This window comes from Rutidosis leptorrhynchoides, chromosome 2 (genome assembly GCF_046630445.1).
Source record: "Rutidosis leptorrhynchoides isolate AG116_Rl617_1_P2 chromosome 2, CSIRO_AGI_Rlap_v1, whole genome shotgun sequence".
NCBI lineage: Eukaryota > Viridiplantae > Streptophyta > Magnoliopsida > Asterales > Asteraceae > Rutidosis > Rutidosis leptorrhynchoides.
In genome coordinates, this window is record NC_092334.1 from 313130920 (window position 1) to 313707635 (window position 576716).

Below are 576716 nucleotides of genomic sequence, written 5' to 3' on the forward strand. Positions count from 1 at the left end.
GGAAATTAAATCCAAGGTATATTGGACCATTCAAGATTATTGATCGTGTCGGACCAGTAGCTTACCGACTTGAGTTACCTCAACAACTCGCGGCTGTACATAACACTTTCCACGTCTCGAATTTGAAGAAATGTTTTGCTAAAGAAGATCTCACTATTCCGTTAGATGAAATCAAAATCAACGAAAAACTCCAATTCATCGAAGAACCCGTCGAAATAATAGATCGTGAGGTTAAAAGACTTAAGCAAAACAAGATACCAATTGTTAAGGTTCGATGGAATGCTCGTAGAGGACCCGAGTTCACCTGGGAGCGTAAAGATCAGATGAAGAAGAAATACCCGCATTTATTTCCAGAAGATTCGTCAACACCTTCAACAGCTTAAAATTTCGGGACGAAATTTATTTAACGGGTAGGTACTGTAGTGACCCGAACTTTTCCATGTTTATATATATTAATTGAGATTGATATTTACATGATTAAATGTTTCCAACATGTTAAGCAATCAAACTTGTTAAGACTTGATTAATTGAAATATGTTTCATATAGACAATTGACCACCCAAGTTGACCGGTGATTCACGAACGTTAAAACTTGTAAAAACTATACGATGACATATATATGGTTATATATATAGTTAATATGTTTTTATTATAAGTATGTATCTCATTAGGTATTTTAACAATGAGTTATATACATAAAAATGAGACTATTAATTTAAGAAACTCGAAAACGATATATATAACGATTATCGTTATAACAACGTCTTACTAGGTACATATGAATCATATTAAGATATTGATACACTTGGTTAATTATGTTAAATGATAAGTAAATATATTATTAAGTGTATTAACAATGAAATACATATGTAAAAATAAGACTACTAACTTAATGATTTCGAAACGAGACATATATGTAACGATTATCGTTGTAACGACATTTAACTGTATATACATCATACTGAGATATATTATATATCATAATATCATGATAATATAACAATTTAACATCTCATTTGTTATAATAAACAAAGGGTTAACAACATTCAACAAGATCATTAACCTAAAGGTTTCAAAACAACATTTACATGTAACGACTAACGATGACTTAACGACTCAGTTAAAATGTATATACATGTAGTGTTTTAATATGTATTCATACATTTTTGAAAGACTTCAAGACACTTATCAAAATACTTCTACTTAACAAAAATGCTTACAATTACATCCTCGTTCAATTTCATCAACAATTCTACTCGTATGCACCCGTATTCGTACTCGTACAATACACAGCTTTTAGATGTATGTACTATTGGTATATACACTCCAATGATCAGCTCTTAGCAGCCCATGTGAGTCACCTAACACATGTGGGAACCATCATTTGGCAACTAGCATGAAATATCTCATAAAATTACAAAAATATGAGTAATCATTCATGACTTATTTACATGAAAACAAAATTACATATCCTTTATATCTAATCCATACACCAACGACCAAAAACACCTACAAACACTTTCATTCTTCAATTTTCTTCATCTAATTGATCTCTCTTAAGTTCTATCTTCAAGTTCTAAGTGTTCTTCATATATTTTACAAGTTCTAGTTACATAAAATCAAGAATACTTTCAAGTTTGCTAGCTCACTTCCAATCTTGTAAGGTGATCATCCAAACTCAAGAAATCTTTGTTTCTTACAGTAGGTTATCATTCTAATACAAGGTAATAATCATATTCAAACTTTGGTTCAATTTCTATAACTATAACAATCTTATTTCAAGTGATGATCTTACTTGAACTTGTTTTCGTGTCATGATTCTGCTTCAAGAACTTCGAGCCATCCAAGGATCCGTTGAAGCTAGATCCATTTTTCTCTTTTCCAGTAGGTTTATCCAAGGAACTTAAGGTAGTAATGATGTTCATAACATCATTCGATTCATACATATAAAGCTATCTTATTCGAAGGTTTAAACTTGTAATCACTAGAACATAGTTTAGTTAATTCTAAACTTGTTCGCAAACAAAAGTTAATCCTTCTAACTTGACTTTTAAAATCAACTAAACACATGTTCTATATCTATATGATATGCTAACTTAATGATTTAAAACCTGGAAACACGAAAAACACCGTAAAACCGGATTTACGCCGTCGTAGTAACACCGCGGGCTGTTTTGGGTTAGTTAATTAAAAACTATGATAAAATTTGATTTAAAAGTTGTTATTCTGAGAAAATGATTTTTATTATGAACATGAAACTATATCCAAAAATTATGGTTAAACTCAAAGTGGAAGTATGTTTTCTAAAATGGTCATCTAGACGTCGTTCTTTCGACTGAAATGACTACCTTTACAAAAACGACTTGTAACTTATTTTTCTGACTATAAACCTATACTTTTTCTGTTTATATTCATAAAATAGATTTCAATATGAAACCATAGCAATTTGATTCACTCAAAACGGATTTAAAATGAAGAAGTTATGGGTAAAACAAGATTGGATAATTTTTCTCATTTTAGCTACGTGAAAATTGTTAACAAATCTATTCCAACCATAACTTAATCAACTTGTATTATATATTATGTAATCTTGAGATACCATAGACACGTATACAATGTTTCGACCTATCATGTCGACACATCTATATATATTTCGGAACAACCATAGACACTCTATATGTGAATGTTGGAGTTAGCTATACAGGGTTGAGGTTGATTCCAAAATATATATAGTTTGAGTTGTGATCAATACTGAGATATGTATACACTGGGTCGTGGATTGATTCAAGATAATATTTATCAATTTATTTCTGTACATCTAACTGTGGACAACTAGTTGTAGGTTACTAACGAGGACAGCTGACTTAATAAACTTAAAACATCAAAATATATTAAAAGTGTTGTAAATATATTTTGAACATACTTTGATATATATGTATATATTGTTATAGGTTCGTGAATCAACCAGTGGCCAAGTCTTACTTCCCGACGAAGTAAAAATCTGTGAAAGTGAGTTATAGTCCCACTTTTAAAATCTAATATTTTTGGGATGAGAATACATGCAGGTTTTATAAATGATTTACAAAATAGACACAAGTACGTGAAACTACATTCTATGGTTGAATTATCGAAATCGAATATGCCCCTTTTTATTAAGTCTGGTAATCTAAGAATTAGGGAACAGACACCCTAATTGACGCGAATCCTAAAGATAGATCTATTGGGCCTAACAAACCCCATCCAAAGTACCGGATGCTTTAGTACTTCGAAATTTATATCATATCCGAAGGGTGTCCCGGAATGATGGGGATATTCTTATATATGCATCTTGTTATTGTCGGTTACCAGGTGTTCACCATATGAATGATTTTTATCTCTATGTATGGGATGTGTATTGAAATATGAAATCTTGTGGTCTATTATTATGATTTGATATATATAGGTTAAACCTATAACTCACCAACATTTTTGTTGACGTTTTAAGCATGTTTATTCTCAGGTGATTATTAAGAGCTTCCGCTATCGCATACTTAAATAAGGACAAGATTTGGAGTCCATGCTTGTATGATATTGTGTAAAAACTGCATTCAAGAAACTTATTTTGTTGTAACATATTTGTATTGTAAACCATTATGTAATGGTCGTGTGTAAACAGGATATTTTAGATTATCATTATTTGATAATCTACGTAAAGCTTTTTAAACCTTTATTGATGAAATAAAGGTTATGTTTTGTTTTAAAATGAATGCAGTCTTTGAAAAACGTCTCATATAGAGGTCAAAACCTCGCAACGAAATCAATTAATATGGAACGTTTTTAATCAATAAGAACGGGACATTTCAATAACAGTATATGGATCCATAGGGCTTGACATCCCCGTCCGATCTAGAGCGCTAGCCTTTTAACAGACGTGTATTATTTGAGTTTAGGACACGTTGGTTTGCGTGTATTAAAATGAATGGGGTATTTATCATTATAACGTTAAAGCTTAGTTACCAGGGTGCTCTGTTACGTAGAATCTATTGATAAATGTTTCTGGATGAAACAACTGAAATCTTGTGATCCACTTTTATATACAGATTACGCGAAACACTAAAACTATGAACTCACCAACCTTTGTGTTGACACTTGTTAGCATGTTTATTCTCAGGTTTCTAGAAGTCTTCCGCTGTTTGCTTATATGTGATACAAGCTATGTGCATGGAGTCATACATGCTTTATTCAAGAAAACTTTGCATTCACAAAATCATCAACGTGTATCTTATTTTGACTTCATTATCAACAGATGTATTATGGTAAACTATTATTTATGGTGATTGTCTATATGTAGAAATCATCAAACGTTGAAAACCTTAGAAATTGATATTCATTTATTGTGTACCTTTTGAAAAGAATGCAATGTTTACAAAACGTATCATATAGAGGTCAAATACCTCGCAATGAAATCAATGAATTACGTGTTCGTCCATATGGATTTGGAGCGATCGTCATAGTTGGTATCAGAGCGTTGGTCCTAGTGAACCAGGTCTTGCATAAGTGTGTCTAACTGATAGTTGTTAGGATGCATTCGTAAGTCTGGACTTCGACTGTGTCTGCATGTCAAAAGTTTTGCTTATCATTTCTTGTCGAAAATTACATGCTTATCATTCTTAAGTCTAGACACGTTTTCCTGCATTTATTGCATAAATAGTGTATAGACAAAAATTCATATCTTAGCGTATCTGTTACTGTAAACTTTTCCTGACATCTTTCGAAAATTCCTCCGTGATTTATGGAATTTTGGTATTATATATACATATATAAATTATGTATTGAAGAGTATCAATCTAAATTCTATAATCTATTTCATATCAAAAATCATCTCTCTAATTATACAAGATGGATCCCGTATCTAGTTCAAATTCCTTAAACTCCGACAGCTATTCCGATATGGATATTCACCTGAATTCCGAAGACAGTGTAACCGGAATGGATCAACCAATCAACCATCATCTATTCTGGATGAATTGGGGATGGGTTTGTAGCCTACTTAATTATTGGAGACAAGAAGAAGGCGATCCATTCTATCCACCACATTGCCCTCTTGGCGAAGAACCTGAAGCACTTACCGGCGAACCTGTTCGTAATACCATTTTCTCTCTCATCTCCAGAACATCTCGTCATGATCATATACTCGCTCAAATTCTGGATCTTATTCATCCGCTCGTCCGAACCGCTAATCATCCCGGTGTAGTAGAAGAAGTCAATGAGCTTCGCGCTCGGGTAGTGGCTTTGGAGAATACGGTGCAAAGGTTACAAGCACCAGCAGCATCACCGGCATCAACAGTACCACCGACAACAACACCAATAGTACCATTACCACCACCAACAACATCCGCATTGCAAACCTCAACTTCACAATCTGTCCCACGAGCATCAACGTCATACGCACCGTAGTTACCAAGAAAATACCAGCAACAATAACCGATGAAGTATTAACTCATTTCCCCTGAAGAAATTTTATGTATATTTAATATATATGAATTTTGAAATCAAAATAAATCTTTTCGTACTAAGCTATTACGTGTGAATCTTAACTGGTAGGTACTACTCGGTTAGTTCATATTACTAATATGCAATGATGTACATCCTTCCTTAACAACTTAACCATTGTTAACTACAATCCCTGTTTCAACTTAATGAATTCCATTTCATAATAAACCAAGTGTATTATTCAATTACATAATTGATTTTACATTTTCATTTTCGATGTACTCGAAACTTTCCAGAAAACATCATCTGTGCCTTGTAAGGTTCACAAAAATTCCACGAGTATCAACATCCTTCACCGAGGAATAAGAATAAATAATGAAGTATCAATTACATTAGCGAAATACTCCGCAAAGATTATGTAATCTTTAATATTTTAGAGATTAATCATTTCTAAGTCAAGCCGAAAATTAAATGAGCTTAATATGATATTAACTCATTAAATATGTGTTACATCTGAAGAAAATATACATACATATATTTTCATAAAGACGGTAATAAAAATTCTTTTGTACAAAGTATTAATTGTGAAATCTTTAACGGGTAGGTAATACCCGGGAAATATATAAGTTCGCAATTAATATGTTACACTATACATTCTTCAACTTTGATTCAAAAATTATTAACAATGCTCACAACAATATACAATCGTTTTCATACAAATTCAATTACATATTCTGATATTGACGGATCAGAATCCAAGTCATAACTCTGAACCGGTGACATCATTCTTAGATCTCTACATCTTTCAAAGCTATACTTTGACTTCAAAACGGTGAAAGATCCTTTAGCATTGTTATTACCGAAAATAATCTTGCAATTTCTTTTCAAAGTATCCAGTTTTATCACACTTCCAACCAGTCAACTTTGACTTTTCAGATTAGCCTTATTATAACCTTGATATATACGTTTTTGTTACTGGGGAACCTTTCATGTTCCACCACATTAGCAGTAAATTTACCAAACAACTTCATTGATCTTTGACCTTCCGAAAAATCCTTGTACTCATTGAAACCGTATCATGTACTCATCCACATCTTGTAACGGCAATTGATATACCAACTATCGGGAATTAGCAATCAGTATTTTGAATCTCGCAGCATTTTCTACGACAACGGTTATATATAGATAACATCTATCTTCTAGACTTACATACTTCGAATGTGAAGTTTCTGAAAAACACCCCAAACTACGAAACTAGTTCTCCAAATTTTGGAAAAATGCTGATGAAGCAGCAAAAACTGTAAACGACTTTAACAGTCAAAAGTTTGATGATAAAGAGTAGTGTGTTAGAAAAGCACAGAAAAAGAGAATGTTTGGAACTGGAAAACGGGTTGAGCAAAGTATGAAGGAAGCTGTAGAAAAATCACAAGGACGAAATCTACCTTCAAAGAATTCAAATGATTCAGTGTCTGCTGAAACCATTAGTAAGAACCTTACTTCTTATTCTAAACTTTCACAGACAGATTTTCGGCATCATCCTCTGATATTAGAAATTCTAAGATATCATCGTATCTTTCATTATAAATATCCTCCATATTTCTGAAGATATTTTCATAACTATTCTTATCTGAAATCATTTATCTCTTCACACTATCTGTGTTACTTCATAAAAGAAACTATTTAAGTTTCTAATTTCTAAAAATTTCAAAAAATGGATGTTTTTGAAGTAGTGTTGGGAATTGAAGCATGAGTTAGTATAATATAATGACACTTGATCAACGTGATTATATTACAGTAAGTCATGCTGAGTTTCTAATGGAACGTGATAAAGGTTCACAGATCACACCCTCTTCATGAACCTTGTTACATAACTCTTTCATTCTATTTAATCTCTAAATATATCAAGAAAATACTTTTCTTGATGATTCGGTCTTTTTCAGATATTCTGGTAATTTGACAAGTCAGATTGTGCCATTACCGTTTCTTTCTTAGAACATTAACTATGTTCATTTCAAAATCCATACCTACGAATTTTGGACTATTATTCGCTTGACTTAAAGTCGGGAAGAGAAAAAGAAATCATGAAGCTCCGAAATATAATGGAAAATATAAAGCCCAAAAACAATCCCGAAATTACAAATCGTGTATATCGATGCGTATAGCAATATAAAGACACGGGAGAATCAAAAACACTATAACCCCAAGGTAATAGTAGAAGAAAATAACCTCCTCTGGTGGTAGATGAAAAAGAAGAATGAAGGATACGATAGCCAAGAAAATATCAAGAATCAGAACTGGATTAAGCATTTTCACAATCTATTAAGAAGTATGAAATAAGAAAGAAGATTATAGGAGTGGTGAAAATAAATGAAACGGAAGAGGTCAATTTATAGAAAAATATCAGACATAGCAATCGAGGCAGATTACGCATTTAATCAAAGGAAATCCTAATTTTCTTAAATTCTGAAGAATCAAATCTTATTTAAATTACGAAGATTTTCTATTCCTTAAATTCCGGAAATCAATCGTTACTACATCAAGAGATAAGACGAATCTCTATTCTCCATTTCACTCTATTACGATAACTTCTCTCACACGCTTCGAGTAATCGGATTGTTTTATCCGTATTATTCAATGATGAAAAAAAAATACTATTTACCAACTCATATTCGTCATGAAAATATTTTTATTGTTAGCCATGACGACCTCACTCAAATTTCGGGACGAAATTTCTTTAACGGGTAGGTACTGTGACAACCCGGAAATTTTTGACCAAATTTAAACTTTATCTTTAAATGATTTAACGTTTCCGACATGATAAGCAAAGTCTGTAAAACCGAACCTCAAAATGTTTGAACTATTCAAGTACCCTTCGATTGTTCTCAACGATTCGCGAACCATTATATGTAAATAGATACATATATATATATATATATATATATATATATATATATATATATATATATATATATATATATATATACTATAACTTGAAAACGTAACAAAGTTTTAATTGTTTAATACCGTACATTAAACTTATTGGTTTAAATATTTATTTGAATATATATGATAAGTTGGAATATTAATTGTATGAATAACTTGCGACGTATATTTAAAACGTGTTTATGAATGTTGAAAATATATATTAACTTGGTCATAAAACGATTTGTTATTATATATATATCAACAAATAGCGAGGCAATGATTTATAGAAGCAAATGACCAAAATACTCAAAAGTTTATGATATACTTTGAGTGGTATAGTTTATGGATAATTTAAGGCTATATTTTGACAAATGTACGAGTCACAAAACATAAAATACAAGTTTTCTCAGCGTACGAAAGGACATTTGAAAAACCGGAACCGGGACATAAGTCGAGTAATGACGTACGACTTATCGGAACAAAAATTACAAGTCAACTATGCATGTGAATTTAATATAATATATAATTAATTATATAAATTAAATATATTATATATAATACAAAATTATGTCGACAAACAAGAAGTTAAAAATTTGTGAGCTGTCCCAGGGTGCCATGCGATCGCATGGCCTTGAAGCACAAATCCCATGCGATCGCATGGGGTACTTTTTCAGAAAAAGTTCTATAAATTGCTCGATTTTTGGCTTAGTTTTCACACATCATATATTACTCCGTATTTTATTATTATTATTATTATTATTATTATTATTATTATTATTATTATTATTATTATTATTATTATTATTATTATTATTATTATTATTAAGATTAATATTATTATTAATCTTATTATTATTAATATTATTAATTAGTATTATACATAAAATACTACGACGAGGTTATGAGCGTGTCACTTTCAAAATGGTTTTCAAGCTAGATAGAGCTAAGAAAATTATGGGTTATTGCCAAGGAGGTTATGGGTAATGTTCGGGGGTATATTTGTGAATCAAACCTAGTGTTTATCATCTCCGTTGCGTCTACGTACTTTCCTACAATATTTAATCTCAATATTGATACGTAAGCACTCATATTTTATCTTTTATATATTAATTGTGTATCCATGTCTAGTGCTCGAGTATATATATTTATACATGCTTGTATGCTAAATTTCGTCGTTAAACAGTTTATGATGAATCACGAATTAAATACATATATTAATGGTAAAAGGTATATGATATGCATGTTTTTGGAAAGCTGGCGAAAAATCAATGACTTTTCATTTAGATATCGAATAGTTTCGATGAACGGATTAAAAGATATGATCAACTGAATTATGATTAACGTTAATTGAAATTGCTTTTGAATCTGCAATTAAGATTTAAACAACTTGTTTACGAGATTGATAAATTGAATTTTGAATATTACCAACTGAGTAAATGAATCCTTATATAAGGTACGTCTCATTTCGTTAAACAACTGTCAAAATTGACTTTTTGAAACGACTTTGGATAACTTTTGTATGTCGATCTCGAGCATTAGGATTGTGATACACTATGACCTGACCTAGCTTGATAGACAATTATTGACCAACATATGTTCTCTAGGTTGAGATCTACGGTTATTTGGTATTCCAAGTTTTGGTCACATTTCGGTGAACGACTTTATGTACTGCTAAGGTGAGTTTCATTGCTCCCTTTTTAATTGCTTTTGCAATATATATTTTTAGGCTGAGAATACATGCAATTTATTTTAAACGCAATGGATACAAGTACATACTTAATTCTACACTGAGTTTGAACCGAAAATCCCTTAGCTTTGGTAACTAGTAGCTGCCAGTACATAGGATATGGACTGGTGGGCGCGAATAACAGTATATGGATCCATAGGGCTTGACATCCCCGTCCGAGCTAGAGCGCTAGCCTTTTAACGGACGTGTGTTATTTGAGTTTAGGACACGTTGGTTTGCGTGTATTAAAACGAATGGGGTATTTATCATTATAACGTTAAAGCTTAGTTACCAGGGTGCTCTGTTACGTAGAATCTATTGATAAATATTTCTGGATGAAACAACTGAAATCTTGTGATCCACTTTTATATACAGATTACGCGAAACACTAAAACTATGAACTCACCAACCTTTGTGTTGACACTTGTTAGCATGTTTATTCTCAGGTTTCTAGAAGTCTTCCGCTGTTTGCTTATATGTGATACAAGCTATGTGCATGGAGTCATACATGCTTTATTCAAGAAAACTTTGCATTCACAAAATCATCACCGTGTATCTTATTTTGACTTCATTATCAACAGATGTATTATGGTAAACTATTATTTATGGTGATTGTCTATATGTAGAAATCATCAAACGTTGAAAACCTTAGAAATTGATATTCATTTATTGTGTACCTTTTGAAAAGAATGCAATGTTTACAAAACGTATCATATAGAGGTCAAATACCTCGCAATGAAATCAATGAATGACGTGTTCGTCCATATGAATTTGGAGCGATCGTCATAGCATTCAAGAAACTTATTTTTGATGTAATATATTCTTAATGTAAACCATTATGTAATGGTCGTGTGTAAACGGTATATTTTAGATTATCATTATTTGATAATCTACGTAATGCTTTTTAAATCTTTATAGATAAAATAAAGGTTATGGTTGTTTTAAAAATGAATGCAGTCTTTGAAAGACGTCTCATATAGAGGTCAAAACCTCGCAACGAAATCAATTAATATGGAACGTTTATAATCAATATGAACGGGACATTTCAACATTTCGATTGTGAATTCCATTATAAGCTTCTTCTTTCCTTCTCGTGTTTGGGGGCATTGTGCTCACAAGGGATTACCTGCCCCTATGATTCACACTTAGCTTGGTGGCAACTTTTCATTTTAACTTTGATTTTCTGTTCTTGGTTTTGTTACTGCTTTCTCTATGTGATTGTCTAGGTTGTTTCTAATCTTTTCGCGTAGAAGAGAGAATCTCAGTGCCGAAACTCTTGATCTTGACCCTTTTGAGGTTTTAAGAAAACATGAACAAGCAAGTTACATTTAAGATTTTATTAGACATTTGTGTGTGCGCGCGCGCATGCTTATTATTCTGTGATTAATTATGTTTTCTGCTAAAATGGGAGAGAATAATGCTAAAACTATACTTAATAAACTTGATTTTGGGATCCTTTGTGTCTCCATCCTTCTATTATTGTTACTAGTACTCCTACTGTTTCTATTAAATTTAAAGGAACTGAAAATTGTATAAATTACAATGTGTAGAGTAGGTCAATGTTGTTGGCTTTAGTTACTAGAAATAAACATGGTTTTATAGATGGTACATGTGTTAAAGAAAATGATAATGATGTTTTGTCTAGACAATGGGATATATGTAATATTGTAGTCCTATTTTGGATTGTTGGTTCCATATTGCTTCTGATGTTTGGAATGAGTTGAAAAAGACTTACGATAAAACTAATGGATCTATTATATTTTCTTTGCTAAGCAAGATTTATTCTCTTAAGCAGAATGGTGCTTTTCTTTTTGACTATTATCATAATTTGAGGTTTTTACCGGTCATGCTCTCAAATTGGTCTGGGTTTCTTCCAAAGCAGTAGTTGAGGGCAGTTTATGCAACTACAAGAGATGAACGGGTGAGTGGTTAAGTCCTTCCTGAGTGATCATAAACGGATGTCCGAAAAAAATTGAGCAGTTTGTGGAAACAATTTGCTTCTATGGTGGTCTGTCCACTCTACACTTGTGGTAGTGTATGCACTTGGGTAGCATCTATTTTTTAGAAAGAAACTAATAAATTTTGAGATTAATGCAGTTTTTAATGCATGAAAGTTATACGTATGTATGAAGTAACATTCTCGCAAAGAGGTTCTATTGTTAAAGAAAATGTTATTGTTAAAACATAAGGTTCTGCTTTTAACTCTCACACTTCTAAAGTGTCTGGAAATATAAGTAATCTCTCAATTTTAAAAGGTCTTAAGCCTAATTTGAAGTGTATGAAATGTAAGAAAATAGGACATACAATTGACAGATGTTTTATCCACTCATGGCCACGGAGGTTCCCTTGCAATGACTCCGGGCTGCTCGTGTAGCGAGTAGTCGCCCTAGGATTAATCAAGTTGACCGTTTGGATACCCAGGTTAAAAAATAAAAAATAAAAAATTTGACAGATGTTTTAAATTTATTGGATATTCTCGTAGTTTTAATTATAATAACAAATCTCAAAAATATCAAAACACTTTTAACATGTCAAATATTTGTTTTGTTTCTAATGAATCTTCCTCTAGTTCCCCATGTCTTTCTCTAATAAGAGCGGATGATGAAGCTTCTAAGACCACCCCCTATGGTTAGTTACCCGCCCATTACCCGCTCATTACCCGTAACTAACCATAGGCACCACTTAGTTACCCGCGTTAGTTACCCGCTTTCACCATAGATTTAACGGAAGAGTTATAGGTATTGCGGGTCCCAGTGCTTTTTATTGTTGGACTTGATGCTTTATTGCTTGTACGTTGTATATTAAGAGGAGTATTGTTTTAGCCATGATAGGGAGTGTTTAATTATGAGTTAGTTATAGGATATTAGTGTTGATGTGGCGCTGATGTGGAAGGTTAAGAGGATGAATAGTTTAGTTACGATAGGGAGTGGCCTAAGTGTTATAAATGAAACTCCTGCACATGTTAGTTATAATGCTAATGTGGAAGGTAATTTAGTATTAAATTCAACCTTAGTTTAACAAGTTTCTAATTCTAATCTATCTGAACTTAAAAATGTTTATAAGTGATGGATTATTGACTCTAGAGCTACTTTTCATATGATAAATTCTGATATTGGTTTAAACAACGTTGTAATATTTCTAATTTGAAACTTATAGAGGGTCACCCAAATGGTACCCAAACTTTAATAAGATGTATAGAAAATTCAAATTTGAATAGTTGCATAACTTTGTTTGATGTGTTAGTTGTTTCAAAGTACTGTGTTAGCTTGATATTTGTTCATCTCTTAACTAAAGATAATAAAAACGTAAGTTAGTTTTGATGAGTCTAAGTGATACATTCAGGATTTGAAGGACATGAAAATAAGAGGAACTGGTAGTGAAGATGGTGGTTTATTCATTGTTTGATAATGATAAATCAAGTTCTTTGGTAACTTGCAATAATGCGAGTGTTTACAATATGTCTTAAATTGTAGTATGCTAGACTTGTTCATCCTTCTGATCAAGTTCTAAATGTTTTGAAGGATAAATTTATGCTAAAAGGTAATATTAGTGATGAACCCATGTCATATTAGTCATAAAATATGAAAACCATGCTTATCTGTTTTATGAAATCGAAGAAAGAACATTATTGTTTTATGATGTTTTTATTTATATAAAGTATCCAAGACAGTTTTGTTTAATCAAGGGTTAAAGCTAAAAATAGGCTACAAACCTACACAAATGTACCGATGTCGCCCACAAACCCATTTCTGTCCTACTGTCGCCTACATACTTATAAAAAACGTGCTGATGTTAACATTTCGTTACCGGTTACCTGCTGAACTGGTAAAGTTAATTATTTAACTTTTTTTACTTTCAGTTGTGTCCCGATGTCGCCTATATACTTTCAGTTGTGTCCCGATGTCGCCCATATACTTTCAATTTTGTTTCGATGTATCACCGACGTGTCATGACTACTTAGAAGCCACGTAATCAACCATTTTGGTTGACGGTTAAAAAAAATATTTTGTTTATGTTAGCACATTTTTTATAAGTTTGTAGGCGACACTAGGACTGAAATGAGTTTGTGGGCGACATCGGTACATTTGTGTAAGTTTGTAGCCTATTTTTGGCTTTAATATTTGTGGAAGTCTAAGTGTTAATACTTGATATCGCGTAAAAAATCATGTTTTTACTAAAGATATCCACTTCAAATCCACATCATATCAAGCAAAATAGTTCTATAAATGTACAAATCTATAGTGTTTTGCCGAATAGAGACTTTAGAACATCAAATTGCAGAAATGTTGAATTAAACCAACGAAATGAAGCAAAATTAGGGGTTTCAAACCCTGATTCAAGAAACGACCTAGAAGATCCCTTCAAGAGCTTAAGATGACAACGGGGATTGCCAATACTTATTTAAGTGACGTACATGAAGAAATATGAAGAATGTAGGAGCTATATACATATAGAAATATAGAGCTAATGTGGAAGGTAATTAGCGTCTACCCAGACATTTACTGTTTCATTCTTCAAATTAAATCTCATTCTACCTTATAATAATTATCATTCGGAAATATCAACAATTGCATATTTGATAAGTATAATATATCCCTTTTGCACCACCGACCTTCCAGTTGAGTGGTATCGAGCCTTAGTAGCGCGGGCCCGCGACTAGTTGCCAAGCAACCCGGTTCAATTCTGAGGAGGGGGAGGTTTGCTTCAGGATTCCGGCGATTAGTTGCCAAGCAACCCGGGTTCGATCCTTGGATTTTTCTACCTAGCGGGCGTGGGTGCAAATGATGTTAAGAAAAGCGACACCGAATTATAGCAAACCGCTAGTAATATTTGATATAAAGACAATAAAGGAACACCAAGATTTAACGTGGAAAACCCCAATAGGATAAAAACCACGGACAAGGAAAGAAATGTTTCACTAATAAGAATAATAGGAATTACACTTCTCTTTAATTACAAGGATAAGCACCAATCTTTATATCTCTTGTGATTAGGAGATTAACACTCACTAACTCCCTGTAGACTCTTTTAGTATACAAGAACACTTGTGATTTGGGATGTATAATTGAGCATGTATGATGCTCTATTTATACTACTTAGAAATGGAAGAAGTAGTATTCAAATTGACAACTATGTGCTAGTTGTAGACAACTTGACAACTATATGCTAGTTGTAAACAACTTGACAACTATATGCTAGTTGTAAACAAGTTGTCAACTATATGGTAGTTGTGTTCAAATTGACTTTGCCAAACCACCTTCTAGATTATTACTTCAACAATCTCCCACTTGAAGATTTGATTGAAGCTCAGTTAATCTTCACACGTTAATCCTTCCTTGCCAATGATGTTGCTTACGTTTCTGCTAGGCCGCATGAGGAATGACACCAAATAAACTTGTCACAGTTGATCGACTTTGTTAGAAAATCAGCCACATTGTTGTCAGTATGAATTTTTTGCACATCCACAATTCCTTCTTCCACTTTCTGAAGAATGAAGTGATATTGAACTCGTATATGCTTTGTCTTTGAATGAAATGCTGGATTCCTTGCAAGATGCAAGGCACTCTGGTTGTCACAAAATAGAGTGATATTCTCTTGTTTGTATCCGAGTTCCTCCAACAACATCTTTAACCATACTGCCTCTTAGCAGCATGAGTAGCTGCTACATATTCTGCCTCTGTTGTTGTCGTGGCCACAACTGACTGCAGTTTTGAAACCCAGCTTACTGTTCCACCACAAAGTGTGAAAACATATGCAGTGGTAGATTTACTGTTATCAATATCTCCTGCATAATCTGAATCAACATACCCTTTGACAATAAATTCTCGTTCCCCGTAACATAATGCAACATCTAAGGTTCCCTAGATGTATCTTAGGATCCTCTTAACCGCATCCCAATGCTCTCTACCAGGATTCGCCATGTACCGACTAACTACTCCCACTGCATGTGCAATGTCTGATCTTGTACATATCATTGCGAACATTAAACTTCCCACTGCTGATGCATACAGTACTCGAGACATCTCTTTCCTCTCGTCTTCACTGCTAGGACTCATAACGGAGGATATCTTGAGATTAGCAGGAAGTGGGGTTGAGATTGGCTTACTATCTTGCATATTGAAGCGCTGCAAGATTTTTCTCAAGTAATTCTTTTGAGAAAGCCAAATCTTCCTATTATCTCTGTCTCGGTGAATTTGCATCCCTAGAATCTTGTTTGCGGCACCCAAGACTTTCATTTCAAACTCCCTAGCCAACTGAGCCTTCAACTTATTAATATGATCTTTGTTAGGGCCTGCAACTAACATGTCGTCTACATATAACAGCAAAATGACAAAATCATTGTCCCCAAACCTCTTGAAATATGCACAAGGGTCTTAATGAATTCTGCTATATTCAAGGCTCATTATGAAAGAATCAAACTCTTGTACCAACATCTCGACGCCTGTTTGAGACCATACAGAGATTTCTTTAACCTGCAAACCAAGTTCTCTTGTAGTTCAAAACCTTCTGGTTGAAGCATATAAATTTCTTCTTCAAGGTTTCCATGAAGAAATGCAGTTTTCACATCTAGCTGTTCTAGATGCAAATAAAATGTAGTACACATTGCTAGAACTACTCGAATTGTTGTAAGTCGAACCACGGGGGCGAATATTTCATTAAAGTCTATTCCTTCTTTCTGAGCATATCCTTTGACCACCAGTCTTGCACGATACCGCTCCACTTGATCATCGCCATTTCGCTTGATCTTATACACCCATTTATTTCCAATAGGTTTTCTACCTTCCGGTAATGGCACAAGTTCCCATGTTTTATTTTTATGAAGAGCTTCAATTTCTTCCTGCATAGCTGTCATCCACTGAGATGCATCTGAATGATTCAGTGCCTCGCGAAGAGTTACTGGCTCTCCTTCCTCTGTTAGAAGACAATATGCAACATTGGTTTCCATAATATAATCTGAGTGCCACCCTGGACGTATCCTTTCCCGATTAGAACTACGAGTCGCTGGAGCTTCATCAACAACTACTTGATTTTCATCGTGCTCTGGTACTGCTTCAGAAGAATTTCTATGAAATTCATTTACCACCTGTATCGGTGTAGGTTCTTTTGAAGTGCTAACATCTTCAAAATCTTTGTCTTCTGTAAAGACAGCATCTCGGCTGACGATTACTTTGTGGGCAGTGGGATCCCACAAGCGATACCCCTTAACTCCGTCAGCATATCCCAAGAACAAACACTTTCTGGACTTCGAATCCAACTTTGTCGTTTCTTGAGAGTTGTACATTGCGTACATGGGACTTCCGAATACATGAAGGTCTGAATAATCAACCGGTTTTCCAGTCCACATCTCCATCGGCGATTTCAACTCAATCGCAGTTGAAGGTGATCGATTTATCACATAACAGGCAGTACTGACTGCTTCTGCCCAGAATGATTTCCCCAAGCCTGCAGTTGCCAACATTGCCCTTTTTCTATCTAACAAGGTTCTGTTCATCCGCTCTGCCACTCCATTTTGTTGAGGAATGTATGCCGTAGTGAATTGTCTTTTGATGCCTTCTTGTTTGCAGAATTTATCAAATTCATCACCAGCGTATTCTCCTCCATTATCTGTCCTCAAACACTTGATCTTTTTACCAGATTCAAGTTCAACCCGCGCTTTGTAAACTTTGAAAACTTCAAACACATCTGCTTTCCTCTTGATTAGGTACACCCAACATCTCCTAGTGTAATCATCAATAAATGATACAAAATACTTTGCTCCTCCTAGGGATTGAACTGGTGCTTGCCACACATCAGAGTGAACCAATTCTAGAACCAATTTACTTCTAGAAGTTGATGTGTTAAACTTCAGGCGATGCTGCTTGCTGATTACACAATGCTCACAGAAAGGTAGCGATACCTTTGTAAGACCAGGAATAAGATTTCTTTCAACAAGAATCTTCATACCTTGTTTAGACATATGTCCAAGCTTTTGATGCCATGTTATAGCAACCTTATCTCTTGAACTATTCGAAGCAATGGATGCTTCCGCTTCCCGTATCGTCTCGCCTTTCAGAATGTATAGATTAGCACCCACCTTTTCTCCTTTCATAAGTACAACTGCGTCTTTTATTGTGACGCCCCGTACAAAATTAACGTGTACGGATCATCAACAACAGAATCATTACAGGGTCAAACACTATATGCTGTTTTAAAAGAAGTTTGCATTCATAAAAAGGGGTAACGTCTTTACCGACGTCAAATGTTTTACAAACGATAGTGTGCTTCTACGAATAGAAAGCAATAACATAAGTACGAGACTCAAAGGTCATTACAATTTCATTGTTCAAAAGTAACATAGATTGTGAATGCAAAGTAAATGTTTCATGCAGAGACATCTCTAAACAAAAGCAGCGGGAGTCTACACAGCAAGTCTAACAGCGAGACTAATACAGCGGAAGCATCAAACGTCTAAGCACCTGAGAAATAACATGCTTAAAAGTCAACACGAATGTTGGTGAGCTATAGTTTAATTGTAACAGTAATGTAATGTAGGCCACGAGATTTCGTATTCAAAACAGTATGAAAAGTATATGCTTAACCGTGGGCACTTGGTAACTAACTTAACGTAAATATCACCCCCTAAAAGTACAGTTGGCGAGTGCGTAAGTTTACGAAGTATTAAACACCCGTTAAATGCTAGCGCGACTAGCCTGAGTGGGGATGTCAAACCCTATGGATCCATATCTAAGATTCGCGTTCACCGGTTCAAAAACCAATGACTAAACGTTACCGAGCTAAGGGGAAAGTTTATGCCGTTATATAACCTACACATATATAAAGTTTAAGTACTCGTGCCTAGTAAGTAAAACATAAAAAGCGCATGCATTCTCAGTCCCAAAAATAGTTGTAGTAAAAAGGGAGTTATAACTCACAGTGAATGCGCGGTAAAAGTCGATACGAGGAAGTAAGCAAGTAAGTCGGTCCGAAAGGTCGTCAACCTAAGTTAAAAGTTACTAAGTCAGTAAATCGTCCCAACGGGTTTAAAAATACGTAATTTAAGTCTTAAGTTTCATCATCATCAACATCATATGTAAAAAGTAAAGTAAGTTTTCAATCAAAAATAGAGACCGAAACAAAGGCTGACTTCGTTCAGCTGCTACGACCTCTATACAAACTGAAATGACGTAAGGCCAGTGGCCATGGCTCCGAATATGAGTCCTCTAATCACTGACCAATCAACTTTCCAGTAGCCCAGAGAGTCTGATCAGACCCTGAAAAACAGAAAGTAAGTGCTCCGGTGGGATTCTTGGTGCTTGATGCTCATCACGGTTCTCATCCTTGATGCTTGTAGCTTCAAGTGTACAACTCGTTGATGTGTTTGCATCACTTTGACCAAGGGTTAACCATCAACACACAATGTTAAGACTAGAAAACAAAATACAACTTATGTAAGAGTTTGAGCAAGATGATGAACCAAAGTTACATCAATTTCCTAGTTTCAACAAAATCACAAGTTCTATTAAGCTATAAACTTTGAATCAAACTAAATAATCAAGACCTCAAGCTAGAGAGCTTAGATCTTAACTAGATATTAAAGATCTTAGACTAAAAAGTCTAGATCTTATGTTCTTGGTGAAACCCTAAGTCAAAACACTTAGACTTTCAACTTTACACAACCATAAGTTATGAAACTTAGATTTTGTAAAGTAAGGTGAGCACAAATTAATGAACTATTTTTTTTAACAAGTTAGATGACCATAAGTTATGGAACTTAAATCAATCTTAGATGAGTGAAAGTTATAAACTAGTAAGCTTAAACTTTCTTGTTCTTGAACTTTCAAAGTTAGACTTTGGTTACAAGATTTATGAGATCAAAGTTAACAAGTAATCTTTGACCAAGTAACTTATAAAAATCGAAATCCACAAACATAAATGATAGATTTAAAGTTAAAAATAAACAAGTTCAAATAAGGATCCTTTATATAAAAAGATATCATGTTACAAACTTGAATCTCCATGAAATGAACTTTAAAGTTCCAATACTTGAACATAAAGAGGATCTTAAAGTATTTGATCCTTAAATTTGTTACAAGTTCATGTAGAACCAAAAGCTACAAAGCTTTGATCCTTGTTCTTGGTTCTTTATCATAAAAGTGATCAAAGGTTGCAAGATAACATGAGGATTGAAGTTATAGAAACTAAAATCCAAAAATAAATAATGATGATGATTTACGGTTTTGAAGGAAGAAAAAGAAGAGAAAAAGAATTAAAACCTTCAAGTTCTTCAAGAAAAGTTGAGGGAAAAGTTAGAGAGAATTTGAGAGAAAAGAAGTGTGTGTTTTTGAAATGAAATGAGAGTGTTTGAAATGAAATGGTGATGGTGGTGTGTGGGGGTGTGGCCGACAGTTTAAGGGAGCAAGGGGAGGGGACCATTTGCTTGCTATTGGATGGTGGTACATGGTGGTGGTTGTACATGTTGGGTGGCATGGCAAAAGATGTTAAAACATGTAAGTAATGGTACACTAGCATGCTTAATACTTGTCTTAATGTCTAATGGACTTTGTCTCATGTAGTAATGGGCTAACTAGTTCATTAAGTGAGTCCATTAAGTTAAGTAGATTGGGCCTTTAATTAACTAGGTCCATTAAGGTGTTAGGTCCATTAAAACTAACAAGTAAGCATTAGTAACCACTAAGCATAATTAAGAAACCATAAAGCTAGGTAATTGTCATAAATAAATAACAATTATGTTTACGTAGTCACATTATTCCAATTATGACCAAAGTTTAACGTGTACCAAGTACGTAGCTCGTTTTAAACGGTAAGTGACACTAACGATCGTAAATGCATTCAAGGATCATGTTAAGCACTTAATATCACGTTGTAAGGCATTAACGAAAGTAATTAACATAATTAATGACCCCAGAATATAATCTATCACAGTACGCACAAACACGCAGTTTCGTAAAAGTAATAAATATAAATAAAAGTCGAAAAAGTCGGGTCGTTACATTACCCACCTGTTAAAGAAAATTTCGTCCCGAAATTTAAGCTGAGGTAGATGGTGGAATCGGGAAAAGGTGAGGATACTTCTGCATCATTTGATCCTCTCGTTCTCAGGTAAACGCAGGTCCTCGTTTTCCATTCCATCGGACTCGGAAGATTGGAATCTTTTTACATTTCAAGGTCTTGACCTCACGGTCCATAATTTCAACAGGTTCTTCCACAAAGTGGAGTTTGTCATCAATCGTAAGTTCTTCTAGTGGTATGACAAGTTCCGGTTCAGCAAGACATTTCTTCATATTTGACACGTGAAAAGTAGGACGAACGGAGCTCAATTGTGTCGGAAGATCCAAACGGTAAGCAACGGGTCCAATACGCTCCAAGATTTCAAAAGGACCAATGTATCGCGGATTTAACTTTCCACGTTTTCCGAAACGGATTACACCTTTCCAAGGTGCGACTTTCAACATAACGCGGTCACCCACGTTGAATTTGAAGTCTTTTCGTTTAAGGTCGGCATAACTCTTTTGGCGATCACGGGCCGTCTTGAGCCTCGCTTGAATTTGGACAATCTTCTCGGTTGTTTCGTGAACGAGTTCGGGTCCGGTGATTTTATTTTCACCCACTTCGGCCCAACAAATAGGAGAACGGCACTTGCGGGCATACAATGCTTCGAAAGGTGCGGCATTAATACTCGAATGATAACTGTTGTAAGAAAATTCGGCTAACGGTAAGTGCCTCTCCCAAGATTTTCCGAAATCAAGAACACATGCACGCAACATGTCCTCCAAAGTTTGAATCGTGCGTTCACTTTGTCCGTCGGTTTGCGGGTGATATGCGGTACTCATGTCGAGACGTTTTCCCAAAGCTTCTTGTAAGGAACGCCAAAATCTAGAAGCAAAATGGGCATCTCGGTCTGAAATAATCGATAAGGGCACACCATTACGATATACAATTTCCTTTATGTATAGCTGAGCGAGTTTTTCCATCGTATCAGTTTCTTTCATGGCTAGGAAGTGTGCGGATTTGGTAAGACGGTCAATGATAACCCAGATGGTATCGTATCCGCCCGCCGTCTCTAGTAGTTTCGTGATGAAGTCCATCGTTATCCTTTTCCACTTCCATTGCGGGATTTCGGGTTGCTAAAGTAACCCGGATGGCCTTTGACGTTCGGCCTTAACCTTTGAACAAGTCAAACACTTCCCAACGTAAGTAGCAAGATCCTTCTTAATATTTGGCCACCAATACTGTTCCTTGAGGTCGTGGTACATCTTACCGGCTCCTGGATGAATCGAATATCTTGACTTGTGGGTTTCGTCTAGAATGAGGCTTCGTAAATCCCCATAACTAGGCACCCAGATTCTTCCGGCAAAGTACCAGAGTCCAGTCTCCTTAACCTCGAATCGAGAGACGAGAATGTTCAAATGTTCTTGAGAAATATGCTCCTCTTTGAGAGCCTCATCTTGGGCTACTCGGATTTGGCTATTGAGATTCGAATGGATGGTGATGTTCAAGGCTCGGACAAGAAGAGGTATCATTCTTTCCTTTCGGCTCAAAGCATCGGCTACAACATTTGCCTTGCCAGGATGGTAACGGAGTTGACAATCATAGTCGTTCAGCGTCTCGATCCATCGTCGCTGTCTCATGTTCAGTTGCTTCTGATCAAAGATGTGTTGGAGGCTTTTGTGGTCGGTGAAGATGGTACTTTTTGTTCCATAAAGATAGTGTCTCCACAGTTCTAATGCAAAGACAACGGCTCCAAGTTCGAGATCGTGAGTCATGTAGTTTCGCTCGTGAATTTTTAGTTGACGAGAGGCATAAGCAATAACTTTCGTTCGTTGCATTAGTACACACCCAAAACCATTTTTCGAGGCATCGCAATAAACGACAAAATCATTACTGCCTTCGGGGAGGGATAGGATAGGTGCGGTGGTCAACTTCTGCTTCAAGGTTTGAAATGTTGTCTCTTGTTCGGTTGCCCAAACGAATTTCTTCCCTTTGAAAGTCAGTGCGGTTAATGGGCGTGCAATTAGAGAGAAACCTTCAATGAACCTTCGGTAATAACCGGCGAGGCCTAGAAATTGGCAGATATGAGTTGGAGTAATTGGGGTTTCCCACTTGCTGATAGCTTCGATCTTTGCGGGATCCACTTTGATACCCTGATCGCTCACAATATGACCCAGAAATTGGACTTCCTTCAACCAAAACTCACACTTGAAGAATTTGGCATAAAGTTGCTCTTGTCTCAAGAGTTCCAGTACGAGTCGGAGATGTTGCTCATGTTTCGCTTCACTTTTGGAGTAGATGAGGATATCATCTATGAAGACGATAACGAACTTGTCCAGGTATGGTTTGCATACACTATTCATGAGATCCATGAACACGGCAGGTGCGTTGGTTAAACCGAATGGCATCACAAGAAACTCATAATGACCATAACGGGTTCGGAACGCAGTCTTAAGTACATCGCTCTCCTTCACCCTCAACCGGTGATAACCGAATCGCAAATCGATCTTAGAGTAAACGCTGGATCCTTGCAGCTGATCAAATAGGTCGTCAAACCTGGGAAGGGGATACCGATTCTTGATCGTCAACTTGTTGAGTTCGCGGTAATCAATACACATGCGGAAAGGTCCGTCCTTCTTCTTTACAAACAAAACAGGAGCGCCCCAAGGCGAAGAGCTTGGTTGGATAAATCCACGGTCTAACAATTCTTGTAGTTGACTCTGCAACTCTTGCATTTCGGAAGGTGCAAGTCGATAAGGTGCGCGAGCTACAGGTGCAGCTCCTGGTACTAGATCAATCTGGAATTCCACTGATCGCGGCGGCGGTAATCCAGATAACTCTTCTGGAAAGACGTCGGGAAATTCGTTCACAATCCGTACATCATCAACGCTCTTCTCCTCTGTTTCTAACTTCTTCACATGTGCTAAAATAGCAAAACGTCCTTTCCTCATTACTTTCTGTGCCTTCATGCAACTAATAAGGTTCAACTTTGGGCTACCTTTCTCTCCGTAAACAATCAATGGCACACCGTCTTCGCGAGGTATACGGATAATCTTCTCTCCACAAACAACTTCCGCTCTTATTTTGGACAACCAATCCATACCAACTATCACATCGAAATTTTCCAACTTGATGGGTATCAAATCAATCTCAAAGTCCACACCGGCTAGGTTTATTATGCCTCCTCGGCCAATTTGGTCAGCTTTCTCAAGTTTCCCATTGGCTACTTCAACAAGAATACTCTCGTCTAAAAGTACTAACGACCAGTCTATCTTAGAACAAAAATGTCTACATACATAACTCCTATCGGCACCGGTATCAAATAAGACAGAAGCAAATAGGTTATTGATAGTGAGTGTACCTGTGACCAAGTCAGGATCCTCACGGGCATCCCTGGCGTTCATGTTGAAAACCCTTCCACGTGTTGGCCTGCCATCCTTCTTCTTGTTCGAACATTCGTTCTTAAAGTGACGTTGCTGACCGTACTCAAAATACTTTCTTGGTCCAGTAGGGTTTGTCTTCACAGCTGGGGTGGTGATCTTGCAATCTTTGCCAATGTGCCCAGTCCTCTTACACTTTTCACATACCACATTGCAGTACCCAGTATGATGCTTATAGCATCTCTTGCACTGCGGAAGACTACCTTTGTAGTTAGGGTTCGAGCTAGGGTTCGGGTTGGGGTTCCTCCAGTCGTTGTTTCCTTTAAAACTCTCATGCCTCTTAGCTGGGTTCTGATCAAAGACCTTTCCTTTGTTGTCTTCCCACTTACGCTTCTCATTACTAGCTCCTAATTCTGATTTCGCTTTCTCTGGTTCCTTGCGGGTGATCTGGTTCATCAGGGTGTGCGCCATGCGCATAGCTTCCGGGACATCTGCTGGTTTCGAAGAGGTGACATTTCCCTGAATGGTCTTGGGAAGTCCCCACAAGTACCGTTCCATTCGCTTAAATTCAGGGGTAACCATCGTGGGGCACATCAAAGCTAACTCCAAGTACCTGCGGTTATAGCCATCAAGATCAGTCCCTACAACCTTCAGTTCCCAAAACTCCGCTTCCATCTTCTGAATTTCGGTTCTGGGGCAGTACTCCTCGATCATAGCACTTTTAAACTCCTCCCATGGTGTAGCATAAGCCTCGTCAATTCCCTTAGCCTGAGCAAGTGTGTTCCACCAGGTTCAAGCGCCGTCCGACAACGTGCAGGAGGCGTACTTAGTTTTGTTCACTTCTGAACAGTTACTCACACGGAATACAGCTTTCAACTTCTCAAACCACCTTGTTAATCCAACCGGCCCCTCAGTACCACTGAAATTGTGGGGCTTGCAGCTCTGGAATTACTTATAGGTGCACCCGTTCTGAATGTTCTGGTTAGCCGGTGGAGCTTGGGGGTTGACATTCGCCATTGCTGCGGCTACTCGAGCAGTTATCATTTCCTCAATCTGTGCCGTTGTGGGCGTTTCCCTTGGAACTCTTCCGTTTGCCATTGATCTTCTAAACAAAATTTCGACTTAAGTGAAAATCCAGCGGTCAATAAGTCATAATATTATAGTATATGGTAACCAATATGGAATCATCACAAAACGCGATAACTAAGCATGGCAAGCAGCAGCAGATTGCACAAAAGCCAACATGCAATAATTTAAATAAACATCGTACAATAATTAAACAACATTAAGTTCTATTCATTAATAAGAAAGTTGCATACATCTTCATAAGGTTCGTACAATACATGAATAAAACAAGAAACTACAAACGGGATTACATAATGAAATCTAATACAATAGCCCTATGGTGATGGTGGGTAAATGATGTCCATCAGGTGGGTCATCTGGTCCTCGAGCTCAGTCACCCGAGCACGGAGGGTATGCACTTCCCTCGTCAGCTCCTCGACGGTGGGAGATGCTGGTGGGGCAGGAGGTGCAGATGGTGCAGATGGTGCCGGTGGTGCAGACGGTGCAGTGCCATAAGTAGAAGGCGCATAGCGAGCGGCCTTACGCATGAATGGATCAGCAGGATACGGCACAACCCGCTTACGGGCGGTAACCCTAACCAACTGTCCACGTGCGTCCACGAACGGTCTACCTCCGTTAACCCCTGGAATAATAGTACCATCAAAACGATCCCGCTTCTTCGGCGGGGTAGAGAGCGGCTGCACGGGCTCCTCCTCAGGGTCCTCCTCGGAATCCTCCTCGGAATCCTCCTCGCAGGTGTCATCGAATGATGAACCGTCTGAATCATCTGAAGGTGAATCTGCCCGGCCGGTGGTCATAAGTCGATATCTGCCAGGCGGGATCAGCACGGCACGTCCATCAACAAGGCGTCTAGCCCAATGTCCATGCTCATTACGGAAAGGACCGTCCCCATTTCCCCCAGGAATCACAGTACCACCGGAATGGTGATGTGGCCCCGGGAGTCTAGGGCTGGGTGGAGCTGGAATCTCCGCGGGATCCTCGTCTCTGTCTGAGACGTCCATAAGGTCGAGCACGAGTCCACTGGAAGGTGAATCGCCAGAGTCGTCGGAGGGTAGCGGTGACGGGATCTGTGAGTCAGCAATAATGGTAGGCGATGCAGCGAACGAATCTGAGTCACTCTCCAAATCAACGATAATGGGCGGTATGTCCGACATCTGAACAAGAAAAAATAACTTTTTCCATGTCAGTAAGACATATAGCAAGCACGTAATTAGGCACTACAGCATCCTAGCAGTACATAGCATGGCAATATTAACAGTATTAAACAAAAGTAACATGCAATCAAAGGCAGATAGTAGCATGCAGTGGTGAAAATGAACAGTAGCATACAGTAAATTCACATAGCGGTAAAAGTAAGCAGTAGCATGCAGCAAGTTCCGCAGAAACAAGTAAACAAGTAAGTTGTAGATTAGTCATATTCGCGAATCCTACTCGGCTCGGTCAAGACTCACTAATTCAACCTAATTCCCTACAACCAATGCTCTGATACCAAATGTGACGCCCCGTACAAAATTAACGTGTACGGATCATCAACAACAGGATCATTACAGGGTCAAACACTATATGCTATTTTAAAAGAAGTTTGCATTCATAAAAAGGGGTAACGTCTTTACCGACGTCAAATGTTTTACAAACGATAGTGTGCTTCTACGAATAAAAAGCAATAACATAAGTATGAGACTCAAAGGTCATTACAATTTCATTGTTCAAAAGTAACATAGATTGTGAATGCAAAGTAAATGTTTCATGCAGAGACATCTCTAAACAAAAGCAGCAGGAGTCTACACAGCAAGTCTAACAGCGAGACTAATACAGCGGAAGCATCAAACGTCTAAGCACCTGAGAAATAACATGCTTAAAAGTCAACACGGATGTTGGTAAGCTATAGTTTAATTGTAATAGTAAAGTAATGTAGGCCACGAGATTTCGTATTCAAAACAGTATGAAAAGTATATGCTTAACCGTGGGCACTTGGTAACTAACTTAACGTAAATATCACCCCCTAAAAGTACAGTTGGCGAGTGCGTAAGTTTACGAAGTATTAAACACCCGTTAAATGCTAGCGCGACTAGCCCGAGTGGGGATGTCAAACCCTATGGATCCATATCTAAGATTCGCGTTCACCGGTTCAAAAACCAATGACTAAACGTTACCGAGCTAAGGGGAAAGTTTATGCCGTTATATAACCCACACATATATAAAGTTTAAGTACTCGTGCCTAGTAAGTAAAACATAAAAAGCGCATGCATTCTCAGTCCCAAAAATAGTTGTAGTAAAAAGGGAGCTATAACTCACAGTGAATGCGCGGTAAAAGTCGATACGAGGAAGTAAGCAAGTAAATCGGTCCGAAAGGTCGTCAACCTAAGTTAAAAGTTACTAAGTCAGTAAATCGTCCCAACGGGTTTAAAAATACGTAATTTAAGTCTTAAGTGTCATCATCATCCACATCATATGTAAAAAGTAAAGTAAGTTTTCAATCAAAAATAGAAACCGAAACAAAGGTTGACTTCGTTCAGCTGCTACGACCTCTATACAAACGGAAATGACGTGAGGCCAGTGGCCATGGCTCCGTATATGAGTCCTCTAATCGCTGACCAATTTTCAGAACCAAACTCGTATTCGTTTGACCGTGGCGACGGTTTAAGTGCGAGTAGGTCAGAAATTTCAGCACAACGTTACAAGGGCGTAGTGACTTTCGGAAGGCTATAAATCCTAAACCGTATATCAGATTTAGGCGAGGCCTAAACGAAAAGTCATCTACTCGAACTGAACTAACTGAAAATCATCTTTCTAGTAGCCCAGAGAGTCTGATCAGACCCTGAAAACAGAAAGTAAGTGCTCCGGTGAGATTCTTGGTGCTTGATGCTCATCACGGTTCTCATCCTTGATGCTTGTAGCTTCAAGTGTACAACTCGTTGATGTGTTTGCATCACTTTGACCAAGGGTTAACCATCAACACACAAAGTTAAGACTAGGAAACAAAATACAACTTATGTAAGAGTTTGAGCAAGATGATGAACCAAAGTTACATTAATTTCCTAGTTTCAACACAATCACAAGTTCTATTAAGCTATAAACTTTGAATCAAACTAAATAATCAAGACCTTAAGCTAGAGAGCTTAGATCTTAACTAGATATTAAAGATCTTAGACTAAAAAGTCTAGATCTCATGTTCTTGGTGAAACCCTAAGTCAAAACACTTAGACTTTCAACTTTACACAACCATAAGTTATGAAACTTAGATTTTGTAAAGGTGAGCACAAATTAATGAACTATTTTTTTAACAAGTTAGATGACCATAAGTTATGGAACTTAGATCAATCTTAGATGAGTGAAAGTTATAAACTATTAAGCTTAAACTTTTTTGTTCTTGAACTTTCAAAGTTAGACTTTGGTTACAAGATTTATGATATCAAAGTTAACAAGTAATCTTTAACCAAGTAACTTATACAAATCGAAATCCACAAACATAAATGATAGATTTAAAGTTAAAAATAAACAAGTTCAAGTAAGGATCCTTTATATAAAAAGATATCAAGTTACAAACTTGAATCTCCATGAAATGAACTTTAAAGTTCCAATACTTGAACATAAAGAGGATCTTAAAGTATTTGATCCTTAAATTTGTTACAAGTTCATGTACAACCAAAAGCTACAAAGCTTTGATCCTTGTTCTTACTTCTTTATCATAAAAGTGATCAAAGGTTGCAAGATAACATGAGGATTGAAGTTATAAAACCAAAATCCAAAAATAAATAATGATGATGATGATTTACGGTTTTGAAGGAAGAAAAAGAAGAGAAAAAGAATTAAAACATTCAAGTTCTTCAAGAAAAGTTGAGAGAAAAGTTAGAGAGAATTTGAGAGAAAAGAAGTGTGTGTTTTTGAAATGAAATGAGAGTGTTTGAAATGAAATAGTGATGGTGGTGTGTGGGGGTGTGGCCGACGGTTTAAGGGAGCAAGGGGAGGGGACGATTTGCTTGCTATTGGATAGTGGTACATGGTGGTGGTTGTACATGTTGGGTGGCATGGCAAAAGATGTTAAAACATGTAAGTAATGGTACACTAGCATGCTTAATACTTGTCTTAATGTCTAATGGACTTTGTCTCATGTAGTAATGGGCTAACTAGTTCATTAAGTGAGTCCATTAAGTTAAGTAGATTGGGCCTTTAATTAACTAGGTCCATTAAGGTGTAAGGTCCATTAAAACCAACTAGTAAGCATTAGTAACCACTAAGAATAATTAAGGAACCATAAAGCTAGGTAATTGTCATAAATAAATAACAATTATGTTTACGTAGTCACATTATTCCAATTATGACCAAAGTTTAACGTGTACCAAGTACGTAGCTCGTTTTAAACGGTAAGTGACACTAACGGTCGTAAATGCATTCAAGGATAATGTTAAGCACTTAATATCACGTTGTAAGGCATTAACGAAAGTAATTAACATAATTAATTACCCCAGAATATAATCTATCACAGTACGCACAAACACACAGTTTCGTAAAAGTAATAAATATAAATAAAAGTCGAAAAAGTTGGGTCGTTACATTTATGATTTTCATGATTTTGTCTTGTATCTCCATCTTACAACCAAGATCATCCAATTGTCCTAAAGACAATAAGTTCTTCTTCAAACCCTCCACGTGTCGTACACCTTGAATAGTACGAACTGTACCATCGTGCATCTTCAGAACAATATCTCCAATCCCAATGATCTTTAGTTTGTGATCACTGCAACTGTATATAGATCCTCCTGAGATACGTTCATATTGTTTGAACCATTCTTTTCTAGGGGTCATGTGAAAAGTAGCTCCTAAGTCAAATAACCAGACATCAAAAAATGTCTTTCTGCCTTCCTTTGCTACCACTGCTTCACTAACTAAAGCAGTCCCATCTTCTGAAATGCTTGCAATATTTCCTTGAGGATTAGAGTTATTTAAACTCCGACAATCCTTCTACAGATGACCTTTCTTGCCACAATGTATAGGTCTTCTTCTTTCTAGACTTCGGTTTACCATTATTGTGACTCCCACTTGGGCCACGTTCCGTTGATCTCCCCCCTGAAACCACCAAGGCCTCCACTTGTTGTGAACCGGCCTGTCTGTCTTCCTTATTATTGCGCCGATTTTCTTCTTCTAGAACAGCAGCTGCAACATCATCATCGACTAAATATTCCGTGAGAATATTATTGGTTAGGTTGATAATGAGTTGATCATACGAGTCAAGTAGACTCTGAAGTAGAATTTCAGCACGTTCTTGTAACTCTATATTGCAACTCAATGAAGCGAGTTGAGAAAATAGAGTATTTAAGCTATTAATGTGCTCATTCACTGAAGTGGATTCCCTCATGCGTAAAGCATGTAGCTTCCTTTTTAGGAATATCTTGTTGTGGAGTGATTTGGTCTCGTACAATTTTACGAGGTGATCCCAAATCTCTTTCGCCGTGTTCTTTTCATCAATGCTAGACAAAACGCCATCTGCTAGTGCCAGATGAAGATTTGCGATAGCCTGGCCGTCCATCTCTTCCCATTTTTCATCAGTCTCGTATGACCGTCCACTGATTGCCGCCAAACACTTATCCTTTCTCATGATAGCTTTCATCTTTAATTTCCATAACGAGAAATTACTCCCGTTAAACTTTTCAATTTCAAATTTCGTAGACATTTCTATAATTACAATCTTCTTTTCGACAAAAATATTTTTCGAGAAATAGTACTTGAAAACTTATATCGAGTGAAAATAATCTTACAAGGATAAGCACCAATCTTTATATCTCTTGTGATTAGTAGATTAACACTCACTAACTCTTTACAGACTCTTTTAGTATACAAGAACACTTGTGATTTGGGATGTATAATTGAGCATGCATGATGCTCTATTTATACTACTTAGAAATGGAAGTAGTATTCAAACCGACAACTATGTGCTAGTTGTAGACAACTTGACAACTATATGCTAGTTGTAAACAGCTTGACAACTACAGTATATGCTAGTTGTAAACAAGCTGTCAACTATATGGTAGTTGTGTTCAAATTGACTTTACCAAGCCACTTTCTAGATTATTACTTCAACAAATGAGAGTATTCGATGTCTCTCAAGCCGTTCAAATAAATAAATAAATATATATATATATATATATATATATATATATATATATATATATATATATATATATATATATATATATATATATATATATATATATATATATATACCTTTTGCTTGGCTTTACTTTAATTGTCATTTAAAACATAAAATCAAACAAAATATATATCCACCTACTTACCCTTCCAACTTAACTGTCTAACTATCGCACTACCTTTGATTAAAACAAATTCTTCTTATAACTCCTACTAAATAGTCACAACATTGTCCATTAAGTGGAAACTACATATTGAAAAAATTGAGAAACGTTTAAAATAGTTGGGTTCAATTTTCTCATTTTGTGTTTGTAAGTTCACATTTTCTAGAATTTGTACATCTTTGTAAATCTTTGCACCATGTCAATTTTTTTTTACTAACTACTTGTGGTGCAAAATAAAAAAAAATTCCTTACGAGGGATTCGATGTATGTCAGATGTTCAATTACAAGAAAACACACTTTTCAGCAAAAAGAATAAACATCTAAACAGAGGATATTATTATTAAGCAAGTTCAAAAAGTATATTGTAAGTAAGGTAAAAACTTAACCCCTAAAGTTTTAAAGCGCCAACGGACCATTGGCCTAGCGTGAACCTTTTCAATCAAAAGGTTGTGGGTTCAAATCACTTCCTATCTTATGAGTTGTGTTCCCTTCTTAATTACAGAAAGTAGGATTTAAGTAGGTCTTTAACGAGTCTCATTATCTTTTCTGTCTTGGGTTGGAACAAATTACTATAATTCGTAACATGAGAAGTCATCCTAAGATTTATGTTAATTCTATGTCGAAACCTTCAAAATGTGTCCTTACTTTTGAAACACACAGTAACAAGTCTATAATCTAGAGGCAAAGTAACTTATTCTTTGCTAAAATTTCGTTACAAGATTTCATAACTTGTAATTAAAAATGTATAACCTTACAGTAAACTATAGCCACAATCTTAACCCAATTTGATAAAATTTTCAACCAATTATCACATACAAATACAAAATCTCCTTGAAATAACTCATTGTATAGCTGAAAGCCTTACACTGTGAGTTTTCAAAGAAAAATAGAAATCTTTTAATAAAGCACAAATAGCACAAAACAGAAAGGAAACAACACTTGAGGTTTAGCATGTATTTATTTAAGTACTTCATGACTAAATAAAAGATAAACCCTTTCCTTAAACAAGTTTAATTTAGAAAACAATCACACAAAAAAAAAACATAGAAGCAAAAACTATCCACAAAGTCAAAGTCCATAACTCGAAAAACCAACATCTAAAAGGAAAGGTTTAGATAATTAACTTTACCAAAACACCTTGCACACCATTTCATCAGTCATCATCAATATTGATCACAGGTATCGACGGTTCACCAGCTACTTGAGTCACATTCCTCGGTTCCATAGCACGCCTAACCGTCATCCTCATTCTTCTTACACCATCACCCTGAGTAGCCGATTGACGAACCCGCTTTCGACCCCTCTGCTTACTACTCGAACTACCATCAGCACCCTGGTCTGAGCCGCTAGTCTTGGTCTTAGTCTTATTGGTCTGAGCCATATCAGAATCAACCTCCGAAAGACCATTCTCTAAAGCCCTAACCAAATTCTCAAAATAAAAGCGAGTCACCCTAGTCAAATCAGTTAACTTCACCCTGAAACTATTAAAATTTTCCTCAGTAGCCTCACCATCTTCATTAACAATGTAAATTTGCAGCTCCTTTTCTGCACAACGATGTAGCCTTTCTAAACCAACCTCTGCTTCACCTTGAACAAACTCAAAAAACTGCACTTTCGCCTCTTCCTTTTTAGGTATATAATACCCATACGCATATGTCCATTTCAAAACTCGCCTGCATTCAATTATCTGTAACCAAGCATCAATAATAAACTGTAAATGTGTCTCCGGACAGTAATTCAAACTAAGTTTCTTGAGATGAACAGTTTCAATCTGCTTCAAATCGGTTATAGCTTGTTTCCTTGACTTTTCATTTGCAGCCCAACGTTCATAATAATGTGTATACCTCTCTATAGCTTTTTTCGCCATCTCTCGTTGCTTTTCAGCATCATTAACTTCAGTTCCTTTTTTCGCACTCCCAAAACCATTACAAGCTTGAACATCATGTCCCCTATATGGACCAAGACATAACCAACAAAATTCATACCTACAAGGCTCTGTACAAGTCATATGCATACAACCATGATTCTTCTCAATTGATCTCTTACATTTCGGACAAGGTTTAGTATACGCAAGTATCCAATTAGTATTCTCTGCTTCAGCTGAATTTTTCAACACCCATTTAGCCACAGTATCACACCCAAGCGGGCGATGAGCATCTTCCATACACTTCCAACAAAAACCATACTTGCAAACACACGAAACATCATAACTACCCGTTTCAAAATCATCATCAAATTCAACCACATACTCACACCCAGGACCAGGACACCATTTCATCTTCTTATTATTACTCTCAATATACGACCTCACCAAAAACCCTTCATACCTTTTCATCTCGGTTTCCGAAGCCAACACGCTGACCATATCAGGACCGACCGCAGCAGCACAACTCGGGTCAGGACAGCGTAAAGTCAAACAACCAGGGCCATCATGAATAGCATTCGATACATAACCTTTCCAACACACCTTACAATAATAATGATCACAACCACAAGTCCCACTATCAGTTACCTTAACTGAATCGAAACAAATTCCACAATCAACAATCCTATCACCATTTTTCGGAAACTTTGAATCGAGATCAACATCTAATAAACCTAGACTAACACGAATTTTATCCTCATCTTCAAACCAAGCTTCATGAAGATTACTAACACTCCAATTATAACGAAGCAACAACATACAAGCATAATCCTTATTAATAGATAAAACAGAAGTAACCTTATTTATATCATCTTGTTGACGCTGTAACAAATCATCTTCCTTCAGTAAAAGATAACTTTTTTCGGAACTAGAATCAGTCTGATTGATCAAAACGTTGAAATCATCAGTAGCGTCATCGTTATTATCATCGTCGTTATTATTATTGTAATCAGAATCAGCTTCATCATTATTATCGTAATACATCATGACATCATCGTCGTCGCCCGTGGATACAGAAAATACGTAATCGTCGTAAGAAGAATCGCGATTGGAGTCCATGTTCGATGAAATGTGAATAATTGACTATAATTAAGGGTGATCAGGCATCAATGATGTTGAATTGATCAGATAAAGATTTTAGGGTTTTTGGATGAATTGACGAATAGGCGAAATTTGGGAATTTTGATAGTGGTGTGGGGGTATTAGTATGGTAATTTTTTTTATTTATTTTTTTTCTGAAAAACAATAACAGATGGTTCTGAGATCAACAGTACTTACAAAAGAATCCAGCAAGTAGATCAAGTCAAACTAAACTAATCAAAGCAAACAACTCACTAATAGTTTGTAACTTTGTACCCATTTTAACTAACAAAAAAAAAATTATTACGTATTTCTTTTTTCAAATAAAAGATCTCAAAAAACTACCCAAAAATCGCAATAAAGTAAAACCGTAACAAAAATTAAAATAACAGTTACACTAACAAATAAGCAACAAACATAGTATTTTTGCCTTTAACATAGACTTCAAATCTTTTCTTCCATTGATCAAAATTCTTACCATCAAACAATGGTGGATTATCCAAGAGTTTATCAAAGTTTCAAGTAGTTTGAGTTGATCTCATGATCGTTTGACTCAGGTTTTAGCACAAAGAAGTTTTTAATACTTGAAAAATGACTTTGAGCTAAGATTAAAGCAACTGCTCTGATATCAATTATAAGTAATTAGAAGCGTAAATAGTTACTTAATGCGATTTTAAAACTATATTTACAATTTAACAAGTTTATTCTTCGTTTAACAACTCAAACTTGAAATCGAAGTTTCTTGAAACCTTTTGATATGTTTGATAGGTGAACTATAGGTTTTAAGTGCGGAAGCAATTGTGTTTGGTAGTATGATAGTGCAAATGAAGTAAAGACACAAACACAAAGGTTTATAGTGGTTGGGGGTGAATGTTAACTAATACACCTTAATTCACTCCTCGGTACACTTTATTGAGAGTTAGCTCTAATAAGCAATTCTTCAAACCCGGTGGAGATCCGATTACGATTCTTATACCTTAATAGGCCACATCGATGATCTTTCTATCCCTTTGAAAGATTCACCCAAGTTTAGCTCAACTTGTCTTCAACTTGGACAAGTATTAATTCTCAATAGAATTAATCAACTTCCTAAGTTCCGTTAAGGAAATAGATCACTAAACTTAATAATGTTCCCACTACAACGTATAAGAAAAGACTCAATAACAAGATTACTTCCTCAATCATTTGAGAAGTAACCTTGTTATGTAAACTCACTGATATAAATTTAAGTATAGATTTTACAATTAATTTAAGAATCTTGAGGATTATAGAATCTCTCTTTACTAATCACATAAACAAATATGAATGATGATTCTGTGATTGTTACTGATATACTTGAGGTTTGTATACAAGAGCCCAAGTCTTCAAGTCATCTCAAGCGTGATATTTATAGGCAAGAGATTGTAAACGTCCAAATAGTTCACGGTCATATTCACGGTCGACTGTCGTGTGACCGTCATTCTACTGCTCTGAGATTACAACTGTTACCTAGCCGTTGGAGAGCATATTGACTTTATCGTTTTTGGATCCTTACTTGATTTATGATCTGCATAAGGTTAGTAGGATATTAGACTAGCTTCATATGCTTAAAGTGTTTGAATTCATTTGGACTTGCTTCATGAAAGTGACTTGTCACAAACACTTTGGGCAAGTCTTCCTTTGTTAGTTAGATTATGTTTGTCAAATGAGCTAAGTGCAAATTTGAATAATATCCATTCTTGAAATTCAAACTTTAGCTTTAATCATGAAGACTTAGCTGTTAGAAGCTTAACCCAACATTGGCAATATATCAACTTTTGCTTTAATCAACAATAAAGCGTTACTAGGTAAGGATCAAGTTCGGCTATAAACATTATAATTATATCTTAAACATGCAGTTTAAAACTACGAGCTAGCTTATAGTCTTAAGTAGTGCATGTAAGATGGTAATAACAAGTTTAGAGTTTAAACAATAATAAGCATACATGTTAATGACGGTTTGTTGAACATGATTTTAGGATTATCTTCCTAGACCAACATTCATTAAGAACTTAGATATTAGGCACATAGCATGTTAACAGTTATCTAAGCATTAGGGAAGAAGCATATATTGATCATGTAAACATTTAGAACAAAATCAAGCTCTCAGTATGTTAAGAATTATACGCATATGATTTTGCTTAAACGGCAACATGCTTTTTGATAGGAGTTCCAAATCATCTATTCAAGTAAGGAAATATTCTTAATGTGTCAAGCATGTAATTTCATATGGTCTTACCCTTGTTTATCATATCTTTATCCAAGTACATTTACTCGTGATAGTTTGATTTCAATAAAGACATAACTAAAGATTGTTACAAGTCATCAAACCATATTATATGTTTTTAGAACTTAATTTCATATGGTATGATCTCATAGTAAGAATTCATTTACACATGTGTACTTGTAACATCTGGCTAGACATATTGATTAATTCATATTATATTCCTTTGTAAATATATATATATATATATATATATATATATATATATATATATATATATATATATATATATATATATATATATATATATATATATATATATATGATAGCCAAAAGTTCAAACGAGAACCATAAAAAAGCGAGAACTGCGAGAACTTTCGATTTATAAAGATTTTCACATGTAACTAGATTGAATGACACATAAACCTTGATGAAGAGTATGAATGAACATAAAATAGTTGAAAAACGCTTATATTTTACCTATATAATTAAATATATAGTTTCTCGTTCACATGTGCATATTTGTTTCCGAACATGTGAATAGTTTCATATAATTAACAATTTAACATGTAATTTGAGCTAATGAACATATGTTTGTTAATGATATGTGCATTAATTAACATTTGCATGTAATTTATTGCATTTAAACGCATAAAAACTATTAAATTAAATAGTTCTCGCAGTTCTCACCTTTTTAGTGGTTCTCGTTTGAACCTGCCCCTATGTCACATAGCAACTAATAGCTAAACATGTATGTATATAAGTGTATGTTAGGAAGGAAGTTGGTTTATGCTTAACGATAATATTAATCTTAACCAATGTCAATAAGTGTTTTAATGATGACACATGCACATAACTAAAGGTGATGGTAGACATCATGACATAAATATATAAGTTCACTAATCCACACTTACTCTAGCAAAAGACCAAAATCAAATAAAGCTTAAAATGAAAATATAAGTCATACAGTTTGGTCCACGGTCGACCGCAGGTCAGACCGTGGAAGCCCTGTACCTTGGTTTATGAAACCAGGTGTGCATGGTCGACCCCACAGTCAACCGTGGTCGACCGCAGAAGGTTCTGTCTAAACTTTTGATCAAATAAAGTTTGACCTCTTTGGGGCATCTATAATTTTTGAAACTTGTTTAGACATGCTTAGAATAGTTGCCCCCTTCATATCCAAATGATTTTTGGTCACTAGAACGCTAATCTTGGTTAATCACACCTAATGACACCTTAATAATGATTTAGTCTTGATTAAGGATAACACATAAGTGTTACTGAAAAACTTGTGCTCCTAAAATATATCTAGACATACTTATGATGGTCATCAAATCCCAACCAAGAGTTGCTCTTTTCGTGTACATATGTTGGACATTAATGTATACTTGTACATTAATCTTGCAAATGACACATTGCAAGTAAAACTTACATAGCCTTGGTTCAATGCTATATCATCACTATATGTTTAGTCTTAGATTAATTAGTGATATCTTGCTAGTCATTACATAAGTATTACTTGATTACTTGCTAGTGATACATGAGTATTATTTAACTATGTGCTAAATGCTAACTTGTTATTAGTTACTATATATATATATATATATATATATATATATATATATATATATATATATATATATATATATATATATATATATATATATATATATATATATATATATATGTATGTATGTATGTATGTATGTATGAACTTTGTCATGCTATGTGCTACAAGTTGGAAAACTATCAACTTGTATTTGGAATACTTCAATATACTTACGCAACTTGGATAACAATTGAAGAGTCATAATCTAAGTGGTCTTAAAAGGATAAAGAATTATTAACACGCATATGGAATTTGCTTAAGTCTAGAAACAAGTTTAAAAATGGTCTAGTCTTGATTAACTTAATGTCTTACAACATACTTAATTGATATTACTTGTTTCACTTGTGAACACTTTATGAACACACTTAATTAATCTACAAACAAGCTTAAAGAAGAATATTAACGTGCATTGTGATTAAGTGGGTTATTGTCATCAATGACATGTTGACCAACTAATAGGACTTTAGCAAGTGTGTTAATTACAAACAAAAGATTATGACAAAACTGAGATTGCCTTAATGACTATCATGACTTGTACCCAAGAATGTTAGACTTACCACTTTGAACATGACAAGTCACTATCAAGGCAATACATCCAAGATAAATGAACACTTAATGCATATAGTACTTGTATAAGATGTTGGTATCTTTTGCATGTATTAAATAAAGTAAAAAGTCCAAAGATTTGAGTTCAAAACTAATTCAAATGGCTATAAAACGAATATATGTTTTGGACTGGACCGCGTACGGTCGACCCACGGTCGACCGTGTGCTGAGCCGCAACAACGGCTAGTTTATTTCTCTCTCCCTATAAATAGCAAGACTTGGAGAGCTTTGAAGACTTGACCCTCTTGCATGCTTCAACTCAAATTCTTCAAAGAATCATAGGATCATAATTCATACATATATTTTTGATTAGCAAGAGAAGTTCTATAATCTCATAGACTGTAGAAGGGTTGTAAACTTACTATCAAATTACTATCTTTGTGAGTTTACTTAGTGTTGTATTATCCTTTGGATTGTATTAGGATTTTTCTCACTATAAAGGGTGAGTCTTGTACATTGTAACTAGAAGCATAAGCGAGCTTAAATATCTTCTTCCTTAAAAGGAACTAGGAAGTTGATTAATTCTATTGGAGATTAATACTTGTCTAAGGTGAAGACAAGTTGACCTAAGTTAGATGTAATCTTTTGAAGGGATACAAGGATTAGGTTTTTTGTCTACAAAGAAGTACAAGACTTGTAAATCGGATATCCATCAGGTTTGGAGAAAAAGGCTTAATGAAGAAAAACTCCTAATTAGTGAATCGAGGAGTGGATTAAGGTTGATTAGTTAAATTGAAACCTATTCCTACTCAAATTGGAACCTATTCCTTGTTTTCCAGCCATTTAGGCTTTTTTGGTTCTTGAGGTAATCCATAATCCAAATTTTTATAAGTTTAATCTTGCTCTTATGTTAGGGTTTGGGTGTTTATGTGTGTAAGCCCCATTTAACTTAGAAATTTGGGGTTATTGGTGTCCATTGATGTATGTAAATATCTTTGAAAGTGAGTTTGAGTTGTATGTCGAATTTGGTCATGGGTTATGTGTTAATCACTTGATATTTTGTGTTTTGGTGAATTGGAGGTTCTTAAGAACATGTATGGGTGTTAGATGGTCAAAAATGAGTCATGCACATCAAGTGTTTGATGAAATACCTCAACTAGAAACTTGTGTTGTTAATGATGATAATTGTTGTTAAAATGAGTCATTAAGGGTGTATAAACTGGTTTTGATCAAACTAAAGTGTTGTGGTTCACATTGAGTTGAGTTTTGGTCAAAGTGGTCAAAACCCGTCACTATAAAACTGCACGAAACATGATTTTGTAAATGTCATATCTTGCAAACCGTGCTTACTGTTTTGGAGGCTAAATGGGTCAGAATGTCTACGGCAAAAGGGGCTGTTCGGTTTGGGTAAATTGGGTAAAAAGTGAGCAAAGTGTTATTGCTTGGGATTTTGAACATAGTGTAAGTGTCTATAATTTTAGGGTGTTGTTGGGCTCAAATTACCACATGTAATGGTAATGGGTCGGGTCCTTTGGGTCAAGTTCAATTTGGGTTAAGTAGCACTTGTTTGTGTGTGGGTTGAAATTACCACATGTAGTGGTAATTTGGTGATGTCCATTTAGGTATCTAAATGGGCGGGTGTTAGAGAGCAAGGTGGAAACTCTTGGTTAAGGGTGTTGGTATTAAATTCTCTTTTAGAGAATAAGTGTTATGTGTTTAAATGCCTATGTGTTATATAGGTGGATACTTGCTTGGATGGGATGACGAAGGTTGTACATACATGGCTTGTACTTATGCGTGCATCGCTAGGTGAGTGGAATAATTATGCAGGTATGTATATGATTTACTTGCTTGAGGTAGATGAGTTATATGGTGTGTATTGTGTGTTCATGCCACCATTGGTTAAATGGTGTGTATCGCGTGTTCGTGCCACCATGGGATATTTGGTGCGTATCCTGTGTTCATGCCACCAAGGGTTATATGGTGTGTATCGTGTGTTCGTGCCACCATGAGTTATATGGCGATATCGTGTGTTCGTGTCACCATGGGGTTAGTGTGTATCATGCGTTTGTGTGACTAACGATTGTTATGAACAATCGTTGGTCCTTGTAAGAACCACTCCCTTGTGCTAATGGTTAATCATGAGGTTTGTATGTAATATTGTTTTATAGCATACTATTGTTATATTGTTGTTGTTAGCGTGCTATTGCGTTTATGCCATGCTAGTTGTGATGCTTGTTATGGTGCCTCGTATGCTATATTTGTGTTGTGGTTGTGGGTCGGTAAGTTGTATGCATATGTGTATATTCATTGTCCTCACTAAACATTGCTTACCCCTCTCGTCGTTTACCTTTTTATTGGTACCGGTTGATTTGGCTTGAAGCTACCTGTCATGACCCGTCCTAATCCTCCTGGACGAAGTCATCAACATTTGGTCCCATTAAGATGATCGACTGCAAGTAATGTCCTTAAAATGAGCAAATGCACAGCGGAAGACTTAATTCGTACCTGAGAATAAACATGCTTAAAAGTGTCAACCAAAAGGTTGGTGAGTTCATAGGTTTATCATATACAGTCATAAAATTCAGTAATTTTTGATAGACCACAAGATTTCAGTTTCATAAATATATGTACACTCGCAAGTGTATAAAAGTATTCTATAAGTTGTAGGCACCCGGTAACAAGCCTTAACGTTCTTGTTTTACCCTCTGAAGTACACCAGATCAGGTGTGTTTAAAATAACCTCGAAGTACTAAAGCATCCCATAGTCAGGATGGGGTTTGTCAGGCCCAATAGATCTATCTTTAGGATTCGCGCCTACCGTACATAGACAAGTAGTTTAATGTTACCAAGCTAAGGGTATATTTCTGGTTTAAACCCACGTAGAATTAGTTTTAGTACTTGTGCCTATTCCGTAAAACATTTATAAAAACAGCGCATGTATTCTCAGTCCCAAAATATATATAAAAGGGAGCAAATGAAACTCACCATACTGTATTTTGTAGTAAAAATACATATAACATCATTGAACAAGTGTAAGGTTGGCCTCGGATTCACGAACCTAAATTATTTATATATATTTACATGTTGGTCAATATTTGTCTAACAATTTAGGTTAAGTCGTAGTGTACCACAATCCTAATGCTCGAGATTATCATGCAAAGGTTAACAACGAACGTTTTGACCCAAAATGTCTTCAAAATATATATACATGTTTAATATATGACTTAAATATAGTCATACTATATAATTAAATAAGTTTATCAAATGTTTATTAAAGTAATTAATAAAAGTCATTTGTTAATAATAATTTATACCAAAGTCTATATATGATAAAAAATATATTTTTATACATTTAAATAATAAATTTTTATAAGGTTCACTTAATATCATAAAAATATAGTGATATGTATTATTAATTATGTTACGAGTGGTAAAAGTATCTTTGTATTACATATTTATTTGATAAAATAATATTGATAATAATAATAATAATAACGATGATAACAATAACGATAACGATAATTATTTTAACAATAATACTTTAAAAGTATAGATATTTCAATTGAAGATATCTTTTAATCCATTCATCAAAACCATACGATATCTAAATGAAAAGTTTATAGTTTTTCGTCAGCTTTCCAACGACATGCATATCTTATATCTTATCTCAACCGCATACATAATTAATTCAAGATTCAACATAACCTATCTAGGGGCAATATCAAAAGTACAAGCATGCATAATTCTATTTTCTCGAGCACTAGTCAGGGATACACTATTAATATGTAAAAATTAATTTACGAGTACTCACGTATCAATATTGAGATTCAATATTGTAGGAAAGGTAATTGCTAAATTGACTTCCCGAGCATACTCATGAACCAAACCCATCACCTCCATGGCTATAACCCATAATTTCCTTAGCTCTATCCCGCTCGAAAAACAATTTCAAAATCACTCGGACAGCACTCCGTCGTAATATTTTATGTATAAATATTACTAATAATAATACTACTTAATAATAATAATAATAAGATTGATAATAAGTGTAATAATAATAATAATAATAATATAAATACTAATGATAATATGCGTAGTAAAAATTTAATGAGCCAGAATGAGAAATTGATCTTTCATATATATAGATTAATAAAATAATAATATAATAATTTTGAAAAGAAATATAATAATATAATAATATTGAAATAGAATATAATAATATAATATTATAATAAAGTAATAATATAATAATATTAAAATAATATAATAATAAAAGGAATCAAACGTGTTTAATTATAATAATATAATAATATAATAAATTAATAAAATAATAATATAATAATATTGAAATAGAATATAATAATATAATAATAAATTTAGAATCAAATTTGAATCGTAAATTTTTAAAAAGTCATATTTATTAAATACTTCAGGGGTATATTATGTAACTTATAATTAATAATTTCTATCATGTCACTTTCATGTGAATAGTAAATTAATTAATTTCATTTCATTTACTATTCATATAAATAGTAAATGAATTAATTTCGATTCAACTATTTAAGCTATACATTGTTGTACGTTGTGCTTTACAAATTGTACATTTTTAATTTAACTTCGTTTCTTAAAAAAAATTACAAAAATTATATCATAAAAATAAAACGACTTAATACGTAAAATTTTAATTTGAAATAGCATCGTTTAAGAAGGTAAATCATATATAAATCATGACGGGTTCGAGTTTTAAATTATAGGTTGTTCGTGAATCGTCAGGCATGGTTAAAGGGTAATTGGTTACCTGAATATAGATTTCAAACTTTCTAGACTCAATATTAGGGTTTTTGCTTATCGTGTCGGAAACATATAGAGATTTGAGTTTAAATTTGGTCGGAAATTTCCGGGTCGTTACAGTACCCACCCGTTAAAGAAATTTCGTCCCCGAAATTTGTAGAGGTTGTCATAAATAACAATAGGAATGTTTTGATGACGAATAATAGAGTTTTATCATTATCGGAAGATATGGATAAAACGATTCGATCATGTGAAGCGCACGAGTGAAACTATTATAAAAGAGTGAAATGAGTGAATATGGAATTGTTTTAACCGATGACGTGATTCGGATTGATTTCCAGAATTTAAGGGATTTAAAGAAAATCTTATGTAATAAGATTTGGTTCTTCGACGATTTAGGAAACATGATCTCCTTTGATTTAATGCGGTAATCTGTTTCGATTTCTTTGTCGGATATTTCACTATAAATCCACCTCCTTCCCTTCCTTACTTCCATACCTCACATCTCCTTCTCTTCCTCCTCTAATTCATACCTTAAGGTATTCTTTAAAATGCTTCATCCTGTTCTGATTTTTGTTATACTTCTAACTTTCATATCTTTCATTCTTCTCTTTCATCTACCGCCAGAAGAATCTATTCACTTTTATGATTTTCTTGGAATTATAATGTTTCTAATTCTCCCGTGTCTTTACGTCGCCATACGTATTGATATACACAGTTTGTAGTTTCTGGGTGGTTATTGGGTTTGATATCTTTCCTTATACTTCGATGTTCCTGCTCCTGTTTTCCATAATCATTGTCATCCATAGTTAATACTCTCTTCTATTTGCTGCGATTTATACTCCAATTTCTATTTCGGGACATTGTCCTTTCGTTTCTTCTTCCCGTCCTCAAGTCAAGTGAATAATGATCCGGAATTCGTAGGTATGAACATAGCTATTGCTCTTAGAAAGAAATGGTAATGGAATGATTTTGATTTGTCAAATTACCAGAATGTTCTGGAAAAGACCGGATCATCAAGAGAATATTTTCTTGATATGTTTAGAGATTAGATAAAATGTAAGAGCCGTGTAACATGGCACATGATGATGGTACTGTAAATCATCACATTCCATTAGAAACTCAACATGACTTACTGTAATATAATGAAGTTGATCAAGTTTCATTATATTATACTAATTCATGCATCAATTCCTAACACTACTTCAAAACATTCATATTTTAAACTCGAAGGTTTTAGAACTTAGAAACTAACACAGTTTCTTTTATGTTGTAACGCAGATGTTACGGAGAGATAGATGATTTCAGATAAGAATAGTTGTGAAAATATCTCTAGAAATATTGAGGATATTTATAATGGAAGATACGATAATATCTTGGAATTTCTAATATCAAGGATGATGATGAAGATTTACCCGTAAGGGTTTAGATTCAGAAGCAAGGTGTTCGCTAAAGATTTCAGCAGGCACCGAATCATTTGGATCCCTTGAAGTCAAACTTATTCTTTGTAATTTGTTTACGGCTTCCTTCATAATTTCGCATAATCCGCTTGTTGGTACCAATTTTTCTATTGAGCGTTTCTAATACTCCATTCTTTATCATCAACTTTTGGACAGTGAGACCATCTACAACATGCTGCTTCGTCAGCATTCTCAAAGTTAACGGATCTGGGTCATCGGTTATCAAACTGTGGTGGTTTCAGGAGAATTGTGTTTTTAGATGATTAAACGCTGATGGTAATTTGATAGGATATAAAAGGTTCTCCGGTAACGATGGCGGAAGAGCAATGTATATATATCGAGGTTATACTAAGAGTAATCTTACTGAGAAGTCGAAGTGGAGTTATGACAAAATTGGCTAATTTGGAAGGGAAATGAAAATTTATTTTGGGTAATAATAACACTAAAGGAATTAACACTGCTACGTGTTAAACGTTGACTCCGTCTCCGAGAGTTTTCGAGTGCATAATTATATGCAAGAATCTTTTCTTCCATAGATGAGATGTGGTTGGTTCAACATCTTGATTGAGATATTTCCAAGAATCATGAAAAGATTTGAATGCGGATTGTAATCCTCAAAATACAAATGAGGTTTAGGATAAAATCAAGTGGCAAACTTGAAGAATTGTTTAGTTTCATATGTTATAATCAGCATTTTAACTCATTTTAATTGTCCAAAGTTAGCAGCCCAATAGTCCGATTGTCCAAGGGTCCAATAAATTCATATATAAATTAGATATATAATATTCGAATTAATTAATATGTATCGTGACCCGTGTACCGGTCTCAGTGTTGATCACAACTCAAAGTATATATATATTTTGGAATCAACTCCGACCCTGTATAGCCAACTCCCACATTCACATATAGAGTATCTGCGGTTGTTCCGAATTATATATATAGATGGGTCGATATGATAAGTCAAAACCTTGTATACGTGTCCCGTTATTTAAAATGTGTAAAATAAATAAATATATATCATGACCTATTATACAACGTGTTGTCTCAGAATTAATCCGACGTGTTGTTGTACATGTGTCCCGACGGTATGCAGAAATTAAATTACGATAAATAAAATTGCGAGAATGTAAATTGCGATAAATTAAATGTTAACTAGGAACAGTTAGCGTGGATTCCTAACAATATTTCAATTTATTAGTTCGTTTGTTTCTAACACATTTTTATCATGTCCAATGTTTTCTTCATTATGCCACTTGTTGGATTCGGATATGTAAAAATCCAAATACTAGATTTGAATAGAAATGGTTATTCTGGGGTGAACGGATACATATATCAGTGATTGTAAGTAGGATAGCAAAGGACCGTTGAATCAGATTCGAAGAATGTACAGTGTAACTTATCAATGTGAAATCTAAATATTCCTCGGGTACTACCTACCCGTTAAAATATTTTCATCATTAATAGTTTGTACGAAAGAATTTTTAGTTACAATCTTTACGAAAATATACTTGCATATATATTTTATTCGGATGTAATTATGAATTTAATGAGTCAATAAAATATTCAACTCATTTGATTTATCGTTATCACTAGATTACATATCTCTAAAACATTAGAGGTTACATAATCGTCATGTCGAATGAAGATAAATAATTTAGAACGATACGTAAAGAGAAGGTAATCGGTGTAGAATGATATGTAGAACAAGGATCATATTCGATGTTCAAATGATGATGTTGCTGGTGGTGCTGGTTATGCTGCCTGTGCTGCGGCTGGTGTTTGTAACCTTCGCACCGTGTTCTCCAAAGCCGTCACACGAGCGCGAAGTTCATTAACTTCTTCTCTTACACCGGGATGATTGACGGTTGGGGTGAGCGAATGAACAAGATCTGAAATGTGGGATAGTATATAATCGTGACGAGATACTCGAGAAATGAGAGAGAAAATAGTTTCTCGGACGGGTTCGCCGGTAAGGGCTTCAGATTCATCGCCAATAGGGCAATTCAATGGATGGAAGGGATCACCTTCTTCTTGTCTCCAATAATGTACTATATTACGAACCCATCCCCAATTCATCCAGAATAGATGATGAGAGATTGGTTGATCCATTCCGGTGACGCTGCCTTCGGAGCTCGAATGAAAATCCATATCGGCATAACTGTCAGAATCGGAGGAATTCGAACTAGATGCAGAATCCATCTCGTATAGTCGGGGAAATGAATTTTTGGTATAGAATAGGTTGTAGGATTTAGATTTGGTATTCTTCAATACATAGTTTACATATGTATATATATTACCAAAATCCCATAAATTACGGAGGAATCTTTGAAAAATGTCATTCAAAGTTCACAGTAGCAGATATGCCAGGATAAAATTTCGTCTATACACTATTATGTAATAACTGCAAGAAAACGCGTTTAGACTAAAGAATAATAAGCAGGTAGTTTCTTAGGATAGTAGTAAATGATTTCCGACTAAAAATGATAAGCAAAACTTTTGACATGCAAACACGGTCGAAGTCCAGACTCACTAATGTATCCTAACGACTTATCAATTAGACACACTAATGCAGACCTGGTTCGCTAAGACCACCGCTCTGATACCACCTGTCATGACCCGTCCTAATCCTCCTGGACGAAGTCATCAACATTTGGTCCCATTGCGATGATCGACTGCAAGTAATGTCCTTAAAATGAGCAAATGCACAGCGGAAGACTTAATTCGTACCTGAGAATAAACATGCTTAAAAGTGTCAACCAAAAGGTTGGTGAGTTCATAGGTTTATCATATACAGTCATAAAATTCAGTAATTTTTGATAGACCACAAGATTTCAGTTTCATAAATATATGTACACTCGCAAGTGTATAAAAGTATTCTATAAGTTGTAGGCACCCGGTAACAAGCCTTAACGTTCTTGTTTTACCCTCTGAAGTACACCAGATCAGGTGTGTTTAAAATAACCTCGAAGTACTAAAGCATCCCATAGTCAGGATGGGGTTTGTCAGGCCCAATAGATCTATCTTTAGGATTCGCGCCTACCGTACATAGACAAGTAGTTTAATGTTACCAAGCTAAGGGTATATTTCTGGTTTAAACCCACGTAGAATTAGTTTTAGTACTTGTGCCTATTCCGTAAAACATTTATAAAAACAGCGCATGTATTCTCAGTCCCAAAATATATATAAAAGGGAGCAAATGAAACTCACCATACTGTATTTTGTAGTAAAAATACATATAACATCATTGAACAAGTGTAAGGTTGGCCTCGGATTCACGAACCTAAATTATTTATATATATTTACATGTTGGTCAATATTTGTCTAACAATTTAGGTTAAGTCGTAGTGTACCACAATCCTAATGCTCGAGATTATCATGCAAAGGTTAACAACGAACGTTTTGACCCAAAATGTCTTCAAAATATATATACATGTTTAATATATGACTTAAATATAGTCATACTATATAATTAAATAAGTTTATCAAATGTTTATTAAAGTAATTAATAAAAGTCATTTGTTAATAATAATTTATACCAAAGTCTATATATGATAAAAAATATATTTTTATACATTTAAATAATAAATTTTTATAAGGTTCACTTAATATCATAAAAATATAGTGATATGTATTATTAATTATGTTACGAGTGGTAAAAGTATCTTTGTATTACATATTTATTTGATAAAATAATATTGATAATAATAATAATAATAACGATGATAACAATAACGATAACGATAATTATTTTAACAATAATACTTTAAAAGTATAGATATTTCAATTGAAGATATCTTTTAATCCATTCATCAAAACCATACGATATCTAAATGAAAAGTTTATAGTTTTTCGTCAGCTTTCCAACGACATGCATATCTTATATCTTATCTCAACCGCATACATAATTAATTCAAGATTCAACATAACCTATCTAGGGGCAATATCAAAAGTACAAGCATGCATAAATCTATTTTCTCGAGCACTAGTCAGGGATACACTATTAATATGTAAAAATTAATTTACGAGTACTCACGTATCAATATTGAGATTCAATATTGTAGGAAAGGTAATTGCTAAATTGACTTCCCGAGCATACTCATGAACCAAACCCATCACCTCCATAGCTATAACCCATAATTTCCTTAGCTCTATCCCGCTCGAAAAACAATTTCAAAATCACTCGGACAGCACTCCGTCGTAATATTTTATGTATAAATATTACTAATAATAATACTACTTAATAATAATAATAATAAGATTGATAATAAGTGTAATAATAATAATAATAATAATAATAATATAAATACTAATGATAATATGCGTAGTAAAAATTTAATGAGCCAGAATGAGAAATTGATCTTTCATATATATAGATTAATAAAATAATAATATAATAATTTTGAAAAGAAATATAATAATATAATAATATTGAAATAGAATATAATAATATAATATTATAATAAAGTAATAATATAATAATATTAAAATAATATAATAATAAAAGGAATCAAACGTGTTTAATTATAATAATATAATAATATAATAAATTAATAATATAATAATATAATAATATTGAAATAGAATATAATAATATAATAATAAATTTAGAATCAAATTTGAATCGTAAATTTTTAAAAAGTCGTATTTATTAAATACTTCAGGGGTATATTATGTAACTTATAATTAATAATTTCTATCATGTCACTTTCATGTGAATAGTAAATTAATTAATTTCATTTCATTTACTATTCATATAAATAGTAAATGAATTAATTTCGATTCAACTATTTAAGCTATACATTGTTGTACGTTGTGCTTTACAAATTGTACATTTTTAATTTAACTTCGTTTCTTAAAAAAAATTACAAAAATTATATCATAAAAATAAAACGACTTAATACGTAAAATTTTAATTTGAAATAACATCGTTTAAGAAGGTAAATCATATATAAATCATGACGGGTTCGAGTTTTAAATTATAGGTTGTTCGTGAATCGTCAGGCATGGTTAAAGGGTAATTGGTTACCTGAATATAGATTTCAAACTTTCTAGACTCAATATTAGGGTTTTTGCTTATCGTGTCGGAAACATATAGAGATTTGAGTTTAAATTTGGTCGGAAATTTCCGGGTCGTTACACTATCTGGTTGCTAGACTAAACGCTTAAGAGTGCTTGAGCTTGGGGGATAGGCTTGTAGCCTTCTTACTTGGGTGGGGGATTGGTAAAATCCCCGGGATCATGCTCATGGTATTCGGGTTGGGATGTTGAGTCTTAATCCATACGTTGTGTAATTGGGTCGAAATTGAAAGTTCGATTTTGTAACAGGTCGTGGATGTTATAATTCATGTAATAACTAAATCCGCATGTTTAAATATCATGTTATAAGTTAAAATGAGTTTTGGACTTATGTATATTTATTTGGGTATATCAAAAAGGGTCAACTCGGCATTGAAAACATGTTGTAGGAGCGATGCACGACATTTTAGAGCGTAGCTCCAATGTACTGAACTGGGACTATTTAAAAATAATAAAAAATAAAAAATCTTGTCCGTTTTCGATTTCGGGTTCGTGTTGTTTCATGGATATATCTTGGTTATTGATATTTCTTGAAAACAAGTGATGACGGTTTTCCTTTAGGGGATGGTTTCTGGGGTTCCGATTTAAAGGCTCATGCTTGAACCTATACGTGAACGGTTTCAAAAATTCGATTTATGTTTGATTATTAGTTGTTAAGCGATAAAAGTTGTTCTATAAAATGTTTATATATATATATATATATATATATATATATATATATATATATATATATATATATATATATATATATATATATATATATATATATATATAAAATACTAAATTTATATTTATAGTTACTATCATAATTATTTAATAATTAATTAAATTCTAGCATATTAATATTAAATCTTAGTTTATTTATTCTTTCCATATTAAATTAGAATCTTAATTTTCTAAACTCTTAATCCACTTCCTAGAATATTTGAAAATGACAGAATCTATTCTAATACCACAACCTACAATTTCACCACCTATGTTATTCGAGGTGGAAAGGTTGCTAGAAAATACTAGGTTAGTGAAAACTGCTCAATTTTAAGGTTATATGACATTGATTCTTCTCTTCCGAAAGACTTCGCGAATTAATGGATGTAGACACGGGGGATTTCACACCTATAAGTATTAAAGATGAAGATCTAGATGCCGATTTTGACGAGTTTATGAAGGTCAACATCAATGATGAATCTGAGGATGAACTGTTTGAAATATTTACTAAGAAAGAACATATACTGGAAATACCACTTGAAGTATATATAACTCCGATAGACTTCGTGTATCCTCAAAAAATTATCAGATGTGAAATGGTATTAAAAGACCCATTTTGGCAAGAACCCGCAACAAAAGCAAACTTACTGCCAAAAGACCTATACAATGGGAAACTATTTATTAACACTTGGGTTAATTTCAAAATTTTGAACAAACACCAAATTAAATATATCTTTACAACCCGCGGTGTTAATGACTGGTTAACATTACTAATTCGTGGAATGTTTTCCCCTGATTTTATATGCCGCAAAATAAGTGTGGGGGAGGTTAAACCCCACACAGGAAAAATTTTAATGGGCTTGAGTCAAGCTTATGACTTATTAAAAATAAGCATGTTTCGTTTGATGGCCTTCTATGTGTAGTAAGTTGACTAGCGCATGCTGATCTTCGCGCTCATCTTTTCACCTGTTCGCATACAGCTTATAAAAATTGATGATGTTCTCGCTCCCTTTTACATTTTTGTTTTCCTTTATTTTTTTCGTTGTAGTATAAATTCATGCAAGTGAGGACATTGCACGATCTAAAGTGTGGGGGAGGGGTGAATTCTTCACTAAATTAAAAACCCAAGATAATTTTTTTGATAATTTATTAAAAATGAGGTTTTTATGATTTAAAAATCACACTTGATTTTGTTTGTCCTACATTATAAAAAATTGTTATTTTTTGATTAATAATTCATACTCTTAAAAGTAACTAGTTTTTGACTCCCTATATGGTAAAATTTCTTTAATTTTGTTATGGAATAAATTGTAAAGAAATATAAAACACCTAAAATTAAGGTAATGTAAATGATAAAGAAATATCTATGATTATATTTTTGTAAGCTTTTTGTTTTAAAACCAATTTAAGCCAGTACCCAGGTCGTTAGCACTTGAATACATATCTAAATATATAGAATGCTAACAAAATTCCAATTAGTTACCATTAAAAACCTAAACCTTTTTAGGAATAACCCAATCAAACGAAATTCCCATTCCTAACCCTATTTTTTTGGAAGTATAAATTCTTAGTCAAACTTATGTCTTTTAATTAATATAATCTTCAAGTTAATACAACTACTCTCAACTTCGAGATTGGACTACTTGTTTAAGATAGGAAGTAAACGCCAAATATTGTGAAACGATTGCAAACTTATAGCCATTACCATATGGCATAATAAGCATGGACCACTGAGACAGCAAAAGAGTCCCAATGAGGGCCAACTTAGAGAATTGCCAAATGTAAAGCTAATGCTAAGCATGAAAGCAAGAAATGAAAAGCAAAATAGCCAAATGAAGGCCAATAAGAGTGATGAAAGAGAGAGAAAAGAGTTACAATGAGAACCACACACTTATAAAAGCTCTAGTTGGAAAATAAAAGAGTCCAATGATGACCAATTGTTGTATAAATCTGGTTTAATAAACATTAGGACCACTTGTACTCCTTGGTCTGGTTCAGACTAGTTCTTATAATAATAACTAAACTTTAATGATTAGACATCTTTTTAACTTTGCATTTTCCTTCCACTTTTACACCCATTTTATATCTCGTGTCATGACCACCTCGATAAACCAAATTCTAATATAAACTACCCATTTAATATTTCTTTTGATGCATTACTTAGGTGAAATTAATAAATAAGTGTTAATCTTTAAAAAACTTGAAGATAATTTTCAGCTGAAATTACAAGATTAACCAAAGTGTTATCAAAACATCTCATTAAATCTTATGTTTGATAAAAATGCCTAAGAGAGTATATTTTTAAATGTTTAAATATTTATTTGCTTGAGGACAAGCAAAGCTTAAGTGTAGGGTTATGCATATTTTACATCATTTATTTGGACGTTTTTAGTCAATATTATGAACTTTTGATGCTTTATTATGTAAATTTTGACTATAGGGTTATAGGCGCGAAATCGGTGAAAAAGTAGCTAAATATTGAAGAAATGCTGAAAATTTGTGTGCTGTCATTGTTTTGGCCATATCTTGAGCATCCGGACTTCGTTTTCGACAAGCCACCTGTCAAAACGACTGAAAGACAAAAATCTACAACAAAATGAAGGAAGTCGCCGGCTTGGTCAAAGAAGCCGCCGGCTTCAGGTCAAAAAGTCAAATATAGTGTTTGGATTGCATGCAACTCAGGTAACCATCATTGGTAGTTATATAACTAGTTGAACATCTATCACACTTATATTATAGAATTATTATTGTTAGGATTAATCGAAAATCCTTTGATTATGAGTATTTGAATGTCGATTGCATGAAAATTTGATTAGGGTTAATATTCAGCTAGTAACTTGAATTAATCCAATTAGGTTTATTAATTTATCCAATTGTAAGTCTAATTGAATATTGCTTAGATCAACATCAGGTTTATGTAATATTTATCATGTGATTATTTGAATGCCATGAATGAAGACATTAGCTCTGAACATCACTTAGTTAATGTATGCTTTTGGTCTTAATTTATGAATGTTATGCGATACTTAGCTTAACCTTTCAGGAATAATGATTGGTCTATGATTGTTATCTTGCTATTTGTTAATATAAGTTATGAAATAATTAATATATTTCGCTTATGACTCAAACGTCATTGTAATCACTTCTCTTTTATATTGTTTATTTACTTTAATTCTTTATTCCATCTTTCCTAAATAGTTTATTAGAAGTTTTTAATAACGTACCTCATATTGTCTCTTCCCTAAGAGATAATAATTCAAACTTAAACAACAACTCTTATCTGCTTCCACGCTCTCTTGGGACAATAACCTAAAATACTACATATGATCGGGTCTTGTTGCTTGTTAGGATGTTAAAAGTAAAATAAAGGTTTTATATATTTAAAAGTTGAAAGACAATTTAAGCACTTCTGCACACACTTTTGACACATCAGTGTTAGACCATAACTGATCATAAGATTTGAAAAGTGTAGGTTGACCAGTAAGAAGTACGATCAATTTGCAGCATAGCCGTGATGTTGACCGTATGTTACAAAGCAAGCATGGACTGCTAATGTTTCTCTTTGTTAAAACGACAACTAAACATTAAGCACTGAGCGCCTGGGATCCCACGAACATAAACATCAGACTAGCAAAACGAAGTAACCACCCATAAAATAGACTAAACCACCATACGGGTGGTTGTATAGCCCTCAGGAAACCACACCCGTACACCTAGATTATTCGAAGTCTGAAAAACCGATAGCATCGACAACAACGTCGTAACAACTCTAACCATAAATGACAAAAGGATGAGTGGAGCGAACGATGCCACAAAATAGCAACCAGTCAGATCCCACCTACCAACGAGCACCCACTATGGCGACCAAAAATTCCGGCTGGAAATTTCGACCACCCCAGCAGAGCTGTTGACGTCAACAACAAAGTAGGAGTCCAAAGGCCTTAAATTCGTTAGTTTTCAAAAGAAAAGAATAAGACCAAGAAAGAAAAAGCGACCAACACCAAGTTCAGTCAAATAAAAAGCCGTAGAAACAAAAGTCCGACGCTCAGTGGATCTGTCGACCGAAGAAACCAAGAAGACGACTTAATTATCAGAAGACGATTTAACCTATTAATTAAATCCTTCATCCTTTTAATCATTAGCATTAAAATCATTCAGCACGTTTGTTCTTGACCTCTTAATTAAATATGATGTTTAACCGTTAAACACGTTTTTTATCATTCAGATTTGAAATATACTCTAAACTATTAAGCGCGTAAATTTTCTGTAATATCCTTATTAAATTATAACCTTAACACTTATCACACACGTATATTAAACTTTTTATTCATAAAAAGTGTTAACAAGGTAAATTTACTTCCACTTAATATTGTTCATTTAGAATTTTTATTGTAATTCAGAATTAATTTTATTTAGAACCTTTAAACTATTCAGATATGAATCATTGAAATTATGAATCAATCAACGATTAATGTCTTCAAATTATATATTATTTAATTATTTGAATATTCATAATTATTTATGATATTAATTATACATTTTTATTTATTTATTATTTATTATTATTACTAGTTATAACTAGTTATAATTTCAGACTTTACATAACAATTAATAAAAATTGAATAATTATTAATAACTATTATTATTAATAATTATTAAATAGTTAGTTATTAAAAATATAATTTTCATTTAAAATAAAAAATTAGTTGTTGAAATATCAAAATATCACTAAAATTTAAATCAATGATTATAATAAGAAAGACAGCTATGATATGATTATCTAATTAAATGATTGAAATCAAAAGTTATAGAAATTCAATTATTTAAGAAAATATTGACATAATTATTGTCTTCTTTTTAAATATAATACATAAGAAGATTTATTATTTATGACTCACTTTGTCCCAAATTTAATTGTAAATAGACAATAATACACAATTCTAAATATGTCACTTTTACACTATATTTGTACTTTTTTTTTTTGAAAGGCAAACTCATACACCCACCTAATACTAACACGAATATATACAACACGAAATGTCTTAAGCAGGACTTGAACTCTCAACCTCAAAGTTGTAAGTTTGACATCGATACCGTCAAGCCATTGGCTCTTTGGTACTTACTTTGCAGTTTTATTACTTACTTTTAACTTCTCATTTCTTCATACATGTATACATTAAGGTTATAAAGAATTGTACCTCTTTTGTTCTTATATATGGGTGTATTTGGTGAAAGTAGCTCCATCTTATAGTTGTTTTTAATGTTGAATGTTAGAGCTTACTATTTTTAAGTATTTGATAGAGTAGCTGAAATTTATTGACGTAAATTCTAAAAAGGATAATAAATTACGAGTATATATTCTGTATGATATATGATATGATAAATAATTATACGACAAATAATTAAACAACTTCACGTTTCATAAGTTAAGCGTTTATTTTATAAGTTAGTGTAACTAGTTTAAGTGTTTACTACGTTTATTTATTTCATAAATTTTAGATATTTTGCTAGTAACATAAATTTTTTTAAAAATAAGTTTAAACTTCTGTAAGCTAGTATAAGCCCCTATAAACTTTAATGAGTTTGTCATTCAACATACATTTTATGTATACAAGTGAATTATTAATAGTCGCTGATAGAATAGTTATCGCCTTCGGTGGAACAGAGGTAATTAGGGGAAGAAATTCAAGTAAACCCTAAAAAAAAGAAGTAAACTAGAAGTAAGAACAGATACCAATAACCAAAAGATCAAAGCAATAAAAAAGACAAAATTAAAAGACAAATTGAATAGTAATATGGGCAACTCTCTATTGATATATGCAGTGTTGTAAATCTCGTAAGATCTCGGTGATATCTCGGTTTGAAAAGTCAGCCGAGAATATTTTCCCATCTCGTTGAGATTTCTCGGTCGACGGGTAAAATCTTGGTCAATGCCACGATTTCTCGGATTTTCTCGCTCATTTCTCGTAATTTATCGCTCATTTATCAGATTTTCTCGTAATAACTCATAAAAATGTATATAAATACATATATAACAATAACACAACAACAATAACAATATCCAATCCCGCACATGTGAAATATGGGGGAGGTGAGTTATAGACAATCATTCCTCTACGCTAGACTAGAAAAGAAGTCGTCTCTCTAACGACGAGTTGAGAAAAATTCTCCACCTAGCGGAAGAGAAAGTCATCCCCCTCCCTAATGCAGAGTAGAGAGATTGCTTCGGTGAGGACATCCGACAAAAAAAAAAAGGTATAAGAAACAGATAAACAAACCAAAAATAAGGAATATTAAATACATATATTTATATTAAAAAAACTAAAAAGTCAACACAAGTCAACGTCCGATATCTCCCCGAAATTTTTCCGAGATGCCGAGATCTCCTTAAAAATGTCAAAACGAAATCTCCCCAAGCTCCGAGTTCTCCAACATTGGATATATAGAGTAATTATATATTTTTATGATTATTATTATCATTTGATTATTATTTATCATTTTTATTTTATTTAATTATAACAAGAAAAGTAAATACATATATATATATATATATATATATATATGTATATATATATATATATATATATGTATATATATATATATATATATATGTATATATATATATATATATATGTATATATATATATATATATATATATATATATATATGTGGGAGAGATCAAGGGATAAGCATTAATTTTGGGATAAAAGGATAACTGATTTTGCTTTTTTATATCTTTAGTTCTAGATCTTCAATTTAAAAAATAAAAATTTCTGGGAATAGCATTCATTGTGTAGATTCTAAAAAAAAGTTTTTATTTTTTATTTTTTTTTTATTTTGCTTGATTTAGAGTTTAGAGTTTAGGGTTTAATGTTTAGGGTTTAGTGTTTTTGAAACAACCCAATCCGTATTTAACACGAGTAAATCTTTTTTTTAAAAGTAATTAAAACATTTACGCGCCATTCAATGATGTAAACCATTCCATACGATCCATTAGAACAATACCACAAGTTAAATGTTTACAATAGGCACGGAGGCCATTAATTAAATGTAATACAAGTTCGACCCATTTAAAATGATAGTTTTAGTCCAAACTACACCCGAGCATGGTTTGGGGCTAAACTACCCAAAACGCTAGGTCGACTTCAAAAGCTTCATACACGAATCCAACATGGGGAACTAGTATCCAGCAACCCCCTTCCCTTTGTCCGCACCTGCATCTAAAAAGATAAACAACGAGAGGGGTAAGCTAACGCTTAGTGAATGCAATAGTTATACATGTGCATATATAACCTACTTACTTGCAATCACTTACACAATACCGCATACAAGCTAGCAATTCAACAACCATGCAAACAACATGCATAAACTACTATCCGCAATTCACAATAAGCTAGCAACGTCAATAGCATATGGTTCACAATTTAACATGCTAATACGAAATTCACACAACCATGGTTAACCAATCGTACAAGGGAACGGTACTCGCAAAAGACCATCGGAGTTTCGTAACATCCATTAGTTTACATACGCCGCGTAATCACTAGATGTCTTAAACACCACGACTAACTCTCCCCCATGACAATGTGGTGTCTTGAACACCGCGACAATTACACATGTCAATCAAACCAATGAGTGGTGTCTTAAACACCGCGACAATTCCACTCCCATGACAATGTGGTGTCTTGAACACCGCGACTATTCCACATGTTAATCAAACCAATGAGTGGTGTCTTAAACACCGCGACTATCCCACTCGTTACGTAGAATGTGGTGTCTTGAACACCGCGACTACCCCACATTTCACGCTACATAAATAAATACATTATATACGTACACACATAATTATTCCACTCACCTTAACACGTCGTTGGTGATTAAACACTTCCGTATGCTTCAATGAAAAGTACCTAATACATTAAGTACACATTCAATACACAACTTGTGGAACCAACCACAATACTTACCTTTGAGCATTTAATGACCCAAATGCATTAAATGACTCACATTCACCAAAACCGCCCATTAATGGCCACGACTCGTCATAAATCACTAAAAGCTAGTGATTAGAGTCTACTATTACCAACTAACACAATTTATGGGTAATTCATACCCATTTCACCCACTAGGTCAACAATTGCCCATTTGACCCATTTTGACACTTAGACTTACAATTTTAGTCAAACTTGACCTATTTACAAATCTTTCATCATTTACAAGTGTAATAGTGACTAACAACACCATTTAACACTTACAACCTCAATCCATATGACCAAAACCCTAGACTAACACCTTTTGGGTTTTCTTACATCATATTAACCCAAATCCACCCATTAAGTCCCCAAATGAGTTTTACAAGACTCAAATGGCCAAACCCTAGCCATAAATTAACTAAAACTCAAAATACGGAGTTAAGGCTTACCAACACTATCCACTCGAAGCTAAGAACGAGGAGAGCAACTTTACCTCTTGCTCCAAAGATCAAATCTCAAGTCTTCACTCTCAAATCTCACTTTGAATTCAATTGGGTTTTATGTTTTGAGAGGAAATAGATAAAGAAAAGAGAAAAGAAATGAATTAAATGAGATAAGTGGCTGAGACTTAAAGTCTCAATCAGATCTACACGCAAAAGGATGAAATTACCCTTGAACCATACCTTTTAAAATCTGAATTCAGAACCAGTTGCACAGGAATGTCGCGGCGTGACCCACTTCCCCGCGGCGCGACAATGCAAACGAATTTCGGCTTGAAGAACATGCCTCCTGAATTTGGTTCGCGTGTAACGTCGCGGCACGCCGAGCCTTAACGCGGCGCGACAAAGGCTGCAGCTGACCATCTCGACTATTTTAAATCAAATGTAAACTATACGACTCGTACACCTCGTTCACGCTTCCTATATACGTCTAAACTTCGTCTTTGAGCCTCATACGACTTAACACCATCAAAAACTCATGCTTATGCTTATACATGCATACGTTCTCAGATATATATATATATATATATATATATATATATATATATATATATATATATATATATATATATATATTAACACTTTAATTTCATTTCATCACATAACGAACGAGTTATAAACGCACTAACAATTTAATATGTACCTTAAGACACGCATGAAGAAAATGGGGTGTTACAGTTTTGGGTTTACGGAGTAAATCGAAAACCCTAAACCCTAAATACTAAACCCTAAACTCCAAACCATTCGTATTAAAAACTCATTCTAAACCCTAATTTCTAAATCCTATTTTCTAAACCCCAATTACTAAACCCTGAACATTGTTTTTCATTAATCAAAAGTAATTTTTTCTCTTTTTGTTTTTGTTAACATACATCTGGTGCATGAACAGCATCTAACATGCATAAGATGTATGTTAACGAGTTTTTTTTTAAATTATTTTTTTCTGGATTTACACAATGAAAATAGATGCCAACAATTTTTTTTTAATCGGAGCTGCAGAACTAAATATATAAAAATCACAGAATTACTTTTCCCTTATCCCAAAAATGTTGCTTAGCTCTGAATCCTTCCCATATATATATATATATATATATATATATATATATATATATATATATATATATATTCAAATTCCATAAAAAAGTAACATATTATACCAGTTTTTCTATTTTCGGTAACATATTTCATTTCACTATAAAAAAGGAGGGTATTTTCGAAAGTTAATCAAAAAGAGGGGTGTCGCTAACTTCTGTTAACTTTCTCAGTTAAGTGTTAACTTTGCATAACATATCAAGTCCTTTATCGACCAACGTTTTCACATCGCAATTTTGAGGCACGTTTTCGACTCGCGATTCCGACACACGTTTTTAAGGCATGTTTTTCGATGCGTGTTTTTCAATGCACGTTTTCGAGGCGTGTTTTTCGATGCGTGTTTTTCGATGCGTGGTTTTCCCATATAAAGTAATTCCCAAAGACATGATCGAAAATGGCAACATTTCGATACACGTCGAAATCGCGCTTCGAAAACGCGCGTCGAATTACGAGTTGAAAACGTGCCATGGTCGACGCGCATTGAAAACGCCCCTTGAAAAACATGTGTTGAAAAAGCGAGTCGAAAACGCGCCTAAAAAACGCAGGTCGAAAACACGTGTCAGAAACGCGCGTCGAAACGCGTGACATGTTATGCAAAGTTGACACTTAACTGAGAAAGTTAACAAAAGTTAACGACACCCCTCTTTTTGATTAACTTTTGAAAACGGACTCCTTTTTTATATCGAAATGAAATATATTACCGAAAATAGGAAAACTGGTATAATATGTTACCTTTTTATGGATTTTGCATTATATATATTAAACTAGTGAAATGACCCGTGAAATCACAGGTTTATTTAAACGAAACAATTTAATGACATGTTTTAGGTATTAAGTAATTGTAAATGCTAAAGTTATTTATTTTAATGACCCGTTTGACTAAGAAACTTGTCGTTGTTTTTACAAATATATAGAGACATATATTTTCGCATACATATGTAACGTAATTAATTTCGTAAAAAGAATCCATATTTGAATATTAACAATATAATAATAATAATAATAATAATAATAATAATAATAATAATAATAATAATTATAATCATTATATTAAAAGTAAATAATAATGATAAAGTTCGCTTAAAGTTGAGTATTTTATATTTTTAATAATAATAATAATTACTATTAGTAATAACAAAGGCCTTTTAATTTTTTTTTGAAAATTAAATTTATAATTAGGAGAGATTAGTACTTTCTTTTATAAAAGATTTCGCATTATTTTTTTAAATAAATTAAATTATAATTATGAAATCATCATTATCAAAATTAAAGCGTAATTAACTTAATAATGACATCATTATTTTAGAACTTTATATGACTATATAGATAGTCGTACATTTTGGGTCATTTTAAGTGTAAGACATTCATTTTCGACTTTATTAGGAGTATTCTATACTTCATATTTATTCTAAGGTAAATTGATCTCTGTGATTTATGCTGAATTATACCCACATCATCCTTTTCTTAAGAAAATTATACCAACCATCCATGACCATGTAACTATAAATGGCAGTAGTCTCTCTCATTAACCCGTGTTAAAACATGTAATTACTATATTATCTATTAGACAAAAATGATGAATAGCATCAGAGACGTTTTCGCCTTTTCACCTTTTTTTTCCTTTCTTTTAACTAACCCCACAAACGTCCCCACACTTTGTTCAAAAATTAAAATCGGCCCCCAAAACCGGAGGTTAAAGTGTCAAATCAAAATTTCCATAAAATATCTTAAATAATATCCACTCAAATATTCAACGGGTCATATCTTCTCGCTCGCAACGAGTTAAATTTTTCCGACACCATCGTTAAACTCGAAATAATTTTACGAACACAATGTCACTAACTATACGCAAAACGGCTACTTTTTAAAAAACGCTAAATATTTAGGGTACTTTTCATATACGTTGATTTTTCACTCGCAGGCTCCGTAACTAAACACAATAAATACATTAAAAATCGAACCCCCGACGCGAAGCGAGAGTTTGAAAACTAGTTATATCTAAAATGTAGGAGGTTAATATGGTCTTTGTATCTCTTTCTTCTACCATTCATTACGTTTTATGTCTTTATTTAGTTCTTTCACTTGTAAGCAAAATAGAACACATGAGAAATCATAAGCCCTTACATCAAGAATATAACAAAAAGAATGCGTTTCTTTCCCATAATCCCCTTTATAATAAGATATACATATACATATATACATATATAGATACAAATCCAAATTAATAGCTCAACATTAACTCATACAAATTATTATATAAAGATACAAATCCAAATTAATAGCTCAACATTAACTCATACAAATTATTCAGTACCTAAAAATTTTAATAAACCTCAAATTATCCAACACTGCCAACCACCTCCAATCCCCGTCGACATCTTCTCCAGCTCCACCTTCACCCCTAAACGAATTTAACCCTTGTTGGACCCACAATTCAGAGATACCCGTGAAGGGTTTATAGAGAAATTGAAGTTCTGTACAGAGTAAGTTCTTGAAATAAAAATTGAGGATTTGAGTAAATAAATTTGGTTGATGTAATCCATGGATTTATAACGATGGTCAAAGGCGGGGTTGAGGATCAACCAGTTGTCGATTGTTGAGAGTAATTCTCCTCCAAACAATATGTACATATGAAGTTTGCGGGAACCTCACTTTAATTCTTCTTAAGCAACAACAAGTGTGTGACTCTTTTCTGCCTTATCTCTATATACTTTTCTCTCTCTAAATAAAACCCAATCTTCTGTTCATCCTTTACCGCCGCCGCAAGTTCAGCTTCTCTTTCCTCTGCCGTTCTTCTCCGCCTCTCTCCTCAGCCGCTTTGTAGCTACAGGTTTGTCTCCTCTCCGGCCTCCGAAACCTCGCCAGAGGTCCAACGATCTCTTTTTTCCTGCTTTTTTCTCATTTCTCTTAGATCTGTTCGTTGGTGATATTTTTCAGCGAGTTGAGGCGGCGACCTCCTTCCTTTTGGTGTTTTTTGGCGACACAGGTGACGAATGCCTTGTGCATTCTGTGTTTAAGGGCTCCGTTTGGTAAGATCTCCTCTTCGTTGTCTTTTTTGTTGCTTTTCCGGTTAGGTGTGTACTTCATGGCTACGACGACCTCCAGCCAACTTTCGATGATCATAGGCGACGATCTCTTGGTGAGATCGGAGATTTAGGAGGTGTTAATGGCTGATTTTGACCTTGGCCGCCGTTTGTTCCCTTTCCGGTCGTCAGATCTAGGGCATTGGAGCACTTGCTCCTGTGTGTTTTTCGCCGAATTTGTTGCGGGTTTCTGTCTTCTGTTTTTTCGTGTTGTTTAGGTCTTGTATTCGGAAAATGGCATCTTATGCTTCCTGGTTGCTATTGTGGTTGTTCCACCGTCTGGTGGTGATGTGGTGGCCGGAATCTGGTCAGATTTTCGGTGGCCTGACGTGGTTGGTTGAGTTAGGGTGCCATCGGTTATTGGTTAGTTGTATTGGATCTGTTCTGCTCCATTTCCCATGTCCTCGTTTCTGGTTCGGGTTGGAACGCCGTTGTTGCCGCCATAGTCGAATTTGTCGATATCAAAAAATGAGGTTTTCTGGTGTGGTCTCTTAGGGCTTTTCGACTGCCCGTTCGGTAGTTTCGTCTGTATTAGGTGGTTCTTCGGTTTTCTGGTCTCAGGGGAGATGTTCTTGGGTTTTCCGGTGGACGGAGCTAGTTGGTTAGCTGATTATCAGATGTGCTCTTTGGGTCGAGATGGTGCAGTTGTGAAATGCCCCGTCCATATCGATTATAAACGTTACATAATAATTGATTTCATTGTGAGGTATTTGACCTTTATATGATACATTTTACAAACATTGCATTCGTTTTTAAAAGACAAACTTTCATTACATCGAAAGTTGACATGCATGCATACCAGTTCATAATATATCAAACTATCAATGACTTAATAATAATCTTGTTGAACTCAACGACTCGAATGCAACGTCTTTTGAAATATGCCATGAATGACTCCAAGTAATATCTCTAAAATGAGCAAATGCACAGCGGAAGATTTTTTCAAACCTGAGAATAAACATGCTTTCAAGTGTCAACCAAAAGGTTGGTGAGTTCATTAGTTTATCATAAACAATCATTTCCATTAATTTAATAGACTACAAGATTTTCATTTTCATTTCTCATAAACATCATGCATCTGCATAAAAATCATTCATATGGATTGAACCCCTGGTAACCGACATTAACAAAATGCATCTATAATATCTCCAAAACAGAACCACTCGTCTGTAGAGAAAAATTGAAGTACTAAAGCAGTTCAAAATCTATGACTGGGGCGTGTCAAAGCCCGTAGATCTACCTTTAGGATTCGCGTCAATTAGTGGCAATTATAATAAACACTAATTCATGGGCTACCAAGTTCAACAAGGGCGATATCCGGTATAAAAATTCAACCATAGAATGTAGTTTCGATTACTTGTGTCTATTTCATCAAACATTTATAAAAGTGCATGTATTCTCAGTCCCAAAAATATATATTGCAAAAGCATTTAAAATGGGAGCAAATGAAACTCACAATACTGTATTTTGTAGTAAAAATATATATGACGGCATTGAACAAGTGTAGGGTTGGCCTTGGATTCATGAACCTATATTAAGTATATATATTTATATGTTGGTCAATATCTGTCTAACAATTTAGGTTAAGTCGTAGTGTATCACAATCCTAATGATCGAGACCGATATGCAAAAGTCTACAAAAGTCAACTTGACCCAAAATGACTTCCAAAATCTATACATGTTTATTATATAACTTAAGTATAGTCGTTTTATATATATAAATATATTTATCAGATATTATTAGAGTAAATTATAACAACCCTCATTTTTCCATTTTGAAATTTCCAAATTTGCCCTTAAGGTTTCATTGTCTTATTCAGTATATTATTAGGGTTGTTATTCGAGTAATTAATACTAAAACCCTAATATTATTTAAAACCCTAAACCTAACCCTATACATTAATACTAAACCCTAATCCCATTTAATATTTAATAATAAACCATAACCCTAATACTTAAATAAACTATATGTAAAAAATATTAAATGGTGACATTTGTAAATTTAAAAACTAGAACCTAATTAAAAAATTCATAAAAGTTAGGGACTAATAAATAATTAGATAAAATGTAAATATAAATGTAACCCTAATAATAATAATAATAATAATAATAATAATAATAATAATAATAATAATAATAATAATAATAATAATAATAATAATAATAATAATAATAATAATAATAATAATAAATATAATAATAATAATAATAATAATAATAATAATAATAATAATAGTAAAAAAAACTGCCGAATAATAAAAAAAATAATATATATATATAAACCTGTATTGTATATACTTCGGCCAGAAAAAAAAAGTATTAAGCTTGATCACTAAGTAATTCAATCCTAGTTAAATCCTAATTACTTGTTCTTGATCATTAAGCTATCCTAGTAGGATTAGGAAACTAAAACAACTATAAAAGGAGATCATGTTTTCCATAATAAATCATCACAAAATAATCTGCTGCATTAGTCGACTTCTAGCCCACTTTCCCTCCAAAATCAGTCGACTAAACATCCATCACCCTGCTCTCTTATTTTGTCGACCATAAATCCCCAAAACAGCCTGCTTTTTGTCACCCAAACAGCCTTCATTCGATCACCTCCTGTAGCCTTTTCAGTCGACACAAAACAAGCTTCCAATCCTCCTGCAAATCGATCACCCTAACAGCCCATTATCCTTCCATATTACTGCTGCAAATCGCCATCATAACAGCCATTAAAATCAATTTTAGTTGCTGAAAGTGCTGTGTGTTTTCTCCTGTTTCTGCGTGATCAAAACAGCCCTATAAAGTACCCTTTATTGCTGCGTTTCTTGTATGGTTCTCCTGCTGCTTCTGCGTAATTAACAGTCCAATTGGGTCATGTTTGCTGCTGTTTGACGAGCCAGATCAGACCCAAGAACCCATCTGTTGGGTCGTGTTTTCCAACTGGATTTTCTGTCATCTGTTGCACTCCACAAACACTAATTTTTCTTAATCTTCATCTTCTAAAGGTAGTCCTAAAACCCTAGTTAATCTTGCTTTTAACCTATTACTTTTATGTAGTTCATAAGTATTATGTATTATTGTTAGGTAATATGAATTAATAAACATGAATCTTGTATGAATGGTAATTATGATTAAGGTTAAAAGATGATAATGAATAATGATTAATGAGCTTAAGGTTGTTGAATTATGATTTTAAATAAAAGTGAACGAGTTTTCGAATGTGATTAATAAGATTATACATTAGAAGTATTAGAAGTATTAGGTTAAGTTATGTTAAAAATTTTATGATAAGATATGGTTAATATGATTAATGGCTATGAATAAGATAAAGATGATAAAAGATTATGAATATGAACTTGTTATTATGATAATAAGATGAATTGAGGAGGTTAAGAGGAATTGATAAAAGTTGATTAATGAAATTTAGTTGTTAATAATGTAAATAAAGATTTAGATTTGATAAGAGGTTAGTATGATTATGAAGTAATAATAAGTAGATAATGAATAAGAATTGATTATAATTATTATGATTAGGGTTAGAGAAGATAATTGAAATAGATAAAGATTTTGATTGAAAAGTTTAGGTTAATGAACATGGTTAGATGGAATGTTAAAAAAGTTATGATTTTATGTGATTAAAAGATAATGAAGGTTATAAATAATTATTAGGCTCGTGATCTTATGTGTATATTATTAAGTTTATGATAAAAGTTAATGATTATGGATTACTAAAGTATTTATGGTCATGGGGTACGTGCATGCATGCATGCATACGTACGTATGTACATGTATATATTATAGATGTATGTGTGTGTATATATGCAAGTATATACATACGTGTATATGTATGTGTATATATGTATGTATATGTACATGTGTGTGTGTATGAATGTGTAATATGTAAGTTATGTTAAGTTAGTAAACATAGTAATAAAAAGTAATGAGTATACATATATATGTAGGTATCACCTTACACTTATATATATGTAACACCTACATCTAATATATATATGTACCATATAGTTATGAACATACATGTATAACAATAATAAAGAGGATATATATATATATATATATATATATATATATATATATATATATATATATATATATATATATATATATATATATATATATGTATGTATGTATCACATAGGTATAGTTGTACACGTAACGTATAATGATAGGTTTACATAACAGTTGAATAATTAAAGACTAATAATACTATTATTAGTATCATCTATACACCTAATTATAAAGTAATACTTAATAACACTAAGTATATTATCACTCATATATATATATATATATAATTAAATAAGTACATTAACAACTTTTCTCGAGAACGGTCACTGTTAATATAGTTACTATATTAATAAACAAACTATATGTCTATTAGACATTTCCTAATCGAACATTACATCTCTAGGTTGAGATCTCCGCTTACACACTCCATTCTTACTACTTGCGTGGAATACCTATCTGCTAATAAGGTGAACTTCATAGTCCCTCTTTTTTTTACTATTTCTAAACTGTTTTATAACTTTGGGATGATACACATGCTTGCTTTTTAAACTGTTTTACTCTTAGACACAAGTACTCAAACTTTATTTTGATCAGTTCAAACTGTTTGCTAACATGCTTTGATTCATGCTTAATCCCTACCATGATATCGTTAATTGCTACGTATAAAGGCAAGCTTAGTTATTGTGATAGCGCTATTGAGGGTGACGTCTCTATCCGGATGACCGCTGGTCAATGGATACATAATAACGATGAACGACACGAACGTGATGTGTTTAGGGTAACTAATGGTTAGTATCGATATCATATACACCAGCACTACTTCCGAACTGATTAAACCGCTTACTTAAATCTTGGGGTCTAAAATTTGTTATAATTATTAAACCTATGTTGTTCACTCAACCATTTTGGTTGACACTTTAAGCATGTTTTGTCTCAGGTGAAGATTACTAAAGATTATTTGCTACTTGGACTTTGCTGCTTTTGGAGTCCGCATATATACATTCATATTATTGCATTAGAACATTAAAGTATACAATTGTAATGACTTAGTACTTTTCGCTGTTTTAATACATTGGTTTATATTAAAAACGTCTCATATAGAGTCGTTCTCGTTTATACATACTTGTGTTGTGATATTGTGAAGTCATATTACCCCGGCCCATTTTGGGGGTATGACATAAATAATACAAGTACTTTTATTAATAAATAAATATTTATATTAAATTTATATATGATAAAAATATACTTTTATATATCTTAAGTAATAAAATTTATAAAGTTCACTTAATATATATAGTGGTATGTATTATTAATGTAATAACAATAACTTTATATCAAATATTTATTTGATAAAATAATATTGATAATAATAATAATAATGAGTAAAAGTTGTATTATTTTGTAATAATAATAATAATTATTATTATTATTCTACTAATCATAATAATAACAATATTTATTTACTAATGATGATATTAATTATAATAAAATAATAATTTTTAATAATAATAATACTAAAATGATAATAATAATGATATTTTATAATAACAATGATATATCTATTAAAAATGATAATTTTAATAAAAATGATAGTTTTAATATTGATGATACTTTTAATAATAATAATAATGATAAAAATAATGAAAACGATATTTTTATCTAAATCAATATCTTACAATATTTTAATTTCATCATGATAAGTTTCTTAAATCAATTTGTTTAATAGCTTTTAGTCCTCTTTTATATCGCATTCATAATAATGATAATAATAGTAATCATAATAGTTAGATGATACTAATATTAGTTTTAATGATAATGATACTAATGATAATAATATTATAATAATATTAATAATAATAATAATAATAATACTTATAATAATAATAATAATAATAATAATAATAATAATAATAATAATAATAATAATAATAATAATAACCTTAATGATAATAACGATAGTAATAATAATAACAATAACACTTTTTAATGATAATACTTATATTAATAACGATAATGATAATAATAATAATAATAATAATAATAATAATAATAATAATAATAATAATAATAATAATAATAATAATAATAATAATAATAATAATAATAATATTTTTTAGATAATAATAATAACGACGATAATAACAATGATAGTAATAAAAATATTCATTTTAATAATAATACAAAATGATAATTCAGTTTACTATATCTTTTAATCCGTTCATCGAAACCATACGCTTTCTAAATGAAAAGTTATTAATTTTTCGCCAGCTTTCTAACGACATGCATATCATATACCTTATCTCAGTAGCATATGTATTAAATTCACGATTTATCATAAACTATTAATCGATGAACTAAACATACAAGCATGCATAATCATATATACTCGAGCACTAGTCTGGGATACACTATTAATATATAAAAGATAAGATATGAATGCTCACGTATCAATATTGTGATTCAATATTGCAGAAAAGTACGTAGACGCAATGAAAATGATAAACGTTAGGTTGACCTCACGAGCAATACCCTCGAACGATACCCATAACCTTCATAGCTATAACCCATAATTTCCTTAGCTCTATCCCGTTTAAAAACTTATTTTGAAATCGCCTGAACATAACTCCGTCGTAGTATTTTATGTATACTAATAATATCTTGAAATAATACTGAGTAAATATATATATATGTAAATCAATTGAGAGAGTTTAGAGAAATATATTTTTAAGTTTCTATGAAATAATGAAACCTATTGAATTCTATTTATAATAAAATTTTGAATTATTAAAGTGAATTATTAAAATATGAATTATTAAAGTGAATTATTAAAGTATGAATTATTAAAGTGAATTATTAAAGTATGAATTATTAAAGTGAATTATTAAAGTTAAAGTAAAGTAAAAGTAAAGTAAAAGTAAAGTTAAAGTATAATAAAAGTATAAAACTATGTACGTATAATACGCATATAAATATATATATAATATTAATTTAAATCGTTATATATATTTAATAAAATAAAATGTAAATATCGCTATCTTTATCATACTGGTTAAGAAATGAGTTGTCAAAAGTGGTTCTAGATATTTATAAAAGTTATATACATTTTAATAATAAAGTTCTTTTTAAATCGAAAATGTTTTGGTACGTTTGAAACTAAATCAAATAAATATGATAATTTTGTTTTCCAAAACTAAATATATTTAAGAATCATTTTGTTAAAAGGTTAAAATAATGGAAATCGTTATATCATAAAACGTTTTAGAAAAGTAGAATTATATATAATCATAATAGGTTTCAAGTTTTTAAATTACAGTCTGTTGGTGAAGCATGGGATAAAGTCCAAAGGTTAAATAAACATATGAAATCATCTTAATGAAAAATGTCGAGTTACTTAACTTGTCGATATCCAACATCTAAGTTATTTACACTCCACGTTCTTACTTTCACATTAAATAAAATGAAAGTTAACATAGTTATCTTATCAAGGTCACGAGGAAAATATTATAAAACATGAATTGGAAATTAAACAGGAATTTCCACTAACCCTTGTCTAGTTCCCGTTAATTGACACATTTGTTCTTACTTATAAATCACTTTACCATTTTCCTAATATTGTCAAAAAGAATAGATTTCTTTAATCACAGTGGACCTCATAACATAGACCCGTAATCATATCACAATGTGTTTGATAATTCAATCATTTAATATTATCTTTTAATTCTGTCGATAAATATATTAAACTTATATTGAAACAATATGTTCATGTAAAGTATTATATGTTTAATACTTTGTTAACATTCTCAAGTTATAATATATATATATATATATATATATATATATATATATATATATATATATATATATATATATATATATATATATATATATATATATATATATATATATATATATATATCCATTTATATAACGGTTCGTGAATCGTCAGAATTTGGTCAAGGTTAAATGAATGCATGAGCACAGTTTAAAATTCTTGAGATTCAACTTAATAAACTTTGCTTATCGTGTCAGAATAATATAAAGATAAAGTTTAAATTTGGTTGAAAATTTCTGGGTTGTCACAGTACCTACCCGTTAAAGAAATTTCATCCCAAAATTTGATTAGAATGGTCATGGCTGACAATAAGTATGCTTTCATGACTCTTATGACTTGAAAATTAGAGTTTTATCGTCATTAAGTAATATGGATAAAACAATTTGTTTATTTGAAGAGTACGAGTGAAGCTATCGCAAAAGAGTGAAATGAGTAAGTGTAGATTCATCATATTTTTTTACGTAGATAGGATTGATTTTCGGAGTTCAAGGGATTTAGAGAAAATCTTCGTAATAAGATTTGATTTTTCGGTAATTAAGTAAATTAGAATCCTCATTGGTTAAATGCGATGATCTATATTTATTGCTCTGTCGGATATTTCACTATAAATCCACCCCCTTCGTTTTCCTTATTTCCACAACTCACACTTTTTATTCCTTCTTCCTCAATTCATACTTTAAAGCATTCGTCAATATGCTCCATCCCGTTCTGATTCTTGATATACTCCTAACTTTCATATCTATCATTCTTCTTTTTCTTCTGCCGCCGGAGGAATCTATTTACTTCTATTATACTCTTGGGTTTATAGTATTTTTAGTCCTCCCGTGTCTTTATATTGCTATATGCATCGATATGTACGGTTTGTAATTTTTGAGTTGTTTTTGAGTTTTATATCTTCCCTTATATTTCGATGTCTATGCTTCTGTCTTTCTATAATCATTGACATCTATGGTTATTGATCTTTTCCGTTTGCTGCTATTTATACCCCCTTTCCATTTCAGAGCTTCATGCTTTTTTTCTTTTCGCAAGTAATGGTTCAGAATTCGTAGGTATGGAGTTTCGAATTATCATAATATACAAAGTAGAAAGGAAAGGTAGTAGCACAATTTGATTTGTCAAATTACCAGAATATCAGGAAAAGACTGAATCATCAAGAAAATATTTTCTTGATATTTTTAGAGGTTAAATAGAATACCAGAGTCGTGTAACATGGCACATGATAACGGTATGGTCTGTGAATCGTCATGTCCCATTAGAAACTCAGCATGACTTACTGTAATATAATCACGTTGATCAAGTGTCATTATATTATACTAACTCATGCTTCAGTTCCCAACACTACTTCAAAAACATTCATAATTTAAACTCGAAGGTTTCAAAATTTAGAAACTAAAACAGTTTCTTTTATGATGTAACACAGATAGCGCGAAGAGGTAAATGATTTCGGATAACAAAAGTTATGAAGATATCTTCAGAAACATCGAAGATATTTATAATGAAAGATATGATGATATTTTAGAATATCTAAGATCAGAGGATGATGAAGAATATTGTTCGCAAAGGTTTTGAGTAAGGAGTAAGGTATTCGCTAAAGACTTCAGCAGATACTAAATCAATTGGATTCTTTGAAGGCAGATTTAGTCTTTGTGATTTGTCCACAGCCTCCTTCATGGTTTGCTCAATCCGTTTTCCAGTTCCAAACCTTCTCTTTTTCTGAGCTTTGCCAACACACTATTCTTTATCATCAAACTTTTGACTGTTAAGGTCGTTTACAGTTTTTGCTGCTTCATCAGTATTTTTCTAAAATTCAGAGAACTAGTTCGCAATTTAGGGTGTTTTTTAGAAACTTCACATTCGAAGTATGTAAGTCTAGGAGATAGACGTTATATGTATATATAACTATTGGCGTAGAATTGCTGCGAAATTCAAAATACTGATTGCTAATTCCCTGTAGTTGGTATGGCAATTATTGTTACAAGATGTGGAGGAGTACATGATAGAGTATCAATGAGTATAATGATTTTTCGGAAGGTCAAAGATCAATGAAGTTGTTGGTAAGTTTACTGCTAATGTGGCGAGATATAAAAGGTTCCCCGGTAACAATGATGAAGGGGAAATTGTTATAATAAGGCTTATTCGAATGAAAAATTGAAGTTGATTTGCTGGAGCTGTGACAAAACTGTCTATTTTGAAAAGGGATTCAAAGGTTATTTTTGGTAATAAATGCCAAATGATCTAACACGGATACGTGTTAAGCTTCTACTTGGGTTCCGGGAGTTTTCCAGGTGTATGACTGTATGCATAAGTTCTTCTTTTCATAGATAACGCGTGGTTGGATCATCTCCTCGATTGTTCCTTAATTGAGGTGCTTTCAAGACTCATGAAGGGTTTAAAAGCAGATTGTAATCGTCAATATACATATGATGTCCTAGAATTTTGAATGATACAAATATTTTTCTGGGTTTTATGAATAGAACTGATGTTCTAGCACAGTTTTAAAGTCAAAGTATAGCTTTGAAATTTGTAGGGATCTAAGAGTGATGATATCGGTTATATCTCAAATTGAATTCTAATTTGTTAAAATCAGAATATGTAATTGGATTTGATTGAGTATGGTTGTTTTGATTTCTATGATAGAATGTATATTGTTGTGAAGATAGTGAGTATAGTTGATGATTTACGGAATCAGAATAGATGAATGTAACATATTAATTGTGAATTTATATATCTTTTGGGTATTACCTACCCGTTAAAAGTTTCACAAGTAATATTTTGTACAAGAGAATTTTCATTACAGTCTTTATGAAGATATACATATATTTTCTTCAGTTGTAATACATAGTTAATGAGTTAATATTAAATTAAACTCATTTGATTTTCGGCTGAAACTAGAAATGGATCATCTCTAAAACATTAGAGATTACATAATCTTCACGGAGTATCAATACTTCATTATTTATTCTTATTGATATTTCTCGGTGAATGATATTGGTGTTCGTGGAATTCTTGTGAACTTTGTAAGGTACGAATAATGTTTTCGTAGATAGTTTCGGGTACAGCGAAGATGAAAGTGTAAATCAAACATATAATTGAATAATACACTTGGTTTATTATGGAACGGAATTCATTGAATTGAAACAAAGATTGTAGTTAACGATGGTTAAGTTGTTAACGAAGGATGTACATCATAGCATATTAGTAATATGAATTTAACCGAGTAGTATCTACCCTTTTTCAATTCATACATAATAGCTTAGTACAAAAAGATTTATTTTGATCTCAAAATATATATTAAATATACATAAAATTTCTTCAGGGGGAATGAGTTAATACTTCATAACTCGTTGATACAATATATCCGTTGATGATTGTGGTGTCGATATCGTTGATGGTTATGGAGCTGGTGTAGCTTGTGGTGCTACAGGTGTTGCTGGCTTTGGTGATACTGATGGTGATGCTGGTGGTACTACCGGTGGCACTTGTATAACAAGACTAGCTTGTAAATCACGCACCACTCTTGTTAGGGTTTCTATTTGTGATGACCCGAAAATTTCCAACCAAATTTAAACTTGATCTTTATATTATTTCGACACGATAAGCAAAGTCTGTAATGTTGAGTCACAAATATTTTGAACTGTTTCATATATTCGTTTGACTTTCGACCATTCCCGACGATTCATGAACAACTACTTGTAAATAGATAACATATATATTTAAATAGGTATTTATAATTTGAAATATAATTTAGAATATTATATAATATGATTATTAGGATTTATATTGTAAAATAAATAAAATAAAATGCGATTAATGGAAACTATAGAATATATAGATATATATAAATATGTATATAAATATTACTTGTAAATATATAAAGTTATATTGAATCTTTTTGTTTAAAAATATATAATATATTTGTTTTAGTAATTAACTTTGCTATTTTAAAACTGTTTATATATAGAAAGGGAATATAAATGATTTCGAGCTTAATTAGTAAACGTCAGTAATACTCGGTTAACATTTCGTTAGCGTTCATATAGATTTAATATAAGTTTATGATGGACTAAAATAAAAGTTGAACTGTAAATTGATTACAAAGATTTTAGATTTGTTAAAAGTATTTTTACCTTTTTAAGATTAAATATTAGTACTCCATATATATAAATCGGAACAGAAAATAAATAATTTTCTAACTTTTTTGATCAGGTTTTAAACAGTTAATGAGTGAAATAATAAAATATAATTAAGCTAAAAATCTGGGATTTTTAGGAACACTTTTATATGTTAACTGTTTAGCAATGAACCCGATATAGCAATCCGGGTAATTCTGTCGGTAGAGTACGTACAAAATTATGGCTGCCACTTTTAAAATCACTATTCGTTACTATTGAAGCTTACTGTGCATTGTTTTATTTGTTTGCTAATTTTATATATACACTTTTATGATGCATACAATTGAGAGCTCACCATCTTCAAGCTCATCATCCTTCCTTGAGCTTTACTCTCACCCACAGGCAAACCATCCTTTGCCATAGCAATCACAATGACCATCAACCGCCATGAACACCATAACCGAAACTATTTCTTGTTAGATCTAACTTATACAACCACAACTCGCCATATCACCACCAAGAAACCCCATCGAGCCTAACCACCTTTCTCCTGCTTCAGCTACTATTTTCGTTTTCAGTTGAACAAGACCAAGAATCCAACCTTTCTTCTTCGTTTTATCAATCATCACTTCCACAACAGTCTTTAAATACCACCCTATATGTCACCGGATCAACTCCATGATCTCATCATGATCAAATTATCACTACAACCTCTTAACCCCGTCACCCCACCACCACTCTCGACCATTACCAATCGACAACAACCTCCACCCATAAACCTTCTTAACTGCTACAGTGCGACGGTTAAAAGGTTATTTTTTTCTGTTTTGTATCCAGCTGTAACCACCACCTAAACAACCACATAAAATCACCCTAAGTACACCGTGTTGCTGCTGTTACGCTATCTTTTCTGTTTACTTTTGAAACCCTCGGCTATCACATACTCCTATTATTGCTTGTCTCTCTAAACCGATCACCACTTACAACCGCCAAGAACTACTGCTTATTGCTCGATATCCCTTTTATTAGTTACCGTTATCTTTTCTGTTTTGTTCGATGATTTCACAGACCCAAAAATACCACATATACACCTATTGTTTTCGCTGTAATTCTGTTCTATCTCTATTCTGCAAAAGCAACGACGATGATTATGATCCTAATCTTATGTTATTAATGATAATGATGAAACCGTAATAAGTAGGACTGATGATGATGATCTTATATAGTGATGTTATGATCAAGTCGTGATGATGATGATGAGGATGATGATGTTAAGAAGATGATGATGAAACGATGATGATGACGCTACGAAGATGATGATGAAGCGATCATGATGATGTTATGAAAAAGATGTTAATATCGATGATGATAAGATGAATCAGGAAGAGGTCGATAGTTGCAGTTAATTTTTATTTATTTATTTGGACCATGAACTGATGTAGCTATTGGGTTTTAAAAATGTGTTAGTGGACTAAATTGTTGTTGGGCCGTGTTTGTTTACGGGTTGAATCTTTATTCTATTCTATGTTGGGCCAAGTTATAGAGATACTTTTATATAGATATGAGTTGGGTGTTAAGACAGAAAAACACAGACAGAAGAATGGTTAAAGGTGTGGGTGGTTAAGCGAGAGGTTGCGGGTTCAATCCCTGCTCATGACAATCCTTTTTAGAAAAAGCTAGTGAGGTAGTTTCCAATACTAAATTTTTTTATTATTATTATTATTATTATTATTAATTATTATTATTATTATTATTAATATTATTATTATTATTATTATTATTATTATTATTATTATTATTATTATTATTATTATTATTATTATTATTATTATTATTATTATTATTATTATTATTATTATTATTATTATTATTATTATTGTTATGATTGTTAGTGTTATCATTATTATTGTTATCATTAATGTTATAAACATTATTATTATCCCATGTATAAGTGTTATAATAATAATAATTATTATTATTATAAGTATTAATCATATTATTATTAGTAGCAACCTTATCATTTTAGTATTATTACCATTATTATGATTATGATTATTATTATCATTAGTATTATGAAAGTAATAAAAACTTATTATTATTATTATCATGAATATTAGAATTTGTATTATTTATAATTATTAGTATTGTTATTATTAACATAAATATTATTATCATTATTACCATTACCATTTTTGTTATTAGTGTTAACATTATTATTAAAGTTATTAATACTATTAAAAGAGTCAGTATTATCAAAATTATTATTTTCATTACTATTAAATTATTCACTTTATTAAAAACTACTATTATTAGCATTATTATGAGATTTATTATAAAAAAACTATCATTTATATTATCTTTTATAGAATTATTAATACTATTATCATTATTATTAATATTAGTACTACTATTATTATTATTATTATTATTATTATTATTATTATTATTATTATTATTATTATTATTATTATTATTATTATTATTATTATTATTATTATTATTATTATTGTTGTTGTTGTTATCACTTAAAATATTATCTTAAAATACTACTTTAACAAATAAATGATATTTATATATAAATATATTTAATACATATAACATAACAAAATTTAATATCTTAATGTACAAAATGAATATATGAAACATATATATATTATTAATATAAAAAGAATATAACTAATAAATTTATATATACATTTACTCGATTACAACTACGTATATTAATAAATATATAAATGATATAGGTTCGTGAATCCGAGGTCAAACCTGCATTGTTCAATTCCGTCGTATGCATATTTTTACTACAAAATATTGAACGGTGAGTTTATTTGCCTTTTTACCCTTTATATTTTTTGGGCTGAGAATACATGCGCAATTTTTATAAATGTTTTACGAAACAGACACAAGTAATTGAAACTACATTATATGGGTGAATGATCGAAGCTGAATATGCCCCTTTTGCTTGGTAACCTAAGAATTAGTAAACCGATCTACTAATTGACGCGAATCCTAAAGATAGATCTATTGGGCCTAACGAACCCCATCTAAAGTACCGAATGCTTTAGTACTTCGATGTTGTTTTTATCATGTCCGAAGGATTCCCCGGAATGATAGGGGATATTCTTATATGCATCTTGTTAATGTCGGTTACCAGGTGTTCACCATATGAATGATTTTTGTCTCTATGCATGGGACGTATATTTATGAGAAATGGAAATAAAATCTTGTGGCCTATTAAAATGATGAAAATGATTATTTATGTTAAACTAATGAACTCACCAACCTTTTGGTTGACACTTTAAAGCATGTTTATTCTCAGGTATGAAAGAAATCTTTCGCTGTGCATTTGCTCATTTTAGAGACATTACTTGGAGTCATTCATGACATATTTCAAAAGACGTTGCATTCGAGTCGTCGAGTTCATCAAGATTATTATCAAGTCATTTATAGTTTAGATATATTATGAAATGGTATGTATGCCGTCAACTTTCAATGTATTAAAAGTTTGTCTTTTCAAAAACGAATGCAATGTTTGTAAAATGTATCATATAGAGGTCAAGTACCTCGCGATGTAATCAACTGTTGTGAATCATTTATAATCGATATGGACTTCGTCCGGATGGATTAGGATGGGTCGCTTCATTTGGTATAAGAGCGGTGGTCTTAGCGAACCAGGTCTTGCATTAGTGTGTCTAACTGATAGTCGTTAGGACGCATTAGTGAGTCTGGACTTCGACCGTGTCTGCATGTCAAAACTTTTGCTTATCATTTTTGTTGGAAATCATCTGCTTATCTTCCTTAGGAAATTACCTGCTCTTTATTCTTAGTCTAGACATGTTTTACTGCATTGACTGCATGAATAGTGTATAGACAAAATTCATATCTTAGCTTATCTGACAATTCATATCTTAGCGTATCTGTTACTGTAGACCTTGCCTGATATCTCTCATAAATTTCTCCGTACTTTAAGGGATCCTGGTACTATATATATCTATGCATATTATGCATTGAGAATACATCCAACTATCAATTGCTGTTACTAAACTCTTCATACTAAAAATATTTTCTGTGATCGCGTAAGATGGCCTCTACGAATCGACCACGTTCCTCTGACTCTGAAGACAGCGTGACAGGATCACACCAACCAATCAACTACCGTGATTACTGGATAAAATGGGGGTGGGTTTACGACATACTCACCCTATGGAGAAGGGAAGAAGGTACTCCATATCATGAACCGAATCTACCACCTAACCTTGGAGTACTCGACCCGCTCACCAGCGAACCTGTTCGCAACACCGTTTATACCCTTTTTGCAAGAATTTTTCGTCTTGAGGCTACCATTAACGGAACTAGAGAAGATATCCGACCTCTACCTCACACTGATAACCAACCAGGGTTAGTAGAAGAAGTTAAAGAACTCCGAGCTCGAGTGTTAACTTTAGAGAGCACGGTACACAATTTGCAAGCACCAGCAGTATCACCAACACCAGTAACATCACCAGCCTCAGCACCAACAGCACTAGTACCAACAACAACAACATCCGCGTCACCAGCTTCGACATCTCATTCTGTACCTCGAGTATAATCATCGTTCTACATGACGTTCTACATTATTTATCTTCGTTCGACATAGCAATTATGTAACCTCTAATGTTTTAGAGATTATATATTCTTGTTCTAACGGTAAATCAGATGAGTTAATATCATATTAACTCATTAAATCCATGATTGCATCTGAAGAAAATATATATGTATATATGTTTTCATAAAGATTGTAATTAAAAATTCTTTTGTACAAACTGTTAATGGTGAAAATATTTTAACGGGTAGGTAATACACTAGGAAATATTTAACTTTCATATTAACATGTCATACTGTACATTCTTCGAATATGATTCAACAGTCATTTTGAAATGTCCCGTTCTTATTGATTAAAAACGTTCCATATTAATTGATTTCGTTGCGAGGTTTTGACCTCTATATGAGACGTTTTTCAAAGACTGCATTCATTTTTAAACAAACCATAACCTTTATTTCATCAATAAAGGTTTAAAAATCTTTACGTAGATTATCAAATAATGATAATCTAAAATATCCTGTTTACACACGACCATTACATAATGGTTTACAATACAAATATGTTACAACAAAATAAGTTTCTTGAATGCAGTTTTTACACAATATCATACAAGCATAGACTCCAAATCTTGTCCTTATTTAAGTATGCGACAGCGGAAGCTCTTAATAATCACCTGAGAATAAACATGCTTAAAACGTCAACAAAAATGTTGGTGAGTTATAGGTTTAACCTATATATATCAAATCATAATAATAGACCACAAGATTTCATATTTCAATACACATCCCATACATAGAGATAAAAATCATTCATATGGTGAACACCTGGTAACCGACAATAACAAGATGCATATATAAGAATATCCCCATCATTCCGGGACACCCTTCGGATATGATATAAATTTCGAAGTACTAAAGCATCCGGTACTTTGGATGGGGTTTGTTCGGCCCAATAGATCTATCTTTAGGATTCGCGTCAATTAGGGTGTCTGTTCCCTAATTCTTAGATTACCAGACTTAATAAAAAGGGGCATATTCAATTTCGATAATTCAACCATAGAATGTAGTTTCACGTACTTGTGTCTATTTTGTAAATCATTTATAAAACCTGCATGTATTCTCATCCCAAAAATATTAGATTTTAAAAGTGGGACTATAACTCACTTTCACAGATTTTTACTTCGTCGGGAAGTAAGACTTGGCCACTGGTTGATTCACGAACCTATAACAATATATACATATATATCAAAGTATGTTCAAAATATATTTACAACACTTTTAATATATTTTGATGTTTTAAGTTTATTAAGTCAGCTGTCCTCGTTAGTAACCTACAACTAGTTGTCCACAGTTAAATGTACAGAAATAAATTGATAAATATTATCTTGAATCAATCCACGACCCAGTGTATACGTATCTCAGTATTGATCACAACTCAAACTATATATATTTTGGAATCAACCTCAACCCTGTATAGCTAACTCCAACATTCACATATAGAGTGTCTATGGTTGTTTCGAATATATATAGATGTGTCGACATGATAGGTCGAAACATTGTATACGCGTCTATGGTATCTCAAGATTACATAACATAAAATACAAGTTGATTAAGTTATGGTTGGAATAGATTTGTTACCAATTTTCACGTAGCTAAAATGAGAAAAATTATCCAATCTTGTTTTACCCATAACTTCTTCATTTTAAATCCGTTTTGAGTGAATCAAATTGCTATGGTTTCATATTGAACTCTATTTTATGAATATAAACAAAAAAAGTATAGGTTTCTAGTCGGAAAAATAAGTTACAAGTCGTTTTTGTAAAGGTAGTCATTTCAGTCGAAAGAACGACGTCTAGATGACCATTTTAGAAAACATACTTCCACTTTGTGTTTAACCATAATTTTTGGATATAGTTTCATGTTCATAATAAAAATCATTTTCTCAGAATAACAACTTTTAAATCAAAGTTTATCATAGTTTTTAATTAACTAACCCAAAACAGCCCGCGGTGTTACTACGACGGCGTAAATCCAGTTTTACGGTGTTTTTCGTGTTTCCAGGTTTTAAATCATTAAGTTAGCATATCATATAGATATAGAACATGTGTTTAGTTGATTTTAAAAGTCAAGTTAGAAGGATTAACTTTTGTTTGCGAACAAGTTTAGAATTAACTAAACTATGTTCTAGTGATTACAAGTTTAAACCTTCGAATAAGATAGCTTTATATGTATGAATCGAATGATGTTATGAACATCATTACTACCTTAAGTTCCTTGGATGAACCTACTGGAAAAGAGAAAAATGGATCTAGCTTCAATGGATCCTTGGATGGCTCAAAGTTCTTGAAGCAAAATCATGACACGAAAACAAATTCAAGTAAGATCATCACTTGAAATAAGATTGTTATAGTTATAGAAATTGAACCAAAGTTTGAATATGATTATTACCTTGTATTAGAATGATAACCTACTGTAAGAAACAAAGATTTCTTGAGGTTGGATGATCACCTTACAAGATTGGAAGTGAGCTAGCAAACTTGAAAGTATTCTTGATTTTATGAAACTAGAACTTTTGGAATTTATGAAGAACACTTAGAACTTGAAGATAGAACTTGAGAGAGTTCAATTAGATGAAGAAAATTGAAGAATGAAAGTGTTTGTAGGTGTTTTTGGTCGTTGGTGTATGGATTAGATATAAAGGATATGTAATTTTGTTTTCATGTAAATAAGTCATGAATGATTACTCATATTTTTGTAATCTTATGAGATATTTCATGCTAGTTGCCAAATGATGGTTCCCACATGTGTTAGGTGACTCACATGGGCTGCTAAGAGCTGATCATTGGAGTGTATATACCAATAGTACATACATCTAAAAGCTGTGTATTGTACGAGTACGAATACGGGTGCATACGAGTAGAATTGTTGATGAAACTGAACGAGAATGTAATTGTAAGCATTTTTGTTAAGTAGAAGTATTTTGATAAGTGTATTGAAGTCTTTCAAAAGTGTATAAATACATATTAAAACACTACATGTATATACATTTTAACTGAGTCGTTAAGTCATCGTTAGTCGTTACATGTAAGTGTTGTTTTGAAACCTTTAGGTTAACGATCTTGTTAAATGTTGTTAACCCAATGTTTATAATATCAAAAGAGATTTTAAATTATTATATTATCATGATATTATGATGTACGAATATCTCTTAATATGATATATATACATTAAATGTCGTTACAACGATAAACGTTACATATATGTCTCGTTTCAAAATCATTAAGTTAGTAGTCTTGTTTTTACATATGTAGTTCATTGTTAATATAATTAATGATATGTTTACTTATCATAATATCATGTTAACTATATATATAACCATATATATGTCATCATATAGTTTTTTTACAAGTTTTAACGTTCGTGAATCACCGGTCAACTTGGGTGGTCAATTGTCTATATGAAACCTATTTTAATTAATCAAGTCTTAACAAGTTTGATTGCTTAACATGTTGGAAACATTTAATCATGTAAACATCAATCTCATTTAATATATATAAACATGGAAAATTTCGGGTCACTACAGTACCTAGCCGTTAAATAAATTTCGTCCCGAAATTTTAAGCTGTTGAAGGTGTTGACGAATCTTCTGGAAATAGATGCGGGTATTTCTTCTTCATCTGATCTTCACGCTCCCAGGTGAACTCGGGTCCTCTACGAGCATTCCATCGAACCTTAACAATTGGTATCTTGTTTTGCTTAAGTCTTTTAACCTCACGATCCATTATTTCGACGGGTTCTTCGATGAATTGGAGTTTTTCGTTGATTTGGATTTCATCTAACGGAATAGTGAGATCTTCTTTAGCAAAACATTTCTTCAAATTCGAGACGTGGAAAGTGTTATGTACAGCCGCGAGTTGTTGAGGTAACTCAAGTCGGTAAGCTACTGGTCCGACACGATCAATAATCTTGAATGGTCCAATATACCTTGGATTTAATTTCCCTCGTTTACCAAATCGAACAACGCCTTTCCAAGGTGCAACTTTAAGCATGACCATCTCTCCAATTTCAAATTCTATATCTTTTCTTTTAATGTCAGCGTAGCTCTTTTGTCGACTTTGGGCGGTTTTCAACCGTTGTTGAATTTGGATGATCTTCTCGGTAGTTTCTTGTATAATCTCCGGACCTGTAATCTGTCTATCCCCCACTTCACTCCAACAAATCGGAGACCTGCACTTTCTACCATAAAGTGCTTCAAACGGTGCCATCTCAATGCTTGAATGGTAGCTGTTGTTGTAGGAAAATTCTGCTAACGGTAGATGTCGATCCCAACTGTTTCCGAAATCAATAACACATGCTCGTAGCATGTCTTCAAGCGTTTGTATCGTCCTTTCGCTCTGCCCATCAGTTTGTGGATGATAGGCAGTACTCATGTCTAGACGAGTTCCTAATGCTTGCTGTAATGTCTGCCAGAATCTTGAAATAAATCTGCCATCCCTATCAGAGATAATAGAGATTGGTATTCCATGTCTGGAGACGACTTCCTTCAAATACAGTCGTGCTAACTTCTCCATCTTGTTATCTTCTCTTATTGGTAGGAAGTGTGCTGATTTGGTGAGACGATCAACTATTACCCAAATAGTATCAAAACCACTTGCAGTCCTTGGCAATTTAGTGATGAAATCCATGGTAATGTTTTCCCATTTCCATTCCGGGATTTCGGGTTGTTGAAGTAGACCTGATGGTTTCTGATGCTCAGCTTTGACCTTAGAACACGTCAAACATTCTCCTACGTATTTAGCAACATCGGCTTTCATACCCGGCCACCAAAAATGTTTCTTGAGATCCTTGTACATCTTCCCCGTTCCAGGATGTATTGAGTATCTGGTTTTATGAGCTTCTCTAAGTACCATTTCTCTCATATCTCCAAATTTTGGTACCCAAATCCTTTCAGCCCTATACCGGGTTCCGTCTTCCCGAATATTAAGATGCTTCTCCGATCCTTTGGGTATTTCATCCTTTAAATTTCCCTCTTTTAAAACTCCTTGTTGCGCCTCCTTTATTTGAGTAGTAAGGTTATTATGAATCATTATATTCATAGATTTTACTCGAATGGGTTCTCTGTCCTTCCTACTCAAGGCATCGGCTACCACATTTGCCTTCCCCGGGTGGTAACGAATCTCAAAATCGTAATCATTCAATAATTCAATCCACCTACGCTGCCTCATATTCAGTTGTTTCTGATTAAATATGTGTTGAAGACTTTTGTGGTCGGTATATATAATACTTTTGACCCCATATAAGTAGTGCCTCCAAGTCTTTAATGCAAAAACAACCGCGCCTAATTCCAAATCATGCGTCGTATAATTTTGTTCGTGAATCTTCAATTGTCTAGACGCATAAGCAATCACCTTCGTTCGTTGCATTAATACACAACCGAGACCTTGCTTTGATGCGTCACAATAAATCACAAAATCATCATTCCCTTCAGGCAATGACAATATAGGTGCCGTAGTTAGCTTTTTCTTCAATAACTGAAACGCTTTCTCTTGTTCATCATTCCATTCAAATTTCTTCCCTTTATGCGTTAATACAGTCAAGGGTTTTGCTATTCTGGAAAAGTCTTGGATGAACCTTCTGTAGTAACCAGCTAGTCCTAAAAACTGGCGTATGTGTTTCGGAGTTTTCGGGGTTTCCCACTTTTCAACAGTTTCTATCTTTGCCGGATCCACCTTAATACCTTCTTTGTTCACTATGTGACCGAGGAATTGAACTTCTTCCAACCAAAATGCACACTTTGAAAACTTAGCGTACAATTCTTCCTTCCTCAATACTTCTAACACCTTTCTCAAATGTTCACCGTGTTCTCGGTCATTCTTTGAGTAAATAAGTATGTCATCAATGAAAACAATGACAAACTTGTCAAGGTATGGTCCACACACTCGGTTCATAAGGTCCATGAACACAGCTGGTGCATTAGTTAAACCAAACGGCATGACCATAAACTCGTAATGACCGTAACGTGTTCTGAAAGCAGTCTTTGGAATATCATCTTCTTTCACCCGCATTTGATGATACCCGGAACGTAAGTCAATCTTTGAATAAACAGACGAGCCTTGTAGTTGATCAAATAAGTCGTCGATTCTCGGTAGTGGGTAGCGATTCTTGATGGTAAGTTTGTTCAACTCTCGGTAGTCGATACACAACCTGAATGTACCATCTTTCTTCTTGACAAACAAAACAGGAGCTCCCCAAGGTGATGTGCTTGGTCGAATGAAACCACGCTCTAAAAGTTCTTGTAATTGGCTTTGCAGTTCTTTCATCTCGCTGGGTGCGAGTCTGTAAGGAGCACGAGCTATTGGTGCAGCTCCTGGTACAAGATCTATTTGAAATTCAACGGATCGATGTGGGGGTAATCCCGGTAATTCTTTCGGAAATACATCGGGAAATTCTTTTGCAATGGGAACATCATTGATGCTCTTTTCTTCAGTTTGTACTTTCTCGACGTGTGCTAGAACAGCATAGCAACCTTTTCTTATTAGTTTTTGTGCCTTCAAATTACTAATAAGATGTAGCTTCGTGTTGCCCTTTTCTCCGTACACCATTAAGGGTTTTCCTTTTTCTCGTATAATGCGAATTGCATTTTTGTAACAAACGATCTCCGCTTTCACTTCTTTCAACCAGTCCATACCGATTATCACATCAAAACTCCCTAACTCTACTGGTATCAAATCAATCTTAAATGTTTCGCTAACCAGTTTAATTTCTCGATTCCGACATATATTATCTGCTGAAATTAATTTACCATTTGCTAATTCGAGTAAAAATTTACTATCCAAAGGCGTCAATGGACAACTTAATTTAGCACAAAAATCTCTACTCATATAGCTTCTATCCGCACCCGAATCAAATAAAACGTAAGCAGATTTATTGTCAATAAGAAACATACCCGTAACAAGCTCCGGGTCTTCCTGTGCCTCTACCGCATTAATATTGAAAACTCTTCCACGGCCTTGTCCATTCGTGTTCTCCTGGTTCGGGCAATTTCTAATAATGTGGCCTGGTTTTCCACATTTATAACAAACTACATTGGCATAACTTGCTCCGACACTACTTGCTCCGCCATTACTCGTTCCGACACCATTTGTTCCTTTCGTTCTATTAACCCCTGGTCCGTAGACCTCACACTTCGCCGCGCTATGACCATTTCTTTTACACTTGTTGCAAAATTTGGTGCAGAACCCCGAGTGATTCTTTTCACACCTTTGGCATAGCTGCTTCTGATTGTTGTTGTTGTTGCGGTTATTATTGTTATTGGGATGATTGTTGTAGTTGCTATTGTTGTTGTTGTTGTTGTTGTTGTTGTTGGGCCGTTTGTTGTAGTTGCGATTGATGTTGCGATTGTTGGGATAATTGTTGCGATTATTGTTGTAATTGCTGTTGTTGTTGTATTGGTGATTCTTATCACCGTTTTCCTCCCACTTTCTTTTGACTTGCTTCACATTGGCCTCTTCAGCAGTCTGTTCTTTAATTCTTTCTTCGATCTGGTTCACTAGTTTGTGAGCCATTCTACATGCCTGTTGTATGGAGGCGGGCTCGTGTGAACTTATATCTTCTTGGATTCTTTCCGGTAATCCTTTCACAAACGCGTCGATCTTCTCTTCCTCATCTTCGAATGCTCCCGGACACAATAGGCACAATTCTGTGAATCGTCTTTCGTACGTGGTAATATCAAATCCTTGGGTTCGTAACCCTCTAAGTTCTGTCTTGAGCTTATTGACCTCGGTTCTGGGACGGTACTTCTCGTTCATCAAGTGCTTGAATACTGACCACGGTAGTGCGTACGCATCGTCTTGTCCCACTTGCTCTAGATAGGTATTCCACCATGTTAACGCAGAACCTGTGAAGGTATGCGTAGCGTACTTCACTTTGTCCTCTTCAGTACACTTACTTATGGCAAACACCGATTCGACCTTCTCGGTCCACCGTTTCAATCCGATCGGTCCTTCGGTTCCATCAAATTCCAAAGGTTTGCAGGCAGTGAATTCTTTGTAGGTGCATCCTACACGATTTCCTGTACTGCTAGATCCAAGGTTATTGTTGGTATGTAGCGCAGCATGTGCTGCGGCTATGTTTGAAGCTAGAAAAGTACGGAATTCCTCTTCATTCATATTCACGGTGTGTCGAGTAGTCGGTGCCATTTCCTTCAAAATAGTTAAATGGAACAAGTTAATCATACAGAATATTAAGAGTAGTTAATAGTATTTCGTAGCATAATATGAACTCATTTATAAAAGCTTTTTCTTCATATTAGCGTTTTATAAGTTTAAATTCGGGTAGTACCTACCCGTTAAGTTCATACTTAGTAGCTAATATACAATTCAACTACTACAATTCTATATGAAAAACTGATTATAATAATATTTCGCGTTCAAACTTTTATACAATATTTTACAAACTTACAATACCGCTTATTTTACATAAAGCATGAAATATAGCACACAATAACTTTGATACAAGATAGTTGTGAAGACATTTCTAGCTAGTACACAAGTCGTTCAGCAAAGGCAATAAAGACACGTAATTCATACGTCCAGAAACAAGTCATGCATTCTGGTTTTACTAGGACTACTTCCCATCCTTGGTCTTGTGCAACATAACCGTTATGGCCGTTGATAAGACAGCGTGTTGTAACGTCATCAAAGGGACGAGGGTTACGTAATGTCCAACAGTCCCGTAATAATCTAAAAACCTCATTTCTTACCCCAATTACCGACTCCGTCACTTGTGGAAACGTTTTGTTTAATAGTTGTAGCCCGATGTTCTTGTTCTCACTTTGGTGAGAAGCGAACATTACTAATCCGTAAGCATAACATGCTTCTTTATGTTGCATGTTAGCCGCTTTTTCTAAATCACGAAGTCCAATATTCGGATATATTGAGTCAAAATAATTTCTTAACCCGTTGCGTAAAATAGCATTTGGGTTCCCCGCAATATATGCGTCAAAGTAAACACATCGTAACTTATGGGTTTCCCAATGTGATATCCCCCATCTTTCAAACGAAAGTCTCTTATAAACCAAGACATTCTTGGAACGTTCTTCGAATGTCTTACAAACTGATCTCGCCTTAAATAGTTGTGCCGAAGAATTCTGGCCGACTCTAGACAAGATTTCATCAATCATGTCTCCGGGTAGGTCTCTTAAAATATTGGGTTGTCTATCCATTTTGTGTTTTTAAACTGTAAAATAGACAAGAGTTAGATTCATAAAAAAATACTTATTAATACAAGCAATTTTTACATATATCATAAAGCATAAGAACACTATATATATATTTTACACCACACGAATACAACTATCTTATTCCGACTCGCTCGTTTCTTCTTCTTCGGTTTTGGTTCGTTTTGCCAAGTTTCTAGGGATATATGATGTTCCCCTAATACGAGCCGTCGTTGTCCACATTGGTTTAGAAAAACCTGGTGGTTTAGAGGTTCCCGGGTCATTGTTACAACTTAAGGACTTCGGGAGTTGACGATACATATAAAGTTCATCGGGGTTGGAATTAGATTTCTCTATTTTTATGCCCTTTCCCTTATTATTTTCTTTTGCCTTTTTAAATTCAGTTGGGGTAATTTCTATAACATCATCGGAATTCTCGTCGGAATCCGATTCATCGGAGAATTGGTAATCCTCCCAATATTTTGCTTCCTTGGCGGAAACACCATTGACCATAATTAACTTTGGTCGGTTGGTTGAGGATTTTCTTTTACTTAACCGTTTTATTATTTCCCCCACCGGTTCTATTTCTTCATCCGGTTCCGATTCTTCTTCCGGTTCCGATTCTTCTTCCGGTTCCGACTCTTCTTCCGGTTCCTCTTCGGGAACTTGTGAATCAGTCCACAAATCATTCCAATTTACATTTGACTCTTCATTATTATTAGGTGAGTCAATGGGACTTGTTCTAGAGGTAGACATCTATCACATAATATCAAACACGTTAAGAGATTAATATATCACATAATATTCATATGTTAAAAATATATAGTTTCCAACAAAAATGTTAAGCAATCATTTTTAAAGAAAACACGGTCGAAGTCCAGACTCACTAATGCATCCTAACAAACTCGATAAGACACACTAATGCAAATTTTCTGGTTCTCTAAGACCAACGCTCTGATACCAACTGAAATGTCCCGTTCTTATTGATTAAAAACGTTCCATATTAATTGATTTCGTTGCGAGGTTTTGACCTCTATATGAGACGTTTTTCAAAGACTGCATTCATTTTTAAACAAACCATAACCTTTATTTCATCAATAAAGGTTTAAAAAGCTTTACGTAGATTATCAAATAATGATAATCTAAAATATCCTATTTACACACGACCATTACATAATGGTTTACAATACAAATATGTTACAACAAAATAAGTTTCTTGAATGCAGTTTTTACACAATATCATACAAGCATAGACTCCAAATCTTGTCCTTATTTAAGTATGCGACAGCGGAAGCTCTTAATAATCACCTGAGAATAAACATGCTTAAAACGTCAACAAAAATGTTGGTGAGTTATAGGTTTAACCTATATATATCAAATCATAATAATAGACCACAAGATTTCATATTTCAATACACATCCCATACATAGAGATAAAAATCATTCATATGGTGAACACCTGGTAACCGACAATAACAAGATGCATATATAAGAATATCCCCATCGTTCCGGGACACCCTTCGGATATGATATAAATTTCGAAGTACTAAAGCATCCGGTACTTTGGATGGGGTTTGTTCGGCCCAATAGATCTATCTTTAGGATTCGCGTCAATTAGGGTGTCTGTTCCCTAATTCTTAGATTACCAGACTTAATAAAAAGGGGCATATTCGATTTCGATAATTCAACCATAGAATGTAGTTTCACGTACTTGTGTCTATTTTGTAAATCATTTATAAAACCTGCATGTATTCTCATCCCAAAAATATTAGATTTTAAAAGTGGGACTATAACTCACTTTCACAGATTTTTACTTCGTCGGGAAGTAAGACTTGGCCACTGGTTGATTCACGAACCTATAACAATATATACATATATATCAAAGTATGTTCAAAATATATTTACAACACTTTTAATATATTTTGATGTTTTAAGTTTATTAAGTCAGCTGTCCTCGTTAGTAACCTACAACTAGTTGTCCACAGTTAAATGTACAGAAATATATTGATAAATATTATCTTGAATCAATCCACGACCCAGTGTATACGTATCTCAGTATTGATCACAACTCAAACTATATATATTTTGGAATCAACCTCAACCCTGTATAGCTAACTCCAACATTCACATATAGAGTGTCTATGGTTGTTCCGAATATATATAGATGTGTCGACATGATAGGTCGAAACATTGTATACGCGTCTATGGTATCTCAAGATTACATAACATAAAATACAAGTTGATTAAGTTATGGTTGGAATAGATTTGTTACCAATTTTCACGTAGCTAAAATGAGAAAAATTATCCAATCTTGTTTTACCCATAACTTCTTCATTTTAAATCCGTTTTGAGTGAATCAAATTGCTATGGTTTCATATTGAACTCTATTTTATGAATATAAACAAAAAAAGTATAGGTTTCTAGTCGGAAAAATAAGTTACAAGTCGTTTTTGTAAAGGTAGTCATTTCAGTCGAAAGAACGACGTCTAGATGACCATTTTAGAAAACATACTTCCACTTTGTGTTTAACCATAATTTTTGGATATAGTTTCATGTTCATAATAAAAATCATTTTCTCAGAATAACAACTTTTAAATCAAAGTTTATCATAGTTTTTAATTAACTAACCCAAAACAGCCCGCGGTGTTACTACGACGGCGTAAATCCAGTTTTACGGTGTTTTTCGTGTTTCCAGGTTTTAAATCATTAAGTTAGCATATCATATAGATATAGAACATGTGTTTAGTTGATTTTAAAAGTCAAGTTAGAAGGATTAACTTTTGTTTGCGAACAAGTTTAGAATTAACTAAACTATGTTCTAGTGATTACAAGTTTAAACCTTCGAATAAGATAGCTTTATATGTATGAATCGAATGATGTTATGAACATCATTACTACCTTAAGTTCCTTGGATGAACCTACTGGAAAAGAGAAAAATGGATCTAGCTTCAATGGATCCTTGGATGGCTCAAAGTTCTTGAAGCAAAATCATGACACGAAAACAAATTCAAGTAAGATCATCACTTGAAATAAGATTGTTATAGTTATAGAAATTGAACCAAAGTTTGAATATGATTATTACCTTGTATTAGAATGATAACCTACTGTAAGAAACAAAGATTTCTTGAGGTTGGATGATCACCTTACAAGATTGGAAGTGAGCTAGCAAACTTGAAAGTATTCTTGATTTTATGAAACTAGAACTTTTGGAATTTATGAAGAACACTTAGAACTTGAAGATAGAACTTGAGAGAGTTCAATTAGATGAAGAAAATTGAAGAATGAAAGTGTTTGTAGGTGTTTTTGGTCGTTGGTGTATGGATTAGATATAAAGGATATGTAATTTTGTTTTCATGTAAATAAGTCATGAATGATTACTCATATTTTTGTAATCTTATGAGATATTTCATGCTAGTTGCCAAATGATGGTTCCCACATGTGTTAGGTGACTCACATGGGCTGCTAAGAGCTGATCATTGGAGTGTATATACCAATAGTACATACATCTAAAAGCTGTGTATTGTACGAGTACGAATACGGGTGCATACGAGTAGAATTGTTGATGAAACTGAACGAGAATGTAATTGTAAGCATTTTTGTTAAGTAGAAGTATTTTGATAAGTGTATTGAAGTCTTTCAAAAGTGTATAAATACATATTAAAACACTACATGTATATACATTTTAACTGAGTCGTTAAGTCATCGTTAGTCGTTACATGTAAGTGTTGTTTTGAAACCTTTAGGTTAACGATCTTGTTAAATGTTGTTAACCCAATGTTTATAATATCAAAAGAGATTTTAAATTATTATATTATCATGATATTATGATGTACGAATATCTCTTAATATGATATATATACATTAAATGTCGTTACAACGATAAACGTTACATATATGTCTCGTTTCAAAATCATTAAGTTAGTAGTCTTGTTTTTACATATGTAGTTCATTGTTAATATAATTAATGATATGTTTACTTATCATAATATCATGTTAACTATATATATAACCATATATATGTCATCATATAGTTTTTTTACAAGTTTTAACGTTCGTGAATCACCGGTCAACTTGGGTGGTCAATTGTCTATATGAAACCTATTTTAATTAATCAAGTCTTAACAAGTTTGATTGCTTAACATGTTGGAAACATTTAATCATGTAAACATCAATCTCAATTAATATATATAAACATGGAAAATTTCGGGTCACTACACATTTACTATCCTACTTACATCCACAGATATACGTATCCGTTTACAGTAGAATTACCATTTTCCTTCAATTTCATATTTGGATTTTGACCTATCAGAATCCAACAAGTGGCATAATGAAGAAAACATTGGACAAAATAAAATTCGTTAGAAACAAACAAATTAACTATGAGAAAAATTTTGTTAAGAATCCACGCCAACTGTTCCTAGCTAACTGTTCCTAGCTAACTGATTACATATTATTTATCGCAGTTTATTTATCGCAATTTAATTATCGCAATTTTATTTATCGTCATTTAATTTCTGTTATTTACTTTACGCACTTTATTTATCGTCATTTAATTTCTATTATTTAAATATCGAGACACGTATACAAGGTTTTGACATATCATATCGACGCATCTATATATATTATTTGGAATAACCATAGACACTCTATATGCAGTAATGCTGGAGTTAGCTATACAGGGTTGAGGTTGATTCTACAATAATATATATAGTTTGAGTTATGATCGAGTCTGAGACGTATACGGGTCACGACACGTATTAATTAATTCGAATATTATATATTAAACTATATATGAATTATTGAACTGTTACTGTGGACTATCGACTGTGGACTAATAACATTGGACAATTAAAATGAATTAAAATATTGATTATAACATATGAAACTTAACATTCTTCAAGTTTGCCACTTGATTTCATCTTAAACCTCATTGTATCTTGACGATTACAATCTGCGTTCAAACCTTTCACAATGTGATGACCCGGGAATTTCCGAGTAAATTTAAACTTAATCTTTATATGATTTCGACACGATAAGCAAAGTCATAATGTTGAGTCTCAAAAATTTTAGGAACGATGTTCATATATTCAATTAACCTTCGACTGCTCTCGACGATTCACGAACAATTAATTGTAAATAGATATGTGTGTAAGTATAGATAAACAATAATTCGAAATATAATTTGAAGTATTATATGTTGTTGTTATTAAAAATTAATAAGAATAAAAAAATAAGATATTATAATAATTATTATTTAAAATATATCTCTATATAAAACTAAAGTATATTCAAAATAAATATTAAATGATTGTAATACTCGTTTGATATTTCGATTGATATTAATCAAGTAAATTCAAACTTATTTAATTTTAAAATAAACGGTGATACGAAAATGAGCTCTATTAATATTTGGCTTATTAAAAATATAATTAGGAACTATTTGTTAAGTTTTAACACTTTTTATATTTCATCAATAAATGAGAGGGACAGTTGATGTAATTTTTATTTAATAAATTAATGATCAAATTTTATACCATAATGATTAAAATAAATAAATATAGTTAATTTAAAATTTTGGGATTTTTCTGAAGACTTTTATCCGCCACTAACTATCAACGGACCACGATATACAATCCGTTTTAAAATTTTCGATCTAATTAAGGCTGCTATACTATTGATCTACCTGGTGCACTTTTGATTCATTTATTATAAATATATATTAGTATTATTATTATTATAATTATTATTATTAATATTAAATGTATTACTATTATTATTATTATAATTATTAACCATTAATAGTATAAATAAAATATAAACACAGATATTATCGCATGAGTTGTTTACAAATCACTTTCAGCTTTTACATTTTTTTCCTGTCTTTCATGTTACCCGTGATTTCATGTCGACCCACTCCTTATCTACCAAATCAATCATCTAAGATTTATTGATAAAATCATTCAAGAATCCACCATCTTATATTATATACATACTTTACATATATGGAATAGAGATGTTATTCTTCTTCCTTTCCATTTCACTTTTTCTCTTGCACTTCTATCTTTTATTTTCTATTTTCTTCAACCTCCATCGCCATCATTGTTGTGAGCTGCTACAACCCTCTTTTGCTACTATGGTTTCTGTTTAATTCGATTACAAAACTGTCAACCATTACTATTTTTCACCACCTTCACGATTTACACATTCATATCACCATCAACATAAATCAACCCGTAAGCCACCCAAGACCCATTTGTTACGCTACTGTTTTCTGTTTCATTTGAACATGCTACAACCATTAAAACGAAGACTGTGCAGCTCGTTATTTTTGCTTCTATACCTACTGCTCGAAAAGAAACCCAAGAAGACTACAACCCATTTCTGCTGCTACATTACCATTTCTGGTTCCAGTCGAATAGCATAAGTCTCTGTTGCATATCATTTTTTTCTAGTCTTTTCTGTTGGAATATTATGTGAAACACGGAGAAACTTAATCAATGATGATTTAAAGCTAAAGATAGTGGAAGACAAAGAATGATGAAGATACATATTATAAGTGATGATGATGTCAAAAGGAGAGTGGAAGGGTCTTAGTGAGGATATTAAACTCCCGTATATTTCTTTAATTATATCAAAATATATAACTTGGATCGGGCTTCTAATATAACCGGGCTAACTCTAAATTGCATTATCAATTTGGCCCACTTGGATTTGGTTTTATAAGTGGGATAAGATCCAATTTATGTGTTCTGAGAAACGAATTGGGATGAGGTTAGGATAGTAGAACGATGAGGATTTGATTTGTTATGATGTTGATGATACGAACGAATGATGGTAAATATTTGATGACGATTATGAAACGATTATTAATGATGATGATTCATGTAAGAAAGATTAGAGATGATCATGGATTATGATTATGCTTATGATTATAATTATGATGATTATGTTATGATCATGATTATGATAATAATTATCATAATGATAAGAAGATAATTAGTTAATGATAATGATGATGGAAAGATGATTTGGGTTTTTGGTTTAGAAAGAAAAGAAAATAGAAATGAGGTTAGATAAATTAAGTAATGGTTTCAATTAGAAAAGCAGATACAGAGGAGTGGTGTGGGGTGTTGGCATGTTAGCAAGAGGTCATGGGTTCAAACCCGGACTCAAGCATTTTTTGTGAAGAATCAGGGAAAACTGAAAAAAGAAAAAAAAAAAGAAAAGAGGATTATATATTATTTAGATAGGAATTTATTTCAGAAAAACTTAAATAGATCGATGGTTAAGGATATTATTGGATTAGCGGGAGGTTGCGGGTTCAAACCCGGACTAGGCACATTTTTTTAAGGATTACTTCCTTGAGGTAGTTATTTATTTTTATATTTATTATTATTATTACTAACATTATTGATATTATTGTTGTTATCATTATTGTTAAAAAGATCACATTTAGTAAAAGTATTATTAGTATTTTTTTTATTAAAAACTATTTTTTTATTTAAAAGCATCATTTTTATTATTATTAGCATTATTAGAAAAATTATCATTTTTATTTATTTACTATTATTACTATCATTATTATTATTTTGACATTAATATCATTATTTTTACATTATTATTATTATTATTATTATTATTATTATTATTATTATTATTATTATTATTATTATTATTATTAATACTATTATCAATATTATTATCATAATAACTATTATTATTATTGTAAAATAAAATAACCTTTTATTTATTATAATTATCAATATTATTTATCAAATAAGTATTAGAAAAATAAAACCATATCTGCTACATATAACATAACTATATTAATACTTTTATAATAAATATTAATGAGTATAACTAATTAGGTTATTAATGAAACATCCAAATTAAAATAACAATTAAGTCATTAATAATATATAAATTTGTTCGATTACCACTATATGTGTTAATATATATATAAATGATATAGGTTCGTGAATTCGAGGCCAACCCTACAATTGTTTAATGTCGTCATATGTATTTTTACTACAAAATACATTAGGTGAGTTCATTTGATTCCCTTTTACTCTTTACATTTTTGGGAGTGAGAATACATGCGCTGTTTTTACAACTGTTTTATTAAATGCTTTTGAAATATATTTTTTGAACTGCGAATACATGAAATGCTTTTATAAATGTTTGACGAGATAGGCACAAGCAAAACATTCCTCGAATGAATTATTATGCAGACAGAAGTTCTGTGGAATATTATTGAATTATGTGGACTTGATAATTGCCACTAATTGTTGTGAATATTTTCCCCTGATTATTATTGCTTGGTAACCTAAGAATTAGAATCGGGTATGGCCCTAATTCATGCGAATCCTAAAGGTAGCTACCGGGTTTAACACCCCCACCCAAAATGTTCACTAGACAGAAGAGCTAGTGGGCGTGGTGTTTAGTACTTCGAAGTTTATATATTTATACAGACGAGATGTTCTGTTTTGGGGATATTATTGATGCGCATTATATGTTAAGGTCGGTTACCAAGCCAAGCTATGAAAGCAATGAAAAGTGAATATTATGTATCGAGAGAATGATTTTATACACAGGTTATGTGTATGTTATTTTTGTGCACAAGATATGTGTACGGTTACTAAGATTTGTAAAAAAAAAATGGTTTTGTACACGAGAAAGGTGTACTGCATTTAAAAGATATCGCATGTACATTGCAGGTGGGTATAGGATTCGGGTCCATTTGTACCATGCAGTATTTAAATCTTGTGGTCTATCAAAATTACAGAATTTTATTGTTTTATGATAAACTTATGAACTCACCAACCTTTTGGTTGACACTTTAAAACATGTTTATTCTCAGGTTTGAAAGAAATCTTCCGCTGTGCATTTTCTCATATTACATGGAGTCATTCATGGTATATAGAGGTCAGAACCTCGCAATGGGACCAACTGTTGAAGACTTCGTCCAGATGGATTAGGACGGGTCATTTCAGTTAGTATCAGAGCGGTGGTCTTAGCGAACCAGGTCTTGCATTAGTGGGTCTAACTGATAGTTGTTTAGATGCATTAGTAGGTCTGGACTTCGACCGTGTCTGCATGTCAAAAGTTTTGCTTATCATCTTTTGTCAAAAAATTAATTGCTTATCATCCTTAAAGTCTAGACACGTCTTACTGCCTCTATTGCATAGACAGCGTATAGATAAATTCATATCTTAGCGTATCTGTTATTGTTATCTTTGCCTGACAGCTTCCGTAGATTCCTTCGTAACTTATGGGATTTTAGTATTATATATGCATATGTAAATTATGTATTGCAGGGTACTAATCTATATCGTATAATCTATTGCTTATCGAAAATCCTTCATCTGATCGTACGAGACGAATCCCTCAACCAGTTCGAAATCCTCGGATTCCGACAGGTATTCCGATATGGAGTTTCACCTAAGCTCCAAAAGCAGTGTCACCAGAATGAATCAACCAATCATCCATCCCCAATTCATCTGATGGGTTCGTAGTCGACTTAACTGATGGAGACAAGAAAAAGGCGATCCCTTCCACCCACCAACCTGCACTCTTGACGATGAACCTGAAGCACTTACCAACGAACCCATTCGAAACACCATTTTCACACTCATTTTTCGAATATCTCGCCAAGATTATATTCTATCTAAAATTCTAAACCTTATTCATTCGCTCGTTCCTACCGACAATCATTCCGGAGTAATAAGTCAACGAGCTTCGCACCCGAGTTATAACCTTGAAAAATATGGTGCAAAATGTACCAGCTTCAGCAACATCACCGGCACTAACGGTACCATCAGTAACAGCACCAGTACCATCAACAATCCATGCCTCAACATCTCATTCTGTACCTCGAGTATAATTATCGTTCCACGAATCGTTCTACATCATTTATCTTCGTTCGACATGGTGACTATATAATCTCTAATGTTTTAGAGATTATATATTCTTATTCTAACGGTAAATCAAATGAGTCTAATATCATATTGACTCATTAAATCCATGATTACATCTGAAGAAAATATATATGTATATATGTTTTCATAAAGATTGTAATTAAAATTTCTTTTGTACAAACTGTTAATGATGAAAATATTTTAACGGGTAGGTAACACCCGAGGAATATTTAAGATTTCACATTAATAAGTTACACTGTACATTCTTTGAATCTGATTCAACGGTCATTTACTATCCTACTTACATCCACAGATATACGTATCCGTTCACCGCAGAATAACCATTTCCATTCAATTTCATACTTGGATTTTGATCTATCAGAATCCAACAAGTGGCATAATGAAGAAAACGTTGGACAAAATAAAATTTGTCAGAAACAAACAAATTAACTATGAGAAATTTTGTTAATAATCCACGCAAACGAAATCCTAGCTAACTGTTCCTAGCTAACTGTTAATTCCGTATTACATTTTAATTATCGCAATTTATTTATCGCAATTTAATTATCGCAATTTATTTTATCGCAATTTTAATTCTCGCAATTTTATTTATCGTCATTTAATTTCTGTTATTTATTTTATGCACTTTATTTATCGTAATTTAAATACTGTTATTTACGCATTTACATATCGAGACACGTATACAAGGTTTTGACATATCATATCGACGCATCTATATATATTATTTGGAATAACCATAGACACTCTATATGTTGTAATGAACGAGTTCGCTATACAGGGTTGAGGTTGATTCTACAATAATATATATAGCTTGACTTGTGATCGAGTCTGAGACATGTACACGGGTGACGATATGTATTAATTAATTCGAATATTATATATGAATTATTGAATTGTTAACTGTGGACCATCGACTGTAGACTAATAATGTTGGACAATTAAAATGAATTAAAATATTGATTATAACATATGAAACTAAAAACTTCTTCAAGTTTGCCACTTGATTTAATCTTAAACCTCGTTTGTATCTTGACGATTACAATCTGTGTTCAAACCTTTCATGATTCTTGAAAACACCTCAATCGAGAGGATGAACCAACCGCACTTCATCTACGGAAGGAAAGATTTTTGCATATAGTATTGCATCTGAAAAACTCTCGGAAACTGAGTAAACGTTCAACGCGTAGCTGTGCTAATTCCTTTAGCGTTATTATTACTGAAAATAACCTTGCAATATCATTTCAAATTAGCCAATTTTGTCACAGCTCCAACAAGTCAACTTCGACTTTTCGTTCGAAATAACCTTATTATAATCTTGATATATATGCGTGCTCTTTTGTTATTATCGAGGAATTTTTTATATTCTACTATATTACCAGCAGACGTACCAGCAACCTCGTTGCTCATTGGCTTAAATCTCTACGACATATCCATATATTTATCTATTGAAGTATTATCATGAACTCAATATATTTATCTCTTGAAGTCTTATCTTGAACTCATCGATATCTTATAACGATAATTACCATACCAAGTACCGGAAGGCATCAATCGATAATCTCGAAATTCTCAACGATTCTACGACAACAATTTATATATATATATATATATATATATATATATATATATATATATATATATATATATATATATATATATATATATATATATATATATATACTTCTATCTCCTGAATTTACGAATTTCAATTCTGAATTTCTGAAAAGCGCTTTAGCTTATGAATCAGTTTTCTGAGTTTTGAAAAAGCTGATGAAGCAGTGAAAACTGAGGACTGCCGTAACAGTCAAAAGTTTGATAATAAAAAATGAAGTGTTGGAAAAGCTCAAAGATTTTGATACTGAAAAATGAATTGAGCAAATCATGAAAGAGACTCTAAACAAGGACTAAACTTGTACATAAAAGAATCCTGATGATTCTGTTTCTGATGAAATCTTTAACGAGTACCTTGCTCCTTAATCGCTCTAAATCATCGTGAATGAATTTCTTCATCACAATTTGATTCAGAAATTCTAAGATATTATCGTATCTTTAATTATAAATATTGTAACATCCCACGTTTTTCTGTTAAATTTATTTTAACACCGTCTTTTTTTTAGATAATATCTTTCGTTATCTAAATTCGTATCTTTCGTTAACTAACGTTCGTGATATTTCCATTATTCGATTATAACATCTCCCGTATATTCTAGCATTTTTAAAATATTCGTTCGGTTGATTTACGCACTGGCTTTCAAACTCGAGGGACTGAAGTTGCCAAGGGGCCAAACTAGTTGACTAGGTCAACTAGTCAACCCACATTTCTCATCCATTCATTTCATTCATCTCCCACCTCCTCTTTCTCTCTTCTCTACTTCCATTTTTGGAACTTAAACACCCAACTCACAAAATCATCATCTAAATCGGAATCAAGAGTCAAACATCAAAACAAATTATATTTTCGTGATCCTCTCTTCATCCTCTACATTTTGGTACCAATTTCATCACATTTGGGTAACATTTCTAAAACACTAGATTTCTCTAAATTCATTTTATATACTTGAAATGGTGTTAGTTAGTGTCTATGGCTCGTGTATAACATGAATATATGTTTTGTTTGCTCGATTTGTTGTTTTGGAGTAACTAGCATGAACTTGAAAATGGGTGTGCTTAATCTTTGATTTTGGATGAGTTAATGTTGTTAAATTGTTAAAGTTCATGTTTTAATTATGTTACTAGTATCACTAGCTTCGTTTTGATGCGTAGGTTGATTAAGAAAACTTCAAACACATGATTATTGATTTTTGTGAATTTTGGTTAGGGTTTGATAGACTTAAAATAAACTTTCGATGTTTTGAATGCCATGAAATGTTATTAGTAAGTGTTTAGTTATAATGTATGTTTCATAACCTTCAAAACGGCATATCATATGTGTGAATTGGATTCCCGAATCTTAAAATGCAATTTGTGAACATGAAACTTTGAAAATAAACCTTTAATGATCACTTGACGAGATTTCGGTTATCGCAATTGATGTTTTTGCTTGATGAAAAGTGGTTAGTTGTGTTCCTCGTCAAAATACCTTTCCAACGATATAAGATACGTGTTCTAAGTGCTTACGGTTTGTGTTTTGTGCTAAATTTAAGTTTGGTTGAGACTTGAACTTTTGAAACAGACCAGGCACCAGGCCACGCCTATTGGCGCGGTGCGACACCAGGGTCCGTGACGCGGCATTTGCCATGTTTGGCTTCTGACCTACTTTGTCAAATTTTGAAAAATGTTTGCTATGCTACGCACCTCTGATTCACATGTAACTTGTTCTAACATGCTTATATATGATTAAAAACCTCAGAAAAATAGTTCGGGACCCGACCGGAACGTGTTGACTTTTTCGTTGACTTTGACTTGACCGAGTTTGACTTTTAGTCAAACTTAACCAACCACTTATGCAATCGTTCAAATATTATTTTATACTTGACTCTTGCATGAAACTTGACAACGTGATTCACACGCTATATTTAATCGAGTCGTAACGAGCCATAGGACTAATTGAGCACATTTTGCCCGACCTTGTGACGTAACCGGTTAATTGATGCAACTTATTTGTTTAGGTCAAGGCTAAGCAACTTTCATGCACACGTTTACTTTGTGAAGTACATTATACTCGTGCACTAGAGGTGAGATCATAGTCCCACCTTTTCAACAACTTCTATACTTTTAAATAGTGGGCTGAGAAACATATACTTTGTTACATCTTGTACTACTTACTTTTATGTTTTGAATACAATTCCGATGAAACAAACATTCTACAGTGAGTTTAGAACAAAATCCTCAATTCGATTATCATTAGTTACACTTTCCGGGTGTAAGCGAGAACTTATGTTGTATGGATCCATATGGGTTTGACAAACCCTCATTCAAACGGTTCACTACCGTTTACGAATGAAATATATTTTCGAGAAACAGCGTATGTTCTAACACTATTGTGATGGGGTTCTATGGAGGGAATGTCAAGCATTGATAATTGGGTGCTCGCGAACAAACTTTTGTAATGCAACATTTGGATGATCAATTTTATGGAAATACTAAATCTTGTGATTCAAAAATAACGTTTATTACTACATCTATGATTTCACCAACGTTTTTCGTTGACAGTTTTCTATATGTTTCTCAGGTTCATACATGGCTATTTGATACATGCTTCCGCGTACACTTTGATTACTTGCTTGGGGTCAAGCATACATGCATACACTAGTGATAGCATCTTTGGATTCAAACTTAAAGCATACATACTTACGCTATTTATAGCAACCGTGACTTTCAACTTATATTATGTCGCAAGTTTTTTTCATTTATACATTATACTTTTGTAAACTTAAACTTGTTGTCGAACCGTTTGGTAAACTAAACTTTGTAAGTCTTGTACTTTTCAAATGAATGCGACATAAATTTGGTCAAACGAGTCTCATATAGGGACTACGATCACGTTATGGGACCTAAGTTAGCGGTGCCATCAATGACGATTTTGTCGAGTCGCTACAGATGGTATCAGAGTTGGTTTAACCTTAGCCGTATAGATAGTCACGCACGCCGGCTGTCAGGCCGGGCACGCGAACGGACTATGATTTTTGGCGGATTAATCATAGAGGGGGTTCTCACAGTGTTACCTGTGATGAAGCATTGGCTCTTACCCCTTGCGATCCCTTGGAATTTGAGGTTTGGCAGTTTGGCAGAAATGCGGGCCGTAAAATCGGTGTCTGAGGTACACTCAGTGGTCACCAAGCAGTTAGCTGGAAAGGCACTGGGAGGGTTTCTACCCCATCTGTCGCTACAGATGGTATCAGAGCGTTGGTTGTAGGGAACTAAGATATGCATTAGTGTGTCTGACAGAGTCGTTAGGACGCATTAGTGAATCTAGACTACAACCGGATAGTTAGCCATTGCATTCTGACATACATTTGCTATAGATAGCACTTACTTGACTGCTTGTGCATTATACTTGAATCATTCTTAGGAAAACTTTTTAATGGTACCAAGTTTTCATCATATAAAATCTGTAATCTACCACTTTCGAGTAACACTCGTAAACTTAAGATTCATATGCGTAAGGACGACGACGACTTCATTAGTCATACTTGTTCGGGAACTCTGTTTCCCAGATTTTTATTTGCCACCGTTTCAACTTACTATCGGTGTCACGCCAGTGTTCCTTACTATCTACCACTTCTTGTTACTACCATCACTACTCTAGGTGAGTATCGTCATCGCTAATTATCACTACGGTTACGTACTATTCGTTATCATGATTCGTTACCCTTCTCGTACCGGAATACATTATTGTTTGACTTGAACTGCATTGACGTGAACAATCATTTATACACTTCCCTCGGGGAACGCTTCTTTAGAGTTGCACTAATTCTTTTGATTCAATACGAGTCACGTTAGAGACGTCGTTACACTTTGTTCATTTTAAAACTTCACGATTACACGAACTTGAATCTATGGAGTGATGTGGGAATGGAGGTATGAGTTAGCATAATATAACGACACTCGATCAATGTGGTTATATTACGGTAAGTCATACCAAAGTTCTAATGACACATGATGGTGGTTGGACTCGATCAACCTAATCACCACCATGTGCCATGTACACGACTTTATTTTTCTTGTTTGGATATCCGAAGACTCTGAGAATATTGATAACAACCGTACCCGGGACACATCGTCGATTAATGTCGAACCATATTTATGCTTCCGAATGAATGAAAAATTCTTTCAACTTCAAACATATGTTATACGTGTATACTATCTCGTTTTCGCACCGTTTTATAGACGAACTACAAAATGCTTGGTATGCTTACATCGAGGCGGAAACTTCTCTTGCCTTACACTCGTATTTCCGTTTAAGGAAATATTTTATCTAAATTCTCAATGGAGAGAGAGACTCTTCACACTATACTAGTATTGGCCTCGAGGGTGAATAGTCCTAACGAACATTTTCGGAAATCGATAAATCTTCCGCGACGCGAGATTCTTGAGAAACAAAAACTTGTTCAAAATATATCTTGAGGAGATATACTTCGTTTCGGATCGAGATCCTCGTTTCACCTCTAGATTTCGGGGTGACTTACAAAAAGCCTCGGGGCCACGTTTAAACATGAGTACAACACATCAACCACAACCCGACGGACCGAGCAAACATACGATTCAAACCTTGAAAACCGTAATATGAATTTGCGTTATCAACTTCAAATTTACTTGAGAAAAGTAGTTTCCTTTAGCCGAATTCTGTTACTACCATAATTTTCATTCGAGTATTAACGTCACACTTTTCGAGGACCCGTATAGCCGCAATTGTCGTTTTCTTAAATTGTTGAACCGAAGTAGGTGACAAGCGAACCACCGGACCCGAACTCATTCATGAAACAATCGGAAAATTATTCAATTCCAAGAGGGACCCAACACGACTTGTAGTCACCAAAAGAGCTACGCCGATGTTAGACGTAAACCTTTCAAATTTCAAGCGGGAAACCGCGTAACGTGAAAAGTCGCACCTTGAGGAGGTGTAATCCATTTCGGGAAATGTAGAAAGCTAAATCCGCGATATCTGAATCCTTTTGAAATCTTGGGGCGTATTGTACCCGTTGCTTACCGTTTCGAACTCCCAACTCAATCGAATTTCGTTCATCCTACATTCTATGTATCAAACTTAAGGACGTGTCTTGCGAACAAGAACTTGTTATCCTTTTCGATGAGCTTACTATCGATGATAAACTTCACTTCCTAGGAGACCGGTTGAAACTATGAATCGTGAAACCAAATTTTGAAACAAATTAAAACCCCGATTTGCGAAGTTTGTTGAAATGCCCAAGGAAGTACCTTCACTTATCCGTAGAATTGACTACACAAGATCTCGAGGAAGAAACAACGACGACTACTTCCAACTAAATTTCGGGACGAAATTTCTTTTAAGGTGTAGGTAATGTAACATCCCGCGTTTTTCCGTTAAATTTATTTTAACACCGTCTTTTTTTTAGATAATATCTTTCGTTATCTAAATTCGTATCTTTCGTTAACTAACGTTCGTGATATTTCCATTATTCGATTATAACATCTCCCGTATATTCTAGTGTTTTTAAAATATTCGTTCGGTTGATTCACGCACTCGCTTTCAAACTCGAGGGACCGAAGTTGCCAAGGGGCCAAACTAGTTGACCAGGTCAACTAGTTAACCCACCTTTCTCATCCATTCATTTCATTCATCTCCCACCTCCTATTTCTCTCTTCTCTACTTCCATTTTTGGAACTTAAACACCCAACTCACAAAATCATCATCTAAATCCAGATCAAGAGGCAAACATCAAAACAAATTATATTTTCGTGATCCTCTCTTCATCCTCTACATTTTGGTACCAATTTCATCACATTTGGGTAACATTTCTAAAACACTAGATTTCTCTAAATTCGTTTTATATACTTGAAATGGTGTTAGTTAGTGTCTATGGCTCGTGTATAACATGAATATATGTTTTGTTTGCTCGATTTGTTATTTTGGAGTAACTAGCATGAACTTGAAAATGAGTATGCTTAATCTTTGATTTTGGATGAGTTAATGTTGTTAAATTGTTAAAGTTCATGTTTTAATTGTGTTACTAGTATCACTAGCTTCGTTTTGATGCGTAGGTTGATTAAGAAAATTTCAAACACATGATTATTGATTTTTGTGAATTTTTGTTAGGGTTTGATAGACTTAAAACAAACTTTCAATGTTTTGAAAGCCATGAAATATTATTAGTAAGTGTTTAGTTGTAATGTATGTTTCATTACCTTCAAAACGGCATATCATATGTGTGAATTGGATTCCCGAATCTTAAAATGCAATTTGTGAACTTGAAACTTTAAAAATAAACCTTTAATGATCACTTGACGAGATTTTGGTTATTGCAATTGATGTTTTTGCTTGATGAAAAGTGGTTAATTGTGTTCCTCGTCAAAATACCTTTCCAACGATATAAGATACGTGTTCTAAGTGCTTACGGTTTGTGTTTTGTGCTAAATTGAAGTTTGGTTGAGACTTGAACTTTTGAAACAGACCAGGCACCAGGCCACGCCTATTGGCGCGGCGTGACACCAGGGGCCGCTGTGACAACCCGGAAATTTCCAACCAAATTTAAACTTTAATCTTTATATTTTTCCGACACAATAAGCAATATTTGTTAAGTTAAATTTCAAGAATTTTAAACTATGTTCATACATTCATTCAACCTCGACCAAGTTCCAACGATTCACGAACCATTAAACGAATATGATTATATATGTATATGTGTATATATATTATAATTTGAAATGTAAATAAAATATTAGATTAAATACTTTATATGATTGTATCTGTGTCAAAATGTTTATCAATGGAATTAGAAGATAAGATCAAATGATTGAATTATCAGATATATTGAATTATGATTACAAGTCTCTGTTGAAAGGCCCACGTTGATTTGAGAAATCTTTCCATTTTAACAATATTCGAAAAATGGTAAAGTGATTTATAAATAAGAACAAATTGTCAATCATTGAGAACTAGACAAAGGATAGTGGAAAATTGAATTTCATAAAGACTCGATTGATCTATTTAGTTTCAAACGTACAAAAAACGTTTTTAGTTTAAAAAGAACTTTATTATTAAAACGTATATAACTTTTATAAATATCTAGAACCACTTTTGATAACTCATTACTTAACTAGTATGATAAAGATAACGATATTTATATTTTATTTTATTAAATATATATAACGATTTAAATTAATATTATATATATTTATACGCGTATTATACGTACATAGTTTTATACTTTTACTATACTTAAACTTTACCTTTACTTTATTTTTACTTTACTTTAACTTTAATAATTCATACTTTAATAATTCACTTTAATAATTCATACTTTAATAATTCACTTTAATAATTCATACTTTAATAATTCACTTTAATAATTCATACTTTAATAATTCACTTTAATAATTCATACTTTAATAATTCACTTTAATAATTCAAAAATCTATTATAAATAGAATTCAATAGGTTTCATTATTTCATAGAAACTTGAAAATATTTTTCTCTAAACTCTCTCAATCGATATACATATATATATTTACTCCGTATTATTTCAAGATATTATTAGTATACATAAAATATTACTACGGAGTGCTGTCTGAGTGATTTCGAAATTGTTTTTCGAGTGGGATATGATTAAGGAAATTATGGGTTATAGCTATGGAGGTGATTGAGTATGGTTCATGGGTATGCTCATGAGGTCAATATAGTGTTTATCATTTCCGTTGCGTCTACGTACCTTTCCTGCAATATTGAATCTCAATATTGATACGTGAGTACTCATAATTTAACTTTTACATACTAATAGTGTATCCCTGACTAGTGCTCGAGTATTTAGGATTATGCATGCTTGTACTTTTGATATTGCCCTTAGACAGATTAGGTTGAATCTTGAATTAGTTACACTTGCAGTTGAGATAAGGTATAAGATATGCATGTCCTTGGAAAGCTAGCGAAAAATTAAGAACTTTTCCTTTAGATATCGAATGGTTTCGATGAACGGATTAGAAGTTATAATCAATTGAATTTTTGATATTTTTATTAAAAATGATTATTATTATCGTCGTTTTTATCGTCGTTCTAGTTTTATCTTATTATTATCTTTATCAATAAAAGAGATTTATCATTAAAAATTGTTATTTTTTTATTATTACTATCGTTATTATCGTTAAAGTTATAATTAGTATTATTATTATTATCCAATTATTATTATTATTGGTATTATTATTATTATTATCATTATTAATATATATATCATTATTTAAAAATGGTTATTGTTATTGTTATTATTATTATTACTATATTATCATTAAGATAATTAATAGTATTATCGTTAATAATGTTATAGTAACTATCATTATTAATATTAGTGTAATTAAAACAAATATTTGTAACACCTAATTATTTTGATTACTATTATTATCATTATTATGAACACGATATAAAAGACGATTAAAAGCTATTAAATGAAACGATTAGGAAATAATGGGTAAGAGTATCATGATGAAATTAAATATTATAAGATATTGATTTAGATAAAATTATCGTTCTTATTATTTTTATCATTACTATTATTATTAAAAGTATCGTTAGTATTAAAACCATCATTTTAACAAAAATTATCATTTTAATAGACATGTCATTGCTACTATAAAATATCATTATTATTATTATTTTAAATAGAATTATTATTTTAAAGATAATATTAAAAATTATCGTAAATATTAAAGTTATCATAATTAGAATTATCGTTTTATCATAATGTCATCTTAGTAATTATAAATATTGATATTTTTATAATAATTATTATTATTACAAAATAATACAACTTTTACTTACTATCATTATAGATATTATTTTATCAAATAAATATGTGATACAAACATATTTTACTACGTGTAATAACTTACTTTAATAATACCTATCATATTATCTTTATAATATTAAATGAACCCTATAAATTTTATTACTTAATAGATATAAAAGTATATTTTATTATATAAATTTAATATAAAATTTTATTTATTAATAAATAAATTATATTATTTACTCTAATAAATCTTTTAAAAATATTTAAAAATATAAAATGACGATATTTAAACTATATATTAATCATGTATAGATTTTTGGAAATTATTTTGAGTCAAATTTACTTTTGTTGACTTTTGCATATTAGTCTCGAGCATTAGGATTGTGGTACACTATGACTTGACCTAATTTGTTAGACAAATATTGACCAACACATAAATATATATAATTAATTTAGGTTCGTGAATCCGAGGCCAACCTTGCACTTGTTCAATGACGTTATATGTATTTTTACTACGAAATACAGTATGGTGAGTTTCATTTACCTTTTTACCCTTTATATTTTTGGGACTGAGAATACATGCGCTTTTATAAATGTTTGACGAAATAGACACAAGTAATTGAAACTACATTCTATGGTTGAATTATCGAAATCAAATATGCCCCTTTTTATTAAAGTCTGGTAATCTAAGAATTAGGGAACAGACACCCTAATTGACGTGAATCCTAAAGATAGATCTATTGGGCCTAACAAACCCCATCCAAAGTACCGGATGCTTTAGTACTTCGAAATTTATATCAAGTCCGAAGGAGGATCCCGGAATGATAGGGGATATTATTATATGTATCTAGTTAATGTCGGTTACCAGGTGTTCACCATATGAATGATTATTTTTGTCTCTACGCATGGGACGTATATTTATGAGAACTGGAAATGAAATTCTTGTGGTCTATTAAAATGATGGAAATAAATGATTATGATAAACTCATGAACTCACCAACCTTTTGGTTGACACTTTAAAGCATGTTTATTCTCAGGTGTTAAAGATATCTTCCGCTGTGCATTTGCTCATTTTAAAGATATTACTTGGAGTCTTTCATAGCATATTTCGAAGAACGTTGTATTCGAGTCATTGAGTTCATCAAAGATTATTATTAAATCAATTTATAATTGGATAGTGGATATTATGAAATGGTAAGCATGCCTGTCAATTTTCAATGTAAAGAAAGATTGTCTTTTAAAAACGAATGCAATGTTTGTAAAATGTATCATATAGAGGTCAAATACCTCGCAATGTAATCAACTATTGTGAATCGTTTATAATGTATATGAACGGGTCCTTTCAGTTGGTATCAGAACGGTGGTCTTAGCGAACCAGATCTGCATTAGTGTGTCTAACTGATAAGTCGATAGGATGCATTAGTGAGTCTGAACTTCGACCGTGTCTGCATGTCAAAAGTTTTGCTTATCATTTTGTGTCGAAAATTAACTACTTATCATCCTCAGGAAATTACCTGCTTATCATTTTTAGTCTAAGACACGTCTTGCTGCATTGATTGCATGAATAGTGTATAGACAAAAATTCATATCTTAGCATATCTGCTAAATTATATCTTATCGTATCTGTTACTTTAAACTTTGCCTGACATATCCCGCAAAGTCCTCCGTAATCTAGGAAATCTTTTGATCTATATATATATATATATATATATATATATATATATATATATATATATATATATATATATATATATATATATATATATATATATATATATATATATATATATATATATATATATATATTCTATGTAATTAGAATACCATCCGTTAGCCAAAATCATTTCATAAAAAAAAATCCTTTATCCAATAGTACGAAATGGAATTCATCATCAGTTCAAGTCACTCAGATTCCGAAATGGAATCCCATTCAAGCTCCGAAAGCAGTGTGACCGGAATAGATCAACCAATCAGTCATCACCTATTCTGGATGAATTGGGGATGGGTTCGTAGCCTCCTCAATCATTGGAGACAAGAAGAAGGTGATCCTTTCCATCCACCACATTGCCCTCTTGACGAAGAACCTGAAGCACTTACCAGCGAACCTGTCCAAAATACCGTGTTCTCGCTCATTTCTAGAGTATCTCATCACGATTATATATTACATCAAATTTTAGATTTTATTTATCCGCTCGTCCGAACCGACAATCACCCCGGTGTAATAGAAGAAGTCAACGAGCTTCGCGCTCGGGTAGTGGCTTTGGAGAATATGGTGCAGAGATTACAAACACCAGCAGCAGCATCAACAGCATAACCAGTACCACCATCATCAACGCCAACAGTACCATTACCACCTCCAACCACAACCGCGTCGTAAACCTCAACTTCACAATCTGTCCCACGAGCATCAACGTCATACGCACCATAGATACCAAGGAGTACCAACAACAATAACTGACGAAGTATTAATTCAGAACTTCATTGGAGAAACATTCCGCGGCGATTATGTAATCTCTAAAGTCTTAGAGATTATCTAATCTAGCCCTAACCATAAATCAGTTAAGCGTACCAAAATGATAGAAGGAAGAGTAGAAACCCTGACAAAAATGGTGTGTGATTAACAAGCTAAACTTGCTTTACCAACTGCATCAACAGTACCGTCAGCGGTACCAGCATCGTCAGTACAGTCAACATCCGAATCAACAACACCGATACCATCACAAACTCCGTCAGTTCAAGAATCACTGTGGACATCATTACGAATCAATAACGTGTATATTGTATCAACGAGTTATGAAGAATTAAGTCATTCCCTCTGAAGAAATTATATGTATATTATATATATATATGTATATATATATATATATATATATATATATATATATATATATATATATATATATATATATATATATATTTGAAATAAATCTTTCCGTGCTAAGCTATTGTGTGTGAATCTTAACTACTCGGTTAATTCATATTACAAATATGCAATAATGTACGTCCTTCGGCCGCAACTTAATCAGCGTTAACTACAATCTCTGTCGCAATTCAACAAATTCCAATTCATAATAAACCAAGTATATATTTGATTTTACACTTTCATCATCGATGTACCCGAAACTTTTCAGATAACATCATTCGTACTTTGCGAAATTCACAAGAATTCCACGAACCGAACATCATACATCAACCAATAACGAAGTATTGATTCATAATTTCAATGTCATTAAAGAAATACTGCGTAAAAGTTATGTACTTTTTAAAGCCTTTAGGGATTATTCAATTCTAGTTTCAACCGTAAATCAAATGAGTTTAATTTAACATTAACTCATTAAATCTATGTTACATCTGAAGAAAATATACATATATATATTTTCATAAAGACTGTAATAAAATTCTTTTGTACAAAATATTAATTGTGAAATTTTTTTTTTAACGGGTAGGTAATACCCGAGAGATATATAAATTCACAAATAATATGTTACATTCTTCGAATCTGATTCAGCAAATCATCCATTATACTCCCTACTTTCACAACAGTATACATTCTTTTATAGAAATCAAAACAACCATACTCATTCAAAATTTAATTACATATTCTGATCTTGAAATCTCAAAATTCAACTCGAGATATGACCAAAATCATCACTCTTAGATCCTTACATCTTTCACAAGCTATATTTTGACTTCAAAACTGTGTTAGAACATCAAATGTATGTTAACAATTACAATCTGTGTTCAAACCCTTCGAAAATTTCTGAAGACACTTCGAATGATGAGCAATCGAGACGAGGATCCAACCACATGTTACCCACAGTTATGTACCCGAAAAACTCTTGAAACCAAAGTAAAAGTTTAAACAACGTATCCGTGTCAGATTCTTTGGCATTTATTAGCAAAAATAACTTTGCGACTCCTATTCAAAGTAGCCAGTTTTGTCACAGCTCCAGCAAGTCAACTTCGACTTTTCAGTCAGACTAACCTTATTATAACCTTGAGATATACACCATCGTTACCAGGGAACCTTTTACATTCCACCACATTATTAGCAGATGTACCAACAACTTCATTACCCTTTGACTTTAGCCTCTCCAAAAAGTCATTATAATTATTTATTGAAACCACATCATTTACTCATTCGCATCTTGTAATGAGAATTGCCATACGAATCATTGGGAATTAGCAATCAGTATTTTGAAATCTCACAGCATGTCTACACCAACAGTTATATGTGTATATATAACGTCTATCTTCTGGACTTAATTTGAATGTGAAGTTTCTGAAAAACACTCCGAACTACGAATTGATTCTCCGAAAATGGAAAAAAAAATACTGATGAAGCAGCAAAAACTATAAACGACTTTAAACGGTAAAAGCTGGATGATAATAATGAAGTGTGCTGGCAAAGCGCAGAAAAAGAGAAGTTTTGGAACTGGAAAACGGATTGAGCGAAGTAGGAAGGAGGCTGTGGACAAATTACAAAGACTGAACCTGACTTCAAAGGATTCAAATGATTCAGTACCTGCTGAAGTCATTAACGAATACCTTGCTCCTGACTCTAAACCCCTGCGGACAATATTCTTCATCATCCTCTGATATTAGAAATTCTAAAATATCATCATATCTTTCATTATAAATATCCTCCATATTTCTGAAGATATTTTCTTAATTTTTCTTATTTGAAATCATTTACCTCTTCGCGCTATCTGTATTACATCATAAAAGAAACTATTTTAGTTTCTAAATTCTGAAACATTCAAGTTTAAAATAGGAATATTTTGAAGTAGTGTTGGGAACTGAAGCATGAATTAGTATAATATAATGACACTTGATCAACGTGATTATATTACAGTAAGTCATGCTGAGTTTCTAAATAGAACGTGATGATTCACAGATCATAACATCATCATGTGCCATGTTATACGACTCTTGTATTCTATTTAACCTCTAAAATATCAAGAAAATATTTCTTGATGATTCGGCCTTTTCCAAGGTATTCTAGTAATTTGACAAGTCAAGATCGTGTCATCACAATTTCCTTCCTAGAACATTAACAATGTTCATTCCGAAATTCATATCTGTGAATTCTTGACCATTACAAGCGGTTCTTAATCGGAAGAAGAAGAAACGAAAGGACAAAACTCCGAAATAGAAATTGGGGTATAAATTGCAGCAAATAAAAGAGAGCATTAACAGTGAATGATAATGATTATAGAAGACAGAAGCAGAGACTTTGAAATATAAGGGAACATATAAAGCCCAACGATAAACCAGAAATTATAAACCATATATATCGATGCATATAGCAATATAAAGACACGGGAGAACTAGAAACACTATAAACCCAAGAGTATAGTAGAAGTAAATAGATTCTTCTGGCGGTAGATGAAAAAGAAGAATGACCGATATGAAAGTTAGAAGTATATCGAGAATCAGAACTGGATGGAGCATATTTATGAATACTTTAAAATATGAGTTGAGGGGGAAAGAATAGAAGGTGATGAAACATGACTAGGAACTTAGAAATCAATAGATTTAACTTACACAATGGTGGAATAAGTGAATCAAACCCTCTAGTGAATAGGTTAAGTTTTTTTTTTTTTTTTGATTAATTTAGTCAAACCACAACTAAATCAAGTGTGATTAGATCAACACCTAGAGCTATTATTCACCACCTGGGTGATTTGGACTGAGAGAGAATCGGAGGAGCTCACTAGATCTGAGTGTGTGTAACAAATGAGAGGCTTAACCTAAAATGAAGAACATAAGACTTTATATACCCCTGCTGTTGACTCATCCATACGATTCATTCATCACACGTACGAGTTGACTTCATCAGTCGTACGGGTGATCACTCACTCGTGTCTTCTCATTTAGGTTGTAATTGTGACTTAGCTCAGCATCAACCGTGCGTATGAGCCTGTCAGTCGTACTAGTGAGGCTTCACTCGTACGTCTGACTAAGTCTAATGTAGTCAAACATATAAATCTCGTTCCTGCAGTTCTTGTAACCACATACAAACACGGATAGGATAATAACGAGCAATCATGGTGGCCTGTAAACTGTTGTACCTGCAATGGACGTGGGTAAATGTCTAGGGACTTGCATAAAATGCATCAAAGGAAGGTGTGAGTTGTAAGGAAATGAAGGAGGTGAATTTATAAGAAAATCTCCGATAGAACAATTAAAATGGACGATCGCATTTAAAGCGGATCCTAATTCCCTTGATTACCGGAGAGTCAAATCTTATTAAGAAGATTTTCTTCAAATCTCTTGAAATCTGGGAATCAATCATATCTACGTCAAATGATAAGATGAATCTACACTTACTCATTTCACTCTTCTATGTTAGCTTCATTCGTACTCTTCATATAAATGGATTGTTTATCCAAATTATTCGCTGATGATAAAACTCTAATTTTCAGCCCGTATGCATCATGAAAACATATTTATTATCATTCACGACCTTTTCACTCAAATTTCGGGACGAAATTTCTTTAACGGGTAGGTACTGTGACAACCCGGAAATTTCCAACCAAATTTAAACTTTAATCTTTATATGTTTCCGACACAATAAGCAATATTTGTTAAGTTAAATTTCAAGAATTTTAAACTATGTTCATACATTCATTCAACCTCGACCAAGTTCCAACGATTCACGAACCATTAAACGAATATGATTATATATGTATATGTGTATATATATTATAACTTGAAACGTAAATAAAATATTAGATTAAATACTTTATATGGTTGTATCTGTTTCAAAATGTTTATCAATGGAATTAGAAGATAAGATCAAATGATTGAATTATCAGATATATTGAATTATGATTACAAGTCTCTGTTGAAAGGCCCACGTTGATTTGAGAAATCTTTCCATTTTAACAATATTCGAAAAATGGTAAATTGATTTATAAATAAGAACAAATTGTCAATCATTGAGAACTAGACAAAGGATAGTGGATGATTGAATTTCATAAAGACTCGATTGATCTATTTAGTTTCAAACGTACAAAAAACGTTTTTAGTTTAAAAAGAACTTTATTATTAAAACGTATATAACTTTTATAAATATCTAGAACCACTTTTGACAACTCATTACTTAACTAGTATGATAAAGATAACGATATTTATATTTTATTTTATTAAATATATATAACGATTTAAATTAATATTATATATATTTATATGCGTATTATACGTACATAGTTTTATACTTTTTCTATACTTAAACTTTACCTTTACTTTATTTTTACTTTACTTTAACTTTAATAATTCACTTTAATAATTCATACTTTAATAATTCACTTTAATAATTCATATTTTAATAATTCACTTTAATAATTCATACTTTAATAATTCACTTTAATAATTCATACTTTAATAATTCACTTTAATAATTCAAAAATTTATTATAAATAGAATTCAATAGGTTTCATTATTTCATAGAAACTTGAAAATATTTTTCTCTAAACTCTCTCAATCGATATACATATATATATATATTTACTCTGTATTATTTCAAGATATTATTAGTATACATAAAATATTACTACGGAGTGCTGTCCGAGTGATTTCGAAATTGTTTTTCGAGTGGGATATGATTAAGGAAATTATGGGTTATAGCTATGGAGGTGATTGAGTATGGTTCATGGGTATGCTCGTGAGGTCAATATAGTGTTTATCATTTCCGTTGCGTCTACGTACCTTTCCGGCAATATTGAATCTCAATATTGATACGTGAGTACACATAATTTAACTTTTACATACTAATAGTGTATCCCTGACTAGTGCTCGAGTATTTAGGATTATGCATGCTTGTACTTTTGATATTGCCCTTAGACAGATTAGGTTGAATCTTGAATTAGTTACACTTGCGGTTGCGATAAGGTATAAGATATGCATGTCCTTGGAAAGCTAGCGAAAAATTAAGAACTTTTCCTTTAGATATCGAATGGTTTCGATGAACGGATTAGAAGTTATAATCAATTGAATTTTAGATATTTTTATTAAAAATGATTATTATTATCGTCGTTTTTATCGTCGTTCTAGTTTTATCTTATTATTATCATTATTATTATCTTTATCAATAAAAGGGATTTATCATTAAAAATTGTTATTTTTTTATTATTACTATCGTTATTATCGTTAAAGTTATAATTAGTATTATTATTATTATCCAATTATTATTATTATTATTGGTATTATTATTATTATTATTATTATCATTATTAATATATAGATCATTATTTAAAAATGGTTATTGTTATTGTTATTATTATTATTATTATTACTATATTATCATTAAGATAATTAATAGTATTATCGTTAATAATGTTATAGTAACTATCATTATTAATATTAGTGTAATTAAAACAAATATTTGTAACACCTAATTATTTTGATTACTATTATTATCATTATTATGAACACGATATAAAAGACGATTAAAAGCTATTAAATGAAACGATTAGGAAATAATGGGTAAGAGTATCATGATGAAATTAAATATTATAAGATATTGATTTAGATAAAATTATCGTTCTTATTATTTTTATCATTACTATTATTATTAAAAGTATCGTTAGTATTAAAACCATCATTTTAACAAAAATTATCATTTTAATAGACATGTCATTGCTACTATAAAATATCATTATTATTATTATTTTAAATAGAATTATTATTTTAAAGATAATATTAAAAATTATCGTAAATATTAAAGTTATCATAATTAGAATTATCGTTTTATCATAATGTCATCTTAGTAATTATAAATATTGATATTTTTATAATAATTATTATTATTACAAAATAATACAACTTTTACTTACTATCATTATAGATATTATTTTATCAAATAAATATGTGATACAAACATATTTTACTACGTGTAATAACTTACTTTAATAATACCTATCATATTATCTTTATAATATTAAATGAACCCTATAAATTTTATTACTTAATAGATATAAAAGTATATTTTATTATATAAATTTAATATAAAATTTTATTTATTAATAAATAAATTATATTATTTACTCTAATAAATCTTTTAAAAATATTTAAAAATATAAAATGACGATATTTAAACTATATATTAATCATGTATAGATTTTTGGAAATTATTTTGAGTCAAATTTACTTTTGTTGACTTTTGCATATTAGTCTCGAGCATTAGGATTGTGGTACACTATGACTTGACCTAATTTGTTAGACAAATATTGACCAACACATAAATATATATAATTAATTTAGGTTCGTGAATCCGAGGCCAACCTTGCACTTGTTCAATGACGTTATATGTATTTTTACTACGAAATACAGTATGATGAGTTTCATTTACCTTTTTACCCTTTATATTTTTGGGACTGAGAATACATGCGCTTTAATAAATGTTTGACGAAATAGACACAAGTAATTGAAACTACATTCTATGGTTGAATTATCGAAATCGAATATGCCCCTTTTTATTAAAGTCTGGTAATCTAAGAATTAGGGAACAGACACCCTAATTGACGCGAATCCTAAAGATAGATCTATTGGGCCTAACAAACCTCATCCAAAGTACCGGATGCTTTAGTACTTCGAAATTTATATCATGTCCGAAGGAGGATCTCGGAATGATAGGGGATATTCTTATATGTATTTAGTTAATGTCGGTTACCAGGTGTTTACCATATGAATGATTATTTTTGTCTCTACGCATGGGACGTATATTTATGAGAACTGGAAATGAAATTCTTGTGGTCTATTAAAATGATGGAAATAAATGATTATGATAAACTAATGAACTCACCAACCTTTTGGTTGATACTTTAAAGCATGTTTATTCTCAGGTGTTAAAGAAATCTTCCGCTGTGCATTTGCTCATTTTAAAGATATTACTTGGAGTCTTTCATAGAATATTTCGAAGAACGTTGCATTCGAGTCATTGTGTTCATCAAAGATTATTATTAAATCAATTTATAATTGGATAGTGGATATTATGAAATGGTATGCATGCCTGTCAATTTTCGATGTAAAGAAAGATTGTCTTTTAAAAACGAATGCAATGTTTGTAAAATGTATCATATAGAGGTCAAATACCTCGCAATGTAATCAACTATTGTGAATCGTTTATAATGTATATGAACGGGTCCTTTCAGCCGCGGCGCGGCATTTGCCGTGTTTGGCTTCTGACCTACTTTGTCAAAGTTTGAAAAATGTTTGCTATGCTACGCACCTCTGATTCACATGTAACTTGTTCTAACATGCTTATATATTATTAAAAACCTCAGAAAAATAGTTCGGGACCCGACCCGAATGTGTTGACTTTTTCGTTGACTTTGACTTGACCGAGTCTGACTTTTAGTCAAACTTAACCAAACACTTATGCAATCATTCAAATCTTATTTTATACTTGATTCTTGCATGAAACTTGCCAACGTGATTCACATACTATATTTAATCGAGTCGTAATGAGCCATAGGACTAATTGAACACATTTCGCCCGACCTTGTGATGTAACTGGTTAATTGATGCAACTTACTTGTTTAGGTCAAGACTAAGCAACTTTCATGCACACGTTTACTTTGTGAAGTACATTATACTCGTGCACTCGAGGTGAGATCATAGTCCCACCTTTTCAACAACTTTTATACTTTTAAATAGTGGGCTGAGAAACATATACTTTGTTACATCTTGTACTACTTACTTTTATGTTTTGAACACAAGTCCGATGAAACAAACATTCTACAGCGAGTTTAGAACAAAATCCTCAATTCGATTATCATTAGTTACACTTGCCGGGTGTAAGCGAGAACTTATGTTGTATGGATCCATATGGGTTTGACAAACCCTTATTCAAACGGTTCGCTACCGTTTACGAATGAAATATATTTTCGAGAAACAGTGTATGTTCTAACACTATTGTGATGGGGTTCTATGGAAGGAATGTTAAGCATTGATAATTGGGTGCTCGCGAACAAACTTTTGGAATGCAACATTTGGATGATCAATTTTATGGAAATACTAAATCTTGTGTTTCAAAAATAACGTTTATTACTACATCTATGATTTCACCAACATTTTTCGTTGACAGTTTTCTATATGTTTCTCAGGTTCATACATGGCTATTTGATACATGCTTCCGCGTACACTTTGATTACTTGTTTGGGGTCAAGCATACATGCATACACTAGTGATAGCATCTTTGGATTCAAACTTAAAGCATACATACTTACACTATTTATAGCAACCGTGACTTTCAACTTATATTTTGTCGCAAGTTTATTTCATTTATACATTATACTTTTGTAAACTTAAACTTGTTGTCGAACCGTTTGGTAAACTAAACTTTGCAAGTCTTGTAATTTTCAAATGAATGCGACATAATTTTGGTCAAACGAGTCTCATATAGGGACTACGATCATGTTACGGGACCTAAGTTAGCGGCGCCGTCAATGATGATTTTGTCGGGTCACTATAAATATCCTCCATATTTCTGAAGATATTTTCATAACTATTTTTATCTGAAATCATTAATCTCTTAGTGCTATCAGTGTTACATCATATAGAAACTGTTAGTTTCTATATTCTGTAAACTTTCGAGCTTAAAATATGAATGTTATTGAAGTAATGTTGGATACTGATGCATGAGTTAGTATAATATAATGACACTTAATCAACGTGATTATATTACAATAAGTCATGCTGAGTTTCTAAATGAAACGTGATGATGGTTCACAGTAGATAATACCATCATCATGTGTCATGTTACATAACTCTTTCATTCTGCTTAACTTCTAAACATATCAAGAAAATATATTCTTGATAGTTCTATTCTCAGTGATTCTGGTAATTTGACAAATCAAATCGTGCTACTACGTTCTTTCTTGGTTAGAACATTAAGTTCATTCGAAACTCCATACCTATGAAATCTGGATCATTATTCGTTTGACTTGAAGTCGAGAAGAGAAAACAAAAGCATGGAACTTCTAAATATAAGGGAAAATATAAATCCCAACAACAACACAGAAATTACAAACCGTGTATATCAATGCGTATAGCAATATAAAGACACGGGAGAATGAAAAATACTATAACCCCAAGGTAATAATAGAAGTGAATAGATTCCTCCGGTGGTAAATGAAAAAGAAGAATGAAAGATACGATAGCCAGGAAAATATCAAGAATCGGAATTGGATTTAGCATTCTTACAATCTTTTGGAAGTAAAAATTTCGGAAGAAAGTATAGGAATGGAGAGAATAATGAAATGGAAGAGTTTAATTTATAATGGCAATATCAGACAGAGTAATCGAGGCAGATCACCGTATTTAATTATAGAGATCTTATTTTCTTACTCGCCGAAAAATCAAATATTTTAGATTTCGAAGATTTTCATTGAATCCCTTGAATTCCAGAATTCAACCAAGACAATATCAAAAGTTAAGACGCACCTTACTTTCTAAAATCCACCATGACTACGTCAAAAGTTAAATCTCTAACTTGTGTGACACCTTCACTCTTACGCTTCACATAATCGAATTGTTTTATCTATATTTATCAATAATGATAAAACCTTATTTATCAACCCATATTCGTCATAAAAACATTTTTAATGTTAGCCATGACCACTTCACTCAAATTTCGGGACTAAATTTCTTTAACGGGTAGGTACTGTGATGACCCGGGAATTTTCGACTAAATTTAAACTTAATCTTTATATGATTTTGACACGATAAGCAAAGTCGTAATGTTGAGTCTCAAAATTTTTGGGAACGATGTTCATATATTCAATTAACCTTCGACTGCTCTCGACGATTCACGAACAATTAATTGTAAATAGATATGTGTGTAAGTATAGATAAACAATAATTCAAAATATAATTTGAAGTATTATATGTAGTTGTTATTAAAAATTAATAAGAATAAAAAAATAAGATATTATAATTATTATTATTTAAAATATATCTCTATATATAACTAAAGTATATTCAAAATAAATATTAAATGATTGTAATACTCGTTTGATGTTTCAATTGATATTAATCAAGTAAATTCAAACTTATTTAATTTTAAAATAAACGGTGATACGAAAATGAGCTCTATTAATATTTGGCTTATTAAAAATATAATTAGGAACTATTTGTTAAGTTTTAACACTTTTTATATTTCATCAATAAATGAGAGGGACAGTTGATGTAATTTTTATTTAATAAATTAATGATCGAATTTTATACCATAATGATCAAAATAAATAAATATAGTTAATTTAAAAATTTGGGATTTTTCTGAAGACTTTTATCCGCCACTAACTATCAACGGACCACGATATACTATCCGTTTTAAAATTTTCGGTCTAATTAAGGCTGCTATACTATTGATCTACCTGGTGCACGTTTGATTCATTTATTATAAATATATATTAGTATTATTATTATTATAATTATTATTATTAATATTAAATGTATTACTATTATTATTATTATAATTATTAACCATTAATAGTATAAATAAAATATAAACACAGATATTATCGCATGAGTGGTTTACAAATCACTTTCAGCTTTTACATTTTTTTCCTGTCTTTCATGTTACCCGTGATTTCATGTCGACCCACTCCTTATCTACCAAATCAATCATCTAAGATTTATTGATAAAATCATTCAAGAATCCACCATCTTATATTATATACATACTTTACATATATGGAATAGAGATATTATTCTTCTTCCTTTCCATTTCACTTTTTCTCTTGCACTTCTATCTTTTATTTTCTATTTTCTTCAACCTCCATCGCCATCATTGTTGTGAGCTGCTACAACCCTCTTTTGCTACTACGGTTTCTGTTTAATTCGATTACAAAACTGTCGACCATTACTATTTTTCACCACCTTCACGATTTACACATTCATATCACCATCAACATAAATCAACCCGTAAGCCACCCAAGACCAATTTGTTACGCTACTGTTTTCTGTTTCATTTGAACCTGCTACAACCATTAAAACGAAGACTATGCAGCTCGTTATTTCTGCTTCTATACCTACTTCTCGAAAGGAAACCCAAGAAGACTACAACCCATTTCTGCTGCTACGTTACCATTTCTGGTTCCAGTCGAATAGCATAAGTCTCTGTTGCATATCATTTTTTTTCTAGTCTTTTCTGTTGGAATATTACGTGAAACATGGAGAAACTTAATCAATGATGATTTAAAGCTAAAGATAGTGGAAGACAAAGAATGATGAAGATACATATTATAAGTGATGATGATGTCAAAAGGAGAGTGGAGGGGTCTTAGTGAGGATATTAAACTCCCGTATATTTCTTTAATTATATCAAAATATATAACTTGGATCGGGCTTCTAATATAATCGGGCTAACTCTAAATTGCATTATCAATTTGGCCCACTTGGATTTGGTTTTATAAGTGGGATAAGATCCAATTTATGTGTTCTGAGAAACGAATTGGGATGAGGTTAGGATAGTAAAACGATGAGGATTTGATTAGTTATGATGTTGATGATACAAACGAATGATGGTAAATAATTGATGACGATTATGAAACGATTATTAATGATGATGATTCACGTAAGAAAGATTAGAGATGATCATGGATTATGATTATGCTTATGATTATAATTATGATGATTATGTTATGATCATGATTATGATAATAATTATCATAATGATAAGAAGATAATTAGTTAATGATAATGATGATGGAAAGATGATTTGGGTTTTTGGTTTAGAAAGAAAAGAAAACAGAAACGAGGTTAGATAAATTAAGTAATGGTTTCAATCAGAAAAGCAGATACAGAGGAGTGGTGTGGGGTGTTGGAATGTTAGCAAGAGGTCATGGGTTCAAACCTGGACTCAAGCATTTTTTGTGAAGAATCAGGGAAAACTGAAAAAAGAAAAAAAGAAAAAAAAAGAGGATTATATATTATTTAGATAGGAATTTTTTTCAGAAAAACTTAAATAGATCGATGGTTAAGGATATTATTGGGTTAGCGGGAGGTTGCGGGTTCAAACCCGAACTTGGCACATTTTTTTAAGGATTACTTCCTTGAGGTAGTTATTTATTTTTATATTTATTATTATTATTACTAACATTATTGATATTATTGTTGTTATCATTATTGTTAAAAAGATCACATTTAGTAAAAGTATTATTAGTATTTTTTTTATTAAAAACTATTTTTATTTATTTAAAAGCATCATTTTTATTATTATTAGCATTATTAAAAAAATTATCATTTTTATTTATTTATTATTATTACTATCATTATTATTATTTTGACATTAATATCATTATTTTTACATTATTATTATTATTATTATTATTATTATTAATACTATTATCAATATTATTATCATAATAACTATTATTATTATTGTAAAATAAAATAACCTTTTATTTATTATAATTATCAATATTATTTATCAAATAACTATTAGATAAATAAAACCATATCTGCTACATATAACATAACTATATTAATACTTTTATAATAAATATTAATGAATATAACTAATTAGGTTATTAATGAAAAATCCAAATTAAAATAACAATTAAGTCATTAATAATATATAAATTTGTTCTATTACCACTATATGTGTTAATATATATATAAATGATATAGGTTCGTGAATCCGAAGCCAACCCTACAATTGTTTAATGTCGTCATATGTATTTTTACTACAAAATACATTAGGTGAGTTCATTTGATTCCCTTTTACTCTTTACATTTTGGGACTGAGAATACATGCGCTGTTTTTACAACTGTTTTATTAAATGCTTTTGAAATATATTTTTTGAACTGCGAATACATGAAATACTTTAATAAATGTTTGATGAGATAGGCACAAGCAAAACATTTCTCGAATGAATTATTATGCAGACAGAAGTTCTGTGGAATATTATTGAATTATGTGGACTTGATAATTGCCACTAATTGTTGTGAATATTTTCCCCTGATTATTATTACTTGGTAACCTAAGAATTAGAATCAGGTATGGCCCTAATTCACGCGAATCCTAAAGGTAGCTACCGGATTTAACACCCCCACCCAGAATGTTCACTAGACAGAAGAGCTAGTGGGCGTGGTGTTTAGTACTTCGAAGTTTATATATTTATACAGACGAGATGTTCTGTTTTGGGGATATTATTGATGCACATTATATGTTAAGGTCGATTACCAAGCATCGTACCTACGGTCCAACCAATTGGGAGAGAATCAATAGATTCCTTTTCGGGAGCGATTCATCCTTCCCGAATGCAACATACAACTCTCCGTTGTACTGCGCTCTCCAAGTGTGCCTGTTCCCCCCTTCTTCCTTACCATGGCAAGTCTTTATGAAATAACTCCGATGAGAAGAAAAAAGAAGACGTTAAGAGACCCTCCCAAGCTATGAAAGCAATGAAAAGTGAATATTATGTATCGAGAGAATGATTTTATACACAGGTTATGTGTATGTTATTTTTGTGCACAAGATATGTGTATGGTTACTAAGATTTGTAAAAAAAAAAAATGGTTTCGTACACGAGAAAGGTGTGCTGCATTTAAAAGATATCGCATGTACATTACAGGTGGGTATAGGATTCGGGCCCATTTGTACCATGCATCATTTAAATCTTGTGGTCTATCAAAATTACAGAATTTTATTATTTTATGATAAACTTATGAACTCACCAACCTTTTGTTTGACACTTTAAAGCATGTTTATTCTCAGGTTTGAAAGAAATCTTCCTCTGTGCATTTGCTCATATTACATGGAGTCATTCATGGTATATAGAGGTCAGAACCTCGTAATGGGACCAACTGTTGAAGACTTCGTCCAGATGGATTAGGACGGGTCATTTCACACAATTCTTGAAAACACCTCAATCCAGGAGATGAATCAACCGCACTTCATCTATGGAAGAAAAGATTGATGCATATAGTTATGCACCTGAAAACACTCGGAACCTGAGTAAATGTTTAACATGTATCTATGATAATTCCTTTAGTGTTATTATTACCCAAAATAACTTAGTAACTCCTTTCAAAGTAGCAAATTTTGTCACAGCTCCAGCAAGTCAACTTCGACTTTTCGTTCGAAACAACCTTATTATAACCTTGATGAATATACGTGCTCTTTTATTGTTACAGGGGAACCTTTTATATTCCATCATATTATCATCAGCGTTTAATCATCTAAAAACACAATTCTCTTGAAACCACCTCGGATTGATAACCGATGATTCAGATATCGTAGCATTAAATGCAGAGGAAACAGAAAAATTGTAGATGGTCTATACGGCCAAAAGTTTGATGATAAAGAAGGGAGTGTTAGGAACGCTTAATAGAAAAATTTGGTACTGAAAAACAGATTAAGCAAACCAAAAAGGAGACCAAGGTCAAATACCAGGACCATACTATATATTCAAAGAAACTAGGTAATTCTGGATCCGATGAAACCTTCAACGAATATCTTGCTCCGTACACATGTTAAAATCTTGCAAAAAATCTTTCTTCATCAACCATCGAACTTAGAAATTCTAAAATATCATCATAAATATCTTCGATATTTTTGAAGATATTTTCATAAATATTCTCGTCCAAAATTATTTATCCCTTCGTGCTATCTATATTACATCATAAAAGAAACCGTTTTAGTTTCTAAATTCTAAAACCTTCGAGTTTAAAGTATGAATATTTTTGAAGTAGTGTTGGGAACTGAAGCATGAGTTAGTATAATATAATGACACTTGATCAACGTGATTATATTACAGTAAGTCATGCTGAGTTTCTAATGGGACGTGATGATTCACAGATCATAACGTCATCATGTGTCATGTTACATAACTCTTTCATTCTACTTAACTCCTGAACAAATCAAGAAAATGTATTCTTGATGTTTCTATCTTCTGTGATGTTGATAAATTTGAAAATCAAATCGTGCTATCACGTTCCTTCCTGCTTAGAACATTATAATCATTCGAAACTCTATATCTACAAATTCTGAACCATTATTCGCTTAACTTGAAGTCGGGAAGAGAAAACAAAAGCATAGAGCTTCGAAAAATAAGGGAGAATATAAAGCCCGATAACAACACATAAATTACAAACCGTGTATATCAATGTTTATCGCAACATAAAGACACGGAAGAATTAAAAACATTATAACCCCAAGGACGAAGTAGAAGAAAGCAGATTCCTCTGGTGGAAGTTAGAAAAGGAGAATGATTGTTGCGATAGTAAGGATAAGGACAAGGATCAGAACTGGATTAAGCATTTTGAAATTGGGAATTGAGTATAGAAGTGGTGAAAACTAATGAAATGAAAAAGGTAAATTCATAATGGAAAAATCAGACGTAGTAATTGGGACAGATCATCGCATTTAATTAAAGAGATCCCAATTTTCTTAAATCTCGAAGAATCAGATCTTATAAATTTCCAAGATTTTCTTTTGAATCCCTTGAATTCAAGAATTCAACCATGATTAGTAAAAGTTATGATGAAACTTTATTTTCTCATTTCACTCTTTTGTGATAGCTTCACTCGTACTCTTCGAGTAGTTGAATTATCTTATCCATATTACTCAACAGTAATAAAACTCTATTTATCAACTCGTATTCGTCATGAAAACATTTTTATTGTTAGCCATGACCACCTCACTCAAATTTCGAGACGAAATTTCTTTAACGGGTAGGTACTGTGATGACCCGGAAATTTACAACCAAATTTAAACTTAATCTTTATATTATTTTGACATGATAAGCAAAGTCTGTAATGTTGAGTCACAAATATTTTGAACTGTTTCATATATTCGTTTGACTTTCGACCATTCCCGACGATTCACGAACAACTACTTGTAAATAGATAACATATATATTTAAATAGGTATTTATAATTTGAAATATAATTTAGAATATTATATAATATGATTATTAGGATTTATATTGTAAAATAAATAAAATAAAATTCGATTAATGGAAACTATAGAATATATATAGATATATAAATATGTATATAAATATTACTTGTAAATATATAAAGTTATATTGAATCTTTTTGTTTAAAAATATATAATATATTTGTTTTAGTAATTAACTTTGCTATTTTAAAACTGTTTATATATAGAAAGGGAATATAAATGATTTCGAGCTTAATTAGTAAACGTCAGTAATACTCGGTTAACATTTCGTTAGCGTTCATATAGATTTAATATAAGTTTATGATGGACTAAAATAAAAGTTGAACTGTAAATCGGTTACAAAGATTTTAGATTTGTTAAAAGTAGTTTTACCTTTTTAAGTTTAAATATTAGTACTCCGTACATATAAATCGGAACAGAAAATAAATAATTTTCTAACCTTTTTGATCAGGTTTCAAACAGTTAATGAGTGAAATAATAAAACATAATTAAGCTAAAAATCTGGAATTTTTAGGAACACTTTTATATGTGAAATGTTTAGCAATGGACCCGATATAGCAATCCGGGTAATTCTGTCGGTAGAGTACGTACAAAATTATGGCTGCTACTTTTAAAATCACTATTCGTTACTATTGAAGCTTACTGTGCATTGTTTTATTTGTTTGCTAATTTTATATATACACTTTTATGATGCATACAATTGAGAGCTCACCATCTTCAAGCTCATCATCCTTCCTTGAGCTTCACTCTCACCCACCGGCAAACCATCCTTCGCCATAGCAATCACAATGACCATCAACAGCCATGAACACCATAACGGAAACTATTTCTTGTTCGATCTAACTTATACAACCACAACCCGCCATATCACCACCAAGAAACCCCATCGAGCCTAACCACCTTTCTCCTGCTTCAGCTACTATTTTCGTTTTCAGTTGAACAAGACCAAGACTCCAACCTTTCTTCTTCGTTTTATCAATCATCACTTCCACAACAGTCTTTAAATACCACCCTATATGTCACCGGATCACCACCATGATCTCATCATGATCAAATTATCACTACAACCTCTTAACCCCGTCACCCCACCACCACTCTCGACCATTACCAATCAACAACAACCGCCACCCATAAACCTTCTTAACTGCTACAGTGCGACGATTAATAGGTTATTTTTTTCTGTTTTGTATCCAGCTGTAACCGCCACCTAAACAACCACATAAAATTACCCTAAGTACACCGCGTTGCTGCTGTTACGCTATCTTTTCTGTTTACTTTTGAAACCCTCGCCGGCTATTACATACTCCTGTTATTATTTGTCTCTCTAAACCGATAACCACTTACAACCGCCAAGGACTACTGCTTATTGCTCGATATCCCTTTTATTAGTTACCGTTATCTTTTCTGTTTTGTTCGATGATTTCACAGACCCAAAAATACCACATATACACCTATTGTTTTCGCTGTAATTCTGTTCTATCTCTATTCTGCTAAAGCAACGACGATGATTATGATCCTAATCTTATGTTATTAATGATGATGATGAAACCATAATAAGTAGGATTGATGATGATGATCTTATATAGTGATGTTATGATCAAGTTGTGATGATGATTATGATGATTATGATGATGATGTTAAGAAGATGATGATGAAACGATGATGATGACGTTACGAAGATGATGATGAAGCGATGATGATGATGTTATGAAAAAGATGTTAATATCGATGATGATAAGATGAATCAGGAAGAGGTCGATAGTTGCAGTTAATTTTTATTTATTTATTTGTACCATGAACTGATCTAGCTATTGGGTTTTAAAAACGTGTTAGTGGACTAAATTGTTGTTGGGCCGTAATCCACTGTTGGGCCGTGTTTGTTTATGGGTTGAATCTTTATTCTATTCTATGTTGGGCCAAGTTATAGAGATACTTTTATATAGATATGAGTTGGGTGTTAAGATAGAAAAACACAGACAGAAGAATGGTTAAAGGTGTGGGTGGTTAAGCGAGAAGTTGCGGGTTCAATCCCTGCTCATGACAATTCTTTTTAGAAAAAGCTAGTGAGGTAGTTTCCAATACTAAATTTTTTATTATTATTATTATTATTATTAATTATTATTATTATTAATATTATTATTATTATTATTATTATTATTATTATTATTATTATTATTAATATTATTATTATTCTTATTATTCTTATTATTATTATTATTATTATTATTATTATTATTATTATTATTATTATTATTATTATTATTATTATTATTATTATTATTATTATTATTATTATTATTATTATTGTTATGATTGTTAGTGTTATCATTATTATTGTTATCATTAATGTTATTAACATTATTATTATCCCATGTATAAGTATTATAATTATTATCATTATTATTATTATAAGTATTAATCATATTATTATTAGTAGTAACCTTATCATTTTAGTATTATTACCATTATTATGATTATGATTATTATTATCATTAGTATTATGAAAGTAATAAAAACTTATTATTATTATTATCATGAATATTAGAATTTGTATTATTTATAATTATTAGTATTGTTATTATTAACATAAATATTATTATCATTATTACCATTACCACTTTTGTTATTAGTGTTAACATTATTATTAAAGTTATTAATACTATTAAAAGATTCAGTATTATCAAAATTATTATTTTCATTACTATTAAATTATTCACTTTATTAAAAACTACTATTATTAGCATTATTATGAGATTTATTATAAAAAACTATCATTTATATTATCATTTATAGAATTATTAATACTATTATTATTATTATTATTATTATTATTATTATTATTATTATTATTATTATTATTATTATTATTATTATTATTATTATTATTATTATTATTGTTATCACTTAAAATATTATCTTAAAATACTACTTTAACAAATAAATGATATTTATATATAAATATATTTAATACATATAACATAACAAAATTTAATATCTTAATGTACAAAATGAATATATGAAACATGTATATATTATTAATATAAAAAGGATATAACTAATAAATTTATATATACATTTACTCGATTACAACTACGTATATTAATAAATATATAAATGATATAGGTTCGTGAATCCGAGGTCAAACCTGCATTGTTCTGTTCTGTCGTATGCATATTTTTACTACAAAATATTGAACGGTGAGTTTTATTTTCCTTTTTACCCTTTATATTTTTTGGGCTGAGAATACATGCGCAATTTTTATAAATGTTTTACTATTATATGGGTGAATGATCGAAGCCGAATATGCCCCTTTTGCTTGGCAACCTAAGAATTAGTAAACCGATCTACTAATTGACGCGAATCCTAAAGATAGATCTATTGGGCCTAACGAACCCCATCCAAAGTACCGGATGCTTTAGTACTTCGATGTTGTTTTTATCATGTCCGAAGGATTTCCCGGAATGATAGGGGATATTCTTATATGCATCTTGTTAATGTCGGTTACCAGGTGTTCACCATATGAATGATTTTTATCTCTATGCATGGGACGTATATTTATGAGAAATGAAAATGAAAATCTTATGGTCTATTAAAATGATGGAAATAATTATTTATGTTTAACTAATGAACTCACCAACCTTTTGGTTGACACTTTAAAGCATGTTTATTCTCAGGTATGAAAGAAATCTTTCGCTGTGCATTTGCTCATTTTAGAGACATTACTTGGAGTCATTCATGACATATTTCAAAAGATGTTGCATTCGAGTCGTCGAGTTCATCAAGATTATTATCAAGTCATTTATAGTTTAGATATATTATGAAATGGTATGTATGCCGTCAACTTTCAATGTATTAAAAGTTTGTCTTTTCAAAAACGAATGCAATGTTTGTAAAATGTATCATATAGAGGTCAAGTACCTCGCGATGTAATCAACTGTTGTGAATCGTTTATAATCGATATGGACTTCGTCCGGATGGGTCGCTTCACTATTCTTCCTTCTATCATTTCGGTTAACTCATCTGATTTATGGTTAAGATTAGATTAGATAATCTCTAAGACTTTAGAGATTACATAATCGCCGCAAAATGTTTTTCCAATGAAGTTATGAATCAATACTTCATCGGTTATTGTTGTTGGTATTCCTTGGTACCTACAGTGCGTATGATGTTGATGCTCAAGGTATAAATTGTGATGTTGAAGTGTGGGGTGCGGAGGTTGTTGTTGGTAGTGGTAATGGTACCGTTAATGTTGCTGATGGTGGTACTGTTGATGCCGGTGATGCTGCTGGTGTTCGCGGTATTGAGGCTTGCGATGTAGATGTTGTTGGTGGTACTGGTGTTGATGATGGTGCTCGTAATATTCGCACCATATCCTCCAAATCCACTACCCGAGTGCGAAGTTCGTTAACTTCTTCTATTACATCGGGGTGATTGTCAGTTTGGACGAGCGGATGAATAAGATCTAAAATTCGAGATAATATATAGTAATGATGAGATACCCTGGAAATAAGAGAGAAAATGGTATTACAAACAGGTTCGCCGGTAAGTGCTTCAGGTTCTTCGCCAAGAGGGAAATTTGGTGGATGGAAGGGATCACCTTCTTCTTGTCTCCAATGATTAAGTAGGCTACGAACCCATCCCCAATTCATCCAGAATAGATGATGGCTAATTGGTTGATCCATTCCGGTCACACTGCTTTCGGAGCTCGAGTGAAACTCCATATCGGAATCCGAGGGACTTGAACTAGTGGCGAGTTCCATTTCGTACGATTGAATAAAGGATTTTTCGATATGAAATGATTTCCGGCTATCGGATGATATTCTAATTACATAGAATATCTAAATTTATAGAGTAAAATATTTCGTAGATTACGGAGGAATTTACGGAATATGTCAGGCAAAGTTTACAGTAACAGATACGCTAAGATATGAATTTTGTCTATACACTATCTATGAAATGAATGCAGTAAGTCGCGTTTAGACTTAAGATGATAAGTAGGTAATTTCCGACAAAAATGATAAGCAAAACTTTTGACATGCAGACACGGTCGAAGTCCAGACTCATTAATGTATTTTAATATCTATCAGTTAGACACACTAATGCAAGATCTGGTTCGCTAAGACCACCGCTTTGATACCAACTAAAATGCCCCGTTCATATCGATTATAAACATTACATAATAATTGATTTCATTGCGAGGTATTTGACCTCTATATGATACATTTTACAAACATTGCATTCGTTTTTAAAAGACAAACTTTCATTACATCAAAAGTTGACAGGCATGCATACCAATTCATAATATATCAAACTATCAATGACTTAATAATAATCTTGTTAAACTCAACGACTCGAATGCAACGTCTTTTGAAATATGCCATGAATGACTCCAAGTAATATCTCTAAAATGAGCAAATGCACAGCGGAAGATTTCTTTCAAACCTGAGAATAAACATGCTTTCAAGTGTCAACCAAAAGGTTGGTGAGTTCATTAGTTTATCATAAACAATCATTTCCATTAATTTAATAGACCACTAGATTTTCATTCTCATTTCTCATAAACATCATGCATCTGCATAAAAATCATTCATATGGATTAAACCTCTGGTAACCGACATTAACAAAATGCATCTAGAATATCCCCGAAACAGAACCACTCGTCTGTAGAGAAAAATTGACGTACTAAAGCAGTTCAAAATCTCTGACTGGGGCGTGTCAAAGCCCGTAGATCTACCTTTAGGATTCGCATCAATTAGTGGCAATTATAATAAACACTAATTCATGGGCTACCAAGTTCAACAAGGGCGATATCCGGTATAAAAATTCAACCATAGAATGTAGTTTCGATTACTTGTGTCTATTTTGTTAAACATTTATAAAAGTACATGTATTCTCAGTTCCAAAAATATATATTGCAAAAGCATTTAAAAAGGGAGCAAATGAAACTCACAATACTGTATTTTGTAGTAAAAATACATATGACGGCATTGAACAAGTGTAGGGTTGGCCTCGGATTCACGAACCTATATTAAGTATATATATTTATATGTTGGTCAATATCTGTCTAACAATTTAGGTCAAGTCGTAGTGTATCACAATCCTAATGCTCGAGACCGATATGCAAAACTCAACAAAAGTCAACTTGACCCAAAATGACTTCCAAAATCTATACGTATTTATTATATAACTTAAGTATAGTCGTTTTATATATTTAAATATATTTATCAGATATTATTAGAGTAAATAATACAAGTACTTTTATTAATAAATAAATATTTATATTAAATCTAAATATGATAAAAATATACTTTTATATATCTTAAGTAATAAAATTTATAAAGTTCACTTAATATATATAGTGGTATGTATTATTAATGTAATAAAAACATCTTTATATCACATATTTATTTGATAAAATAATATTGATAATAATACTAATAATAATGAGTAAAAGTTGTATTATTTTGTAATAATAATAATAATTATTATTATTCTACTAATCATAATAATAACAATATTTATTTACTAATGATGATATTAATTATAATAAAATAATAATTTTTAATAATAATAATACTAAAATGGTAATAATAATGATATTTTATAATAACAATGATATTTCTATTAAAAAGGATAATTTTAATAAAAATGATAGTTTTAATATTGATGATACTTTTATTATTAATAATAATGATATAAAATAATGAAAACGATATTTTTATCTAAATCAATATCTTACAATATTTTAATTTCATCATGATACTTATACTTATTATTTCCTAAATCGATTTGTTTAATAGCTTTTAGTCCTCTTTTATATCGCATTCATAATAATGATAATAATAGTAATCATAATAGTTAGATGATACTAATATTAGTTTTAATGATAATGATACTAATAATAATAAATATTATAATAATAATAATAATAATAATAATAATAATAATAATAATAATAATAATAATAATAATAATAATAATATTATTATTATTATTATTATTATCAATAACCTTAATGATAATAACGATAGTAATAATAATAACAATAACAATTTTTAATGATAATACTTATATTAATAACGATAATGATAATAATAATAATAATAATAATAATAATAATAATAATAATAATAATAATAATAATAATAATAATAATAATAATATTTTTTAGATAATAATAATAATAAGGATGATAATAACGACGATAGTAATAATAATATTCATTTTAATAATAATACAAAATGATAATTCAGTTGACTATATCTTTTAATCCGTTCATCGAAACCATACGCTTTCTAAATGAAAAGTTATTAATTTTTCGCCAGCTTTTCAACGACATGCATATCATATACCTTATCTCAGTAGCATATGTATTAAATTCATGATTTATCATAAACTATTAATCGTGAACTAAACATACAAGCATGCATAATCATATATACTCGAGCACTAGTCAGGGATACACTATTAATATATAAAAGATAAGATATGAATGCTCACGTATCAATATTGTAACGACCCGGAAATTTTCGACCAAAATTTAAACTTAATCTTTATAGGATAACATTATTCCGACATGATAAGCAATAAATTTTGACAAGTTTTAAAACTTTTGAAATGAGTTTCATACAAACAATTGACCAACCATTTGTTCGACGATTCACGAACTTCATAACTTGTATTAAATATATACTTATGTATATATATGGATATATGGATTATATCTAACTTGAATATATGATAGTTAAGTATCTCATTAAGTATATTAATAATGGGTTATATATATAAATTGAGACTACTAACTTAAGGGTTTCGAAAACAATATATATATATGTAACATTTAACGACGTAATAACCCTTATGTTTAAATGAATATATATGTATTGTATTAAGATGTATTAATACACTTTTGAAAGACTTAAATACATATATTAACATAAGTATATTCAACAAAGATAGCTATACTCATATTTGCATTCTATTTCTTCATGAATTCTTTTCGTATTTTTACGGTATTTTTACCCGTCTAATACGCAGCTTATAGATGTATAACTATTGAAAAATACACTCCTTAGCAGCCCCATTTTTGGATCCTAGCATCTTTTGTCTTGTTAATGAGTCATGAGATAAAAACTCACAAGTTTACTAACCATTTTGACAACATATGACTCCATTATTAACTTAAAATTCGTCCATATGTAACACCCCATTTTTCCATTCCATTTTCTCATTCTTTACTCCAAATTACTCTCTCAAAATACTTCTATCTTCATACTAGATCATCACCAAGCATTTTCCTCATCATCTAGCTTCAAAATTAAGGTAGAACACTTCTTAAAACTCTTGTTAAATTCCCACTCTATTACTATCTTAATAAGTTTATAAAACTTATAAAAACTAGAACTTGTTTTGGTGGAAACCAAGCATGTTTATAAACTAATGTAACCTTACTAACTTGACTTTAAAAACACTTATTTATATGTATTATGAATTTATATTAAGTTATTATAAGAATTTATAACTTGTATATATGTATAACACCTTAGAACTTAATATACAACAATTGGTCTCTTTCGGTTCTTGAAAATTGTTTTGACACACGAATTTAAAAGCTATCTTAAACTTAGTTTTAGAGCATATAACTCTGGATATATGTTAATATATATGAATCAAGATTTCTGTAATTTGTTCATGATTTTAGACGAAGTGAAAGTATTTTTCAAAAATTCATTAGTTGACTGATGACAGATTTTATCCGAATTTGTCCACCGTTACAAGTTAAGGGCATAAGCCTAACTTCGACTATGAAACCAAAACTTTTTGATTATGTTTTGAAAACACAACATATTAAGGAGTCTCCAGCAACTTGATTCATTAAATACTATGTAGTAACAAATAATTTATGAACCAAAAGATTTGGCTAAGATTAATGTTGTATGCTTAATCAATCTAACTAAAAAACTATGCTAACTAATACCTGTGCTATTTTTCTTGATAACACCTATTAGTATATATGTTAATAACTAAAATATAGAAGAAAAATTAAAAATATTGAGTTTAGCTATTTTTCATAGCCTACAGACTGTTCCTATGACGAATTATTGAAATGTGCGGACAGATTTATGCACCTGTGACAAAATGAAATTTTAACTAACCTATACTCCGATTCAGAATATATGCCTATTATGGCTGGTTATAGGACTCAAATACCTTTCCAATGATGACCCTTGAACCTATAGAAGTTGAACACACTATGAGATATACCTATCGGGAGTTGACTATTTAAAATCACGAAATCTATATAAGATTTAAAATAAGACTAACAACTAATTACTAACTTAAACAAGTAAAAATATTATATAATTAATATATAAACTTGTTTTATCAATATTATATGTTAATAATATTATTTAATCTATATAATTGATATAGGTTCGTGAATCCGAGACAAACCCTGCACTTGTTCAGTGCCGTCATATACATAATTGCTGTGAAATACAGTATTGTGAGTTTCATTACTCCCTTTTTATATATATTTTTGGGATGAGAATACATGCACTGTTTTATAACTATTTTACGAAATGGACACAAGTACTAGAAACATATTCTACGTTGAGTTGTACCACTTTGCATATCTTCCCTAATAGCTTGGTAACTAATATTTACATGTTGTAAGAACATGTATACGCGAATCCTATTGATAGATCTATCGGGTTTGACAACCCTAACCGGGCTAGTCACTCTAGTATCGTAAACGGTTGCATAGTACTTCATTTTTACTACACTTGGTATAGTGTAGGGAGATTTCATAATAAAGGGAATATGACACATTAATTGTTAAGTATGGTTACTGAAGCGCTCAACAACTTATAGAATACTTTTATACACTTATATACACTTATAGATATTTATGGAAACTGAAATCTTTTATACACTTAAGTATGTTAAGAATACTTTTATACACTTACAGATATTTATGGAAACTGAAATCTTGTAGTCTATTACTATTACGGAATTGATTGATTATGATACACTAATGAACTCACCAACCTTTTGGTTGACACTTTAAAGCATGTTTATTCTCAGGTATTATAGAAATCTTCCGCTATGCATTAGCTCATTTTAAGGATATTACTTGGAGTCATTCATGACATACTTTGAAAGACGTTGCATTTGAGTCGTAGAGTTCATCAAGATTAATATTAAATCAATTATAGTTGGATGTTATATGAAATGGTATGCATGCCGTCAATTTTTGATGTAAAGAAAGTTTGTCTTTTAAAAACGAATGCAATGTTTGTAAAATGTATCATATAGAGGTCAAATACCTCGCGATGAAATCAACTATTGTGAATCGTTTATAATGTATATGAACGGGTCATTTCAGTTGGTATCAGAGCTGTGGTCTTAACGAACCAGGTCTGCATTAGTGTGTCTAACTGATAGTCGTTAGGATGCATTAGTGAGTCTGGACTTCGACCGTGTCTACATGTCAAAAGTTTTGCTCATCATTTTTGTCGAAAATTACCTGCTTATCATTCTTAGTCTAGACACATCTTATTGCATTGATTGCATGAATAGTGTATAAACAAATTTCATATCTTAGCGTATCTGTTACTATAAACTTTGCCTGACATAATCCGTAAATTCCTCCGTAATCTACGAAACCTTTTGCTCTCTATATATAGATATTCTATGTAATTAGAATACCACCCGATAGCTGGAAAATCATTTCATATCGAAAAATCCTTTATTCAATCGTATGAAATAGAATTCGTCATTAGTTCAAGTCCCTCGGATTCCGAAATGGAATCCCACTCAAGCTCCGAAAGCAGTGTGACTGGAATGGATCAACCAACCAGCCATCAGCTATTCTGGATGAATTGGGGATGGGTCCGTAGCTTCCTTAATCATTGGAGACAAGAAGAATGCAATCCTTTCCATACACCATATTGCCCTCTTGCCGAAGAACCTGAAGCACTTACCGGCGAACATGTCCGAAACACCATTTTCTCTCTCATTTCCAGAGTATCTCGTCACGATTATATACTATACCAAATTCTGGATTTTATTTATCCACTCGTCCAAACCGACAATCACCCCAGTGTAATAGAAAAAGTCAACGCACTTCGCGCTCGGGTAGTGGCTTTGGAGAATATGGTGCAAAGGTTACAAACACCAGCAGCAGCACCAGTAGCATAACCAGTACCACCATCATCATCGCCAACAGTACCTTTACCACCCCCAACCACAACCGCGTCGTAAACCTCAACTTTAGAATATGTCCCACGAGCACCAATGTCATACGCTCTGTAGATACCAAGGAATACCAACAACAACAAATGATGAAGTGTTGATTCATAACTTCATTGGAGAAACACTCCGCGGCGATTATGTAATCTCCAAAGTCTTAGAGATTATCTATTCTAGCCCTAACCATAAATCAGATGAATAAACCAAAATAGAAACCCTGACAAGAATGGTGCGTGATTTACATGCTAGACTTGTTCTATCAGCAGCATCAACAGTACCGTTAGCATCACCAGCACCGTCAGTACCGTCAACATCATCAGCACTAGCAGCACCTATAACATCACAAGCTCCGACAGTTCAAGAATCACCGTGGACATCATTACTAATTAACAACGCGTATAATGAAGTATTAATTACAGTAGTGAAATACTCTGTGAAGATTATGAAATCTCTAATGTTAGAGATTATTCATTTCTAATTCCATCCTAAGATCAAATGAGCTTAATTTAGTATTAACTCATCAAATATGTATTACATCTGAAGAAAATATATATATATATATATATATATATATATATATATATATATATATATATATATATATATATATATATATATATAGACTGTAATAAAATTCTCTGGTACAAAACATTATTTGTGAATTTTTTTTTAACGGGTAGGTAATACCCGAGAAATATATAAATTCACAATTAACATCTTACACTATACAATCTTCGATTCTGGTTCAGCAAATCAGCAACTATACTCACTACTTTCACAACAATATACATTCTTTCATAGAAATCAAAACAACCATACTCATTCAAGTTCAAATACATATCCTGATTTTGAAATTATAGAATTCAATTCGAGACATAACCGGTATCATCACTCTTAGAATTCTTATATCTTTCAAAACTATACTTTGACTTCAAAACTGTGCTAGAACATCATATGTATATTAACGATTACAATCTGTGTTCAAACCCTTCGAAATTCCCGAAGACACTTCAAACAATGAACAATCGAGATGATGATCCAACCACATGTTACCCACAGTTTTATACCTGAAAAAAAAACCTCGAAACCAAAGTCATAGTTTAACACGTATCCGTGTCAGACCCTTTGGCATTTATTAGCTAAAATAATTTTTCAATTCCTTTCCAAAATAGACAGTTTTGTCACAGCTCCAGCAAGTCAACTTCAACTTTCACTACAAGAAAAATGAGTTTATAGGACCCTTTCCCTAGGACCCTCGTAAATTAGGGTCCTAACGAGCCATTTATTAGGACAGTTAAATATTTGAGGTCCCAGTATGAGATACGCTTATAATGAGGTGTCCTAATAAGCTATAAGATGTCCTAAAAACCTATACGCTTATAAAGTGATGTCCTAAAAAGCTTTACGCTTTTTCAATGGTGTCCTAAAGAACTATACGGTTTTACAGCGGTGGCCTAGAAAGCTATTTAATGTGACACATGAGTTGTTATGGTCATATTATCCTAAGTTTTAATAGGACACTTAGAAATTAAGCCCTATTATGAGATACACTTACACAATTGTGTCATAAATTCCTATTTGATATATATATTTTTGCAATGGCACATAATATTAATAATATAAAATTATATACTCCTAAGTCCGTATGTCAACTAGAGCTCAAAATAAAAATTGTATAAAATGACGGTGAAATTACCTCTTTTATTTCTTCTAAAATTTTCAACAATTGCCTCCTTCCCTCTTCCATTCCATCTGTAATTTCTTCAAAAACTTCACTTCCCTCCACAATCAGGTTATTTCTCTCTTCCATAATACCCTTCTTCTACCAAAAACAGACGCATCCCGTTCGCTAAATTAGGGGTTCAATCACACTGTTCTAAACTTCTAATCGCAGCATCCCTTCGATCATATACACTCTTATATCATGATTTCGATTCTTTCATTAAACTTAATCAATTAATATATTCTGCAAACGATTACTCGCTACATTCAATCAGACCAGATTCTATAATATATGAAAATCCAATTACCAAATTTTCGTTTCAATCTTTCGGATTAACATGTTCGCAAAATTATTATGGTATGTAAGAATTCATATTCGATATCAAATTATGGTTTTTTCTGATTAAACTAACGATACGCTCAGTCATGAGAAAATGACCAGTAATTAGGGGTCCAATCCATTCAACTCATTCACAACACAAATCAGGAAAAACAAACTATATGCTCAATCATTAATCAGACGATGATGAAAGCTTCAAGAATATGGTTTACATATTAACCCTAATGTTTATCAAATCAGGTAATGTTCAGTTTATTTCCATTTTTAGATTTCTCACGATGAAGATTGCGGCAGTTAAAAGGTTAGGGTTTTCTTAATCTTTTATCTGTTAATTTAAACTGGTGTTTTACTATTAGTTGTTTTGCAGCCAATTCAAGATGCGTTCTAACTACTTAACAGCTGGTCAAAGAAAAATCACGGTACTTTAGTCAATTGTATGATCATGTGGTTTAATGAAATGCCTAAATGAAGATTTTTGAAGTTTTTATATAAAAAACATATGGTTTTAATCTAAAATTTGGGATAAGATGCACTGTGGGATATAGTAAATAGTTTATGCACGACCACTGTAGAATGGTTATATTTATTATATGAATATGAATATCGATATCAATATTGTTAAGGACAAAAGTGAATTATGATGATTGAGCCATACCTGGATTGTGTAAATGGCTTTTTACATAACCTATTTTCTATTTCTATCAGAGATTCATCATTCAAATTTCTTAATACTTTGGAAGCCGTCTTCGTTGAAGTTATGTATCAGTTTAAACTATGGAACACTTATAATTCAGAATGTAATAAAGCTTCAAATTCGAGCCGATAGGTTTACAAGTTTTTGTAAAAGTCCACTTTGTACTTTTATCGGTTTCGAGTTATTGCATAATACCTTTATACTTTACAGATAAACAGAATGAAAATTGGCTTTATAAATGTATTAGATAGAGAATTTTATCAACATGCACATATGTGGAAGTGAAAAGCAACTACGAATATGGCTGAAGAACTTTTCAACCGGCTTGGTTAGTTCAATCTTTATGCTCTTTTGAATTTATGAATTAATCTTGATGGTTATCTTCCTAATAGAGGGTCAGCAGAGTGTAATTAGTTTTGATCATTATGATCATAGTCTATATCCTTACAATGAGAGTGCTTTTGAGAAGTTTAGAGACAAACTTTAGGTGCATGTTAGGTCAGATTAGTGGTTGCCTTTTTTCCAACAAAACAAATAAGCATATACTGAGTAATTCTGAATTAAAAAAGGTCACATAACATAGGATATATAATGAGTTTATTTTTATTAAATGCTTACTATGGAAACAATTACTTTTATATTTACTCAAATATATAATCTGATAACATGTTCAGTTGAAACATTACATTGTTGTAAAAGACACAAATTTGATAAGGGTTAATGAAACAGAATGCGATTCCTTAAATGTGGTGGTGTTGCAAATAACGTATGAGTATGGGTCTACAGGAACACCAATATTGGAGGTGCCGTGCATAACTACCTGTTGGGCTGGATATTATTAAGCCATTTGTTGAAATGCAATAACAGGTGTCATGGGTCATGTTCAACCATAATGACCCAGCAGAGGCATATACCAATTAGTATGCTCGCAAGAGTAAACCCTGAGGTCATTCGTCGACTTGAAGTAAGTTTAATTGAAATCGTTAGATTACATGGTTTAAATTCTGCATATCATCTTTTTTTTTTCAGTCAGGTGTACTTAACAAGTTGAATAAAGACAAGTTGAAGATTTGGCATAGTATACTGCTTTTTTGTTATGCAGAAGTGAAGAAAGACAAGTTGAAGATTTGGCTCACTTTGATGGGCATATGAAGGCTTCTAAAGCCAAAGGTGGAAATGTAAGCTGGCATATCTACGATAAGGGGTATGTTTTGACTCTCGAGGTTAGTATACTCTCGAGGTATATTATTGGTTTGATTGATTTTGTTTGTTAACGGTTATATAGTATTTTTCATTTATTTAGAATATGCACGCCTATTGCTCGAACTGAAGCCACAAAGAAATGCAACAAACAAATGTAAGCTATTTATTAACATACTCCGTATTAACTTTTTTATTAGGAAAAAGTGTTCCACTGTATCGTTTTGTTGTTGGGGAATCACCCATATGGAAGGTTCCGCCCTTTTTTAGATAACAGAGGTTGTACCTTTTCTTGAATAGTAAGTCATTTTGTATCTTTTCTCCTCGATATGGAACACTTGAGGTGAAGCCAAAAGCAAGAGGAATGGATACAAAGGAAGAGCTATTCATGTTCTACAAAGAATATTATTTAGTAAACCTCTTAAATGTAGTTGTGTACACGAAAGGTATTCAGTTTTAAACCCTTTTTGAGTTGATTGAATAGCTGATGCCAACTAATATTGCATTTGATATTGACATTTCAGGAAGCTTGGATAAAATGCAAAGTTTTGTGGGTTGAGTTTTGATGCTGTCTACTTGCATGTGGGTTGAATTTTATATTAGTTAAGTTACTTATGGTCAAATTAATAAAGCCTTATGAATTTGATATAACTATTAAAACTAAGCAACATTCCATTGAAGTACGAATGTTGATTCCTCCCTTGCTCGTTAGATAACGGAGAATTATCTTTATATATATATATATATATATATATATATATATATATATATATATATATATATATATATATATATATATATATATATGATGCAACTATTTGTGCAGATATTCAAGGCACGGAGAAATGTTAAAATGTTTCAGATATCACCGTGTAAAGCAATGATCAAGTGAGAACTCACACTGCAAACCATCATGACTCAAAACCAGCTGAGCAACAGTTCGTTAGACCAATGGCGCCTAAGAAACTAGATTCAGGCGTTGAAAATGTTAGTTTCAAAAATAAAGGTGTGTTTAACTTTTACTTGAATCTATTTCTCTTAGTTCATAACTTACTTAAAACAATTATTTAGCAAAATTCCTCAACTCTAATCAGTAACAGAAAAGTGTCACAAGTGCATAATTTGTTATCGGTTATCAGTTCAATCAACATTTAGCTGCTGTTTCTTCTTTTAATTTTTCTTATTCAGTCTCTTTTTTTATTTGTATACTTTCTGTAACTTTGGTAAAGGGAGATGGGTTACTGATCAAAGTAGGCCTCTGTATTCGGGATTTGGTTGTAAACAATGCTTGTCGAGGATGTGGGTTACTAATCATCCAAAATTTAATCTAGGATCCTCAATCTAGTTTAAGGCGTACTAGCACGTTCACACACACTTGCATCTTATCCTTTTTTCGTTTAATAAAATATATGTTTGATTTGTAATGTGGTGTCATTTATTAGTTACGGTGCACTTCATGAAGTTGAGTTTTTGGATCATATGGCTTTACATATATTTGACGAAGAGAATGATGCAAAGGAGAGCTCAGTGACGTAAATTTTACTGGTAAATTTTTTTGGTTTTTTTAGCTATAGGTGAATACTTTAACCCAATCATTATTCATGTTAAGTAAAAAAAAGATAAAAAGGTAAAAAAGAAGAAGAAAAGTTGGTTATATTGGCTTTTTGATTGGTAATACTTCTTAGGTAGATGGTGATGTTTATGCGTAGAGTTGTATGTTATTATAGCTTATGTGATATGTTTTGCTGCATCGTTAACAGATGGTCGAGTGAAAGGATCCGAAACTAATCATCCGGACGATGTCCATATTGATTACAAACGAATTACAACAGTTGATAACATCGCGAGGTACTTGACCTCTATATGATACATTTTACAAACGTTGCATTTATTCTTAAAAGGCAATCTATCTTTACATAAAAAAATTAATAAACTCGTCAAACATTTCTCGATATCCAAATGACCTAAACTGTCATTTACTTAATAAATGTCTTTAATGATCTTCAATGACTCGAATGCAACGTTCTTGTATCATGGCTTAAATGGTCCCAACTAGTATCCTTAATATGAGCTAACGCACAGCGGAAGTCTTAATTCATACCTGAGAATAACATGCTTTAAAACGTCAACATAAAGTTGGTGAGATATATAGGTTTGATGCTAGCAGCGATATAACGATGGACCACAAGATTTCATATATAAACATTTTAATAAAAATATTCTAAGTGGTTGAGCACTTGGTAACCATACTTAACATTCAATCACGTCGCATATTCCCTTTATTATGAAATCTTACTACACCGTACCAAGTGTAGTCACAAAACGAAGTACTGTGCAACCGTTGAATACTGGTCGTCCAGTCCGGTTGGGGTTGTCAGGCCCGATAGATCTATCAACAGGATTCACGTTTACAATACCGCTGTAAATATTAGTTACCAAGCTACAGGGAAGTATGCCAGTGGTACAACTCAACGTAGAATATATTTTTCAGTTACTTGTGTCCATATCGTAAAACATAAAATACATGTATTCTCATCCCGAAATATTTAGAGTTTAAAAGTGGGACTATATACTCACTTTCGTCTTGAAGATATATATATAATTTGACTTGGTCTCCGGTTGATATCACGAACCTATCCATATATAATATATCAATACCTTTTCTTTTTTAAACAAACGTCACATATATATACTTGTTATACTTTTAATACTTTGAATAATTCCTTAGTCCGTAGTTAGCAGTTCGTTGTTAGTAATTCAATTTTAATGGTTCATATTTAGATGTTTAATAAACCCCCAATGAAATAAATAAAACCCTCATCGTATATGTATTGGTCGAGATTAATCTTGACCCACGGTACCGGTGTTGTCAAATGACGTGTTGCGTACATAAAGTACCGGTGTTGTCAAATGACGTGTTGCGTACAATCATGGGATCTTATGATTAATCTTCTCGTATTGTTTACGGGTGATCCTGAACCATATAAAATTGAATTATGAGTACATATATATAAAATATCATGTTATTTTAGAAAGATGTGATTTTATTTAATTTTTCCCAATTAATCCCGAAGTTAAACAAGTCTTGGATAACCAATTTTGTTTCGGTCATAGTTTCTTCGTTACAAATCCGTTTTCGTTGATTCAACTTGCCATCTCCTTGGATCGAGTCCCTCTTTAAGACTATGAACTGAAAATATCTTGGTTTGTATTCAAAATCACACGGCATAGGTGAAACTTTAGTGAAACTTATGAAGTTAAACATTTTCCTTTATTTAAACAACCTTAAATGATTATTTTTCTAAAAATACTTATACTTTGAATTAAATCATTAAATTTTTATGTGTTATCATATTCATAGTAAAAATCATTTTTCCAGAACATAAACCTCCAACTCAAAGTTTAAGATAGTTTTTAATTATCCAACCCAAAACAGTCCCCGGTGGCACTCCGACGTCGTAAAAACAGTTTTTAAGATATTCTTTGAAAAACCAAATTATACCTTGTTAAATTAGCATATATTTAAGTTATATTACAGGTCTTGAAGTATTTTAAAAGTTAAGTTAGAAGGATCTATTTAGTTTGCAAACAAGTTTGAAAACATTCAAACTATGTTCTTGTTGTTAAACTTTTATACCACAAAATAAGATAGCTATATATATATATGAATCGAATAAGGTTATGAACATAGATACTACCTCAAGTTCCTTGGACAAGGTTGCTGTAAAAGAGGAGTAAGAAGCTAGAATCAAAAGGGTGATGGAAGTGGATGAAAGATTGGAAGTAAGTTTGTGTTCTTGGAAGGATTTCTTGAAGTGTTTTTGTATGGTTTTCTTATGGTGTTTAAGTAAGGTTTTTGAAGCTAGATCTTCATGGAACTTTGCTGAATGTTTATGGAGTTTAATGTTCTTGAGAGTGTGGGTGTTTTTAGCTAGAGAATGGAAGTAAAAATGAAACAAAATGAGGATACATATATACTCCTAAAAAAATGTTTATGTAGTAGACATGGACAAATTTTTAGTTTGTATTTTTGTAATTAGTCTTACAATCATTCAAAAGTAATTACCTTATACATAAGGCATGAACAAGGGCTGGTTAGGTGGTGATTTGATGTGTATATACCAATAGTAAATACGTATAGAAGCTAGGTATGATACGAGTACAAATACTCTAGATATACGTATAGAAATTTTGTGAAAAATGGAATGAGGATTCAAATATAGCTATCTTTTGTGAATACACTTATATGATTTTATGTATTTAAGTCTTTAAAAGTGATTAAATACATTACTTATACGATATATGTATAAACATTATAAGTCTTAAGTATTTATGTCAAATAACGTTACGTATAGTTATCGTTTTGAAAACTTAAGTTAGTAGTTTCAAAATATACTTATAACTTATTGTTATTAATACAAAATGAGATATTAAAACATTCATTAATCATGTTAAATATGTATATATACATATATATACACAAACGTATAATTATCATATATTGTATAGTTCGTGATATCATCGGTCAAACTAGACGGTCAAACGTTGTGTAAAACTCTTTTCGGAAACATAAATCTCAACAATTTGGATTGCTTATCATGTTGGTAAGGTTTAATTTATGTAAATATTAATCTTATAAGTATAGAATGATCGAAAAAGTGCGGGTCAACTTTAGGGTTTTTGCTTATCGTGTCGGAACCATATAGAGATTAGAGTTTAAATTTGGTCGGAAATTTCCGGGTCGTTACAGTACCCATCCGTTAAAGAAATTTCGTCCTCGAAATTTGGTAGAGGTTGTCATAAACAACAATAGGAATGATTTCATGACGAATATGAGGTAATAATGAAATTTTATCATTATTGAAAGATTTAGATAAAACGATTTGGTTATGTGAGACGCACGAGCGAAGCTATCACAAAAGAGTGAAATGAGTAAATATAGAATTGTTGTAACCGATGACGTGATTATGATCGATTTCCGGGATTTAAGGGTTTTAAAGAAAATCTTATGTAATAAGATTTAGTTTTGCGGCGATCAGGATCTTCTTTGATTTAACGCGGCAATCTGTTTTGATTTCTTTGTAGAATATTTCACTATAAATTTACCTCCTTCCCTTTCTTTCTTCCCACATCTTCTATTCTTTCTCTTTAGTTCCTACTTTAAGACATTCGCTAATATGCTCCATCCCATTCTAACCCTTGTTATATTTCTAACTTTCATATCTTTCATTCTTCTTTTTCATCTATCACCAGAAGAATCTATTCTCTTTTATCCTTTCCTTGGAATTATAATGTTTTTAATTCTCCCGTGCCTTTACGTTGCAATACGTATTGATATGCACGGTTTGTAGTTTCGGGGTTGTTGTTAGGTTTTATACCTTCCCTTATATTTCGATGTTCCTACTCCCGTCCCTTAAAATCATTGTCATCCACAGTTAATGCTCTCTCTTATTTGCTGTGGTTTATGTTCCTATTTCTATTCTGAAGTTTTGTCCCTTCATTTCTTCTTCCCGTCCTCGAGCCAAGCAAACAATGGTCCGAAATTCGTAGGTAGGAAATTTGGAATGAACCTTGCTATTGGTTTTAGAATGAAATTGTAATGGCACGATCTTGATTCGTTAAATTACTCGAATATTCCGAAGAAAAAAAATAGAACTATCAAGGTGATACGTTCTAATATGTTTGAAGACTTGATAGAATGTAAGAGCCGTGTAACATGGCACATGATGACGGTACTGTGAATCATCACATTCCATTAGAAACTTAACATGACTTACTGTAATATAATGAAGTTGATCAAGTTTCATTATATTATACTAATTCATGTATCAGTTCCCAACACTACTTCAAAACATTCATATTTTTAAACTTAGAGATTTCAGAATTTAGAAACTAACACAGTTTCTTTTATATTGTAGCGCAGATGTTACGGAGAGTTAAATGATCGCAGATAGGAATAGTTGTAAAAATATCTCCAGAAATATGAAAAATATGTATAACGAATGAAGATATCTTATAATATCTAAGATAAAATGATGGTGAAGAATATCATCTTGAAAAGTTTAGAATAAGGAGCAGTGTTCTTACTAACGGTTTCAGCAGGCACTGGATCATTTGGATCCTTTGAAGGCAGGTTCTGTTTTCATGATTTGTTCACGGCCTCCTTCATACTTTGCTCAATCCGTTTTCCAGTTCCAAACCTTCTCTTTTTCTCAGCTTTACCACCATACCATTCTTTATCATCAATCTTTTGATTGTTAAAGTCGTTTACAGTTTTTGCTGCTTCATCAGCATTTTAAGAGCTACTTCATAGTTCAGGGTGTTTTCAGAAATCATGAAAGGATTTGAATGCGAATTGTAATCGTCAAGTTACGAATGAGGTTTAAGATAAAATCAAGTGGCAAACTTGAAGAATTGTTTAGTTTCATATGTTACAATCAACATTTTAATTCATTTTAATTGTCCAATGTTTTCTTCTTTATGCCACTTGTTGGATTCTGGTAGGTCAAAATCCGAATATGAAATTTGATTGAAAATGGTTATTCTGGGGTGAGCGGATACGAATATCGGTGGTTGTAAGTAAGATAATAGATAACCGTTGAATCAGATTCAAGAATGTACAATATAACTTATTAATGTGAATTCTAAATATTCCTCGGGTACTACCCACCCGTTAAATTATTTTCATCATTAATAGTTTGTACGAAGGAATTTTTAATTACTATCTTTATGAAAATATACTTGCATATATATTTTCTTCAGAGATAATCATAGATTTAATGAGTCAATAAGATATTAAACTCATTTGATTTATCGTTAATTCTAGATTACATAATCTCTAAGACTTTAGAAATTACATAATCGTCATACGATACGTAAAGCGAAGATAATCGATGTAGAACGATATATAGAACGAAGATCATACTCGAAGTACAGATATTGAGTCGTGTGATGTTGATATTCGAGATACAGATTGTGATGTTGAGATTGTGATTGGGGTGATAAAGGTACTGTCGGCGTTGACGATGGTAGTACGGATTATGCTGCTGGTGCTGCTGTTGGTGTTTGTAACCTTCGCACCATATTCTCCAAAACCACTACCCGAGCACGGAGTTCGTTGACTTCTTCTATTATACCGGGATGATTGACGGTTGGAACGAGCGAATGAACAAGATTTGAAATATGGGATAGTATGTAATCATGACGAGATACTCTAGAAATGAGCGAGAAAATGGTGTTTCGAATGGGTTCGCCGGTAAGTGCTTCAGGTTCATCGTTAAGAGGGCAATTTGGTGGATGAAATGGATCACCTTCTTCTTGCCTCCAAAAATTTAGTATATTACGAACCCATCCCCAGTTCATCCAGAATAGATGATGGGAAATTGGTTGATCCATTCCGGTGACGCTGTTCTCGGAGCTCGAATGGAAATCCATGTCGGCGTAGTTATCGAAGTCGGAGGAATTCGAACTGGATGAAGAATTCATCTTGTATAGTTGGAGAAATGAATTTTTTTGGTTTGGAATAGATTATAGGAGTTGGGTTTGGTACTCTTCAATACATAATTTTCATATGTATATATAATACCGAAATCCCATGAATTACGGAGAATCTTTGAAATTCGTCGGGCAATGTTTATAGTAATAGATACGCTAGGATATGAATTTTGTCTATACACTATCGATGCACTAGATGCAGTAAGACGTGTCTAGACTAAAGAATGATAAGCAGGCAACTCCCTAAGGATGATAAGCAGATGGTTTCCGACTAGAAATGATAAGCAAAACTTTTTAGCAGGTAGATACGGTCAAAGTCCAGACTCACTAATGTATCCTAACAACTACCAGTTAGACACACTAATGCAAGGCCTGGTTCGCTAAGACCAACGCTCTGATACCAACTGAAAGGATCCGAAACTAATCATCCGGACGATGTCCATATTGATTACAAACGAATTACAACAGTTGATAACATCGCGAGGTACTTGACCTCTATATGATACATTTTACAAACGTTGCATTTATTCTTAAAAGGCAATCTATCTTTACATAAAAAAATTAATAAACTCGTCAAACATTTCTCGATATCCAAATGACCTAAACTGTCATTTACTTAATAAATGTCTTTAATGATCTTCAATGACTCGAATGCAACGTTCTTGTATCATGGCTTAAATGGTCCCAACTAGTATCCTTAATATGAGCTAACGCACAGCGGAAGTCTTAATTCATACCTGAGAATAACATGCTTTAAAACGTCAACATAAAGTTGGTGAGATATATAGGTTTGATGCTAGCAGCGATATAACGATGGACCACAAGATTTCATATATAAACATTTTAATAAAAATATTCTAAGTGGTTGAGCACTTGGTAACCATACTTAACATTCAATCACGTCGCATATTCCCTTTATTATGAAATCTTACTACACCGTACCAAGTGTAGTCACAAAACGAAGTACTGTGCAACCGTTGAATACTGGTCGTCCAGTCCGGTTGGGGTTGTCAGGCCCGATAGATCTATCAACAGGATTCGCGTTTACAATACCGCTGTAAATATTAGTTACCAAGCTACAGGGAAGTATGCCAGTGGTACAACTCAACGTAGAATATATTTTTCAGTTACTTGTGTCCATATCGTAAAACATAAAATACATGTATTCTCATCCCGAAATATTTAGAGTTTAAAAGTGGGACTATATACTCACTTTCGTCTTGAAGATATATATATAATTTGACTTGGTCTCCGGTTGATATCACGAACCTATCCATATATAATATATCAATACCTTTTCTTTTTTAAACAAACGTCACATATATATACTTGTTATACTTTTAATACTTTGAATAATTCCTTAGTCCGTAGTTAGCAGTTCGTTGTTAGTAATTCAATTTTAATGGTTCATATTTAGATGTTTAATAAACCCCCAATGAAATAAATAAAACCCTCATCGTATATGTATTGGTCGAGATTAATCTTGACCCACGGTACCGGTGTTGTCAAATGACGTGTTGCGTACATAAAGTACCGGTGTTGTCAAATGACGTGTTGCGTACAATCATGGGATCTTATGATTAATCTTCTCGTATTGTTTACGGGTGATCCTGAACCATATAAAATTGAATTATGAGTACATATATATAAAATATCATGTTATTTTAGAAAGATGTGATTTTATTTAATTTTTCCCAATTAATCCCGAAGTTAAACAAGTCTTGGATAACCAATTTTGTTTCGGTCATAGTTTCTTCGTTACAAATCCGTTTTCGTTGATTCAACTTGCCATCTCCTTGGATCGAGTCCCTCTTTAAGACTATGAACTGAAAATATCTTGGTTTGTATTCAAAATCACACGGCATAGGTGAAACTTTAGTGAAACTTATGAAGTTAAACATTTTCCTTTATTTAAACAACCTTAAATGATTATTTTTCTAAAAATACTTATACTTTGAATTAAATCATGAAATTTTTATGTGTTATCATATTCATAGTAAAAATCATTTTTCCAGAACATAAACCTCCAACTCAAAGTTTAAGATAGTTTTTAATTATCCAACCCAAAACAGTCCCCGGTGGCACTCCGACGTCGTAAAAACAGTTTTTAAGATATTCTTTGAAAAACCAAATTATACCTTGTTAAATTAGCATATATTTAAGTTATATTACAGGTCTTGAAGTATTTTAAAAGTTAAGTTAGAAGGATCTATTTAGTTTGCAAACAAGTTTGAAAACATTCAAACTATGTTCTTGTTGTTAAACTTTTATACCACAAAATAAGATAGCTATATATATATGAATCGAATAAGGTTATGAACATAGATACTACCTCAAGTTCCTTGGACAAGGTTGCTGTAAAAGAGGAGTAAGAAGCTAGAATCAAAAGGGTGATGGAAGTGGATGAAAGATTGGAAGTAAGTTTGTGTTCTTGGAAGGATTTCTTGAAGTGTTTTTGTATGGTTTTCTTATGGTGTTTAAGTAAGGTTTTTGAAGCTAGATCTTCATGGAACTTTGCTGAATGTTTATGGAGTTTAATGTTCTTGAGAGTGTGGGTGTTTTTAGCTAGAGAATGGAAGTAAAAATGAAACAAAATGAGGATACATATATACTCCTAAAAAAATGTTTATGTAGTAGACATGGACAAATTTTTAGTTTGTATTTTTGTAATTAGTCTTACAATCATTCAAAAGTAATTACCTTATACATAAGGCATGAACAAGGGCTGGTTAGGTGGTGATTTGATGTGTATATACCAATAGTAAATACGTATAGAAGCTAGGTATGATACGAGTACAAATACTCTAGATATACGTATAGAAATTTTGTGAAAAATGGAATGAGGATTCAAATATAGCTATCTTTTGTGAATACACTTATATGATTTTATGTATTTAAGTCTTTAAAAGTGATTAAATACATTACTTATACGATATATGTATAAACATTATAAGTCTTAAGTATTTATGTCAAATAACGTTACGTATAGTTATCGTTTTGAAAACTTAAGTTAGTAGTTTCAAAATATACTTATAACTTATTGTTATTAATACAAAATGAGATATTAAAACATTCATTAATCATGTTAAATATGTATATATACATATATATACACAAACGTATAATTATCATATATTGTATAGTTCGTGATATCATCGGTCAAACTAGACGGTCAAACGTTGTGTAAAACTCTTTTCGGAAACATAAATCTCAACAATTTGGATTGCTTATCATGTTGGTAAGGTTTAATTTATGTAAATATTAATCTTATAAGTATAGAATGATCGAAAAAGTGCGGGTCAACTTTAGGGTTTTTGCTTATCGTGTCGGAACCATATAGAGATTAGAGTTTAAATTTGGTCGGAAATTTCCGGGTCGTTACATCGAGGTTGTAGACTTATCACTTTATTCAAGATCAAACAACGACAAATTGTAGTATGTGGATTGAAAACATCTGTTAATGCTTACATCAACAGGTAAGATTCGTTTCAATTCCTTATTATTATACAAGTTAATAATAATAATTTTTTTTCAAAATCAGTTATGCTTTATGTGTTGGTGGAATTGTAAAGATTATAGGTCAAATTGTATCATGTTGTAAATCATACTAAATCAAACTGATGTAAGTATTTATATATTTAAAGGTTCCGCTAGAGAAATTAGTTTGCAAGTTTAAAATCATAGCTCTTCAACTGCACAAATATTTTTCACATATCATCATCGTCATGTACATATTTGTACTGAATTTATTAAATCTATTAATTGGAACAACGAGGCAATTTTGTTATCTAGAGTTCCAAAGCAAAATGCTTATATATTTTTATATGTGTTCTCGGGTTTGCTTTTGATCTACCCAGGATATTATAATTGATCATCTCCAGGTCACCGAGGGTAGCGGTTACAAGAAGTGTATTGTGCTATGGAAGTTAATATGTTATGGTATGAATTTTATGTAGTAGTACAAGTGTGAAAACGTTATTTATGTGGGTCAAATAGATGATGATTAAATGGTGTTGTAATAGGTTTATATAGGATTTCTTAAACCATGACCCAGATTGACTCATGATAAACCATGACCCATATAGGATTTCTTAGTTTTACCCTATATGATTTCTTGCTGTTAATTTATGTTGACTACATATTATATATAATATTTATGTATGTTATTTATGTTTCAAGATTTATCCAACATTATTGATTCTGAAGACTAAGATTCGAATGACTGATAATGATAAATGCTGACCCAAGACGCTATGCGTTGCTTGTCGTCGATTTTACAATCTTGTTAAATGTTATTCGAAGTCTTTATATATTGGATTATTTATGAATTTTTTTATGTTTAATGATGTTATGTTTCTAGATTACTTTATTGAAATATAATTATGTTTTATTTCATATATGACTCAAACATAGGTCTTATAATCATATATGAGTTTTAGGACCATTTTTCGTTAATATGACGACCTTAGATAGGGCTACGCTTCAGAGGGTTCTTTCAAGTGAAAGGTCCCAAGAAAGCACATTTTAGGACCCTTATGGGTGTCCTAAGATAACACTTTTCTTGTAGTGAGTGTCCTATGAAGTACTTTTTAAATACCCTTTTGTGTGTCTCAAAATACTATAAGATAATTAAACCATAAATAAAGTGTCCTAATATGTACATCTATAAGGACCCTATCGATGTTGCTAATGAGACTCTTACATAGGTTTCATAATATGATTTGCGTTTTAGGACCCTTTTCACTTTATACAACCGTCTTATAGGAGACGCCATTTCGGTGCGTCCTTTCAAGTGAAAGGTCCTTAAACGACACATTTTAGGACACTTATGGGGGTCTTATATAATCATATTTCTTGTAGTGTTTTCAGTCGAACAGCCTTATTATAACCTTGATATATACGTTGTCCTTTCGCCATCGTTACCGGGGAACCGTTTATGTCCCACCACATTAGCAATAAACTTACCAACAACTTCACTGATCTTTGACTTTCCGAAAAGTCATTATATTTATCGAAACCCCATCATTTACTCATCAGCATCTTTTAACAAGAATTTTCATACCAATTATTGGGAACCAGCAATCAGTATTTTGAAATCTCGCAGCATGTATACACCAACAGTTATATGTGTACATATAACGTCTATCTCCAAGACTTACATACTTCAAATGTGAAGTTTCTGAAAAACACCCTAAACCGTGAACCAGTTCTCCGAATTTTGGAAAAATGCTGATGAAGCAGCAAAAACTATAAACGACCTTAACAGTCAAAAGTTTGATGATAAAGAATAATGTGTTGGCAAATCTCAGAAAAAGTGAAGGTTTGGAACTAGAAACAGATTGAGCAAACTATGAAGGAGACTGTGGACTAATTACAAAGACGAAATCTACCTTCAAAGAATCCAAATGATTCAGTGTCTGCTAAAATCCTTAGCAATTACCTTGCTCTTTACTCTAAAACCCTTGCGGACGATATTCTTCATCATCCTCTTATCTTAAATATTCTAAGATATCATCGTATCTTTCATTATAAATTACCTCCATATTTCTGAAGATATTTTCATAGCTATTCTTAACTGAAATCTTTTATCTTTCCGGGATATTAGTATTACATTAGAAAGGAAAATGTTTTAGTTTCTAAATTCTGAAACCTTCGAGTGTAAAATATGAATGTTTTTGAAGTAGTGTTGGGAACTGAAGCATGAGTTAGTATAATATAATGACACTTGATCAACGTGATTATATTACAGTACGTCATGCTAAGTTTCTAATGGGACATGACGATTCACAGACCATACCATCATCATGTGCCATGTTACATGACTTATTATATTAAACCTCTAAAAATATCAAGAAAATATTTTCTTGATAATTCAGTCTTTACCAGGATATTCTGGTAATTTGACAAATCAAGATCGTGCCATTTCAATTTCTCTCTTAGAACATTAGTCATTGTTCATTCGAAACTCCATACCTACAAATTCTGAATCATTACTTGCGAAGAGAAAACAAAAGCATGAAGCTCCGAAATAGAAATGGGAGTATAAATCGTAGCAAATATGAGAAATCATTAACTGTGGATGTCAATGATTATAGAAAGACAGAAGCAGGGATTCCGAAATATAAGGGAAGAAATAAAGCCCAACAATAACTAAGAAATTACAAACCGTGTATATCGATGCATATAGCAATATAAAGACACGGGAGACCTAAAAACACTAGAATAACAAGAGTATATTAGAAGTAAATAGATTCTTCTGGCGGTAGATGAAAAAGAAGAATGACAGATATGAAAGTTAAGATTATATCAAAAATCAGAACTGGATGGAGTATATTGACGAATGCTTTAAAGTATGAATTGAGGGAGGAAGAATAGAAGGTATGACCTATGGAAATAAGGAAATGAAGAGGGTGAATTTATACTGAAATATCCGACAGGGCAATCAAAACTGATTATCGCATTTAACCAAAGAGGATCCTAATTTCCTTAATTTTCGAAGAATCAAATCTTATTTAGATTTTGAAGATTTTCTTCTAAAATTCGTTGAATTCCAAAAATCAACCGTGGCTACATCACCGGATAAGACGAACATGTATTTACTCATTTTCACTCTTTTGCGATAGCTTCACTCGTACTCTTCACAAAATCAAACTGATTTATCTATATTACCCAATGATGATAAAACTCTAATTTTCAGCTCTTATGCGTCATGAAAACATACTTATTGTCAGCCATGACGATCCCAATCAAATTTCGGGACGAAATTTCTTTAACGGGTAGGTACTGTGACGACCCGAAAATTTCCGACCAAAATTTAAACTTAATCTTTATATGATAACATTATTCCGACATGATACGCAATAAATTTTTACAAGTTTTAAAACTTTTGAAATGAGTTTCATACAAACAATTGACCAACCATTTGTTCGACGATTCACGAACTTCGTAACTTGTATTAAATATATACTTATTATAACAACCCAACCCGTAAACCAACCAAAAACACAGCATAATTTTTTTTTTAAAACTGAGCTGACCAGATGAGGTGCGCGGCGCGCAACCACACCTGTGCGCGGCGCGCACAGGGCCTGGCAGCCCGCTGTCCACTTTTTCCAATTTTCGTAAAAAGATCTCTTGCTTCCCGACACTTTTAGACCAAATGCTTTTCACAACATTTTATATTAGTTAAAACTAACATGTTCCAATAATAAAATGAGTTTTACAAGACCGGGCCCACATCGGCCGTTTTACGACTTTCGTACACAATACAAGTTTTCAACCACATGATTTTTAAAACAAAATAAAGACCGAGCATGGCGATTGGGGATACGCTACCCCATCCTAATCAATCCAAAAGCAAGATCTTCTAAAGCAACTATGCAAGTCCACTAGTCCCACGCTTACCCGAGCCACCGTCTCCATGCAAATCTATAAAAATGTAAATAACGAGAGGGTAAGCTAACGCTTAGTGAGTGAGAATATACTACATACATATATATATGCATAAAATGGACACGCCACACAATAATAATCAAATAGCACATACCGAAGCATCCAAGCATAAAGGCAAGCTAATCTAAGCATACCGTAAGACCGCTATACAACAAGCTAAAAATATCAACAACGTAAGTTCACCTACGATGATATGAACAACGCCATCAAGCTACACCCGGGGATTAGCTACATCACAACAATAAGACAAACATCGATGTTCACAACATCCACTAGTATTCAAGATCTCAAGGCTAGCCCAACGAATGGTATCGTCAACATCGAACTTAATTTCCATCCGTCCTAATAAATGTGGTATCGTCAACATCGAACTTAAACCCGCATATGAGGTATCGTCAACATCGAACTTAAACCCTCATCGAATGAATTAATGTGGCATCGTCAACATCGAACTTAAACCCACATATGAGGTATCGTCAACATCAAACTTAAACCCTTATCGAATGTCACTACAATAGTGGTATGGCTTCGTTAACATCGAACTTTAAATCCATACATGAGGTATCGTCAACATCGAACTTTAACCCTCATCTAAACCATCAAACAATATACTCTAGGATATGGTATCGTCAACATCGAACTTTAACCCATACCCCACAAATAAATAAATCATATACATACATATATAATTATTCCACTCACAAGCCCATGTGATAAAGTACACACGAAGTGTGCACCTCGCCAAAGATGGTCAACCCAAATGCACAACCGTGCCAATTGGACATGTACACAAGTCCATCAAATCCACCTATATGTGAAGTGAGCTCTATAGCCGAGGTTCACTTCACCTAACCCGCACCCATCCTACACATACATATGCACATATGATATTAACACTCACCTTATTGCCTTGATGAATGCTTCCAAGTAATCCGCAACACGTCAATTGGAAAGTACCTATTCCATTATCACAATTACAACAATACACTTAGAGTGGATTTACAAACCAACTCAATTCGACACTTAGTGCAAATTCGACCGATTGCACTTATAAACCCAAAACACGTCCAAACTAACCAATAATCACCAATCACAAGTGAAAATGGTCCTAATAAGCCAAATGAACCCAATCTTAAGTGTTAAACACTTATCAATCTCAAAATCACCCAAAAACCCTAATTTTGACTCAATTCCAAAATTAGTCTTTCAAACACACCAAAAGGGTTCCAATACATCCATAATCACTAAACCTAGTGATTAAACACAATTACAAGTCATAAACATGGCCAATTTGTTCACCAACCCAAAATCCACCAATAACAACAATAAACCCGATTACTAGCATCAATAAACTCACTTCAAGAGTTTAAATGGGTTTCTCTACAAATCAAGTTCAAACCCTAACTTTGAATATCAAAATCAAACAATGAAATTCGGAGTTAGAACTCACCACAACAACCAAAACGAAGCTAGGAACGAGGTGAACGACTTTAAAACCTGAGACTTTGATCAATTCAAGCTCCTTCCTCTCCAAAACCCCAATTCTCTCACTAGAAATCTCCCTCTCTCTCTCTCTAAGATAGTTGAGAGTGATGAATGGATGTGAAAATGATCCAAAGTTGGATCCAAACCAACTGATAAAGCCCACAGATCCAGCCTCAAGTGAAATGACCAAATTGCCCTTCATTAAACTTAAAATAGAAAAGGCTGAAATCTGTCACTGGCAAGGTGCGCGGCCTGCACCCATAACTGTGCGCGGCATGCACAACAGTCTGGGCAGATTCTGACCTTCGTTTAATTCCACAATACTTCCTGCATTCAACGTAGCATAATTACACTTCCGTACAATAAATATTAGAGTCTTACAACTCTCCCCCACTTAGAATCGATCACGTCCTCGTGATCCTCGTCATTTAACCAAACGGACTACACTCCACGGTCCTTAAACGTAAGTCCCAAACTTACTTTCCTAGGCAATTCTTCCCAATGAATCGCTTTTAACAACCAAAATCGTCACACGCGATTTATCAAGTCACAATCCGTGCACTAAACCTTACTCAATCCCTCACATCGGGAAAACTCAGCAAATCTCGAACCGAGATATCAACCCTCTAGCGTACCATTACCAAGTACAACGGTAAAGTAACCACACATCAAAATAAAGTCAACCATCTAAACCGACGAAGACCGAATAGAAGCGAATCCTTACAGATAACGCTCACCACTTAACATACTTTGTAGTGCGTAATACGACCAATACGCAAGTACCGTAACATCATAATCCAACGGCTAAAACCGATTGTGCCCAACGACTATGGCAACGCAAATCCCAAGGTTTACAAAATCGACTATCGTCACACCCGTAACATCATGTGAGCGAAACACGGCTATCGCATCACTAATCATACAACATGGTCCTCACGACCCCACCATCGGTGTATGAAACAACCGATAGATCAAACATCACAAAGGCTGGCTGAAAACTACACGTGATCCACTTCCTAAATCACAACACAGGAATGGTACTCCCATTCCCCATCGGTACTTGCATTTCCCGATAACGTTATACCATACCGATATAACACTACTCCCATGGTAAGTTAGTGGACTGAGCCCACGGCCATAACCCACCAATCACATACGCTCTTTTGGCCTCATACAACGAGTAGTGCAACATTGCGCACTGCTACACTATAGTGAACCCTAGCGGGATACACTAACCATCCATCTCGAACGAAGTATATACGCATACTTAAAATCATTCCACCCCGCTTGGAATTTCCGCACACGAATCATACGCATACGCAAACATCGCCATCGCAATCGAGCAAGAACCACCTATATCGAACATAGGCACAAAACAATAATTCCCTAGAAGAGAATCCGATACGCACATCCCTTAACCGAGGGACTTCACCTCGATCATCAAACACGTCCATTACCTCTCAACGAGGTTTACCACATTACCACCCCGGTGATAATTCAAATCCAAAATCATAAGTACAATTTAACCAAAATCGTACTCTACCACAATCGACCAAAACTAGGTCCCAACTCGCTTATTCCAACTATCTTATTCCACACTATATTACATATATTACACCACACGAATACAACTATCTTATTCCAACTCGCTTGTTTCTTCTTCTTCGGTTTTGGTTCGTTTTGCCAAGTTTCTAGGGATATATGATGTTCCCCTAATACGAGCCGTCGTTTTCCACATTGGTTTAGAAAAACCTGGTGGTTTAGAGGTTCCCGGGTCATTGTTACAACTTAAGGACTTCGGGGGTTGACGATATATATAAAGTTCATCGGGGTTGGAATTAGATTTCTCTATTTTTATGCCCTTTCCCTTATTATTTTCTTTTGCCTTTTTAAATTCAGTTGGAGTAATTTCTATAACATCATCGGAATTCTCGTCGGAATCCGATTCATCAGAGAATTGGTAATCCTCCCAATATTTTGCTTCCTTGGCGGAAACACCATTGACCATAATTAACCTTGGTCGGTTGGTTGAGGATTTTCTTTTACTTAACCGTTTTATTATTTCCCCCACCGGTTCTATTTCTTCATCCGGTTCCGACTCTTCTTCCGGTTCCGATTCTTCTTCCGGTTCCGATTCTTCTTCCGGTTCTGACTCTTCTTCCGGTTCCTCTTCGGGAACTTGTGAATCAGTCCACGAATCATTCCAATTTACATTTGACTCTTCATTATTATTAGGTGAGTCAACGGGACTTGTTCTAGAGGTAGACATCTATCACATAATATCAAACACGTTAAGAGATTAATATATCACATAATATTCACATGTTAAAAATATATAGTTTCCAACAAAATTTGTTAAGCAATCATTTTTCAAGTAAACACGGTCGAAGTCCAGACTCACTAATGCATCCTAACAAACTCGATAAGTCACACTAATGCAAAATTCTGGTTCTCTAAGACCAATGCTCGGATACCAACTGAAATGTCCCGTTCTTATTGATTAAAAACGTTCCATATTAATTGATTTCGTTGCGAGGTTTTGACCTCTATATGAGACGTTTTTCAAAGACTGCATTCATTTTTAAAACAAACCATAACCTTTATTTCATAGATAAAGGTTTTAAAAAGCTTTACGTAGATTATCAAATAATGATAATCTAAAATATCCTGTTTACACACGACCATTACTTAATGGTTTACAATACAAATATGTTACAACAAAATAAGTTTCTTGAATGCAGTTTTTACACAATATCATACAAGCATGGACTCCAAATCCCGTCCTTATTTAAGTATGCGATAGCGGAAGCTCTTAATAATCAACTGAGAATAAACATGCTTAAAACGTCAACAAAAATGTTGGTGAGTTATAGGTTTAACCTATATATATCAAATCATAATAATAGACCACAAGATTTCATATTTCAATACACATCCCATACATAGAGATAAAAATCATTCATATGGTGAACACCTGGTAACCGACATTAACAAGATGCATATATAAGAATATCCCCATCATTCCGGGACACCCTTCGGATATGATATAAATTTCGAAGTACTAAAGCATCCGGTACTTTGGATGGGGATTGTTAGGCCCAATAGATCTATCTTTAGGATTCGCGTCAATTAGGGTGTCTGTTCCCTAATTCTTAGATTACCAGACTTAATAAAAAGGGGCATATTCGATTTCGATAATTCAACCATAGAATGTAGTTTCACGTACTTGTGTCTATTTTGTAAATCATTTATAAAACCTGCATATATTCTCATCCCAAAAATATTAGATTTTAAAAGTGGGACTATAACTCACTTTCACAGATTTTTACTTCGTCGGGAAGTAAGACTTGGCCACTGGTTGATTCACGAACCTATAACAATATATACATATATATCAAAGTATGTTCAAAATATATTTACAACACTTTTAATATATTTTGATGTTTTAAGTTTATTAAGTCAGCTGTCCTCGTTAGTAACCTACAACTAGTTGTCCACAGTTAGATGTACAGAAATAAATCGATAAATATTATCTTGAATCAATCCACGACCCAGTGTATACGTATCTCAGTATTGATCACAACTCAAACTATATATATTTTGGAATCAACCTCAACCCTGTATAGCTAACTCCAACATTCACATATAGAGTGTCTATGGTTGTTCCGAAATATATATAGATGTGTTGACATGATAGGTCGAAACATTGTATACGTGTCTATGGTATCTCAAGATTACATAATATACAATACAAGTTGATTAAGTTATGGTTGGAATAGATTTGTTACCAATTTTCACGTAGCTAAAATGAGAAAAATTATCCAATCTTGTTTTACCCATAACTTCTTCATTTTAAATCCGTTTTGAGTGAATCAAATTGCTATGGTTTCATATTGAACTCTATTTTATGAATCTAAACAGAAAAAGTATAGGTTTATAGTCGGAAAAATAAGTTACAAGTCGTTTTTGTAAAGGTAGTCATTTCAATCGAAAGAACGACGTCTAGATGACCATTTTAGAAAACATACTTCCACTTTGAGTTTAACCATATTTTTTGGATATAGTTTCATGTTCATAATAAAAATTATTTTCTCAGAATAACAACTTTTAAATCAAAGTTTATCATAGTTTTTAATTAACTAACCCAAAACAGCCCGCGGTGTTACTACGACGGCGTAAATCCGGTTTTACGGTGTTTTTCGTGTTTTCAGGTTTTAAATCATTAAGTTAGCATATCATATAGATATAGAACATGTGTTTAGTTGATTTTAAAAGTCAAGTTAGAAGGATTAACTTTTGTTTGCGAACAAGTTTAGAATTAACTAAACTATGTTCTAGTGATTACAAGTTTAAACCTTCGAATAAGATAGCTTTATATGTATGAATCGAATAATGTTATGAACATCATTACTACCTTAAGTTCCTTGGATAAACCTACTGGAAAAGAGAAAAATGGATCTAGCTTTAACGGATCCTTGGATGGCTCGAAGTTCTTGAAGCAGAATCATGACACGAAAACAAGTTCAAGTAAGATCATCACTTGAAATAAGATTGTTATAGTTATAGAAATTGAACCAAAGTTTGAATATGATTATTACCTTGTATTATAATGATAACCTACTGTAAGAAACAAAGATTTCTTGAGGTTGGATGATCACCTTACAAGATTGGAAGTGAGCTAGCAAACTTGAAAGTATTCTTGATTTTATGTAACTAGAACTTGTAGAATATATGAAGAACACTTAGAACTTGAAGATAGAACTTGAGAGAGATCAATTAGATGAAGAAAATTGAAGAATGAAAGTGTTTGTAGGTGTTTTTGGTCATTGGTGTATGGATTAGATATAAAGGATATGTAATTTTATTTTCATGTAAATAAGTCATGAATGATTACTCATATTTTTGTAATTTTATGAGATATTTCATGCTAGTTGCCAAATGATGTTTCCCACATGTGTTAGGTGACTCACATGGGCTGCTAAGAGCTGATCATTGGAGTGTATATACCAATAGTACATACATCTAAAAGCTGTATATTGTACGAGTACGAATACGGGTGCATACGAGTAGAATTGTTGATGAAACTGAACGAGGATGTAATTGTAAGCATTTTTGTTAAGTAGAAGTATTTTGATAATTGTATTGAAGTCTTTAAAAAGTGTATAAATACATATTAAAACACTACATGTATATACATTTTAACTGAGTCGTTAAGTCATCGTTAGTCGTTACATGTAAGTGTTGTTTTGAAACCTTTAGGTTAACGATCTTGTTAAATGTTGTTAACCCAATGTTTATAATATCAAATGAGATTTTAAATTATTATATTATCATGATATTATCATGTATGAATATCTCTTAATATGATATATATATATACATTAAATGTCTTTACAACGATAATCGTTACATATATGTCTCGTTTAAAAATCATTAAGTTAGTAGTCTTGTTTTTACATATGTAGTTCATTGTTAATATACTTAATGATATGTTTACTTATCATAGTATCATGTTAACTATATATATATCCATATATATGTCATCATATAGTTTTTACAAGTTTTAACGTTCGTGAATCACCGGTCAACTTGGGTGGTAAATTGTCTATATGAAACATATTTCAATTAATCAAGTCTTAACAAGTTTGATTACTTAACATGTTGGAAACATTTAATCATGTAAATATCAATCTCAATTAATATATATAAACATGGAAAAGTTCGGGTCACTACAGTACCTACCCGTTAAATAAATTTCGTCCCAAAATTTTAAGCTGTTGAAGGTGTTGACGAATCTTCTGGAAATAGATGCGGGTATTTCTTCTTCATCTGATCTTCACGCTCCCAGGTGAACTCGGGTCCTCTACGAGCATTCCATCGAACCTTAACAATTGGTATCTTGTTTTGCTTAAGTATTTTATCCTCACGATCCATTATTTCGACGGGTTCTTCGATGAATTGAAGTTTTTCGTTGATTTGGATTTCATCTAACGGAATAGTGAGATCTTCTTTAGCAAAACATTTCTTCAAATTCGAGACGTGGAAAGTGTTATGTACAGCCGCGAGTTGTTGAGGTAACTCAATTCGGTAAGCTACTGGTCCGACACGATCAATAATCTTGAATGGTCCAATTTACCTTGGATTTAATTTCCCTCGTTTACCAAATCGAACAACGCCTTTCCAAGGTGCAACTTTAAGCATGACCATCTCTCCAATTTCAAATTCTATATCTTTTCTTTTAATGTCAGTGTAGCTCTTTTGTCGACTTTGGGCGGTTTTCAACCGTTGTTGAATTTGGATGATCTTCTCGGTAGTTTCTTGTATAATCTCTGGACCCGTAATCTGTCTAACCCCCACTTCACTCCAACAAATCAGAGACCTGCACTTTCTACCATAAAGTGCTTCAAACGGCGCCATCTCAATGCTTGAATGGTAGCTGTTGTTGTAGGAAAATTCTGCTAACGGTAGATGTCGATCCCAACTGTTTCCGAAATCAATAACACATGCTCGTAGCATGTCTTCAAGCGTTTGTATCGTCCTTTCGCTCTGCCCATCAGTTTGTGGATGATAGGCAGTACTCATGTCTAGACGAGTTCCTAATGTTTACTGTAATGTCTTCCAGAATCTTGAAATAAATCTGCCATCCCTATCAGAGATAATAGAGATTGGTATTCCATGTCTGGAGACGACTTCCTTCAAATACAGTCGTGCTAACTTCTCCATCTTGTCATCTTCTCTTATTGGCAGGAAGTGTGCTGATTTGGTGAGACGATCAACTATTACCCAAATAGTATCAAAACCACTTGCAGTCCTTGGCAATTTAGTGATGAAATCCATGGTAATGTTTTCCCATTTCCATTCCGGGATTTCAGGTTGTTGAAGTAGACCTGATGGTTTCTGATGCTCAGCTTTGACCTTAGAACACGTCAAACATTCTCCTACGTATTTAGCAACATCGACTTTCATACCCGGCCACCAAAAATGTTTCTTGAGATCCTTGTACATCTTCCCCGTTCCAGGATGTATTGAGTATCTGGTTTTATGAGCTTCTCTAAGTACCATTTCTCTCATATCTCCAAATTTTGGTACCCAAATCCTTTCAGCCCTATACCGGGTTCCGTCTTCCCGAATATTAAGATGCTTCTCCGATCCTTTGGGTATTTCATCCTTTAAATTTCCCTCTTTTAAAACTCCTTGTTGCGCCTCCTTTATTTGAGTAGTAAGGTTATTATGAATCATTATATTCATAGATTTTACTCGAATGGGTTCTCTGTCCTTCCTGCTCAAGGCATCGGCTACCACATTTGCCTTTCCCGGGTGGTAACGAATCTCAAAGTCGTAATCATTCAACAATTCAATCCACCTACGCTGCCTCATATTCAGTTGTTTCTGATTAAATATGTGTTGAAGACTTTTGTGGTCGGTATATATAATACTTTTGACCCCATATAAGTAGTGCCTCCAAGTCTTTAATGCAAAAATAACCGCGCCTAATTCCAAATCATGCGTCGTATAATTTTGTTCGTGAATCTTCAATTGTCTAGACGCATAAGCAATCACCTTCGTTCGTTGCATTAATACACAACCGAGACCTTGCTTTGATGCGTCACAATAAATCACACAATCATCATTCCCTTCAGGCAATGACAATATAGGTGCCGTAGTTAGCTTTTTCTTCAATAACTGAAATGCTTTCTCTTGTTCATCATTCCATTCAAATTTCTTCCCTTTATGCGTTAATGCAGTCAAGGGTTTTGCTATTCTGGAAAAGTCTTGGATGAACCTTCTGTAGTAACCAGCTAGTCCTAAAAACTGGCGTATGTGTTTCGGAGTTTTCGGGGTTTCCCACTTTTCAACGGTTTCGATCTTTGCCGGGTCCACCTGGATACCTTCTTTGTTCACTATGTGACCGAGGAATTGAACTTCTTCCAACCAAAATGCACACTTTGAAAACTTAGCGTACAATTCTTCCTTCCTCAATGCTTCTAACACCTTTCTCAAATGTTCACCGTGTTCTTGGTCATTCTTTGAGTAAATAAGTATATCATCAATGAAAACAATGACAAACTTGTCAAGGTATGGTCCACACACTCGGTTCATAAGGTCCATGAACACAGCTGGTGCATTAGTTAAACCAAACGGCATGACCATAAATTCGTAATGACCGTAACGTGTTCTGAAAGCAGTCTTTGGAATATCATCTTCTTTCACCCGCATTTGATGATACCCGGAACGTAAGTTAATCTTTGAATAAACAGACGAGCCTTGTAGTTGATCAAATAAGTCATCGATTCTCGGTAGTGGGTAGCGGTTCTTGATGGTAAGTTTGTTCAACTCTCGGTAGTCGATACACAACCTGAATGTACCATCTTTCTTCTTGACAAACAAAACAGGAGCTCCCCACGGTGATGTGCTTGGTTGAATGAAACCACGCTCTAAAAGTTCTTGTAATTGGCTTTGCAGTTCTTTCATCTCGCTGGGTGCGAGTCTGTAAGGAGCACGAGCTATTGGTGTAGCTCCTGGTACAAGATCTATTTGAAATTCAATGGATCGATGTGGGGGTAATCCCGGTAATTCTTTCGGAAATACATCGCGAAATTCTTTTGCAATGGGAACATCATTGATGCTCTTTTCTTCAGTTTGTACTTTCTCGACGTGTGCTAGAACAGCATAGCAACCTTTTCTTATTAGTTTTTGTGCCTTCAAATTACTAATAAGATGTAGCTTCGTGTTGCCCTTTTCTCCGTACACCATTAAGGGTTTTCCTTTTTCTCGTATAATGCGAATTACATTTTTGTAACAAACGATCTCTGCTTTCACTTCTTTCAACCAGTCCATACCGATAATCACATCAAAACTCCTTAACTCTATTGGTATCAAATCAATCTTAAATATTTCGCTAACCAGTTTAATTTCTCGATTCCGACATATATTATCTGCTGAAATTAATTTACCATTTGCTAATTCGAGTAAAAATTTACTATCCAAAGGCGTCAATGGACAACTTAATTTAGCACAAAAATCTCTACTCATATAGCTTCTATCCGCACCCGAATCAAATAAAACGTAAGCAGATTTTGTCAATAAGAAACGTACCCGTAACAAGCTCCGGGTCTTCCTGTGCCTCTGCCGCATTAATATTGAAAACTCTTCCGCGGCCTTGTCCATTCGTGTTCTCCTGGTTCGGGCAATTTCTAATAATGTGGCCCGGTTTTCCACATTTATAACAAACTACATTGGCATAACTTGCTCCGACACTACTTGCTCCGCCATTACTCGTTCCGACACCATTTGTTCCTTTCGTTATATTAACCCCTGGTCCGTAGACCTCACACTTCACCGCGCTATGACCATTTCTTTTACACTTGTTGCAAAATTTGGTGCAGAACCCCGAGTGATACTTTTCACACCTTTGGCATAGCTGCTTCTGATTGTTGTTGTTGTTGCGGTTATTATTGTTGTTGGGATGATTGTTGTAGTTGTTGTTGTTGTTGTTGTTGTTGGGCCGTTTGTTGTAGTTGCGATTGATGTTGCGATTGTTGGGATAATTGTTGCGATTATTGTTGTAATTGCTGTTGTTGTTGTATTGGTGATTCTTATCACCGTTTTCCTCCCACTTTCTTTTGACTTGCTTCACATTGGCCTCTTCAGCAGTCTGTTCTTTAAATCTTTCTTCAATCTGGTTCACTAGTTTGTGAACCATTCTACATGCCTGTTGTATGGAGGCAGGCTCGTGTGAACTTATATCTTCTTGGATTCTTTCCGGTAATCCTTTCACAAACGCGTCGATCTTCTCTTCCTCATCTTCGAACGCTCCCGGACACAATAGGCACAATTCTGTGAATCGTCTTTCGTACGTGGTAATATCAAATCCTTGGGTTCGTAACCCTCTAAGTTCTGTCTTGAGCTTATTGACCTCGGTTCTGGGATGGTACTTCTCGTTCATCAAGTGCTTGAATGCTGACCACGGTAGTGCGTACGCATCGTCTTGTCCCACTTGCTCTAGATAGGCATTCCACCATGTTAACGCAGAACCTGTGAAGGTATGCGTAGCGTACTTCACTTTGTCCTCTTCAGTACACTTACTTATGGCAAACACCGATTCGACCTTCTCGATCCACCGTTTCAATCCGATCGGTCCTTCGGTTCCATCAAATTCCAAAGGTTTGCAGGCAGTGAATTCTTTGTAGGTGAATCCTACACGATTTCCTGTACTGCTAGATCCAAGGTTATTGTTGGTATGTAGCGCAGCCTGTACTGCGGCTATGTTTGAAGCTAGAAAAGTACGGAATTCCTCTCCATTCATATTCACGGTGTGTCGAGTAGTCGGTGCCATTTCCTTCAAAATAGTCAAATGGAACAAGTTAATCATACAGAATATTAAGAGTAGTTAATAGTATTTCGTAGCATAATATGAACTCATTTATAAAAGCTTTTTCTTCATATTAGCGTTTTATAAGTTTAAATTCGGGTAGTACCTACCCGTTAAGTTCATACTTAGTAGCTAATATACAATTCAACTACTACAATTCTATATGAAAAACTGATTATAATAATATTTCGCGTTCAAACTTTTACACAATATTTTACAAACTTACAATACCGCTTATTTACATATATCATGAAATATAGCACACAATAAATTTGATACAAGATGGTTGTGAAGATAATTCTAGCTAGTACACAAGTCGTTCAGCAAAGGCAATAAAGACACGTAATTCATACGTCCAGAAACAAGTCATGCATTCTGGTTTTACTAGGATTACTTCCCATCCTTGGTCTTGTGGAACATAACCGTTATGGCCATTGATAAGACAGCGTGTTGTAACGTCGTCAAAGGGACGAGGGTTACGTAATGTCCAATAGTCCCGTAACAATCTAAAAACCTCATTTCTTACCCCAATTACCGACTCCGTCACTTGTGGAAACGTTTTGTTTAATAGTTGTAGCCCGATGTTCTTGTTCTCACTTTGGTGAGAAGCGAACATTACTAATCCGTAAGCATAACATGCTTCTTTATGTTGCATGTTAGCAGCTTTTTCTAAATCACGAAGTCCAATATTCGGATATATTGAGTCAAAATAATTTCTTAACCCATTGCGTAAAATAGCATTTGGGTTCCCCGCAATATATGCGTCAAAGTAAACACATCGTAACTTATGGATTTCCCAATGTGATATCCCCCATCTTTCGAACGAAAGCCTTTTATAAACCAAGGCATTCTTGGAACGTTCTTCGAATGTCTTACAAACTGATCTCGCCTTAAATAGTTGTGCCGAAGAATTCTGACCGACTCTAGACAAGATTTCATCAATCATGTCTCTGGGTAGGTCTCTTAAAATATGGGTTGTCTATCCATTTTGTGTTTTTATACTGTAAAATAGACAAGAGTTAGATTCATAAAAAAAAATACTTATTAATACAAGCAATTTTTACATATATCATAAAGCATAAGCACACTATATTACATATATTACACCACACGAATACAACTATCTTATTCCAACTCGCTTGTTTCTTCTTCTTCGGTTTTGGTTCGTTTTGCCAAGTTTCTAGGGATATATGATGTTCCCCTAATACGAGCCGTCGTTTTCCACATTGGTTTAGAAAAACCTGGTGGTTTAGAGGTTCTCGGGTCATTGTTACAACTTAAGGACTTCGGGGGTTGACGATATATATAAAGTTCATCGGGATTGGAATTAGATTTCTCTATTTTTATGCCCTTTCCCTTATTATTTTCTGTTGCCTTTTTAAATTCAGTTGGGGTAATTTCTATAACATCATCGGAATTCTCGTCGGAATCCGATTCATCGGAGAATTGGTAATCCTCCCAATATTTTGCTTCCTTGGCGGAAACACCATTGACCATAATTAACCTTGGTCGGTTGGTTGAGGATTTTCTTTTACTTAACCGTTTTATTATTTCCCACACCGGTTCTATTTCTTCATCCGGTTCCGACTCTTCTTCCGGTTCCGATTCTTCTTCCGGTTCCGATTGTTCTTCCGGTTCTGACTCTTCTTCCGGTTCCTCTTCGGGAACTTGTGAATCAGTCCATGAATCATTCCAATTTATATTTGACTCTTCATTATTATTAGGTGAGTCAACGGGACTTGTTCTAGAGGTAGACATCTATCACATAATATCAAACACGTTAAGAGATTAATATATCACATAATATTCACATGTTAAAAATATATAGTTTCCAACAAAATTTGTTAAGCAATCATTTTTCAAGTAAACACGGTCGAAGTCCAGACTCACTAATGCATCCTAACAAACTCGATAAGACACACTAATGCAAAATTTTGGTTCTCTAAGACCAACGCTCGGATACCAACTGAAATGTCCCGTTCTTATTGATTAAAAACGTTCCATATTAATTGATTTCGTTGCGAGGTTTTGACCTCTATATGAGACGTTTTTCAAAGACTGCATTCATTTTTAAAACAAACCATAACCTTTATTTCATAGATAAAGGTTTTAAAAAGCTTTACGTAGATTATCAAATAATGATAATCTAAAATATCCTGTTTACACACGACCATTACATAATGGTTTACAATACAAATATGTTACAACAAAATAAGTTTCTTGAATGCAGTTTTTACACAATATCATACAAGCATGGACTCCAAATCTTGTCCTTATTTAAGTATGCGACAGCGGAAGCTCTTAATAATCACCTGAGAATAAACATGCTTAAAACGTCAACAAAAATGTTGGTGAGTTATAGGTTTAACCTATATATATCAAATCATAATAATAGACCACAAGATTTCATATTTCAATACACATCCCATACATAGAGATAAAAATCATTCATATGGTGAACACCTGGTAACCGACATTAACAAGATGCATATATAAGAATATCCCCATCATTCCGGGACACCCTTCGGATATGATATAAATTTCGAAGTACTAAAGCATCCGGTACTTTGGATGGGGTTTGTTAGGCCCAATAGATCTATCTTTAGGGTTCGCGTCAATTAGGGTGTCTGTTCCCTAATTCTTAGATTACCAGACTTAATAAAAAGGGGCATATTCGATTTCGATAATTCAACCATAGAATGTAGTTTCACGTACTTGTGTCTATTTTGTAAATCATTTATAAAACCTGCATGTATTCTCATCCCAAAAATATTAGATTTTAAAAGTGGGACTATAACTCACTTTCACAGATTTTTACTTCGTCGGGAAGTAAGACTTGGCCACTGGTTGATTCACGAACCTATAACAATATATACATATATATCAAAGTATGTTCAAAATATATTTACAACACTTTTAATATATTTTGATGTTTTAAGTTTATTAAGTCAGCTGTCCTCGTTAGTAACCTACAACTAGTTGTCCACAGTTAGATGTACAGAAATAAATCGATAAATATTATCTTGAATCAATCCACGACCCAGTGTATACGTATCTCAGTATTGATCACAACTCAAACTATATATATTTTGGAATCAACCTCAACCCTGTATAGCTAACTCCAACATTCACATATAGAGTGTCTATGGTTGTTCCGAAATATATATAGATGTGTTGACATGATAGGTCGAAACATTGTATACGTGTCTATGGTATCTCAAGATTACATAATATACAATACAAGTTGATTAAGTTATGGTTGGAATAGATTTGTTACCAATTTTCACGTAGCTAAAATGAGAAAAATTATCCAATCTTGTTTTACCCATAACTTCTTCATTTTAAATCCGTTTTGAGTGAATCAAATTGCTATGGTTTCATATTGAACTCTATTTTATGAATCTAAACAGAAAAAGTATAGGTTTATAGTCGGAAAAATAAGTTACAAGTCATTTTTGTAAAGGTAGTCATTTCAGTCGAAAGAACGACGTCTAGATGACCATTTTAGAAAACATACTTCCACTTTGAGTTTAACCATATTTTTTGGATATAGTTTCATGTTCATAATAAAAATCATTTTCTCAGAATAACAACTTTTAAATCAAAGTTTATCATAGTTTTTAATTAACTAACCCAAAACAGCCCGCGGTGTTACTACGACGGCGTAAATCCGGTTTTACGGTGTTTTTCGTGTTTCCAGTTTTTAAATCATTAAGTTAGCTTATCATATAGATATAGAACATGTGTTTAGTTGATTTTAAAAGTCAAGTTAGAAGGATTAACTTTTGTTTGCGAACAAGTTTAGAATTAACTAAACTATGTTCTAGTGATTACAAGTTTAAACCTTCGAATAAGATAGCTTTATATGTATGAATCAAATAATGTTATGAACATCATTACTACCTTAAGTTCCTTGGATAAACCTACTGGAAAATAGAAAAATGGATCTAGCTTCAACGGATCCTTGGATGGCTCGAAGTTCTTGAAGCAGAATCATGACACGAAAACAAGTTCAAGTAAGATCATCACTTGAAATAAGATTGTTATAGTTATAGAAATTGAACCAAAGTTTGAATATGATTATTACCTTGTATTAGAATGATAACCTACTGTAAGAAACAAAGATTTCTTGAGGTTGGATGATCACCTTACAAGATTGGAAGTGAGCTAGCAAACTTGAAAGTATTCTTGATTTTATGTAACTAGAACTTGTAGAATATATGAAGAACACTTAGAACTTGAAGATAGAACTTGAGAGAGATCAATTAGATGAAGAAAATTGAAGAATGAAAGTGTTTGTAGGTATTTTTGGTCGTTGGTGTATGGATTAGATATAAAGGATATGTAATTTTGTTTTCATGTAAATAAGTCATGAATGATTACTCATATTTTTGTAATTTTATGAGATATTTCGTGCTAGTTGCCAAATGATGGTTCCCACATGTGTTAGGTGACTCACATGGGCTGGTAAGAGCTGATCATTGGAGTGTATATACCAATAGTACATACATCTAAAAGCTGTGTATTGTACGAGTACGAATACGGGTGCATACGAGTAGAATTGTTGATGAAACTGAACGAGGATGTAATTGTAAGCATTTTTGTTAAGTAGAAGTATTTTGATAAGTGTATTGAAGTCTTTAAAAATTGTATAAATACATATTAAAACACTACATGTATATACATTTTAACTGAGTCGTTAAGTCATCGTTAGTCGTTACATGTAAGTGTTGTTTTGAAACCTTTAGGTTAACGATCTTGTTAAATGTTGTTAACCCAATGTTTATAATATCAAATGAGATTTTAAATTATTATATTATCATGATATTATCATGTATGAATATCTCTTAATATGATATATATATATACATTAAATGTCTTTACAACGATAATCGTTACATATATGTCTCGTTTAAAAATCATTAAGTTAGTAGTCTTGTTTTTACATATGTAGTTCATTGTTAATATACTTAATGATATGTTTACTTATCATAGTATCATGTTAACTATATATATATCCATATATATGTCATCATATAGTTTTTACAAGTTTTAACGTTCGTGAATCACCGGTCAACTTGGGTGGTCAATTGTCTATATGAAACATATTTCAATTAATCAAGTCTTAACAAGTTTGATTACTTAACATGTTGGAAACATTTAATCATGTAAATATCAATCTCAATTAATATATATAAACATGGAAAAGTTCGGGTCACTACAACAATGCTACCGGAAAGTAGACTTTACTAACAATTGGGTTTACACGACCCATCACCACATCTTGCTCCATCCATGAGCACACGAAGGATTTTAACCTATCCTTAAAAAATTCGAACGAAGAGTTCACAACAATTTACACAAACTTTACTCTCGCAATTATCCAATTGCTATAGCTTGCCAAATTCCACCTAGTCACTCATGTACCTAAGGGTTTCACTTCGGTACCCTAAGTACAATGTAACTGCAACACCATCGAAGTCGAACACCACGCTAGTAGGTATAAAAGAGGCACCTGAAGTCACGTCATGTAGACTCCATTACCAACATACATCGAGATCCAAAACACTCAATCTCAAGGGTTCCAACCACCCGACGAACCTCACGGTTCATCAACTTTAACACGAGAGCGAACACGCTCTAATGTTCGAACACCAAAGCCCACACACATGGCTTGGTTCCAATACTAAGGAATGCTTGGTTGCACCAAGTCTTACGCCCTTCGCCCATAAATCAAAACGTCGCCATAGGGTACTTCCATTAGGAACTTCACCCATATCAATAACATGCACAACACCATGCATTTAACCAACTCAAACTCAACGGCACATAATAAATAATCAAAGGACATATTTATTAAAACGAAACGTACCTTAACTTCTCCTTGTCGCACCCGTCCCCGCTAACTCGGGACATTCCGACTTACGATGTCCTTCCTCTTGGCTAACGAAGCACACCATGCCATCACCCTTTGACACCAAATATTCCCAAGACTTGTGACCCCTCACGCCACAATTGTAACAATTAGGCACACTAGAGTCCGATATACCCGTCCGTGTACCACCCGTGCTCGCACTCGGACCCTTAGTCCTCTTACTTGGAGCACCATACGAAACAACCATTCTCTTACTTGAAAGCTTCCTAACCTTCGATCGCGAATAAGATTCGAAACCCCTAGCCATGTTAAATAACTCCGCAAACGAGTTCACTTGGCCAACGCTAATTTGCCCTGCAACTCATCATTCAAAGTCTGATAGAAATCTTCCATCAACATCCGATCATTACCAATATACTCCGGGCAAAAACGAGCCTTCGACATAAAGGTTGTCTTTAGAGTATTCAAGTCCATCGATCCTTGTTGCAAATTCCGCAACTCATTTCGCATTTCCGACAAATTAGCTGAAGTCCAGAACTCCTCGAAGAATTCCTTCTTAAACTCGTCCCACGATAACGCCATAAACGGTTCACCACCGACAAGATCAATCTTACCATCCAACCAATCCTTCGCCGTACCCGTAACAAACTAGTAGCGAGTCTTGTCTTTTTCTCAGGAGGGCATTCAATAGTACGAAAACACCCTTCGACATCTGAGATCCAAGTTGTGCTTATCAAAGGATCCAGTTTTCCGTCGTACATCTGGGGTTTACTCCTCATGAAGCTCTTAAGACAATGCTCCATTTCACCACTACTCCGAGATTCGGAATACTTCCTTTCCATTTCTTCTTGAAACGCACTCATTTGCTCCGCAACGGCGACCGCAACTCTAGTGTTAAACTCTAGATCGTTCGTCTCTATCCCGTTTCCCGTCGCCATTCTAAGGAATGCAAAAGCGATTAGATCACGAACGTATAAAACAACACGCATAACACCGCCCCATCTTGCTCAACACTTGTCGTACATCACTTGTTAGACACGATTTGCACCCGTAATAAGGTTTGCAAGTCCTTATTACGCACACACGTCGTCTTAACTCGTTAGTACAACAACTGCCTCGCTCGATGATATAACCAACACAACGACAATTCTACGCGATATAAACACACGCGAGAATTATTATCACAACACAATAATATATTAATAATATCCGCATTACTAATATAAACGTTAGTCCACCTACAAACAAGGCACTAACTATAACCTATTCCGACTCGTACTCCTACAAGTCCCGCAACAAATTAAGCACCCACAAAAGTCTAAGTCTAGGCACCTATCTCCAGTCACCTAAATCCCTTAGACCATGCTCTGATACCACTTGTAACAACCCAACTCGTTAACCAACCAAAAACGCAGCATAAATTTTTTTTTTAAAACTGAGCTGACCAGATGAGGTGCGCGGCGCGCACTCACACCTGTGCGCGGCGCGCACAGGGCCTGGCAGCCCGCTGTCCACTTTTTTCAATTTTCGTAAAAAGATCTCTTGCTTCCCGACACTTTTAGACCAAACGCTTTTCACAACATTTTATATTAGTTAAAACTAACACGTTCCAATAATAAAATGAGTTTTACGAGACCGGGCCCACATCGTGTGATGACCCGGGAATTTCCGACCAAATTTAAACTTAATCTTTATATAATTTCGACATGATAAGCAAAGTCTGTTAAACTGAATTTCAAAAACTTTAAACTGTGTTCATGTATACATTTGACCTTTGACTAACCCCGACGATTCACGAATAATTGTTTGTAAATAAATATGTATATATATATAAAGGTGTGTACATATAATAAATGGATATTATAAAATATAGTTTAAAAATTAAAATTAAATAAGTACAATAACATATACAATAAATAAGTTGTATATATTAAATGTAAATACAAGTTAAGAATATAGTTAATATATAATTTTCATTATTAATTATTAATATAATACTAATCTCAATACCTATAATAGTTTATTGAATATATTATAATTGTAATTTATGTATTATCAATCATTATTATTAATATTAGAATTATTATTAATATGAATGTTAATAACATTATTATCATTAAATACATTGATAATTATTAATATTAATTAGATTTAAAAATATATATATATATATATATTAGTACAGATTTATAAATAAACAGATATAGATATATGTAAATATATATACGAATATATAAATTCAAGTGGTTAATTGGGTACGTAATTATTAGATTCCTTTCACCATCTTTTTGTGATTAATTGGTCCTACTACAGCTAATCTCATGCGAATCAAATTTCAAACATTAGGAATGATCCAAAATTTTGTTGACAATTGTTATCACCTTTTATTTTTATTTTTTTAAAAGTTGTACGAAAGATTTACTTGTCTATCTCTTTATGCTACAAAACAAAGGTAATTGAATTTGTGGTGCTGTAATAATCTTTCCATGTCCCCTTATAATATAAAAACCTTATATATGCATGTACCTATATCTTGTGATATTTACAAAACGTAAACATTTGACTCTCATGAAACCCAAGACTCAATTACCATCCTACACTCTCTACACCATCAAACTCATTGTCCACCTTCCAACACTTCCACCACAACCACCTTGTCAATCACCGTCATTAAAACAACATCACCACCTATGATCAAGAATTACTACTTCCTATTTTTAATCGAAAAACAAGACAACCACATATCACCACTCACTTCAAGAATTATTGTATTTTCTGTTTTGATTTCATCATTCGAACAAACGATAACAACCATCTCCCATCACCTTGTTTATTTCTTCTTCATGAATCAAAACCACCACCCATAAAATTTGTTAACTGCTACTGCAAAGCTGCTACTTCTTTTCGTGAACAACTGGATACCCTAAACCACCAATAACCGAAATCATCAAACCCATACACAAACCGCAATTGTTTCCTTGTTTCTCTTTGGTTTGAAACCAAACCCATCCAACTCCCTTACCTCTATCTCTCTTTCTTTTTGTGACCAATACCACCATCCCACTCCCTCTATTCTTTCGTGTTATTCTGCAGCTGCTACAGTTCCTATTCCATTCTTGTTTTTGCTGTATCTGACCACCAAAACAACACGACCACAATTCCATTACTGCTACTATATAGTTTGTTTCTGCTGCTACACGTGTGTCTCGTGTTTCTGTTCTAATTCTGTCGAAGTGATGAAGGTGAAAAGATGATGTTATTATTGCTAGTGAGTGCTATTTTTTTTTCTTTCTTTTAGCCGACACTTACCAAACAACTAACCCCATTTGGGCACTAATGAAAAAGGAAATTAGCTGTTACATAAATTCTTTTGGGTCACCATGTGCTACATATTTTTTTTTTTTTGCCGTGAACCTTGATGGGTCATAGTGCATTTTTTTTCTTACACTTGGGTCGAGTACATATTCAACTGGACCGAGAATTATCGGGCCGAGTTATCTATCTTCTTGGACTAACTAGTTTGGATCGAGCTTTGTTGGGCCGTGACCTATGTATCTGTTGTCGTTTGGGTTGTAAGAATTCAGTTTCCTTTGAGCCACTTAAATCAAGTCCATCATTTAGTATAATGAAGATATTATACTCGTTAAATATATGAACGAGGGCAGTGGAGTAATGTTTCATTATTCCTGCTCGAGTTTATATATTTTTTTGCTGTATGATTCTGATGACGATATAAGATGATAGATATTATATGAGTATGATGAGTGACGTTGATTCATGATAATGATAATGGCTATGGTATGATATAGATAGTGCTTAAATGATGATGATGAAACTGTGTTAAAGATAATAGATGATGGCTAATGATATATGATTGATAAAATTTTGGGGACGATTTACACATGATGAAAAAGGAACTGTGATAATACGGGACAAATAGAATTAGGTGGTGGTATTATTCAGAAAAACACAAATGGTCCGGTGGTTAAGAAGGATTGTGTGTGAGCGAGAGGTTGCGGGTTCGAGTCCGGGTAGAGGTGTTTAAATTTTTATTAAGCTTGTTTCACTAAGGTAGCACTTCTAGTATTTTTGTTATTATTATTATTATTGTTATTATTATGATTAATATTGTTATTATTAGTATTATAATTATTATTATTATAAGTACCATAATTGTTATTATTATTATTATTATTATCTTAAACATAAGTATTATATCTATTATTATTATTACTATGAATATTACTTATGATATTATTATTAATTTTAAAACTTTAATATTATTATCATTATGAAGAAAAGGTTTATTATTATTAACATTATGAAACAGTACATTATATTATTATTGTTCATAAACATTATTATTAGTATTATTGTTATAAAAATAAGTAGTATTATTGTTATTAATACTAAAAGTATCATTACTTTTAAATCTATCATTTTTATTAAAACTATTACTATCATTATTATTAGTATCAATATTATTTATATTATTATTATTAAAAGAATTATGATTATTAAAATAAAAGTGTTAATGACGTTATTAAGGTCATAAGTGTAAAAATAAAGATTTTATATACAAATATACTTAGTACACGAAACTTAACTATATTAAAAATTTTATATATATATATATATATATATATATATATATATATATATATATATATATATATATATATATATATATATATATGTATATATATATATATGTATATATATATATGTATATATATATATGTATATATATATATGTATATATATATATATATATATATATATATATATATATATATATATATATATATATATATATATATATATATATATATATATATATATATATATATATAGAATGAAAATATATAAATAGACAGTAAAACTTATAATTATTAATGTAACAAATACATTACTAATAATAAATAGATTTATTCGATTACGATTATATATATTAATGAATATACAAATGATATAGGTTCGCGAATCCGAGCCCAACCCTGCATTGTTCAATGTCGTCATATGTATTTTTACTACAAAATACAGTATAGTGAGTTTCATTTGCCCTTTTTACTCTTTACGTTTTTGGGCTGAGAATACATGCAAATGCTTTATTAACTGTTTTACAATATTTATATGCGTGAGTTTCATTAATCCCTTTTTAAATGCTTTTGCAATATATATTTTTGGGACTGAGAATACATGCGCTGTTTTATAAATGCTTTACGAAATAGACACAAGTAATCGAAACTACATTCTATGGTTGGATTATCTAATCGAATATGCTCCTTTTTATTAAGTCTGGTAATCTAAGAATTAGGGAACAGACACCCTAATTGACGCGAACTCTAAAGATAGATCTATCGTGCCCAACAAGCCCCATCCAAAGTACCGGATGCTTTAGTACTTCGAAATTTATATCATGTCTGAAGGAGGATCCCGGAATGATGGGGATATTCTTATATGCATATTGTGAATGTCGGTTACAGGTGTTCAATACATATGAATGATTTTTGTCTTTATGCATGGGACGTATGTTTATGAGAATTGGAAATATGAAATCTTGTGGTCTATTAAAATTATGAAATGGTTATTTATGTCAAACTAATGAACTCACCAACCTTTTGGTTGACCCTTGAAAGCATGTTTATTCTCAGGTATGAAATAAATCTTCCGCTGTGCATTAACTCATATTAGAGACATTACTTGGAGTCATTCATGGCATATTTCAAAAGACGTTGCATTCGAGTCGTTGAGTTCATCAAGATTATTATTAAGTCAATTATATTTAGATGTATTATGAAATGGTATGCATGCTGTCAACTTTCGATGTAATGAAAGATTGTCTTTTCAAAAACGAATGCAATGTTTGTAAAATATATCATATAGAGGTCAAGTACCTCGCGATGTAATCAACTGTTGTGAATCGATTATAATCGATATGGACTTTGTCCGGATGGATTTGGACGGGTCTTTACACATCGGCCGTTTTACGACTTTCGTACATAATACAAGTTTTCAACCACATGATTTTTAACACAAAATAAAGACCGAGCATGGCGATTGGGGATACGCTACCCCATCCTAATCAATCCAAAAGCAAGATCTTCTAAAGCAACTATGCAAGTCCACTAGTCCCACGCTTACCCGAGCCACCGTCTCCATGCAAATCTATAAAAATGTAAACAACGAGAGGATAAGCTAACGCTTAGTGAGTGAGAATATACTTCATACATATATATGCATAAAATGGACACGCCACACAATAATAATCAAATAGCACATATCGGAGCATCCAAGCATAAAGGCAAGCTAATCTAAGCATACCGTATGACCGCTATACAACAAGCTAAAAATATCAACAATGTAAGTTCACCTACGATGATATGAACAACGCCATCAAGCTACACCCGGAGGTTAGCTACATCACCACAATACGAAAAACATCGATGTTCATAACATCCACTAGTATTCAAGATCTCAAGGCTAGCCCAACGAATGGTATCGTCAACATCGAACTTAATTCCCATCCGTCCTAATAAATGTGGTATCGTCAACATCGAACTTAAACCCACATATGAGGTATCGTCAACATTGAACTTAAACCCTCTTCGAATGAATTAATGTGGTATCGCCAACATCGAACTTAAACCCACATATGAGGTATCGTCAACATCAAACTTAAACCCTCATCGAATGTCACTACAATAGTGGTATGGCTTCGTCAACATCGAACTTTAAATCCATTCATGAGGTATCGTCAACATCGAACTTTAACCCTCATCTAAACCATCAAACAATATACTCTAGGAAATGGTATCGTCAACATCGAACTTTAACCCATACCCCACAAATAAATAAATCATATACATACATATATAATTATTCCACTCACAAGCCCATGTGATAAAGTACATACGAAGTGTGCACCTCGCCAAAGATGGTCAACCCAAACGCACAACCGTGCCAATTGGACATGTACACAAGTCCATCAAATCCACCTATATATGAAGTGAGCTCTATAGCCGAGGTTCACTTCACCCAACCCGTACTTATCCTACACATACATATGCACATATGATATTAACACTCACCTTGTCGCCTTGATGAATGCTTCCAAGTAATCCGCAACTCATCAATTGGAAAGTACCTATTCCATTATCACAATTACAACAATACACTTAGAGTGGATTTACATACCAACTCAATTCGACACTTAGTGCAAATTCGACCGATTGCACTTATAAACCCAAAACACGTCCAAACTAACCAATAATCACCAATCACAAGTAAAAATGGTCCTAATAAGCCAAATGAACCCAATCTTAAGTGTTAAACACTTATCAATCTCAAAATCACCCAAAAACCCTAATTTTGACTCAATTCCAAAATTAGTCTTTCAAACACACCAAAAGGGCTCCAATACATCCATAATCACTAAACCTAGTGATTAAACACAATTACAAGTCATAAACATGGCCAATTTGTTCACCAACCCAAAATCCACCAATAACAACAATAAACCCGATTACTAGCATCAATAAACTCACTTCAAGAGTTTAAATGGGTTTCTCTACAAATCAAGTTCAAACTCTAACTTTGAATATCAAAATCAAACAATGAAATTCGGAGTTAGAACTTACCACAACAACCAAAACGAAGCTAGGAACGAGGTGAACGACTTTAAAACCCAAGACTTTGATCAATTCAAGCTCCTTCCTCTCCAAAACCCCAATTCTCTCACTAGAAATCTCCCTCCCTCTCTAAGATAGTTGAGAGTGATGAATGGATGTGAAAATGATCCAAAGTTGGATCCAAACCAACTGATAAAGCCCACGGATCCGGCCTCAAGTGAAATGACCAAATTACCCTTCATTAAACTTAAAATAGAAAAGGCTGAAATCTGTCGCTGGCAAGGTGCGCAGCGCGCACCCATAACTATGCGCGGCGCGCACAACAGTCTGGGCAGATTCTGACTTCGTTTAATTCCACAATACTTCCTGCATTCAACGTAGCATAATTACACTTCCGTACAATAAATATTAGAGTCTTACACTTATGTATATATATGGATATATGGATTATATCTAACTTGAATATATGATAGTTAAGTATCTCATTAAGTATATTAATAATGAGTTTTATATATACAAATTGAGACTACTAACTTAAGGGTTTCGAAAACAATATATATATGTAACATTTAACGACTTAATAACCCTTATGTTAAAATGAATATATATGTATTGTATTAAGGTGTATTAATACACTTTTGAAAGACTTAAATACATATATTAACATAAGTATATTCAACAAAGATAGCTATACTCGTATTCGCATTCTATTTCCTCATGAATTCTATTCGTATTACCCGTCTAATACGCAGCTTATAGATGTATAACTATTGAAAAATACACTCCTTAGCAGCCCCATTTTTGGATCCTAGCATCTTTTGTCTTGTTAATGAGTCATGAGACAAAAACTCACAAGTTTACTAACTATTTTGACAACATATGACTCCATTATTAACTTAAAATTCGTCCATATGTACCACCCCATTTTTCCATTCCATTTTCTCATTCTTTACTCCTAATTACTCTCTCAAAATACTTCTATCTTCATACTAGATCATCACCAAGCATTTTTCTCATCATCTAGCTTCAAAATTAAGGTAGAACACTTCTTAAAACTCTTGTTAAATTCCTACTCTATTGCTATCTTAATAAGTTTATAAAACTTATAAAAACTAGAACTTGTTTTGGTGGAAACCAAGCATGTTTATAAACTAATGTAACCTTACTAACTTGACTTTAAAAACACTTATTTATATGTATTATGACATTATATTAAGTTATTATGAGAATTTATAACTTTTATATATGTATAACACCTTAGAACTTAATATACAACAATTGGTCTCTTTCGGTTCTTGAAAACTGTTTTGACACACGATTTTAAAAGCTATCTTAAACTTTGTTTTAAAGCATATAACTCAGGATATATGTTAATATATATGAATCAAGATTTCTGTAATTTTTTCATGATTTTAGACGAAGTGAAAGTATTTTTCAAAAATTCATTAGTTGACTGATGACAGATTTTATCTGAATCTGTCCACCGTTACAAGTTAAGGGCATAAGCCTAACTTCGACTATGAAACCAAAACTTTTTGATTATGTTTTGAAAACATAACATATTAAGGAGTCTCCAGCAACTTGATTCATTAAAAACCATGTAGTAACAAATAATTTATGAACCAAAAGATTTGGCTAGATTGACGTTGTATGCTTAATCAATCTAACTAGAAAACTATGCTAACTAAGACCTGAGCTATTTTCCTTGATAAAACCTGTTAGTGTATATGTTAATAACTAAAATATAGAAAGAAAATTAAAAATATTGAGTTTAGCTATTTTTCATAGCCTACGGACTGTTCCTATGACGAATTATTGAAATGTGCGGACAGATTTATGCACCTGTGACAATATATATATATATATATATATATATATATATATATATATATATATATATATATATATATATATATATATATATATATATATATATATATATATATATATATATATATATTTAACTAACATATGCTCCGATTCAGAACATATGCCAATTATGGCTGGTTATAGGACTCAAATACCTTTCCAATGATGACCCTTACACCTATAGAAGTCGAACACACTATGAGATATACCTATCGGGAGTTGACTATTTTAAATCAGGAAATCTATATAAGATTTAAAATAAGACTAACAACTAATTACTAACTTAAACAAGTAAAAATATTATATAATTAATATATAAACTTGTTTTATCAATATTATATGTTAATAATATTATTTAATATATATAATTGATATAGGTTCTTGAATCCGAGACAAACCATGCACTTGTTCAGTGCCGTCATATACATAATTGCTACGAAATACAGTATTGTGAGTTTCATTACTCCCTTTTTATATATATTTTTGGGCTGAGAATAGATGCACTGTTTTAAACTGTTTTACAAAATGGACAGAAGTACTAGAAACATATTCTACGTTGAGTTGTACCACTTTGCATATCTTCCCTAATAGCTTGGTAACTAATATTTACATGTTGTAAGAACATGTATACGCGAATCCTATTGATAGATCTATCGGGTTTGACAACCCCAATTGGGCTAGTCGCTCTAGTATCGTAAATGGTTGCATAGTACTTCGTTTTTACTACACTTGGTACAGTGTAGGGAGATTTCATAATAAAGGGAATATGCCACATTAATTGTTAAGTATGGTTACCGAAGCGATCAACAACTTATAGAATACTTTTTTACACTTGCGAGTGTACGGATATTTATGGAAACTGAAATCTTGTGGTCTATTACTATTATAAAAATGATTGATTATGATAAACTAACGAACTCACCAACCTTTTGGTTGACACTTTAAAGCATGTTTATTCTCATGTATTAAAGAAATATTCCGCTGTGCATTAGCTCATTTTAAGGATATTACTTGGAGTCATTCATGATATACTTTGAAAGACGTTGCATTCGAGTCGTAGAGTTCATCAAGATTAATATTAAGTCAATTATAGTTGGATGTAATATGAAATGGTATGCATGCCGTCAATTTTTGAAGTAAAGAAAGTTTGTCTTTTAAAAACGAATGCAATGTTTGGTAAATGTATCATTTAGAGGTCAAATACCTCGCGATGAAATCAACTATTGTGAATCGTTTATAATGTATATGAACGGGTCATTTCAAATATTGTGATTCAATATTGCAGGAAAGTATGTAGACGCAACGAAAATGATAAACGTTAGGTTGACCTCACGAGCAATACCCTCGAACAATACCCATAACCTCCATAGCTATATCCTATAATTTCCTTAGCTCTATCCCGTTTGAAAACTTATTTTGAAATCGCCTGAACATAACTCCGTCGTAGTATTTTATGTATACTAATAATATCTTGAAATAATACTGAGTAAATATATATATGTAAATCGATTGAGAGAGTTTAGAGAAATATATTTTCAAGTTTCTATAAAATAATGAAACCTATTGAATTCTATATATAATAGATTTTTGAATTATTAAAGTGAATTATTAAAGTATGAATTATTAAAGTGAATTATTAAAGTATGAATTATTAAAGTGAATTATTAAAGTTAAAGTAAAGTAAAAGTAAAGTAAAAGTAAAGTTAAAGTATAGTAAAAGTATAAAACTATGTATGTATAATACGCGTATAAATATATATAATATTAATTTAAATCGTTATATATATTTAATAAAATAAAATATAAATATCGCTATCTTTATCATACTGGTTAAGAAATGAGTTGTCAAAAGTGGTTCTAGATATTTATAAAAGTTATATACATTTTAATAATAAAGTTCTTTTTAAACTGAAAACGTTTTTGTACGTTTGAAACTAAATCAAATAAATTTGATAATTTTGTTTTCCAAAACTAAATATATTTAATAATCATTTTGTTAAAAGGTTAAAATAATGGAAATCGTTATATCATAAAATGTTTTAGAAAAGTAGAATTATATATATTCATAATAGGTTTCAAGTTTTTAAATTACAGTCTTTTGGTGAAGCATGAGATAAAGTCCAAAGGTTAAATAAACGTATAAAATCATCTTAATGAAAAATGTCGAGTTACTTAACTTGTCGATATCCAACATCTAAGTTATTTACACTCCACGTTCTTCCTTTCACATTAAATAAAATGAAAGTTAACATAGTTATCTTATCAAGGTCACGAGGAAAATATTATAAAACATGAATTGGAAATTAAACAGGAATTTCCACTAACCCTTGTCTAGTTTCCATTAATTGACACATTTGTTCTTACTTATAAATCACTTTACCATTTTCCGAATGTTGTCAAAAAGAATAGATTTCTTAAATCACAGTGGACCTCATAACATAGACCCATAATCATATCACAATGTATCTGATAATTCAATCATTTAATATTATCTTTTAATTCTGTCGATAAATATATTAAACTTATATTGAAACAATATGTTCATGTAGAGTATTATATGTTTAATACTTTGTTAAAATTCTCAAGTTATAATATATATATATATACATATATATATATATATATATATATATATATATATATATATATATATATATATATATATATATATATATATATATATATATATATATATATATATATATTGAAGGGACCCGTCCTAATCCATCCGGACGAATACATTACATTTGGTTACATCGCGAGGAACTTGACCTCTATATGATACATTTTACAAACATTGCATTCGTTTTTGAAAAGATAATCTTTCATTACATCGAAAGTTGATGGCATGCATACCATTTTATAATATATCTAACTATAATTGACTTAATAATAATCTTGATGAACTCAACGACTCGAATGCAACGTCTTTTGAAATATGTCATGAATGACTCTAAGTAATATCTTTAAAATTAGCAATAGCACAGCGGAAAACTTCTTTCATACCTGAGAATAAACATGCTTTAAAGTGTCAACCAAAAGGTTGGTGAGTTCATTATTTTAACATAAATAATCATTTCTATCATTTTAATAGACCACAAGATTTTCATTTCTCATAAATATACGTCCCATGCATAGAGACAAAAATATCATTCATATGGATTGAACACCTGGTAACCGACATTAACAAGATGCATATAAGAATATCTCCTATCATTCCGGGAAATCCTTCGGACATGATATAAAACAACATCGAAGTACTAAAGCATCCGGTACTTTGGATGGGGTTCGTCGGGCCCATAGATCTATCTTTAGGATTCGCGTCAATTAGTAGACCGGTTTACTAATTCTTAGGTTACCAAGCAAAAAGGGGCATATTCAGCTTCGATCATTCAACCATATAATGTAGTTTCGATTACTTGTGTCTATTTCATAAAACATTTATAAAAGCAGCGCATGTATTCTCAGTCTCAAAATATATATTGCAAAAGCATTTAAAAAGGGAGCAATTGAAACTCACCTAATGTATTTTGTAGTAAAAATACATATGACTATAATGAACAACTGAACAATGCAGGGTTGGCCTCGGATTCACGAACCTATATCATTTGTATATTTATTAATATACATAATTATAATCGAAAAAATATATAGGTATTTATTATTAGTGATATAATTTTTATGTTAATAACCTATATATGTCATTTTATATATATTAAGTAAATAACCATATTTATATAGTTAAGTTTTGTATTAAATATATATGTATATATATTTATATATCTATATTTATTTTATAATTATCTTTTGTTTGTTAACTTAATGATAATACTATTAACAATAATACTAATAATAATAATGATAATATTGATAATAATTTCAATAAAAAAAATGATACCTTTGCTGCTATTACTAGTTAGATTAACAGTTTTAATTATTATATAGTAATAATGTTGCTCATGATAATATTAATAGTAATATACTTATAATAATTCGTTATCATTAATAATAATACATAATGATATTGCTAATAATTTTTAAATGGTAATACTTATACTAATGGTAATACTAATTCTTATATTCATACAAAACATATTAATACAACTAATGTTTAAAGTTATTACTAGTCTTAATAATAATGATAATAATAATTTTACTCATTTTTAATGATACTTATATTCATAATAATAATGTTAACATTAACAATAACATAGTTTTAAATTTAATCATAATAACTAACAATAACAATAATAATCACAATAATAACAATAATAATAATAATAAAAATAATAATAACTAATGACAATGAAAATAATAATAATAATAATAATAATAATAATAATAATAATAATAATAATAATAATAATAATAATAATAATAATAATAATAATAATAATAATAATAATAATAATAATAATAATAATAATAATAATAATAATAATAATAATAATAATAATAATGGAAATAATAACTACCTCATAAAGTTTATCACCAAAAAATGTTGGCAACAGCTAGAATCGAACCAGGATCACATCCATACCAGACAACACACTAAACCATTGAATCAATTCAACTTTTTTGATTAAAACCCATTTTAATTTCAATTAAACTGTTCTTTCTGTTTTCCCTTATTCTTTCTTCTTCTACATCGAATTCAATTACCCAGAAATCGAATCCTAAAGACCAATGTATCATTGTTGTATTTAGTAATTTAGAAATCAACCAGAAACGGTCTATAATTATTATTGAATCAATTAAATCAAAAAATTTTCTGTAACAGACTAGTGAACCCGTCTTTAAACTCTATATCACATTCAAAATTTTAACATGTTTAAGATAACGATCATAACATGAAAGATGTCTCAAATCCATCCTAGAATCTTTCTGTAACCTCAATTGAATCTAAAACATCGAATTGAGGTTGAATTTGATGATGAACAAAAAGTTTGACTTTTTGAAATAAGGTTTGACTCGAAAAATTAAAGCTCGATACTGAAAATTGGAACTAGAGATGTTTCAGATAGTTTAAACAGAAGATTTTAAACAATATTTCATTTATCATTTTTGAAATTCGTTGTAAAATCGAATGGTTTGAAAATTAAAACTGGAACAGGGTAGGCGACGGTTTTCTTAGGTTTTTCTTTAAGAATATCAATCTAAAACTGGATGTAATCGTTGTTAAATGATAGTGTGGGTGAAATAAAAATGGAAGAATTAATTCACACACTGGATTATTTGTTGGTTTAATGTTAATTGATAGCCGATGAGATTTTGACAGAAAAATATAAAAAAATGCATGAGGTCGATGGCTAACAACTTCCTTGGAGTGTTCTATTGATTAACTTTGTGATTGGTATGAATTTTGGATTCTATTATAGTGTGATTGATACAATAAATAAATTTGGACGCTTTCCTTGATTTACGGTTTATAAAATAATTAATATTAATAATTATATAAATATATGAATAATATTAATATTGTTAATATTATTAAAAGTACTAAAAATACTAATAATAATAATAATAATAATAATAATGGAAATATTAATCATAATATTACTAATCAAATTGAAAAAAATATATATAATTATATATAAAGATAATAGCTCTTAAATAATAATTTTTAGTAATGATATTAATAATAATCATAATAATACTAAAATTATAATTTTTCTAACTATTTATAATCATAATGATATAACCAATTAAATATATAAATGTCATATTTATATAATATATTATAATAACAATATTCTGATATTAATAATGATAACAATAGTTTTAGTATTTAAATGTATCCGATTTCATATATACATATATTTATATATAATAATAATGTTAATCATATTGATAACTAAAATCATAATCTTGCTAGTGTTAATATTATTAATGATGATAATAACATCAATAATAATTTATATATCAAATTTTATATCTATACTATATATGGTGATGATATTAATACATATATTAATTATAATAATATTAATATGATAATAATAATATAATAATATGTATGTGTCAAATAATAACATGATAATAATAACACTGTTATTGATATTAAGTACCTTTTTCAAATAATAATGAAAATAATAATAATAATATTAGTAAGGATGACAAATTTAAATGCGTTAAATTTCATATCTATATATTCATATAGGTAATATTATTATATTATTATTTATATATATTCATCCTATCAATAATTTATTTATCTGGTTATTTTATATTTTCAATTCCAGTTGATTAAAGTATACCTTATATATATATATATATATATATATATATATATATATATATATATATATATATATATATATATATATATATATATATATATGTTTACATATTTATTTGCACACAATTGTTCGTGAATCGTCGAAAGTAGTCAAAGGTCAACTGAATCTATGTAAACAGTTCAAAAATTCTTAGGACTCAACTTTACAAACCTTGCTTATCGTGTCGGGAATATATTAAGATTAAAGTTTAAATTTGATCGGAAATTTCCGGGTTGTCACAGTACCTACCCGTTAAAGAAATTTCATCCCGAAATTTGAGTGGAAAGGTCGTGAATGATAATAAGTATGTTTTCATGATGCATACGAGCTGAAAATTATAGTTTTATCATCAGTGAATAATTTGGATAAACAATCCATTTATATGAAGAGTACGAATGAAGCTAACATAGAAGAGTGAAATGAGTAAGTGTAGATTCATCTTATCATTTGACGTAGATATGATTGATTTCCAGATTTCAAGGGATTTGAAGAAAATCTTCGTAATAAGATTTGATTCTCCGGTAACCAAGGGAATTAGGATCCGCTTTAAACACGATCGTCCATTTTAATTGTTCTGTCGAAGATTTTTTTTATAAATTCATCTCCTTCGTTTCCTTACAACTCACACCTTCTGTTGATGCATTTTATGCAAGTTCCTAGACATCTACCCACGTCCATTGCAGGTACAACAGTTTACAGGCCACCATGATTGATCGTTATTATCCTATCCATTTTAGTATGTGGTTATAGGAACTGCAGGGACGAGATTTGGATGTTTGACTATGTTAGACTTAGTCAGACGTACGAGTGAAGCCTCACTAGTACGGCTGACAGGCTCATACGCACGGTTGATGCTGAGCTAAGTCATAATTACAACCTAAATGAGAAAACACGAGTGAGTGATCACCCGTACGGCTGATGAATCCAACTCGTACGTGTGATGGATGAATCATACGGGTGAGTCAACAGCAGGGGTATATAAAGTCTTATGTTCTTCATTTTAGGTTAAGCCCCTCATTTGTTACACACACTCAGATCTGGTGAGCTCCTCCGATTCTCTCTCAGTGCAAATCACCCATGTGGTGAATAATAGCTCTAGGTGTTGATCTAATCACACTTGATTTACTTGTGGTTTGACTAAATTAATCAAAAAAAAAACTTAACCTATTCACTAGAGGGTTTGATTCACTTATTCCGCCATTGTGTGAGTTAAATCTGTTGATTTCTAAGTTCCTAGCCATGTTTCATCACCTTATATTCTTTCCCCCTCAACTCAAATTCTAAAGTATTCATCAATATGCTCCATCCAGTTCTGATTCTCGATATACTTCTAACTTTCATATCGGTCATTCTTCTTTTTCATCTACCGCCGGAAGAATCTATTTACTTATACTATACTCTTGGGTTTATAGTGTTTCTAGTTCTCCCGTGTCTGTATATTGCTATATGCATCGATATATGGTTTATAATTTCTGGTTTGTCGTTGGGCTTTATATCTTCCCTTATATTTTAAAGTTTCTGCTTCTGTCTTCTATAATCATTATCATTCACAGTTAATGCTCTCTTTTATTTGCTGCAATTTATACCCCAAATTCTATTTCGGAGTTTTGTCCTTTCGTTTCTTCCTCTTGCGATTAAGCACCGCTTGTAGTTGTCCAGAATTCATAGATATGAATTTCGAAATGAACATTGTTAATGTTCTAGGAAGGAAATTGTGATGGCATGATCATGACTTGTCAAATTACCAGAATACCTTGAAAAAGGCCGAATCATCAAGAAATATTTTCTTGATATTTTAGAGGTTAAATAGAATACAAGAGTCGTATAAGATGGCACATGATGATGTTATGATCTATGAATCATCACGTTCCATTTAGAAACTCAGCATGACTTACTGTAATATAATCACGTTGATCAAGTGTCATTATATTATACTAACTCATGCTTCAGTTCCCAACATTACTTCAATAACATTCATATTTTAAGCTCGAAAGTTTACAGAATATAGAAACTAACAGTTTCTATATGATGTAACACTGATAGCACGAAGAGATAAATGATTTCAAATAAGAATATCTTCAGATATATTGATGATATTTAAAATAAAGGTACGATGATATCTTAGAATCTTGAATCAAGTTGTGATGAAGAAATTCATTCATAATTTATACTCGAATTTTAAAGAAATTTAGAAACTAAAGTAGTTTCCTTTATGATGTAACATAGATAGCAGGAAAAGATAAATAATTTTAGGTAAGAATATTTATGAAAATATCCTCAGAAATATCGAAGATAATTATGATGATATTTTTGGAATTTCTAAGTTCAAAGGTTGATGAAGAAAATTTGTCCGCAAGAATTTAGAGTCAGGAGTAAGGTATTCGTTAATGACTTCAGTAGATACAGAATCATTTGGATTCTTTGAAAGCATAATTAGTCTTTGTGATTTATCCATAATCTTCTTCAGGGTTTGCTCAATCCGTTTTCCAGTTCCAACATTTTTGAGCTTTGCCAACATACAATTCTTTATCATTAAACTTTTGGTTGTTAAGGTCGTTTACAGCTGTCTACGGCTTCTGCTGCTTCATTCAGCTTTTTCAACATTTAGATTATTGATTTGTAGACTGAGTGCTTTTCAGAATTTCAAAATGAAAGATCATAATTCTAAGAGATAAATGTTATACATATAACTGTTGATGTAGATATGCTGTGAGTTTTCAGAGTACTGATTGCTGATTCCCGGTAATTGGTATGGCAGTTCTCGTTACAAGATGCGGGTGAGTATATGATAAGACTTCAATGGATAAATATAATGATTTGTCAGGGAGATGTAATCCAATGAGTAATGGAGTTGCTGGTAAGTTTACTGCTAATGTGATGGAATATAAACGGTTCTCCGGTAATGATGATGAAAAGTAAACTTATATATCAAGGTTATGATAAGGCTAATCCGAATGAAAAGTTAAAGTTGACTTGTTGGAGCTGTGACAAAATTAACTATTTTGAACAGGAGTTGCAAAGTTATTTTCAGTAATAACAATGCTAAAGGAGCTATTACAGATACGTGTTAAACGTTTACTCAGGTTCCGAGTGTTTTTAGGTGCATAACTATATGCATCAATCTTTTTCTTCCATAAATGAAGTGAGGTTGGTCCATCCTCTCGATTGAAGTGTTTTCAAGAATCATGAAAGGTTTGAACGTAGATTGTAATCGTCAAGATACAAATGAGGTTTAAGATGAAATCAAGTGGCAAACTTGAAGAATTGTTTAGTTTCATATGTTATAAACAATATTTTAATTCATTTTAATTGTCTAATGTTGGCAGTCCACAGTTGATAGTTCACAGTTAGCAATTCAATAATTCATATATAATATTCGAATTAATTAACGTATCGTGACCCGTGTACATGTCTCAGACTCGATCACAACTCAAAGTATATATATTATTATAGAATCAACCTCAACCCTGTATAGCGAACTCGATCATTACAGCATATAGAGTGTCTATGGTTATTCCAAATAATATATATATATATGCGTCGATATGATATGTCAAAACCTTGTATACGTGTCCCGATATTTAAAGTGCGTAAAATAAATAACAGAAATTTTTAAATGACGATAAATAAAGTGCGTAAAGTAAATAACAGAAATTAAATGACGATAAATAAAATTGTGATAATTAAATTGCGATAAATAAACTGCGATAAATAAAATGTAATCAGTTAGCTAGGAACAGTTAGCTAGGATTTTGTTAGCGTGGATTCTTAACAAATTTTCTCATAGTTAATTTGTTTGTTTCTAACAAATTTTATTTGTCAAATGTTTTCTTCATTATACCACTTGTTGGATTCTGAGAAGTCAAAATCCAAATATGAAATTGAATGAAAATGATTATTTTGTGGTGAACGGATTCGCATATCTGTGGATGTAAGTAGGATAGTAAATGACTGTTGAATCAGATTCAAAGAATGTACATTGTAACTTATTAATGTGAAATTTAAATATTCCTTGGGTATTACATACCCGTTAAAATATTTTCACCATTAACAGTTTGTACAAAAGAATTTTTAATTACAATCTTTATGAAAACATATATACATATATATTTTCTTCGGATGTAATCATGGATTTAATGAGTAATTGTGCTATTAAACTCATTTTATTTATCGTTAGAACAGAATATATAATCTCTAAAACATTAGAGATTACATAATCGTTATGACGAACGAAGATAAATGAGGTATAACGATACGTAGAATGCAGATAATCGATGTAGGATGTCATGTAGTACGATGATTATGCTGGAGGTACAGAATGAGATGTTGAGGCATGGATTGTTGATGGTACAGATGCTGTTACTGATGGTACTGTTGGTGTCGGTGATATTGCTGAAGCTGGTACATTTTGCACCATATTTTTCCAAGGCTACAACTCGGGTGCGAAGCTCGTTGACTTCTTCCATTATTCCAGGATGATTGTCAGTCGGAACGAGTGGATGAATAAGGTTTAGAATTGTGGATAGAATATAATCGTGATGAGATATTCGGGAAATGAGACTGAAAATGGTGTTTCAGATTGGTTCGCCGGCGAATGCTTCAGGTTCTTCGCCCAGAGGACAATATGGTGGATGAAAGGGATCGCTTCTTCTTGTCTCCAATGATTAAGTAGACTACGAATCCATCAGATGAATTGGGGATAGATGATTGGTTGATTCATTCTGGTGACACTGTTTTTGGAGCTTAGGTGAAACTCCATATCGGAATAGCTGTCGAAATCCGAGGAATTCGAACTGGTTGAGGGATTCATCTCGTACGATCAGATGAAGGATTTTTGATAAGAAATAGATTATAGGATGTAGATTAGTACCCTGCAATACATAATTTACATATACATATATAATACTAAAATCCCATAAGTTACGGAGGAATCTATGGAATATGTTTGGCAAAGTTTACAATAACATATATGCTAAGATATGAATTAGCAGATACGCTAAGATATGAATTATATCTATACACTACTCATGAAATCCAGGCAGTAAGATATGTCTAGATTAAGAATGATAAACAAGTGATTCCCTAAGAATGATAAGCAGGAAATTTTCGACACGAAATGATAAGCAAAACTTTTGACACGCAGACACGGTCGAAGTCCAGACTCACTAAAGCATCCTAACGACTTATTAATTAGACACACTAATGCAGACCTGGTTCGCTAAGACCACCGCTCTGATACCAATTGAAGGGACCCGTCCTAATCCATCCGAACGAATACATTACATTTGGTTACATCGCGAGGTACTTGACCTCTATATGATACATTTTACAAACATTGCATTCGTTTTTGAAAAGACAATATTTCATTACATCGAAAGTTGACAGCATGCATACCATTTTATAATATATCTAACTATAATTGACTTAATAATAATCTTGATGAACTCAACGACTCGAATGCAATGTCTTTTGAAATATGTCATGAATGACTCTAAGTAATATCTTTAAAATGAGCAATTGCACAGCGGAAGACTTCTTTCATACCTGAGAATAAATATGCTTTAAAGTGTCAACCAAAAGGTTGGTGAGTTCATTAGTTTAACATAAATAATCATTTCCATCATTTTAATAGACCACATGATTTTCATTTCTCATAAATATACGTCCCATGCATAGAGACAAAAATATCATTCATATGGATTGAACACCTGGTAACCGACATTAACAAGATGCATATAAGAATATCCCCTATCATTCCGGGAAATCCTTCGGACATGATATAAAACAACATCGAAGTACTAAAGCATCCGGTACTTTGGATGGGGTTCGTCGGGCCCATAGATCTATCTTCAGGATTCACGTCAATTAGTAGATCGGTTTACTAATTCTTAGGTTACCAAGCAAAAAGGGGCATATTCGGCTTCGATCATTTAACCATATAATGTAGTTTCGATTACTTGTGTCTATTTCGTATAACATTTATAAAAGCAGCGCATGTATTCTCAGTCCCAAAATATATATTGCAAAAGCATTTAAAAAGGGAGCAAATGAAATTCACCTAATGTATTTTGTAGTAAAAATACATATGACTATATTGAACAACTGAACAATGCAGGGTTGGCCTCGGATTCACGAACCTATATCATTTGTATATTTATTAATATACATAATTATAATCGAACAAATATATAGGTATTTATTATTAGTGATATAATTTTTATGTTAATAACCTATATATGTCATTTTATATATATTAAGTAAATAACCATATTTATATAGTTAAGTTTTGTATTAAATATATATGTATATATATTTATATATCTATATTTATTTTATAATTATCTTTTGTTTGTTAACTTAATGATAATACTATTAACAATAATACTAATAATAATAATGATAATATTGATAATAATTTCAATAAAAAAAAATGATACCTTTGCTGCTATTACTAGTTAGATTAACAGTTTTAATTATTATATAGTAATAATGTTGCTCATGATAATATTAATAGTAATATACTTATAATATTTCGTTATCATTAATAATAATACATAATGATATTGCTAATAATTTTTAAATGGTAATACTTATACTAATGGTAATACTAATTCTTATATTCATACAAAACATATTAATACAACTAATTTTTAAAGTTATTACTAGTCTTAATAATAATGATAATAATAATTTTACTCATTTTTAATGATACTTATATTCATAATAATAATGTTAACATTAACAATAATTAACATAGTTTTAAATTTAATCATAATAACTAACAATAACAATAATAATCACAATAATAACAATAATAATAAACATAATAATAACTAATGACAATGAAAATAATAATAATAATAATAATAATAATAATAATAATAATAATAATAATAATAATAATAATAATAATAATAATAATAATAATAATAATAATAATAATAATAATGGAAATAATAATAATAATAATAATAATAATAATAATAATAATAATAATAATAATAATAATAATAATAATAATAATAATAATAATAATAATAATAATAATGGAAATAATAACTACCTCATAAAGTTTATCACCAAAATGTTGGCAACAGCTAGAATCGAACCAGGATCACATCCATACCAGACAACACACCAAACCATTGAATCAATTCAACTTTTCTGATTAAAACCCATTTTAATTTCAATTAAACCGTTCTTTCTGTTTTCCCTTATTCTTTCTTCTTCTACATCGAATTCAATTACCCAAAAATCGAATCCTACAGACCAATGCTCATTGTTGTATTTAGTAATTTAGAAATCAACCAGAAATGGTCTATAATTATTATTGAATCAATTAAATCAAAAAAATTTCTGTAACAGACTAGTGAACCCGTCTTTAAACTCTATATCACATTCAAAATTTTAACATGTTTAAGATAACGATCATAACATGAAAGATGTCTCAAATCCCTCCTAGAATCTTTCTGTAACCTCAATTGAATCTAAAACATCAAATTGAGGTCGAATTTGATGATGAACAAAAAGTTTGACTTTTTGAAATAAGGTTTGACTCGAAAAATTAAAGCTCGATACTGAAAATTGGAACTAGAGATTTTTCAGATAGTTTAACAGAAGATTTTAAACAAAACTGCATTTATCATTTTTGAAATTCATTGTAAAATCGAATGTTTTGAAAATTAAAACTGGAACAGGGCAGGCGACGGTTTTCTTGGGTTTTTCTTTAAGAATATCAATCTAAAACTGGATGTAATTGTTGTTAAATGATAGTGTGGGTGAAATAAAAATGGAAGAATTAATTCACACACTAGATTATTTGTTGGTTTAATGTTAATTGATAGCCGACGAGATTTTGACAGAAAAATATAAAAAAATGCATGAGGTCGATGGCTAACAACTTCATTGGAGTGTTCTATTGATTAACGTTGTGATTGGTACGAATTTTGGATTCTTCTATAGTGTGATTGATACAATAAATAAATTTGGACGCTTTCCTTGATTTACGGTTTATAAAATAATTAATATTAATAATTATATAAATATATGAATAATATTAATATTGTTAATATTATTAAAAGTACTAAAAATACTAATAATAATAATAATGGAAATATTAATCATAATATTACTAATCAAATTGAAAAAATATATATAATTATATATAAAGATAATAACTCTTAAATAATAATTTTTAGTAATGATATTAATAATAATCATAATAATACTAAAATTATAATTTTTCTAACTATTTATAATCATAATGATATAACCAATTAAATATATTAATGTCATATTTATATAATATATTATAATAACAATATTCTTATATTAATAATGGTAACAATAGTATTAGTATTTAAATGTATCCGATTTCATATAAACATATATTTATATATAATAATAATATTAATCATATTAATAACTAAAATCATAATCTTGCTAGTGTTAATATTATTAATGATGATAATAACATCAATAATAATTTATATATCAAATTTTATATCTATACTATATATGGTGATGATATTAATACAGATATTAATTATAATAATATTAATATGATAATAATAATATAATAGTTTGTATGTGTCAAATAATAACATGATAATAATAACACTGTTATTGATATTAAGTACCTTTTTCAAATAATAATGAAAATAATAATAATAATATTAGTAAGGATGACAAATTTAAATGCGTTAAATTTCATATCTATATATTCATATAGGTAATATTATTATATTTTTATTTATATATATTCATCCTATCAATAATTTATTTACCTGGTTATTTTATATTTTCAATTCAAGTTGATTAAAGTATACCTTATAAATGTTATATATTTACACACACACACACACACACACACACACACACACACACATATATATATATATATATATATATATATATATATATATATATATATATATATATATATATATATATATATATATATATATATATATATATGTTTACATATTTATTTTAACACAATTGTTCGTGAATCGTCGGAAGTAGTCAAAGGTCAACTGAATCTATGTAAACAGTTGAAAAATTCTTTGGACTCAACTTTACAAACCTTGCTTATCGTGTTGGGAATATATTAAGATTAAAGTTTAAATTTGATCAGAAATTTTTGGGTTGTCACAGTACCTACCCGTTAAAGAAATTTCGTCCCGAAATTTGAGTGGAAAGGCCGTGAATGATAATAAGTATGTTTTCATGATGCATACGGGCAGAAAATTATAGTTTTATCATCAGCGAATAATTTGGATAAACAATCCATTTATATGAAGTGTACGAATGAAGCTAACATAGAAGAGTGAAATTAGTAAGTGTAGACTCATCTTATCATTTGACGTAGATATGATTGATTTCCAGATTTCAAGGGATTTGAAGAAAATCTTCATAATAAGATTTGATTCTCCGGTAACCAAGGGAATTAGGATCCGCTTTAAATGCGATCGTCCGTTTTACTTGTTCTATCGGAGATTTTTTTTTATAAATTCATCTCCTTCGTTTCCTTACAACTCACACCTTCTGTTGATGCATTTTATGCAAGTCCCTAGACATCTACCCACGTCCATTGTAGGTACAACAGTTTACAGGCCAGCATGATTGATCGTTATTATCCTATCCGTTTTAGTATGTGGTTACAGGAACTGCAGGGACGAGATTTGGATGTTTGACTATGTTAGACTTAGTCAGATGTACGAGTGAAGCCTCACTAGTACGGCTGACAGGCTCATACGCACGGTTGATGCTGAGCTAAGTCACAATTACAACCTAAATGAGAAGACACGAGTGAGTGATCACCCGTACGGCTGATAAAGCCAACTCGTACGTGTGATGGTTGAATCGTACGGGTGAGTCAACAGCAAGGGTATATAAAGTGTTATGTTCTTCATTTTAGGTTAAGCCCCTCATTTGTTACACACACTCAGATCTGGTGAGCTCCTCCGATTCTCTCTCAGTCTAAATCACCCAGGTGGTGAATAATAGCTCTAGGTGGTGATCTAATCACACTTAATTTAGTTGTGGTTTGACTAAATTAATCCAAAAAAAAGCTTAACCTATTCACTAGAGGGTTTGATTCACTTATTCCGCCATTGTGTGAGTTAAATCTGTTGATTTCTAAGTTCCTAGCCATGTTTCATCACCTTCTATTCTTTCCCCCTCAACTCATATTCTAAAGTATTCATCAATATGCTCCATCCAGTTCTGATTCTCGATATACTTCTAACTTTCATATCGGTCATTCTTCTTTTTCATCTACCGCCAGAAGAATCTATTTACTTATACTATACTCTTGGGTTTATAGTGTTTCTAGTTCTCTCGTGTCTGTATATTGCTATATGCATTGATATATGGTTTATAATTTCTGGTTTGTCGTTGGGCTTTATATCTTCCCTTATATTTCAAAGTCTCTGCTTCTGTCTTCTATGATCATTGTCATTCACAGTTAATGCTCTCTTTTATTTGCTGCAATTTATACCCCAATTTCTATTTCGGAGTTTTGTCCTTTCGTTTCTTCCTCTTGCGATTAAGCACCGCTTGTAGTGGTCCAGAATTCACAGATATGAATTTCGGAATGAACATTGTTAATGTTCTAGGAAGGAAATTGTGATGGCACGATCTTGACTTGTCAAATTACCAGAATACCTTGGAAAAGGCCGAATCATCAAGAAATATTTTCTTGATATTTTAGAGGTTAAATAGAATACAAGAGTCATATAACATGGCACATGATGATGTTATGATCTATGAATCATCACGTTCCATTTAGAAACTCAGCATGACTTACTGTAATATAATCACGTTGATCAAGTGTCATTATATTATACTAACTCATGCTTCAGTTCCCAACATTACTTCAATAACATTCATATTTTAAGCTCGAAAGTTTACAGAATATAGAAACTAACAGTTTCTATATGATGTAACACTGATAGCACGAAGAGATAAATGATTTCAAATAAGAATATCTTCAGATATATCGATGATATTTAAAATAAAGGTACGATGATATCTTAGAATTTTGAATCAAGTTGTGATGAAGAAATTCATTCATAATTTATACTCGAATTTTAAAGAAATTTAGAAACTAAAGTAGTTTCCTTTATGATGTAACACAGATAGCAGGAAAAGATAAATAATTTTGGGTAAGAATATTTATAAAATATCCTCAGAAATATCGAAGATAATTATGATGATATTTTTGGAATTTCTAAGTTCAAAGGTTGATGAAGAAAATTTGTCCGCAAGAATTTAGAGTCAGGAGTAAGGTATTCGTTAACGACTTCAGTAGATACAGAATCATTTGGATTCTTTGAAAGCATAATTAGTCTTTGTGATTTGTCCATAGCCTTCTTCAGGGTTTGCTCAATCCATTTTCCAGTTCTAACATTTTTGAGCTTTGCCAACATACAATTCTTTATCATCAAACTTTTGGTTGTTAAAGTCGTTTACAGCTGTCTACGGCTTCTGCTGCTTCATTCAGCTTTTTCAACATTCAGAGTATTGATTTGTAGACTGAGTGCTTTTCAGAATTTCAAAATGAAAGATCATAATTCTAAGAGATAAATGTTATACATATAACTGTTGATGTAGATATGCTGTGAGTTTTCAGAGTACTGATTCCTTATTCCAAATAATTGGTATGGCAGTTCTCGTTACAAGATGCGGGTGAGTATATGATAAGACTTCAATGGATAAATATAATGATTTGTCAGGGAGATGTAATCCAATGAGTAATGGAGTTGCTGGTAAGTTTACTGCTAATGTGATGGAATATAAACGGTTCTCCGGTAACGATGATGAAAAGTAAACTTATATATCAAGGTTATGATAAGGCTAATCCGAATGAAAAGTTGAAGTTGACTTGTTGGAGCTGTGACAAAATTAACTATTTTAAACAGGAGTTGCAAAGTTATTTTCAGTAATAACAATGCTAAAGGAGCTATTACAGATACGTGTTAAACGTTTACTCAGGTTCCGAGTGTTTTTAGGTGCATAACTATATGCATCAATCTTTTTCTTCCATAAATGAAGGGAGGTTGGTCCATCCTCTCGATTGAAGTGTTTTCAAGAATCATGAAAGGTTTGAACGTAGATTGTAATCGTCAAGATACAAATGAGGTTTAAGATGAAATCAAGTGGCAAACTTGAAGAATTGTTTAGTTTCATATGTTATAAACAATATTTTAATTCATTTTAATTGTCTAATGTTGGTAGTCCACAGTTGATAGTTCACAGTTAGCAATTCAATAATTCATATATAATATTCGAATTAATTAACGTATCGTGACCCGTGTACATGTCTCAGACTCGATCACAACTCAAAGTATATATATTATTATAGAATCAACCTCAACCCTGTATAGCGAACTCAATCATTACAGCATATAGAGTGTCTATGGTTATTCCAAATAATATATATATATATATATATGCGTCGATATGATATGTCAAAACCTTGTATACGTGTCCCGATATTTAAAGTGCGTAAAATAAATAACAGAAATTTTTAAATGACGATAAATAAAGTGCGTAAAGTAAATAACAGAAATTAAATGATGATAAATAAAATTGCGATAATTAAATTGCGATAAATAAACTGCGATAAATAAAATGTAATCAGTTAGCTAAGAACAGTTAGCTAGGATTTTGTTAGCGTGGATTCTTAACAAATTTTCTCATAGTTAATTTGTTTGTTTCTAACAAATTTTATTTGTCAAATGTTTTCTTCATTATACCACTTGTTGGATTCTGAGAAGTCAAAATCCAAATATGAAATTGAATGAAAATGATTATTTTGTAGTGAACGGATTCGCATATCTGTGGATGTAAGTAGGATAGTAAATGACTGTTGAATCAGATTCAAAGAATGTACATTGTAACTTATTAATGTGAAATTTAAATATTCCTTGGGTATTACCTACCCGTTAAAATATTTTCACCATTAACAGTTTGTACAAAAGAATTTTTAATTACAATCTTTATGAAAACATATATACATATATATTTTCTTCGGATGTAATCATGGATTTAATGAGTAATTGTGCTATTAAACTCATTTGATTTATCGTTAGAACAGAATATATAATCTCTAAAACATTAGAGATTACATAATCGTTATGACGAACGAAGATAAATGAGGTATAACGATACGTAGAATGAAGATAATCGATGTAGGATCTCATGTAGTACGATGATTATGCTGGAGGTACAGAATGAGATGTTGAGGCATGGATTGTTGATGGTACAGATGCTGTTACTGATGGTACTGTTGGTGTCGGTGATATTGCTGAAGCTGGTACATTTTGCACCATATTTTTCCAAGGCTATAACTCGGGTGCGAAGCTCGTTGACTTCTTCCATTATTCTGGGATGATTGTCAGTCGGAACGAGTAGAATTGTGGATAGAATATAATCGTGGTGAGATATTCGGGAAATGAGGGTGAAAATGGTGTTTCGGATTGGTTCGTCGGCGAATGCTTCAAGTTCTTCGCCCAGAGGACAATATGGTGGATGAAAGGGATCGCTTCTTCTTGTCTCCAATGATTAAGTAGACTACGAATGCATCAGATGAATTGGAGATAGATGATTGGTTGATTCATTCTGGTGACACTGTTTTTGGAGCTTAGGTGAAACTCCATATCAGAATAGCTGTCGGAATCTGAGAAATTCGAACTGATTGAGGGATTCATCTCGTACAATCAGATGAAGGATTTTTGATAAGAAATAGATTATAGAATGTAGATTAGTACCCTGCAATACATAATTTACATAAGCATATATAATACTAAAATCCCATAAGTTACGGAGGAATCTACGGATTATGTTTGGCAAAGTTTACAATAACATATATGCTAAGATATGAATTAGCAGATACGCTAAGATATGAATTTTGTCTATACACTACTCATGTAATCCAGGCAGTAAGATATTTCTAGATTAAGAATGATAAACAAGTGATTCCCTAAGAATGATAAGCAGGAAATTTTCGACACGAAATGATAAGCAAAACTTTTGACACGCAGACACGGTCGAAGTCCAGACTCACTAAAGCATCCTAACGACTTATCAGTTATAAACACTAATGCAGACCTAGTTCGCTAAGACCACCGCTCTGATACCAACTGAAGGGACCCATCCTAATCCATCCGGACAAATACATTACATTTGGTTACATCGCGAGGTACTTGACCTCTATATGATACATTTTACAAACATTGCATTCGTTTTTGAAAAGACAATCTTTCATTACATCGAAAGTTGACGGCATGCATACCATTTTATAATATATCTAACTATAATTGACTTAATAATAATCTTGATTAACTCAACGACTCGAATGCAACGTCTTTTGAAATATGTCATGAATGACTCCAAGTAATATCTTTAAAATGAGCAATTGCACAGCGGAAGACTTCTTTCATACCTGAGAATAAACATGCTTTAAAGTGTCAACCAAAAGGTTGGTGAGTTAATTAGTTTAACATAAATAATCATTTTCATCATTTTAATAGACCACAAGATTTTCATTTCTCATAAATATACGTCCCATGCATAGAGACAAAAATATCATTCATATGGATTGAACACCTGGTAACCGACATTAACAAGATGCATATCAGAATATCCCCTATCATTCCGGGAAATCCTTCGGTCATGATATAAAACAACATCGAAGTACTAAAGCATCCGGTACTTTGGATGGGGTTCGTCGGACCCATAGATCTATCTTTAGGATTCACGTCAATTAGTAGATCGGTTTACTAATTCTTAGGTTACCAAGCAAAAAGGGGCATATTAGGCTTCGATCATTCAACCATATAATGTAGTTTCGATTACTTGTGTCTATTTCGTAAAACATTTATAAAAGCAGCGCATGAATTCTCAGTCCCAAAATATATATTGCAAAAACATTTAAAAAGGGAGCAAATGAAACTCACCTAATGTATTTTGTAGTAAAAATACATATGACTATATTGAACAACTGAATAATGCAGGGTTGGCCTCGGATTCACGAACCTATATCATTTGTATATTTATTAATATACATAATTATAATCGAACAAATATATAGGTATTTATTATTAGTGATATAATTTTTATGTTAATAACCTATATATGTCATTTTATATATATTAAGTAAATAACCATATTTATATAGTTAAGTTTTGTATTAAATATATATGTATATATATTTATATAGGGGGATGATTCTCACACACACTTTTTTGATCCTCACACACCTATTTTAACCTTTTACTCTTCTAATAATACTCAATTGGTGTGTGAGGATAAAAAAAGTGTGTGTGAGAATCATCCCCTATTTATATATCTATATTTATTTTATAATTATCTTTTGTTTGTTAACTTAATGATAATACTATTAACAATAATACTAATAATAATAATAATGATAATATTGATAATAATTTCAATAAAAAAAATGATACCTTTGCTGCTATTACTAGTTAGATTAACAGTTTTAATTATTATATAGTAATAATGTTGCTCATGATAATATTAATAGTAATATACTTATAATAATTCGTTATCATTAATAATAATACATAATGATATTGCTAATAATTTTTAAATGGTAATACTTATACTAATGGTAATACTAATTCTTATATTCATACAAAACATATTAATACAACTAATGTTTAAAGTTATTACTAGTCTTAATAATAATGATAATAATAATTTTACTCATTTTTAATGATACTTATATTCATAATAATAATGTTAACATTAACAATAATTAACATAGTTTTAAATTTAATCATAATAACTAACAATAACAATAATAATCACAATAATAACAATAATAATAATAATAAACATAATAATAACTAATGACAATGAAAATAATAATAATAATAATAATAATAATAATAATAATAATAATAATAATAATAATAATAATAATAATAATAATAATAATAATAATAATAATAATAATAATAACTACCGCATAAAGTTTATCACCAAAAAATGTTGGCAATAGCTAGAATCGAACCAGGATCACATCCATACCAGACAACACACAAAACCATTGAATCAATTCAACTTTTCTAATTAAAACCCATTTTAATTTCAATTAAACCGTTCTTTCTGTTTTCCCTTATTCTTTCTTCTTCTACATCGAATTCAATTACCCAGAAATCGAATCCTACAGACCAATGTCTCATTCAATTAAATCAATTAAATTTAGGTAACAGACTAGTGAACCCGTCTTTAAACTCTATATCACATTCAAAATTTTAACATGTTTAAGATAACGATCATAACATGAAAGATGTCTCAAATCCCTCCTAGAATCTTTCTGTAACCTCAGTTGAATCTAAAACATCGAATTGAGGTCGAATTTGATGACGAACAAAAAGTTTGAATTTTTGAAATAAGGTTTGACTCGAAAAATTAAAGCTCGATACTGAAAATTGGAACTAGAGATTTTTTCAGATAGTTTAAATAGAAGATTTTAAACAATACTGCATTTATCATTTTTGAAATTCGTTGTAAAATCGAATGGTTTGAAAATTAAAACTGGAACAGGGCAGGCGACGGTTTTCTTGGGTTTTTCTTTAAGAATATCAATCTAAAACTGGATGTAATCTTTGTTAAATGTTAGTGTGGGTGAAATAAAAACGGGAGAATTAATTCACACACTGGATTATTTGTTGGTTTAATGTTAATTGATAGCCGACGAGATTTTGACAGAAAAATATAAAAAAATGCATGAGGTCGATGGCTAACAACTTCCTTGGAGTGTTCTATTGATTAACTTTGTGATTGGTACGAATTTTGGATTCTATTATAGTGTGATTGATACAATAAATAAATTTGGACGCTTTCCTTGATTTACGGTTTATAAAATAATTAATATTAATAATTATATAAATATATGAATAATATTAGTATTGTTAATATTATTAAAAGTACTAAAAATACTAATAATAATAATTATGGAAATATTAATCATAATATTACTAATAAAATTGAAAAAAATATATATAATTATAGATAATGATAATAACTCTTAAATAATAATTTTTAGTAATGATATTAATAATAATCATAATAATACTAAAATTATAATTTTTCTAACTATTTATAATCATAATGATATAACCAATTAAATATATAAATGTCATATTTATATAATATATTATAATAACAATATTCTGATATTAATAATGATAACAATAGTATTAGTATTTAAATGTATCCGATTTCATATATACATATATTTATATATAATAATAATGTTAATCATATTAATAACTAAAATCATAATTTTGCTAGTGTTAATATTATTAATGATGATAATAACATCAATAATAATTTATATATCAAATTTTATATCTATACTATATATGGTGATGATATTAATACAGATATTAATTATAATAATATTAATATGATAATAATAATATAATAATATGTATGTGTCAAATAATAACATGATAATAATAACACTGTTATTGATATTAAGTACCTTTTTCAAATAATAATGAAAATAATAATAATAATATTAGTAAGAATGACAAATTTAAATGTGTTAAATTTTATATCTATATATTCATATAGGTAATATTATTATGTTTTTATTTATATATATTCATCTTATCAATAATTTATTTATCTGGTTATTTTATATTTTCAATTCCAGTTGATTAAAGTATACCTTATAAATGTTATATATTTACACACACACACACACACACACACACACACACACACACACACACATATATATATATATATATATATATATATATATATATATATATATATATATATATATATTTATTTGCACACAAATGTTCGTGAATCGTCGGAAGTAGTCAAAGGTCAACTGAATCTATGTAAACAGTTAAAAAATTCTTAGGACTCAACTTTACAAACCTTGCTTATCGTGTCGGAAATATATTAAGATTAAAGTTTAAATTTGATCGAAAATTTTCGGGTTGTCACATATATAAACATATCTATTTATATAACGGTTTGTGAATCGTCGGAATTTGGTCGAGGTTAAATGAATGCATGAGCACAGTTTAAAATTCTCGAGATTCAACTTAACAAACTTTGCTTATCGTGTCGGAATAATATAAAGATAAAGTTTAAATTTGGTTGGAAATTTCAGGGTTGTCACAAGTTGTGGATCGGGAGGTCTTTTCCGGGCCTGGCCGGGTTCGGGGGATGTATATCGGTAGTTCGGATTTCAGCACGGACGCATTTGGACCGTGGTTTTGTCTCTTTTTGTCAAGTTGTATTAGTGCTTGATAAGTTCAATTTCAATTTCAATGTTTGTAAGTTTTGCGTTCGATCACGAACTTTACATCATCAGATCAGCTCAATGATGTAATTGTATCCTTCTGATTTTGATGATCTATTTATAATATACATACATATATTTTCTCGTAAAAAAATATGAAGTTTGCGGGAGTTAATGGGAGGGACCACCACTGTTCAAATTACATATTCAACAAAATTGTCGAATGAAAAGGATAAATGGTATAATTATTAACCCTTATATAATTAAATATCGTGGAGGATTGTGTAGTTTGATACAAATCCAACAACAAAATCATATCAAAACGACATTCAACTAAAATCTAACCCAAAAAATGCAAAACAACCCCCCTCAACTATAATCAACTTACAAAATCTACCCACAATTTCAGGGGGGTAAAACATAAATTTTCTTAATCAAAATAAAAACTCCACCCACACACTTCGACGGCCCGTATCTTCCTCATCGCCCCGAATTACATATTCAACAAAATTGTCGAATGAAAAGGATAAATGGTATAATTATTAACCCTTATATAATTAAATACCGTGGAGGATTGTGTAGTTTGATACAAATCCAACAACAAAATCATATCAAAACGACATTCAACTAAAATCTAACCCAAAAAATGCAAAACAACCCCCCTCAACTATAATCAACTTACAAAATCTACCCACAATTTCAGGGGGGTAAAACATAAATTTTCTTAATCAAAATAAAAACTCCACCCACACACTTCGACGGCCCGTATCTTCCTCATCGCCCCGAGTTAAATTTCACCGATCACACCGTTAAACTCGCAATATTTTTATGAACAAAACGAAACTAACTATATTCGAAACGGACACTTTTTAAAAAACGCTAAGCTAAACACAACGCAGCCCGTATCTTTCCGCTCGCCGCGAGTTAAATTTTTTCGACAACAGTGTCAGACTCGAAATAATTTTATGAACAAAACGAAAATAAGTACGTTCGAAACGGACACTTTTTAAAAAACGCTAAACACAACGACATCCCGTATCTTCCTGCTCGCCGGGAGTTAAATTTTTTCGGCAGCACCGTTAGACTCGAAATAATTTTATCAACAAAATGAAACTAACTACGTTCGAACCGGACAATTTTTAAAAGACACTAAAGACGACGAGACATACGACGACGCTTAACACATGAGCCGTTTTCCCTTTTGTAAATACATAAAGCTACGTTAAATATGAATATGCAGACCGAAAACCCCCGCCGCATCGCGCGGGCCGGCTCCGAACTAGTTATCCCTATATACTAAACAACAAATTCACTACTGGCCCTGTAGAATACTGTTCCGATTATCCTGATTTGTTTAGAATAAATCATATGAACTAACGATGTAATTTACTCTTTATTATACTACGTATTAACGTAACGTATGGAAATAAAAGGCAACTTCGGCATCTGGACCAATTAGGCCCCACATAGAAAATTATGGTAGGTTTTTGAAGGTAGAGCACATACGGACGGCAGAAAAATATGAAACGTGTGGAAAAAAACAATTTGATAGTTCGATTTTAGTACTAATAAACTAATATTTATATGTATATTTATATTATTACCATTACAATTACTGTTACAATAATAATTGTACCGAGGTGTTTTCGTCTTTTCACTTTTTTCCCCTTTTAAAAAAGCCTCTATTTGTTCAAAAGTTAAAATCGACCCCCCAAACAGTGGGTAAAGTGTTAAATCAACATTTTCATAAAAAATCTTAAATAAACTCCAGTCAAATATTCAACTGGTCATATCTTCTCACCCGCAACGAGTTAAATTTTTCCGACACCATCGTTAAGCTCGAAATAATTTTACGAACTCAATGTCACTAACTATACGCAAAACGGACGCTTTTTAAAAAACGCTAAATATTTGAGTTTACCTTTCATACACGTTGATTTTTTCCTCACGGGCTCCATAACTATTTTCATCTATTAACAACATATACATATGGGTCTTATTATTTTTTAAAAAAATTATTTAGTAATTTTTTTGATATTACTCAATAATATTCTATTCTTAAATCATACGGAGTGTTAATATAAGCTAAATAGTTAATTGCGTTAAATTTTAAAATGTCAACAACTCCATAGCGAAACGTGAAAATACACATATATTGTTATTTTAAGATAACATCTAAATCTTTGACGGGTTATAGCTCTTCGTTCGACTCGAGTTGGGCTTCAATGACATCATCGTTAGCCACGAAATAATTTTGCAAAATAAACATAATAAATTACATTGGAAACCGAACCCCGGCGCGAAGCGAAGGTTGGGGTTAATATTGACTTTTTTAGTCGTTATACATGTACAATAAATTTTATGTATTTTAACGACATTTTTGAGTAACGTCAATATAAAAAACTAAAATCATAAATATATATTTTTGTAACGAAAAATCTTCCGTGAACGTGCACATTGACTCCTCCATAACAGGTAAATCTTGGACAACGGAAATCCATGCGTCACCCCAATGCCAGGCAAAATACATTCCGTCGTAAATCTCTAATTAGGCTCAAGAGAAAATTGACAACGATTGAATCCGAGACCTATAGCTTTAGTAGAAGTTCTGATGGCCACTTGAGCAAAGTGCAATTGATTATATATATATATATATATATATATATATATATATATATATATATATATATATATATATATATATATATATATATATATCGTAATAAGCGTTTTAAGTTATAAAAGTTAGACATAAGATGTTTAAGACGGTGCTTTGTGGAGTATTTTTAATCTATTATGTTTTAATATTTTAATTAAATTGAATAAATTAATTTTTTAATGTATTTTTTTTTTAAATTTACTTCTAATAAGTGTTTATTTATCCAAAAATATCAGATTAAATTAAATATGATAGTCAAAATCGTAACTCTAGACTTCACCATTATATAATTATGTTGAGAACTTGAAGGTCTTGTGATTTGTGAAAGAGAATAATAAAAAAAAAAAATACGTGTTATATTTCAAAGATAGCGTAGCTCTTAGAGCACTAGGTATCAGCCTTCGGTTTGACCGTCGCCATCAACATCGTAAGTGACTGACGGTCGGCCTACACCCCACCGTCGTTAGTTCACCGTTTTGAGTGTCAAAGTGTTGCAACAAACGATGTAAACGACGTGAGGGTTGGACCCAAATTTAATTTTTGTACCGTTAAAGGAGCTGTTGGAACATTTTTTGATATTTTATTTTCAGTTTTTTTATCCTTTATATATATAACTACATATAATCACTTTCAAATAGTATTTCTACAACATTTCTCTAAACAAACTCAAAAAAGCACAATCAAATATTGTAAAAAATTGATGACTTCTACAATTTCTTTTGACGATGAATATATGATTCTTGCAGATGATATCTTAAATCAACTAGACGATGAGGCAGAAAGTTCAAACACACAATTTACTTGGTGTTATATTCCTCGTAAGTACCATCTCGCACATCAACGACTAATGGATGGTTATTTTGTCGAAAACTCAAAATACCACGAGGTGAAGTTCAAACGACGATTTTGCATGAGGCAGCGTGTATTCCTCCGAATTATGAACGATATTCTCAATTACTCTATACAACCTGGTTTCATCGAAGGCTTGATGCATGTAAAGAGTTACGTATTTCGACTCATTTGAAAATAACCACTGCGCTACGTCAACTGCCGTATGGTTCTTCACTGGATGCCTTCGATGAGTATTTGCAAATGTCAGAGCGTGTCTCTTGTGAAAGTCTACAAAATTTTTCATGACGTATTATTGACTTAGATCCAAATGTTTATATGAGGGAACCTACTAATGAACATATTTTACGTTTGAATGAAGCCCTTAGAGAAACTTCACGGATTTCCCGGAATGCACGGTATCGATTGTATGCAGTATGCACTGGGAATAGGGAAATGCCGAGTTGCAGGGAGAGGAAAATTAATAATAGGGGATCACGGTTATCCAACTATTATGCTTGAAGTTGTTGCCTCGTACGACAAATGGATTTGGCATGCTTACTTTGGAGTTGCGGGAGCAAACAATGACTTAAACGTTTTACATGCTAGTCGATTGTTCAACTCGATATTTAATGATGAAATGCCAGACATCCCTTTATATGCTTACAACATCGAGTACAAAAGAGGTTATTACTGTAACACATGCCATTTTTTTTAATAACACAGCGGAAGACTTTAACTTAAAATAGCGCAACCACAACATTATTACATTATTACATAAATCCACGTCATATTAAGTTTATAAATACACCACGATGTTACTTATTACAAAACGTTTATTTCCAGAGTCCACATCGGAGTTTGCAACGTCAAACATGTCTTCAACATCACCACCTGGTCCCATCAACAGTACCTAAACCTGTAGGGAGGAATGTGAGGGATTAGCGCACTGCTAAGTGAATGAAATCTATTTAAAGACTAAGCTTAAGCATTCATCATACATCAGTCAACAATCTTTCCTACAACGCACAAGCATACAAGCAAAGACAATACGAGGATCGGCGGCTTGTACGGGTACACGACCCTGGCTGATCGTACTAGGATCTACCGATAGTCCTTTCTACCAAGTTTATGCATAATCGTCCAAACGCGACGCATGCGTCCTTCTATGCTATACTAAACATACTGTAGGACTTGGACCCAACATGACCCAGCCTCGGATGACCTCATACGAACCCGACCTGACTTGGCCTCAGTGGATTCTCAACCTGACCCAGCAACGGTTGTCGTCAAATGCAGTGCAAATCTAGATCATACAACAAAAAAGCATGCAATTATCCAAGTAGCATGGCAATCACTACACTACACAAGGTAATCAAAGTAAATCACAGTAGCATGACTTGCTACTTAAACTCTATCCGAAGATAGACCCACTCATAAATTAACAGCAATTGAAGGTTCTCAGAGGTCTAATCTTTCTGAGCCTTCTCTTTATCTTTTCCACATGAGAACAAACATAACCCAGTCAGTAATCATGTCTGGATATCATTCCAGCAACAATACAATAACATCAACACTTAAGCACATAAACAAGCTGATCTATCAACCGTACGTATAACACTCACTCGCATGTTCGAGAAACCTCAACCGTGCGGTTGACACTTCATCTGTATGTTTGATCCTATATCAAACATACAACTCAACAACAGTAGATCCGTACGGTTGACCACACGAGTGACCAGTGACTCGTACGAGTCACAGCTCAACCGTACGGTCAGCTCAACCAAGACAACAGTCACAATACCTACCCACTCGCACGGTTCACCATATGGTTGACCACCTCAACCGTACAAGTCAATGCTCACTCGTGCAAGTGATGAAAAACAACAACAACTGTTTTGACGGGTTTCAACCCAAAAATCACTATTTGTGATGTATCTGGCAAATTGCTAGCTCATGAAGCACAAACAACATATATTGATCACTTAGCAAGCAATAAACAATACAAATATCACAAAAACAGCAAGATTCAAGCTAGTTAATGCTCAAAACCCATTTACACCCAAAAACCCAATTTAATAAGAAGGAAAGCATACATATAAGTAAAAGTTACCTTGTGATGATTACAAACACATAAGGAACATGTTACAAGCTCAATTTTTAACAATCTAACAAGCTTTGATCTTAGGGTTTGAGGTGATACAAACTAGGTACGAGTTTTCTTTCGAGATCAAGCAGATATCATACACTTTAAGGGGTTTAGAACGCATACCCACAACACACGAGTATTTACAAGTTATTCGATATCTTTCGTACTAAGTTAGGTAGCCCTAACGAAGTCCAATTTTAACAAACGGATCTGTTCTATGACCCTTTTCAGAAATTGGTCTCAATTACATACACAAATAAAAATAATTATATTATTAAAATAAATGCATTTTAATAAAGCATAAACAAACTTAAGGGCATATTCATCATCTTACGACTATCCCGGTCATCAGTCTATTACAAATCCACCCCCTTAAATAACTACGTACTCAAAATCTGTTCCTGGTCAAAGAAATGATGGTAACGAGTCTTCATCAACTCTTCTGTCTCCCATATACGATTGGACCCCAAACTGTGTTTTCACTCTATTAACACCATCGGAATATGTTTCTTTTTCAACTTTGTTATCTTACTATCAACTACACGAATCGGCTCTTCCACCAATTTCTTACTCAAATCATTCTTCAAATATACTAACGGTATGATCTGCGTCTCGTCATCGACCTTACACTTACACAAATAACACACATTGAAGGTAGTATGAATACCGACTAACTCTGGCAGAAGATCTAATACAACTGTCTAGTCGTTCAAAATCTGACTGATCGAAAACGGCCTAATGTATCTTGGTTCAAGCTTAGCACGTTTACCAAATCTTATAACCCCTTTCCACAGTGAACCTTTTAGATACATACGATCACCTACGCTAAAGGTTACCGGATGTCTATGCAGATCAACATACTTTTTCTGTCTATCTCTAGAGGCTTTTAATTTTTCTCGAGTAATAGAAACTTTCTCAGCTATCATATGAACAATTTCAGGACCTGCAAATTGTTTCTCCCCAGCTTCTAACAAACAAGTTGGAGTTCTGCAACGACGACCGTACAACATCTCATAAGGTGGCATCTCTATACTCGAATGATACGAATTATTATACGCGAATTCAACCAACGGCATATGTGAATCCCACGAACCGCCATACTCTAATACGCCCTTAACATATCGTTCTTTCACTTTGACCGTATTTATGAGGATGATAAGATGTACTCAAATTAAGACGTGTACCTAAATTGTGTTGTAGACTATTCCAGAAGTTCGACAATCTAGAATCCCTGTCTGACACAATCGATAATGGCACACCATGTCGAATAACGATTTCTTTCATCTACAACTCGACGAGTTCACTTAAGGATGCTGCTTTATGAGTAGCAAGAAAATGAGCACTCTTAGTTAAACGATCAACTATTACCCAAATCATATCATTTTTTATCTGAGTTCTAGGTAATTTTGTCATAAGATCCATCGTTATGTGTTCCCATTTCCACTTGAATCTTTAACTGACGTATCGAACCTTATGGTTTCTGATGTTCAGCTTTCTCTTGCGCACGCACATGACACTTTTCAACAAAACGAGTGATATCAATTTTCATAGTTGGCCACCAATATACAGATTTCAAGTCATGATACATTTTATTACTTACTGGATGTACTGTCAATCTGGATTTGTGAGCTTAAGTCATGAACAAATCCCTCAAGTCTCCAAGCATAGGAATCCAAACACGGTTATTTAAAGTCTTAAATCTACGTGGGTCATCGATTAAGTCAAATTTTCTTTTAGTCATCTGTTTAGATTTAATATGTTTATCCTCCAAAGTACAAGCTTGAATATTTTTTTTCAATTGGTCAATTAAATCTAAAGTTATACTCAAATGCAGAAATTGCACATTCTCACCAGACTTTTTACGACTTAACGCATCTGCTACGACGTTCGCGTTACCCGGATGGTACTTGATTTCACAATCGTAGTCTTCAATCAACTCTTGCCACCGTCTCTGACGCATATTCAGTTCTTTTGAGAGAAAATATATTGCAAACTCTTATGATCTGTACAAATAACACAATGAGTTCCATACAAAGAGAGTCTCTAAAATTTCAAAGCAAACACTATTTCAGCCATTTCAAGATCATGTACTGGGTAGTTTCTCTCATGAATTTTCAATTGTCGCGAGACGTAAGAAATTACCTTGTCTCTCTGTACCAAAACATACCACTAGCTGGCTAATGACACATCACAATAAGCCGCGAAGTCATCTGAAACTTTTGGTAATGCTAACATTGGAGCCTGACACAACAACTGTTTCAAAGAGTGAAAAGCCTTTTCTTGTTCATCTCCCCATCGAAAGGCTACGTCTTTTCGAGTCGACTTGGTCAATGGACCCACTATTTTTGAGAAAACTTTTATGAACCTCCCAGAAAACTCTTAATCTCAGTCGGAGTCCTCGGAGAATTCCAATTCATTATCGCTTCTATCTTTGATGGATCAACTTTAATACCTTCAGTACAAATCACGTGACCCAAAACTGAACTTCTCATAACTGGAACGTACACATTAGAAAATTTTGCATACAACTTTTCATACTTTAACAGTTCCAAAACCTGTCTCAAATGAATCACATGATCGGCTTTTGTCTTAGAATACACTAGGATATCATCGATGAACATTATGAAAGGCTTGTCGAGAAACAGATAACGCACTCTGTTCATCAAATCCAAGAAAACTTCCGACGCATTCATCGACCCAAATGGCATTACCACAAACTCATAATGGCCATACCTTGTTTTGAATGATGTCTTTGGTATATCTGATTCTACAACACGAACATGATGATACCTTGACCGTAAATCTATCTTTGAAAATTATGAACCACCCTGTAACTGATCGAACATGTCATTTATTCTGGGCAATGGGTACTTATTCTTAGTTGTTCTTTTGTGCAACTCGTGATAATCTATACACATACGCATTGAACCATCTATCTTTTTTTTAACAAACAACACCGGAGCACCCCACGGCGAAGAACTCGGTCGAATAAACCCACAATCTAACAATTCATGAATCTGTGACATATTCTCACGGATCTCAGACGGAGCTAAATGATACGAGGTCTTAGCAACTGGAGTGGTTCCAGAAACCAACTCAATCTTATATTCGACCTCTCTTACTGGCGGTAATCCTGGTAACTCATCCGGAAATACTTCAGGAAATTCATAAACTACCAGAATATCGGTTATCATCCCCTTTTCTTTCTTAACATCAATCACATATGCAAGAAACAATTCACAACCTTTGGCTAACGATTTTTCTCTCTTTCATCGTCGAAATTAACAGAAAATCAAACCCACCTCATTCCCCTCGGGTCACAACACGGGTTCCATCGGTCATACGGAATGTAATAATTTTCCTATCACACTTAATACTAGCCCTAAGTGGGTTTAGCCAATCTATTCCTAATACTACATCAAAACCAGGAATGGGTAACACCAAAAAAAGTCATAGGAAATAACTTTCCTTCAATATCAATACAAACCCCAAACACAAACGTTGTGACGGGTGTGATCTTACCATCGGCTACCTTTACTCTAACCGGTTCAAGCTGCACAGTAGTAGGCATGTTCAACTTAGCATAAAAGTATAACGGCATAAAAGACTTATTTGCACCACAATCAAACAATAGACGAGCAGGTATTGAGTTGATTGGAAACATACCAGTGATCACATCGTCAGTTTCAGTAGCTGTCTCAACTGACATATGAAAAGCTCCGACCTCTGCTTTTAGAGGGTTCTTCCTATTCTACCCACTCAAGGTAGTAGACCCTCCAGCTGACGCAGAACAAACCCCTGACCCGCGCCCCGAAACTCACATTCTTTGCAACCGAACAACTTGTAGCATGATGCGGTGGTTGATGACAACTCTAACACACATTTCCTAAAAATGAACAAACTTGGGACTCATACCATACCACACCACTTCTGAAACACCTTCGTGTTGCCTCTGAACACTGACCACTATGTGATTACCTACACACCTTACACCAATCTCCTTTTCCTGAACTAGACCTAGAGCCACTCTATTGATTCTTAACCTTTTGTCCAAATCCAAAAGATTTCTTTGACCTACCACTGGATTGGCTAACAGTTTTATAACGACCCGTCCTAATCCATCTGGATGAATACATTACATTTGGTTACATTGCGAGGTACTTGACCTCTATATGATACATTTTGCAAACATTGCATTCGTTTTTAAAAGACAAACTTTCATTACATCAAAAATTGACAGGCATGCATACCATTTCATAATAAGTCCTAAACTATGAATGACTTAATAATAATCTTGAACTCAACGACTCGAATGCAACGTCTTTTGAAATATGCCATGAATAACTTCAAGTAATATCTTTAAAATGAGCAAATGCACAGCGGAAGATTTCTTTAATACCTGAGAATAAACATGCTTTAAAGTGTCAACCAAAAGGTTGGTGAGTTCATTAGTTTATCATAAATAATCATTTCCAATAGTATAATAGACCACAAGATACTCATATTTAGAAAACAATCTGTACAGGTCTACTCTTGCTGTAAAATCATTCATATGAAGAACACCGGAACCTTTCAAACAACTCACTAACGGTAGCTAATGCATGCGTGCAATGCAAAGTCATCTCACCGTGGAAGTTAATACAATATAACTTTACAACGGGGGCTAATGCGTGCGTGCAATGCAAAATCATCTCTCCGAGAGTAGCTAAAACGGGAGCTAATGCGTGCGTGCAATAACAAAATCATCTCTCTGTTACTAACTACAAAGTCGAATACAATACAATACAATACAATACATCGGGAGCTAATGCTTGCGTGCAATGCAAAATCATCTAACCGATGGTAGCTAAAATGGGAGCTAATGCGTGCGTGCAATGACAAAATCATCTCACCGTTACTAACTACTAAATCGAACCATTTCGGGAGCTAATGCGTGCGTGCAATGACAAAATCATCTCGCCGATGGTCGATAATACAATCTTTATAGAAATCGAACCTCTGAATCCAAATAATTCTATCATAGAATGTAGTTTTTGAATATTTGTGTTTATTTCGTCAAACGTTTATAAAAGCAGTTCATGTATTCTCAGTTCAAAAATATATCTCAAAGAATTTAGTAAAACAGTTATAAAAACAGCGCATGTATTCTCAGTCTCAAAAATGTAAAGAGTAAAAGGGAGTAAATGAAACTCACGGTCCAATATTTTATAGTAAAAATATTCATACGACGATACTGAACAATGCAAGGTTGGCCTCGGATTCACGAACCTATATCATTTGTATATATATATTAAAATATATACTTGTAATTGAACAAATATATATATTATTATTAGTGATATAACTGTTATTTTAATAAATTTTGTGTTCCATTAATAATTTAAATATATTTATTTTATATATCTTGAGTAATTAATTAATATAAAAATAGAGTTAGGTTATATGTATTATATATGGTTTTATATAATTAATAGTTATTTTATTAATACTAATGATACTAGTAATAAAAAAAATGATAATAATAATAATGATAATACTAATTTTTATTAATGGTATTGTTAGTAATAATATTGATGATAATGATAATAATAATAATTAATAACTTACTTATATCATAACCTTATCCATAGTTTTAATTCCATAAATTTATATATATTTACTTAATATTATTTATGGCAAAATATTGTTTTCATATTCGAAGTTTTGAATTAACGTTTATAATAATAATTTTTAAATCATGATCTTGACTTAATCTTAATTATATTATACTTAATTCATAACTTAATTATAATATTTTTATTTCATAACGCTCTTCCTAATATTCTAATATCTTCCTATTTAAATTTAAAAATAATAATACTTCAATTAATGATTAATGCTAATACTACTCTTAATAATAATGATAATAACAATAGTTGTTTTTATAAGACGAAAAGTTTAATAATAATGATAATGAAAATAATATTTTTGATAAAATACATAATACTTAATAGTATTAATAATAATAATAATAATAATAATAATAATAATAATAATAATAATAATAATAATAATAATAATAGTAATAATAATAACAATCTTATTACTAATGATAATATTAATAATAATACTACTTAATGATATTATTAGTAAGGATATTAATATTAGTAATAATAATAGTAATAATAAACCTAATTGTAATTATAATACTTATATTAATAATAACGATAATGATAATACCCTTAATTTGATTAATGATTATGATACTTCTAATATGTTAGGAGTAATAACATTTATCATAATAATAATAACAATAGCTAATAATAATAATAATTAAAATACCAATAACAATAATAATAATTATAATACTAGTAATAATCACAATAAGAATAATAAAAAGAAATTTGATAATAAAACTACCTCCCAAAGCTTTTCTAAAAACAAGTGCCCCGAACCGGGTTCGAACCAGCGACCTCCCTCTCACCCAACACATGCCTTAACCAACTGATCCAATTAGTTTTTCTGATATTATACATATCATGTTTTTATTTAACCCGTCATCCTTTCTGTTCTTCTCCTTCATCATCAAAGTTGAAACGACCATAGCAAATCCACCAAAACAACTAATTATGTGTTTGATTTATAATTTGAAATTGTATCATAAGTAACCGGCTGGGTGATTTTGATCAAAAGAAGGAAATAAATAAATACATAATCGGTGTCTGTTCTTCACGATGAACATGAAGAACCCAAGATTTGATTTAAAAAATTCGGATGTTTTTAGACTACAATTTCTATATGAAATACGTGTTAAATCCTTCACTGAAACTTAACAAATCAAAAATTTCAACAGAAACAACATCTACAACCTCAATTTGATTGTAGAACAATCGTTTGACTTTTTGAATTTAATCTTTGACTTCGAAATTCTTGATCGTTTCTTCGAATTAGCTTTTGTGAATTTGAAGAAAGTTTCAAGCAATGAATTAGAATGTTTCTGCATTTCTATTTTTCTTCAATTTGTTTCGAATCAATTTGAAGGTTAAAAGGGTTTCGGTTTATATGACAGAAAGAAGAAAAAAAAAATTATACATGTACAGAACTCACTTAGTAGATTATGATTATATAATACGGTTTATATGATTGATTCCACAATAATAATTGACCATGATAATGGACAGTATACATAGAAGAAAATGGAGACCGGAAGACAAAAAAATGAAAATGATATGTAACTAAATTCACGCGTAATTATCTGTATATATATATATATATATATATATATATATATATATATATATATATATATATATATATATATATATATCTATTTCTGTATTTCATATATATCTGTAGTTTATTTATTTATTTAATTCTAATAATTAATAATATTAATATTTTTAATATTATAAATAATGATAATAAAAATACTAGTAATAATAATAAAAATAACAATATTATAATAGTAATAATAATAATAATAATAATATTACTATTAATGATATGAATAATATTAGGAATTAATAATATTAATAGTAATACAACAAATTAAATGTATCATTTATAGTATCAATAATATAAATTTTTGATTTGTAAATATTGAAAGTAATAATAATATTAGGTTAACAAATATAATTTATAATTAAACTTATTATTTTAAATATTAATATTACATATTATTAATTATGTAATACTGAATATTTAATATTCAAATATGAAATTCATATGTACTTATCTTGATAACTTAATAATATATATATATATATATATATATATATATATATATATATATATATATATATATATATATATATATATATGTATATATATCTATATATATATGTATATATATCTATATATATGTATATATATCTATATATATATGTATATATATCTATATATATATATATATTTTAATTCTAATTGATTAAATTATATTTTATAATTTCAAATGATTATTTATACTTACATTTATATATATATATATATATATATATATATATATATATATATATTTACAAATAATTGTTCGTGAATCGTAGGGAATAGTCAAAGGTCAAATGTTTTCATGAAATAGTTCAAAATTTTTGAGGTTCGATTAAATAGACTTTGCTTATCATATCGAAACCATATAAAATTAAGTTTAAATTTAGTCAAAAATTTCCGGATCGTCACAGTACCTACCCGTTAAAGAAATTTTGTCCTGAAATTTGATTGAGGTGGTCATGGTTAACAATAAGAATGTTTTCCTGACGTATATGAGTTGATAAATAAATTTTTATCACCATTGAGTAATAAGGATAAAATAATTTGATTTCTCAAAGCGTACGAATGAAGCTATCACTTTAAGAGTGAATCTAGAAAATAAAGCTCGTCTTAACTTTTGACATTGTCACGTTTGAATTTAGAAAATAGGGTGCGTCTAATCTTTTGACGTTGTCTTGGTTGAATTTCCGAAATTCAAGGGATTAAGGAAATCTTCGAAATCTAAATAAGATCTGAGTCTTCGGAACTTAAGGAAATTAGGATCTTTTTAACTAAATGTGGTCATCTGTCTTGATTGCTACATCTGATATTTTCATTATAAATTAAACCCTTCCGTTCCATTATTTTCATCACTTCTATACTTTCTTTCTTAATTCTTACTTCTAAAATATTGTGAAAATGCTTCATCCAGTTCTAATCCTTGATATTTTCCTAATTATCATTTCTGTCATCCTTCTTTTTAATCTTCCACCAGAAGAATCTGTTTACTTCTACTATTACCTTGGCGTGATACTATTCTTAATTCTACCGTGTCTTTATATTGTTATTCGTATTAATATACACGGTTTGTAACCTCCGTGTTGTTATTGGGCTTTATATTTTCTCTTATATTTTGGAGCTCTTTGCCTTTTTATTTTCTTCTCGACTTCTAGTAAAGCGAGTAATGGTCCAGAATTTGTAAGTATGGAGTTTTGAATGAACTTAATGTTCTAAACAAGAAAGAACGTAATAGCACGATTTGATTTGTCAAAATATCAGAATCACTGAGGATAGAACTATCAAGAATATATTTTCTTGATATGTTCAGAAGTTAAGCAGAATGAAAGAGTTATGTAACATGGCACATGATGACGGTATAGTCTGTGAATCATCATGTTTCATTAGAACTTCCAGCATGACTTACTGTAATATAATCACGTTGGCCAAGTGTCATTATATTATAGTAACTCATGCTCAAATTCTTAACACTTCTCCAGAATTCATTCGTAATTATATTTAGGTTTTATAGAAGTTTCCAGTATAATGTAATACAGATTGCACAAAGAGGTATATAATTTCGGACGAGAATATTTATGAAAATATCTTTAGAAATATCGAAGATATTTATGATGATATTTTGGAATTTCTAAGTTCGAAAGTTGTTGAAGAAAAGTTTTTCGCAAGATTTTAACATGACTTATCAGCAAGATATTCTCTAAAGATTTCATCGGATCCAGAATTACCTGGATTCTTTGAATATAGGGTTTGGTCCTTGTATTTGTCCCTGAGTCTCCTTCATGGTTAGCTCAATCCGTTTTTCCAACACATTATTCTTTATCATCAAACTTTTGACTGTTAAGGTCGCTTACAGTTTTTGCTGCTTCGTCAGCATCTTTCAACATTTAGAGTATTGATTCGTAGACTGGGTGCTTTTTAGAATTTCAGAATGGAATATCATAATTCTAAGAGATAAATGTTATATGTATACATATAACTATTGATGTAGAAACGTTGCGAGATTCAAAATACTGATTGCTGATTTTCGATAGTTGGTATGGCAATTATTGTTACAAGATGCAGATGAGCACATGATAGGGTTTCGATAACGATAATGATTTTCTAAAAAGTCAAAGATCAAAGAAGTAGCTGGTAAATTTACTGCTAATGTGGTGAGATATAAACGGTTCTCCGGTAATGTTGATGAAGGGCAAACTTATATATCAAGGTTATAATAAGGCTAATTCGAATGAAAGTCGAAGTTAATTTGCTGAAGCTGTGACAAAATTGGCTACTTTGGAAAGGGATTGCAAGGTTATTTTTGGTAATAACAACGCTAAAGGAATTAGTACAGCTGCTTGTTAAACGTTTACTCAGGTTCTGAGTGTTTTCAGGTGCATATCTATATACATCAATCTTTTCTTCCGTAGATGAAGTGCGGTTGGTTTATCCTCTCGAGTGAGGTGTTTTCAAGAATCATGAAAGGTTTGAATGCAGATTGTAATCGTCAAGATACAAATGAGGTTTAAGATGAAATCAAGTGGCAAACTTGAAGAAATGTTTAGTTTCATATGTTATAATCAATATTTAATTCATTTTAATTGTTCAATGTTGGTAGTCCACAGTTAGTAATTCATATATATAATATTCGAATTAATTAATACGTATCGTGACCCATTGTATACATGTCTCAGACTCGATCACAACTCAAAGTATATATATTATTTTAGAATCAACCTCAACCCTGTATAGCTAACTCGAACATTACCGCATATAGAGTGTCTATGGTTATTCCAAATAATATATATAGATGCGTCGATATGATATGTCAAAACATTGTATATGTGTCCCGAATTATCAGACGATATTTAAAGTGCGTAAAATAAATAACAGAAATTAAATGACAATAAATAAAATTGCGAGAATTAAATTGCGATAAAATAAATTGCGATAAAATAAATTTCGATAATTAAAATGTAATAAGGAATTAGCAGTTAGATAGGAACAGTTAGCTAGAATTTTATTAGCGTGGATTCTTAACAAAATTTATCATAGTTAATTTGTTTGTTTCTAACAAATTTTATTTTGTCAAATGTTTTCTTCATTATGCCACTTGTTGAATTCTGATAAGTCAAAATCCAAATATGAAATTGAATGAAAATAGTTATTCCGTGGTGAACGGATTCGTATATCTATGGATGTAAGTAGGATAGTAAATGACTGTTGAATCAGATTCGAAGAATGTACAGTATAACTTATTAATGTGAAATCTAAATATTCTTAGGGTATTACCTACCCGTTAAAATATTTTCACCATTAACAGTTTGTATGAAAGAATTTTTAATTGCAATCTTTATAAAAATATACTTACATATATATTTTCTTCAGATGTAATCATGGATTTAATGAGTCAATATAATATTAAACTCAGTTGATTTACCGTTAGAACTAGAATACATAATCTCTAATACATTAGAGATTACATAACCATCATGTCAAACGAAGATAAATGATGTAGAACGTCATGTAGAACGATGATTATACTCGAGGTACAGAATGAGATGTTAAGGCATCTGATGTTGAAACTTGGGTTATTGGTGGTACTGTTGGTGCCGGTGATGTTGCTGAAGCTGATAAGTTTTGCACCATGTTTTCTAAATTGATTACTCGAGCGCAAAGCTCGTTGACTTCTTCCATTATTCCGGGATTATTGTCGGTCAAAACGAGCCGATGAATAAGATCTAGAATTTGAGATAATATGTAGTCGTGACGAGACACTCTGGAAATGAGGGATAAAATGGTGTCTCGAACAGGTTCACCGGTAAGTGATTCAGGTTCTTCGTCAAGAGGGCAATGTGGTGGATGGAAGGGATCACCTTCTTCTTTCCTCCAATGATTAAGTAGGCTACGAATCCATCCCCAATTCATCCAAAATAGATGATGACTAATTGGTTGATCCACTTAGGGGCTAAATTGAACTCCAGGCTTGATTAAAACCCATGGAAATTTGATTCTACCATTTTCATGGCGTCTCTTTTTTATTACTTTTTATCATGTAGGTATTTATTATATTATTTGTATTATCTATTAATTTCATTTTATTTAAATTATTTACTTCATTTAAATCTATTCTTTTTTATGTGTGTTGTATTTTTTTCTCCTACTTTTTGGGCCGGAGGTCCTCTTGGAAGCAATTTCTTTATCCGGCGAATACAGAGAGGGAGGACTTTCCTTACCCTTGTGAGTGTTTCACTTGGGGTGGAGAAATGATTTCTCTTTAATCTAGGATAGAGGAAGGATTGTCTACGTTTCACCTCCCCTATACCTCACTCGTGTGGGGTTGGGTCTGTTGTTGTTGTTGTTGTTGTTGTTGTTGTTGTTGTTGTTGTTGTTGTTGTAATTGGTTGATCCATTCCAGTCATACTGCTTTCGGAGCTCGAATGAAACTCCATATCGGAATCCGAGGGACTTGAACTAGTAGCGAGTTCCATTTCGTACGATTGAATAAAGGATTTTTCGATATGAAATGATTTTCTGCTATCAGATGGTATTCTAATTACATAGAATATCTATATATATAGAACAAAAGATTTCGTAGATTACGGAGAAATTTACAAAATATGTCAGGCAAAGTTTACAGTAACAGATACGCTGAGATATGAATTAGCAGATACGCTAAGATATGAATTTTGTCTATACACTATTCATGCAATCAATGTAGTAAGATGTATCTAGACTAAGAGTGATAAGCAGGTAATTTTCGACACGAAATGATAAGCAAAACTTTTGACATGCAGACACGGTCGAAGTCCAGACTCACTAATGCATCTTAACAACTATCAGTTAGACACACTAATGCAAGACCTGGTTCGCTAAGACCACCGCTCTGATACCACATTTAACGACCCGTCCTAATCCATCCGGACGAATATATTACATTTGGTTACATCGCGAGGTACTTAACCTCTATATGATACCTTTTGCAAACATTGCATTCGTTTTTAAAAGACAGACTTTGATTACATCAAAAATTGACAGGCATGCATACCATTTCATAATATGTCACAAACTATGAATGACTTAATCATAATCTTGAACTCAACGACTCGAATGCAACGTCTTTTGAAATATGCCAGGAATGACTTCAAGTAATATCTTTAAAATGAGCAAATGCACAGCGGAAGATTTCTTTAATACCTGAGAATAAATATGCTTTAAAGTGTCAACCAAAAGGTTGGTGAGTTCATTAGTTTATCATAAATAATCATTTCTAATAGTATAATAGACCACAAGATACTCATATTTAGAAAACAATCTGTATAGGTCTACTCCTGCTGTAAAATCATTCATATGAAGAACACCGAAACCTTTCAAACAACTCACCAACAGTAGCTAATGCGTGCGTGCAATGCAAAATCATCTCATCATGGAAGTTATACAATATAATTTTTACAACGGGAGCTAATGCATGCGTGAAATGCAAAATCATCTCTCCAAGGGTAGCTAAAACGGGAGCTAATGCGTGCGTGCAATGACAAAGTCATCTCTCCGTTACTAACTACAAAGTCGAATACAATACAATACAATACATCAGGAGCTAATGTGTGCGTGCAATTCAAAATCATCTCGCTGATGGTAGCTAAAACGGGAGCTAATGCGTGCGTGCAATGACAAAATCATCTCACCTTTACTAACTACTAAATCGAACCATTTCGGGAGCTAATGCGTGCTTGCAATGAGAAAATCATCTCGCCGATGGTCGATAATACAATCTTTATAGAAATCGAACCTCTGAATCTAAATAATTCTATCATAGAATGTAGTTTTTGAATATTTGTGTCTATTTCGTCAAACGTTTATAAAAGTAGTTCATGTATTCTCAGTTCAAAAATATATCTCAAAGCATTTAGTAAAACAGTTATAAAAACAGCGCATGTATTCTCAGTCCCAAAAATATAAAGAGTAAAAGGGAGTAAATGAAACTTATGGTCCAATATTTTATAGTAAAAATATTCATACGATGATACTGAACAATGCAGGGTTGGCCTCGGATTCACGAACCTATATCATTTGCATATATTAAAATATATACTTGTAATTGAACAAATATATATATATTATTATTAGTGATATAACTGTTATTTTAATAAATTTTGTGTTTCATTAATAATTTAAATATATTTATTTTATATATCTTGAGTAATTAATTAATATAATAATAGAGTTAGGTTATATGTATTATATAAGGTTTTATATAATTAATAGTTATTTTATTAATACTAATGATACTAGTAATAAAAAAAATGATAATAATATTAATGATAGTACTAATTTTTATTAATGGTAGTGTTAGTAATAATATTAATGATAATGATAATAATAATAATATTTAATAACTTACTTATATCATAATCTTATCCATAGTTTTAATTCCATAAATTTATACATATTTACTTAATATTATTTATGGCAAAATATTTTTTTCATATTCGAAGTTTTGAATTAACGTTTATAATAATACTTTTTAAATCATGATCTTTACTTAATCTTAATTATATTATACTTAATTATAATATTTTTATTTCATAACGCTCTTCCTAATATTCTAATATCTTCCTATTTAAATTTAAAAATAATAATACTTTAAATAATGATTAATGCTAATACTAGTCTTAATAATAATGATAATCACAATAGTTTTTTTTATAAGATGAAAAGTTTAATAATACTGCTAATGAAAATAATATTTTTGATAAAATACATAATACTTAATAATAATAATAATAATAATAATAATAATAATAATAATAATAATAATAATAATAATAATAATAATAATAATAATAATAATAGTAATAATAATAACAATCTTATTACTAATGCTAATATTAATAATAATACTACTTAATGATATTATTAGTAAGGATATTAATATTAGTAATAATAATAGTAATAATAAACCTAATTGTAATTATAATACTGATATTAATAATAACGATAATGATAATACCCTTAATTTGATTAATGATAATGATACTTCTAATATGTTAGGAGTAATAACATTTATCATAATAGTAATAACAATAACTAATAATAATTATTATAATACCAATAACAATAATAATAATTATAATACTAGTAATAATCACAATAAGAATAATAAAAAGAAATTTGATAATAAAACTACCTCCCAAAGCTTTTCTAAAAACAAGTGCCCCGAACAGGCTCGAACCCGCGACCTCCCTCTCACCCAACACATGCCTTAACCAATTGATCCAATTAGTTTTTCTGATATTATACATATCATGTTTTTATTTAACCCGTCATCCTTTCTGTTCTTCTCCTTCATCATCAAAGTTGAAACGACCATAGCAAATCCACCAAAATAACTAATTATGTGTTTGATTTATAATTTGAAATTGTATCATAAGTAACCGGTTGGGTGATTTTGATCGAAAGAAGGAAATAAATAAATAAATAATCGGTGTCTGTTCTTCACGATGAGCATGAAGAACCCAAGATTTGATTTAAAAAATTCGGATGTTTTTAGACTACAAATTCTATATGAAATACGTGTTAAATCCTTCACTAAAACTTAACAAATCAAAAATTTAAACAGAAACAACATCTACAACCACAATTTGATTGCAGAACAATCATTTAACTTTATAAATTTAATCTTTGACTTCGAAATTCTTGATCGTTTCTTCGAATTAGCTTCTGTAAATTTGAAGAAAGTTTCAAGCAATGAATTAGAATGTTTCTGCATTTCCATTTTTCTTCAATTTGTTTTGAATCAATTTGAAGGTTAAAAGGGTTTCGGTTTATATGACAGAAAGAAGAAAAAAAAATTATACATGTACAGAACTCACTTAGTAGATGATGATTATATAATACAGTTTATATGATTGATTCCACAATAATAATTGACCATGATAATGGACAGCATACATAGAAGAAAATGGAGACAGGAAGACAAAAAAATGAGAATGATATGTAACTAAATTCACGCGTAATTATCTGTACATATATATATATATATATATATATATATATATATATATATATATATATATATATATATATATATATATATATATATATATATATATATATATATATATATATATATATCTATTTCAGTATTTCATATATATCTGTAGTTTATTTATTTATTTAATTCTAATAATTAATAATATTAATATTTTTAATATTATAACTAATGATAATAAAAATACTAGTAATAATAATAAAAATAACAATAATATAATAGTAATAATAATAATATTACTATTAATGATATGAATAATATTAATAATTAATAATATTAATAGTAATACAACAAATTAAATGTATCATTTATAGTATCAATAATATAAAATTTTGATTTGTAAATATTGAAAGTAATAATAATATTACTTTAACAAATATAATTTATAATGAAACTTATTATTTTAAATATTAATATTACATATTATTAATTATATAATACTGAATATTTAATATTCAAATATGAAATTCATATATACTTATCTTGATAACTTAATAATTATATATATATATATATATATATATATATATATATATATATATATATATATATATATATATATATATATATTTTAATTCTAATTGATTAAATTATATTTTATAATTTCAAATGATTAGTTATACTTACATATATATATATATATATATATATATGTATATATATATATATATATATATATATATATATATATATGTATGTATATATATATATATGTATGTATATATATATATATATATATATATATATATATATATATATTTATTTATTTATTTATTTACAAACAATTGTTTGTGAATCGTCGGAAATAGTCAAAGGTCAAATGTTTTCATGAAATAGTTCAAAATTTTTGAGGTTCGATTAAATAGACTTTGCATATCATGTCGAAACCATATAAAATTAAGTTTAAATTTAGTCAAAAATTTTCGGGTCGTCACAAGTTTGACCCTCCGGAGTCATCATATTCCCTGTCATCATTCCTCTTGCCGCTTTCAAGTTGCTTTCAACCATTTTGGCCATAACAAATGCATGGGACAAACTCGTTGCCATTCTCACTGCGTTCTATACTCCGGCAAGATCACATACACAAAATGCTGAATCCTTGATGCTTCATCTAGTACCTACTGAGATACAAATATTTACTTATCCATGAACTGTTCAATCACTTCGTCGATTGTCATCTGAGGTGTCATTTTCATTACTGAAAACTTAGTTTTCAATCGTTTAAGGTCAAAAGAGGTACAGTATTGTTCACAAATTTTCCCTTGGAACTGTTCCCAAGTAATCTGGTTTATGTAATAATTCGGGATACTTGAAACCAAGGATTCCACCAAATCATATCTCTATTCTTTAACAATCTACTAGCATACGTAACGCTCAACTCTGGTTCACACTGACATGCCTCCAACGCTCTTTCAATTTCCATCAACCAGTTCAAAGTTTCTGTTGGGTTAAAACTTCCTGAATACTCTAGGGGTTTTCAATCTAAGAATTTCTTAAACATACATTTCTTGTGGGGTTGAAAAAAATGGTTGTGAGAACATTAGTATTTGGTACGGGTTCATCATCATCGGATTTTGGCAACGAAAGGAATTCTATGGTGGCATAAAATACTGTTGAGGTATCTGATTTTGCAATGGGTATTGGAATTGTGTCTGACTCATATTGGGTATTGTTTGGGATTGTGCTGTTGGATAACCCGATGGTGTATCGTCATTTCCCACAGGAATTACTAACTCAAGCTTAGCAACTCTATCCTGATCTTCTTTCATTTTACTTTCTAACTCAAGTATGTAATTCTGCTGGTGATCATCAGAATCAAAACCCTCATCATGCGCTCTGTATGTTATGGGGTTTGACGGGATGGTAGCGTTGGCATCCTTTTTAGCCATACCAATGTTACAAAACAGCTAACACAAAACCTTAGTGGATAACTGGTTAGCTCAACACAACTAACACACTTATATCCCTGCATTCACTTATCCCTTACCCACATGCATGTTTGACTTGACACTAGGTTTGGAAGCAAGATACACATATGCACTTGCTGCCAAACTATATTCTGACACCAACTTGTAACACCGGCCATTTTTTATATAACATATCGGAAGACTTTAATTTAAAATAACGCAACCACAACAGTATTATATTATAACATAAATCCACGTAATATTAAGTTTATAAATACACAATGGTATATTAAGTTTATTACAAGAGTCCACATCAGATTTTGCAACGTCAAACATGTCTTCAACATCACCACCCGGTCCCATCAGCAGTATCTAAACCTTCAGAGGAGGAATGTGGGGGATTAACGCACCGCTAAGCGAATGGAATCTATCTACATACTAAGATCAAGCATTCATCATACATCTGTCAACAATCTTTCTTACAACCAAAACTATAGAAGCAAAGAGAATACGAGGATCGACGGCTTGTACGGGTACATATCCCTAGCTGATGGGGCTAGGATCTACTGATAGTCCTTCTTACTAAGTCTATGCATAACCATCCAAACACATCGCATGCGTCCTTCTATGTTATACTAAATAAACTGTAGGACTTGGACCCAAGCTGACCCATCCCTAGTTGACCTCATACAAACTCTACCTAACATGGCCTCGGTGGAACTCCAACCTGACCCAACCATCATTTTCGTAAAACACAATGCGCACATAGATCATACAACACCAAAGCATGCAATTATCCAACTAGCATAGCAGTCACTACACTACACAAGGTAATCAAAATAAATCAATGTAGCATAACTTGCTACTTAAACTCTATCTGAAGATAGACCCACTCACCGATTACCCGCAATTGAAGGTTCTCAGAGGTCTAATCTTTCTGAGCATTCTCTTTATGTTTTCCACCTGAGAACTGAAATAACCCGATCAGTAATAATGTCTTGATATCATTCCAGCAAAAAGATAATAACATCAACACTTAAGCACTTAAATGAAATGTCCCGTTCATATTGATTATAAACGTTCCTTATTAATTGATTTCGTCGCGAGGTTTTGACCTCTATATGAGACATTTTTAAAGACTGCATTCATTTTTAAAACAACCATAACCTTTATTTTATCGATAAAGGTTTAAAAAGCATTACTTAGATTATCAAATAATGATATCTAAAATATACCGTTTACACATGACCATTACATAATGGTTTATAATAAGAATATATTACATCAAAAATAAGTTTCTTGAATGCAGTTTTTACATAATATCATACAAGCATGGACTCCAAATCTTGTCCTTATTTTAGTATGCAACAGCGAAAGCTCTTAATAATCACCTGAGAATAAACATGCTTAAAACTTCAACAAAAATGTTCGTGAGTTATAGGTTTAACCTATATATTATCAAATCAAAATAATAGACCACAAGATTTCATATTTCAATATACATCCCATACATAGAGATAAAATTCATTCATATGGTGAACACCTGGTAACCGACATTAACAAGATGCGTATAAGAATATCCCCTATCATTCCGGGAAATCCTTCGGACATGATAAAAATGAATTCGAAGTACAAAAGCATCCGGTACTTTGGATGGGGTTCGTTAGGCCCAATAGATCTATCTTTAAGATTCGCGTCAATTAGTAGACTGGTTTACTAATTCTTAGGTTACCAAGCAAAAAGGGCATATTCGGCTTCGATCATTCACCCATATAATGTAGTTTTAATTACTTGTGTCTATTTCATAAAACATTTATAAAACTGCATGTATTCTCATCCCAAAATATTCGATTTTAAAAGTGGGACTATAACTCACTTTCACAGATTTTTACTTCGTCGGGAAGTAAGACTTGGCCACTGGTCGATTCACGAACCTATAAAAAATATGTACATATATATCAAAGTATGTTAAAAATATATTTACAACACTTTTAATATATTTTGATGTTTTAAGTTTATTAAGTCAGTTGTCCTCGTTAGTAACCTACAACTAGTTGTCCATAGTTAGATGTACAGAAATAAATTGATATATATTATCTTGAATCAATCCACGACCCAGTGTATACACGTCTCAAGCTAGATCACAACTCAAAGTATATAAATTTTTGGAATCAACCTCAATCCTGTATAGCTAACTCCAACATTACTGCATATAGAGTATCTATGGTTGTTCCAAATAATATATATACATGGGTCGATATGATATGTCAAAACATTTGTATACGTGTCTATGGTATCCCAAGATTACATTAGAATGCATGTATAATATAATATAAGTTAGCTAGGATATGATTTGTATAGAATTGTTACAATATTTCCCGTAGCTACAACAATAAAAAAATATCCAATCTTGTTTTACCCATAACTTCTTCGTTTTAAATCTGATTTGAGTGAATCAAATTGCTATGGTTTTATATTGAACTCTATTTTATGAATCTAAAAATAAAAAGTATAGGTTTATAGTCGGAAAAATAAGTTACAAGTAGTTTTTGTAAAGGTAGTCATTTCAGTCGAAAGAACGACGTCTAGATGACCATTTTGGAAAACATACTTCCACTTTGAGTTTAACCATGATTTTTGGATAAAGTTTCATGTTCATAATAAAAATCATTTTTCCAGAAGAATAACTTTTAAATCAAATTTTATCGTAGTTTTTAATTAACTAACCCAAAACAGCCCGCGGTGTTACTACGACGGCGTATATTCGGTTTTACGGTGTTTTTCGTGTTTTACGGTTTTAAATCATTAAGTTAGCATATCATATAGATATATAACAAGTGTTTAGTTGATTTTAAAAGTCAAGTTAGAAGGATTAACTTTTGTTTGTGAACAAGTTCAGAATTAACTAAACTATGTTCTAGTGATTACATGTTCAAATCTTCGAATAAGATAGTTTTATATGTATGAATCGAATGATGTTATGAACATCATTACTACCTCAAGTTTAGTAGGTAAACCTACTGGAAGTGACAAGAAATGATCTAGCATTAAAGGATCTTGGATGGCTTGAAAGTTCTTGAAGTAGAATCATAACACGAAAACAAGTTCAAGTAAGATTATCACTCGAATTAAGATAGTTATAGTTATAGAAATGGAATCAAAATATGAATATAAGTATTACCTTGTATTAGAAAGATATCTTACTGTAAATAAGAAAGATTTCTTGAGGTTGGATGATCACTTTACAAGATTGGAAGTAAGCTAGCAAACTTGGAAGTATTCTTGATTTTATGAAACTAGAACTTATAGAATTTATGAAGAACACTTAGAACTTGAAGATAGAACTTGAGTGAGATCAATTAGATGAAGAAAATTGAAAAATGAAAGTGTTTGTAGGTGTTTTTGGTCGTTGGTATATGGATTAGATATAAAGGATGTGTAATTTTGTTTACGTGTAAATAAGTCATGAATGATTACTAATATTTTTGTAATTTTATGAGATATTTCATGCTAGTTGCCAAATGATGGTTGCCACATGTTTTAGGTGACTCACATGGGCTACTAAGATCTGATCATCGGAATGTGTATATACCAATAGTACATACATTTAGAAGCTGTGTATTGTACGAGTACGAATACGGGTGCATACGAGTAGAATTGTTGATGAAACTGAACGACGATGTAATTGTATGTAATTGTAAGCATTTTTGTTAAGTAGAAGTATTTTGATAAGTGTCTTGAAGTCTTTCAAAATTGTATGAATACATATTAAAACACTACATGTATATACATTTTAACGGAGTCGTTAAGTCATCGTTAGTCATTACATGTAAATGTTGTTTTGAAACCTTTAGGTTAACGATCTTGTTAAATGTTGTCAACCCATTGTTTATTATATCTAAAGAGATGTTAAATTATTACATTATCATAATATTATGATATATTAATATATCTTAGTATGATATATATACAGTTAAATGTTGTTACAACGATAATCGTTACATATATGTCTCGTTTCGAAATTCTTAAGTTAGTAGTCTTGTTTTACATATGTAGTTCATTGTTAATATACATAATGACAGGTTTACATATCATTTATCATGATTAAACATAGTGTAACAATATCTTAATTTGATTCATATGTAATTAGTAAGACGTTGTTATAACGATAATCGTTATATATATCGTTTCGAGTTTCTTAATTCAATAAACTCAATTTTATGTATATAACTCATTGTTAAAATACTTAATGAGATACTTACTTATCATAATATTATGCTAATTATATATATAATCATATATATGTTATCATATAGTTTTTACAAGTTTTAACGTTCGTGAATCACCGGTCAACTTGGGTGGTCAATTGTCTATATGAAACCTATTTCAATTAATCAAGTCTTAACAAGTTTGATTTCTTAACATGTTGGAAACACTTAATCATGTAAATATCAATTTCATTTAATATATATAAAAATGGAAAAGTTTGGGTCACTAAAGTACCTACCCGTTAAATAAATTTCGCCCCGAAATTTTAAGCAGGTGGAGGTGTTGACGTATCTTCTGGAAATAAGTGCGGGTATTTCTTCTTCATCTGATCTTCTCATTCCCAGGTGAACTTGGGTCCTCTATGAGCATTCCATCGAACCTTAACAATTGGTATCTTGTTTTGTTTAAGTCTTTTAACCTCACGATCCATTATTTCGACGGGTTCTTCGATGAATTGAAGTTTTTCGTTGATTTGGATTTCGTCTAACGGAATAGTGAGATCTTTTTTAGCAAAACATTTCATCAAATTTGAGACGTGAAAAGTGTTATGTACAGCCGCGAGTTGTTGTGGTAATTCAAGTCGGTAAGCTACTGGTCCGACACGATCAATAATCTTGAATGGTCCTATATACCTTGGATTTAATTTCCCTCATTTACCAAATCGAACAATGCCTTTCCAAGGTGCAACCTTAAGCATGGCCATCTCTCCAATTTCAAATTCTATATATCTTCTTTTAATGTCGGCGTAGCTCTTTTTTCGACTTTGGGCGGTTTTCAACCGTTGTTGAATTTGGATGATCTTCTCGGTAGTTTCTTGTATTATATCCGGACCCGTAATCTGTCTATCCCCCACTTCACTCCAACAAATCAAAGACTTGCACTTTCTACCATAAAGTGCTTCAAACGGCGCCATCTCAATGCTTGAATGGTAGCTGTTGTTGTAGAAAAATTCTGCTAACGGAAGGTGTCGATCTCAACTGTTTCCGAAATCAATAACACATGCTCTTAGCATGTCTTCAAGCGTTTGTATTGTCTTTTCACTCTGTCCATCAGTTTGTGGATGAGAAGCAGTACTCATGTCTAGACGAGTTCCTAATGCCTGCTGTAATGTCTGCCAGAATCTTGAAATGAATCTGCCATCCCTATCAGAGATAATAGAGATTGGTATTCCATGTCTGGAGACGACTTCCTTCAAATACAGTCATGCTAACTTCTCCATCTTGTCATCTTCTCTTATTGGCAGGAAGTGTGCTGATTTGGTGAGACGATCAACTATTACCCAAATAGTATCAAAACCACTTGCAGTCCTTGGCAATTTAGTGATGAAATCCATGGTAATGTTTTTCCATTTCCATTCCGGGATTTCGGGTTGTTGAAGTAGACCCGATGGTTTCTGATGCTCAGCTTTGACCTTAGAACACGTCAAACATTCCCCTACGTATTTAGCATCATCGGCTTTTCATACCTGGCCACCAAAAATGTTTCTTGAGATCCTTGTACATCTTCCCCGTTCCAGGATGCATTGAGTATCTGGTTTTATGAGCTTCTCTAAGTACCATTTCTCTCATATCTCCAAATTTTGGTACCCAAATTCTTTCAGCCCTATACCGGGTTCCGTCTTCCCGAATATTAAGATGCTTCTCAGATCCTTTGGGTATTTCATCCTTTAAATTTTCCTCTTTTAAAACTCTTTGTTGCTCCTCCTTTATTTGAGTAGTAAGGTTAGTGTGAATCATTATATTCATGGCTTTTACTCAAATGGGTTCTCTGTCCTTTCTGCTCAAGGCGTCGGCTACCACATTTGCCTTCCCCGGGTGGTAACGAATCTCAAAGTCGTAATCATTCAACAATTCAATCCACCTACACTGCCTCATATTCAGTTGTTTCTGATTAAATATGTGTTGAAGACTTTTGTGGTTGGTATATATAATACTTTTGACCACATATAAGTAGTTCCTCCAAGTCTTTAATGCAAAAATAACCTCGCCTAATTCCAAATCATGCATCGTATAATTCTGTTCGTGAATCTTCAATTGTCTAGACGCATAAGCAATTACTTTCGTTCGTTGCATTAATACACAACCGAGACCTTGCTTTGAGGCGTCACAATATATCACAAAATCATCATTCCCTTCAGGTAATGACAATATAGGTGCCGTAGTTAACTTTTTCTTTAACAATTGAAACGCTTTATCTTGTTCATCTTTCCATTCAAATTTCTTCCCTTTATGCGTTAATGCAGTCAAGGGTTTTGCTATTCTGGAAAATTCTTGGATGAACCTTCTGTAGTAACCAGCTAGTCCTAAAAATTGGCGTATGTGTTTCAGAGTTTTTGGGGTTTTCCACTTTTCAATGGTTTCAATCTTTGCTGGATCTACCTGAATAACTTCTTTGTTCACTATATGACCGAGGAATTGAACTTCTCCAAACCAAAATGCACACTCTGAAAATTTAGCGTACAGTTTTTCTTTCCTTAACAACTCTAGCACTTTTCTCAAATGTTCTTCGTGCTCTTGGTCATTCTTTGAGTAAATAAGTATGTCATCGATGAAAACAATGACAAACATGTCAAGGTATGGTCCACACACTCGGTTCATGAGGTCTATGAATACAGCTGGTGCGTTTGTCAACCCAAACGGTATAACCATAAACTCGTAATGACCGTAACGCATCCTAAAAGTAGTCTTTGGAATATCATCCTCCTTCACCCGCATTTGATGATACCCAGAACGTAAATCAATCTTCGAATAAACTGACGAGCCTTGTAGTTGATCAAATAAGTCGTCGATTCTCGGTAGTGGGTAGCGGTTCTTGATGGTAAGTTTGTTCAACTCTCGGTAGTCGATACACAACCCGAATGTACCATTTTTCTTCTTGACAAACAGAACAGGAGCTCCCTATGGTGATGTACTTGGTCAAATGAAACCACGCTCTAAAAGTTCCTGTAACTGACTTTGTAATTCTTTCATTTCGCTGGGTGTGAGTCGGTATGGAGCACGAGCTATTGGTGCAGCTCCTGGTACAAGGTCTATTTGAAATTCAACGGATCGATGTGGGGGTAATCCCGGTAATTCTTTCGGAAATACATCGGAAAATTCTTTTGCGACGGAAACATCACTGATGTTCTTTTCTTTAGGTTTAACTTCCTCGATGTGTGCTAGAATGATGTGACACCCTTTTCTTATTAGTTTTTGCGCATTCAAACTACTAATAAGATTTAACTTCGCGTTGTTCTTTTCTCCGTACACCATTAAAGGTTTTCCTTTTTCACGCATAATGCAAATCGCATTTTTGTAACAAACGACCTCTGCTCTTACCTTCTTCAACCAGTACATGCCAATTATTACATCAAAACTCCCTAACTCGACTGGTTTTAAATCAATTTTAAACGTTTCATCCCCCAGTTTAATTTCTCTCTCCCGACATATATTATCTGTTGAAATTAATTTACCGTTTGCTAATTCGAGTAAAAATTTACTATCCAAAGGCGTCAATGGGCAACTTAATTTAGCACAAAATTCTCTACTCATATAGCTTCTATCCGCACACGAATCAAATAAAACATAAGCAGATTTATCGTCAATAAGAAACCTACCCGTAACAAGCTCCGGGTCATCCTGTGCTTCTGCCGCATTAATATTGAAAACTCTTCCACAGCCCTGCCCATTAGTATTCCCCTGATTCGGGCAATTTCTAATAATGTGGCCCGGTTTTCCACATTTATAACAAACAACGTTGGTATTACTTGCTCCGACACTATTCGTTTCGGCATTACTTGTTCCGAAATTATTTGTTCCTTTAGTTCTGTTAAACTTTGGTCCGTAGACCTCACACTTTGTCGTGCTATGACCATTTCTTTTAAACCTGTTGCAAAATGTCGTGCAAAACCCTTGATAATTTTCTTCACACCTATGACATGGCTGTTTTTAGTTTTTTTTGCCGTTGTTGTTATTGAGGTTGTTGTTAGGATTGTTATTGTTGTTGAAATGGTTGTTGTAGTTGTTGTTGTTGGGATGTTTGTTGTAGTTATTGTTAGGATTGCGGTTATTGTTGCGATTGTTGTTGCGGTTATTGGGATAGTTGTTGCGGTTGTGGTTGTAATTGTTGTTGTTGTTGTACTGGTGACTCTTGTCACCGTTTTCCTCCTACTTCCTCTTGAGTTGCTTCGTGTTGGCTTCTTCGGCCGCCTGCTCTTTAATTCTTGTCTCAATCTGATTTATGATTTTATGAGCCATTCGACTTGCCTTCTGTATAGAAGCGGGCTCGTGTGAACTCACATCTTCTTGAATCCTTACTGGTAACCCTTTTACAAATGCGTCGATCTTCTCTTCTTCATCTTCAAATGCTCCCGGACACAATAGGCACATCTCTGTGAATCGTCGTTCATATGTGGTAACGTCGAACCCTTGTGTTCGTAACTCTCTAAGTTCTGCCTTGAGTTTATTGACTTCGTTTCTAGGACGGTACTGCTCGTTCATCAATTGCTTGAATGCCGACCACGGTAGTGCGTAAGCAGCATTTTGTCCTACCTGTTCAAGATAGGTGTTCCACCACGTTACGCAGTACATGTGAAGGTATGCGTAGCGTACTTAACTTTGTCGTCTTCAGTACACTTACTTATGGAAAACACCGATTCGACTTTCTCGGTCCACCGTTTCAATCCAATTGGTCCTTCGGTTCCATCAAATTCCAAAGGTTTGCATGCAGTGAATTCTTTATAGGAGCATCCTACATGATTTATTGCGCCGTTAGCTGTATTGCTAGATTCAGAGTTATTGTTGGTATGTAGCGCAGCCTGTACTACGGCTATGTTTGCTGTAAGTAAAACACGGAAGTCTTCCTCGCTCATTTTCAAATTCTGACGAGTCGCCGGTGCCATTTCCTTCAAAATAGCCAACTGAATCGAGTTAATCATACAGAATATTAAGAGTAGTCAATAGTATTTTGTAGCATAATATGAACTCATTTATAAAAGTTTTTTCTTCATATTAGCGTTTTAAAAGTTTAAATTCGGGTATTACCTACCCGTTAAGTTCATACTTAGTAGCTAATATACAATTCAACTACTACAATTCCATATGAAAAACTGATTATAATAATATATCACATACAAATATTCTTCAAACTTACAACTTCGCTATATTACATATAACATGAAATATAGTACACTATGATACATGACAGTTTTGAAGATAAATCTAGTTAATAGGCAAGTTGTTCAGCAAAGGAAATAAAGACACGTAATTCATAAGTCCAGAAACAAGTCATGCATTCTGGTTTTACTAAGACGACTTCCCATCCTTGGTCTTGTGGAAAATAACCGTTATGACCATTGGCTAGGCAGCATGTTGTAATGTCGTCAAAAGGACGAGGGTTTCGTAATGTCCAACAGCCCCGTAATAATCTAAAAATCTTGTTTCTCACCCCAACTACTGAATCCGTCACTTGTGGGAAGGTTTATTTAAAAGTTGCAATCCGATGTTCTTTTTCTCACTTTGGTAAGAAGCGAACATCACTAACCCGTAAGCATAACATGCTTCTTTATGTTGCATGTTAGAAGCTATTTCTAATTCACGAAATTCTATGTTGGGATATGTTGAGTCAAAATAGGTTCTTAACCCGTAGCGTAAAATTGAATTTGGGTTCCCCGCATTTAATGCTTTAAAGAAAACACGGCGTAACTTACGGTCTCCCCAATGTGATATACCCCACCTATCAAAGGAAAGCCTTTTATAAACTAAGGCATTTCTGGAAAGTCTTTCAAATGTTTGACAAGTTAATTTCGCCATAACTAAATGTGCTGATGAATTCTGACCGACTCTAGACAAGATTTCCTCAATCATATCCTCTGGTAGGTCTTCTAAAATATTCGGTACCCTTAACGTCCATTTTGTTTTTATACTGTAAAATAGACAAGGATTAGATTCGTAATAACAAACAATACAAGTAATTTTTACATAGAACATAAAAGTACAAGCACACTACAATACATATAATACACAACATGATTACAACCCTCTAATCTGAATCACTGGTTTCTTCTTCTTCGGACTTGGTTCGTTTTCCTAATTTACTAGGAATATATGGTGTTCCTCTAATACGAGACATCGTTTTCCATAATGGTTTAGAAAAACCTGGTGGTTTAGAGGTTCCCGGGTCATTGTTACATTTTAGGAAATACGGATGTTGCCGATACATATAAAGTTCATCGGGGTTGGAATCGGGTTTCTCTATTTTTATACCTTTTTCCTTATTATTTTCTTTCGCTTTAATAAATTGGGTCGAGGTAATTTCTATAACATCATTGGAATCCTCATCGGGATCCGATTCATCGGAAAATTGCTAATCTTCCTAATATTTTGCTTCCTCGGCGGAAACACCATTGACCATTATTAACTTTGGTACGTTGGTTGAGGATTTTCTTTTATTTAATCGATTTACTATAGGTATCAATATTTCTTCCTCTGGAACCTCTTCTTCTTCTGGTTCCTCCTCTTTCGATTCCTCCTCTTCTGGTTCCTCCTCTTCCGGTTCCTCCTCTTCCGGTTCTTCTTCGAGAATTTGTGAATCTTCCCAAAATATATTCGACTCTTCATTATTATTAGGTGAATCAATGGGATTTATACTAGAGGTAGACATCTATCACATAATATCAAACACGTTAAGAGATTAATATATCACATAATATTTACATGTTAATAATATATAGTTTCCAACAAAAAAATGTTAAGCAATCGTTTTTGAAGAAAAACACGGTCGAAGTCCAGACTCACTAATGCATCCTAACAAACTCGGTAAGACACACTAATGCAATTTTCTGGTTCTCTAAGACCAACGATCTGATACCAACTGAAATGTCCCGTTCATATTGATTATAAACATTCCATATTAATTGATTTCGTCGTGAGGTTTTGACCTCTATATGAGACGTTTTTCAAAGACTGCATTCATTTTTAAAACAACCATAACCTTTATTTTATCGATAAAGGTTTAAAAAGCATTACGTAGATTATCAAATAATGATAATCTAAAATATACCGTTTACACACGACCATTACATAATGGTTTACAATAAGAATATATTACATCAAAAATAAGTTTCTTGAATGCAGTTTTTACATAATATCATACAAGCATGGACTCCAAATCTTGTCCTTATTTTAGTATGCAACAGCGGAAGCTCTTAATAATCACCTGGGAATAAACATACTTAAAACGTCAACAAAAATGTTGGTGAGTTATAGGTTTAACCTATATATTATCAAATCATAATAATAGACCACAAGATTTCATATTTCAATATACATCCCATATATAGAGATAAAATTCATTTATATGGTGAACACCTGGTAACCGACATTAACAAGATGCATATAAGAATATCCCCTATCATTTCGGGAAATCCTTCGGACATGATATGTCATAACCCGTCCTTAACCATAAGAACGAGTTAGATAACGTATGATTTCATTGCGAGGTATTGACCTCTATATGCGACATTTTTAAAAGAACAACTGCATTTATTTTACATTACAAACCATAACTCTTATTTTAATACAAGCTTTAGACAATATAAAGATGATTATCGTTTAGCGATAATCTTAGACTTACAAACTTTACATGTGATGATAACAATACGATTTCCAACATATTTTACATTACAAATCCTCCGATATGCAGTTTTATTTTTGACACAAATATGCATACTCAAGATCTTGCTTAAATTCAACATGTTGCAGCGGAAGCTTTTAGTTATCACCTGAGAATAGACATGTTTAAAACGTCAACATAAAGTTGGTGAGATATAGGTTTAATGCCGGCAGCGATATAAATATAGACCACAAGATTTCATATGTAAACATTTTAATAAAAATATTCTAAGTGTTTGAGCACTTGGTAACCATACTTAACATTTAATCACGTCGCATATTCCCTTTATTATGAAATCTTACTACACCGTACCAAGTGTAGTTACGAAACGAAGTACTGTGCAACCGTTGAATACTGGTCGTCCAGTCCGGTTGGGGTTGTCAGGCCCGATAGATCTATCAACAGGATTCGCGTTTACAATACCGCTGTAAATAATAGTTACCAAGCTACAGGGAAGTATGCCAGTGGTACAACTTAACGTAGAATATATTTTTCAGTTACTTGTGTCCATAACGTAAAACATAAAATACATGTATTCTCATCCCGAAATACTTAGAGTTTAAAAGTGGGACTATATACTCACTTTTGCCTTGAAGATATATATTTTGACTTGGTCTCCGGTTGATATCACGAACCTATCCATATATAATATATCAATATATTTTTATTTTAAACAATCGTCACATATATATACTTATAATACTTTTTATGTCTTCTTAGTCCGTAGTTAGTAATTTAATTTTAATGGTTCATTTTTAGGTGTTTTAATAATTAAATAAAACCCCCATCGAAATAAATAAAACCCCCATCGTATTCGTATTGGTCAGGATTAATCTTGACCCACGGTACCGGTGTTGTCAAATGACGTGTTGCGTACATAAAGTACCGGTGTTGTCAAATGACGTGTTGCGTACAATCATGGGATCTTATGATTAATCTTCTCGTATTGTTTACGGGTGATCCTGAAATATATAAAATTAAATTATGAGTACATATATATAAAATATCATGTTATTTTAAAAAGATGTGATTTATTTAATTTTTCTCCAATTATTTTCGTGGCTAAACTAGTCTTGGATATCCGATTTTGTTTTGGTCATAGTTTCTTCGTTACAACTCCGTTTTCGTTGGTTCAACTTGCCACTTCCTTGGATCGAGTCCTTCTTTAAGAATATGAACTGTAAATACCTTAGTTTGTATTCGAAATCATAGGTCATAGGTCAAACTTTGGTGAAACTTATGAAGTTAATCATTTTCCATCATGTAAACAACCTTAATTGATTATTTTTCTAAAAATACTTATACTTTGAGTTAAATCATGAAATTTTTATGTGTTATCATATTCATAGTAAATATCATTTTTCCAGAAAATAAACCTCCAATTCAAGGTTCAAGATAGTTTTTAAGTATCCAACCCAAAACAGCCCCCGGTTGCACTCCGACGTCGTAAAAACAGTTTTTAAGGTGTTCTTTGAAAAACCAAGTTATACCTTGTTAAATTAGAATATATTTATGATATATTACAGGTCTTGAAGTATTTTAAAAGTTAAGTTAGAAGGATCTATTTAGTTTGCAAACAAGTTTGTAAACATTCAAACTATGTTCTTGTTGTTAAAATTTTATACCATAAAATAAGATAGCTATATATATATGAATCGAATAAGGTTATGAACAAAGTTACTACCTCAAGTTACTTGGACAAGATTTCTGTAAAAGAGGAGTAAAAACCTAGAACCAAAAGAGTGATGGAGTTGAATGAAAAATTGGAAGTAAACTTGTGTTCTTGGAAGGATTCTTGAAGTGTTTTTGTAAGGGTTTTCTTATGGTGATTAAGTTATGTTTTTGAAGCTAGATCTTCATGGTAACTTTGCTGAATTGATTAAGGGTTTTAAGGCTTCTAAGTATGTGTGTGTTTTGGCTAGAAAGTTGAAGTAAAATGAATCAAAATGATGATCCTTGGATACTCCTTAAAAACGTGAATCAAGGGTAGACATGGACAAAATTTCAAGTTGTAATTTTATGTAATTAGTCAAGCTATCCTCCAAATTCAATTACCTTATACCTAGGGCATGAACAAGGGATGGTTGGTGGTGATTTGATGTGTATATACCAATAGTAAATACGTATAGAAGCTAGGTATGATACGAGTACATATACCGTAGATATACGTATAGAAATCTTGTGAAAAATGGAATGAGAATTCAAATATAGCTATCTTTTGTGAATATACTTATATTGTTTTATGTATTTAAGTCCTTAAAAAGTGATTAAATACATTATATATACGATATATGTATAAACATTATAGGTCATAAGTATTTATATCAAAAAACGTTACGTATGGTTATTGTTTTGAAAACTTAAGTTAGTAGTTTCAAAATATACTTATAACTTATTGTTATTAATACAAAATGAGGTATTAAAACATTCTTAGATCATGTTAAATATGTATATATACATATATATACACAAACGTATAATTATCATATGTTATATAGTTCGTGATATCATCGGTCAAACTAGACGGTCAAACGTTGTGTAAAACTCTTTTCAAAAACATAAATCTCAACAATTTGGATTGCTTATCATGTTGGTAAGGTTTAATTTATGTAAATATTAATCTTATAAGTATAGAACGATCGAAAAAGTGCGGGTCATTACAGTACCTACCCGTTAAATAAATTTCGTCCCGAAATTTTAAAATTGTACCTATTTTGCGTCATCGAGAAACAAGTGTGGATACTTTCGTTTCATCTGATCCTCTCGTTCCCAAGTAAACTCAGGACCTCTTCGAGCATTCCAACGAACCTTAACGATCGGTATGTTGCTCTGCTTGAGCTGTTTAACTTCACGGTCCATGATTTCGATTGGTTCTTTGATGAATTGTAGTTTCTCATCGACATGGATTTCTTCAAGAGGAATGGTGAGATCTTCCTTTGCAAGAAACTTCTTAAGGTTCGAGACGTGAAATGTATTATGTACTCCGGCGAGTTGTTGTGGTAACTCGAGTCGATAAGCTACCGGTCCAATGCGTTCGATAATCTTGAACGGGCCTACGTATCTTGGGTTCAGTTTACCCCTTTTTCCGAAACGTATTACACCTTTCCAAGGTGACACCTTTAGCATAACCATGTCACCGATCTGAAACTCTAATGGTTTCCTTCGAACATCGGCGTAGCTCTTTTGGCGACTACGGGCTGTTTTCAATCTCTCCTTAATTTGTACTATCTTTTCAGTAGTTTCATGTATGATCTCGGGACCAGTTAATTGTCGATCTCCTACTTCATTCCAACAGATAGGAGATCTACACTTCCTTCCATACAGTGCTTCGAATGGTGCAGCTTTAATGCTCGCATTGTAACTATTATTATACGAGAATTCTGCTAACGGTAGATATTTATCCCATCCGTTTCCAAAATCGATCACACATGCCCTGAGCATGTCTTCAAGAGTCCGAATTGTTCTTTCACTCTGCCCGTCGGTTTGCGGATGATATGCAGTACTCATATCCAAACGAGTTCCTAGTGCCTCCTGTAGTGATTGCCAGAACTTTGAGGTAAATCTACTATCACGATCAGATATAATGGAAATAGGTATTCCATGCCTTGAAACTATTTCCTTTATATATAATCGTAATAATTTCTCCATTCTATCTGTTTCCTTTATAGGCAAGAAATGTGCAGATTTGGTAAGACGATCAACAATTACCCAAATGGTGTCGTATCCCCAGGCAGTCTTTGGTAACTTCGTGATGAAATCCATGGTAATACCATCCCATTTCTATTCTGGGATTTCTGGTTGTTGAAGTAACCCTGACGGCTTCTGGTGTTCTGCTTTAACTTTGGAACAAGTTAAACACTCCCCAACATATGTTGCAATGTCTGTCTTTAAATTTGGCCACCAATAATGTGTCTTAAGATCTTGGTACATCTTTCCCACTCCAGGATGTATCGAGTATCTTGTCTTATGTGCCTCGTTCAATATCAACTTCCTTAATCCACCCAACTTCGGTACCCAAATACGATTTGCAAAATATCGAATTCCATCTTCCCGTATAACGAGTTGCTTCTCATACTTCTTCATTATTTCATTTCCTATATTTTCTTTAGTAAGTGCTTCTCGTTGAGCCTCTTTGATTTGTGAGTTGAGATTAATGCTAATTTTTATGTTCATCGCTCGAACTCGAATTGGTTCTCGTTCCTTTCTGCTTAAAGCATCGGCCACCACGTTCGCCTTCCCGGGATGATAACGAATTTCACAATCATAGTCGTTTATTAACTCGACCCACCTACGTTGTCTCATGTTCAGCTGTTTCTGATCAAAAATATGTTGAAGGCTTTTATGATCAGTAAACACAGTGCATTTAACCCCATACAAGTAGTGTCTCCATATCTTCAATGCAAACACGACTGCTCCCAGTTCTAGATCATGCGTCGTATAATTCCGCTCGTGAATCTTCAATTGTCGGGATGCGTATGCAATAACTTTCTTCCGTTGCATAAGAACGCAACCAAAACCTTGTCGCGAAGCGTCACAATATATTTCAAAATCATCGTTCCCTTCTGGTAACGATAAAATAGGCGCCGTAGTTAACTTCTTCTTTAGTAATTGAAATGCACTCTCCTGCTCAGAGGTCCATTCATATTTCTTCCCTTTTTGCGTTAACGCTGTCAACGGCTTAGCTATTCGGGAAAAATCTTGAATAAACCTTCTATAATAACCGGCTAAACCCAAAAATTGGCGTATCTGCGTTGGTGTCCTAGGAGTCTCCCATTTTTCAATGGCTTCAATTTTTGCTGGATCAACCTGAATTCCTTTGCTACTAACAACGTGGCCAAGAAATTACACTTCTTTCAACCAGAAAGCACATTTAGAAAATTTAGCATATAGCTGTTCTTTTTCTTAACAACTCTAATATCAACCTTAAATGCTGCTCATGCTCTTGCTCACTCTTGGAATAGATAAGAATATCATCAATGAAAACGATAACAAACTTATCTAGATATGGACTACAAACTCGATTCATGAGGTCCATGAATACAGCTGGCGCATTCGTCAATCCAAACGGCATGACCAAAAATTCGTAATGACCGTAGCGTGTCCGAAAAGCAGTTTTCGGTATATCTTCTTCTTTGACGCGTAGTTGATGATAGCCCGATCTTAGGTCGATTTTCGAATAAACACATGATCCTTGCAGTTGATCAAATAAGTCATCAATTCTCGGTAGTGGATACCGATTCTTGATAGTTAACTTATTTAATTCACGATAATCTATACACATCCTAAAAGATCCATCTTTCTTCTTAACAAATAAAATTGGAGCTCCCCACGGTGAAGTGCTTGGTCGTATGAATCCACGGTCCAGTAATTCTTTTAAATGACTTTGAAGTTCTTTTAATTCGGACGGTGCAAGTCTATATGGCGCACGAGCCACTGGTGCAGCTCCTGGTACTAAATCTATTTGAAATTCTACAGATCTAAATGGAGGTAATCCCGGCAACTCTTCCGGAAAGACTTCAGGAAAATCTCTTGCCACAGGCACGTCATTGATGCTCTTCACTTTTTCCTTCGTTTTGACTTTATTAACATGTGCTAAGATAGCATAGCACCCTTTCTTCAAGCACTTTTGAGCTTTCAAATAACTAATGAGTTTTAGCTTTGAGTTATGTAACAACCCAAACCAAACCACGACAATTCCCGTTAAATTTTACAACAAAAAAAAAAATTTCTGGTGCAGTTCATCCGCGCGGCGCGCCAGGTGGGCGCGCGGCGCGCCAAATCACCTGGACAGCCCGCTGTCCCCGGAAGTCAATTTAACGAAAATGTTTGACTAGTTCCCGACACATTTAGCCAAAACGATTTTAACCGTACATTAATATATGTAAAACTAGCACATAACTAAGGTTTGAGCGAGTTTTACAAAGTGGGGCCCACACGTGCCCAAATTACCCCTTAAGTATAAAAATACAATTTTAAACCATAAGACTCTTAATACAGAACAAAGCCGAGCATGGCGATTGGGGATACACTACCCAATCCTAATAAATCCAAAAGCAAGCCTTCTACGCAAACTATGCAATTCCTCAAATCCTCGCGCTTACCCGAGCCACCATCCGCATGCAATCTATAAAAAGAGTCAACAACGAGAGGGTAAGCTAACGCTTAGTGAATGATAATATACTACATACATATATATGTATAAAATGAATACGCCACACAAACAAATACCGCATACCGTAGCATCCAAATATAAAGCAACTACACTAAGCATACCGTACAATCTCTAAGCATCAAGCTAAAGGTACAACAACAAATATGAGTCCACCAACGACAAAGTGAACATCTCCAAATGGCTACACCCGGAGGGTTAGCTACAACACAACAATACATTAATATATATAACAATATAAACGAACAAGGTTAACACCTTAACCCAATACCGAGAACCAAATGCCACAATGAAGATTGGCCGAACTACACGAGCCTTAGTAATCCGAAACCACACGAGATTACTATCTTCACAACATCGAGGTTGGCCGAACTACACGAGCCTTAGTAATCCGAAACCACACGAGATTACTACCTCAATAGGATGACCGAACTACACGAGTCACCATGAATCCGAACTACACGAGATTCATTTGATAAGATGACCGAAACCACACGCGTCATCGTGAATCCGAAACCACACGCGATTCACTTCTCCAACTCAAACCCACGGTCACGGGATTATATAATCCACCACATCGGGGCCACAACATCCAAATCACAATCACGTGTGATAATGTACACACGAACGTGTACTTCGCCAAAGATGGTCAACCAAAACGCACAACCGTGCCAATTGGACTTATACAAAAGTCCATCAAGTCCACCTACATGTGAAGTGAGCTCTATAGCCGAGAATCACTTCACCCGACCCGCACCCATCCTACACATACATATGTACATAGGATAATATCACTCACCTTGAAGTCTTGAAGAAAGCTTCCAAGTAATCCGCAACTCGCCAATGGAAAATACCTATTCCATTATCACAATTACAACAATACAATTAGGATGGATTTACAAACCAACCCAATTCAACACTTAGTGCAATTTCGACCCAATTGCACTTCCAAGCACAAACCGTGCCCGAACTAACCAATAATCACTAACACAAATGAGAATGGTCCTAATAAGCCAATTAAACCCGAACTCAAGTGTCAAACACGTGTCATACCCATTTAGACACTTAAACCCTAATTTTGACCCATAAAGGTCAAAATCTCGTCCTTTATAAGTTTTGACACCAAAACACATTTAACACGGTTTAATATTCCAACTTAATCCATTTTAAGTTCATAAACCTCATTAAGTCACCAAATGGGTCATAATCACCACCAAACCCTAATTTGACCCAAAGTCAAAGTTAGTCAATCAAATAACCCTAAATAGGTTTCAACACTTCCATAATCACTAATCCAAGTGATTAAACTCATAATCAAAGCCTAATCAAGGCCAAACCGTCATCCAACCCAAAACCCGCCAAGTGACAAGAATAACTAGTCACCATAAACCCAGTTCATCACCTAAGTGGGTTACTCAACAAATTAACTCAAAACCCTAAATTGAATATCAAGTCACAAGAATGAAATTCGGAGTTTGAGCTTACCAATACTATCACCGTGTAGCCGAGAACGAAGGGAACAACTTTAAAACCCGAGACTTTGAACGATTCGAGCTTCTTCCTCACCAAAACCTCCAATCTCTCTCTAAACTCTTACTCTCTCTCAAAAATGGATGAAGATGATGAGTGGATGTGAATGGGATCCAAAACTGATCCAAACTAGCTCATAAGCCTCACAAATCCGGCCTCAAGTGAAATTACCCATTTGCCCTTCATTTAAACCAATTAAGAAAACAAGGGATTCTGTCAGCAGCAAACGGCGCGGCGCGCCGAATCCCCGCGCGGCGCGCGACCTAACTGAAACAGATTCTTTTGCATTTTAAACTTTATATAAATAATCCGCGAAACCCAATCCCAAACGTCTTAATACACAAACAAGCAAGATAAATATTCGGGTCTTACAACTCTCCCCCACTTAAACTCGATCACGTCCTCGTGATCCTCATCACTTAACCAAGTGGACCTCACCCTACGGTCCTCGACATAAGTCCCAATCCGACTTTCCTAAGCAATTCCTTCCCAACGAATCGCCTTCCACAACTAAATCGTCACCCGCGATTTATTCAAATCACCATCCGAGCACTAAAACCATGCTCATTCCCTAACATCGGGAAAACTCAACCAATCTCATACCGAGATATCAATCCCTTAGCGTACTATTACCGAGTACAACGCTAAAAGCAACCAAGTCTCAACCTAAGGTCAACAACCAGAAACGATGAAGAACGAACCAAACGAATCCTTACGGACAACACCAACCACTAACATCCCTTGTAGTGCGCAATACGACCAAAGCGCAACTACCGTAACATCATAACAAACGGCTAAAACCGATAACGTCCAAAACGATGATGGCAACGCTAAACCAAGGTGTACAAAATCGACTTTCGTCACACCCGTAACAACATGTGAGCGAAACACGGCTATCGCATCACTAATCACACAACATGGTCCTCACGACCCCACCATCGGTGTATAAAACAACCGACAGATCACACAACACGAAGGCTGGCCGAAAACACACGCGCCTTAGTGAATCCGAACTACACGCGACTCACTACCTTCACCACAACAACAATCGGGAATGGCCGAACTACACGCGCCATAGTGAATCCGAACTACACGAGAGTCACTATCCCGGAGGAATGACCGAACTACACGAGTCATTTGTGAATCCGAACTACACGAGACTCACTCCTCAATACAATGACCGAAACCACACGAGTCATTTGTGAATCCGAACTACACGAGATTCACTTCCACAACATCGAGGTTGGCCGAACTACACGAGCCTTAGTAATCCGAAACCACACGAGATTACTACCTCAATAAGATGACCGAACTACACGAGTCACCATGAATCCGAACTACACGAGATTCATTTGATAAGATGACCGAAACCACACGCGTCATCGTGAATCCGAAAACACACGCGATTCACAACCATGATGAAGTCAGCGGACCCGAAGATCATGCTTCACCAATCTCAACACCGGATGAAGTCAGCGGACCCGAAGATCATGCTTCACCGATCACGTACTCCCATGATGAAGTCAGCGGACCCTAAAGATCATGCTTCATCAATCAACCATACCATAATGAAGTCAGCGGACCCGAAGATCATGCTTCATTAATCATCAATACCACGATGAAGTCAGCGGACCCTAAAGATCATGCTTCATCGATCACATACGCACTTTCGGCCTCAAACAACGAGTAGTGCAACATCGCGCCCTGCTGCACTATAGTGAATCCTAACGGATACCACTAACCATCCCCACAATCGAGCAAGAACCACCTATATCAAACATAGGTACCAAACAATGATTCCCCAACAGAGAATCCGACACACACCTCCCTTAACCGAAGGATTTCACCTTGCTCACTAAACACGTCCATTATCTCTCAACGAGATTTACCACATTACCACCTCAGTGGTAATTCCAATCCAATATCATAAGTACATTTTAACCAAAATTGTACTCTACCACAAGTTGACCAAACTAGGTCTCGACGAAATTTCCGGATCTACCAAAAACATCATCCGAAATATCACACTAAAACTTCCTCGTGCGGAAATGCGACTCCCCCTCTTGGAACCACGTTCCTATATCTCACTCGTACAACCGTACAATGCTACCAAAGGTAGACTTTACCAACGATTGGGTACACACGACCCATCACTACACCTTGCTCCAACCTTGAGCATACGAAGGATTTCAAACAATCCTTAAACATTTCGAACGAAAAGTGTACCACGCATTACACAAACTACACCCTCGCAATCATCCAATTACTATAGTTGTCAATTTCACCGAGTCACTCGTGTACTTAAGGGTTCCTCCCGGTACCCTAAGTACAATGTAACTACAACACAATCGGAGTCGACACCACGCTAGTAGGTATAAAAGAGGCACCTAATGTCGCGTCATAAAGACTCCATTACCAACACACATCGAGATTTTAAACACTCGATCTCAAAGGTTCCAATCACCCGACGAACCTCGTGGTTCATCAACTTCAACACACAAGCGAACACGCGCTTAACAATCGAACACCAAAACCATTTCCGTGGCTTGGTAGAAACATACCCCAAATACTAAGGAATGCTTGGTTGCACCAAGTCTTACGCCCTTCGCCCGACAATCAAACATCACCTTAGGGTACTTCCATTAGGAACGTCACCCATAGCATAACATGCACAACAAAGGCATACAACTCAAACTCAACCGGCATTTTATAAATAATCAAAAGACCTATTTATTAAAATGAAGCGTACCTTAACGTCTCCTCGCCGCACCCGTCCCCGCTAACTTGGGACATTCCGACTTACGATGTCCTTCCTTTTGGCAATTGAAGCACACCATACTACCACCCTTTGGTACCGAACATTCCCAAGACTTGTGACCCCTTACGCCACAATTGTAACACCTAGCCGCACTAGAATCCGATATACCCGTTCGCGTACCACCCGTGCTCACACTCGGACCCTTAGTCCTCTTACTCGGAGCACCATAAGAAACAACTCTTCTCTCACTTGAAGATTCACCCCTCTTCGATCGTGAATACGACTCGAAACCTCTAGCCAAGTCGAATAATTCCGAAAACGATTTCGCTTGACCCCGACTAATCTTACCCTTCAAGTCATCATTCAAGGTCCGATAGAAATCCCCCATTAACAAACGATCATTTCCCAAATACTCCGGACAAAAACGAGCCTTCGCCATAAAGGTCGTCTTAAGAGTACTCAAATCCATAGATCCTTGTCGCAAATTTCGCAACTCATTACGCAATTCCCACAAATCGGCCGAAGTCCGGAACTCCTCAAAGAATTCTTCCTTAAACTCGTCCCATGATAAGGCCATAAACGTCTCACCACCGACAAGATCAATCTTACCATCCAACCAATCCCTTGCCCTACCCCGCAACAAACTCGTAGCGAGTCTTGTCTTCCTCTCGGGAGGGCAATCAATAGTACGAAAACACCCTTCGACATCCGAAATCCATGTTGTGCTCACCAAAGGATCCGGTTTCCCGTCATACATCGGGGGTTTAGTCCTCATGAAGCTCTTAAGATAACGCTCCATTTCACCACTACTTTGAAGTTCGGAATACTTCCTTTCCATTCTTTCTTCCAACGCACCCATTTGCTCCGCAACGGCGGCCGCAACTCTAGCGTTAACCTCCGCGTTGTTCGTATCGATCCCACTTCCCGTCGCCATTCTAAGGAATGCAAAGCGATTAGATCACGAACGTATAAGTAAACACGCACAACCCCGACCCATCTTGCTAAGCACTCGTCGTACATCACTCGTTAGACACGATTTGCACCCGTAATAAGGTCTGCAAGTTCTTATTACGCACACACGCCGCATCGACTTGTTAGTACAACGACCGCCTCGCTCGATGATATAAACAAACACAACCAAAATTCTACGCGGTACAAACACACGCGAGTATTATTATCACAACACAACAACATATTAATAATATCCGCATTACTAATATAAACGTTAGTCAACCTATAGCCAAGGCACTAACCAAACCCATTCCGACCCGTAATCCTACAAGTCCCGCAACAATTTAAGCACACACAAAAGTCTAAGTCTAGGCACCTATCTCAAGTCACCTAAATCCCTTAGACCATGCTCTGATACCACTTGTAACAACCCAAACCAAACCACGACAATTCCCGTTAAATTTTACAACAAAAAAAAAAATTTCTGGTGCAGTTCATCCGCGCGGCGCGCCAGGTGGGCGCGCGGCGCGCCAAATCACCTGGACAGCCCGCTGTCCCCGGAAGTCAATTTAACGAAAATGTTTGACTAGTTCCCGACACATTTAGCCAAAACGATTTTAACCGTACATTAATATATGTAAAACTAGCACATAACTAAGGTTTGAGCGAGTTTTACAAAGTGGGGCCCACACGTGCCCAAATTACCCCTTAAGTATAAAAATACAATTTTAAACCATAAGACTCTTAATACAGAACAAAGCCGAGCATGGCGATTGGGGATACACTACCCAATCCTAATAAATCCAAAAGCAAGCCTTCTACGCAAACTATGCAATTCCTCAAATCCTCGCGCTTACCCGAGCCACCATCCGCATGCAATCTATAAAAAGAGTCAACAACGAGAGGGTAAGCTAACGCTTAGTGAATGATAATATACTACATACATATATATGTATAAAATGAATACGCCACACAAACAAATACCGCATACCGTAGCATCCAAATATAAAGCAACTACACTAAGCATACCGTACAATCTCTAAGCATCAAGCTAAAGGTACAACAACAAATATGAGTCCACCAACGACAAAGTGAACATCTCCAAATGGCTACACCCGGAGGGTTAGCTACAACACAACAATACATTAATATATATAACAATATAAACGAACAAGGTTAACACCTTAACCCAATACCGAGAACCAAATGCCACAATGAAGATTGGCCGAACTACACGAGCCTTAGTAATCCGAAACCACACGAGATTACTATCTTCACAACATCGAGGTTGGCCGAACTACACGAGCCTTAGTAATCCGAAACCACACGAGATTACTACCTCAATAGGATGACCGAACTACACGAGTCACCATGAATCCGAACTACACGAGATTCATTTGATAAGATGACCGAAACCACACGCGTCATCGTGAATCCGAAACCACACGCGATTCACTTCTCCAACTCAAACCCACGGTCACGGGATTATATAATCCACCACATCGGGGCCACAACATCCAAATCACAATCACGTGTGATAATGTACACACGAACGTGTACTTCGCCAAAGATGGTCAACCAAAACGCACAACCGTGCCAATTGGACTTATACAAAAGTCCATCAAGTCCACCTACATGTGAAGTGAGCTCTATAGCCGAGAATCACTTCACCCGACCCGCACCCATCCTACACATACATATGTACATAGGATAATATCACTCACCTTGAAGTCTTGAAGAAAGCTTCCAAGTAATCCGCAACTCGCCAATGGAAAATACCTATTCCATTATCACAATTACAACAATACAATTAGGATGGATTTACAAACCAACCCAATTCAACACTTAGTGCAATTTCGACCCAATTGCACTTCCAAGCACAAACCGTGCCCGAACTAACCAATAATCACTAACACAAATGAGAATGGTCCTAATAAGCCAATTAAACCCGAACTCAAGTGTCAAACACGTGTCATACCCATTTAGACACTTAAACCCTAATTTTGACCCATAAAGGTCAAAATCTCGTCCTTTATAAGTTTTGACACCAAAACACATTTAACACGGTTTAATATTCCAACTTAATCCATTTTAAGTTCATAAACCTCATTAAGTCACCAAATGGGTCATAATCACCACCAAACCCTAATTTGACCCAAAGTCAAAGTTAGTCAATCAAATAACCCTAAATAGGTTTCAACACTTCCATAATCACTAATCCAAGTGATTAAACTCATAATCAAAGCCTAATCAAGGCCAAACCGTCATCCAACCCAAAACCCGCCAAGTGACAAGAATAACTAGTCACCATAAACCCAGTTCATCACCTAAGTGGGTTACTCAACAAATTAACTCAAAACCCTAAATTGAATATCAAGTCACAAGAATGAAATTCGGAGTTTGAGCTTACCAATACTATCACCGTGTAGCCGAGAACGAAGGGAACAACTTTAAAACCCGAGACTTTGAACGATTCGAGCTTCTTCCTCACCAAAACCTCCAATCTCTCTCTAAACTCTTACTCTCTCTCAAAAATGGATGAAGATGATGAGTGGATGTGAATGGGATCCAAAACTGATCCAAACTAGCTCATAAGCCTCACAAATCCGGCCTCAAGTGAAATTACCCATTTGCCCTTCATTTAAACCAATTAAGAAAACAAGGGATTCTGTCAGCAGCAAACGGCGCGGCGCGCCGAATCCCCGCGCGGCGCGCGACCTAACTGAAACAGATTCTTTTGCATTTTAAACTTTATATAAATAATCCGCGAAACCCAATCCCAAACGTCTTAATACACAAACAAGCAAGATAAATATTCGGGTCTTACAAGTTACCCTTCTCTCCATAAATCATTACTGGCGTTTTATCCTTACGAGGAATGCGAATTGCCTTCTTGGCGCACACAACTTCAGATCCTATTTTGGAGATCCAGTCCATGCCAACTATTACATCAAAACTTCCTAATTCTACGGGTATCAAATCAATCTTAAATGTTTCTCCGGCTAAATTTATTTTACAATCACGGCAAATTTTATCGGCTTTAATTAGTTTACCATTAGCTAACTCAATCATGTACTTAGTATCTAGAGGTAATGATGAACAATTCAATTTAACGTAAAAGTCTCTACTCACGTAACTTCTATCGGCCCCAGTATTAAATATAATAGATGCGGATAAGTTATTAATGGTAAACGTACCCATAACAAGCTCCGGGTCTTCACACGCCTCTCTAGCATTAATAACAAATGCTCTTCCACGTGCAGATCCATTATTCTTCTCTGGATTCGGACACTGGCTCTTATAATGACCCTGTTTCCCACACCCATAACAAGTAACAGTGGCCAAGGCAGTTCTATTTGCATTGGTGGCAGGAGTCTTGGTACCGTTTGTATTTGTAACGAGAGCCCTACAATCTTCAACAAGATGACCCTTTCGATTACATTTGTTGCATACCATATTACAGTAACCAGAGTGATGTTTGTGGCATCGGTTGCATAAAGGATTTTGTCCTTTGTAACCAAAGCTTAAACCACTACCCGCACCTTGCGTGATTTCTTGTTTCTTAAAAGATTGTTGTTGGTTACCTCGACCATAATTTCCATTCCACTTTCTTTTGTTACCTGATACCCTCACATCAGTATTGGATACTTTCTTATCCATGATGACCTGATCCATTAGCTCGTTTGCCATGGTTATAGCTTCATGAATTGTCTTAGGTTTCGATGCTGTAACATTTGCCTTGACCTTTTTGGGCAAACCATCTTTGTACATTTCAATCTTCCGTTCTTCGGTTGGAACCAATTCAGGACATAGCAAAACTAATTCCATGAATCGCTGATTGTAGTTGGTGATTTCAGTACCAATAACCTTCAGACTTCGTAATTCATCTTCCAACTTCCTAACCTCGTTCCTTGGACAATATTCGTTGATTAACATTGTTTTGAATTCTTCCCATGGAGTATCATAAGCTACATCTCCTCCTACAGCCTTCACAAAATTTTTCCACCACGTGAGTGCACTATCTTGTAAAGTGCACGATGCATACTTGGTCATGTCCTTTTCAACACAACCACTGATTTTAAACACAGTCTCCATCTTTTCTATCCACCGGGTTAAACCGATCGGTCCTTCTGTTCCACTGAATGATGAGGGCTTGCAAGCTTGAAAAGTCTTGTAGGTGCATCCTACGCGAGGATTTAGGTTAACTGCAGCAGCTCTTGCAGCCTCGACCCATAACATTCTATCGTTCACTCGCTGGTTGATGAATTCCTCTACTTCTTGTTCCGTCATTCGATTCAATCGCGCCATATTCTTCTATAAGAATGAAAAGAAAATAATTATTCACATGGAATATTATAGATGTAGTGTATATTTACAGTACATTATAGCTTATTAATAATATGAACCAGGTATTATTATAAAAGCCTTTTCTTCTTATTAGCATTTTATAATTATATCTAGGGTAGTACCTACCCGTTAATGTCCATACTTAATAGCTTAGTACAGAACCAATTACTACCATCTAAATAATACTTAACCATGGAAAATTATTGCATTTCATACTTCATTATTTTACATATGCTTATCTTACATTGAACATTAAGCAAACCACACTAATAATATTATACAAAACATTATATGATCCCATGGTTTAATACGGCAGCGCATCGTTTGGTCTATTTTCTAGGACGTTTAGGTTCAAAGAATCGCTTAACGCTTATCCTAGCTGTCTTCCTATATTTTGGCTGTGGGGCTGAAGAACTGGATGCCGGGATAGAACGAATAGGAATAGCGGGAATAGGGGTGGTAGTGTCTAGTGGAGTTGGTGCCACATCATCCTCACTAAACTCGGGATTTGAATTTTCTAATTCATTAGCCTTTCGTTTCTTTCCTAGTTCGAACTTGTCTTTTGTAATTTCCTGTATTTCTTCCTCGGTTTCACTTTCCTCCTCGGGTTCACTTTCCTCCTCGGGTTCACTTTCCTCCTCGGGTTCACTTTCCGGGTTCTCTATAGTCGGTTCATCCGGAATTTGTGAGTCTTCCCCAAAGATATTATTTTCATCATCGGATAGGTTAATGACTGGAACACCATCTGAATATTCTGGTTTGGAGTCGCTGAATGTGATAACAAGTTTTGAGCCCGACATCTATCACACAACAACTAACACATTAGTACTACATAATATTTACATATAAATTTTAACCAACAATGATAAGCAATGGTTTTTAAATCAGACCCGGTCAAAGTCCAGACTTACTAATGTATCCTAACGACTTATCAGTTAGACACACTAATGCAAACCTGGTTCGCTAAGACCACCGCTCTGATACCACATGTCATAACCCGTCCTTAACCATAAGAACGAGTTAGATAACGTATGATTTCATTGCGAGTTATTGACCTCTATATGCGACATTTTTAAAAGAACAACTGCATTTATTTTACATTACAAACCATAACTCTTATTTTAATACAAGCTTTAGACAATATAAAGATGATTATCGTTTAGCGATAATCTTAGACTTACAAACTTTACATGTGATGATAACAATACGATTTCCAACATATTTTACATTACAAATCCTCCGATATGTAGTTTTATTTTTGACACAAATATGCATACTCAAGATCTTGCTTAAATTCAACATGTTGCAGCGGAAGCTTTTAGTTATCACCTGAGAATAGACATGTTTAAAACGTCAACATAAAGTTGGTGAGATATAGGTTTAATGCCGGCAGCGATATAAATATAGACCACAAGATTTCATATGTAAACATTTTAATAAAAATATTCTAAGTGTTTGAGCACTTGGTAACCATACTTAACATTTAATCACGTCGCATATTCCCTTTATTATGAAATCTTACTACACCGTACCAAGTGTAGTTACGAAATGAAGTACTGTGCAACCGTTGAATACTGGTCGTCCAGTCCGGTTGGGGTTGTCAGGCCCGATAGATCTATCAACAGGATTCGCGTTTACAATACCGCTGTAAATAATAGTTATCAAGCTAGAGGGAAGTATGCCAGTGGTACAACTCAACGTAGAATATATTTTTCAGTTACTTGTGTCCATAACGTAAAACATAAAATACATGTATTCTCATCCCGAAATACTTAGAGTTTAAAAGTGGGACTATATACTCACTTTTGCCTTGAAGATATATATTTTAACTTGGTCTCCAGTTGATATCACGAACCTATCCATATATAATATATCAATATATTTTTATTTTAAACAATCGTCACATATATATACTTATAATACTTTTTATGTCTTCTTAGTCCGTAGTTAGTAATTTAATTTTAATGGTTCATTTTTAGGTGTTTTAATAATTAAATAAAACCTCCATCGAAATAAATAAAACCCCCATCGTATTCGTATTGGTCGGGATTAATCTTGACCCACGGTACCGGTGTTGTCAAATGACGTGTTGCGTACATAAAGTACCGGTGTTGTCAAATGACGTGTTGCGTACAATCATGGGATCTTATGATTAATCTTCTCGTATTGTTTACGGGTGATCCTGAAATATATAAAATTAAATTATGAGTACATATATATAAAATATCATGTTATTTTAAAAAGATGTGATTTATTTAATTTTTCTCCAATTATTTTCGTGGCTAAACTAGTCTTGGATATCCGATTTTGTTTTGGTCATAGTTTCTTCGTTACAACTCCGTTTTCGTTGGTTCAACTTGCCACTTCCTTGGATCGAGTCCTTCTTTAAGAATATGAACTGTAAATATCTTAGTTTGTATTCGACATCACAGGTCATAGGTCAAACTTTGGTGAAACTTATGAAGTTAATCATTTTCCATCATGTAAACAACCTTAAATGATTATTTTTCTAAAAATACTTATACTTTGAGTTAAATCATGAAATTTTTATGTGTTATCATATTCATAGTAAATATCATTTTCTCCAGAAAATAAACCTCCAATTCAGGTTTCAAGATAGTTTTTAATTATCCAACCCAAAACAGCCCCCGGTTGCACTCCGACGTCGTAAAAACAGTTTTTAAGGTGTTCTTTGAAAAACCAAGTTATGCCTTGTTAAATTAGAATATATTTATGATATATTACAGGTCTTGAAGTATTTTAAAAGTTAAGTTAGAAGGATCTATTTAGTTTGCAAACAAGTTTGAAAACATTCAAACTATGTTCTTGTTGTTAAAATTTTATACCATAAAATAAGATAGCTAATATATATGAATCGAATAAGGTTATGAACAAAGTTACTACCTCAAGTTACTTGGACAAGATTGCTGTAAAAGAGGAGTAAAAACCTAGAACCAAAAGAGTGATGGAGTTGAATGAAAAATTGGAAGTAAACTTGTGTTCTTGGAAGGATTCTTGAAGTGTTTTTGTAAGGGTTTTCTTATGGTGATTAAGTGATGTTTTTGAAGCTAGATCTTCATGGTAACTTTTCTGAATTGATTAAGGGTTTTAAGGCTTCTAAGTATGTGTGTGTTTTGGCTAGAAAGTTGAAGTAAAATGAATCAAAATGATGATCCTTGGATACTCCTTAAAAACTTGAATCAAGGGTAGACATGGACAAAATTTCAAGTTGTAATTTTATGTAATTAGTCAAGCTATCCTCCAAATTCAATTACCTTATACCTAGGGCATGAACAAGGGCTGGTTGGTGGTGATTTGATGTGTATATACCAATAGTAAATACGTATAGAAGCTAGGTATGATACGAGTACATATACCGTAGATATACGTATAGAAATCTTGTGAAAAATGGAATGAGAATTCAAATATAGCTATCTTTTGTGAATATACTTATATTGTTTTATGTATTTAAGTCCTTAAAAAGTGATTAAATACATTATATATACGATATATGTATAAACATTATAGGTCATAAGTATTTATATCAAAAAACGTTACGTATGGTTATTGTTTTGAAAACTTAAGTTAGTAGTTTCAAAATATACTTATAACTTATTGTTATTAATACAAAATGAGGTATTAAAACATTCTTAGATCATGTTAAATATGTATACATACATATATATACACAAACGTATAATTATCATATGTTATATAGTTCGTGATATCATCGGTCAAACTAGACGGTCAAACGTTGTGTAAAACTCTTTTCAAAAACATAAATCTCAACAATTTGGATTGCTTATCATGTTGGTAAGGTTTAATTTATGTAAATATTAATCTTATAAGTATAGAACGATCGAAAAAGTGCGGGTCATTACATGATAAAAATGAATTCGAAGTACTAAAGCATCTGGTACTTTGGATTGGGTTAGTTAGGCCCAATAGATCTATCTTTAGGATTCGCGTCAATTAGTAGACTGGTTTACTAATTCTTAGGTTACCAAGAAAAAAGGGCATATTCGGCTTCGATCATTCACCCATATAATGTAGTTTCAATTACTTGTGTCTATTTCGTAAAACATTTATAAAACTGCATGTATTCTCATCCCAAAATATTAGATTTTAAAAGTGGGACTATAACTCACTTTCACAGATTTTTGCTTCGTTGAGAAGTAAGACTTGGCCACTGGTCGATTCACGAACCTATAACAAATATGTACATATATATCAAAGTATGTTCAAAATATATTTACAACACTTTTAATACATTTTGATATTTTAAGTTTATTAAGTCAGCTGTCCTCGTTAGTAACCTACAACTAGTTGTTCATAGTTAGATGTACAGAAATAAATTGATATATATATTATCTTGAATCAATCCACGACCCAGTGTATACACGTCTCAAGCTAGATCACAACTCAAAGTATATATATTTTTGGAATCAACCTCAACCCTGTATAGCTAACTCCACATTACTGCATATAGAGTATCTATGGTTGTTCCAAATAATATATATACATGGGTCGATATGATTTGTCAAAATATTTGCATACGTGTCTATGGTATCCCAAGATTACATTAGAATAAATGTATAATATAATATAAGTTAGTTAGGATATGATTTGTATAGAATTGTTACAATATTTCTCGTTGCTACAACAATCAAAAAATATCCAATCTTGTTTTACCCATAACTTCTTCGTTTTAAATCCGATTTGAGTGAATCAAATTGCTATGGTTTCATATTGAACTCTATTTTATGAATCTAAACATAAAAATTATATGTTTATAGTCGGAAAAATAAGTTACAGGTCATTTTTGTAAAGGTAGTCATTTCAGTCGAAAGAACGACGTGTAGATGACCATTTTGGAAAACATACTTCCACTTTGAGTTTAACTATAATTTTTGGATATATTTTCATGTTCATAAGAAAAATCATTTTTCCAGAAGAACAACTTTTAAATCAAAGTTTATCATAGTTTTTAATTAACTAACCCAAAATAGCCCGCGGTGTTACTACGACGGCGTATATTCGGTTTTACGGTGTTTTTAGTGTTTTACGGTTTTAAATCATTAAGTTAGAATATCATATAGATATAAAACATGTGTTTATTTGATTTTAAAAGTCAAGTTAGAAGGATTAACTTTTGTTTGCGAACAAGTTTAGAATTAACTAAACTATGTTCTAGTGATTACATGTTCAAATCTTTGAATAAGATAGTTTTATATGTATGAATCGAATGATGTTATGAACATCATTACTACCTCAAGTTTAGTAGGTAAACCTACTGGAAGTGACAAGAAATGATCTAGCTTCAAAGGATCTTGGATGGCTTGAAAGTTCTTGAAGTAGAATCATAACACGAAAACAAGTTCAAGTAAGATTATCACTCGAATTAAGATAGTTATAGTTATAGAAATTGAATCAAAGTTTGAATATGAGTATTACCTTGTATTAGATAGATATCTTACTGTAAATAAGAAAGATTTCTTGAGGTTGGATGATCACTTTACAAGATTGAAAGTAAGCTAGCAAACTTGGAAGTATTCTTGATTTTATGAAACTAGAACTTATAGAATTTATGAAGAACACTTAGAACTTGAAGATAGAACTTGAGAGAGATCAATTAAATGAAGAAAATTGAAAAATAAAAGTGTTTATAGGTGTTTTTGGTCGTTGGTATATGGATTAGATATAAAAGATGTGTAATTTTGTTTACATGTAAATAAGTCATGAATGATTACTAATATTTTTGCAATTTTATGTGATATTTGTAACACCCCGTTTTACCGTGCGCGTTTAAAGGTACAAACTTAATTATTAGCATGCTTATAACGTGTTCGTTTATGTGATTAAATGAGCCAAAGTGTTAGTTTATGAGGTAGTGCATATATGTGTGTGTGTGTGTATATATATATATATATATATATATATATATATATACATATATATATATATATATATATATATATACATATATATATATATATATATATATATATATATATATATATATATATATATATATATATATATATATATATATATATATATATATTTATGAATGCGTGCGTGAGCGTGTATATGTATGTGTCGCGATGGCGTTAAGTCTTGTGATACTATTGTTGAGGGTTAGGCGAATATAGGAAGCGGGATTTAAGTGTACGAATTAAATAAAATCGAAATGGGTTTTAGGTAGTCGAACTATTCAGGCATAGGCTAATACCGCGCCACGGCGATCTGGGCCGCGACGCGACATACAAAGGAAATCTGGATCAGAAGTTGAGTTAAGAAGGGTCTGTTTTCCTGCCGCCTCGCGAGAATTTGGTCGTGCCGCGACAATCTTGCTGGACAGATTCCGGACTTAGCTCATTTTAAGATATTTTTAGGGGAAATTTGGTAATTTGACTTGTGGATCTGATGGAGCATTAAATCTCCACCACTTATCCATTTGTTTCATTTTTCCTTTTCTCTTTTCTTTCCAATTTCTCTCCCAAAACACAAAACCCACTTAGTTTAATCTTGAGATTTGAAGGTGAAGATTTGTGAATCAAACCTAGGAGCAAGAATTAAAGTTGTTCTCCTTGTCGATAGCTACAAGAGGAAAGTCTTGGTAAGTTCTAACTTTATATTTTAAGTTTTAATTAGTTAATGACTAGGGTTTTGGTTACTAGAGATTTGTATGACCCATTTGAGGGTAAAATGGGTGAATTTGGTTTATGATGTTGTAATGAAACCCTAATAGCCACAATCTAGGGCTTTGACCTTGTGATTTGAGTTTGTAAGTGTCAAATGGTGTTGTTAGTCACTAATGCACTTTTAGATTAATGAAAGAAGTGTTAATGGGTAAGTTTGACTTGATTGTGAGTCTAAGTAATATAAAATGGGTCAAAATGTACTAGTTGACCTAATTAGATGAAATGGGTATGGATTACCCTACGTTTGTGTTAATTGAAGTTAGTAGACTTTAATTCACTAGCCTTAGTGATTAAAGTCGAGTCTTGGCCATTTAAGGGTGGTTTTGGGTGTGGTTGAGTCATTTAATGCGAATTGGGTCATTAAATGCTCAAAGTGTAACTAATGTGGTAAATTCCATTAGTTGTGTATTGAATGTGTAACTATGTATTAGGTACTTTGCTCGAGGTATACGGAAGCATTTAAATCACCACCGAAGTGTTAAGGTGAGTGGAATAATTATATATGCATGTATATAATTTATTTGCTTGTGGGGTATGGGTTAAAGTTCGATGTTGACGATACCATACCCTAGAGTATATTATGTTGTGGATGAGGGTTTAAAGTTCGTTGTTGACGATACCTCATACGTATGGACTTAAAGTTCGATGTTGACGATGCCATACGATTATTATAGTGACGTTGATGAGGGTTTAAAGTTCATTGTTGACGATACCTCATATGTCGATTTAAAGTTCGGTGTTGACGATACCACATTAATATAGGCGAATGGGATTTAAGTTCGATGTTGACGATACCATTCGTTGGGCTAGCCTTGAGATCTTGAGTACTATGGATGTTGTGAACATATTGTATTGTTGTGTTATATGTTATTGTTACACTAGCCTTGTTATCGTGGTACTTAGCGTTATACATGTGAAAGGTATGCTAATTATGTAACTAGTATGTATGCGGATTTGGTAAGTGTTTGCATGTAAGTAAGTTATATATGTGTATGTATAATTGTTGCACTCACTAAGCCTTGCTTACCCTCTCGTTGTTTACCATTTTATAGGTTCCGGCTTGGACAAGGGTAAGGGCATAACTTTGGATTAGTTGTCTCCCGCTTATTTTGACAGGGGGTGCTTTTGGGTTAGCTTTTGAAGTTGGCCTAACGTTTTGGGTAGTTTAGCCCCAAACCATGCTCGAGTGTCGTTTGGATTATAAACTATCATTTGTAGTGGGTCAAACTTGTATTAAACTTAATTAATGGCCTTCGTGCCTTTTGTAAACATTTAAATTGTTGTACGTTTAAATGGAACTTGTGGAATGGCATACATATTTAATTGGCGCGTAAATGTGTATTATTTTAAAAAAAAAAATTTATCGTATGGAATACGGGTTGGGTTGTTTCAAGTGGTATCAGAGCATGGTCTAAGGGATTTAGGCGACTCGAGATAGGTGCCTAGACTTAGACTTTATTGTGTGAGCGCTTTATGCGGGACTTGTAGGACTTTAGGTCTAATCGGAATTTGTTAGTACTTGGGTTTATGTGAACTAACCTTGTGCTAATTGTTTTGTGTTGTGTTTATCAATCATCAAGCAAGAAGGACGTTGTACTAGCAAGTTAATGCGACGTGCTCGCGTAACAACGATTAGCTACCGTTGTTACGGGTGCAAATCGTGTCAAACGAGTAATGTACGACGATTGTTGAGCAAGATGGAGTAGTGTGGTGCGCATGTATATACTTACGTGTTATGCCTTTCGTTCATGGTTTAACCTTTTCCGTTTTATAGAATGAAGACGAGAAACGGACACGATAACGATATCAGTGGTACAAGCGAGGACCCCGAATTCACGGCCAAAGTTGAGGCCATCTTGAAGAACTACAAGGAGGATTTTCTTGTTAGCGTGAGAAAAGTTTTCAAGGAATCGGTTGACGAGCAGATAACCGATCTAATTAATGAACGAATGAAGGCCACTGTCGATGAGGCTCTTGACGCTAGAAACATTTATCCTCGTGGTGAAGGAGGTGAAGGAAGGCGGGACTTCCACTACAAAAACTTTAAAGATACTCAACCTCTGATGTTTAATGGGGTGAGGGATCCATTGAAAAGCACTTGTTGGATTTCCGATATCGAGGGGGCGTTCCGTACCGCAGAGTGTCCTCCCGAGAAGAAGACGAGGTATGGGTCTAGCATGTTATGTGAAGAAGGAAAATTGTGGTGGGACGATAAAATCAATTTATATGGTGAAGAGCAATGCATGAGCTTGACACAGGATGAGTTTAAGAAGGAATTTTTCCAAGAATACCGAACTTCTTCCGATCTTGATAGAATCCGGGACGAGTTGCACAATTTGCAACAAGGGTTAATGGACTTGGTTACTCTCAAGTCTACATTCTTGGCAAAGACCTGTTTTTGCCCGGAATATGTGGGTGATGATCACAAGCTAATGAAGGATTTATACAGCACTTTGAATGATGAGTTCAAGGGTAAGATTAGTCGGGGTATGGCTAAGTCTTTTGAGGAGTTATTTGAATTGACTCGGGGTTTTGAGCCGTAGGTTCCAAGAAAGAGTGATTTCATTTTTTCCAAAAGAAAGTTTGAAGGTTCTAGTCATTCTAACTTTTCAAACAAGAAGAACAAGAACAAGAAGGGTTCTGAAAGTGTCAATAGTGTGAAGAAGGGCGCTACCGGTGGTTTTGGGAACTTTGTCCCTACATGCTACAATTGTGGGGTACGTGGACATATGGCTCGAGATTGTCCGAAGCCATCTTCAACAAACAAGCTCACTTGTTTTAATTGCAACAAAGAAGGACACCGAAAGTCAGAGTGTCCCGATTTGAACAACGATAATGTTAAAAGGCTAGAGAAGGTGGTGGGTACGGCTCGAGGGCGAAACTATTTGATGACTAACGATGAAGCCAAGCAATCTAGCGAAGTTGTCTCAGGTACTTTCTTGGTTAATTCTAATCCGGCAAGGATTCTTTTTGATAGCGGTGCAAATATGTCGTTTGTGTCTCCAAAATTTGTGCCTAAACTTGATAGACCGTTAGCAAAGTTAAGTCATCCGGTAGAAGTCGAAATAGCGGACAGCAAGACGGTGCTAGTGGTTGATGTGTGTAAAAATTATGATGTTGTGTTTGGTGCCGAGAACTTTAAAATTGATCTTATCCCGATGACTTTGGGCGACTTTGATATCGTTGTTGGTATGGATTGGCTCGATCGAAATAGAGCCGATATTGCATGCCATGAGAAATTTATCCGTGTGAAGACCCCAAGTGGGGGAGAGTTAATTATTCACGGCGATAAACGAAGAAGACTTGTGCCAATATGTTCTTTTGCACGGGCACGTCGTTTTCTTGTTAGTGGTGGCATGGCTTTTCTTGCCCATGTTGTTGATACTCGTGATGAGCCACCACCCATTCGTGAAATTCCGGTGGTTAGTGAATTCCAAGACGTTTTTCCGGACGAGTTACCGGGTGTTCCGGCGGAAAGACAAGTTGAATTTCGCATTGTGTTGGTTCCGGGGGCTACTCCCATTGCTAAAACTCCTTATCGTTTAGCACCAACAGAAATGCAAGAGTTGTTAAATCAAACCCAAGAGTTGCTTGAGAAGGGTTTTATTCGACCAAGTGCTTCGCCATGGGGCGCTCCGGTTTTATTCGTGAAAAAGAAGGATGGTAGTATGCGGATGTGCATCGATTATTGGGAGTTGAATAAGGTGATGATTAAGAATCGTTATCCATTGCCTCGGATTGATGATTTGTTTGATCAACTCCAAGGTGTGACGTATTTCTCAAAGATTGACCTACGGTCCGGATACCACCAAATGCGGGTCCGTGAGGAAGATATTGAGAAAACGGTTTTTCGAACGTGTTATGGGCATTTTGAGTTTGTAGTAATGCCTTTTGGTCTTACGAATGCACCGGCGGCATTCATGGATCTTATGAACCGAGTGTGCCAACCTATGTTGGACAAGTCGATGATTGTGTTCATTCACGACATACTAGTCTACTCAAAGAGTATGAATGAACATGAACGTCATTTGCGGGAAGTATTGAAGACGTTACGAAGGGAGAAGTTGTATGTTAAATTCTCCAAATGTGAATTTTGGCTAAGAGAAGTTCAATTCCTTGGCCATATTGTGAACAAAGACGGTATTCAAGTAGATCCGGGGAAGATAGAGACGGTTAAGAGTTGGAGACAACCGACTACGCCTACGGAAATCAGAAGTTTTCTCGGATTGGCCGGTTATTATCGTTGGTTTATCCAAGACTTTTCTAAGATCGCTTCTTCGTTGACGAAATTAACGAGGAAGAACGCGAGGTTTAATTGGGAGAACAAGCAAGAAATTGCTTTTAAACTGTTAAAAGAGAAGTTGTGTCAAGCTCCGGTGTTAGTGTTGCCGGAAGGAGTGGAAGACATGACGGTCTATTGTGATGCTTCGTTAAATGGGCTCGGGTGTGTTCTAATGCAAAGAGGTAAAGTCATTTCTTATACCTCTCGACAATTAAAGGAACACGAAACGAGATATCCAACTCATGATCTTGAGTTGGCAGCAGTGGTACATGCGTTGAAAATTTGGCGCCACTACTTGTATGGTGTCAAGAGTACGATTTATTCGGATCATAAGAGTTTGAAACATCTCTTTAATCAATGAGATTTGAATTATCGTCAACGTAGGTGGATGGATGTGGTGAAAGATTATGATTGTGAAATACTTTATCATCCGGGCAAGGCGAATGTGGTCGCTGATGCGTTAAGTCGAAAGAGTCATCACCCGGCGTTACGATTGGGATTGTTACGTATGATTATTACTAACGATTTTCTTGAAAAACTCGATGTGATTCAAATAGAGGCTTACGTTCACAACAAGCATGCGGAGCGAATTGTGGGACAATCGGAGTTCATTACTATGGGCTCGCGTGGTTTGTTGTCTTTTCAAGGAAGAGTGTGGGTGCCTAAGATGGGTGATTACCGACAAGTGCTACTCGATGAAGCACATAAGTCAAAGTATTCCATTCATCCGGGCGCGATAAAAATGTATCTTGATTTAAGGAAAGATTATTGGTGGCCGGGCATGAAACGTGATGTTGTGAAGTATGTTGAGCAATGCGTCACGTGTTTGCAAGTTAAGGCAGAGCACCAAAAGCCGTATGGTAAGTTACAACCGTTAGAAATCCCGAAATGGAAATGGGAGCACATTACCGTGGATTTCATCACAAAGTGACCTAAAACGGAGAGAACCCAGTTTGATTCGATTTGGGTTATAGTTGATCGACTGATGAAGAGTGCTTTGTTTCTTCCCATTAAGGAAGCGATATCGTCGGAGACCTTGGCTAAGTTGTTTATCAAGGAAGTCATCTCTCGACAAAGTGTTCCTATATCTATTATTTCGGATCGAGATACTCGCTTTACATCTCGGTTTTGGGAAAAGTTTCATGAAGATATGGGTACGCAATTGAAGTTGAGCAAGCGTATCATCCTCAAACGGATAGTCAAACCTAACGTACGAATCAAACATTGGAGTATATGTTACAGGCATGTATTATCGATTTTGGTGGTAATTGGGATGAGCACTTACCTTTGGTGGAATTCTCGTACAATAATAGTTATCATACTAGTATTGGGATGCCACCTAATGAGATGCTTTATGGGCGTAGGTGTCGAACCCCTATTTGTTGGGGTGAAGTAGGACAAAAGGAAATCGGGAGTACCGATTTGGTCTTAGAGACGAATAGCAAAATTGATATGATTCGAGAGCATTTGAAAAAGGCTCAAGATAGGCAAAAGTTGTATGCCGACAAGCGTAGACGAATGATCGAATTTCAAGAATGTGACATGGTGATGCTTAAGGTTTCGCCATGGAAGGGTATTATTCGATTTCGAAAATGAGGAAAGTTAGCTCCTCGGTTTATTGGACCATTTAAAGTTTTAGCTCGTGTTGGTGAAGTCGCGTATCGTTTGGAATTACCTGAAGAGCTTGCGGGGATCCATAATACATTTCATGTTTCTCATCTCCGTAAGTGTCTTGCGGATGATTCATCTTGGGTGCCATTAGACGAGATTGAGCTAAATAATAAGTTAGAGTATATCGAGGAACCGATTGCCATACTTGATGAGAAGGTCAAAAGGTTGAGACATAAAGAGGTTAGGACTTTTAAAGTTCAATGGCGTCGTAGTAAGGGTTCCGAGTTTACTTGGGAGCCCGAAGAGTTTGTGTTGGTTTATCTTCCCTCTTGTCATGCGACTTGGATCGCGAGGACGCGCTCCGATTCAAGTGGGGGAGAGTTGTAACACCCCGTTTTCCCGTGCGCGTTTAAAGGTACAAACTTAATTATTAGCACGCTTATAACGTGTTCGTTTATGTGATTAAATGAGCCAAAGTGTTAGTTTATGATTTAGTGAATATATGTGTGTGTATATATATATATGTATATATATATTTACGAATGCGTGCGTGAGCGTGTATATGTATGTGTCGCGATGGCGTTAAGTCTTGTGAGACTATTGTTGAGGGTTAGGCGAATATAAGAAGCGGGATTTAAGTGTACGAATTAAATAAAATCGAAATGTGTTTTAGGTAGTCGACAATCCTGCTGGACAGATTCCGGACATAGCTCATTTTAAGAGATTTTTAGGGGCAATTTGGTAATTTGACTTGTGGATCTGATGGAGCATTAAATTTCCACCACTTATCCATTTGTTTCATTTTTCCTTTTCTCTTTTCTTTCCAATTTCTCTCCCAAAACACAAAACCCACTTAGTTTAATCTTGAGATTTGAAGGTGAAGATTTGTGAATCAAAGCTAGGAGCAAGAATTAAAGTTGTTCTCCTTGTTGATAGCTACAAGAGGAAAGTCTTGGTAAGTTCTAACTTTATGTTTAAAGTTTTAATTGGTTAATGACTAGGGTTTTGGTTACTAGAGATTTGTATGACCCATTTGAGGGTAACATGGGTGAATTTGGGTTATGATGTTGTAATGAAACCCTAATAGCCACAATCTAGGGTTTTGACCTTGTGATTTGAGTTTGTAAGTATCAAATGGTGTTGTTAGTCACTAATGCACTTTTAGATTAATGAAAGAAGTGTTAATGGGTAAGTTTGACTTGATTGTGAGTCTAAGTAATATAAAATGGGTCAAAATGTACTAGTTGACCTAATTAGATGAAATGGGTATGGATTACCCTACGTTTGTGTTACTTGAAGTTAGTAGACTTTAATTCACTAGCCTTAGTGATTAAAGTCGAGTCTTGGCCATTTAAGGGCGGTTTTGGGTGTGGTTGAGTCATTTAATGCGAATTGGGTCATTAAATGCTCAAAGTGTAAGTAATGTGGTAAATGCCATTAGTTGTGTATTGAATGTGTACCTATGTATTAGGTACTTTGCTCGAGGTATACGGAAGCATTTAAATCACCACCGAAGTGTTAAGGTGAGTGGAATAATTATATATGCATGTATATGATCTATTTGCTTGTGGGGTATGGGTTAAAGTTCGATGTTGACGATACCATACCCTAGAGTATATTATGTTGTGGCTGAGGGTTTAAAGTTTGTTGTTGACAATACCTCATACGTATGGACTTAAAGTTCGATGTTGACGATGTCATACGATTATTATAGTGACGTTGATGAGGGTTTAAAGTTCGTTGTTGACGAAACCTCATATGTGGGTTTAAAGTTCGGTGTTGACGATACCACATTAATATAGGCAAATGGGATTTAAGTTCGATGTTGACGATACCATTCGTTGGGCTAGCCTTGAGATCTTGAGTACTATGGATGTTGTGAACATCATCGTTATACTTGTGTTGTAGCATATTGTATTGTTGTGTTATATGCTATTGTTATACTAGCCTTGTTATCGTGGTACTTAGCGTTATACATGTGAAAGGTATGCTAATTATGTAACTAGTATGTATGCGGATTTGGTAAGTGTTTGCATGTAAGTAAGTTATATATGTGTATGTATAATTGTTGCACTCACTAAGCCTTGCTTACCCTCTCGTTGTTTACCATTTTATAGGTTCCGGCTTGGACACGGGTAAGGGCATACGGTTGGATTAGTTGTTTCCCGCTTATTTTGACAGGGGGTGCTTTTGGGTTAGCTTTTGAAGTTGGCCTAACGTTTTGGGTAGTTTAGCCCCAAACCATGCTTGAGTGTCGTTTGGATTATAAACTATCATTTGTAGTGGGTCAAACTTGTATTAAACTTAATTAATGGCCTTTGTGCCTTTTGTAAACATTTAAAGTGTTGTACATTTAAATCGAACTTGTGGAATGGCATACATATTTAATTGGCGCGTAAATGTGTATTATTTAAAAAAAAAAAAATTTATCGTATGAAATACGGGTTGGGTTGTTTCAATATTTCATGCTAGTTGCCAAATGATGGTTGCCACATGTTTTAGGTGACTCACATGGGCTGCTAAGAGCTGATCATTGGAGTGTATATACCAATAGTACATACATTTAGAAGTTGTGTATTGTACGAGTACAAATACGGGTTCATACGAGTACAATTGTTTATGAAACTGAACGAGGATGTAATTGTAAGCATTTTTGTTAAGTAGAAGTATTTTGATAAGTGTCTTGAAGTCTTTCAAAAGTGTATGAATATATATTAAAACACTACATGTATATACATTTTAACTGAGTCGTTAAGTCATCGTTAGTCGTTACATGTAAATGTTGTTTTGAAACCTTTAGGTTAACGATCTTGTTAAATGTTGTTAACTCATTGTTTATTATATCTAAAGAGATGTTAAATTATTACATTATCATGATATTATGATATATTAATATATCTTAGTATGATATATAAACAGTTAAATGTTGTTACAACGATAATCGTTACATATATGTCTCGTTTCGAAATTCTTAAGTTAGTAGTCTTGTTTTACATATGTAGTTCATTGTTAATATACATAATGACATGTTTACTTATCATTTATCATGATTAAACATAGTGTAACAATATCTTAATATGATTGATATGTAATTAGTAAGACGTTGTTATAACGATAATTGTTATATATATCGTTTCGAGTTTCTTAATTCAATAAACACAATTTTATGTATATAACTCATTGTTAAAATACCTAATGAGATACTTACTTATCATAATATCATGTTAATTATATATATAATCATATATATGTCATCATATAGTTTTTACAAGTTTTAACGTTCGTGAATCACCGGTCAACTTGGGTGGTCAATTGTCTATATGAAACCTATTTCAATTAATCAAGTCTTAACAAGTTTGATTCCTTAACATGTTGGAAACACTTAATCATGTAAATATAAATTTCATTTAATATATATAAACATGGAAAAGTTCAGGTCACTACTGTACCTACCCGTTAAATAATTTTCGTCCCGAAATTTTAAGTAGTTGGCGGTGTTGACGTATCTTCTGGAAATAAGTGCGGGTATTTCTTCTTCATCTGATCTTCTCGTTCCCAGTTGAAATCGGGTCCTCTATGAGCATTCCATCAAACCTTAACAATTGGTATCTTGTTTTGTTTAAGTCTTTTAACCTCACGATCCATTATTTCGACGGGTTCTTCGATGAATTGAAGTTTTTCGTTGATTTGGATTTCGTCTAACGGAATAGTGAGATCTTCTTTAGCAAAACATTTCTTCAAATTTGAGACGTGGAAAGTGTTATGTACAGCTGGGAGTTGTTGTGGTAATTCAAGTCGGTAAGCTACTGGTCCGACACGATCAATAATCTTGAATGGGCCTATATACCTTGGATTTAATTTCCCTCATTTACCAAATTGAACAACGCCTTTCCAAGGTACAACCTTAAGCATGACCATCTCTCCAATTTCAAATTCTATATCTTTTCTTTTAATTCTTGTCACAATACCCACCCGCTCACACGGTTCACCATACAATTGATCACCTCAACCGTACAAGTGAATGATCACTCATTCGAGTAATGAAGAATGATAACTCCTAAATTATACAAGTTTTTCATAATATTATAAGGAGTTATCTTGGTATTTTAAAGAAAAATTTAATACTTAAACACACAAAAATGGGTAAAAATGGGAAAAAAGTATTTTTAATGTTTTATTTGAGAAATGTATTAAACAGGATCCAAAACACAGATAAAAGTTGCAGAAATGAAAGGGAAGCAAATGATACGCAAATTCGCAAGACTATGCGGATTATGCATCCAAAGCCCCAAACCGCACATTAACATTGGTTGGTGGAGGTAATGTGGAAATAAGTTGCACTTTTGCCCTATCGACTTCGAATCCCTGTTCTGACACAATGTATCCCAAAACCACCCCTTCCCTTACCATAAAGTGGCTCTTTTCCCAACTAAGGACAAGGTTAGTCTCGGTACACCTCTTTAAAACTTTTTCCAACATACTCAAACACGACTCAAAAGATTTACCAAATATTGAAAAATCATCCATGAAAATTTCTAAAGACCCGCCTATTAACTCTGAGAAAATACTCATCATACACCTTTGAAAAGTAGCAGGTGCATTACATAAACCAAAAGGCATTCGTCTAAAGGCATAAGTTCCATAAGGACAAGTAAAAGTCATTTTTTCTTGGTCATTAGGGTGAATAGGTATTTGATTATATCCTGAATACCCATCTAAGAAACAATAAAATTTCTGACCTGACAACTTTTCGATGATTTGATCAATAAAAGGCAAGGGAGAGTGATCCTTTGAAGTTGCAGCATTCAACTTCCTGTAGTCAATACATACCCGCCAACCCGTCATGGGACGGGTTGTGATCTTTTCACCTTCCTCCGTTTCCATTACCGTTATCCCAACTTTCTTTGGCACTGTTTGCGTGGGGCTTACCCACTGACTATCTGAAATAGGGAAAATAATCCATGCATCTAACCACTTGAGAACTTCCTTCTTTACAACTTCCTGCATATTCGGGTTTAATCTGCGTTGCGTATCATGAGCAGGTTTAACCTCCAGATCTGTAACTATCCTATGCATACACACTGAGGGACTTATCCCTTTTAAATCAGCTATCGTCCACCCTACTACAGCCTTGTACTTATGAAGCACTTCCATCAAAGCTTTTTCCTACACACCTGTCAAATCTGAAGCAATAATAACTGTCAAAGTGCCGTCAGTACCTAAAAAGGCATACTTCAAATGAGAAGGTAAGGGTTTTAACTCAAGAGTCGGTGGTGACTCAAGTGAAGGTCTCGTATTAGTATCAATTGATTTAGGCAATGGCTCATATTTATGAGTCCATGGTGGCAACCTAGCATCCATTGTACTTGCTACTGCTAGTTCTACTGCCTTAACCTCTTCACACTCAACATCCTCTTCGTCACCTAAGAAAAATATTTCTATTGGGTCGTTGGTTATTAGGTGAGAGGTATGTTTATCCACTAATTCATCAATCACATCTATCCGATAGCATTCATGGACATCCGGTGTATGAAGAAAATTAAAGATATTAATTCTCATTTTGCGATTCCCGAAAGATATGTCCGTAGCACCCAATCGACAATTAATGTGAGCATTAATGGTGGCCAAAAATGGGCGTCCCAAGATTATAGTGGGTTGGGCATCTCTATTCCTAGGTTCAATGTCCATAACAACAAAATCAACTGGGTAATAGAAATCTTCCACCTTTACTATCACATCTTCTAATATCCCCCTAGGCGTTTTGATTGAGTGGTCCGCTAGTTGAATAACTATGTCGGTTCTTTTCATTAAACCCAATTCAAATCGGTCAACTAGACAAAAAGGTAAAATATTAATGCTAGCTCCTATGTCCAATAACGACTTTTTCACATTCACGTTTCCTATAGTCACAGCTATCAATGGGGTCCCTGGGTCATTAAACTTAGGTGGAAGTCTACCCGAAACAACCGCACTTAGGTGCTCGGTTAGCTCCACCTTTATGGGTAAAGTCGCCCTTTGCTTCCTCTTTTGAGTGCAAAGGTCCTTTAAAAATTTAGCATAAGACGGGACTTGCCTAATAGCATCGAGGAGGGGTAAATTTATCTTAACCTGTTTAAACATTTCCCACATGTCCTCTGGTTGTGGTCCCTTTTTCCCATAAGGGAATTGGTTTGGGGACTCTAAAGCCTTGGGAAATGGGACGGTTTTTGATTCCGTCTCCTCTTTCCCAGTCTCATTAACGATTGGTTCGTTCTTTTTCACCCCCTCCCCAGGGTTATCATTTTTACTTACCTCTTCCTCATCAAGAACAATAGGAGACTTACTTGACTCTTTTGTACTACCTCTTTTTCACCAACCTTATTGTCATACTTCTTTCCGCTTCTCAAGGTACCTACCATGTTAACTCTATGCCCTTTTCCTTGATCCTTATGATTTGGATTTAGAACCGTGTAGCTTGGAATTGTACCTGGTTCCATATTTCCCTTACTTTCCGCTACATTACCGATCTCCTTAGCCAATGCACCAATCGACTTATTTTGCACTTCTATCATTTTTCGCATTTCGGAGATGAACGCATCCATCTTAGCATCCGAGCTAGATGGTTGATTGGTTGAAGTACTGTTTTGATTTTGGTTTAGGTTTTGGCCTTGGTTTTGGTAATTGTTTTGGTTTTGGTTTCGGTTGTTTGGATAAGGATTTTGATAGTTTCTTTGGTAGTTGCCTTGGTTCTGAAAGTTACCCTGGTTTTGAAAGTTGTTTTGTGGTCTAAGTTGGTTTCCTTGGTTAGCATTCAGAGCATTGTTATTGCTCCAACTGAAATTAGGATGATTTCTCCAACCCGGATTATACGTGTTGGAGTATGGATAATATCTCCGTCCCTGAACCTCGTTAACTTGTTCTTCCACTATGTGCTGATTTACCGGTGGAATCCCATTTCTACATCCATATGAAAAGTGAGAAGGATCTCCACAAATCTCACATACTTCCTGAACCTGCGAAACATTACAAGCAAGACCCTGGTTTGGGTTGTTAAATATAAGCATTTTCAAATCATCAAATTCCTGCTCTAAGTTCCTAGATGAACCACCCGAATCAGAAACATGATTTACTTGGGAGGTACTAGGTTGTTTACGATCAACCGAAGCTTGGGTTTTTGAACCCTTGCTTAACTGTTCGAAGAACGTCCATTCATCATCACTAGACCGAGTTAAGAATGCCTCACCATTAGCCGCTAAAAGAAACTGCCTATTTTGGGAATCTAAACTATCATAGAAAACTTTAACCAATTCCCACTTGGGTATCTCATGGTGTGGACATGCCCTAAGTAACTCCTTCAGACGTTCATATGCTTCATGAAATAATTCACCCGGTAATTGTTTAAAAGATTTTATTTGCGTACGCATGTCTGAATTTTTACTTATGGGGTAAAATTCTTCTAAAAATTGTTTTTCATTTCCGCCCAAGTATTAATTCTCCGGGCGGGAATGGAGAGAAACCATCTTTTTTCCTTATCCTTAAGTGAATAAGGAAATAATCGAAGACGTACCTCATCATCAGTGAAACCGTTTACCTGATTAGTAGCACATATCCCATTAAATTCAGTGATGTGTTCATATGTCTCCTCATTAGCCATACCTCGGTAGGTTGGCAAAATCGAAATGAGTTGAGGTCGGACCTCAAATCGTCGGTTGCTTCCTCCTGAAGTTGCAGGATAAACAATGGGTGAATGATCCTCAAAATCACCCGGTTGGTAATAGGTGTCTACACCTCTTGTTCGTTCGGCCATCTCGTCTCGTTGATCAAAAACTTCCTCTTCAGTGTCAGACTCTGATTTAGGAGAGTTCGGTGGAACAATCGGATGTGTCTCTAACTGTGGTTGCGTGGATGCTGAAGCCACTGTCGAACCCTTTAAGATTCTTGTAGCTTTTCGATTAGCTTTTGCAGATTTCTCGATTTTCGGGTCTAAAGGCTTAAGATTTTGATCTCTCGAACTCCAAGTTTGCATACACTAACCAGCACTTCAACAAAAACAAGAACACCGAGCGTAAAATTGACAAAAACAAAAAATAAACAAAACACTATTTTTGGATTTTAAGGGTTTTATAATTTTTATGGTTTTTCTGATTAACACAAAAGCAACAAAATAAGAGCTTGCAAATCAAGCGCACACTTCCCCGACATCGGCGCCAAAATTTGATCGATGTCGAAGGATCGACCAAAAATAGCCTAATTAATCTAACTTAGCTAGGGTAAGCAGGATTCGTTCCACGGGAGGTTATGGTTAACAAGCAAGCAATTTCCAGATTGAGTTGTTGGTTTAACTAAAGACTACTTGGATTAATCACTACTTAAACTTAAACTTAAACTAAAGTGCAGTTGAAAAGATTTAAATGTAAACAATGAGAATTAAGCCTTTACCCTTTCACAATCCCAATTTCACATGTATTCATTCACACAAGCATTATGTTTATCAACTGTTGATCAAATCTCATAGACAAGACTTCTTGAGTTCATTAATTTGATTATCTTGGGATTAAACTATGTATTCTAGACAAAGTGTCTTTATCCCTAATCTAATTAACACGAAGTTGGATCAAGAACACGCTGTTAAATCACAATAATTTAACTTGCAATAACAAAATATAGAACTTGCATTAATCAACAATCAACTTGATTCATAACATCATAATCCAAAAGTATTAAACATCACAAATCACATAATCTTGCATAAAATCATACATGTTTAATTGTTCATGAAAAGGATAAAGATTAGAAAACTAGCCAAGCATGGTGGTGATGATAATCAATGAATTTCTTGAAGATTGCATGATGAATAGCACCTTGATCTTGACTTGAATCCTTGAGTAATGGTGATTAGATGGTGTTTTTAGGTGTTGGGGAATGTTTTCTGCTGCCAAAACTAATGGAAAAAAGGTTGCTTTTGTAACCCTAGAGCTCTCCTTAAATAGGGGTTAGAAAACTTGATCAAAAAGCTAATTTTCATATTTCCCAAAATTTGATCGATGTCGAAGGGTCGACCAAAAATAGCCTAATTACTCTAACTTATATAGGGTAAGCAGGATTTGTTCTACGGGAAGTTATGGTTAACAAGCAAGCAATTTCCAGATTGAGTTGTTGGTTTAACTAAAGAATACTTGGATTAATCACTACTTAAAATTAAACTTAAACTAAAGTGCAGTTGAAAAGATTGAAATGTAAACAATGATAATTAAGCCTTTACCCTTTCACAATCCCAATTTCACATGTATTCATTGACACAAGCATTATGTTTATCAACTGTTGATCAAATCTCATAGACAAGACTTCTTGAGTTCATTAATTCGATTATCTTGGTATTAAACTATGTAATCTAGACAAAGTGTCTTTATCCCTAATCTAATTAACACTAAGTTGGATCAAGAACACGCTGTTAAATCACAATAATTTAACTTGCAATAACAAAATATAGAACTTGCATTAATCAACAATCAACTTGATTCATAACATCATAATCCAAAAGTATTAAACATCACAAATCACATAATCTTGCATAAAATCATACATGTTTAATTGTTCATGGAAAGGATAAAGATTAGAAAACTAGCCAAGCATGGTGGTGATGATAATCAATGAATTTCTTGAAGATTACATGATGAATAGCACCTTGATCTTGACTTGAATCCTTGAGTAATGGTGATTAGATGGTGTTTTTAGGTGTTGGGGAATGTTTTCTGCTGCCAAAACTAATGTAAAAAAAGGTTGGTTTCGTAACCCTAGAGCTCTCCTTAAATACGGGTTAGAAAACTTGATCAAAAAGCTAATTTTCATATTTCCCAAAATTTGATCGATGTCGAAGGGTCGACCAAAAATAGCCTAATTACTCTAACTTAGCTAGGGTAAGCAGGATTCGTTCTACGGGAAGTTATGGTTAACAAGCAAGCAATTTCCAGATTGATTTGTTGGTATAACTAAAGAATACTTGGATTAATCACTACTTAAACTTAAACTTAAACTAAAGTGCAGTTGAAAAGATTGAAATGTAAACAATGAGAATTAAGCCTTTACCCTTTCACAATCCCAATTTCACATGTATTCATTCACACAAGCATTATGTTTATCAACTGTTAATCAAATCTCATAGACAAGACTTCTTGAGTTCATTAATTCGATTATCTTGGGATTAAACTATGTAATCTAGACAAAGTGTCTTTATCCCTAATCTAATTAACACTAAGTTGGATCAAGAACACGCTGTTAAATCACAATAATTTAACTTGCAATAACAAAATATAGAACTTGCATTAACCGACAATCAACTTGATTCATAACATCATAAGCCAAAAGTATTAAACATCACAAATCACATAATCTTGCATAAAGTCATACATGTTTAATTGTTCATGGAAAGGATAAAGATTAGAAAACTAGCCAAGCATGGTGGTGATGATAATCAATGAATTTCTTGAAGATTGCATGATGAATAGCACCTTGTTCTTGACTTGAATCCTTGAGTAATGGTGATTAGATGGTGTTTTTAGGTGTTGGGGAATGTTTTCTGCTACCAAAACTAATGGGAAAAAAAGGTTGGTTTCGTAACCCTAGAGCTCTCCTTAAATAGGGGTTAGAAAACTTGATCAAAAAGCTAATTTTCGTATTTCCCGGCATCCAGAATTTTGGCCTGGCGTAATTTACACCACTTCTGGCGTAATTTACGCCCATGTAAATTTTCCTGGCGTATTTTTACACCTAAAATAACCCTCTTGTTCTGCACGTATCTGAGTCATGGCGTAATTTACGCCAAAATAGGCGTATTTTACGCCTGTACAAATTTTCTGATCATTCTTTAAACTCCCAAATCTTGTCAGAAATCCACTTTAACTCGCCGTTTTGTACCATATTTCGCACCAACATCTTTCTTACCTGTAAAACATAAAACCTCATCAAAGTATCTCCTTTTTCACTCACACATAACTAATTTTGCGTAGTTAAACATAAATAATCGTGACAAATAAGGAACGATCAGTATACTTGCATGAGGGTCCAGTACATTCTAGAAGAATGTACGTAGTTAATTCGGATTCTTTTCCTTAAATAATGTAAGTTAGTTTGGAAGAGATCGCATTTAATTAGGGAAAGGATTCTATCAAAACCCTAATTCGTGAGCCTATAAATACATATCTCATAAACCCTAAAAAGATATTCGGTTACTGATTAGTAACAAAAGCATACACATCATCATCGTACGAACAAAGGTTCATACGATCTCATAAGTAAAGACTTTTAGGTATGTCTTGAACTATAAAAACTTCATGTCTTTGGGCCACTCAACCCCGTATGCTGGGTTGTTGGTGGACTCTCAAATTGGCCACCCTGTTGGAATCGAAATGATACCGATGTGGGTTATCCATGACTAAGTGTCAGAGGTCCAAATTTTGTTAGTCCTTAAACCCTATTATGCACTCAAGCGTAGGTTCACTTTGACCTCGTGAAAATATGCTTAATTATATGGCATCATCTGTGGGACCCGGTTATATGAACAAATAAGAGGGAAACTCATATTGAATATATAATTCGTTTTCTATGTTTTCCATAAAACATTTTTTGTTTACATTAGTCGATCAATTTCAGGTTATTCGCCTAATTAAAATCAATGGCGGGCAACAAAGGTTCAAAGCCATCTTTTTCGACATTCCCAGGTCAACGAACACTTGTGCAAATGTCAAAACAAGCATTTACAGCGGAAGGGAAAAGGTGTCAAAACCCCTTTCAACAGAGGCTATCCTAAGGGGGCCGACAAGCGTTGAAATCATGAAAGCGGTTCCTCCAACTGTGGATGAGGAAGAAAGTGAGTGCCTACAGAGCGTGGGGGAAGATACACCCCAGGAGTAGGAACTAGCTACATCCGTTTCAAAGAAATGGAAACTGGACGCATAAAGTCTCCAGAAAAAAATAAGTTTCAGATCTCTAGCGAACACTAGCTATATACGTTCTAAAGAAGCAGAAGCTGGGTATGAATCCCCGCTAAGAAATGTCAAGTTAATGGCAAAAACTACGTATGTAGGAACAATCCCAATTATCACAATGATAGAACCGGGAACCCAAACTTTAAGGGTTACCCCGGCAAGCGCACATGAAGAAATTAGGAGAATGGGTTTGAGAAACCTGGACGGTTCATACATCACAGTAGCGCCACTACATGCAAGAATGACTTATACGTCGCCGCAGCCAAATGTATGTGAGTTGAGGTAACCTCAACATCAGGGTGACCAGGGAAGTGCGCCTTATGACCCTCTAGAACCAAGCAGTTCAAATAACTTTATATCATAACTACAGCAAGTTGCACCTCCGCACCTAGCGCTAGCGCTTAATGAACCAGTGCGGTTCCAGGAGTTCATGCAAAATTGGTTTGCAGTAATGCAAGGGCATAAAGTAAGACATTCTCTGGAAGTGGCTCCTACAACAGAAAAGTTCGCCGCGCATATAGCAAATCACCCATTTTTGGAGGCACCAATAATACCATTAACATTAGGAAACTATGACGGGTTATCCGACCCCGATGACTTCCTACAGAGGTTTGAAGGAATTGCGAGAACCCAAAATTGGGGAGATGCGGTAGCATGCCACATGTTACCAATTGTGTTGCAAGGAGTAGCACGGGAGTGGTTTAATAATCTAACTCTCAGGATCATAACAGGTTATGAGACTTAAGATCTCGGTTTCTACTTAATTTTCATAGTCTTCGCGCATGCAGAAGAACGCACGTAGAGTGCCATGACATCAAGCAAAAACTAAAAGAATCTTTGGGCGAGGTTATTGATAGGTATACAAAGGAAGTAGAAAAAATACCATATCTTCCAGAAAGCCAAAAGGTGTCAGGATTTATTCACTGCCTTGATACAGAAAGACACTTGTCATTATGGTAGAGGTTGCGAAGGAAAGTCCCGTAAACATTTGCGGAAGCGATAAAAGAAGCGCATGATTATATGCGGGCGCAAGAAGATATAACACAAAATTGCGAAAAAAGCTATACGGGAAGAAATAATGATGAAGATCACCATCGTGATCAGGGCAAAAGCTCCGGATCTGCAAAGAGGTATAACAATAACAGCCCGCTGAAAGGCGGAAGTTACGACAATAATAACAAATACCGCAGGTTCAACAATAGCAGAGGAGGAGGCAATTACAAAAGCAAGGGCGCTCAAGATGATAATTACGTAATCATAAAAGACCTCAGCAAAACACCAAAGGAAATATTAGTAACCGAGCCAGTGTGTAAGACTTTCTAAGCTCCGGCACCGCTACCTGATTACGCGAAGAAAGACAAAACCAAATTCTGTGACTTTCATGATGATTTTGGTCATGAAACTAACAAATGCAGGCAGTTAATCGAAAAGGTGGTCGCAGAACTAAAAAAAGGGAAGAGTGCAGCACCTGAAGAAATCGGCTAAAATAGAGGGTAGTAAGCCAAAGCAGGAAAAAGAATACCCGTGGTAGAAGAAGAGCGAATCAAAGGCAAAAGAAGCGGAAAAAACCATAAATATGGTAATGAGTAAAAGCATAAGTGCTGACCTAAAAGAAGTAAAAGATTGGGAAGATGCAACAATCTCATTCGAAGCAAGCGAAAGGCAGCAGTTCAATAAACCTGTGGTGATTAAAGGGTACATCAAAAGCTATAATCAGGAACTTAAAGGTCTGCATGTCGACACCGACTGTGACATGGATATCATATATGAGCATTGTTATATGTCGCTACCAAGATCTGTTAAGTCGCAGATAAAGAAGCAAGCAGTTAACTTATACGATTTCGCTGGTGAACAAGTCCCGACACTAGGGACGGTTAGGGTTGAGTTAGAGGTTGATATGTTACTAACGAACGGTTTTATTTGTGCAGTGTCATTAGGTCGCAGGATGTCCGGTTCGGTAGCAGATAGTGTCTTCATTTATTTATATTGTGCGGGGCCTAAATCTACTTTTACTTTCTAAGGTGTAGAAGGTGTAAGTTAACCTAGTGTCATATTTTTTCTATGGATTAACGAATTGAAGATCAAGTGGATAAATGTCTTTTAGTTAAATTACCTACATAAAAGATAGTAGTTGGTTTAAGCTAAAAGTCCTAAGTGCGGAAATTAAATAAGTGGAAGGATATCCGGAGTATGCAGATAAGGGAAATGTTAACCAAGATATCAGTGTTAGGTTAGGGAAAGGTAATTATGCTTATGTTAAGACTATGCTTGGAATGATGTAGATCTGGTTGGATGAGCCAATTACACAGACCTACTTGTCTCTGAACTCTCGGAGTTCTCTTTGAGCAGCGAGAAGTATGTCACTTGGTCGTATAATTGAAAGGTAGCAATACCTCGGAGGTTATCCTCAGTAAAGTACTAGGTTTATTAGTGAGTTAAGCTCTAATCCTAACCCTCGTTATCAGATTAGTTAACTGAATAACAACGTGATGTGTTGATTGAACACTGATCACAAACGGAAGGAATCCGTTGGTTTAAGTTGGCAAAACCTTAAATGAAAATAACAACCATTCCATCATACTAATGAGATCATATCAAATCAAACATTATACAGCATCACAGTTGATATACTGATAGTAAAGAAGAGAGAAACCTAATGAGTACCTAAACAGTTAATATGACTAAGACCTAGGGCAAAAATCTTCATATGATTTCGACCAGATAGAAACCTGTGATGACCCGAAAATTTTTGACCAAATTTAAACTTAATCTTTATATGATTTCGATACGATAAGCAAAGTCTGTAGTGTTAAGTCTCAAAATTTTTGAACTATTTCATATATGCAATTACCCTTCGACTATTCTCGACGATTCACGAACAACTATTTGTAAATAGATATGTGTGTGTATATATATATATATATATATATATATATATATATAATAATTGAAAATATAATTTGAAATATTATATGTTGTTGATAATAAAATTTATTTATGCAAAATAAAATAAAAATATGGTATTATGATAATTATTATTTAAAGCATATCTATATATATAAATAAAGTATATTAAATATATATTTTGTAATTTCGAATCTAATTAGTAAACCACAGTATCACTCAATTACCATTCGATGGATATTAAACTAGTTTAATGTGAACTTATATTATTTTAAAATAAATGGTGATCCGAAAATAAGTTCTATAAATTTTAGGCTTATTAAAGATATATTTAGGAACCATTTGTTGAATTTTAAAATTTTTCATATTTTACTTGGGATTGGGAGTGAATAATTAATGAAATTTTTATTTAATAGTTAATGCTCGAATTTTATATCATAATGAACAAAATAAATAAATATAGTTAATTTAAAAATATGGGATTTTTCTGAGTACTTTTATCCGCCACTAATTAACAACGGACCACGATATATTCCCCATTAAACCGTCGGCACTATGTAGCCAAAGAAGTAGGCTTATCACACGTTTTCTTTCCTTATTCATATTTAATTAATAAATTACTATTATTAATTATTGTTAGATAACAGTTAGAAGGTTATATATGTGAGATGCATTACATTACAATCTTTATAATACAAACCAAATCAGACACAAACAAATAACAATTTAACCATGATTTTGAAAGGACGGTAACGGAGCATGATGTGCAGTACATGAACACTTTAAGAATGCAAGCTTTTCAAGTATTCAAAAACTTTGGATTGTATGTAAGTAATTTTTAATTGATAACTTCTAATAATAGAGATGAATGACCACCGAGCTAGTCACTCAGTTTCAAAACCCATTTCTTTTGTTTTTGTTTGGAACTGAAAACAACCGCCACAAACGCCATTAACTCATCACCTCACCTACAAGAACAACCGTCGGTCATCCTTATCACCTTCTTATTCGACTACTATGGCCACCACCTTGCAAACCATTAAACCAGCATCAAAAACCATCCATATCATTACCATCGGTCACCATAGTAAACAACCACCCTCACCACCGATCACCACCATTGTTAAAAAAATATGCTCGATTCTTTACCAACGAACACCCCTTTAAGTTTTCAGGTTTGGCATGATTGTAACCGAAGAACGCCACCATCTTGTTTTCTATTTTCGAATCGAACCAACAACAACCGCACACCCTAACCCAACGAACCCACCATGAACCATCAAACCCAGTTACTATTCTGCTGGAATACAAACTATCACCACTACAACACTACCTTTCTTTTTCCTCTTTTGTTTCAAACAACGATGACCACCACCATTAATCTATTTTGCTACTGCTATGATTTTGCTATTGCAGCTGAACCTTCACCCATTAATACCGATAAACAAATTTCTGTTTAAACGAAACCCACTTGGTTTTCTTTTCTGTTTATGCTCCATTTTTTTCTCTTTTCGAACATAACACGACCACCATCTACATATCCATTCCTGTTTCCTGGTACAACATCACCACCATAATACACCACTACCCCGGAGACCACCTACAACCACCATCACTTCTCTTTCCCTCTCTACAATTCTTTTTCATGAATCATCAAATATTTCTGTTTTGAGCAGCTAGAAAACAGTCCCAAGACCATCCAAAAACCCACGAAAACCATCCCTTGCTACTGCTGTTGAAACACCGTAAACCACAACACAAAAACATTTAATTTTTTTCTGTTTTAATTCCCATTTGATGCTACTGCAGCTACACATTTGTTTTCAGTACCTATCACTGTTTCTGATACGAATTAAACACAAAAGAAGACAGATGAGGAGGAGAAACGAGTAAGATGATGAAGTGATACGTGGATGATTAAAGAATGATGATGAGAAGTTATATAGTTATGTTGTCTCCTTTTTGTCGGTCGAACCCTACAGCACGTGCCTCTTTCTTTTTCGCGTTTAATTATAATAATAAAAAAAGAATAAAATATGCAGATGGTTTAAGACCATGGATTGGGCTGCAGTTTTATTTGTATTTTCAGTTGTGCCTTTTTATTTGTTAAAGGAGTATTAAAAGTTGTTGGGCTTGTAGGACTTCAATTAGAATGATAATGATAGTGATATAATATGTAAGATGTAGTTGATGATAGAAGATGGTAACGAGAACTATATATATATATATATATATATATATATATATATATATATATATATATATATATATATATATATATATATATATATATATATATATATATATATATATATATATATATATATATATATATATATATATATATATAACGTACGATACATGAAATCATGAATTATGAAGATGATGATATCGTGATTGATATAGAAGAAGAAGAAGAAAATAGAACACGAATAATTATGGGTTAAATAAATATGGATGAGTTATTATTTCAGAAAGACCAAATAACTCAGCTGGTTAGGAGCATTGGGTGTAACCAAGAGGTCTTGGGTTCGAGCCCGGGCAAGAGCAGTTATTTTTGGAACTTTTTCTTGAGAGGTATTTATTATTATTATTATTATTATTATTATTATTATTATTATTATTATTATTATTATTATTATTATTATTATTATTATTATTATTATTATTATTATTATTATTATTATTATTATTATTATTATTATTATTGTTATTATTATTATTATTATTATTATTATTATTATTATTATTATTGTTATTAGTACAATCAATAATAAACTGATTTTTAATATCATTAATCAAATTAATAATAATATCATTATTGTTATTATTAGTATTATCATTTAGTATTAAAATTATTATTATTGTTACTAAGATAAATATTAGTTATCAGTTATTATTATTATCATGATTAAAATTATAATTAGGATTATTATTATTATTATTGTTATTACTAATATTATTAGTATAACTACCACTAGCAGGAAAATTATCATTTTAGTTATTAATATTATTGGTACTTTCATAAATATTAGTATTATTAGCATTTTATAAATAATAAGAATTATTATTAACATAAGTATATTATTAATGTTAATATCATTATATTTATTATTACTAATATTAACTAAGTATAATTATAACTATTGTTTTGATAAACAAATGAAAAATATAAATAATTATGTTTAACATATATAACATAACAAAATATTTTTATATATAAAAAACATAAATATATTATTAATATAAAAAAGATATAACTAATAAATTATTATATATATAAATTTATTCGCTTACAATTATGTGTATTAATAAATATACAAATGATATAGGTTCGTGAATCCGAGGCCAACCCTGCATTGTTCAGTTTCGTCGTATAAATATTTTTACTACAAAATATTGGATTGTGAGTTCATTTGATTCCCTTTTACTCTTTATATTTTTGGGACTGAGAATACTTGCGCTATTTTTATAACTGCTTTATTAAATGCTTTTGAAATATATTTTGAACTGCGAATACGTGAAATGCTTTTATAAATGTTTGACGAGATAGACACAAGCAAAATATTCCTCGAATGAATTATTATGCAGACAGAAGTTCTGTGGATTATTATTGAATTAGTTGGACATGATAATTGCCATTAATTGTTGTGAATACTTCCCCTGATTATTATTGCTTAGTAACCTAAGAATTAGAAATGGGTATGGCCCTAATTCACGCGAATCCTAAAGGTAGCTATCGGGTTTAACACCCCCACCCAGAATGTTCACTAGACGGAAGAGCTAGTGGGCGTGGTGTTTAGTACTTCGAGGTTTATATATTATTCAGAAGAGATGTCTGTTTTCGGGATATTATTGATGCGCATTATATGTTAAGGTCGGTTACCAAGCCAAGAAATGAATAAAAAGTGAATGTTATGTATCGTGAGAATAATTTTATACACAGGTTATGTGTATGATATTTTTGTACACGAGATATGTGTACGGTTACTAAGATTTACGAAATATGGTTTTGTACACGAGATAGGTGTACTGTATTTAAATCTTGTGGTCTATCAAAATGATGAATTTTATTGTTTTATGATAAACCTATGAACTCACCAACCTTTTGGTTGACACTTGAAAGCATGTTTATTCTCAGGTATGAAAGAAATCTTCCGCTGTGCATTTGCTCATTTTAGAGATATTACTTGGAGTCGATCATCGCAATGGGACAGATGTTGGTGACTTCATCTAGGTGGACTAGGACAGGGTATGACATGTGGTATCAGAGCGGTAGTCTTAGCGAACCAGGTCTTGCATTAGTGTGTCTAACTGATAGTTGTTTAGATGCATTAGTGGGTCTGGACTTCGACCGTGTCTGCATGTCAAAAGTTTTGCTTATCATTTAGTGTCGAAAATTATTTGCTTATCATCCTTAAACTCTAGACACATCTTACTACCTCTATTGCATAGACGATGTATAGATAAATTAATATCTTAGTGTATCTGTTATTGTTACCTTTGCCTGACAGCTTCTGTAGATTCCTCCGTAACTTATGGAATTTTAGTATTATATATGCATATGTAAATTATGTATTACAGGATACTAATCTACATCTTATAATCTAATTCATATCGAAAATCCTCCATCTGATCGTACGAGATGGATCTCTCAACTAGTTCGAATTCCTCGGATTCCGACATGGATTTTCACTCGAGCTTCGAAAGCAGTGTAACCGGAATTGATCAACCAAACAACCGTCATCAATTCTAGATGAATTGGGGCTGAGATCGTAGTCGACTTAATCAATGGAAATGAGGAGAAGGCGATCTTTTCCATCAACCGAATTCACCTCTTGACGAAGAACCCGAATTACTTACCGACGAACCAGTCCGAAACACCATTTTCACCCTCATTTCCAGAATATCTCACCACGATTATATTCTATCTAAAATTCTAAAACTTATTCATCCGCTCATTTTCACCCTCATTTTCACCCTCATTTTCACCCTCATTTTCACCCTCATTTCCAGAATATCTCACCACGATTATATTCTATCTAAAATTCTAAAACTTATTCATCCGCTCATTTCGACCAACAATCATCCTGGAATAATAAAAGAAGTCAACGAACTTCGCGCTCGAGTAATCAATTTGGAGAATATGGTGCAAAATTTACCAGCTTCAGCAACATCACCAGTACCAACAGTACCATCAATAAATAACACCAGTACCATCAACAATCCATGCCTGAACATCTCATTCTATACCTCGAGTAAAATCATCGTTCTACATGACGTTCTGCATCATTTATCTTCGTTCAACATGGCGAATATGTAATCTCTAATGTTTTAGAGATTATATATTCTTGTTCTAATGTAAATCAAATGAGTTTAATATCATATTAACTCATTAAATCCATGATTGCATCTGAAGAAAATATATATGCAAGTATATTTTCATAAAGATTGTAACTAAAAATTCTTTCGTACAAACTGTTAATGGTGAAAATATTTTAACGGGTAGGTAATACCTAAGGAATATTTAGATTTCACCTTAATAAGTTACACTGTACATTCGTCGAAGTTGATTCAACAGTCATTTACTATCCTACTTACAACCACCGATATACGTATCCGTTCACCGCAGAATAACCATTTTCATTCAATTTCATATTTGGATTTTGACCTATCAGAATCCAACAAGTGGCATAATGAAGAAAACATATGACAAAATAAAATTTGTTAGAAACAGACAAATTAACTATGAGAAATTTTGTTAAGAATCCACGCTAACTGTTCCTAGCTAACTGATTACGTTTTATTTATCGAAATTTAATTATCGTAGTTTATATTCTTGCTATTTTATTTATCGGCATTTAATTTCTGTTATTTATTTTACGCACTTTAAATATCGGGACACGTATACAAGGTTTTGACATATCATATCGACGAATCTATATATATTATTTGGAATAAACATAGACACTCTATATGCAGTAATGCTGGAGTTAGCTATACAGGGTTGAGGTTGATTCTACAATAATATATATATACTTTGAGTTGTGATCGAGTCCGAGACATGTACAAGGGTCACGATACGTATTAATTTATTCGAATATTATAAACTATATATGAATTATTGAGTTAGTGACTGTGGACTGCTAACTGTGGACTACCAAGATTGGACAATTAAAATGAATTAAAATATTGATTATAACATATGAAACTAAATAATTCTTCAAGTTTGCCACTTGGTTTCATCTTAAACCTTATTTGTATCTTGACGATTACAATCTACGTTCAAAGCTTTCATGATTCTTGAAAATACCTCAATCGAGAGGATGAACCAACCGCACTTCATCTACAGAAGAAGAGATTGACGCATATAGTTATGCACCTGAAAACGCTCGGAACTTGAGTAAACGTTTAACACGTATCTGTGCTAGCTCCTTTGGCATTATTATTACCAAAAATAACTTTGCGATCCCTTTCAAAGTAGTAAATTTTGTCACAGCTCCAGCAAGTCAACTTCGATTTTCATTCGGATTAGCCTTATTATAATCTTGATATATATGCGTGCTCTTTTATTGTTACCGGAGATCCTTTTATATCCCACCATATTATCAGTAGACGTACCAGCAACCTCGTTGCTCTTTGGCTTAAATCTCTTCGACAAATCACTATATTTATCTATTGAAGTCTTATCATATACTCATCCGCATCCTGTAACAAGAATTGCCATACCAATTACATGAAATCAGCAATCAGTATTTTGAATCTCATAGCATTTCTACATCAACAGTTATATGTATACATATAACATTTATCTCATAGAATTATGAACTTTCATTCTGAAATTTTGAAAAGCACTCTAGCTTACGAATCAGATCTTTGAGTTCTGAAAAATGAATCAAGCAAACCATGAAGGAGACCAAGGACAAATACAAGGACCAAACCCTGTATTTAAAGAATCTCGATGATTCTGTTGCTGATGAAATCTTTAGCGAATATCTTACTCCCTAAGCGTTCTAAATCATTGTGAATGAATTTCTTCATCACAATTTGGTTCTAACATTCCAAGATATTATCGTATCATTCATAGTAAATATCCTCAATATTTCTGAAGATATCTTCATAAATATTTACGTCCGATATTAATTATCTCTTCGCGCTATCTGTGTTATCTCATAAAAGGAAACTGTTTTAGTTTCTATATTCTATAAATCATTGAATTTAAATTATGAATGTTTTTGAAGTAGTGTTGGGAACTGATGCATGAGTTAGTATAATATAATGACACTTGATCAACGTGATTATATTACAGTAATTCATACTGAGTTTCTAATGGAACTTGATGATTCACAGACCTTAACATCATCAGGTGCCATGTTACACAACTCTTACATTCTATCTAATCTATAAACATATTAAGAATATATTTTCTTGATAGTCCTATCTTTTCCCTTGAATTCTGGTAATTTGACAAGTCAGATTGTACTATTATTATTTCTTCTTAGAACATAAACTATGTTCATTCGAAACATCATACCTACGAATTCTGAATCATTATTTGCTTAACTTAAAATTGGGAAGAGAAAGCAAAAGGGATGGAACTTCAAAATATAATGGAAATGAAGAGGGTGGATTTATAGTGAAATATCCGATAGAGTAATCAAAACAGATTATCACATTTAACCAAAGAAGATCCTATTTCCTTAATTACCGGAGAATCAAATCTTATTACAAAAATTTTCTCTAAATTCCTTGGATTCCGGAAATCCACCGTGACTACGTCAAAAGTTAAATCTCTATCTCGATCTTTTGTGACAGCTTCACTCGTATGCTTCACATAATCGAATCGTTTTATCTATATTAATCAATAATGATAAAACTCTATTTATCAACTCATATTCGTCATGAAAACATTTTTATTGTTAGCCATGATAATCACATTCAAATTTCGGGACGAAATTTCTTTAACGGGTAGGTACTGTGACGACCCGAAAATTTTCGACCAAATTTAAAGTTAATCTTTATATGATTTCAATACGATAAGCAAAGTATGTAGTGTTAAGTCTTAAAATTTTTGAACTATTTCATATATGCAATTACCCTTCGACTATTCTCGACGATTCACGAACAACTATTTGTAAATAGATATGTGTGTATATATATATATATAAATAATAATTGAAAATATAATTTTAAATATTATATGTTGTTGATAATAAAATTTATTTGTGCAAAATAATATAAAAATATGGTATTTTGATAATTATTATTTAAAGCATATATATATATATATATATATATATATATATATATATATATATATATAAAGTATATTAAATATATATTTTGTGATTTCGAATCTAATTAGTAAACCACAGTATCGCTTAATTGCCATTCGATGGATATTAAACCAGTTTAATGTGAACTTATATTATTTTAAAATAAACGGTGATCCAAAAATAAGTTCTTTAAATTTTAGGCTTATTAAAGATATATTTAGGAACCATTTGTTAAATTTTAAAATTTTTCATATTTTACTTGGAATTGGGAGTGAATAATTAATGTAATTTTTATTTAATAGTTAATGCTCGAATTTTATATCATAATGACCAAAATAAATAAATATAGTTAATTTAAAAATATGGGATTTTTCTGAGTGCTTTTATCCGCCACTAATTAACAACGGACCACGATATATTCCCCATTAAACCGTCGGCAGTATGTAGCCAAAGAAGTAGGCTTATCACACGTTTTTCTTTCCTTATTCATATTTAATTAATAAATTACTATTATTAATTATTGTTAGATAACAGTTAGAAGGTTATATATGTGAGATGCATTACATTACAATCTTTATAATACAAACCAAATCAGACACAAACAAATAACAATTTAACCATGATTTTGAAAGGACGGTAACGGAGCATGATGTGTAGTACATGAACACTTTAAGAATGCAAGCTTTCCAAGTATTCAAAAACTTTGGATTGTATGTAAGTAATTTTTAATTGATAACTTCTAATAATAGAGAAGAATGACCACCGAATTAGTCACTCGGTTTCAAAACCCATTTCTTTTGTTTTTGTTTGGAACCGAAAACAACGGCCACGATCGCCATTAACTCATCACCTCACCTACAAGAATAACCGTCGGTCATCCTTATCACCTTCTTATTCGACTACTATGGACACCACCTTGCAAACCATTAAACCACCATCGAAAACCATCCATATCATTACCATCGGTCACCATAGTAAATAACCACCCTCACAACCGATCACCTCCATTGTTAAAAAAACTATGCTCGATTCTTTACCAACGAATACCCCTTTAAGTTTTCAGGTTCGGCATGATTGTAACCGAAGAACACCACCATTTTGTTTTCTATTTTCTAATCGAACCAACAACAACCTCACACCCTAACCCAACGAACCCACCATGAACCATCAAACCCAGTTACTATTCTGCCGGAATACAAACTATCACCACCACAACACTACCTTTCCTTTTCCTATTTTGTTTCAAATAACAATGACCACCACCATTAATCTGTTTTGCTACTGCTATGATTTTAATGTTGCAGCTGAACCTTCACCCATTAATACCGATAAACAAATTTCTGTTTGAACGAAACCCACTTGGTTTTCTTTTCTGTTTATGCTCCATTTTTTTTCTCTTTTCGAACTTAACACGACCACCATCTACATATCCATTCCTGTTTCCTGGTACAACATCACCACCGTAATACACCACTACCTTGGAGACCACCTACAACCACCATCACTTCTCTTTCCCTCTCTACAATTCTTTTTCATGAATCATCAAATATTTCTGTTTTGAGCAGCTAGAAAATAGTCCCAAGACCATCCAAAAACCAACCAAAACCATCCCTTGCTACTGCTGTTGAAACAACGTAAACCACCACACAAACACATTTATTTTTTTTTGTTTTAATTCCTATTCGATGCTACTGCAGCTACACGTTTGTTTTCAGTACCTGTCACTATTTCTGATGCGAATTAAACACGAAAAAAGACAGATGAACAGGAGAAACGAGTAAGATGATAAAGTGATATGTGGATGATTAAAGAATGATGATGAAAAGTGATATAGTTATGTTGTCTCCTTTTTTTCGGTCGAACCCTACATCTCGTGCCTCTTTCTTTTTCGCATTTAATTATATTAATAATAAAAAAAAGAATAAAACATGCAGACGGTTTAAGACCATGGATTGGGCTGCAGTTTTATTTGGATTTTCAGTTGGGCCTTTTTATTTGTTAAAGGAGTATTAAAAGTTGTTGGGCTTGTAGGACTTTAATTAGAATGATAATGATAGTGATATAATACGTAAGATGTAGTTGATGATGGATGATGGTAACGAGAACGATATAGATATATTTGTAATACATGAAATCGTGAATTATGAAGATGATGATATCGTGATTGATATAAAAGAAGAAAATAGAACACGAATAATTATGGGTTAAATAAATACGGATGAGTTATTATTTCAGAAAGACCAAATAACTCAGCTGGTTAGGAGCATTGGGTGTAACCAAGAGGTCTTGGGTTCGAGCCCGGGCAAGAGCAGTTATTTTTGGAACTTTTTCTTGAGAGGTAGTTATTATTATTATTATTATTATTATTATTATTATTATTATTATTATTATTATTATTATTATTATTATTATTATTATTATTATTATTATTATTATTATTATTATTATTATTATTATTATTGTTATTAATTAGTGTTACCATGTTATGTGTTATTAGTACCATTAATAATAAACTGATTATTAATATCATTAATCAAATTAATAATAATATCATTATTGTTATTATTAGTATTATCATTTAGTATTGTAATTATTATTATTGTTACTAAGATAAATATTAGTTATCAGTTATTATTATTATCGTGATTAAAATTACAATTAGGATTATTATTATTACTGTTATTACTAATATTATTAGTATAACTACCTCCAGCAGGAACATTATCATTTTAGTCATTAATATTATTGGTACTTTCATAAATATTAGTATTATTAGCATTTTATAAATAATAAGAATTATTATTAACATAAGTATATTATTAATGTTAATATCATTATATTTATTATTACTAATATTAACTAAGTATAATTAGAACTATTGTTTTGATAAACAAATGAAAAATATAAATAATTATGTTTAACATATATAACATAACAAAATATTTTTATATATAAAAAACATAAATATATTATTAATTTAAAAATGATATAACTAATAAATTATTATATATATAAATTTATTCGCTTACAATTATGTGTATTAATAAATATACAAATGATATAGGTTCGTGAATCCGAGGCCAACCCTGCATTGTTTAGTTTCGTCGTATGAATATTTTTACTACAAAATATTGGATTGTGAGTTCATTTGATTCCCTTTTACTCTTTATATTTTTAGGGCTGAGAATACATTCGCTATTTTTATAACTGCTTTATTAAATGCTTTTGAAATATATTTTGAACTGCGAATACATGAAATGCTTTTATAAATGTTTGACGAGATAGACACAAGCAAAACATTCCTCGAATGAATTATTATGCAGACAGAAGTTCTGTGGATTATTATTGAATTAGTTGGACGTGATAATTGCCACTAATTGTTGTGAATATTTCCCCTGATTATTATTGCTTGTTAACCTAAGAATTAGAAATGGGTATGGCCTTAATTCACGTGAATCCTAAAGGTAGCTACCAGGTTTAACACCCCCACCCAGAATGTTCACTAGACGGAAGAGCTAGTGGGCGTGGTGTTTAGTACTTCGAGGTTTATATATTATACAGATGAGATGTCAGTTTTGGGGATATTATTGATGCGCATTATATGTTAAGGTCGGTTACCAAGCCAAGAAATGAATGAAAAGTGAATGTTATGTATCGAGAGAATGATTTTATACACAGGTTATGTGTATGATATTTTTGTATACGAGATATGTGTACTACTAAGATTTACGAAATATGGTTTTGTACACGAGATAGGTGTACTGTATTTAAATCTTGTGGTCTATCAAAATGATGAATTTTATTGTTTTATGATAAACCCATGAACTCACCAACCTTTTGGTTGACACTTGAAAGCATGTTTATTTTCAGATATGAAAGAAATCTTCCGCTGTGCATTTGCTCATTTTAGAGATATTACTTGGAGTCGATCATCGCAATGGGACCAGATGTTGGTGACTTCATCCAGATGGATTAGGACGGGGTATGACAATTCATGTCTCAATTCCCAAGTTCCGTGTCCTAAAAGTGCATTAAATGCCTCTCGGGAACTCCGGCCATACCGAGTTCATAGAATCTTCAGATACAGTATAACCAGGGGTATTAATCCTATGAAGTAGCTAATTTCATATGGGTGGACAAGTCCTGATCACTACCTAGGTTGGTCAATCCTTAAGATGCTAGCATACAAATCTATCAGACTTCATAGTTCAGTATTATAACAGTAATCGTACTAATTTAACATAATTACGCTAACTCAAACTTCTATCATGGTAACATACAGATTAATTAAGCTATCATGGTAATATCGGAACGCATTATTAAACATAAAAAGTAAGAGCACATGTTTAATACAAAAGACAAGCGTTTCGGATAAAAACCTGAAAAGGCCGAAGAAATCTACCGGAGATCGCAGGGACTCGCCGGGATATCCTCCGGAAAATAAAAGCTAAGCTAACTACTACTAAAAACTAACTAAAAGCTTGAAAATATGAAATTAATTACAAATTGAGTGTGTGTTGAAATGGATGGAGAAAGCCCTTTAAATAGACTTGGAATTTGCCTGCAAACGGCTGGCAGGCCGTTTGGCAAGCCGTTTGCAGGGCCCGTTTGCTAAGGCAAGCCGTTTAACGAGGCCGTTTGATCTGGGCGTTTAGTAGGATGTTTGCCATACTGGCAGGCCGTTTGGCAGCCCGTTTGGCTTGATGATTTGCTGGATCGTAACTTGATTTCTTGTCTTTCACCGTTTTCGCTCTAGAATCTTCGTTTTAGCTCCGTTTTGCTTGATTCTTTTTGCATTGCCTTCGTAATTACTTAATCTACAAAATCAACCGAAAAAGCAATAATTTTGCCAACAAAGTTTAAATCTTTATTGTTCTAGGGCTTAATATTGGAGATAAAAATGTGACTTTTTGACCGATATTAAATACCCCACACTTGGCTTTGCTTGTACTCAAGCAAAAAGCGAGAATATAAGAATATTTCTAATAGGCTTGGTAAAGCATCGATATCTCCACCGGTTAAGTAAGGACGACACTGATCTTCTTCCTAGGCATTCTTTCAAGAGGAAGACGGGTTGTAAGGGTTTGGTCAGGAAATTTATGGATCGGTGAAAGGTATCCAGATCTTTTGATTTTTTGAGAGAATTGATAGACTTTGATTCTTCAGAGTATCCATTTTTGGATAGAGAATGGCCTGGAATCCGTAAAAGTTTTCTTCGAAAGAGGCGGATTTTTCTAAGACTTTGTTTAGAATTTTCTTTGTCTCTTCCGGCATCCTTCTGTAGGGCAACTTCTTGGGTTTTTCTTTTGCTTTATTTATAGAGACATTTCTCTTTCATCAAAGTTTTTTTTTTGTTTTTTTTTGGCATACCCTTTCTTCATAACTTTTGTCTTTCGTTCCTGGTGCTCAGAGAAGAAGTGATAATCCACTGAAAATAGGTCTTTAACCTATCAAAAATAATCAGGGGTTCGGAATCTTTCAACAAGTACTTTTGAAGCGAATTTGATCGATCTATCTCTTTATTAATCTCTAGATCTTTTGATGAATGGAAAGGGAAGTGAAGGTGAATGGTGTATTTTGGGAGTGAATTTGGGGTGAATATTTGTGATTCATCAACTCTTTATGTGAGTTTGTCGGTTTAAATTGCGTGTAGTGGAAACGGAAAAGGATGGCTTTTTGTCTTCTCTATTCATAATGATTTCGGAGGAAGTATTGCACCTGCACCACGTATGGTGCTTACTAACCATTGGTCTTGAAACGTATGTCAGGACCAAGTTCTAACTTGAACCGTACACTGGCACGCTCATCAATTGAAATGACAAAGTACTGTATTACTGATGGGTCATACAAATACTTTGGGTCCAAGATTCCTCACCTTTTGAGACTAGGGGTCGTGCTTGATCATGCTTTCTTAAAAGAAATCTTTTGACACAAAACATAAGTTTCAGCTTAATCGTTCCGTTCTAAAAATGTTCCGAAAACCGATTTCTAACAATTTTATTAGATCTTTTGGGCAAAATAAGGTAAGAATTTTTTGAAATCACCCAATATCCATTGCTAAATTGCTTTTTGGACAAAAGAATTTTTCAAAACTTGGCGTTTTACGGTTACTTGACCTTTAAAACCTTTACCCATTACCCCAAACTTAGAAGAACATTGTCCCTAATGTTCTCTAGAAAGAATATTTTAATACTTTATAAATTAAGGACGTTGACTTCTAAAATTTCCAAGTTAGTTGCGGGGGTTACCCCACACTTAGAGATTTTAGTGCGTAATAATCAAAATAGGTTTGAGGAAGGACTACTTCCCTATGGTCGTGTTACTTTCCTAGTGCTGGGCCTTCCTACGGTCAGTATCCTAATTGCGGGAAAGGACCAGTCTCTTTTGATAAGATTTCTGCATGAAGAACAAAAAGAGAAAGACAACATTTTCACTATATATATAACTTTTTAGTACAATGCTTCAAAAAGATAAAAGTAAAATAAAGTAAAGTAGTCTATGGAATACTATCCTGGTCAATGTGCTGAGTCGGCGCTGCGAAGTATCCAAAGAGATCATCATCATCCTCTAGTCTTGGCAAGTACTCAAGTGGTTACCCGATATCCAACTCAGGGCCTAGTAGTGAATCCAGACAGAGGTTTGACGACAACTCCAGGTGGGATAGGCTCAAGAAAGGCTCCTCGTTAGGTATGCTCCCGGGGATCTCAAATGCCTGGGCCGTTGGTGGCTCAACTGATATGGGAATAGTGACTAGGTGACAACCCTCAGGTAGCTCAATGACTGGAACTGGCTTGGTGACTGGAGTAGGCGGTGTGATGTGAATAGCAGTAGCATGTGCATGCATGGCAGCTGAGGCAATTGAGTGAACTGAGGTCAGTGTGGAACGCCTGGGGGTAGCTTGTCGTGTTGGCTGAACACGGTGCGCTAGCCTAAATGACGACGGGCCCAGAGTACTGCGCGGCATCCCCTCACTCTAAAGGTATGCTCTAAGAGCTCGGTAGAGATTCTACTGGTCTCTGAGTATCGCCCATGTAACGTCAGGGTCATTTAATGTGGCTCCATAGTGTATCACCGTGTGTAGCTCATGTATCTCTAGTAGCCGTATGTGCTCATCAGGTCTCCTGGCTAGACGTCTAGATCGTCGAACGGGAGGAGCTGCCAGTGCTGTGCCAATATCCTCCTTAACACTCTCTAATATCAATCGCCTTGGGCCTAATTGCCATGTTGATATCCTGTTCTGATCAGCACTGCTTCCGGATGAGTAAACTCTCGGAGTCCTCCTCCTGCGAACTGGGATGTAAGCTGAAGCTCCTGAACTTGGCATTTTTTTGCCTGAACACATTCAACAAATTTGTAAGTACTAAGTGCAAGTATGGCTCTTAGTTGTTAGTACACAGAGATGATATTTTAAGACTGAAAATAATTGAAATAAAAATAAATAATAATAAAAAGGATAAGCAAGGGGTGCCTCCCAAGAGCGCTTTGTTTATCAAGTCGTTATAGCTCGACTTTTCCTTGTCAGATCTTCAGAATGGATCAAAGGAGAAGAGGTGCTCCTCCTTATCGTGGTCTTCTAGATAAGCTTTCAGGCGTTGGCCGTTGACTTTGAAGTTGCTAGTAGGTCCTTCTAATTCCACGGCTTCGTGTGGAAAAGCATGTACAAATTTGTATGGGCTACTCCATCTTGATCTAAATTTCCCTGTGAACTTCTTGAACCGAGAATTAAAGAGCAGAACTTTATCTCCAGGGGCGAACTTTGTAGGAATTAGTTTTGCATCATGCGTAAGCTTCATTCATTCCTTGTAGATGTATGATGTTTCGTATGCTTGGTCTCTTACTTCGGCGAGTTCGTTCATCTACATTTTCCGATGCTTTGCGGTAACTGAGGGATCGAGGTTGTAGGTCTTCAATGCCCATAGTGCTTTATATTCAAGTTCTAGCGGAAGGTGATAGGCTTTTCCATAGATCACGCGGTAGGGTGTAGTCCCTAGAGGATTCTTGTAAGAAGTCCGAAATGCCCACAGAGCATCGTCTAGTTTTTTGGCCCATTTATTTCCATGATGGACTACAGTTCGTTCTAAGATTCTTTTGAGTGCTCTATTCGTGACCTCTGCTTCTCCGTTAGTCTGCAGATGATAGGCATTGGACATCTTGTGGGTAACTCCGTATTGTTGCATCACCTTCATAAACTGAGTATTACAGAAGTGTGTGCCTCTATCACTTATTATAGCACGGGGAGCTCTAAATCGGCAGGAGAGTCTCTTCAGGAAGTTGGTGACGACTTTGGCATCATTGGTTGGAAATGCTTGGGCTTCGACCCATCTGGAGACGTAATCTACTGCTACGAGGACATATTCTTTCCCATTAGACTTCGGGAATGGCCCCATAAAGTCTAATCCTTATATATCGAAGATCTCACAAGCTTGGATATTAGTCCGAGGCATCTCATTCTTCATAGAGATAACACCTTGCCTTTGGCATGTGTCGCAACGCTTTACAAGCTCTTGCGCATCTCGAAATATAGATGGCCAATAAAATCCTGATTCGTAGACTTTTCTTGTTGTTAAGTTTACTCCATGATGACCTCCAGTTGGTCCATGGTGACATTGATGAAGAATCCTTGCTTCTTGTTTTTCATCTACGCACCTCCTGATTATCTGATCAGGGCAAATTCTAAACAGGTAAGGATCTTCCCAGTAGTAGTATTTGACATCCCTGAATAACTTAATTCTTCGGGAGGTGCTCATTCCCTTCTGTACTACTCCAGCAACTAGGTAGTTGTCCATGTCGGCATACCAAGGAGTACCAGTAACTTATGATCATATGTGAGTTTGTCCTAAACTCATAAGCTGTTCTTCCGGATATTTATCTCCGATATCTTGTTCAGCAAGTTTTTCCATCCCTGGGTTCTCCAAATGACTAAGATGGTCTGCTGCGATGTTCTCTGCTCCTTTCTTATCTTTAATCTCAATATCGAATTCTTGAAGGAGTAAGATCCATCGTAGGAGTCTTGGTTTCGCATCTTGCTTAGTGAATAGATATTTGAGGGCTGAAAGATCTGTATAGACCATAGTTTTGGATAGGATGAGATAGGAACGGAATTTGTCGAAGGCAAATAATATAGCTAGCAGCTCCTTTTCCATGGTAGTGTAATTTTCTTGAGCTCCGGTCAAGGTTTTGCTTGCGTAATAGATTGGATGAAAGTGCTTATCTACCCGCTGTCTAAGTACGGATCCACCTGTGAATTCACTCGCATCACACATGATTTCAAACGGTAGACTCCAATCAGGAGCTATCATGATGGGTGCATGTGTTAGCTGTCCCTTCAGATAGTTGAATGCTTTTCGACATTCTTCATCGAAGACAAACGGGACTTCCTTTCCTAGGAGATGAGTGAGAGGTCGTGTGACCTTTAAAAAATCCTTAATGAAGCGTCGGTAAAAACTGGCGTGTCCTAGGAAACTCCTTTCCGCTCTTACTATGGTAGGTTCTGTAAGTTTAGTAATGGTCTCAATATTAGCCTTATCAACTTTTATTCCTGCTTTTGAAATCTTATGTCCTAAAACTATCCCTTCTTTAACCATGAAGTGACATTTTTCCCAGTTTAGAACTAAATTTGACTCTTCACACCCGGTGAGCATCTTGTCAAGGTTTGAAAGGCACGAATCAAAAGTACTACCAAAGACTGAGAAGTCGTCCATGAAGACTTCCATACAACGTTCAATCATGTCATGGAATATTGCTACCATGCATCGCAGGAATGTAGCTGGTACATTGCATAACCCAAAGGACATGCGTCGATAGGCAAATGTTCCATAAGGACAGGTAAAGGTTGTCTTTTCTTGGTCCTTTGGATCGAGGGGAATTTGAAAGTAGCCGGAAAAACCGTCAAGGAAACAATAGTATTCATTTCCTGATAGACATTCCAACATTTGATCGATGAAATGTAATGGAAAATGATCCTTTCGTGTTGCATTGTTTAGTTTACGATAATCTATGCAAACCCTCCAACCGGTGTCTTCCCGAGTTGGCATAAGCTCATTATTCTCATTTTGAATTACGGTTGTCCCTCCCTTTTTGGGTACCACTTGAACAGGACTAACCCATGGCAAATCAGAGATGGGATAGATCAGACAGGAACCCAGAAGTTTGATTACTTCTTTCTTGACGACTTCTTGAATCATAGGGTTGACCCTTCTTTCCCTCTGAACTGAAGGTTTGAAATTGTCTTCCATGAAAATCTTGTGGGTGCAATAGTTGGGGCTGATCCCTTTTATGTCGGAGATCTTCCAAGAAATTGCCTTCTTCTGTGATTTTCACACTTGAATCAATTTCGCCTTCTCTTGTGGCGTGAGGTCTTTCGAGATAATTACAGGGAGTTGCGATTATCCTTCTAAGAATGCATACTCCAGATTATCGGTTAACTTCTTTAATTCCAATTCTGGAGGTTCCTCGATAGATGGCTTTATCCTAGCTATCTCCTTTCGGTCTAACGAGTCATACTTCTCCTGGAATTATGATTCTTCAGTGGCAGTCACTGATGCTATTTGTTCTTCTTTTCTGGAAATTGTCCTTCTTAATGCTTCCTCTTCAGAAACGTCTTCTTTAGTTTCGAAGGTAGGTTCGGGAAACTCCTCACAATCCTCCTTTGACTGGGGTTCCTGATATACCGGAATGAAATCTATCTCTTCATTCGGTCTTCTCCTTAATAGAGGTAAAGGAATGCCATGTCCTAGCGGTGCTATTTGGATAGTCTTGCCAAGAAAATTACATTCAGAGAGGGGAGATTTGTGTTGACTAAGGTTTATGGCTAAATGGTTGTCGAGATCTCCTTCAGGAGGTGTAAAGATCAGATCCTTAGAAATTTGATCTTGACTACATATAGCCATGGTTTCTTCCAAGTATTCATTGATGAGTTCTTGAAAAGAATCAGAGAGATTCACATCCTCTTCTCTAGGATGGCTCATGAGACGATCAACATTGAATGTGACTTCTTCTCCTCCAACCCTTAATTTCAATGATTTCTCGTGCACATCAATTACGGCCTTGGCAGTATTCAGGAATGGTCTTCCAAGAATGAGTGGGACCTTCGTGTCTTTCTCAATATCCATAATGACGAAATCAACGGGAAATGTGAACTTATCCACTCTAACTAGGAAATCTTCAGCTATTCCCCGAGAAATCTTAACTGATCTGTCCGCGAGTTGGATAGTCATTCTGGTAGGCCTTAAGTTATTTAATCCTAACTTTTTGAATAATGAATAGGGCATTAGGTTTACACTGGCTCCTAAGTCTGCTAACACATTGCTAATTTGGACATCTTGCAGGTAGCAAGGTACCATAAATCTTCCTGTATCTCCTAACTTAGGGGAAATTCCATGTTGTAACACTAACGAGCATTCTTCACTTAAGGGCAAGCTAACTATCTCTCTTAATCTCTCTTTGTTTGAAAGCAGTTATTTGAAAATTTTAGCGCAGTTTGGCATTTCTACTAAAGCATCTACTAGTCGTACATTCAAATGCAAATTCTTAATAATATCCCAATACTTAGCGAATTGCGCTTCTTGTTTTTCCTTCCTAAGCCTACCTGGAAAAGGTATGCGGGCGCGCGGAATAATTTCCGAGGACTTAGGAGAGATAGGTTCCGGTAGATTGACAACTGGGTCAATTGGCACTGGTTCTTTAATGACCCGTCCTAATCCATCTGGATGAATACATTACATTTAGTTACATCGCGAGGTACTTGACCTCTATATGATACATTTTATAAATATTGCATTCGTTTTTAAAAGACAAACTTTCATTACATCGAAAGTTGACGACATGCATACCATTTCATAATATATCCAACTATAATTGACTTAATAATAATCTTGATGACCTCAATGACTCGAATGCAGCGTCTTTCGAAATATGCCATGAATGACTCCAAGTAATATCCTTAAAATGAGCTAATGCACAACGGAAGATTTCTTTAATACCTGAGAATAAACCTGCTTTAAAGTGTCAACCAAAAGGTTGGTGACTTCATTAGTTTATCATAATCAATCATTTTCAATATTATAATAGACCACAAGATACTCATATTTCGAAAACATTATGTCTAGGTCTCCTCACTGCTGTAAAAAAATCATTCATACGAATTTAACACCTGGTAATCGACCTTAACAAGATGCATATAGAATATCCCCCGCATACCGGCATTCCGCACGGTCATGCAAAAAGCATAGAAATAGGTCACTCTTTTAAATATGATGGTTTTGCACACCTCACAAACAGATCATATCTTTTAAAGCTGGCGGTTGTATACCTATATCAAAGTACTAAAGCAGTTCAAATTCTCTGACGGGGGCTTGTTAGTGCCCATAGATCTATCTTTAGGATTAGCGTTAATTAGGGGCTCGGTTCCCTAATTCTTAGATTACCAGACTATAAAGGGGTGATATCCGGTGTACTCGTAACTCAATAGTACAATGTTTTTAAGTAATTGTGTCCATTTCGTCAAACATTTATAAAAGCGCATGTATTCTGTCCCAAAAATATATATATTGCAAAAGCATTTAAAAAGGGAGCAAATGAAACTCACTATACTGTATTTTGTAGTAAAAATACATATGACAGCATTGAAATATTGTAGGGTTGGCCTCGGATTCACGAACCTATATCATTTATATATATTAACACATATAATTGTAATCGTATAAATTTATATATATCTTATTATTAATTGTTATTTTATTAATATATATATATATATATATATATATATATATATATATATATATATATATATATATATATATATATATATATATATATATATATATATATATATTGATAACTTAATTAGATATTTATTTTTTATGTATATACATATCTGAAGGTATTTCGTATGCCTGAGAGACATATTAAATTAACGTGGCCACTATGTTATGATCCAAGTCGGGTCATACCCAATAACAAGCTTACCAACACTTTATATGTATTTATTTTAACGGTTGGATTTTTAAATAAATACGCGACACTTGAACTTTAGAAAATCGGTTTTCTAAATTATAATCACTTGAGATAAATTATTTGGATAATTTATATATGATGTGGATTTAATTATTTATAGGTATAAATAATTATGTTATGTTATATTTTATAAAATGGTTTATAAAATTATTGCAAGTAACAAATACATGTTTATTTTATACAAGTTTTATAAAAATTTTCAAGTTTTATAAAAACATTCTTGTTATAAAATAATGGATGGATGGGCAGTTTTTGGGACTACAAGACAAGTCCCATGCTTGTTTATTCTTGTTACTTTTGATACATATATTCTCAAGTGCATGCTTAACAAAAGGTCCCAAGGCTTGACTCATTTTGTGGGTGCATACTAGACTTTCAAAAACAAAAAAACTGCACAAATATTGCAGCTGTAGGAGGCTGCTGCCGTGGCCTTTTTGTGAGCTCAAAGGGGTTTTAAATTTTGTTTTGCAAGCTTATATCAAGTGTAAAACAAATCCTAACTAAAGGCAAAGGTGTTGGGGTTATTTCTTGGGGTATTTCTGGCTTGAGGCTTCAAGTTAGAAGCTCTATTTTCCATCATCTTCATCATCATCTTGCAACTTTGTAAACAAGCCTCAACTAGCTTGAGGAGGTATATATATCTTCTCTACTTATTATATTTGTAAGCATTTATCCAAGACTTGATATTATCATGGAATTTAACTTAATAGCTTAACATGTTAACATGGACTTTACATAATGCTTCCGCTTGCTTTTACAACATTAAATTGGTATTGTAATCAAGTTAACTATAAGAACATGTTGTTTATGAAACTTTTTAAATTCCATCAATATCTATTTACAAATAGTTGTTCGTGAATTGCCGGGAAAAGTTGAAGGTTCAATGAATGTACAAAATAGATCAAAAATTTTGAGACTCAAGATAACAGACCTTGCTTATTGTGTCAAAACTATTAAAATTTTATTGAGAGTTTGATTAGAATTTAGTCGAAAATTTCTGGTTCGTCACAGGTTCCTTATTGGAAAAATCTTGTATGGGTATACCGACAGTTGTTTCCTTCCCTCCTCTAGTAATTACTAGGGCATCAAACTCACTACACTCTATATTAACTTTAGTGGTTAAACATTTAAGCGTAAGCTAAAAATTTGTGATTAATTCTTCAAAAGTCTTTTTCAAAGTGTCGAACTTATTTTTACATTCTATGACTTGAAGGTTTATCGTGTATTGCTTTTTCATAAATTCAACTAAAATTTCCTTAGAGTGGAGAGTAGGTTTGTGCAACGAGAAGATTATATTATGATCCGAGCTATTTTGCTGTTTGTGTACCCATCTAGGGTAAGGATACCTTAGATTGGTTCTAGTAGCATCGGGGTTTCTAGGAATTTGTGAATTTTGAAGAGTGAGGGTGAGATCTTGTAACCTGGTTTCCAGCATTTTTACCATATGCGCGAAGACGTCATCCTTCTCAGCAGCTTCGTTGCTCCAATCTTCCTGCTTTGCAGCTATTGTGTCCAAGAGATTCCATGCTTCGTCTGCTATTCTGGATATGAAATTGCCTTGCGAGGACATGTCTAGGAGAGACTTGTCATCCTTGGTCAAACCATTGTAAAGTGTACAGATTATGTCTGCCCGACTTAACGAATGATTCAGACATCTTTTAAGCATCATCTTTATTCTATTCCATGCTCGACACAATGACTCGTTTTCTTTTTGAGAAAAGTTTGTGATGTCATTTCTTAAACAGGTTTGCAGGGAGGGTGGATAAAATTTGTTTAGAAATTTAGTGGCTAAATCCTCCCATGAATGGATTGAATTCGGGTTAAGTTCGTTAAACCATGCTAAAGCGTGTGAAGACAGAGAATATTGGAAAAGGTGAAGTTTTAAAAGGTTTTTCTCGTTTTCTTCCTTCTTAAAAGAGTCAACCAGACTGATAAATTTATTTAAGTAAAAGTTTGAATTGTCAGTCGGTAATCCTTGAAATTTACAGATCATACTGACTAGTTTAATCATGTGTGAACTGATTTCAGGAATCCATTCGGTTCCTAAGGTGATTGGTCCTCCTCTTTCCTCTAAGCATGATTATGTATAGAAGCAAGGGTGTCTTGTTGTTCCATTTTGTTTTTTAGATTTTCTGTTTAAAAAGACTTAAAAGTAACTTTTAGAAAATATTAATTTACTAAAAGGATCGATAATTTAATAAAAACAATTATTCTTAAATTCGGTCGCTAACCAAATCGGATATCTTAACTGATAGGATTTCTTACAAATTACTTGTATCGAGGTGGCCAGGCTGACTACGGAGAGGAAGGATCCTTTTGGTTCCAATATAATTGGAGACTGTTCGGAAAATCCAACAACCAAGTCCGTGTATAATTGTCTTTCTTAGACACCACCAAACAACACTATTGTCTGTTTAAAATCTTTCTCAATCAAAATATTCGATTCCCCGGTAGGGGCGCCAAGAAAAAAGCTAACTGATATGCTACTAACGGACAGTTTTATTTGTGCGGTGTCGTTAGGTCGCAGGATGTCCGGTTCGGTAGCACACAATGTCTTCGTTTATTTATATTGTGCGGTGCCTAAATTTACTTTTACTTTCTAAGGTGTAGAAGGTGTAAGTTAACCTAGTGTAGTGTTTTTTCTATGGATTAACGAATTGAAGATCAAGTGGATAAATGTCTTTTAGTTAAATTACCTGGATAAAAGATAGTAGTTGGTTTAAGCTAAAAGTGTAACGACCCGACTTTTTTGACTTACTTTTGTGCTTGTTACTTTCTGCGAAACTGCGTATTTGTGCGTACTGTGTTGGTTTATATTCTGGAATCTTATTTCATGATTAATTACTTTCGTTAATACCATACAACGTGCCATTAAGTACCTAGTTACTTAACTTGATCCCCGAATGCTTTCACGACCGTTAGTGTCACTTGACGTTGAGAACGAGCTATATGTTTTGGTACACGTTTAACTTTTGTCGTAATTGGAATATTACGACTATGAAATACTAATTGTTATTTTCTAATAACAATTACTTGGGTTTTTGGTTGCTTAATTACGCTTAGTAATTTACTTATGCTCACTAGTTGTCTTGTTGGACTTTCTACCTTCTTGAACTTAAGCCCATCCTACTCTAGCTAATAGACTATTTAATTAGCCTAATTTTAATAAGTTTATGATCCATATAAATGTAAGACAAATGCCTATTTATTAGAGGGAACATACTAGCATTTTTGTTAACCATAATCACAAATGTTGCATGGGATCCCAACATAAGCACCTGTGATGACCCGGAAATATCCGACCAAATTTAAACTTGATCTTTATATGATTTCGACACAATAAGCAAAGTCTGTAATGATGAGTCTCCAAATTTTTGAATTTGTTTATATAGATTCATTTGACCTTTGACCATTCCGAGGATTCACGAACCTTTAATTGTAAATGGAAATGTATATATAAATAATGATATATGTAAATAATTATATATAGTATAAATTAAACTATTATATGATTCAGTTAATATGAAAGATAATTTCTAATAATTTAAAACTTGTCATTTGAAACTGTATAATTAATTATAAAAGGTATATTACATGTAAATGATTTTTATTTGCCAACAATGTATTAAATGAGTTTATTTACTTCATTATATACAAAATTTATATATTTATCTATGTAATAAAACATAAATATAAATACTGTAATTTGAAAATATATACATATATACATATGATTTCTATACCTAATTAATATGTACATTGTGATATATATAAAAATATATATATATAAATAATAATTATTCAAATATGTTATTATATAATATATATTTTTACTAAGTATTACATAATTAATAATATGTAATACTTATATGTTAAGTTTAATCACAAGTCAGGAATATAATTGCTATGTTAATATTAGTATTACTTTCTTTATTATTGTCAATATCAAAATTAATATTAAAATCAATATTTTTAATAGTAATATTGTCAATATATAACATATAGATATGAAGTATATATATATATATATATATATATATATATATATATATATATATATATATATATATATATATATATATATATATATATATATATATATATATATATATATATATATATATATATATATATATATATATATATTACTAGCCTTATTATTATCATTCATAAAAATAACATTAAAATCAATGATATTAATATTATTAATAACATTATAGTTTTAATTTTTTTTACTTATTATTATTATCACTACTAATAATAATATCATTATTACTATTATATCATCATTATTATTATTATAATATTAAGAGTATTATTATTATAATTAGATTTATTAAATAAAAGAGTTACATAAAATAGATATATACATACGCTACATGTACAGCAGATATATGTAATGATACGTATTACAGGTATATACAATATACTGATGCAAAAAAGATACATATATACAAATACAGATATACTATAGGGATAAATACAGTTATAAATTTAATCAATACATATATAGAATTATATAAATATATACACCGTATATAAATATTAATAAACACAGAAAATTCGTGATTTGCTGTATATCACTTTCAATCTGTTGTAAATTGATTCTCAAAATCCAAATTCGTACCAATCGAATGTACCAACACAAGGATGAATCCAAATATTGTTAGCCATCTTTTTCCAAGTTTAATTTTATAATTTTTTTTCTGTTCTTGGACTTGAAATTCGTTCAATCACCTACTGTATTTAACAAGCAAAATATTTAGAGATATTGATAAAAGTCAGTCGCCTCTTTCACCATAAAAATCAATTATCATTTTTAAATAATTGCATTATGAAGAATTAATCAAAATTTTATTTAAACAGCTCGATATATTCTGTTCTTCCTTCTTTTCAGCCATAACTTGAATTTGATCTCTATTTCAAAAAGTGTTAATGCAATCTTGTTAGGAGTTGTCTACTCAATCTTTCTGCAAAATCCTAAGCTTCAATTCTTTAAAAACGAATTCGAATTTTAGAAGTCAAAGTTTTATGTTCAAAAGTCAAACAGATGGTTCTTCGTAAAATTTGAACTTGATTTTATGTTTCCGGTTAAATTGGTTATCCAGCAAGTTTCCATGATGGATTTTGAACTTAGTTTATATAGGATTCATGAGCTAAAAATGTTTTTTTTTTCAAAATCAATTTATTTGTGTTCTTCATACTAGTCGAGCAGTAGCAGCACTCTTTTAATTATTTTTTTATTTTATTTTATTATTTTTTTGTCAATCAATAAACGTTTCTGTTGTAATCCCTAATATAATTCAAAAAACTTAAATTCGTACGAGATAGGGTTCGATCCTTGGTTAATTAATGTGAGGATGAAGTAGAAAAGGAAACCAGCGTGAATAAGGGTTAAAAGGAAATAGGTTTTTGTTTTAATTTAGAAAACGGGCAATAGCCTGATGGTTAAGGTGTGTTTGTGATAAGCGAGTGGTCGCGGGTTCAAACCCGGTTTAGGATAAATTTTTTTAGAAAAGCCTTTGGAAGGTATATTTTACTACCAAAATTATTTATTTATTATCATTATTATTATTATTATTATTTTGATAATCATTTATATTATTATTATTATTATTAATGTTATTACTATGATTATTATTATTGTTCTTGATATTATTGTTAGTATTAGTGATACCATTATTATGATTATTATAATTATTATCATTAGAATTAAAATGATTAATAAAATTATTATTATTATTATTATTACTAACATTAGTAGTAGTATTAACATATTTATTATCATTCACATTAGTGTTATTATCATATTTATAGTTATTATTATCATTAATTATTATGATTAACATAAGTATTACTACTAATAATATCATTACTATTATTAATAAAATTATCATTTTTAGTATGTTATTATTATTAAAAGTTATTATTTTTTTACAACTATATTATTATTAAAAGAATGATTTTTAGTAAAATTATCATTTTCATTTTCATTATTATATTATAACACATAAAGATTTTGTACATAAAATAAATTCATATTACCTATAATTATATATTAAACATATTAATTTTTTGTATAAACATATATATTATATATAATTTAAGATATAAAACATAGACAAAATTTAGTACAAATTCTATATGAACTACAACACTAATTATATAAATATTATATAGATATAATTATTTGATTATCATTATATGTGTTAATATATATAAATGATATAGGTTCGTGAATCCGAGGTCAACTCTACACTTGTTAAATGACGTCATAAGTATTTTTACTACAAAATACAGTATGGTGAGTTCATTTGATTCCCTTTTACTCTTTATATTTTTGGGACTGAGAATATATGCGCTGTTTTTATAACTGCTTTATTAAATGCTTTTGAAATATATCTTGATCTGCGAATACATGAAATGCTTTTATAAATGTTTGACAAGATAGACACAAGCAAAACATTCCTCGAATGAATTATTATGCAGACAGAAGTTCTGTGGATTATTATTGAATTAGTTGGACGTTATAATTGCCACTAATTGTTGTGAATATTTCCCCTGATTATTATTGCTTGGTAACCTAAGAATTAGAATCGGATATGGCCCTAATTCACGCAAATCTTAAAGGTAGCTACTGGGTTTAACACCCCCACCCAGAATGTTCACTAGACAGAAGAGCTAGTGGGCGTGGTGTTTAGTACTTCGAAGTTTATATGATTATTATACAGACGAGATGTTCTATTTTTGGGGATATTATTTATGCGCATCATATGTTAAGGTCGGCTACCAAGCCAAGCAATGAATGAAAAGTGAATGTTATGTATCGAGAGAATGATTTTATACACAAGTTATGTGTATGATATTTTTGTACACGATATATGTGTACGGTTACTAAGATTTATGAAAATGGTTTCATACACGAGATAGGTGTACTGTATTTGAATCTTGTTGTCTATCAAAATCATGAATTTTATTATTTACGATAAACTAATGAACTCACCAACCTTTTGGTTGACACTTTAAAGCATGTTTATTCTAAGGTATTAAGGAAATCTTCTGCTTTGCATTTGCTCATTTTAGAGATATTACTTGGATTCGTTCATGACATATTTCAAAAGACGTTGCATTCGAGTCATTGAGTTCATCACGATTATTAATAAGTCAATTATAGTTGGATATATTATGAACTGGTATGCATGCCGTCAACTTTCGATGTAAATGAAAGTTTGTCTTTTAAAAACGAATGCAATATTTGTAAAATGTATCATATAGAGGTCAAGTACCTCGCGATGTAACCAAATGTAATGTATTCGTCCTGATGGATTAGGACGGGTCCTTTCAGCACCAACTTTAGACCACCATTAACCAAAAAGAAAAAGTTGTCTCCCCTTGTCCCCCTTGAAACCTACAGCCACCACCACCTCACCACCACCTCACCACTCTATAAATACCAAGCAAATCTCACCCATTTCACACTTAATCTCATTCACATTTTACACACACTTACTCTCTAATTCTCTCTCTAGTCTTTCTCACTCTAAAAAGTGTAAGTTTTAAATTTTCTTCTTCTTCTTCTTCTCTTCTCATTTTTGACATCATCATCATCATGCAAGGATCATGCTTTTTAGCTTCTTGATCTTGTTATATCTTGTAGATTCAAATTTTGGTTTGAATCCTTCAAGAACATGAAAGATTCAAGCTTTCTAGCTTTGAATCTTCATTACTTTTGTTGGATCTAAGTTTTCTAGCTTATGATTCCTTTATTTTGTTAAAAAGATCAAAACTTGTGTTTATGATCTTCATGTAGCTTGAAGATCTAGCCTTTTGCTTTAAGGATCTTCAAGAACATTAAAGATCCAAGCTTTTTAGCTTAGGGTTTCATTATTTTGTTAAAGATCTTAACTTTTGAAGATCTAGCCTTTTGCTTTAAGGATCTTCAAGAACATTAATGATCCAAGCTTTTTAGCTTAGGGTTTCATTATTTTGTTAAAGATCTTAACTTTTTAGCTTATGGTCTTATTACTTTTACTAGATCTTTTCTTTTTAGCTTATGGTCTCATTAATCTTGTAAAGATCCAAGCTTTCTAGCTTAGGGGTTTCTTAATACTTGAGATCTAAGTTCTCATTGTAGATCTCACTTACTTGGAACTTTTTGTGATTGTTGGGATGACAAAGATCAAGTCTTCATCATCTCATATGATGAAGATGCATAAACTTGTGTAAAAAGGACAAAGGTTGCAGCTTTATTTGGTTTATGCAATAAAGAGGCAACCTTGATGTTCAAAACTTGTAGAATATTAGCTTTTACTCTTAGTTGTGTGTTTATGGTTGAAACTTGGTCAAAGTGATGCTAAAACATTAATGAGTTGTACACTTGAAGCTTACACGCATCAAGGATGAGAACCGTGATGAGCATCAAGCACCAAGAAACTCACCGGAGCACATGTTTTCTGTTTTTCAGGGTCTGATCAGTTTCCTAGGACTTCTGGAAAATTGATTTTCAGATAGTTCGTTTCGATTAGATGACTTTTCGTTTAGGACTCGCCTAAATCCATTATACGGTTTAGGATTTATAGCCTTCCGAAAGTCACTACGCCGTTATAATGACGTGCTGAAAATTCTGACCTACTCGCGCTTGAACCGTCGGCACTGTCAAATGACATCGAGTTAGGATCTGAAAATTGGACAGTGGTTAGAGGACTTACATACGGAGCCTTGGCCACTGACCACGCATCTTTTCGTTTTGTATAGAGGTTGTAGCAGCTGTCCGAAGTCAGCCTTTTATTTCGATCTTTATTCTTGTTGAAAACCTTACTTTATCTTTTACGTATGATGATAATGATGATGATGATGACGATACTTAAGACTTAATTTATTAACTTTTAAACTTTTGGGGACAATATACTGACTTAGTGACCTTTGACTTAGGTTGACGACCTTTCGGACCGACTTACTACCTGCATACTTTTCGTATCGACTTTTACTGCCATTCACTGTGAGTTATAGCTTCCCTTTTTTACTTTAACTATTTTTGGAACTGAGAATACATGCGCTACTTATGTTTTTACATACTAGATACGAGTACTTAAACTTTATATATGTGTGGGTGATATAACGGCATAAAGATTCCTCTTAGCACGGTAACATTTAATCATTGGTTTTTGAACTGGTGAACGCGAATATTAGATATGGATCCATAGGGTTTGACATCCCCACTCGGGCTAGTCGCACTAGCATTTAATGGGTGTTTGATACTTCGAGAACATACGCACTCGCTAAGTGTACTTTTAGGGGGTGATATTATTATTACGTTAAGTTAGTTACCGGGTGCCCACGGATAAGCATATACTTTTCATACTATTTTGAATACGAAATCTCGTGGTCTACATTACATTACTGAATACAAACTATAGCTCACCAACATTCGTGTTGACTTTTAAGCGTGTATTTCTCAGGTGCTTAGATGTTGTTGCTTCCACTGTTAGACTTGCTGTCTTGGTGTTTTAGACTTGCTGTTACAGACTCGCTGTGTTAGACTTCTGCTGCATTACTTAGAGATGTCTCAATCATGGAACTTTTATTTTGTATTCGCAACTTATGTTATTTTAAATAATGGCTATGTAACGAACTTTGTGTCACGTTATCTTTTGTAAAATGTTACCTTTTCATGAATGCTAAACTTGTTTTAAAATAGTATGTAGTATTATACCGTGTAATGGACCTGTTGTTGGTGATTCGTACATGATGGTTTTGTACGGGGCGTCACATTTGGTATCAGAGCCAGGTTGTAGGGAATTAGGTTGCATTAGTGAGTCTTGACCGAGCAGAGTAGGATTCACTAATATGACTAATCTACAACTTGCTCGTTTACTTGCTACTGCTTACTACTACTGCATGCTACTACTTACCTTTACTGCTATGTGAACTTGCTGTATGCTGCTACTTTCTCGCTACTGCATGCTACTATCTTTTTTTGATTACATGTTACTTTTATTTAATACTATTACGATTGCCATGCTATGTACTGCTAGGATGCTGTAGTGCCTGATTACGTGCTTGCTATATGTCTTACTGATATGAAAAAAGTTATTTTTCCTTGTTCAGATGTCATACATGCCGCCCATGACCTTTGACTTCGAGAGTGACTCAGATACGTCTGCTGCCTCGCCTACTATTGCTGCTGACTCACCGCTACCCTCCGGCGACTCTGGGGATTCGTCTTCTAGAGATAGTAGACGCGCGATTGACCTGATGGACGTCTCAGACAGAGACGAGGATCCCGAGGAGATTCCAGCACCACCCAGCCCTAGACTCCCGTTACTACAACACGATTCCGGTGGTACTGTGATCCCTGAGGGAAACGGAGATGGTCCCTTCAGTAACGAGCATGGACATTGGGCTAGATGCACCGCTGACGGACGTGTCGTACCTGGCAGAAATTGACTTATGACCACCGGCCAGACGCTTTCTCCCGCCCGTGACGTACCTGCACTGCCTTCCAACGATTCAGACGGATCATCATCCGATGACACTAGCGAGGAGGATCCCGAGGAGGATTCTGAGGAGCACCCTGTAACGACCCGGATTTTTCCGACTACTTGATTATACTATTTTCATAATTTAATAATTTCAACTTGATAAGCAATGAATTTTAATAAGTCTTGAACCATCGAAAAGAGTTTAACACAATCTTTTGGGCACCCTTTTATTCCGACGATTCACGAATGTCATAACTTGATTTAATTGTTTAATTATTGTGTATATATATGGATTTATATATATTTTACTTGAAAATATGATAATTAAATATCTCATTAAATATATTAACAAAGTATTATATATATATTTCATACTACTAATTTAAAGAGTTTTTGAACAATATATATGTTACTATTTAAACGACGTAATTAACTTATGTTAAAATGTATTTACATATAATGTATTACGAGTGTAAATACATCCTTAAAAGTTTTGAATACACTTTATAATATATCATTGCATATAACGGATAGCACTACTCGTATTTCCGTTCAATTTCCTCACGAATTCTACTCGCATTCATACGGTATTTTTACCCGTATTATACACAGCTTCTAGAAGTATTTACTATTGGTATATACCAATAGAAATCTGCAATTATTTGTGTAATATGTCATCCATAACCTAATAAATTTAATATGTCATCCATGACTTAATACATTTTAACTTATCTTAGATATTTTCACTAAAAACCAAATTTTCAAGCCTATAAATAAGCACCATTTTTAACTCATTTTTACACATTCATTTTCCAAATTTTACTTCCAATTTTCACACACACTTGCAAGAACTCTCTTAAGTTTTATTCTACTACTTCTTTCCAGCAACTTTACATTCTAAACTTGAGGTAAAAACTCTACTTCAACTCTTGTTCAATTCATATGTCTATAGCTATCTATATAAGAGTTTATAAACTAGAACATAGTTTAGTTAATTCTAAACTTGTTCGTAAACAAAGTTAATCCTTCTAACTTGACTTTTAAAAACAACTTAACACATGTTTTATATCTATATGATATACTAACTTAATGAGTTAAAACTTGGAAACACGAAGAACACCGTAAAACCGGACATACGCCGTCGTAGTAAAACCGGGGGCTGTTTTGGGTTGGATAATTAAAAACTATCATAATATTTGATTTAAAATTTGTTCTTCTGGGAAAATGATATTTCATATGAACATGATACTATATCCAAAAATCATGATTAAACTCAAAATTGAAGTATGTTTTTCAAAATGGTCATCAAGATGTCGTTCTTTAGACGGAAATGACTACCTCTTTCAAATATGGATTATAACTTGTAACTCTGACTATAAACCACCACTTTTTCAGTTCAGTTTATCAAATAACAATTCGTTATGAAACCATAGCAATTTGATTCACTCAAAATGGATTTATAACGAAGAAATTATGGGCAAAACAATATTGGTTAGAAATGGATAATTTGATTACGGGATTAATTCATTAAAATCTATACTAACCATATCCTAGCTAACTTTTCTGTTATTATACACGTATTCTAACATGTCATGGTTACACAATACGTTGGATAAATCAAAAGACACCACATACACAATACGTGTAACTACAATAGCGGTATTGTGGGTCATGATTGAGTCTTATACAATATGTGTATACTATGTGCTACTAACTGTGGACTACTAACGTTTGATTGCTAACATTTGACTACTAATTGAAAATATGAACTTAAGCAATCACATGTTACATAATAATAGTTGTATTACATTTTATATATATATATATATATATATATATATATATATATATATATATATATATATATATATATATATATATATATATATATATATATATATATATATATATATATATATATATATATATATATATGTTACAGGTTCGTGAATCCAAGGACGACGGCCATATTTTTAATAAGTTGGAAACTTATTATTAATATACTTTTACTACCGTGAGTATATAGTCCCATTTTTAAACTCTAAAAATATTATTGGGATGAGAATACATGCATTATATGTTTTACGCTATGGACACAAGTACTTCAAATATATTATACGTTGAGTTGTACCACCTTGCATATCTTCCCTAATAGTTTGGTAACTAATTTTTACATGTTGTAAGAATATGTAAGCGCGAATCCTATTGATAGATCTATCGGGTTTGACAACCCCAAACGGGCTAGTCGCTCTAGTATCGTAAAAAGTTGCATAGTACTTCATTTTTACTACACTTGGTACAGTGTAGGGAGATTTCATAATAAAGGGAATATGCTACATTAATTGTTAAGTATGGTTACCGAAGCGCTTAACAACTTATAGAATACTTTTATACACTTGCGAGTGTACATATATTTATAACTATGAAATCTTGTTGTCTATATTTATATCGATGCTAAACCTATATATCTCACCAACCTTTATGTTTACTGTTTAAGCATATTTATTCTCAGGTCCTTAAGAAAGTCTTCCGCTGTTGCATTATCTGAGCAAGTTGTGCATGGAGTCTCATGCTTTTGTTTAAATGAAGTGTTGCATTCAATAAAACCTTTGTCATGTATTATATTCGACTGTTATGTCATGTGTATAGTATTTGGTAACCGATGTATCATGGGGATTATTTCTTAAATAATTGCCCACTTGTTTAAAACATGCATTATGTATAATAATGGTGTGCTTTTTATGAAATGAATGCAATATTTTTCTAAAACGTATCATATAGAGGTCAAATACCTCGCTATGGGACCAATGAATAATGTACTGCATTTATAGTAATATGGACGAGTCCTTTTAGTTGGTATCAGAGCTGGTTTAAGCTGTCTCGTCGGCTTAATCGTAGAGGGGGTTCTCACAGTGTTACCTGTGACGAAGCATTGACTCTTACTCCTCGCGGGCCGAATATGGTTGGCTTTGCCGAGAGGCAAGGCTGTAAAATCAATGTCTGAGGTACGCTCAGTGGTCACCAGGTGGTTATCTGGGAAGGCACTGAGTGGGATGCGTCCCCAACATTTCAGTTGACATCAGAGCAGGGGTCTTAGTGAACCATGCTTTACATTAGTGTGTCTAACTGATAGATGTTAGGATGCATTAGTGAGTCTGGACTTCGACAGTGTCTGCATGTCAAAAGTTTTGCTTATCATTTATTGTCGGAAATTATCTATCATCTTAAGTCTAGACGCGTCTTACTGCATTTATTGCATAGATAGTGTATAGACAAATTTCATATCTTAAGCATATCTATTACAGTAAACTCTGGCTTACACCTTCCGTAAAATCCTCCGTAACTTATAAGATTCTGGTATTATAAATACATATGTAAATTATGTATTGAGGAATACCAAACTAGTCCTATAATTTATTTCATTTCAAAAATCTTTTCCCTACTCTGTACGAGATGGATCCTTCAATTGGTTCAAGTTCATCGGATTCCGACAGCTATTCCGATATGGATATTCACCTTAGCTCCGAAAGCAGTGTAACCGGAATGGATCAACCAATTAGCCATCATCTATTCTGGATGGATTGGGGATGGGTTCGTAGTCGACTCAGTCAATGAAGATGAGAAGAAGGCGATCCTTTCCACCCACCAAATTTCCCTCTCGGCGAAGAACCTGAAGCACTTACCGGCGAACCAGTCCGAAACACCATTTTTACCCTCATTTGCATAGTATCTCGCCACGATTATATATTATATATTATCTAAACTTCTAGATCTTATTCATCCACTCGTTCCAACCGCCAATCATCCCGGTGTACTAGAAGAAGTCAACGAGCTCACGATAGAGTGGAGGCTTTGGAGAATATGATGCAGAACTTACAAGCATCACAAGCCCTACAAGCACCAACTACACCACCTGCATCCACACCAACAGTACCATTACCACCACCAACAACATCCGCATCGCAAGCCCCAACATCATAATCTATCCCATGAGCATCAACATCATATGCTCTGTAGATACCGAGGAATACCAACAACATCAAACGATGAAGTATTGATTCATATCTTCATCGGAGAAATATTCTACGGTGATTATGTAATCTTTAAAGTTTTACAGATTATTTATTCTAATCATAACCGTAAATCAAGATGAGTGGATGGATAGAGATGATAGAGGGGAGAATAGAAACCCTGACAGGAATGGTGCGTGCATTACAAAATAGACTTGTTATATAAGCAGCACTAGCAGTACCGGCAGCATCACCAGTACCAGCAGCACCTACAACATCACAATCTCCGCCGGTTCCAAAATCACCAACATCAATAACCGAGAAAATATCAATAAAAATGAAAAATGAAGTATTAATTCATAATTTCATTTACGTTGAAGAAATACTCCGCAAAAAATATGTAATCTCTAAAGTTTTAGGGGTTATTCATTCTAGCTCCAGCAAAAATCAAATGAGTTTAATAGTATATTAACTCATTAAATCTATATTACATCTGCAGAAAATATAAAAACATATATTTTCATAAAGACTGTAATAAAAATTCTCTTGTACAAAATATTACTTGTGAAACTTTAACGGGTAGGTAATACCCGAGAATTATACAAATTCACAATTAATATGTTATACTGTACATTCTTCAATTCTGATTCAATAATCATTAACCATACTCTCTACTTTCACAACAATATACATTATTTCATAGAAACCAGAACAACCATTCTCATTCAAATTCAATTACATATTCTGGTTTTAACAGATCAGAATCCAAGTCAAGATTAAATAGATAACATCACTTTTAGATTCCTACATCCTTCAAATCATACTTTAAATTCAAACTATACTAGAACATCACTTTCATTCACAAAACTCATAAAGATATTCGTATCATTCAAGATTCACGACGAATTCATTATACAGATATTGACGATGATAACCTGCATCTAAACCCTTCAAAATTCTTGAAAACACCTCAACTAAGGAACAATCGAGAGAATGAACCAATCACACGATACATACGAAGAACATATGAATATAGATATGCATCCGGAGGACACTTGGAACCTAAGACAAGGTTCAACACGTATCCGTGTCAGATCCTTTAGCATTATTATTACCCAAAATAACTTTACAATCCCTTTTCAAAATAGCGAATTTTGTCACAGCTCCAACAAGACAACTTCGACTTTTCATCCGGAGTAGCCTTATTATAACCTTGATATATACGTTGTCTTTTCGCCATCGTTACCGGGGAACCTTTATATTCCACCACATTAGTAGTAAGCTTACCAGCAACTTTATTGCTCTTTGACTTAAATCTCTCTGAAAGATCACTATAAAACCTTGTCATGTACCCATCTACATCTTGTAACAATAATTACCATACCAAACCCCAGGAAGCATCAATAATTTATTCTTGATTCTCACATCATTTCTGCATATACATATAACGTTATCTCCTGGAATTATAATTCTGAAATCTGGAATAGCACTTCAGCCTACGAATCAGTACTATGAAGTTTTGAAAAAGCTGAATGAAGCAGCAGAAACTGTAGACAACCGTAACAGTCAAAAGTTGATGATAAAGAATATTGTGTTCGCAAAGCACAGAAAAAGAGAAGGTTTGGAACTGGAAAATGAATTGAGCAAACCCTGAAGGAGACTGTGGAAAAATCACAAGGTCTAAATCTGCCTTCAAAGAATCTAAATGATTCAGTGTTTGCTAAAGTCTTTAGCGAATATCTTGCTCCTTACTCTAAGCCCTTGTGGACAATATTCTTCATCATCCTCTGATCTTAGATATTCTAAGATATCATCGTAGCTTTCATTATAAATATCCTCCATATATCTGAAGATATTTTCATAACTATTCTTATCTGATATCTTTTATCTCTTCATGCTATCAGTGTTACATCATAAAAGAAACTGTTTTAATTTCTAAATCTCGAAAAAATTCAAAATTCAAAATATGAATGTTGTTGAAGTAGGGTTGGGAACTGAAGCATGAGTTAGTATAATATAATGACACCTGATCAACGTGATTATATTACAGTATGTCATGCTGAGTTTCTAATGGAACATGATAATTCACAGACCATACCGTCATCATGCTCTATGTTACACGACTCTTACATTCTACCTAATCTCTAAACGTATCAAGAACATATTTTCTTGATAGTTCTATATTTACTCTTGAATTCTGGTAATTTGACTAATCAAGATCGTGCTATTGCAAATTCTCTCTTAGAACATTAGACATGTTCATCCGAAACTCCATACCTACGAATTCTGGACCATTACTCGTTTTACTTAAAATCGAGAAGAGAAAACAAAAACACTAAGCTTCGAAATATGAATAGGAGTATAAATCACAGCAAATGAAAGAGAGCAATAACCGTGAATGACAATACACAAGCATAGGAGCTCCGAAATATAAGGAAAAATATAAGCACGACAACAACACAGAGAATTACAAACCGTGTATATCAATACGTATAGCAATATAAAGACACGGGAGAACTAAAAACACTACGAACCCAAGATCATAGTAGAAGTAAATAGATTCCTCCGGTGGTAGATGAAAGAGAAGAATGACAGATGTGATAGTCAAGAATATATCAAGAATTAGAACTGGATGGAGCATATTGATGAATGTTTTGGAAGTATGAATTAAGGAAGAAAGTATAGAAGATGAGAGATATGGAAATAAGGAAACGAAAGGGGGTGGTAATTTATAGCAAAATATCAGACATAGCAATCGAGGCAGATTACGCACCTAATCGAAGAAAATTCTAATTTCCTTAATTACCGAAGAATCAAATCTTATTAAGATTACAAAGATTTTCTTTAGTCCGGAAATCAACCGTGATGACGTTAAAAGTTAAGACGAATCTTTACTTTCCTCATTTCACTATTTTGCGATACCTTCACTCATACACTTCACATAATCAAATTCATTTATCCATATTACTCACTGATGATAAAACTCTAATTTTCAACTCGTATTCGTCATGAAAACATATTTATAGAGTGCCATGACGATCTCGATCAAATTTCGGGACGAAATTTCTTTAACGGGTAGGTACTGTAACGACCCGGATTTTTTCGACTACTTGATTATACTATTTTCATGATTTAATAATTCTGACTTGATAAGCAATGAATTTTAATAAGTCTTGAACCTCCGGAAAGAGTTTTACACAAGCTTTTGGTCACCCTTTTATTCCGACGATTCACGAACGTCATAACTTGATTTAATTGTTTAATTGTTTAATTATTGTGTATATATATGGATTTATATATATTTAACTTGAAAAATATGATAATTAAATATCTCATTAAGTATATTAACAAAGTATTATATATATATTTCATACTACTAATTTAAAGAGTTTTTGAACAATACATATGTTACTATTTAAACGACGCAATTAACTTATGTTAAAATGTATTTACATATAATATATTACGAGTGTAAATACATCCTTACAAGTATTGAATACACTTTATAATATATCAATACATATAAAGGATAGCTATACTCGTATTTCCGTTCAATTTCCTCACGAATTCTACTCTCATTCATACGGTATTTTTACCCTTATTATACACAGCTTCTAGAAGTATTTACTATTGGTATATACCAATAGAAATATGCAATTATTTGTGTAATATGTCATCCATGACCTAATCAATTTAATATGTCATCCATGACTTAATACATTTTAACTTATCTTAGATATTTTCACTAAAAACCAAATTTTCAAGCCTATAAATAAGCACCATTTCTAACTCATTTTTACACATTCATTTTTCAAATTTTACTTCCAATTTTCACACACACTTGCAAGAACTCTCTCAAGTTTTGTTCTACTACGTCTTTCCATCAACTTTACATTCTAAACTTGAGGTAAAAACTCTACTTCAACTCTTGTTCAATTCATATGTCTATAGCTATCTATATAAGAGTTTATAAACTAGAACATAGTTTAGTTAATTCTAAATTTGTTCGCAAAAAAAGTTAATCCTTCTAACTTAACTTTCAAAAACAACTTAACACATGTTTTATATCTATATGATATACTAACTTAATGAGTTAAAGCTTGGAAACACGAAGAACACCGTAAAACCGGACATACGCCGTCGTAGTAAAACCGGAGGCTGTTTTGGGTTGGATAATTAAAAACTATCATAATATTTGATTTAAAAGTTGTTCTTTAGGGAAAATGATATTTCATATAAACATGATACTATATCCAAAAATCATGGTTAAACTCAAAATTGAAGTATGTTTTTCAAAATGGTCATCAAGATGTCGTTCGTTAGATGGAAATGACTACCTCTTTCAAATATGGATTATAACTTGTAACTTCGACTATAAACCACCACTTTTTCAGTTTAGTTTCAAAAATAACAGTTCGTTATGAAACCGTAGCAATTTGATTCACTTATAATGGATTTATAACGAAGAAATTATGGGCAAAAGAATATTGGTTAGAAATGGATAATTTGATTACGGGATTAATTCATTAAAATCTATACTAACCATATCCTAGCTAACTTTTCTTGTATTATACATGTATTCTAATGTGTCATGGTTACACAATACATCGGATAAATCAAAAGATACCACATACACAATACGTGTAACTACAATAGCGGTATTGTGGGTCATGATTGAGTCTTATACAACACGTGTATACTATGTACTACTCACTGTGGACTACTAACTATGAACTACTAACATTTAACTGCTAACTTGACAACTTAAACAATCACACGTGATTGAAAATATAAAATTAAACAATCACACGTAATTGAAAATATGAACTTAAACAATCACATGTGATTGAAGATATGATCTGAATAATAGTTGTATTATATTTTGATATATATATATATAGATATATTTGTTATAGGCTCATGAATCCAAGGACGACGACCATATTTTTAATAAGTTGAAAACTTATTATTAATATACTTTTACTACCGTGAGTATATAGTCCCATTTTTAAACTCTAAAAATATTTTTGGGATGAGAATACATGCATTTTATGTTTTACGCTATGGATACAAGTGCTTAAAATATATTCTATGTTTAGTTGTACCACCTTGCATATCTTCCCTAATAGTTTAGTAACTAATATTTACATGTTGTAAGAATATGTAAGCGCGAATCCTATTGATAGATCTATCGGGTTTGACAACCCCAACCGGGCTAGTCGCTCTAGTATCGTAAATGGTTGCATAGTACTTTGTTTTTAGTACACTTGGTACAGTGTAGGGAGATTTTATAATAAAGGGAATATGCTACATTAATTGTTAAGTATGGTTACCGAAGCGCTCAACAACTTATAGAATACTTTTATACACATGCGAGTGTACATATATTTATAACTATGAAATCTTGTGGTCTATATTTATATCGATGCTAAACCTATATATCTCACCAACCTTTGTGTTGACTGTTTAAGCATGTTTATTCTCAGGTCCTTAAGAAAGTCTTCCGTTGTTGCATTATCTGAGCAAGCTGTGCATGGAGTCTCATGCTTTTGTTTAAATGAAGTGTTGCATTCAATAAAACCTTTGTTATGTATTATATTCGACTGTTATGTCATGTGTGTAGTATTTGGTAACCGATGTGTCATGGGGATTATTTCCTAAATAATCGCCCACTTGTTTAAAACATGCATTATGTATAATAATGGTGTGCTTTTTATGAAAGGAATGCAATATTTTTCTAAAACGTATCATATAGAGGTCTAATACCTCGCTATGGAACCAATGAATAACGTACTGCGTTTATAGTAATATGGACGAGTCGTTTCACACCCCGATAGGGAGCTCGTGCAGCCGCCCTCTACCCCGCCGAAGAAGCGGTACCGCTTCCATGGTACTGTTATTTTAGGGGTTAATGGAGGAAATCTGTTCGTGAACGCACATGGACAGTTGGTTAGGGTCACTGCCCGTAAGAGGTTGTACCGTACCTTGCCGATCCATTTGTGCATAAGGTAGCCCGCTCAGTGTCGTCTACTTTTAGTACTACATCCGCACCACCTGGACCATCTGCACCACAGGCGCCACCTGCACCATCTGCACCATCTACACCACCTGCCCCACCAGCATCTCCTATCGTCGAGGAACTGACGAGAGAAGTGCATGCCCTCTGTGATCGAGTAACTGAGCTCGAGGACCAGATGACCCCCTGATGGACATCATTTACCCACCCTCGCCCTAGGACTGTTGTATTAGATTTCTTTATGTATTCCGTTTGTAGTTTCCTATTTTTCATTTATGTATTGTTCGAACCTTATGCTGTTGTATGCAATTTTCTTATTATGAATGGGACTACTGTTGTTGATATATTTTACGACGTTTTATTATATGTTGGCTTTTGTGCTATCTGCTGCTTGTTTGCCATGCTTAGTTATCGTGTACTGTGTTGCTTCCATGTTGTTTACCGTATGCCATGACGTTGTTGGTCAATGGATTTTGACTTAAGTGGAAATTTTTTTTCGGAAGATCGATGGCTAATGGAAGAGGTCCAAGGGAAATGCCCACATTGTGACAACCCGGAAATTTCCAACCAAATTTAAACTTTAATCTTTATATGTTTCCGACACGATAAGCAATATTTGTTAAGTTAAATTTCAAGAATTTTAAACTATGTTCATACATTCATTCAACCTCGATCAAGTTCCAACGATTCACGAACCATTAAACGAATATGATTATATATGTATATGTGTATATATATTATAACTTGAAACGTAAACAAAATATTAGATTAAATACTTTATATGATTGTATCTGTTTTAAAATGTTTATCAATGGAATTAGAAGATAAGATCAAATGATTGAATTATCAGATATATTGAATTATGATTACAAGTCTCTGTTGAAAGGCCCACGTTGATTTGAGAAATCTTTCCATTTTAACAATATTCGGAAAATGGTAAAGTGATTTATAAATAAGAACAAATTGTCAATCATTGAGAACTAGACAAAGGTTAGTGGAAGATTGAATCTCATAAAGACTCGATTGATCTATTTAGTTTCAAACGTATAAAAACGTTTTCAGTTTAAAAAGAACTTTATTATTAAAACGTATATAACTTTTATAAATATCTAGAACCAATTTTGACAACTCATTACTTAACTAGTATGATAAAGATAATGATATTTATATTTTATTTTATATATATAACGATTTAAATTAATATTATATATATTTATACGCGTATTATACGTACATAGTTTTATACTTTTACTATACTTAAACTTTACCTTTACTTTATTTTTACTTTACTTTAACTTTAATAATTCACTTTAATAATTCATACTTTAATAATTCACTTTAATAATTCATACTTTAATAATTCACTTTAATAATTCATACTTTAATAATTCACTTTAATAATTCATACTTTAATAATTCACTTTAATAATTCAAAAATCTATTATAAATAGAATTCAATAGGTTTCATTATTTCATAGAAACTTAAAAAATATTTTTCTCTAAACTCTCTCAATCGATTTACATATATATATTTACTCCGTATTATTTCAAGATATTATTAGTATACATAAAATATTACGACGGAGTGCTGACCGAGTGATTTCGAAATTGTTTTTCGAGTGGGATAGGATTAAGGAAATTATGGGTTATAGCTATGGAGGTGATTGAGTATGGTTCATGGGTATGCTCGTGAGGTCAATATAGTGTTTATCATTTCCGTTGCGTCTACGTACCTTTCCTGCAATATTGAATCTCAATATTGATACGTGAGTACTCATAATTTAACTTTTACATACTAATATTGTATCCCTGACTAGTGCTCGAGTATTTAGGATTATGCATGCTTGTACTTTTGATATTGCCCTTAGACAGGTTAGGTTGAATGTTGAATTAGTTACACTTGCGGTTGAGATAAGGTATAAGATATGCATGTCCTTGGAAAGCTAGCGAAAAATTAAGAACTTTTCCTTTAGATATCGAATGGTTTCGATGAACGGATTAGAAGTTATAATCAATTGAATTTTCGATATTTTTATTAAAAATGATTATTATTATCGTCATTTTTATCGTCATTCTAGTTTTATCTTATTATTATCTTTATCAATAAAAGGGATTTATCATTAAAAATTGTTATTTTTTTATTATTACTATCGTTATTATCTTTAAAGTTACAATTAGTATTATTATTATTATCCAATTATTATTATTATTATTATTATTATTATTATTATTGGTATTATTATTATTATTATTATCATTATTAATATATATATCATTATTTAAAAATGGTTATTGTTATTGTTATTGTTATTATTATTATTACTATATTATCATTAAGATAATTATTAGTATTATCGTTAATAATGTTATAGTAACTATCATTATTAATATTAGTGTAATTAAAACAAATATTTGTAACACCTAATTATTTTGATTACTATTATTATCATTATTATGAACACGATATAAAAGAAGATTAAAAGCTATTAAACGAAACGATTATGAAATAATGGGTAAGAGTATCATGATGAAATTAAAATATTATAAGATATTGATTTAGATAAAATTATCGTTCTTATTATTTTTATCATTACTATTATTATTAAAAGTATCGTTAGTATTAAAACTATCATTTTAACAAAAATTATCATTTTAATAGAAATGTCATTGTTACTATAAAATATCATTATTATTATTATTTTAAATAGAATTATTATTTTAAAGATAATATTAAAAATTATCGTAAATATTAAAGTTATCATAATTAGAATTATCATTTTATCTAATGTCATCTTAGTAATTATAAATATTGATATTTTTATAATAATAATTATTATTACAAAATAATACAACTTTTACTTACTATCATTATAGATATTATTTTATCAAATAAATATGTGATACAAACATATTTTACTACGTGTAATAACTTACTTTAATAATACCTATCATATTATCTTTATGATATTAAATGAACCCTATAAATTTTATTACTTAATATATATAAAAGTATATTTTATTATATAAATTTAATATAAAATTTTATTTATTAATAAATAAATTATATTATTTACTGTAATAAATCTTTTAAAAATATTTAAAAATATAAAACAACGATATTTAAACTATATATTAATCATGTATAGATTTTTGGAAATTATTTTGAGTCAAATTTACTTTTGTTGACTTTTGCATATTAGTCTCGAGCATTAGGATTGTGGTACACTATGACTTGACCTAATTTGTTAGACAAATATTGACCAACACATAAATATATATAATTAATTTAGGTTCGTGAATCCGAGGCCAACCTTGCACTTGTTCAATGACGTTATATGTATTTTTACTACGAAATACAGTATGGTGAGTTTCATTATTCCCTTTTTAAATACTTTTGCAATATATATTTTTGGGACTGAGAATACATGCGCTGCTTTTATAAATGCTTTACGAAATAGACACAAGTGATCAAAACTACATTCTATGGTTGAATTATCAAATCGAATATCACCCTATATAGTCTGGTAATCTAAGAATTAGGGAACAAAAACCCTAGTTGACGCGAATCCTAAAGATAGATCTATCGGGCCTAACAAACCCCATCCAAAGTACCGGATGCTTTAGTACTTCGAAATTTATATCATGTCCGAAGGAGGATCCCGGAATGATAGGGGATATTCTTATATGTATCTAGTTAATGTCGGTTACCAGGTGTTCACCATATGAATGATTATTTTTGTCTCTATGCATGGGACGTATATTTATGAGAACTGGAAATGAAATTCTTGTGGTCTATTAAAATGATGGAAATAAATGATTATGATAAACTAATGAACTCACCAACCTTTTGGTTGACACTTTAAAGCATGTTTATTCTCAGGTGTTAAAGAAATCTTTCGCTGTGCATTTGCTCATTTTAAAGATATTACTTGGAGTCTTTCATAGCATATTTCGAAGAACGTTGCATTCGAGTCATTGAGTTCATCAAAGATTATTATTAAATTAATTTATAGTTGGATAGTGGATATTATGAAATGGTATGCATGCCTGTCAATTTTCGATGTAAAGAAAAATTGTCTTTTAAAAACGAATGCAATGTTTGTAAAATGTATCATATAGAGGTCAAATACCTCGCAATGTAATCAACTATTGTGAATCGTTTATAATGTATATGAACGGGTCCTTTCAGTTGGTATCAGAGCGGTGGTCTTAGCGAACCAGGTCTGCATTAGTGTGTCTAACTGATAAGTCGATAGGATGCATTAGTGAGTCTGGACTTCGACCGTGTCTGCATGTCAAAAGTTTTGCTTATCATTTTGTGTCGAAAATTAACTACTTATCATCCTCAGGAAATTACCTGCTTATCATTTTTAGTATAAGACACGTCTTGCTGCATTGATTGCATGAATAGTATATAGACAAAAATTCATATCTTAGCATATCTGCTAAATCATATCTTATCGTATCTGTTACTTTAAACTTTTGCCTGACATATCCCGCAAAGTCCTCCGTAATCTACGAAATCTTTTGATCTCTATATATATATATATATATATATATATATATATATATATATATATATATATATATATATATATATATATATATATATATATATATATATATATATATATATATTCTATGTAATTAGAATACCATCCGTTAGCCAAAATCATTTCATATCAAAAAAAAAAAAAAAAATCCTTTATCCAATCGTACGAAATGGAATTCGTCATCAGTACAAGTCACTCAGATTCCGAAATGGAATCCCATTCAAGCTCCGAAAGCAGTGTGACCGGAATAGATCAACCAATCAGTCATCACCTATTCTGGATGAATTGGGGATGGGTTCGTAGCCTCCTCAATCATTGGAGACAAGAAGAAGGTGATCCCTTCCATCCACCACATTGCCCTCTTGACGAAGAACCTGAAGCACTTACCGGCGAACCTGTCCGAAACACCATGTTCTCGCTCATTTCCAGAGTATCTCGTCACGATTATATATTACATCAAATTTTAGATTTTATTTATCCGCTCGTCCGAACCGACAATCACCCCGGTGTAATAGAAGAAGTCAACGAGCTTCGCGCTCGGGTAGTGTCTTTGGAGAATATGGTGCAGAGATTACAAACACCAGCAGCAGCATCAGCAGCATAACCAGTGCCACCATCATCAATGCCAACAGTACCATTACCACCTCCAACCACAACCGCGTCGTAAACCTCAACTTCACAATCTGTCCCACGAGCATCAACGTCATACGCACCATAGATACCAAGGAGTACCAACAACAATAACTAACGAAGTATTAATTCATAACTTCATTGGAGAAACATTCTGCGGCGATTATGTAATCTCTAAAGTCTTAGAGATTATCTAATCTAGCCCTAACCATAAATCAGTTAAGCGAACCAAAAATGATAGAAGGAAGAGTAGAAACCCTGACAAAAATGGTGTGTGATTAACAAGCTAAACTTGCTTTACCAACAGCATCAGCAGTACCGTCAGAGTTACCAGCATCGTCAGTACAGTCAACATCCGAATCAACAACACCGATAACATCACAAACTCCGTCAGTTCAAGAATCACTGTGGACATCATTACGAATCAATAACGTGTATATTGTATCAATGAGTTATGAAGAATTAACTCATTCCCTCTCAAGAAATTATATGTATATTATATATATATATATATATATATATATATATATATATATATATATATATATATATATATATATATATATATATATATATATATATATATATATATATATATATATATATATATATATATTTTGAAATAAATCTTTCCGTGCTAAACTATTGTGTGTGAATCTTAACTACTCGGTTAATTCATATTACAAATATGCAATAATGTACGTCCTTCGGCCGCAACTTAACCAGCGTTAACTACAATCTCTGTCGCAATTCAACAAATTCCAATTCATAATAAATCAAGTATATATTTGATTTTACACTTTCATCATCGATGTACCCGAAACTTTTCAGATAACATCATTCGTACTTTGCGAAAATCACAAGAATTCCACGAACCGAACATCATACATCAACAAATAACGAAGTATTGATTCATAATTTCAATGTCATTAAAGAAATACTGCGTAAAAGTTATATACTTTTTAAAGCCTTTAGGGATTATTAAATTCTAGTTTCAACCGTAAATCAAATGAGTTTAATTTAACATTAACTCATTAAATCTATGTTACATCTGAAGAAAATATACATATATATATTTTCATAAAGACTGTAATAAAATTCTTTTGTACAAAATATTAATTGTGAAATTTTTTTTAACGGGTAGGTAATACTCGAGAGATATATAAATTCACAAATAATATATTACATTCTTCGAATCTGATTCAGCAAATTATCCATTATACTCCCTACTTTCACAATAATATACATTCTTTTATAGAAATCAAAACAACCATACTCATTCAAAATTTAATTACATATTCTGATTTTGAAATCTCAAAATTCAACTCGAGATATGACCAAAATCATCACTCTTAGATCCTTACATCTTTCACAAGCTATATTTTGACTTCAAAACTGTGTTAGAACATCAAGTGTATGTTAACGATTACAATCTGTGTTCAAACCCTTCGAAAATTTCTGAAGATACTTCGAATGATGAGCAATCGAGATGATGATCGAACCACATGTTACCCACAGTTATGTACCCGAAAAACTCTTGAAACCAAAGTAAAAGTTTAAACAACGTATCCGCGTCAGATTCTTTGGCATTTATTAGCAAAAATAACTTTGCGACTCCTATTTAAAGTAGCCAGTTTTGTCACAGCTCCAGCAAGTCAACTTTGACTTTTCAGTCAGACTAACCTTATTATAACCTTGAGATATACACCATCGTTACCAGGGAACCTTTTACATTCCACCACATTATTAGCAGATGTACCAACAACTTCATTACCCTTTGACTTTAGCCTCTCCAAAAAGTCATTATAATTATTTATTGAAATCCCATCATTTACTCATTCGCATCTTGTAATGAGAATTGCCATGCGAATCATTGAAAATTAGTAATCAGTATTTTGAAATCTCGCAGCATGTCTACGCCAACAGTTATATGTGTATATATATAACGTCTATCTTCTGGACTTAATTTGAATGTGAAGTTTCTGAAAAACACTCCGAACTAAGAATTGGTTCTCCGAAAATGGGAAAAATGCTGATGAAGCAGCAAAAACTAAAAACGACTTTAAACGGTAAAAGCTGAATGATAATGATGAAGTGTGCTGGCAAAGCGCAGAAAAAGAGAAGTTTTGGAACTGGAAAACGGATTGAGCAAAGTAGGAAGGAGGCTTTGGACAAATTACAAAGACTGAACCTGACTTCAAAGGATCCAAATGATTCAGTACCTGCTGAAGTCATTAACGAATACCTTGCTCCTGACTCTAAACCCCTGCGGACAATATTCTTCATCATCCTCTGATATTAGAAATTCTAAAATATCATCATATCTTTCATTATAAATATCCTCCATATTTCTGAAGATATTTTCTTAATTTTTCTTATTTGAAATCATTTACCTCTTCGCACTATCTGTATTACATCATAAAAGAAACTATTTTAGTTTCTAAATTCTGAAACATTCAAGTTTAAAATAGGAATATTTTGAAGTAGTGTTGGGAACTGAAGCATGAATTAGTATAATATAATGACACTTGATCAACGTGATTATATTACAGTAAGTCATGCTGAGTTTCTAAATGGAACGTGATGATTCACAGATCATAATATCATCATGTGGCATGTTATACGACTCTTATATTCTATTTAACCTCTAAAATATCAAGAAAATATTTCTTGATGATTCGGCCTTTTCCAAGGTATTCTAGTAATTTGACAAGTTAAGATCGTGCCATCACAATTTCCTTCCTAGAACATTAACAATGTTAATTCCGAAATTCATATCTGTGAATTCTGGACCATTATAAGCGGTGCTTAATCGCAAGAAGAAGAAATAAAAGGACAAAACTCCGAAATAAAAATTGGGGTATAAATTGCAGCAAATAAAAGAGAGCATTAACTGTGAATGATAATGATTATAGAAGACAGAAGCAGAGACTTTGAAATATAAGGGAACATATAAAGCCCAACGATAAACCAAAAATTATAAACCATATATATCGATGCATATAGCAATATAAAGACACGGGAGAACTAGAAACACTATAAACCCAAGAGTATAGTAGAAGTAAATAGATTCTTCCGGCGGTAGATGAAAAAGAAGAATGACCGATATGAAAGTTAGAAGTATATCGAGAATCAGAACTGGATGGAGCATATTGATGAATATTTTAAAATATGAGTTGAGGGGAAAGAATAGACGGTGATGAAACATGACTAGGAACTTAGAAATCAACAGATTTAACTCACACAATGGCGGAATAAATGAATCAAACCCTCTAGTGAATAGGTTAATTTTTTTTGATTAATTTAGTCAAACCACAACTAAATCAAGTGTGATTAGATCAACACCTAGAGTTATTATTCACCACCTGGGTGATTTGGACTGAGAGAAAATTGGAGGAGCTCACTAGATCTGAGTGTGTGTAACAAATGAGAGGCTTAACCTAAAATGAAGAACATAAGACTTTATATACCCCTGATGTTGACTCACCCATACGATTCATTCATCACACGTACGAGTTGGCTTCATCAGCCGTACGGGTGATCACTTACTCGTGTCTTCTCATTTAGGTTGTAATTGTGACTTAGCTCAGCATCAATCGTGCGTATGAGTCTGTCAGCCCTACTAGTGAGGCTTCACTCGTACGTCTAACTAAGTTTAACATAGTCAAACATCTAAATCTCGTTCCTGCAGTTCCTGTAACCATATACAAACACGGATAGGATAATAACGAGCAATCATGGTGACCTGTAAACTGTTGTACCTGCAATGGACGTGGGTAGATGTCTAGAGACTTACATAAAATGCATCAACAGAAGGTGTGAGTTTTAAGGAAACGAAGGAGGTGAATTTATAAGAAAATCTTCGACAGAACAATTAAAATGGACGATCGCATTTAAAGCGGATCCTAATTCCCTTGATTACCGGAGAGTCAAATCTTATTAAGAAGATTTTCTTCAAATCCCTTGAAATCTGGGAATCAATCATATCTACGTCAAATGAAAAGATGAATCTACACTTACTCATTTCACTCTTCTATGTTAGCTTCATTCATACTCTTCATATAAATGGATTGTTTATCCAAATTATTCGCTGATGATAAAACTCTAATTTTTAGCCCGTATGCATCATGAAAACATACTTATTATCATTCACGACCTTTCCACTCAAATTTCGGGACGAAATTTCTTTAACGGGTAGGTACTGTGACAACCCGGAAATTTCCAACCAAATTTAAACTTTAATCTTTATATGTTTCCGACACGATAAGCAATATTTGTTAAGTTAAATTTCAAGAATTTTAAACTATGTTCATACATTCATTCAACCTCGACCAAGTTCCAACGATTCACGAACCATTAAACGAATATGATTATATATGTCTATGTGTATATATATTATAACTTGAAACGTAAACAAAATATTAGATTAAATACTTTATATGATTGTATCTGTTTCAAAATGTTTATCAATGGAATTGGAAGATAAGATCAAATGATTGAATTATCAGATATATTGAATTATGATTACAAGTCTCTGTTGAAAGGCCCACGTTGATTTGAGAAATCTTTCCATTTTAACAATATTCGGAAAATGGTAAAGTGATTTATAAATAAGAACAAATTGTCAATCATTGAGAACTAGACAAAGGTTAGTGGAAGATTGAATCTCATAAAGACTCGATTGATCTATTTAGTTTCAAACGTACAAAAACGTTTTCAGTTTAAAAAGAACTTTATTATTAAAACGTATATAACTTTTATAAATATCTAGAACCACTTTTGACAACTCATTACTTAACTAGTATGATAAAGATAACTGTAGTGACCCGAACTTTTCCATGTTTATATATATTAATTGAGATTGATATTTACGTGATTAAATTTTTCCAACATGTTAAGCAATCAAACTTGTTAAGACTTGATTAATTGAAATATGTTTCATATAGACAATTGACCACCCAAGTTGACCGGTGATTCACGAACGTTAAAACTTGTAAAAACTATACGATGACATATATATGGTTATATATATAGTTAACATGTTTTTATTATAAGTATGTATCTCATTAGGTATTTTAACAATGAGTTATATACATAAAAATGAGACTATTAATTTAAGAAACTCGAAAACGATATATATAACGATTATCGTTATAACAACGTCTTACTAGGTACATATGAATCATATTAAGATATTGATACACTTGGTTAATTATGTTAAATGATAAGTAAATATATTATTAAGTGTATTAACAATGAAATACATATGTAAAAATAAGACTACTAACTTAATGATTTCGAAACGAGACATATATGTAACGATTATCGTTGTAACGACATTTAACTGTATATACATCATACTGAGATATATTATATATCATAATATCATGATAATATAACAATTTAACATCTCATTTGTTATAATAAACAATGGGTTAACAACATTCAACAAGATCATTAACCTAAAGGTTTCAAAACAACATTTACATGTAACGACTAACGATGACTTAACGACTCAGTTAAAATGTATATACATGTAGTGTTTTAATATGTATTCATTCACTTTTGAAAGACTTCAATACACTTATCAAAATACTTCTACTTAACAAAAATGCTTACAATTACATCCTCGTTCAGTTTCATCAACAATTCTACTCGTATGCACCCGTATTCGTACTCGTACAATACACAGCTTTTAGATGTATGTACTATTGGTATATACACTCCAATGATCAGCTCTTAGCAGCCCATGTGAGTCACCTAACACATGTGGGAACCATCATTTGGCAACTAGCATGAAATATCTCATAAAATTACAAAAATATGAGTAATCATTCATGACTTATTTACATGAAAACAAAATTACATATCCTTTATATCTAATCCATACACAAACGACCAAAAACACCTACAAACACTTTCATTCTTCAATTTTCTTCATCTAATTGATCTCTCTCAAGTTCTATCTTCAAGTTCTAAGTGTTCTTCATATATTTTACAAGTTCTAGTTACATAAAATCAAGAATACTTTCAAGTTTGCTAGCTCACTTCCAATCTTGTAAGGTGATCATCCAACCTCAAGAAATATTTGTTTCTTACAGTAGGTTATCATTCTAATACAAGGTAATAATCATATTCAAACTTTGGTTCAATTTCTATAACTATAACAATCTTATTTCAAGTGATGATCTTACTTGAACTTGTTTTCGTGTCATGATTCTGCTTCAAGAACTTCGAGCCATCCAAGGATCCATTGAAGCTAGATCCATTTTTCTCTTTTCCATTAGGTTTATCCAAGGAACTTAAGGTAGTAATGATGTTCATAACATCATTCGATTCATACATATAAAGCTATCTTATTCGAAGGTTTAAACTTGTAATCACTAGAACATAGTTTAGTTAATTCTAAACTTGTTCGCAAACAAAAGTTAATCCTTCTAACTTGACTTTTAAAATCAACTAAACACATGTTCTATATCTATATGATATGCTAACTTAATGATTTAAAACCTGGAAACACGAAAAACACCGTAAAACCGGATTTACGCCGTCGTAGTAACACCGCGGGCTGTTTTGGGTTAGTTAATTAAAAACTATGATAAACTTTGATTTTAAAGTTGTTATTCTGAGAAAATGATTTTTATTATGAACATGAAACTATATCCAAAAATTATGATTAAACTCAAAGTGGAAGTATGTTTTCTAAAATGGTCATCTAGACGTCGTTCTTTCGACTGAAATGACTACCTTTACAAAAATGATTTGTAACTTATTTTTCCGACTATAAACCTATACTTTTCTGTTTAGATTCATAAAATAGAGTTCAATATGAAACCATAGCAATTTGATTCACTCAAAACGGATTTAAAATGAAGAAGTTATGGGTAAAACAAGATTGGATAATTTTTCTCATTTTAGCTACGTGAAAATTGGTAACAAATCTATTCCAACCATAACTTAATCAACTTGTATTGTATATTATGTAATCTTGAGATACCATAGACACGTATACAATGTTTCGACCTATCATGTCGACACATCTATATATATTTCGGAACAACCATAGACACTCTATATGTGAATGTTGGAGTTAGCTATACAGGGTTGAGGTTGATTCCAAAATATATATAGTTTGAGTTGTGATCAATACTGAGATACGTATACACTGGGTCGTGGATTGATTCAAGATAATATTTATCGATTTATTTCTGTACATCTAACTGTGGACAACTAGTTGTAGGTTACTAACGAGGACAGCTGACTTAATAAACTTAAAACATCAAAATATATTAAAAGTGTTGTAAATATATTTTGAACATACTTTGATATATATGTATATAAAGTTATAGGTTCGTGAATCAACCAGTGGCCAAGTCTTACTTCCCGACGAAGTAAAAATCTGTAAAAGTGAGTTATAGTCCCACTTTTAAAATCTAATATTTTTGGGATGAGAATACATGCAGGTTTTATAAATGATTTACAAAATAAACACAAGTACGTGAAACTACATTATATGGTTGAATTATCGAAATCGAATATGCCCCTTTTTATTAAGTCTGGTAATCTAAGAATTAGGGAACAGACACCCTAATTGACGCGAATCCTAAAGATAGATCTATTGGGCCTAACAAACCCCATCCAAAGTACCGGATGCTTTAGTACTTCGAAATTAATATCATATCCGAAGGGTGTCCCGGAATGATGGGGATATTCTTATATATGCATCTTGTTAATGTCGGTTACCAGGTGTTCACCATATGAATGATTTTTATCTCTATGTATGGGATGTGTATTGAAATATGAAATCTTGTGGTCTATTGTTACGATTTGATATATATAGGTTAAACCTATAACTCACCAACATTTTTGTTGACGTTTAAAGCATGTTTATTCTCAGGTGAATATTAAGAGCTTCCGCTGTTGCATACTAAAATAAGGACAAGATTTGGAGTCCATGTTTGTATGATATTGTGTAAAAACTGCATTCAAGAAACTAATTTCGATGTAACATATTTGTATTGTAAACCATTATGTAATGGTCGTGTGTAAACAGGATATTTTAGATTATCATTATTTGATAATCTACGTAAAGCTTTTTAAACCTTTATTTATGAAATAAAGGTTATGGTTTGTTTTAAAAATGAATGCAGTCTTTGAAAAACGTCTCATATAGAGGTCAAAACCTCGCAACGAAATCAATTAATATGGAACGTTTTTAATCAATAAGAACGGGACATTTCAGTTGGTATCCGAGCGTTGGTCTTAGAGAACCAGAATTTTTCATTAGTGTGTCTTATCGAGTTTGTTAGGATGCATTAGTGAGTCTGGACTTCGACCATGTTTACTTGAAAAATGATTGCTTAACAAATTTTGTTGGAAACTATATATTTTTAACATGTGAATATTATGTGATATATTAATCTCTTAACGCGTTTGATATTATGTGATAGATGTCTACCTCTAGAACAAGTCCCATTGACTCACCTAATAATAATGAAGAGTCAAATGTAAATTGGAATGATTCGTGGACTGATTCACAAGTTCCCGAAGAGGAACCGGAAGAAGAGTCGGAACCGGAAGAAGAATCGGAACCGGAAGAAGAATCGGAACCGGATGAAGAAATAGAACCGGTGGGGGAAATAATAAAACGGTTAAGTAAAAGAAAATCCTCAACCAACCGACCAAGGTTAATTATGGTCAATGGTGTTTCCGCCAAGGAAGCAAAATATTGGGAGGATTACCAATTCTCCGATGAATCGGATTCCGACGAGAATTCCGATGATGTTATAGAAATTACCCCAACTGAATTTAAAAAGGCAAAAGAAAATAATAAGGGAAAGGGCATAAAAATAGAGAAATCTAATTCCAACCCCGATGAACTTTATATGTATCATCAACGCCCGAAGTCCTTAAGTTGTAACAATGACCCGGGAACCTCTAAACCACCAGGTTTTTCTAAACCAATGTGGACAACGACGGCTCGTATTAAGGGAACATCATATATCCCTAGAAACTTGGCAAAACGAACCAAAACCAAAGAAGAAGAAACGAGCGAGTCGGAATAAGATAGTTGTATTCGTGTGGTGTAATATATGTAATATAGTGTTCTTATGCTTTATGATATATGTAAAAATTGCTTGTATTAATAAGTATTTTTTTATGAATCTAACTCTTGTCTATTTTACAGTTTAAAAACACAAAATGGATAGACAACCCAATATTTTAAGAGACCTACCCGGAGACATGATTGATGAAATCTTGTCTAGAGTCGGCCAGAATTCCTCGGCACAACTATTTAAGGCGAGATCAGTTTTTAAGACATTCGAAGAACGTTCCAAGAATGTCTTGGTTTATAAGAGACTTTCGTTTGAAAGATGGGGGATATCACATTGGGAAATCCATAAGTTACGATGTGTTTACTTTGACGCATATATTGCGGGGAACCCAAATGCTATTTTACGCAACGGGTTAAGAAATTATTTTGACTCAATATATCCGAATATTGGACTTCGTGATTTAGAAAAAGCGGCTAACATGCAACATAAAGAAGCATGTTATGCTTACGGATTAGTAATGTTCGCTTCTCACCAAAGTGAGAACAAGAACATCGGGCTACAACTATTAAACAAAACGTTTCCACAAGTGACGGAGTCGGTAATTGGGGTAAGAAATGAGGTTTTTAGATTATTACGGGACTGTTGGACATTACGTAACCCTCGTCCCTTTGACGACGTTACAACACGCTGTCTTATCAACGGCCATAACGGTTATGTTGCACAAGACCAAGGATGGGAAGTAGTCCTAGTAAAACCAGAATGCATGACTTGTTTCTGGACGTATGAATTATGTGTCTTTATTGCCTTTGCTGAACGACTTGTGTACTAGCTAGAATTATCTTCACAACTATCTTGTATCAAAGTTATTGTGTGCTATATTTCATGCTTTATTTAAAATAAGCGGTATTGTAAGTTTGTAAAATATTGTATAAAAGTTTGAACGCGAAATATTATTATAATCAGTTTTTCATATAGAATTGTAGTAGTTGAATTGTATATTAGCTACTAAGTATGAACTTAACGGGTAGGTACTACCCGAATTTAAACTTATAAAACGCTAATATGAAGAAAAAGCTTTTATAAATGAGTTCATATTATGCTACGAAATACTATTAACTACTCTTAATATTCTGTATGATTAACTTGTTCCATTTAACTATTGTGAAGGAAATGGCACCGACTACTCGACACACCGTGAATATGAATGAAGAGGAATTCCGTACTTTTCTAGCTTCAAACATAGCCGCAGTACAGGCTGCGCTACATACCAACAATAACCTTGGATCTAGTAGTACAGGAAATCGTGTAGGATGCACCTACAAAGAATTCACTGCCTGCAAACCTTTGGAATTTGATGGAACCGAAGGACCGATCGGATTGAAACGGTGGACCGAGAAGGTCGAATCGGTGTTTGCCATAAGTAAGTGTACTGAAGAGGACAAAGTAAAGTACGCTACGCATACCTTCACAGGTTCTGCGTTAACATGGTGGAATACCTATCTAGAGTAAGTGGGACAAGACGATGCGTACGCACTACCGTGGTCAGCATTCAAGCACTTGATGAACGAGAAGTACCGTCCCAGAACCGAGGTCAATAAGCTCAAGACAGAACTTAGAGGGTTACGAACCCAAGGATTTGATATTACCACGTACAAAAGACGATTCACTGAATTGTGCCTATTGTGTCCGGGAGCATTCGAAGATGAGGAAGAGAAGATCGACGCGTTTGTGAAAGGATTACCGGAAAGAATCCAAGAAGATATAAGTTCACACGAGCCCGCCTCCATACAACAGGCATGTAGAATGGCTCACAAACTCGTGAACCAAATTGAAGAAAGAATTAAAGAACAGACTGCTGAAGAGGCCAATGTGAAGCAAGTCAAAAGAAAGTGGGAGGAAAACGGTGATAAGAATCACCAATACAACAACAACAGCAATTACAACAATAATCGCAACAATTATCCCAACAATCGCAACATCAATCGCAACTACAACAAACGGCCCAACAACAACAACAACAGCAACTACAACAATCATCCCAACAACAATAATAACCGCAACAACAACAACAACAATCAGAAGCAGCTATGCCAAAGGTGTGAAAAGAATCACTCGGGGTTCTGCACCAAATTTTGCAACAAGTGTAAAAGAAATGGTCATAGCGCGGCGAAGTGTGAGGTCTACGGACCAGGGGTTAATAGAACGAAAGGAACAAATGGTGTCGGAACGAGTAATGGCGGAGCAAGTAGTGTCGGAGCAAGTTATGCCAATGTAGTTTGTTATAAATGTGGAAAACCGGGCCACATTATTAGAAATTGCCCGAACCAGGAGAACACGAAATGGACAAGGCCGTGGAAGAGTTTTCAATATTAATGCGGCAGAGGCACAGGAAGACCCGGAGCTTGTTACGGGTACGTTTCTTATTGACAATAAATCTGCTTACGTTTTATTTGATTCGGGTGCGGATAGAAGCTATATGAGTAGAGATTTGTGTGATAAATTAAGTTGTCCATTGACGCCTTTGGATAGTAAATTTTTACTCGAATTAGCAAATGGTAAATTAATTTCAGCAGATAATATATGTCAGAATCGAGAAATTAAACTGGTTAGCGAAACATTTAAGATTGATTTGATACCAGTAGAGTTAGGGAGTTTTGATGTGATAATCGGTATGGACTGGTTGAAAGAAGTGAAAGCGGAGATCGTTTGTTACAAAAATGCAATTCGCATTATACGAGAAAAAGGAAAACCCTTAATGGTGTACGGAGAAAAGGGCAACACGAAGCTACATCTTATTAGTAATTTGAAGTTACAAAAACTAATAAGAAAAGGTTGCTATGCTGTTCTAGCACACGTCGAGAATGTACAAACTGAAGAAAAGAGCATCAATGATGTTCCCGTCGCAAAAGAATTTCCTGATGTATTTCCGAAAGAATTACCGGGATTACCCCCACATCGATCCGTTGAATTTCAAATAGATCTTGTACCAGGAGCTGCACCAATAGCTCGTGCTCCTTACAGACTCGCACCCAGCGAGATGAAAGAACTACAAAGCCAATTACAAGAACTTTTAGAGCGTGGTTTCATTCGACCAAGCACATCACCGTGGGGAGCTCCTGTTTTGTTTGTCAAGAAGAAAGATGGTACATTCAGGTTGTGTATCGACTATCGAGAGTTGAACAAACTTACCATCAAGAACCGCTACCCACTACCGAGAATCGATGACTTATTTGATCAACTACAAGGCTCGTCTGTTTATTCAAAGATTGACTTACGTTCCGGGTATCATCAAATGCGGGTGAAAGAAGATGATATTCCAAAGACTGCTTTCAGAACACGTTACGGTCATTACGAGTTTATGGTCATGCCGTTTGGTTTAACTAATGCACCAGCTGTGTTCATGGACCTTAAGAACCGAGTGTGTGGACCATACCTTGACAAGTTTGTCATTGTTTTCATTGATGACATACTTATTTACTCAAAGAATGACCAAGAACACGGTGAACATTTGAGAAAGGTGTTAGAAGTATTGAGTAAGGAAGAATTGTACGCTAAGTTTTCAAAGTGTGCATTTTGGTTGGAAGAAGTTCAATTCCTCGGTCACATAGTGAACAAAGAAGGTATTAAGGTGGATCCGGCAAAGATAGAAACTGTTGAAAAGTGGGAAACCCCGAAAACTCCGAAACACATACGTCAGTTTTTAGGACTAGCTGGTTACTACAGAAGGTTCATCCAAGACTTTTCCAGAATAGCAAAACCCTTGACTGCATTAACGCATAAAGGGAAGAAATTTGAATGGAATGATGAACAAGAGAAAGCGTTTCAGTTATTGAAGAAAAAGCTAACTACGGCACCTATATTGTCATTGCCTAAAGGGAATGATGATTTTGTGATTTATTGTGATGCATCAAAGCAAGGTCTCGGTTGTGTATTAATGCAACGAACGAAGGTGATTGCTTATGCGTCTAGACAATTGAAGATTCACGAACAAAATTATACGACGCATGATTTGGAATTAGGCGCGGTTGTTTTTGCATTAAAGACTTGGAGGCACTACTTATATGGGGTCAAAAGTATTATATATACCGACCACAAAAGTCTTCAACACATATTTAATCAGAAACAACTGAATATGAGGCAGCGTAGGTGGATTGAATTATTGAATGATTACGACTTTGAGATTCGTTACCACCCGGGGAAGGCAAATGTGGCAGCCGATGCCTTGAGCAGGAAGGACAGAGAACCCATTCGAGTAAAATCTATGAATATAATGATTCATAATAACATTACTACTCAAATAAAGGAGGCGCAACAAGGAGTTTTAAAAGAGGGAAATTTAAAGGATGAAATACCCAAAGGATCAGAGAAGCATCTTAATATTCGGGAAGACGGAACCCGGTATAGGGCTGAAAGGATTTGGGTACCAAAATTTGGAGATATGAGAGAAATGGTACTTAGAGAAGCTCATAAAACCAGATACTCAATACATCCTGGAACGGGGAAGATGTACAAGGATCTCAAGAAACATTTTTGGTGGCCGGGTATGAAAGCCGATGTTGCTAAATACGTAGGAGAATGTTTGACGTGTTCTAAGGTCAAAGCTGAGCATCAGAAACCATCAGGTCTACTTCAACAACCCGAAATCCCGGAATGGAAATGGGAAAACATTACCATGGATTTCATCACTAAATTGCCAAGGACTGCAAGTGGTTTTTATACTATTTGGGTAATAGTTGACCGTCTCACCAAATCAGCACACTTCTTGCCAATAAGAGAAGATGACAAGATGGAGAAGTTAGCACGACTGTATTTGAAGGAAGTCATCTCCAGACATGGAATACCAATCTCTATTATCTCTGATAGGGATGGCAGATTTATTTCAAGATTCTGGCAGACATTACAGCAAGCATTAGGAACTCGTCTAGACATGAGTACTGCCTATCATCCACAAACTGATGGGCAGAGCGAAAGGACGATACAAACGCTTGAAGACATGCTACGAGCATGTGTTATTGATTTCGGAAACAGTTGGGATCGACATCTACCGTTAGCAGAATTTTCCTACAACAACAGCTACCATTCAAGCATTGAGATGGCGCCGTTTGAAGCACTTTATGGTAGAAAGTGCAGGTCTCCGATTTGTTGGAGTGAAGTGGGGGATAGACAGATTACGGGTCCGGAGATTATACAAGAAACTACCGAGAAGATCATCCAAATTCAACAACGGTTGAAAACTGCCCAAAGTCGACAAAAGAGCTACGCTGACATTAAAAGAAAAGATATAGAATTTGAAATTGGAGAGATGGTCATGCTTAAAGTTGCACCTTGGAAAGGCGTTGTTCGATTTGGTAAACGAGGAAAATTAAATCCAAGGTATATTGGACCATTCAAGATTATTGATCGTATCGGACCAGTAGCTTACCGACTAGAGTTACCTCAACAACTCGCGGCTGTACATAACACTTTCCACGTCTCGAATTTAAAGAAATGTTTTGCTAAAGAAGATCTCACTATTCCGTTAGATGAAATCCAAATCAACGAAAAACTTCAATTCATCGAAGAACCCGTCGAAATAATGGATCGTGAGGTTAAAAGACTTAAGCAAAACAAGATACCAATTGTTAAGGTTTGATGGAATGCTCGTAGAGGACCCGAGTTCACCTGGGAGCGTGAAGATCATATGAAGAAGAAATACCCGCATCTATTTCCAGAAGATTCGTCAACACCTTCAACAGCTTAAAATTTCGGGACGAAATTTATTTAACGGGTAGGTACTGTAGTGACCCGAACTTTTCCATGTTTATATATATTAATTGAGATTGATATTTACATGATTAAATTTTTCCAACATGTTAAGCAATCAAACTTCTTAAGACTTGATTAATTGAAATATGTTTCATATAGACAATTGACCACCCAAGTTGACCGGTGATTCACGAACGTTAAAACTTGTAAAAACTATACGATGACATATATATGGTTATATATATAGTTAACATGTTTTTATTATAAGTATGTATCTCATTAGGTATTTTAACAATGAGTTATATACATAAAAATGAGACTATTAATTTAAGAAACTCGAAAATGATATATATAACGATTATCGTTATAACAACGTCTTACTAGGTACATATGAATCATATTAAGATATTGATACACTTGGTTAATTATGTTAAATGATAAGTAAATATATTATTAAGTGTATTAACAATGAAATACATATGTAAAAATAAGACTACTAACTTAATGATTTCGAAACGAGACATATATGTAACGATTATCGTTGTAACGACATTTAACTGTATATACATCATACTGAGATATATTATATATCATAATATCATGATAATATAACAATTTAACATCTCATTTGTTATAATAAACAATGGGTTAACAACATTCAACAAGATCATTAACCTAAAGGTTTCAAAACAACATTTACATGTAACGACTAACGATGACTTAACGACTCAGTTAAAATGTATATACATGTAGTGTTTTAATATGTATTCATACACTTTTGAAAGACTTCAATACACTTATCAAAATACTTCTACTTAACAAAAATGCTTACAATTACATCCTCGTTCAGTTTCATCAACAATTCTACTCGTATGCACCCGTATTCGTACTCGTACAATACACAGCTTTTAGATGTATGTACTATTGGTATATACACTCCAATGATCAGCTCTTAGCAGCCCATGTGAGTCACCTAACACATGTGGGAACCATCATTTGGCAACTAGCATGAAATATCTCATAAAATTACAAAAATATGAGTAATCATTCATGACTTATTTATATGAAAACAAAATTACATATCCTTTATATCTAATCCATACACCAACGACCAAAAACACCTACAAACACTTTCATTTTTCAATTTTCTTCATCTAATTGATCTCTCTCAAGTTCTATCTTCAAGTTCTAAGTGTTCTTCATATATTTTACAAGTTCTAGTTACATAAAATCAAGAATACTTTCAAGTTTGCTAGCTCACTTCCAATCTTGTAAGGTGATCATCCAACCTCAAGAAATATTTGTTTCTTACAGTAGGTTATCATTCTAATACAAGGTAATAATCATATTCAAACTTTGGTTCAATTTCTATAACTATAACAATCTTATTTCAAGTGATGATCTTACTTGAACTTGTTTTCGTGTCATGATTCTGCTTCAAGAACTTCGAGCCATCCAAGGATCCATTGAAGCTAGATCCATTTTTCTCTTTTCCAGTAGGTTTATCCAAGGAACTTAAGGTAGTAATGATGTTCATAACATCATTCGATTCATACATATAAAGCTATCTTATTCGAAGGTTTTAAACTTGTAATCACTAGAACATAGTTTAGTTAATTCTAAACTTGTTCGCAAACAAAAGTTAATCCTTCTAACTTGACTTTTAAAATCAACTAAACACATGTTCTATATCTATATGATATGCTAACTTAATGATTTAAAACCTGGAAACATGAAAAACACCGTAAAACCGGATTTACGCCGTCGTAGTAACACCGCGGGCTGTTTTGGGTTAGTTAATTAAAAACTATGATAAACTTTGATTTTAAAGTTGTTATTCTGAGAAAATGATTTTTATTATGAACATGAAACTATATCCAAAAATTATGATTAAACTCAAAGTGGAAGTATGTTTTCTAAAATGGTCATCTAGACGTCGTTCTTTCGACTGAAATGACTACCTTTACAAAAACGATTTGTAACTTATTTTTCCTACTATAAACCTATACTTTTCTGTTTAGATTCATAAAATAGAGTTCAATATGAAACCATAGCAATTTGATTCACTCAAAACGGATTTAAAATGAAGAAGTTATGGGTAAAACAAGATTGGATAATTTTTCTCATTTTAGCTACGTGAAAATTGGTAACAAATCTATTCCAACCATAACTTAATCAACTTGTATTGTATATTATGTAATCTTGAGATACCATAGACATGTATACAATGTTTCGACCTATCATGTCGACACATCTATATATATTTCGGAACAACCATAGACACTCTATATGTGAATGTTGGAGTTAGCTATACAGGGTTGAGGTTGATTCCAAAATATATATAGTTTGAGTTGTGATCAATACTGAGATACGTATACACTGGGTCGTGGATTGATTCAAGATAATATTTATCGATTTATTTCTGTACATCTAACTGTGGACAACTAGTTGTAGGTTACTAACGAGGACAGCTGACTTAATAAACTTAAAACATCAAAATATATTAAAAGTGTTGTAAATATATTTTGAACATACTTTGATATATATGTATATATTGTTATAGGTTCGTGAATCAACCAGTGGCCAAGTCTTACTTCCCGACGAAGTAAAAATCTGTAAAAGTGAGTTATAGTCCCACTTTTAAAATCTAATATTTTTGGGATGAGAATACATGCAGGTTTTATAAATGATTTACAAAATAGACACAAGTACGTGAAACTACATTATATGGTTGAATTATCGAAATCGAATATGCCCCTTTTTATTAAGTCTGGTAATCTAAGAATTAGGGAACAGACACCCTAATTGACGCGAATCCTAAAGATAGATCTATTGGGCCTAACAAACCCCATCCAAAGTACCGGATGCTTTAGTACTTCGAAATTTATATCATATCCGAAGGGTGTCCCGGAATGATGGGGATATTCTTATATATGCATCTTGTTAATGTCGGTTACCAGGTGTTCACCATATGAATGATTTTTATCTCTATGTATGGGATGTGTATTGAAATATGAAATCTTGTGGTCTATTGTTACGATTTGATATATATAGGTTAAACCTATAACTCACCAACATTTTTGTTGACGTTTAAAGCATGTTTATTCTCAGGTGAATATTAAGAGCTTCCGCTGTTGCATACTAAAATAAGGACAAGATTTGGAGTCCATGTTTGTATGATATTGTGTAAAAACTGCATTCAAGAAACTGATTTCGATGTAACATATTTGTATTGTAAGCCATTATGTAATGGTCGTGTGTAAACAGGATATTTTAGATTATCATTATTTGATAATCTACGTAAAGCTTTTTAAACCTTTATTTATGAAATAAAGGTTATGGTTTGTTTTAAAAATGAATGCAGATGTTGCTAAATACGTAGGAGAATGTTTGACGTGTTCTAAGGTCAAAGCTGAGCATCAGAAACCATCAGGTCTACTTCAACCACCCGAAATCCCGGAATGGAAATGGGAAAACATTACCATGGATTTCATCACTAAATTGCCAAGGACTGCAAGTGGTTTTTATACTATTTGGGTAATAGTTGACCGTCTCACCAAATCAGCACACTTCTTGCCAATAAGAGAAGATGACAAGATGGAGAAGTTAGCACGACTGTATTTGAAGGAAGTCATCTCCAGACATGGAATACCAATCTCTATTATCTCTGATAGGGATGGCAGATTTATTTCAAGATTCTGGCAGACATTACAGCAAGCATTAGGAACTCGTCTAGACATGAGTACTGCCTATCATCCACAAACTGATGGGCAGAGCGAAAGGACGATACAAACGCTTGAAGACATGCTACGAGCATGTGTTATTGATTTCGGAAACAGTTGGGATCGACATCTACCGTTAGCAGAATTTTCCTACAACAACAGCTACCATTCAAGCATTGAGATGGCGCCGTTTGAAGCACTTAATGGTAGAAAGTGCAGGTCTCCGATTTGTTGGAGTGAAGTGGGGGATAGACAGATTACGGGTCCGGAGATTATACAAGAAACTACCGAGAAGATCATCCAAATTCAACAACGGTTGAAAACTGCCCAAAGTCGACAAAAGAGCTACGCTGACATTAAAAGAAAAGATATAGAATTTAAAATTGGAGAGATGGTCATGCTTAAAGTTGCACCTTGGAAAGGCGTTGTTCGATTTGGTAAACGAGGAAAATTAAATCCAAGGTATATTGGACCATTCAAGATTATTGATCGTATCGGACCAGTAGCTTACCGACTAGAGTTACCTCAACAACTCGCGGCTGTACATAACACTTTCCACGTCTCGAATTTAAAGAAATGTTTTGCTAAAGAAGATCTCACTATTCCGTTAGATGAAATCCAAATCAACGAAAAACTTCAATTCATCGAAGAACCCGTCGAAATAATGGATCGTGAGGTTAAAAGACTTAAGCAAAACAAGATACCAATTGTTAAGGTTCGATGGAATGCTCGTAGAGGACCCGAGTTCACCTGGGAGCGTGAAGATCAGATGAAGAAGAAATACCCGCATCTATTTCCAGAAGATTCGTCAACACCTTCAACAGCTTAAAATTTCGGGACGAAATTTATTTAACGGGTAGGTACTGTAGTGACCCGAACTTTTCCATGTTTATATATATTAATTGAGATTGATATTTACATGATTAAATTTTTCTAACATGTTAAGCAATCAAACTTCTTAAGACTTGATTAATTGAAATATGTTTCATATAGACAATTGACCACCCAAGTTGACCGGTGATTCACGAACGTTAAAACTTGTAAAAACTATACGATGACATATATATGGTTATATATATAGTTAACATGTTTTTATTATAAGTATGTATCTCATTAGGTATTTTAACAATGAGTTATATACATAAAAATGAGACTATTAATTTAAGAAACTCGAAAACGATATATATAACGATTATCGTTATAACAACGTCTTACTAGGTACATATGAATCATATTAAGATATTGATACACTTGGTTAATTATGTTAAATGATAAGTAAATATATTATTAAGTGTATTAACAATGAAATACATATGTAAAAATAAGACTACTAACTTAATGATTTCGAAACGAGACATATATGTAACGATTATCGTTGTAACGACATTTAACTGTATATACATCATACTGAGATATATTATATATCATAATATCATGATAATATAACAATTTAACATCTCATTTGTTATAATAAACAATGGGTTAACAACATTCAACAAGATCATTAACCTAAAGGTTTCAAAACAACATTTACATGTAACGACTAACGATGACTTAACGACTCAGTTAAAATGTATATACATGTAGTGTTTTAATATGTATTCATACACTTTTGAAAGACTTCAATACACTTATCAAAATACTTCTACTTAACAAAAATGCTTACAATTACATCCTCGTTCAGTTTCATCAACAATTCTACTCGTATGCACCCGTATTCGTACTCGTACAATACACAGCTTTTAGATGTATGTACTATTGGTATATACACTCCAATGATCAGCTCTTAGCAGCCCATGTGAGTCACCTAACACATGTGGGAACCATCATTTGGCAACTAGCATGAAATATCTCATAAAATTACAAAAATATGAGTAATCATTCATGACTTATTTATATGAAAACAAAATTACATATCCTTTATATCTAATCCATACACCAACGACCAAAAACACCTACAAACACTTTCATTCTTCAATTTTCTTCATCTAATTGATCTCTCTCAAGTTCTATCTTCAAGTTCTAAGTGTTCTTCATATATTTTACAAGTTCTAGTTACATAAAATCAAGAATACTTTCAAGTTTGCTAGCTCACTTCCAATCTTGTAAGGTGATCATCCAACCTCAAGAAATATTTGTTTCTTACAGTAGGTTATCATTCTAATACAAGGTAATAATCATATTCAAACTTTGATTCAATTTCTATAACTATAACAATCTTATTTCAAGTGATGATCTTACTTGAACTTGTTTTCGTGTCATGATTCTGCTTCAAGACCTTCGAGCCATCCAAGGATCCATTGAAGCTAGATCCATTTTTCTCTTTTCCAGTAGGTTTATCCAAGGAACTTAAGGTAGTAATGATGTTCATAACATCATTCGATTCATACATATAAAGCTATCTTATTCGAAGGTTTAAACTTGTAATCACTAGAACATAGTTTAGTTAATTCTAAACTTGTTCGCAAACAAAAGTTAATCCTTCTAACTTGACTTTTAAAATCAACTAAACACATGTTCTATATCTATATGATATGCTAACTTAATGATTTAAAACCTGGAAACACGAAAAACACCGTAAAACCGGATTTACACCGTCGTAGTAACACCGCGGGCTGTTTTGGGTTAGTTAATTAAAAACTATGATAAACTTTGATTTTAAAGTTGTTATTCTGAGAAAATGATTTTTATTATGAACATGAAACTATATCCAAAAATTATGATTAAACTCAAAGTGGAAGTATGTTTTCTAAAATGGTCATCTAGACGTCGTTCTTTCGACTGAAATGACTACCTTTACAAAAACGATTTGTAACTTATTTTTCCGACTATAAACCTATACTTTTCTGTTTAGATTCATAAAATAGAGTTCAATATGAAACCATAGCAATTTGATTCACTCAAAACGGATTTAAAATGAAGAAGTTATGGGTAAAACAAGATTGGATAATTTTTCTCATTTTAGCTACGTGAAAATTGGTAACAAATCTATTCCAACCATAACTTAATCAACTTGTATTGTATATTATGTAATCTTGAGATACCATAGACATGTATACAATGTTTTGACCTATCATGTCGACACATCTATATATATTTCGGAACAACCATAGACACTCTATATGTGAATGTTGGAGTTAGCTATACAGGGTTGAGGTTGATTCCAAAATATATATAGTTTGAGTTGTGATCAATACTGAGATACGTATACACTGGGTCGTGGATTGATTCAAGATAATATTTATCGATTTATTTCTGTACATCTAACTGTGGACAACTAGTTGTAGGTTACTAACGAGGACAGCTGACTTAATAAACTTAAAACATCAAAATATATTAAAAGTGTTGTAAATATATTTTGAACATACTTTGATATATATGTATATATTGTTATAGGTTCGTGAATCAACCAGTGGCCAAGTCTTACTTCCCGACGAAGTAAAAATCTGTAAAAGTGAGTTATAGTCCCACTTTTAAAATCTAATATTTTTGGGATGAGAATACATGCAGGTTTTATAAATGATTTACAAAATAGACACAAGTACGTGAAACTACATTATATGGTTGAATTATCGAAATCGAATATGCCCCTTTTTATTAAGTCTGGTAATCTAAGAATTAGGGAACAGACACCCTAATTGACGCGAATCCTAAAGATAGATCTATTGGGCCTAACAAACCCCATCCAAAGTACCGGATGCTTTAGTACTTCGAAATTTATATCATATCCGAAGGGTGTCCCGGAATGATGGGGATATTCTTATATATGCATCTTGTTAATGTCGGTTACCAGGTGTTCACCATATGAATGATTTTTATCTCTATGTATGGGATGTGTATTGAAATATGAAATCTTGTGGTCTATTGTTACGATTTGATATATATAGGTTAAACCTATAACTCACCAACATTTTTGTTGACGTTTAAAGCATGTTTATTCTCAAGTGAATATTAAGAGCTTCCGCTGTTGCATACTAAAATAAGGACAAGATTTGGAGTCCATGTTTGTATGATATTGTGTAAAAACTGCATTCAAGAAACTGATTTCGATGTAACATATTTGTATTGTAAACCATTATGTAATGGTCGTGTGTAAACAGGATATTTTAGATTATCATTATTTGATAATCTACGTAAAGCTTTTTAAACCTTTATTTATGAAATAAAGGTTATGGTTTGTTTTAAAAATGAATGCAGTCTTTGAAAAACGTCTCATATAGAGGTCAAAACCTCGCAACGAAATCAATTAATATGGAACGTTTTTAATCAATAAGAACGGGACATTTCAATAACGATATTTATATTTTATTATATATATATATAACGATTTAAATTAATATTATATATATTTATACGCGTATTATACGTACATAGTTTTATACTTTTACTATACTTAAACTTTACCTTTACTTTATTTTTACTTTACTTTAACTTTAATAATTCACTTTAATAATTCATACTTTAATAATTCACTTTAATAATTCATACTTTAATAATTCACTTTAATAATTCATACTTTAATAATTCACTTTAATAATTCATACTTTAATAATTCACTTTAATAATTCAAAAATCTATTATAAATAGAATTCAATAGGTTTCATTATTTCATAGAAACTTAAAAATATTTTTCTCTAAACTCTCTCAATCGATTTACATATATATATTTACTCCGTATTATTTCAAGATATTATTAGTATACATAAAATATTACGACGGAGTGCTGACCGAGTGATTTCGAAATTGTTTTTCGAGTGGGATAGGATTAAGGAAATTATGGGTTATAGCTATGGAGATGATTGAGTATGGTTCATGGGTATGCTCGTGAGGTCAATATAGTATTTATCATTTCCGTTGCGTCTACGTACCTTTCCTGCAATATTGAATCTCAATATTGATACGTGAGTACTCATAATTTAACTTTTACATACTAATAGTGTATCCCTGACTAGTGCTCGAGTATTTAGGATTATGCATGCTTGTACTTTTGATATTGCCCTTAGACAGGTTAGGTTGAATGTTGAATTATTTACACTTGCGGTTGAGATAAGGTATAAGATATGCATGTCCTTGGAAAGCTAGCAAAAAATTAAGAACTTTTCCTTTAGATATCGAATGGTTTCGATGAACGGATTAGAAGTTATAATCAATTGAATTTTCGATATTTTTATTAAAAATGATTATTATTATTGTCGTTTTTATCGTCGTTCTAGTTTTATCTTATTATTATCATTATTATTATCTTTATCAATAAAAGGGATTTATCATTAAAAATTGTTATTTTTTTTTATTATTACTATCGTTATTATCGTTAAAGTTACAATTAGTATTATTATTATTATCCAATTATTATTATTATTATTATTATTGGTATTATTATTATTATTATTATCATTATTAATATATATATCATTATTTAAAAATGGTTATTGTTATTGTTATTATTATTATTACTATATTATCATTAAGATAATTATTAGTATTATCGTTAATAATGTTATAGTAACTATCATTATTAATATTAGTGTAATTAAAACAAATATTTGTAACACCTAATTATTTTGATTACTATTATTATCATTATTATGAACACGATATAAAAGACGATTAAAAGCTATTAAACGAAACGATTATGAAATAATGGGTAAGAGTATCATGATGAAATTAAAATATTATAAGATATTGATTTAGATAAAATTATCGTTCTTATTATTTTTATCATTACTATTATTATTAAAAGTATCGTTAGTATAAAAACTATCATTTTAACAAAAATTATCATTTTAATAGAAATGTCATTGTTACTATAAAATATCATTATTATTATTATTTTAAATAGAATTATTATTTTAAAGATAATATTAAAAATTATCGTAAATATTAAAGTTATCATAATTAGAATTATCATTTTATCTAATGTCATCTTAGTAATTATAAATATTGATATTTTTATAATAATAATTATTATTACAAAATAATACAACTTTTACTTACTATCATTATAGATATTATTTTATCAAATAAATATGTGATACAAACATATTTTACTACGTGTAATAACTTACTTTAATAATACCTATCATATTATCTTTATGATATTAAATGAACCCTATAAATTTTATTACTTCATATATATAAAAGTATATTTTATTATATAAATTTAATATAAAATTTTATTTATTAATAAATAAATTATATTATTTACTCTAATAAATCTTTTAAAAATATTTAAAAATATAAAACAACGATATTTAAACTATATATTAATCATGTATAGATTTTTGGAAATTATTTTGAGTCAAATTTACTTTTGTTGACTTTTGCATATTAGTCTCGAGCATTAGGATTGTGGTACACTATGACTTGACCTAATTTGTTAGACAAATATTGACCAACACATAAATATATATAATTAATTTAGGTTCGTGAATCCGAGGCCAAACTTGCACTTGTTCAATGACGTTATATGTATTTTTACTACGAAATACAGTATGGTGAGTTTCATTATTCCCTTTTTAAATACTTTTGCAATATATATTTTTGGGACTGAGAATACATGCGCTGCTTTTATAAATGCTTTACGAAATAGACACAAGTGATCAAAACTACATTCTATGGTTGAATTATCAAATCGAATATCACCCTATATAGTCTGGTAATCTAAGAATTAGGGAACAGAAACCCTAGTTGACGCGAATCCTAAAGATAGATCTATCGGGCCTAACAAACCCCATCCAAAGTACCGGATGCTTTAGTACTTCGAAATTTATATCATGTCTGAAGGAGGATCCCGGAATGATAGGGGATATTCTTATATGTATGTAGTTAATGTCGGTTACCAGGTATTCACCATATGAATGATTATTTTTGTCTCTATGCATGGGACGTATATTTATGAGAACTGGAAATGAAATTCTTGTGGTCTATTAAAATGATGGAAATAAATGATTATGATAAACTAATGAACTCACCAACCTTTTGGTTGACACTTTAAAGCATGTTTATTCTCAGGTGTTAAAGAAATCTTTCGCTGTGCATTTGCTCATTTTAAAGATATTACTTGGAGTCTTTCATAGCATATTTCGAAGAACGTTGCATTCGAGTCATTGAGTTCATCAAAGATTATTATTAAATTAATTTATAGTTGGATAGTGGATATTATGAAATGGTATGCATGCCTGTCAATTTTCGATGTAAAGAAAGATTGTCTTTTAAAAACGAATGCAATGTTTGTAAAATGTATCATATAGAGGTCAAATACCTCGCAATGTAATCAACCATTGTGAATCGTTTATAATGTATATGAACGGGTCCTTTCACACATCAGCACAGATTGAGGAGATGATAGCCGCTCGAGTAGCCGCATCTATGGCGAATGCCAACCCCCAAGCTCCACCGGCTAACCAGAACATTCGGACTGGGTGTACTTTCAAGTCATTTCATAGTTGTATGCCCCACAATTTCAGTAAAACAGAAGGGCTAGATAGACTGACAAGATGGTTTGAGAAGTTGGAATATGTGTTCCGTGTGAGTAACTGCTCCGAAGGGATAAGACTAAGTTCGCATCCTGTACTTTGTCAGATGGTGCTTTGACTTGGTGGAATACGCTCGCCCAGGCTCGGGGAATTGATGAAGCTTACGCTACACTATGGGAGGAGTTTAAGATGGCTATGTGAAACGACTCGTCCATATGACTATAAATGCAGTACGTTATTCATTGGTCCCATAGCGAGGTATTTGACCTCTATATGATACGTTTTAGTAAAATATTGCATTCGTTTCATAAAAAAAAAACACACCATTATTATACATAATGCATGTTTTAAACAAGTGGGCGATTATTTAAGAAATAATCCCCATGATACATCGGTTACCAAATACTACACACATGACATAACATTCGAATATAATACATGACAAAGGTTTTATTGAATGCAACACTTCATTTAATCAAAAGCATGAGACTCCATGCACAACTTGCTCAGATTATGCAACAGCGGAAGACTTTCTTAAGGACCTGAGAATAAATATGCTTAAACAGTCAACACAAAGGTTGGTGAGATATATAGGTTTAGCATCGATAAAAATATAGACCACAAGATTTCATAGTTATCAATATATGTACACTCGTAAGTGTATAAAAGTATTCTATAAATTGTTTAGCGCTTCGGTAACCATACTTAACAATTAATGTAGCATATTCCCTTTATTATGAAATCTCTCTACACTGTACCAAGTGTAGTAAAAACAAAGTACTATGCAACCGTTTACGATACTAGAGCAACTAGCCCGGTTGGGGTTGTCAAACCCGATAGATCTATCAATAGGATTCGCGCTTACATGTTCTTACAACATGTAAATATTAGTTACCAAGCTATTAGGGAAGATATGCAAAGTGGTACAACTCAACGTAGAATATATTTTAAGTACTTGTGTCCATGGCGTAAAATATAAAATGCATGTATTCTCATCCCAAAATATTTTTAGAGTTTAAAAATAGGACTATATACTCACGGTAGTAAAAGTATATTAATAATAAGTTTTTAGCTTATTAAAAATATGGCCGTCGTCCTTGGATTCACTAACCTATAACAATAATAATGATTCAGATAATAATACGACATGTGAATAAAATAAAACAAGTTCATAGAATACTTATATATTCATTTTTAATATTTTTATGTTAGTACTCCTTTGTTAGTAGTCCAAAATAGTCCGAAATGTCCAACAGTCCAATAATAGGTATATATATAATCTTAGAATTACCCCATGACGTATTGTATACATATTGTCTTTGCATCAATCCAGAGACGTATTGTATACGTATTGTCTTAGAATTTATCAAAACGTATTGTATACTTATTTTCATGGAATGTACCAAGATTATTACATATATACAATCACGGAATTAACTAAGATTATAATATTTTGTTATACTAATGATAACATGTCCAAATATATATAGGATATAGGAAAAGTTAGCAAGGATATGGTTGATATAGTTTTTACAATATAAATTTCGTCCATACAACATTAATTTTAGCAGATTTTGTTTTGCTCGCCAAATATTCATTACAACTCCGTTTAAAGTGAATCAAATTGCTATGGATTCCTTAAGAAGTTAATTTTTCAAAAACAATTCTAAAAGTTCAGTCCATGTATTAATATTCAGGGTTTTACCCTCTTTTTGTGCCGGTGGACAGATTTGAAAGAATCCCGGCACCCACCCAATATATGATTTTTGATAAAATACTTCCACTTTTTCTAAAATCATGAAAAAAATACTGGAAGTCTTATTTACATATATTAACATATTTCCAAAGGCTTAGACTCTAACTCAAAGTCTAAGATAGGTTTTTAATTCCCAACCCAAAACAGCCCGCTTTTTACCGAATGGAGATTAAACGATATATGTTAAGTTTCAAGGTGTTCTTCATATGTACATGTTATAAGTTCTTATATTAACTTAATATAACATCACAATACATATAAATAAGTGTTATTAGAGTTTAGTTAGAAAGATTAGATTAGTTTTTCAAACAAGTTTAGAATCAACTAAACTATGTTCTAGTTTATAAACTCTTATATAGATAGCTAGCTATAAACATATGAATTGAACAAGAGTTGAAGTAGAGTTTTTACCTCAAGTTTAGAATGTAAAGTTGCTGGAAAGAAGTAGTAGAACAAAACTTGAGAGAGTTCTTGCAAGTGTGTGTGAGAATTGGAAGTAAAATTTGGAAAATGAATGTGTAAAAATGAGTTAGAAATGATGCTTATTTATAGGCTTGAAAATTTAGTTTTTAGTGAAACTATCTAAGATAAGTTAAAATGTAATATGTCATGATGATATATTAAATTGATTAGGTCATGGATGACATATTACACAAATAGTTGCATATTTCTATTGGTATATACCAATAGTAAATATTTCTAGAAGCTGTGTATAATACGTGTAAAAATGCTGTATGAATGCGAGTAGAATTCTTGAGGAAATTGAATGAAAATACTAGTATAGCTATACTTTATATATTATTGGTATGTTATAAAGTGTATTTAATACTTGTAAGGATTTATTTACACTCGTAAGGCATTATATGTAAATACATTTTAACATAAATTAATTACGTCGTTTAAATAGTAACATATATATTGTTCAAAAACTCTTTAATTTACTAGTATAAAAATATATATATAATACTTTGTTAATATACTTAATGAGATATTTAATTATCATATTTTCAAGTTAAATATATATAAATCCATATATATACACAATAATTAACCAATTAAACAATTAAATCAAGTTATGACATTCGTGAATCGTCGGAATAAAAGGGTGACCAAAAGCTTGTGTAAAACTCTTTCCGGAGTTTCAAGACTTATTAAAATTCATTGCTTATCAAGTTGGAATTATTAAATCATGTAAATAGTATAATCAAGTAGTTGGAAAAATCCGGGTCGTTATAGTACCTACTCGTTAAAGAAATTTCGTCCCAAAATTTGATCGAGATCGTCATGGCTGACAATAAGTATGTTTTCATGATGAATACGAGTTGAAAATTTAGAGTTTTATCATCAGTGAGTAATATGGATAAAACAATTCGATTATGTGAAGTGTATGAGTGAAGCTATCGCAAAATAGTGAAATGAGGAAAATAAAGATTCGTCTTAACTTTTGACGTCGTCACGGTTGATTTTTGGAATTCAAGGAATTTTAGAAGATAATCTTCAAAATCTAAATAAGATTTGATTCTTTAAAAATTAAGGAAATTAGGATCCTCTTTGGTTAAATGCGATAATCTGTTTTGATTGCCCTGTCGGATATTTCACTATAAATCCACCCTCTTCATTTCCTTATTTCCACATCTCATACCTTCTATTCTTCCTCCCTCAATTCATACTTTAATGTATTCATCAATATGCTCCATCCAGTTCTGATTTTTGATATATTCTTGACTATCACATCTGTCATTCTTCTTTTTCATCTACCACCAGAGGAATCTGTTTACTTCTACTATGCTCTTGGGTTCATACTGTTTTTAGTTCTCCCGTATCTTTATATTTCTATACGTATTGATATACACGGTTTGTAATTCTCTGTTTTGTTATCGTGCTTATATTTTTCCTTATATTTCGGAGCTCCTATGCTTGTGTATTTTCATTCACGGTTATTGCTCTCTTCCATTTACTGTGATTTATACTCCTATTCCCATTTTGAAGCTTTATGCTTCTGTTTTCTCTTCTCGATTTTAAGTAAAGCGAGTAATGGTCCAGAATTCGTAGGTATGAAGTTTCAGATGAACATGACTAGTGTTCAAAGAGAGAATTTTTAATAGCACGATCTTGATTAGTCAAATTACTAGAATTCAAGAGAAAATATAGAACTATCAAGAAAATATGTTCTTAATACGTTTAGAGATTAGGTAGAATATAAGAGTTGTGTAACATAGAGCATGGTGACGGTATGGTCTATGAATCATCATGTTCCATTCATGACTTACTATAATATAATCACGTTGATCAGGCATCACTATATTATACTAACTGATGCTTCAGTTCCCAACACTACTTCAACAACATTCATATTTTAAATTTTGAATTTTTCCGAGATTTAGAAACTAAAACAGTTTCCTTTATGACGTAACACTGATAGCGCGAAGAGATAAAAGATTTCAGATAAGAATAGTTATGAAAATATCTTCAGAAATATGTAGGATATTTATAATGAAAGATACGATGATATCTTAGAATATCTAAGATCAGAGGATGATGAAGAATATTGTTCACGAGGGTTTAGAGTAAGGAGCAAAGTATTCACTAAAGACTTCAGCAGACACTGAATCATTTGGATTCTTTGAAGGCAGATTTAGTCCTTGTGATTTGTCCACAGCCTCCTTCAAGGTTTGCTTAATCCATTTTCCAGTTTTAGACCTTCTCTTTTTCTGTGCTTTGCTAACACAATATTCTTTATCATCAACTTTTGATGTTACGGTTGTCTACAGTTTCTGCTGCTTCATTCAGCTTTTTTAAAACTTCATAGTACTGATTCGTAGGCTGAAGTGCTATTTCGGATTTCAGAATTATAATTCCAGGAGATAACGTTATATGTATATGCAGAAATGATGTGAGATTCAAGAATAATTATTGATGCTTCCTGGGGTTTGGTATGACAATTATTGTTACAAGATGTAGATGGGTACATGACAAGGTATTATAGTGATCTTTCAGAGAGATTTAAGTCAAAGAGCAATAAAGTTGCTGGTAAGATTACTACTAATGTGGTATAATATAAAAGGTTCCCCGGTAACGATGGCAAAAAGACAACGTATATATCAAGGTTATAATAAGGGTACTACGTATGAAAACTCGAAGTTGACTTGCTGGAGCCGTGACAAAACTGGCTACTTTGAAAAGGAATTGCAAGGTTATTTTCGACAACAACAACACTAATGGCTCACATATTTGTGTTAAACTTCTACTTAGGTTCCGGGAGTTTTCCAGATACATGATTGTGGATAACATGTGGTTGGATCATCATCTCGATTGTTTCTTAATTGAGGTGTTTTCAAGAATCATGAAGGGTTTGAATGTAGATTGCAATGAATTTTTGGAATAACACAAAAATTGTTTTATGGGTTTAATGAATAGAAGTGATGTTTTAGCACAGTTTTGAAGTCAAAGTATCGCTTTGAAAGATGTAGAGATTTAAGAGTGATGTCTCCCGTTGAGTCTTGACTTGGATTCTGATATGTCAAAATTAGAATATGAAATTGAATTTGGATGAGAACGGTTGTTTTGATTTCTATGAAAAAATGTATATCGTTGTGAAAGTAGTGAGTATAGTTGATGATTGCTGAATCAGATTCGAAGAATGTAATATATTAATTGTGAATTTATATATCTCTCTGGTATTACCTACCCGTTAAAAGTTTCACAAGTAATATTTTGGTACAAGAGAATTTTTATTATAGTCTTTATGAAAATATATGTATATTTTCTTCAGATGTAATACAGATTTGATGAGTTAATATTAAATTAAGCTCATTTGATTTTCGGCTGGAATTAGAAATGAATAATCTCTAAAACAATAGAGATTACATAATCTTCGCGGAGTATTTAACTAATGTAATCAATACTTTATTATTTATTCTTATTGACATTCCTTGGTGATGGATGTTGATTCTTGTGAATTCATGCGAACTTTGTAAGATATGAATGATGTTTTCTAGAAAGCTTCAAGTATATCTAAGTGTAAAATCAAACAAGTAATTGAATAATACACTTAGTTTATTATGAAACAGAATTCATGGAGTTGAAACAGAGGTCGTAGTTAACGATGGTTAAGTTGTTAAGGAAGGATGCACATCATAGCATATTAGTAATATGAATTCAACCGAGTAGTAACTACCCTTATTTAATTCATACATAATAGCTTAGTACGGAAAGATATATTTTGATCTCAAAATTCATATAAAATATACATATAATTTCTTCAGGGGGAATGAGTTAATACTTCATAACTCGTTGATACAATATACGCATTGTTGATTTGTGATGATGTTGATGATTATGGAATTGGCAGAGCTCGTAGTGCTACAGGTTTTGCCGGTGTTGGTGATAGTGATGGTGATGCTGGTGGTACTAACTACCGGCGGTGCTTGTATAACAAGTCTAGCTTGTAAACCACGCACCATTCTTGTCAGGGTTTCTACTCTTCCTTCTATCATTTCAGTCCACTCATCTGATTTATGGTTAAGGGTGGAATAGATAATCTCGAAGACTTTAGATGTTACATAATCGCAGCAGAATTTTTCTCCAATGAAGTTATGAATCAATACTTCATCGTTGATTTTTATTAGTACTCCTTGGTATCTATAGTGCGTATGACGTTGATGCTCGAGGTAAAGATTGTGATGTTGAGGTGTGGGATACGGATGTTGTTGTTGATGGTGGTAATGATACTGTTGATGTTGCTGATGGTGGTACTGTTGATGCTGGTGATGCTGCTGGTACTTGTAACCTTTGCACCATATTCTCCAAAGCCACTACCCGAGTGCGAAGCTCGGTAACTTCTTCTATTACACCGGGATAATTGTCGGTTTGGACGAGTGGATGAATAAGATCTAGAATGTGAGATAGTATATAATCGTGACGAGATACTCTGGAAATGAGAGAGAAAATCTTGTTTCGGACAGGTTCGCCGGTAAGTGCTTCAGGTTCTTCACCAAGAGGGAAATGTGGTGGATGGAAGGGATCACCTTCTTCTTGTCTCCAATGATTAAGTAGACTGCGAACCCATCCCCAATTCATCCAGAATAGATGATGGCTAATTGGTTGATCCATTCCAGTCACACTGGTTTTGGAGCTCGAGTGAAACTCCATATTGGAATCCGAGGGACTTGAACTAGTGGCGAGTTCCATTTTGTACGATTGAATAAAGGATTTTTCGATATGAAATGATTTCCGGCTATTGGATGGTATATTACATAGAATATATATATATATATATATATATATATATATATATATATATATATATATATATATATATATATATATATATATATATATATATATATATATATACACACACATATATATAGAATAAAAGATTTCGTAGATTACGGAGGAATTTACGGAATATGTCAGGCAAAGTTTACAGTAACAGACATGCTAAGATATGATTTAGTAGATATACTAAGATATGAAGTTTGTCTATACACCATCTATGCAATAATTATAGTAAGACACGTCAAGACTTAAGATGATAAACAGGTAATTTTCGACAAGAAATGATAAGCAAAACTTTTGACCTTTAGACATGGCCGAAGTCCAGACTCACTAATGCATCCTAACAACTATCAGTTAGACACACTAATGCAAGACTTGGTTCGCTAAGACCACCGCTCTGATGCCAACTGAAACTACTCTTCCATATGACTATAAACGCAGTACGTCATTCATTGGTCCCATCGCGAGGTATTTGACCTCTATATGATACGTTTTAGAAAAATATTGCATTCGTTTCATAAAAAAACACACCATTATCATACATAATCCATGTTTTAAACAAGTGGGCGATTATTTAAGAAATAATCCCCATGATACATCGGTTACCAAATACTACACACATGACATAACAGTTGAATATAATACATGACAAAGGTTTTATTGAATGCACCACTTCATTTAAACAAAAGCATGAGACTCCATGCACATCTTGCTCAGATTATGCAATAGCGGAAGACTTTCTTAAGGACCTGAGAATAAACATGCTTAAACAGTCAACACAAAGGTTGGTGAGATATATAGGTTTAGCATCGATATAAATATAGACCACGGGATTTCATAGTTATCAATATATGTACACTCGCAAATGTATAAAAGTATTCTATAAGTTGTTGAGCGCTTCTGTAGCCATACTTAACAATTAATGTAGCATATTCCCTTTATTATGAAATCTCCCTACACTGTACCAAGTGTAGTAAAAATGAAGTACTATGCAACCGTTTACGATACTAGAGCGACTAGCCCAGTTGGGGTTGTCAAACCCGATAGATCTATCAATATAGGATTCACGCTTACATGTTCTTACAACATGTAAATATTAGTTACCAAGCTATTAGGGAAGATATGCAAAGTGGTACAACTAAACGTAGAATATATTTTAAGTACTTGTGTCCATGGCGTAAAACATAAAATGCATGTATTCTCATCCCAAAATATTTTTAGAGTTTAAAAATGGGACTATATACTCACGGTAGTAAAAGTATATTAATAATAAGTTTTCAGCTTATTAAAAATATGGCCGTCGTCCTTGGATTCACGAACCTATAACAATAATAATGATTCAGATAATAATACGACATGTGAATAAAATAAAACAAGTTCATAGAATACTTATGTATATATATATATATATATATTCATTTTTAACATTTTTATGTTAGTAGTCCTTTGTTAGTAGTTCAAAATAGTCCGAAATGTCCAACAGTCCAATAATAGGTATATATATAATCTTAGAATTACCCCCACGACGTATTGTATACGTATTGTCTTTGCATCAATCCAGAGATGTATTGTATACGTATTGTCTTAGAATTTATCAAAACGTATTGTATACTTATTGTCATGGAATGTACCAAGATTATTATATATATACAATCTCGGAATTAACTAAGATTATAATATTTTGTTATACTAATGATAACATGTCAAAATATATATAGGATATAGGAAAAGTTAGCAAGGATATGGTTAATATAGTTTTTACAATATAAATTTCGTCTATACAACGTTAATTTTAGCAGATTTTGTTTTGCTCGCCAAATATTCATTACAACTCCGTTTAAAGTGAATCAATTTGCTATGGATTCCTTAAGAAGTTAATTTTTCAAAAAAAAATTCGATTATTTCAGTCTATGTATTAATATTCAGAGTTTTACCCTCTTTTTGTGCCGGTGGACAGATTTGGAAGAATCCCGGCACTCACCCAATATATGATTTTTGATAAAATACTTCCACTTTGTCTAAAATCATGAAAAAATACTGAACGTCTTATTTACATATATTAACATATTTCCAAAGTATTAGCCTCGAACTCAAAGTCTAAGATAGGTTTTTAATTCCCAACCCAAAACAGCCCGCTTTTTACCGAATGGAGATTAAACGATATATGTTAAGTTTCAACGTGTTCTTCATATGTACAAGTTATAAGTTCTTATATTAACTTAATATAACATCATAATACATATAAATAAGTGTTATTAGAGTTAAGTTAGAATGATTAGATTAGTTTTTCAAACAAGTTTAGAATCAACTAAACTATGTTCTAGTTTATAAACTCTTATATAGATAGCTATAAACATATGAATTGAACAAGAGTTGAAGTAGAGTTTTTACCTCAAGTTTAGAATGTAAAGTTGCTGGAAAGAAGTATTAGAACAAAACTTGAGAGAGTTCTTGCAAGTGTGTGTGAGAATTGGAAGTAAAATTTGGAAAATGAATGTGTAAAAATGAGTTAGAAATGGTGCTTATTTATAGACTTGAAAATTTGGTTTTTAGTGAAAATATCTAAGATAAGTTAAAATTTAATATGTCATGGATGACATATTAAATTGATTAGGTCATGGATGACATATTACATAAATAATTGTAGATTTCTATTGGTATATACCAATAGTAAATACTTCTAGAAGCTGTGTATAATACGGGTAAAAATGCTGTATGAATGCGAGTAGAATTCTTGAGGAAATTGAACGAAAATACGAGTATAGCTATCCTTTATATGTATTGGTATATTATAAAGTGTATTTAATACTTGTAAGGATGTATTTACACTCGTAATACATTATATGTAAATAAATTTTAACATAAGTTAATTACGTCATTTAAATAGTAACATATATATTCTTCAAAAACTCTTTAAATTAGTAGTATGAAAATAAATAAATATATATATATATATATATATATATATATATATATATATATACATATATATATATATATATATATATATATATATATATATATATAATACTTTGTTAATATACTTAATGAGATATTTAATTATCATATTTTCAAATTAAATATATATAAGTCCATATATATACACCCCATAATTAACCAATTAAACAATTAAATCAAGTTATGACGTTCGTGAATCATCGGAATAAAAGGGTGACCAAAAGCTTGTGTAAAACTCTTTCCGGATGTTCAAGACTTATTAAAATTCATTGCTTATCAAGTCAGAATTATTAAATCATGTAAATAGTGTAATCAACTAGTCGAAAAAATCCGGGTCGTTACACTATGATCGAGGAGTACTGCCCTAGAATCAAAATTCAGAAAACGGAAGTGGAATTTTGGGAACTGAAAGTCGTAGGAACTGACCTTGATGGCTATAACCGAAGATACTTGGAGTTAGCTTTAATGTGCCCCACAATGGTCACTACGGAGTACAAACGGATGGAGAGGTATCTGTGGGGACTCCCCAAGGACATTTACGAAAATTTCAGTTCTTCGAAACCAACGAATGTACCAGAAGCTATGCGCATGGCGCACACTCTAATGAATCAAATTACTCGCCAAGAGCCAGAGAAGGCAAAATCAGAATCGGGAGCTAGTAATGGGAAACGTAAGTGGGATGGAAGTAAGGGAAAAGGATTTGACCAGAACCCAGCTAAGAGGTATGAGAATTTTAAGGGAAACAACGACTGGAGGAACCCTAACCCGAACCCTAACTCTAACCCTAACTACAAAGGTACCCTTCCTCAGTGTAAGAGATGCTACAAGCATCACACTGGATACTGCAACATAGTGTGTGAGAAATGTAAAAGGACTGGACACATCAATAGAGATTGTAAGATCACTGCCCCAGCTGTGAGGACAAACCCAAATGGACCAAGGAAGTGTTTTGAATGCGGTCAGCAGGGCCACTTCAAGAATGAATGTCCTAACAAGAAGAAGGATGGCGGGCCAGTACATGGAATAGTCTTCAACATGAATGCCAGAGATGCCTGTGAGGATCCTGACTTGGTTATAGGTACATTCACTATCAATAAACTATTAGCTTCTGTCCTATTTGATACCGGTTCCGATAGGAGTTATGTTTATAGACACTTTTGTTCTAAGATAGATTGGTCGTTAGTGCCTTTGGATGAGAGTATACTTGTTGAAGTAGCCAATGGAAAAGTTGAGAAAGTTGACCAAGTTGGCCGAGGAGGTATCATAAACTTAGCTGGTGTGGATTTTGAGATTGATTTGATACCCATTAAGTTGGGGAGTTTTGATGTGATAGTTGGTATGGACTGGTTGTCCAAGGTAAGAGCAGAAGTTATTTATGGAGAGAAGATTCTTCGTATACCACGCGAAGATGGTGAGCCACTAATTGTTTACGGGGAGAGATGTAGCCCGAAGCTGAACCTTATTAGTTGCTTGAAGGAACAAAAGGTTATGAAAAAGGGGCGTTTTGCTGTCTTGGCACAGGTGAAGAAGTTAGAAACTGAGGAGAAAAGCGTGGATGATGTACAAATTGTGAACAAATTTCCCGACGTCTTTCCAGAAGAATTGTCGGGATTACCACCGATGAGATCAGTGGAGTTTCAGATCAATCTAGTGCCAGGAGCTGCACCTGTAGCTTGCGCACCTTATCAACTTTCACCTTCCGAACTGCAAGAGTTGCAGAGTCAACTGCAGGAACTGCTAGACCATGGATTTATCCGACCGAGTTCATCGCCTTGGGGCGCACCTATTTTGTTCATGAAGAAGAAGGACGAATCTTTCTGCATGTGTATCGATTATCGTGAACTGAACAAGTTGATGATCAAGAATAGGTATCTCCTTCCCAAGATTGACGATCTTTTTGATCAGCTGCAAGGATCCAGCGTTTACTCCAAGATCGATTTACGATCAGCTTATCACCAGTTGAGGGTGAAGGAGAGCGATGTGCTGAAGACTGTGTTCCAAACTCGTTTTGGCCACTATGAGTTTCTGGTGATGCCATTCGGTTTAACCAACGCACCTGCCGTGTTTATGGATCTCATGAATCGCGTATGCAAGCCGTATCTGGACAAATTCATTATCGTCTTCATAGATGATATCCTATTCTATTCAAAAAGCGAAGAAGAACATGAGCAACATCTTCGACTCATGCTTCAACTCTTGAGATAAGAGCAACTCTATGCCAATTTCTCCAAGTGTGAATTTTGGTTGAAGGAAGTCCAATTTCTTGGTCATATTGTGAGCGATCAGGATATCAAAGTCGATCCTGCAAAGAACGAAGCCATTAGCAAGTGGGAAACCCCCACTACTCCTACTCATATCCGCCAATTTTTAGGCCTCGCCGGTTACTATCGTAGATTCATCGAAGGTTTCTCATTGATTGCGCGTCCTTTGACCGCGTTAACTCACAAAGGGAAGAAGTTCGTTTGGGAAACCGAGCAAGAGTCGACATTCCAAACCCTGAAGCAGAAGTTAACCACCGCTCCTATTCTATCCCTCCCCAAAGTTAGTGATGACTTCGTTGTATATTGTAATGCCTCCTGACAAGGTATTGGGTGTGTATTGATACAACGGAAGAAGGTTATTGCTTACGCCTCCCGACAACTGAAGATTCACGAGCGAAACTACACGACTCACGATCTCGAGCATGGAGTTGTTGTCTTTGCACTCTAACTATGGAGACACTATCTGTATGGAACCAAGAGCACTATCATCACCGATCACAAAAGCCTCCAACATATTTTGATTACAAGCAACTGAACATGAGACAACGACGGTGGATTGAGACGTTGAACGATTATGATTGTGAACTTCGTTACCACCCTGGTAAGGCAAATGTTGTAGCTGATGCCTTGAGCCAAAAGGAAAGAATGGTTCCTCTTCGTGTTCGAGCCTTGAACGTCACCATTCATACAAATCTCAACAGCCAAATCCGTGTAGCCCAAGAGGAAGCTCTCAAGGAGGAGAATATTGCTCAAGAGCACTTGAACATTCTCGTTTCTCGATTCGAGGTCAAAGAGAGTGGACTCCGATACTTTGCCGGAAGAATTTGGGTGCCTATTTATGGGGATTTACGAAGCCTTATTCTAGATGAAGCTTATAAGTCCAGGTATTTGATTCATCTAGGAGCTGGTAAGATGTACCACGACCTCAAGGTTCAATATTGTTGGCCAAACCTCAAGAAGGATGTTGCGACTTATGTCAGAAAGTGTTTAACTTGTTCTAAGATCAAAGCCGAACATCAGAGGCCATCTGGGTTACTTCAAAAACCCGAAATCCCACAATGGAAGTGGGAAGGAATAACAATGGACTTCATCACGAAGCTACCGAAGACGGTAGGCGGTTATGATACCATCTGGGTTATCGTTAAACGTCTTACCAAATCTGCACACTTCCTAGCCATGAAGGAAACTGATACGATGGAGAAACTCGCGCAACTATACATAAAGGAAGTTTTATCTCGACACGGTGTAACCTTATCGATTATTTCCGACCGATATGCCCGTTTCGCTTCTAGAATTTGGCGTTCTTTACAAGAAGCTTTGAGAACACGTTTAGTTATGAGTACTGCGTATCACCCGCAAATCGACGGACAGAGCGAATGCGCGATTCAAACCCTAGAGGACATGTTGCGTGCTTGTGTAATTGATTTCGGAAAGGCTTAGGTGAAGCATTTGCCGCTAGCCGAATTCTCTTACAGCAATAGCTATCACGCGAGTATTAAGGCCGCACCTTTCGAAGCTTTATATGGCCGCAGATGTCGTTCTCCTATTTTTTGCGCCGAAGTAGGTGAGAAGCAAATCACCGGACCCGAACTCGTCCATGAAACAACCGAGAAGATTGTCCAACTTCAAGCGAGGCTCAAGACGGCCCATGATCGTCAAAAGAGCTATCTCGATCTTAAGCGTAAAGATCGCGAATTCCAAGTAGGTGACCGAGTGATGTTAAAAGTCGCACCTTGGAAAGGTGTAATCCGTTTTGGAAAGTGTAGGAAGCTAAATCCGTGATATATTGGTCCTTTTGAAGTCTTGGAGCGTGTTGGACCCGTTGCTTACCGTTTGGATCTTTTGACTCAGTTGAGTGCTGTTCATCCCACTTTCCACGTGTCGAATATGAAGAAATGTCTTGCTAAACCAGAACTTGTCATACCACTTGAGGAACTTACGATTGATGACAAACTCCACTTCGTGGAAGAACCTGTTGAAATTATGGACCGTGAGGTCAAAACCTTTAAACGCAACAAGATTTCAATCGTCCGAGTTCGTTGGAATGCTAAACGAGGACCCGAGTTTACTTGGGAATAAGAGGATTAGATGATGCAGAAGTATCCTCACCTCTTCACAACTCTACCGTCTACCTCAGCTTAAAATTTCGGGACGAAATTTTCATTAACAGGTGGGTAATGTAACGACCTGACTTTTTCGACTTACTTTTGTGCTTGTTACTTTCTGCGAAACTGCGTATTTGTGCGTACTATGTTGTTTTATATTTTGGGATCTTATTTCATGATTAATTACTTTCTCTAATAACATACAACGTGCCATTAAGTACTTAGTTACTTAACTTGATCCCCGAATTCTTTCACGACCGTTAGTGTCACTTGACATTGAGAACGAGCTATATGTTTTGGTACACGTTTAACTTTTGTCGTAATTGGAATATTACGACTATGAAATACTAATTGTTATTTTCTAATAACAATTACTTAGGCTTTTGGTTGCTTAATTACGCTTAGTAATTTACTTATGCTCACTAGTTGTCTTGTTGGACTTTCTACTTTGTTGGACTCAAGCCCACCCTACTCTAGCTAATGGACTATTTAATTAGCCAAATATTAATAAGTTTATGACCCATATAAATGTAATACAAATACCCATTTATTAGAGGGAACATACTAGCATTTTTGTTAACCATAATCACAAATGTTGCATGGGATTCTAATATAAGCACCAACTTTAGACCACCATTAACCAAAAAGCAAAATTTGTCCCCACCCCCTTGTCCCCCTTGAAACCTACGGCCACCACCTCCTCACCACCACCTCACCACTCTATAAATACCAAGCAAATCTCACCCATTTCACACTTAATCTCATTCACATTTTACACACACTTACTCTCTAATTCTCTCTCTAGTCTTTCTCACTCTAAAAAGTGTAAGTTTTAAATTTTCTTCTTCTTCTTCTTCTTCTTCTTCTTCTTCTTCTTCTTCTTCTTCTTCTTCTTCTTCTTCTTCTTCTTCTTCTTCTTCTTATCTTCTCATTTTTGACATCATCATCATCATGCAAGGATCAAGCTTTTTAGCTTCTTGATCTTGTTATATCTTGTAGATTTAATTTTTGGTTTGAATCCTTCAAGAACATGAAAGATTCAAGCTTTCTAGCTTTGAATTTTCATTACTTGTGTTGGATCTAAGTTTTCTAGCTTAAGATTCCTTTATTTTGTTAAAAAGATCAAAACTTGTGTTTATGATCTTCATGTAGCTTGAAGATCTAGCCTTTTGCTTTAAGGATCTTCAAGAACATTAAAGATCCAAGCTTTTTGGCTTAGGGTTTCATTATTTTGTTAACAATCTTAGCTTTTTAGCTTATGGTCTCATTAATTTTACTAGATCTTAGCTTTCTAGCTTATGGTCCCATTAATCTTGTAAAGATCCAAGCTTTCTAGCTTACGGTTTTCTTAATACTTGAGATCTAAGTTATCATTGTAGATCTCACTTACTTGGAACTTTTTGTGATTGTTGTGATGATAAAGATCAAGTCTTCATCATCTCATATGATGAAGATGCATAAACTTGTGTAAAAAGGACAAAGGTTGAAGCTTTATTGGGTTTATGCAATAAAGAGGCAACCTTGATGTTCAAAACTTGTAGAATGTTAGCTTTTACTCTTAGTTGTGTGTTTATGGTTGAAACTTGGTCAAAGTGATGCTAAAACCTCAAAGAGTTATACACTTGAAGCTTACACGCATCAAGGATGAGAATCGTGATGAGCATCAAGCACCAAGAAACCCACCGGAGCACTTGTTTGCTGTTTTTCGGGGTCTGATCAGATTCCTAGAACTTCTGGAATACTTATTTTCAGATAGTTCGTTTCGAGTAGATAACTTTTCGTTTAGGACTCGCCTAAATCTGATATACGGTTTAGGATTTATAACCTTCCGAAAGTCACTACACCGTTATAACGACGTGCTAAAAATTCTGACCTACTCGCGCTTGAACCGTCTCCACGGTCAAACGACATCGAGTTAGGATCTGATATTTGGAATGCTGTTAGAGGACTCACATACGGAGCCTTGGGCACTGACCACGCATCTTTTCGTTTTGTATCGAGGTCGTAGTAGCTGTCCGAAGTCAGCCTTTTGTTTCGATCTTTATTCTTGTTGAAAACCTCACTTTATCTTTTACGTATGATGATAATGATGATGATGATGACGATACTTAAGACTTAATTTATTCACTTTTAAACTTTTGGGGACAATATATTGAATTAGTGACCTTTGACTTAGGTTGACGACCTTTCAGACCGACTTACTACCTGCATACTTTTCATATCAACTTTTACTGCACATTCACTGTGAGTTATAGCTTCCCTTTTTACTTTAACTATTTTTGGGACTGAGAATACATGCGCTACTTATGTTTTTACATACTAGACATGAGGACTTAAACTTTATATATATATATATATATATATATATATATATATATATATATATATATATATATATATATATATATATATATATATATATATATATATATATATATATATATATATATATATGGGTGATATAACGGCACACAGATTCCCCTTAGCACGGTAACGTTTAATCATTGGTTTTTGAACTGGTGAACGCGAATATTAGATATGGATCCATAGGGTTTGACATCCCCACTAGGGCTAGTCGCGCTAGTATTTAATGGATGTTTGATACTTCGAGAACATACACACTCGCCACGTGTACTTTTAGAGGGTGATATTATTATTACGTTAACTTAGTTACCGGGTGCCCACGGATAAGCATATACTTTTCATACTGTTTTGAATACGAAATCTCGTGGTCTACATTACATTACTGAATACAAACTATAGCTCACCAACATTCGTGTTGACTTTTAAGTGTGTATTTCTCAGGTGCTTAGACGTTGTTGCTTCCGCTGTTAGACTTGCTGTCTTGGTGTTTTAGACTTGCTGTTACAGACACGCTGTGTTAGACTTCCGCTGCATTACTTAGAGATGTCTCAATCATGGAACTTTTATTTTTCGTTCGCAACTTATGTTATTTTGAATAATGGCTTTCTAACGACCTTTGTGTCACGTTATCTTTTGTAAAACGTTACCTTTTCATGAATGCAAAACTTGTTTTAAAACATCATATAGTATTATACCGTGTAATGGACCTGTTGTTGACGATTCATACATGATGGTTTTGTACGGGGCGTCACAAAAATTCCTAAGTGCGGAAAAGTAAATAAGTGGAAGGATATCTGGAGTATGCAGATCAGGGAAATGTTGACCAAGATATCAGTGTTGGGTTAGGGAAAAGTAATTATGCTTATGTTAAGACTATGCTTGGAATTATGTAGATCTGGTTGGATGAGCCAATTACACAGAGCTACTTGTCTCTGAACTCTCGGAGTTCTCTTTGAGCAGCGAGAAGTATGTCATTTGGTCATATAATTGAAAGGTAGCAATACCTCGGAGGTTATCCTCAGTAAAGTACTAGGTTTATTAGTGAGTTATGCTCTAATCCTAACCTTCGTTATTAGTTTAGTTAACTAAATAACAACGTGCCATGTTGATTGAACACTGATCACAAAAGGAAGGAATCCGTCGGTTTAAGTTGGCAAAACCTTAAATGAAAACTAACAACCATTCCATCATACTAATGAGATCATATCAATTCAAACATTATACAACATCACAATTGATATATTGATAGTAAAGCAGATAGAAACCTAATGAGTACCTAAACAGTTAATATGACTAAGACCTAGGGCAACAATCAAACAAGAACATGCAATAGGCTTGGGTCACATAGTGAAGGCACTAACTAGATCTTAACAGCTCCTAAGAAGTCTCTTTGGAACAGTCAATAGGCATACTAGGTCATTCATGTCTCAATTCCTAAATTCCGTGTCCTAAAAGCGCATTAAATGCCTCTCGGGAACTCCGGCCATACCGAGTTCATAGAATCTTCAGATACACTCACCAGGGGTCTTAATTCTATGAAGTAGCTAATTTCATATGGGTGGACAAGTCCTGATCACTACCTAGGTTGGTCAATCCTTAAGATGCTAGCATACAAATCTATCAGACTTCCTAGTTCAATATTATAACAGTAATCGTACTAATTTAACATAATTACGCTAACCCAAACTTCTATCATGGCAACATATAGATTAATTAAGCTATCATGGTAATATCAGAATGCATCATTAAACATAAAAAGTAAGAACACATGTTTGATACAAAAGACAAGCGTTTCGGATAAAAACCTGAAAAGGCCGAAGAAATCTGCCCGAGATCGTAGGGACTCGCCGGGATATCCTCCGGAAAATAAAAGCTAAGCTAACTACTACTAAAAAATAACTAAAAGTTTGAAAATATGAAATGAATTAAAAATTGAGTGTGTGTTGAAATGGATGGAGAAAGCCCTTTAAATAGACTTGGAATTTGCCTGCAAACGGCTGGCAGGCCGTTTGGCAAACCGTTTGCAGGGCCCGTTTACTAAGGCAAGATGTTTAACGAGGCCGTTTGATCTGGGCGTTTGGCAGGCCGTTTTTCATACTGACAGCCCGTTTGGCAGCCCGTTTGGCAAGCTGATTGGCTTGCTGATTTGCTGGATCGTAACTTGATTTCGTGCCTTTCACCTTTTTGCTCTAGAATCTTCGTTTTAGCTCCGTTTTACTCGATTCATTTTGCATTGCCTTCGTAATTACTTATGTAGCGACACGACAAAATCGTCATTGACGGCACCATCTACTTAGGTCCCGTCACGTGGTCATAAGTTATTAAAGCAACGTTTGACCAAAAAATATGTCGCATTCATTTCAATTATAAAGATGTTTCAAAGTTTACAAAGTAGTTCGAAACATGTTGCAACGTTTTAAGTACAATTGAAACCTATGCGACACAAATTAAGTAAAGTCAAAAGACACTCCTCGTATGCATGTATACTCAACATCCAAGCAAGTATCAGAAGTAATGTGCGGAAGCATGTAACACCTAGCGTTCAAGGACCTGAGAAACATATAGAAAACTGTCAACGAAAAACGTTGGTGAAATCATAGGTGTAATAGTAACGTTGTTTTTGAACCACAAGATTTAATATAGTTGATTATCCAAATCGTTTATATTCCAAAAGTATGTTCACGAGCACCTAATTATAAAACTTAACTATTTTGTACCCTGTTACGTAGTGTTAGAACATACACTATACTCGAAAATATGTTTCATCTGCTGACGGTAGCGAACCATCCGAATGAGGGCTCGTCAAGCCCAATGTGATCACATAACATAAGTTCACGTTTACACCCTGCAAGTGTAACTAATGATAATTGAATTGAGGCTTTTTGTTCTAACTCGCTGTGGAATGTTTATTTTCGTACTTGTGTTCAAAGCATAAAAGTATGATACGTATATGTTTCTCATCCCATAGTTTAAAAGTAAAAGTTGTTGAAAAGGTGGGACTATGATCTCACCTTGGTTGCACGAATAGTAAATTGTACTTCACAAAGTAACGTTTGCAAGAACGAATGCTAGTCTTGACCTAAACAAATAGGTTCGTATCAATATTGGTAAACACAGTTGGTCAAAGTTGTTCAATTAGTCCTATGGCTCGTTACGACTAGAATATATAGCATGTGAATCAAATTGTCAAGTTTCATGCATGGTACAAGTAATAAAGCATGTTAGAACGATTGCGTACGTATTTGGTTAGGTTTGACTAAAAGTCAAACTTGGTCAAAGTCAACGGGGTCGGGTCGGGTATCCAAAAATTTTCCCATGATGAGAAGTCATATATGAGCATGTTATCCAAATTTTATGTTAATCGGAGTTGCGGTTAAGCGATAAAAGAATTTATGAAAAATAAAACAAAAAGAAAGTTTGGCCAGGGAAAGTGCGCGGCGCGCGCAGGTATGCGCGGCGTGTACTAAAGTGTGGAATCAGGTCAGGACTTGTCTAAAGGGGGTATGCATCTGAAGCTTCACATTTGCGCGGCGCGCGAAAGTGTGCGCGGCGCGCATTCCTGAACAAAAGCTGGTTGCAGTATTTTTGCTAAGTCTCGAACCAAAACTCAAATTAACATAACTCATGGACCGGAAACATTCAAAATGCATGCCATACATCGTTGGAAAGGTAATTTAACGAGGAGTACAACTAAACACATATCATCAATCAACTTTTGCATTTACAACAATCAAAACCACATTAAATGTTCATCATTAATGATATTCAAGCTCATAAATGCAACCAATGATTCGGAACCCAAATGCACACATATAATACGCCGTTTTGTAGGTAATTATTCATACAATACAACTAAACACTTACAATTAATAATGCAAAGCATTCAATGTATCAAAAATCCATTTTACTTCTATCAAACCCTAATTCAAAATCACAATTTTTGCAATTAAGTTTATGGAGTCTTTCTAAGTCAACCTACACATCAAATTGAAGCTAGTGATGTTAGTAACACATTTAATACATGCACTTTTAGCATATAACAACATTTAAGCAATCAAAACACAAGATTAAACACAACAAAATTCAAGTTCATGCTAGTTACTCAAAATAACAAGATCGAGCATATAAATCACATATTCATGTTAGACTCGAGCCATAGACACTAACTAACACTTTTATAAGTTAAAATCATCAAGAACACAAAATCTAGTGTTTTTAAAAAGTTACCTAAATGCAATAAAGTTGGTATGGATTCGAAGAGGAAGATGCAAGGAATTCGAATATGTAATTTGTTTGAATTGATGCTTGCTAGATCTTGAATAGATGATGAATCTTGTTGAGTGAGTTGAGAGAAAATGGAAGTATCAAAAGTTTGAAAGGGAGGTGAATGGATGAGTGGAGGAGAAGGGTCTGACTAGTTGACCTAGTCAAACCTTTTGTCCTTTGGCAAGTTTAGTCCCTCAAGTTTCAAAGCGAGTGCGTGAATTACCTAAAAGAGATAATTTAAAATGCGTTTTAACGGAAGATTTTATAATCATATAACGGACTTTAAATAATTAAACGGAAAGTAAACGGAAAAAGGTGGGATGTTACAACTTAATCTACAAAATCAACCGAAAAAGCGATAATTTTGCCGACAAAGTTTAAATCTTTATTGTTCTAGGGCTTAATATTGGAGATAAAAATGTGACTTTTTGACCGATATCAGAGGTACGAGAAGATAGCAATGAAAAAAGATAAGGGATGTTGACATTGCGTTTGCTATAGTCAAGTCAAAAGCTGAGTATAATGAGCTGATAAGCAGAAGAACCTTGCAAAAATTAGGAGCTATACCAACCATAATACACGGTTTATTAAGATTCCCATCAAAGTGGGGAGTCGCAACTATAAAGTCAGAAGTGGATAGAAAAGTGAGAACGGTACAAAAGGGCATAAGGCAGGGTAGCAAAAGTGCAGAATCGGATGAACATCAAATGGTTCAGGCATTCGAAGATGCACATTGCTCACAGGTATGTCATACGTACAAATATATTGATTTAGTAATAGATGTTGTGTAAAATAGCAATTTATAATTTTTAGAAAAGCTAAAATGCACGACATAATCAAAATCTAACTTAGTAAAAAGAGTAAACGATGAAGCCAAATGCTTAACTGAATGGCGTGAATGCATAAAAATTCGTTATAATTTCTTTTTAACACATTACCTACTATCATAATAAACAAGGTGCAGGATTATGAAAATCTCAGAAAAAATTATGAGATAAGCAATGAGATCCCAAGAAAGAGCGATCAAGAGATCCGCATCCATAACGTAAGCTTAATAAAAAAGCGCACACCAGGAAAAAAGAGGAAAGTAACACATGCATGGTTGAGGAATTACTCAACGCAAAAGATGATACTCAGAAACTCTGGATGAAAGCAAAGGAAGCGCGACTAATGATGTACAAGCGGAGCGCGCACGTACACGCACACATCAAACCAAATAAAGGAGTATGCGTATCACCAAAAATACATGCGGATGCAAAAAATAATGTGCCTGAAGAATTTGTTACAAAGCAAAGTGTGCGCACTCGAACATCTCCTGCCGTCATTCAAACATGGTTGTCGGGAGAAGGTAAATTACATATTTAAAATAACAGCCAAGTTAAATATTTTACTCTTAGCTAAACTGAAATTTATTTTCGGGCAATATATCAGCAAGAGGTTTATGGCGTTTAAAACAACGGCACTCGAGTGATAGGTAGAACAAACACCAAATCAATAATAAACCTATGAAGATGGTTTGTGAATTGATCGAGGCAAGTGGAAAAGAGTCAAAGAAAAATACAAATCTACCACAAAAGAGTAACCGGTTTAAAACACAAGAAGGCGATGAATCTGCCAGATTAATAGCGGTAAAGGCAGTGAACAATAAAATACCCAGAAGTTACTGCACGATGGATAACCCAGATAGTATGGTTGCTGGGAAAAAAATAAAGGGGGCACGATAGCTTGAAAATAAACTGGCAGGATGCACCTTGCATGCATAAATCTAGAAGGTGCAAAAAAGCAAAAGATATCAACAGTAGGATTGATCACCCGGACATCTGTTGAAATTTGGTTATCATTGTTATGCTTTTATTAAATACTTTTGTTGTTTGAATTATTCTTAAAAAATTAAATCAATCAATTTAAGCCAATAATGCTTGCATTTAGATTTAATTATGGAGCCCCATGCTGCATAGGGATACACTCCGAATCCCAAGTGGCATAGTTTAGTTTGGTTACTAATACTATTTTCAATGGTGACAGTAGTAAAACATTGGATTGTTTCAAACGCTTGTACGCCGCGCAAGACGGAGACTTGCAAAGTCATGACTATAAAATACAAGTTTGGTTACTTGTTAATAACACGGACATTGGATTGTCCGGAAGACTCTTGAGATAAGCATTGGGTTGCTTATATAGACGGATTCGATATTGGATTATCAATGCGTGCAAACAATTTTTAACCGTCAAGAGTATAATATGTATAAGCATTGGTTTGCTTTTTTAACACTTAGTATTAATTTGCTAAGACGCAAGAATAAAAAGATTATACGTATATAGAGGGGTCGCTCCCGTCATATGCATATAACATTTATTCATATGCTATAATGTGTATACAATTGCAAGTATTTAAAGAAAAGCGCTTATAAATTTGCAATAAGCATAAAAGCATGTAGCACAAATATAATAAAATATCCATAAGGAAAGGTTACATACACCTAATGTCAATGCACAAGAGTACTTAAATCAAATGCCTCTAGCAAAAGAAAATATCTTATACTGCAACGGCATATAAGAAAAGGCGGATACCTAAAAAGATAAGAATTCTACTCTTGTGCATATCGGTTAAGATAATTATTTCCTACAAACATACTAATATACTAGGGGTGGCTTAATTGGAACGGTACCCTACACTAAGGAGAATATACAATCCTCGCCCGCAGTGATCAGACGCATACCCTGCTTTTTTCAAACAAAAAAAGAAAATAAATAAATATAGATATAGGGATGCGAAACCCTTAAACTGCTGGGCCCATCCCTCACTGACTCAAAACAACAACTTGGAAGCAGACAACCATTACCCTTCCAATTCAAATTACATGCAAGCCTAAGCTAGCATGTCCTCAACCACTTGGCGGGACGTAAAATCCCCGTTTTTAGCTAATTCCTCCAAACGAGGAATCCTCAAACTCGCTAAAGCTGCACAGGCCTCATTGCATCTCCCAACAGTATCTTCCATAAGCTCGTTCAAAATGGGGACTGGAATAATGTCCGGTACAGCAAGGTTTGATTTAACAACATCCCAGAAAAGAGATCGCTCATAGGTACATGCAGCAATATGGCATGACCAAAAGGAACACAAACACTCGGACATGCCATGATATGTTTAGCAATTTCAGGAAGACCAGATCTTAAAATTGAGTATTCAGATTGAAGGCTTGAGCATTCAGCCTTAAGATTGTCACGCTCACTAACAACTGCTTTGTGCTTCATGTCCTGTTCACCAAGTTGCTTCTTAAGCTGGCAATTATCAAAAGTCGCAGTACCAAGTTGCAAAGACAGATAATTCATTTGAGTCTCAAGATCGGCTCGAATAGTTTTCGAACGCCTAATTTCATTCATCAAATGCTGAAATTCACCCTCAAGATGAGAACTCCTCTCCCCCGCCTTCAAACGGGCTGCAATAGACTGGTGAAGTTGTTTAGATAACTGTTTCTTTTCGACATCAAGTTTGGCAAACTCCCCTCGTTCACACGATAGACGGTTGTGGCCAAGAATTATGGAATTAGATTTCTGTCTCAAAAGACTAATATCTTTAGCAAGATTGGACATCGTGGCCTGCGTGTCAATAAGAAGGTCTTGCTCGGGGGACAGATGCTCAAACTTTGTAGTAAGGTTGGAAGGAGCGCATGCACCAAGATGCGAAAACTGCTGAGTAAAGTAGGCACATATATCTTAAAAACTCATCAAAATAGTCCAGATTCATGTCAGGAGACAAAGAAAATCTAGTAGGAATGTTAAGTCGGGCACGCTTATTGCGACTGGTATCCAGTGAAGGGGCATCAGTACACAAATAGGTGCACCTTTAAAATGGTGGAAGCTTGTGGGAAAGGGGCATCAGTACACAAATCGGTGCGCCTTTGAAGTGGTGGAAGCTTACGGGAAAGATTAGGAATAACAATCGATTGACGACAAACAGGAGAATTTGGGGTAGTATCCTCCCATGTCTGAGATTCCTGGTTCTCCAGAACAAGGGCACGATTGTCAGACACAACCTCCTGGTCAATTTCAATCGGCTTGCTAACATCTGCAAAAATCAGGAGTACCATTTAACTTTGCATGCAAAGTAATTGTTATTGAATGTATAAAGAAAGCATAACGAATGCTTACCGGTAATTGGCCTCTTTCTGGCTGCTTTTAAAGTTTCCACAGTAGAGGACCGCTGAATTTCAACAGAAGAGGAGACATCAGTCTCTCTTTCTTGACGCAGGCTAGTTGTTTTGCGCTTTGAAGTTGCAGGAGCAGCTGGATTAGTTGGAACCTTAATAATCTCTGGTTGAACATCGGGGTCGGTATCATGCAGATCTTTTTGTCCAAAAACAATGCTATCAAACGCCTTCAACATCATAAACTCATTCAAATCCATTTCTACAATACAAGACGGAATTTAAGTATAAGAAAAAAGGGGTTAAGTATACGCCCAAGGTAATGAAAATAAAAAAGGGGTATACCCTTCTTATTTATTTATAATAATAACGGGACGCTTATCAGAGAGCGTCCAGTGGGTCGAAATGCAGCCAAGAACTAGTGGCACATTAGGATAAACGCGAGATGGAAGCAGTAGATTAATGCAGGACTTGTAAAATTTATCTTCCTTAGGAAGAGTCGGCAGAGGTTTATTTTTCTCTCCTTTTTTGCCAGAATACCAGATAAGAATGCTGTTGTATTCTTCAGGAACACAAGTAGGTTTAACAAAGAAAAAGGATTTTTTCCACATTCCCTTCACACCCTGTTTTGGGGTAACACAAAACTTGCAGACATTATCGAAAGAATACCAACTCTCATCACTCATCGAAGCACTAAATAGTTTGGTAAAAATGGATAAAGAAGGTTTGCGACCCTTTATACGACACCACATTTCAAAAATAGAGATACGATTGGCACCATAAAGGTGTAGTTGGCTAATACCAATTGAGTAGTGACGAAGAACCTCCATTAAAAAAGGGGTGGGAGGAATACGGGTATTGCCGAGCACCATAACCTTGTTATAAACAGAAATCATATGCTCCAGTGGCTCGTTAGCCCATTGGCCGCTTAAAGGGGCGATCGGAGAATATTTTTCAATGGGGGATATTCATCAACGATTCGGCGAATCTCGGTTTCAGTAATAGAACATTCTATATCTTTCACGTTCTTATCAGAAGACATGGTGGATCGATTCAAGATTTAAAATGTAAATATAAAGGATGAAAGAAAAAGAAAACGGACCTTCGAAGAAATAAATATGAATGGAAAAGCAAACGGCTGCTGGACAGAGACCAAAATTTGAAATAAGAGAGGAGCGTTTAAAACCCAAAAAGGGTAAATTAACTACTTATAGGCAAAGAAAATTGAAAATGACACGGTCATTTTCTGAGCGCACACGTGTATCAATCTAAAAAGTTGATTGACAGTCGGCGTACGATAGCAACTCTAGGCAGTTGCATATGTTTTCATCATTATCTCTAGGATAAATAATGACAGTTGTCACCTCAGGTATAGGAATTACAGTCAAAAGGATGATTTTTCAACTATACGAATATATTGCATTAAATGCAAATGGCGGTTGGTTACACATACACGCATATAATGTCCTATGTGTATTATAAATACGTTTAAATTTACAATTCTATGATCCGATGTAATCATTGGGCATTATTTTATGGTACTATTTTATTTTAAATTAGCTCGACGCTATACACTCATTGGCATTGTATATAACATCGAACTGGGGGGCCTTAATGATACGCATATCCGCAAGACTATGCGGATTACGCATCCAAAGCCCCAAACCGCACATTAATTGTCACATAAGACATAGGAAACGGGTATAGTGGCACTCTATGAGCCTATACTATTAAATGCGAGTTTCGTATACTTGCATGAGGGTCCAGTACATTCTAGAAGAATGTACGATATAAGTAATTCGGATTCTTTTCCTTAAATAACGAAAGTTTGTTGTGAAGAGATCGCATTTAATTAGGGAAAGGATTCTATCAAAACCCTAATTTGTGAGCTTATAAATACATAGCTCATAAACCCTAAAAAGATATTTGGTTACTGATACATAACAAAAGCATACACATCATCATCGTACGAACAAAGCTTCATACGATCTCATAAGTAAAGACTTTCAGGTATGTCTTGAACCATAAAACCTTCATGTCTTTGGGCCACTCAACCCCGTATGCTGGGTTGTTGGTGGACTCTCAAATCGACCACCCTGTCGGAATCGAAACGATACATATGTGGGTTATCCACGACTAAGTGTCGGAGGTCCGAATGTTGTTAGTACTTAAACCCTATTATACACTCAAGCGTAGGTTTACCTTGACCTCGTGAAAATATGCTTGATCAGAAGCCACCAACATGGTTCAAGTAAAGCCGTCGACTTGGTGAAGAATTCCCGAACAATCCCCCAAAACACAGAAATTTAAATGATTTTAAGAAAGGATAATGAAGCAGCCGGCTAGATCAGCTTTTGTGTACTTACAGCCCAAGAAATAGCTAAAAAGGCAACAAAATCAGAAAGATAACGTATCACTGAAGCTGCCGGCTTGGCCAACATAGATACGCGTTTTCAGGCTTGAGGATTACATTTAACTTGAAGGATGAGTAATCAACCAAGAGAAGCTACCGACTTCACACTGAAGTCGCCGGCTTGGGACACCGATTCTTAACATTATAAATAAAGGCCATTTGTTACAGTTTTCAATGTACAAAAAAATATAGTTTTTAGGGTGTCTTTAGCCAGTTCCAAAAATCAAGTAGAATAGGGTTTTATTCAAGTTTTCAAGTTGTAATTCAAGTACAATCTTTCAAGTATCAATTTAATTCAAGTTTTATCTTCAATTTACCTTTAAGGTACATGTCTATCTTATTTTATTATTATTCTTTCATTTTATTTACTGTTTTAATTACTTTTCGTCTACCATTATGAACTAAACGTTCATAGTGGTTGCATGGACGAAAACTAACTTTTTCTGGGAATCAGATGAAGCCGCCGGCTTCCTCAGCCAAGCGCCGGCTTGACTGAGCCCAAGCCGTCGGCTTTGTGCTTAATTCTGTGCAGTTTTTGGTTTTCCAGATCTGTATAAACTGAGTTTTTTTGATGATTATTTAAACAATTTAAAACTTCTATGTTTGTCATGCTTAATGATTAAGTAACATGATTTTAGGATTTATTAACACATAATATAACGATCTACTATTCGATTCAATTTACTTGTTTAGATCTAGTCAATCAAGCTAGGTAATTAGATTGCATGCAACTAGGTTAAACAACATTAGTAGTAATAAATTTGTTGAACTTGAATCACAATTATATAATAGAATTTAATATTGTTAGGCTTAGTCGAAGATCCTTTGTTTAGATGTGTTTAGTTAATGATTGCATGAGAACTTGGTATAGATTGGCTTTCAGGTAGTAACTTGAGTTGATCTAATTGAGTTAAATAGTATATCTATTTGTTAATCTATTTCCATGTTAATTAATCCCCATCATAAGATTAAATTGATATGTATCATGTGATTGAATTGAACACTAAGAATTAAGATGTTACCTTTGAACATCACTTAGCTAATGTATGCTTTAAGTTATGCTTATTGAGTGATATGCAACATTTAGCTTAATCGTTTAGGGATAATAGTTGGTCTATGATTATTATCTTACTTTGTGTTACTATAAATTATGAAACTTGTCTAATATGATTCCTGTAAAAGTTATTCTTTCATGTAACTGCTTTTAATTATAATTACAACAACACAACAACATCAAAACCCAATACCACATGAGTGGTGTATGGGGGAGGTGAGATGTAGAAAATCCTTTCCTTATCCGTTAGTTTAAAAACTTAATCTTTATTCTTTCTTTCTCAATAGTTTATTATTCAATTCATTAAGAAGGTACCTCCAATTATCTCTTTCCTAAGAGATAATATTCGGAATCTAAACAACAACCTAAAACTTAAAAACTATACTTCTAGTTCTTTAATAAGAACTAGACTATATAATAAACCAACTTAAACCGCATCTACACTCTCTTGAGATGATAACCTGAAATACTGCATCTTGATCGGATCTTGTTGTTCGTTAGGGTGTTAAATGTAAATTAAAAGGTTATATAAATTTAAAAGTTTAAAAAGGAAAATTAAGCACTGCACACTTTTGTTGGGATTTAACAAGTTTCATAATACATATAATCATTCAAGAAATAAGATTTGCGGAAGCGTATAAATTACCATTTTAAAACTTGTAAATCTTTAACCATTTAAAGTTAAATCCTAAATAGGATCAAGTTGTGAAACATACTTACAAACTAAGAGTGGGTTTAGAGATTATACCTCCTCAAGCTAGTTGAGGGTTGTTTTCAAAGTTGCAAGATGATGATGATGAAGATGATGATGAATGCAAGCCTCAAAGTGATGAAACCTCAAGAGATTATACCCCAAACTTGACACCAACACCTTGTACAATGGTTAGGATTTATTGACACTTGAAAATAAGCTTCCAAATAAGCTCAAGAACTCCCTCTTGGACATCAGAAAAATCGGCCAGAATTCAGCAAAAGGAGCTCCCTTACACTTGCTATTTTTTGTGTATTTTATGTATCACTTGAGTCAAGCCTTGGTAAACTAGTTAGGCATGTTCCTTAGGAGTTGTGTCAACTTTAAAGTAACCAAAATAAGCATGGGGTGTCTCCTTGGAGTCCCAAAATCTGCACACTTATAATGTTTAATAATAATACTTGTAAGTTTATAAAAGTTTATAAACTTGTAAAAACTTATGTATTATTTTGTTACTTATATATTTTATAAAACATTTTATAAAATATAACACAATATAATCATTTAAACCCATAAACAATTATATATAAATTATCCAAATAATTTATCTCAAGTGATAATATTTTAGAAACCCGATTTTCTAAAATTCAGGTGTCGCGTATTTGCTTAATGATCCAATCGTTAAGATCAAATACGTATAAGGTGTCGGTAAGTTTGTTATTGGGTATGACCCGACTTGGATCATAACATATTAGCCACATTAATTTAATATGTCTCTCGGGCCGCAGGACGTCAGATTCAGTTGATCAAGGTAGTACACAGTGGTTTTGTTTATTTATATTATGCGGGGCCTAAATTTACTTTTACTTTCTAAGGTGTAGAAGGTGTAAGTTAACCTAGTGTCGTATTTTTGAATAGATTAACGAATTGAAAATCAAGTGGATAATTGTCTTTTATTTAAATTACCTAGATAAAGGATAGTAGTTGGTTTAAGCTAAAACTCCTATGTGCGGAAAAGTAAATAAGTGGAAGGATATCCGGAGTCTGCAGATCAGGGAAATGTTGACCAAGATATTAGTATTGGGTTAGGGAAAGGTAATTATGCTTATGTTAAAGCTATGCTTGGAATAATGTAGATCTAGTTGGATGAGCCAATTACACATACCTACTTGTCTCTGAACACTCGGAGTTCTCTTTGAGCAGTGAGAAGTATGTCGCTTGGTTGTATAATTGAAAGGTAACTATACCTTGGAGGTTATCCTCAGTAAAGTACAAGGTTTATTAGTGAGTTGAGCTCTAATCCTAAGCTTCGTTATCAGTTTGGTTAACTGAATAACAACGCGTCGTGTTGATTGAACACTGATCACAAATGGAAGGAGTCGGTTGGTTTAAGTTGGCAAAACCTTAAATGAAAACTAACAACCATTTCATCATACTAATGAGATCATATCAGTTCAAATATTATACAGCATTACAGTTGATATATTGAAAGTAAAGTAGATAGAAACCTAATAAATACCTAAACAGTTGATATGACTTAATCCTAAGGCAACAATCAAACAAGAACATGCAATAGGCTTAGGTCATACAGTGAAGGCACTAATTAGATCTTAACAGCTCCTAAGAAGTCTCTTCGAAAGAGTCAATATGCATACTAGGTTATTCATGTCTCAATTCCTAAGTTCCGTGTCCTAAAAGCGCATTAAATGCCTCTCGGGAACTCCGGCCATACCGAGTTCATAGAATCTTCAGATACAGTATAACCAGGGGTGTTAATCCTATGAAGTAGCTAAGTTCATATGGGTGGACAAGTCCTGATCATAACCTAGGTTTGTCAATCCTTAAGATGCTAGCATACAAATCTATCAGACTTAGTAGTTCAGTATTACGACAGTAATCGTACTAAATTAACATAATTACGTTAACCCAAACTTCTATTATGGCAACATACAGATTAATTAAGCTAACATGGTAATATCGGAACGCATTACTAAACATAAAAATTAGGAACACATGTTTAATACAAAAGACAAGCGTTTCGGATAAAAACCTGAAAAGGCTGAAGAAATTTGCCCGAGATCGCAGGGACTCGCCGGGATATCCTCCGGAAAATAAAAGCTAAGCTAACTACTACTAAAAAAAACTAAAAGTTTGAAAATATAAAGTAAATTACAAATTGAGTGTGTGTTGAAATGGATGGAGAGAGCCCTTTAAATAGACCTGAAATTTGCCTGCAAATGGCTGGCCGTTTGGCAAGCTATTTGGCAGGCCGTTTGTAGGGGCCGTTTGCCAGGTTTGCCCGTTTAAGGTGCCCGTTTGATCAGGCCGTGTGGCAGGCCGTTTGCAAGCCAGGCAGGCCATTTGGCAGGCCATTTGGCTGGCCGTTTGGCTGTTTGGTCAGCTGAAATTCACTGGATCGTAACTTGATTTCGTGTCTTTCACTGTTTTCGCTCTAGAATCTTCGTTTTAGCTCCGTTTTACTCGATTCTTTTTGCATCGCCTTTAATGATACGCATATTCGCAAGAATATGCAGATTGCGCATCCAAAACCCTAAACCGCACACAAATTCCCATGTAAGACATATGACACGGGTATAACCGCACCTTATGCGCCTATACCATGTCATGTGAGTTTCGTATACTTGCATAAGGGTCCAGTATATTCTAGAAGAATGTACGGTATAATCAATTCAGATTCTTTTCCTTAAATAACGAAAGTTAGTTGGGATAAGATTGCATTTAATTAGGGAAGAGATTCTATCAAAATCCTAATTCATGAGCCTATAAATACATAGCTCATAAACCCTAAAAAGATATACATTCATTCGTTTACTCATACGTAAACCACAACATACAAATCTTCTTTGTACGAACAAAGCTTCTTATGATCTCTAAGACTTTCAAGTTTGTCTCAAACTATAAAACCTTCATGTCTTTGGGCCACTCAACCTCGTATGCTAGGTTGTTGGTGGACTCTCAAATCGACCACCCTGTCGGAATCGAAATGATATCGATGTGGGTTATCCACGACTACGCGTCGGAGGTCCGAATGTTGTTAGTCCTTAAACCCCATTATGCACTCAAGCGTAAGTTCACCTTGACCTCGTGAAAATATGCTTGATCATTTGGCGCCATCCGTGGGACGCGGTTACTCGAACAAACAAGAAGGAAATTCATATTGAATATAATTCGTTTTTTGTGTTTTCCATAAAATATTTTTTGTTCACACTAATCGGTCAATTTCAGGTAATTCACCTAATTCAGATCAATGGCGGGCAACAAAGGTTCGAAGCTGACTTTTCAGAAATTTACAGGTCAACGAACACCATCACAAACATAAAAACAGGCATCTGTGGTAGAAGGAAAAAAGGTGTCAAAACCTCCTTCGACAGAAGCTATCCTAACGGGGCCGACAGGCGGCGTGACCTAAAAAATGGTTCCTCCAATCACGGCAGGGACAGAAAGTGAACGGCTGCAGAGTGATGGGGAAGATACGCCCCCAGTAGTAGAATCTAGCTATATAGGTTTCAAAGAAATAGAAACGAGAAGCATGAAGTCTCCGGAAAAAAAAAGTTTCGGATCTCCAGCCAGCACTGACTATATACGTTTTAAAGAAACAGAGGATGGGTATGAATCTCCGCCAAGTGGTGTCAAGCTAATAGCAAAAACTACGTATGTAGGAACCATCCTAATTATCACAACGGTGGAACCAGAAACTCAAACTTTGAGGGTTACCCCGGTAAGCGCGCAGGAAGAAATTAGAAGATTGAGTTTGAGAAACCTAGATGGTTTGTATATTGCAGTAGCACCACTACAAGCAAAGATGACCTATGCACCACCCTAACCAAATATAGGTGGGTTATCGCAAACTCAACATCAGTACGACCAAGGGAGTGCGCCTTATAATCCGCTGGAGCCAAGCAGCTTGAATGATTTTATTTCACAATTGCAGCAAGTTGCACCTCCACACCTAGTGCAAGCACTCAATGAGCCAGCGCGATTCCAGGAGTTTATGCAAAATTGGTTTGCAGTAATGCAAGGGCATAAAGCAATGAAATCTCTAGAGGTGGCTCCCACTACAGAAAAGTTCGCCGCACACATAGCGAATCATCCGTTTCCAGAAGCACCTGTAATTCCATTAACATTAGGAAGCTATGATGGGTTGTCAGATCCTGATGGCTTCCTACAAAGATTTGAAGGAACTGCAAGAACTCATAATTGGGGAGATGCGGTAGCATGTCATATGTTGCAATTGTGTTGCAGGGAGCAGCATGGGAATGGTTCAATAATCTAACCCCCAGGAGCATAACAGGTTATGCAGATTTAAGATCTCGCTTCTTACTTAATTTTCATAGTCTGGGTACACGAAGAAGAATGCGCGTAGAATGTCACGACATCAAACAGAAACCTAAAGAATCTTTGGGCAAGGTTATTGATAGGTACACAAAGGAGGTGGCTAAAATACCAGATCTACCAGAGAGCCAAAAGGTGTCAGGATTTATACACTGCCTTGATACAGAAAAACACCTGTCCCTGTGGCAGAGGTTGCAAAGGAAAGTTCCGCAAACATTTGCGGAAGCAATAAAAGAAATACATGATTACATGCGGGTGCAAGAAGATATAACGCAAAATTGCGGTAAAAGCTATATGGGAAGAAATAACGATGACGATCACCATCGCGATCAGGGAAAAGGCTCCGGGTCTGCAAAGAGGTATAACAATAACAGCGCATTGAAAGGCGGAAGTTACAACAGTAACAACAAGTATCGCAGGTTCAATAAGAGCAGAGGAGGAGGCAGTTATAAAAGTAAGGGCGCTTATGATGACAATTACGCAATCATAAAGGACCTCAGCAAAACTCCAAAGGAGATATTAGCGACCGAGCCAGTGTGCAAAACTTTCGAAGCCCCTTCACCCTTGCCCGATTACGCGAAGAAAGATAAAAGAAAATTTTGTAAATTTTAAGACGACTTTGGCCATGAAACTAACAAATGTAGGAAGTTAATTGAAAAGGTGGTTACGGAGCTAAAAAGGGAAGGTTGCAGCACTTAAAGAAATCGGCTAAGGCAGAGGGCAATAGGTCAACACAGGAGAAAGAACGCTCGTGGCAAAAGAAAAGCAAATCAAAAGCGGGAGAAGCAGAAAGAACCATAAATATGGTAGCGAGAGAGAGCTTAACGACAGAAACAAGGGAAGTCAAAGATTTGGAAAAGGTAAAAATCTCATTTGAAGCAAGTGAAAGGCAGTGGTTCAACAAACTCGTGATAGTTAAAGGATACATCAAAGGTTGTAATCAGGAACTTAAGGGGTTGTGTGTGGACACTGGCTGTGACTTAGATATCATGTATGAACATTGCTATATGTCGCTGCCTAGATCAGTTAAGTTGCAGCTACAAAAGAAAGCAGTTACTTTGTTCGATTTTACTGGTGGAATGGTCCCGTCATTAGGGACGGTTAGAGTTGGGTTAGAATTACGAGACGACAACAGTGGTAAAAGGAAAAGGAAGGTTGAGATTGAATTTGCTGTAGTCAAGTCGAAAGCTGAGCATAACGCACTATTAAGCAGGAACACCTTGCAAAAGCTAGGTGCCATACCATCCACAATACGTGGCCTATTGAGTTTCCCAACAAAGTGGGGAGTCACAACCATAAAATCGGAAGTGGATAGGAAAGAAAGAACGATAGAAAAAGGCATTAGGCGGGGATGCAAAGATGCAGAGTCAAGTAAATAGCGAAGGGCTAAGATAATCGAAGAAACGCTATGCTCACAGATGCAGGGTTTTGAAAATCTTAGAAAAGGTGTTAAAATGAACAAGGAAATCAAAAGAAAACATGGAAAAAAGATCCGCACTCGCATCATGGGTTTAGTAAAAAAGCGCAATCCAATGAATAAGAAAGAGGCAGCACATGCAAGGGTAGAAAAACTACCTAATGCCAAAGAAGAGCAGCTTGTGATTCAAAAGCGAAACGCAGGGGTGCGCGCACATATAGAGCCGAAAAAGAGCTTACGAACAACGTCAAAAATCAGTACAGCTGCAAAGAACGATGCGCCTGAAGAACTTGCTATAAAGCAAAGCGTGCGCTCCCGAGCATCTACTGACATCATTCAAACATGGTCATCAGGAGGAGGAGGTTTATGGCATTTAAGACAATGACAATCGAGTGATGGGTGGAATAAACACCATACCAACGAAAAACCTCTGAAAATTGTCCTTGAAAAGATTGAGGCAAGCAAAAGAGAGTCAAAAGGGAAAATGCCACGAAAGCAACATTGGGTTAAAGTACAAATAAGTGATGGCACTGCCAGGTTAAAAGTGGTAAGGAAAAAGAGTAATAAAAATCTAAAAAATTATTGCGTGGGGAATGACCCAGAAAATATGGTTAATGGGAAAAGTAACGAAAAGGGGCACAAGGGCTTGAAAATAAACTGACAGGATGCGCCTTGCGTGCGTAAAAATAAACGGCATAAAAAAGCAAAAGATAGCAACAGTAGGATTGATCATCCAGACATCTGTTGAAATTTTGTTATGTTTCTATTTCTGTCATTTGAATTATTTTTCATAATAAATTGAATCATGCAATTTAATCCCATAATTTGTGCATTTTTAAATTTTGATTGATTGCATGCTCCTTAAGCTGCACAGGGACACACTCCGAGTCTCAAGTGGCATAGTTTAGTTTGGTTACTAATACTATTTTTAATGGTAACAGTAGTAAAACATTGGTTTGTTTCAAACGCGTGTATACCGCGCAAGACGGAGACTTGCAAAGTCATGACTATAAAATACAAGTTTGGTTACTTGTTAGTATCACGGACAATGAATTGTCCGGAAGACTCTAGAAATAAGCATTGGGTTGCTTATATAGACGGATTCGATATTGGTTTATCAATGCGTACAAATAATTTAAAACTCAAGAGTATAATATGTATAAGCATTGGTTTGCTTTGATAAGATGAACGAATAAAAGGATCATGCGTATATAGAAGGGTCACTCCCGTCATATGCGAATGACATTTATTCATATGCTATAATGCGTATACAAGTGTAAATAAACCTCTTATAAATTTGCAACTAAGTATAAAAAGCATATAGTAAAATATATTAAAATAGCTGTACGACAAGTCTAACGAAAGGTAGAAGAATACTTATATCAAAATGCCTTTAGCAAACAAAAAATCTCTTATACCGCAACATCGTATAAGAAAAGACAAATACCTAAAAAGGATAAAATTCTACTCTTACGCATGTCGTTTAACATAATTATTTCCTACGAACATACTAATATACTAGGGGTGGCTTAATTGGAATGGTGCCCTACACTAAGGAGAATATACAATCCTCGCCTGCAGCGATCAGACATATATCCTGCTTTTAAAACAATAAATATAAATATAGATATAGGGATGCGAAACCCTTAAACTGCCGGGCCCATCCCTCACTAGCGAAAAATGACAACTTTTGAAGCAGACAATCACTGCCCCTCCAACACAAACCACTTGCCAACCTACACAAGCACATCATCAACCACTTCACGGGATGAAAAGTTCCCATTTTCAGCCAATTCCTCCAAACGGGGAATCCTTAAATTTGCTAATGCCGCACAGGCATCAGTGCACTTCCCTTCAGCATGCTCCACAAGTTCATCCAAAATTAGTTTCGGAATAATATCCGGTACAGCAAGGTTTGACTTCATAATATCCCAGGAAGACCAGATCTTAAGGTGGAGTATTCAGTTTAGAGGCTTGAGCATTCAGTTTAGAGGCTTGAGCATTTGTACTTCAGACCATCACACTCACTAATAACTGTTTGGTGCTCCACGTTCAGTCCTCAAGATACTTTTTAAACTGGCAGTTCTCAAATGATGCAGTACTAAGTTGTAGGGACAGGTGATTCACTTGAGACTAAAGATCAACACGAACAGTTTCCGAACGCTTAATTTCATTCAATAAACGCTGGCATTCATCCTCAAGATGAGTATTCCTAGCCTCCACCTTTAAACATGCAGCAACCTCCTGATGAAGTTGTTCAGATATCGGTTGTTTCTTTGCATCAAGCTTGGCAAAATTCCTTTGCTCACGCGACAGATGTTTATGACCAAGAATTATGGAATTGGATTTTTGTTTTAGACGGCTAATATCTTTGGCAAGATTGAACATCGTGGCCTAGGTATCAATGAAAAGGTCTTGCTCAGGTAAAAGATGCTCAAACTTTGCACCAAGACTGGAAGGAGCGCATACACTAAGATGCGAAAATTGTTGAGTAAAAGTGGGGACAGATATCTTAAAAAACTCCTCAAAATAATCCAGATCCATGTCAGGGGATAACGAAAAGCTGGTCAGAATGTTGAGTCGAGCACGCTTGTTGCGGCTAGTATCAAGTGAAGGGGTATCCGAATACAAGTCGGGGCGCCTTTGGAATGATGGAAGCTTGCAGGAAAGATTTGGATCTATAGTTGATTGACGAAGAATGGGAGAATTTGGAACAATCTGGGATGCATGGGTTTCTGGAGCAGTGGCACGGTTGTCAATAATAATGTTCTTAATTAGATCATAGCCGCCGCTTACCTATAATTGGCCTTTTTTCGGCCGCTTTAGAAGTTTCAACAACAGGGGATCGCTGAATTTCAATGAAGGAAGACGCGTCAGTTTCTCTCTCTTGACGCAGACTAGTTGTCCTTCGCTTCGAGGTCGCTGGGGTAGCTGGATTAGGTGGCACCTTGATTATTTCTGGTTGAACATCAGAGTCAGTATCATGCAGATCTTTCTGTCCAAAAGTAACGCCATCAGACATTTTTAACATCATAAACTTGTTAAAATCCATCTCTGCAAATACACGAGTATATATAAATATGAGAAAAAAGGAATTAAACACACACCGAAGGTAATGCAAGTAAAAAAGGGATATACCCTTCTTGTTCTTAATTATAACAGGACGCTTATCAGAATGCGTCCAGTGGGTTGAAATGCATCCAAGAACTAAGGGGACATTGGGATAAACGCGAGATGGAAGCTGAAGATTAAGGCAAGACTTATAAAATTTGTCTTCCTCAGGAAGAATCGACAAAGGTTTGTTTTTCTCTCCCTTCTTGCCAGAATACCAGACAAGAATGCTATTGAAATCTTCAGAAACGCAAGTAGCTTTAACAAAGGAAAATGATTTTTTCCATGCCCCCTTCACACCCTGTTTAGGGGTAACACAGAACCTGGTGACATTATCGAAAGAATACCAGCTCTCGTCACTCATCGAGGCACGAAACAGGTTGGTAAAAATGGATAAAGATGGCTTATGACCATTAGCACGACACCACATCTCAAACACAGAAATGCGATTGGCACCATAAAGGTGAAGTTAGCTAATACCAATTGAGTAATGACGAAGCACTTCCACGTAAAAAGGGGTTGGAGGAATACGGGTGTTACCGAGCTCCATAACCTTGTCGTAAATGGCAATCATTAGCTCCAGTGGTTCGTTAGCCTGTTGGCCGCTTAAAGGGGCAATCGGAGAATATTGATCGATTGGGGGATATTGTTGCACGATTCAGAGAATCTCCGATTCAGTAATTGACGACTCTATATCTTTGACGTTCTTGTCAAAATACATGGCAGATCAATGCAAGATTTAAAAACGTAAATAAAAGAAAGAAGGAAAGAAAGCACGGACCTTCGGATAACTGAATACGAACAGAAATGTATACGGCTGCCGAAAAAAGAGCAAAATTTGAAAATAGAGATGAGCGTGTAAAACCCAAAAAAGGGTAATATGGCTATTTATAGGCAAGTGTAAATGAAAATGACACGGGTAATTCTTAAACGTACACGTGTAACAATCTACGAAAATTCACAATCAACGTACAATAGCAACTCTAGTCAGTTGCATATACTGTCATCATTATCCCTAGGGTAAGAAATGACAGTTGTTACCTCGAGTATAGGAATTACAGTCGAAAGGACGATTTTTCAACTATACGAATATTTGGCATTAAATGCAAACGACGGTTGGTTACACGTACACGCATATAATGTCCTATGTGTATCAACAATACGTTTAAATACACACTCCTATGATCCGATGTAATCATTGGGTATTATTCGGTGCTATTATTTTATTAGTTCGACGCTATACACTTATTGGCATTGTATATAACATCGAACTGGGGGGGACTTAATGATACGCATATCTGCAAGAATATGCGGATTGCGCATCCAAAACCCTAAACCGCACGCAAATTACCATGTAAGACATATGGCACGGGTATAGCTGCACGTTATGCGCCTATACCATGTGATTTGAGTTTCGTATACTTGCATAAGGGTCCAGTATATTCTAGAAGAATGTACGGTATACTCATTTTAGATTCTTTTCCTTAAATAATGAAAGTTAGTTGGATAAGATTGCATTTAATTAGGGGAGAGATTCTATTGAAACCCTAATTCATGAGCCTATAAATACATAGCTCGTAAACCCTAAAAAGATATACATTCATTCGTTTACTCATAGTAAACCACAGCATACAAATCTTCTTCGTACGAACAAAGCTTCTTACGATCTCAAAGACTCTCAGGTATGTCTCAAACTATAAAACCTTCATGTCTTTGGGCCACTCAAGCTCGTATGCTAGGTTGTTGGTGGACTCTTAAATCGGCCACCCTATCGGAATCGAAACGATACCGATGTGGGTTATCCACGACTACGCGTCGGAGGTCTTAATGTTGTTAGTCCTTAAACCCCATTATGCACTCCAGCGTAAGCTCACCTTGACCTCGTGAATTTGGGGTGAATATTTCTGATTCATCAACTCTTTATGTGAGTTGGTCGGTTTAAATTGCGTAGAGTGGAAACAGAAACGGATGGCTTTTTGTCTTCTCTATTCAGAATGATTTCGGAAGGAGTATCGCACCTGCACCACGTATGGTGCTTACTAACCATTGGCCTTGAAACGTATGTCAAAACCAAGTTCTAACTTGAACCATACACCGGCACGTTCATCAATTGAAATGACAAAGTACTGTAGATTTGATGGGTCGTACAGATACTTTAGGTCCAAAAGTCCTCACTTTTTGGGAGTAGGGGTCGTGCTTGGTCATGCGTAGCCTTTTACATATTTTCTTAAAAGATATCTTTTGACATAAAACACAATTTCCAGCTTAATCATTCCGTTCTAATGAATGTTCTGAAATTCGATTTCTAGCAATTTTATTGGATCTTTTGGGCAAAACAAGGTAAGAATTTTTCAAAATCACCCAATATTCATTGCTAATTACTTTTTAGACAAAAGAATTTTTCAAAACTTGGCGTTTTACGGTTACTTGTCCTTTAAACCTTTACCCAATATCCCACACTTAGAAAAACATTGTCCCTAATGTTCTCTGAAAAAGAATATTTTAATACTTTATAAATTAAGGACAGTGTCTTCTAAAATTTCTAAGTTGGTTGCGGAGTGACCCCACACTTAGAGATTTTAGTGCGTAATAATTGAAATAGGTTTAAGGAAGGATTACTTCTCTATGGTCAGGTTACTTTCCTAGTGCTGGGACATCCTACGGTTTGTCTCCTAATTGCTGGAAAGGACCAGTCTCTTTTGATAAAATTTTTGCATGAAGAACAAAAAGAGAAAGGAAGCATTTCCACTATATATAACTTTTTAGTACAATGCTTCAAAAAGATAAAACGAAAATTAAAATAAGTAAAGTAGTCTAAGGAATACTATCCTGGATCAATGTGCTGAGTCGTGTCTGCAAAGTATCCATGAAGTCCGAAGGGATCATCATCATCCTCTAGTCTCGGCAAATACTCAAGTGGTTGCCCTACATCCAACTCAGGGCCTAGTAGTGAATCTAGACAAAGGTCTGATGGCAGCTTCAGGTGTGATAGGCTCGGGAAAGGCTCCTCATCAGGGATGTTCCCAGTAATTTCAAAGGCCTGGGCCGTGGGTGGCTCTACTGATATGGGAATCGTGAATAGGTTACAACCTTCATGTAGCTCAGTGACTGGGACTGCCTTGGTGACTGGAGCAGGTGAAACGGCTAAGACAAGCTTCATAATAGGAGCGAGAGTTGCATGTGCTGGGATGGTAGCTGAAGCGACTGAGAGAACTGAGACCAGTGTGGAACACCTGGGGGTAGCTTGTCATGACAACTGAACACAGTGAGCTAGCCTGAATCACGACAGGCCCAGAGTACTGCGTGACATCCCCTCGCGTTGAAGGTATGCTCTAAGAGCTCGATAAAGTCTCTACTAGTCTCCAAGTAATGCCCATGCAACAGCTGGGTTATTCAAGGTGGTTCCATAGTGTATTATCGTCTTTGGCTCATGTGTCTCTAATGGTTGTGTATGCTCAGTAGGTCTCTTAGCTAAACGTCTGGAGCGTCGAACAGGAGGAGCTAGCGGTGCTGTACTAATATCCTCATCAACACTCTCCAATATCAATCGCCTTGGGCCTAATTGCCCTGTTGATGGCCTGTTCTGATTAGCGCTGATTTTTGATAAGTAAACTCTAGGAGTCCTCCTCCTACGAACTGGGATGTAAACTGAAGCTCCTGAACTTGGCATTTTTGCCTTAACACATTCAACAAACTTGTAAGTACTAAGCGCAAGTATGGCGCTTAGTTTTTAGTACACAGAGATAATATTTTTGTAGACTGAAAATAATTGAAATAAAAATAAAGAAAATAAAAATGATAAGCAAGGGGTGCCTCCTAAGAGCACATTATTTATCAAGTCATTACAGTTCAACTTTTCGTTACCAGATCTTTAGAATGGATCAAAGGAGAAGAGGTGCTCCTCCTTATCGTGGTCTTCTAGATAAGATTTTAGCTGGTGGCCATTGATTTTGAAGTTTCCAGTAGGTCTTTCTAATTTCACGGCTCCGTGTGGAAAAGCATGTATAACTTTGTATGGCCCACTCCATTTTGATCTAAATTTTCCAGCGAACTTCTTGAATCGAGAATTAAAGAGTAGAACTTTATCTCCAGGAGCGAACTTTGTAGGAATCAATTTTGCATCATGTGTCAGCTTCGTTCGTTCCTTGTAGATATATGATGTTTCATACGCTTGGTCTCTTAATTCAGTGAGTTCATTCATCTGCATCTTACAATTCTTAGCGGTTACTGAGGGGTCGAGGTTGCAGGTCTTCAGTGCCCAAAGAGCTTTATATTATGGATCCAGCGGAAGGTGACAGGCTTTTCCCTAGATCATGCGGTAGGGTGTAGTTCCTAGAGGATTCTTGTAAGAAGTCCGGAATGCCCACAGGGCATCGTCTAGTTTCTCGGCCCATTTATTTCCATGATGGCCGATGGTGCGTTCTAGGATTCTCTTGAGTGCTCTGTTGGTGACCTCTGCTTGTCCATTAGTCTGCGGATGATAGGCAGTGGACATTTTGTGGGTAACTCCGTATTGTTACATCACCTTCATAAATTGGGTATTGCAGAAGTGTGTGCCTCTATCACTTATTATAGCGCAGGGAGCTCCAAATCGGCAGAAGAGTCTCTTCAGGAAGTTGGTGATGACCTTGGCATCATTGGTTGGAAATGCTTGGGCTTCGACCCATCTGGAGACGTAATCTACTGCTACGAGGACATATTCTTTCCCATTAGACTTTGGAAATGGCCACATGAAGTCCTATCCCCATATATCGAAGATCTCACAAGCTTGGATATTAGTCCGAGGCATCTCATTCTTCATTGAGATAATACCTAGCCTTTAGCTTGCGTCGCAACGCTTTACAAGCTCTTGCGCATCTCGGAATATAGACAGACAATAAAATCCTGATTCGTAGACTTTTATTGCAGTTAAGTTTGCTCCATGATGACCTCTGGTTGGTCCATGGTGACATTGGTGAATAATCCTTGCTGCTTGTTTCTCATCTACGCACCTCCTGATTATCTGATCAGGGCAAATTCTAAATAGGTAAGGGTCTTCCCAGTAGTAGTACTTAGCGTCCCTGAAGAACTTCCTTCTTCGGGATGTGCTCATTCCCTTTTACACTTCTTCAGCTACTAGGTAGTTGGCTATGTCAGCATACCAAGGAGTATCAGTGAATTGTGATCCTATGTTAGCTTGTCCTAAACTCATAAGTTGTTCTTCCAAAAATTTATCTCTGATATCTTGTTCAGCAAGTTGTTCCATCACTTGGTTCTCCAAACGACTAAGATGGTCTGCTGCAACGTTCTCTGCTCCTTTCTTATCTTTGATTTCAATATAGAATTATTGAAGGAGTAAGATCCATCGTAGGAGTCTTGGTTTAGCGTCTTGCTTAGTGAATAGATATTTAAGGGCTGAATGATCTGTATAAACCGTAGTTTTAGACAGGATGAGATAGGAACGGAATTTTTCGAAGGCGAATACCACAGCTAGCAGCTCCTTTTCCATTGCAGTGTAATTCTCTTGAGCTCTGGTTAAGGTTTTGCTGGAGTAATAGATTGGATGAAAGTGCTTATCTGTCCGTTGTCCGTGTACAGCTACAACTGCCAAGTCACTCGTATTGCACATGATTTTGAATGGTAAACTCCAATCAGGAGCTATCATGATAGGTGCATGTGTTAGCTGTTCCTTCAGATAGTTGAATGCTTTAATACATTCTTCGTCAAAGACAAACGGAACTTCCTTTTCGAGGAGATGAGTGATAGGTCGTGTGACCTTTGAGAAATCTTTAATGAAACATCGGTAAAAACTGGCGTTTCCAAGGAAACTCATTACCGCTTTTACTGTGGTAGGTTCTGGAAGTTTAGTTATGGTCTCAATCTTAGCCTTATCAACTTCTATTCCTGCTTTTGAAATCTTATGTCCTAAAACTATCCCTTCTTTAAACATGAAGTGACATTTTTTCCAGTTCAGAACTAAATTTGAATCTTCACACCGGGTGAGCATCTTCTCAAGGTTAGAAAGGCACGAATCAAAGGTACTACCAAAGACTTAGAAGTTGTCCATGAAGACTTCCATACAACGTTCAATCATGTCGTGAAATATTACTACCATGCATCGCTGGAATGTAGCTGGTGCATTGCATAACCCAAAGGGCATGCGTCGATAGGAAAATGTTTCATAAGGACATGTGAATGCTGTCTTCTCTTGGTCCTTTGGATCAAGGAGAAGCTGAAAGTAGCCGAAAATACCGTCAAGGAAACAATAGTACTCATTTCCTGATAGACGTTCCAACATTTGGTTGATGAAAGGTTTTGGAAAATGATTTTTTCGAGTTGCATCATTTAGTTTACGATAATCTATGCAGACCCTCCAACCGGTGACCTCACATGTTGGAATAAGCTCATTATTCTCATTTTGAATTACGGTTGTCCCTCCCTTCTTGGGTACTACTTAAATAGGACTGACCCATGGTGAATCAGAAATGGGATAGATCAGACCGACGTCCAGAAGTTTAATTACTTCTTTCTTGATGAATTTTTGAATCATATGGTTGACCTTTCTTTGCATCTGAACTGATGGTTTGAAATCATCTTCCATGAAGATCTTGTGGGTGAAATAGTTGGGGTTGATTCCTTTTACGTTGAAGATCTTCCAAGCAATTGCCTTCTTATGTGATTTCAAAACTTGAATCAATTTTGCCTTCTCTTATGGTGTGAGGTCTTTTAAGATGATTACGGGGAGTTGCGATTCTCCTTCTAAGAATGCATACTCCAGATTATCGGGTAGCTTCTTTAATTCCAATTCTGGAGGTTCCTCAATAGATGGCTTCATCCTAGCTATCTCCTTTCGGACTAAGGAGTCATATCTCTCCTGGAATTCTGATTCTTCAGTAGCAGTCACTGATGCTATATGTTCTTCGTTTTTGAAAATTGTCCTTCTTAATGCTTCCTCTTCAGAATCGTCTTCCTTAGTTTCGAAGGTTGGTTCAGGAATTTCAACACAGTCCACATTTGACTAGAGTTCCCGAAATACCGGAATGAAATCTGTTTCTTCATTCGGTCTTCTCCTTAATAGAGGTAGGGGAATACCTTGTCCTAGCGGTGCTATTTGGATATTCTTGCCAAGGAAATTACTTTCAGAGAGGGGAGATTTGTGTTGACTAAGGCTTATGGCTGAATGGATGTCGAAATTTTCTTTAGGAGGTGTAAAGAATAGATCCTTAGAAATTTGATCTTGACTACATATAGCCATGGTTTCTTCCAGGTATTCGTTGACGAGTTCTTGAAAAGAATCAGAGAGATTCACATGTTCTTCGCGAGGATGGTTAATGAGACGGTCAACATTGAATGTGACTTCTTCACTTGCCACTCTTAATTTCAATGATTTCTCGTGCACATCAATTACGGCCTTGGCAGTATTCATGAATGGTCCACCAAGAATGAGTGGGACCTTCGTGTCTTCTTCAATATCCATAATGACAAAATCAACGGGAAATGTGAACTTATCCACTATGACTAGGACATCTTCAGCTATTCCTCGAGGAATCTTTACTGATCTGTCCGCAAGTTGGATAGTCATTCTGGTAGGTCTTAAGACATTTAATCCTAGTTTTTTGAATAATCAATAGGACATTAGGTTTACACTAGGTCCTAAGTCTGCTAACGCATTGCTAATTTGGACATCTTGCAGGTAGCAAGGTACCGTAAATCTTCTTGTATCTCCTAACTTAGGGGAATACCATGTTGTAACACTAATGAGCATTCTTCACTTAAGGGCAAGCTTACTATCTCTCTTTATCTCTCTTTGTTTGAAAGTAGTTCTTTGAATAATTTAGCGCAATTTGGAATTTCTACTAAAGCATCTACTAGTCGTACATTCAAATGAAAATTCTTGATAATATCCCAATACTTAGCGAATTGCGCTTCTTGTTTTTCCTTCCTAAGCCTACCTGGGAAAGGTATGCGGGCGCGCGGAATAATTTCTGGGGCCTTAGGAGAGATAGGTTCCGGTGGATTGACAACAGAGTCAATTGACACAGGTTCCTTAATGAAAAAATCTTGTATGGGTATATTAACAGTTGTTTCTTTCCCACCTCTAGCGATTACTAGGGAATCAAACTCACTACACTATATATCAATTTTAGTGGTTAAACGTTTAGGCATAAGCTGAAAATTGGTTATTAATTCTTCAAAAGTCTTTATCAAAGTGTCGAACTTATTTTGACATTCTATGACTTGAAGGTTTATAATGTATTGCTTTTTCATAAATTCAACTAAAATTTCCTTAGAGTGGAGAGTAGGTTTGTGTAATGGGAAGATTATATTATGATCCGAGCTATTTTACTATTTATGTGCCCATCTAGGGTAAGGATACCTTAGATTGGTTCTAGTAGCATCGTGTAGCGACCCGACAAAATCGTCATTGACGGCGCCGTCTACTTAGGTCCCGTTACGTGGTCATAAGTCTTTAAATTAACGTTTGACCGAAAATATGTCGCATTCATTTAAAAAGTAAGGATGTTTCAAGTTTACAAAAATAGTTCAATGACTAGTTACATTACAACGTTAAGGTACAATTGAAACCCATGCGACACAATTAAATGTAAAACCAAAAGACGCTTCATATATGCAAGTATACTCGACATCCAAGCAAGTATCAAAAATAGTGAGCGGAAGCATGTATCACATAACGTTCAAGGACCTGAGAAAAACATAGAAATCTGTCAACGAAAACGTTGGTGAAATCATAGATTTAAGTAAGTAAGTAAGTAAGTACAAATGAACCACAAGATTTATAACACCGTAATAATAGTAAACCATTCTAAAAGTTGTTATCACGAGCACCCAATAATCAAGGCTTAATGTACCAAGAACCCCATCACAATAGTGTTGGAACCTACATTGTTTCTCAAAAATATATTTCATCCGAATAACGGTAGCGAACCGTCCGAATGAGGGTTTGTCAAACCCATATGGCCATACAACATAAGTTCTCGCTTACACTCGGCAAGTGTAACTAATGATAATCGAATTGAGGATTTTTGTTCTAACTCGTATGTAGAATGTTTGTTTTCCTACTTGTGTTCACTTTGTAAAATGAAATGTTTATGTTTTCTCATCCCAAATATAAGTTTAAAAGAGTAAAAGTGGGACTATGATCTCACCTTGAGTGCAAGAGTATAAAAGGTACTTCACAAGTAAACGTGTGCAAGAACGAATGCTAGTCTTGACCTAAACAAGTAGGTTGTATCAATAACGGTAAACATGGTTGGTCAAAGTTGTTCAATTAGTCCTATGGCTCGTTACGACTCGATTAATATAGCATGTGAGTCAAATTGTCAAGTTTCATGCAAGATATAAGTATAAAAGCATGTTAGAACGATTGCATAAACATTTGGTTAAGTTTGACTAAAAGTCAAACTTGTTCAAAGTCAAAGTCAAAGTCAACGAGTCGGGTTTCTGACTATTGTCCATAAAAAAGTAGTCATATATAAGCATGTTAGCCAAGTTTCATGTTAATCGGAGTTGCGAGTAAGCGGGAATGGAATTGTGAAAAACACAAAACAATTTTGGACACTCCAAATTGTTACGGCCGCAATGGCCTGGGTTACGGCTGCAATGGCCTGGGTTACGGCCGCAATGTCCTGGGTTACGGCCGCAATTTAGGTCTTCCAGGTGCTGAAATGCTGAATTTTTCTAATTGTCGAGCCAAACTTCATTCATCCATAACTAATGATCCGAAAATATTCAAAACACGTATCTTATATCGTTGGAAAGGTAATTTAACGAAGAATACAACTAAACACATTTCATCAATCAAAATAATCATTTACAATAACCAATTTCTCATCAAGTGATCATTAAAAGTCATTTTCAAAGTTTCAAGTTCATAAATTGCATAAGATGATTCGGGAACCTAATACACACATATAATACACCGTCTCGTAGGTAATTACTCATACAATACTATTAAACACTTACAAACAACATTACAAGGCTTTTAATGCGTCAAAAATCACATTTAAGGCTACCAAACCCTAACCAAAAATCATAAAATCAATAATCATGTTAATGAAGCATTATTAATCAACCTACCCATCAAATTAAAGCTAGTGATGCTAGTAACACATTTAATACATACACTTCTAACATCTAACAACATATACTCATCCAAAACCCATGATTAAACACAACCATTTGATAAGTTCATGCTAGTTACTCAAAATAACAAAATCAAACATGCAAATTATATATTCATATTAGACTTGAGCCATAGACACTAATTAATACTTTTATAAGTTAAAAACATCAAGAACAAAGAATCTAGTGATTTTAGAAAGTTACCCAAACTTGATGAAATCGGTATGGAATCGAAGAGGAAGATGAAAGGATTCCAAATATGTAATTTATTTTGATGTTTGTTTGCTAGATTGGAAATGGATGATGAATCTTTGAATTGGAGTTTGAGAGAATATGTTGAAAGTATTAAGGAAAATGGAAAAAGAAAAAGGATAATGAATGGATGAGGATGGAGTTGACCACTTTGACCTAATCATGAGTTTGGTCAAATGACAATATTGGTCCCTCAAGTTTGAAGCGGGTGCGTGAATTACCTAAACGAAATATTTTAAACGCGTATTAACGGAAGATGTTATAATTATATAATGGACTTTAAATAAGTAAGCGGAAAAGTAAATGGAAAAAGGCGGGATGTTACATTACCTACTCCTTAAAAGAAATTTCGTCCCGAAATTTAAGTAGGCGTAGTAGTCGTTGTTTCTTCCTCGAGATCTTGCGTTTCCGAACCCGCGAATAAATGAGGGTATTTCTTTTGCATTTGATCTTGTCTTTCCCAAGTAAACACGGGTCCCCTTTTGGCATTCCAACGGACCTTAACAATTGGAATTCGGCTTTGTTTTAGCGTCTTGACGGAGGTATCATCAATTTCAACCGGTTCTTCCACAAAATGAAGTTTGTCATCAATAGTAAGCTCTTCGAGATGGATGACAATATCGGGTTCGGCAAGGCACTTTTTCAAGTTGGATACATGGAAAGTAGGATGAACGGAGCTCAGTTGAGGCGGAAGAGCTAAACGATAAGCAACGGTTCCAACACGCTCCACGATTTTGAAAAGACAAAAATACCGCGGGTTTAGCTTCCTGCGTTTCCTGAAACTGATTACACCTTTCCAAGGTGCGACTTTAACATTACGCGATCACCGACTTGAAATTTGAGGTCGTTGCATCTTTTGTCGGTATAGCTCTTTTGACGACTACGGGCCATCTGGAGCCAATCTCGGATTTTAACGATCTTCTCGGTGGTTTCGTAAATGAGTTCGGGCCCGGTGATTTGTGTGTCACCTACTTCGGCCCAACAAAGAGGAGAACGACATTTTCGGCCATATAACGCTTCGAAAGGTGCGGATTTAATACTCGCGTGATAACTATTGTTGTAAGAGAACTCGGCTAATGGCAAATGCTTGTTCCAAGCTTTTCTAAAATTGAAAACGTAAGCTCGTAGCATGTCTTTCAAAGTTTGAATTGTGCATTAGCTTTGTCCGTCGATGAAACAACCCGTCCTAATCCATCCGGACGAAGTCCATATCGATTACAAACGAATTATAATAGTTGATAACATCGCGAGGTACTTAACCTCTATATGATACATTTTACAAACGTTGCATTTATTCTTAAAAGACAACCTTTCATTACATCAGAAATTGACATGTACGCCTATCACTTCATAATATCCAAATGACCTAATCTGACATTTACTTAATAATAATATCTAAAGAACTTCAATGACTCGAATGCAACGTCTTTTGAATTATAGCACAAATGGTCCCAAGTAGTATCCTTAATATGAGCTAATGCACAGCGGAAGACTTAATTCGTACCTGAGAATAACATGCTTAAAAACGTCAACATAAAGTTGGTGAGATATATAGGTTTGATGCTAGCAGTGTTATAATTATGGACCATAAGATTTCATATATAAACATAATACACTCGCAAGTGTATGAAAAGCATTCTAAGTTTGTTGAGCACTTGGCAACCATACTTAACATTTAATCATCGTCGCATATTCTTATATATAATATCGCTACACCGTACCAAGTGTAGCCACCGAAACGAAGTACTGTTCAACCGTTGAATGCATGGTCGTCCAGCCCGGTTGGGGTTGTCAAACCCGATAGATCTATCAACAGGATTCGCGTTTACACTGGCCCATGTAAATAGTAGTTACCAAGTATAAAGAAATATGCCATGGTACAACTCAACGTAGAACGTAATTTTAGTCACTTGTGTTCATATCGTAAATCATAAAATGCATGTATTCTCATCCCAAAATATTTAGAGTTTAAAAGGGGACTATATACTCACCATACTGTATTTTGTAGTAAAAATACATATAACATCATTGAACAAGTGTAACGTTGGCCTCGGATTCACGAACCTATATCATTTATATGTATATTAACACATATAGTAGTAAGCGAACAAATTTATGTATTATTCGTAGTGATATAATTATTAAATTTAGTAATTTATAGATTTCCTTAATAATTTAGTTAAGTATATTTACTTTATATACTTTTAGATAGGTAATTATTATTTATTATAAAAAAATTCTAATAATAAATGATAAGTAATACATATTTTAATATTAATAATAATAATAATAACATTTATAATACTTATACTAATGAAAAAGCTAATATTAATAATTTAATAATAATACTAATAATAATGATATTAATATTTAAATAATGACTTTAACTTTATTACTAATAATAATTTGAATTTATAATAGTATTTATAACAATTAACCTAACAGTAATAATAACAACTAATAAAAATAATAATAATAATAAACAAATTAAATTTGAGAACTACCTCCCATATTATGAATAAAAAGAAATGGCTCAGCCGGGTCTCGAACCCCCGACCTCTAGAACACGCATCAACACTCATCGCCACTCTTCTGATTCGTTTTATCTGACTAACACCCATACTCTATTTTTATAACCCATTTCTAATCATCCCCCTTTTTCTTCTTTGCTTCCATCGACAGACCCAAAACCAGAAGCTTAACAATTCGAATTTTTAAACTCGAAATTGATTTATACCTAACCTAAGTTGGATACTTTTATTAAATCAAACAATAAATAAAAAAAATGAATCAAATGGCCTGCTGTAACAGTTTCACCAACACCCAAAGCCTATAAATTTGATTTTGATTTTGAAAGCGTTTTGGAAGATTTTTACAATATGAAATGGGTTCAAAATCTTCCTTAGAATCTATCTCAATCCTTAATTGAACTGAAAAACTCAAAACAAATCAGAATTTTGACAAAGTAATTCGTTTGACTTTTTCAATTAGATACTTTGACTCAAAAATTCAGGTTCGTTATTAGGAATTAAGATTTGAGAGTTTGCAGAAAGTTTAGGTAGGAGATTTCTAACAAAACTACATTTAAGGATTTCGAAATTTCATTCAAATTCGAATCATGAGCAAAATGAGGATGATACAGAGTCGTCGAGCAGTTTTTCTGGTTTTTGCTATTAAATTAAATTTAATTAAAGGTTATAGAAGGTAATGGCAAGCGATAGTTGAGCATATGAGATGGAATGACTTATACTAATACTGTAGTAGTTCACTTGATATATATAATTTGATTGGAAAAAAAAATGGCGAGCAGTAGGTAAAAGAACAGAAAAAAATAACGATTGACACTGATTTGTACAGGATTTTTCTGTTAATGTAACTAATTAGAATCAATTATGCCAGCTTGCAACTATAAAACGAATTCTTATACAGTTTGATAGTTATGGAAATCTAAATCTAATCTTGAAATTATACGAATAATTTTTATGATTATAATTATTAATTAATAATAATAATTATATTAATAATAATCTAAATATAAATAATTATAATAATAATGACATAAATAACAATGATAATAATAATTATCAATAATAATCTTAGCAATAATCTTAATAATAATAACAACATTAATGATAATAATAAATTGTATAACAATACTTATAATAATTTTGATAATTTCTATAATAAATAATGATATTAATACTAATAATAATAACAAAAATTATAATTTTTATTACTAGTTATAATAATAATGATTTTAACAATGATGATAATATTAATAATAATATAATAAATCAAATGTAACAACTTCCAAAATTATGCATATAATAATTTCAACAATACTGATATTAATACAATATTAATATTAATGAATTACTAATTAGTAATATAATATTTAGTTTTTCAATTAACAAGCATATATTATATATACATATCTATATACACATAATTGTTCGCGAATCATCAGGCATGGTCAAATGGTAATTGATTACCTAAATATAGATTTCAAACTTCCTAAACTCAACATTACAGATTTTGCTTGTCGTGTCAGAATCATATAAAGATTAAGGTTTAAATTTGGGCGGAAATTTCCGGGTCATTACAATACCTACCCGTTAAAGAAATTTCGTCCCCGAAATTTGATAGAGGTCATTATGGATAACAATAAGAATGTTTTCATGACGAATATGAGGTGATAATGGAGTTTTGTCATCATTGAGAGATATAGATAAAATGATTCGATCATGTGAAGCGTACAAGTGAAGCTATCATAAAAGAGCGTATTGAGTAAATAAATATATTCGTTTCAACCGATGACGTAGTTACTATTGACTTCCGGGATTTAAGGGATTTAAAGAAAATCTTACGTAATAAGCTTTGGTTCTTCGGCGATCAGGATCTTCTTTGATTTAATGTGGCAATCTGTTTTGATTTCTTTGTCGGATATTTTACTATAAATCCACCCCTTCGCCTCCTTCACAACTCACATCTTCTACTTTTTCTCCTTAATTCCTACTTTAAGACGTTCGCCAATATGCTCCATCCAGTCCTGATTCTTGATATACTCCTAACTTTCGTATCTGTAATTCTTCTTTTTCATCTACTGCCGGAAGAATCTATTTACTTCTACTATCCTCTTGGGTTTATAGTGTTTCTAGTTCTCCCGTGTCTTTATATTGCTATATGCATTGATATACACGATTTGTAGTTTCTGGGTAGTTATTGGGTTTTATATCTTCCCTTATACCTCGATGTCCCTGCTTCTTTCTTCTATAATCATTGTCATCCACAGTTAATGCTCTCTCCTATTTGCTGCGATTTATACTCCAATTTCTATTTTTGGAGCTTTATTCTTTCGTTTCCTCTTCCCATCCTCGAGTCAAGCGAGCAATGGTCCGGAATTCGCACATATGGATTTTGGAATGGACATTGCTAACGCTTTTAGAAAGAAATGGTAATGGCACGATTTTTGATTTGTCAAATTACCAGAATATCCTGGAAAAGACCGAATCATCAAGAAATATTTTCTTGATATTTTAAAATTGAATAGAATGTAAGAGTCGTGTAACATGGCACATGATGATGGTACTGTGAATCATCACATTCCATTAGAAACTCAACATGACTTACTGCAGTATAATGACGTTGATCAAGTGTCATTATATTATACTAATTCATGCATCAGTTCCCAACACTGCTTCAAAACATTCCTATTTTAAACTTGGAGGTTTCAGAATTTAGAAACTAACACAGTTTCTTTTATGTTGTAATGCAGATATTTCGGGGAGATAAATATTCTCATATAAGAATACCTATGAAAATATCTTCAGAAATATTGAGGATATTTATAATGAAAGGCACGATGATGTATTAGATTTTCGAGGAAGATTTGTCTGTGAAGGTTTAGAATGAGGAGTAAGGTGTTTGCTAATGATTTTAGCAGGCACTGAATCATTAGGATTCTTTGAAGTCAAACTTATTCTTGGTGATTTGTTCACGGTTTCCTTCATAGTTTCGCATAATTCACTTTTCTGTGCTAAATTTTCTATTGAGTGTTCCTAACACTTCCTTCTTTGTCATCCACTTTTGGTCATTAAGACCATCTACAACATGCTGCTTCGTCAGCATTTTCAAAGTTAACGAATCTGGGTCATCGGTTATCAAACCAAGGTGGTTTCGGGAGAATTGTGTTTTCAGATGATTAAACGCTGATGGTACTATGGTGGAATATAAAAGATTCTCCGGTAACAATGAGGAAAGCTAATCGTATATATCAAAGTTATAATAAGGTTGATTCGAACGAAGAGTCAAAGTTGGCTTGCTGGAGCTGTGACAAAATTTGCTACTTTGAAAAGGAGTCATAAGGTTGTTTTTGCTAATAAATGCCAAAGAATTTGATGTGAGTACGTGTTAAACTATGACTTTGGTTCGAGAGTTTTTCAAGTGCATAAATATATGCAAAGATCTTTTCCTCCATAGACGAGGTGCGGTTGGTTCAACTTCTCGGTTGAGGTATTTTCAAGAATCATGAAAAGATTTGAACGCAAATTGTAACTATCGAGGTACAAATGAGGTTTAAGATGAAATTGATGTCGTACGAGGTGTATATAAAATAGTTTATATTTTACTAGGAAAAACAATTAAATACGATACAATTTTACACAAGATATTTATTTATTTATAGAATGGATATACTTAAACCTTGCTACAACACTTATAGGCAGTGTACCTAATCGTACAGTAGTGTAGTTTTTAGTAAGTCCGGTTCGTTCCACAGGGAAATCTTTAAACAAAACTCAACGCTATATTAGTTTACTTTTATAAAAATACAAACATATATATAAGTAATATTATTATTATAAAGGGGGGTTTTTACCGTTTAATGACCGGTTTGTCGATTTTAAGACTTTAGTCGTAGTTAAAACCTAATGTAAAATATAAAATAAATACAAGACTTAAATTAAAGCGTAAAGTAAATAACGATAATGAAAATGCGAATAATAAAAATGCGATAAAATAAAATTGCGATAATTAAAAAGTACGATAATTAAAAGTGCGATTAAATAACAATAAAAGTGCGATAATTAGAAGTGCAATTAAATATAAAATAAAGGAAATTAAATATGAAATAAAAGAATTATGCTTATTTAAACTTCCGTAATCATGATGTTTGACGTGTTGATTTTAGTTTTATGCCCATGGGTTAATTGTCCTTTGTCCTGGATTATTTAATATGTCCGTCTGGTTTTTGTCCATAACAGTCCATCAGTCATAAATATAAATTGCAAGTGTCCTTGTCAAATTATTATTATACCCGAAGTTAAATATTCCAACTAATTGGGGATTCGAATTGTAACAAGGTTTTAATACTTTGTTTAATGAATACACCAGGTTATCGACTGCGTGTAAACCAAGGTTTTACTACTTTGTTAACAATTACACCAATTACCCTTGAATGTAATTTCACCCCTGTTTTAATTATTCTAGTGGCTATTAATCCATTCCCGTGTCCGGTTAAATGAACGATTATTCGTACATATAAATACCCCGCCCATCGTGTCCGATCGAGTGTATATGGTAATTTATAGGGACGCCAAATTGTAAATCTTTATATTAACATTAACAAACTTTCATTTAGTTAAACAAATATAAAGCCCATTAATAGCCCATAGTCTAATTTCCACAAGTGTCGTTCTTTTGTCCAAACCCCAATTATGGTACAAAGCCCAATTACCCAATTTTAGTAATTAGCCCAACATCATGATTACTTCGTTTTAAATAAGCATAATAATAACTTAGCTACGAGACATTAATGTAAAAAGGTTGAACATAACTTACAATGATTAAAAATAGCGTAGCGTTACACGGACAGAATTTCGACTTACACCCTTACAACATTCGCTAACATACCCTTATTATTAGAATTAAAATTAAAATTAAAATATAAATTATATATATATATATATATATAAGTTTTACGTATGATAAGAGAAGAAAAAGATGATAATTTTGATCAGAATTCAGTTGGCTTTATAGCCAGAGTTGATTTTTGGGGCTCCGCGACTCGCGGCAAAATGCTCTTCAAACTCCGCGAGTCGCGGAGGTTAATTTTACAGCTCAGTCCTTGGAGTTTTCTCTGCCGACGGTTTTTAATATATATATATAATATATATATAATTAATATAATTAATTATATATTATATTATATTTATATACATAGTTAACTTGTAATTTTTAGTCCGTTGCGTCGAGCGTTAAGAGTTGACTCTGGTCCCGTTTCCGGATTTTCGAACGTCCTTGCGTACAATTTTATATTTTGTATTTTGCGTTTTGAATCTTGTACTCTTGTAATTTCGAGACGTTTCTTATCAATAATTGGAACCTCTTTGATTGTCTTTTGTACTTTTGAGCTTTTTGGTCGTTTGCGTCTTCAATTCGTCGAATCTGTCTTTTGTCTTCACCTTTTATTATTTAAACGAATATCACTTGTAAATAGAACAATTGCAACTAAAAGCTTGTCTTTCTTGAGGAATAATGCTATGAAATATATGTTCGTTTTTAGCATTATCAAATATTCCCACACTTGAGCGTTGCTTGTCCTCAAGCAATATCGTCTTGAAATACTAGAATCACTTCTTTATTCTTCACACTTTGTACATCAGTGATTTCTATACGGCGGTATAAACAATGGTAGTAACGATATGGTTTACAGTCCCACATGACTATAAAAATTTAGATCCATTAAGGAAATTGGATCTTTATGAAAACATTTGATCTTTTGAAATCTAGTTTTTACCCTAGATAAGTTTTCCAGAATAACCCTTTACCGGTGTTTGCAAAATATTTTTGTGGGTTTGGTGGGTTTCAGAATTGAAAATTTTAGCTCAAAACTTGCGGTTTTGTGTCACCCACTTGCTAACCTTGTATTTGGAAAGCAACACGTCCAGTTTACTTGTCCCGTATATTACCTTTCTGTAAACTACCGTCCGATTGTAAAGGAAAGCGTTGAACAAGCAACTGTTAAGGCAATGTCCCGTGACACGCTTTTGATTATGGTCTATAACGTGTCGGACGCAATTACTATCCTTGGTAGGAGCAATAGTAAAGCTCACCCTTATAATTTTTCGGTATGGCACAAGGTCCTGTCTTTGACCACTATGCAACCACCGTTCTTACGGTTGACACCCGATTTAGTTCAGGTGACCTAATGAATTCCAGGTAAATTCCTAGGATTTTACGTTCAATGGTAATGAACGCATTGAAAATGGATTTTCAGAAAACAAATTGGTTTATAATTTTGATCAAAATATTTTCTCGTTTAAGCTCGAGTTTAGATATCATCGAATTCCATGAGTTTGTAATTCTCAATCTTTAAGGTCAATCTCTAGGATTGAGTAATATCAGTCTTAAAAGCTGATTTTTAATCTTTAAGGAGATTATCCTTTCTGGGGATCTGATTCATTAGTCTTATCCAGCTAATTTGCATGGTGCCCCCCCCATTGTACGAGATAAATCCTTCTCATGGTTAGGATAAATCTGACCACTTGGCAACCCTGTTTAATGCTGAGGTCCGTGGATTTCCTGCTGATTTTAGTGATGACTTTTCTAGATTTTTCGTCAACCTACAGCTGGTCTGAACGACAACTTCATGACCTAAATCAAGAAGCACGTTTCTTTTTCGGAAGACTTTACTTCCTTTTAATGATGGAATTGATTCATCGTGTAGATCCATCTCTTCTTTTCTTTCATCGGGTAAAACAGTTTAGTTTAGTCCAAAGCAAAAGTATTTTCAGTTATTTGTTACAGATATATGTGACATATGTTTAAAATAATTTGGTAAATTTTCCCACACTTGGCTTTTATTTTCCTTTTTATCGTCCTCTATTCCATTTTAAATGAATTTTGACATTTTAGTTTGTTTCTTAATTTATGTTCTTTCTGAGATAACAATAATTTCGGTGTTAAAACCTAGTTTTATCGTTCATAAATATGTATAAACATGATTTGAATTCATTTAATTGAAAAATTTTACTAGAATTGGGTAGTCAGTATATAAGACTAGGGCTGTTCTTTTTTATCAGAGAGCACTAGATTCTAATACAACTACTGCTTTACTAGTATTTTTAATGGTAACCAAGTGTATAAAGTAAAAAATTTTAAAATCCGAAAGAATTTAATCCCTTCCCACACTTAAGATCTTGCAATGCCCTCATTTGCAAGAAATCAGTAACAATTTAAATTATTGAGGGTGATTTGTGTGAAAATGATTAAATTTTACCAAAGTTTCCAAATATATTGGCGTTTGTTTGCTGAATGATAAATGGTGCACATCATTTGTTCATTCCGTCTTGTTGTTATTTCACATATATTTTGCATCTTGTCGTCAAAATTAGTTGTTTTTGCTGAACTTAATGCCAGTCTTTGAAAATGCGTTGTTTTACCCTGTTGTGTACATAAGATAAACTGCAAACATATATACATATTTTTGAAGTTTGGTATATTACCCCACATTCAAAAATTATTAAAATCTAAGAATAAAAGTTAGATAATTATAAAAATGATTACAATATTAACAAAAGTATTAAACGTATCAATAATTACAAATTACAAAATAAAAAAAATAATAAGTAAACTAAGGATGATATTGGTACCAATAGGGGTTCCAGGCATAACCATAAGTGCTATAGAATGCTTCGGCAGGATCATACGTAGGATATGGTGGCTGCATCTCTATAGACCAAGGAGGGAAGACGGGTTTCGGTGTAGGAATATAGTTTATACCTATATGTTGGCAATGCGCTATGATCTGGTTCTGATGAACTTGCCAATCTTCAAATGCTCTCTGTCTAGCATTTTCGTATTCCTGAGAAGCTATAAACCTATGCATTTCTTGCATCTCATTCCCCCCTCCTACATTACCTTGCTGCTGGTTTCTCTCCACCTGTGGATGTCTACCATGGTATCGTACTGCGGCGTTATTTCGCCGCTTCAAAACTTTCGCACCATGGTATACATTTAAACCTATAGTATCGCGGGGTTCTGGTTCTTCTATTAATAATCCCCCCCGACTTATATCCACACCGAGATATTCACCAATCAAAGTAATAAAAATTCCACCTCCTATTATGCTATGTGGACGCATCCCCCGAACCATAGCTGATAAATAATAACCCACACAATATGGTATACTTACAGCGCTTTGTGGGTCTCGAATACACATATGGTAAAACAAATCTTGTTCATTTACTTTTTCTTTGTTCTTACCCCTTTGTGTAATCGAATTAGCTAAAAACCTATGTATCACTCTTAATTCGGCTCTATCTATATCCAAATAAGAGTAGTTTCCCCCTTTGAAACGGTGATGGCTTGTCATTTGACTCCACACACCGTGTGTATCAAAATTTTCATCTATTTTTCTACCGTTTAGTATCAATCCTCTACAATCGGCAGACGCTAACTCCTCAGGCGTATATATAAGTAAAGCCTGAGCCATGTCCAGTAAAGACATGTGGCGCATCGAACCGCCTAACAAAAATCTAATAAAAGAACGATCGGTTAAACTAGCTACCCGATCATTCAACTCTATACTACATAACAATTCTTCACACCATACTTTATATACAGGTCTTCGTATGGTGAATAAACATATCCAGTCATTAAAAGAAGAATTACCATACCTCTGTACAAGTAATTCCCTAATTGGCCCGGCCAATTCTACAGCTTCTAAGGGTCCCCATTCTATGACCCTCGGTACCTCAACAACCTTGGAATGAAGAGTATGCAAACCCCGTTGATATTTTGGATAATCTATCCAAAGTCTGTCAAATCTCAGGTTCGGGTGCAACTCTTCCAAGTGCATATCTGAAAAGGTCATGACTGGATGAGGTACATCCTGCTTGTAGTAGTTATCTACCTCCTGTTGTTCCAAATTCTCAGCAGGAGCATTGCGGGCTTGGGATGAAGATTCACCCCTTTCATTCTGCAAAACACATCAAACACAAATTTTGTGCATCCAAATATGCATTAGTGTCAGCAAAATCATCAATCAAAATAATTACAATGACATTATCAATTTATATCAAACTTAAGCTTATTTTCACATTTTTATCAAATCTACACTTTTTCAAATAAGCATATTCGAAAATTTTCGCCAAGTTCATAAGCATTCAACTCAAATAACATGTCAAAATAATCATTACTAGCAATTAAACAAGTTTCAAATGGCATTATCTTTCAAAAATCAAGTTCATGAATTTTAGACTTGAAAAAGTCCACTTTAATTCTCAAAATCATGTTTAGGCTCAAAGTTTGGATCATTTAACTACCTAAACATGTTACACTACTCAATTTAGCAACAATTCATGACAAAAATCGGCCATAACCTGTTTATATCAAAAAGCCCCAAATTTGCTCAAGAACACAAACCCTAGATTATTCAAAATTTGAAGTTTAAGGCTTCTAATCATGTTAAACAGCATCAATCTAGGTTATACAAGCATAATACATAAACAATTTAAGTCTAATTACACTAAAAAGCATCAAAATCAAATTTGGGAAAAAATGACTCAAGAACACCAAATTTCGAATTAAATGGTGTTTAGGTGTAGAAATTTACCGTTTTTCTTGAGTAATTCTTAGATAGCATCCTTCTCAACATGATTTTAGCAAAAAATTTGGTGATTAACGGTTAAAAATTGGGATTTTTGGGGGTGTTTTTCGGGTTTTTCGGGTCTGTTTTCGCAGTATTTTTCGAGTTGTTTTTGTGTGGGGAGTGTACTGATCGTTCAGCTCTTTTTATTTTTTTTTCTGGGTTTTGGTCCCTCCGCGAGTCGCGGAGATATCCCTTTCAAACTCCGCGAGTCGCGGAGTTTGCTCTTTTTTTTTTTTTTTTTTTTTTTTTTTAATCTTTAACTTATAAAACAATTAAGTATTTAATTTTAAAATTTTGTTTCCCTTGTTATTTAGGACGAGGTCGTTTCGGATCGATGTCCTAGTCCGTCCTTCGACAAAATTTTAAAATTTGTCTTTTTGTAGCGATTGTTTTAAAAGCTAAGATTTTTGGGTTTTTTTTCAATGTTTTTGGCATACTTTAAATCAATAAGATTAAAAATAATGATAATAAAAGTTCTCGTCCCTCCCTCGGGTAAAGCAATTTCGGTTCAAAGACCTAGTCTTCAACTTACGACGAATTTTAAAAATCATATTTTTAACTTAATGAGATAAAGTAAATTTATGTTTTTAAATTCACACAACTTAAATATAAAATTCAAAATTAATATTAAAAATTCACACCAAACTTAAAATTTGAAATGCATAAAATTAAAAATTAATATTTTAAAAATTAAAAATTCACACCAAACTTAATTTAAAAATTTATAAATTCATATCAAACTTAATTTTTTTAAAATTCATATTATAAATTCACACCAAACTTATATTAATTTTTTTTCAAATATTTACAATTTTAAATATATTGTTTTTACAAAGTTTACAATATTAATTTAAGATTTAAATATTAATTTTAAAAACATGGTAAAAATAAATTTAAAAATCTTTTTGTCTTTTTATCCCACTTTAATCAATCAAATATTATCAAAAATATGCGCCCCTCTTTTCGGTAAAGTAATTTCGGTTCCAAGACCTAATTTGACTCATGACGAATTTTTGAAATATTTTGGGTTGATTGATTAAAGATATTTATACCTTAAGAATAAACGTTAAATTTCGCAGTGATGTAATAAATTTTTGAATGATATTAATAATTTCGGTCGCCAAACCTAATTTTATTCAATACCAATTTAATACTTTTTAGCGAACAAATTAGCGTTTATTATCAAAAGGTTAAAAATAAAAAAAAATAAAAATATAAACTGTACAGACATACCTGTGAAATAGATTTCTTAGTTATATGATCTATTCCATTCATAAGATAGTTGGTTTAATTGGTTTTCCATTGCTACATAAGCGTAACCTCGAGCATTCAGTGTCTTTTCTTCTAAACATATGAACGGTCCGTCTCTGCATAAAGTAACAAATTCGGTATTTGAATAGGTTTGATTATTTGAACATTTACCTCCATGTGACCATTTTCCGCATTTGTGACATCGTTCTAGGTGTCGTGCTCTTCTTTTCGCTGCGGATTTTGATTTTCCTTTACCAAATTGTAACTTATTATCTTCGCATCTGGATTCTTTTCTAACTCCGTCCATTCTTTCTCTGATTACTGATACTAATTCGCTCGGTAGTATGTCATTATTTCTTTTAGTGATCAAAGCGTGTAGCATTAGACCATGGTTTAATTCACAGGCAGTCTTCATTTTGTAAAAACCTAAAAAAAATAAAAATTCAGAATGGGGGGAGAAGACTAGTTCTTTAGGGTCTGCTAGGGAAAGACCATACGTGTTCCATTTTCGAGAACTACACGAAAACAGACAATCTAACTCTAACAGAAATACATATTATCCTTTAAAGACTTGATTCTCCCCACACTTAGTTAGCTGTGGTGTCGAAATTGTGATTAACTTCGTTGTCGACTTCCATCGGACCATGTATGTAATGTTTAACTCTGTGACCATTAACTTTAAATTCCATCCCATTTGAATTTATCAATTCTATCGTTCCGTATGGGAAAACTCTTTTGACTATGAATGGTCCAGACCATCTTGATTTCAATTTTCCAGGAAATAGCTTGAATCGTGAATTGAAAAGAAGAACTCTGTCTCCTTCTTTAAATTCTTTTGAACTTCTGATTCTTTTATCATGCCATTTCTTCGTTCTTTCTTTATAGATTAACGAATTTTCGTATGCTTCATGTCTTAATTCTTCTAATTCGTTTAGTTGACTTAATCGTAGACGTCCAGCTTCATGTAAATCAAGATTACATGTCTTCAAAGCCCAAAATGCTTTGTGTTCAATTTCTACTGGAACATGACATGCTTTTCCATAAACAAGTCTAAAAGGTGTGGTTCCAATTGGAGTTTTGTAGGCTGTTCTAAAAGCCCAGAGTGCATCCTCCAATTTAATGGACCATTCCTTCGGATTTGATCCTACGGTTTTCTCTAGAATACGTTTTAAAGCTCGGTTGGTATTTTCAACTTGTCCACTTGTTTGTGGATGATATGCGGTGGAGATTTTATGAGTTACTCCATATCTTTTAAGAACTTTCTCAAGTTGATTATTACAGAAATGAGTACCCCGATCACTTATTAAAGCTTTCGGTGTTCCAAACCTTGCAAAAAGACGTTTTAAAAAGTTGACTACAACTCGTGCATCGTTAGTTGGGAGAGCTTGTGCTTCCGCCCATTTAGATACATAATCAATGGCTACGAGTATATATAGATTATTATGAGATTTTGGAAATGGACCCATAAAGTCAATACCCCAAATGTCAAATACTTCACATACTTGGATGACATTTTGTGGCATTTCATCACGTTGACTTATTTTTCCGGCCCTTTGACATGCATCACAGGATTTGCAAAGAAGGTGTGCGTCTTTGTAAATTGTAGGCCAATAGAATCCAGCTTCATAAACTTTTCTTGCTGTTAGTTGAGGCCCATAATGCCCTCCTTTTGGTCCTGTGTGACAATGGTTTAAAATTTTACTAGCTTCATCTCCAAATACACATCGGCGTATTATTCCATCGGGACAACTTTTAAACAGATGTGGATCTTCCCAGAAATAGTGTTTTATATCACTGAAGAATTTCTTTCGTCTTTGGTACGATAATCCTTTTTCAAGGAATCCACAAACTAAGTAGTTTGCATAGTCTGCAAACCATGGGATTTCTTTATAATCTATCTTCAATAGATATTCATCAGGAAAGTTGTCTTGTATGGCCGATTCATTCAGAACTTCTAATTCGGGATTTTCAAGACGAGAAAGATGATCAGCGGCGAGATTTTCTGCTCCCTTTTTATCTCGGATTTCAATATCAAACTCTTGTAAGAGTAAGATCCAACGGATTAATCTTGGTTTAGCATCTTGTTTTGAAAATAGGTATCTAAGAGCAGAATGGTCGGTATAGACCACCGTTTTTGCTAGAACGAGATATGATCGAAATTTGTCAAAAGCAAAGACAATAGCAAGGAGTTCTTTTTCAGTAGTTGTATAGTTCGTTTGTGCTCCTTGTAATGTCTTACTAGCATAATATATAGGTTGAAATCGTTTTTCAATCCTTTGTCCTAAAACGGCTCCCATTGCAAAATCACTTGCATCGCACATTAGTTCAAATGGTAGATTCCAATTTGGTGTTATCATGATCGGTGCATTAGTGAGTTTCTCTTTAAGAATATTAAAAGATTTGATACACTCATCTGAAAATATGAATGGAGCATCCTTTTCTAGGAGTTTATTCATAGGAGTGGCAATTTTAGAAAAATCTTTTATGAAACGTCGGTAAAAACCGGCATGCCCTAGAAAACTCCTAACTCCTCTAACATTGGTGGGATGTGGAAGTTTAGCAATTACATCTACTTTAGCTCTATCCACTTCAATTCCTTCTTTTGAAATTTTATGTCCAAGAACGATGCCTTCTTTAACCATGAAATGGCATTTCTCCCAATTAAGTACTAGATTTGATTTTTCGCATCTAATTAGCATTCGTTCCAGATTAACTAGACATGATTTAAATGTATCACCGAAGACCGAAAAGTCATCCATGAAAACTTCCATGCATTCTTCTATCATGTCGTGAAAAATCACCATCATACACCTTTGAAAGGTTGCAGGGGCGTTACAAAGTCCAAATGGCATGCGTTTGTAAGCAAAAGTACCATAAGGGCACGTGAATGTGGTTTTCTCTTGATCTTCGGGTGCTATTGGAATTTGAAAATATCCGGAAAATCCATCTAGAAAACAATAGTAACTATTTCCGGCTAATCTTTCCAACATTTGATCTATGAAAGGTAAGGGAAAGTGATCTTTTCTGGTGGCGTCATTTAATTTTCTATAATCAATACATACACGCCATCCTGTTACAGTCCTAGTAGGAATAAGCTCATTTTTTCATTTGTAATGACAGTCATGCCACCCTTCTTAGGCACGCATTGAACTGGGCTTACCCATGGACTATCAGAAATTGGATATATCAAACCTGCATCTAGCAGTTTAATAATCTCTTTCTTAACTACATCTTGCATATTAGGATTTAGTCTTCGTTGGCGTTGCACATACGTTTTATGACCTTCTTCCATAAGGATTTTATGTGTGCAATACGAAGGACTTATTCCTTTAATATCATGAATCTTCCATGCAATGGCTGGTTTATGAGCTTTCAACACAGAAATGAGTTGTGATTTCTCATTTTCAGTAAGAGAAGACGATATTATTACAGGTAATTCAGATTCACCATGTAAATAAGCGTATTCCAAATGGGTTGGAAGTGGCTTTAACTCTAATTTCGGAGGTTCTTCTATCGATGATTTATATCGATATCTGTCTTCTTCTTTTAGCATTTGAATTTCTTCTGTTGTTGGTTCATATCCATTAGCTATAAGTGTAGCTAACATTTCAGCTTCATCAATTGGTTCATTACCTTCTCCTAAAGAACATTCTCCTGTTCCTTGTAATTCTGGAAATTCTTCTAATAATTCTGCATGTGCATCTATAGTTTGAATATAATAACATGTATCATCTGCAGATTGTGGTTGTTGCATTGCTCTATCAACTGAAAAGGTAACACTCTCATCCTCTATACTTAGGGTCAGTTTCTTACCGAACACGTCTATCATTGCTTTAGCCGTGTTTAAGAATGGTCTTCCTAATATGAGAGGAACTTGAGAATCTTCTTCCATGTCCAAAACAACAAAATCTACTGGAAATACTAAAGTACCAACTTTAACTAGCATGTTCTCCATTATCCCTCTAGGATATTTTATTGATCTATCGGCTAGTTGTATGCTTATTCTGGTTGGTTTTAATTCTCCAAGGTCTAGTTTAGCGTATAGTGAATACGGCATTAGATTTATACTAGCACCTAAGTCTGCCAATGCTTCTATTGAACTAAGACTACCCAGAAAACATGGAATTGTGAAACTTCCTGGATCAGATAGTTTTTCTGGTATCTTATTCAACAGCACTGCTGAACAATTAGCATTCATAGTAACAGCCGAGAGTTCTTCCATTTTCTTTCTATTTGAGATTAGATCTTTCAAGAATTTAGCATATCTTGTCATTCCTGAAATCACATCAATGAAAGGAAGATTTACATTTATCTGTTTAAACATATCCAAGAATTTGGATTGCTCGGCTTCAAGTTTTTCTTTCTTCATTTTACTCGGGTAAGGAAGTGGTGGTTGGTATGGTTTAACATAAGGTTTATCCTTAACTGTGTTATCTTCATTAACCTTTTCAACTACCGGTTCTTTTTCCTTATCTTGATCAGGTTGTGGTTCTTGTGGAGTAGGAATAGTTTCATCAGAAGTTACAGGTATTTCAGGTGGTTTAAGTGTTGTACCACTTCTTGTGGTAATGGCTTTAGCTGTTTCATTCCGGGGGTTAGCATTTGTATCACTAGGTAGACTTCCCGGTTTTCTTTCACCTATTAACCTTGCTAGGTTACTTACTTCTTGTTCCAGATTTTGAATAGAAGCTTGTTGATTTCTAAATGCTTGAGCATTTTGTTCATTGGTTTGTTTTTGAGATGTGAAAAACTGCGTTTGAGTTTCAACTAGCTTTGTCATCATATCTTCTAAATTCGGCTTTTTATCATCGGTTTGTTGTGGTGGTTTGTTTTGAAAATTCGGTCTTTGCTGATTGTAAGTATTATTGGATACTTGTTGATTGCTAGGACCTTGTTGGTTGTTGTATGGAATATTTCGGTTATAATTCTGGTTTTGAATGTAAATTGGTCTTGGCGGTTGATAATTATTCTGATAATTATTTCCAGGCCTTTGGTTTATGTATGAAATATTCTCTCTTTGTTCCATTGTTAATTCAATACTGAGACAATCTTTTGTCAAATGTGGTCCTCCACACTGCTCACAACTAATTCGTATTGAGTGAATATCCTTAGTCATCTTTTCCATTCGTCTCTCCACAGCATCTATCTTTGCGGAAATGGAATCTAAGTCATGACTAGAATCGGCTCTAGCTGCTTTAGATGATCTAATGATATCTTTTTCTTGGTGCCACTCATGTGAGTGGGAAGCAGTATTATCAATAATTTTGTAAGCATCAGTTTCGGTTTTCTTCATAATAGAACCACCAGCTGCTATATCTATGTCTTTTCTTGTAGTGATGTCGCAGCCTCGGTAGAATATTTGTACTATTTGACAGGTGTCTAAACCATGTTGCGGACATCCTCTTAACAACTTTCCATATCTTGTCCACGCCTCATATAGAGTTTCATTTGGCTTTTGTGTGAACGTAACAATTTCTGCTTGAAGTCTTACGGCTTTAGATGCAGGAAAGAATTGTTTAAGAAATTTGTCAATTAAAACATCCCATGTATCGATCGCCCCTTCAGGTAACGATTCCAACCAATCTTTGGCTTCTCCCTTTAAAGTCCAGGGAAATAACATGAGATATATCTGTTCATCCTCCACTTCTCGGATTTTAAATAGTGTGCAGATTCTATTAAAGGTACGTAGATGTTCATTTGGATCTTCCTTCGGCGCACCACTAAATTGGCATTGATTAGTCACCATGTGTAGAATTTGTCCTTTGATTTCATAATCTGGCGCATTAATGTCTGGATGAGTAATTGCGTGACCTTGGCCAGTGCGTTTAGCTCTCATTCGGTCTTCCATACTTAAAGGTTCCAGATTCTCCATAATTGAATTTGTTGAATCGGAATCACTAGATGATTCTGATTTAATGGTTCGTTCCTCAACAATCTCTGTTTGAATGATTGGTGGTTCCGGAGGAAAGTTTAGTGGTTCAGGATCTACGAACCGTTCCTGAATATTTTTCGGATTCTCAATTGTGAGGTTGGGTTCAAAAAATGGATTATCGGAAATTTGAACTGAAGTACTTGGTCGACTGGATGACGATTCTAAAGAAAAATCAACGGCGGTTATATTTGTTAAACGATGTCTTGATCTAGTTACAGGTGGTGAACGTACAAAAGGTGATGAACGTCTTGCTCGGTGCATTCACTGAATATCCTATTAGTTTTTAAAATGAAAGAAAAATTATAATAAGTTATCCATTCAATAGACTTTTCTGATTTTATCCACGTTTCGAATAGCCAAAAGATGCAGCAGAGGGGCAGGATTCGTTTGGTCTCAATATAATTGAGGACTGTTTGGCTCCAATAACCCGGTCCACGTACAAATCCAACTATTACTACGAACCAGAAAATTTTGATGTCTATTAATTTAACCACTTAAAATAGATTTTCGTAATTTTAAGAAATTTAGATAAGAAGTAGAAAAAATTCTAAGTCCTAAAAACTAGAATAGCGAGAAATAAGAGAGAAAAAGAGTTCGTCGAAAAAGGTTGAAAAAGAAAAAAATGGTTGAAAAATAAAAGGTGACGGAAAAATAAAAGAAACTTATAAAAACTTAAAAATACTTGACTAACCTAACCTTATTACTACAACTAACTTAAAATTATAATCGCAAATTGAGATTACTAATTGGAATGATAATTGATACATAGTAAAAAAAATATTAAAGCTTACAGGAAAAACTAAATCCCAAATGGAAATAACTTAAAAAGAAACTAAAACTTAAAAAGGCGTCGCAAAATTCTAAAGCACCTAAATCTTAGTCTAAAGAAAAAGCATTTAAGGAATTCTACGGCAAAGCCTAAAAATCTAGGAGTAAAAATAACTATAGCAAAAACTAAGTTTAAAATTAAATATGAGCTAAAAATACAAAAGTTATGCTACAACGATTAAAAAGGGACAAAATATAAAAATATACAAAAAGTTGTAAAAAGTACAATTTTTATAAAAATATTATTTTTATATTATTTATTTTATTAAACTATTAATTTTACAATTTTAATAAAACTAATTTATACTAAATACATTAAATAAAAAGTAAAAATAAAAATAAAACTAATAATAATAATAATAATAATAATAATAATTAATTAAATCCCGTAATTAATGCAGATTTAGGGTTCTTTGTCGCGTGTCAGAGTTACTCCGCGAGTCGCGGCAATTAAAGCATCAAACCCCGCGAGTCGCGGGGATCCAGAATTCAGCTGACAGATTTGAATTTTTCGACGCGTTTTTCTTTATTTATTTATTTTTTATTTTCTGTTTTCTATTTTTATATAAATAAAAGATGTTTAATAAAACTTATATTTTTATAAACTAAAATAAAAATAAAGAAACTTATAAAACAAAAAAAAAAATACTTATATTTTTGTTTTTCTTTTTATATTTTCGAATTTTTAAAACGTATTTTTACAAAAACGACTTTTAATAAAAGTAACTAAAAATCTTTTTTTTTTTTTTTTTTTTATATTAGCGTTGCGCTTCCGGCGTTTAAGATGATCCCCGGCAGCGGCGCCAAAAATACTTGATGTCGTACGAGGTGTATATAAAATAGTTTATATTTTACTAGGAAAAACTATTAAATACGATACAATTTTACACAAGATATTTATTTATTTATAGAATGGATATACTTAAACCTTGCTACAACACTTATAGGCAGTGTACCTAATCGTACAGTAGTGTAGTTTTTAGTAAGTCCGGTTCGTTCCACAGGGAAATCTTTAAACAAAACTCAACGCTATATTAGTTTACTTTTATAAAAATACAAACATATATATAAGTAATATTATTATTATAAAGGGGGGTTTTTACCGTTTAATTACCGGTTTGTCGATTTTAAGACTTTAGTCGCAGTTAAAACCTAATGTAAAATATAAAATAAATACAAGACTTAAATTAAAGCGTAAAGTAAATAACGATAATGAAAATGCGAATAATAAAAATGCGATAAAATAAAATTGCGATAATTAAAAAGTACGATAATTAAAAGTGCGATTAAATAACAATAAAAGTGCGATAATTAGAAGTGCAATTAAATATAAAATAAAGGAAATTAAATATGAAATAAAAGAATTATGCTTATTTAAACTTCCGTAATCATGATGTTTGACGTGTTGATTTTAGTTTTATGCCCATGGGTTAATTGTCCTTTGTCCTGGATTATTTAATATGTCCGTCTGGTTTTTGTCCATAACAGTCCATCAGTCATAAATATAAATTGCAAGTGTCCTTGTCAAATTATTATTATACCCGAAGTTAAATATTCCAACTAATTGGGGATTCGAATTGTAACAAGGTTTTAATACTTTGTTTAATGAATACACCAGGTTATCGACTGCGTGTAAACCAAGGTTTTACTACTTTGTTAACAATTACACCAATTACCCTTGAATGTAATTTCACCCCTGTTTTAATTATTCTAGTGGCTATTAATCCATTCCCGTGTCCGGTTAAATGAACGATTATTCGTACATATAAATACCCCGCCCATCGTGTCCGATCGAGTGTATATGGTAATTTATAGGGACGCCCAATTGTAAATCTTTATATTAACATTAACAAACTTTCATTTAGTTAAACAAATATAAAGCCCATTAATAGCCCATAGTCTAATTTCCACAAGTGTCGTTCTTTTGTCCAAACCCCAATTATGGTACAAAGCCCAATTACCCAATTTTAGTAATTAGCCCAACATCATGATTACTTCATTTTAAATAAGCATAATAATAACTTAGCTACGAGACATTAATGTAAAAAGGTTGAACATAACTTACAATGATTAAAAATAGCGTAGCGTTACACGGACAGAATTTCGACTTACACCCTTACAACATTCGCTAACATACCCTTATTATTAGAATTAAAATTAAAATTAAAATATAAATTATATATATATATATATATAAGTTTTACGTATGATAAGAGAAGAAAAAGATGATAATTTTGATCAGAATTCGGTTGGCTTTATAGCCAGAGTTGATTTTTGGGGCTCCGCGACTCGCGGCAAAATGCTCTTCAAACTCCGCGAGTCGCGGAGGTTAATTTTACAGCTCAGTCCTTGGAGTTTTCTCTGCCGACGGTTTTTAATATATATATATAATATATATATATAATTAATATAATTAATTATATATTATATTATATTTATATACATAGTTAACTTGTAATTTTTAGTCCGTTGCGTCGAGCGTTAAGAGTTGACTCTGGTCCCGTTTCCGGATTTTCGAACGTCCTTGCGTACAATTTTATATTTTGTATTTTGCGTTTTGAATCTTGTACTCTTGTAATTTCGAGACGTTTCTTATCAATAATTGGAACCTCTTTGATTGTCTTTTGTACTTTTGAGCTTTTTGGTCGTTTGCGTCTTCAATTCGTCGAATCTGTCTTTTGTCTTCACCTTTTATTATTTAAACGAATATCACTTGTAAATAGAACAATTGCAACTAAAAGCTTGTCTTTCTTGAGGAATAATGCTATGAAATATATGTTCGTTTTTAGCATTATCAGAAATCAAGTGGCAAACTTGAAGAATTGTTTAGTTTCATATGTTATAATCAATATTTTAATTCATTTTAACTGTCCAAAGTTAGCAGTCCAATAGTCCAATGATTCGTATACAGTTTAATATATAATATTCGAATTAATTAATACGTATCGTGACCCGTGTACCGGTCTCAGTATTGATCACAACTCAAACCATATATATATTTTGGAATCAACCTCAACCCTGTATAGCCAACTCCAACATTCACATATAGAGTATCTATGGTTGTTCCGAAATATATATATAGATGGGTCGATATGATAGGTCGAAACTTTGTATACGTGTCCCGTTATTTAAAGTGCGTAAAATAAATAAATATATATCATGACCCGTGTACAACGTATTGTCTCAGAATTAATCCGACGTATTGTGTACATGTATCCCGATTTAAAGTGCGTAAAAGTAAATAACAGAAATTAAATGACGATAAATAAAATTACGATAAATAAAATGTAATACGGAATTAACAGTTAGCTGGGAACAGTTAGCTAGGAACAGTTAGCGTGGATTCTTAACAAAATTCTTTATAATTAATTTGTTTGTTTCTAACAAATTTTATTATGTCCAATGTTTTCTTCATTATGCCACTTGTTGGATTATGATAGGTCAAAATCCAAATATTTAATTTGAATGGAAATGATTGTTCTGTGGTGAACGGATACGTATATCGATGGTTGTAAGTAGGATAGTAAATGACCGTTGAATCAGATTCGAAGGATGTAGAGTGTAACTTATTAATGTGAAATCTAAATATTCCTCGGGTACTAACTACCCGTTAAAATATTTTCATCATTAATAGTTTGTACGAAAGAATTTTTAATTACAATCTTTATGAAAATATACTTGCATATATATTTTCTTCGGATGTAAGCATGGATTTAATGAGTCAATAAGATATTAAACTCATTTGATTTATCGTTATTACTATATTACATGGTCTCTAGGACATTAGATATTACATAATCGCCATGTCGAACGAAGATAAAGGAGGTAGAACGATACGTGAAGCGAAGATAATCGATATAGAACAACGAAGATCATACTCGAAGTACAGATGGTGATATTGAGGCGTGTGATGTTGATATCCGAGGTACAGATTGTGATGTTGAGAGTTACGGTGCGGTTGTGATTTGGGGGTGATAAGAGTACTGTTGACGTTGATGATGGTGGTGCTAATTATGATGCTGGTGCTGCTGCTGGTGTTTGTAACCTTCGCACCATATTCTCCAAAGCCGTCACGCGAGCGCGAAGTTCGTTAACTTCCGCTAGTACACCGGGATGATTGGCGGTTGGAGCGAGCGAATGAACAAGATTCAAAATATGGGAAAGTATATAATCTTGACGAGATACTCTAGAAATGAGAGAAAAGATGGTTTCTCGAACAGGTTCACCGGTAAGTGCTTCAGGTTCATCGCCAATAGGGCAATTCGGTGGGTGGAAGGGATCACCTTCTTCTTGTCTCCAGTGATTTAGTATATTACGGACCCACCCCCAATTCATCCAGAATAGATGATGGGAAATTGGTTGATCCATTCCGGTGACGCTGCCTTTGGAGCCCGAATGGAAATCCATGTCGGCATAACTGTCGGAATCGGAGGAATTCGAACTAGATGCGGAATCCATCTTGTATAGTCGGGGAAATGAATTTTTGGTTTGGAATAGATTATAGAAGTTAGATTTGGTACTCTTCATTACATAATTTACATATGTATATATAATACCAAAATCCCATAAATTACAGTGAATCTTTGAAATGCGTCAGGCAATGTCTACAGTAACAGATAAGCTAAGATATGAATTTTATCTATACACTATCTATGCAATGAATGCAATAAGACGCATTTAGACTTAAGATGATAAGCATGGTTTCCGACTAGTAATGATAAGCAAAACTTTTGACACGTATACCAGGTTCTAATCCAGACTAACTAATATAACCTAACAACACTAGGTCCAAGTCCAGACTTACTAATGCATCTAAACAACTACCAGTTAGACACACTCATGCAAGACCTGGTTCGCTCAGACCACCGCTCTGATACCAACTGAAACAACCCGTCCTAATCCATCCGGACGAAGTCCATATCGATTACAAATGAATTATAATAGTTGATAACATCGCGAGGTACTTAACCTCTATATGATACATTTTACAAACGTTGCATTTATTCTTAAAAGACAACCTTTCATTACATCAGAAATTGACATGTACGCCTATCACTTCATAATATCCAAATGACCTAATCTGACATTTACTTAATAATAATCTCTAAAGAACTTCAATGACTCGAATGCAACGTCTTTTGAATTATAGCACAAATGGTCCCAAGTAGTATCCTTAATATGAGCTAATGCACAGCGGAAGACTTAATTCGTACCTGAGAATAACATGCTTAAAAACGTCAACATAAAGTTGGTGAGATATATAAATTTGATGCTAGCAGCGTTATAATTATGGACCACAAGATTTCATATATAAACATAATACACTCGCAAGTGTATGAAAAGCATTCTAAGTTTGTTGAGCACTTGGTAACCATACTTAACTTTTAATCATCGTCGCATATTCTTATATATAATATCGCTACACCGTACCAAGTGTAGCCACCGAAACGAAGTATTGTGCAACCGTTGAATGCATGGTCGTCCAGCTCGGTTGGGGTTGTCAAACCCGATAGATCTATCAACAGGATTCGCGTTTACACTGGCTCATGTAAATAGTAGTTACCAAGTATAAAGAAATATGCCATGGTACAACTCAACGTAGAACGTAATTTTAGTCACTTGTGTCCATATCGTAAATCATAAAATGCATGTATTCTCATCCCAAAATATTTAGAGTTTAAAAGGGGACTATATACTCACCATACTGTATTTTGTAGTAAAAATACATATAACATCATTGAACAAGTGTAACATTGGCCTCGGATTCACGAACCTATATCATTTATATGTATATTAACACATATAGTAGTAATCGAACAAATTTATGTATTATTCTTAGTGATATAATTATTAAATTTAGTAATTTATAGATTTCCTTAACAATTTAGTTAAGTATATTTACTTTATATACTTTTAGATACGTAATTATTATTTATTATAAAAAAATTCTAATAATAAATGATAACTAATACATATTTTAATAGTAATAATAATAATAATAACATTTATAATACTTATACTAATGAAAAAGCTAATATTAATAATAATACTAATAATAATGATATTAATATTTATATAATGACTTTAACTTTATTACTAATAATAATTTGAATTTATAATAGTATTTATAACAATTAACCTAACAGTAATAATAACAACTAATAAAAATAATAATAATAATAATAAACAAATTAAATTTGAGAACTACCTCCCATATTATGAATAAAAAGAAATGGCTCAGCGGGTCTCGAACCACTCATCGCCACTCCTCTGATTCGTTTTATCTGACTAACACCCATACTCTATTTTTATAACCCATATCTAATCATCCCCCTTTTTCTTCTTTGCTTCCATCGACAGACCCAAAACCAGAAGCTTAACAATTCGAATTTTTAAACTTGAAATTGATTTATACCTAACCTAAGTTGGATACTTTTATTAAATCAAACAATAAAAAAAAAAAAATGAATCAAATGGCCTGCTGTAACAATTTCACGAACACCCAAAGCCTATAAATTTGATTTTGATTTTGAAAGCATTTTGGAAGATTTTTACAATATGAAATGGGTTCAAAATCTTCCTTAGAATCAATCTCAATCCTTAATTGAACTGAAAAACTCAAAACAAATCCGAATTTTGACAAAGTAATTCGTTTGACTTTTTTAATTAGATACTTTGACTCATAAATTCAGGTTCGTTATTAGGAATTAAGATTTGAGACTTTGCAGAAAGTTTAGGTAGGAGATATCTAACAAAACTACATTTAAGGATTTCGAAATTTCATTCAAATTCAAATTATGAGCAAAATGAGGATGATACAGAGTCGTCGAGCAGTTTTTCTGGTTTTTGCTATTAAATTAAATTTAATTAAAGGTTATAGAAGGTAATGGCAAGCGATAGTTGAGCATATGAGATGGAATGACTTATACTAATACTGGAGTAGTTCACTTGATATATATAATTTGATTGGAAAAAAAAAATGGCGAGCAGTAGGTAAAAGAACATAAAAAAAATAACGATTGACACTGATTTGTACGGGATTTGTCTGTTAATGTAACTAATTGGAATCAATTGTGCCAGCTTGCAACTATAAAACGAATTCTTATACAGTTTGATAGTTATGGAAATCTAAATTGAATCTTGAAATTATACGAATAATTTTTATGATTATAATTATTAATTAATAATAATAATTATATTAATAATAATCTAAATAAAAATAATTATAATAATAATGACATAAATAACAATGATAATAATAATTATCAATAATAATCTTAGTAATAATCTTAATAATAATAATAACATTAATGATAATAATAAATTGTATAACAATACTTATAATAATTTTGATAATTTCTATAATAAATAATGATATTAATACTAATAATAATAACAAAATTTATAATTTTTATTACTAGTTATAATAATAATGATTTTAACAATGATGATAATATTAATAATGATATAATAAATCAAATGTAACAACTTCCAAAATTATGCATATAATAATTTCAACAATACTGATATTAATACAATATTAATATTAATGAATTACTAATTAGTAATATAATATTTAGTTTTTCAATTAACAAGCATATATTATATATACATATCTATATACACATAATTGTTCGTGAATCATCAGGCATGGTCAAATGGTAATTGATTACCTAAATATAGATTTCAAACTTCCTAAACTCAACATTACAGATTTTGCTTGTCGTGTCGGAATCATATAAAGATTAAGGTTTAAATTTGGGCGGAAATTTCCGGGTCATTACAGTCGATTTGTGGGTGATATGCGGTGCTCATGTCTAAACGCGTTCCCAATGCTTCTTGTAAGGTACGTCAAAATCTAGAAACAAAACGGCCATCTCGGTCAGAAATAATCGATAAAGGTACACCGTGACGGGCTATGATCTCTTTGATGTAAAGTTGTGCAAGTTTTTCCATTTTGTCGGTTTTCTTCATGGCTAGGAAGTGGGCAGATTTGGTAAGATGGTCAACAATAACCCATCATTTTTGGTAGCTTGGTGATGATGTCCATCGTTATTCTTTCCCACTTCCATTGTGGGATTTCGGGTTGTTGAAGTAACCAGGATGGCCTTTGGTGTTCGGCTTTGACCTTGGAATGAGTCAAACACTTGGAAACATAAGTAGCAACATCCCTTTTAATGTTCGGCCACCAATATTGTTCTTTAAGGTCATGGTACATCTTATTGGCACTGGGATGAATCGAGTATCTTGACTTATGGGCTTCATCTAGAATAAGGTTTCGTAACTCCCTATAACTAGGCACCCAAATTCTTCCGACGAATTATCGGAGCCCGGTCTCCTTAACTTCGAATCAAGAGGCGAGAATGTTCAAATGTTCATGAGAAATGTTTTCATCCTTGAGAGCCTCATCTTGCGCTACCCGAATTTGACTATTGAGGTTGGTGTGAATGGTGATGTTTAAAGCTCGGACGCGATGAGGCACCGCTCTTTCCTTTCGACTTAAGGCATCAGCTACTACATTTACCTTTCCAGGATGGTGACGAAGCTCACAATCATAATCATTTAAAGTTTCAATCCTCCTTCGTTGTCTCATGTTTAGTTGCTTTTGGTCGAAGATGTGTTGGAGGCTTTTTTGATCGGTGAAGATAGTACTATTGGTTCCATAAAGATAGTGTCTCCACATTTTAAGTGCAAAGACAACGGCTCCGAGTTTGAGATCATGTGTCGTGTAGTTTCGTTCATGAATTTTTAGTTGTCGCGAGGCATAAGCAATGACTTTCTTTCTTTGCATTAATACACACCCAAAAACATGTTTTGAGGCATCGCAATACACAACAAAATCATCATTGCGTTCGGGGAGTGAAAAGATAGGAGCAGTGGTTAGCTTTGTCTTCAAGATTTGAAACGCGGACTCTTGTTCGGTTGCCCAAATAAATTTCTTTCCCTTGTGAGTTAACGCGGTTAGAGGACGAGCAACCAAAGAGAAATCTTTGATGAATCTACGATAGTATCCGGCAACACCCAATAATTGACGAATGTGAGTAGGAGTAGTAGGAGTCTCCCATTTACTAATGGCTTCGATTTTTGCGGGATCGACTTTAATACCTTGATCACTTACAACGTGACCAAGAAATTGAACTTCCTTCAACCAAAATTCATACTTAGAGAATTTGGCATAGACTCGTTCTTGTCTCAAGAGTTCAAGCACAAGTCGGAGATGTTGTTCGTGTTCTTCTTCGCTTTTATAATAGAACAAAATATCATCGATGAACACGATAACAAATTTGTCGAGGTATGGTTTGCACACGCGGTTCATAAGGTCCATGAACACCGCCGGTGCGTTAGTGAGACCAAAGGGCATTACAAGAAATTCATAACTACCATAACAAGTTCGGAAAGCAGATTTGGAGACATCTTCCCCGTTAACCCTTAGTTGATGATAACCCGAGCGGAGATCGATTTTTAAATATACACAAGACCCTTGTAGTTGATCAAAGAGGTCATCAATGCGCGGAAGAGGATATCGGTTCTTAACCGTCAATTTGTTTAGTTCACGATAATCAATGCACATTCATAGGGATCCATCTTTCTTCTTAACGAACAAAATCGGAGCGCCCCATGGTGAATGGCTAGGTTGGATAAAACCACAGTCAAGTAGTTCTTGGATTTGACTTTGCAATTCTTGCATCTCGGATGGAGCAAGTCTATACGGTGCACGTGCTACGGGTGCGGCTCCCGGAATAAGATCGATTTGGAATTCAACCGGTCGATGAGGTGGAAGACCTGGAAATTCGTCGGGAAATTCATCGAAAAAGTCACTAACAATTGGCACATCATCGATATGCTTCTCATTGGACTCGACTTTCTTAACGTGGGCAAGGATAGCAAAACAACCCTTACTGTAACAACCCAAACCAAACCACGAACAACCCGCGTAAAAATGTGAAATAAAAAATTTTTAAGCTATTCAGTTAGTGGCGCGGCGCGCCAGGTATCCGCGCGGTGCGCAGAATCACCTGGTCAGCCCGCTGTCCCCGGAAGTCAATTACACGAAAATGTTTGACCCTTTCCCGACATAATTAGACAAAACGCTTTCAACCACATACTCATACATGTAAAACTAACACGTTCCATTAATAAAATTAGTTTTACGAAGCGGGGCCCACATCGGCCGTTTTCGAGTTTAATACATAACGAGAGTTTCGACCACCAAAAATTTTAAATGCCAAATGACTCATCGAGCATCATGTTTGGGGTTAAACTACCCAAGTCTCGGTCGGACTTCCAAAAAAAGCTATACTCCCCGAGCCACTAATCCAAGCGAATACCTTTGCCCTTATCCAAGCCGGATCCTAAAAAGGTAAACAACGAGAGGGTAAGCTAACACTTAGTGAATGCAATAATTATACATATACATATATAATACACCTACTCGCATGCATTTATACAAATACCTCATACACGCTAGCAATTTACATAGCATACCATTGCAAGTATAACTCTAAACCCTTCAAGATCACAAGCTAGCACAACAATATCATATATATAACCCGAATAATATAATATACTACAATACTACGCGTAATTATGGTTAACCAATAACACAAGGGAATGGTACTTCGAATTTCCCATCAGTGTTCGTAACAACCGTTAGTGTACAACGAAATATATCACTAACCCCTAGGCGACACGGACAACAAAATATCCGTTCAAGCAATCGTTAGTGTACAACGAAATATATCACTAACTCTTGGGAAATTTAGACAACGAAATATCCATCGTTAGTGTACAACGAAATATATCACTAACTCTTGGTGGTATAGACACGTATACCCGGCCCCATCCCCCGCCCTACAAATAGATACATTATATACACACATGTATAATCATTCCACTCACCTTACGCCTTCGGTGAATCGATAAACCAAGCTTGAAACTTCAAGGTAACACACCTATTACAATGTACACATAATCAACATCCATTCAAGTTGGTCAAACTCGCAACACTCACCATCACTAGGTCATTTTGACCCATTTGGACACTTAACCCTAAAAGTGGGTCAACTAACACTCAAAACCCTAATATTAGCCAAGGTAGGTTTAAAATGCATTTCGACACTAGGTTTATGTATTAATCACAAACATTAACTAACTTAGGTCCATATTGACCCATATGACCAATTAAAGTCAACACACCCATAGTGGGTCATCCACTAACCCACTTAACACCCATTCACATATATAAAGTGTGCTAGTAATTTCACTAACCAATTTAGGCTCACAAACATAAATTGATACTTTGAAAACCCTAGTTAGTCATTTTTGAGTCAACATGACCCAAATTCACCCTAAACCCCCAAGTCACTAGCAAAAATGGGTTTTATGTGAAACCCTAACCCAAACCCTAACCCAAACCCTAACCCTTAATACAATTAAAGTAATAAATTAGGTTTTATAACTTACCAACACAATCACCACATAGCTAGCGACTAGGTGAACAACTTTAGAACTCGCACTAAGACCCGATTCAACCTCCTTCTTCCTTTAATGGAGCTCTCTCACACTAGAAAACCCTTTCTCTCACTAAATAAATTTGGAAGAGATGAAGTAGATGGAAATGGAGTTAATGAGCCTCCAACACTGACCTAGAGCCTTTAGTGCAGGCCCCCATGTGTAATTACCAAAAAGCCCTCAAAATATCTTGATTAAAAGAAGGTGAGCTGTCAGCAGCAAATGGCGCGGTGCGCCAAGTGCCCGCGTGGCGCGCAACACCCTTGAGTCAGAATCTGACCCCTTTTGTATGTATAACAAAATTCCCATATCAAGTATCCTAAATTACGCATTTGTATAAGGAAAATATTCGGGTCTTACAACTCTCACCCACTTGAATCGGAGCGCGTCCTCGCGATCCAAGCCGCATGACAAGCATGAAGATACACCAACACGAATTCTTCGGGTTCCCATGTAAACTCGGAACCTTTACTACGACGCCATTGGACCTTAAAGTTCCTCACCTCTTTGTTACGCAACAGTTTCACCTTTTCATCAAGTATAGTGATCGGTTCTTCAACATACTCTAACTTGTTGTTTAACTCGATCTCATCTAGTGGCATCCATGACGAATCATCCGTAAGACACTTACGGAGATGGGAAACATGAAATGTATTATGGTTCCCCGCAAGTTCTTCGGGTAGTTCTAAACGATACGCAACTTCACCAACACGAGCTAAAATCTTAAACGGCCCAGTAAACCGAGGAGCTAACTTTCCCGGTTTTCGAAATCGAATAATACCTTTCCATGGCGAAACCTTAAGCATCACCATGTCACCTTCTTGAAATTCGATCGTTCGTCTACGTTTATCAGCATACGACTTTTGCCTATCTTGAGCCTTCTTCAAGTGATCCCGAATAATATCAATCTTGTTATTCGTCTCCAAAACCAAATCGGTACTTCCGATTTCCTTTTGACCCACTTCACCCCAAAAAATTGGAGTTCGACACCTTCTACCATATAACATCTCATATGGAGGCATTCCAATACTAGTGTGAAAACTATTATTGTACGAGAATTTCACCAAAGGCAAATGTTCATCCCAACTACCACCGAAATCAATAATACACGCACATAACATATCTTCCAACATTTGATTCGTACGTTCGGTTTGACCGTCCGTTTGAGGATGGTAGGCCGTGCTCATATTCACCCTCGTACCCATATCTTCATGAAACTTCTTCCAAAATCGAGAAGTAAAACGCGTGTCCTGATCCGAAACGATAGACGCGGGAACTCCATGTCTCGATATCACCTCTTTAATGACCATCTTCGCGAGTGCCTCTGACGTAATTGCTTCTTTAATCGGAAGAAACAATGCACTCTTTGTCAATATATCAACGATCACCCAAATAGTATCAAATTGGGTTCTTGCTGTCGTTGGCAATATAGTAATAAAATCCATGGTAATATGCTCTCACTTTCACATCGAAATTTCTAGCGGTTGCAACTTACCATACGGCTTTTGGTGTTCGGCTTTAACTTGCAAACACGTGACGCATTGTTCAACATACTTAACAACGCCGCGTTACATGCCCGGCCACCAATAATCTTTCCTCAAATCATGATACATTTTTGTCGCGCCCGGATGAATAGAATATTTTGACTTGTGCGCTTCATCAAGAAGCACCTTTCGGTAATCACCCATCTTAGGCACCCACACTCTTTCTTGAAAAGACAACAAACCACGCGAACCCATAGTAATGAATTCTGATTGCCCCACAATTCGTTCCGCATGCTTGTTATGAACGTAAGCCTCTATTTGAATCACACCAAGTTTTTCAAGAAAATCATTAGTAATGATCATACGTAACAATCCCAATCGTAACGCCGGATGTTGACTCTTTCGACTCAACGCATCCGCGACTACATTCACCTTGCCCGGATGGTAAAGTATCTCACAATCATAATCTTTCACCACTTCCATCCACCTACGTTGACGATAATTCAAATCCCGTTGATCAAAAAGATGTTTCAAACTCTTGTAATCCGAATAAATCGTATACTTGACACCATACAAGTAATGGCGCCAAATTTTCAAAGCATGGACCACCGTCGCTAATTCGAGATCATGAGTCAGGTATTTCTTTTCATGTTCCCTTAATTGGCGAGAGGCGTAAGCGATGACTTTACCTCGTTGCATTAGAACACACCCGAGCCCATTCAAAGAAGCATCACAATAAACCGTCATATCATCTACACCTTCTGGCAAAACTAAGACTGGAGTTTGACACAATTTCTCTTTCAACAATTGAAAAGCGATTTCTTGCTCGTTCTCCCAGTTGAACCTCGTATTCTTCCTTGTCAACTTAGTTAATGGAGATCCAATCTTTGAAAAGTCTTGGATAAACCGACGATAATAACCGGCCAATCTGAGAAAACTTCGGATTTCTGTAGGCGTAATCGGTTGTCCCCAACTCTTTACCGTCTCTATCTTCCCCGGATCTACTTAAATACCGTTTTTGTTCACAATATGGCCAAGGAATTGAACTTCCCTTAGCCAAAATTCACATTTCGAGAACTTAGCATACAACTTCTCCCTTCGTAGCGTCTTCAAAACTTCACGCAAATGACGTTCATGTTCGTTCATACTTTTCGAGTAGACTAGTATGTCGTCAATGAACACAATTACCGACTTGTCCAACATAGGTTGGCACACTCGATTCATAAGATCCATGAATGCCGCCAGTGCATTCGTAAGACCAAAAGGCATAACCACAAACTCGAAATGCCCGTAATGCGTACGAAAAGCCGATTTCTCAATATCTTCCTCACGGACCCGCATTTGGTGATAGCCGGACCGTAGGTCAATTTTAGAGAAATACGTCGCACCTTGGACTTGATCAAATAAATCGTCAATCCTAGGCAATGGATAAAGGTTCTTGATTGTCACTTTGTTCAACTCCCGATAATCAATGCACATACGCATACTTCCGTCTTTCTTTTTCACGAATAAAACCGGAGCGCCCCAAGGCGAAGCACTCGGTCGAATAAAACCCTTCTCAAGTAACTCTTGGGTTTGATTTAACAATTCTTGCATTTTCGTCGACGCTAAACGATAAGGAGTTTTAGCAACGGGAGTAGCTCCCGGAACCAACTCAATGCAAAATTCAACTTGTCTTTCCGCCGGAACACCCGGTAAGTCATCCGAAAAAACGTCTTCAAACTCATTTACCACCGGAATTTTACGAATGGATGGTGGCTCATCACGAGTATCAACAATATGGGCAAGAAAATCCATGCCACCACTAACAAGGAAACGACGTTCCCGTGCAAAAGTGCATATCGGTACAAGTCCTCTACGCTTATCGCCATGAATAATTAACTCTCACCCACCTGGGGTCTTTACACGAATAGATTTTTCATGGCATGCAATATCGGCTCTATTATGATCGAGCCAATCCATACCAACCACGATATCAAAATCACCCAAAGTCATTGGGATGAGATCAATTTTAAAGTTCTCGGAACCAAACACAACATTACAATCTTTATGCACATCAACCACTAGCACAGTCTTGCCATCCGCTATTTTGACTTCTACCGGACGACTTAACTTAGCTAACGGTTTATTAAGTTTAGGCACAAATTTTGGAGACACAAACGATAAGTTTGCACCGCTATCAAATATAATCCTTGCTGGATTAGAGTTAACCATGAATGTACCTGAGACGACTTCATTGGATTGCTTAGCTTCATCATTTGTCATCAAATAATTACGCCCCCTTGCCGACCCTGCCGCCTTCTCTATCCTCTTAACTTGATCATTTCGGAGATCGGGGCACTCCGACTTTCGGTGCCCTTCTTGTTGGCAATTAAAACACGTGATCACATTTGTACGCGGTTTTGGGCAATCACGAGAGTAGTGACCTTTTTGCCCACAATTGTGGCATGTGGTCGCGTGAATACTAGAAGCACATTTCTTCACACTACCAACACTTTCAGATGCTCCCCTAGTCTTCTTGTTCGAAAAGCTAGAAGTTTCAAACTTCCTTTTACTTGGCGCATAACTAACCGGACTCGGAGCTTGCGCTTCAAACCCTTTTGCCACCGCCAAAAGCTTAGCAAAAGTCTCAACATGACCAATACTAATTTTACCCTTCAAATCATCTCTAAGGGTCGCATGAAAGTCTTCCATTAATAATTGATCATTCCCCACATACTCAGGGCAAAAATGCGCTTTGGCGAGAAAGTTGGTTTTGAGAGTGTTTAGGTCCAAAGACCCTTGATGCATGTTCCTTAATTCGTTTCGCAATTTGGAAAGATCCGCTTGCGTACGATATTCGAGGAAAAACACCTTCTTGAACTCCACCCATGACAACCCCACAAAAACCGCATCACCCACCATATCAATTTTACCATCGAGCCAATCTTTAGCATGGCCCCTCAACAAACTAGTAGCAAGCCTTGTCTTCTTCTCGGGTGGGCACTCGGTCGTGCAAAAACTACCTTCAACATCGGAAATCCAAGCCGCACTCTTCATGGGGTCGGGATCCCCGTGAAAGTGAGGAGGCTTAGTCGCCAAGAAGTTCTTATAGCTAAATTCCAACTCGCCCATAATTTGAGGTCTAGGAAACCTCCTTTCAACTTCTTCTTTAAAGGCATTGGTCATTCGTTCTTGAATCATATCGAAAATTTGTTTCGAAACCGACTCTTCGAGAATTTGCTTAACCTTTCGAGAGAAAACCGAAACATAGTTTTCTAGAGCGGCCTCTATTTTGGTGGTCATCTCGTCCGTTTCCTCCACATGAGAAGGACCACCGTTGCCATTAGTATCCGTTCCGTTTCTCGTCTTCATTCTAAAGATTAAAGAATGGATTAGACATCACCAACGAATTAATACACATAAATACCTATGCATATGACCGTACACACCCCACATCTAGCTCAATGCTTGTCGCACGTCCTTGCTTGACTTGACTTGCAACCGTAATAGTGGTCGCGACTCAATATTACGCTCACATGCCGTGCCATGCTCAAACGTATCACAACCATCTCGCTCGATGTTCAAAACAATAACACACGATTAGTAATATCATATCATAGCATAGTTAGTCCACCTATGCATTAAAGAACTAATCAAAGCCTGCACCGACCCGTAGTCCTACAAGTCCCGCATATAGTTCAACGACTCAAAAGTCTAAGTCTAGGCGCCTATCTTAAGTCACCTAAATCCCTTAGACCATGCTCTGATACCACTTGTAACAACCCAAACCAAACCACGAACAACCCGCGTAAAAATGTGAAATAAAAATTTTTTTAAGCTGTTTAATTAGTGGCGCGGCGCGCAGAATCACCTGGACAGCCCACTGTCTCCGGAAGTCAATTACACGAAAATGTTTGACCCTTTCCCGACATAATTGGACAAAACGCTTTCAACCACATACTCATACATGTAAAACTAACACGTTCCATTAACAAAATTAGTTTTACGAAGCGGGGCCCACATCGACCGTTTTACGAGTTTAATACATAACGAGAGTTTCGACCACCAAAAAGTTTAAATTCCAAACGACGCATCGAGCATGGTGTTTGGGGTTAAACTACCCAAGTCTCGGTCGAACTTCCAAAAAAATCGATAATCCCCGAGCCACTAATCCAAGCGAATACCTTTGCCCTTATCCAAGCCGGATCCTAAAAAGGTAAACAACGAGAGGGTAAGCTAACGCTTAGTGAATGCAATAATTATACATATACATATGTAATACACCTACTTGCAAGCACTTATACAAATACCTCATACATGCTAGCAATTTACATAGCATACCATCGTAAGTATAACTCTAAACCCTTCAAGATCACAAGCTATCACAACAATATCATATATATAACCCGAATAATATAATATACTACAATACAACGCGTAATTATGGTTAACCAATAACACAAAGGAATGGTACTTCGAATTTCCCATCGGTGTTCGTAACAACCGTTAGTGTACAACGAAATATATCACTAACTCCTAGGCGACACGGAAAACGAAATATCCGTTCAAGGAATCGTTAGTGTACAACGAAATATATCACTAACTCTTGGGCAATTTGGACAATGAAATATCCATCGTTAGTGTACAACGAAATATATCACTAACTCTTGGTGGTATAGACACGTATACCCGGCCCCATCCCCCGCCCTACAAATAAATACATTATATATACACATGTATAATCGTTCCACTCACCTTACACCTTCGGTGAATCGATAAACCAAGCTTGAAACTTCAAGGTAACACACCTATTACAATGTATACATAATCAACATCCATTCAAGTTGGTTAAACTCGCAACACTCACCATCACTAGGTCATTTTGACCCATTTGGACACTTAACCCTAAAAGTGGGTCAACTCACACTCAAAACACTAATATTAGCCAAGGTAGGTTTAAAACGCATTTCGACACTAGGTTTATCCATTAATCACAAACATTAACTAATTTAGGTCCATTTTGACCCATTTGACCAATTAAAGTCAACACACCCATTTCGGGTCATCCACTAACCCACTTAACACCCATTCACATATATATAAGTGTGCTAGTAATTTCACTAATCAATTTAGGCTCACAAACATAAATTGATACTTTGAAAACCCTAGTTAGTCATTTTTGAGTCTATATGACCCAAATTCACCCTAAACCCCCAAGTCAATAGCAAAAATGGGTTTTATGTGAAACCTTAACCCAAACCCTAACCCTTAATACAATTAAAGTAAGAAATTAGGTTTTATAACTTACCAACACAATCACCACGTAGCTAGCGACTAGGTGAACAACTTTAGAACTCGCACTAAGACCCGATTCAACCCCCTTCTTCCTTTAATGGAGCTCTCTCACACTAGAAAACCCTTTCTCTCACTAAATAAATTTGGAAGAGATGAAGTAGATGGAAATGGAGTTAATGAGGCTCCAACACTGACCTAGAACCTTTAATTCGGGCTCCCATGTGTAATTACCAAAAAGCCCTCAAAATATCTTGATTAAAACAAGGTGAGCTGTCAGCAGCAAATGGTGCAGTGCGCCAAGTGCCCGCGCGGTGCGCAACACCCCTGAGTCAGAATCTGACCCCTTTTTTATGTACAACAAAATTCCCACTTCAAGTATCCTAAATTATGAATTTGTACAAGGAAAATATTCGGGTCTTACACTTAAGGAGTAGTTTTCTAACTTTAAAGTACAAAAAGAGGTTGAGTCTGGTGTAACTCTTATCGCCATAAACAATCAAGGGTTCACCATTCTCGATAGGAATTCGGATTGCGTTAAGATCACAAAGGATGTGAGATTTCATTTTGACTAACCAATTCTTACCGATTATTACATCGAAGCTTCCTAGTTCCATGGGTATCAAGTCAATTTCAAATTCCTTACCCAAAATGTTTAATGTACACCCCCGGTAATATGTGTCGGCACTCAATAGGTTCCCGTTGGCCACCTCAATGGCATAAGTAGTATCTAGGGGGAGTGGTGAAGTGCAAAGAGTATGAGCCGAAGTCTTGGATACAAAGCATTTATCAGCACCTGAATCGAATAAGCAAGTAACATAAGAGTTGTTGAGAAGGAACGTACCCGTGACTAGTTCATTGTCATCTCGGGCTTCCTCGATGTTAATGTTGAAAGCTCGGCCGCGCGTATTGGGATTATCTTTCTTCTTTGGGCATGAATTTCTCTAATGACCCGTTTGGCCACATTCGTAACAAGTGACTGTCTTTAGTGCATTGGGCCCCTTTCGAGCAACGGGGGCGGCACTTTTACAATCGTTGACCTTATGACCGATTCCTTTGCACCGATGGCAAATTAGCTTGCCACATTCACTAAAGTGATGCATGTTGCATTTGTTTCAAAGAGGTAGGTGTCTGGCATAACCCTTCTTGCCGTCGGAGGTGAAAGGCTTCTTGGCAAAGTTGTTGTTGCTTGATTGGGGGCTTCCCATTTTCTTTTGTCGTTACCCGACTTATCCTCGACTTTAGGTGCCGGTACTACTTTTTCGTCCACCGTTTCAATCAATTTGCGGGCCATATTCAAAGTTCTTGATGATTAGGGGGTTTGGATGACATTACCCCGTGTTTGATGCTCTTTGGGAGACCATCCATGTAGAGTTCAACCCTTAAAGACTCGGGGTTCACAAGGTTTGGGCACATCAAGGCTAGTTCGAAGAATCGTTGATTGTAGGCCTTGAGATCATTTCCGACCGCTTTTAAAGTTCTTAGCTCTTTTTCGAGCCTTCGGGTTTCTTCACGAGGAAATTATTTGATGATCATCTTTTCCATTAATTCGGCCGAAGAGAGGGCGTGAGCTTCATCGGTACCCAACAATTGCACATAGGTGTTCCACCACGTAAGAGCGACACCGGCGAAAGTGTGAGTGGATTATTTGACCTTGTCTTGGTCCCCACAACCGCTTATGCTAAAGGCGGCTTCCGTTTCCTCAAACCATCGGGTGAGCACAACCGTTCCTCCGGTTCTATCGAAAGTGTGAGGTTTGCACCCCATGAAGGCTTTGTAGGAGCACCCTTTTCTTGAGTTTCCGGCTCCTTGATTATTGTTATTGTGGTTGTTGTTATTGTTGTTGTTGGATTAGTGATCGGCCATGGCCGCATCCACGGTGGTGGCTATCGTACGTTGAAGAGCTTGTTCGGGTGTCTCATGGCGTGGTACACGGCGAGGAGGCATTGTTCCTTCAAAACACAAGAATATCGTTGATTAGTATTCTTAATAATACTAACCGTGATATGGAATAAGGATAGAGAGAAAATTTTCCTTGACTCGCCTTAAATTCTTTATGTCATAATGTCGGAACGTTCATATGAGTCACCGTAATATAATCCCGGAAATTATATTACCCAGATTCATATGTGCATTCGACATTATTTCATATAGTCAAGGTGGCGTGTCAATCAAATTAAAAATCATGAGATTAAGATGAAATAAGAGTTAGATATGAGTAGAAACGTTCGAGTATAAATTCACAAGTAGTCAAGTAATTCCTACTTCAAGTCTATATGCCGGTTGTAGTCTAGACTCACTAATGTACCCTATGACTCGGGGTTGACACCAATGAACTCTAAATCCGTACAACCAACGCTTTGATACCAACTGTAGCGACAGATGGGGTAGAAACCCATCCAGTGCCTTTCCAGCTAACTGCTTGGTGACCACTGAGCGTACCTCAGACACTGATTTTACGGCCCGCATTTTGGCCAAACTGCCAACCCTCCTACAAAGGGACCGCAAGGGGTAAGAGCCAATGCTTCGTCACATGTTACACTGTGAGAACCCCCTCTATGATTAACCCGCCAAAAAGCATAGTCCGTTTGGGTGCCCGGCGTCACAGCCGGCGCGCGTGACTACCTTTACGGCTAACGTTAAACCAGATCTGATACCATCTGTAGCGACCCGACAAAATCTTCATTGACGGAGCCGTCTACTTAGGTCCCGTTACGTGGTCATACGTCTTTAAATTAACATTTGACCGAAAATATGTCGCATTCATTTAAAAAGTAAGGATGTTTCAAGTTTACAAAAGTAGTTCAACGACTAGTTACATTACAACGTTAAGGTAAAATTGAAACCCATGCGACACAATTAAATGTAAAGCCAAAAGACGCTTCATATATGCAAGTATTCTCGACATCCAAGCAAGTATCAAAAATAGTGAGCGGAAGCATGTATCACATAACATTCAAGGACCTGAGAAAAACATAGAAATCTGTCAACGAAAATGTTGGTGAAATCATAGGTTTAAGTAAGTAAGTAAGTACAAATGAACCACAAGATTTATAACACCGTAATAATAGTAAACCATTCTAAAAGTTGTTATCACGAGCACCCAATTATCAAGGCTTAACGTACCATGAACCCCATCACAATAGTGTTAGAACCTACGCTGTTTTTCAAAAATATATTTCATCCGAATAACGGTAGCGAACCGTCCGAATGAGGGTTTGTCAAACCCATATGGCTATACAACATAACTTCTCACTTACACCCGGCAAGTGTAACTAATGATAATCGAATTGAGGATTTTTGTTCTAACTCGTATGTAGAATGTTTGTTTTCATACTTGTATTCACTTTGTAAAATGAAACGTTTATGTTTTCTCATCCCAAATGTAAGTTTAAAAGAGTAAAAGTGGGACTATGATCTCACCTTGAGTGCAAGAGTATAAAAGGTACTTCACAAGTAAACGTGTGCAAGAACGAATGCTAGTCTTGACCTAAACAATTAGGTTGTATCAATAACGGTAAACACGGTAGGTCAAAGTTGTTCAATTAGTCCTATGGCTCGTTACGACTCGATTAATATAGCATGTGAGTCAAATTGTCAAGTTTCATGCAAGATATAAGTATAAAAGCATGTTAGAACGATTGCATAAACATTTGGTTAAGTTTGACTAAAAGTCAAACTTTGTCATAGTCAAAGTCAACGGGTCGGGTCGGGTTTCCGACTATTTTCCATAAAAACGTAGTCATATATAAGCATGTTGGCCAAGTTTCATGTTAATCGGAGTTGCGAGTAAGCGGGAATGGAATTGTGAAAAACACAACACAATTTTGGACAGTCCGCAATGTTACGGCCGCAATGGCCTGGGTTACGGCCGCAATGTCCTGGGTTACGGCCGCAATTTGGGTCCTCCGGGTGCTGAAATGCTGAATTTTTCTAAGTGTCGAGCCAAACTTCATTCATCCATAACTAATGATCCGAAAACATTCAAAACACGTATCTTATATCATTGGAAAGGTAATTTAATGAGGAATACAACTAAACACATTTCATCAATCAAAAACATCATTTACAATAACCAATTTCTCATTAAGTGATCATTAAAAGTCCATTTTCAAAGTTTCAAGTTCATAAATTGTATAAAATGATTCGGGTACTTAATACACACATATAATACGCTGTCTCGTAGGTAATTACTCACACAATACTATTAAACACTTACAAACAACATTGCAAGGCTTTTAATGCATCAAAAATCACATTTAAGGCTACCAAACCCTAACCAAAAATCATAAAATCAATAATCATGTTAATAAAGTATTATTAATCAACCTAGACATCAAATTAAAGCTAGTGATGCTAGTAACAAATTTAATACATACACTTCTAACATCTAACAACATATACTCATCCAAAACCCAAGATTAAACACACCCATTTGACAATTTCATGCTAGTTACTCAAAATAACTAAATCAAACATACAAATCATATATTCATGTTAGACTTGAGCCATAGATACTAATTAACATTTTTATAAGTTAAAAACATCAAGAACAAAGAATCTAGTGATTTTAGAAAGTTACCCAAACTTGATGAAATCGGGATGGAATCGAAGAGGAAGATGCAAGGATTCCAAATATGTAATTTGTTTTTATGTTTGATTGCTAGATTGGAAATGGATGATGAATCTTTGAATTGGAGTTTGAGAGAATATGTTGAAAGTATTAAGGAAAATGGAAAAAGAAAAAGGATAATGAATGGATGAGGATGGACTTGACCACGTTGACCTAGTCATGAGTTTGGTCAAATAACAACATTGGTCCCTCAAGTTTGAAGCGGGAGCGTGAATTACCTAAACGAAATATTTTAAACGCGTATTAACGAAAAATGTTAAAATTATATAACGGACTTTAAATAAGTAAACGGAAAAAGGCAGGATGTTACACATCGAAGTTTTTAGGAGCAAATTTTGAAGAGTGAGGGTGAGATCTTGTAACCTGGTTTCTAGCATTTTTACCATATGAGCGAAGACATCATCCTTCTCAACAGCTTCATTGCTCCAATCTTCCTGTTGTGCAGCTATTGTGTCCAAGAGATTCCATGCTTCGTCTGTTGTTCGGGACATAAAATTGCCTTTTGAGGCTATGTCTAGGAGAGACTTATCATCCTTGGTCAAACAATTGTAAAGCGTACAGATTATGTGTGTCTGACTTAACGAATGATTCGAACATCTTTTAAGCATCATCTTTATTCTATTCCATGCTATACACAATGACTCGTTTTCTTTTTGAGAAAAGTTTGTGATGTCATTCTTTAAACATGTTTGTTGGGAGGGTGGATAAAATTTGTTTAGAAATTTGGTGGCTAGTTCCTCCCATGAATTTATTGAATTTGGGTTAAGTTCGTCAAACCATGCCAAAGCGTGTGTAGACAGTGAATATTGAAAAAGATGAAGTTTCATAATGTTTTTCTCGTTTTCTTTCTTCTTAAAAGAGTCAACCAAACTGATAAATTTGTTTAAGTGAAAGTTTGGATCGTCAGTCGGTAATTCTTGAAATTTACAGATCATACTGACCAGCTTGATCATGTGTGAACTGATTTCAGGAATTCCTTCGGTTCCTAAGATGATTGGTCCTCCTCTTCCCTCTAAGCATGACTTATGCATAGAAGCACGGGTATTTTGTTGTTGCATTTTTTTTTAGATTTTCTGTTTAATATGACTTGAAAATAATTTTTAAAAAATATTAATTGACTAAAAGGATCGATAATTTAATAAAAATAATTATTCTTGAAATTCGGTCGCTAACCTTATCGGATATCTTAACTGATAGGATTTTTTTTACAGATTACTTTGTATCTAGGTGGCCAGGCCGGCTACGGAGAGGCATGATCCTTTTGGTTCCAATATAATTAGAGACTGTTCGAAAAATCCAATAACCAAGTCCGTGTATAATTGTCTTTCATAGACACCACCAAATAATACTATTGTCTGTTCAAAATCTTTCTCAATCAAAACATTCGATCCCCGGCAGCGGCGGCAGAAAACTTGATGTGCTACTTACGATACGGCCGAAACGGACGGTTTTATTCATGCGGTGTCATTAGGCCGCTTGACGTCAGATTCAGTTGATCAAGGTAGCACACAGTGGTTTTGTTTATTTATATTATGTGGAGCCTAAATTTACTTTTACTTTCTAAGGTGTAGAAGGTGTAAGTTAACCTAGAAGGTGTAAGTTGACCAAGATATTAGTATTGGGTTAGATAAAAGGTAATTATGCTTATGTTAAAACTATGCTTGGAATGATGCAGATCTGGTTGGATGAGTCAATTCCACAGACCTACTTGTCTCTGAACTCTCGAAGTTCTCTTTGAGCAGTGAGAAGTATGTCACTTAGTTGTATAATTGAAAGGTAACCATACCTTGGAGGTTATCCTCAGTAAAGTACTAGGTTTATTAGTGAGTTGAGCTCTAATCCCAAGCCTCGTTATCAGTTTGGTTAACTGAATAACAATGTGCCGTGTTGATTGAACACTGATCACAAACAGAAGGAGTCCATCGGTTTAAGTTTGCAAAACCTTAAATGAAAACTAACAACCATTTCATCATACTTGTAATGACCCAGAATTTTCCGACCAAATTATACTTATGAGATTAATATTTACATAAATTAAACCATACAAACATGATAAGCAATCCAAATTGTTGAGACTTGTGTTTTTGAAAAGAGTTTTACACAACGTTTGACCGTCCAATATGACCGATGATATCACGAACTATATAACATACGATAATTATACGTTTGTGTATATATATGTATTTATATATATTTAACATGATCTAAGGATGGTTTAACATCTCATTGTGTACTAATGACAATGAGTTATAAGTATATTTTGAAACTACTAACTTAAGTTTTCAAAACGATAACTATACGTAACATTCTTTGATATATATACTTATAATCTATAATGCTTATACATGTATCGTATATATAAAGTATTTAATCACTTTTTAAAGACTTAAATACATAAAACAATATAAGTATATTCACAAAAGATAGCTATATTTGAATTCTCGTTCCGTTTCCTCAAGATTTCTATACGTATATCTAGGGTATATGTACCCGTATCATACCCAGCTTCTATACGTATTTACTATTGGTATATACACATTAAATCAACATCCTAATCAACATTATTACTGCCCTAGATATGAGGTAACTAGGATTTGTCAAGTAGTATGAATTATTAGTAAGAAAACAAAATTAGGAATCCTTTTCTTTCTTTATAAACTAAAAACGTTTTTATAAATGAACACCATTTCTTCACTCCATTTTCTCATACCTACACCCTCATTTCTCTCTCAAAATACTCCTAACTTCATACTTGATCATCTCCAAGCAATTTTCCCATCATTTAGCTTCAATTATAAGCCTTAAACACCATAAGAAAACTCTTTCAAGAACATATCAAAATACCCACCCATTTGAAGAAGTTTACTTCCAACCTTTTGATCTAACTCCACCACTCTTTGATTCCAAGATTATTTCTTATCTTTTGCAGTAACTTTGTCCAAGTAACTTGAGGTAGTAACCTTGTTCATAATCTTATTCAATTCATATTCATATAGCTATCTTATTTTGTGGTATAAAATTTTAACAGCAAGAACATAGTTTGAATGATTTCAAACTTGTTCGCAAACTAAATAGATCCTTCTAACTTGACTTTTAAAACACTTCAAGACCTGTAATATATCATAATGATATGCTAACCTAATAAGATATAACTTGGTTTTACAAAGAACATCTTAAAATCTGAATCTACGTCGTCGGAGTGTAACCGGGGGCTGTTTTGGGTTGGATAATTAAAAACCATCTTGAACTTTGAATTGGAAGTTCATGTTCTGAAAAAATGATATTTCTTATGAATATGTTAACACATAAAAATTACATGGTTTAACTCAAAGTGTAAGTATTTTTAGAAAAATGATCATTAAATGTTGTTTTTATGATGGAAAATGATCACTTTCATAAGTTTCACCAAAGTTTAACCTATAACCTATGATTTCGAATACAAACTAAGGTATTTTCAGTTCATATTCTTAAATTTTGACTCAATCCAAGGAAGTGACAAGTTGAACCAACAAAAACGGAGTTGCAATGAAGAAACTACGACTAAAACAAGATTGGGTATCCGAAGCTAGTTTAGCTACGAAAATATTTGGAGAAAAAGTAAATTAATCATATCTTTTCTAATTAATATGATATTTTATATATAATTACATATGATTTGATTTTATATATTTCAGGACCACCCGTAAACAACACGAGAAGATTAATCATAAGACCTCATGATTGTACGCAACACGTCATTTGACAACACGGTACTTTATGTACGCAACACGTCATTTGACAACATGGTACCATGGGTCGAGATTAATTCTGATCAATACGAATATGATGGGGTCTTTATTTATTTTATTTAAGCAACTAATTGTGGACCACTAACATCGGACTGCTAACTACGGACTAAGAAAATATTAAAAGTATTAAAAGTATATATATATATATGTAACGATTACTTAAAAAGAAAATATGTTGATATATTATATATATAGTTAGGTTCGTGATATCTATCGGAGATCAAGTCGAATTAAATACCTTCAAGGAAAAAGTGAGTTTTATTTGCTCCCTTTTTAATTGCTTTTGCAATATATATTTTTGGGCTGAGAATACATGAGCTGTTTTATAAATGTTTTACAAAATAGGCACAAGTACTAAAACTAATTCTATGTGGGTTTAAACCAGAAATATACCCTTAGCTTGGTAACATTAAACTACTTGTCTAGGTACGGTTGGCGCGAATCCTAAAGATAGATCTATTGGGTCTGACAAACCCCATCCTGACTATGGGATGCTTTAGTACTTCGAGGTTATTTTAAACACACCTAATCTGGTGTACTTCAGAGGGTAAAACATGAACGTTAAGGCTTGTTACCGGGTGCCTACAACTTATAGAATACTTTTATACACTTGCGAGTGTACATATATTTATAAATGGAAATCTTGTGGTCTATTAACATATTGAAATGATTGTCATGAAAAACCTATGAACTCACCAACCTTTTGGTTGACACTTTAAAGCATGTTTATTCTCAGGTACGAATTAAGTCTTCCGCTGTGCATTTGCTCAATATAAGGGCATTACTTAGAGCCGATCATCGCAATGAGACCAAATGTTGATGACTTCGTCCAGGTGGATTAGGACGGGTGCTTTCAGTTGGTATCAGAGTGGTGGTTGTAGCGAACCAGGCCTTGCATTAGTGTGTCTAACTAGTAGTTGTTAGGATGCATTAATGAGTCTGGACTTCGACCGTGTCTACATGTCAAAAGTTTTGCTTATCATTTCTAGTCGGAAATCATCTGCTTATCATCCTTAGGAAATTACCTGCTTATCATTCATATGTCTAGACACGTTTTACTGCATTTACTGCATTGATAGTGTATAGACGAATTCTTATCTTAGCATATCTGTTATTGCGAACTTTGACTGATACCTTTTCAAAGATTCTCCGTAATTTACGGGATTTTGGTATTATATATACATATGTAAATTATGTATTGAAGAGTACCAAATCTAACTCCTATAATCTATTCCATACCAAAAATTCATTTCCCCATTATACAAGATGGATTCCGCATCTAGTTCGAATTCTTCAGATTCCGACAGTTATGCCGATATGGATTTCCATTCGGGCTCTGAAAGCAGCGTCACCGAAATGGATCAACCAATTTTCCATCATCTATTCTGGATGAATTGGGGATGGGTTCGTAATATACTAAATCACTAGAGACAAGAAGAAGGTGATCCATTCCATCCACCAAATTGCCCTCTTGGCGATGAACCTGAAGCACTTACCGGCGAACCTATTCGAAACACCATTTTCTCTCTCATTTCTAGAGTATCTCGTCACGATTATATACTATCCCATATTACAAATCTTGTTCATTCGCTCACTCCAACCGCCAATCATCCCGGTGTACTAGCAGAAGTTAACGAACTTCGCGCTCGCGTGACGGCTTTGGAGAACATGGTGCGAAGGTTGCAAACACCAGCAGCAGCACCAGCAGCATAATCAGCACCACCATCAATAACATCAACAATACCATCATCACCACTAACAAACAACATCCGCATCACATGTCTCAACATCATAATCTGTCCCACAAACATCAACATCATACGCACCATAGATACCAAGGAGTACCAACAATAATGAACGATGAAGTATTGATCCATAACTTCATTGATATTCTGCGAAGAATATGTGGTTTCAAAAAGTTTTAGAGATTTCTTATTCTAGCTCAAACCGAAAAGCAAATGAGATTAATATCATATTAACTCATTAAATTCATGATTTCATCCGAAGAAAATATATATGTATATATGTTTTCATAAAGATTGTAATTAAAAGTTCTTTTGTATAAAATATTAATGGTGAAATTTTTTTTAACGGGTAGGTAATACCTGAGGAATAATTAGATTTCATCTTAATAAGTTACATTGTACATTTGTCGAAGCTGATTCAACAGTCATTTACTATCCTACTTAAAACCACCGATATACGTATTCGTTCACCGCAGAATAACCATTTTCATTCAATTTCATATTTGGATTTTGACTTCCCAGAATCCAACGAGTGGCATATGAAGAAAACATATGACAAAATAAAATCTGTTAGAAATAAACAAATTAACTATGAAAAATTTTGTTAAGAATCCATGCTAACTGTTCCAGCTAACTGTTCCTAGCTAACTGATTACATTTTATTTATCGCAGTTTATTTATCGCAATTTAATTATCGCACTTTTATTTATCGTCATTTAATTTCTGTAATTATTTTACGCACTTTAAATATCGGGACACGTATACAATGTTTTGACATATCATATCGACGCATCTATATATATTATTTGGAATCACCATAGACACTCTATATGCAGTACTGATCGAGTTCTCTATACAGGGTTGAGGTTGATTCTACAATAATATATATAGTTTGAGTTGTGATCGAGTCTGAGACGTATACGGGTCACGACACGTATTAATTAATTCGTATATTATATATTAAACTATATATGAATTATTGGACTGTTACTGTGAACTATCGACTGTGGACTAATGACATTGGACAATTAAAATGAATTAAAATATTGATTATAACATATGAAACTAAACATTTCTTCAAGATTGCCACTTGATTTCTTCTTAAACCTCATTGTATCTCGACGATTACAATCAGCGTTCAAATCTATCATGATTCTTAAAAACACCTCAATCGAGAGGATAAACCAACCGCACTTCATCTAAGGAAGAAAAGATTGATGCATATAGTTATGCACCTGAAAAACCCTCGGAAACTGAGTGAACGTTTGACACGTATCTTTTCTAGTTCCTTTGACATTGTTATTACCGAAGATCATTTTGCAATCCCTTTCCAAAGTAGCTAATTTTGTCACAGCTCCAGCAAGTCAACTCCGACTTTTCATCCGAAACAACTTTATTATAACAGCGATATATATGCGTACTCTTTATTGTTACTGGGGAACCTTTTATATTCCACAATATTACCATCAGCGATTAATCATTCTAAAAACACAATTCTCCTGAAACTACCTCGGTTTGATAACCGATGACCCAGATCAGTTAACTTTGAAAATGCTGACGAAGCAGCATGTTGTAGATGATCTTAATGGCCAAAAGTTTGATGATAAAGAAAGGAGTGTTAGGAACGCTCGATAGAAATTTAGTACCGAAAAGCGGATTATGCGAAACTATGAAGAAAGCCGTGGACAAATCACAAAGAATAAGTTTGCCTTCAAAGAATCCAAATGATTCTGTGCCTGCTGAAATCGTTAGCAAACATCTTATTTCTCATTCTAAACCTTCACAGACAAATCTTCTTCATCATCCATTGATATTAGAAATTCTAAGATATTCTCGTATGTTCTATTATAAATATCCTCCATATTTTTGGCGATATTTTCACAACTATTCTTATCTGAGATCATTTATCTCTCCGTAATATCTGCAACATAAAAGAAACTGTGTTAGTTTCTAAATTCTGAAACTTCGAGTTTAAAATATGAATGTTTTGAAGTAGTGTTGGGAACTGAAGCATGGATTAGTATAATATAATGACACTTGATCAACGTCATTATATTACAGTAAGTCATGCTGAGTTTCTAATGAAGCATGATGATTCACAGTACCATCATCATGTGCCATTTACACGACTCTTACATTCTATCTAATCTCTAAACATATCAAGAGAATATTTTCTGGATGACTCGGTCTTCTCCAGGGTATTCTGGTAATTTAACAAATCAAAATCGTTCTATTATCATTTTCTTCTTAGAGCATTAGCTATGTTCATTCTGAATTTCATATCTACGAATTCCGGACCATTACTCGCTTGACTCGAAGTCGGGAAGAGAAAACGAAAGCATGAAGCTCCGAAAAATAATGAAGAATATAAACTCCGATAATAACCCCGAAATTACAAACCGTATATATCGATGCAGATAGCAATATAGAGACACGGGAGAATTAGAAACACTATAAACACAAGAGTATAGTAAAAGTAAATAGATTCTTCTGGTGGTAGATGAAAAAGAAGAATGACAGATATAAAAGTTAGGAGTATATCAAGAATCAGGACTGGATGGAGCATATTGATGAATGCTTTAAAGTAAGAATCAAGGGAGAAAGAATAGAAGGTATGAGTCGTGGAAAATAAGGAAACGAAGGGGTGAATTTATAGTGAAATATCCGACAGAGCAATCGAAACAGATTATTGCATATAATCAAAGAAGATCCTGATTTCCTTAATCACCAAAGAACCAAATCCCTTAAATCCCGAAAATCAATCATAACTACGTCATCGGTTAAGACGAATATATTTTACTCATCTCACTCTTTTACGATAGTCTCATTTATATTCTTCACATAATCAAATCGTTTTATCTACATTACTCAATGATGATAAAACTCCATTATCACCTTATATTTGCCATGAAAATCTTCTTATTGTTATCCATAACAACCTCTATCAAATTTCGAGGACGAAATTTCTTTAACGGGTAGGTATTGTAATGACCCGGAATTTTCCGATCAAATTATACTTATGAGATTAATATTTACATAAATTAAACCATACCAACATGATAAGCAATCCAAATTGTTGAGACTTGTGTTTTTGAAAAGAGTTTTACACAACGTTTGACCGTCCAATATGACCGATGATATCACGAACTATATAACATACGATAATTATACGTTTGTGTATATATATGTATTTATATATATTTAACATGATCTAAGGATGGTTTAACATCTCATTGTGTACTAATGACAATGAGTTATAAGTATATTTTGAAACTACTAACTTAAGTTTTCAAAACGATAACTATACGTAACATTCTTTGATATATATACTTATAATCTATAATGCTTATACATGTATCGTATATATAAAGTATTTAATCACTTTTTAAAGACTTAAATACATAAAACAATATAAGTATATTCACAAAAGATAGCTATATTTGAATTCTCGTTCCGTTTCCTCAAGATTTCTTTACGTATATCTAGGATATATGTACCCGTATCATACCCAGCTTCTATACGTATTTACTATTGGTATATACACATCAAATCAACATACTAATCAACATTATTACTGCCCTAGATATGAGGTAACTAGGATTTTTCAAGTAGTATGAATTATTAGTAAGAAAATAAAATTAGGAATCCTTTTCTTTCTTTATAAACTAAAAACGTTTTTATAAATGAATACCATTTCTTCACTACATTTTCTCATACCTACACCCTCATTTCTCTCTCAAAATACTCCTAACTTCATACTTGATCATCTCCAAGAATTTTCCCCATCATTTAGCTTCAATTATAAGCCTTAAACACCATAAGAAAACTCTTTCAAGAACATATCAAAATATCCACCCATTTGAAGAAGTTTACTTCCAACCTTTTGATCTAACTCCACCACTCTTTGATTCCAAGATTATTTCTTATCTTTTGTAGTAAATTTGTCCAAGTAACTTGAGGTAGTAACCTTTTTCATAATCTTATTCAATTCATATTCATATAGCTATCTTATTTTGTGGTATAAAATTTTAACAACAAGAACATAGTTTGAATGATTTCAAAGTTGTTCGCAAACTAAATAGATCCTTCTAACTTGACTTTTAAAACACTTCAAGACCTGTAATATATCATAATGATATGCTAACCTAATAAGATATAACTTGGTTTTACAAAGAACATCATAAAAACTGAATCTACGTCGTCGGAGTGCAACTGGGGGCTGTTTTGGGTTGGATAATTAAAAACCATCTTGAACTTTGAATTGGAAGTTCATGTTTTGGAAAAATGATATTTCTTATGAATATGTTAACACATAAAAATTTCATGGTTTAACTCAAAGTGTAAGTATTTTTAAATGTTGTTTTTATGATGGAAAATGATCACTTTCATAAGTTTCACCAAATTTTAACCTATAACCTATGATTTCGAATACAAACTAAGGTATTTTCAGTTCATATTCTTAAAATTTGACTCGATCCAAGAAAGTGGCAAGTTGAACCAACAAAAACGGAGTTGTAATGAAGAAACTACGACTAAAACAAGATTGGGTATCCGAAGCTAGTTTAGCTACGAAAATATTTGGAGAAAAAGTAAATTAATCATATCTTTTCTAATTAATATGATATTTTATATATAATTACATATGATTTAATTTTATATATTTCAGGACCACCCGTAAACAACACGAGAAGATTAATCATAAGACCTCATGATTGTACGCAGCACGTCATTTGACAACACGGTACTTTATGTACGCAACACGTCATTTGACAACATGGTACCATGGGTCGAGATTAATTCTGATCAATACGAATACAATGGGGTCTTTATTTATTTTATTTAAGCAACTAATTGTGGACCACTAACATCGGACTGCTAACTACGGACTAAGAAAATATTAAAAGTATTAAAAGTATATATATATATGTAACGATTACTTAAAAAGAAAATATGTTGATATATTATATATATGGTTAGGTTCGTGATATCTATCAGAGACCAAGTCGAATTAAATACCTTCAAGGCAAAAGTGAGTTTCATTTGCTCCCTTTTTAATTGCTTTTGCAATATATATTTTTGGACTGAGAATAGATGCGCTGTTTTATAAATGTTTTACAAAATAGGCACAAGTACTAAAACTAATTCTATGTGGGTTTAAACCAGAAATATACCCTTAGCTTGGTAACATTAAACTACTTGTCTAGGTACGGTAGGCGCGAATCCTAAAGATAGATCTATTGGGTCTGACAAACGCCATCCTGACTATGGGATGCTTTAGTACTTCGAGGTTATTTTAAACACACCTGATCTGGTGTACTTCAGAGAGTAAAACATGAACGTTAAGGCTTGTTAACGGGTGCCTACAACTTATAGAATACTTTTATACACTTGTGAGTGTACATATATTTATAAATGGAAATCTTGTGGTCTATTAACATATTGAAATGATTGTCATGATAAACCTATGAACTCACCAACCTTTTGGTTGACACTTTAAAGCATGTTTATTCTCAGGTACGAATTAAGTCTTCCGCTGTGCATTTGCTCAATAAGGGCATTACTTTAAGCCGATCATCGCAATGGGACCAAATGTTGATGACTTCGTCCAGGTGGATTAGGACGGGTCCTTTCAATACTAATGAGATCATATCAGTTCAAACATTATACAGCATTACAGTTGATATAATGAAAGTAAAGCAGATAGAAACCTAATAAATACCTAAACAGTTGATATGACTTAATCCTAAGGCAACAATCAAACAATAACATGCAATATGCTTCTGTCATACAGTGAAGGCACTAACTAGATCTTAACAGCTCCTAAGAAGTCTCTTTGTAATTCTCAATATGCATACTAGGTCATTCATGTCTCAATTCCTATGTTCCGTGTCCTAAAAGTGCATTAAATGCCTCTCGGGCACTCCGGCCATACCGAGTTCATAGAATCTTCAGATACAGTATAACAAGGGGTGTTAATCCTATGAAGTTGCTAAGTTCATATGGGTGGACAAGTCCTGATCACAACCTAGGTTGGTCAATCCTTATGATACTAGCATACAAATTTATCATACTTACTATTTCAGTATTACGACAGTAATCGTACTAAATTAACATAATTACGCTAACCCAAATTTCTATCTGGGAACATACAGATTAATTAAGCTATCATGGTAATATCAGAACGCATTACTAAACATAAAAAGTAGGAACACATGTTTAATACAAAAGACAAACGTTTCGGATAAAAACCTGAAAAGGCTGAAGAAATCTGCCCGAGATCGCAGGGACTCGCCGGGATATCCTTCGAAAATAAAAGCTAAGCTAACTACTACTAAAAACTAACTAAAAGCTTGAAAAAATAAAGTGAATTACAAATTGAGTGTGTGTTGAAATGGATGGAGAGAGCCCTTTAAATAAACTTGAAATTTGCCTGCAAACGCTGGCAGGCCGTTTGGCAGGCCGTTTGCAGGGGCTGTTTTCCAGGTTTGCCCATTTAAGGTACCCATTTGATCAGGCCGTGTGATAGGCCGTTTGCAAGCCAGGCAGGCCGTTTGGTAGGCCGTTTGGCTGCTTGGTCAGCTGAAATTCACTGGATCGTAACTTGATTTCTTGTCATTCACCGTTTTCGCTCTAGAATCTTAGTTTTAGCTCCGTTTTACTTGATTATTTTTGCATCTCCTTCGTAATTACTTAATCTACAAAATCAACCGAAAAAGCAAAAATTTTGCCGAGTAAGTTCGAATCTTTATTGTTTTAGGGCTTAATATTGGGGTAAAAATGTGACTTTTTGGCCGATATCATTTATCTTGGTATTTTAAAGAAAAATTGAATACTTAAACACACAAAAATGGATTAAAATGGGACAAAGGTATTTTTAATATTTTATTTGAGAAATGTGTTAAAGAGGATTAAAAAATAGATAAAAGTTGCAAAAATGAAAGGGAATTCGTCAGCATGGTTCAAGTAAAGCCGCCGGCTTGGGGAAGAATTCTAGAAATATCCAGAAAAACACAGAAATTCGAATGATTTAAAGAAAGGATGACAAAGACGCCTGCTTGACATCAAAGCCGATGGCTAGAGCAGTTTTCGTGTACTTAATGCCCAAGAAATAGCTAAAAAGGCAAAAAATCAGAAAGATAACGTATAAGTGAAGCCACCATCTTGTCACTTAAGCCTTGGAAAGCACATATACGTGTTTTCGGGCTAGAGGATTATGTTTAATTTGAAGGAGGAGTAACCGACCAATGGAAGCCGCCTGCTTCAAACTGAAGCCGCCTGCTTGGGCCACCGATCCCGAACATTATAAATAAAGGCCATTTTTTTACAGTTTTCATTGTACAAAAAAATAGAGTTTTATAGGGTTTCTTTAGCCAGTTCGAAAAATCAAGTAGAATAGGGTTTTATTCAAGTTTTCAAGTTGTAATTCAAGTGCAATATTTTAAGTATCAATTTAATTAAAGTTTTATCTTCAATTTACCTTTAAGGTACATGTCTATCTTATTTTATTATTATTCTTTCGTATTATTTACTGTTATTAATTATTATTCGTTTACCATTATGAACTAAACGTTCATAGTGATTGCGTGGACGAAAACTAACTTTGTCTGAGAATCGGATGAAGCCGTCGGCTTCCTCAGTCCAAGCTGCCGGCTTGACTGAACCCAAGCCGCCGGCTTCATGCTTAATTCTGTGCAGTTCTTTATTCAAAAAAAAATTCTGTGCAGTTTCTGGTTTTCCAGATCTGTATAAACTGAGTTTTTGTGATAATTATTTAAACTATTTTAAATCTGCTATGTTTGTCATGCTTAATGATTAAATAACATGATTTTAGGGTTGATTAACACTTAATCCAATGATCTAGTATCCGATTCAGTTTACTTGTTTAGATCTAGTCAATCAAACTTGGTAATTGGATTGCATGCAACTAGGTTAAACAACATTAGTAGTAATAAATTTGTTGAACTTGAGTTACGCTTATATAATAGAATTTGATATTGTTAGGCTTAGTCGAAGATCCTTTGTTTGGATGTGTTTAGTTAATGATTGCATGAGAACTTGGTAAAGATTGGCTTTCAGCTAGTAACTTGAATTGATCTAATTGAGCTTAATAGTATATCTATTTGTTAATCTAATTGCATGTTAATTAATCCTCATCATAAGATTAAATTGATATGTATTATGTGATTGAATTGAACACTAAGAATTAAGATGTTAGTTTTGAGCATTACTTAGCTAATGTATGCTTTAAGTCATGCTTATTGAATGATATGCAACATTTAGCTTAGCCGTTCAGGGATGATAGTTGGTCTATAATTATTATCTTTCTTTGTGTTAATATAAGTTATGAAACTTGTCTAATATGATTCTCATAAAAGTTATTTGTTCATGTAACTGCTTTTATTTATATTTATTTATTTTAATCTTTATTCTTTTTTTCTTAATAGTTTATTATTCAATTTATTTAGAACGTACATCTAATTATCTCTTTCCTAAGAAATAATATTCCGAATCTAAACAACAACCTAAAACCTAAAAACTATACTTCTAGTTCTTTAATAAGAACTAGACTATATAATAAACCAACTTAAACTGCATCTACGCTCCCTTGGTACGATAATGAAAATACTACATCTGACCGGGTCTTGTTGCTCGTTAGGGTGCCACAAGTGAATTAAAAGGTTATATAAAAAGTTTGAAAAGGCAAATCAAGCACTGCACACTTTTGCAAATCAAAGACCAACAATAGTAGCTAATTTGACGCGTTTCAACCCAAAAATCACTATGTGTGATGTTTCTGGTGAATTGCTAGCTCATGAAGCATATACAACATATATTGATTACCTAACAAGCAATAAACAAAACAAATATCACAAAAACAACAAGATTCAAGCTAGTTAATCCGCAAAACCCATTTAAACCCCAAAAACCCAATTTAATAAGAATGAAAGCATAAATCTAAGTAAAACTTACCTTGTGATGATCAGAAACACACAAGAAACATATTACAAGCTCAATTTCCAACAATCTAACAAGCTTTGATCTTAGGGTTTGAGGTGATACAAACTAGGTACGAGTTTTCATTTGAGAGAGTTCCAGAAATGAAGATATCAAGATGATATCATACACTTTAAGGGGTTTAGAACCCATACCCCACAACACACGGGTATTTACCAGTTATCTGATATCTTTCGTACTAAGTTAGGAAACCTTAACGGAGTCCAATTTAAACAAACAAAACTTTTCTGTGACCCTTGTCACAAACTGGTCTTAATCAAATATATAATTAATAATACACATATTATTAAAATAAAAGCATATAATAACGCATAAAAAAATTTAAGGGCATATTCATCATCTTACGTGTAGCCCGGTCATCAGTCAGTTACAATTACTTATCTGATGGCATTTACCCTACATGCCATCATTCGTTAAGGCATATTCTATTGCAGCTCATAAAAAACATACTTAATTTTCAAAGAAACAAACTGTATCGACCCGCCAAAATCGCTATTATCGCGGTACATTAACAAACGGCCCCACGACGAGGTTAGGTCTTCTATATGTAAAATATTAATAAACAATTCATTCGTTGCTCAAAAGAGTTTCCAAAAATAAAATGTTTCCATCAATAACATGTTACTGAAAATAGTAAGTTAACCAGATTTCAAAGTCATCCAACATAAAGTAATAAAGTCTGAATGCAATAAAGTTAGAAATCATGCCACATAATACTTCAATGCAACACCTTGAACATCAACAACGGAAGCAACTACACACCTAAGAATAAACATGATTAAAAAGTCAACACAAATGTTGGTGAGTTATAAGTTTAAATGTTGGGCATAGTAAATAATTTAGACCACAAGATTTCATGTTCAAAACATCATTAAAAATCTATTAAAAGTTCATTCAAAATTTCTACGGCTTTGAGCACCCAATAACCAAGCTTACCATAAATAACAATTCAACCTATGCAATAACATCCACTGATAGATATGTACCACTAAAAATACTATACGCCCATTGATATCGCTAAATCTTCTTTTGGCTTTCTAAGGGTAGAAAGTGTAAGTTAACCTAGGGTCGTATTTTTGAATGCTTTAACAGTCCTAGATGCAATAAAGTAAAATGGTTGGAGAGATACTCGAAGTATGCAGATCAAGGAAATGCCGATCATGATGCTAAATCTTCTTTTGGCTTTCTAAGGGTAGAAAGTGTAAGTTGACCTAGGGTCGTATTTTTGGATGCTTTAACAGTCCTAGATGCAATAAAGTAAAATGGTTGTAGAGATACTCGGAGTATGCAGATCAAGGAAATGCCGATCAAGACATACACTTAGACTAGTGGAAAGTAGTTATGTTACAGATAAATCTTTAATTAAGATAATAATGGATTGATCAGATGAGCTGATTTTGTAATCCTACCGGTCTTTGACCTCTCAGAGTTCTCTTTGAGTAAAGGCAGGTATGTTATAGCGGTTACACATTCAGATTGATAGAACCTCAGATGTTATCCTTGGTTAAGAACTATGTGCTGTCAGAAGTTAAGCTCTAATCCTAACCCTCGTTATCTGTCAGAGATAGAGTAACTACCTGTGATGTTGAATGAACACAATCACAACAGGAGAAGCCTGTCGGGCTGTCGGGTTAAATTGACAAAATAGATATTCGGACTAACTGACCTAACCAAAATAGCCAATAGATCATACTACGCAAAATCAAACTATCCTAATTGTTATACATCATTACAGTTTGAAGCTGACATTAAAACATATTTAAACATACCAGAAGCATACAATAGACAATATGATCAATCCTAAGGCAATAATCAAATAAGAACATGCAATAAGGTCATATCATAAAATTGGGTGCGACTAGGCAGGTTACAAAATCCCCTAAGAGGTCTCTTTGGATCAGTTATCAGGCATACTAGGTCATTTATGACTCAATTCCTAAGTTCTGTGTCCCATAAGTACAATAAATGCCTCTTAGTTTCACCGGCCATACAGAGTTCATAGAATTCTTTAGGTATAGTATAAACAAGGGTCTTGATCCTATGAAGTAGCTAATTTCATATAGTTGGAAAAGTCTCAATTACAACATTAGGCTGGTCAGTTCTCTAGATACTAGCATACAAGACTATCGGGTTCACAAATTCAACATAACATAGTAACCGTACTATATTTACATAACTACACTAGCCTAAGTTTCTAACAAGGCAACATACAAAAGATTTATGCCAGCATGATACTATCAAAACACAGATAATAACAAATCATTATTTAAACATAAGCGTTTTAGATTAAAACCTGAAAAGGTGCAGCGTAAAAAAGCTTTCGCCCGAGATTGTAGGGACTCTTGGAGTACTCTCCAAAAAATCTAACTACTATTGTTAGCATGACTAACCCGAACGGGGAAATCAAACCCTATGGATCCATATATACGTATTGGCACCTACTAGTTTCAAAACCAGTAGTTAACAGTTACCAAGCTAAGGGATATTCATATATACGTATTGGCGTAAAACTAAAATTGCTTGTATTCTTGATGTGCAGCGGGGTGTATATAAAATACTTATTAATTTTAGCAGGAAATACTATTAAATACGATACATTTTTATACAAGATATTTATTTATTTAGAGAACGGATATACCTAAACCTTGCTACAACACTTATAGGCAGTGTACCTAATCGTACAGTAGTGTAGTTTTTAGTAAGTCTGGTTCGTTCCACAGGGAATCTTTTTTAAACAAAGCTCAACGCTATATTAATTTACTTTTATAAAAATACAAACATATATATAAGTAATATTATTATTATAAAGGGGGGTTTTTACCGTTTAATGACCGGTTTGTCGATTTTAAAACTTTAGTCGCAGTTAAAACCTAATGTAAAATATTAAATAAATAAAAGACTTAATTTAAAGCGTAAAATAAATAACGATAATGAAATTGCAATAAAAGTGCGATAAAATAAAATTGCGATAATTAAAATGTACGATAATTAAAAGTGCGATTAAATAACAATAAATAAAAGTGCGATAATTAGAAGTGCAATTAAATATAAAATAAAGGAAATTAAATATGAAATAAAAGAATTATGCTTATTTAAACTTCCGTAATCATGATGTTTGACGTGTTGATTTTAGTTTTATGCCCATGGGTTAATTGTCCTTTGTCCTGGATTATTTAATATGTCCGTCTGGTTTTTGTCCATAACAGTCCATCAGTCATAAATATAAAATGCGAGTGTCCTCGTCAAATTATCCTTATACCCGAAGTTAAATATTCCAACTAATTGGGGATTCGAATTGTAACAAGGTTTTAATACTTTGTTTAATGAATACACCAGGTTATCGACTGCGTGTAAACCAAGGTTTTACTACTTTGTTAACAATTACACCAATTACCCTTGAATGTAATTCACCCCTGTTTCAACAAGTTTATTAACTATTAATCCATTTCCGTGTCCGGTTAAATGAACGATTATTCGTACATATAAATACCCCGCCCATCGTGTCCGATTGAGTGTATATGGTAATTTATAGGGACGCCCAATTGTAAATCTTTATATTAACATTAACAAACTATTATTTAGTTAAACAAATATAAAGCCCATTAATAGCCCATAGTCTAATTTCCACAAGTGTCGTTCTTTTGTCCAAACCCCAATTATGGTACAAAGCCCAATTACCCAATTTTAGTAATTAGCCCAACATCATGATTACTTCGTTTTAAATAAGCATAATAATAACTTAGCTACGAGACATTAATGTAAAAAGGTTGAACATAACTTACAATGATTAAAAATAGCGTAGCGTTACACGGACAGAATTTCGACTTACACCCTTACAACATTCGCTAACATACCCTTATTATTAGAATTATAATTAAAATTAAAATATAAATTATATATATATATAGATTTTACGTATGAGGAGAAGAAGAAAAAGATGGATGAAAATGATCAGAATTCGGTTTGCTTTATAGGGAGTTTCAAAACTGGGGGCTCCGCGACTCGCGGCCTTTTTGGCCTTCAAACTCCGCGAGTCGCGGAGTTTGTTTTTACAGCTCACCCTTTTGGAGTCTTTCTCTGCCGACGGTTTTTATTTATAAATATAATATATATATAATTAATATAATTAATTATATATTATATTATATTTATATACATAGTTAACTTGTAATTTTTAGTCCGTTGCGTCGAGCGTTAAGAGTTGACTCTGGTCCCGATTCCGGATTTTCGAACGTCCTTGCGTACAATTTAATATCTTGTACTTTGCGTTTTGAATCTTGTACTCTTGTAATTTCGAGACGTTTCTTATCAATAATTGGAACCTTTTTGATTGTCTTTTGTACTTTGGAGCTTTTTGGTCGTTTGCGTCTTCAATTCGTCGAATCTGTCTTTTGTCTTCACCTTTTATTATTTAAACGAATATCACTTGTAAATAGAACAATTGCAACTAAAAGCTTGTCTTTCTTGAGGAATAATGCTATGAAATATATGTTCATTTTTAGCTTTATCAAATATTCCCACACTTGAGCGTTGCTTGTCCTCAAGCAATATCGTCTTGAAATACTAGAATCACTTCTTTATTCTTCACACTTTGTACATCAGTGATTTCTATACGGCGGTATAAACAATGGTAGTAACGATATGGTTTACAGTCCCACATGACTATAAAAATTTAGATCCATTAAGGAAATTGGATCTTTATGAAAACATTTGATCTTTTGAAAATTAAATCTAGTTTTTACCCTAGATAAGTTTTCCGGGATAACCCTTTACCGGTGTTTGCAAAATATTTTTGTGGGTTTGGTGGGTTTCAGATTTGAAAATTTTAGCTCAAAACTTATGGTTTTGTGTCACCCACTTGCTAACCTTGTATTTGGAAAGCAACACGTCCAGTTTACTTGTCCTGTATATTACCTTTCGGTAAACTACCGTCCGGTTGTAAAGGAAAGCGTTGAACAAGCAACTGTTAAGGCAATGTCCCCTGACATGCTTTTAATTATGGTCTATAACGTGTCGGACACAATTACTATCCTTGGTAGGAGCAATAGTAAAGCTCACCCTTATAATTTTTCGGTATGGCACAAGGTCCTGTCTTTGACCACTATGCAACCACTGTTCTTACGGTTGACACCCGATTTAGTTCAGGTGACCTAATGAATTCTAGGTGAATTCCTAGGATTTTACGTTCAATGGTAATGAACGCATTGAAAATAGGGTTTTCAGAAAACAAATCGGTTTGTAATTTTGATCAAAATATTTTCTCGTTCAAGCTCGAGTTTAGATATCATTGAATTCCATGAGTTTGTAATTCTCAATCTTTAAGGTCAATCTCAAGGATTGAGTAATATCAGTCTTAAAAGCTGATTTTTAATCTTTAAGGAGATTATCCTTTCTGGGGATCTGATTCATTAGTCTTATCCAGCTAATTTGCATGGTGCCCCCCCATTGTACGAGATAAATCCTTCTCATGGTTAGGATAAATCTGACCACTTGGCGACCCTGTTTAATGCTGAGGTCCGTGGATTTCCTGCTGATTTTAGTGATGACTTTTCTAGATTTTTCGTCAACCTACAGCTGGTCTGGACGACAACTTCATGACCTAAATCAAGAAGCGCGTTTCTTTTTCGGAAGACTTTACTTCCTTTTAATGATGGAATTGATTCATCGTGTAGATCCATCTCTTCTTTTCTTTCATTGGGTAAAACAGTTTAGTTTAGTCCAAAGCAGAAGTATTTTCAGTTATTTGTTACAGATATATGTGACATATGTTTAAGATAACTTGGTAAATTTTCCCACACTTGGCTTTTATTTTCCTTTTTATCGTCCTCTATTCCATTTTAAATGAATTTTAACATTTTGGTTTGTTTCTCAATTTATGTCCTTTTTGAGGTAACAATAATTTCGGTGTTAAAACCTAGTTTTATCGTTCATAAATATGTATAAACATGATTTTTAGTTCATTTAATTGAAAATTTTGAAAAATTTTACTAGAATTGGGTAGTCAGTATATAAGACTAGGGCTGTTCTTTTTTATCAGAGAGCACTAGATTCTAATACAACTACTGCTTTACTAGTATTTTTAATGGTAACCAAGTGTTTAAGATAAAAATTTTAAAATCCGAAAGAATTTAACCCCTTCCCACACTTAAGATCTTGCAATGCCCTCATTTGCAAGAAATCAGTAACAATTTAAATTATTGAGGGTGATTAGTGTGAAAATGATTAAATTTTTACCAAAGTTTCCAAATATATTGGCGTTTGTTTGCTGAATGATAAATGGTGCACATCATTTGTTCATTCGGTCTTGTTGTTATTTCACATATATTTTGCATCTTGTCGTCAAAATTAGTTGCTTTTGCTGAACTTAATGCCAGTCTTTGAGAATGCGTTGTTTTACCCTGTTGTGTACATAAGATAAACTGCAAACATATATACATATTTTTGAAGTTTGGTATATTACCCCACATTCAAAAATTATTAAAATCTAAGAATAAAAGTTAGATAATTATAAAAATTATTACAATATTAATAAAAGTATTAAACATATCAATAATTACAAATTACAAAAAAAATAAAACTAAGTATACTAGGGATGATACTGGTACCAATAGGGGGTTCCAGGCATAACCATAGGTGCTATAGAATGCTTCGGTAGGGTTATACGTAGGATATGGTGGCTGCATCTCTATAGACCAGGGAGGGAAGATGGGTTTCGGTGTAGGAATATAGTTTCTACCTATATGTTGGCAATGAGCTATGATTTGGTTCTGATGAACTTGCCAATCTTCAAATGCTCTCTGTCTAGCATTTTCGTATTCCTGAGAAGCTATAAACCTTTGCATTTCTTGCATCTCATTCCCCCCTCCTACATTACCTTGCTGTTGGTTTCTCTCCACCTGTGGATGTCTACCATGGTATCGTACTGCGGCGTTATTTCGCCTCTTCAAAACTTTCGCACCATGGTATACATTTAAACCTATAGTATCGCGGGGTTCTGGTTCTTCTACTAATAATCCCCCCCGACTTATATCCACACCGAGATATTCACCAATCAAAGTAATAAAAATACCACCTCCTATTATGCTATGCGGTCGCATCCCCCGAACCATAGCTGATAAATAATAACCCACACAATATGGTATACTTACAGCGCTTTGTGGGTCTCGAATACACATATGGTAAAACAAATCCTGTTCATTTACTTTTTCCTTGTTTTTACCCCTTTGTGTAATCGAATTAGCTAAAAACCTATGTATCACTCTTAATTCGGCTCTATCTATATCCAAATAAGAGTAATTTCCCCCATTGAAACGGTGATGGCTTGTCATTTGACTCCACACACCGTGTGTATCAAAATTTTCATCTATCTTTCTACCGTTTAGTATCAACCCTCTACAATCAGCGGATGCTAACTCCTCAGGCGTATATATACGTAAAGCCTGAGCCATGTCCAGTAAAGACATGTGGCGCATTGAACCGCCTAACAAAAATCTAATAAAAGAACGATCGGTTAAACTAGCTACCCGATCATTCAACTCTATACTACATAACAATTCTTCACACCATACTTTATATACAGGTCTACGCATGGTGAATAAACGTACCCAGTCATTAAAAGTAGAATTACCATACCTCTGTACAAGTAATTCCCTAATTGGCCTGGCCAATTCTACAGCTTCTAAGGGTCCCCATTCTATGACCCTCGGTACCTCAACAACCTTAGAATGAAGAGTATGCAAACCCCTTTGGTATTTTGGATAATCTATCCAAAGTCTGTCAAATCTCAGGTTCGGGTGCAACTCTTCCAAGTGCATATCGGAAAAGGTCATGACTGGATGAGGTATATCCTGCTTGTAGTAGTTATCCACCTCCTGTTGTTCCAAATTCTCAGCAGGAGCATTGCGGGCTTGGGATGAAGATTCACCCCTTTCAGTCTGCAAAACACATCAAACACAAATTTTGTGCATCCAAATATGCATTAGTGTCAGCAAAATCATCAATCAAAATAATTACAATGACATGATCAATTTATATCAAACTTAAGCTTATTTTCATATTTTCATCAAATCTACACTTTTTCAAATAAGCATATACGAAAATGTTCGCCAAGTTCATAAGCATTTAACTCAAATAACATGTCAAAATAATCATTACTAGCGATTAAACAAGTCTCAAATGGCATTATCTTTAAAAAATCAAGTTCATGAATTTTAGACTTGAAAAAGTCCACTTTAATTCTCAAAATTATGTTTAGGCTCAAAGTTTGGATCATTTAACTACCTAGACATGTTACACTACTCAATTTAGCAACAATTCATGACAAAAATCGGCCATAACCTGTTTATATCAAAAAGCCCCAAATTGCTCAAGAACACAAACCCTAGATTATTCAAAATTTGAAGTTTAAGGCTTCTAATCATGTTAAACAGCATCAATCTAGGTTATACAAGCATAATACATAAACAATTTAAGCATAATTACACAAAAAAGCATCAAAATCAAATTGGGGAAAAAATGGCTCAAGAACACTAATTTCGGATTAAATGGTGTTTAGGTGTAGAAATTTACCGTTTTTCTTGAGTAATTCCTAGATAGCATCCTTCTCAACATGATTTTAGTAAAAGATTTGGTGATTAACGGTTAAAAATTGTGATTTTGGGGGTTTTTTCTCGGGTTTTTTTCGTGCAGTTTTCGCAGTATTTTTGAGTTGTGGTGTGTGGTTTGAGCTGTTCTTGCGTTTTATTTTTTTTCTGTAAATTGGTCCTCCCGCGACTTGCGGAGATTTCCCCTTCAAACTCCGCGAGTCGCGGAGTTTGCTATTTTTTTTATATAATCATTAACTTATAAAACAATTAAGTACTTAATTTTAAAATTTTGTTTCCTTTGTTATTCAGGACGAGGTCGTTTCGGATCGATGTCCTAGTCCGTCCCTCGACAAAATTTTAAAATTTGTCTTTTTGTATCGATTGTTTTAAAAGCTAATATTTTTGGATTTTTTCAATATTTTTGGCATACTTTAATTCAATAAGATTAAAAATAATGATAATAAAAGTTCTCGTCCCTCCCTCGGGTAAAGCAATTTCGGTTCAAAGACCTAGTCTTCAACTTACGACGAATTTTAAAAATCAAATTCTTAACTTAATGAGATAAAGTAAATTTTTGTTTTTAAATTCACACAACTTAAATATAAAATTCAAAATTAATATTAAAAATTCACACCAAACTTAAAATTTGAAATGCATAAAATTAAAAATTCATATTTTAAAAATTAAAAATTCACACCAAACTTAATTTAAAAATTCATATTATAAATTCATACCAAACTTATATTAATTTTTCAAATATTTACAATTTTAAAAATATTGATTTTACAAAGTTTACAATATTTATAAAGGGTTCAAATATTAATTTTAAAAACATGGTAAAAATAAAATTAAAAATCTTTTTGTCTTTTTATCCCACTTTAATCAATCAAATATTATCAAAAATATGCGCCCCTCTTTTTGGTAAAGTAATTTCGGTTCCAAGACCTAATTTAACTCATGACGAATTTTTGAAATATTTTGGGTTGATTGTTTAAAGATATTTATACCTTAAGAATAAACGTTAAATTTCGCAGTGATGTAATAAATTTTTGAATGATATCAATAATTTCGGTCGCCAAACCTAATTTTATTCAATACCAATTTAATACTTTTTAGCGAACAAATTAGCGTTTATTATCAAAAGGTTAAAAATAAAAAAAAATAAAAAACTGTACAGACATACATGTGGAATAGATTTCTTAGTTATATGATCTATCCCATTCATAAGATAGTCGGTTTAATTGGTTTTCCATGGCTACATAGGCGTAACCTCGAGCATTCAGTGTCTTTTCTTCTAAACATATGAACGGTCCATCTCTGCATAAAGTAACAAATTCGGTATTTGAATAGGTTTGATTATTTGAACATTTACCTCCATGTGACCATTTTCCACATTTGTGACATCTTTCTAGGTGTCGTGCTCTTCTTTTCGCTGCGGATTTTGATTTTCCTTTACCAAATTGTAACTTATTATCTTCGCATCTGGATTCTTTTCTAACTCCGTCCATTCTTTCTCTGATTACTGATACTAATTCACTCGGGAGTATGTCATTATTACGTTTAGTGATCAAAGCATGTAGCATTAGACCATGGTTTAGTTCACAAGCAGTCTTTATTTCGTAAAAACCTAAAAAAAATAAAAATTTATAATGGGGGGAGAAGACTAGTTCTTTAGGGTCTGCTAGGGAAAGACCATTCGGGTTCCATTTTCGAGAACTACACGAAAACAGACAATCTAACTCTAACAGAAATACATATTATCCTTTAAAGACTTGATTCTCCCCACACTTAGTTAGCTGTGGTGTCGAAATTGTGATTAACTTCGTTGTCGACTTCCATCGGACCATGTATGTAATGTTTAACTCTGTGACCATTAACTTTAAATTCAATCCCATTTGAATTTATTAATTCTATCGTTCCGTATGGGAAAACTCTTTTGACTATGAATGGTCCAGACCATCTTGATTTCAATTTTCCTGGAAATAGCTTGAATCGTGAATTGAAAAGAAGAACTCTGTCTCCTTCTTTAAATTCTTTTGAACTTCTGATTCTTTTATCATGCCATTTCTTCGTTCTTTCTTTATAGATTAACGAATTATCGTATGCTTCATGTCTTAATTCTTCTAATTCGTTTAGTTGACTTAATCGTAGACGTCCGGCTTCATGTAAATCAAGATTACATGTCTTCAAAGCCCAAAATGCTTTGTGTTCAATTTCTACTGGAAGATGACATGCTTTTCCATAAACAAGTCTAAAAGGTGTGGTTCCAATTGGAGTTTTGTAGGCTGTTCTAAAATCCCAGAGTGCATCCTCCAATTTAATGGACCATTCCTTCGGATTTGATCCTACGGTTTTCTCTAGAATACGTTTTAAAGCTCGGTTGGTATTTTCAACTTGTCCATTTGTTTGTGGATGATATGCGGTGGAGATTTTATGAGTTACTCCATATCTTTTAAGAACTTTCTCAAGTTGATTATTACAGAAATGAGTACCCCGATCACTTATTAAAGCTTTCGGTGTTCCAAACCTTGCAAAAAGACGTTTTAAAAAATTGACTACAACTCGTGCATCGTTAGTTGGGAGAGCTTGTGCTTCCGCCCATTTAGATACATAATCAATGGCTACGAGTATATATAGATTATTATGAGATTTTGGAAATGGACCCATAAAGTCAATACCCCAAATGTCAAATACTTCACATACTTGGATGACATTTTGTGGCATTTCATCACGTTGACTTATTTTTCCGGCCTTTTGACATGCATCACAGGATTTGCAAAGAAGGTGTGCGTCTTTGTAAATTGTAGGCCAATAGAATCCAGCTTCATAAACTCTTCTAGCTGTTAGTTGAGGCCCATAATGCCCTCCTGTTGGTCCTGTGTGACAATGGTTTAAAATTTTACTAGCTTCATCTCCAAATACACATCGGCGTATTATTCCATCGGGACAACTTTTGAACAGATGTGGATCTTCCCAGAAATAGTGTTTTATTTCACTGAAGAATTTCTTTCGTCTTTGGTACGATAATCCTTTTTCAAGGAATCCACAAACTAAGTAGTTTGCATAGTCTGCAAACCATGGGATTTCTTTATAATCTATCTTCAATAGATATTCATCAGGAAAGTTGTCTTGTATGGCCGATTCATTTAGAACTTCTAATTCGGGATTTTCAAGACGAGAAAGATGATTAGCGGCGAGATTTTCTGCTCCTCTTTTATCTCGGATTTCAATATCAAACTCTTGTAAGAGTAAGATCCAACGGATTAATCTTGGTTTAGCATCTTGTTTTGAAAATAGGTATCTAAGAGCAGAATGGTCGGTATAGACCACCGTTTTTGCTAGAACGAGATATGATCGAAATTTGTTAAAAGCAAAGACAATAGCAAGGAGTTCTTTTTCAGTAGTTGTATAGTTCGTTTGTGCTCCTTGTAATGTCTTACTAGCATAATATATAGGTTGAAATCGTTTTTCAATCCTTTGTCCTAAAACGGCTCCCATTGCAAAATCACTTGCATCGCACATTAGTTCAAATGGTAGATTCTAATTTGGTGTTATCATGATCGGTGCATTAGTGAGTTTCTCTTTAAGAATATTAAAAGATTTGATACGCTCATCTGAAAAGATGAATGGAGCATCCTTTTCTAGGAGTTTATTCATAGGAGTGGCAATTTTAGAAAAATCTTTTATGAAACGTCGGTAAAAACCGGCATGCCCTAGAAAACTCCTAACTCCTCTAACATTGGTGGGATATGGAAGTTTAGCAATTACATCTACTTTAGCTCTATCCACTTCAATTCCTTCTTTTGAAATTTTATGTCCAAGAACGATGCCTTCTTTAACCATGAAATGGCATTTCTCCCAATTAAGTACTAGATTTGATTGTTCGCATCTAAGAAGCATTCGTTCAAGATTAGCTAGACATGATTCAAATGTATCACCGAAGACTGAAAAGTCATCCATGAAAACTTCCATGCATTCTTCTATCATGTCGTGAAAAATCGCCATCATACACCTTTGAAAGGTTGCAGGGGAGTTACAAAGTCCAAATGGCATGCGTTTGTAAGCAAAAGTACCATAAGGGCACGTGAATGTGGTTTTCTCTTGGTCCTCGGGTGCTATTGGAATTTGAAAATATCCGAAAAATCCATCTAGAAAACAATAGTAACTATTTCCGGCTAATCTTTCCAACATTTGATCTATGAAAGGTAAGGGAAAGTGATCTTTTCTGGTGGCGTCATTTAATTTTCTATAATCAATACATACACGCCATCATGTTACAGTCCTAGTAAGAATAAGCTCATTTTTCTCATTTGTAATGACAGTCATGCCACCCTTCTTAGGCACGCATTGAACTGGGCTTACCCATGGACTATCAGAGATTGGATAAATTAGACCTGCGTCTAGCAATTTAATAATCTCTTTCTTAACTACATCTTGCATATTAGGATTTAGTCTTCGTTGGCGTTGCACATACGTTTTATGACCTTCTTCCATAAGGATTTTATGTGTGCAATACGAAGGACTTATTCCTTTAATATCATGAATCTTCCATGCAATGGCTGGTTTATGAGCTTTCAACACAGAAATGAGTTGTGATTTCTCATTTTCAGTAAGAGAAGACGATATTATTATAGGTAATTCAGATTCACCATGTAAATAAGCGTATTCCAAATGGTTTGGAAGTGGCTTTAACTCTAATTTCGGAGGTTCTTCTATCGATGATTTGTATCGATATCTGTCTTCTTCTTTTAGCATTTGAATTTCTTCTGTTGTTGGTTCATATCCATTAGCTATAAGTGTAGCTAACATTTCAGCTTCATCAATTGGTTCATTACCTTCTCCTAAAGAACATTCTCCTGTTCCTTGTAATTCTGGAAATTCTTCTAATAATTCTGCATGTGCATCTATAGTTTGAATATAATAACATGTATCATCTACAGATTGTGGTTGTTGCATTGCTCTATCAACTGAAAAGGTAACACTCTCATCCTCTATACTTAGGGTCAGTTTCTTACCGAACACGTCTATCATTGCTTTAGCCGTGTTTAAGAATGCTCTTCCTAATATGAGAGGAACTTGAGAATCTTCTTCCATGTCCAGAACAACAAAATCTACTGGAAATACTAAAGTACCAACTTTAACTAGCATGTTCTCCATTATCCCTCTAGGATATTTTATTGATCTATCGGCTAGTTGTATGCTTATTCTGGTTGGTTTTAATTCTCCAAGGTCTAGTTTAGCGTATAGTGAATACGGCATTAGATTTATACTAGCACCTAAGTCTGCCAATGCTTCTATTGAACTAAGACTACCCAGAAAACATGGAATTGTGAAACTTCCTGGATCAGATAATTTTTCTGGTATCTTATTCAACAGCACTGCTGAACAATTAGCATTCATAGTAACAGCCGAGAGTTCTTCCATTTTCTTTCTATTTGAGATTAGATCTTTCAAGAATTTAGCATATCTAGGCATTCCTGAAATCACATCAATGAAAGGAAGATTTACATTTATCTGTTTAAACATATCCAAGAATTTGGATTGCTCGGCTTCAAGTTTCTCTTTCTTCATTTTGCTCGGGTAAGGAAGTGGTGGTTGGTATGGTTTAACATAAGGTTTATCCTTAACTGTGTTATCTTCATTAACCTTTTCAACTACCGGTTCTTTTTCCTTATCTTGATCAGGTTGTGGTTCTTGTGGAGTAGGAATAGCTTCATCAGAAGTTACAGGTATTTCAGGTGGTTTAAGTGTTGTACCACTTCTTGTGGTAATAGCTTTAGCTGTTTCATTCCGGGGGTTATCATTTGTATCACTAGGTAGACTTCCCGGTTTTCTTTCACCTATTAACCTTGCTAGGTTACTTACTTCTTGTTCCAGATTTTGAATAGAAGCTTGTTGATTTCTAAATGCTTGAGCATTTTGTTCATTGGTTTGTTTTTGAGATGTGAAAAATTGCGTTTGAGTTTCAACTAGCTTCGTCATCATATCTTCTAAATTTGGCTTTTTATCATCGGTTTGTTGTGGTGGTTTGTTTTGAAAATTAGGTCTTTGCTGATTATAAGTATTATTGGATACTTGTTGATTGCTAGGACCTTGTTGGTTGTTGTATGGAATATTTCGGTTATAATTCTGGTTTTGATTGTAAATCGGTCTTGGCAGTTGATAATTATTCTGATAATTATTTCCAGGCCTTTGGTTTATCTATGAAATATTCTCTCTTTGTTCCATTGTTAATTCAATACTGAGACAATCTTTTGTCAAATGTGGTCCTCCACACTGCTCACAACTAATTCGTATTGAGTGAATATCTTTAGTCATCTTTTCCATTCGTCTCTCCACAGCATCTATCTTTGCGGAAATGGAATCTAAGTCATGGCTAGAATCGGCTCTAGCTGCTTTAGATGATCTAACGATATCTTTTTCTTGGTGCCACTCATGTGAGTGGGAAGCAGTGTTATCAATAATTTTGTAAGCATCAGTTTCGGTTTTCTTCATAATAGAACCACCAGCTGCTATATCTATGTCTTTTCTTGTAGTGATGTCGCATCCTTGGTAGAATATTTGTACTATTTGACAGGTGTCTAAACCATGTTGCGGACATCCTCTTAACAACTTTCCATATCTTGTCCATGCCTCATATAGAGTTTCATTTGGCTTCTGTGTAAACGTAACAATTTCTGCTTGAAGTCTTACGGCTTTAGATGCAGGAAAGAATTGTTTAAGAAATTTGTGAACTAAAACATCCCATGTATCGATCGCCCCTTCAGGTAACGATTCCAACCAATCTTTGGCTTCTCCCTTTAAAGTCCAGGGAAATAACATGAGATATATCTGTTCATCCTCCACTTCTCGGATTTTAAATAGTGTGCAGATCCTATTAAAGGTACGTAGATGTTCATTTGGATCTTCCTTCGGCGCACCGCTAAATTGGCATTGATTAGTCACCATGTGTAGAATTTGTCCTTTGATTTCATAATCTGGCGCATTAATGTCTGGATGAGTAATTGCGTGACCTTGGCCAGTGCGTTTAGCTCTCATTCGGTCTTCCATACTTAAAGGTTCCAGATTCTCCATAATTGAATTTGTTGAATCGGTATCACTAGATGATTCTGATTTAATGGTTCGTTCCTCAACAATCTCTGTTTGAATGATTGGTGGCTCCGGAGGAAAGTTTAATGGTTCAGGATCTACGAACCGTTCCTGAATATTTTCCGGATTCTCAATTGTGAGGTCGGGTTCAAAAAATGGATTATCGGAAATTTGAACTGAAGTACTTGGTCGACTGGATGACGATTCTAAAGAAAAATCAACGGCGGTTATATTTGCTAAATGTCTTGATCTAGTTACAGGTGGTGAACATACAAAAGGTGATGAACGTCTTGCTCGGTGCATTCAATGAATATCCTATTAGTTTTAAAAAGGAAAGAAAAATTATAATAAGTTATCCAATCAATAGACTTTTCTGATTTTGCCCACGTTTCGAATAGCCAAAAGATGCAGCAGAGGGGCAGGATTCGTTTGGTCTCAATATAATTGAGGACTGTTTGGCTCCAATAACCCGGTCCACGTACAAATCCAACTATTACTACGAACCAGAAAATTTTGATGTCTATTAATTTAACCACTTAAAATAAATTTTCGTAATTTTAAGAAATTTAGATAAGAAGTAGAATAAAAATCTATGTCCTAAAAACTAGAATAGCGAGAAATAAGAAAGAAAAAGAGTTCGTCGGAAAAAGGTTGAAAAAGAAAAATGGTTGAAAAATAAAAGGTGACGGAAAAATAAAAGAAACTTATAAAACTTAAAAATACTTGACTAACCTAACCTTATTACTACAACTAACTTAAAATTATAATCGCAAATTGAAATTACTAATTGGAATGATAATTGATACATAGGAAAAAGGTGTCTAAAAATATTAAAGCTTACAAGAAAAACTAAATCCCAAATGAAAATAACTTAAAAAGAAACTAAAACTTAAAAAGGCGTCGCAAAATTCTAGAGTACCTAAATCTTAGTCTAAAGAAAAAGCACTTAAGAGGTTTTACGGCAAAGCCTAAAAATCTAGGAGTAAAAATGACTATGGCAAAAACTAAGTTTAAAATTAAATATGAGCGAAAAAAATACAAATATTACGCTACAACGATTAAAAAGGTACAAAATATAAAAATATACAAAAAGTTGTAAAAATTACAATTTTTATAAAAATATTATTTTTATATTATTTATTTAATAAAACTACTAATTTTACAAATTAATTAAACTAATTTAAACAAAATATACAAATTAAATAAAACTTAAATTAAAAATAAACTTAATTATAATAATAATAATTAGGGTTAATAATAATAATAATTAATAATAATCCGTAATAAATGCAGGATTAGGGCTTCTGTCGCGTGTCAGGTCCCCTCCGCGAGTTGCGGTATTTAATGCTTCAAACCCCGCGAGTCGCGGGGTTCAGAATTTCAACTGACAGGTTTAATTTCAACGCGTTTTTCTTTATTTATTTATTTTTTTTTTCTGTTTTCTGTTTTTATATAAATAAAAGTTATTTAAATAAAACTTATATTTTTATAAACTAAAATAAAAATAAAGAAACTTATAAAACTTAAATATTTAACAAAATCTTAAAAATACTTATATTTTTGTTTTTCTTTTTATATTTTCGAATATTTAAAACGTATTTTTACAAAAGCGACTTTTAATAGAAGTAAACTAAAAATCTCTTTTTTTTTTTTTTTATATTAGCGTTGCGCTTCCGGCGTTTAAGAGAGTTCCCCGGCAGCAGCGCCAAAAATACTTGATGTGCAGCGGGGTGTATATAAAATACTTATTAATTTTAGCAGGAAATACTATAAAATACGATACATTTTTACACAAGATATTTATTTATTTAGAGAACGGATATACCTAAACCTTGCTACAACACTTATAGGCAGTTACGATAATTAAAAGTGCGATTAAATAACAATAAATAAAAGTGCGATAATTAGAAGTGCAATTAAATATAAAATAAAGGAAATTAAATATGAAATAAAAGAATTATGCTTATTTAAACTTCCGTAATCATGATGTTTGACGTGTTGATTTTAGTTTTATGCCCATGGGTTAATTGTCCTTTGTCCTGGATTATTTAATATGTCCGTCTGGTTTTTGTCCATAACAGTCCATCAGTCATAAATATAAAATGCGAGTGTCCTCGTCAAATTATCCTTATACCCGAAGTTAAATATTCCAACTAATTGGGGATTCGAATTGTAACAAGGTTTTAATACTTTGTTTAATGAATACACCAGGTTATCGACTGCGTGTAAACCAAGGTTTTACTACTTTGCTAACAATTACACCAATTACCCTTGAATGTAATTCACCCCTGTTTCAACAAGTTTATTAACTATTAATCCATTTCCGTGTTCGGTTAAATGAACGATTATTCGTACATATAAATACCCCGCCCATCGTGTCCGATTGAGTGTATATGGTAATTTATAGGGACGCCCAATTGTAAATCTTTATATTAACATTAACAAACTATCATTTAGTTAAACAAATATAAAGCCCATTAATAGCCCATAGTCTAATTTCCACAAGTGACGTTCTTTTGTCCAAACCCCAATTATGGTACAAAGCCCAATTACCCAATTTTAGTAATTAGCCCAACATCATGATTACTTCGTTTTAAATAAGCATAATAATAACTTAGCTACGAGACATTAATGTAAAAAGGTTGAACATAACTTACAATGATTAAAAATTGCGTAGCGTTACACGGACAGAATTTCGACTTACACTCTTACAACATTCGCTAACATACCCTTATTATTAGAATTATAATTAAAATTAAAATATAAATTATATATATATAGATTTTACGTATGAGGAGAAGAAGAAAAAGATGGATGAAAATGATCAGAATTCGGTTTGCTTTATAGGGAGTTTCAAAACTGGGGGCTCCGCGACTCGCGGCCTTTTTGGACTTCAAACTCCGCGAGTCGCGGAGTTTGTTTTTACAGCTCACCCTTTTGGAGTCTTTCTCTACCGACGGTTTTTATTTATAAATATAATATATATATAATTAATATAATTAATTATATATTATATTATATTTATATACATAGTTAACGTGTAATTTTTAGTCCGTTGCGTCGAGCGTTAAGAGTTGACTCTGGTCCCGGTTCCGGATTTTCGAACGTCCTTGCGTACAATTTAATATCTTGTACTTTGCGTTTTGAATCTTGTACTCTTGTAATTTCGAGACGTTTCTTATCAATAATTGGAACCTTTTTGATTGTCTTTTGTACTTTGGAGCTTTTTGGTCGTTTGCGTCTTCAATTCGTCGAATCTGTCTTTTGTCTTCACCTTTTATTATTTAAACGAATATCACTTGTAAATAGAACAATTGCAACTAAAAGCTTGTCTTTCTTGAGGAATAATGCTATGAAATATATGTTCGTTTTTAGCATTATCAATTCTCATACCAAAAAGATTTAAAATAGTAAAAGAGGGACTACAAGTTACCTTGAGTGCACAACAAAAGTCTTAAACAACAGTGATAGCTAAAGAGATCACAGCAGTCAAAGGTACACAAACTAGAGATATAGGTTAATCAAACAATGTCTAATATACTAGGTCGGTTCACAATGTAATAATAGTCATAATCCTATTGCTCGAGTCCGACTCAAATGTATTTAATAAAATTTACAAGTTGAAATGTATTTCAGAAAACATTCAAGTAATAAATGTCACGTGTAAAGTTAACTAAATATTTTGACTCACAAGTGTTGACCAAAATAAAATTCAACTGATATGGATGATCACTACTTAATTTTAGAATAACATGTTAAGTATATATCAGTAAACATTAATGCTTAGTAGTGTCACTACTCGTTTTAACAAACTAGAATGTCAACACTAATAAATAATACACAAGACTTATATGTTTGACCAACAGCTAAGTAACATAATTCATTTTGACTACATGTTACTACTTGACTCAAAATTTTTGTCCTTTGACTAAAGAAAAGTCAAACTCCAAATGTTTCACAAAATACATGGTTTAAACAGTGCATTTTTACACAAAAATACCATTTAATAAACAAATCACCAAAGGATGCAAAGTCACTTGAAAAAGCTTTGTTTTAAGTGATATACATGTACGAAAATATTCAGGTCTCAATCCCGAACCATTATTTTTAAGAAACAAAACGTTTGCCAAAAACGACGGTTTATATTTAGCATTTGAGCATTAGCTTCTTTATTTTCTTGAAAAATTACCGTAACTCCAATTGAAATGACTCAAACCTGTTATCGAAAAATGAAACACATTTTTTATAGTTCATCATTGCGTCGTGGTTCATCCTGGTCGCTACGCAGTCCGCAGTGTATTTATAATGTCGAAGCTAAAAACTAGACCTGACCATCAGTTCTAGCACTAAGTCGCGTCGCGGCTTTGCAGGCCGCGACGCGATCTCCCCCTGTGCCATATTCTTAGAACCAATTTGTATGCTCAGCATCTAAATTACACTATAAGTCACGATGCGGCTTTAGCAGGTCACGATGTGACCAAACGCTGGGACAGATAGTGCAGTTTAGAACATGATTTAACACAATTTAATTCCAGCATCACAAGTCTTGATCCATATAAACCTGCTCAAATAATAAGTGCGACCCAAAATACAACAAGTTTAAGTGTTCATAATACCGGGTAACTCAAGACCCATAATTTACCAATTGTACATTTTGACCTAAATACATTTTGATGACCTAAAATAGAGTATGATCATCCGACACAACTACTGTCACGACCCGGAAATTTTCGATCAAATTTAAACTTAATCTTTATATTGTTTCAACACAATAAGCAATGTCTGTAATGTTGAGTCACAAAAATTTTGAACTATTTTATATGTTCGTTTGACTTTCGACCATTCTCGATGATTCACGAGCAATTATTAGTAAATAGATACATATGTATCTAAATATTATAATTTGAAATATTATTTGAAATAATATATGATTTATTTGTTGGAAATAAATGTGTAAAAATTTTATGCGATATAATAAAAACTATTATTATAAATATATAAATAAATAAATAAATATATATATATATATATATATATATATATATATATATATATATATATATATAATTAGGTGTATAAATATTACTTGTAAATATATAAATAATCTATTTGTTTAGGAATATATAATATATTATTTTAGTTGTTAAACTTGTTATTTAACACTGTTTATATATAGAAAGAGAACATATTAAAATTTAATGAATTCGAGCTTAATTAGTAAACGTCAGTAATACTCGGTTGATATTTCGTTAGCATTCATATAGATTTAATATAAGTTTATGACGGATTGAAATAAAAGTTGAGCTGTAAATCGATTACGAAGCTTTTAGATTTGTTAAAAGTATTTTTACCTTTTTAAGTTTAAATATTAGTACTCCGTACATATAAATCGGAACAGAAAATAAATAATTTTCGAACCTTTTTTACCAGGTTTCAAACAGGTAATGAGTGAAATAATTAAATATGTTTAATCTAAAAATTTGGGATTTTTAAGAACAACTTTATACGTTAACTGTTTAGCAATGGACACGAGATAATAGTCCATGATATGGTGTCGGCAGAGAATTACATTATTATGTCCGTGATTTTATTTTAATGATTGAATTGAAAGTGCACAGTTTATTTACTTTAACCATTCACTCATTCAATATAAATACATACATGAGTATTAGATAGATGTACTTATATATCCCCTTGTTTCTTTTTGGTAAGTCGCCAACCTCCCCGGCAACCATACCGCTGCCTACTGCCACCATCCACACCTATAACCACCATGAACCATCTTATATATCTATACATATATGTGGGTATAAATATTCAAACCATCATCACCTTGCCTTTCATTCTACCATTACACCACCATCGGCCAACTTACAATCAACCTCCATTAACAAACCACCACCGAGATCACCACTTTGATTACACCATGAACCACCCTCACCTGCCACTTCATCACCGATTAACCTTCCTTCCTCCTCTCTCTTCTTCTCTCTCTTTCTCTTATTGAAACCATTATAACCCGCCACCATGGTTCCACCATGACCACCATCGCCACTAACCTCCTTCTTACTACTTCTCTGCCGTAAAACCCAACATGCACCACCACAACTAACACCGTTATGCTACTAATAATATGTTGTTTCCCATTGCAACAAACTCACAAAACTACTTCTTTTCGTGATTTCTGAACTCCAACGATCAACAAACTCAACTCTTATAAATCACAGCTGTTTTAATATCTAAGTTTCGGTCAGTCCCAGCCAAAACACCACCATGTACCATTGACAATCACCAATGAAACAATAGTTAAACCTGCAAGTTCTATATTTTTTTTTCTTTTCGTGAAGCCCCATCAAACCCCTACGGATGGCGTTTGTCTTCCTGTTTTAAACTGCCTTAAACCATCATCAAATAAACTCAATTGTGCAGTTGCTGCAGTCCTCAATACACCCTTGGTAATTAATGGTGATAACAAATAAAGATGATGAAGGTGAGCATAAGTGGGACGGTTACAGAGTTTATTTTTTTTTTCTTAATTGGCCGACACCCTTGAACAAAGTTACCCCCACTTGCTTGCAAAGAACATAAAAATCGGTTTGTTGTAGGGCCACAGGTGTTTTTTTAAAATAAAAAAATTGTTTCTGGAGCTGTATATATATTTTATGGTTGGTCGAATTATTTGAAACAACTTCTTTATTCATTTAACAAACTGAATCGGGCCAAGTTACTATTTTCTGCTGGGCCGTAATAGTTTATAAATGGGATTTCTATTTGGTCCGTAAACTTTTTAGTTGCCTTAGGGATCGATTCGTTTTTGGGTCACAATGTTTCAGTTTTAATATTGGGCCTCGAGTTTGCAATCCTTCTATTCTATCCCCTGTGTTCTACTCGACAACTACACAACCACACACAATTAAGTAGATGTTAATTAAGATGCTTAAATGATTCGGTTTAAATGAGGAAGAATCGGGTTGATGATGAATGACGAAGATAATCATGATATTATGATAACGAAAATGTTAAATGGGTTTTGGCTAAGTAGAGAAAAGAAGATAAACAGAAATGGGTTAAAAGAAATTAAGTGAAGGGTTGTTTCAGAAAGATGATGGCAGTACAACGGTTTGAGGGTTTGTGTTTAAACTAAAGGTCGCGGGTACGAAACTAGGCGTGACTGCATATGTATTTTTTTATTTAAAAGCTGGCTGGGTTATTGCGAAAGATAGAGTACATGGGCTGCCTTGTGGAATCCAATTTAAAACACACATGGGCTAGTTTACTTGGGCTCTTTTATATCTTAATGGACTAGGTATAACTTTTATTATTAGTAGTATCATTAATATTATTAATATTATTATTATTATTATTATTATTATTATTATTATTATTATTATTATTATTATTATTATTATTATTATTATTATTAGATTACTTATTATTATTAACAAAATTATATCATAATTATTAGTATTTTCAATAAACGTTATTCGTATTATTATTACAAACATTATTATTATTAATACCATCTTTATCATTAATATTAAAATTATCATAATTATTAGAATTACCATAATTTTTTTTCATAATTAGTATTATTTTTATCATTATTATTAGTACTATTAATATATCAAATGAAGATTTTCAATATAAAATATATTTATGACATAAAACCTAACCATATTAATACTTTTGTAACAAATGTTAATTTTCTAGATAAAGATAAATATATCTAATTAAACTATTAATAAAACACATGATATAAAATGACAAATAAAAATCACTAAAAATATATATATTTGTTCGATTACCATTACATGTATTAATATACATTGTTGAATAATAGGTTCGTGAATCCGAGGCCAACCCTGCATTGTTCAATATAGTCATATGTATTTTTACTACAAAATACATTAGGTGAGTTTCATTTGTTCCCTTTTTAATTGCTTTTACAATATATATTTTTGGGCTGAGAATACATGCGCTGTTTTTATAAATGTTTACGAAATAGACACAAGTACTTAAAAATATATTCTACGTTGAGTTGTACCACTGGCATACTTCCCTGTAGCTTGGTAACTACTATTTACATGTGGTATTGTAAACGCGAATCCTGTTGATAGATCTATCGGGCCTGACAACCCCAACCGGACTGGACGACCAGTATTCAACGGTTGCACAGTACTTCGTTTTGTAGGCTATACTTGGTACGGTGTAGTGAGATTTCATAATAAAGGGAATATGCGACGTTGATTAATAGTTAAGTATGGTTACCAAGTGCTCAACCACTTAGAATGCTTTACATACACTTGCGAGTGTATTATGTTTATGATTATGAAATCTTGTGGTCTATTAACATATTGAAATAATTGTTACGATAAACCTATGAACTCACCAACCTTTTGGTTGACACTTTTAAGCATGTTTATTCTCAGGTACGAATTAAGTCTTCCGCTGTGCATTTGCTCATTTTAAGGACATTACTTGGAGTCGATCATCGCAATGGGACCAAATGTTGATGACTTCGTCCAGGGAGATAAGGACGGGTTGTCACAACTACCGAAAGAAATCCCATTCAATAGCTACTCCAAGGCCTTACCCTCATCCCTTGCAGCGCTTAAATCTATAAAAAGAATAAAACAAAGAAGGTAAGAAATCTTAGTGAGAAGAATAATTATACGTATATGTATACAACTTACCCACCCACATTCCACACAAACCAATGTGTAATAAGCACTGCAACAAGAATAGCACAATTAATTGAGTAGCATGCTAAACACATCAATATACAACATCACTTCATGGTTAACCATAAGTACAAGGGAATGGATCTCACAAATGAATCATTGGTTATTCACAACAACCATTAGTGATATGAACAAACGATTTTCACTAACCCATGAGTGGTATCGAACACGTAAACTAAAGTGGAAAATGAGATATTCCACACCCACTCGTCACGCTCAATGTGGTATCGTAGATCGGAACTTTAAACCCACATTTCACTCCCGCACACATGATGATATGGTATCAACTCCCGAACTTTAAACCCATATCACATGCCAACTGACACACATGATGATGAGGTATTGACTCTCGAACTTTAAACAATCATCCCATGTCTAACACGTTATGGTATCGTACACCCGACTTAAACCCACATCACACACAAGCAAGTAAATCATATACATACATGCATACTTATTCCTCTCACCTTGATCTCTTAGATGAGCTATACACGTGCTAGACTTTCACGAAAAATCCGAAAGCAATTCACCTAGCATTCAAATCACCAAGCTATAAACACTTAATATGGCCGAAACGGACGGTTTTGTTTATGCGGTGTTGTTAGGCCGCAAGGCATCAGAATCAACCGCCAACAAGGGGTAATGGTTTTAAATTTATATTTAGCGGGGCCTAAATCTTACTACTCCTTATTATGAGCAAGGGAAGTATGACCTAGAGTCGTATTTTTGAGATATCAGTAGAATCAAACCTATATCTAAAACTTAAGATAATTATAAGGGGCAGGAGTAGTGGTTTATTACCTAATTTTGGGTTTTCTAATTTATAAGATAAAGTAAAGTAAATACGATAAAATTTGTAATTCAGATAATGCTAAAAAAAGTGCATGCTATGACTTCATCAGTTACTTTACTGAGATTATGGAATGTTGGCTTATGGATAGGCAGTGACCTTGTATTCATTACACTACTCCTAAACGCCCCTGTCATAATACATGTCACTGGGTAATGCGATAGGCTTGAAGATTCTGAATAGACAGCAACGTCCCTTACCCCCGATGCCCGTGCAGTCTGACTACAGGTATACACGTTCAGACGGCTCATCCAATTGAGCGACTCAGTTGGGTGACGTATTAACATTCCACAATGTTATAAACTTTCTTAAGCATAATGGGATACATGGTTTTCCATATTCAAGAGACGTGATGTACCTCGATGCTTTCGTTAATGATTAGTTTTAAAAGATAGTTAGGCCCTTAAAAAGAGTTCAACCATAAAGTACACCATGGCCAAGTCTCGTGACTTCCATGAACACATTCGGTTATCCTAACGGTTCAATCCTTTATGCGTTTGGACAAACTGTTCCTTAATTAACCAAGAATCCCTCAAGCGGGATGTAATGCTCGAGACCGCGTTATGGTGAAGTGTATTAGTCTGCACTAACCATGTTCCATGGCCTTACTTAGCAGGGTACAACTTACAATAACCGTTGTGCTTCAGCGTGCACGTATGAAGTTTATATGCTTGGTGACTACACTAGCATGGTCTAGGACCGACAATGTATTAGGGGTCTAGTTAGATGTTTCACTACGAAAGAGTCCTCAGTCAGAGTTCAAGGCTCGGTAGACTTACTACAACCGGTGTGCCTCAGTCAAACTCATGTTGTATCCGATAGACTTCTCTTACCAAGGGGTGATACAGATAGTGTACTCTGAATCGGGCTTCGTGACTTCCCAATAACAGAGCCAATAACTACGTTCTATTCGTTGGAAAAGCGATCGAGTTCAAAGCATAATCGGAAAGAATTTTGATAACATACACAAGCCATATTTTGGAATTATACCTGACTACATCATAATGAAAGACATTATATAAAGACAAAGGATAGAAGTACCAGTAGATTAAACGAGTTCTGAATATAAAAGTGACAACTTAAACTCCAGACCGCTCCTAATACAATATTCGGCGTTCTTCTCCAGGTACTAGGTTTCCCTTGTGGAGTCGAAGACATTGAGAGTATGACTAATATTGTACAAGAGAGAGAAAGAAGTGAATTAAATTATGTGTTGGAATGAATGATAAAGACCCTTTAAATAAGCTTGAAATTTGCCTGCAAACAGCTGCCAGGCCATTTGGCAAGCCGTTTGGCAGGCCGTTTGCAGGGGCCGTTTGCCAGGCCAGGCTGTTTAACATGCCCGTTTTATCTGGGCATGTGGTAGGCCATTTGCAAGCCAGGCCGGCCGTTTGGCTTGCTGATTTGCTGGATTGTAACTTGATTTCTTGTCTTTCACCGTTTTCGCTCTAGAATCTTCGTTTTAGCTTCGATTTACTTGATTCTTCTTGCACCGTATTCATAATCACTTGTTCTTCAATTTTAACTGACGAAGCGGGTATTTTGGTGATAAAGTTTGGAACTTTATTGTTTTTGGGCCTTAATACTGGGGTGAAAACTTGACTTTTTAGCCGATATCATCACCACTATTGGTGTGTTTAGGTCTTCCTGAATGTCCATCACTATGAAATCTGTAGGGTACAATAATTTATCGAATTTCACCAAGACATTCTCAACTATGCCTTTAGGATATCGGATTATGTGATCGGAAAGTTAGATTGTCATTTTAGTTGGTGACAAGTCTCCTAACTCTAATCTCTTGTAGAGAGAGTAGGGGATTAGGTTGATACTTGCTCCTAAATCAGCTAGCGTATGAATGGTTCCAGATTGGTAGATTGAACACGGGAAAATGAATTGGCCCGTATCTCCTAGCTTCTGTGGTATAGAGTTTCTGAGTACTGCTGAGCATTCTTCACTTAGCGGAATTTTGTTAGAATCTAGTATCCTTTCCTTTGTAGAGAGAAGCCTTCGGATATATTTCTTCTGGTTGGGAACTTTGGATATGGTGTCCAGGAATCTTCCATCGAGTTTGAAGGAATCAAGCTTGGATGGTTCCTCCTGTAGCCTTCCTGGGTAGGGTACACGCACTGGAGTTGCAGTGGACAGCTTCTGAGTATATGTCGATTTGTTCTTGAGCCTAGCTGACCTTCTCCGTGGTTCTTCCTCTGGGATTACGGAATCCATTTGCTTAGCTTCTTCTATGTGGGGATTTTGGATAGTATTACTAGGTAACCTTCCTTGTGGTCGGGTTTCAAGGCGTTGTAATAACTGTCAGAGCTGCGTTTCTAGACTATTGAGCAGAACCAATTGATTTCTCATTAGTATCTCTGTCTGGTCATGTCTAGATGCAGTTCTCTGATTTAACTGTTGTCGTCCTTGGATGAACTATGTCAATTGATCATCAGCTCCGAGAGTAAGGTTGGTTACTTTTGTAATCTGGGTGGTTGGGGAATTTTCCTCAGCTGGCGGACCAGTGAGTGGAAGTGGTTGATCGTAGGTCAATTGAGATTGTTGATGTGGATAAGGTGGGTAACGATAACGAAAAGTTTGGTTATTTCTTTGGTGGTTAACCCTAGGTTGTTGATTGAATCCGGGATTTGATTGAAGAGCTGGGTATTGAAAATAACAGACTGAACCATCAGGGTTCTCGTACTCAACTTGATATTCTTTAATGGGTTGCGGTTTGGTACAATTAACACAGGCATGGACCTGGTTAACCTGCTGCGGCTGCGTCTTCAATTCTCTGAGTTGTTTTACAAGAGATTCCATCTTGTCCGTGAGAGTTTTGATGGCCTTCATTTGATTATTAAGTGCAGAGAGTGGTGCAGATGATGAAGTTGTTTCACCACTGTTCCAGTCATGATGATGCATAGTCATGTTCTCGAGCAACTCCCATGCTTCGTCTGCGGTTGGTTCATCAGATTTCCTTGAGCGGCAGCATCGATCGTCATCCTATGATTTACCGTAAGACCATTGTAGAAGGTGCAGATTTGGGCTGACCGTTCTAACTGGTGATTAGGGCATTTCTTTAGCAGGGTTTTGAATCGCTCCCATGTAGTGTAAAGAGATTCATCAAAACTTTGTTTAAAGTTAATGATGTCATTCTTGAGTTTGGTTTGTTTAGAAGGAGGGAAATATTTGGTTAGGAATTGAGTAGCCATCTCCGTCCAAGATGTAATGGAATCTTTTTCCAATCCTTCAAACCATGTTTGTGCATGATGAGTGAGAGAATAGGGGAACAAGTATAGCCAGACTATATCTTGTCGTACCCCTGGCTGTTTATTGGAGTTCGAAAGAGATATGAATTTATCAAGGTGAGAATTTGGATCATCATTCGGTAATCCATGGAATTGACAGCCATTTTGGATGAGCTGTATAATGTGATATTTTAACTCGAATGAGTGTCCTTGAATCTCTGGGAATCTGATCGGTCCTCCTCTACCTTCAATCGAGGGTTTAGTGTTTTCTGGTAAAGTAACATGTAACGCCATTTGTTTTCTGATTCGTGCTTCCTTGCTTGCTTTAGAGATTATTGTGTCTGGACCAGGTACGAAAAACAACGGCTGTGGTCTAGATCGGGTTTGGGTAACACACTGGGTATGCCTTTTTGTTTTAAATTTTAAGAAGATAAGCTAAGTTCTTAATTTAACCTAAAGTAATCTTTAATCTAGAGTAATCAAAGGTAATCTAAGGTAATTTAAAGTAATCTTAATCGAAGGTATTCTAAGGTAATCTAAGGTAATCTTAATCTAAGGTATTCTAATTATTCTTAATTAGAGATATGTTTTTGGTTCTTGCTACTGATTCCCTGGTATTTTGATAACATAGCTTTGCAAGAACTATTCAACAAACCATGTGGCCAGGCCGACTACGAAGAGGCAGGATCCTTTTGGTTCAAATATAATTGGAGACTGTTCGGAAAATCCAACAAACAAGTCCGTGTATAATTGTCTTTCTTAGACACCACTAAATGCTTGTGAATGAGTTTGATAGAAGCAGTATTATCTGATACCAGTTCCCCGGCAGCGGCGGCAAAAAAACTTTGTTACCACAATGATATGGCCGAAACGGATGGTTTTGTTTATGCGGTGTCGTTAGGCTGCAAGACGTCAGAATCAACCACCAACAAGGGGTAATGGTTTTAAATTTATATTTAGCGGGGCCTAAATCTTACTACTCGTTATTATGAGTAAGGGATGTATGACCTAGAGTCATATTTTTGAGATATCAGTAGAATCGAACCTATATCTAAAATTTAAGATAATTCTAAGGTGCATGAGTAGTGGTTTATTACCTAATTTTGGGTTTTCTAATTTGTAAGATAAAGTAAAGTAAATACGATAAAATTTGTAATTCAGCTAAGGCTAAAACAAGTGAATGCTTTGACTTCGTCAGTTACTTTGCCGAGATTATGGAATGCTGGCTCATGGATAGGCAGTGACTTTGTATTCATTACACTAGTCCTAAACGCCCCTGTCATAAGATATGTCACTGGGTATTGCGATAGGCTTGAAGATTCTGAATAGACAGCAACGTTCCTTACCCCTGATGCCCGTGCAGTCTGACTACAGGCATAGACGTTCAGACGGCTCATCCAATTGAGCGACTCAGTTGGGTGACGTATTAACATTCCACAATGGTCTAAACTTTCTTAAGCATAATGGGATATATGGTTTTCCATATCCGAGAGACGTGATGTGCCTCGATGCTTTCGTTAATGATTGGTTTTAAAAGATAGTTAGGCCCTTAAAAAGAGTTTAACCATAAAGAACACCATGGCTAAGTCTAGTGACTTCCATGAACACGTTCGGTTATCCTAACGGTCCAATCCTTTATGCGTTCGAATAGACAGTTCCTTAATTAACCAAGAATCCCTCAGGCGGGGTGCAATGCTCAAGATTGCATTATGGTGAAGTGTACTAGTCAGCACTAACCGTGTATCGTGGCCTTACTTTGTAGAGGTACAGCTTACAACAACCGTTGTGCTTCAGCGTGCACGTATGAAATTTATATGCTTGGTGACTACACTAGCATAGTCTAGGACCGACAATGTACTAGGGGTCTAGTTAGATGTTTCACTATGAAAGAATCCTCAGTCGGAGTCTAAGGCTTGATGGACCTACTACAACCGGTGTGCCTTAGTCAAACTCATGTTGTATCCGATAGACTTCTCTTACCAAGGGGTGACACAGATAGTGTACTCTGAATCGGGGTTCGCGACTTCCAAATAACGGAGCCAATAACTACGTTCTATTAGTTGGAAAAGCGATTAAGTTCAAAGCATAATTGGAAAGCATTTTGACAACATACACAAGCCATATTTTGGCATTATAACTGACTACATCATAACATACACTAAAGATAACTACTCGCTAATCATGGCAACAGTATCACAAAGGATAATAATGAAAGACATTATATAAAGATAAAGGATAGAAATATCAGTAGATTAAACGAGTTCTGAATACAAAAGTGACTACTTCAAACTCCAGATCGCTCCTGATACAATCTTCGGCTTTCTTCTCCAGGTACTAGGTTTTCCGCACGGAGTCGAAGATCTTGAGAGTATGACTAATATTGTACAAGAGAGAGAAAGAAGTGAATTGAAGTGTATGTTAGAATGAATGACAAAGACCCTTTAAATAAACTTGAAATTTACCTGCAAACGGCTGGCATGCCGTTTGGCAAGCCGTTTCGCAGGCTGTTTGCAGGGGCGGTTTGCCAGTCCAGGCCGTTTAATGTGCCCGTTTGATCTGGGCGTGTGGCAGGCCTTTTACAAGCCAGGCAGGCCGTTTGGCAGCCCGTTTGGCAAGTCGTTTGGCGCGCTGATTTGCTGGATCGTAACTTGATTTCTTGTCTTTCACCCTTTTCGCTCTAGAATCTTCATTTTAGCTCTGATTTACTTGATTCTTCTTGCACCGTCTTTGTAATCACTTGTTCTTCAATTTTAGCTGACGAAGTGGGTATTTTAGCTATAAAGTTTGGAACTTTATTGTTTTTGGGCCTTAATACCGGGTGAAAACGTGACGTTTTAGCCGATATCATCACCAATAGCTTGACCCAAAACACACAAGTGCAATTTTGACCCAAATTGCATTTTAATCACCCAACTAGGTCAAACAAGACCTCAACACCTCTAATCACTAGTGACTAATGATTACCACCCAAACTTACCAAAATGTAACCTAAGTTCAAGTGCTTGAAGCACTTCTTAACCCATTTTAACACGAAAACCCATTTTGAACCATGTTAGGGTTTAAATCCAAAATTGACTTCCCACAAGTAATAATCCCTTAACTAAAGTATCACTAACAAACTAAGTGTCCTGATGATTTAACAACAATACATGACTTGAACTTACAAAAATTCGTCATCCAAACCCTAACCTCCCACACTAGGGTTCATACACCCAATCTCAACCCAAACACCCCAATTTTCTCAAGAAAAGAGGTTTACAACCCATTTCAAACCTAAACCCTAATTATAATCTGAATTTACACAATTAAAATCAAGTTACCTCAAGAGTGAAATGGGGCTAGTAAGTAACTAGAATAAGATTGGGTCTTGACTTGATCGGATCGCCTCCCCGCGATCCAAGCCGCGTATAACGTGAGAAGATACTTTAGCATAAACTCTTCTATTTCCCAAGTAAGCTCCTTATTTCACCATTGCACCTTATAGATCCTAACCCTCTTATTTCGCATTTCCTTGGCTTCTCGTCAAGGATCACTACCGGTTCTTCCCCATACTCCAATTTGTCATTTAGAGTAATTTCGTCCAATGGAACCCATGCCGAGTCATCCTTGAGGCACTTACGAAGGTAGGAAACATGGAATATGTTATGGATCCATGCAAGTTCTTTGGGTCACTTTAACCGATAAGTAACTTCATCAACACGCGCCAAAATTCTAAAAGGTCCAATAAACCGTGGAGCAAGCTTTCCCAATTTTTGGAACCAAATCACAACCTCTCATGGCAACACCATAAGCATCACCATATCACCTTTGTGAAACTCGATCGGTGGTCCTCGCTTATCTATATAAGATGTTTTTCTATCTTGCACAGCCTTAAGACGGGTGATAGGTTAGCTCATGATTGAATATTGAAAAATTAAGAGAAAGAGTAAGAGTCAGATGAACAGTAACAGATTCGGTAAGAGAGAAATTAGGATAAAAATGAGATTCCACAGCTTCTTAAACTCAATATAATGAAATGGCTATCTAATTATGTAACATCCCGCTTTTTTCCGTTTACTTCCGTTTAATTATCTTAAAGTCCGTTATATAACATCTTCCGTTAATACACGTTTTAAAATATGTCGTTTAGGTAATTAACGCACCCGCTCTTAAACTTGAGGGACTAAACTTGCCAAGTGACCAAAGTCTTGACTAGGTCAAGTGGTCAACTCTTCCTCCTCCACTCATTCACCACCTCCTCACTTTCTAACACTTCCATTTTTTACTCTCAAACCCTCAATCAAAGAATCATCATCCATTTTAAATCAAGCAAGCATTCTTCAAAACAAATTGCATATTTGGAATCCTTGTAACTTCCTCTTCGAATCCATATCAACTTCATTACATTTGGGTAACTTTCTAAAAATACTAGATTTTGTGTTCTTGATGCTTTTAACTTATAAAAGTGTTAATTTGTGTCTATGGCTCAAGTCTAACATGAATATGTGATTTATATGCTCGATCTTGTTATTTTAAGTAACTAGCATGAACTTGAAATTTGGTGTTTTTGATCTTGTGATTTGGTTGCTTAAATGTTGTTAAATGTTAAAAGTTCATGTGTTAAATGTGTTACTAGCATCACTAGCTTCATTTTGTTGTGTAGGTTGATTAAGGAAACTTCATTAACATGATTATTGTTTTGGTGATTTGGGTTAGTTTTTGATAGGCTTGATTATGAACTTTGATGCATTAAATGCTATGAAATGTTGTTGATAAGTGTTTAGTTGCAATGTGTGTTTAATTACCTTCGAAATGGCATATCATATGTGTAAATTGGATCACCGAATCAAGAAACGCATTTAATGAACTTGAATGTAATAAATGGTGAGCATTTAATGCAATCTTGGTTGTTGAAAATGTTGAATTGATTGATGAAATGTGCTTAGTTGTTTTCCTCATCAAAATACCTTTCCAATGATATAAGATACATGTTTTGATTATTTGAGGATCATAAATTGTGTTTGTTTGAGTTTTGGTTCGCTCACTTGTGTAAATTCTGTAAGCAGGATCTGTATACTGATTTGGACGCCATCCAACCATCTAGACACCGTCCAGGCCTTCACATCTGGACGCCATCCAGCCAATCTAGACGCCGTCCAGATGAACTACCAGGTTCTGATTTGGTTGGCCGTTTACCATTTAATTCTAACTATGCTACGCACCTCCGATTCACATGTAACTTGTTCTAACATGCTTATATATGATTAAAAACCTCGGAAAAATAGTTCAGGACCCGACCCGAATGTGTTGACTTTTTTGTTGACTTAGACTTGACCAAAGTTGACCTTTATCCAAACTTAACCAAATACTTATGCAATCATTCCAACGTGCTTTTATCTTTGTATCTTGCATGAACAACTTTGACCCATTGTGTTTACCGTTATTGATACAACCTAATTGAATAGGTCAAGACTAGCATTCGTGCTTGCACACGTTACTTTGTGAAGTACATTTTACTATCCGTGCAACCAAGGTGAGATCATAGTCCCACCTTTTCAACAACTTTTACTTTTAAACTATGGGATGAGAAACATATACGTATCATACTTTTATGCTTTGAACACAAGTACGAAAACAAACATTCCACAGCAAGTTAGAACAAAAAGCCTCAATTCAATTTTCATTAGTTACACTTGCAGGGTGTAAACGTGAACTTATGTTATGTGATCACATTGGGCTTGACGAGCCCTCATTCGGATGGTTCGCTACCGTTAGCGGATGACATATATTTTCGAGTATAGTGTATGTTCTAACACTACGTAACAGGGTACAAAACAGTTAAGTCTTGATAATTAGGTGCTCGCGAACATACTTTTGGAATACAAACGATTTGGATAATCAACTATATTAAATCTTGTGGTTCAAAAACAACGTTACTATTACACCTATGATTTCACCAACGTTATTCGTTGACAGTTTTCTATATGTTTTCTCAGGTCCTTGATCGCTAGGTGATACATGCTTTCGTACATTATTTTTGATACTTGCTTGGATGTCGAGTATACATGCATACGTGGAGCGTCTTTGGACTTAACTTAATTTGTGTCGCATAGGTTTCAATTGTACTTAAAACATTGTAACATGTTTAGACGTTCAACTACTTTATAAACTTTGAAACATCTTTATAATTGAAATGAATGCCACATATTTTTGGTCAAACGTTATATTAAAGACTTGTGACCACGTAACGGGACGCTACAGATGGTATCAGAGCGTTGGTTGTAGGGATTTAGAGTTCATTGGTGTCAACCCTGAGTCATACGGTACATTAGTGAGTCTAGACTACAACCGGCATATAGACTTGAAGTAGGAATTACTTGACTACTTGTGCATTTATACTTGAACTCTTCTATTCATATCTAACTTTTATTCCATCTTAATCTCACGTTGTTTAATTTGATTGACACGCCACCTTGACTTAGTGAAATAATGTCGAATGCACATATGAATTAGGGTAATATAATTTCCGAGATTATATTACGGTGACTCATATGAATGATCCAACATTATGACATAAAGAATTTAAGGCGAGTCAAGGAAAATTTTCTCTTTATCCTCATTCCATATCACGGTTAGTATTATTGAGAATACTAATCAACGATATTCTTGTGTTTTAAAGAAAATGCCTCCTCGTCGTGTCCCACGCAACGAAACTCCCGAACAAGCTCTTCAACGCATGATAGCCACCGCCGTGGATGCGGCCATGGCCGGTCACTCATCCAACAACAATAACAATAACAACAATCACAACAACAACAACAACAACAATGGAGCCGATAACTCAAACGAGGGATGCTCCTATAAAGCTTTCATGTGGTGCAAACCTCACACTTACGATGGAACCGGGGGACCGGTTGTGCTCACCCGATGGTTTGAGCAAACGGAAGTCGTCTTTAGCATAAGCGGTTGTCGGGACCAAGACAAGGTCAAATACTCCATTCACACTTTAGCCGGTGTCGCTCTTACGTGGTGGAACACCTATGTACAATCGGTGGGTACCGATGAAGCTCACACCCTCTCTTGGGCCGAGTTAAGGGAAAATATGATCATTAAATATTTCCCTCGCGAAGAAACCCGAAGGCTCGAACAAGAGCTAAGAACTTTAAAAGCGGTCGGAAATGATCTCAAGGCCTATAATCAACTATTTTCTTAACTAGCCTTGATGTGCCCAAACCTTGTGAACCCCGAGTCTTTAAGGGTTGAAATTTACATGGATGGTCTTCCAAAGAGCATCAAACACGGGGTAATGTCATCCAAACCCACTAGTCATCAAGAAGCTTTGAATATGGCTCGCAAATTGATTGAAACGGTGGATGAAGTCGTAGTACCGGCACCTAAGGCCGAGGATAAATCGGGTGGCAACAAAAGAAAATGGGAAGCCACTCCATCAAGCAACTACCACAACAACACCTTCACCAAAAAGCCTTTCACCTCCGTCGACAAGAAAGGTTATGTCGGGAATAAACCATTTTGCAACAAGTGCCACAAACGTCATTATGGTGAATGTGGCAAGCCATTTTTCAACAAATGTCAAAGGAGTGGCCATGTGGCCAACAATTGTATAAACGCCGCTCCCGTTGCTCAAAAGGGGCCCAACGCACCAAGACCGGGCTTTTGTTTTGAATGTGGCCAACTGGGTCATTATAGGAATGCGTGCCCAAAGAAGAAAGCTAACCCCAATGCACACGGCTTAGTTTTCAACATCAACACCGAGGAAGCCTGAGATGACAATGAACTAGTCACGGGTACGTTTCTTTTCAACAACTCGTATGTCTCTTGTTTATTCGATTCGGGTGCCGATAAGAGTTTTGTATCCAAGACTTTGACTCATTCTTTTAGCACTTCACCACTCCCACTAGATACTACTTATACCATAGAAGTGGCCAACGGGAAACTATTAAGTGCCGACAAATTTTATCGGGGGTGTGCGTTAAATTTCTCGAAGGACTGTCAGGTTGACTCGTTTTCGTGGGGCGCGACTAATATCGCCTAAAAAGTCACGTTTTTACCGCTGATATTGAGTCCCAAAAGCATAAAGTTCACAACTTTGTTGGAAAAATAATCGCTTTTTTGGTTAAATCTATAGATAAACTAATTACAAAGATGATGCAAAAAGAATCAAGAGAATTGGAGCTAAAACGAAGATTCCAGAGCGAAAACAGTGAAAGATAAGAAATCAAGTTACGATCTAGCAAGTCAGCAAGCCAAACGGGCTACCAAATGGCTTGTACTATGTCAAATGGCCTGCGACACGCCCAAGGCAAACAGGTACAGCAAACGGGCTGGCCTGCCAAACGGCCTTACTAAACGGATTGCCAAACGGCTTGCCAAACGGCCTGCCAGCCGTTTGCAGGCCATTTTCACTTCTATTTAAAGGCTTTTTGTCATCCATTTTCAACACACCTCTCCTCAATCTCTCACCACAATACAATTTCTTTCACTAGAGCTTTCAAGGCCTTGTCACCTCCGAGCGGAAAACTAAGTACCCGGAGGCGAACGTCAAAGATTGTAATAGGAGCGGTCTAGGAGATGTCAGCACTTGTAATGGTCTGGATCTCATCTTTAAACGGTGAACGCTTTCTTACTTTAATAAAGTTATCTTGTTATTTTAAGTTGCTTTCATCTTGCATGCTTATCTATCCATTGCAAATGTTTATTATATGTTGAATAATTTATCTGAAACTTATCCTATTGTTATGCTGAAACCTTGATGGTTTAGAAGTTTAATTTATGGATCACCATTTCTGCTTATTCACGTGGCTATAACCTAGTATTAGGACCTGATCAACCCTAGGATACAAGGTAAGTAGTTATGTGTGCTTAACGTCATAATAGGGATATAGTACCTACGTACAGATAACCATTTATTCGTCAAAGAAGAGCTGCCCATTTAGGTTGTGATTAAAGTAGGCAATATAGAGTTCAGTGAACACATGCTTGCTCAGAAGCATGATTCGCGTCAGAAGCAATGTTCTAGAGATGTTGTAAGATGATCCAGGGTTGATTAAGTGATCGCAAAGGAGAGGCTTCTAATCCAATTATCAGTACCTTAGAATACCTAAGATTGCACATCTGTTAATGTTAAGGCATAGTGTAGTATTAAGTGGTGGAATATTGCATTAGTTAGACCAACTAGGATTAAGAAAAGCTAAGACTTTCCTTTAGGGATACACCACTTTGTTCATGTACCTAGGATTCTATCTATAAGGTCGTTTAAACCCTCTAAGGTTAACGTTGGGAGTAGGGATATCCGTCTTAGCCAAAATCTTCAAAGCCTAAATTCTTAGTGACAAATCAGTTAGGTCCATAGCCCAGCTGATTGAGGGTTAGTGTTTATTCTAGGAAGTTAAACTCTTGTGATAGTTCCCCATCAGGATTCTGTTCTTCATACCTATCCGTCTTTATCTTTATAGTTAAATTAGCATATTATTAGTTAATCTTAATCTATCACCTCTTGTCACTAGGGTTAACTATATAGGCACTTTTGTCCCACATTATTGAGCAAACATACAAAAATACGAACCTGAGTTTTATTTACTACTTACTCGTTAAAAGGAAGACAAGTAGGTGAGTTATAGTTAGGAAGCCCCAGCTAAATATAAATGATAAAACCGTTACTCTCTTTTGGTAGCTAATTCTGACGTGTTGCGACCTAACGACACCACACAAATAAAATCGTCCGTTTTGGCCATATCAGGAACACACATGCTTAACAAACAGGGAGTTTGTTGATATCGGATTTAAAGTTGCCATTAGGGATGGCAATAGATCGGATATGGATCGGGCGATGCCGTATCCATATCCACATCCATTTAGTTTTTACACATCCATATCTATATCCCTATCTATATCTATTTAGTTTCAGGTCATCCATCCGTATCCATATCCAATGGATTGAGCGGGTTAATGGATATCCAATGGATATTAAAAAATGTTATAATATTTTCTAATATGCGATTAAAATAAAAACGTATTATAGTAAAATAAAATATAACATGATATAATTAAAATATATCCATAAGAATGTGTAATCTTTGTCCAAGATATAACAATATTTGTTAAACTTATTATAAAACATAGATTATGAAAAATGAAAAATGAAATGTGTAAGTTTATTTTGTTAGATACACGTGTTTTATTGTAATATATTATAGTTAATTTGTTATAGGGTTAAAAACAAAATGTAAATTTAACGTTAAATGAACTTGTAATGGAAAATATGTAAGTATATATCAATATTAATGTATTCGTATATGTATTTCGGGTGGTAATGGATATATCCATTGATAAAACTTTTCATCCATGTCCATATCCATATCCATTTAGGTTCATCCATATCCGTATCCATATCCATTTAAGTTCATCCATATCCATCACGAAGCTAGGGTGGATCGGGTGGATATCCACCAGATCGGGTGCCATTGCCATCCCTAGTTGCCATTATAGTAAACCCTTTTTAAAACTATAAAAACAAAATATTAATTATGGTATTAATTTCTGTAGATTCCAGTTCAAACTTAACCGATTACGAAGAAAGTGTGAAAGACAGTTGCTATCCCACAACTTCGGAAACCGGAGAAATTTTTCTTTATATAACCAAAACAAATCTAAACCCTGATGAATCTCATCAAAAATTAATTCTTGATCCTTGTAGTCCAAGAAGCCGGATAACTTCATCCGACTTAGAGATTTCATTGCTTTTGGATAAGTTTTAATCAAATGAACCAGGATTCGACCCTCTTCACGATCCAAAAGGGAGGCTCAGTCTTAACGAACTCCTCATTATGGAAGATGAAATACGGGAAGAATACCCAACTATTTTCAAATATCTATACTTGTTTGAATTTAATCCAAAAGAGAAACGACACATTGATAAGTCAAAAGCTCCGTTTACTGAAAATCTGTTAAATGCTATCAGAAGGTTAGACATCTATAGAGAATTCATTAGGCACCTCTATTCCTCAGACTTCACGTTCTCAACATTTCAAATAAATCTATTAAAAGAGCTGCGTTCTCAAGTTCGTTCTCTTCACAAACTGTTAAAAGAATGTGGGGTTGATATTTTTGTCAAGTATCGGGATGCAGAAATCGACTTCAAATTTGATTTAGAGTCATTCCTCAGTTTTCTCCCTCACATTAGTGATAAAGAATTTTCTCAAATTCATATCAACCTTTATGTCGCCGCAATGATTTCTGAACTAGAATTTTGGATTGAAAGCAAAAAACCTAAACCTATTTCGAAATATGGAGATCGAGATTTATTTTACATTGATCCAGCTTCATTTCTCATCAAACGATTAATCGAAGTTTTTCCGGATTCAACCGAGGAAAGAATACATCCAAATTTCTTCGCAAAAAAAAAAATATATATTCTGAACTCGTGCAAGTCCTCACTTTTTCAAAATTTTCATTTACAACTCCGCAAAAAAAGATTATTTGAGAAATATCTGAAAACTTTAAATTTACTATCGGTGATCTTGACTGCGCGGAAGATCTTTTATTTCAAGACACAGTGTCAAAACTTCTTTTCGAACTTAATTATCGAGATACTGGACCTAGGGATGGAATTTCAAACATTAAAAAAGTTAGAAGGGCTTTGGTTAAACTTATGGATGACATCGGAGATTTACAAAAGCGTGAGCGAAAAATGCTAAGTGATTTTGAAATATTTTCAGTACACTCCGCTGATTTACTCTACATGGTGAAAGAGGCGTTAAATTTATCTTTCTTTCCTCGTCATTTCTGGAACTTAGTTGTGGAACCTGTGTAATTTGTGTTAAAATAAAAATTTTATTTTAACTCCGTCCATTTGTCTTTTTCTTTTAATTTCTAGTAAAAATAACCGGATAAAGATCCGAAGAAAAATTTTATATCCTTTATTAATTTAGTGATAATTTTTAAAATATAAAAATATAAAAATTCGCGAGTCAGGTCGGGTAAATAAGCCCGTGCACCACACGGGCCCATTTTTTTCCTTTTCCTTTCTCCTTCTTCCTTTTTTCTTTCCTTTTTCTTTTCTTCTTCCCTCCCCTTCACTTCGGCTGCCGAACAAAACACACACACACTTCAAATCTTGATTAAATTCAACGATTCAAAGCACTAATCCGAGTCTCTCCTGCCTCTTAAACACGTTTCCATCATCCATTTTACATAAAAGGTACTCTTTCATGGTTAAAAATCGATTTTTTACACGAAGTCAAATTTTTTACTTTTGATAAAATTTGTGTTTTATACCCAATTTTGATTTCCTATATGCTTAGTTAGACAATGTGATTGATATGTGTTAGTTTATAGGTTCGATTGAGGCATTTTGGTTCACTTTTAGCTTTCGATTCGTTAGTTTAAGTTTTAGGTTAGAAATTGGTGAAATTTTTGGAAATTTGTTGTTTTGCTTGCTCATATAGGCTTAGTGATTCATCTAGTATGCTTAGAAACTAGTTTTGGAACAATTTAGGATTGTTTGGTTGAAAATTGAAGTTTTGATAAAATTATACAAATTTAGGCTATAGATATTTCGTATAATTAAAGTGTTTTTTGAAACTTAGGATAACATGAAAATTAGCCTAAATTAAGATATCATTGACTTGCAAATGAAATTTGAGCATAGTCTTTGATTTTTCTTATTTTGTACGTTTTAGTTAAAATGAATATTTTTTGATAAAAATGGTCTTAAATCTTGACTTGAAGACGTTATAGGTATAGTTTAATGTTTAAAAATATTTAAGGTAATTAAAAATGGTCATTATAATCATTGAATGCTTAAAAATCATCTTACTTTGATCAAAATTGCTTATTACGACTAACTAGCTATAATTATTATTTTTAGCCTTATTTATTGCAATCACGGGTACGCTCCGAATGTTGTCTAGAAATAGATTTGTTGTAAGATTATATATTATTTGCGGTAATTTTGGCTATAATTGACTATAACATGGATTTGGAAAATGCCATTTTAAAGCCCTCATTTCGATTTTTTTCTAAAAATATAAGGATTTTTCATTTCTAAGTGTTATTATAAGTCTTATTATTTTGGAACATAACCTACATTATTTGACTCTCGCAGATGGCAAATTATCTACCAGAAGAGTACGATTTGCTCCACTCCATCCACGGGCAAGATAACCCGGCGGATAACGAACCATTCATGAGAAACTGGATAAACAGACAAAAGGGTGCCAACAAGTACATAAACTGGGAGATAATGGAGCAGTGTGGGTGGGCCGATGAGCTGAGACAGATCTTGAGATTTACGGCACACGAAAAAACAAACAGTGCGTGGCAAAGCTGTTTGAAATCAATGAACGGGTGTATCAGGAACCGTATGCAGAATTATTGGCAACATGGAGATTCGAATCAAATGTTGACCAGGAAGAATACAATAGTCATCGATGCATCCATTTCCACCACCAGAACCAAATGCATCACCTGACTCTCACGCAGTTCGCAATTCATCTAGAACTGTACAAGAGATCTCACGTTAATCGATCAGTGTTTAAAAGAGGATACACCATCCTGAACCCAATCGATCATCAAGCTTTCTGGCAAACCTATACCTCCGATAATGAAGTCTGGAGGTCAAGTAAAAAGGTCTCAAATTTCACTAACCCCGTTCATCGCATTCTCCACCACCTCATCGCCAAAACTCTTCACCCAAAAACCCAAAATGGCAGTGCTGTCATCGTTAATGATATGTGCCTAATGCACGCTATGATTCACAACCAAAATATGCAAGTCGCACACCTCCTAGCTCAAGCATTTACTAATGAAAAGATTGACCCGAGAACAGTTGTGCCAGGTTTGGAAGCCGTTGTCACCAAACTCCTTCGCTGGATGCATGTTTTGGGTAGTATCGAAAGATTTGGTTATATAAGGGCAACTGAGTCAGAAGAGATAGGGTATAGATTACTGCACACTTGGCAGTACATTCGGATAGAGGATGAGCAGTTGATAGTTGCAACTAATCCGGCAATTCCAGACTCGGACGATCGAACAGTACCTAGGTGAGAGTTAGGGGATTTAGGCCTGATACGCGGACTAGGGATGGTAGGAGATGGCGAGGTTCACAGGAACCAAGGGATGAGGATGATCCCACCATGCAGGGAAGGCCCACTGACACCCGCAGACACTCGTCAGTAGACCAGGGAGATCGGCCACGATTTGAGCCTTACCATTACTATATGGGGGATTTTCCTGGACGGGAGAGGTGGTTCGCTGAGGCTGTTATTTTTCAGAATCTAGATCATTTCACACACTACGCGGGCAGGCAGCTTAACGTTCCCCACATCCTCACGAGTATCCATTGATGTTCGCCCACAGAGACCCCAGAAGTGCAGGGCCTAGCCATCAGTATCCACATCCTCCATCCCCTCCGCCTCAGTATCATTACACCCAGCACACAGTCATTCCATCTCCTCTAAGGGAACAGAGGACAGTGGCTGAGGATTTAGCTACCAGTATTTTTGGTACAACCCGCGTCAGCACCCACAGAGATACATCCGCTGATGTTCAGATCAGTACGTGGGACCAGGCTGCGAGTCAGTATATGGCTGAGGATGTTACACAAGGTATGTGTGGAATGGGTATGAAACCGAATTGGGGAAGAGATCTATAAGAAGGGAAGGGTTAGCGTACAGGGCCTATGATTCACACGAGCACCTCATCACTCACTGGACTGATCGCACGATCAGATGAGGTCTAGTTCAGGGTATCTTCGGGCATGAACACATCAGAGTTAGCACGACAGGTCATTACCGATGAGGGGATGACCGATGAGGGGCAATCAGCTTTAAGAAACCCAACGAGGCCCCGCACGATCGTATTTACTCTCCCCCACCATCCAGATCAGCCCTGACTTTCCCTATCTCTGCTATATTTTATAATTGCTTGTGATCTTATGACACATTATTACATTATTACATTATTATGTATGCTTGTACGCCCAATTTTGGGCATAACTACTTTTATGTTTTTAAGTTTGTATGATAATTAGAATAAATTGCATGAATAAAATGTCACAAACAAACGACGATAGAGACCAAACAAGATAGGAGCACAACTTGGAGCTAGGATGGTGCTAGCACGAGAATAGAAGAAACCATAATCGGAAAACCATCCATTACACGCCTTGCAACATATGGGAGTACTACATCTTCACTACTTTTTCAATAGAATATATGCAAAACACTATACCACTTTAAACAATAAGTGTGGGATTAGCATTCCCACCAACAATAAACTTTTAATAATAAAATGCCTCTTTCAAAACCTAAGTGTGGGATACGCCATAACCTTAACATTGAGGACAATGTTATTTTTAAGTGTGGGATAGCAAATATTGCACCTAACGATTCTCGTAAAATCCTCAAGTGTTTATAAGCAAATTTTTTCACAAAATTTAAAACTTTTGAGCTATAAAACAACAAGGATTACAAAATTCTATAAATGATCAAAAAGTTTTCGTTAAAAAATAGACAAAAAGAGTAAAACAAAGTCAAAACTTTTTGCGAAAACCAAACCAAATTTTCCAAAATAGCATTACATAACGAAAGGCGCAATTCGACCTATTATAATTGTTGTGAGGTACCCCCAAATAAGGCTTAATAAGCACTCATTTTTAGTGCTTCACTATATTTTCGTTGAGCGCGTCGATATTAGCATCTCTGAATCAGAACTTGCTCTTGATCTACATTTCGGAATCACACCTTTTGACGAGAACTACTAAGTTAGAAACCTCAGCTATTCGTGAAGAAAAAACACCCCCATCAAAATACCTTCATTTCCATTTTCACTCCAAGCCACCACAAATCCATCACTACCTACTCGTTTCATTCATAAATAAACAAATAAAATCCCAACGATTCATAAATCGCAGAAAATCATCTAAAAAGATGCAACTTGAAAATGCGAGCATCCACGCCAAATACCAAAGAGACCGCCAATAAAAAGGAGACCTCGAAGAGAAAAGCAAAAGATGCTTGCCAAAAAAAAAAATTGTTGAATAAAGGTTCTGAGAAAAGGAGCAGAACCAGAAAGATTCGAGAAAAGAACTCATGACAGTCAAAAAGAAGGATGCTCGTCCAGAAATTCCCGACAAATAGCTGAAAGGATCACCAAAATTGATCTTTTACAGAACTCCTATCTATCAAACCCTTCACATCCCAAAACCTCCAAATAAGTGATGGAGATTTGAGTCTAGATCAAGCCTATGACGAAGAATGTGAACATGACTGGCTAAAAGCGATTTCATTTCTTAGAACTATAGGACACCCGAAACACGTTATTGAATTGAGTGACCCGAGTGAGATAGCCTCAGTTATGTAACCTCCTCTCATGCTTGCGGAAAAAAGGTTCGGGAATAACAAAAAGAATAAAACCAAGTTTTTGCTCCTGCGTCTTGCGAAACTAAGACCGCTTGATCACTACGAATAAAAGTCTTCGGTGATATAAGCTCGAAGGTTTGCTTGAGGACAAGCAAAGTCTAAGTGTGGGATATATGATATCGGCTAAAAAGTCACGTTTTTACCCCTGATATGGAGTCCTAAAATCTTAAAGTTCAAAACTTAGTCGGCAAAATAATCGCTTTCGATCAGATTTGTAGATAAAGTAATTACAAAGATGATGCAAAAAGAATCAAGCGAATAAGAGCTAAAACGAAGATTCTAGAGCAAAAATGGTGAAAGACAAGTTACAATCTCGCAAATCAGCAAGCCAAACGGGCTGCCAAACGGCTTGCCACTATGGCTAATGGCCTGCCACACGTCCAAGGTAAATGGGCATTTCAAACGGGCTGGCCTGCCAAACGGCCTGCCAAACGGCTTACCAAACGGCCTGCCAGCCATTTGTAGGCCATTTTCACCTCTATTTAAAGGCTTTTTGTCATTCATTTTCAACACACTTCACCTCACTCTCTCACTACAATACACTTTCTCTCACTAGAGCATTCAAGGCCTTCTCACCTTCGAGTGGGAAATTAAGTACCCGGAGGCGAACGCCGAAGATTGTAATAGGAACGGTCTAGAGGATGTCCGCACTTGTAATGGCCCGGATCTCGTCTGTAAAGGATGAACGCTTTCCTTAATCTAATAAAGTTATCTTGTTATCTTAAGTTGCTTTCATCTTGCATGCTTATCTATCCGTTGCAAATGTTTATTATGTGTTGAATACTTTATCTGAAACTTATGCTATTGTTATGCTGAAACCTTGACGATTTAGAGGTTTAATTTATGGATCACCCTTTCCGCATATTCACGTAGCTATAACCTATTATTAGGACTTGATCAACCCTAGGATACAAGGTATGTAGTTATGTGTGATTAACGTCATAATAGGGATATAGTACCTACGTACGAATAACCATTTATTCAGTAAAGAAGAGCTGCCTATTTAGGTTATGATTAGAGTAGGCAATATAGAGTTCAGTAAATACTGGCTTGCTTAGAAGCATGATTCGCGTCAGAAGCGACGTTCTTGAGACGTTGTAAGATGATCCGGAATTGAGTAAGTGATCTCAAAGGAGAGACTTCTAATCCAATTAGCAGTACCTTAGAATATCTTAGATTGCACATCTTTTGATGTTAAGGCATAACTTAGTATTAAGTGGTGGAATATTGCTTTAGTTAGACCAACTAGGATTAAGAAAAGCTGAGACTTTCCTTTAGGGATATACCACTTTGTTCATGTACCTGAGATTCTATCCATAAGGTCGTTTAAACCCTCTAAGGTTAACGTTAGGAGTAGGGATATCTGTCTTAGCCAGAATCTTCAAAGCCTAAACTCTTAGTGACAAATCAGTTACGTTCATAGCCCAGCTGATTGAGGTTTAGTGTTTATTCTAGAAAGTTAAACTCTTGTGATAATTTACCACCGGGATTCTATTCTTCATACCTATCCGTCTTTATCTTTATAGTTATAGTATTAGTAGTTAATCTTAATCTATCATAACTTGTCAACTAGGGTTAACTATTTAGGCACTTTTGTCCTATGTTACTGAGCAAACATACAAAAATACGAACTTGAGTTATATTTACCACTTACTCCTTAAAAGGAAGACAAGTAGGTGAGTTATATCTAGGAAACCCTAGCTAAATATAAATAATAAAACTGTTACTCTCTTTTGGTAGCTGATTCTGACGTATTGCGACCTAACGACACCGCACAAATAAAACCATTCGTTTTGGCCATATCATCGACAGATCTCCCTCATCAAGATAAATTGGACCTCCAGGCCCTGTTGTATGTTGAGGCTCTACAACATCTTTTGGATGAAGTATATTGGGAGGACTTCCTGCCGATACGTAGGATGCCTGTTCAAGATTTTTCGGTTCCCCTTCTTCTGTTCTGGACTTCAATGACTGTTTCCTCAATCGATTGAGTCTGCGAAGACTTTACTTCGTAGGAAGACTTTACTTCCTTCGAAGATGTAGAAACATCTTTTTTAGTAAGATTTATTCTTATGTCCTGCTTAGGGTGGATACGCATATTGGCCTTTTTACCATCCTTTAATTTAGATCTCTTATCTACCGAAGCTTGCACCTCATTTAGCTTAGGGCTTACTGTTATTGTTGGATGTGATATAGAGATCGGTGAGGGTGTTCTAGAAGTTTCTAGGTCTTGGTCTATTTCAACAACAGTGTCAGTTAGGTTCTGAATGATAGGAGTCGAAGTCCTAGATCTCTTCAGGTTTGTAACACATCTTCTTCTTTGTTGGTTCAGGAGTGGATTCAGTTTCTGATGTATCGTTTCCACTACCCTCAGGTGTCGATATGGTAGGTGTAACCATAGTTTGACTAGGCTCACTGATCCTCATGGGTTGTGATGATCTAGTTGCCCTAAGTCTTTTGAGGTTTTCCATAGGATAAGGTTCAGTTGGTCCATGTTGGCTAATAGGTTCTTCTCTAACCTCTTGGGTTGGAACCGCAGCTGGTTCAACTTGTGCTTGTTGTACCCGATTCGATAAAGGTTGATAGGTCAAATCATGGTGAGATTAGAAGATGTGATGAGTTAGAGTAAGACTCGGTAACTGAAGAACAGATTCGGTATTAGAGAGAATCGGTAAAATTACATTCCGCAGCTTCTAGAACTCAGTTACAATGCAATAGTTATCTAATTAGGACTACTTAGGTTCCTTATATAGATCTCTACTTAGGTTCTAGAACTCAGTTACAATGCAAACTTATTTCACATTAACACTATACATACTTTGGGGTCCTAACAATCTCCCCTTAGTGTTAAATGTGAAAATTACAAATGTAATCCTATTGAGATATCTAAAGGAACCTTGTTCCTCTAAACTGAACTTTGGATTTGAATTCTTTGAGACTCTCATATCTTCTTATGTACACTCTTGTTTTGAGACGACTCTTCAATCTTGTGAGAATATATTTGACAATCTCATTATCTTCAGTTGAATAGCATTTGTTGATCAGTGTCCATCTCAAATATTTGAAAGCATACATCAACATTCCGTCTGAGTATCTTATGAAGTCTGAAACTCTGATAAAGATCTTTTTATAGTGAGAATTGACAAACACAAACCCATATGGACAGTCACTTACTTTAAGTAAGGACATATATCCTAGCTCCTCAATCACTTGATTTGGCGGTTTGATTCCGAGCTTTTTGTGTCCAGATTCCATCCCCATTTGAAAGTTGTGAACAGATATCCATCTCATTGAGTCAAGAATAAATCTGTAGACCACCTTCATCACAGTAGCATGATATATTGTCGTAGATTCATTCAAGTTTATCAAGTAATTGTAGATGTAGATAATGTCATCCATCTTTAATTTATCAAGATCCGCATCTGAGAACTGATAATCCTCATCATCCATTCTTGTCACATAAAATAGTGGCATATTCACTCCAACCTTGTTAATCATCAAAATCTTGTTGATGCTTTTGATTTCTGAATTCCGCTATTCATGAAGTTTCTCATCATTCTTCAATTTAAATTTTTCGCGAACATTCAGATAAACTTTGAGATATTCCAGTTTCTTATGATATTTCCATGCACCCATAACACTCATTGAGGCAGCAAGGACGAGATCAGAATCACCATAAATTTTATAAGCTTGTTGTTCTATGAATGGTGAATGAAGAATCAACTTCTCTTTATCCTCATCGAGTTCATAGTCAGCATCACGCTCAAGAAAAATTTTTGTAGTTTAAAATGGAATATTAAGATCAGGAGCAGTCGTAGTATCTTCTTTGCCATTTGAGAAAATCTCCTTATCAAAGTGTATCCCAAATTCATCGGTTGGAGATGTCATATTGACAAATTGATGTTCACTAAACTCATTAGAGACACTAGACCCCCTCAAAATATTTTCAATATTATCAAAATTATGATTGTCCTCTGGAGCTGACTTATTCTCTGTTTGATCAGCTGAATCCATAATCATTAACATCCCTGAGTCACCTTCTCTCTGAACTTCCGATTCATCTAGAAAACTGTCACATTAAATCTCCTCAATTTCATCAATTTCAGAATCAGATATTTCAACTACATCGTGATCTCAATGTTGGCTAGAAGAACCAGTTTCATAAGTTGATAGTTGAAAACCACTGGACCCATAACCATGTCTATTCTCCCCCTCATGATGATTATCGGGATCGAAATCATGATGATCAGGCATATGAATTGGTCCAGGTGACTTACATAGAGATAAAGGATAAACTACTCTGGCTTGCTCAAGATAAATCATCATAGTATCGCGAACGTCATCAAGATCAGTTCGTTTAGCAAATTCAGCAAGATATAGCTCCTCCACCTCGTTGTCAGAGAGATATTTAAATCCAGATTTGTTTGAAACACCAGAAGGTGACCCAGTTGGTGAAACAAAGTGTAACCATGAACAGCATCAGCATCAGCAGCAACTGTTGAAGGTGATGTCGGTGAAAATGTTTGAGTTGCTGTGAGGGCTGGTAAGGATAAACGTGCGGTATTATTCTTATATGTAGGGCTTGTAGTGACCCGAACTTTTCCATATTTATATATATATATATTAAATGAAATTGATAATTTACATGATTAAATGTTTCCAACATGTTAAGCAATCAAACTTGTTAAGACTTGAATAATTGAAATAGGTTTCATATAGACAATTGACCACCCAAGTTGACCGGCGATTCACGAACGTTAAAACTTGTAAAAATTATATGATGTTATATATATATATATATATATATATATATATATATATATATATATATATATATATATATATATATATATATATATTGTTAACATGATATTATGATAAGCAAGTATCTCACTAGGTATATTAACAATGAGTTATATAGATAAAATGAGACTATTGAATTAAGAAACTCAAAACGATATATATATATAACGATTATCGTTATGAAAACGTCTTACTAAGTACATATGTATCATATGAAGATATTGTTACACTATATTTAACATGATAAAATGATAATTATTTATATCATTAATTATGTTAACAATGAACTACATATGTAAAACAAGACTACTAACTTAAGGATTTCAAAACGAGACATTTATGTAACGATTATCGTTGTAACGACACTTTAATGTATATATCATATTAAGATATATTCATACATCATAATATCATGATACTGTAATAATTTAACATCTAATTAGATATAATAAACAATGGGTTAACAACATTAAATGAGATCGTTAACTTAAAGGTTTCAAAACAACACTTACATGTAACGACTAACGATGACTTAATGACTCAGTTAAAATGTATATATACATGTAGTATATTAAGATGTATTAGTACACTTTTGAAAGACTTCAAGACACATATCAAAGTACTTCTATTTAACAAAAATGCTTACAATTGCATTCTCATTCATTTTCATCAACAATTCTACTCGTATGCACCCGTATTCGTACTCGTATAATACCCATCTCTTAGACGTATATACTATTGGTATATACACATAATAATTCAGCTCTTAGCAGCCCTTGTGAGTCACCAACACATGTGGGAACCATCATTTGGCAACTAGCATGAAATATCTCACAAAATTACAAAAGTATTATAAATCATTAATGAATTATTTACAAGAAAACAAACTTACACATCCTTTATATCTAATCCATATACCAACGACCAAAAATACATACAAATACTTTCATTCTGCAATTTTCTTCATCTAATTAATCTCTCTCAAGTTCTATCTTCAAGTTCTAAGTGTTCTTCATAAATTCTATAAGTTCTAGTTTCATAAAATCAAGAATACTTTCAAGTTTGCAAGTCTGCTACCAAGCTTTCTAATCCATTCTAAGTAATCATCTAAGATCAAGAAACCTTTGTTACTTACAGTAGGTTATCTTTCTAATTCAAGGTAATACTCATATTCAAACTTTGATTCAATTTCTATAACTATAAACTATCTTAATTCGAGTAAAAATCTTACTTGAACTTCTTTTCGTGTCATGATTCTACTTCAAGAACTTTCAAGCCATCCAAGATCCTTTGAAGCTAGATCATTTCTTGTCACTTCCAGTAGGTTTACCTACTAAACTTGAGGTAGTAATGATGTTCATAACATCATTCGATTCATATATATATATATATATATATATATATATATATATATATATATATATATATATATATATATATATATATATATATATATATATATATATATATATATAACTATCTTATTCGAAGATTTAAACTTGTAATCACTAGAACATAGTTTAGTTAATTCTAAACTTGTTTGCAAACAAAGTTAATCCTTCTAACTTAACTTTTAAAATCAACTAAACACATGTTCATAACATCATTCGATTCATATATATATATATATATATATATATATATATATATATATATATATATATATATATATATATATAACTATCTTATTCGAAGATTTAAACTTGTAATCACTAGAACATAGTTTAGTTAATTCTAAACTTGTTTGAAAACAAAGTTAATCCTTCTAACTTAACTTTTAAAATCAACTAAACACATGTTCTATATCTATATGATATGCTAACTTAATGATTTAAAACATGAAAACACGAAGAACACCGTAAAATCGGACATACACCGTCGTAGTGAAACCGGGGGCTGTTTTGGGTTTGATAATTAAAAACTATGATAAACTTTGTTTTAAAAGTTGTTCTTTTGAGAAAATAATTTTTATTATGAACGTGAAACTATATTCAAAAATCATGATTAAACTCAAAGTGGAAGTATGTTTTTTCAAAATGGTCATCAAGACGTCATTTTTCGACTAAAATGACTACCTCTTAAAAAATTGACTTGTAACCTGTATTTCTGACTATAAACTTATACTTTTTCAGTTTAGTTTCATAAATTTCAGTTCATTATGAAACCATAGCAACTTGAATAACTCAAAACGGATTTAAAACGAAGAAGTTATGGGTAAAACAAGATTGGATAATTTTACTTGTTGTAGCAACGTGAAATTTGTAACAAATCTATACAAATCATAACTTAACTAATTTATATTGTATTATACATTTATTCTAACATATATTATGTAATCTTAGGATACCATAGACACGTATACAATGTTTTAACATATCATATCGACCCATCTATATATATTATTTGGGAACAACCATAGACACTCTATATGCAGTAATGCTTGAGTTAGCTATACAGGGTTGAGGTTGATTCCAAAATAATATATATACTTTGAGTTGTGATCTAGCCTGAGACTTGTATACACTGGGTCGTGGATTGTTTCGAGATAATTTATATTGATTTATTTCTGTACATCTAACTGTGGACAACTAGTTGTAGATTACTAACGTTGGACTGCTAACTTAACAAACTTAATTCATTAAAACGTAATGAAAAATGTTGTGAATATATTTCGATCATACTTTGATATATATATCTGTATATTTGTTATAGGTTCGATAATCGATCCGTGGCCAAGTCTTAATTTCCGACGAAGTAAAAATCTGTGAAAGTGAGTTATAGTCCCACTTTTAAAAATCTATTATTTTTGGGATGAGAATAAATGCAGTTTTATAAATGTTTTACGAAATAGACACAAGTAATCAAAAATTACATTCTATGTTGAATTATCGAACTGAATATGCCCTTTTTAGCTTGGTAGCCTAAGAATTGGTGTTTATTATAATTGCCACCAATTGACGCGAATCCTAAAGATAGATCTATTTGGCCCAACAAGCCTCATCCGAGTTACGGATGCTTTAGTACTTCGATTTATCATGTCCGATGAGAGTCCTGGAATGATGGGGATATTCTATATGTATCCTGTTAAGGTCGGTTACCAGGTATTCATCATATGAATGATTTTTATGAAGTTTACATGTTATTGAGAAATGGAAATGAAAATCTTGTGGTCTATTATTACGATTTGATAAATATATAGGCTAAACCTATAACTCACCAACATTTTTGTTGACGTTTTAAAGCATGTTTATTCTCAGGTGATTATTAAGAGCTTCCGCCGTTGCATGCTAATTTATGGACAAGAGTTGGAGTCAGCATGCTTGTATAATATTGTTTAAAAACTGCATTCAAAGACATATATTGATGTGTAATATTATTGTAAACCATTATGTAATGGTCGTGTGAAAACGCTATATTTCAGATTATTTTTAATAATTGTCGTAATATTTTAAAGGTTATGGTTTGTTTTAAAATCGAATGCAGTCTTTGAAAAATGTCTCATATAGAGGTCAAAACCTCGCAACGAAATCAATTAATATGGAACGTTTATAATCAATATGAACGGCACATTTCAGAGTTGTACATACTACTAGTCAGATTCATGATATCCCTTTCTGATGGAGGTTGGAAACAACTAGAGTTGTCGCCGGCGAAGATTCTTTCGAATCACCCGCCTCTATGACTTTAGTCTCATGGGACTCTGACAGAATAGTAGAACTACCCGTCGGTTTAGCTCTCGCAGAGATATCGCTATCTCCGACTCCTGAAATCATTGATATAACATGAGGTGGCACATCTCTTTCAGTTAAAGACTCATCCTCCAGACCCTGAGATTCAGAATCCGAAAGAGAAGTGGTTTGAACCAATGGATCAATTTCTTGAACCAAAGGATCAGTCTGCTGGAAGTCTGATAAACATCCCGAAGGATTGTCAAGTTGATTCGTTTCCATGGGACGCGGCATATCTCCCTCATCAAGATAAGCCGGCCCTCCAGACCCTGTTGTACATTGAGGCACAAGAAGATTTCTAGCTAATACGTAGGGTGCCTTTTCAAGATTTTTTGGCTCCCCTTCGGCCTTTCTAGAATTCAATGATTGAGTTTCCTCAATCAATTAAGTCATTGCAGACTTTACTGCAGAGGAAGACTTTACTTCCTCAGATGCCGAAGCATCTTGCTGGGTAGGATTTATTGTTGAATCCTGATTAGATTGGATGGGCTGATTGGTATTTTTACCATCCATGCTTTCAGCTCTCTTGCCTACTAAAGCTTGCACTTCATTTAGTGTAGGGCTTACTGTTATTATTGGATCTGATACGGAGATGGGTGATGGTGACCTAATAGGTTCTATGTCTTGGTCCGTATCACCAATGGTTTGAGTAACTGTTTGGTGGACGATCGGTGTCGAAGTCCTAGATCTTGTTATACATTTGGTTGGCGGAGTCTGAATCATCTCATCTGGGATATAATGTGTCCTCTTCTTCGGTAATTCGGGAGATGACTCAGTTGTTGATGAATCGGTGTCACTGCTCTCAGGTGTTGTGGAAAGGGTTGGTTTAATCCTAAGTGAACTATGTTCCCTGATCCTCACGGGTTGAGCTTGTTGAGCTACCCTAGGTCGTTTAAGGTTTATCCTGAATGGAGGATTAGCTGACCCGGGTGGTTGAACTATAGGTTCCTCTACAACCTCTGGGGCTGGAACCACAGCTGGTTCAACTTGTACTTTTGTACTGGGTTCGAAAGAGGTATTCCTACTACAACAAAATAAGAACGTATTCTAGCATCTTGGGGTTCAGCTAGCCTCACTAACCAATTTTGAATTAGTTCAGTGACTCTATTGTCAGAAATCACTAAGGTATTCATCTTGGGGTTCAGCTAGCCTCACTAACCAAGTTTGGTATATTACCCCACATTCAAAAATTATTAAAATCTAAGAATAAAAGTTAGATAATTATAAAAATGATTACAATATTAATAAAAGTATTAAACATATCAATAATTACAAATTACAAAAAAAAATAAAACTAAGTATACTAGGGATGATACTGGTACCAATAGGGGTTCCAGGCATAACCATAGGTGCTATAGAATGCTTCGGCAGGGTTATACGTAGGATATGGTGGCTGCATCTCTATAGACCAGGGAGGGAAGATGGGTTTCGGTGTAGGAATATAGTTTCTACCTATATGTTGGCAATGAGCTATGATTTGGTTCTGATGAACTTGCCAATCTTCAAATGCTCTCTGTCTAGCATTTTCGTATTCCTGAGAAGCTATAAACCTTTGCATTTCTTGCATCTCATTCCCCCCTCCTACATTACCTTGCTGTTGGTTTCTCTCCACCTGTGGATGTCTACCATGGTATCGTACTGCGGCGTTATTTCGCCTCTTCAAAACTTTCGCACCATGGTATACATTTAAACCTATAGTATCGCGGGGTTCTGGTTCTTCTACTAATAATCCCCCCCGACTTATATCCACACCGATATATTCACCAATCAAAGTAATAAAAATACCACCTCCTATTATGCTATGCGGTCGCATCCCCCGAACCATAGCTGATAAATAATAACCCAAAAAATATGGTATACTTACAGCGCTTTGTGGGTCTCGAATACACATATGGTAAAACAAATCCTGTTCATTTACTTTTTCCTTGTTTTTACCCCTTTGTGTAATCGAATTAGCTAAAAACCTATGTATCACTCTTAATTCGGCTCTATCTATATCCAAATAAGAGTAATTTCCCCCATTGAAACGGTGATGGCTTGTCATTTGACTCCACACACCGTGTGTATCAAAATTTTCATCTATCTTTCTACCGTTTAGTATCAACCCTCTACAATCAGCGGATGCTAACTCCTCAGGCGTATATATACGTAAAGCCTGAGCCATGTCCAGTAAAGACATGTGGCGCATTGAACCGCCTAACAAAAATCTAATAAAAGAACGATCGGTTAAACTAGCTACCCGATCATTCAACTCTATACTACATAACAATTCTTCACACCATACTTTATATACAGGTCTACGCATGGTGAATAAACGTACCCAGTCATTAAAAGTAGAATTACCATACCTCTGTACAAGTAATTCCCTAATTGGCCTGGCCAATTCTACAGCTTCTAAGGGTCCCCATTCTATGACCCTCGGTACCTCAACAACCTTAGAATGAAGAGTATGCAAACCCCTTTGGTATTTTGGATAATCTATCCAAAGTCTGTCAAATCTCAGGTTCGGGTGCAACTCTTCCAAGTGCATATCGGAAAAGGTCATGACTGGATGAGGTATATCCTGCTTGTAGTAGTTATCCACCTCCTGTTTTTCCAAATTCTCAGCAGGAGCATTGCGGGCTTGGGATGAAGATTCACCCCTTTCAGTCTGCAAAACACATCAAACACAAATTTTGTGCATCCAAATATGCATTAGTGTCAGCAAAATCATCAATCAAAATAATTACAATGACATGATCAATTTATATCAAACTTAAGCTTATTTTCATATTTTCATCAAATCTACACTTTTTCAAATAAGCATATACGAAAATGTTCGCCAAGTTCATAAGCATTTAACTCAAATAACATGTCAAAATAATCATTACTAGCGATTAAACAAGTCTCAAATGGCATTATCTTTCAAAAATCAAGTTCATGAATTTTAGACTTGAAAAAGTCCACTTTAATTCTCAAAATTATGTTTAGGCTCAAAGTTTGGATCATTTAACTACCTAGACATGTTACACTACTCAATTTAGCAACAATTCATGACAAAAATCGGCCATAACCTGTTTATATCAAAAAGCCCCAAATTGCTCAAGAACACAAACCCTAGATTATTCAAAATTTGAAGTTTAAGGCTTCTAATCATGTTAAACAGCATCAATCTAGGTTATACATGCATAATACATAAACAATTTAAGCATAATTACACTAAAAAGCATCAAAATCAAATTGGGGAAAAAATGGCTCAAGAACACTAATTTCGGATTAAATGGTGTTTAGGTGTAGAAATTTACCGTTTTTCTTGAGTAATTCCTAGATAGCATCCTTCTCAACATGATTTTAGTAAAAGATTTGGTGATTAACGGTTAAAAATTGTGATTTTGGGGGTTTTTTCTCGGGTTTTTTTCGTGCAGTTTTCGCAGTATTTTTGAGTTGTGGTGTGTGGTTTGAGCTGTTCTTGCGTTTTATTTTTTTTCCGTAAATTGGTCCTCCCGCGACTTGCGGAGATTTCCCCTTCAAACTCCGCGAGTCGAGGAGTTTGCTATTTTTTTTTTTATATAATCATTAACTTATAAAACAATTAAGTACTTAATTTTAAAATTTTGTTTCCTTTGTTATTCAGGACGAGGTCGTTTCGGATCGATGTCCTAGTCCGTCCCTCGACAAAATTTTAAAATTTGTCTTTTTGTATCGATTGTTTTAAAAGCTAATATTTTTGGATTTTTTCAATGTTTTTGGCATACTTTAATTCAATAAGATTAAAAATGATGATAATAAAAGTTCTCGTCCCTCCCTCGGGTAAAGCAATTTCGGTTCAAAGACCTAGTCTTCAACTTACGACGAATTTTAAAAATCATATTCTTAACTTAATGAGATAAAGTAAATTTTTGTTTTTAAATTCACACAACTTAAATATAAAATTCAAAATTAATATTAAAAATTCACACCAAACTTAAAATTTGAAATGCATAAAATTAAAAATTCATATTTTAAAAATTAAAAATTCACACCAAACTTAATTTAAAAATTCATATTATAAATTCATACCAAACTTATATTAATTTTTCAAATATTTACAATTTTAAAAATATTGATTTTACAAAGTTTACAATATTTATAAAGGGTTCAAATATTAATTTTAAAAACATGGTAAAAATAAAATTAAAAATCTTTTTGTCTTTTTATCCCACTTTAATCAATCAAATATTATCAAAAATATGCGCCCCTCTTTTCGGTAAAGTAATTTCGGTTCCAAGACCTAATTTAACTCATGACGAATTTTTGAAATATTTTGGGTTGATTGTTTAAAGATATTTATACCTTAAGAATAAACGTTAAATTTCGCAGTGATGTAATAAATTTTTGAATGATATCAATAATTTCGGTCGCCAAACCTAAGTTTATTCAATACCAATTTAATACTTTTTAGCGAACAAATTAGCGTTTATTATCAAAAGGTTAAAAATAAAAAAAAATAAAAAAACTGTACAGACATACATGTGGAATAGATTTCATAGTTATATGATCTATCCCATTCATAAGATAGTCGGTTTAATTGGTTTTCCATGGCTACATAGGCGTAACCTCGAGCATTCAGTGTCTTTTCTTCTAAACATATGAACGGTCCGTCTCTGCATAAAGTAACAAATTCGGTATTTGAATAGGTTTGATTATTTGAACATTTACCTCCATGTGACCATTTTCCGCATTTGTGACATCTTTCTAGGTGTCGTGCTCTTCTTTTCGCTGCGGATTTTGATTTTCCTTTACCAAATTGTAACTTATTATCTTCGCATCTGGATTCTTTTCTAACTCCGTCCATTCTTTCTCTGATTACTGATACTAATTCACTCGGGAGTATGTCATTATTACGTTTAGTGATCAAAGCGTGTAGCATTAGACCATGGTTTAGTTCACAAGCAGTCTTCATTTCGTAAAAACCTAAAAAAAATAAAAATTTATAATGGGGGGAGAAGACTAGTTCTTTAGGGTCTGCTAGGGAAAGACCATTCGGGTTCCATTTTCGAGAACTACACGAAAACAGACAATCTAACTCTAACAGAAATACATATTATCCTTTAAAGACTTGATTCTCCCCACACTTAGTTAGCTGTGGTGTCGAAATTGTGATTAACTTCGTTGTCGACTTCCATCGGACCATGTATGTAATGTTTAACTCTGTGACCATTAACTTTAAATTCAATCCCATTTGAATTTATTAATTCTATCGTTCCGTATGGGAAAACTCTTTTGACTATGAATGGTCCAGACCATCTTGATTTCAATTTTCCTGGAAATAGCTTGAACCGTGAATTGAAAAGAAGAACTCTGTCTCCTTCTTTAAATTCTTTTGAACTTCTGATTCTTTTATCATGCCATTTCTTCGTTCTTTCTTTATAGATTAACGAATTATCGTATGCTTCATGTCTTAATTCTTCTAATTCGTTTAGTTGACTTAATCGTAGACGTCCGGCTTCATGTAAATCAAGATTACATGTCTTCAAAGCCCAAAATGCTTTGTGTTCAATTTCTACTGGAAGATGACATGCTTTTCCATAAATAAGTCTAAAAGGTGTGGTTCCAATTGGAGTTTTGTAGGCTGTTCTAAAAGCCCAGAGTGCATCCTCCAATTTAATGGACCATTCCTTCGGATTTGATCCTACGGTTTTCTCTAGAATACGTTTTAAAGCTCGGTTGGTATTTTCAACTTGTCCATTTGTTTGTGGATGATATGCGGTGGAGATTTTATGAGTTACTCCATATCTTTTAAGAACTTTCTCAAGTTGATTATTACGGAAATGAGTACCCCGATCACTTATTAAAGCTTTCGGTGTTCCAAACCTTGCAAAAAGACGTTTTAAAAAATTGACTACAACTCGTGCATCGTTAGTTGGGAGAGCTTGTGCTTCCGCCCATTTAGATACATAATCAATGGCTACGAGTATATATAGATTATTATGAGATTTTGGAAATGGACCCATAAAGTCAATACCCCAAATGTCAAATACTTCACATACTTGGATGACATTTTGTGGCATTTCATCACGTTGACTTATTTTTTCGGCCTTTTGACATGCATCACAGGATTTGCAAAGAAGGTGTGCGTCTTTGTAAATTGTAGGCCAATAGAATCCAGCTTCATAAACTTTTCTAGCTGTTAGTTGAGGCCCATAATGCCCTCCTGTTGGTCCTGTGTGACAATGGTTTAAAATTTTACTAGCTTCATCTCCAAATACACATCGGCGTATTATTCCATCGGGACAACTTTTGAACAGATGTGGATCTTCCCAGAAATAGTGTTTTATTTCACTGAAGAATTTCTTTCGTCTTTGGTACGATAATCCTTTTTCAAGGAATCCACAAACTAAGTAGTTTGCATAGTCTGCAAACCATGGGATTTCTTTATAATCTATCTTCAATAGATATTCATCAGGAAAGTTGTCTTGTATGGCCGATTCATTTAGAACTTCTAATTCGGGATTTTCAAGACGAGAAAGATGATCAGCGGCGAGATTTTCTGCTCCTCTTTTATCTCGGATTTCAATATCAAACTCTTGTAAGAGTAAGATCCAACGGATTAATCTTGGTTTAGCATCTTGTTTTGAAAATAGGTATCTAAGAGCAGAATGGTCGGTATAGACCACCGTTTTTGCTAGAACGAGATATGATCGAAATTTGTTAAAAGCAAAGACAATAGCAAGGAGTTCTTTTTCAGTAGTTGTATAGTTCGTTTGTGCTCCTTGTAATGTCTTACTAGCATAATATATAGGTTGAAATCGTTTTTCAATCCTTTGTCCTAAAACGGCTCCCATTGCAAAATCACTTGCATCGCACATTAGTTCAAATGGTAGATTCCAATTTAGTGTTATCATGATCGGTGCATTAGTGAGTTTCTCTTTAAGAATATTAAAAGATTTGATACACTCATCTGAAAAGATGAATGGAGCATCCTTTTCTAGGAGTTTATTAATAGGAGTGGCAATTTTAGAAAAATCTTTTATGAAACGTCGGTAAAAACCGGCATGCCCTAGAAAACTCCTAACTCCTCTAACATTAGTGGGATATGGAAGTTTAGCAATTACATCTACTTTAGCTCTATCCACTTCAATTCCTTCTTTTGAAATTTTATGTCCAAGAACGATGCCTTCTTTAACCATGAAATGGCATTTCTCCCAATTAAGTACTAGATTTGATTGTTCGCATCTAAGAAGCATTCGTTCAAGATTAGCTAGACATGATTCAAATGTATCACCGAAGACTGAAAAGTCATCCATGAAAACTTCCATGCATTCTTCTATCATGTCGTGAAAAATCGCCATCATACACCTTTGAAAGGTTGCAGGGGCGTTACAAAGTCCAAATGGCATGCGTTTGTAAGCAAAAGTACCATAAGGGCACGTGAATGTGGTTTTCTCTTGGTCCTCGGGTGCTATTGGAATTTGAAAATATCCGGAAAATCCATCTAGAAAACAATAGTAACTATTTCCGGCTAATCTTTCCAACATTTGATCTATGAAAGGTAAGGGAAAGTGATCTTTTCTGGTGGCGTCATTTAATTTTCTATAATAAATACATACACGCCATCATGTTACAGTCCTAGTAGGAATAAGCTCATTTTTCTCATTTGTAATGACAGTCATGCCACCCTTCTTAGGCACGCATTGAACTGGGCTTACCCATGGACTATCAGAGATTGGATAAATTAGACCTGCGTCTAGCAATTTAATAATCTCTTTCTTAACTACATCTTGCATATTAGGATTTAGTCTTCGTTGGCGTTGCACATACGTTTTATGACCTTCTTCCATAAGGATTTTATGTGTGCAATACGAAGGACTTATTCCTTTAATATCATGAATCTTCCATGCAATGGCTGGTTTATGAGCTTTCAACACAGAAATGAGTTGTGATTTCTCATTTTCAGTAAGAGAAGACGATATTATTACAGGTAATTCAGATTCACCATGTAAATAAGCGTATTCGAAATGGTTTGGAAGTGGCTTTAACTCTAATTTCGGAGGTTCTTCTATCGATGATTTGTATCGATATCTGTCTTCTTCTTTTAGCATTTGAATTTCTTCTGTTGTTGGTTCATATCCATTAGCTATAAGTGTAGCTAACATTTCAGCTTCATCAATTGGTTCATTACCTTCTTCTAAAGAACATTCTCCTGTTCCTTGTAATTCTGGAAATTCTTCTAATAATTCTGCATGTGCATCTATAGTTTGAATATAATAACATGTATCATCTGCAGATTGTGGTTGTTGCATTGCTCTATCAACTGAAAAGGTAACACTCTCATCCTCTATACTTAGGGTCAGTTTCTTACCGAACACGTCTATCATTGCTTTAGCCGTGTTTAAGAATGCTCTTCCTAATATGAGAGGAACTTGAGAATCTTCTTCCATGTCCAGAACAACAAAATCTACTGGAAATACTAAAGTACCAACTTTAACTAGCATGTTCTCCATTATCCCTCTAGGATATTTTATTGATCTATCGGCTAGTTGTATGCTTATTCTGGTTGGTTTTAATTCTCCAAGGTCTAGTTTTGCGTATAGTGAATACGGCATTAGATTTATACTAGCACCTAAGTCTGCCAATGCTTCTATTGAACTAAGACTACCCAGAAAACATGGAATTGTGAAACTTCCTGGATCAGATAATTTTTCTGGTATCTTATTCAACAGCACTGCTGAACAATTAGCATTCATAGTAACAGCCGAGAGTTCTTCCATTTTCTTTCTATTTGAGATTAGATCTTTCAAGAATTTAGCATATCTAGGCATTCCTGAAATCACATCAATGAAAGGAAGATTTACATTTATCTGTTTAAACATATCCAAGAATTTGGATTGCTCGGCTTCAAGTTTCTCTTTCTTCATTTTGCTCGGGTAAGGAAGTGGTGGTTGGTATGGTTTAACATAAGGTTTATCCTTAACTGTGTTATCTTCATTAACCTTTTCAACTACCGGTTCTTTTTCCTTATCTTGATCAGGTTGTGGTTCTTGTGGAGTAGGAATAGCTTCATCAGAAGTTACAGGTATTTCAGGTGGTTTAAGTGTTGTACCACTTCTTGTGGTAATAGCTTTAGCTGTTTCATTCCGGGGGTTAGCATTTGTATCACTAGGTAGACTTCCCGGTTTTCTTTCACCTATTAACCTTGCTAGGTTACTTACTTCTTGTTCCAGATTTTGAATAGAAGCTTGTTGATTTCTAAATGCTTGAGCATTTTGTTCATTGGTTTGTTTTTGAGATGTGAAAAATTGCGTTTGAGTTTCAACTAGCTTCGTCATCATATCTTCTAAATTTGGCTTTTTATCATCGGTTTGTTGTGGTGGTTTGTTTTGAAAATTAGGTCTTTGCTGATTATAAGTATTATTGGATACTTGTTGATTGCTAGGACCTTGTTGGTTGTTGTATGGAATATTTCGGTTATAATTCTGGTTTTGATTGTAAATCGGTCTTGGCAGTTGATAATTATTCTGATAATTATTTCCAGGCCTTTGGTTTATGTATGAAATATTCTCTCTTTGTTCCATTGTTAATTCAATACTGAGACAATCTTTTGTCAAATGTGGTCCTCCACACTGCTCACAACTAATTCGTATTGAGTGAATATCTTTAGTCATCTTTTCCATTCGTCTCTCCACAGCATCTATCTTTGCGGAAATGGAATCTAAGTCATGGCTAGAATCGGCTCTAGCTGCTTTAGATGATCTAACGATATCTTTTTCTTGGTGCCACTCATATGAGTGGGAAGCAGTGTTATCAATAATTTTGTAAGCATCAGTTTCGGTTTTCTTCATAATAGAACCACCAGCTGCTATATCTATGTCTTTTCTTGTAGTGATGTCGCATCCTTGGTAGAATATTTGTACTATTTGACAGGTGTCTAAACCATGTTGCGGACATCCTCTTAACAACTTTCCATATCTTGTCCATGCCTCATATAGAGTTTCATTTGGCTTCTGTGTAAACGTAACAATTTCTGCTTGAAGTCTTACGGCTTTAGATGCAGGAAAGAATTGTTTAAGAAATTTGTCAACTAAAACATCCCATGTATCGATCGCCCCTTCAGGTAACGATTCCAACCAATCTTTGGCTTCTCCCTTTAAAGTCCAGGGAAATAACATGAGATATATCTGTTCATCCTCCACTTCTCGGATTTTAAATAGTGTGCAGATCCTATTAAAGGTACGTAGATGTTCATTTGGATCTTCCTTCGGCGCACCACTAAATTGGCATTGATTAGTCACCATGTGTAGAATTTGTCCTTTGATTTCATAATCTGGCGCATTAATGTCTGGATGAGTAATTGCGTGACCTTGGCCAGTGCGTTTAGCTCTCATTCGGTCTTCCATACTTAAAGGTTCCAGATTCTCCATAATTGAATTTGTTGAATCGGTATCACTAGATGATTCTGATTTAATGGTTCGTTCCTCAACAATCTCTGTTTGAATGATTGGTGGCTCCGGAGGAAAGTTTAATGGTTCAGGATCTACGAACCGTTCCTGAATATTTTCCGGATTCTCAATTGTGAGGTCGGGTTCAAAAAATGGATTATCGGAAATTTGAACTGAAGTACTTGGTCGACTGGATGACGATTCTAAAGAAAAATCAACGGCGGTTATATTTGCTAAATGTCTTGATCTAGTTACAGGTGGTGAACATACAAAAGGTGATGAACGTCTTGCTCGGTGCATTCACTGAATATCCTATTAGTTTTAAAAAGGAAAGAAAAATTATAATAAGTTATCCAATCAATAGACTTTTCTGATTTTGCCCACGTTTCGAATAGCCAAAAGATGCAGCAGAGGGGCAGGATTCGTTTGGTCTCAATATAATTGAGGACTGTTTGGCTCCAATAACCCGGTCCACGTACAAATCCAACTATTACTACGAACCAGAAAATTTTGATGTCTATTAATTTAACCACTTAAAATAAATTTTCGTAATTTTAAGAAATTTAGATAAGAAGTAGAATAAAAATCTATGTCCTAAAAACTAGAATAGCGAGAAATAAGAAAGAAAAAGAGTTCGTCGGAAAAAGGTTGAAAAAGAAAAATGGTTGAAAAATAAAAGGTGACGGAAAAATAAAAGAAACTTATAAAACTTAAAAATACTTGACTAACCTAACCTTATTACTACAACTAACTTAAAATTATAATCGCAAATTGAAATTACTAATTGGAATGATAATTGATACATAGGAAAAAGGTGTCTAAAAATATTAAAGCTTACAAGAAAAACTAAATCCCAAATGGAAATAACTTAAAAAGAAACTAAAACTTAAAAAGGCGTCGCAAAATTCTAGAGTACCTAAATCTTAGTCTAAAGAAAAAGCACTTAAGAGGTTTTACGGCAAAGCCTAAAAATCTAGGAGTAAAAATGACTATGGCAAAAACTAAGTTTAAAATTAAATATGAGCGAAAAAAATACAAATATTACGCTACAACGATTAAAAAGGGACAAAATATAAAAATATACAAAAAGTTGTAAAAATTACAATTTTTATAAAAATATTATTTTTATATTATTTATTTAATAAAACTACTAATTTTACAAATTAATTAAACTAATTTAAACAAAATATACAAATTAAATAAAACTTAAATTAAAAATAAACTTAATTATAATAATAATAATTAGGGTTAATAATAATAATAATTAATAATAATCCGTAATAAATGCAGGATTAGGGCTTCTGTCGCGTGTCAGGTCCCCTCCGCGAGTTGTGGTATTTAATGCTTCAAACCCCGCGAGTCGCGGGGTTCAGAATTTCAACTGACAGGTTTAATTTCAACGCGTTTTTCTTTATTTATTTATTTTTTTTTTCTGTTTTCTGTTTTTATATAAATAAAAGTTATTTAAATAAAACTTATATTTTTATAAACTAAAATAAAAATAAAGAAACTTATAAAACTTAAATATTTAACAAAATCTTAAAAATACTTATATTTTTGTTTTTCTTTTTATATTTTCGAATATTTAAAACGTATTTTTACAAAAGCGACTTTTAATAGAAGTAAACTAAAAATCTCTTTTTTTTTTATATTAGCGTTGCGCTTCCGGCGTTTAAGAGAGTTCCCCGGCAGCGGCGCCAAAAATACTTGATGTGCAGCGGGGTGTATATAAAATACTTATTAATTTTAGCAGGAAATACTATAAAATACGATACATTTTTACACAAGATATTTATTTATTTAGAGAACGGATATACCTAAACCTTGCTACAACACTTATAGGCAGTGTACCTAATCGTACAGTAGTGTAGTTTTTAGTAAGTCCGGTTCGTTCCACAGGGAATCTTTTTTAAATAAAGCTCAACGCTATATTAATTTACTTTTATAAAAATACAAACATATATATAAGTAATATTATTATTATAAAGGGGGGTTTTTACCGTTTAATGACCGGTTTGTCGATTTTAAAACTTTAGTCGCAGTTAAAACCTAATGTAAAATATTAAATAAATAAAAGACTTAATTTAAAGCGTAAAATAAATAACGATAATGAAATTACAATAAAAGTGCGATAAAATAAAATTGCGATAATTAAAAAGTACGATAATTAAAAGTGGGATTAAATAACAATAAATAAAAGTGCGATAATTAGAAGTGCAATTAAATATAAAATAAAGGAAATTAAATATGAAATAAAAGAATTATGCTTATTTAAACTTCCGTAATCATGATATTTGACGTGTTGATTTTAGTTTTATGCCCATGGGTTAATTGTCCTTTGTCCTGGATTATTTAATATGTCCGTCTGGTTTTTGTCCATAACAGTCCATCAGTCATAAATATAAAATGCGAGTGTCCTCGTCAAATTATCCTTATACCCGAAGTTAAATATTCCAACTAATTGGGGATTCGAATTGTAACAAGGTTTTAATACTTTGTTTAATGAATACACCAGGTTATCGACTGCGTGTAAACCAAGGTTTTACTACTTTGCTAACAATTACACCAATTAACCTTGAATGTAATTCACCCCTGTTTCAACAAGTTTATTAACTATTAATCCATTTCCGTGTTCGGTTAAATGAACGATTATTCGTACATATAAATACCCCGCCCATCGTGTCCGATTGAGTGTATATGGTAATTTATAGGGACACCCAATTGTAAATCTTTATATTAACATTAACAAACTATCATTTAGTTAAACAAATATAAAGCCCATTAATAGCCCATAGTCTAATTTCCACAAGTGTCGTTCTTTTGTCCAAACCCCAATTATGGTACAAAGCCCAATTACCCAATTTTAGTAATTAGCCCAACATCATGATTACTTCGTTTTAAATAAGCATAATAATAACTTAGCTACGAGACATTAATGTAAAAAGGTTGAACATAACTTACAATGATTAAAAATACCGTAGCGTTACACGGACAGAATTTCGACTTACACTCTTACAACATTCGCTAACATACCCTTATTATTAGAATTATAATTAAAATTAAAATATAAATTATATATATATATAGATTTTACGTATGAGGAGAAGGAGAAAAAGATGGATGAAAATGATCAGAATTCGGTTTGCTTTATAGGGAGTTTCAAAACTGGGGGCTCCGCGACTCGCGGCCTTTTTGGCCTTCAAACTCCGCGAGTCGCGGAGTTTGTTTTTACAGCTCACCCTTTTATAAATATAATATATATATAATTAATATAATTAATTATATATTATATTATATTTATATACATAGTTAACTTGTAATTTTTAGTCCGTTGCGTCGAGCGTTAAGAGTTGACTCTGGTCCCGGTTCCGGATTTTCGAACGTCCTTGCGTACAATTTAATATCTTGTACTTTACGTTTTGAATCTTGTACTCTTGTAATTTCGAGACGTTTCTTATCAATAATTGGAACCTTTTTGATTGTCTTTTGTACTTTGGAGCTTTTTGGTCGTTTGCGTCTTCAATTCGTCGAATCTGTCTTTTGTCTTCACCTTTTATTATTTAAACGAATATCACTTGTAAATAGAACAATTGCAACTAAAAGCTTGTCTTTCTTGAGGAATAATGCTATGAAATATATGTTCGTTTTTAGCATTATCAATTCTCATACCAAAAAGATTTAAAATAGTAAAAGAGGGACTACAAGTGACCTTGAGTGCACAACAAAAGTCTTAAACAACAGTGATAGCTAAAGAGATCACAGCAGTCAAAGGTACACAAACTAGAGATATAGGTTAATCAAACAATGTCTAATATACTAGGTCGGTTCACAATGTAATAATAGTCATAATCCTATTGCTCGAGTCCGACTCAAATGTATTTAATAAAATTTACAAGTTGAAATGTATTTCAGAAAACATTCAAGTAATAAATGTCACGTGTAAAGTTAACTAAATATTTTGACTCACAAGTGTTGACCAAAATAAAATTCAACTGATATGGATGATCACTACTTAATTTTAGAATAACATGTTAAGTATATATCAGTAAACATTAATGCTTAGTAGTGTCACTACTCGTTTTAACAAACTAGAATGTCAACACTAATAAAGAATACACAAGACTTATATGTTTGACCAACAGCTAAGTAACATAATTCATTTTGACTACATGTTACTACTTGACTCAAAATTTTTGTCCTTTGACTAAAGAAAAGTCAAACTCCAAATGTTTCACAAAATACATGGTTTAAACAGTGCATTTTTACACAAAAATACCATTTAATAAACAAATCACCAAAGGATGCAAAGTCACTTGAAAAAGCTTTGTTTTAAGTGATATACATGTACGAAAATATTCAGGTCTCAATCCCGAACCATTATTTTTAAGAAACAAAACGTTTGCCAAAAACGACGGTTTATATTCAGCATTTGAGCATTAGCTTCTTTATTTTCTTGAAAAATTACCGTAACTCCAATTGAAATGACTCAAACCTGTTATCGAAAAATGAAACACATTTTTTATAGTTCATCATTGCGTCGTGGTTCATCCTGGTCGCTACGCAGTCCGCAGTGTATTTATAATGTCGAAGCTAAAAACCAGACCTGACCATCAGTTCTAGCACTAAGTCGCGTCGCGGCTTTGCAGGCCGCGACGCGATCTCCCCCTGTGCCATATTCCTAGAACCAATTTGTATGCTCAGCATCTAAATTACACTATAAGTCACGATGCGGCTTTAGCAGGTCACGATGTGACCAAACGCTGGGACAGATAGTGCAGTTTAGAACATGATTTAACACAATTTAATTCCAGCATCACAAGTCTTGATCCATATAAACCTGCTCAAATAATAAGTGCGACCCAAAATACAACAAGTTTAAGTGTTCATAATACCGGGTAACTCAAGACCCATAATTTACCAATTGTACATTTTGACCTAAATACATTTTGATGACCTAAAATAGAGTATGATCATCCGACACAACTACTGTCACGACCCGGAAATTTTCGATCAAATTTAAACTTAATCTTTATATTGTTTCAACACAATAAGCAAAGTCTGTAATGTTGAGTCACAAAAATTTTGAACTATTTTATATGTTCGTTTGACTTTCGACCATTCTCGACGATTCACGAGCAATTATTAGTAAATAGATACATATGTATCTAAATATTATAATTTGAAATATTATTTGAAATAATATATGATTTATTTGTTGGAAATAAATGTGTAAAAATTTTATGCGATATAATAAAAACTATTATTATAAATATATAAATAAATATATATATATATATATATATATATATATATATATATATATATATATATATATATATATATATATATATATATATATATATATAATTAGGTGTATAAATATTACTTGTAAATATATAAATAATCTATTTGTTTAGGAATATATAATATATTATTTTAGTTGTTAAACTTGTTATTTAACACTGTTTATATATAGAAAGAGAACATATTAAAATTTAATGAATTCGAGCTTAATTAGTAAACGTCAGTAATACTCGGTTGATATTTCGTTAGCATTCATATAGATTTAATATAAGTTTATGACGGATTGAAATAAAAGTTGAGCTGTAAATCGATTACGAAGCTTTTAGATTTGTTAAAAGTATTTTTACCTTTTTAAGTTTAAATATTAGTACTCCGTACATATAAATCGGAACAGAAAATAAATAATTTTCGAACCTTTTTTACCAGGTTTCAAACAGGTAATGAGTGAAATAATTAAATATGTTTAATCTAAAAATTTGGGATTTTTAAGAACAACTTTATACGTTAACTGTTTAGCAATGGACACGAGATAATAGTCCATGATATGGTGTCGGCAGAGAATTACTTTATTATGTCCGTGATTTTATTTTAATGATTGAATTGAAAGTGCACAGTTTATTTACTTTAACCATTCACTCATTCAATATAAATACATACATGAGTATTAGATAGATGTACTTATATATCCCCTTGTTTCTTTTTGGTAAGTCGCCAACCTCCCCGGCAACCATACCGCTGCCTACTGCCACCATCCACACCTATAACCACCATGAACCATCTTATATATCTATACATATATGTGGGTATAAATATTCAAACCATCATCACCTTGCCTTTCATTCTACCATTACACCACCATCGGCCAACTTACAATCAACCTCCATTAACAAACCACCACCGAGATCACCACTTTGATTACACCATGAACCACCCTCACCCGCCACTTCATCACCGATTAACCTTCCTTCCTCCTCTCTCTTCTTCTCTCTCTTTCTCTTATTGAAACCATTATAACCCGCCACCATGGTTCCACCATGACCACCATCGCCACTAACCTCCTTCTTACTACTTCTCTGCCATAAAACCCAACATGCACCACCACAACCAACACCGTTATGCTACTAATAATATGTTGTTTCCCATTGCAACAAACTCACAAAACTACTTCTTTTCGTGATTTCTGAACTCCAACGATCAACAAACTCAACTCTTATAAATCACAGCTGTTTTAATATCTACGTTTCGGTCAGTCCCAGCCAAAACACCACCATGTACCATTGACAATCACCAATGAAACAATAGTTAAACCTGCAAGTTCTATATTTTTTTTTCTTTTCGTGAAGCCCCATCAAACCCCTACGGATGGCGTTTGTCTTCCTGTTTTAAACTGCCTTAAACCATCATCAAATAAACTCAATTGTGCAGTTGCTGCAGTCCTCAATACACCCTTGGTAATTAATGGTGATAACAAATAAAGATGATGAAGGTGAGCATAAGTGGGACGGTTACAGAGTTTATTTTTTTTTCTTAATTGGCCGACACCCTTGAACAAAGTTACCCCCACTTGCTTGCAAAGAACATAAAAATCGGTTTGTTGTAGGGCCACAGGTGTTTTTTAAAAAAAAAAAAAAATGTTTCTGGAGCTGTATATATATTTTATGGTTGGTCGAATTATTTGAAACAACTTCTTTATTCATTTAACAAACTGAATTAGGCCAAGTTACTATTTTCTGCTGGGCCGTAATAGTTTATAAATGGGATTTCTATTTGGTCCGTAAACTTTTTAGTTGCCTTAGGGATCGATTCGTTTTTGGGTCACAATGTTTCAGTTTTAATATTGGGCCTCGAGTTTGCAATCCTTCTATTCTATCCCCTGTGTTCTACTCGACAACTACACAACCACACACAATTAATTAGATGTTAATTAAGATGCTTAAATGATTCGGTTTAAATGAGGAAGAATCGGGTTGATGATGAATGACGAAGATAATCATGATATTATGATAACGAAAATGTTAAATGGGTTTTGGCTAAGTAGAGAAAAGAAGATAAACAAAAATGGGTTAAAAGAAATTAAGTGAAGGGTTGTTTCAGAAAGATGATGGCAGTACAACGGTTTGAGGGTTTGTGTTTAAACTAAAGGTCGCGGGTACGAAACTAGGCGTGACTGCATATGTATTTTTTTATTTAAAAGCTGGCTGGGTTATTGCGAAAGATAGAGTACATGGGCTGCCTTGTGGAATCCAATTTAAAACACACATGGGCTAGTTTACTTGGGCTCTTTTATATCTTAATGGACTAGGTATAACTTTTATTATTAGTAGTATCATTAATATTATTAATATTATTATTATTATTATTATTATTATTATTATTATTATTATTATTATTAGATTACTTATTATTATTAACAAAATTATATCATAATTATTAGTATTTTCAATAAACGTTATTCGTATTATTATTACAAACATTATTATTATTAATACCATCTTTATCATTAATATTAAAATTATCATAATTATTAGAATTACCATAATTTTTTTTCATAACTAGTATTATTTTTATCATTATTATTAGTACTATTAATATATCAAATGAAGATTTTCAATATAAAATATATTTATGATATAAAACCTAACCATATTAATACTTTTGTAACAAATGTTAATTTTCTAGATAAAGATAAATATATCTAATTAAACTATTAATAAAACACATGATATAAAATGACAAATAAAAATCACTAAAAATATATATATTTGTTCGATTACCATTACATGTATTAATATACATTGTTGAATAATAGGTTCGTGAATCCGAGGCCAACCCTGCATTGTTCAATATAGTCATATGTATTTTTACTACAAAATACATTAGGTGAGTTTCATTTGTTCCCTTTTTAATTGCTTTTGCAATATATATTTTTGGGCTGAGAATACATGCGCTGTTTTTATAAATGTTTACGAAATAGACACAAGTACTTAAAAATATATTCTACGTTGAGTTGTACCACTGGCATACTTCCCTGTAGCTTGGTAACTACTATTTACATGTGGTATTGTAAACGCGAATCCTGTTGATAGATCTATCGGGCCTGACAACCCCAACCGGACTGGACGACCAGTATTCAACGGTTGCACAGTACTTCGTTTTGTAGGCTATACTTGCTACGGTGTAGTGAGATTTCATAATAAAGGGAATATGCGACGTTGATTAATAGTTAAGTATGGTTACCAAGTGCTCAACCACTTAGAATGCTTTACATACACTTGCGAGTGTATTATGTTTATGATTATGAAATCTTGTGGTCTATTAACATATTGAAATAATTGTTACGATAAACCTATGAACTCACCAACCTTTTGGTTGACACTTTTAAGCATGTTTATTCTCAGGTACGAATTAAGTCTTCCGCTGTGCATTTGCTCATTTTAAGGACATTACTTGGAGTCGATCATCGCAATGGGACCAAATGTTGATGACTTCGTCCAGGGAGATAAGGACGGGTTGTCACAACTACCGAAAGAAATCCCATTCAATAGCTACTCCAAGGCCTTACCCTCATCCCTTGCAGCGCTTAAATCTATAAAAAGAATAAAACAAAGAAGGTAAGAAATCTTAGTGAGAAGAATAATTATACGTATATGCATACAACTTACCCACCCACATTCCACACAAACCAATGTGTAATAAGCACTGCAACAAGAATAGCACAATTAATTGAGTAGCATGCTAAACACATCAATATACAACATCACTTCATGGTTAACCATAAGTACAAGGGAATGGATCTCACAAATGAATCATTGGTTATTCACAACAACCATTAGTGATATGAACAAACGATTTTCACTAACCCATGAGTGGTATCGAACACGTAAACTAAAGTGGAAAATGAGATATTCCACACCCACTCGTCACGCTCAATGTGGTATCGTAGATCGGAACTTTAAACCCACATTTCACTCCCGCACACATGATGATATGGTATCAACTCCCGAACTTTAAACCCATATCACATGCCAACTGACACACATGATGATGAGGTATTGACTCTCGAACTTTAAACAATCATCCCATGTCTAACACGTTATGGTATCGTACACCCGACTTAGACCCACATCACACACAAGCAAGTAAATCATATACATACATGCATACTGATTCCTCTCACCTTGATCTCTTAGATGAGCTATACACGTGCTAGACTTTCACGAAAAATCCGAAAGCAATTCACCTAGCATTCAAATCACCAAGCTATAAACACTTGATATGGCCGAAACGGACGGTTTTGTTTATGCGGTGTTGTTAGGCCGCAAGGCATCAGAATCAACCGCCAACAAGGGGTAATGGTTTTAAATTTATATTTAGCGGGGCCTAAATCTTACTACTCCTTATTATGAGCAAGGGAAGTATGACCTAGAGTCGTATTTTTGAGATATCAGTAGAATCAAACCTATATCTAAAACTTAAGATAATTATAAGGGGCAGGAGTAGTGGTTTATTACCTAATTTTGGGTTTTCTAATTTATAAGATAAAGTAAAGTAAATACGATAAAATTTGTAATTCAGATAAGGCTAAAAAAAGTGCATGCTATGACTTCATCAGTTACTTTACTGAGATTATGGAATGCTGGCTTATGGATAGGCAGTGACCTTGTATTCATTATACTACTCCTAAACGCCCCTGTCATAATACATGTCACTGGGTAATGCGATAGGCTTGAAGATTCTGAATAGACAGCAACGTCCCTTACCCCAGACGCCCGTGCAGTCTGACTACAGGTATACACGTTCAGACGGCTCATCCAATTGAGCGACTCAGTTGGGTGACGTATTAACATTCCACAATGTTATAAACTTTCTTAAGCATAATGGGATACATGGTTTTCCATATTCAAGAGACGTGATGTACCTCGATGCTTTCGTTAATGATTAGTTTTAAAAGATAGTTAGGCCCTTAAAAAGAGTTCAACCATAAAGTACACCATGGCCAAGTCTCGTGACTTCCATGAACACATTCGGTTATCCTAACGGTTCAATCCTTTATGCGTTCGGACAAACTGTTCCTTAATTAACCAAGAATCCCTCAAGCGGGATGTAATGCTCGAGACCGCGTTATGGTGAAGTGTATTAGTCTGCACTAACCATGTTCCATGGCCTTACTTAGCAGGGTACAACTTACAATAACCGTTGTACTTCAGCGTGCACGTATGAAGTTTATATGCTTGGTGACTACACTAGCATGGTCTAGGACCGACAATGTATTAGGGGTCTAGTTAGATGTTTCACTACGAAAGAGTCCTCAGTCAGAGTTCAAGGCTCGGTAGACTTACTACAACCGGTGTGCCTCAGTCAAACTCATGTTGTATCCGATAGACTTCTCTTACCAAGGGGTGATACAGATAGTGTACTCTGAATCGGGCTTCGTGACTTCCCAATAACAGAGCCAATAACTACGTTCTATTCGTTGGAAAAGCGATCGAGTTCAAAGCATAATCGGAAAGAATTTTGATAACATACACAAGCCATATTTTGGAATTATACCTGACTACATCATAATGAAAGACATTATATAAAGACAAAGGATAGAAGTACGAGTAGATTAAACGAGTTCTGAATATAAAAGTGACAACTTAAACTCCAGACCGCTCCTAATACAATATTCGGCGTTCTTCTCCAGGTACTAGGTTTCCCTTGTGGAGTCGAAGACATTGAGAGTATGACTAATATTGTACAAGAGAGAGAAAGAAGTGAATTAAATTATGTGTTGGAATGAATGATAAAGACCCTTTAAATAAGCTTGAAATTTGCCTGCAAACAGCTGGCAGGCCATTTGGCAAGCCGTTTGGCAGGCCGTTTGCAGGGGCCGTTTGCCAGGCCAGGCTGTTTAACATGCCCGTTTTATCTGGGCATGTGGTAGGCCATTTGCAAGCCAGGCCGGCCGTTTGGCTTGCTGATTTGCTGGATTGTAACTTGATTTCTTGTCTTTCACTGTTTTCGCTCTAGAATCTTCATTTTAGCTTCGATTTACTTGATTCTTCTTGCACCGTATTCATAATCACTTGTTCTTCAATTTTAACTGACGAAGCGGGTATTTTGGTGATAAAGTTTGGAACTTTATTGTTTTTGGGCCTTAATACTGGGGTGAAAACTTGACTTTTTAGCCGATATCATCACCACTATTGGTGTGTTTAGGTCTTCCTGAATGTCCATCACTATGAAATCTGTAGGGTACAATAATTTATCGAATTTCACCAAGACATTCTCAACTATGCCTTTAGGATATCGGATTATGTGATCGGAAAGTTAGATTGTCATTTTAGTTGGTGACAAGTCTCCTAACTCTAATCTCTTGTAGAGAGAGTAGGGGATTAGGTTGATACTTGCTCCTAAATCAGCTAGCGTATGAATGGTTCCAGATTGGTAGATTGAACACGGGAAAATGAATTGGCCCGTATCTCCTAGCTTCTGTGGTATAGAGTTTCTGAGTACTGCTGAGCATTCTTCACTTAGCGGAATTTTGTTAGAATCTAGTATCCTTTCCTTTGTAGAGAGAAGCCTTCGGATATATTTCTTCTGGTTGGGAACTTTGGATATGGTGTCCAGGAATCTTCCATCGAGTTTGAAGGAATCAAGCTTGGATGGTTCCTCCTGTAGCCTTCCTGGGTAGGGTACACGCACTGGAGTTGCAGTGGACAGCTTCTGAGTATATGTCGATTTGTTCTTGAGCCTAGCTGACCTTCTCCGTGGTTCTTCCTCTGGGATTACGGAATCCATTTGCTTAGCTTCTTCTATGTGGGGATTTTGGATAGTATTACTAGGTAACCTTCCTTGTGGTCGGGTTTCAAGGCGTTGTAATAACTGTCAGAGTTGCGTTTCTAGACTATTGAGCAGAACCAATTGATTTCTCATTAGTATCTCTGTCTGGTCATGTCTAGATGCAGTTCTTTGATTTAACTGTTGTCGTCCTTGGATGAACTATGTCAATTGATCATCAGCTCCGAGAGTAAGGTTGGTTACTTTTGTAATCTGGGTGGTTGGGGAATTTTCCTCAGCTGGCGGACCAGTGAGTGGAAGTGGTTGATCGTAGGTCAATTGAGATTGTTGATGTGGATAAGGTGGGTAACGATAACGAAAAGTTTGGTTATTTCTTTGGTGGTTAACCCTAGGTTGTTGATTGAATCCGGGATTTGATTGAAGAGCTGGGTATTGAAAATAACAGACTGAACCATCAGGGTTCTCGTACTCAACTTGATATTCTTTAATGGGTTGCGGTTTGGTACAATTAACACAGGCATGGACCTGGTTAACCTGCTGCGGCTGCGTCTTCAATTCTCCGAGTTGTTTTGCAAGAGATTCCATCTTGTCCGTGAGAGTTTTGATGGCCTCCATTTGATTATTAAGTGCAGAGAGTGGTGCAGATGATGAAGTTGTTTCACCACTGTTCCAGTCATGATGATGCATAGTCATGTTCTCGAGCAACTCCCATGCTTCGTCTGCGGTTGGTTCATCAGATTTCCTTGAGCGGCAGCATCGATCGTCATCCTATGATTTACCGTAAGACCATTGTAGAAGGTGCAGATTTGGGCTGACCGTTCTAACTGGTGATTAGGGCATTTCTTTAGCAGGGTTTTGAATCGCTCCCATGTAGTGTAAAGAGATTCATCAAAACTTTGTTTAAAGTTAATGATGTCATTCTTGAGTTTGGTTTGTTTAGAAGGAGGGAAATATTTGGTTAGGAATTGAGTAGCCATCTCCGTCCAAGATGTAATGGAATCTTTTTCCAATCCTTCAAACCATGTTTGTGCATGATGACTGAGAGAATAGGGGAACAAGTATAGCCAGACTATATCTTGTCGTACCCCTGGCTGTTTATTGGAGTTCGAAAGAGATATGAATTTATCAAGGTGAGAATTTGGATCATCATTCGGTAATCCATGGAATTGACAGCCATTTTGGATGAGCTGTATAATGTGATATTTTAACTCGAATGAGTGTCCTTGAATCTCTGGGAATCTGATCGGTCCTCCTCTACCTTCAATCGAGGGTTTAGTGTTTTCTGGTAAAGTAACATGTAACGCCATTTGTTTTCTGATTCGTGCTTCCTTGCTTGCTTTAGAGATTATTGTGTCTGGACCAGGTACGAAAAACAACGGCTGTGGTCTAGATCGGGTTTGGGTAACACACTGGGTATGCCTTTTTGATTTAAATTTTAAGAAGATAAGCTAAGTTCTTAATTTAACCTAAAGTAATCTTTAATCTAGAGTAATCAAAGGTAATCTAAGGTAATTTAAAGTAATCTTAATCTAAGGTATTCTAAGGTAATCTAAGGTAATCTTAATCTAAGGTATTCTAATTATTCTTAATTAGAGATATGTTTTTGGTTCTTGCTACTGATTCCCTGGTATTTTGATAACATAGCTTTGCAAGAACTATTCAACAAACCATGTGGCCAGGCCGACTACGAAGAGGCAGGATCCTTTTGGTTCAAATATAATTGGAGACTGTTCGGAAAATCCAACAAACAAGTCCGTGTATAATTGTCTTTCTTAGACACCACTAAATGCTTGTGAATGAGTTTGATAGAAGCAGTATTATCTGATACCAGTTCCCCGGCAGCGGCGCCAAAAAAACTTTGTTACCACAATGATATGGCCGAAACGGATGGTTTTGTTTATGCGGTGTCGTTAGGCTGCAAGACGTCAGAATCAACCACCAACAAGGGGTAATGGTTTTAAATTTATATTTAGCGGGGCCTAAATCTTACTACTCGTTATTATGAGTAAGGGATGTATGACCTAGAGTCATATTTTTGAGATATCAGTAGAATCGAACCTATATCTAAAATTTAAGATAATTCTAAGGTGCATGAGTAGTGGTTTATTACCTAATTTTGGGTTTTCTAATTTGTAAGATAAAGTAAAGTAAATACGATAAAATTTGTAATTCAGCTAAGGCTAAAACAAGTGAATGCTTTGACTTCGTCAGTTACTTTGCCGAGATTATGGAATGCTGGCTCATGGATAGGCAGTGACTTTGTATTCATTACACTAGTCCTAAACGCCCCTGTCATAAGACATGTCACTGGGTATTGCGATAGGCTTGAAGATTCTGAATAGACAGCAATGTTCCTTACCCCTGATGCCCGTGCAGTCTGACTACAGGCATAGACGTTCAGACGGCTCATCCAATTGAGCGACTCAGTTGGGTGACGTATTAACATTCCACAATGGTCTAAACTTTCTTAAGCATAATGGGATATATGGTTTTCCATATCCGAGAGACGTGATGTGCCTCGATGCTTTCATTAATGATTGGTTTTAAAAGATAGTTAGGCCCTTAAAAAGAGTTTAACCATAAAGAACACCATGGCTAAGTCTAGTGACTTCCATGAACACGTTCGGTTATCCTAACGGTCCAATCCTTTATGCGTTCGAATAGACAGTTCCTTAATTAACCAAGAATCCCTCAGGCGGGGTGCAATGCTCAAGATTGCATTATGGTGAAGTGTACTAGTCAGCACTAACCGTGTATCGTGGCCTTACTTTGTAGAGGTACAGCTTACAACAACCGTTGTGCTTCAGCGTGCACGTATGAAATTTATATGCTTGGTGACTACACTAGCATAGTCTAGGACCGACAATGTACTAGGGGTCTAGTTAGATGGTTCACTATGAAAGAGTCCTCAGTCGGAGTCTAAGGCTTGATGGACCTACTACAACTGGTGTGCCTTAGTCAAACTCATGTTGTATCCGATAGACTTCTCTTACCAAGGGGTGACACAGATAGTGTACTCTGAATCGGGGTTCGCGACTTCCAAATAACGGAGCCAATAACTACGTTCTATTAGTTGGAAAAGCGATTGAGTTCAAAGCATAATTGGAAAGCATTTTGACAACATACACAAGCCATATTTCGGCATTATAACTGACTACATCATAACATACACTAAAGATAACTACTCGCTAATCATGGCAACAGTATCACAAAGGATAATAATGAAAGACATTATATAAAGATAAAGGATAGAAATATCAGTAGATTAAACGAGTTCTGAATACAAAAGTGACTACTTCAAACTCCAGATCGCTCCTGATACAATCTTCGGCTTTCTTCTCCAGGTACTAGGTTTTCCGCACGGAGTCGAAGATCTTGAGAGTATGACTAATATTGTACAAGAGAGAGAAAGAAGTGAATTGAAGTGTGTGTTAGAATGAATGACAAAGACCCTTTAAATAAACTTGAAATTTACCTGCAAACGGCTGGCATGCCGTTTGGCAAGCCGTTTCGCAGGCTGTTTGCAGGGGCCGTTTGCCAGTCCAGGCCGTTTAATGTGCCCGTTTGATCTGGGCGTGTGGCAGGCCTTTTACAAGCCAGGCAGGCCGTTTGGCAGCCCGTTTGGCAAGTCGTTTGGCGCGCTGATTTGCTGGATCGTAACTTGATTTCTTGTCTTTCACCCTTTTCGCTCTAGAATCTTCATTTTAGCTCTGATTTACTTGATTCTTCTTGCACCGTCTTTGTAATCACTTGTTCTTCAATTTTAGCTGACGAAGCGGGTATTTTAGCTATAAAGTTTGGAACTTTATTGTTTTTGGGCCTTAATACCGGGTGAAAACGTGACGTTTTAGCCGATATCATCACCAATAGCTTGACCCAAAACACACAAGTGCAATTTTGACCCAAATTGCATTTTAATCACCCAACTAGGTCAAACAAGACCTCAACACCTCTAATCACTAGTGACTAATGATTACCACCCAAACTTACCAAAATATAACCTAAGTTCAAGTGCTTGAAGCACTTCTTGACCCATTTTAACACGAAAACCCATTTTGAACCATGTTAGGGTTTAAATCCAAAATTGACTTCCCACAAGTAATAATCCCTTAACTAAAGTATCACTAGCAAACTAAGTGTCCTGATGATTTAACAACAATACATGACTTGAACTTACAAAAATTCGTCATCCAAACCCTAACCTCCCACACTAGGGTTCATACACCCAATCTCAACCCAAACACCCCAATTTTCTCAAGAAAAGAGGTTTACAACACATTTCAAACCTAAACCCTAATTATAATCTGAATTTACACAATTAAAATCAAGTTACCACAAGAGTGAAATGGGGCTAGTAAGTAACTAGAATAAGATTGGGTCTTGACTTGATCGGATCGCCTCCCCGCGATCCAAGCCGCGTATAACGTGAGAAGATACTTTAGCATAAACTCTTCTATTTCCCAAGTAAGCTCCTTATTTCACCATTGCACCTTATAGATCCTAACCCTCTTATTTCGCATTTCCTTGGCTTCTCGTCAAGGATCACTACCGGTTCTTCCCCATACTCCAATTTGTCATTTAGAGTAATTTCGTCCAATGGAACCCATGCCGAGTCATCCTTGAGGCACTTACGAAGGTAGGAAACATGGAATATGTTATGGATCCATGCAAGTTCTTTGGGTCACTTTAACCGATAAGTAACTTCATCAACACGCGCCAAAATTCTAAAAGGTCCAATAAACCGTGGAGCAAGCTTTCCCAATTTTTGGAACCAAATCACAACCTCTCATGGCAACACCATAAGCATCACCATATCACCTTTGTGAAACTCGATCGGTGGTCCTCGCTTATCTATATAAGATGTTTTTCTATCTTGCACAGCCTTAAGACGGGTGATAGGTTAGCTCATGATTGAATATTGAAAAATTAAGAGAAAGAGTAAGAGTCAGATGAACAGTAACAGATTCGGTAAGAGAGAAATTAGGATAAAAATGAGATTCCACAGCTTCTTAAACTCAATATAATGAAATGGCTATCTAATTATGTAACATCCCGCTTTTTTCCGTTTACTTCCGTTTAATTATCTTAAAGTCCGTTATATAACATCTTCCGTTAATACACGTTTTAAAATATGTCGTTTAGGTAATTAACGCACCCGCTCTTAAACTTGAGGGACTAAACTTGCCAAGTGACCAAAGTCTTGACTAGGTCAAGTGGTCAACTCTTCCTCCTCCACTCATTCACCACCTCCTCACTTTCTAACACTTCCATTTTTTACTCTCAAACCCTCAATCAAAGAATCATCATCCATTTTAAATCAAGCAAGCCTTCTTCAAAACAAATTGCATATTTGGAATCCTTGTAACTTCCTCTTCGAATCCATATCAACTTCATTACATTTGGGTAACTTTCTAAAAATACTAGATTTTGTGTTCTTGATGCTTTTAACTTATAAAAGTGTTAATTTGTGTCTATGGCTCAAGTCTAACATGAATATGTGATTTATATGCTCGATCTTGTTATTTTAAGTAACTAGCATGAACTTGAAATTTGGTGTTTTTGATCTTGTCATTTGGTTGCTTAAATGTTGTTAAATGTTAAAAGTTCATGTGTTAAATGTGTTACTAGCATCACTAGCTTCATTTTGATGTGTAGGTTGATTAAGGAAACTTCATTAACATGATTATTGTTTTGGTGATTTGGGTTAGTTTTTGATAGGCTTGATTATGAACTTTGATGCATTAAATGCTATGAAATGTTGTTGATAAGTGTTTAGTTGCAATGTGTGTTTAATTACCTTCGAAATGGCATATCATATGTGTAAATTGGATCACCGAATCAAGAAACGCATTTAATGAACTTGAATGTAATAAATGGTGAGCATTTAATGCGATCTTGGTTGTTGAAAATGTTGAATTGATTGATGAAATGTGCTTAGTTGTTTTCCTCATCAAAATACCTTTCCAACGATATAAGATACATGTTTTGATTATTTGAGGATCATAAATTGTGTTTGTTTGAGTTTTGGTTCGCTCACTTGTGTAAATTCTGTAAGCAGGATCTGTATACTGATTTGGACGCCATCCAACCATCTAGACACCGTCCAGGCCTTCACATCTGGACGCCATCCAGCCAATCTGGACGCCGTCCAGATGAACTACCAGGTTCTGATTTGGTTGGCCGTTTACCATTTAATTCTAACTATGCTACGCACCTCCGATTCACATGTAACTTGTTCTAACATGCTTATATATGATTAAAAACCTCAGAAAAATAGTTCAGGACCCGACCCGAATGTGTTGACTTTTTCGTTGACTTAGACTTGACCAAAGTTGACCTTTATCCAAACTTAACCAAATACTTATGCAATCATTCCAACGTGCTTTTATCTTTGTATCTTGCATGAACAACTTTGACCCATTGTGTTTACCGTTATTGATACAACCTAATTGAATAGGTCAAGACTAGCATTCGTGCTTGCACACGTTACTTTGTGAAGTACATTTTACTATCCGTGCAACCAAGGTGAGATCATAGTCCCACCTTTTCAACAACTTTTACTTTTAAACTATGGGATGAGAAACATATACGTATCATACTTTTATGCTTTGAACACAAGTACGAAAACAAACATTCCACAGCAAGTTAGAACAAAAAGCCTCAATTCAATTTTCATTAGTTACACTTGCAGGGTGTAAACGTGAACTTATGTTATGTGATCACATTGGGCTTGACGAGCCCTCATTCGGATGGTTCGCTACCGTTAGCGGATGACATATATTTTCGAGTATAGTGTATGTTCTAACACTACGTAACAGGGTACAAAACAGTTAAGTCTTGATAATTAGGTGCTCGCGAACATACTTTTGGAATACAAACGATTTGGATAATCAACTATATTAAATCTTGTGGTTCAAAAACAACGTTACTATTACACCTATGATTTCACCAACGTTATTCGTTGACAGTTTTCTATATGTTTTCTCAGGTCCTTGAACGCTAGGTGATACATGCTTTCGTACATTATTTTTGATACTTGCTTGGATGTCGAGTATACATGCATACGTGGAGCATCTTTGGACTTAACTTAATTTGTGTCGCATAGGTTTCAATTGTACTTAAAACATTGTAACATGTTTAGACGCTCAACTACTTTATAAACTTTGAAACATCTTTATAATTGAAATGAATGCCACATATTTTTGGTCAAACGTTATATTAAAGACTTGTGACCATGTAACGGGACGCTACAGATGGTATCAGAGCGTTGGTTGTTGGGATTTAGAGTTCATTGGTGTCAACCCTGAGTCATACGGTACATTAGTGAGTCTAGACTACAACCGGCATATAGACTTGAAGTAGGAATTACTTGACTACTTGTGCATTTATACTTGAACTCTTCTATTCATATCTAACTTTTATTCCATCTTAATCTCACGTTGTTTAATTTGATTGACACGCCACCTTGACTTAGTGAAATAATGTCGAATGCACATATGAATTAGGGTAATATAATTTCCGAGATTATATTACGGTGACTCATATGAATGATCCGACATTATGACATAAAGAATTTAAGGCGAGTCAAGGAAAATTTTCTCTTTATCCTCATTCCATATCACGGTTAGTATTATTGAGAATACTAATCAACGATATTCTTGTGTTTTAAAGAAAATGCCTCCTCGTCGTGTACCACGCAACGAAACTCCCGAACAAGCTCTTCAACGCATGATAGCCACCGCCGTGGATGCGGCCATGGCCGGTCACTCATCCAACAACAATAACAATAACAACAATCACAACAACAACAACAACAATGGAGCCGATAACTCAAACGAGGGATGCTCCTATAAAGCTTTCATGTGGTGCAAACCTCACACTTACGATGGAACCGGGGGACCGGTTGTGTTCACCCGATGGTTTGAGCAAACGGAAGTCGTCTTTAGCATAAGCGGTTGTCGGGACCAAGACAAGGTCAAATACTCCATTCACACTTTAGCCAGCGTCGCTCTTACGTGGTGGAACACCTATGTACAATCGGTGGGTACCGATGAAGCTCACACCCTCTCTTGGGCCGAGTTAAGGGAAAATATGATCATTAAATATTTCCCTCGCGAAGAAACCCGAAGGCTCGAACAAGAGCTAAGAACTTTAAAAGCGGTCGGAAACGATCTCAAGGCCTATAATCAACTATTTTCTTAACTAGCCTTGATGTGCCCAAACCTTGTGAACCCCGAGTCTTTAAGGGTTGAAATTTACATGGATGGTCTTCCAAAGAGCATCAAACACGGGGTAATGTCATCCAAACCCACTAGTCATCAAGAAGCTTTGAATATGGCCCGCAAATTGATTGAAACGGTGGATGAAGTCGTAGTACCGGCACCTAAGGCCGAGGATAAATCGGGTGGCAACAAAAGAAAATGGGAAGCCACTCCATCAAGCAACTACCACAACAACACCTTCACCAAAAAGCCTTTCACCTCCGTCGACAAGAAAGGTTATGTCGGGAATAAACCATTTTGCAACAAGTGCCACAAACGTCATTATGGTGAATGTGGCAAGCCATTTTGCAACAAATGTCAAAGGAGTGGCCATGTGGCCAACAATTGTATAAACGCCGCTCCCGTTGCTCAAAAGGGGCCCAACGCACCAAGACCGGGCTTTTGTTTTGAATGTGGCCAACTGGGTCATTATAGGAATGCGTGCCCAAAGAAGAAAGCTAACCCCAATGCACACGGCTTAGTTTTCAACATCAACACCGAGGAAGCCTGAGATGACAATGAACTAGTCACGGGTACGTTTCTTTTCAACAACTCGTATGTCTCTTGTTTATTCGATTCGGGTGCCGATAAGAGTTTTGTATCCAAGACTTTGACTCATTCTTTTAGCACTTCACCACTCCCACTAGATACTACTTATACCATAGAAGTGGCCAACGGGAAACTATTAAGTGCCGGCAAATTTTATCGGGGGTGTACGTTAAATTTCTCGAAGGAATGTCAGGTTGACTCGTTTTCGTGGGGCGCGACTAATATCGCCTAAAAAGTCACGTTTTTACCGCTGATATTGAGTCCCAAAAGCATAAAGTTCACAACTTTGTTGGAAAAATAATCGCTTTTTCGGTTAAATCTATAGATAAACTAATTACAAAGATGATGCAAAAAGAATCAAGAGAATTGGAGCTAAAACGAAGATTCCAGAGCGAAAACAGTGAAAGATAAGAAATCAAGTTACGATCTAGCAAGTCAGCAAGCCAAACGGGCTGCCAAATGGCTTGTACTATGTCAAACGGCCTGCGACACGCCCAAGGCAAACATGTACAGCAAACGGGCTGGCCTGCCAAACGGCCTTACTAAACGGATTGCCAAACGGCTTGCCAAACGGCCTGCCAGCCGTTTGCAGGCCATTTTCACTTCTATTTAAAGGCTTTTTGTCATCCATTTTCAACACACCTCTCCTCAATCTCTCACCACAATACAATTTCTTTCACTAGAGCTTTCAAGCCCTTGTCACCTCCGAGCGGAAAACTAAGTACCCGGAGGCAAACGTCAAAGATTGTAATAGGAGCGGTCTAGGAGATGTCAGCACTTGTAATGGTCCGGATCTCATCTTTAAACGGTGAACGCTTTCTTACTTTAATAAAGTTATCTTGTTATTTTAAGTTGCTTTCATCTTGCATGCTTATCTATCCATTGCAAATGTTTATTATATGTTGAATAATTTATCTGAAACTTATCCTATTGTTATGCTGAAACCTTGATGGTTTAGAAGTTTAATTTATGGATCACCATTTCCACTTATTCACGTGGCTATAACCTAGTATTAGGACCTGATCAACCCTAGGATACAAGGTAAGTAGTTATGTGTGCTTAACATCATAATAGGAATATAGTACCTACGTACAGATAACCATTTATTCGTCAAAGAAGAGCTGCCCATTTAGGTTGTGATTAAAGTAGGCAATATAGAGTTCAGTGAACACATGCTTGCTCAGAAGCATGATTCGCGTCAGAAGCAATGTTCTAGAGATGTTGTAAGATGATCCAGGGTTGATTAAGTGATCGCAAAGGAGAGGCTTCTAATCCAATTATCAGTACCTTAGAATACCTAAGATTGCACATCTGTTAATGTTAAGGCATAGTGTAGTATTAAGTGGTGGAATATTGCATTAGTTAGACCAACTAGGATTAAGAAAAGCTAAGACTTTCCTTTAGGGATACACCACTTTGTTCATGTACCTAGGATTCTATCTATAAGGTCGTTTAAACCCTCTAAGGTTAACGTTGGGAGTAGGGATATCCGTCTTAGCCAAAATCTTCAAAGCCTAAATTCTTAGTGACAAATCAGTTAGGTCCATAGCCCAGCTGATTGAGGGTTAGTGTTTATTCTAGGAAGTTAAACTCTTGTGATAGTTCCCCATCAGGATTCTGTTCTTCATACCTATCCGTCTTTATCTTTATAGTTAAATTAGCATATTATTAGTTAATCTTAATCTATCACCTCTTGTCACTAGGGTTAACTATATAGGCACTTTTGTCCCACATTATTGAGCAAACATACAAAAATACGAACCTGAGTTTTATTTACTACTTACTCGTTAAAAGGAAGACAAGTAGGTGAGTTATAGTTAGGAAGCCCCAGCTAAATATAAATGATAAAACCGTTACTCTCTTTTGGTAGCTAATTCTGACGTGTTGCGACCTAACGACACCACACAAATAAAATCGTCCGTTTTGGCCATATCAGGAACACACATGCTTAACAAACAGGGAGTTTGTCGATATCGGATTTAAAGTTGCCATTAGGGATGGCAATGGATCGGATATGGATCGGGCGATGCCGTATCCATATCCACATCCATTTAGTTTTTACACATCCATATCTATATCCCTATCTATATCTATTTAGTTTCAGGTCATCCATCCGTATCCATATCCAATGGATTGAGCGGGTTAATGGATATCCAATGGATATTAAAAAAATGTTATAATATTTTCTAATATGCGATTAAAATAAAAACGTATTATAGTAAAATAAAATATAACATGATATAATTAAAATATATCCATAAGAATGTGTAATCTTTGTCCAAGATATAACAATATTTGTTAAACTTATTATAAAACATAGATTATGAAAAATGAAAAATGAAATGTGTAAGTTTATTTTGTTAGATACACGTGTTTTATTGTAATATATTATAGTTAATTTGTTATAGGGTTAAAAACAAAATGTAAATTTAACGTTAAATGAACTTGTAATGGAAAATATGTAAGTATATATCTATATTAATGTATTCGTATATGTATTTCGGGTGGTAATGGATATATCCATTGATAAAACTTTTCATCCATGTCCATATCCATATCCATTTAGGTTCATCCATATCCGTATCCATATCCATTTAAGTTCATCCATATCCATCACGAAGCTAGGGTGGATCGGGTGGATATCCACCAGATCGGGTGCCATTGCCATCCCTAGTTGCCATTATAGTAAACCCTTTTTAAAACTATAAAAACAAAATATTAATTATGGTATTAATTTATGTAGATTCCAGTTCAAACTTAACCGATTACGAAGAAAGTGTGAAAGACAGTTGCTATCCCACAACTTCGGAAACCGGAGAAATTTTTCTTTATATAACCAAAACAAATCTAAACCCTGATGAATCTCATCAAAAATTAATTCTTGATCCTTGTAGTCCAAGAAGCCGGATAACTTCATCCGACTTAGAGATTTCATTGCTTTTGGATAAGTTTTACTCAAATGAACCAGGATTCGACCCTCTTCACGATCCAAAAGGGAGGCTCAGTCTTAACGAACTCCTCATTATGGAAGATGAAATACGGGAAGAATACCCAACTATTTTCAAATATCTATACTTGTTTGAATTTAATCCAAAAGAGAAACGACACATTGATAAGTCAAAAGCTCCGTTTACTGAAAATCTGTTAAATGCTAGCAGAAGGTTAGACATCTATAGAGAATTCATTAGGCACCTCTATTCCTCAGACTTCACGTTCTCAACATTTCAAATAAATCTATTAAAAGAGCTGCGTTCTCAAGTTCGTTCTCTTCACAAACTGTTAAAAGAATGTGGGGTTGATATTTTTGTCAAGTATCGGGATGCAGAAATCGACTTCAAATTTGATTTAGAGTCATTCCTCAGTTTTCTCCCTCACATTAGTGATAAAGAATTTTCTCAAATTCATATCAACCTTTATGTCGCCGCAATGATTTCTGAACTAGAATTTTGGATTGAAAGCAAAAAACCTAAACCTATTTCGAAATATGGAGATCGAGATTTATTTTACATTGATCCAGCTTCATTTCTCATCAAACGATTAATCGAAGTTTTTCCGGATTCAACCGAGGAAAGAATACATCCAAATTTCTTCGCAAAAAAAAAAAAATTATATTCTGAACTCGTGCAAGTCCTCACTTTTTCAAAATTTCCATTTACAACTCCGCAAAAAAAAGATTATTTGAGAAATATCTGAAAACTTTAAATTTACTATCGGTGATCTTGACTGCGCGGAAGATCTTTTATTTCAAGACACAGTGTCAAAACTTCTTTTCGAACTTAATTATCGAGATACTGGACCTAGGGATGGAATTTCAAACATTAAAAAAGTTAGAAGGGCTTTGGTTAAACTTATGGATGACATCGGAGATTTACAAAAGCGTGAGCGAAAAATGCTAAGTGATTTTGAAATATTTTCAGTACACTCCGCTGATTTACTCTACATGGTGAAAGAGGCGTTAAATTTATCTTTCTTTCCTCGTCATTTCTGGAACTCAGTTGTGGAACCTGTGTAATTTGTGTTAAAATAAAAATTTTATTTTAACTCCGTCCATTTGTCTTTTTCTTTTAATTTCTAGTAAAAATAACCGGATTAAGATCCGAAGAAAAATTTTATATCCTTTATTAATTTAGTGATAATTTTTAAAATATAAAAATATAAAAATTCGCGAGTCAGGTCGGGTAAATAAGCCCGTGCACCACACGGGCCCATTTTTTTCCTTTTCCTTTCTCCTTCTTCCTTTTTTCTTTCCTTTTTCTTTTCTTCTTCCCTCCCCTTCCCTTCGGCTGCCGAACAAAACACACACACACTTCAAATCTTGATTAAATTCAACGATTCAAAGCACTAATCCGAGTCTCTCCTGCCTCTTAAACACGTTTCCATCATCCATTTTACATAAAAGGTACTCTTTCATGGTTAAAAATCGATTTTTTACACGAAGTCAAATTTTTTACTTTTGATAAAATTTGTGTTTTATACCCAATTTTGATTTCCTATATGCTTAGTTAGACAATGTGATTGATATGTGTTAGTTTATAGGTTCGATTGAGGCATTTTGGTTCACTTTTAGCTTTCGATTCGTTAGTTTAAGTTTTAGGTTAGAAATTGGTGAAATTTTTGGAAATTTGTTGTTTTGCTTGCTCATATAGGCTTAGTGATTCATCTAGTATGCTTAGAAACTAGTTTTGGAACAATTTAGGATTGTTTGGTTGAAAATTGAAGTTTTGATAAAATTATACAAATTTAGGCTATAGATATTTCGTATAATTAAAGTGTTTTTTGAAACTTAGGATAACATGAAAATTAGCCTAAATTAAGATATCATTGACTTGCAAATGAAATTTGAGCATAGTCTTTGATTTTTCTTATTTTGTACGTTTTAGTTAAAATGAATATTTTTTGATAAAAATGGTCTTAAATCTTGACTTGAAGACGTTATAGGTATAGTTTAATGTTTAAAAATATTTAAGGTAATTAAAAATGGTCATTATAATCATTGAATGCTTAAAAATCATCTTACTTTGATCAAAATTGCTTATTACGACTAACTAGCTATAATTATTATTTTTAGCCTTATTTATTGCAATCACGAGTACGCTCTGAATGTTGTCTAAAAATAGATTTGTTGTAAGATTATATATTATTTGCGGTAATTTTGGCTATAATTGACTATAACATGGATTTGGAAAATGCCATTTTAAAGCCCTCATTTCGATTTTTTTCTAAAAATATAAGGATTTTTCATTTCTAAGTGTTATTATAAGTCTTATTATTTTGGAACATAACCTACATTATTTGACTCTCGCAGATGGCTAATTATCTACCAGAAGAGTACGAGTTGCTCCACTCCATCCACGGGCAAGATAACCCGGCGGATTACGAACCATTCATGAGAAACTGGATAAACAGACAAAAGGGTGCCAACAAGTACATAAACTGGGAGATAATGGAGCAGTGTGGGTGGGCCGATGAGCTGAGACAGATCTTGAGATTTACGGCACACGAAAAAACAAACAGTGCGTGGCAAAGCTGTTTGAAATCAATGAACGGGTGTATCAGGAACCGTATGCAGAATTATTGGCAACATGGAGATTCGAATCAAATGTTGACCAGGAAGAATACAATAGTCATCGATGCATCCATTTCCACCACCAGAACCAAATGCATCACCTGACTCTCACGCAGTTCGCAATTCATCTAGAACTGTACAAGAGATCTCACGTTAATCGATCAGTGTTTAAAAGAGGATACACCATCCTGAACCCAATCGATCATCAAGCTTTCTGGCAAACCTATACCTCCGATATTGAAGCCTGGAGGTCAAGTAAAAAGGTCTCAAATTTCACTAACCCCGTTCATCGCATTCTCCACCACCTCATCGCCAAAACTCTTCACCCAAAAACCCAAAATGGCAGTGCTGTCATCGTTAATGATATGTGCCTAATGCACGCTATGATTCAGAACCAAAATATGCAAGTCGCACACCTCCTAGCTCAAGCATTTACTAATGAAAAGATTGACCCGAGAACAGTTGTGCCAGGTTTGGAAGCCGTTGTCACCAAACTCCTTCGCTGGATGCATGTTTTGGGTAGTATCGAAAGATTTGGTTATATAAGGGCAACTGAGTCAGAAGAGATAGGGTATAGATTACTGCACACTTGGCAGTACATTCGGATAGAGGATGAGCAGTTGATAGTTGCAACTAATCCGGCAATTCCAGACTCGGACGATCGAACAGTACCTAGGTGAGAGTTAGGGGATTTAGGCCTGATACGCGGACTAGGGATGGTAGGAGATGGCGAGGTTCACAGGAACCAAGGGATGAGGATGATCCCACCATGCAGGGAAGGCCCACTGACACCCGCAGACACTCGTCAGTAGACTAGGGAGATCGGCCACGATTTGAGCCTTACCATTACTATATGGGGGATTTTCCTGGACGGGAGAGGTGGTTCGCTGAGGCTGCTATTTTTCAGAATCTAGATCATTTCACACACTACGCGGGCAGGCAGCTTAACGTTCCCCACATCCTCACGAGTATCCATTGATGTTCGCCCACAGAGACCCCAGAAGTGCAGGGCCTAGCCATCAGTATCCACATCCTCCATCCCCTCCGCCTCAGTATCATTACACCCAGCACACAGTCATTCAATCTCCTCTAAGGGAACAGAGGACAGTGGCTGAGGATTTAGCTACCAGTATTTTTGGTACAACCCGCGTCAGCACCCACAGAGATACATCCGCTGATGTTCAGATCAGTACGTGGGACCAGGCTGCGAGTCAGTATATGGCTGAGGATGTTACACAAGGTATGTGTGGAATGGGTATGAAACCGAATTGGGGAAGAGATCTATAAGAAGGGCAGGGTTAGCGTACAGGGCCTATGATTCACACGAGCACCTCATCACTCACTGGACTGATCGCACGATCAGATGAGGTCTAGTTCAGGGTATCTTCGGGCATGAACACATCAGAGTTAGCACGACAGGTCACTACCGATGAGGGGATGACCGATGAGGGGCAATCAGCTTTAAGAAACCCAACGAGGCCCCGCACGATCGTATTTACTCTCCCCCACCATCCAGATCAGCCCTGACTTTCCCTATCTCTGCTATATTTTATAATTGCTTGTGATCTTATGACACATTATTACATTATTACATTATTATGTATGCTTGTACGCCCAATTTTGGGCATAACTACTTTTATGTTTTTAAGTTTGTATGATAATTAGAATAAATTGCATGAATAAAATGTCACAAACAAACGACGATAGAGACCAAACAAGATAGGAGCACAACTTGGAGCAAGGATGGTGCTAGCACGAGAATAGAAGAAACCATAATCGGAAAACCATCCATTACACGCCTTGCAACATATGGGAGTACTACATCTTCACTACTTTTTCAATAGAATGTATGCAAAACACTATACCACTTTAAACAATAAGTGTGGGATTAGCAACCCCACCAACAATAAACTTTTAATAACAAAATGCCTCTTTCAAAACCTAAGTGTGGGATACGCCATATCCTTAACATTGAGGACAATGTTATTTTTAAGTGTGGGATAGCAAATATTGCACCTAACGATTCTCGTAAAATCCTCAAGTGTTTATAAGCAAATTTTTTCGCAAAATTTAAAACTTTTGAGCTATAAAACAACAAGGATTACAAAATTCTATAAATGATCAAAAAGTTTTCGTTAAAAAATAGACAAAAAGAGTAAAACAAAGTCAAAACTTTTTGCGAAAACCAAACCAAATTTTCCAAAATAGCATTACATAACGAAAGGCGCAATTCGACCTATTATAATTGTTGTGAGGTACCCCCAAATAAGGCTTAATAAGCACTCATTTTTAGTGCTTCACTATATTTCCGTTGAGCGCGTCGATATTAGCATCTCTGAATCAGAACTTGCTCTTGATCTACATTTCGGAATCACACCTTTTGACGAGAACTACTAAGTTAGAAACCTCAGCTATTCGTGAAGAAAAAACACCCCCATCAAAATACCTTCATTTCCATTTTCACTCCAAGCCACCACAAATCCATCACTACCTACTCGTTTCATTCATAAATAAACAAATAAAATCCCAACGATTCATAAATCGCAGAAAATCATCTAAAAAGATGCAACTTGAAAATGCGAGCATCCACGCCAAATACCAAAGAGACCGCCAATAAAAAGGAGACCTCGAAGAGAAAAGCAAAAGATGCTTGCCAAAAAAAAATTGTTGAATAAAGGTTCTGAGAAAAGGAGCAGAACCAGAAAGATTCGAGAAAAGAACTCATGACAGTCAAAAAGAAGGATGCTCGTCCAGAAATTCCCGACAAATAGCTGAAAGGATCACCAAAATTGATCTTTTACAGAACTCCTATCTATCAAACCCTTCACATCCCAAAACCTCCAAATAAGTGATGGAGATTTGAGTCTAGATCAAGCCTATGACGAAGAATGTGAACATGACTGGCTAAAAGCGATTTCATTTCTTAGAACTATAGGACACCCGAAACACGTTATTGAATTGAGTGACCCGAGTGAGATAGCCTCAGTTATGTAACCTCCTCTCATGCTTGCGGAAAAAAGGTTCGGGAATAACAAAAAGAATAAAACCAAGTTTTTGCTCCTGCGTCTTGTGAAACTAAGACCGCTTGATCACTACAAATAAAAGTCTTCGGTGATATAAGCTCGAAGGTTTGCTTGAGGACAAGCAAAGTCTAAGTGTGGGATATATGATATCCGCTAAAAAGTCACGTTTTTACCCCTGATATGGAGTCCTAAAATCTTAAAGTTCAAAACTTAGTCGGCAAAATAATCGCTTTCGATCAGATTTGTAGATAAAGTAATTACAAAGATGATGCAAAAAGAATCAAGCGAATAAGAGCTAAAACGAAGATTCTAGAGCAAAAATGGTGAAAGACAAGTTACAATCTCGCAAATCAGCAAGCCAAACGGGCTGCCAAACGGCTTGCCACTATGGCTAATGGCCTGCCACACGTCCAAGGTAAATGGGCATTTCAAACGGGCTGGCCTGCCAAACGGCCTGCCAAACGGCTTACCAAATGGCCTGCCAGCCATTTGTAGGCCATTTTCACCTCTATTTAAAGGCTTTTTGTCATTCATTTTCAACACACTTCACCTCACTCTCTCACTACAATACACTTTCTCTCACTAGAGCATTCAAGGCCTTCTCACCTTCGAGTGGGAAATTAAGTACCCGGAGGCGAACGCCGAAGATTGTAATAGGAACGGTCTAGAGGATGTCCGCACTTGTAATGGCCCGGATCTCGTCTGTAAAGGATGAACGCTTTCCTTAATCTAATAAAGTTATCTTGTTATCTTAAGTTGCTTTCATCTTGCATGCTTATCTATCCGTTGCAAATGTTTATTATGTGTTGAATACTTTATCTGAAACTTATGCTATTGTTATGCTGAAACCTTGACGATTTAGAGGTTTAATTTATGGATCACCCTTTCCGCATATTCACGTAGCTATAACCTATTATTAGGACTTGATCAACCCTAGGATACAAGGTATGTAGTTATGTGTGATTAACGTCATAATAGGGATATAGTACCTACGTACGAATAACCATTTATTCGGTAAAGAAGAGCTGCCTATTTAGGTTATGATTAGAGTAGGCAATATAGAGTTCAGTAAATACTGGCTTGCTTAGAAGCATGATTCGCGTCAGAAGCGACGTTCTTGAGACGTTGTAAGATGATCCGGAATTGAGTAAGTGATCTCAAAGGAGAGACTTCTAATCCAATTAGCAGTACCTTAGAATATCTTAGATTGCACATCTTTTGATGTTAAGGCATAACTTAGTATTAAGTGGTGGAATATTGCTTTAGTTAGACCAACTAGGATTAAGAAAAGCTGAGACTTTCCTTTAGGGATATACCACTTTGTTCATGTACCTGAGATTCTATCCATAAGGTCGTTTAAAACCTCTAAGGTTAATGTTAGGAGTAGGGATATCTGTCTTAGCCAGAATCTTCAAAGCCTAAACTCTTAGTGACAAATCAGTTACGTTCATAGCCCAGCTGATTGAGGTTTAGTGTTTATTCTAGAAAGTTAAACTCTTGTGATAATTTACCACCGGGATTCTATTCTTCATACCTATCCGTCTTTATCTTTATAGTTATAGTATTAGTAGTTAATCTTAATCTATCATAACTTGTCAACTAGGGTTAACTATTTAGGCACTTTTGTCCTATGTTACTGAGCAAACATACAAAAATACGAACTTGAGTTATATTTACCACTTACTCCTTAAAAGGAAGACAAGTAGGTGAGTTATATCTAGGAAACCCTAGCTAAATATAAATAATAAAACCGTTACTCTCTTTTGGTAGCTGATTCTGACGTATTGCGACCTAACGACACCGCACAAATAAAACCATCCGTTTTGGCCATATCATCGACAGATCTCCCTCATCAAGATAAATTGGACCTCCAGGCCCTGTTGTATGTTGAGGTTCTACAACATCTTTTGGATGAAGTATATTGGGAGGACTTCCTGCCGATACGTAGGATGCCTGTTCAAGATTTTTCGGTTCCCCTTCTTCTGTTCTGGACTTCAATGACTGTTTCCTCAATCGATTGAGTCTGCGAAGACTTTACTTCGTAGGAAGACTTTACTTCCTTCGAAGATGTAGAAACATCTTTTTTAGTAAGATTTATTCTTATGTCCTGCTTAGGGTGGATACGCATATTGGCCTTTTTACCATCCTTTAATTTAGATCTCTTATCTACCGAAGCTTGCACCTCATTTAGCTTAGGGCTTACTGTTATTGTTGGATGTGATATAGAGATCGGTGAGGGTGTTCTAGAAGTTTCTAGGTCTTGGTCTATTTCAACAACAGTGTCAGTTAGGTTCTGAATGATAGGAGTCGAAGTCCTAGATCTCTTCAGGTTTGTAACACATCTTCTTCTTTGTTGGTTCAGGAGTGGATTCAGTTTCTGATGTATCGTTTCCACTACCCTCAGGTGTCGATATGGTAGGTGTAACCATAGTTTGACTAGGCTCACTGATCCTCATGGGTTGTGATGATCTAGTTGCCCTAAGTCTTTTGAGGTTTTCCATAGGATAAGGTTCAGTTGGTCCATGTTGGCTAATAGGTTCTTCTCTAACCTCTTGGGTTGGAACCGCAGCTGGTTCAACTTGTGCTTGTTGTACCCGATTCGATAAAGGTTGATAGGTCAAATCATGGTGAGATTAGAAGATGTGATGAGTTAGAGTAAGACTCGGTAACTGAAGAACAGATTCGGTATTAGAGAGAATCGGTAAAATTACATTCCGCAGCTTCTAGAACTCAGTTACAATGCAATAGTTATCTAATTAGGACTACTTAGGTTCCTTATATAGATCTCTTCTAAGGAACCTTCATTTAAACTTATTTCACATTAACACTATACATACTTTGGGGTCCTAACAATCTCCCCTTAGTGTTAAATGTGAAAATTACAAATGTAATCCTATTGAGATATCTAAAGGAACCTTGTTCCTCTAAACTGAACTTTGGATTTGAATTCTTTGAGACTCTCATATCTTCTTATGTACACTCTTGTTTTGAGACGACTCTTCTAATCTTGTGAGAATATATTTGACAATCTCATTATCTTCAGTTGAATAGCATTTGTTGATCAGTGTCCATCTCAAATATTTGAAAGCATACATCAACGTTCCGTCTGAGTATCTTATGAAGTCTGAAACTCTGATAAAGATCTTTTTGTAGTGAGAATTGACAAACACAAACCCATATGGACAGTCACTTACTTTAAGTAAGGACATATATCCTAGCTCCTCAATCACTTGATTTGGCGGTTTGATTCCGAGCTTTTTGTGTCCAGATTCCATCCCCATTTGAAAGTCGTGAACAGATATCCATCTCATTGAGTCAAGAATAAATCTGTAGACCACCTTCATCACAGTAGCATGATATATTGTCGTAGATTCATTCAAGTTTATCAAGTAATTGTAGATGTAGATAATGTCATCCATCTTTAATCTATCAAGATCCGCATCTGAGAACTGATAATCCTCATCATCCATTCTTGTCACATAAAATAGTGGCATATTCACTCCAACCTTGTTAATCATCAAAATCTTGTTGATGCTTTTGATTTCTGAATTCCGCTATTAATGAAGTTTCTCATCATTCTTCAATTTAAATTTTTCGCGAACATTCAGATAAACTTTGAGATATTCCAGTTTCTTATGATATTTCCATGCACCCATAACACTCATTGAGGCAGCAAGGACGAGATCAGAATCACCATAAATTTTATAAGCTTGTTGTTCTATGAATGGTGAATGAAGAATCAACTTCTCTTTATCCTCATCGAGTTCATAGTCAGCATCACGCTCAAGAAAAATTTTTGTAGTTTAAAATGGAATATTAAGATCAGGAGCAGTCGTAGTATCTTCTTTGCCATTTGAGAAAATCTCCTTATCAAAGTGTATCCCAAATTCATCGGTTGGAGATGTCATATTGACAAATTGATGTTCACTAAACTCATTAGAGACACTAGACCCCCTCAAAATATTTTCAATATTATCAAAATTACGATTGTCCTCTGGAGCTGACTTATTCTCTGTTTGATCAGCTGAATCCATAATCATTAACATCCCTGAGTCACCTTCTCTCTGAACTTCCGATTCATCTAGAAAACTGTCACATTAAATCTCCTCAATTTCATCAATTTCAGAATCAGATATTTCAACTACATCGTGATCTCAATGTTGGCTAGAAGAACCAGTTTCATAAGTTGATAGTTGAAAACCACTGGACCCATAACCATGTCTATTCTCCCCCTCATGATGATTATCGGGATCGAAATCATGATGATCAGGCATATGAATTGGTCCAGGTGACTTACATAGAGATAAAGGATAAACTACTCTTGCTTGCTCAAGATAAATCATCATAGTATCACGAACGTCATCAAGATCAGTTCGTTTAGCAAATTCAGCAAGATATAGCTCCTCCACCTCGTTGTCAGAGAGATATTTAAATCCAGATTTGTTTGAAACACCAGAAGGTGACCCAGTTGGTGAAACAAAGTGTAACCATGAACAGCATCAGCATCAGCAGCAACTGTTGAAGGTGATGTCGGTGAAAATGTTTGAGTTGCTGTGAGGGCTGGTAAGGATAAACGTGCGGTATTATTCTTATATGTAGGGCTTGTAGTGACCCGAACTTTTCCATATTTATATATATATATTAAATGAAATTGATAATTTACATGATTAAATGTTTCCAACATGTTAAGCAATCAAACTTGTTAAGACTTGAATAATTGAAATAGGTTTCATATAGACAATTGACCACCCAAGTTGACCGGCGATTCACGAACGTTAAAACTTGTAAAAATTATATGATGTTATATATATATATATATATATATATATATATATATATATATATATATATATATATATATATATATATATATATATATATATATATTGTTAACATGATATTATGATAAGCAAGTATCTCACTAGGTATATTAACAATGAGTTATATAGATAAAATGAGACTATTGAATTAAGAAACTCAAAACGATATATATATATAACGATTATCGTTATGAAAACGTCTTACTAAGTACATATGTATCATATGAAGATATTGTTACACTATATTTAACATGATAAAATGATAATTATTTATATCATTAATTATGTTAACAATAAACTACATATGTAAAACAAGACTACTAACTTAAGGATTTCAAAACGAGACATTTATGTAACGATTATCGTTGTAACGACACTTTAATGTATATATCATATTAAGATATATTCATACATCATAATATCATGATACTGTAATAATTTAACATCTAATTAGATATAATAAACAATGGGTTAACAACATTAAATGAGATCGTTAACTTAAAGGTTTCAAAACAACACTTACATGTAACGACTAACGATGACTTAATGACTCAGTTAAAATGTATATATACATGTAGTATATTAAGATGTATTAGTACACTTTTGAAAGACTTCAAGACACATATCAAAGTACTTCTATTTAACAAAAATGCTTACAATTGCATTCTCATTCATTTTCATCAACAATTCTACTCGTATGCACCCGTATTCGTACTCGTATAATACCCATCTCTTAGACGTATATACTATTGGTATATACACATAATAATTCAGCTCTTAGCAGCCCTTGTGAGTCACCAACACATGTGGGAACCATCATTTGGCAACTAGCATGAAATATCTCACAAAATTACAAAAGTATTATAAATCATTAATGAATTATTTACAAGAAAACAAACTTACACATCCTTTATATCTAATCCATATACCAACGACCAAAAATACATACAAATACTTTCATTCTGCAATTTTCTTCATCTAATTAATCTCTCTCAAGTTCTATCTTCAAGTTCTAAGTGTTCTTCATAAATTCTATAAGTTCTAGTTTCATAAAATCAAGAATACTTTCAAGTTTGCAAGTCTGCTACCAAGCTTTCTAATCCATTCTAAGTAATCATCTAAGATCAAGAAACCTTTGTTACTTATAGTAGGTTATCTTTCTAATTCAAGGTAATACTCATATTCAAACTTTGATTCAATTTCTATAACTATAAACTATCTTAATTCGAGTAAAAATCTTACTTGAACTTGTTTTCGTCATGATTCTACTTCAAGAACTTTCAAGCCATCCAAGATCCTTTGAAGCTAGATCATTTCTTGTCACTTCCAGTAGGTTTACCTACTAAACTTGAGGTAGTAATGATGTTCATAACATCATTCGATTCATATATATATATATATATATATATATATATATATATATATATATATATATATATATATATATATATAACTATCTTATTCGAAGATTTAAACTTGTAATCACTAGAACATAGTTTAGTTAATTCTAAACTTGTTTGCAAACAAAGTTAATCCTTCTAACTTAACTTTTAAAATCAACTAAACACATGTTCATAACATCATTCGATTCATATATATATATATATATATATATATATATATATATATATATATATAACTATCTTATTCGAAGATTTAAACTTGTAATCACTAGAACATAGTTTAGTTAATTCTAAACTTGTTTGCAAACAAAGTTAATCCTTCTAACTTAACTTTTAAAATCAACTAAACACATGTTCTATATCTATATGATATGCTAACTTAATGATTTAAAACATGAAAACAAAAAGAACACCGTAAAATCGGACATACACCGTCGTAGTGAAACCGGGGGCTGTTTTGGGTTTGATAATTAAAAACTATGATAAACTTTGTTTTAAAAGTTGTTCTTTTGAGAAAATAATTTTTATTATGAACGTGAAACTATATTCAAAAATCATGATTAAACTCAAAGTGGAAGTATGTTTTTTCAAAATGGTCATCAAGACGTCATTTTTCGACTAAAATGACTACCTCTTAAAAAATTGACTTGTAACCTGTATTTCTGACTATAAACTTATACTTTTTCAGTTTAGTTTCATAAATTTCAGTTCATTATGAAACCATAGCAACTTGAATAACTCAAAACGGATTTAAAACGAAGAAGTTATGGGTAAAACAAGATTGGATAATTTTACTTGTTGTAGCAACGTGAAATTTGTAACAAATCTATACAAATCATAACTTAACTAATTTATATTGTATTATACATTTATTCTAACATATATTATGTAATCTTAGGATACCATAGACACGTATACAATGTTTTAACATATCATATCGACCCATCTATATATATTATTTGGGAACAACCATAGACACTCTATATGCAGTAATGCTTGAGTTAGCTATACAGGGTTGAGGTTGATTCCAAAATAATATATATACTTTGAGTTGTGATCTAGCCTGAGACTTGTATACACTGGGTCGTGGATTGTTTCGAGATAATTTATATTGATTTATTTCTGTACATCTAACTGTGGACAACTAGTTGTAGATTACTAACGTTGGACTGCTAACTTAACAAACTTAATTCATTAAAACGTAATGAAAAATGTTGTGAATATATTTCGATCATACTTTGATATATATATCTGTATATTTGTTATAGGTTCGATAATCAATCCGTGGCCAAGTCTTAATTTCCGACGAAGTAAAAATCTGTGAAAGTGAGTTATAGTCCCACTTTTAAAAATCTATTATTTTTGGGATGAGAATAAATGCAGTTTTATAAATGTTTTACGAAATAGACACAAGTAATCAAAAATTACATTCTATGTTGAATTATCGAACTGAATATGCCCTTTTTAGCTTGGTAGCCTAAGAATTGGTGTTTATTATAATTGCCACCAATTGACGCGAATCCTAAAGATAGATCTATTTGGCCCAACAAGCCTCATCCGAGTTACGGATGCTTTAGTACTTCGATTTATCATGTCCGATGAGAGTCCTGGAATGATGGGGATATTCTATATGTATCCTGTTAAGGTCGGTTACCAGGTGTTCATCATATGAATGATTTTTATGCAGTTTACATGTTATTGAGAAATGGAAATGAAAATCTTGTGGTCTATTATTACGATTTGATAAATATATAGGCTAAACCTATAACTCACCAACATTTTTGTTGACGTTTTAAAGCATGTTTATTCTCAGGTGATTATTAAGAGCTTCCGCCGTTGCATGCTAATTTATGGACAAGAGTTGGAGTCAGCATGCTTGTATAATATTGTTTAAAAACTGCATTCAAAGACATATATTGATGTGTAATATTATTGTAAACCATTATGTAATGGTCGTGTGAAAACGCTATATTTCAGATTATTTTTAATAATCGTCGTAATATTTTAAAGGTTATGGTTTGTTTTAAAATCGAATGCAGTCTTTGAAAAATGTCTCATATAGAGGTCAAAACCTCGCAACGAAATCAATTAATATGGAACGTTTATAATCAATATGAACGGCACATTTCAGGGTTGTACATACTACTAGTCAGATTCATGATATCCCTTTCTGATGGAGGTTGGAAACAACTAGAGTTGTCGCCGGCGAAGATTCTTTCGAATCACCCGCCTCTATGACTTTAGTCTCATGGGACTCTGACAGAATAGCAGAACTACCCGTCGGTTTAGCTCTCGCAGAGATATCGCTATCTCCAACTCCTGAAATCATTGATATAACATGAGGTGGCACATCTCTTTCAGTTAAAGACTCATCCTCCAGACCCTGAGATTCAGAATCCGAAAGAGAAGTGGTTTGAACCAATGGATCAATTTCTTGAACCAAAGGATCAGTCTGCTGGAAGTCTGATAAACATCCCGAAGGATTGTCAAGTTGATTCGTTTCCATGGGACGCGGCATATCTCCCTCATCAAGATAAGCCGGACCTCCAGACCCTGTTGTACATTGAGGCACAAGAAGATTTCTAGCTGATACGTAGGGTGCCTTTTCAAGATTTTTTGGCTCCCCTTCGGCCTTTCTAGAATTCAATGATTGAGTTTCCTCAATCAATTAAGTCATTGCAGACTTTACTGCAGAGGAAGACTTTACTTCCTCAGATGCCGAAGCATCTTGCTGGGTAGGATTTATTGTTAAATCCTGATTAGATTGGATGGGCTGATTGGTATTTTTACCATCCATGCTTTCAGCTCTCTTGCCTACTAAAGCTTGCACTTCATTTAGTGTAGGGCTTACTGTTATTATTGGATCTGATACGGAGATGGGTGATGGTGACCTAATAGGTTCTATGTCTTGGTCCGTATCACCAATGGTTTGAGTAACTGTTTGGTGGACGATCGGTGTCGAAGTCCTGGATCTTGTTATACATTTGGTTGGCGGAGTCTGAATCATCTCATCTGGGATATAACGTGTCCTCTTCTTCGGTAATTCGGGAGATGACTCAGTTGCTGATGAATCGGTGTCACTGCTCTCAGGTGTTGTGGAAAGGGTTGGTTTAATCCTAAGTGAACTATGTTCCCTGATCCTCACGGGTTGAGCTTGTTGAGCTACCCTAGGTCGTTTAAGGTTTATCCTGAATGGAGGATTAGCTGACCCGGGTGGTTGAACTATAGGTTCCTCTACAACCTCTGGGGCTGGAACCACAGCTGGTTCAACTTGTACTTTTGTACTGGGTTCGAAAGAGGTATTCCTACTACAACAAAATAAGAACGTATTCTAGCATCTTGGGGTTCAGCTAGCCTCACTAACCAATTTTGAATTAGTTCAGTGACTCTATTGTCAGAAATCACTAGGGTATTCATCTTTAACTCCCCAAATCTCTTCATCTGTAATCCATGTGTACCTGGTATAAAAATATTTGCATCTCTGCAAGCATTAATTGCATCATGGATAAAGATACAGAAAAACCTTTCACAAGGAATGTAAAAACTTCTTGGTTTATCAACTTGTGCTTGAACCAAATCCCACAAGAGTTCTGAATAGTCTGGAGTTTCTACTCTTGTGAATGAGTAGAAAAACTTGAGCATCGGCAAAATCAAGCTGTCAGATCCACTCCTTGTCATCAAGAAACATCTGTTGATGATCGAGAAGATCACATACCACCGGTAGTGCAAATACTTCTTTTGAAACTTAGCCGGTGGAACATTGGTAGCTCCACTATAACCAAGCTGAAAGATTGAGCTCATCATTTGCTGAGTACCTGGAAGAGCAGGAGCATTCTGTACAAGAGGAAGCTGAAAGATCCTCCTAAAGTTAGCTTTAGTGATACTCCTAAATCCTTGTACCCCTCTCAGCTCGAATTCAAATCTAGCTGGTTCTCCCTGTGGATTGGCAGCTGTAGGTTGTGTAGCCTCCATAAACCTAATTGTTCTATTTAGAAGTTCCAAGTCTGTGACTGGCACACTAACCGTTGAGCTTAGTGCATGCCATAACATATGCCTCTCCAGAATTGCAATCCAGTAATTTCATGGAATGTTTGTTTCAGAATTGATGAAGTGATTGTTTGCCATTTAGCTGTATAAATAAGATATAGAAGATCACAAGATATTATCATAAAGCACATATCTCTATTCTTATTGAAGGATTTTCTTGTGCCCGAGAGACATAATAAATTAATGTGGCTTACATGTTGTGATCCAAGTCGGGTCATACCCAATAACAAGCTATCAACACTTTATGTATTTGTTTTGACAATCGGATCATTAAAGCAAATACACGACACTTGAATTTTAGAAATTGGTTTTCTAAAATAAATGCTAGATATAATTATTTGGATAATTATAAGTTACTACATGTTGTATATTATTTATATAGGTTATAAATAATATAAAGTGTATGTAACATATGTGTGTTGCATTTTATTTTATAAAAGGCTTATAAAATAAAATACTTACAACTAAATGCATGTATGTTTTATAAATATGTAATAAAATATAAAATAAATGGAAGGGGTGGGGGGCCATTTTTTTTTGAAGGCTCCTAGGTGCCAACCACCCTTCCTTGATTACTCCATATAATTATGACTAATACACATGCATTGGTGCAACTTTTAACACACTCTTTGACTCTAGCATTTTGAAAATAATACTTGCAATTTCCTTTGGTTGATTTTTGCAAGTAATTAAGTGTCTAAAATCCTAACCAAGTCTTGGGTGTTGATTATTACTTGTGGGTATCAAAGATTTGAGGCTTCAAGTTAGAAGTTTTCTTCATCTACATCATCTTCTTCATCCTAGTTCTTCACCTCCATTTTGGAGTAGGTATAAACATCTAACTAGCTCTATTTACATTTAAGTGTATTTTCAAGACTAGATCTTTAATGGATTTCAAATTTAAAAGGGTTAAACTTTACATGCATAAACTTGAAATTGCTTCCGCTTTATATATACATATACACACGAATTTATATGTAACAAAATGGGTTTGTGACTTTGTTTATGTATTGAAATCCATCAATGGTATCAGAGCCAAAGTCTTGTTAATATGCTTCTTGTTTTTGGCTAGTAAACTCACTTTCTTTACAATCTACCAACATGCATGAAAGTAGAATGTAAAAATATTGAGTTTTGGTGGGTGTATGGTGATGGCCGAAATATTTGGTCCCAAAAATGGGTTTGGGATTTCAAGTTTTGGCCATGTTTGATGTTATGTTGTTGTTCACAATCGAGCCTAGGCCATGTGTTTGTTTGGTTGATTGATTTGGTGATTATTCATGGGTGTAATATTCATTCATATGGCTTGTAATTATTTTGTAATTTTGGTTTGTAAAAGTTGTAATTAATCTTGTATTTTGTATGTAATTTGTTCTATTTTGGTTTGTAAAATAGAATAGGTTGTTATTTCATTTTCTAGAAAAATTGTATTAGGATATGATTTTGTAAAATGAAAGTGAAGATTCATGAAGAAGATTACAAGATGAAGTTTTGAAGATTACAAGATTAAGTGGGAGATTTTGGTAAAATCTCTTACTTTGGTTTAACCCCTTAGGTGACATTTGTTTATTGGCTAAACAAATGTCTACCAAAATGGCTCTTGATTGTGAACACTTTGCTATGCATGTTTGTGTATGTTTGTATGTTTGGTTGCTACAAGATCATCACATGATTACACTTGCATAATACATTATAAAATGGTTATAATAAAACATAACAAAATGACACTAATAATTGGTTATTAGACTTGAATAAAATGGTTTATTTAAAAAGGTAATGAAATGGTTAAAACTAGTAATTGGTTACTAAAAGGCACATGAAAATGGGTTTTTCATAAACATACTACACACCAAATGCATGTTGGTGTATAGCACTTTGTTTTCTAAACTAGAATGTAGAAAACCTAAAATCCCTTTACTAATACAAGATAAACAAGTTAAACGCCATCCTTTTGTGGAAACACTTAGACATATTAGGAATCTCATGATGGGATAAAGGTCACCTAACCGTCATGAGTGAACTAATATGAATAAAGTACACTTTGCATGCTTGTGGGATAAAGGTCACCTAACCACTTGTATGTTAAGTCTACATGTCTACACAAGTAGGACGACTTGATTTGGGAATCATGAACTTAGGGTCACCGAAGCATGAGGAACAAATAGGCGTTGATGGGATTAATATGCCATGCAAAAGGATTGCATGATCCCATAACTTAGAAGTTGCAAAAGGATTGCAATTGTCATTATGACTACCTAGCTAAATCAAATGACGGGATAAAGGTCACCTAACCGAAATTTGATTTACCGTTGGATTCTAATATTTAATAAAACAAATTAAAAGGGTATTGTTTATTAAATCCAAATCGATACTTAAAAGAACTTTGTTGAATTTTGTAGATGGCCGCTAATAACAACAACAACATGAACAACGCACCACTTAACTTTAACAACCTATCGTTACGGTCTCTCCTCGAGAAAGACAAACTCAACCATACAAATTTTATGGATTGGTTCCGCAATCTTCGGATTGTCCTCAAACAAGAGGATAAAATGTATGTGCTTGAGGACCCCATTCCCGACCAACCGGATGAGAGTGATGTGGAGGCAATGGCCTCTTACGATAAGTATTGCCACGACTCCCTTCAAGTCTCATGCTTAATGCTTGGGACTATGATACCCGAACTCCAAAAGGATTTCGAGCATCATAGCGCTTACGACATGATAACACAATTGAAGGAGATGTTTCTCCAACAAGCACGTGTTGAGCGTTTCGAAACGGTTCGGGCGCTTCATGCTTGTCGTATGGACGAATCCCAATCGGTTTCATCTTATGTACTTAAGATGAAAAGCCTTATCGATCGTGCTAACCGTCTCAACCTTAACATATCTAATGAGTTAGCCACCGATCTTATCCTTAACTCCCTATCAAAGAGGTTTGATCAATTTGTAATTAATTACAACATGAATGGGATGGATAAGAGCATAGGTGAGCTTCATGGTATGCTTAGGACGGCGGAAACAAGCATGGGTAAAAGAGCTTTACCCGTGTTAGCAATCGATCAAGGTGGGTCTAAAGGTAACACCTCTAAGCCAAAGGTGGCTAAGAGAAAAGGACCCGTCCATCAAGGCAAAGGGAAGGGGAAGATGGTTACCCCAACCATCAACAAGGCCAAGAAGCAAAAGGTAGCCGAGAAGGCAAACCCCAAGGAAGACCCATGTTTCGGTTGCGGTGAGATGGGTCATTGGAAACGAAACTGTCCGGTCTATCTTAAAGAGTTGAAGGACAAGAGGGATGCAGGGCAAACCTCAGGTAATATATATATGGTATATATAGAGCTTAGTATTACTTCTTCTAATACATGGGTATTAGACACGGGATGTGGAACTCATATTTGCAATTCTTTGCAGGGGTTCAAAAGAAGTGATCATAAAGCGGGAACATCAAGTCTCTATATGGGCAATGGTGCAAAGGTGCATGTTAAAGCTCAAGGAGAATTTGTTTTGAAGCTTCCAAGTGGATTGGAGCTTATTTTAGAAAATGTTTTGTATGCACCGGATTTATGTCGAAACATTATTTCTATTTCTCGCTTAAGACAATGTGGTTTCAATGTTAATTTTATTGATAATGATATCCATTTTTCTAAAGATGATATATTCTATTTCAAGGCTACGCCTTCAAATGGAATTTATGAATTGGTTCATGATGATGCATCATCTAATAGCTCAATATACCATACTAGCACCAAGAAACTCAAAAGGGATTTGAGTGATTCCTATTTATGGCATTGTCGCCTTGGACATATAAACAAGAACCGAATGCATACACTTCAAAGGAATGGACTTTTGAAATCAAATGAAATGGATTCGTTTGATGTATGTGAATCTTGTTTACAAGGCAAGATGACTAAAGCACCTTTCAAAGGCACTCATGAAAGGGCTAAAGATTTATTGGGTTTAATACATTCGGATGTATGTGGACCCTTTAAACCCATAACTAGGAATGGTGAAAGATACTTTGTTACTTTCATTGATGACTTTAGTCGTTTCGGATATGTCTATTTACTAAGACACAAGGACGAAACGTTTAAAGCATTCAAAGAATATCAAAACGAAGTACAAAATCAACTCAATAGGACAATCAAGGTACTTCGTACCGATAGAGGAGGTGAATACCTAAGCGATGCCTTCCAAGATCATCTTAGGAGTTGTGGGATCATCTCACAACTTACTCCACCCGGAACACCCCAACTTAATGGAGTATCCGAAAGGAGGAACCGAACCCTAATGGATATGGTTCGATCTATGATGGCTAGAAGCTCGTTACCTCTATCATTTTGGGGTTATTGTCTAAGCTCCGCGGCTCGTATTTTAAATATGGCCCCAACCAAGAAAGTGGAACGAAGTCCTCATGAGATGTGGTTTGGAAAACCTCCTTCTCTTTCATACTTGAAAGTATGGGGATGTGAAGCTTATCCTAAGCGTTATGTAGCAAATAAGCTACATGCTCGATCCACAAAGTGTATCTTCATAGGATATCCCA

General features: G+C 33.8%; 2 protein-coding genes across 3 annotated transcripts; both read right to left on the reverse strand.

Moving 5' to 3' along the window:
• Positions 1-26628: 26628 nt before the first annotated feature.
• On the reverse strand, positions 26629-35003 carry LOC139891843 (probable E3 ubiquitin-protein ligase ARI7). Of its 2 annotated transcripts, none has more exons than XM_071874857.1 (2): positions 33019-35003; positions 26629-26732 (listed from the first exon to the last, which is right to left on the reverse strand). In XM_071874857.1, the coding sequence occupies exon 1, from the start codon at positions 34870-34872 to the stop codon at positions 33043-33045; it is 1830 nt and encodes a 609-aa protein (XP_071730958.1). In that variant the 5' UTR covers positions 34873-35003; the 3' UTR covers positions 26629-26732; positions 33019-33042. The 2 variants fall into 2 exon arrangements, with proteins under 2 accessions (XP_071730958.1, XP_071730957.1); XM_071874856.1 differs by lacking the exon at positions 26629-26732 and adding an exon at positions 27231-27417.
• Positions 35004-279726: 244723 nt separating this feature from the next.
• On the reverse strand, positions 279727-282346 carry LOC139888767 (uncharacterized). The gene is made up of 4 exons (XM_071871755.1): positions 282196-282346; positions 281602-281818; positions 280956-281496; positions 279727-280857 (listed from the first exon to the last, which is right to left on the reverse strand). Exons 1-4 carry the CDS (start codon positions 282344-282346, stop codon positions 279727-279729), a joined length of 2040 nt encoding a protein of 679 aa, XP_071727856.1.
• Positions 282347-576716: the final 294370 nt, after the last annotated feature.

What these genes read in the sequence shown, in the direction of transcription:
- LOC139891843 (XM_071874857.1), bottom strand. Translation starts at nt 34,872, where the DNA reads ATGGACTCCAATCGCGATTCTTCTTACGACGATTACGTATTTTCTGTA.
- LOC139888767 (XM_071871755.1), bottom strand. Translation starts at nt 282,346, where the DNA reads ATGGCCGAACGAACAAGAGGTGTAGACACCTATTACCAACCGGGTGAT. An exon ending in GATTTTGCCAACCTACCGAG is followed by an intron (nt 281,819 to 282,195) that starts GTATGGCTAATG and finishes ATGATAGTTTAG; the next exon opens with ATTCCCAAAATAGGCAGTTT. An exon ending in AAGGGCATAGAGTTAACATG is followed by an intron (nt 280,858 to 280,955) that starts GTAGGTACCTTG and finishes GTTCTTGATGAG; the next exon opens with GAAGAGGTAAGTAAAAATGA.